General features: G+C 36.1%; 3 protein-coding genes across 4 annotated transcripts; all 3 read right to left on the reverse strand.

Annotated features, from left to right (window-relative positions):
• Positions 1–3771: 3771 nt before the first annotated feature.
• On the reverse strand, positions 3772–49905 carry LOC306801409 (protein piccolo-like; the record flags this gene model as incomplete). The annotated part of the gene is made up of 7 exons (XM_079304477.1): positions 3772–3986; positions 6315–6450; positions 10927–11072; positions 11680–11814; positions 44915–44982; positions 48172–48313; positions 49887–49905. The coding sequence occupies 7 exons, from the start codon at positions 49903–49905 to the stop codon at positions 3772–3774; spliced, it is 861 nt and encodes a 286-aa protein (XP_079160603.1).
• Positions 49906–58632: 8727 nt separating this feature from the next.
• On the reverse strand, positions 58633–311632 carry LOC306801488 (protein piccolo-like). The gene is made up of 20 exons (XM_079304606.1): positions 311375–311632; positions 304296–305547; positions 292286–293683; positions 177706–178926; positions 167314–172378; positions 164929–166940; positions 136531–138736; positions 131386–131522; positions 123952–124033; positions 111306–111431; positions 84512–84620; positions 83828–83895; positions 81111–81322; positions 76212–76262; positions 75277–75407; positions 73785–73811; positions 70373–70466; positions 64796–64867; positions 62186–62366; positions 58633–60989 (listed from the first exon to the last, which is right to left on the reverse strand). Exons 1-20 carry the CDS (start codon positions 311614–311616, stop codon positions 60778–60780), a joined length of 14898 nt encoding a protein of 4965 aa, XP_079160732.1. The 5' UTR covers positions 311617–311632; the 3' UTR covers positions 58633–60777.
• Positions 311633–397698: 86066 nt separating this feature from the next.
• SEMA3E (semaphorin 3E) lies at positions 397699–525475 on the reverse strand. 2 transcript variants are annotated; one of them, XM_079303591.1, is made up of 18 exons: positions 525457–525475; positions 523542–524016; positions 457608–457768; positions 450193–450252; positions 445484–445603; positions 430683–430776; positions 424320–424439; positions 423767–423909; positions 421943–422057; positions 421534–421603; positions 419913–420057; positions 415302–415524; positions 412579–412670; positions 411354–411395; positions 408082–408248; positions 402548–402615; positions 400967–401106; positions 397699–399386 (listed from the first exon to the last, which is right to left on the reverse strand). In XM_079303591.1, the coding sequence occupies exons 2-18, from the start codon at positions 523654–523656 to the stop codon at positions 398934–398936; spliced, it is 2328 nt and encodes a 775-aa protein (XP_079159717.1). In that variant the 5' UTR covers positions 523657–524016; positions 525457–525475; the 3' UTR covers positions 397699–398933. The 2 variants fall into 2 exon arrangements, with proteins under 2 accessions (XP_079159717.1, XP_079159716.1); XM_079303590.1 differs by lacking the exon at positions 525457–525475 and having other exon boundaries at positions 523542–524234.
• Between the last annotated feature and the right edge of the window lie 51241 nt (positions 525476–576716).

Below are 576716 nucleotides of genomic sequence, written 5' to 3' on the forward strand. Positions count from 1 at the left end.
GCAGGTCAGATAGGATGGTGTTCTGAGCAACCTGGTGTAGTCAAAGATGTCCCTGCTCATGCCCCTGTCCTGCAGGGCCTTGGAAAGTCTCTTCCAGTGACTTTCCCAGTGACTAAATTATTCCATGACTCCATGATTCTATGAAAAGTATATAGTTGAAGATATATGTTGAAGATATTCTCACTGGAGTTCCAAAGAAACTTGTCCTCAGATCCAGAATGCTAAGCTATGTATGTTTTTCAGTAACTCCTCTGCCTATGAATTTTAAGTCCAGCCTATTTTAAAAACATTCTGCGAACTTCCCAATTCCCAGTTTCACATCATAGCTTCTAAGTTAAACCCCACAAAAAACAATGTGAGGAAATAATAGCTCATGCATACTTTGCACTTTGATGAGTTCTCTGAGTAAATAAACACATATTTTTTTTAACTGTTTCTAATTATTTAAAAAGAAGTACATTATTTTACCATTCTTTCTGTGTCTATGAAGGACACTGGGATTTTCTGTGTAAACTACTTCCCTAGAGCTAGATTCAGATAAACCTACAGCTTCCTCAGCAGATAATTCCAGTCAGCTCTCTCTCCCTTAACACTTCAGAAATCCTTTCTAACCATTTCCAGAGGGCCAGTATGCTGAGCAGGAGCTTCCTCACCAAAATAAAAAAGGATGACATGATTTTGGGCTGAGTGGGGTGAAGTGCTTGTTGCAGTCATAACTATTTTCTCAGAGAGGTACCCAAAGTACCTTGAACTCATACCTTAGAGACTGAGGCAGGCACTGGGAAGTCGAGTTTCTTTCCTGAGAGGCATTAATAGAAGTCAGCCAGTGTCAGTGTCAGTGTCAGATTGGCTGAGGTGAGAAAGGGCACCTCTGTTCTTGAGACATCCTCAAAGTTGTTGCCTATTTCTCATTACATTATTTTTTGAGAAAAATAAGCTCACATAAAAAAAAAAATGTCAGTCTATATGTTCAGGTGCCAGGCTAAAACAACAATTTCTTTCCCTTGGGACCATGTTTGGGTTTTTTAAATTATTTGTATCAAATGGAGAAACTATGCAAGTATAGTGAATATAGATCTAAACATGGCTCAAAAATACAGTCTCAGTGGGAAAACATTGTTATACTAGTCAGGTAAAAGTTGGTACCAAAAAAATGATTGCTTAAAGAAAATGATTTCTCGTTTATAATAAAGTCTAGAATATATAGTTACTGGAAGCCTTCTTTCTGCTGGAGGAAAGAGCCAGAGAAATTACTTCCAGGATTTATCAGATACTTTCTTATGATGTCTTCATCAGGAGCTTACAAGTATACAGAGTTAGGCTACATTTTTAATTCACCTTTTATTCACATTGAGGAGACAAACCCCTGGATATTCCTAAACTGTGTTGATGTATGCACATATATTTTTTATCCATATAGAATGCCAGAGATGAAACTGTATGAAGATATCAACAAGCTGAATGTGATTCTGGTTCTGACTTATTTGGAAGGAAGTTCTGATGAGTGAACCATTCTTTATTTCAAAATGAAGTGTGGGAAATGAGTTTTAGCTGGGAGGTCTGCTAATGCAGAAATAGGACAGAAGAGTACAGGCAGTATGCACAGCAGCATCATAAAACCACAATGGTCAAAAAATGGGAAATATTAACCAGGGAAATAAGTTTTCATGTTAATTAGGAAAAAAGAACCAAACCAGATATTTTAAATATTTATTTGTCAGACTGGGATAACAGCCTTTATAGAGCACAATTTGCATAAGTTCTCAAGATACATCCTGTATACAATCACAAAACCATGGCATGGATTTATACATAAAGTGAAAACAGGGACAGATTTACAAGCATTTTTATACAATCTCATACTGCTTTTGTTTCAGTTTTTACAACTTTTAGAACAAGTCTGTTTTGTTTTCATTTTCCTGATGATTTTGGAAGCAAAATGAAAATTAAAAGGAATTCAAAATGAAATGAATAACAACAAACCACCACCTATGCATGCAACATTCACTGTGGAAACATTACATTTGCCCAAGGACTATTCTTCTTTTTTTGTTGTTTTTGCAGGGTTTTTTGGTGTTTTTTGGATTTTTTTAAACATTGTGTCTGCTGTACACGTTGTCTGTAGCATGACAGCACACATGTTAGTCAGCCATTGTTGAGCACCTGAGCACATCACTGAACATCTATAAGATACAATCAAATAAGGACACACTCACATGCTTGGATGTCAAATGGGATTAATAATTTAAACTCAGTTTGTTTTACAAAAATGTCTATTTATTTACAGGGTAACAAATTAAGAAATTGACTCTGGTCAAATCATGTAGTTTTAATTATGGATATCTATATATGTTATAACTTTTGAGCTCATCAATATATTTGCTTATAATTTTTTTTTTCAAAATAATAAACCAGAACATATAGAAAACATTAAAATGTTTCATATGGTTTAAAGAGAGAGTATCCGGTTTCACTTATTCTTCCTATTTTCCTTCTAAAGGCAATATGTATTTATAAAGAGCAATTCATCCTACATGCCAGGTGTACTGAAAGTTCACAGGGCATGTAGGACTAGTGTTTAAATATAATGTAGGTGGATACTTATGCTAAATTTCCTCTCTGTTTAATTACCTTTATAAGCTACACTCACACAAATTTTCTCTGCTATTCACATAGGTATGTACATATCTAGATATATACTCAAATAATGAATCTGGGACATTCAACATTGTAGCAATGAAAATAAACTAGTTAAAAATAGTGTCAGATATGATTCAAATAATGATTTAAAAAAATACTATTAACATCTTTATGATATCTTCATGAAACTAAATCCTAATTAAATAATCTCTATTGGGCTCACTCTAGCTTACAATATAATAGATGTATTCTTTTTCTTCATCATCATTCTCTAAGTATGAATCAATATCAGCTGGTTACCAGCTACCATATCCCACAACGTAGCCATGCAAACATCCAGCATCCATAAAAAGAACTTAAGTATTTCCTAGGTCTTGATTTAAAGCCAGTTCAAGACAGCAGATTGGTTGTTGCTGACATAAATTGGTTTTGTTTCTTCCATACAGGATCCATGTAATGTAAAACTGTGGGTAATAATAAAGAATCAGCACTCATTGCCCCTGGATACTATCCCTTTAAAGTGTAATGATAAAGAACTAGCTTAACATTCATCATAGAAACTCTCATGTCTGCTTTTAAACTGGAAAAAAAAAAAAAAAAAGTGGCTGTTTGCTGCTCATTTTATGCGTACTAATAACAATGATAATGTTACAAATCCCTGTCATTTGTAAACACACACACACTGTGCTTTTGCTCATTTTTCAGTTTGTTTCCACTCTACAAGGCTTGAACTAAGAAGCAGCTTCAATTTCTGTTGTCTCAGTGGATTAATGAATTTAAAGAGTTAAAATGCCTCTGCTATTGCCTCCCTGCAATATGTATCTTCAAAGCAATCATAGAAATGTGTGAACTCATTAATAATCAATCACTCAGAAATGATAAAAGCTGTTGCCACGTCTAAGCACATTTGGCCAGATAAAAGAAACAAAAATTAATGAGAGAAAAGGAAAAAAAAACCTGAGATATATACAAAAATGGTAAAAAAATACTAATAGAACTTGTTTGATTGGTTTTTTTTTTAAAAAACACTGTCACGAGAGTTTTTCCTGACTTCATCCATAAAACAAACAAACGAACAACAAAAAAAGGAGCTATGCATTCAAACATGAATCTGTGTTGCATAGAGTGATTTCAGTACAACCTAGAAATTTGGTCAAACACAGGAACTTGGCACACTTTGGTGTCATCCTCTGAGCTCTGGACGCCGCGGAACGCCGCGTGTGACACTCGCCCAGCCCGGTGACACCCGAGGAGCCCCGTCCTTGCTGCAGCTGGCCAAGGCAGTGCCATGCTCCTCACCAACTCTGCCCTCTGTGTGTCATGACAGGAGTCCAAAACTGCCATTTCTACAAGCACAAACATTTTGAGTGTTGTTCAGAGAACCAAAGGTGTTTGAATTAAACCGGTTGCCCACAGCTGATTGGCCTCAAAGGCAGCTGCTCCCCACCACTCAACAAAAGGATTCTATAAAATCTCAGCCACATTTGTGTGTGTGAAAGCAAAGCACGCCTGTCCACTTTCTCAATTGCAGATGATGGTTGCAGGCTGCCAGTGAGGCAGCCAGAGTCTGCTCCTTCCTCTCAGAAATCTCCATAGCAACTACCAGTGCGACTTGCTGCCTTTGGAGCACATCTTAGCAAGAACAAAATCACCAGCAGTTTGCACAAAATTGCACACCTCATGGCTTGCACTTCACACAGAATGTTTTTTTTTTTTTCTTTTTTCAGGTCCTTTTTCAAAGTACAAACACAGTATAATCATCAGGAATGCAAGATAACTCACCAAGAGAGCAACACATATGTCAAATGCATCCACATTGGATTTTTTGTTTCAGTAGGGTTTTTTTTTCCTTGAAGTATTTTCTTATAAAAACATACACAACATCAAAACATAGAATTTTTACAATAACTCCAGAGGACTGTTCTTAAAATATATGAGAGGTAGGGTATACATATACTGGTGAAAGCATAAAATTCAACATTAAAGCACACATCCTACTTCCACTGTCAGTAACGTTGTGTTTTTAAGATAGCTAATAAGATTTTGGTCAGATTGCTCTGCTTGCAAGTTAAGCAGGCTACCAGCAGGTTATGAACAACAGGAGTTTCCTTGGTGTGTGTAGCATTAATATAATTTTTATGGTTCTTCTCATATTCCTGTTTCACGCTGATATTTTAAGTTGATAAACATAAACCAAAAATTGTATGTGGGAAGTGTCACCAGATTAAATGGTGAAGTTTTTTCATAGTGAATCCAGTCGCTTAATAACCAAAGCTTTATTTTTCCTCTTTTTTTTTTTTTTTTTTTTTTTTTTTTTTTTTAAGCTTATAATATTTTCCAGAAGATTTTCAGTTGGTCTTGCACAACCTGTGGAAGTATACTGCATATATTCAGAAAATATAAGACAATGCACATCAAATATTATAATGAAAATTGGGAAGTCTTTTCTTGGCCAGAAAAATAAATGTCTGACATGAAGAAATTTGGTCATTTTCTTTTTAAGTATGCAAAGGTCATGAGATCATATTTCCAGGGAAACTACTTTTTCTTGAGGCTGTGAAATATTAAATGACTTCTGAGTAACATGGGAGTTAGTACCACTGATCCTTGGGTTTTAATGAACGTGTTATACTTTTAGGAAGGGAAGAAGAAGCTCTCCTTTCTTCAAACATGGTACAAGGGAAAATACAGCAACCAGCCTAAGCCATGCCAGGCAGTAGTTTCTTCCCAAGTGAGCCAACTGCTTGGCTTGAAACCCCTGAAAGAGGGACTTTATGCTTGGAGGTGCTGACACAGACTTAAAAGTTGCAATTCCTTCTTATTTACTTCTTTCCTATCTGAGAAGCCGTGCTGTTGAGTGGATTATACTCAGACATTCACCTGAGATAGAAAGAGGATATTCTTCATTCTAATGCAGCAGCATCCAGTCAGGAACTGCCCTGCTGTCCCTTCCCCTTGGATTCCAAGTGTGTCACTAGTGTTGATACAGAGCCCTGCATTGAGAGGGCCACTGGTGGCCTGGTCCAAAGTGCCCACAAAGTAGCCTAGAATTCATTGTCACTCTACAGTTTCAGAACAAGACTGGTTGCTGAAAACCATGAGGACTAATTGGAATAACTGCATTAGTCCTAGTGCTTAAGTCTCTTCAATCTCAAACTGATTTAAGCCTTCTGACTCAAAGGGTGGGGTGAAATACAGTGTCACTGACATTGAAACAGCATTTTATCTTTCTGACATAGTGCAGTTTAAAACCTGCCCTTTCTCTTTAAAACCACATCCCAAGTTATAGACCGTTTATATAATTTTATTCATCACATTCTAGGAGAGTGGTTTATATCCATTGTTAACACACAGAAACAAATGAAACAATCAGATCTGATTCTTCACAGCATAGTTTTTGAAGGAAAAAGAAAGAAGGAAAAAAGTAATGTAAAATAACATTACCACTCTTGCAAACGCCTTGCAGTTTGTGTCAAGTGGCATAATCTCACTAAAGCAAATTATCAGAGATCCTAAGGTGCAGAGGAGCAAGTTTTGCACTTTTAATAAGTGAGATTTGGAAAGTCAGTCACCCTAGGTGCTTTTGCATAAAATGATCTCCTTCTGTTTGCACAGAATCCAGGCTGTGCTTCCCATCACTCCACCTGCAGCTGCAGCCGAGCTCGCGTTCGCACCTGCCTCCAGCTCCATCGTTGCCTGCACAGTTACTCTCTCCACAGAGTCCAACAACATGAGCCCTCGGTCAGTCTTCCTTTCAAACAGCCTCACTTTAACTTCTGGGCCCAGATTTTCTTCTCCTTTTGCTGTGTTCTGCAGCAAAAATAAGTGTACTAGCCCTCATTTAAGTGTGCTTTGTAGCCCAGAGACTGCTCCTTTCTACTTTGTATTCTGAAAGACTAGCTAAACACAATGATATCAAACTATATTCTTGAAGTGATGCTGTTTAGAGCAGACTCTGCATGTTTTGTGCCCTAAGCAGACAGCTCTGCTCAGTGTGTTTGTGTGGAGCTGACCAACAGTTTGTGCCAGTTTACTATTCTTTTCCTTAGATCCACTTTGTCAAGCCAGATATAAGCTTCCCCAATCAGTGTCTTTTTCATAAACTTTCCTCCATTGGAGACAAGCAGAATCTGTGAAAATAGTAATGATAATCATCATCATCAATGTGCACAGTCACGTACAACCAGCAAAACATGAAAGATTCAGGAATGTTGAGTTCAAGTATTCTGAACAGAGAAACAGAAACATTGATCATCACTTTTTATATAGAGTCACCTTTTCCTTCACAGAAAGCCCTGTGAAAATTGAATTTTCTGCTTCTATTTCCTTATCATGAGACATAGCAATTAGAAGATGACAGTCTTGAATGTTAATGAACAATTTGTTCACCTGCTGGTTACCAAAGATGAGCATAAAATCAAATTTATGGTACAAGATAAATCTTTGTGCAAGTGAAGCTGCAGCTCTTGTCAAGCCTCTGGAATTCTGATACAGACTGGGTGTACAAGGGTCTCAGTGAAACGTTATCTCACCAAATATTCCAGCTAAAGAGGCTTGTGCCATGCAAACAATGCACTTCTCTGAAGGACTTGTCTCATCCTTTGTATCTATGTATGTTTCTTACAAAATGCATTGTTAATATGCATAATTCATGGCATGATTTATAGTTACACATTCAGAAAAAAAATAACCTTTCTTAATTTTTAAGTAATTGGATAAACAAGTACAATGTGGGTGGATTTTTTTTTAACTTATAAGTTTTTCAAAAAGAGAAAGAAATATTGAAGATTTGTATTTCCATGGCAGGGTTAGCAGCAGGCTTGTAATATTCACAATTACCTCAACAAGCCACAAGCAAGAGAAGTAACTGATAATGGGAGGAGGGCGTCACTCTCCATGAATCAGCAGGAGAGAAAAAAGGGCATTTTGTTCTTTATTTTCAAAAATCTATGCTCGAAGAAAAATGACAGAACACAACAGTTTTGTACTCTGCTGAAACCACATGGCAGTAGAAATGTAACAGATCTGTGGAAGAACTAGAATTTCCTGTAATCATGAATGGCACCATTTTTGAAAATTTTCCATTCTGATTTGGAAAGCAACATAAAAAATGCAAACATTACAAATAAAATTTAAAAGAAATTTTAAAAGGGAAGAAACTTGCAAATGTTTTCCTGAATAGGCGTCCTACTTCCTTGTCCAATTTTGTTATTAATTTCCAACCTGGACAGCTTAGATACCTGATGCCTACTAGCCAAGAGGTTTGGGAAGGTAAAACTCTTAGGTACTGAACTAATAGGAAACTCCTTTCATCACAAAACATGTCCTTGAGGAAAATAGGCAGCCTGCCTCCTCTGCTGATGGCTTTTTAGGTTCCTGATTTCAGTGTTTACCGAAGAATGGAGTGGCCAGAAGCTGGAAAGCCAAACCAGAACATCTGTGAAATTTGTTCTTCTGGGTTTTTTTGGTTAGCCTCGCATAGGACAAGCATGTATTTCAAATTGCAGTGAGCCTGCAGCCAGAAGCTTAGTGCTTTCCAGAAGGGTCCCAGGTGAGTTGCCAAGGAACAGGGAAATCAGAGACTCAATGAAAAAAATGCCGGGGGCTGAGGAAAGTGCCTGTCTGAAAAGTGTCAAAATGTTTTCCACAGAATGTTTTCTTTCTGAAACAATCAACAGTTTTGGGACAGAAAAAAAATTTATCCAATTTTTTCATTAGTTCTGTCTTTCTCCCTTCTCCTACCAGATGGAACCCTAGGATCTATCTTCTTTAGCTTGTATGTCTCTCTTCCTTGCTTCGTCTGTGTTCCAGGCCTTAAATTCCAGTCTTGTTACACTGGATCAGCCAGTCTTAGTTTCTAAGCCCCAGGGGTTTTGTTTCTTATTTATTCCCAATACTATTTTTGGTACTCAGTACCAAACAATTCAAGCTTTTCTTAATTTTGGTTGGGTTTTTTTTTGTTTTTATGGTTGTTTTTTGGTGGGTTTTTTTGTTTAGTTTTTTGTTTGTTTGTTTGTTTTTTGGTCTTTGTTTTTTTGTTTTTTGTTGTTGTTGTTGTTTTGTTTTGTTTTGTTTTTCTTGTTTGTAGACTGTTGAGCTTGAAGAACACATAAAAACAGATTCACTGAGTCAGATTAAAGATGTCTCCAGACAAATATTTTGTTTCCAAAAGTGCAGAGGGCAGTGTATAAGGCAGAATATAAGAACAAAGCAATTAAGTAGTTATACTCTCTGAAAATACCTACTACGATCTGTGGACCTTCCTGACTCACAGGCAGTAAATTGTATTTAACATAATTTGATGTCTTTCATCTGTAAATTTCTCCTATAAAATATTTAGCACTCACAATACACGAAGACAATACATTTTACAGCTCAAACTCCAATTTTCATGAAGCAGAAATGCTTTTTGTTTCAAACTTGTTCCTTTATACTTTTACAGCATATTTTTATGACCTTCATTTTCTTTCTTGGCTCTGGTTTGCAACATCAGCATATATCCTACAATCATAGAATTGTAGAATATGCAGAGTTAAAGACATCAATCAGGATCATTGACCCAAATTCCTGCCCCTGTGCAGGGTCTCCACGAATCACACCATGTGCCTTACAGTGTTGTCCAAATGTTTTTGAACTGTCAGACTTGGTGTCATGACTACTTCCCTGGGGAACCTGTTCCAGTGCCCAGCTACCCTCTGGGTAAAAACCTTTCTCCTGATGTACAACCTGAACCTCCCTGACTCTGCTTCAGGCTGTTCCTTGAGTCCTGTCACTGGTGACAGCAGTGAACAGATCACTGCCTGCCCTTCTGTTTCCCCTCAGGAGCATGATGAAGAACACAATGAGGTCTCCCCTCAGTCTCCTCTTGTCTTTATATCACAGAGTTCCAGAGGAAATGCTGTCAAGTCTTAGAGTAACTGTTCTTATGGATATGTTACTCACTATCTCTCTCCTTAAATATATTATTTTTCCATAGGACTCTGTGAATTCTTCTTTACTGGTCTACCATGTAGGGTTTCCTTTTCAAACCATCACTTCAGGGAATTTTTTTATGGGAGCTCTTAAACTTTGGCAAGACTTTATTGATCATTTTGGCTTTTCCCAGAAAATGACGATTCTTAAATACAGTAAGATGTTAGGACATCTTAACACAGGAACAACAGTATCTATTTTGGGGCCTTGTTTTGTAAGTAACATCCATTATGACTGTAATGCTAGTGATACAAGCAATAACAGGCACTTTGATAATCCACTTTAGTCACCACAATGTAGCTATCTTATTCAGGCTGTTCTGACAGATTTAAAGGTTCCTTGAATGGATGCTGACCTGCCCAACAATGCCTTCCACTGGCTTTTAGGGCATACAGATACCCCTTGAATTGCTTATCCCTCTCCACTGACTGGAGGAAACCTGAATATATAATGGCTTATCCTTGTTATCCCTTAATGTGAAAATAAATGAAGGTAGACAAATTGAATCCAACCTGTCTGAAAAAAAAAAAGTCTGACCATATGATCAAATCTGTCTAAGCAACTAAAATATAGTAGAGGAATTGTTCCTGAACCAGTTTCATGCAACATTTGATGTGCCAATTTTGATGTGATGAATTTGTCACAGAATGACAAAATTCCACTCCATTACAAATGTACCAGAGAATATCTGGTTTGGCATAATCAGTAATTCTCAGCCTCTGAGATTATGGCTGTTGTGTCAAAGTCTAGATACCACAACTTTTAAAGAAGTTGGAGAAATTGAGAGAATGATAAAATGATGAGGCATTTAGGCAAAAGGAGATATCAAAGAAATTTAGTTGATTTAGCCTGGATAAGCAGAGAGGACAGAAAACAGCCTTTCAATGTAAACCCTATTTTTTTAAATCAGGCAAATCAATTTACCTCTGTACATTGTGAGGATACTTAAGGATAAGCGAACTTAATTTAAAAATATTACATATTTAATTTTGACATTGCACTAAACTTTCTAAAGACATAGAAAATTATTCTTGGAAGGCATGTATAACTCTCTTCTCTGGGGGATTTTAAGAACAGATCAAGCCTAAAATTTTCAGGCCTGATCTATAAATAATCTTCGTCAGTGTGGTGTGATGGAGTAATCCATCTTTTAATATCTCCTCTAGTCTGATATTTCCATTATTATATAACTTTGTTACTTTCTTTGTAGTTTTCTCTTTTCAGAAAACAACTGGGGTAGAAGATTGAGCTCAAATGCCCCTAGCACAGCACAGACAACATCCAAAATTAGGATTTAATAAAATGCAGAATTACCTGAAGAGAATGCCCAGCAGGACTCAAGCTAAATCTAAATGTTTCATTGAACGAAGGCTCTCGGTCATGCCTGCATACCCTGGTTTTCTTCTTAATTACTCTCTTTTGGGTAGAGATATTGACAACATACAGCTTCACATACAGGTCTGGGGAAGAATAATTCAATGAGTTAAAAACAGAAGCTTTTAAATAATCATTGTTGTCAATTAATTCAACAGACAGAAATTTTTCTGAAAAAATTTTATTTTCCAAAGTCTGTTTGCATTCACATGGTGTAGAAATGGACCCATCCCATTAAACCCAAAGGAAGTACTTTGTGTTTATAATACTGGCATGAAAGGAAAAAATACCTTGATATTGTTATCTATGTATAAAAACATAATTATGAACATAAGGTTTTTTGGTTTTAAAAAGCTTTTTCACAAAAATGTAATCCTCTACTAGTTATAACTGTTCTTTGATAACCTAGGCATTTATCATTTTTACTAAAAATAAAAATTGATTAATTTTTAAAAATAAAAAGTAACTAAAAAGAAGATTAACTTCTGAGAGTTAATTTGCTTCTATAAAATGTTTTTCTTTCATTAAAGTTGCTTATAGGGGAAAAGAAGCACTTCATAAAGAATCCTGTAGAATATGTCATCCTGACTAAGAATCAATTTTCTTTTCCATTGTAGTGATGATGTTAAATGACTTAAGATATAACCTACTTAATGTTTTCAAAGTATCATGAAGTTGTTTTCTTAGTGATACCTGGAAGATGATCTGGAGATTTAAATTTGTATGTGATATTTCTGCACTGAAGGATTTCTACTATCAGTTGTTCTCCATCTGTCTTCATTTCCTTCTTTAATGCAATCTTGATTTCACCCATAACCTGTGTTTTACCTGGAAAAGCAGAAAAAGCAACCTTCATTAATGAAAAATAAAACTGAATGCATCTTTCTAACTTGGAGAGAAGTAAACTTCTATAGTTTGGGGTTTTTTTGTTGCTGTTTTGGTTTTGGTTTCTGTGGGGGTTTTTTTGTGTGGGTTTTTTTTTTTTTTTTTTTTTTTTTTTTTAGTTTTTTGGGGTTTTTAAGTTTGTTTTTTTTAATTTTGATTTTGGTTTTTTCCCCTTATAGTTTCTGTAGCTATACTTATAGCGCATAGTTTTAAGTCAGGAGTGTAAGGATAATGTATAGCTTGGATGAGCAAATGGTAGGTACATGCCATACACTTGTATAACTAGATTATATGCTTCAGAATGTATTTGCCTCAGTGAAGCTTTTTTCCCAACAACAGAAATTTCTCTAGGAATCATTACCAGTCACATAACGGTCACTGAAAATCACCTTTTTAGAAACATTTACTACAAAGCTCTGAAGTTATCTTGTTTAAAAAAAAGAAAGAAAAAAGTAAGAAAAGAAGAAAGATAACTTTCAATAGAGTGTAAAAAGTCAGATATTCAAAGGCAATGAAGTGAGACTGGCGAAGTCAGCATTTCATTTCACCTTCCTACATGCATGGAGCAATATCATTCACACAGTTTAAAGGGAAGTGCTTAGGCTGACCTTTAAAAGTAAAGGTAATTTCTCTGCTTATGTGGGTAGAAATACAGGCCCATTATTTCTACATTTTTTGGATTTCTCTCTAAGTCAGTTCAGAGTTGGAGAGAAGGCACAGAAGGAAATGCAGACAAAGCTATTTTGCCTTTTCTCTGCCTGTCCTCTCACAGGCCAGGCAGAGTGGAGCAGGGCTGTATCTTCTAAATGCGTGGGGTGGTGGGAGCTGAGCATCCTCAGCTCAATTCTCTCTATACTAACATCATGCCATAGTGGAGATTGTGCTTCTGTATCTATTGTCCTGCTACTGAAAATATCATTTCACCTTTCTCTTCTCTTTTGATATTAGTTCAAAAGAAATTAAACCATAAAGCCACTGGGATTGTAGTTTCTGATGCCAGCAGGATTTAACACTTCACTGGAAATTCCAGAAACTTGTGCCAAGATGTTGTAAGGTGCAAAGCAAATCTGCAGAAAGTAAACAATTATGATACCTCTGGAGAAGGTTCTCAATTAAAGAGTGTTAAGTTGCCAAGTGGCATGTAAAGGTTACTTCTTGTATCAAAAATGTATAAACAAATTTTAATAACACCCTCTAAAAATGACAGCTTCTGTTTCACAGATGCCAATTCTATTTTTTTCTACTTAAAATAGTTTGAGGGATCATGAGAAAAAGTGTAATAACAAAACTCTAATTTGCATTGGAGCTCTATTTGCATTGGTTGTTAGAACCTCATCTTAAATGCTTTAGTGCCTCCTTTTTCATTTAAGTGTGCATTAAACTTAAGATGAGATGAGATGGTTTGCCTGCCATTTGTGATGCTGTGAGCCAGATAAAAGAATATATGCTTCCAGCAAATCATATTTGAATATTCCAACACTATTTCTCAGCATCTGGAAATTTTCCATGGTATATTCTTACATCACAAGATACTCTTTAGGACAAGCAATCCTGCTTCACTATTTAAGCATTGTGAGGAAAACAATAGTCTACAGCTGCAAACACATGAAGGATGTGATGCTTTCTTGTGCTTCCATACTAATTTTCATTTCTCCCACAGCATGAGTGAAGGAGCCTTAGCACCAGCCTTATGAAACATTGCACTAAAATGAATCACAACTTCCAAACCCACCAGTTCTGTAGACTCAGAAGGGATTCCTATTCCTCCTATTGCTTAGCTTTTCCCCCTTTCTCATATATGTTCATTATATTTTTCCATTGGTGGGTGTGCAAAAATAGAGCAGATGTGCCTTGTTTTGTAGAGTTGACTCTTTAAATGAAAATGAGAGATACAGTGATGAAGGGAATGGTTAATAGTGAACCATCTAAGAGCTGGTGAGAGTTCACAGTGGGCTGAGCTAAATATGAATGTGTCACATGATCAGTGTGACAGAAATAAACTTCCTCAGGGTGTCATGGGATTGGATAACCCCAAAAGTTACTTTGGTATGAATAAATCAAAATGTACAGCACCCAATAACAACCTTTTGCCTTCTTATACAAGTTTAGAAAGCATCAATCATAAGTGATGTGAGAGTGGAACTGATTACAGGTACTTTGGTACATTGGATGATGATAAATGCTGCAATACAACTCTGAAAAGGAGATGTTGCATATCTTTTTAGGGAAGTTCTAATATGATTTCCCAAGGAAGTGAAAATCAATTTTTAACTTGAGTAGTAACATTTTCCTGAATAAAAATTATTTTAAGATGAAAGAGGTGCAAAACAGGATTATGACAGTGGTAAGGAACCATATAGTAAAGCACTAAAAAAATACTGTCTACTTTAGCTTAGGAAACAAGGAGTGAAAAAGAGACGTTCTACAGCCATATGCTAGAGTAAAAATTGAAAAGGGTAAGAGATATTTAAACTGAATTAGTGTGATATTTTACCTGTTTCATATGTATCAAATGCACATTTACTGATATACCACAAGAGGACCACAGCCATGCACACCATTGTGTTCACTTTTGCAACAAACCAACTGTGGCAACCAGTTCTTAAATATCTATACATAGGATTAAAAAATCTATGGTGGTGTTTTTGTTTTTTTTAATGACTGCACACCTTTTTTAGGGGACCATATTTATTATTAATTCATTAACAATTTTTAAAAGGTAGTTATTAACTAAACTGCAAGGCATTTGAGAAGTCAAGGACTTTAAATTTGCTGTGGTTATGGCAACACCAGAGCTGTTGTTCTAGTAGAACTGTCACACTCTGCATTGTGAAAGGTTAATTAGTTTTGCTATTAGTTTTAATTGACTGCTGTTGTAAATCACAGGATGTGTCATCTGCACTGTTGTTGTCAGTTCCAGAGATTGATAAGTATGGATTGTGCTCCCATTCCTTTTTAATCAAATGCCTGCTGTCAAACAGAATTACCCAAGACAGAAGCAAGTAGTTGCCTTCCATCATTCTGTGTTATCAAGGCTAATTCAGCAATGCATTAAGCAAGCAAGTAAATCTCACTGCAGAATGGCAGGGATTTTATTCAGTTCAATTGTGCAAATGTAAAGTTCTGAGATAATTTGCATTTTTATCTTGGAATAAGTTGAATTGCTTTCTGATGTTGACTGTGTTTTCACATAGATGGATAATGTATGAGTAGGTTAAACGTGGAAATTTAAATATGAGATGCCTAAATGCTGCTACTTGATAAACATCATACTTGAGCAATTTCCTGAATGGATGCCAGATGGCCAGAAAACAGAATCAGAAAAATACATAAACTGACATTTTGTTTCATAATTGTGTATAAATTGGTATGGGCTCTCCTATTGCAGAAGAGTGACTGGGGGCTGCTAGAGCAGTGGAATTAAACATAAAATACAAGGGGGAAATTATTATCAAGCAAATGAAATAACCCTATGTAGTTGTAGATCTTAAATAAAATCCTATATTCAGTTCTGTTTGGATATGTTTGTACTGTTTAGACAGTTATAACATATAACAGCATGTCATGAAATCTAAGTAATCCAAGATTCCAATCCAAATCTTGATAATTTCAACTTGAAAAGGACAAAATAACATTTTTAAAATATGGGACATGATTAAAGACAAAAACACGGGTTCAGCAGACCCATGTTCCTTAGTACCTTTCTGTGATCTTAGCTCTAACTCTGAGAGATGTAACTCTCAGAGATGGAGTTAATAGCACCTCTTAGAGTTGTTTGGATTCAGTAAATGGGATTGAGTTTTCTGTGAAGAGAGAGACTTTGATCGTGTAACATAGACAGGACTTTGGAGTGTAGTCCCAGGAGAAAACACAAAGCCTTAGGAAGGCTGATGAGGACCTTGCCACTGTCAAGAATATCTCTACAGTAACCCATGAAGCTTGTACAGACATATTTTTCTGTCTAACACAGTGCTATTGTACCAAGAAATATGTTTCTGCTGGATTCCTTAAATGCTATTTTAAGAAACAGAAATTCGTCCTCCAGCAGACAGCTGTGCTTCAGAAAAACAAGATAACATGATCTTATTGCAATAAATAATTCAGTATTACTGCAAACACTAGGCTATATATAAATATATATAGTACATATATAATTCAGTATTAGAGCTAAACAACTCCAACTGCAGGTAAAGCAAATGTATTTAGTACAATTTTAAACATTTTAAACATATATATGTTATAAAATACCAGCCAGAACCTTTTAAAGCAAATCTTCCTCTCTCTCTCGCTCTTTCTCTTTTTTTTTTTTTTTTTTTTTTTTTTTTTCTAAACCATCACACAAGTTACTTGAAATACCAGCTGCTTGTATTCATGCCTTTCATCCTCTCGTTGGAGCATGAGCCACTGGCAAAGCTGCTGTAAAATAATGATGAATAGCTTTCATAAACAATGCTTCCCAATGCTTACAGGCTCCAACATTTTCGGTTCCTATGATTTTTTTTAATTTTATTTTTGTCTTTTGCATACATGTTTCTTTCTCTATGAAAATTGCCACAGTTTTCTCTTGTAGGCTGGTTTTATATTTAGATTTTTCTGCAGTAAGAAGAATCAGACATTTAATTCAGTTTTAACTACTATTTCCTCCTGTCTCACAGTGCTTTAAATATGTGTTGGGATTACTACCATGGGTCCATCTCAATAAATATGAGGTTGAATATGCTCTGAAATTTGTTGCTTCTCTTGCAGCTTGATACTCAGTGTGTTCTTCACAGTGCAATCAACAGCTCATGACACAAACTGAATCTCAGGGAAAGATTGTATTTATCTGCCTCTGCTCTGAAGAGGAACCACAGCTAAGGGCCCCTAATATGTGTTCAGAGCCTTTTCTAATCTGCCTGGTGTCCCTGTGACTTATTCTGTCCCTTACCTGACACAGGTAGGGACACTGCAGGCAGCCATTCTCTGAGCCTGCAAACTCAATTCAACTCCTCTGGGAAGAGGGATGCTCTGTGGTGGGAGCAGACAGGAACCCAAGGAGCTCCTCTCTTTTCTCCTTCCCTTGCATTGTGGATGGTGAGGACATGCTATTGATCATGAGATGAGCAAAGGTCTTTCATTAATATCTCCCAGTGCCATTGGATGTGAAGCACATGCAATTGGATAATGGGGGAGAGGAGCAGGACTCAGCTTGCAGCAAACACAATTTACAATTCTGTGGGCACTGAGGGTGGCTGTCTCTGGGGCTCAGGCACATGAACAAGCCAACAGATTTATGTTGAGATTGTCAGACCTAGCAGGCTCACTGCCGAGAGAAATTTAAATATACTTGTGCAGGAATTTAGCCTGTGTGCCCCAAATCCTTATTTTAAGCAAAAAAGTCATACAAAATATATGTTGAAAACAGAGAAAGTCCTTTGCCTGTTGAGATGTGGAATGGTTCCCAGAAAAAATATAAACTGTTTCATTTATTGGTCATTCTGTGTGTGGCTTCCTTTCATAAGTTTTATTGAAAACTCAATTCTGACTGTACATTAATATGTATGTAAATAATATGTAAAACCCCTTGATCTGAAGTGATGTGATGTGTGGGAAAATAACACTCATAATAAAATACACTAAAATAAACTAACACTTCACAATTTGCTCAAATATGAAAAATAAAGGCACATACTTGTACCAATCCACTTTCAACCAGCTTTAGTTCTGTTGTGTGACTGTCTAAAATGTTGTAGGAAAAGTGAAGCAGTGGGAAGAGTATGATGAAGGAATGATGTTGGAGGAGGTGAATCTGAGGAAAAATTTTCACTAGTTTCAGAAGTTGCCCAAGTCAGTAAAGTAAATAAGAGTATAGAGGATCAGAGGTTTCCCCAGTAAGATTTCCTTTTCAATAATCTAGCCAGACTTGTCCCTATACCATAGAGATATTTGGAATAAATGAGGGAAAATAATGAGACCTGTAAATATCAAATTTAGGGGATCAGACACTATTCCACAAGTTGATTTCAACAATGAGGATGAACACAGAATACCTGTGTGCATTTGACTGGAAGTAGCTAGAGAGAGAAAGAAAATGAAATGAGGGAATTCAAGACATTTACACAACTAACTCATAGTACATCCTATTAGATTATCTCTTATTTATATCTTCCACTCCTGTGGAAGGGAATTCTTGTGTTCTAAACTGATATTTCTATCAACATCCTCACTGCAATTCCATCAAATGCCAGATTTTCTCAAAAATAATTTCTGATTTAGAGCTGCAAAGTAATGACAGGGTAATCATATGGAAGTATTTACATCTAATGTAAACTCCCTGAATTTTGTAGGCAGTAGGGATAATACCTTTTTAATCTTTTGGTTTCTGGATGGATAAATGCCTTTGGAGGTGCCTGCATTTTTTTAAAGTGTTAGTTGAGAGGTGAGCTAATGACTTTCATTTAGAAAACAAGTTTTTAGCCAATGAAATTAGACTAAAAGTATCAAAATTAAAATGTACAGCTCCATTATTTTCCATAACTTCAGAGAAAGTCAAAACTTGAGAGAAAGATAAAATGATGGTTGAAATTGTTCTTGTGGTTTTACTTGAACTTCAAAGATGTGGTTTTACTTGAACTTCAAAGTTAGATGCAGCCTGCATCTGAAAGTGAAAACTATACCATCTCAGAAGGAAAAACTCTCTTCAACCACCTTTGTTTCCTTTCATCCTCACCATAAATCACTGCCCAAGTCTAAATATCTATTCATAGTCCTCATAATTTTAGCATCTTACATAATGAGGCATAACAGACACTGCAGATTCAGCTGCATAAAAGATGGCTTACCACAGCACATCTGAAATTTTGATGATGAAAGGCACACTTTGCCCTGGCTTTTTGTATAAAAAAGGAGTTCTACATGGAGAAGAAGAAAACTAATGTCATACATACAGAGCAACCTGAACCATGACTATTGAAGTTTATTCTACTGCAGCTTTACCAAGGAGAAAGTGTCATGCTAAAGGGAGAAAAAATTTTCAAACTGCCTGCAAAAGTCTGAATTTGACATACCCAGTTCAGTAAAGTATTTGGACAATGCTACAATAATCTCTGTGTAATACAGCATAAATATTTTGTTAAAGTAGGACAACTGAGTCTGCAGTTTTTTTCCATGTCAGTATGAGAACACAAAATTAATCTCACCTATACAAAAACTGGGAGGATTTTGCTAGATTTGCTGAGGTTCTAATTTAAAAAATGTCAGATTTTAAGCTACTTTCCCTTTCTCATAGTAAAGACATTTTTTATCTTTTTCTAGTTTTGATATGCAAGATTTTGGGAGTTCAACAACATAGTCTGAAATGACAAAATCCCTTCTGAGACAGCCTTCACTTTCTGTGTCAAAACAATGAATTTTTTTTTACACCTTCTCACTCTGAATATAAAACAAAGATGTGATTATCACAACAGATTTATTTATTCATTGTGTTCACTTGATTTTGAGAAATTAGACATTCTGGCTTGAAACAGTGGATATCCTAGGAAATGGATTAAAGTCCATTTGTCTTATGTTACAATATGATGAAAGCATAATGGAAATAATATAAGCACTTTAAGGGGAGAAAAATTAGTCATATGGATGGTGGCAGGAGATAATGGAAAATGTCCTTAAAGAGATAATAAAGACAATCAAATAATTATAAATATAATTATTTGTCTATAGTATAGAAGTCTTATGTAGCATAATATCAGGAAAGAAAAAACTAGATTATCATGTTGGTTTTGCATTTATTGTATTTACTTTTGGGAATCCAAAGACAGATAAATCATTTGAACAGAATATTTTGTACTTGGGATGTAAACAAATATTCACCAACCTGAATTAAAATACATGGAATGCCTAGAAAATGTTTTAAGAACAATACATTTCCAAAAAAAAACAAAAACAAAAAACAAACAGGTAAAAAATGAAAGTAATGAAACTAAAGTGCTTGCAGGTTGCATTTGCAAAAAGTAGTTTTCTCTTAGGAAAATTTCTGACCACTCAAAAGTGGGCAGAATGACATGAAATGAAAGATTATTTATATAATGTCTGCTGAACTGGTGGGTCAGGCAGAAGCAAAAACAGTCATATTGCATTTGAGTGTAAACCCAAGAACGTGTTGCATAACAGGAACACTTAGAAACTTCCCGATTTGCTTTGGCAGAGGGTTGTTTAAATAGTGAGTTTTCATTCCTTGTGGAGTTTTGGACATTTAGTCTAGTGAAAAAAAAAATCTTCAAAGGTGGATCAATAAAACTAGATGCATGTTTTTAAAGAATTTATTTCATTGGGAAAATTAATAGGACACCAGTTCAAAGGTAAAATTCCAACTTCAGGAGTAGATGTTACCTAACATCTAATACAGGCTTAGATCTATTAGACTGGCTGAAGTTTTTAAAAGTGATAATCAAACTGGAAAGAATGCCACTGTTTTCTGACTTAAAAGTGCAAATAATAGTATATTTTGATATTTTCCCTTTGTCATAAAGCTGTCCTATCACAAGGATGTGCACACAGTGAAAAGGACTTGGTGTAAGAGCCACATATGATGTGTCTTCGTTTGGAGAGTGACTCATGGAACATTTACTGCACAGACAATAAGCACAGAGCCTGCACTGTTAGTGCAGTGGAACAAGCTGTTTCATTTCACAGCTTGGCCAAGTCATTTATAGCCCACAAAAAATTACTTAACACATGGTGGCATATGTAACTCTATAAGGCTTTATTTGAGAAGGAGGTGGAAGATGGCATTTGTATACACAAATACATCCATACACACAGCCAAGCTAACACAATATGTTAGCACTCTTTTGTGCTATAAACCTAGTAGGCACATTATCATGATAGCTGCAGATGAAAATTTTTGTTAAGATCGTGCCTATTCACTCCTCACATCATGATTTCCAGATTCCCCCTCAGATTTATACTGCAGCTCTGAGGCAGTTTCAGTGAAATATGCTTAAAGTCTTGCTCATACCTCCCTGGAGCTACACACTGGAGAGCACAGCCGTGTGTGCTGCACAGCTTGGGCACCAGAGCAAAAGCTTCTGCACTGACTGCTCATGTGGAAGACAGGTATGCTCTTATATTAATAGATTTCCTTCTGTGTACTTGGGTTACCTGGTGCAGTGCTAGCAGCCCACTGTTGAGATGCTCTTTCTCTGTCATTAAATAAGAATGATTACTGAAATTATTGTTGCTAATAGGAAGAGTATGAGACTATTCTTGTTGCCTATTCTGTGTGACAGTAAGAGCTGTGGTAATTCTAACAAAGCTCATTGTGACTAATGCACAAAAGAAAACCAAATCTGTCTTCCAGGACCATCAGAGTATTTTGGGGCTGGCTGTAGAGAACCTAGGAAATTTTAGCATTGTAATCACTACTGGGATTCTACCACCTGCATAATCTGTCCAACAGAGCAATGGAATATGATCCTTTCCATTAATCAGGATAAATATAGAATCAGCTCAGTCAAAACTAAAAAAAAAAACCCTGTTAATCCAAATTTTGCTCAGGAGGGATGAACAGAAATGTTCTTCAGAGTATTCCACAGCATTTTGCAGAATTCAGAGTTCTACAGTCTGTGGAGAACAGATGCCTGAAAGCATCTTACAGTAATGTGGACATAATTCCTAAAGTTGCCAGTCTGGAGAAATATCAATTTACCTTTTGGCTCCTGCCTGGAGTCTTCTATTAAATTCCTCTTCTTATTTTTTTTTCCCCTAATTTTTGACCTTCCACCAGAAATATTTAGACTAATGTACCTGCTTTTCATTGGAATGCATGCTTTACATTTTCCCTCTCATTCAGCACTCACCAGTGCCATTATTCTTTATTTCATGCAATGCTGACTCCCTCAAGCTGCTATAACAGACATATCCTAAAGTTGGTATTTCACTGCACTGTTGAACAGATGTGTATGGCTAAACTCCACAGAGATATGTTTGAATAAAAAGTATTATATAAAAAGCTAGAGTAGAAGAAAAAGTACAGGGACAGTACAGCACTTATGCAAATCCACTCAGAGATTTGTGATGAAGACTGAAATGATGGCAAAAAAAAGAGAGAGGGAAAATGTATTCCTATTTAGAGTGTTCATGAACTGGTAAGAAACCAGTTAATTATATGTAACACATAAAATTATATGGAATTATATGTAACACAGAAAACAATGGAAAAGGTCAAAATTTTAGATCCATGTTCCAGATGGACAAAATGATATTTCAGAAGAGTTCATAATCTTCTGTAGGGGTGAAAATGCCACAAATTTTACTGAGCTTCTAGACCTCTGTGGGAAATGGGAGAGAGAGTAGAAGTCCTCTTACAAAGAAAGGTGAGCTGGAAATTATGGATTTTAGTAAAACAGAAGGACCTAACATTCAGTCATGGGAGAATATGATAATTTGGTAGCAGAGATGCAAGGTGAAATTATTTATAGTGAAAGACTGAAAATTTTCAATACGATCGCCTAAAATATTTTTCAAAACTTTTTAGTGAAAAAAAACCCCAGAGACTTTCTTCTCAGATGCTGGTATCTCTCCCTGGCACCACACAGAAAAGAGGTTTGGACCATTTTGGAATTGGAAGGAGCCCCACATAAGGGGTTTGATGCTATGATTTCTTGGCCTTCACCTGGATTTTATATCAGTTCCAACTGCAACTGGAAAACTTTTCTAATGAAAGTTTTCTTAAAATTATGTGCACCAGAAAAGTTGAATAAAAACCACACATATATTGGAGTTTATATCTGTCTGGCTTAGAAAGTCTCCCTACATTTTCTGAAGTCACTGAAGCATACACCATCTATCTGTAGATTAAAAAAACCCCCAAAACTCTTCTGTAACTAATTGAAAATCCTTTTCTGCTCTGGGCAATATGCATACAATAGAACTTTTATAATCAGCTGATTTTTAAAATTATGAATACAAAAGAGTATCTCATTGTGAGCTAATGCTCTGACATCTGTAGGTTTACTTTCTGGCAACTGAAAAAGTTGTTTTGAGAGTTAATGCTTCATAGACTTTAATGCACTGAGGCCAATCCTCATGATTTTTTCAAGAACCTCTGAGATTTAAAACTGGTCTTTTGAAGATGACTGTTGAAGCCTTTCCCATAATTTACATTTAAAAATCAAAGCTGTGCATATGGAAATTGAAAGTTGGGTTTTGCAAGACCTCACAAAAAGAAAGTGCAGCATTGATTCTTTGCACAATGCTATTTTAAACTAATCTCTTGAGTTTTGAAATGTGACATACCTGGGATATGGGAAACAAACCAAGCTATTACTGTTGTATACTCATTATTAATTTATAATAAAGTATAGCATTGCATTTGCAATCGTCATCCATGAATATGATTCCAATACCTGAAGGAACTGCGCAGGTTTTCTTTACAATTTCAACCAATTTAGAACAGAAACTAAAGTGGGGGGCGCGGGGGGGGAGGTGTTTAAAAGCAAAGACAGATTTTAGGAACCTATTCAGAAAGAATTTCATACTGTAAGAGAGAAGACTGAATAAGAATCTGATGCACAGGTTTATTAAACCTCCAGTTCAGGTTTACGTGAACTGAAGAAAGATACTGAGGATTCACCACAAAAGGAGCCTTGATGAAGTAAAGAATATTTAAAACTCTACAGCATTGCCTTTTTAGAAACCCTAAAGAGACACAATATGACTACTGAATATCTGCTTGGAACTGGCTCAAGCCCAAGAAAAGACACCTTCCCTTGGGGTAATGTTCATGAAGAGTGACTTGCCAAGCTGGTGCCTGGCCGTGGTCAGACACCACACCAGCTGAGACACTCAGCATCACCACAGAGAACCTTGCAAAGAACAGTGAAATACCACATCAAACTCCTTCCTCACCACACAGAAGAACCAGGGTCAGGTTGAAGTTTCAGTATTATTTGTGAGCAACCTTATGTCCAGCAAATTGTTTCTGCGTCTGTCAGGAAAAACAGTGTGATGTATATTTTCTCACAGAGTATAAGTCTCTTAATTCTAGGTCATAAAAAATATTAACAGATGTATGAAACTTGGAAATAATTTTAAATTCTAAAAGAACATGCAAAATAATAAATGATTGAGGACTGAGATAAAAAAGGATTCAAAGAATGATTCAGTAACTCTCATTAGCATTTGACATTATTTAGTGATTTGAACTGCTTTTTACTGAGTTCCCAATGAAAGTAATAAATCACTGAGTACATAAGCATAAAGGCAGAAATATGCAACTATTGAGTTAGAGATATGGATTAGCTCAGGAACATTAATAAAGTCACTAAAGATAATTCAGATTATGATCCACTTCTGGAAGGGAATGTTTTCCTAAAATCCATGTGTCAGCTTTCTCAAATTCAAACTATGATATCTGGATTCATCATGTAAAATTGACTTGTGTTTTCTTCTCTGAGAGCAAGACCAAGTTGTCCATCTGATTTGGAAATTATGACATATTCATACTCATATGGATTTCAATGGACTTATTGATTGGTGGTAGTGCTCATTATTTCTGTGTTGTGATTATCATTGTGAAATACAGGATTTCATGGCCAAAAAAGCTGAAGACCTTCTTTTATCTTTGAAGCTGTTTCAGCCCAATTTTACCCTCTCCTGACCACACAGGTGTCCCAGTGTATGAGGTTTCACAAGCAAAACTTTGTGGATCCATTGCTGAACCACAAGTCTCTGAGTGCTGTTATATTGATGTTCATTCAGTGTTGAAGTCACAAGGTCTCACTATTGGTAGCTCTTCCAAAGAGAGAGAAGCTTTATTTAAAAGTCAAATCTATACATCTTACTATCTTCACATCTGAAATTTGAGCATGTGTATACATTGTAATTCAGCTGAGCACCAGTTTCACTTCTCTGCACATTTTCATTCCTCTTTCCCAATATAATTTGGCTGCAGGAAAGAATGGAGACTTGCAAGTCCCTGATTCTGACCCTGGACATCATACTGATGTGGGAGACTGCCAGCTTGCTACTGAAATGGCTCACAAGACATCTAATTGTTCTATGCAAGGCACTCAACTTCCAATTTTGAAATAAAATCCTTACAATACAATTCAGTAGAACAACATAAACAACCTCCTACATTAAATAGAGTTTAATCTAAGGTGTCATGTCATGCTGTAAGCAAATAGGCACAGTTTCCAACAACAAAAGAAAATCAAAATTTCTATGTCTTACCTTTTATGATAAACACTTTCAGCATTGCATTATTTCTTCTTTGTATAATTTTTGGCTTTATCTCTTATTAATAATAAAGCTAGTGGTGCCTAAATCCTAATAATCCTAAATTTTAGAAAGGATAGTGCTCTGTATTATATATTTATGCATTTACAATAATTATTTGCACAAAAATATAATTAATTATTAATAGTTCTTATTAATTACTTATAAGTAGCTCTAATCAGAAAGGTGAGGCAACTACAGTTAAAGAGAGTAATTGCAACTAAGTGTACATTTTTAATCTTCGTTACTTTTCTAAACTATCTCAGAGAAGCATATAGAGGCAACAAATTAAGGAGCTTTCAAGCTTCATGCTGAATTTACTTTCTTTTTCCATGTGACATATAAGCTCTAGCAAAGGAGTATTTTTTTATCAAGAATGCTTCAAGAAACATAAGGCAAGTCTGCTACCCCACTGAGCAGTGTGCTTTCTGATTTTGAAAGCTGCTTGTTATGCTTTGAAAACAGGCACTGGTAAAGGCAGAATTAACTCCTACTGTCAAAAGACAAAATTGGTGCAACTGGCATTGACAAAAAATTTTTTTGCTAAGTTTTCATCAGTGATTTACCATAATACCATCATTCTTCCTCTCAGAAAAATAATGTGGAAAATAAACAACCTGGCTTGGGTTGTTTTGTTTTTTAATAACTCCTTATTTACAAAGCCTGTGATCAGATATTCCAGGTCTTGTGGGCATTAGGGAAAGAAACAAATACATTAATTGTAGGCAGTTGCAGCAGGGAACGTTAAGCAATAGAACCTAATTACCTGTGAGGAATTCAACCAGCTCAGTGGTTATGAAAAATACTACAGAGTTTTTAATAAACAGCTGAAGCAGATTGCTGCTTTAAACTCTTCCTGATGAGATGTTCCCTTAAAGAAAATTATACCGACTCAGCCCCAGTCTAGCTGAAAACGTTGTTACCTGTAAGTAATCACTGATACTTAAAAAGTCATGGCCAGGCACTGGGGCTGAAAGGGCTCTCTCCACACTCCTGCTTCCCACACAGTGCCCCTGACTTTACCTCCTGCAGCCACCCTGATCAGCCTGTGATGAGCTGTTTGCACAGCTGCTGGTGACTCCTTGGCAGAAATGATCCTGCAAACTCGCCCCCTCCCTGCCCCTCCCCAGGGGCTGATTTTGGGTTTAACCCGACCTGAATCAGCACACGCCTTATGGCACCGTGAAGGGCCAGGTGAGGTTCAGGGAAAGGAAAGATGGCACTTTACAGCAATGATTCTGGTTTAAAGTGTGCTTTGTGAAGTAATTGTAAATTGACAGAATGATTCACAGAGGAAAGGACTGCTGGGGCACTCCAGCCCAACTTCATACTCACAGTGCTAATTTCCACATTAGATGAGACTGAACAGAGTTTTTTGGTAGAGTTTTCAACTTGCTTCTTATTTTCCCTTTATTCAATTGAAATTTCCTTTAATTCAGCTTGTGAATGTTATCTATTTCCTATTTCTGACTGCTGAGCTCTGGGAACTCTGGCTTCATCTTCATACTAACAAGCACCCAGTGGAAGGGAAGAATCCTTTCCTGTGACCTGCTCTCTGCGTTGTTAATTTTGCAGCCCAGTATGCAAGTGATAATGATCACAAAGACATTTTCTAAATTAATATTGTTTGAAGAAAAAATATTGCTTTCATTGTACAAATGATCTTGGAAAAAAATCTGATTTGAAGAGTATTTTAACCTCTGTTTTGTGTAGAATAGAGTAGACACTGCACATTTGGCCATGAGAACATGGAAAAAAAAAATCTATTGCTTTGTGGGGAAAAGACATGTCTTCAATGCTAGGACTTTCAGTATGTTTAAATTGCTTTGGGCATCAATTGCGTGTTTTTAGTTTTCCTCATTTTAAAGAAGTCTAGAAAATATTGAATCTATTTTGTGGTCCTTGCATTATTTCCCAACTGTTTGAAAACAAAAATCTCTTTTCATAGCACATCCATTTTACTGTCAACAATAAAGAGAAGCTGCCTCAGGAAAAGAACATTAAATATAGCTGTGGTGCTATCAACAAGTTAGCACTGCTGCTGAAAGCAAGTCCAGTTCATTCCAGAGTTTTGCTGCAGGAGACAGAAGTCAGTAGTGCCTAGCATGAATGCAAGCTGAGTTCTTCATTGCTCCTTTTTGCTGGAGGGAGCTGGAGAGCTCAGATGCACTGGATACATCTTTCTGTCTGATCATGTATGTCTCAGTGTGCTCTATATAAGCTGAAGGTTGGTTGTGAATCCCAAAGTTTTGTAGTGCTGGGAATGAGTGTGCTGGACTCAGATGAATGTGGAGTTTATCTAAAGACAGGAGTGAGCAGCCTGGGAACACCTGAAAGCTAAAGGATACTTCAATCCCTTGTTACTCCTCACTAGAAAAATCTAAATATTTAAATTTATGCTTTTCCTCACTCTTGCTTTGACAGTCATATGCCAGATTCCTTCACAGGCTGTCCACTCCCCCAAATTTTCAGTGTCTGTGATGCCATACAGGCCCATGGTGTGGAGCATTAGGATGATTTTATGCCCTCTGACAAGTTCCTACATCACCTTTGTCCCTTATTCTAGGAGGTCACACAGTTTGTTCCTTCCACCTTCCAAGCTGGTGAAGAATCCTTTATTCCTTCCATTTGCCAACAGTGAATTAAAAGTCTAAATGGTGGGTTTTGGGCCCTGAAGAAATCACTGAAGTATTGGAGAGTGAACTTTCCTGAACTGTTGGTATTATTTTCATGTCTCTCCTAAGGTGTAGTTCTAAAATTATATTTTATATATATATTTGTATATATATATATGTATGTATGTATATATATATATATGTATGTATGTATGTATATATTTTTTTCAAATCTGAGATAGATTGAACTTTCAGTGATGATAAATATTAGGGACTCTGTCTAAAAAAAAGAGGAAATTATTTATTCTGCGTGCTGTGTTTTAATGTGATCTACTTGTTTTCTCTGTTGTAATTTTCCTCTATAGATTATAACAGATTTACAGATTTTAGCTCTGTTATGATTCTTAGTGAACTACAGTGAAGTGAACAGGGATAGACCCACTGTCTCCACAGAGACAGAGGATTCAGAGAGGAGCACATCTGGACTCTTTAGGCACCCAGAGCTTCTTACCAGGCTCACAGCTCAACATGGGAAACTGCTGTCTGCTAACATCTTTTGTGGGTGAAATTCTTTCAGCAAAAACAATCAACTCCTCTGAGGACAAAACCAATTAGGAGACAATTAGTAACTGTAGATCTACAGTTCTATGGAAGAATTCTACAGGGTCTCTATAATTTCTATAGTTCTGGATTCTTTTTTTTTTTATTTTTTTTATTTTTCCAGCAAGATTTGAAAGGTGGAAAGAAGAGACGACTAGTATGGGGATTTCCTCAAGAGGAACCAGAAGAGAAAACTATTTTATTGCTAAATTGATCACTGATCCTGCAAAATTCTTTTTACCTTGTTAAAAAACCAACCAACACAAACTAACAAACCAAACCCAACAAACAAGCAAACAAAAGCCCCATCAGACTAGTTATAAACACTGAATTTGGAGAACTGAAAATAATAAATGATATAAATACAGTTAAAATAGAATTAGTATTTGCTATCTAAAGATGCACAAAAATGGTATTTTTTTACCTGTTTCAGTGCTCATCTTTAATCTTTATTCTCTATAAAAATTATGTCTATGATTTCAAAATACTTATGTTGTATCTGAGTACACTGTAAACTAAAAACTTCTCCCCTATTCTATTTTTCATGCCCTAATTAGAGCCTTTTCTAATAAATAAAACTAAAAAAACAAACTGACACCATCATGTGCTTCTTGTTAGTTCAAGATAATTATGGAATCTAAATCCAAATGGTAATTGCACTTAGTGTTGAGTAAAGCAGTAGTTTTAGAACTTCAGACCAAATTCAATTAGCATTTTTGTCATATAAAGTTAAATGTGCTTAAAAGTTACTTCTAGATGCATTTAGATGTTTTACAGTGACTGTCACCTAACATCTGTTGGAGATAGACACTGCTGCTAGGACTCATCTGTCTGAGAGTCAGCTTCCTTATCTGAGGGATTGCTCTTCTAGAATGTAGTTTGTCCTATTTGCAAATAGATCTCTAAAATGGGTCAGATGAATTGTACCTTCAGAATGGTTATTTAATTCCACTGATTATAAAATTTGTATTTAAGTGGCTGATCCTCCCATAACTCCCATGATTAAATTTCTCATTACATTACCTATTTTGGAGGTCCCAGCTGTAAAAAGATATTGAATTAGATTTTTTCATATACAACAGACAAAATTCTAAGTTTTAAATTAGATAATTAACATAGAAACAGAATGAGTAAGAGACTGAAATAAAACTTTTACTGTTCAGAGAAATGCCCAAACTACTTAAGCAGGTACTGTTTGCAAAATCTAAAAGATCAGATCATAATTTTCCTTATCCTATATTTAAGATTCAAAAGAATTTTGCAGTGAAATAAATAATCCTCAAACTATTGTAAATTTTTATAATAAAGACCATTAAATTAGTAGAATGTGAAATTCAATTGGAAAACTGAATATTAATAATATTTGTTGCCTTGTTATATCAGAGTCGCTATGCAACACAGGTCTTATCTATTTTTATTATCCATTGCAGTTAAAAACAGTGATGTTCATTCTCCAAATAATAAAAGCTAATGAAACAAATGCAGTGTTTTGAATAATGAAGAACCCCACAGAGACAGATGAAGCATTTAATTCAGAACCCAGGTTTGGCTTTTATTTCCAAAGAGGTATGTCAAGAAACTATTATGTCATAATATATGTGTCTCTATATGTATGTATACATCTATGTGAAATTCAATAATTGATATCTGTGTACAAATATCTATATATACATGCACACATGTTGTCAGGACTTTAAGAATGCAGTGGAATATCTCAGACACTGTCAAGGAAGGAAGTTCCCATAAGATAAAGCACAACAAGCTGGAAAACAGGAAGGCATTAATACCAGGCCTAAATTGAGGTGAAGGTTTGGAATTAGCACAATGGACAAAACCCCACTGTGATGTGGGAACTTGCAATAAGTGCAGAAAGCAACAACAGGAGGATGCCAGGCTGAGGCAGATCTGGGTAACCTAACTGGACAAAAACTCCCACCCTGGCAAAGCATGAGAAAGGAAGCAAGTCCTTATACACCTGCCAGCCCAAGCTGTGGGAACATCATCTACATTCTGTGCATGCCTGGGAGTCAGATTGTACAAAACCTCCAGAAGAACACTCCAAGGAACAAGAACACCAGAGGAGCAAGGGCAGGAATGATGCCACAGCTCCCATGTGGTGGTGACTATATTTCTGCTTAATCTTCCTTCCCTCTGCCCTCTCTACCACACATCTACTCTTAAATAGAATTCATACTCCTGACATTGGCATACAGTCTCATTGGCACCTTAATTTGGCCAGAAGCATCTTTTGATAATTGGATTCTAACACGTGTATGCACATATGCTGATTTGTCCAGATGTAAACATATATACCATTGAAGGAAACTTAATCTTAGGAATATACCTTGCCTCAGCACAAAGTATTTGCTTGTTGAACTAATCAACTAAAATATTTGGACTCAAATTAAAGTTTATGAAGTTAGAGTTATGTAAGTTAATCTCAAACTGCTGATACCAGTTTTGATCCTAGCATGTAGCATTATACAAATTTTTCACTTGAAATGGTTCATAGATCCTACCTTCCCTTTCACAATTTCTTTCAATAAAAAAGGGAAAAAAAGACACAAAAGTACCCCTAGCATCAGTACAGAAAGGAACTAGAAGAGGAAAAAAAAATTACATAGTTTGGATACTTCTCTGAAGACAAGATGGGCTGTCTGACTTTCCACAAGTTTGTATTATAAAGGATTTCTTACATTTTCCCACCTTCAGGAATCATTTTCCCACATTCAGGAGTCGACTTTAGTTGCTCAGTCATCTAAATGTTTCAACCATAATTTTTCTGCACTCTCCAGCACCATTCCTGTGTATGATCATTGTGTGATCCCTCTTCTCTCATGCCAATATTTGGCCACTGAAATTTCAGTGACTTTCATGAAGTACACCTGGATCTAAACTGTTAAACATTATTCATCCAGCCCACTACATCTGTTTGTCTGTGTATGTCATCTATGTGTGTCATGACCATGTATAAATAATCTATCCTTCATACAAAAGTGAAGCAACATTTCCTGTGCAATGCAATGAAATATATTAATTTATTTCAAAATTTATTGCAGAACTCAAGTGGGGCAGTATTGAATTCCAATGGTAAAACTCCCTTAAACTCACTGAAGGCAGTCTCTCCTGCTACAAGCATCACTTGAATTCCAGAACCTGTCTGGATAGGAGAGGTGAAAGCAGGGGAATGCTGTCTACCAGACTTCAGCAAGGCTTTTGATGCTATCTCCCATGAGATCCTCGCAGACAAAGTCAGAAGTGAAGGCAGGACAAGTGAATGGTGAGATGGATGGAGAGCTGGCTGAACAGCAGAGCTCAGGGAGTTTGGTCAGTGGTACAGAGACCTGGATGAAAAACCTGCAACAAGTGATATCCCACAAGGGTTTTGATACTGGGTTCAGTCTTGTTCAACTTATTCATCAATGACTTAGATGAAGGGGTAGATGCCTCCCAACAAGTTTGCTGGTGACACAGGGAAGGGAGGAGTGATCAATACCCCAGAGGGCTGTGCAGCCCTTCAGAAGGACCTGGACAGGCTGGGAAAAACATTCTGGAATTCAACAAAGGCAAATGCAGGGAGGAGCACAGATTAGACCTGCTGGAAGGCAGCTCTACAGAGAAGGACCTGGGAGTCCTGGTGGACAATAAGCTCTGCATGTCCTTTCTGTGTGCCCTTGTGCCATGAAGGACATGGGACCAGCATTGCCAACAGGCTGAGGGAGGTGATGCTGCCCATCTACTCAGACCCAGTGAGACCTGTATGCTGTGCTCTCAGTTCTGGGCTCCTCAGTGCAAAAGAGACATGGAGATCCTGGAGCAGGTCCATCAAAGTGCCATAAAAATTATTTCCTCTTAGGAGGAAAAGCTGAGAGGATTGGGCTTATTCTGCTTTGAGAAGAGATGACTGGGAGAACACCTTGCCAATATCTTCCAGTGTCTGAAGGGATGGTGATAAAAGGACCAAGCTCTGTTCAGTGGCTCCAAGCAATAGGACAAAAGTAATGAGCAGAAACTGATCCATAGCAAGTTCCACCTGAATATGAGGAAGTATTTCTTTATTTTGTGGGTGACCAAGCAGTAGAACAGATTTCCCAGAGACAGTGTGGAGTCTCTTTCACTAGAAATATTGAAAGGCCATCAGAACAAATGGAAGGACAGAATGAGCAGTGTGCATTATCTAAAGTTTTGAGATAGAAGCACCAACTTTTCCACTTACACCAATTTCAAAATGATGCAGAAACCTTGAAGTTCCTCTGGTAACCATCAAAGGTAACTTGGTACTGTAAAACAAGTGTTTCTACAGGGCTTAAAGCATTTCAGTCAGCTGAGAATGTTTTGGAAATCTCATTTTGTCATTACAAGGGATTGCATTATAAAGATAGGTTATTCATTCAAATGCTTCATTAGGAATCTCAGTTTTATTCTTCCCTTCCTAAATTTTGTTCGTATTGTTGTAATTAAACCGTTAAAATGTCATCAAAACTTGCAATTTCTTTGGGAAATCTACTCAGATAATTTTTTTTTTACTTTCTTATGAAACAAATCTGCTATAATGTAACTTGGATTATTAACATAAGATAATAATGTAGATACATTTTAAAAATGCATCAAAAATATCTGATTTCTTTTTTTATTTTAATCTGTGATCATAACAAACATAATATCCCTAAGAAAGAACTTACTGCTCAAAATTACAGCAGAAATTGGAATAATTATTACCTTTGGTCAATGCTTTAAATATATATCCAGAGATTCAATTGATCCCAGAGAGGGTTAGGGAAAGAAGGATGTATTTATTGACAGTATGTGTGTTCTTTCTCTCAGGATTTGCATCACTTCCTATTATATCCATTTTTCAAGCTGTCGTCAATTTAAAATCTTTAGCCAGTGGCAGAAAATTGTACTTGAAACAAATTACTCAGCTTTGTTCAACAAGAAAACTGCAATATTTAATTTTGGAATTTGATTCAGAACAACTAACCTGAGGGCAGTAGATGCTGCCAATAAAGAGGGAAATAATTTGTCACATTATAGCTGGATGTAGCTGTGATATCAGAGTGGTTTTTTCCCTTGTAATATAAGAAGGCACATATGCAAAATAATGAAACATTTATGGAAAAGTTATGGCCTTTGTTACATTTTCTCCTTGATAGATCTTGATAGATCTGTATTTGCATACAAGAATGTAGATTCAACAATAAAATTTCAAGAGTCTAGGGGTAAAAGCAGTGTACAATGACACATTAGTTGCTGGGGTTTTTTTTCTGGAGAATGAGAAATGTTAGAAAATCTGGCTTTGCCTCACTCACGCTGCCTTTCTGGTTGCTGGTGGAAAACAGTGTACTTTGGCATAGTCTCCACTACTGAAGGCAAATTGTAAGAATCTATTTTTCATGCTGCAGGATTTTTCCAAGTATCACCATTTTCTGAAGGTAAGCTGAGTGTCTTTTATATATAATTTTCTTTGTATAATGTTGTATATCTGGAATAGCTCCTTTAATCAGTGGAACAACGTCTTAGGTAAGGTGTGGTTGCTAGGAGAGGTGAAGAGCATCTCCTAGGATCTGCTTCCTAAATTCTGTTTAACTACTGATATGAAAGCTCTTTTTGTGTCCAAAATGTTCATCAGCAGTAAAAAAAACCAAACCAATCTCATGTTATTTTTCTTGTACTGTTTTTCTAACACTTTAGATTCCTTTCCTTGGACATGACAGCTTTCATGTATAGATTTATCATGAGCTTTAAAAACCTGTTGTTACACTGATAAATTCTGAATCATAACAATCTGTGTTACAGTTTTATGGGAATTTAGATAACTTTGCTTTGTGGATGTGTTTGAAAAGGATGCACCAAGTAGGAAGGAAGATATGTGGCATAAATATTGTGTAGGCTTCACTTCTTCAAACATAAAAATGACTGGGAAAATTTATCTCTATAAAGTCAGAGACTTGCATACTGCTTTTTAGTGTAAACAAAACCCGAAATAGTCTTAAAACCAACATATAAGCAATGAGATAAAGTGTCTTTTTTGGTAGCCTCACAAATGTCCAGGGATGGGGTGGAAAGATCCTCTTTTCTCTCTTTTACTTGCCAAGAAAAAGGAACCCTTCAGACCATCAGACTAGTCAGAAGGGCATAGCTTATAGCAAAGGCAAATAATTGCATTCAGATCAGTGAGAATCCAATTCCTTCAAGAATATAACAGAGTGTTCCATGAATACAAATGTGTTTCTGAAAAGCTAAACACCCAGCCAGGCACAGCCAAGGCAATCAGGAGGCTGGTGAATAGTGCCATAGATATTGGATGAGTAGCAGGAGGAAACAGCAAGAATCCAAAGCATAGTCAGCAGGCATTGATGCAAGTTACACATGGGACTAGTAAATCACCCAAACTGACTAATTATCGTAGGCAGTATGCTAGCAGGCTTCTGAAAACAGTGTGGACTTCTAGGTCCTACAGTAGTGTGAACCATCAAGGCAGGTGTATTCATCAATGTTTGACCCAGCTGATCTCCAGAAGATCTGTGCATTTTCTAAGGCATGCTAATTCAGTTATCACATCACAGTCAGTCAGAGTGAAAAGCCAATACGGCAGACAAAAAAACAAGCCCCAAAAAACCCTAAAGAAATATTTAAAAAGAAGGTATGACAGAAGAAAGCATGCCAGAGGGTGTTTTCATAAATGGATGGCATTAACACATATGCAAACCCAGAACCATTTAGCAACACTAATATCATCTGATATGAGAAACCTAAACATTAGATAAGGAAACTAAAATAAATGCTTCAAATTTTCATTATAATATTTTGGTTCCTAACCAAAGGAAAAGTACTTGCTGATTTGGAATGCCAGATTTGATTAAGAATCTGTGGGATACCCATAACTTTGGAACAGCAACTGGATTGAGGCAGAAAAAGAGAGTATTTAAAACAGCAGAATGCACCTGTGTTTGAAGACTGTGAATCCTTGCATCTCTTGCATCAACTTCTACACACAGAGTACATTACTTTGAGCCACTGTATTTGTCTAGTCTCCTGTCCATTTGATTCCCTCCCAGTCATGGCCTAGTAACATCAGAATAAATAATGCACAAAAGGGAAACCAGCATATAATAGCCTAAAGTAATTGCAAATTCCTTTACAGGACAAACTGTTAGGAATTTTTTATGAGAAATACAGATACCAAAACCTTCCCTTAACAGACAAGCCATTATTCACATACTGCAGCAATGGATAACACATTTCATTAGAGCTGCAAGCCTCTAAGATTGCTATCATAGGGTGCAGTATGAACATTATGGAAAGCATATTAATCTGAAAATAAAGTGGGGACAAAGCATGAGTTTCTAGTTATAGACATGAAAACACACAAGACTTGGACATATCCAGGCATTGTCATCATAGGAAAGATTTATATTCATTCTAATGCACTGATTTTTAAAGCCTTCTCTCTTGGAACACAATTTACAGTCCAATAACATTGAGGACTCTCACATGCTAAAATTAAAATCAGCTGAAATTTAATTTCATCTTGTCATGTGATCCCACCTGGAAATGCTCTAGATTTATCTGTGTTTAAACAGCATTCCAAAGTAACACTGAATATCAGTCCAAAACGAAGGGGTTGTATTCAAGAAGATGTGAGGGTAAATAAAACACCTCTTTTCTGAATTACCCAGTGTAATAGTTTAATTTCTAATTAAGTTATAAATTATCCTAAAAAGAAATTAATATTATTAAGAAATTAAGTAGCTACAAAGGACTGTCTAGTATAGAAACAGGTTATGGCAATCTTGGGTTTGGATTTTTTTTTTAAACATTTCAAATAACTACAGCAAAAGTGCAGTTCTAGTACAGAACTCTTCTGCAGGAACTACTGTGTTATTGTTTATTGGCAAATTTAGAATAATCTAGTTATAGGAAGTGCTTGATAAAATATGCTATATTTGTGAATGGAAGCTCTTGGATTTGGATTCTTATTTCTGTCCTTGAGTATTAATTTCAGCAAGCAACTGGGCTAGAACATAGGTAAAACATATTACTGTTAAAGAATTGATCAGTAGAACAGAGTAATGAAGTTGTAAAGGCTCTATCTAGATTAAGAATTTTTTGTGCAAGTTAAAAAATAGCCTTTAGGAACAATATCATGCCTTGAATCCTTGGGATGACTTTTGAAGCCCCCATAACATCATTCCTACTACTGAATAGCCTATATATATTTGAGTACTGAATATTATTGCCTTTAGAACAGATCTATTTTACTTACTTTTTTTCATTTGGAGCATGAACACAATTCCAGATCCTAATCATACTACTCAATGGAAGAGATCATCTGAATTTCCCAGGAAACAGACGTGTAAAAGCCCTACTTGGTAAGTCCTACTTTCAGTTTCATGACAGAAGGGAAACCATTTAGGATTTAGCAATTCACCTTCTATCACAGTAATGCCTCAACCTGACTTTTACTGATCCTAAATGAACATTAATCATGGCAAGTGACTCTATTTCAAAGTGGCTTAAAATTACTCACTAGGTGGAGCAGCCCTTCTTCAGACTTTCACCATACAAGGCTCAGGTTCATTTAATCACACTTCAGCCCCTTCACTCCATTTTGATGGGGGGATCCCTCTGCTTGCTTTCCAGTGTTTATAATCTTCATTATTAACTGGTTATTTATACTAAATTTGTCAGGTGGTATTCAATCATATTTCCTTCATAATCACATCTTACTAAAAGAGATAGGTCCCAGAATTCCACCATATTATTTTTATTCCGAAATTAAACCATGTATATTTGACAGATATTTTATGGAATTACTAGAATTCTGATTCCTAGCCTAAACATTCTGAGTTCATTGAAACCCCAAGAAGTCACCAGAATAAGCTTTCTGAATGTTCCAAGAAGCTTTACTTTGACAGAAATGCATTTAAGAGCTAGCCAATAAAAGTGATGAATAACATTAAGCAAACAAATTGGCTTTTCAGGTGATTACTGAAGTATGACTTCAAAGGGGTGTAATTTTTGTTTTCAGAAGAAATACTTGTGCTTTTAAGGTTTTTTGTTGTTTCGTTTGTCTTCTTAGTAATTTTTAAAAAATTTAAACATATCCTATGGGAAAAGTGGAATTTTTAAAAATAAAACTTAAAAAATATTTACTTTTTTTTTTTTAGAATTATACTGAGATGCAATTTAAGGGCTAATAGCCTTTTAGTCAAAGTTCATACAGAACTTAAAACTACAGAAACTGTAGACCAGTTGTTAGTTAAGAACAATCTCCCTGGATTATTTACTTTTCTTTTGATGGCATTTTCCAGTGACAGTTCAGGAATAGGCTGATTTGTAACACTGTAAATCAATATTGTTTGTGATGTGTATAGAAGAACACAGAACTTGTCCTTCTTTTCCTCTATATTTTTTTACCTCTGGCTGCAAACTTTCTTCTTATTTAAATTCTCTCTGCTTCTTTTTAGGAAAACCAGCTGGATTATACTGGCAAATACCTCAGGAAGGCAGAACTAATTGCTCCAATTATTACTGGAGAGCCAGGTGGGAAATTAGAATATGGGGCCAATTGGGGATAGATGAAAAATACTTCTCAGAGTTTAGAGAGGAAGGTGATAAATCTTAGGTTTATAGGGCTGCTGCTGTTTAGCTTGACTCAGTTTTTAAAGTGTAGGTTTTAGGCATTAGCAGTAAGGCCTGGCTTAAGGGAACATGCATAAAATATAGACTTCTTTTTAAAAAACGAGAGAGGATAAGGATTGCTGTCAGTGCATAGGCCTGATTCATTGCTTAAGGATCCCTTATGACAGAAAAGTATATCTGATCTTTTTGATTTTTAAAATCAGCATATGTCAGGCTATCTGCAAGTACTTTCAGTACTTGTTTTCTATTCCCTTATGTTCTTTTTTTTCCCTCTGCAATGTAGCAGCTGTTCATGTGAGAAATTACTCTTGCTGGTATTTTCTGCTTTAAATTTTGTTGGCATTGGTTAAAATCATGTAGTTGAGTTGTAGATGGCAGACCCTTGGTAGAAGGTAATGGCAGAAAGCAAGGTTTTGATTTTATATTAAAGACAGTTTAAACAAAGTCAGGTTGAATTTTAGCCTTTTTATTTATTGAGATAGCAGAGAAGTTTGGCAATTCTTCTTTCAATTAGATATCTTCCTGGGAAAGGATAACATTTTAATCAGTAATATATTGTTTCACAAAAAGACCTCTTCTACATGTAAGTCAGAAGGGCAATAGGACTATAAAAGCAGATATTACAGCCACTAAAAATGGGGTTTTAAGAAGAGATGAACAGGTTTATATTGCTCTTGAGGAATGATAATGTGAATGTGCAGCAATTTCTTTTGTTATGTACATGACATGCACTCAAAACCGAAAAATGCAATTCAACCACTGTTCAAGTCAGAGTTGGTAACATTTCAATTGTTTGTATTTCTCTTTAAATCCATGGATCAATATCCATTACAGTCAAGTCAGCAGTCTCATACTTGGTCAGTACAAGACTCTGTTGATTCAAAAAATGCTTGCAAGTCCAGACTTTTTCCAGGTTTTCATACATTTTGGTATATGTTAGAATTAAATGTGCAAAACTCCAGAATTATCTGAGTTGTTGGGAAGGCCACAAATATCAAAGATATTATTTGACCTAAATAGATGATGCTTCCTTCATTTTGAGATACCAGTCTAAAAAGGCCTTAAAAATAGTAGGATTAAGCCTGGCTCCATAAACATAGAACTACTCTCTGCTGTGGTGAAAGTGACTGCTTCTGACTTGGTCATTTATTGCTGATCTGTGTAGTGTTAGTTTTACTGCTAGGGGTCAAGAATCACATTACAGAAAATAAAAAATTTCAGTCCAGTTCAATTTAGCTAAATTTAAGAAAAAATAAATATGTGCTAGTTTATGATTTGTTGGTAAATTGAAGACTACTCCAGCATGTGCATTCACAGTTCCTCTGTCTATTCAGTCACTTCCTGACATAAATATATAAATGAGCATTTGTATGCTATGCAATGATACTTGCAATTTTCCTTGGAAATAGCAGTTCTCATATTCTTGCTACCCAATACTGTACATGTGACATTCTGATGTTGCTTCAGTATTTGAAACAATCCAAAGGTAAGAAACCAAAAAGAAAGTGGAATTTTCCTGGCACAGAGTTACTGACTTATCTATTCAAAACAAACACTGGATAGTTTGAAATGTGGGTGCCTGATGCTCCAATCAAAGGTACAGAAGAAATCACTGTTGTAGGATGGAAATGTTTTTACTTCTGTAACTATCAAACACCTAAGTGGACAGCAGTTCCCAGAAAACCACTCACAGCAAGCAGGCATATTTGCAGTTTGTGTGTTGAACCCTTCAAAAATCTTTGTCAACTGTTCCATAGAATGTTTGGGTTATATTCAGTATAAATCTACTCTCAGTTTAAATCCATTGTCACTGTAGACCCTGGTAAAATGTTTTTTTCCTTTTTTTCATAAATCCCTTTTATCTATTTCAAGGCCACAGCAAGGTCTCCCCAGAGTCTTCTTTTCACCAGGTTGGACAGCCTGTCTCCATAGGAGAGGTGTTCTGTCTCTGATAATTTTAATGCAAGAAAGTTTCTGACCTGCAGTGAACCTCCAACTTTTAGCCTGGACAAACCAGACATCAAAGTATAGATTTGTGCATATACAAAAGCATTTGCAAGTCTCAGTAACTGTATCATATTTATCTGTTAATAACTTCTTTTCATCTCCTTTTTTCTCCTCTTATAACTTTCTGGTTGAAGGTCCAATACTAGGACATTTTTTCCTCTGAACATCTTCTAAGGACTAATTTTATGCCTCTGATATTTCAACCTTTGGATTTAAAACAAATTAAAATGCTAGTTTTTTAAGGTGTGAGATGCAGCAAGCCCTTAGCCTGTTCTTGGTCATAGTACAGTGATCCTGTGGTTTAAACAGTGTTACTCTAGCCTAGCTAAAGAACAAGTAAAGTGAATTATTTTTTCTGAGTTTTAATTTCTTTGAAGAATGGCATTGGTTAGCTGTGCCTGTTCTGTCAGGTTGTTTCATGCCTTGTTTTACTCAGGAGAGTGAATCCACTTATCCCTCCTGTGCTCCTTTTCAGGAGACAGTGTGAAACAGTTTGCAAGACAATTTGCTCCAGGGTCTATTCTGTGCAGAAAGAATGGATGAAAATTTCACTAGGACTGCTCAGAAAGCTATAAAGGAACATTTGCAAGTCACATAATTCCCAGTCAGAGGGTCATGCACCTTTCCAGAATCTTATTAGAATGTCTCCCTCGCATGTTTAAAGGTTTCTGTGGTATTTCAACCTTTTTTTCTCATAAATAAAGATTAGACTGCCTTAATTATTGAAAGACAGAGATAAGAAATTAAACTATTAAAAGTGAATTTCTTAGTTTGTTTAGTTTATTTTGGCTGATGAACCACAAAGCTCAAAAATCAAGGGAAAAAGGGTATTTTTTATCTTAGATTACTCTGAATAGATGAAATTAAACCCACAGTACTCAAAAATTAAAGTATGATCACAGAGCATGTTTAGGACTTGTTGTGTTTGCTTTTTGGGCTTTTTTCATCTTTAATCTATAACTTAGGCAAATTGCTAGCATTTAAAAAAAAAAAAAAAAAAAAAAAAAAAAGGAAAAATCCTGCAAGGGTTATATCTCTATCATATCATTTTTTAGAAGTTCAGTAAGTATGCATGCACCTTTAGATTTTGAAATAAAAATCTATTTCTTCTCAGTTTATGGAAACATAACTACTGCAGCTTTTCTAGAACATTCTGGAAATTTCTGTTCAGGTTCAATCATCTATTGAGGGAGTCAGTTTATTACTTAGAGAACTTGTTTAATTATACTCAGAGTATTGGGCTCAAAGGACCACTGGAATGGTCATAAAGTGAACCTTTGAGACTTGGCTGAACAGTGAACAGAAATTTTTGATATTCATGGACTGGAGATAAATAAAAAAGAAAAAAGGTAAGAAGAAAACCGCTCTCTTGGAACATGTGGGTGAGGTGCTGCACTGCTCCTATAGAAAGGTTACAATTTTCTGACTGAAAATCCTCACAACAATAAGGCCAACCACAGAGCATGCCAGAAGCACTGTGAGTACTCATTTACCCAAAAAACCCCTGAAATACTCCTAAAAGAGTCTTTGCTTGAGGTGAACCTCAGTGCTTGAGGATTGAGAGATGATTGGGAAATGATGCTTTGCATGAAGAATCTTCAAAAGGAAAAGATACAACATTTCTATGGCAATGCTATTTATACCTATATATCTCTCTTCTACTAGAAATAATAACATCTTGGAAATTCACACTTCTAAATATATAGAAATAATTTTCCCCATATATTTTTTAAATGGATAAATGGTTGGTAGGTGGCAAATACCATCTGGAGCCTATTGGCTGAGCAGCTTCATAGGACAGACAGACCAATCATGATCTACAACTGAATCAAGATATTAATCATGTGCTTTTAATTGTTAGCTTGAATCTTTACATGGATGCAATTGGGCTTTTTATAATGTCTATAATACTCTAACCATGTCATAAGAAATCTTTGAACAAGTTATATTGCACTTTCTGAAACAAATGCAGAAGTTGGCTTGCATAACTTACTGGAGATCACAATATGTACAATAAGATTTACTGAAGCTTAAGAAGATGAAATATTTCATCTTCTCAAGGCAGAATGCCCAGAGTAAGATAGCATGCAACAATGCATATCATAAAAATAACTAATACAGTGTCCAAGAACAAAATCTGATTTTTTATATATATTATTAAGTAGTACAAAAATACAGAATATGAGAAGATAATATATTCAGAGCAATAAAGATTATCATAGACAGTTGTTTATATTGACCATTTGGTTATGTCAGCAAAGTAAATAGCACTGTTTTCCAGAATTTAACTATAACTATACTGATACATGTTAATAGCACAAATGCTATTCCCAACAAAGCATTGACACAACTACTGTTGGGCTAACAATTACAAAATGAGCATTTTTTTTCCCCTGGAGGTTTCACTTATGTAAATGCCTCAATTTTGCTGTCATACCTCATGAGCTCAACTCAAACCCTGTTGCTACAGTTTTGATTCAGCCATCTATAAACAATTCCCATTGGTTTTTTTTTTCTCCTTTGAGGGTCCTACCTTGCTTTGCCTGCAGTTACTGATCTTAAAGATCCTCTAAATCCTTTGCCATATCTGTCAGCCTGTGTAAATTACTTGGATGACTAAAACATTTCAGTAGATCTGCAGGTTCAATCAACTAAATTTATTCTTCACCATTTTAAAGAGACTAACCCAAGGCTGCTTTTTGCAGAAGTTATGTCCTAAGAATATCTGAAAATGTTAAAATAAGAGTACCAGTACTAAAGAGTTATAAAAGTAACTCTAAGTCATTATTTGCAAATAAAAATACAAATGCTATGGGAGATCTCTACAGTTAATGAAAAGTGGGAAAGAATATTTGCTTCCACTTAATTTCAGTGCTCATCTGATTACAACACAGGTAAGTGAACTACAGAAAAGGCATGATGTTAAGATTTTCATTATCTTTTATTCTTCTATAAAAAAAAAAAATCTGTAATACTGGAGTAATTCTCAGTTAATCTTGAGTTCCTCTAAATTATGAACTACTTCCCTGAAAGATAATTGCATTTACATGCTGAAACTCAAATGCTCTTGAATTGTTTTCCAACTTTAAGCTTAATTTATCCTTTGACACTGATCTTTCTCCTCTTAGTCAGCTAGAAATCAAACACTAAAATCTAGGCTGACTGCACCAGCCTCTCTCAATGGCAAAAATCTCTCAATAAGAACCAGTCATTTTATCACACTAGGAGCTCTAACACTCAGAGTTCCCAAGGTGAATTGCACTCTAAGTGAAAATAAGGGAATTGCAGCTCTTGAGTGATTTGTAAAAACAAGGAGAAAGATAACTTTGCAAAGGTAATTTCAGACCAAATGTTATATACATGTCTTTCAGAATATTTCAAAAGGGGGTTTGGGTATAGTTTGGTTTTTGTTAATGTTTTTTTTGTTGTTGTTGTTGTTTTGGTTTGGTTTGGTTTTTCTTGTTTGTTTGTTTGGGTTTTGTGGTTAATTAATAATACCAAAAAGAAATGAAAAGAATTTTTATTTGTAGGCTCTGAATTAGAATCCAAGACATAACCTAAGGGGCAACTTATGATGAACAAAATAGTGAAAAGTTATTTCTTTACAATTATAAATCTGTATAAAACTCATCCTAACAAAATAAAAATAAAAAATTCCCAACTTCCCATTTTCATCCCACCATGTTTCCTTAAATAAATCAGATTTTTTTCAAATGCTTAAATATACTATTGAGAAATTGAATTTTGATAGGATGATTATAAAATTATTTGATAAAGCAGAATATTAAGCTTTTTTTAATACATACTATGTATGGAAATATTTAGTGAAATGCATATACACTGGTAAGAATCCTTTCTTTGGAAAAGAGAACTTTACAGGTCTACCTTTAAATTGTAATTTAATTTCTTCAGCTCTGTGGAACATTAGACTGTTCTACCTCAAATACAGAAACAGCAATTATTTCCCCATGTATATAGATTCTAGAAACCTGAAAAAGTGTTGATTTTTTTTAAATGACTGAGCTTCAGATCAATTTATCAATTATATGTATAAATTTCAATTTATGAATTCATTGATACTCAAAAATGCATCTAAATGACAAAGGCTCTTATTTTAATAATAAAATGCAAGTCATGATAATGAAGTTTTATATTTGAGGTCAACATAAACATACACTTGAAAGAATATGCCTTATATGCAAAGGGAAATAGAATTTTCATAATGTGTCCTTCAGTACAAAACACTCTTCATTTCCACATGGTTTTCCATTATTACACATAAAAAAGATAATCACATTCCCTATGAAATTTTGAAAGTCATTCTGCCAGATACTTTCCTGTTCCAATATTATATCTCTTTCTCAGCACCACATTAATACCAAATCAGAATCACTCAGGATTTCCCAATCAAATAAAAGTTTAATTGTAGTGCATCTGCATTAAGTGCAGCAGTCAAGCCTTCTCAGCTAATATTTTTATTTAAAATTAAAGTTTTATGTAAACATTGATATTAATGATTGCTTTAAGAAGTAAATATTCTGAAATGTTATAAAAATAGAGCCTGATAGACATTAGACATATTCTTCAAATCCACTGAGTGTTGAGTCAGCTCCAGACTTTGTATTTTTTATTTGCAAAACAATGAACATCAGAAGACAGATATTATTATATATTATTCATTGTAATCTAACTATTTAATTACTTTAAATAAACAGGCAAGACACCACTCTCATTTAGACTGAAGACTCATTACATTGGCCTTCTGTGTGAAGGGCCCCAGAGAAATGAAGGTCAGGATTTTAATCTACAATACAAAGAGAACACAGACTAATTTTTCACAGCATAACAAGTAAAAGAGATAGCACATCCTTCCTACAGACATGAAGTACCACTGTAGAGCTGTTTGTATTTCTTTTTACCTTCTGAATCGGTTACTCCCACTCCCGACTGCTTTACTGCTTCTTGTCCATTCTGGCTCATCTTCCCTCTGTTGAAAAGACAAGGGGGTGAATAAAACCATGTAAAGATGAGAGCTAAAACAATGATACACCTAAGCCACAAGGCTGTGTTCTTTTAAGGGTATTATCTTTTTCCTTTTGAAGGCAGCTGCAATCACATCTTGCTAAGCCTGTGCATTTACAGGATGGGTCATCAGGGGATGTCTGATACCTGCCCCACATCATCTTCTCACTTTATCTTGTTATAGTCAACAGTGAAACAGATAATAAACAGTCACAAAAGTTGGTATTTGGTCTACAAAACCATTACTTCAAAGGTAAGGTATACTTGTGGTTGTTATCTTCTTAAATGATTTCTTTACTTTACAGCTTATATTTAGCATAAGAAACAATTCTGAAAACTTAATCTTGAAGTTGAGTGAGTGGAATGAATCATGCCTGGAGTTCCCTAATTTCCTGCATTTTATGTAGAAAGAACCTGCATTGGTCTCTTTTTACACAATGAAAGTTAGGTAAAATATAAGCTATTTTTAAATGTGTTTGTTGCAAGCTCTAAGGCATGATTACAATCACTCTCAAACATTTGTGATTCTAGTTAGATTTTTTTTTTGCCTTAAGACTGATTGCTGTGATGGAGACTATAAGGCATTATCTTCAGTTTCATGTGATTCCTTGGGGCTTAAAGGGTCAGCACTGCTTTCTGCCTGTGAGCCAGCTTCATGTCTGACATTGTCTAAATTCATGGGGAGCTAAAAATTAGTATAAAATCACTTCTTTTTTCAAGTGATTTTACATTCAGTTTTAACTAAAAACTATTATTTTCTTCTTCTGTAGGCAATGATTCATAAATCATTACAAATATGATACAAAAATTAATTTGTTCTGAGTGTTATATTCCTTATATATAATTCAATTATTTTTCACCTTTATATTCAAATTTTATTTTTATTTTACGGCCAATGTGCTGCTATAAAGGGCTGCACAACACAAAGGTATAGAGAATCTGGTCTTTATCAGAGATAAGAACATGAGTAGCTTTCAAGAATATTACAATTGGATAATAGGAGTGTTTAAAAAAATCAAAATTTTAAAGAATTTGCAAGGTCTTTTCAGATTTATGCAACTGTATAAAATCATTAATTTCTCCTGATATTTATAGCTACTTAATATTGACAATTATTCTGATTAGTTCCTCATCAAAAAATTCCCATGGTGTCACTATTTAATTATTTTATTTTGCTGCAAGACAAATTGTTCCTATGGTTAAAAACTCTTGGACATAAACAAAAAGTTTAAAATTCAGCATAACCAACAATTTCTTTTGATAGACCAGAAGCTAATTCTAAGCAGAGAGCTTTAACCTAAAAGGTTTTTAAATGCCAAGATACTTAAAAATATTTAGCCTACTTAATACTTCACACCCAAATTTTGAGCTGATCTTCTGGATTTGCTGAATTAGAGTAAAAGGTCAGAGTCCCTGAAGTAATTATCAAATCAGTGTGAATGCAAATGATGAGTAGAATTTCAATTATACATCTATTCAGATAAATAAGAATTTTTATACAGAATTCAAAATGGAAACACTTTTCTATTTTAAATATTCTCTCCACGAATGATCTGATAGTAAACAGTTATTTTATCATGCATTTTCCTTATATTTTTATGTAAAGCTCTGGAGACTAACATGAAAAATGAAGCAGGTCCAGTCTGTATAAATTTCCTATGTAATTTTAAAGATTTTTTTCTAATATCAGCATATAAATAACTTACTTTAAAATGCCATTATAAAAAAAGATAGTATAGCCTTACAAAAAATGAGACATGGATATATTTTATTTAATTAATTATAATTCATGAAAACAAATTTCTAAAAGAGAAAATCTGAAGCTGTGGAGAATTCCTCCTGCTTTTCAGTAGAAGTGAGGCTGATTTCAGGCTTAAGAGATCAATGAATCTGTCAGCCAGTAACTGTAGGTAGTCATACTTCTAGTGAATACACATTAAATTATGTTATTTGGACTCAAATTTGGCAAATGTGAACTTAAAATTTCTAATGAGAGCTCCATCTTGTGTTATGCACAAAGATTTTATGCATCTTTGCTTTTCTCACTAGGAATAGCAAGGCAATATTTTTCTTTTTCTTTTGATGTTGTCAAAGACAGTATTTTTTTTTCCTTTTTAGCCTAGAAAAGTCCAAATACAAATTAAACAATTGGCACCCCATAACTAAGCTCACAAAATCCTCCTAAATTCTAAAGGTGAGATTGAAGTCTAAGATTTATCTCTATTTTCCCTTTAGTTGCTAACAGGATGTAGATAAATACCATTGGGATTGATTTTTTGAAAATGATAAATGCTCAAAAATATCACAGTTCTAGAGAATTTTCACTTCAAGTTTTTCTAGGAAGCTTATGTCTTTTGTGACTAATAGTTCACAACTTCAAGGGAAAAGCAAGTTTTTTATTCTAGAGAAAATATTGAACAAATATTGCAGACAATGAATGAACGATGACTACCAACTAATATTTTGAGAACAATGAATCTATACATTTTTTCAGGCCAGAATCATTAAGTTGATCAGAAGTTCTTTGTTCAAATAAATGAGATTGCTAAATGATTGTGTATGATTACAGAAGAGATTAAAAAATCCTGGCAAAATGCTTCTCTGTGGAGTACTAAATTGGGTAAAAAATTTGGAAAATTAAATCATTTTATAGGATCATTACATTGATAGTAGCTTTATAATTCCTATAGGAAGTCTGTACCAAAAAGCTTTTTCCAGCCTGAGAAATTCTACTGAAACTCCTAAAACCTTGGGAAAAGTTGGGCTGTATCCAGAATATAAATTCCCTTTGCACTAGTAACACCTCTTTACAGAGGGAGGAAAATCTAAAAACTTAAACTAAGCTTTCTCAATAGTTGTACTTTAAAAACATAATCCAAGGCCATCTCTACACACTTTCATCAAAGGCTGAGACCAGCACATCTCCTAAACGACAGGAAGGAATTCATGAGGCTGAGGCAGAGGTTTGGTTGGTTATTAGCAATTCAATGCTCAACAAAGCAGAATAAAAGTGTGAACTGTGGGGAATTCTCCCCAGTTAGCTGCTATTCTACTGCATTAATCTGCAGAGGAAACTGCATAAGAAGATGACTGGCAAGTGAAAGTGCAATAAGTTGTGCATGGAGGTTACAATATATGAACAGAAAAGCCTTACATTCTTGGGATGGCAAATAGATTATTCTCTCCCGTGGTGCTGCTGCTGCCTTCACTATCCATGCTGTATCCACTGCCAAAACTGCTGGCTGATGAGCCAGTGGAGACAGAGCTTTCTGCAGCTCGGTGATTAGTTGACCTTGCTGTACAGGGCAGGAACATGTGGTTACTAAAAACTTGTAAGACATCAGTACAGCTGACATTAAGAAAAAATGTAATTTATCAAAATCACATGCTGCAAACACTTTCACTTTTATATTTTACCATCAAATATTGCTTTATCATATTTTGCACATGAGATTTGTTTCCAGATAGAATAAAGTGTTCTAAACCAAATAGTACACTGCCATATTTTTGTTTTTTCTCTAGTCATGTTAATAGTTCAAATCAACAGCCTGAAGGGAAAAAAAAAAGAATAGTATGGAATGATTAACACTGCTTTTCTGATTAAAGTGGCAGAAAACCAGTTATTCACCTGAAACATTTCATATGATAATCTTCAAAATATGAAAGCCCCCATGGGCCTTCCTCATATTCCTTGTGAAATGTTTTTTGCATCTGGTGATTTTGAGGAGAAGAATTTGCAAAGATGTGTCAGCACACAATCTATAGTCACAGAGAGCATCCCCATCTCTCTTCAGACATAACACAGCTATGCATTATATTTCTCAACTGCTCCTACCCATCTGGATCTCTCTTACTACATGCATAGAATTTTAATGAGCATATTTTGATGGGAGATGCCTTAATCTAATTTAATACCATTTGGTGTTAGTACAGCATATGTTAGTTTTGCTTCAGATTGACTTATTTTGTGTTTTGGACATTACTGCACTACATGAAAAAAAATCATCCAGTATTTGGCATTTAGCAAGTTGAGAAATATAAAAGAAAAAGGACACAGTGACATTACATAGTAATTAATACAGGAACAATAGAGTAGCTATTCTCATATTGAACAACACACTTGTCTGGGAATGTTAATATAGATTTGGGGATTTTTTTTTTTTTTTTTTTTGCTAAATGTCCTCTAATGCATCTGCTATTGTCATGTTTCATCTGTTTCAACCTATATACTGAAGACAGAAAATACTGTTGTGCGAAGTTATTTTTCTGTGAAGTCTTAATGAGGTTTTATGTTATTTTGCTGAAGTGTGAAACTCCTATGTAAGTAGTTAAAAGTGATTCTTCTTTAATAATAAATTAGTCAAATATCTAACTGGAAATTTTATAGGAGCCAGAGTCCCAACAGTGTCTTTCTTTAAACTGGCAATCAATATTTTTTTTTTATGTCTGACTAATTGAATAATACTTTTGGTGAAGAATGTTGTGTGCTGCCTGATGTGGAACCAGGAAGCTGAGTGTAATTCCTCAAACATAATGCAAAAACAGGTGAGTAATTTGAGCTAGAAGCAATAAATGAAGCAATTCTCATCATCAATCCTTGGGCGAACTCTTTTTCTCCACAGTGAATCTTCACTGATAAACAAAGTTGTCACATAACTTTTCTTTTTCTACTCTATTAATTTCCTCTGTCCCACTGTTGCCCACAGCCAGAAGTGGAATCTATCAGTCTACGTTTATTTCAGATAAAATTATTCTTTAGCTCTATTCCATGTTTTTATACATTGATCATAGGCTTCCTTCTTGGATGTAAATACAAAGGAAGAAAAAATCAAATCATAGTGTTAATAGCAGATATTCTCAATATCTCACCTGGAGGAGAATCACCCATGTTTTTCCATAGAGACAGCCAGCTGGGGTGGCTGTGTGCAGTGTATCACTTTCAGCTGGTGGTGCTGTGAGTGAATTGCTATGGTTATGGTGACATGTCAGCAAAATGCTGCTGAGAAATGCTGGGCAAGAGAGATGTTTGATGAGAGACAAGAGGTCAAACTCTCCCTTATGGGGTATTGCTGCCACTTGCCCTGAATTCAACAGCCTGAACTGTGGAGCTCTCATGTCTGTCCCAAACTAATTCATTACCTCAGTTCTTGTGTTTGCATGACCTGTATGTTTCCTGATGTTTTCTGTTTGGAATTCTGAGGGTTCCTTTAGGTTAGACTATTTTGTTGCCTTTTTTTTTATGCCTTGGTATGACAAGTACCTCACAGGTGAGTACAAATGGGAGATCAACACATCTGCAAAACCCACAGAAGCCAAAGCAGTATTGTGCCAGTACAGAAAAGAATCATCAGTCCTTCCCTTAGGCATGAATTTGCTTAGTGAAGCATATATCTCCACCATAACACATATGGCCTGAAAGGATCTTTCATATCTAGACTGTATTTTTTAAAATTATTTTTTACTGACTTTGCTGCAAAAACTAGTGTCTGAAAGAATTTCTTGTGTCTTTACTGGTGGATTTCTAAAACCAGTAAGAACCTAGAATTTAGTTCAATCCAGAAAAGTGTGAATTAAGCCTTAAGAAATGGATTAGAAGGTTTGCTTCATCTATTTATAATCAACCCAAAGCTGTTTCTTTTGGAACAGCTGTATCCTGATTGCACATTCACTATGCTGTATTTATAGGTTTTCTAGTGTTTTCACTAATTCACGTAATTTTCCATATTGATGTTTCTTTTTCCCATAAGATCACTTCACTTGGTGAATGGTTATAATGGATCCAAGTTTAGATTCATGACTGGATTTTGAAAATTCTAAAGTTTAATGCTATTCTCCTTTTTTTCCCGTCTGCTCTATGAAAGTAGTGAATCACAGTGTCAGTTTGTGACAAGAAATGAAGTCCACAAATAGTTTTACAGCTGGCTTAGTGACAAATTCAGAATCTGGATACAGAGATCATCTCATAACTTGTGAGACACCCACATTTTCTACATGTCAGGATTTTTACAGATACATCTAGACCTTTAAGTTTCTGCTGGTTATATATGAAACTTTGGAGTTGAGATAGTGTGGCAATGCTTGCTGTCATGTAATATTTTTCCTAAGAGTTAGTGTAACTATTGTTATATTTCTACTCTATGTGACAGAACTTTTTCCATGCTCTTATGTTCAAGAAATCAGTCTGCACACTCATTTGCAGCCACTTTGAATACATGCAGCCTTCAAAACTTTGACAGGAAAGTCAGAGTCCACTGCCTTGCTTCTCTAGAATTACCAATCTACATAAGGTTTGTGAAGTCCTGAAAGTGCCAAAACAATTTCCACCTGACTTGGTCAACTGGATTAATATCCACATAAAGGACAGGCAATTATTGCATTCTATTTAGTTCTAATTTTACTTTTAATTATGGTATTAGGACAGGTTAATTTTGAGTTACAGACCTTCTGCTTATAGCTGCCTATGGTAGAAAATTATTTTGTCCTAAGGTTTTGACATCAGAGATCTGTCAGGAAGTGCTTTGGTCTGTAGCATTTGAACAGTTTCATATGGATTCACTTGGGTCTAAAGGTTAGATATTGCCATCTGGTATTACACAAGTTCCTGAAGCTACAAAGTCTTGCTTTACTGAAATCTATGTTTATCTGAATAGGAACTCAGGTGAAGGAAATTTCCATAATTTGAATATCAGCTATCCAGAGTGTGGAACATCTGTGCTTCATTGCTTCCTTTTTGTCACAAATTATTCCCTGGGCTCTTGAGCAACACCTCTGACTGTCCACCCCTCCCCAAAACAACCCCAAACACAACCAACCCAATAAGCATCTCTTAGAAACTCTTTGAAAGTTTAAATAACTTTTAAAATTCCTGTCATAGGCAGAGTCTTGCTGCCAATTACATATGATTCTTAAAGACTTATATTTTTGGATAAAAGACTCTTCAGGCCTCAGTGGATGGAAGAGACAAAGCTTAACTGAAGATCATTGTGAACCTTCATTTTGCCTCCCTCTGCAAAAAGGAGAGGAGATAGCCCTTCACCCCCTCCAGCCCTTTTTCTGTAAACTCTTTGCATAGTTTATCAGGTGCTTGGCACTTTTTATGGACTGCAATATCGTATTATCTGGGCTGCCCAGCCATTGAACTATGAAGAATAGAAATATGAAATTAAACTTTAAAACTCTAATATGAGCAGCTTTATCTCAAGTAGGGCACAGATTTTCCTATTATGCAAGGCTATTGTTGTGGTTTGATTTCATTTTCATCTGTTAATCCTATTTTGGCTGGTAGTTCCCCTGATGAGATGAAATGTTCTCTACTTGGAAAGGGTGTTAATGGGTACATATGTCACATTTAGTAGTTTGAAATGTGGTGTTAATGCTGCCTCTGAGTGATTCTGTTAAACTGCCTGTTTTACAGGCTCTGTCATGAAAAGAAGTTTCAGTTCTATCATTCTAGTGAATAATATATAAATGAGTTTTTTATATATAAATATATAAAAAGTCCTCCACTACTTGCAGTAATTATTTCAGATTCCAAGAAAGTGGACGATAATTTTATACCTGGTGTAGGACCAGATATAAAGAAAAAAAATTAATGGTTAGATAGGTACCTTTGTGGTTACCTTAGTACTATGTGTGGTTTACAGAAAGAAGAAAAAATTCAACACAATGGTGCTTTGACATGTATTCCCCTATGCCTTTTGGAAAAGAATTGCTGATTCAATAATATGGAGGTTAGCACTGACCTCACCTTTCAGCTCCATATTTTCATTTCTATATTTTTTTAAATTATTGGCATGGCAAAAAAATGTGCATTTGCTTATGCTTTGGCTTATGGATCCAGTTAGAAAATAAACCAAGGAAAATGTGTAAGTCACACCTTAGTAGGAAGAAAATATCATATTGAAATCAGTAAGAGAGGAAAGCTTGGAAGGCATATGATTTCACTAAATCTTTCAGAAATGTTTGTATTCAACAGAGAAGATGCTTGGTTAAAACCTAATATAGGGAAGATAGATCATTCACACAGGAACTATCAATCAGCAGGGAAATGGAAACAATCCAGCACTCTCAACCACTCCAGCCATTCTTCTACAGTGAATGGATCTTTTTTTAAGACTTAAATTTTAAAAAGTTGACTATAGAGTTATGTGTTTCATATGGAAAGAACAGATTCAACCAGCACTTTCTCCTGATGAATAGATTGTAGATGTTCCCCTTTTCCAATTTCTGTCTAGAAACAGAAATGCTCAGACAAAATGCATTGGGAATGCTGGTTTGTGAACCAAACAGGAGAAGGGAAAAATGCCTTCAAGTTTGGATTCAGGATTAAGTTACAATTGGCCTTGAAGTAGTTGAAAAGAATTGTCCTTTTAACTGTTCATCTTCTGAGAAACTCTGGGTGACAAAAAGCCCTGAAAGCATCATGCTGAGTCTTCTCAAAGAGATGCAAACCCATGGCAGAAGGTGAAAGCACTGATCTGCTGGGTGTAATCTTCTGATGACCAACAGACTGAGCATCTCACACAGTGTCTGTTGGCAGAAGCTTGGCTGCCCTTCACTCCTTGTGTTTCAAGTGCTTCAACCTCAAAGTGCCCCAAATGCCAATTTTCCTGTTTTTATTAGGTGTTTGCTAGCATTAAAACCAAGAGCTGCTCCAGCTTGCTCTGTTAGGCTCTACAGGACAAAATTGTTGTTGGGACTGCTTGTTGCATCTTTTGTGAACTGGCAACAGAGTGGGGAAACAACTGGTGATCAAACACGTCTACCTCAGGTCATCCCAGGTAGTTTATTTTCCTAATGCTTCATCATACTGAGCAGGACTTTAAGCCATGTCTCACCTCACCCACAGATGTATATTAGACATGGATTCGACTGCACACTGAGCAGGGATATTTTGTGAAATGTCAAGACAACCCTTAACAGAGAAATTTGCCATTTGAACTGAGTAACAGAAGAAAAACACTTCTTGAACTGTGCTGAAGTAATTTTTTTTTCCCAGAAAAGCAATTCCGATGAAATAACTTTCCATGCACTCTGTAGGGTTAGTCTACCGTACAGAATTTTGGAAAATAACTTTTGAAACAGGAGTTATCAAATGTAGAATCTGAGCAATTCTCTGAAATTACATGTCATCTTAAAATGGTGGAAGAGTAAATAGCAGGAATAACCAAAGCAAAGTGGGCCAGCTATTAGATTGAAACAAGGTTGAAAAGACAGAACCAGATTACTGCTATCTGCAGAGAGTGGGGAGAAGCAGTTCTTGTTTTGATAATGATTCTCGGAAATGCAGTATTTGTAGCAATATGTATTTGTAGCAATATTTGTAGCAATAAGGCCCATTTAACTTGGAAATTAAGAAACTAGTGACATGAGTCACTAAACAGCTTTGGGCTATAAATTATTTAAGTGTGAAGAAAATATCCTGAAATAATGTAGGAAATTAAAACATGGCACTGCGAATCAAATGTGTGAAAATGGATATAGACCAAAAGGGATCCCAAATAAGCAGGTATTTGAAACCACAATCATATCCAAATCAGAAGACTTATATAGCCTAGGAATCAATTTCCTTTCACTCCAGTGTTGCTAAAGCCAGCAAATAAAACTTGGTGATAAGGAAAATTCATGTCAATTTTAATTTCTTGCAGCTAAGTGGCTAGAAAATACACTCAGACTTGTACCATGGCAATGTCTTGATGCATGCATCACAACACATTTCTGTGTAACTTTAACCTCTTATGTTGACACTTAAGTGATTGTGTGTCAAAGTTATTGGTTCAAGGCAGTTTTAAGCAGATGTGCTACCTTTTGAACTAAAGTGTTTTAACCTGGCATTCTTTGAGATGTTTAAATTGATAGGGTACAATTCTAAGAGTGCTGACGTAGAGTTTTGCTACCGCAGGTATTCTAGCTACCAGTATTAGCTCTGAGAGTAGATCATCCCCTGACCAGTAAAACCACTTGGTTGTTGTGTCATGATGGAAACTGTATGCATAAAAGATGAAATGTTCTCTATGAAATGCCATGATGCTGCATTTTCTCCCTTCCTCCTCACCCCCACCTCCTCCCCATCATTTTCAGGGACAATAAAAACCAAAAACCAAAACCAAGTACATGTGTCAGAGGATGTTTTAAGGAAATGTTGTGATTTTTAATTGCTAGAGGTTTGATCTTGAAAAAAACTTTTCCATTAATGAAAATTAGACATAAATTCCTGTAGAATTATAATGTTGATATTATCTTAAATTACAGGTATGTTTGGATCTTTATCCAAAACACATGGCAATTGCTCTAGATCTTTAACATTTGCTAACTAATTCAGGTCAGAAGTATAGCAGTGTTTTTACCTTGACAGGTTGCTTGTATATTTGGTTGAGTTAATGTGAGCCAAATAGAAGAGGATTTGCTTATGGCATCCATCAACTAATGATATACAAGAAATAGCATATTGATTTGTAGGTCCTCTTTCATGAGTGTCCATTGGAAAGAATAAAAAATGTACAGGGCTACAATGATGTTGAGACTTAAATTCACTGAGCTATTTACTATTTAAATATTAATTCACTGTTCTTCAAAGATGCTAGGAAGATTCAAAATAAATGTCTAGAAATTCTCTTATTTGGTCATAAAATAATGAAGTTTTTGTTCACTGCTGGATATTCTAATGTAATAAAGGAATTGATTTTTCATTGTACAATCTTTGTCCTTTAGGGGAAAATGTGGCATCTTTTTCTGTGCAAATAAGGACAATCCCATTGAATTTTATCCGTTAAACTGTATCCCTTTATAGAGCACCGGTCTTTAGAAAAGTGTATAATTAAAAAAAAAAAAATAGCAGTAGATAGATGTAGATAAATGCTGACTATATGATGCATAATATCTTTTGTGTTTTGCTCTGAATTTACTTCCCTGAAAGCTACAATTTCTACTGTGGTGAGGCAGAGGTGGTGCACCTCTCTTCTTAACTCAGATGCTTAAGTTTTTTCTTGTTCCTTGTCTTTCTTATTCACTTTATTCATGGTAAGGTATTAAAACCAAAGCATTTTATTCATTCCTTTAAATTTATAAGCTAGATTTGAAAATACTTTTTTTTTGTATAAAATCAGTAAAAATTATATTCCAACTACTCTTTCCTACCCATGTACCTAGAGAACTGGTGACAGTCATCAGAACATCTCCAACTCTTCAAGTATCTCTAAAATAATATATTTAAAACACAACTGACCTACCAAGAAAATTCCACACAATGAGAAGATCCTTCTGTGGGATAAATTACAGACTGAAAAGGTGGTGGAGTGATTCACACTGTGTCTAAAACTGACTCATCTGGTGGGTAAACTCTAACACACAGATTTATATTGAAGGGATTGTGCTTAATTTTATGTTAATGTGTAATTGGAAATGATTCATATATTGCACAAAACCTAAATCTAATTAACTCAAGCCTAGGCACTGCTCTCTTCTGACTTGGATCCCTTGCAACTTCTGGCTTCAAAGAGCTGGCTCTGAAATGTTATTGTTCCTCTCTGAGGGATGTGATTGGAAGTGTAACATGCAGTTGGTTTCTTTGCAGATCACACTCTTATCTCTCATGGGCAATGACAAAATTATACTTCAGGGTTTATTTTTAGTTAACTGCTGTAGCTGAATATTGGATTTTACAAAGGTTCTGAACCAATGGGTTTTTTTGCATCTTTTCCTTGATTTAAAATCAACACTTTTTACTCTATAAAAGAAACACAGAAACTATTCAGTTCAACATAAAACTGATGAAAGACCTTTATATTCACAAAATTTGCTATTTATACTATAGGTGCTGGTTTTGTTTATAATTTCCTTGTTACTCCTCAAGAGACACAGAATTAATAACTGACCAAATAAACCCAATAGAAACAGTCCTAGAAGCAGAGAAGGATTTCTCTGAGACACTCTCAGAATGACTGAGGATTCTTGCCTTGTGTGGTTTGTTGTTTTTTCTAGAGTCAGTTCAATTCAAGAGAAAAAAATGAAGCCATTGAGAGACTAGATTAAAGGAGGATACTCTTTCTGAGGATTATCTTAGGCATAGAAGGACTTCACAGCATAGAATAATTTCCATCAGCATTGTGAACTTGGGCTGAAAAAACCCAAACAACTCTTCTGAAAGATGTTTTTTAATATATGCACAGAGAAATAGCTGTGGTAAAATAATAATAATAATGTTTTGGATGTACTGGCTTCCTTTGTAAAGGGATTTGAGGCACAGTAACAAAAAATTACTAACTTGCATAGACTACTATTCCAGTCATTAAAACCAGTTCCTAATGTGTTCTTTTCCAGGTACCAATAAAGTAGGCTATAATGGAGGCAGGTGCCACAAACATGCAACATCCCTTCAGGAAAGGACTTAGAAACTGATGATGCCCTAACATTCATGGTTCACAATGCAGGGAAAGTCTTTCCTTCTTTTATCATCTCTTCTTCCCGCAAAGAAGTCCATAAGTTGGAAGCTGTTTTGAGTATCTTTTGTGCTTTTTTCTATTTGAGGTTATAGACTCATCTCATTTTGCTTTCGTACTTCACAAAACTGCAGTGAAATCATCCTGCTTTTCATTCCTGTTAAAAGTCATGAGAGTAATCAACCTCAAAATGATAACTGCTAGCCCTCCTTATATGAATAAATATGGACAAACTATCCTTGGTGGATAAAGAGAAGCCAAAACATCTCACAGGTCTGAACCAGACTTGTGAGCATTGTGTAGTTGACTATGCATTGTGTTCATTTGTCAGAAGTAAAAAGACAAAAGTACTAAATCTCTTTATAACAATTCTATAATTTTTAATATATTATTTTGGACTCAGTATTATTATGTGGACTTCTGTTACTTATCATGTGGACTCTTATTCCCATTACTCTATGACGCTTCCAATGTTGCTGAGCCATGTACATTTCTGTACATAGTCTTTTTGCAATTTTAAAAGTAAAGAAGATGGAATAACAGTTTGATAGCACAGGTACTTGACACCAACACATTCTCCATTTCCTTATTATAAAAGTGTATCTGAACCTTAATTCAACCTTATATCACAAGCTATATGCTTTGCATTACCTATCTATGTGGAAAGGCATCACCACAGGGCTACGAGTCTACGACAAAACTCGACAGACACGACATCTCAAAAAATCATCAGAGTCATTTAGACTTGGATGGTCTGTCCCCCAGGAGTGGTGTGCAGCTTTCAGACATGATGCCTGAGCTCATACCATGACATTCTCTGGTTCTGCCTGAACTGTAGAGTAATGGTCTCTGTGTGTGTGTCTGTGTCTGTGTGTCTGTGTGTTTTTGTAAATATATAGATTTATAGAAGAATTCTAAAGGCTCTCCTAAGAAAAAACTTGTCATTTCTAGATATATTTGAAAAGATCTGTTACTTTTGCGCTGTTAATTAGTTGTTTTAACAACACACTAGTTGTCTGAATGCCTTTAGAATATATTGTCTGAAGTACCATTTCCTCTTTCTCTCCTGCACCCCTCTCAGCCACCTTGTATTGTCCAATGTGTGCAATGGTGTTGACAGAAAAACTTTCAATGAATCTTGAGAGCTTGGGAAGGGATTACAGCACAAGAGAACATCTGGGAGTTCAGTTAGAACATTTATTTAGATATCCCTCAGATTCCATGGAAATAAACAAGATGCTCCAGAAGTCAAAAGAACAGTGGCAATTTGAACTGATTGAGATTTCTGGCTCTTTATTTGTGATGAGGGAATAAATTGGTGGTATGTGGTATTACAGGTGCCTACAAGTAGAAAATAACTTTTAAAGACGCTTAGAGGAAAATTATCAAGAGATTGAGCTATACATGGATCAAAACTCCTTTCCTTTCCACTGGTGGTTTGAAAAATTATCTATGCTAATCACTGTTGACATGATAATTGCATTGGAAGAGGAAACAGGAATTGTTATTGTCTCAATTACATTTTCAGAAACAAAATGTGTTAGGTTTTTGTCACAGTACAAGAAATGTCCAATCATGCTTAAGCAGACCAGCTTGGATGCATGCTTTTTATTAGGCAACAACATGAGCAAAGCTATACTACTTTTGAACAGAATTCCAAGTACTCCAGTGGAATGGAAGTGCACACATTAGTTGTTTCATAATGCCTCTTAGCACAGTTTTTCATTATGGATTTATGCACTGATAGGTGGAAAAATCAAGCAGAGTTCTTGATTCATGTTAACATTTACAGCACTTAATGGAGGGGTAAAATAAAAAATTGAATATCGCAATGAATTAGTTGACATGGCAAGAAGTATTTGGGATGTAGTTGGTTTCTTAACCATGTCTTTCTGCTCACCTCCTTCAGGCTTGACTGGTCCATCAGACATCACTTTCCTGAGGGCTAGTTGGCTTTGGTCTTTGTTGTCATTGGCTGGTGGAGGCAGATTGTCAGACTGAGTTCTTTGAATAGGGAGGACTCCTGCTATGCTGTGTCTGTGCTGCTTCCTGGCATGATTAGACTGACCGCTTTTATGTGCTGCTGTGGCAGTGTGGGTGAAATGGAAACCCAGAGTATGTATCCTCAGATGGAACCAGCTTAAATGTTATTCATGCAAACAGAAGTGGGGTTTTTTCTGTATTTAAGTAAGTAGTGTTTTCAAACACCAAAGAGACACCACATGCACAGCATTACAGAGTACCAAAACTGGCTGTTTCTGTATTAATGACAGTGAAGACAAGGGAAATAATTTTCCCCCAGTTTTGCATTATACCATGGGGAGTTTATGGTATATCAACAAATCCTAAAGACGAACACAATGACTTCACAGTCAGGTTTAATTAACCATCAACTAAACCCTCAGCTAGAAATCAGATGATACCGGTCTGAAGTATACTCTGGAGAGTAATCCTTTTGAATGGAACAATTTTATTCATTAGCCTGTTTGAAGTTGTCAGATGAAATCTATCTTGACCCTTAATCAATCCATGGTAAAAATTACTTGAAAAATTGAACTGTGACACCTGACTTAGCTCTCAACTCCCTTTGAGTTTGCTAACTTGACAACATTGTTGAAATCTGATGTTGCTACTGGCTCTGTGTGTTTAATTGTTTTGCACTTATTGTGTTTAATGTTTTTATTGTATTTCTGTTCTGCTCATCACTAACACAATCTTATTTGAGATATAAAGAAGGTTACCTAATATTTCCTTTCAAAAACAAAAATAAAATAGATATTTACAGTCATGTTTCAAAAATAGAAATCTCAGCCATGTAGTTAAAAAAAAGTTTCTTTAACTTCAATTCTTATTTTGTGTGTATAGTACTGTCCTTCATGTTTACTACTTATAGATACATCCTATTATTAATGTGGTCTCAGTCTTATGTGCAATTTGAAGAGCTGGCAGTTACATCTCTGCAGGTTTTGATTATTTCATTGGTAGGTATTTAGTGACATCAAAACACAGTGGACTTCTCTGTGTGTCATGCACAACCATGGAACATCATGGACCATGAGTGAAGGGACTGATGGAGAAACAGCCAGTTTCACTGCAGTCTTTATAAAATAAATAACAAAATAAATAAAAGACTTCTAAATACAAGAGTATATTGTAATTATATGTATTCACACACAGGCACACAAAGAAAGACATTGAACAGAGTGAGCACAGTGTGCCAAGAACAGAAAAAAAAAAAAAAAATAAAAAAGAAATAGGCAAAAAGGGAAAGGACAGCAGGGAGAAAGGCAACAGATGAACATTAAGCTGCCATGCTGAGGAATTTATTTGCGTCTTTTACTTGGTTGCAGGCGCAGCTGCTGCACAGCTGCCTCAGCCGCGGCGATGGCTGCCCCAGCGTCCTCCAGGTGCGTCTGGGTGACGCTGGTTTTGCTTTGGCTGCGGGACGGGCCGTGCGAGCGCAGATGCCCTTCAGAAGAAGACTTGGAGCTCCCTGGGCTGCTGTGGGATTTCTCAATGGTGGGCACCTGCATGTCTACCAGGAAAACGAAGAAGTACAACTCTTGCATTTATTAAAAACAAGCAGTTTCATTCTCTTTCTCTTGATTGGTCTTTCTAGATGAATTCCAGAACAATGAGGAAAGATTAAGCTGTGCCTTTCCATTTAAAGGAGCAGGATATATCATGATTAGGAAACTCTTACAAAAGCAAAAGCATTGTTTTCTACTTCCCTGCTGTTACCTGGCCCAGGGACTAATTTATTTAATATTTGGTTTTTTGCCACCTGTGAATTAGACCTCCTGTGCTGGTTCAAACTGGTGAAAGGATGGCATAGTGTTTTCTACTTGCTGTTCTCTAGTATGTCAAGGCTAAGCAGCATCACCTGCACCAGTATGAAACACTTAGTGAATGTAGGTAATTTTATGCTGAATAATGCCATCAGGAAAATCACAGACTAACTTACAATATCTTCTATACTTACCTCTAATTCAGACAGACATCTTGTATAGACACCTGGCAAAATGTTACATAGAAAAATAGAGAGGAGATGGAGCAGAGTCTTGTCCCTCTGGGGCTCTCATCTGGATTGTAGATGGAATTTTTTTTGCTTTGATAGGACACACAATGTGTTTTAAGAGAGCACCTGTCCACTGACTACTTAGTATAAAAAAAAGAATTAGAGATAAATTTCTTGGAGCACTGAGATCAATTCTTCTCTTGTAAACATTAGTATATTTCTAATGTATCAGCTCCACTGATTTCCAATACGACTGAGATGTGCTGCAATCCATTATCATTGACTGGAAATGTATATGCACTATTGCAGCTTAATTGTTGTTCTATAAAATATTAACGTGGAATTTTAAGAAGAAAAAAATTCCATATTATATTTAAGGAACATGAAAAATAGAAAGCTAAATATGTACTGAGTTTGCTCAAGGCTATCAAGAAAATGAAAAGAGCACAGAATATATAGTAGATGAGCAAAACACATAGAGTCTGTACACTGCTGTTTTAAGGGCATAATTACACAGTAAGCTGGCTGGCAAGATTGACACAATTTAAGCCTTGTTTCCAACTAATTAATCACAGAGATAAATGCATTTTTAATAAAAATGTATACAAACTTCATACCATTATCTTTATTTTTCTATTAGAACTTACACATAGCAAAGGTTTACACATCATCTGGGAAAATATTTCATATCAGGTGCACCAAGTCATTCCTACCCTTGGAGGGGTCCGGGAAGATTCCATGACTTCTGCTCTTGATGACAGATGGTTTTGGAGATTGCTGGCTACTCTTTTCAGAATGAGATTTCCCATGATCTATGTTTTCACTCTGTTCTTTAAGAGGATACCACCGAGGAGTGTTGTCAAGCTGAGAGATGCTGGATAACTCAATCAACACCTACAAATAAATCAAGAGTATAATATGGCCTGTATCTGACCTACTAATGACTGCATACAGCAGAGGAGACTGGAGTTGTGCTGTCAGAAGTTGCAATCAGGTGTAAGAGTGGAGGGTATAAGGCTGAGTGCTGACAGATTCAGGACTCTGAGCATGCTGTGACCCCAAACCCAGATTCAGTAGCATATTGATGTGTCTGAGCCAATGTGTCTGCTCACCAGGACCTCAGTAAGGACTATGAGCTGAGTCCTTTGACTATGGCATAGCTCCACACAAAAAGGACTGGGCAGTTTAGAGGGCAGCTTGTGAGCACTAGCTTGACAGCTACAGTAAAAAGACATTAAAAAGACATCCAGCCATTCTGACTCTGTACAGGCATATTCTAATAGGATAACCAAGCAGTATAATTTTCTCCCTTTTATCAATGCTTTTAAAAGGAGGAAGTTTCATATCTGTTTTTATTAAGATCTTTAATATGAGACTCATACTTCTTGAGTGATTAAAAAAATCCACATATGCAGAAGTAGCACCAAAAAGAGAAAAACTGGGTTACTGTTGCACTTCACTAAAATAATAGAATTCAACAGACCATTTAGGTACCTAAACATTACTGAGGAAAAAAATAGGAAGAGCAATGGTAATGTGGGAATGAATAAAGCTGGCTAAAAAACCCCACAAACATTGTAGATGAAATCTGCTCTAAGCCACCTTTATTGTTAGCAGGACTACTATGAAATTTCTTTTAAAAAATAGAAGTAAAACAAAAAGAGCATTGACACCTATAAAGTCCTTTCCTCCCTTAATAAGCTTGCAGTTGAGAGGGACAAGGGATGTAAAGTATACTGAAATTCATCACAGAGTCTTGAAGGAAGGAAGGTCAAATATAGCTTTATGTCTGGCTCTAAAGTGACAGGGTTAAAACTAATGTCAGGTAGGGAAGTTTTAAAATTGCTAGACAAATAAACTATGCAACTACCTCAGGGAACAATGTTTTGCCACATTATTACAAGACCCTGAATTAAAGAAAGCCTCTTCAAGATTAGAAATGTGCAAGTCTCCTAACATCTGATGATTTCTAGGTTAAAAACCTTTTTTCTTTCTTTTTTTCCTTTTAGTTTTATAGGCTGTCTATGGTCTAGCTTGGTCTTTCTGGTTAGACCTATAATTAATCTTAACAGATGAACTATTCAGCATCCTCCTTGTTGTGGTTTTTAGTCAAGATTTGAAAATGGCTGGGAAGAGAGAATGGCTGAGGATTGCTGCCAATAGGCAGTGTAGGCTGGGGGCTCTTTGGAGAAGAAGTTTCATTTTCCATGGATCTGGACCATGATGTGCCACTTTTCTGAATAACTGCTTTCACAATTAATATATTTTAAAAAAGGTAGTTCGAGAAGTTGAAGAAAATTTTAAGGGGAAAGGTTTAAATCTTAATGTACAGCATTCTTTTTCTATATGTCATAAAAACAAGGATGTAAATATTCAGCAAAGCCCTGCATCGGGAAAAACATGCTGAACTCAACAAGAATATGAGCACAGTATGCAGGAAATAAGTAATCATGTTGCAGCTTCCTATACATTTATTTTAGTAATTGTTCAAATAGTGACACTGATTGCTCAGTTTGATAGTTACACAAAGGGGAGCTGGAGTTAACTGTGTGGCTTTTTTGCAGAATTCAAATGTAGAATGAGCCTGGATACTCTCAGTTACTCTGCATGAGTGATCAATTTTCCTGTGCTTCTGTTTTTAATTAAAATATTTATTTGTAATTACAATTTTAATTATTTTTATATCATAGTTATTGCTGGTAATTCTGTATTATATGTGCATATGTTTGTTTATTTGTTTATTAAAGAGAAAGACTTCTTCCCATGAGCAGTCATTTTACTTATTATTAATTACCAGTTTAGATTTTGCCTTCAGTCATACTTTGGTAATGATATTACTATTTCAGAATGTTAAAAATTAGACTGATCAGCAAGACTAAATTGCTCATACTTGAACATACTTTTGCATGTGTTAAAAAATGTCTTGATGGAAGGATTTAATTTTTTTAAATCATTTACAAAAACTAATACCTCCTCAGCCTTCCTATGCTATGGTAAAATCAAGTCAGCTTCCAGTCACAAGAATTTCCCCTGGAGTCACTGTGAATGTTGTTACTATCTCATACTCAAAAAAAGTATTCATTTTCAGCAAATTAACATTTTATTGTGTCCTAAATTGTCTTGTCCCCAGTTAATCAAGATAAAAGGGATATATCTTTCATGTCTAAATTAAAGAAATCATGACCATTTATTGTAAAGACAACAGTGAAACTGGGATGTAAAAAAAATTTTACTCAACACATGTACCATACCTTGAAAAATCCCAGCCTCCAAATAACAGCCTGCAGTTATTACTAGCAGAGAGGAAGAAATAATATACTTACTTCACCAAGGAAGTCATTTGAGGAGAATCTATCATAATCCCAGACAGTCACTTCCAGTGTTTTCTTTTTCAGCTGCAATTCAAGTAAAAGGAAAATTAACCTCATAAACTTCAGCTCAAGTCTTTATAGTGGTTTCTATACATTATTTTCTCAATATATCCTTTGTCATAGTGACAGGTAGGCAATTTTCACCCTCTCATCAACCTTGTTCTGAGAAAAATAATTTGGTGCTATTATTTGTTATCAAGCCAGATGGGCTTGTGCTTGGCTCTATTTTAGGAATTCCCACAAGTTGTTTTGGGTAGAATTTATGTCCACTACAAGAGTCAAACCGATTTTTAAAGCCCCATTTTTCTACTCCTGCAGCTTTTCTCATCATCAGATTCTGCTGAACTCAGACATCTGCCTGAAGTGCATTTGGGTGTGAATTTCAAATGTATTATATCAAACACCCTATTTACATAACCTCGTGTGTGAAGACCAGGCTTTAATGCCTGCAGAATTCAGTGTAGTCAGTGAGAGTCTGCAAGGGATGCAGGCACGTGGACAAGTTGTACAGCTGTCAAAACCCATCATCTTCAGATCTTGTTAAGCATAAGAGCTGTGTCAAGCACTCTTCTATAGGCCACAGCAAGAAAAAAGTAATTTTTTATATGACAAGACAGCACAAGACAGAGAAACTGTTGACCAAAGAAGTTGACCTTATTGTAAAGACTGACCTGAGTGTTTTTCCAGGGTTCTCTGAGGATGTGTAGGGGCAGGATTGATTACTGATTTTGTGTGCTAGGGCAAATGGCTATAAGGCTAAGGGCTGGAAAGGCAGTAATAAATTCATGTGGCTTGAAAGAGAGAAGGACAAAATCCTGCAGGTTGTAGGGTGTCTGCAAAGTCAGGCTAAGAAGTTATAGATGAAGAATGCAAGCATTAATGAGGAAAAGAGGATTCCACATACTTGAATAAAATAATTCAGAAGAAGAATTGTTATGTGATAGTTGAGGTTGTCATCCTAACAGAAGCAATCTGTCACTCACTGCTTTATTAATTGCCTGCTGGGCACAGAGGGACAGCAAAGGATCAAATCATTGCTCAAAATGATAAGCTATACCAATTATTGTACATATTGCATATACTTGCAATGAAAGCACTCTTGGCTATTTACAGAGCCACAGAATATTCTGAGTTGGGAGTGACTCACAAGGATCATTGAATACAACTGTTAAGTGGATGGTCTGTACATCCAGGATCAAACCCATAACACTGGAGATATTAGCACAATGATCTCATCAATTTTCCTCCATTGCCCATTGATTTAATACAGCAACAGACTAAGACAGTTCCTAATAACCTGCAATTGCCTTTAAGTGATAATTTAATCTCATTATTATGTATTCAGAATATCATCTGCTCCCAGCCAACTTTAGAAGAATGCACAGTTATGAAAAGCCAATGTCTATGAAAACAAAATTTAAATTAGCCTACCCTGGAAAACCCACACAAAGGGGAATTAAACTATTTTTAGCATCAACAATGTACTCTTTAAGCAGGCAACAGCACGACTTGAAACCTAAGATTTTTTTTTTTCTAAGTATTTGAGAGCAATTCTTTAATCTTTCTGTTTTATTTTTACTATTTTAAAAAAGGGATAGCATAAATACTTTTCAGAAATGTATTGTCACAGTTGTTGCTATTTTGAGAGGAGATTTCTTCTCTATGACTGCTCAAGGACAGAGAGAAGAATGTATAAATCCAGGAAATGGGAAAAGAAATCCCTAAGGTTTGAAGAATTTTTGGTAGAAAGGGAAAAATAGAAAAGATTTTCAAGTAACTGCACACATACTTTGCTAGCTTCTTTGCAACAGTGTGATAATAAAACTATGATGAATACTTACAGTACTCTATACTTTGCAAAATCTATTTTAAGTTTTTTAATTTAATAAAGCTTTTATAAAGCTTTTATAAAATATTATGACAATGAAAAACCATGGAAGGACTTTTATTCGGCAGAGTGCACGAAATGAGTTAAAAAGCAGAGGAAAATTTGCTTTTCTGAAGATATATCTATGTTCCACAATGGTGGCAAAGTGCAGTAAATTGATTTTAAAAGCAGCCATTTTACCATCCCAGCAAGGTAGGGTTCTGCCTTACATCAGTGAGTTTTTGGTTGTAAATCCTGAAGCTCAGATGCTCACCAGGAGTGTAACAGGCAGCAATACCAAAATGGGCTGGAGGAGCCCTCTACCTGTCTGACCATGGCTTTCTGCAAATGGGCAATGTACCAACAGGAAAATGAACATCACTAAAAGAAGGAACGTGGTTTCCACATATTGTGAACTTCATCTGAGTGCCAAACATACTCTGAAAATAGTCTTACCAGACAATTACTAATGTCAGTCTTAGCATTGTGAAAAAACCAATTAAATATGCACTACTGAAAATATTTGCCATATATTTCTTGAAAATTTCATACTAGGATTAGCATTAGGAAAGAAATAATTTTAATGCAGCTTGTTTTCCTGCTATGTTAAAAACATATTAATACAATTGCGCCAGAAATAATACAAAATTTTGTCATTTCAGTCAGGATGTTTGATGAGTAGAAATGAATGTATTAGGTAATCCATTACAGTTACTTTTGTTTACATTCATATTTAAGACTTTATTGTTCTCTTCTCTATATTGATGCAATTTGGAGGAGGACAAAAAGACTTTTTATAGGTCACTTAGGAATTTATTTTCTTTTGCCCTACAAATTAAGTAAGATTTAAATACCAACACCTTACTGATTCATACAAAAGATTTCCTCACTTTTGGAAATCAGACATAGGCTTCCACATCACTCAAGGATCTTGAAAATACTACTCTTTCTAAATATATTACCTCCAAATTGCAGACATAAATTACAGCAAAGCTATTTGTTTTATGGAATTATTTCATAGAAGTAAATAATTTTATTTGTTTTATGGCATGTAAGAAATTGAGGCAAAGAAAGCCACACCTAACAGTGTGATCATAGAATATACCAATGGCCTCCCCAGCAAGAGAACTCACGTCTTAATAATCTTCTCCTTAATTTATTCTAATGCTTTCTTTCTTGATCTGAGTAGGTATTGGACTTGAGTTAGAAATTACTGCACAGCATTCATAATATTTGTGTACTCAGTCTTCCTTCAAATTATAATTATTTTCACTTTATTACTTAACAAAATCTTTAAATTACTAAATATTCACAGTTTAATTTATTTTTTCTCCAGCTGTCAAAGTAAAATTTGCTATAAATGTGATAAAACTAATCATTCCGACCTTGAAAAAGTCTGTTTCATTTCAAAGGATGATCTATTTCCCATAATTATTTTCACTTTAAATTCTGCTAGTTTGTGAAAGAGAAAAGGAAAATAAAAAAATTGTACAAGCAGCTAAAGTCTAGACAGTGACGTTAAAAGAACTATATTAGGAAATATTTAATAATACTTATTTGCTGTGTGCAAGTAACACATGCTTTGATGGAGAGAAAAAAAGCATGGGGAAAAGGAAATGTTTCTTTGAAGAAATACTGGGTATAAAAATTCATTAATTTATGTTTGAGGTGACTGCTAACTGTGTAACAATGTGTGATGCAGTTTTGCTTGTTGGGTGAACAGAACATTCAGTCTAATGCAATTATTGTCTTGTATTTCTATTTATATCTGTAACTATTTTGAAAGACAGATCTGTGAGGGTTATGAGTACAAATGATGGTCTCTTGCATGGTGAGAGTTCTTCAGATTGTAGAATATACTTATCATCAGCATTGAATTATTTGGGATTTAGAACTGTGCTTCACTGTAGATTCTCTAACCCAGGGCATGGAATTTTGCAGGACAAAAGTCACACACAGGGGGCATCTTAGCAGTAGATACAAGCCATGGAAAGGTATGGAAGGTTCTGTGTGCCAAGACCCCAAATTAGAAAAGATATGTGGTGCTTAAATTAAGTTTACACACTTAAAACCATAAACACTGCATAACAGTCTCAGAGGAAGGGAAAAGGAGGGGATTTGCAAATGGAAAGCAGAAATGCAGAGCATTCAACATGCAAACTAAAGGCAAATTTCATCAAATAATGGTCCAAAAACTGGCATCAAAGATGTAAGAATTTTTTTGTCATTAAAATCAGTGTCAGAGAAATCTTTGATTTATATCATTATCCATTTGCACAGCACCAAACAGCCATTGAATTTACAACACCCCAGGACTCAACAACAGCTCTGTGAAATGTCACAGCAGAACCCCCAAGCAAATTAAGAATCTTTCTTAGATGAGAAGCTGAGTTTGGAAATATTGTAAAGACTTACAAACCCTTTTGCCAAAGCAAGAAGACTTAGGGTTTATATTGCAGCTAGGCAAACATCAGTGTGTTTTTTTCCTGGTGTTTTAATTGTCAAATAGCTACCATTTATAAAAGCCTGCATAAAGCAGAAAACCCCATCCAACCACTACCTGCACCTCTGAAGTAAATCTGAGCTACTGCCTGTTAAATCAACATGTGTTGATCACATGAGCAACAAGACAATTCCCTCTGTGGGAGGGATCTTGTTCCATGCAAAAATGAGAATCTTAATCTACGTTCCTCTCAAGGAATGAGAAGAAAGAAAAATGAAATTTTAAATTGGGAAGACTGTATTGAGGTCTTGGGGTTGTGATGGAGAAGAGTATTAAAAGCATTGGGAAATCTATTCACTAAAGAGCCTGGTTATTCTGGGCTTTTTAAAAAGTATTGAAAGATTAAATGGCATTGTAAAGTGAAGTTGAAAGTATTAAGAACAAAACAGAAAGAAAGTAAAAAAGGTTTAGGACTGCTTGCAAATCCATTACTCTATAAAGCATTCTTGATAATTTAAAAAAATGAACTTATCATTATTTTTCCCATTTTATCTTTTTCAAGTTGGTAAGAGGTCCTTTATGAGGAGAGATGGAGGAATGGAAGACTCAATCACTTCATACTGCTTCAGAAGCACAGTTGGAGTTAGGAAGCCACCAAGAAACAGAGAAGACTCTGCAGACATCCTTCTCAGATGTGAGTTAAATCTTTCTATCACAAAGAATTAAAATATCTCCTAATTTTTTATGTGATTCATATCTCTAGATATTGATATAAATTGTTGATAAATTACAAATGTATATCTTTATTTTATAAATATTTTTTAAAAATTATAGAAACTCTGCTTCGTGTCAGCTTGCATGGCTTTTGGAACAAAGAGTGACTGTGATTTCTGCATCTACTTCAGAAACTTATGTCTTAATTTATTCCCTTATTAATTTATTCCATGATATTTTTTTGAACTGTCACATCTGTACTTACACCATGATTATGAGTGCAATTCCTACAAATTACCATTTAATGAGTAGAAGGGAAAGAAAAGAGTATTTCCATACTAAACTCTATCAGAGTCAAAGAAATCCCGAATTTCTCCTAAATCTGGCAAGACCTTTCAGGGGGTCAGAGAATTGCCAGCAGCACTGCTCCCTTCACAGTGAGCACTGCAGAGCATGCAAATAATAAAGCAGCAAACAGCACTGAAGAGCAGCACCAGTCACGCACCTGCTCCACGGAGATATTTTTATAAATGACTGTCTGATTCCACTCAGGATTCAAGCTCTTCTGTATGTACTTAGTTCTCCTCTTGTACTCAGCACTGAATTTGAACAAAAGAACAAAACATTACATTAGTAATCTTTTGTTTCTTTCAGCTCTAATACAGAAAACAAACAAAACACCTATAAACCAAAAACTAGAAAAAGAAAACAGCTGTATCTTCCATTTCTGAAACAATTCAGGGTTATGGGAGGACAGTGACAGCCTTTGGGATGTTTTCTTTGGGATGCTTTTCTGAGACTGTCTTTTAAAACAACTCCTGACTCTTCAGCAGGCTTGCTCTGCCTAAAACCATTTCAAGCTAAAGCATCAGTCAGCACATGTGCATAGATTTTGTCCTGTTATTGTAGGTATTGGGTGCTGATTCTAAACTGAGGTGATAATGCATTGATTCCTATTCCAAGACCATCCTATTAGCACTTTAAAGTAGCATAAATTCATTATATTTATAGTTGCAATCTCTAATTACAGGAATCCCATCTCACAAATATATTTAATGAATGCCATAAAGTAACTAATATCCTGTTAATGATTGAAATGGTAATTTCTTATTGATCTTGTGTTCTGCCTATCCCTCTAACTGTACTGGAAAGAAACATAAAAGTGCATCAGGATCATGTTTTTTTTTTTGTTTTTGTTTTGTCAATAGCCTAGAACAAAGGTTTGGCTGCATAATCTGTTTTTTAAAAGATTTACTAATGCTTTATATTGTACTTTATATTTGCTGAGTACAGAGAAAGCAATACACTAATCTTAAACAGAATATAGATTCATCTAGTTCTATGAGCTTTGATGTTAGATTTGCTTTCATTCCAATTTTAATTTAACATAAATTTTAGTGAACAACTCAAAAAAGCTGGGTAGGAGATCATGAGGATCTTTTAATACCTTGAAAAAACCGCAAGATTTAAGGTGAAGTAACTCTTTTTGTCAATCTGCAAGTCTAGACCTGCTGCATCTCTTACTAAATGTTCCCAGGACTGTTCTGCACTAAAACAAAATGGCACAAAATAACTTGTATATGCCATATTTAGACTCTTTCATGGTGCCCCTACAATAACTTTTGGTAGTCCACTATTCTCACTTCTGATTGAACTGTTTTGGTTCACACTGTGCATGGTCCCAGACCTAATGTATGAATTCCTCTCATATGAGATTAACTGGGAAGGATCCCTCAGTATCAGATTTAATCATCCAGGCACTACTGATGTACCATACCTGGTACCAGGCTGGAGCAGTTCTGATTTATGGTTGTGTGGAAGATACAAATGCTTTACTGGCACACATATGTGAATACTGGGACTTCAGCACCAGCTTCACTCAAACTCAATTCTGCTTTTGTGATCCCATCTAATTAATCTGGATTGCACAATGGCTTTATTCTCCAAAATGAGGTGGCTCTATCCAAGCTGCCTACTACCGTCATATCTCAAAGTGAAAGGGATCTGTGGCTATTTTTCCTCTCATTTTTTTCTCTAGTCATTCTAGGTATTTCCACTTATTTTTGGAAATCTTGCTATCCGCTCTCATTTTATTGAAAAATGTGAAGGTTTTTGGAACCTGTGAAACAAAATATCTGTTCACTTCTCCTTATGAGAAGAAAGCAGCAGCTCTCCAGAGCTCAGTGAGTTCTATCAGCCACAGCACAGAATGGCAAGGGTGATTTAAAATCTACAGTATAATAAAAAGAAACTCACACAAAGCTATTTCTTTGCATATCTTGGCAAGAAAACTGAAACACAAAATCTGAATCAATTTCAAAATGAGATTTTGATGGTAAATAGTATTAAGTAATGCAGTTAAAAATTTAAAGCACCTCAGTAGCCTTCTTTTCCCACTCTCTGGTGTGAGAAAAGCATCCTCTGCCTAGAATATTCATTTAGATGTCCTATGACCTACTGGTTTTAGGAAAATTATATACTTTCATTTCTTGAAGAAGAAGTGGGAAAGAATCCTTTGAGCACTTTGCCAAGAAAATGACACCAACATTCCCTTTCCTTAGATCTCCATTTGGAACAGTAGAATTTCATCACCTTTTCAAAGTTTCTGATTCTTTTTTGAAGTATGTGAGATGGTGATTCATGCAATGTTGAGCTCCAGAGTTTGCAAAAGATGAAATTGTTGTTAACATGGCAGCTCTGGAGTATTTCCAGTGAAGTCCATGGAATATTTGGATGTAAATGAAAGGGTGAGCTGAGCCCACATCCATGCAATCTATGGTCTGTATGGGGAAGGGCAGAACCAGGCTAAGATGGATGGCAGATGAAGCTTTCTAGGCCTCTGAAGGGAAGGGTCTGACAAACACAGTAAATTCATGCCCCTGATGCACCTTCCCATCAACAATTAACAGATTAACAATTACCAGATTAACAGATGAAGATGCTTTAATAAAATGTATTAATTAAACCAGTCACTGGTAGGTCACTTAATATGAAATAATTTGCTTTTGAAATTCAAAGAGTATATTTTGTGAAAGGATACAAACTGCATATCTCTTGTATATATATTTTCTCTCTGATTCCTTAATTATAATTTATTAATATATAATACAATATGTTGAGTACAATAAAAAAGCACAATAGAATAACTGTTTTTAAAAGTGTAATAAAATACGCATATAAAATGTGCAATTTTAGCACGTTTATTAAACAATTTTAGTAATTAAAAAAGAGACATTATAGGAATCTGTCTATTGGAATTAATCTGCTCACTTGTTTAGGCAGGGTATTACTTTTAAACAAACTTTAAATTGGGGTTGAAATATTTCCTATGTGCTTGGCCTGGGCTGATATTAGCTTATCTTGAGATGTTTCCAGGACAAACAAAGCACTCCTAATTTCAATAATAAAATTTTAAGTTTGTTTACCACAAATAACCATTTATGTGGTCAAGTAGATTTAATTGTCCATCTGGGCAGATATCTAGAATTATATCTGGCTTTAATACCTATACACTGTGCAAGGCAAATAGAGAAAAATATTCTATTTCTTTACCAAACAGAAACTGTTTCTCTCGGCAGTAACACCATTAAAAATCTTGATACAGGTTCACAGTTATTTTTCAACTTTCAGTGAGTGAGAAGGAAGTCTTAGATATCTATGAACTAAATTCTTCCAGAATTCAAAAGACATTTTGCTTGTTGTCAGAGTTTGGCCTTAGAATAAGTCTGCACCAAGGAGCATTAACTACTTGATTCCAGCTCCTGGAAATGACCTAATTAGTAAATGAAAACCAAAATCATACCACAGTTTCATGCCATCAGAACTCAGGAGAAATCTGTAGTTCAATGTATGGGCTTATTGTCTCATTCATGCACACAAAAAATGAAAGAATAAAGTTGGAAGATAATACACTCTACCTGGCATTTTGGACAACCATGACTTGTCTGCACGTCCAGAATTTACAGAGTTAGGAACACAGAGGAAGCAGCACAAGAGAAAATGAGAACAGAGATAGAAGAAAACATGAATAAAGGGTAGGTTCTAGTTCAGAATCACAGGAAATAGAGGCATTAGGAAGAAGTCTAGCATGGACTGAACTGTAAAAGTTATTCAGTAGCAACCCAAGTTTTCACTTTCAGAAACAAGTCTGGGACTCTTAAGAAGATCTTCATTTTCATTATTCCCTGAAGTTACATGCAAAACTGTAACAGTGGCATGTTTTAAAATAATAAACCCAAACAAAACTGAAATCAAATGCTTTGTTGCTTGGAAACAAGTTTAAACTGATACATTATAGGATGAACATGCCTTTAGTTCAAAGCATTATTTCCATATCAGTGAATGTACCTGCAAAATTCCCACCAAGATTGATTTGACAAACATTTTACAAGTCTTAGGTGCATTTAAAAAATCTCTCAAGCTCTAGCACCTCTTCCCCTTACATTCAGTAATAGTTTTGGGTCCAGTCCTACTGAACAATATTGAATACTGTTTAGCTGGAATTAGCAAGCCACAACAGAAAGTGCATGGCTTTATTTGCACCACTCATGCATTCAGTGGTGCTTGCCCATATGCCAAATGTGAACCGTTACCTGAGCATCCACTTTCCTGTCAGTTTGAGTGGAACAGAAATACAGATTTTTATTTGCATTGTTCTATCTTAAAAGTCTCTTAGAATGAGTATTATCACACAAGTAGGGAAGTTTGCAGGAACCTGTTTTACAATATAGAGTTTGATCCACTAGATCAAAAATAGCTACAATATTACTGATACAGAAACATATTTTTTAAAGGAAGTAATAGTAAGTTATTTGTAATTACAGAGTCAAAACAATCAATAATCTGGGAAAAATTGATTAGTGACTGGTATAGTCATTAGGTACAAAATTAGCAGTATTTCTAAAAACATATCTTCAGTCTTAAAAAAAAGTGCCATAAAATACATATGGAAACATTTCTTTCTGATCAGTATTTCTTGGCTTTTGTATTATACTACAAACTTAAATCTATCACTGGTACTTTAATTTTGCTTGTTTGCAAATCAATCCTAAATTCAGATTCTCTTGAGCAGAAGCAACCATGCAGCTTTTTGTATTACAGAAAGTATTGTATCTATTTAGTACATTTCCATTAGGACTGTGGTTATTTTAAGTATTTTTACATGTATTATAATTTTAAAAAGGAAATACAAAAAAATCCCCCTATATCTACAGGAATACACAGCTCCTAAGGTCATTAGCAAAGTGTATACAGTCTCCTGGGAATAGGATCTGACTCTGTATTAAAAATCCACCATTTTTGCTGGTGTTGCACCTGGATTTTCTCTAGCAATAACTCTTCTGTTTATTAATGACATGTAGCAAACCTAAATTGAAAGAAAGCTCAGGTTAAAATTTGTCCTACACTTACCCTCTCCCTGGAAGAAGATAAACTTTAACAAAGGGGTCCGAATAGCCGTTGTTGTCTCTGGGAGCAAGGTTTCTTGCCTGAAGGATGTGGATGATAAGGTTGCCAAGGTGTTTGTCATAGTTGATTTGAAGCTAGTGAATGCATTAAAACACAGTAGGGTTATTTGTTACTTTTACTTGCTGAATGATTCAATATCTCCTAAACCCTTTAAATGAAATGAGATTTAGATCTCTGTGGTCCCTCCAAATAAACACATTTCAGAAGTTTCTGTCTCTCTCTTTCCTGACTAGAATGAGATGCTAGAGCATCACATTGGAGCTTGAAAAAAAGGGAAAATCCCATATTCCAGTCAGGAAAAAGCAAAGGAAATTTGAACCCTTGATATTATTCTGAACAATAGCCTGTTTATTGAGTGTTAATTACACACATCCTATCTACCTGGAGGCCAAGTCTGACAAGGATGTTATAATACTATGGAAAGACTCTTAGTACTAATAAAAAAGAGAGATATTAATCAAGGAGGGAAAAAAAAACCCAAACAGAAATATATAAGAAGTTAGACTTCAGTTGTTCTGCTGTGCTCTTTTTGAGTGCTTTAAAAATCTAAAGGCAATTTACTTAAGGGATACCTTAAACTTGGTATGGCATGGAAATAAATACACTCCACTATAAGAAACCCACAGCATTAAGGGTTAGACTGAATTTAACTATCATTTTAGTCCCTTTGGGAACAGCAGCATTTTCCATTCCTCTGGCTGTATTTAATAATCCAGTGTTAAAGACGGATACAGAAATAAAGCACTGACTTACATTAGTGAAATTTTAAGGGTCTGGAGTTGAATAAGAACTAAATTGATGGAGATAGTTTTCTGCAAAATTTTCACAGAAAAAGACAGCATAAACAGCATTTTATGCAGCAAAAACTTCATATTTACCTGTATTTCTCCAGTGATTGGATGGGAAGCAGACTTCGTAGTTTCTGTGGGCTGCCAGATTAAAAACACACAGATTTTCAAAGTTAACTTTGTTAAGAGGTTGGTTTATACTGCTGTATTGCTATAAAATTTTAAAAACACCCTCCAGTTGTTACAGTCAAAACCAATGGCTATGTATTTCAGCAGCACTTAAAGTCCATCCCAGCCATTTTGATCAGCCTTTATGCAGGTACAGAATAAAACAATTTCAACACCAAATCTTTACAGTCTGAGCAGATAAGGAGGCACGGGGAGAAAAAAACACACAGCATTTAACCCTGTCTAACAAACATGAATGCTGCCAAGAGAAAGAACCATGCCAAATAAGCACAGCTGTATATTTCTGTCAATATGAGAAATGTAGGGAGAGGCAGAAGTTCCTCTAATTTAAACTGAATTTAGGTGAAAGTGGGTAGAAAGAGTGGAAATGGTACTAAAATTAAGTGATGTGTATAAATGGATTAAACAATTTGAAAACCACATATAATGTCCTTCACTTTATTCTGTGTTTTCTGATAGTCAATTCAGCTACAACATTTAATCTTCAAATTCCTCCCCACACTTTTGGTGACACGAAATTTGAATTTTCTGTCCTCACTTTCTTCTCTCCTTTATCATAAAACTTGTTCAGAGTTTTGAAAAAAATCAATAAATGTTTCTCTCTGCCTTTTTTTTTCCTCCTGTTTGTTGGTAGAAAATAATATCATCACTTGATTAGAATCCTAAACTCATAAAAATATGCTGTTTTGTTAAATGTTGGTGGCCTTGAGCCACTCTGGAACAACCCCTAATCTGCAATCCATCAGTCAACCAAGAAAGCTCTGTTTCAGTGGTAAGATTTAAATATTTCTGCATTCTCTCCATATCTGTTTCCCTGGTTGATGCAGCAGAAAATAAAAGACGCAAACAAGGACAAAATTACTCTTCTCTGGAGACTGATCTGGAAGCCATCATTTTCTATTCCTCCAGATGTGAGCAGCTGCCTGATGTTATTCCATATAACTTGTATTTCTATCACTTTCTGAGAAGAGTAAAACATGCCTGCCTCTTTTGTGCTGCCCTACACTCCAAGAAAACCCTTCAAGGCTCTTTTAGCTCATCAGCTGCTTTAAATTAGGCCAATGAAGTGCCCACATTTCCTGCAACACAGAATGAAGTTAAGGTGATTCACTGCCCTTTGCAGGTTTGTATTGAAGAAACATCCTCTCAGTCAGTCAGATCCACAGATGAGAAATAACCAGAAAAATCCCAACTAAACACTATCACAATAAAAACAGGAGAAAACTAGCCCAAATCTGCCTGTTATATTGATATATTCACTGTCTTGTGTTGCCTTATTCTTGTTTGGTTTACTGCTTTACCTTCTGTTTCCTTGTCAGCAAAAGCTTTACCAGGAAAAAAACAAAACAAAAAAACAAAAGCAAAAACAAAAACAAGCCCCCAAATTTATTTGTATGTAAATGCATTTGCATCTGAAAAGTAGTTCTTATGAAAAATTTTATAATCAGCTTCTATTGGTATCTTACAAAGTTTTAAAAGAAGTTTAATCCATCCAACAGCTAAAATAAATCATCAGTAGTCTATAAAATGTTCTGAATCTGAAATGAAATTTTAGAGTGATAGCAAAATACTTCTAAAACTTGTTAGGTCCTTGACAAAACTATTCAGAGTGAATTTCACTTCTTTTGCCAAAGACAGGGAGCTGCCTGAGCATCATGCAATTTTTCAAAATAGGGTATAAATGGCTTATATTTCTCCTACTTTACCTCTACAAATGGATTTTATTATACTTAGTAGTTATGATCTCTGGCTATACTAGCACTTATAATACTGACAATACCAAAATTATCATGGAACTACAAAATCACTACCAGATAGTCTAAATGTTCTCATTTTTCATGAGTTGGAATAGCAAGAATAGAGTTTGTTCACTCTCAGTGTCATGTAATATGGAATGTATGAGTATGGACAATGTAGCAGGATGTCATAGAGAAGGGAATGGGCATGATGAATTTGCATTGAGACTTCCAAAGTTGGTTAAGGTATAGTTTGTAAAGTGGAGTCTTTAAAAATAAATGTACACTTTTATGTTTCTATATGATTGTTGAATCTCTGTATCATTTACAAGACTATGATTCAATACATTAAATATTCTGTTTTCTCTGGTGTCAGAAGATCTAAAACTGAACACGAAGAATTGTCCATATATTTTAAAGAAATAATAATTTAGGCTGAAACAGACCTCTCAAGGCCATCTTGTCTAACCCCCAGCTCAGAGCTGGGCCACCTTTGAATCTGCTGTATTGAGAGGTAGAGATGCAAATAACTATATTTCTTTATCGTGGCCTCAGTGAGGATTAATTTGTAAAGACAGAAAGTATTACACAGTTGACTTTTAGGAGCTAAAGGATCTTTGGATTTAGAAGAAAAAGCAACACATTTATCATATTAAATGTTTCTATAGGTCATTTATATCTTGGATGTAATCTTCTCCACAGAATGATTGTGCATTTACACTATGAAAGAAACAAGTTCTGCACAAGATATTGTCAGCTCAAGGCTTCCAAGGGTTAAATCTCTCCTGTGATGGCTAATCTAATTTCAGTCTCATTATTTGTTATACTCCCACATGCACTCACACAGCCTGTGTAAGGGATGGTGTTTTGTAAGGCCATCACACCTCATGCAGGTTGTGATGACCATGAGGTGAAACTGATTAATGCCAGGCTTTGATGCACTGAGCACTATCACCTTCTGTAGTAACATTAAATATGGGAACATTGGCACTGCAGAATATGAGAGAGATTGCAACATTTCTAGAGTGTATATTCTATTCAAAATCTTTTAAAAAGTACTTGCTAAAAATAAAAGCAGTTGCAAAAACAAGATCTAGGCAGTTTGGATATTTAGTCTGTCATGATGCTTTGGCATGGCTGCAGCCTGCCTAGAAATGCTGTCAGCCCAAGGCAGAGAGCAGATCCAGAAAGGATAAGCTTTCTCTTCTAACAGAGCCCAACACCATTATAAATTTGGCCTGAAGTCAATGAACAGAAACTATGCAAGTCAACAAGAGCCATGCTTGTTATGAAAGAAATGCCTCTCAACATGATTTTCACAAATAAGCAAAGAATGTTAAAAATATTTACCTGACTAGTTCTGACTTTTGCATTGCCTACATAAAGGCATTAGTTCTAATATTTTTTTTATTTAATCCTTATAAGCCTACAGCTGAATTTTCATATAAGAATCCCAAATCCTTTGTGAAGCAGGAAATTAAATTTATGCATCTATCTTTAGGTGACTTGCTCCAGCGCCAAAGCTGGAAACCCAATCTCCTCAAGTGGGCAGAATGGGGCACCTCTCCAGGATACTGCACAGCAAGGACTTATGGATCTCCACACACTGAATTTAGGAGTGTGATTCGTGTCACCAAATGTGAGATCTACTTTTCAGAGTAGATGGTGGCACGTGCACTAAGAGCCCTGCTCTCTGCATGCAGTGCCTGCTCTGTGATGGCAGGTTTCACCCAGCCTCAGGAACTGTACTTCAGTATTATTCTCAGTGGCAAAAAACATGCACATGGCAAACTAGTTCATATGTAAATGTATACAAAATCCAGAGTATGCTGTAGTGAATCTAACTGTTGACCTAAGGATTAAGCAACTCTGCCACATCTCTGAAATTAGATCCAGTAAATACTGGTATAAGAATTTAACATTGCTATCACAGATCTGAATTAGTTTGCAGAAAGTCTATGGGCATTGTGGCAAGACAGAATTACTATCCAAACTAAAGTGATCAATCAGTTTTTACTAGATTGCTGGATGAAGAAGATTTTTGTGTTTCCACTCACATGAAAGTTATGTTGGCTTAATGAAGAACTGTCTGAAATGAGCAGACGCTATTTGCTGTTCTGGTTTGTGCAGTAGCTAACTCATCTGTTCAAATTGGAGGCATAGTTCCATAAGCCCAAAAATACAAACAGAGCTATAACACAGTAGGAATCTGACAGTCCCAAAAAGGAATAAAATTGCAGAGTAATAAATGTTTAGAAAACACTTTGTTTTATAATGTGAAGCATTGTAAGTGTGTCAGAAGCTGGATATTCAGGATAGCAATCAGCACTCTTGCAAATTGCTTAAGCAAATACAGTCTTCACAGTACTGAGTTTTACTTCAAGTCTTGACTTTTTTGACACAAAATGAAAAAATATGACAGATGACTTTATGATCTAGTTCTCAGTTTTGACTGTGAAAAAATGCTACTAAATTCCCACTCTTCCCATTTTAGGTGTGCGATGCACAAGAAGAACTTCAGCTGAGGAATGGACAGGATGTGGCAAAGAAAATGAGAAATTATGCTTGGCAAGGACACAGGAATTAGCTAGTGACAAAACACAATTTTAATGCTAAATTTTGTTTTCTATTTTTCTTTCTCAGAAACTTACTTTCAGAGACTTACTTACTATTGCTATGGTTATTCATAATTTGTAGTACTTCAAGAAATAGTTTAGTACAGAGAGGGAAATTATGGTCTTGGCACTATCAGCTTCTTTAGTGAAAATAGTACCTCACTATCATGTAGGATGCACTTAAAAAGCAAGAGCAACAAAGACTGTAAAGGGCAGTTATTTTGTTTAAAAAATATTAAGTTTCAAAAAGAAAGAGAGGAATAAATATCTTGGATAAATAATGTAATCTTTCTTTACATCCAGATTTAATATCTTAACAGTAATATTCATTGTTATCCAGGAAATGAGTTTTCCAAGATGTGCTGGGATTTCTTGCTGCACTAAAGAAGGCAAACAAATCTCCTCCTGTCATCAAAATGTTTTTGCTCTGTAACTTGGAAATTTCTTACCTTGCTGCTGTGCCGCTTTTTGCTCACTGAGGGAGAACCAGGCTGACCAGGGCTAGGAACAGCACTGGAGGTGGCAGAAGTGGTTCCAGAGTGGACATGAGATCCCTTTTCCACTCCTGAAGAAGCAACCAGAGGCGACTGCTGTAGAGAAACCTTTTGGAGCTCTGCAGCCAGCTGCTTGGGATCCACCCCTGGGGACTTGGCTTTATCTACTGGATTAAAGCAAGAGAGATTGGTTTTGGTAACTGCCAGCACACCCAAATCCATCTTGCCATGGCACAGGGACAGCATGCAATCCTTACAAGTGTCCATGTCATCTGCTTGTATACTTTGAAGATGCAAAAGGCATGCTATGAAAAATAGACATTTCTCCCACAATACCAACATCTCAATTCCAATCTTTCTCTGGTACTGCTACTAACTAGTGCTCTTTACCTAGAAAAGTTTATGAGGAGGTACTTCTAGGGGAAGAAAAACAGGCTTTGCTGATCATGTTGAATCAAACTGGAGCAAACTACAGTTTTAAAGCCTGGCCTGTGCTATCACTCATTGTTTAGAACTGGTCCAGTTTCACTAAGTATCTGAGCTTTCTTGTAAAAGGTTTAGATCTCATTTCAACTTTTTTAAAATTAACTTGACATTGAACAGGACTGTTCCTGAGATAACTTATACAAAAATAAAGAGGAAAAAGCCCCAAAAATTTACTACCACAAATTAATCAAAGAAGAAAAATGCAAACAAATGAAGGCCAGAAGCCCTGATTCATCTTTCCTTATTATTCACACTTTTGTGAGGTGTCTGTAGTAGGAGTCTGATTGCCCTCCCTGCTGCCCAGGAATGAGTGGGAGGAATTTACCCTTGGAGATAGCAATTTCTATTTAACACAGAAAAGTCAAGCAATACATACGCTTTCATATATGCTAGAATGAATAGAATTAAAGGATGCTAGGCACACCTTGGTTCCCAGGTTCTCAGAAGTATGAGAGGTTTAAAACAAATTTTAGCCTTATCCTCCCTGCTTGGCTAATTCATTTTTCTTTCAGAGAAAATGGAGATTGCTCCTTTCTAAAGCATAGTCTGCCAAACCTCAGAGGTAATGGCAAGAACTCTACAGAGTTCCAACTTAGAAACCACTAGAAGATTGCCAGACTAGGTGGAAGCATGCCTGCAAGAATGGAACAATTTTCTTTTATTTCTGTTCCTTCTCATTTTTATTAATTCATCTTTATTAATGAAAAGCTGTTTAATCTAGCTTTTTTTCCTTTTTTAAAACTGACTTTAGTGTCTTTCAATGCTTTTGGGGTTTTGATCTGCCCACAAATCAAAACAATGTGTGTAGTTCTGCTTCAAAACTCTGTCATACTTAGTCTTTGTTTTCAATTACTATCGATAGCATCAATTTTCAACTAAAGGTAAGTTGATGGTATATTAATAGCTAGGAAATTTTCCCTGATTAGAAAATGGAGGATTCAATCCAGATAATTTAGGTACTGATTGATAAAAGAGCATCCACAAAACCACAGAACACAGAGTAGACCCACAGAATGGTGAATGAAGCAATCTCAATCTGCACTGAGCTTGCTGAGGGGCTGCATTACTAGTATGATTGTGGATGTTGATTCAAAGTTGGCTTGGATATGACTGATAAAATGACTGAAGCCTGCAGTTGTAGTATTGATTGAACAGCAGGAAATCCCCCCAAAAGCACTATCATTTTAGAACTCATAACAAAACTGACTACTTGCTATTGCATCTCTGTATCCAGTAAATATTGTTTTTTCATCACTTATAGCAGGCCACAAACCTTGTATGAAGATAACAAGTATTTTCATTGAGGTCTTTTCCAACATTGACAATTCTATGGTTCTATGAACATAGCCTTAGGACCTGTGTGTTATCTGGACTTGCTGCAGTTTGCTGGGAGCTTTGTTTCAGCCTCTCTGGCTGCAACAGCAACTGTCTAATGACTGGATGGCTATGACCTAAATTTGTGAGTTACACTTGACCTTGCAAAGTGGTGTGCTATAGTGCCCATCCTTAATTATTTTGATATAGAAAGGCACAGCTGTAGTTGCACTGTGCAGACTGAAGTATTTATGACTCCAGATTAATAATGCAGTTTATAGGAGCAGAGGCCTGGGGTGACAGCAGGGTGCTGCAAGGTTTGGACACAGATGGCAGATGAGGCCCTGGGGACACCAGCAGCTCACTGGCCAGGTACTGACACAGGTGCAAACCCAGGGACTGGGCAAAGTAAACATTAGGAGGAACAGAAGGAAAGAGGACAACAACAAATCACATGTAAACTTTACAGTACCCAGCACTCACAGGTATTTTCCCTCTGAGCAGCCACTCTGCCCCCAGCCTGTAGGGCTGCCTGTGGTTGCTGTGACCCAGGTGCAGGAGCTGACATTGTGACTAGATGAATCTCCTGCAATTGGCCTCAGCCCAGCAATCCAGCCTGCCCAGATTCCTCTGCAGAGCCTTCCTATCCTCCAGCAGATCAACACCCCTGCCCCAACTGGTGTTTGCAAACTCATCTAGGGTGCTTTTGATCCCCTCATCTTGCTTTTTCATATAAAGTGTGCCCCTTTCTATCCATGGCAATATTTGGGATGCAACACCAGAGCTTACAGTACTAATGTTCTAGCTTATATCACATCCAATTTTCAGTTGCTATCCAGCCCTACAATATCAAAAAACTTCTTGTCTCTCACCTGCCCTTACTGGCTCATGCAGCTCCAGGTGCTGGGGATTCTCAGAGTCCGAGAGCATGTTCAGGTCCCTAAAGAAAGCAATTAGAAGCCTGAGACAAAAGAAACTCTTTCCTCATACCCTCATTATTGTATTAAGTAGATAAATGAATAGTGGTTCATGACAGAAAGCAGCTCCCAAGCATGGTCCCTTCTTAGTTGATATATATTTGCAATGCTGTTAAAGAGCTGAGAAGAAAAGCTTCTTTTAAGGTGAAATCTTTAATGGATTTAATGCAAGTGTATGCATTTCTCATGATGCTTAAATGGCTTCCATCTAAAGGATAGAGATTTCACTAAAAGTTATTACTAAATTATCTTATTTTTCTAACACCAGTAAATTCAGTGAACTGTATGTTGTCATGAGAGGAGATTGTGGCCTGACAATGGAGTTATCATTGTTTATAAATGCATAATTACTAGCACCTAATTCAGTTTGTCTCTCCTTCTTACTTTAAGAGAAAAACAGAACAAAAAGATCTCCCACAGTCACAGTGAACTCTTGCTTATTATTACATTGATGCTTTGTGCTAACAAAGGTTCCACCTTAACAATTGTAAATTAAAACAAAAAATAAATAAATTAAAAAAACCAAAAGCCATGAAAAGCCAAAAAGAAATGGAAACAGAAAGATGGGGAAAAACTCACAGTCTTACACATATTTCTGCTTCCCCACTCTGTTGAATAATAATGCTCTGGACCTCTTCATAAGTTTTCCCGGTCAAGGGGATGCCATTCCATTCCAGCACCTGCATTCCTAAGAAGGCAAAACAGCAAGAGTTCAAGGGCTCAGATTTTCACAAAGGCATCACTTAGGTCTTTCTTGCCTTGCTTTGACAGGACAATTTGATGTGACATTCAGTGAATGTTGTTCAAATGGCACAAGACATTTTCACTTCACACATATTAGACTGTTGAATGTTATTGTCCCTTCAGCTATAACTTACCTGCTGAAACAAGGCAGGAGATTAATTCTCTCTGATTCAAAGTATACATGCACTCTCCACAGTCTGGGTTGCATGACATCAAAAAAATTTTCCAATATCAAAAACATGCACACCTACCAGCATGGCAAGAAACCAAAGCATTCTATGTATCAGACATTTCCTGGCCAGCCATGGTCTTGGGAGAGAATTGTTTCCTACAGTGACAAATTGCTGCTAAGAAGCTGAGCTTCAAAATGGAATTAATTTGTGAATGTGATTAGATAATTCAAATGCATTTTCTTTACTTTGTGACTTACAAAAAAATGAAGGCTGTTGGATTAACCAATTTTAATGAAAAAAATGTGCCTCCACATTTCAAACATCAGCCTGGTAGTATTCAGGTTTAAATTTCTCTTCCATCTTTTCTTAAGAAAAATTGACAAAACAGATGAACATAATTCATTGTGGAAGATATAAACAGAATTATTTTAATTAGGCTGAAAAATACTGAATACTGATCTAATCTGATCTGTCTTCCAAGTGTCCCTGAGTCAGGAGATTTAGTATGGTTCAATGTATCTGTAAAAGGAAGTTTTATGCTCAATATTTGCGGAGTCAATCCCTCTATAAATCATGTGAGGTATATTCTGACAAGATGAGAAATCTTTTGGTTAAGGTGAAGTGCTACACAAAATAAACCCTAGATTAATATCTGAGACTTATCAACTAATGTTCTGAGAATTCGTATTTTGAATTAATTAGTCATAAGGATGACTCCAGACAGATTAACTTCTCACCAATGTACTAGTGTCAAAATCCAAGCTTCTGTCTCTAGTGGGAAAAAAATTGCCTAATGGGACAAGATGCTGAATTATTAATAGTCCACTAAAAGCAATGCATTAGAAAACATCTGAAAACCACATCACTCACACAGCAAAGAAAACCACAAACACTTAGCTTGCTACCACTTACACAGATAAAACCAAGTCTTCACCTGGGTCATATTTTAATCTCAAAATCCTGTGCTGTTGCATATGACAAATGGGAAAAATAATGAAGTGAAATGTAAAGATAAATTAATATAAAAGGCATGCTGCTGAATAAAATAAAACAAAAATTTTCATGGAATAAATCAGACTAAATTATTTGACAATGAAAGGATACAAGAAATAAATATACACATTTATATTCCAAAATTTTCCATAGGATTCCATGAATTAGGTATTTAAATATTACAATTGCTCATAACTGTTGTCAGCCAGAATTTATAATTTTGTTTGTAGAAGTTTACAGAAAAACAAACTGTGAAGAATGAATAAAAAGTGATTCTCAGAAGGCAGTAAAGCCAGCTGCCTAATGTCAAAATAGATTTGACTTTTCCTAAAATTTAGCCCTTTTCATTTATCAGCCATGATTCAAAAACACAATCTTGCTTGTTAAAGCAGATCTGATTTTAAACTAAGTTCCTCTGGAATAAAGCAACAGTAATTATGAGCAAAATCATTTCCCCCTGATTTTCAGTCATACAAATATAACATCTTGAGCTTGGTCTTTAGGCTTCTAGAAAGGAAGGAACTGGAGTTATTTTTGTATTTTTTTAATGTGTGCGCTCATAATGGTATCATGGCACAGGATGTAATGTATGACATTATGAACCTCATGATTAAGACAAGTGAAACCACCACTTCCATGTAGTGGCAAGGAACAAGAACAAAAGTTGAAAGATTTAGATATTTGAGAGAGCAGTTAACATCCTTTTATTAAAAAAAAAAATTTAAAAAAAAAAAGTAGAAAAGCTTTATTAACAAATTGCTATCAGCTTCTTGAGCTACTGTCCTGGGTTAATCACAGCCTGCTGGTATGGCTTCAGAAAAAAATTAACCAAGGGAGCAGTAAGGCTATCATCAATAACCCACTTTAATTTAAAAGACTAGCAGGAAGAGCTCACTGAGTGCCACTGCAGTGCCAGGATTTTTCTAACCAAGTCTGATTTCCACTGGTGAGAGTTTCAACAGTGTGAGCATCAGCACTGCAGTCACTCACTTAGTCAGAAGGGCCACAAACACATGAACAAAGAAAAAATCTGAAAGAAAATGAAATTTCAACTTAGCTAACACAGAGATTCATTTAAGCTGTCAGTACAAGGGTATTTTCTTTTTATTGTGGATCCATTGATGTTTAAAATCAAGCAATTTAAACACGACTGAACTGATCAACTGATAGCCCTGGGCTCTTAGACAAAAAAAAAAAAAGTAGGCAAGAAGCTGATTTTTCTCAACATGTAACTGCTACATTTTGTTTAAAAAAAAAAAAAAAGAAAAAAGAAAAAAGGTAACATTACAAAGAAAACCTTTAGAAGGAATGCAAGTCTAACAAAAACAGAAAAAAAAAGTATTAGAAGTCACAAGAGACTTGAGATAATTTTTTTTTCCTAAAACTAATCACATTCTGTTGCTGGTCTTTTGCATTCAGAATATGATAGTCACATTTCCAAAAAAATTAGGAAAATGAGAATACTTGCATTGCTCCATGGAAACTCTGTTGACTGAGGAAGTACTAGTAGTTGCCCTGATAACTAAATATATACATTCTTCTAGCATCTTTCTTTCATTATTATTTTATTGGTGAGCAACAACTTATTTTTAGCAATATCAGCTCCCCACACTCTCAATAAATATATCTTTCATTCCATCACCTGGCTGATAAATCTGTACTGTTTAACTGAACATGGTTGTAGATGTAACATTCCTACTGATAAAACAGCACCAAAACAAATTATAAAATATGCAGGTAGAATAGGTCTTTGTATCAGCATTTTTGTCAACTGGAAGGCACAATATTTATCTCAGTTTTCACCCATCTTACATGATTTCTAATATTTTCTCTCCTCTTCAGACTCATCTTTCATAGATAAGCTAGCTGCATGATTAAAGTTGAAATTGAAAGGAATCTGAAAATCACCCAAGGATTTATTTCTCTAAATATGAGTCTTGACATAGTTGATTCAAATACAGAAATATTACACTGAACCACTGAACATCTCTTGAATTTTATTCCCCTATGTAACACAATGTACACTATTATGAAGTTAATCTCAGTCACTTTGAATACATTATTATACTGCAGCCTCTCTTATTCAGTATCAAGGCATCCAAGAAGTGAAAAAACTGTTGTTTCCTGTGTCATTAAGAGTTTCTAATTATTTCCAACTCTACTTGTGTATAAAACCTTTTAGTTTTCCATTCATTTTCAGTCTCAGAACTGTTGCCCTATTGGAATTTAAAAATATCTAAATATTACAGCTTTAGAAAACAACCTCTGATTTTGGTTGCACCACAGTTATACCCACAGACTACTGGGGTTAATTCTCTGCTTCTTCATATTTTGCATTCTTTACTCATATGCATAATAAACATGTCAGTTTGAATTGTATTTTTCACTGATCTAATGCTCACAGAGGAAAATGAAATTGGACTCTAGAGACTAGCAATTTCAATCAGTAAAATGTGAATATTAGTATCTTTCTATAATAGGTAAGAATTAAAATTCAGAAACGTTACTTTGAAATCCCAGAAAGTGCTATAAAATTTAAATGTGCACTCAGAATAGGAGAAACAATATAAACTTGCAGTCTGACATTCAATACAAAATTACTTTATGGCCTATGCTCTCCAGTTATTTTTCTTTTATTTCTAAGCCTTTTTGATGGCTCCAAATAGGTTGATGAAAGTCAATGTGTTAATGTGTTTACCCAAACTGCTGGGCATGAATCACACCAAACTCATTATTTCCTGTTGACACCTTAGCTTTCTCTTCCATTTGTCATTCACACTCAGGATGACTATTTTCCACTTATTACAATAATTATTATATAGACAACACTCATGATTCTTAAAACTGGATATGTTACTCATCTAGTAGAAATTATATAATGAACCCTACTATGCCTCATGGCTGCTATACTACTATAAAATTACATTTATTAAAGTATGGCCAGAGCAAATCAACCTTGTATTTGAGGTGCACTTGGAATTTTTTTGGCAGCTATACACACCACCACTGTCTTCAGATTTAGATGTGTACTGGCCCATGATTCCATAGATCACCCTTCAGTCTGAACTATGCTAGAGCAACAAGTGATCTGCTTGTATTTGTGTGACATAACTGAAGTTCTGGTAAGACAAATGAAGCTTAGATTTACTCTTTATGAAAAAAATATAAATTATAAGTTTATAGTTCTTTCACCATTAGTATATACTCAAAAATTAGTTTACATTCCAGTTGCAGACAGATGATCAGTTTTTTCATGCTGAACAAAATGTTGTGCTGCATTGCAATTATTCAGTGTTTTAGAAAAGGAAGTGTGGTTTTTTGCAGCATAGTATTCACTGAAGCTACAGAGAAGAGTGTATTTACTTTGTTTTCAGTAATATCATATAAAATATTATAATGATTTTTGCCACAGAAACGAGTTTCCTGTAAAATGCTCTAATTGACTTGAAAATCTTAAATATTTCGTTTTTAGGCTGTGTTAAAAAAGTACAACAAACCTCTCTACTTTTAAAATAAGTTTACTATGAGTTCAGATTTTTATAAATTATGTAATAATATATAGTAGAATGAAAAAGTCTGTTAATTCCAAGTCACCCTAAGATTCACCTAAAGGTCAGTGAACAACAAGGCCGCAGAAATTTATCTTTGCTGTCTCCTTCATTAATGGCAAATAGCTAAAACCATTATTTTCCTGGGAGTTTATAGCCAGATATGAATTTAGACTAGTATATTCCTGCCTGCATTATATATTTGTATTGTGGATTGCAAATTCAGGGAGGTTTATTTAAATTTCCATTTTTGAGGAATAATTTATTCTTTACACAAATGCAGTTCTGTTACTCTTCTCCCAGTTACATCTGTGAACTGAGTGATATTTGGGTTTGAAATTTTCCTTTGCAGAGGCAATAATCAAGTCATGAGATGCAAACAAACAGTCTTGTGGATGTTATAGTTAATGCCTAAAAAATCATTCTCTCTTTATTAGTTACTTTATATTCTGTCTAAGAATATAAATTACGACAGTAAACATGTCAAACAAAGTCTATATAAAACACAGTTCTATCCTCATCATGAGACTTCTCTCAAAGATTTTCAACAGTATTGGGAGTCTGGGGTCACTTGGTTTGTGCTGCCTACAGAAAAGGTGATTGAGGGGAGACCCAGCCATGGTCTACAGCTCCTTCGCGAGGGGAAGTGGAGGGGCAGGTACTGATCTCTCTGGTGACCACTGATAGCAAATGGCACGAGGCTCTGTCAGAGGAGCTAGGCTGGATGTTAGGAAAAGGAACAGGCGTCCCATGTAAGGGGTTACAGCAGCAAGATTGCCAGGAGCACTTGGACAAGGCTCTGAGGCACTTGGTGTGAGGCTTTGGACTGCCCTGGGCAGGGACAGGCATATCTTGATCATCCTTCTGGGTCCTTCCAGCTCAGGATGTTCAGTGATTATATTCTATGATTCCATAAATGAAATATGAGGGGGAATTTAAGCATGTGGAACTTCCAGAAGAATTTTGCTGGAAGAAAAGAGTGATTCATGGCACAGAGGTTAGCATGTCATCAAGATCCTAACTCATTAAAATGTGGCTTCACAGGAGACTTTGCTCAGGTAAGGAAAAGCAGCTTTAAAAAGACGAGGCAGAACCAAACTTTAGCAAAGCAGTGACAAAATCAAAGTGCAGCCTGAAACTATAAAAAGACTGGCAGGAAGATAAAGAACAGGGCAAAGACCCCGAGATAAGGAGGAAAGGACAAAGAGTAACCCAGAAACATTTTCCAGTGTCTCACAGGGGTATGAGGTAGAGAAACAAAAGATACTATCAGCTTCTGAAATCGTGCAAAAGGCACATTTCTGAGACTATCACACATCTGTCAACTTACAAACCCAGAGGGTGAGAAGTAGACTCTGCAGTTGGCATCTCTTGCTCTTTGGATATATCACTTGCATCTACAGGTCCTGGTGCTTGGGAGAGAATGGGTATATTTGAAAAGTACAACAGAAAAAGAAGTAATGCCAAAGAAAAGTTGCTCTTAAATGAGGACCCCCAACATACTGAGTCTCTGCTGGCTTCCTGAAGAGGGTCTCCTCACACAGATCTGGGGATCTAACCCTCGCTCAGTGAATTCCAGGCTGGTCTCCAGCAATGTCACCACTTAGAGACTACAGAGGCCAATTCAGAAAATAATGGAATTAGTAGGATAATAATTGATTTAAATACTGAAAGTGTGCTAGGAATGAGCAAAGGCCATGGTCATGCATGGCATGCCAATGCTGCTTAAGGTCATATAGAAACAAGAACAGAAAGTTTTTGTGACTCACAGTAAGCAGACACCACTGTTCAAGCAAAAAGTCAAGTCTTAATGAGAATGGCTGAAGACCTTAAAATGCCAGTCTGTCACATGGAATAGAGTGAGGTCTTTACTTGATGTGTTCTAATAGGAGTCACTCTGTTGATAACCATCTTCTGTACCCTGGGAGTAATTTTACATTTCTGACACTGTGTGATTATTCAAATATAAAATAGAATTTACCCAGTATTATCTCTTTTGTGAGAGTCATGTAACCTGAAAGCTAAAGAAAGTGAATACAAATTTCTGACCAAAGCTATGCAGTTCTCAACTCCTGTATGTATCTACTTTTCTTATAATGCATATAATTCTCCTTTTAAGAAAAGTTTTTTGGAAATTATGCTCTTTATAATACAAGATAAGGTAAATCCATGATAATATCTCTGAATCAAATTATTTGTGTTCTAAATCAAATTGAGCTAAATTTTTCTGTCATTTCTGTCACTTCATTTAAATGAATATGTTCTATGTTTCTCTTGTAGAATCTAAATGTATGTTTGCAAATTCCTGACACATACATGTCCATAGTCACTATTGGCTGGTTTCAACAGACCACAAATAAAACCACAAGGGAACCACAAGTGAAAACACATTAAATTATCTTTTTTTATTCTTCATCTAATTTTGAACAGATTCAGAACAATAAAGAAAGGAGCATGGAAAGCAGTATGTATGCCTGCAGGGAGCCACTGTCATGCACATGCATACAACTGCTTTGGTTTTACCTTCTTTTGGGCTTAGAGTCAATGTACCAATTTTTGGCTGTACAAAGGTATGTTTTGCCTCAGTAGCTGTCTAGGAATTTTGAGTAGTTAATGAATGAAGAGAGGCAGATTCCTCTTAGGATGGCTCATCTCAACTGGCACCTGTTTAGAGTGAGATGAATCACATCTCTACAGTTTCCATAGAAAAAGAGCCCATAATACAAGGTGAGGTAAGATATTTACTTTTCAGACACCTAAAAATATGTGTATTGATTCCCTCCTTTGTCATCTAAAGTGATAAATCTGTACTAGAAAATGAAAATGACAATTTTTTTTTTTCTGCTTAGCAAACTGACAGTTGTACCTTATCAACGAGAAGAAGGAACTGAGAGAGAGTGAACCTCAGGTGAAGGGAATTAATGGGGCACCATCAGAGACTGAGATGTTAGCTCTGCTTCTGCTTCAGCCAGCCAGGTGAGCAGCACAAGCATCTTAGTCTCTTTGTGCCCCAGTTTATTTATGTGTTAAAAGGCACAGATAATGTTATGATACGTTAAATGATAATGTTATTGTGCATTAACTTTGAGATGTCCAAGTGACAGGTGCTATTAGTAAAGCTAAGTGCATCAGAAATCTTACTAACAGTAGAGTTGTAGGAGGTAGTACTTGTGAAGCAATAAGGGCTGGGTATTAGCTCTTCAACTTCTGTATCCCTATAACTCATTCATAAAGGAATTTAGTGATAAATGTTAGAATTATCCAACTTTAAGAAGTACGGGTTCCATATGTGCTAGAAAAATGAGAGACACTAATAATTACCTGTTAGAACTATAATTTTAATAGAAAGTTGAAAAACTGCAGGAATTCATTTTTCAATAATTACTTGCTCTTCCAAGTTCAATGATAAATGTAGGCACAAAGCTCATTTTTAGGAACATCTGATTAACAAAATTAATGTCCAATTTTGGTGCTGGATTCAGAACAAAAAAGTTCCCTCATGATGCTAAGGCTGCTTGGCTCAGCCAAGACTGGAGATCCCAGAGTAACCTTTCCTGGGAGCTCAAGCATTGTCATGCACAATCTGAGTTAGAAACTAAGAATCAAAAAAAATCTGATTTGGTAAAATGTGGTTTGTGAGCGGATTTTATGAGTAGAGAGATCTACCCAATCTACGTATGAAAATTTGTGCATGGTCATATTTAAGAGTGCAGTTCAGCTGGCTGTACTGGTTTTGATAGGATGGCATGATCTTGTCCAGCCTCACTGCAGAGGAGTGAGAGAGAGGCTGTGTGGGGTGTAGGGAGGGTAAAACCCCACTTATAGAACTGCAACACAAATTAGAGAAAGGAAAATGAATCCCTGCAATGACTATCATACATCTCAGGGAGAATGGTCCATGATGCACAACTAAAATTGTTTAAAAATAATAATATAAAATAATTAAATTTAATTTCAAATTAAATAATTTAAATTAATTATTATTTTTCTCACTACCTTAAAATGTAATTCTGTTAGTGTTTACACATCTTCAACATACTTGTTACTGTCAGCTAAATTTTTTAAATTAACATCTCTTTATATAAATTTGATCAAAGAAGTAACATTATTCTTTCAAATAGGTTCATTGTAATACATGTAGAATTCATGCATGATGGATAAGCATTGCAAATAAATGATGCAGGATTACACCTATAGTATTGTCATTCTCTGTAGGGTTCTTTAAAAGAAATTTGAATGCACAATTACTGAAACTATTCTGTACATGCAAGATCAGATGGTGATTACCTGGCAGCTATATATCTAATCAACTTTTATGAATACTCACATGCATACTGATTAGCAGCAGCTGCTATTTCTCCTCATTATCTACACTAAAACAAATGATCTCTTACCAGCCAGTCCCTGGGTATTTATGTGTTTCTTACAATCACAATTAATGCACTGAATTCACTGTGTAAGCACCCGAAGACATGCAAAACAAACTTATGATACCACATTCCTTGGCTGATAGCTATAGTTGTAGAAATTAAATTTGTGCCACTCCAGGGAAAGCAGTTTCCTTATGGGAGAAGGCACTGTTACCCCAAGCACAACAAACTCAAGGATGCCCAGGAATCCTGGGTTTGCAGCTGATGATATCTGAAAGCAGGACAGGGCTGGTAGTTCAGGGCTCACTTTCTGCCTTCTGGAAAGATGTGTCCCCAGCCCAATGCTCTGTGACATTGGTGGGGTGCAGGTACTTGTCCCACTGCTCCTGCTACTGCACAGCAACCAGAAACTGCTGCCCAAGCAGGCAGCCCCTTGTCCTGTAACAGCAGCAATAAGCCTGTCTACTGTGTTGCTTTCACAGTCTCCACTTAGTAATTAGCCCTAAGATAAACTCTGCCCCTATTTCTTCAAACTTGTGTGTATTAACTGAACTGTTACCAAATTCACAGCACAGCATCCTCACATTGACTCCACTGGATAGTGCAGCAGCTCATTCTCCTTCAAATATAGGCCCAAATGAGATATCAAGAATAATTTTTTAAATAGCCAAATATAAATGTTAAATTGACATTTCATCTGTAGACTCAAGCACAAATGGATATTATGGGTCAACAAGGACAAAGGAGTTTGATCACTTCACTGCTTAATATTTTAAGGATTCTTTTATTTCACCACAGCTATCAAACCTGTTAAAGTCTTTTTCCCAGGTGTCAAATATTAAAATTATTAGTGCCAAACAGTATACAAGAGTAAAACAATCCTCTCTGGTAGGTTTGGTTTTTTTTTTGTTTTTTTTTTTGCATCAAACCACTAAATATTCTTTCCCAGGTAAAAGGAGGAAAAGTAGCTGCTGTATTTAAGGGAATAAAAATTGCATATTTTCTTTATTCTACAGAAAAAATAAGTAAAAGGAGCCTCCACTGAAAGCTGAGCAACTGCATATGTGAAATACTGGGAATCAGTTATGCAACCATAGATAAAAATAAGGCAAAAATATATGCAAGTAAAAAATGCCAACTGAAACAGCAGATCACCCAAACACACTGGAGACAATAAAAGAATGAGTCACAAATGATATAGTATCCTTTAGAGATGAAAGTCTTTGAGCAATTCCTCTTTGGTGAAAAGTATCCAAGGAAGTGCTAAATTGCCTATGAACTCATCCCATTTCAAAGGTATTTCTTTATCTTCACCAAAACTAATAAATACTTTCTCTAAAAGTAACAAAACAGATTTATCTAATTTTATTTTTTAAGAGATGAAAATAAATACTGTATTGAATTATTGAATCATAATATCATAGAGTGGTTTGGATTGGAAGGGACCTTTAAGATAACCTAGCTCCCAACCCCCTGCCACCTGCAGGGACACTTTCCACTAGGCAAGGTTGCTCAAAGCCCCATAGAAACTGACTTGGATGCATATACAATGAATTTAAAAGATTATAATAAAAGTCCATCTCTTTTCCCCAGTTTATTCCAGTGAATAGAAGCAATAGAAATACAATTTCTGATTTTTTCATTCTTTGTCCTTTTCTTGGAGGACTCCTAATTGTACTCTCTCTCTTCACAGGCAAACAGAAATAACCAAATCCATAATGAATCCTGAAAATCCATAAATGTAAATTGTAGATGGAAAATTGGTTTCATTTAGAGATGCATCTTTTCAAAGCATGTAGTTTCAAAAATTGGAATTCATCAAACTGACCATGAATTTACTTTTACTACTGAATTCTGTGGCAGTTGAGAACAAAGTATGATGTTTAAATTGCAATTCTAACACTAATGCTCATGATCCAGCTAAGGATGGTGCTAGTGGAGGAAATATTGCATCTTGCAACATATATAAACATAATACATCCATACAGATATCACAGATAGATATGTTTAATTTATGATATCTGGGGCTCATCTGATCAAAGAGATATGCTCTTATGTTTTCTTACCTGTTTTGCTTCCTGAAGTACATGACATGCAAATGGATCATCACTAATAGCTTTTCCAGGAATAACAATTGTTTGCAGCATTACTCATTATGGCAATCATTGTAATAGTCTATAGCTCAACTCCTTTTGGCTAATATACTCTGCAAGTGTATACATGCTGATATAAACCCCTTGGGCTAAATATTTTGTTGGCATGGCCATGATTTATACTTAAAGAGGTAGCTATGTCCATGCAGCTGTAGCAGTAAACTTGCTTTAGGATGGTCTAGAATAATTTATGTGACTGACAGAATAGCTTGTTAAATTTCACCAATAAACAGATCAGAACACTTAGGTGCAGTGATTTAATTTTATGTGTTGCTATATTGCTGCAATTGAGGAAGGTGTGAGATGACCCCATAAATTTAAACCAGCAAATACAGAAATCTTTGTATTACCCATGGGGCTTATTAAGTCTTCACCTTTAAACAATGCATATTGCATCCAAAGATAAGTGATTAAGGATACTGGATGAGAAATTCTTTATATGAAGCATTAACAAATATAGGAAGATCCCTTTTTAGAAGCTGTGCAAAAGCATTCCTGTAAAATACATTCGGAATTCAGGAGCTGGTGGTTGTCCATTAGGTGGCACCAAATTTTTCCATATCTATGGAAAATGTAGGCAACAGAGAAGTGTTTATCTGCTGTAGCTGTCAGGTGCTCTCCTAGCTTGTCCCCATTCAGGGACAGAACCTCTGAGGCAGCACTGCAGCCCATCCATGTGCACCACTGAAGGGTATTCATCCAGACAGAGCAGTGTGTGCTTCCTGCTCATCTGCTGTAAAGCTTTTGTCATATCTACCAGTCTGCCTGCATCATACTCATCAAGGATCACTGTCATGCTTGAGGTTATTTTCAGTTCCTTCTTTGGATCTTCACTCCTTCCAAAACAGTGGGAAATGTTTTTCTTGTCTCATGCACTCTACAGTTATTTAATCAGAAGAAAGCCCTGCTTTGCAACTAATCAGTCAGCTTCTACTGTGTGAATTGCAGACTATTGCTATCACTGAGATAGGCTGATACTTCTAAGAATACTACAGTCATCTGCAAATAAGATGATGAAAGATTTGTCTTTCCTTTTGCACTGTCTAAGAATAAAAGTGTTTTTACTTCCCCGCTAGCACCAGTCATGAAAGTACTTTCCTAGAATTTTGATTCCTTTTATCCTTTCTTTCACATACTCAGGAACTCTCAGTTCTTTCTATTCAGTTACTTCAGATCCATCTGAAAAGTATAATCAGTTAATGTAATACATAACTGCTTTAGTTAGACATAAGTCAATGCTTATTTCTACTTAGCTGTTCCAAAGCTGTCTGTATGAGCAGAAAATGCATGAATTACATGGATTGATTCCACTTCACCCACACTATGACAGAACTCATTTAGCAAGCACAGAGCTCACACCATGATGAGCATTGCCTGGAATGACTCATTTCCTTTTCCTGTCATCTTAAAGGTTAATTTCATGGGGTGCTGTTCAGCACATTATCTAGTAACTAAGAAATAATGAAACCTGTTCAATGGGGTGACTGGTCAGCACTTGCAAATGGCCCTGTCATTGCACATGGGCAGGTAAATGGATCTCATCTTCCCCATGAAAATAGATTCTGATATTGAACACATATCATGAATGTAAATGATGAACATGGGAGTTTGTTTTTCACCACATTGCTTTCCTGTTTTCACTTTTCCTTTCCTCTAAGCAGATCATCCTAATGCCCTTTTTTCCTCCTTCCTGCTCTTTTTCACCTTGTGCCTGCCATAAAGTGCAGCCTAACCTTCCTACACAGGCCTGTCCCATATTTATTGTGCATTTGTAGAGCAAGCTGATTGCACGTGAGCAGTACAGAAGTTCACAGGGTTAAAACAACTTGAGTGCTGCTGTGCAATACAGCAGCTGTTAGCAGTCTTCTGGCTTTGATGAGAAGTTCTCAGAAAGAGTTGCCTCTGAAAGTTGAACCCTTTAAAACATAGAACAGAGCTTGTGGGCAGTACCAAATCTAACCCTGCTTGTCTGAGTATCTTAAAGACTGATCCAGACATGCTTCCTCCTGACATGAGCTGTTTTGGAATGGGGAGGAAGCAGAAAGTTAGCACATGAGCCAGAAGAGATTCCAAGTCTTTTCTGTGTGTCTTTAATTTGAGTTTCTTTTAGTACATGTGCATCACTGTGTCTCTTCTCTGTCCTTACTGGATTCTTAGCAATAAATTTATGAAAAGCAAAGAAAAACAAATCAAGCCAAGAGAAAATCCTTAAGGAGCCACTCTAGTATATGCACTACTACAGGATGATTGTTCTTTATCATCAAATGGTCTGCATTGTCTTTAAGACCTTATAGATTTTTTTAAGATTAAATACTTCTTGGTTAATAACATGCCCTTTTGGTTTGGCTGCAATAAGACTCCAGGAAAAGGTCCCTTACAGTCAAAATTCATAGGTATATGCATAATATTACATAGCTAACTGGATCTTCAGTGGAATTCTTGGCATTCAGACATAGAGCTGTAGCTTCATTATTCTGTATCTTTGTACAAACTTCACTAAAATTGCAAATAACATTTTTCTTTACTTCTGTAGTATCAGAAGGCAGACAATTTTCTCCCATCTTTTCCATGTGAAGTCTTACTATTACTCAAAAAATCCAATTTAAGATCTGAATGAAAGTATAGAGTTCTGCACATTTTATTTTGGCCGACATCCAAAGAGAAGAAAGACTAGCATGTTAAAAACATAGGAATAAGGTAATTACTAGACATAAAAAGTTTGTGACATGGCAACACATTAATGAACAATCCCTTTTGTTAAAGTCAATGTAATACAAAAACAGAAAAATCAGTTGGAATGAGCTTCACAGTGCTATGACTGGAGCATTTCATGGTTTCATTGGAAATTACTCTTAAGAAAACTCCTGTTTCGTAACTACATGGTTTGGCAATAATGCCAGGGGAAAATGAGATCAAGAAAAAGTAAATGTGTTGCACTTCTGCATTCTATTAAGACAAAAAAAGTACAGTTGTCCCAGAAAGTACCTGAATTAGCAACTAAACACCAACTTTTTTAAAAATGGAATTCAATAGTAATTTCAGACACAGGTCTCAGAAGCAGAAGTATCTGAGCAACTCAACATATCTGTGTTGGGGAAGGCCCAAAACTGAGGTTTCTTTTTCTCTTGGCAGGTACTAAACCACTGCATTTTCACATAAAAGCAGTCAGGATCAGATGAACCACATATATGATGACTTGGAAATATTCTACATGTTTCAAATGCAGTGTGAACCACTCCACAGATGCTGTGTCCTTCCAGAGACCTCAGCAGAGCTCAGACCCTGGAGAACAGAGCTGCTACCTGCCCATGCCTGCCAGACACCAAGGCTGGCCACCTGAAATCTCTTTGCCTTCAGGTGTTTTACATTTTATATTCTAGTTTGATTCTGTGAAAGAAAATTTCAGTACTTGCTGACCTAAAAATGCTCATTCTACCAAATATCATTCATTAAATCTGTTCTCCACTATGCAGAAATAGCTATACTATAAGATTATTGTCATCTTACTGAATTGAATGTAATTGTCTGCAAAAGCTTGCATTTGCTATTCAATTAGATGCCCCACAACCACTCAAATAATGACTAATTCTGTTTTTCCAGAAGTTATAATATTTAAGAACCTAAAAAAAAACAGTTTGAAAAGTTGGCTAGAACATAATAATGTATCTATAAGGTAATTTCATAAGTTTTCAAATTGACCATGAAATCCAAAGATATTAATAGAAGTCCACTTGTTGCTGGATTTAGAGAGATATGAAACAGTTCTATATCTATTTTGTATCTGAATGGCTCCATTACAATCAAGGAGAAATAATACAGATCCTAATGAGTTTTGGTTTAAATACTGTAGGGTCTGTATAGAAAAAAAATCCACAAAACATCTTCCTAATTTTCAAGCAATATTCCAGGCAACAATATTTTTTTCTATTAGGAACAGTTCAAATAGGTCTTTTATCAGTTACTTTTACCAAGGTTTAAAGGAATCCCCAAAATTTTTAACTTTTTAACAATTTTTTTTTTCCAAAAATATATTTATTTTGTTGGAATGTGGAGCAGAAATAAAAATTTAAAACTCAATTTCTGCTTGATGAGATATTTTCAAGCTTTAGTCAATAATAAATTAGATAATTTCCAATGCAAAATCTTCAACTTCAGTTGAATTTCAAGTTGCATTTTTAGAGTACAAGTACAGTTAATGTAGCTTTTTTCAGATTTTCATACAGAAAAGTGGAGTCATATTTACCTAATTTTACATGGTTATCCTCAAACATCAGAATTATAAACCTGGATAAAGACTAGTCATTTTTAATCAACATTTTTTTCTGTTTAATGTCAAATTATACAATCACCTGTTTACTTCTTCTTGGAGAAACCTTAATATTTCCATACCAGATTTTCCCAGTCATACCTTATGTATGACCTAATTAGTTATTTTTAAATAGAACTTGCTTCAAGAAACTTGAAATAAAGTCTTTATGCAATTTTTGAGAGTGCTCATAGTGTTTTTCTTTCCTTAAGATGACAACTAAAGCTTTTTCTGTATTAATTTACATATTTCTATTTTTTAATGTATTATATTGCAAAACTAATAGCATAAAATTATTGTTTTGTTCTTTGAGTTCCTTTACCCTTTCAATTGAATAAGAAAATCAAGGTGTCAGATCAGATTAGGTCAGAGCAAAGTATAATGCAGTTCAACATCTCCTCTGAACACAGCCGATGACAGATGCTTCAGAAGATGTTTAGAAAACCTTGGGAAACTGGAATAATTTGATTACACAACTATATTTTTATCTAACTACCTCAAGAGATTAGTTGATTTAATTTAAGTAATTTAGGAAATATTTTGTTTATCTATTTCCTCTTCCTGTGTACCCAATACTTGGAGAAAAGAGAGGCTTTATCTAGGTGCCCATGTCACTTTTTAAACCACTGCAGTGAAGCTCTGTGAGAAACCAATGGTGTCTAAGCCATCTAAAAGACAGATAATGTTCTACTGTGAGAAAACCCTCTTCTATCAGTTCATCTTTCTTTAACAATAAATTATTAACCACTGCTCATAATGATTCTTATAGTCTTGGAAAAATTTCCACACACCAATCTAGAAAGTACATTGAAATAACAAGAGACTTAAGAAATCCTGCTTGCTGCAGTTCCCAGTTTCACAGGCAGCAAAATGTGCTGTGTGTAATCCTCTTTGCTGCTAAAAACTGTGGCTTGCAAACAATCCAGAGCCTGCCCCTGGGAGTCACTGACAGGGGATACCTGTTCACCTGAATTTCAGCAAAACAGAGAAAAAAGTGGGGACAATTCACCATGGGCCTGAATCTTTGCTCTGTTTTACATCAATATAGCATTCCAGAGTGGCCAGGCTGCCTAATATTCCTGGAGATCCAGATTTGAGGAATGGGCTTGAAGGTTAAAATTGCTACATGTAAACACAAAATGTTTTAATACACTTTTTGGAGCCCAGTGTCAGGAAAATATGTCCGTAAGGACATAGCTTTATTTAACTTGTACTTGAAGATGACCCTCACTTTGATTTCACTAGATTTTTTTTTTCACTACAATCACATCAAACTGCTAGTATGCAAGTTTGAGCCCACAGTAATCTGCACAATAGGAAATGGAATTTGAGTATTTTTAGCTTCCAGTTCACTGGGAAGTCACTATCAAACAACACAGTTCAGTGGTTATGCAAAAGGCTTTTTCACACTGCAGTAAGATCTTTTTCTGGAATGCCCGTGTATGTGAGCCCAAATAGATAATGTCCTTTAAAACTATCAGATGAAAATATCATGATTTTGTTTCATGAGATGTGGCCCAGCATGCCCAAGGTAAGCTGTAGCATCTGAATTTTAAGTTGTTAGTGAGACAGTTCACTTACAAGAAATACCTAAGCTCTCCACAGTGAAAAGAGACAGGAGGGTGCGTTTGATGACTGCCACTGGTGAGACAAATTAGCCTCAGTTTAGGCACTGAAGGATTTACATTTGTCTGGTTTCTTTGTAAATCTGCTGTACAGAAGCTCGTCCTTGAAAAAAGAAGACAAGAACCAAAGCAATACAGGCACATATCTTTGATGCTCCAGGCTGAATTTCAAGTCCCTCTCATCAGTCTCAGCAAGCAGCAATGCAAAGGGGGCAGGCACAGTGTTTGTGTCTCAGCTTGTGCTATAACATGATCTAGAGAATGTCTCTTACAATCCCAGACAGACTGCCTGTGTTTGGCTAAAGATGCAGATTTTTCCCTGAATGTCTTGGAAGCAGTAACTAAACCCATCTTCTCTCCAGCATTGCCCAAACCAGAAAAGTCACAGACTTTCTGCCACCTCTGCCAGTGTGCAATGGGAGTACTGACACTGGAAACACACCTGCATTTTCTGAGAAAAACACATCCACTTGATTTTAATATAGTATCTTAAAAATAGTGAAAGAAGGAATTAAACTCTTCTATGGAGACGAATGAGCCTTAAAAGTATTCACAGAGTCAGAATATAGCAGAAGAGAGTAAGTATTCAAGAGTAGGATGGAAAAACTGGGAGCACATGGATAGATGGTATCTGCCAATGTCAGAGGAAGAACCACAAAGCACCTGTGATGTGTGTGATCCCAGAGGATAGCAGAAAGATGCACAGTGCCAGCAGGAGCCAAGAAAGCTTTGTGGGCAGACAGATGACAATGCTACCTGCTGCTCTACCTGCTGTGCTCAGAGGAACAGGACTTCAGAAACATTCTCTGGAAGCATGGAGGGTTCTTTCCAAGAAGTACCTGGATATTCCGTTTAACAGCTGCTGTTCATCAAGGTCCTGAAGAATAACTGCTGCCAAAAGCTGTGCATCTGAAAATTACTAATTACATAGCTCCACATAAGTACTTTTAAATAACTAGTAGTTGTTGCATGTAGGTAATACCTTATAAAAGAAAGGCCTTCTAAAATCAGGCTTTCCTCTGCTGAATTACCAGCTAGCCTGTAAGTTCCCATGAAAAGCAATCAGAGGAATGAGAAGCAGTTAGCATAACAAACTACTCTTATAATTGTAAAGAAAAACAGTCTGCACCTGTAAAAAACAAGAAATCTGTCCTGTGGAAATCAGTGAACAAAATATATAAACTATCTAGGAATAGAGAGATTGGATGGACATGTAAAATGCCATTTACTAGCCAATGAAGTGATTGGCAAGAAAGTTATGAATCAATTAGAATTATACAAGGTGTCTTGAAAACTGTATAAAAATGGGCTGTAACATGAAAGATTGGCTTTTCTTCATGAAAAAAGTGAGTTCTGTCTGTTTACATTGGGACAAGTATTAGTTTCTAATATGATCTAAGTGGAGTGTATTGAAAACTGCTTATGACAACAATGAAATTTGCCAGTGATATTCCACAATTTGTGTTATAAACCACCTGACTAATGTTTTTCTGATGACCTTTGTGGTGGTTCTTCACTTCCTTAGCTCTGGAATATCTGGTGATTGTATTTGCCTCTTCCCTCTGATTGAAGCATACAGGTTATTTTTCTTGTTTCCATAAATCAGACTTATTTGTTTAAGACCCTCCTCCCCTCAGGGACGTTTTCATAAAAATATTTATTTGTTATTAAAAATCCAAATTCCTTGTGTAATTTGTCTAATATACCTTTTCTAGCAAAATTTATTTTCATCAATAAATTGTTCAAGTTATTTTCAGAGTTGTTGATCACAAAGAAGGTATAGTAGTTTAGGTGGTATATAACAAGATTAAATGCAGGAGTGAAAGAAACAGTAGCTGGTGTTATTCAAGGGGCCATATTTTTTACTGGTCATAATATGTTTACATTTAACGTTTCTTTCCCATAGCTTTACAAAATTTATAAGTATACCCTAAGTTTTTCCTTCTGCTTTAGATTAAGTAAAAAAAGATCAATGACTTCTTGATGCAAATTACTAACATTTCTTTTAAGTGCTGACTTTTGTAGCAGAAAAATTAAATATACAGCAATTACATTCTGGTCAAAAATATTACAAACTCGTTTTACCTGGTTTATCTCATTGAAACTGATATTTTAAGTATACAGGATGTTTTCTAATCAATTATCCTTATAAAACCCCAGTTATATCATTCTGACACCATAAGATTAAACTAAAACTCCTTAACTATATGTTCTATATTTTCTGAAGCAGGGAAAAGTGCTATTTTCTAAGTGTGTTTCAACCACTACAAAAGAGATTCAGTAAATAAAGTTGTGCAAAGTGTTCCAGTAACCAGCTCAGTAAATTTCCAAGTCAGTTGTTTCTACTATATAATTATTTATCTTTCCTTCTTTCTGTGTCACACAAGTACTGAAACAATTCTCATTCCTTCTCACCATCCTTATTTCTTTCTCATATCTTAGCAAAAGGCCAAAAAAACTCTCAGAATAACTCAACTCCTGCCATATTAAGAGTAGAGACCACTGTCAGTGGGACAGCATAGGGAACAGCTGAACCAGTGTGACAAAAATTTCTGCCTTTCTTTTTTTCATTCTAACAGATATTAGGTTAGTTCCAACATGTTAAGCAATACACTTTGGCAGAGTGTCCTTTCTACTAATTTCATTTCCTTTAAAAAATTAATTTAAAAAAAGTAAAGGCACTTTTTTATATATTGAATGTCCATTGCCATGCTTAACAAGTATAATCCTAAACCTTTTATTGTTATCTATGAAAAAGAAGTACAATGCAAAACAAAATACATGGATGTATTTTGGAGCACTACTATGTAACATAATATTTACAGCTGAAGTGGGGTATTTAGGGCTTTTTTTTTAGATTAAGTCCTTTCTAAAGAGCTTTAGGGCAAAGCTTACAACCAAGGAATGGCACTGCCTGTTATTTTGTGCACATTGTCTTTGATAAAGGCAGTATCTGCTGGGACAGAGAAACCTGAGCCTGTAGCCCAGAGGATATGTTAAGAGCAAGCTCTCTTCTCCTCTGACCCAGCAGAATAAGCATGGACAGCAAAATAAATCATGAAGGATAACACTTAGAGAACAGGGTAAAGTTAATATTTTTTTTTCCAATGCAGTAATAAATTAAAGCAGCCAAACTGCACAATGGAAGTGCAGGATGGAAAGATTATTACTGTTCATTTAAGACTGATCCACAGTTCTTTTGAGAATTTTTCCTTCCCTTCTTGTGTTACTTTTAATTTTGTTTCATCATTTTCCAGCTTCATTGTGCTATCTATTTTCTGGCAGAAGTGTAATTATCAGAGGGACACAAGAAGGGATTCTGGCTCTTCACTATCTTTGCTTTGTGGGGACTGGAAAATCTCTTTTCATTGTGTTGCCCCAACCAGTGTTTCCAGTTTTATCTGTCTAAACAGCAAGCAGTGCTCACTACAGTATTTTAAAACTCAGAAAGACTTGGTGCCTATTACACTTCCCACCAATAAATGACCAGCCAGTGACTGATAAAAGATCAGCCAGAGTTGCACTTGTGCCCATTTATAAGAGGGAAGTGTCACAAGAGTAGAAAGCAGGATAGTGATTACTGCTTTTCTTCTGCTTTTCCAACTATTTAGGTGCCCATGACCATTCCAGTCACTCTGCATTTTCCAAGCAAGATGCAAAACACGTTGAGAAATGGTTGAGATAGCTTTGATAAGATGGACAGCCATTATACCTGTACTGCCTTTGCAAAACACCTGAAACAGTCTGGCCTTGTTTTTCAGCCCTTGGTGCTATTCAAAGTAGCCCAAAAATGTATCACACAACTTGTAGAAAAACTGTTAAAATTTTCTTTATAATCATTTCATGGACTGGTCAGTAATCCAGTTGCATCCCATTGTCCATCTGAGAGGACTTGAAAGAAATTATGTGTTTTCAATGCCAGTAAATAACATACTTTAAGATGACAAGGACTTAAAAACTTTAAAAGCTATAATTGAAAATTTATGATCTGAAAACATATGAAGGGACATATTCCTAGGGCATGGCTGAAGTGAAACAGATTTTGGAAGCCACCTAGTTGGCACCTTTAACTGGAGGAAGGAGAAAACTGCCTGCATTTAAAGATGTTATTGCCCAGAACTCAAGAAAATCTTTAAAGATTATACAATTATCCTAATATTCCAATAGCCTTTACAATATTGATTATGGCCAGATTAATCTCATTTATACTAGACAGCCAAAGTACAGTTAATCATCTCTCCACATTGCCCATTTCCTCCTTAGTTTGTTCATTAGCCTTATTTACATTCTCCTCAGAGGAATAACTGTAGACAGTATAAATACTCTTTTTCTCCATGTAATGCAGTCTTTGTGCATGAGGGATTGCTTAAACACCATGAACATGTTGGCTGTCTTTCAGCTTTCGTTTGCAACCTTTCCCCAGATTCAAAATTGCTACCAAGGGCTCTCATATTTCTTAGTCTCTCATATTTAATTCTTGTTTCTGAGTGGTCAAATTATTGATATTTTGTAGTGGACTTACACCTAACAATGCAGCTGTTCTCTTTATCATCACATATAAGTCCTTATGCCTTTATCATAAATTTCCTTTTGATTAACTGCCTGTTCTGGAAATAATGAAGAGCTGTGCTAACCATACTGGACACATATAGATAAGATTCCACTGAACCCTGACTTTTTCTTCTCTGCCTTTGAAGAATCTCTCAGAAAACATTCTTCCATTAAGAAGCCTGATGTCTGAACTGAATTAGGGTCAGAAGCCAAAGTCCACACCATGGGTGGGAGCTGTAGAGCATTCTGGTTAAGGCAGGCTTCTGACAGGGCTTCTGGGTCTGCCTCCTCCTTCTGTGAACTGAAGGTGAGGAGCTAGGCTGCTCTCTGATGAAGAGTATCCAAATAGCTCTTTTCTCCTTTGCCCTATCATATTTTGCTTTGGGTGGAAATCATTTCCCACTGGTCTAGATGAGGCCCTCTTTTGCCAGTAACAACACGTTGTTTGGCACACCCTGTTCATCTCATACATCAGTTTGGTGTGGAAAGTTGCTTGGTGACAAGCAGTTAATATGTTCTCTCTACTGGCACCAGATTTGTGAGAAAGTGTTCCTGTTGACACTCTGGCTGTTTGTGGAAGAGGTCATAAGCTGTGCCATCCCATGAAAGTCCAAAGGAAGTCTCCAAGTCTCAATCTGAGGAATGATTCTAGTGTTACTTGACCCCATACTAGGGCATTAGAGAGAGTGACTTCTGTATCAAAAGTCTTCTTACTGAAGAAAATTGTGACAATTGAATGTATAAGAATATAAAATTTTATATATGAGGGGAAAAGAAACATGAATAAATAGAGATCAGAGGAAATAGGGAGACCTCAATTTCCTTTCCTGAAGGCATCTTAAAGTTCTGAGACTGCAGATTTCACAAGATGAAAGAGATCTCTGGCATTCCCAAAAACCCATTAATTGAAATTATCGGGCCATGTGGTCTGGGAAACTTTCAGTACAATTAAAGGCAATCAATGAATTTAGAAATCTGACCATCTCTTTCTAAGTAGGTGAATCAAAGTCTAAAAGGTACTGAGTGCATTTAAGAAGTTATTGTCAATATTTAGACTTTGATGCTGAGGACATTGGATGTGCTTTTACCTACTCTTGAAGGCAGGTGGCTCTGAGAGGATCTCACAGTCTTTCCATGAGCAATGTTTCCTGCATCCTGAGAAGAATAATTATTAATCTAGATCAAAAAAAGTGCTACATGATTGGACTGGAGAGGGGGGAACCATTAACTAAGATCACATCTAAGATGGAGCTCTATAACAGCAGTGAAGTTTCTCTGCTCAGACCTACCTAACAGCTTTAACAAGTGTCATTATATTTTACTATCTGTATGTCTATCAGTTAGTTTTCCTTTTAGGAAGTTCTGTTTCACTATTTTCTGATTATGAGAGTTTTTGTCTTCATTATATATGATTTTCCTGGTTTTATAATTGGGAAGATATAATTTAAATGATTCGTACATATTAAAAATAGACATGCACACATAAGGGACCAGGACAGGTTAACAGAAGTCTGAATAGTGGCAGGGTTGCTGAGTGAGATATAAGCAAAGGCAGTAAGATCACCACAAATCAAGTTCACCATTAGTTTTCTAACCATGCTGGTTTACCAGAATTTCTAGGAGACTGGAAATTCAGGGAATATCTTCATCTCAGTGAGCATCAGATGACCTAACCATTGCAATACAGCTTGTCTGACCGATTGAAAACTTAAAGACACTTGTTCATCACTTCCCAGGCTCTTCTGGGACACTCAGTCTATCAAAATGGTCCAATAAGAAAACTGGAATGCTGAGGGCATCCAGCAAATTTTTAAGAATAAGTAACACACACAAACATTTTATTTCTGCTCTTTACTCTATGTTCTTCTGCTTCTGAAAAATGCTGGCTGAAATGCCACTCACTTGGTGGATTCACCAGGTGGAATGTCACTGAACTGTTTCTGTCAACACGAGGGGGAGCACAGACACATCTATCAAATTGACACAGTCCTTGCACTTCAAGAGCTCAGTGCAATGAGTCTTCCACCTTCAGTTTTTGCTACGCCAATGAGTGATGAATCAGAGATATTTTTGACATTTGAAAGCAATTCAAGGTGAGAGAACTGAGAAGACTGGTTTTTGCCAGTCAGAACTATAAATAAATTTTTCAGCACTAAGACTCCTCCAAAGCTTTTTAAATAGGCTAAAATTTTCTGTTATTCCCTAAGGATAGGAATGCTATCTCTGTGGCATTTCTTTATATGCAGTCATACAGTGGGCAGGTAGGAGTTTGTCTTCCTCCATAACCACAATAAATCCATCCTTGTTTCCTATGCTGTTGGTAGGATTTTCTGACCCGACTCAGTGTTTTAAGAATTAGAGAAATTAATTAAGTTGATGGGATTTTTCACAGTGTTTCATGTTCTTAGAAAGGCTAATAAGTCAAGACATTAACTTGTAATGACATTAGTATATGTTTACTTGATGACTCAGTTTACACTCTAACTTGTAGTCACACAGCATTTTATCAGGAAAAGTGACTCATGATTACTGGGAAAAAAAATGTAATTGCATTTACAGACAACGACATACAAAGTTTTCTTTATGTTTTCCCTCTGTGGTGTGAGAGACAGAAAATAACTTGAAAAAGGAAAGAAGGCCAGCCTCTATTTTCAGATAGCAGTATCAGCCATGTTGGTAAGATTAGCAGTCTGGCTGGATTTACACAGATCAATATGACTGAAGACTTCAGTGGATTTTAGCACTTCTGAAGGGTAGAGGTGAAATGGGCACCAGCCATATTTCCACTAAGCCAACCACAACTCACAATGAAGTAGAAAATATTCTTTGTTGATCTCTGATAGGCATCTAAAATAACATAAAAAGTAAACTAGATATGAAGGCCAGACCTAAATGACAGTGGGAGGAAATGTTTGTCTTGTGTGTCATAGTCAAAGTGCATTCTACAGGAAACTTTTTTTCTCTCTGAGAGAACATTTAACATATCAATACTGAAACATATTCTGAGATATTGTGTGGACAAATTCTACAGATGAAATATAGGTATTTTGATGGAGTTGATTTATGCCAATTTATCCAAGTCTAGGATGCTCTTATAAGGGTTGGATCAGAAACGAGTGAACATATGATGGGAGAATGAAACAAAGGAATATATATTTACTGTCATATTAATCTTCCTATAAAATAGGAATAAAGCTTCAAAATGCATTATGTGAACAGATTAAAAAGTAAATTTGTATGTTAGATTTCTCCTGTAGTTATTATAAATCCAAGATGTTCTTGATCACTGCTGAAATGAATCTATATGGTGAGTAAAGAGCTGTTTTGAACTTCAATTTCCAGAAAAATTCGTGGCAAAATAAACAAAAATAATTCTACCTGTAACTGCTCATTCTCTTCCTTCAAATGTCCAGACTTGGGGAAATGTTGAATAACCACATTTTCCTCTTTACTTGCTCAGTACTGAAACAATGCATGCGTGATCTAGCACAGTTATGAAAGACCTATTTATTTGTATGGAGGGAGCCAAAACAAATACTTGCTTCAAAACACATAAAATTTAGGTCAATTCTTTCATCATTCATGCACAAAAAAATAACACTATTCTATCATTTGATGAGTTAAATACTACCATTAAAAATTAATGTCAGAATCAACTCTATAGGCCAAAATTAAATATATTTAATTTTAATTTTCAAGTAATTTTCATTGACATTGGGTTTTTTGTGCCTGTTTTTTTTTGGTTGTATATCATTAAAATACTGGCAAAAAACCCCACCAAGGATGTAAAAAGCTGTGGAGTGAATGCAGTTGACACTGTTTTGTAATACCTGCAAAAAATTTAAACTATTCCTTGTAAATAAATTCTTTAGACAATTTACTCATATTTTCTGCCTGAAAAGTGCTTTTGATATAATAATGACTTTTTTTGCTTGTTTACCATTCATAAAATAGGTGAATTGAATTCTGCCTGGAAAAACAATTCTTCCTACTTATCTTATTTTGTTGGTTTTTTTTCCCCCCTGTGTACATGCTTATATTTAAGAAAAAAAAGAATTAGTTGAATGAATTAGAAACAAATGTACTCTATTTTTGTCCATGGATGGATTGACACTTCAGGTGCATACAGATACATAAAAGGGAACTAGAAAATAACTATAAAAATAGAAAGTTATAAAAATAAGGTGGCATTCATATAATGACAAAAATAAATTATTAGACAGAATGATCACATTGCAATAATCCTAGAAAATGTACAGATAATGGATTCAAATTAATTCCACCTAGCTTTGGTAACCTAAAGGATGATGTGAAGTTTAATGCAGTTTTCTTAAAGCTAATTAAAGAGGAAGACACTTTCAATTCTTGAAACAGATTTCATCTAAGTTAGATGAAATAACTGCTTTTCTCTGGATACCTCTTTTTCTCTCTTGCCTGTTGGGGCAGGTTGGATAGCTACCTTAAATTGAAAAACTAATGTTAGGTATGACTTTAGAGTGGAAAAAAGTTAGAGTATGTAACTGGGAGACAACTGGATCTGTTTTACCTGTGCAACAAAGTTATATAAGTAATTTCAAATATGGATACTTAGATGATCAAAGCAGGTTGAAGATCTTCAAAAACCATGTCCATGGTACATGCTGATGATATGTGACCATGCAGACAGCATGTTGACACATATTACTGAAGACATGCCCTAATAGTGCTCATTGTGGCACCTCTCTTTGGCCATAGAAGCTGTAAAATCTCTTTCTATCAGGTCTTTTCTGCTTTAAGCATCATGGAGGTTTAGCTCTCATTTCTTGCACAAGATTACATCCATTGCACAAGAGAAAATGTGTGTTATAAATAATTGTAACAAATTCCCAACAATCCCATGGCTCCATTTTTTAAGAGTGCATTTATCTTACCTTCTATAAGCTTCCCTGTCTGCTCTGCATGGCCCCCAGGCAAGATCTTGGCAATGTAAGCTCCAATTTCCCCACTGCTGCCTGGAATTTCTTTCCCACCTACGACTCGGATTCCCAGTCCATTGCCTGTGATCAAAAGAAAGAGAAAGCTTTGAACAGAAATGAAGTAATAAATAATTCACTGGAAAGAAAGGAAGAGAACAAGTCATCAGAAGTTACTGAAAATGTCCCAAATATCTTCTGTCTGTGGCTGGAAGATTAGGGTTAACTGCAGACACAACTGATGCTCTTCTGAAGGCTTAACTTTGGGATGATCTCCTTGAGCAGCTACTGCATGACTGACATAACACAAACTACTGAGTCAATAAAAATTCCATTGAAGCTAATTCTATCATCTACTGACAATATTGTTCCAGTATTAATAAATTGAATCAAATTACTAGAAATCCATGTGAAGTATGGATTCAAAGGATATATTATTGTATGCCTCCAACGTGCATGCAATTTAGCCAAGAAATTATAATATCTGAGCTTTTAGAATCACATAATTATGGATATATTGACACAGATCCTTGAGCTTGCTCTTCTGAGTAGCAAAGCACATATATTTACATGAACCTATACTCAGCAGATTCTATTATTTTTTTTAAATATTTGCTTTTAATTGACATCTTTCACTTCGAAGGATGTGCACATTAATGGTAGGAAAAGCATACAATAATTATTTGTAAAGCATCGTTAAATCACATATCTTCTTCCTTTTTAAAAAAGTACAGAGATAAAAACATTTTTGTCACTCATTATTTTGGATGGAGAGAAGCAGAACACTAACCTCTCTTATGTACAAAATAATGAGAGTGAAAATGAAAGGTTAAATCATAAAATAATAAAATAAAGTAATCTTATGCATTGCCAATTTTTAATGTTATTTTGCTTTTAAAAACAAACAAATTTCCTGTACTAGTTAAACAATGTTTTCTTTGAAGAAAATTCCATATGAGATGATTCACACCTTGGTCTGGGAATTAAAAGGCTGATTTACTCACATTTATTTTAATGGCTAAATAATTATTCTTTAATTTATTGATTTCATAAGCCAAACCTGCTGAGTGATTAGATTAACCAGCTGTAAAAAGGTCACCACACCACCTTTTTGCAAAGCTTTATCTTTTTAGATTAAGGCTTTTCCTCATAATGCTATTAGTGTTTAAGTCAGCCCTGAGTTTGTTTCAGTGCAAGGATTGCCACATTGCGTTTCTGACCAAAAAAGTTTCCACCAGTTTTTTTATCCCAGTTTAGCTAAACCTATATACTTTTTGACTCATCTTCCCTCATAATTAGAAATTTTACAATTTTTTTTTTTTTTTATTGAAGAGAGTGATTTTTCAGTGTAATTGGAACAAACTGCATTAATATTTTAAGTTAATTTCCTTATTTCAGTGCAAATTTGAAATTTTGCACTGGTAAATAAAGTTTGTTTCTTAACTTGGTAGGGATAGCAAAACCACCATTCTGAGGATGAATCTAAATGTCCTTTAAAAAATTAGACAATATAGCCTTCAAAAAATAAGTACCTCATTGCACAAAATGAATGCATACACCTATGAAAACATTTAAGCATAAGTCCATCCTGAGGACTTAAAAATTCAATGTGGGCTGCTGTGCACAGAGAACTGATCAATCAGTATGGAAAGAGTCATTAATATGTTTATAGGTATGAAGCTCACAACTGGGAACTATTAAGTTCAGCAAATCTAAGAAATAACTATTCTTCATATACGACATACACAAACAAGCATCCAGTGTCTTAACTCACACAGTAACACATGGAATTTTCAATATATTTGTAGGACTGGCTTCTTTTCATCACAGAGGGCAGGAATTCCTTGGAGTCAGGATTTTATCATGATATACAGGATTAGTATTTCTATCTCTCACAGTTTATTTGTGACAGAATGGCAGAGAAGTAGTTTCATAAAAATGAGTGTACACTTGATTTCGGAGGCATTCACATGGATACCCACCCTAGGGAACTGAAAATCTTGGCTGATATATTTGTTTCGTTTTTGGAAGGTTTTGTCCATATTACTCCTAATAAAAAAAGTACTTGCCATGCTAATATATGACAATTTTTTATTCCTAGACACTTTGAAGGGAATTGTAGTTTTATGTTTACAGGTTTTAGAATCAAATGCATGACTGACATTGTGCATAAAGTAGAGGTATGCTTGCAAAGGGACAATCATGGGAGTTGGTGAGTGTGTGAATGTGTGTGTGTTTGTTGCAAAAACACTGCTAGAAAAATATGTAAATTGCAATTTAAATTTAAATTAAGGTTGATTATAAAACCTTTGTTCCTGGTAGTCAGAATGAATGGGCTGCTTTTCACCCAATGAGCTCTCAGGACTCTGTTCTACCTGAAAAAGAAATATTGATTGGGTCTTGCTGTATTTTCTTGTGCAAAAATGGGATTTCAAGCCTATTTATATTTTATCAATTGAAAATATTGAGCTTACTACTTCTGTTTGAAATGACATTGCCCAGTTTGTAACCTTGAATGCAGATAGTTTAAAAATACCCATCTTATGCTTTCTCAGATCTCTTTTCCTCTTGTTTTTGTTGCGGGTTTTTTGGGGTTTTTTGAGTCTTAATTTCCATCTCTCAGGCTATTTTGTTTCTCATTTAGATTTTCAGATTAATGTATTTCTGTTTTCTTTAGAAGACACAGGTCCAGCAAACCATCAGAAACCAAATCACTGTGATTTGAACAAGAGAAGGTACCTTTCTGAACTATAAGTATTGATTTCCATGGAAAATATATTTAGGGAAACATCTCTTCAAAGGGAATTTTCCACCTAAAAATCCCATCCTTTTTAGGATGCTTTAAAGTGAGAAGGATGGTAATTAATTAAAACTGTTTTTACTGATCTCCCAAGACTGTGATCCTACTCTCCCATCTAATCTCAACTAAAGCTTTAGGATAGAGCATGCTAAGCTAAAAAAACCACCCCAAAACCCTATTCCACTCAAACCAAAATATATAATGAAGTGTATAATAAAATATATAATGCTAAACGTTGACAAGGTTGATCATGCAACTAAATTGCTTTTATACTTTGATAAACAATCAAAAAAAAAAGAATACTAAATCACTACAGTTAGCTTGTAAACCACTGATTTAGACAGCTGAATACATGAACAATCAGAATTTGAAGCTTTAGGTCATCTGCCCAGTGGATGATGGGAAGGTGCTGGATGTAGTTTTTCTGGATTTCAATATGTGTTTTGATGCTGGCTCTCACAGCATCCTTATGGATGAGCTGTCCAGCTGTGGGATAAGTGGGTTCACGTTGTTCTTGGTGAAGAACTGGCTGAAGGGCAGAGGTGAGAGCATTGTAGTGAATGGAATGGCATGTGGCTGGGGACTGGACACCAGAAGTGCCCCTCAGGCACAAATCTACAGCCAGATTTGTTCAATATACGTGTCAAATATTTACTCCTGGATGCAGGAGTTGAAGGCACCACTAGCACATTTGCTCATGACAAAAACTGTGAGGTTCTGTTTACTCCCTTGAAGAAGAAGAGGCCTTTCAGAGAAATATAGATAGATTGGAGCATTGGGCTATGATTAATGGGATGAAATTTAGCAGGTGGAAATGTCGGATGTTGGACCTATGACACTAGGCACAAATATAAGTGGGGAGAGGAGTGGCTGTAGATCAGAGAGGGGGTGCTGCTCAGCAGCAGCTCCATGTGAGTCAGCAGTGCCAGCCAAGGGGACAAACCCTGTCCTGGGTGGCACCAAACAGCATCACCAGACAGTCAAAAGAGCTGACTGGGTCCAGCACTGGTTCAGCCTCACCTTGAGTACCATGTACAGGTCTGGGCCCCACCATTTGGAAAGGACTGTCAAGGTCCTTGAACATGTCTGAAAGAGGGCAACAAGGCTGGTGAAAGGGCTGGAAGGAATGTTCTGTGGAGAGTCTGAGGGCTTTGGGTTTGTGCAGCTTGGGAAGAGGCTGTGAGAGTCAACCCCATTGCTCTCTAAAGCTTCCTGAGGAGGGGAAGTGGAGAGGGAAGTGCTGAGCTCTTCTCCCTGGTCTCCAGTGACAGACCTTGTGGGAATAGATCAAAGCTGTAGCAGTAGAGGTTTAGACTGAGAAGGTGGCCAAAGACTGGAACAGGCTTCTGTGAGAGGCCAATGCTCCATGCCTGTCAGGGTGTAAGAGGCTGTTGAACAATGCCCTGAACTTCTTTTACTTTTCTTTCACCCTGAATTGGTCAGCAGCTAGATTATCAAGTTTTTGTAGGTACCTTGTGAAATATTTTTTTATTGCATTGTGTTCTATTCTATTCTATTCTATTCTATTCTATTCTATTCTATTCTATTCTATTCTATTCTATTCTATTCTATTCTATTCCATTCCATTCCATGCTTGCAAAGACTTCAAGTGCTTAATACCTGCAGAGTTATTTTTGTGAGAAATCTATATTTGAAGGAAAAATATTGAATGGTCTTTTTTGCTTTTTGGCAATTAACCAACTCTGTGGCATTACAAAGGACATTTCACTTGTCATTTCACATCCTTTCTGACTCCATAAACTGTTTCAGTGATGCATATTCATTAAATGTATACATACATACATATATATAATGTATATACACTTATATATAAAAATATATATAAATACATATATAATATGATCAGTAACCACCAACCTGACACTAATAAATTCTGTTACTGGTGACCTGGTAAGCATTACTGCAAATGCATTTTTAAAATTCATCACTCTTTTTCCCTCATTTCCACCAGTACAGAGTACTTTCTGTCCCTTTAGATACATTTATTCTGAACTTCTGTAGCTCAATGTGTCTCAAACACAATGAAATCCTATCTCCTTGTATACTTCATTGTGTCACAGCAGCAACATGGCAGAAAAACTGTAATTTACTTTGCTGGAATATGCTGACTATAACCTGAGATCTGCAATTACTATTTAGTCTTTTTTGTCCTTATGGAGATAATAAGGATCAGGCTGTTGCCAATTTGTTGCTGTTGCTCTCAGGTCACAGGGAAGACCATGAAATTTTACCATCTTTTCACTGCTTTGCTGAGCAGCTCCATTAGAGCCATTAAACAGCCTAGATTTCCTGGAACCATTTCAGCATACAAGCAATTATTAGACTTGCCTTTTCAGACAAATGCTGATAACCCCTTACATAATTGAAAGGTTAAAGGAAAGAAAGAAAAAAATGAGCAACGAAAAACTGAATAACCCAAGGCCCAGCAGGGTTTGCTGGTGTTGATGGTCCTGATTTTACACAAAAATGAAAATTAATTTTCCAGAGATGTTTTCTCTCATGAAAGTAAATAGTATTCCAGCAGCAAATGCAAGGACTGATAATGTCTAATCATCATGTAGGTCCTATGCAGTAGCAACAACTTCAAAACATGCAGGAGAATGCTGACAGAAGCTCTATGCAAACATTGCTCATGTGTTAACTCAAGCAAATATTTCCTCTGGGTTAAGTTTTGGAAGTATGAAACCATTTGTCTGTCTAATTATATGAACAAGGAAAGTAATTAGAATGTACAACATATTTTCAGTAATCACATGTGTGTGTGAGAATTGGCACAGGAAACTGTAAGTCAACAGCAATCTGACTTTTGTCACAGTTAGAAATAGAGCTACATGAATTTTAATAGACTTTTGAGTGACTGAACTTTAAGAAAGATATTAAAAATTTTTGATTTTGATTTTTGATTTGATTTTGATTTCTAAAAGCCTTAAAGGTCCATCTTAAGCCTTCAAGATGGTAGCTGAACCTCACTATTTCTGTAAACCCATGGTAATTTTAACACTTGGATATTATGTGCTTTAAAGTTGAAACTATACAGAAGAAAAACGGGAAAAATTTAAATGGACATAAAATGCAAAATGCAGAGCTACAACACCTGTTCTGAGTAGGCTGGAATGGGAGATATGTTCAAATCTCAAAATAGAGATTAAGTGTTGTGCTTTGGATCCGGAAGACAATGCACAGACTTATCCAAATATGTTTTTCATCACTTTCTAATAATATTAAAAATCACCCAAACCAGAACAAAACTATAATGGTGAATTACAGCAAGGAAGCACAAGGGTGATCTTTTTTGGTTAAGGTCAATGGTAGCAAATGCATGAGAAGAAAGCATGCAAATGAGACATTAGGCAGCAAAGACTTTGTAATGTGCCAATGTTATAGCAATGAGAACATATCCATCAAATTAAACAATATTAATCCTCTCAACACTTTTTGGCTGTGAATGGAGACAGAACATACCTTCCTCCTGTGTTCATTTACTAGACATTATCTCCTCATTCCTCCTCCAGCCTTATCTAGACCAGACATATGCTAGGGTACTGGTAGGCCCTTATCTGCCAGAGCAATTTTACACCCTGTTCCATTGTCTGTGTGGAACAGAAGGCTAAACACATTAAAAACATCAATGACTTCTCTTGGAGAGGTCACAGTTAAAAGTACCAAGAAATGCAAGCTATTTATTTAGACACTGTAGTTGTGATAAAGCAATCTCTAAAGTTTGAAGAGACAGAGAGGAAAGAAACATGGCAGAGCAAACAAAAACAAGTAAACTCAGGAACTTGAAAACAGCAGGAAAAATTATGTGTATAATAAAATTGAGCCTAAATTTTTATTTGCATTTTTATTCTTATGCAGTTCTCTGGAATACATAACATGATGACCCATATCAGAGGTTGGTTGTCTATATAGGTACATTTTCAAGAGTGTCATCAGGAGAATTGTTTTGGTGCTTCTAACAAAATTAGTTTAAATAAGTTGTTTCCTAGAAACATGATTGTATCTACTCAGCTGTTGCATTTCTTGTCCATTGGCAATTAAAACACAAAATACACATGAAGTCAAATCACGAGCTGATGAAATTCCAATATATTGCAGTTTTTTTAATAGCACAGCATTGATTTATATCAGCTGCAAATCTGCTTCATGCTGATGTGCACACTGGTTGTCATCCTGAAGGATCATAAAGTGTTTTATGAATTAGCATCTTGAAGCATTTATCACGTCTACTTGAAAACACGATAAAAGTCTCTTCTTTTTGGACAATCTGTCACATCATAATCTATGGTGCCATCTATGGTAGACTGCAGCTTTAAATCTATAAAATCCCTTGTAGGTACTGAGTTTCATCTGTGTTTGCTGATAGAGACCAATGGCTCAATAGATGCCACTGACTGACAGCTGAACCTCCATGGAAATCTGGGGGCTTGACTGAACTCTAACATTCAGAGTTGCAGTGATCTGTTCATGCAGCCTTTTCTGTGTGACAGCTATGAGAGCAAATGGAACCTTTATAGCCAGCAGACACGTTGCCCTCTCAATTACATCCACTCAGGATCTTCAACAAGTGTTGAAACTGAAAAATACACAAACAACTCTGCTGCCAAAAAGATTTCATGGAAAGTATTTTAAATACACACGCTAGTGTTTTTCAAATTAAAATCATTTGGAGACATGAGACATAAATATGGTCTGTATGTCTACAAAGTGTTTCTAGCACACAAGAATTTGTTTGTTTTCATTTAGAAAAGTTTAATGTTACTGAGTTCTTTCAAAAATTGATGTTTAGATAAAGCTACACATCTCTCTCTCCTTTTATTTCCAATCCTCTCCTCATTTACTACCATGTCACTTCCCAGGAAAATCTCCAATGTAGCCTGACTGCATCAGCTCAGTTCCTGTCTGTTTATGGGTTTTACTTTGTGTGCCATGTCTCTGATAAAGAGTGAGTGTGTGAGGGAATGATGGCCATTAATTAGGGATTAAGCCCTTCCCCAGTGACAAGGGAATGTTAGAGGAGGGTATTGCTTTTTTGTGGAAAGTATTATCTCAGTTCTTCACAACATTAAATGAAACAAGTTGGATAAGTAATCCTCCAAAAGTATGAGGACAGGAAGTTGGTTGCAGTTCTCACTCTGACTTCTCACATTGAACATAGACTGTGGCTAAATTTAACATGTTTTAATTGATTACTAATGCATATTCATTGCACTTCAGCATTTTGCTGTAAGAACTAATTTTGCTAAACTTGCAGGTGAAAGAATCCTAAATATATAGGGTTGCTTATTTAGAGACTGGAGCAGTGTGGCCATGATATAGGAGAACTCTGAATTCCCTTCTTCTCCATCTGGTTAAGTACTGCATGAGCTGGCACACTGCAGAAGTGTAGTGCTGTTTGCAGGAATCAGCAATCCCTGTGGAGAGTATGAGGCATGTCTGATGTGTGTACAGCATTACAGCTACCCTGTAATTCTACCTGCAGTTTCACTGACATCACTGCTGAGGTGGAGATGGGGGATGAAGTCCTCTGCCCACCATCTAATTCACTTCTTTGCTCCACTATAAAGTTTGCAGAATTTTCTGAATCATTTGTCTGCCTCTTTTTTTTTTTTTTAATTTATTTTTTTATTTTATTTTATTTTTATTTTTATTTTTACCAGAATTGAAGAGGATGTTCCCCAACATGGACAGTCTGGCTGCTCATAGGTAATTTATTTTTCCTGGAAACACAGAACATCTCTTCTTTGAAAAGAAAGAATTACTTCTGACTCAGCCTATGTGAGGTAAAGGAGTAAAAATTACCTTTGGCTGAGTGCACTCATTGTGCCTACAGACCCACTGAGATGTGTCTGCCTTGTTGGATTTCCTCCCCAAATGTGCCTAAACAGTTTCCTGATCAGGAATAACACGATATAAGTTATCTTTGAAACATTTCCAAAGTTATGGACAGTGCTTTCATAACCTTCAGTGGTCATATTCTTAATTCACTTTTTCAAATATAATGATGGTGTGATAAAAAACAGAAGAGAAAATTCTGGCAGTATAAAACAGTCCTTATGCTGCTCTGCTAAAGGACCTAAAAAAAACAAGGGACTCTCAGAGAAAACAAACAGTGAGTTTCTGGAGCATTAAATACTGCTATGTTATCATTCATTGATCACTGCTGTCATTGCGTTGGCACCTCAGCATAACCACAGTGCCAATTCTTCTTCTTCCTTTTTTTTTTTTTTTTTCTTTTTTCTTTATTGCAAATTATTATTCAGCCTTTGAAAAGTAAATTCTTGGAAATTCTTTCACACCTCTCAGCACTGCTTATCTCAAAAAGTAGATATGTATGCTACAGATATGGCATATAATGAAGAAACAGGAACCTTCAAGAGACCAGCCAGTGAGAACATATATATTTAATTTTCATTCAGCACTACTATTCTCTATCACAATTTTGGCTCAGTTCCTCAATCCTCAAACACCTCATTCACATGCCAAAATTCACATTATATGCTTCTGTGTGCAAAATTATGCCAGATTATGTAAGAGGCATCAAAGGCATCTGTACCTCAGAATCAGTCTTCATTAATCAAGAAAGCAAATAAACATGTGCACATAATATGTACTGAAAAAGCCTGAATTTTAAAATATTTGAGACTAGTCTTATTATTGATATTCACAATGTGACAATTTTTGGATTCATAATCAGGCAGTAACATATACTGTGGTAAGATTATGGTGAGATCTGTGGAATTCAACTTATAATGGTGATGTTAGGATGAAATCTTGTCCTACAATTACAGCTGTGGTAGAGTTGGTTATCTGGAGTAACCCAGCACAATGAATCATTAATGCCCAGGCTGGCCCAAGAACTCCAGTGAGATGAGATAATCAGCTAAAGCACTGGCCAGTTTCCCAGCAAAGCAGCTGGTCAACTGTTACAGGAACTCTCCAAGTGGGAATTTTGTACAGTTTTAGGACATTCCCTATGTAACTCCTGCTGTGCACACTCAAGATGCACTAAATTTAAACTGAAGGTGTGCTCATGAATCTCCTGAGGAGAATCTGTCAGGCTTAAGCATCTCCCCAGGCATCTTCTGCTTCAGAATTGACCTGACTGCAAACAGATAATTTAAGTATAAACTTAAAGATCATAAATATAAAGTGCTCTTGCATGTGCAGCAGTGATCACATAGGGGAGGTTTTTGTGCATAGCCAAGACAGAGGATGTTTTGTACATTCTGTGAGGAAACCAGAGACAATGGATGATGCATCTGCTGTTGTGGTCACCCAGGATCACAGGCCAGCTGGCTTGTAAGAACCCAGCAACACAAAAGTTCAGCTGAAAATGCTACTGAAAGGGTGGTTTCAACAGTGACTGTTTTCTTGGAAAGATCTGACTCCCCATGTGAGCTTTACTGAGGATTGTGTTTTTGAACATACACACTTTCTGTGCTTATGCAACAAGTATAAATGCAGGATAAGTGAGTCAACACCTCATTTTGGTACTTTTGATAAGAAAGAGGGGCAGGGAGAAAGGAAGAGCAAAAAGAGACAAAGGGAACAAAGGAAAACAAACAAAGAAAGAGAAAGAAATCAGCTGGGGAAGAAATCAGATAAGGAATCTATATGAATATCCAAAACTCTTGTAGTGAGATAACTGTGATGATATATAAGTATGTATTTTTAAACTTTCCAATTTTTGCTGCATAATAGACTTCTGTGTCTTCCTCTGGTTCATAGTCATTGTCTGGTTAATAAACACAGATGTTTAGTATTAGTTGTCAGATAATGTTCGATAAAATTCAGTTATTTTTAAAGCCATGTGCCTATCTCTGGTAAAGGTCATTTGGAAATCTGAAGGCTAAGCATAATGCACTGCACATTTGAAGAGAGTTTTTATGTACTTAAGTCATTCAGACACTTGAGAGAAGGGAAGGAAGGGAGGTGCATAGTCAAGGAGTTAAGGTACTTCAAAGATGTATAAGGAGTGAAAACTACAATTAAAACCTGTGGCCCTGTTTCAAGGCCACCCTATTCTACCTTTGGCTCTTTTCTGTACAATTTGCATTTGGGCCTTTTTTAATATTTGTAGGGAAATCTATGTATACACCATACAGAAATGCATCTGTGCAGGTGTCCAAGCAAGTATCTGGACTAAAACACAAAAATATGACTGCAGCTTGTAGACACAGCCAAGTCCTCTTTCTCCAGTTAGAATTTAAGCACAATATTATATAGCTATAGCTGCAAGTAATTCCAGTGTGGGCTATATAACCTTAGCAGGACCCTGAGTAAATTTTTGATCCTGTGTGATCTCATTTGTGCATAGGCATGTGATGTCAATATCTCCACCTTGGGTTTGCCCTCACTGCTCACAAGGCATTTCCCTGAGGCAGAATGTGTTGCTGTTATTGCCAGCAGGAGAGTCAGTCAAGAATTTGGAATAGTCATTTCCCACCGCATAAGGGTAATTAATTTTACATAGGAGAGCAGACTTCAGCAACACTAAATCACAAGCTTTACAGCTGTGTGGTTGTAATTCCTCTTATTTTTGAGTAAGAGAGCAGCTTGGATCACAGCATTACTCATCAGCCTGCAGGGCAAAGATCCCTACAAGGATGCCAAGGAGTTCCTGTGCACTGGGAGGGCCTGGAGCAGCACAGGCTGACACACAGCAGAGCTGGCAGCTCCTTTCAGGCTGGGCTGTGTGGGTGGAGGGTCTTTCTGCAGCCTGAAATCATCAGTGGGTGTTACACTGACTAACAAGAAAATACCTCATAATGCATACAGAACATTCATTTAACACCCTAAATATGAGGTGGGTACTGAGGATGGAAATTATCAAGACTTTACTGCCAGAAACCCTGTGAAAACAATATTTAGCAATTCAAGTAAGTTCATGCCACTTTCTGCTTAATGCTTGAGTGAGCACCAGGGTTGGCAGTCAGTAATTACTTCTGTGCAGAAACAGAGTTTGACACATACTATTAGAATTTTTTAAGCTAGTTAAAAGAAAGTCTGATGGTTTCACGACAAAATTGCTTAAAGCCTCTCCCTCTGAAGGAACAAAAACAGTGTATTGAAATAGCTTTGAGTTCCATATCAGTGTTAGATGTGAGAAAGGGGACAATTCCAGAAGCTCAGACAGAGACCTCACCTGTGTCAGGCCCTGCAACTGGCAGCCTTTTACAGCTTGACACATGCAAACATCACACTGCCTTCCAGTTCTCAGCCTGGGAGGTGAATGAATATCGCCTCTGCAACTTTCATCTCCTTGGCAAGCAGACTCTGGCTTACATGAACATTTGTGTCAGTGAAGAGAATGAATCTGAAGTCCTATGATAAATGTATTCATGTGAAGGTATCACAGAAAAATGGGATCTGATTGTTCTGCCACCCCTCCCCATGAGGATTGTGGGGCAGGGGGGCGAGGGTAGAGTTCCAGAACAGAAATAATAAAATTCTCAGTTCTGTACATGTTGAACACCTACACAAGCTTATTTTATAAGGACACATGCAGGGAATATAGAGTTACATAAAAAGCAACAGCAAAACAGACTGTTCATATGGATAACACAACAGATTTTCCGCTGGTTTTAATGTCTGTACAACTTACATATCTTGAACAGATGTGACCTTTTTTATGCACTGCTGCTTTCTGTTATAGCCAATGAGAAAGATTTAAAATTACCACTGAATTTCCTGCTGCATAGATACAGGAACGATTTTAATACTGGAAATCTTTTGTATGATTAATGCTAATCAAATTAATTATAGCAGAGGTTTTTTTACCTGAAACTGTGTGATCCTTTGGGTCTCTGAGTAGTTTGAGCCTTGTATGAGGGAAAATGTACTGCAGGGGCTTCCCATTTATCTGAGGAAAACAAATATGCATGTCATAAAAAGATAAACCAACAATTGCATCAATATTTTCAGACAGTTGAACCAGAAACAAGAAAACAAACTTATTTCATCCAGGGAAATATCACAAATTCTCAATTCAAAAACACTCCCAAGTTTGAAGACATTTGTCAGACTGCAAATTCCTTCTGTGAGGTAATGAATATTTGCTTCCATAACTACAGATTTCAAATATCATATTAGTTCAGAATTTTCTGAGTGACTAGAAAGTGGTCACTCTATTCTGTAGCTTCTTTTAACCTTAATCCTTTATTCAAGCAGTGTTTATGAGAAGAAAGAAGCAAAACATGATTCCTGTATTTTTCATAAAATTATTTTCTTAGACAAGTAAACAAAATGTTAGTTTATGTGTTACATCCATGAGTTACTGCTTTAGTTTCAGCAAAACTACATTGTCCAATTTACCTCTTGTCTTCAAATTCTAAAAGCCATTTGAAAGGCCCAAACTAAAGCTCATAGGACTACATTCTGTATGAAAATGTGTAGAATTTCCCTGGGCTGATCCTAGACCATGTCAAAGCTGAAAGCAATGCACCCTACAACTCACTCTAAAGAGCCAGTTTGGTGTAGGAATGATCCCACCTGCCCATGGTTTGGGCATAGGAGGGGTCTCTGCCCTCACAGCCATCACAGCCCCCTTTGCTGCAGTTCTGGTCTTTTGGCAGCAAAGATGAACCCATCACTTCTCTGCCTCAGCATGTTGGTTCCCAGCCTGGGCAATGCACCTGGACCAAGACGAGGGAGCACAATTGTGCCTGGCCCAGGGGGGACCTCAGGGAGCCAAGGGGACAATACTGCTCAGCATGGCAATGCAGCAGCTTGAGGGTATCAGCAGCCTGCTGCCAAGAGTTTATCACTGTTATTTGTATTTAAGCAGCATTTAAAGGGATTAAGCTCCTCCTGAGCCAAGCATTTTAAGCCTAGTTCTGCCCTAGAGAGTTTATGAAGTTCATGGATAGCACACATAAATGATGGGAAGGGAAACAGAGAGGTTGAGGGACTTGCTTAGCCCAGTCCCACAGTAAGCAGAAGAGTTTATACATCTGTTGTCATAAGTCAGTTACTTATCCAGTGAATGATGTTGCATCTAGAAGACTCAAATCCTCCCATATCACAGTGAAAGCAATATTGACTGTAATTAGTGTCAAACATAAAGGACATCATGGATTTGGTAGTAGACAAGTACTCCAGAATAAATCAGAACATGAGACCAGGCACACATTTGAATTTATCATGGGATTTTGTCAGAATATAGAGTCCAATATTACCAGGAGGCTTCCCCATTCATTAATGGATAGGGAGAGTGTTATGTTCACTGTCAGAAATTCAGCAAGTTTTATAAAACAGCTAAAGTGATGCATTTGTCACAGGTAGCTTACATAAAATTGTATAAAATTTGAAAGAATGCATCTAATTTTATTTTGATTTAAATAAAAAAATATGAAATGTAGCTGTTTACAAGAAATGTATTTGAATAGATCCTTAGCTGGGATCCATTTTGGTGGGAGCAATTGAATTTAACAGAGAAATGCTGCAGCTCCTAAACTTCAACTCATATTGTTTTACTTGCTCTATCTTCTTTCATTTTTTAAATAAAAAACAAAAAAGAATCCAGGAAAATTCAATGCCATATTGTACATAACTGCTAACAAATATATCAGAAAATATAGACTGTCTCCTTCTTTAGTCTGTTACTTCCTCATTACTTCCAGAATTTTATGAGAAGAATATATCTTTGTGATTCATATAGGTCTAAATAAAAGCATTGAATTTTATTAGTGTCCAGGGTAGTATATTATCATTTTATGGTTGGTGGGAATCAGTACTTAAAGGAACATGTCATTAAACTTTTACTTTCAGACCAGTACATTTCTGAAAGTGGCAGAATAAATAGGAGAAAACAGTGGTTGCTGTAAACAGATAATAGCAAGGACATTTACATTGTTCTTGATGTTTTGCTTTAATCATTAGTGAGCATGTTTTTCTGAAATTCACTAGAATATCTGAAAACCTGTAATACACACGTTATTCTGATATGTATCTGAAAATTTATCAGAAAATTTACTAGAATATTTCAAAACCTGTAGAATACAAATTGTTTTGTGTTTCCAATTGTTCACATCTTACTTCCACTAAAGTTGGTTTTCCTTCACTTGAATATATGGTAGGAATCCCTTCTAGCTGATTCTTCTTCCCCCAGTTTCCCCAGGGAAGGCAGAGAGGGACCCCACTGAAGACACACAACTGTGACAGTGGAAATCTGAACTGGTGCAGAGGGACCATCCTTCCACTGCACAGCTGCAGGAGGGGAGAACATGTAAATCCACAAGCCCAGATTTAGGTCACAGGGCAAATTTGACTTGATCCCACTTATCTTTTACAAACCCCAGAGATCTCTGCCATCTGTCCCTGTCATGAAGAACCTTCCTCATCTTTTGGGAGCACTCAGCACACTTGGTTTGTAGTTCAAAACTGGCATATCATCTTCTTCCTCAGGAAATATAAGCTCTGGTCATGTGTTTCATGTTATTAGTCATTATTAGTTATTAGCTCAAAGGCCCTCCAAAAATAGAATGAATTGGGAAGTAATTGTGCAGAGAGTTTCTAAGACTAATACAGAAGATGAGTTTAAAAATGCATTTAATTTCCTGTTGTCTATAAGTGTTTTGTCTGATAAACAAACACTATGGAAGCCTCACAAAAGGGAGTATTATAAGCTAAAGATGATAATCAAGAAGAAAAATCTCCCCTTCCACTGGTGTTAGACAGGGCCTGATAAGGTGACTCTCAGCAGCTACAGTTGGTTGTTGTCCTCTGGGAAATACCATTTTCAAGGGAAACTTTACCTGAGGTGGGTATCCAGATGGAGGATGCTCAAGGTGGTGAGTTAGGCAGTATCCATCCTAATTTTTTAATTCCACAGCACTTGCATGAGCACACACAGCCTGTGCAAGCTGGTACCAAGAATTTCTCCAGCTGTGATAATTCTGCCCCTTTGAAACTCTAAATTCCATCTGTGCAGAGCACAAATGTTGAGCTCTCTGGAAATCCTCAAGGTAGAAAGTTCTTTCTGCTGATCGATCTCCAGTGATGGAGATAATTTGGAAAAGATGCACTGAATAAAGACTTAACAAATACAATGTTCCTGCTCATTAATAAATTGCAAAGAGTGTTGCATTTTATTCTGCAATTAGGTAAATTCCACACTGACCTTTGCTCCAGAAGTCATTCTGGCATGCAGAGAGAAAAACATTTCTGAGTGATTAAGAAATGAGCACTGCCAGAGAAATTCCTTTGTGAATACAGTGAGGGGGTGGCTAACAATCCACTCTTTAGATTAATATTTTAACAATAACACTAAAGTTGGAAATGTCCCATTTCTCATCATATTTCCAGAGAATCTCAATCAAAAATGTCCTCCCTTCCCCCAAGTTTTTAACAGAAAACAGTTTACTAAATTTAAAAGAAATTCTCCTCCCTAGTTAGAAAACAATCAAAACTAAGTAGATGCACTTCAAAAATGTGGAACAAAGCATCAGGTAGTCTTCTGCATCACTGTCACAAATGGTACTTTCTCATTTTATCCCCAATGCTCACCTTATGACTGAGTTTTTAGTAATTTCTAAATATCCAAGTGCCCCTAAATAGGCTTGACTTAAATTTCAAGAGAATGGTAGAGAGCCATGAATGAAGAGAAAAGCATATAATTCTTTAGGGTGTTTAGAAACAGGGGATTGCATTCAAAAGGTTTCATGTCTAGGACACTTGCCTCCTTTTGGTGATTAGAAAAGTCTTGCCTAAGTGAACTGACAGCAATATACTGGCACCCATAATGACTGGAAGCATTTAAAACCCCTCACTGAAAAACTATTTATAGCTTCCTAATATACTCTCATTGTCCATGCCCTTGTAATGAACTTTTACTGCCCTGACTCCTCCTCCGACTGTTCTTTCCCAAACCATTTGTAACAGCCAGTTTAGTTCAGAATATGCAAATAATTTTCACGGAAAATTATAAGAAAAATCTCTTCATGTCTGGAGGTTTAAAGAAGTTTCTGGTGAACTGGCATTGACTAAGGAGACTGTTGAGGTTGACAGTTATCAGTGGGAATTCTACAATGGATTATGTATTGATCAGGTTTTGCCCTCCTCAGGGAAGCAGTCCAGAATCAATACATTGGGAAATGGCTATTAAGATATTCAACTGAACTGCAATTTCATGTGATTTCAGAATACTAAATAGCACCACTGAAGTTGCTATAGAAACAAATGTATTTTAATATTTATAGTACAGAGTGTGAGCTTAATCTGCTAGGTTATAAGAAATATATGGAAGTGTGGAGGTTCAGGGTTGTCACTCCACTGCATTCTTGCTTCAAAAGATCAGTGTTGTGCTTTATTTATTCCCTTTGGTTGCACAGGCTCTATGGGATGTAATCAAGCAGTTCTGATTTAATCTAGTAAGAAAATTGATGTTTCACACGTGTGAATCAAAATCTTCTGGAATACATGTGTTGTAGTGGTCATTAAAATATTTTAATTTTTTGACACAGATTACAAAAACAGCAAATTTAGAGCCAATAAGTCTATTTGGAAACACTAATACATTACAAGCAGTAATGCAGTAATGAAGCAGTAGCAGTGCTATTGATGCAAATTATTCTTTCTGTGGCTAGTTTGAGCTCAGTAAGGGATATTAAGGGAGTTGTAATGGATTAATTCCTGTGCTAACCAGGAAACTTCCCTCCTAACTGATTTCAGCAAATCACCTGCAGCAAAGAAAGCTCTCAGTGAGGGTGGATATGTTCTCTGGATGGAGAATGACTTGCCATTTTTGTCTCTAGAGTACATTATACTTGGACACTACATGTTCCTGTGAAGGACTGAGATGGAAGGACAGGGAGTGGTTACTTTGCCTCACCACTCTCAATAGCATGATATGGTTTATTTGCCTTCATTGCTTGAAAATATAATGCCAAAAAAAGAGAGAGATTCTGATACTGATTTACTTTCTTCTATTGCTAAGTATTTCACAACTCAGCGTGGAGCTAATGAAACTTTTAAAAAAAATCTATGGCCCTTTTTATCTTGTCACAAATCAATTTAATTTCTGGATGTGTCTGAAAAGATATTTGTTTCTAAGTTGGCTTAAACAAATGTTCACAGAAGACACTTGATGTACACAAGCTCTGAGTAACATTTTGATTAGGTGGATGATGTGGAGTTGGTGAGATCTGGCATTTCTCCCTTCTGCAGAGTCATTGATAATAGTTTTTTACTGGTGTGAGATTGACAGTAGCTAACCTGGATGGAAACAGAAGAAGGAAATGTGAATCTTCCCCTCACACATCTCTTCTCTACTGCTGAGGCTTTACATGGCATCAGCCAGAATTATTTAGAACACATTCCTTCTCCAGTTTACACCCCATATTTCACAAAAACTTTAAAAATGTGGCAAGATTTTAATGCTGTATATGTATTTCCATATAAGCATGGGAATATCTCAACAGCTTGAGGGAGAAACAAAATACATATTTTCTTCTTGGAAATATCCAGGAAAATAAGAACTCTTAGGCCTTTTAACCTTCCTGCTGAGACATTTAGAACAAAAAATTTTAACCAGTCCTAGTGTATTTATATGAGAGAAAGCAGCAAATATCAGTGACTAAGAACTTGCCTTGGAACTGTTTTCCAGGAAAAAGTTCTGGAGCTCTAGAAGCTAAGTGTCTCTTACTAACCACCTCCTTATCACAAAGCTCAGGGTTAGCAGTAATTCTTTTGGAAAAACCTGATTTTCAAGGAAAATTTTCAATTTTACTTCAGAAAGTTAGAGTGGTAAAATACAATTATGTATGTTTAGAGTAATAACTTTTCCTCATGAGGATTAAAGTGCTCAGAGAAACATTTTTTAAAACTATTGCCAATGATATTAAGAGCTGTTAAACCTCAAAAACATGCTTTATCTTGCAATTCAGTTGATTCATAGAATCATAGATCTATTTGAATAGATTGCTATAAGAATTATATCATGTAAAGCCCTTTTTCTCAACAAGAAATGAGTAGGCTCAAAACAACCTAGGGTGTGTAAATCTCAATATATGCAAGGGATAGAAAGGAGGAAAAAAATAAATGACTGCTTGTATTGTGAGACATTTTAACGTTTAGTTTGAAAATTTTACATTATTACTTCATAAACCCCACATTTGATTGCCAAATGTCAGTGAAAATGCTCACCAACATAAAACCTTAAAGGCTGCATGACAGTGGGATATTCCTCTTTTGTAAGAAACTGAGGAATCAATGTGAGCAATATAAGCTATTAACTATCACAAAGAGGGCATGCAATACCTTCTCTCAGAATCACAGGATTGTTAATGTTGGAAAAGACATCTGAGATGATCAATTCCTGCTGTCAACCCAGCACCACCACCATGTTCACCACACACCATGTCCTCAAGGGCCATATCCAGATGTTTCTTGGACACTCCCAGGGATGATGACTCCACCATTTCCCTGGGCAGCCTGTTCCAATTCTTGACTACCCTTTCCATGAAGACATTTTTCCTAATATATAAGCTAAATCTCCCCTGGAGCAATTTGAGGTTATTTCCTAATGTCTTGAGTAAATGCACTCGTATTGGATCTCATGTAAAAATGTTATCTAAGTCAAAACATAAGAATATATACAGATATAACCTAAATCAGTAAAAATGACAACTGAAACAAGCAATTGAAGACCTTAGAGATTTGAAATACGTAAAGTTTGTCAATAAATAGTGGAAATGGGATGGTACTCCAAGGTGAACTAGATTTCACAGTTGGCAAACTTGAAAAGCAGACTATGGTATTTTTCTTTCTCTCTCTAATAAATAAAATATTGTAAGTATTAAGATTGATAAAGTCTTGGTGATTTATTCAATAATTAATCACAAAATGTTGGGATTATACCAACTGAAAGTAAAAAAAAAAAAAAGTCGACTAGTTAAAGGAATGATTTCTACTAATAGAAGGGACTTGAATGTGTAATGAAAATTAGACTAATTGTTTGCTTTTTTTTTTTTTTCACCAATAGGAACACTTAAGGTATAGATATTTTCAGTTATATTTCAAAAGTCAAAAGACAACCTGCAAAATTAATACTGAATTATAGAAGAAAGTTAATCAAATGTTGATGATGAATTCAGCTTCAACAGCACTATAGCTGGATTTTGAGGAATTCCATGGGTCCTATGGGAATTGCTGGACTCTATGATTATATTATCAATCATTTATAAAACTAGAGGCACATCTTATTTGACAGCTTACTTGATCTTGGTGTTGACTTAGTGGTCGAGAGTGTGGCAGCTTCTCTGGCAGCCTTCTGTCAAGGATGTGTCCATTCTCCAAACGAGGCTCCCTGGGCTTGTCAAACCAATCTGTTTCTTCCCGACGGAGATGGTAGGCTTTGAAAACCAAGGACAGGTCAAATGCTCTGCTCCAGTGCTGGGCAAAGGGCAAGAGTGTGCATTGTGCATAGCAAACATGCAGAGTGGTTGCTAATTGGCCATGCAGCTAAAGCAAAGTTAGAGGTGAGACTTGAGACATTGAACTTGAGCATTATTTAGCTGTTAGACAGCAAAGAGAAGATTCTGTTTATGTCAGAACCATGGATATGAACTATAGAAGAGATCCATCACGTGCTATAGCCACTTCCTCCTCCTGGCAGCAAAGAAATACACTGCAGATTTCGCATATCTCTAAATGTTTGTTGAGAAAAATTTAGTAATATTAGTTATTTTGAAGCAGACTAGGAAAAGAACAACAAACTCAGAAAATCCAAACCAAAACCCAAAATAACCAACCCCCAAAGTGCAAAGCCCAATAATTCCCAAATTTCTGAACTGAATATTGTTCAAAAAATTTTGGAAATGATCTAGAACTACATATAAGAAAATTACAACCTCTTTATGAAATCGATATAAAACCAAATCAAGGAAGATAGAAAACCAATCTATATAACTGAAATTCTAAGCAGAAATATTACAGGTGTTTTCTTTTTTAATTCCATCCCCCGATTTTGCAGTATGAATCTCTGTGTATGGATTTTTAATATTTATTTTGCAAAAATTTCTACAAGACTAGTATTCTGTTTGCGACAGTAAATATAGTATTAGGCATCATTTGGGGATCAAATAACATAATTTCACTGAAATCAGTTTTGTAAATGCATATATTTATGTTTACTAACTATTGGGTCAACTGAAATAGGTGTCACTCCATTTGAACCAGAATCATGTCCTGTTTTCTTCTATGTTGCCAATCACTGTAAACCAATGCATTCAGGTAATGCAATGTAGAATGTAAGGCAAATTTGAATTTTATGCTTTATTAAGCAAGGTAAATTTGGAAATCAAAGGAAGGCAATCTTTGTTTCAGCAAAACAACAAGGAATTGCAAGCCTTAAATAAGATCAGGTTTTGCTTTAGCAACAAGAGTGAATGCAAGCAACACAGAAAAGAATTTAAAAGGAAAAATGGTAGTGTTAATGTCTTTCTTATTTAGTTGTGAAAGTAAACATTATCTATTTGGTTTAAGAAATAATTTTTAAAAATAACGGGAAAAAAGGAAGCTGTGGGGTTTTTTTTCACTAATAATTTCTTTAAATCTTCCATAAAGAGGAATAGTATATATAAATGATTTTTTTTTTAAAGAATATGCTGTATGTGGCAAAACCAACATTCTATATTATACTAAGCCTTCAGAAAATTATTAATCTTTATTCAGATATTATGCAGTCTCTTCCTTCATGACTATGCACAAACTTATCTAACATCAAATGGTTTATTTGATCTTATTTAGATAAGCATATATGAATTACCAAAAACATTCTAGCTCCTGATAAGTTATTGATTAACTGCTGTCAATAAACCATTATGATCTAGCATGCAAATATTTAATGCTTTTATTCTGGTTGACCAGTATCTGCACAAAGAAGGCTCATTCATACTCATCCTGACAGAAATTCTTTCTGAAACTTGCATGAAGAACCTCATACATATTCCTGACCCCAGATGCTAATGCTGGCTATCGTAAACTGTGTCATCATCTGAGCAGATGAAAGAATATATTTTTTTTTTCCTCCTGCCTCAGTTGAAATAAATTCCTGGATTACTTCTCTTGAAAATGCAGAATTCCATACATTCAGCCTACTTTTTCTTTTTTTTTTTTTTCAAACTGTGATGAATGTGTGTATTTTATTGAAGTTTAAATGTACGTGTATACAGACACACCCACACACATACCACACTCAAGTGTACACACACACCCCATTGTTTTGGCTTGCACATCTGGGATTTGTCACAGCTGGAAAGCTGACAACAGCCAAGATGAACCACTTGCAGTCTTAGAGAAGTGATCCTTTTATTCCAAGGCTAACAAAATGCAGCCAGATGATTCCACCCAAACAGATTCCAGGCTGTGGGATCCAAGAAACTCAACTAGAGAAGTAACAGGGATCACTCTAAATCCCACAGATGAAAAAAGGAATAGGCTGTGTTGCTATCTTGATGTCTTGATATTTCAATTTTAAACTTCTAAACGCTGTTGAAGAATTGCCAAATGAGCATATAAAAGAAAAATAATATTTGAGGTGAGAAAAGGCACATTTTATACCTTCTGAACAGCAAGAGCTATTAATATTCATGAAGTTGAGTACTAGCTTCAGTGTTCTTGAAAATTAGTATCTTCAGCATACTTAATAATGTGTGGAAAGTGGCAGCTGTGGGATTGACAGAGATCTATTTTCTGGATCTGAGTTTTCATGGTACTGGGAACCCTGAGAAAATTTCAGGTGTTTCAAGATTTCAAGATTTCAAGATGCTGTTTATTTTCAATGGGCAACTCTAGATGTTGTGCTCTTTTGGCTAAGGCTACTTTTTAAACCTGTTTAAAGTTTGGAATCCCATTGTAAGCACTACTTATGTCCTGATTTTAAGATTTGTTACAGTATGTACTTAGTGAAAAATAGAAGGTTTGGACTCAAAGTCCTATTTGCATTTTTTTCTAGCATTTTATGGGATATCACTTATAGAAAATGAACAGAAAGTCAAGCATGTCTCTGAGTTTACACTAAATAAAATAATTAAATTTTTACATTTTAACTTAATTTTTAAAATTCTCTTTAGATGATAAATCAAACTGTAGCTCAAGAAGAGTTTTCCTAAGACAATGCTTAAGACTGATTTCTTGTAATGAAATCTTATCAAGACCATGCAGCAGTTGCATAAAATAAAGAGAAGCTGCAAAGCAAATTGTGCTAAAAGGTTGGATGAAACATGCCAGAATAGCTGTCCGCTGTCAGGGCATCAGATCACTACAGAGAAGAGTGTGGCTCTAAAAATGAAGGCCATAAATTTCTGTAGAAATGTAATTACTTCTTTAGAACACTTTTTATCTTACATCCAAATTATATGAATTATTTTCAATACAGGTTACTTGCTATTAGATTGCATATTTGAAAATAATGTAATGAAGTGTTTTGGTTTCCCAAGAAATAGGCTATTTGGGAAGACAAAATTTGATAGAAATTAGAAAAAGACTGCTGAAAGGGGAAGCCCTGAGTGACATATCAATCTAATACAGAATATGTGAATTGAATTATAATACTGCTGAAAGGGTCTAACTCATCAGAGACTGATTTAAAACTGAAATGTGTTAAAACTTGAAGTGTTGCATGTATGTGTTCTACAAATATATGAGAAATATAAGGCATTGTAGGGCAGATATATAATTCCCTATGACCTGTGCATATGAGGTAGAATTGCACCAAATTGGATTTTTTTTGGTCCAGGTTGGTTGTCCTTAAGTTTTCAGGAGGAAAAGTTCTGTGTCTTTCACAATGTGAGTCTGGAATGACCCATAAAGGTCACAAGATAGCATCTGCTTATTTAGGAAGAATGATACGAGTTGCAACTTGGGGAATTCCTCTCAACTGCTTTCAGATTTAATTATAGGAGTCAGTGTGCTAAGAATTGAAGGACAATAAAAAGAGCTAAACTTCTGATAAATATCAAAAAAGCTGATGAACCTGAGTCTCTCCTGAAACATGTAGTTCATGAGGGGGTTAAAAATAAATATCTAAGAAATACGAAGAAAAACTTACAGAACAAATCCCTTAGTATGAAGTATGAGAAAGGTAAATAGATAATTTTTTTCTAATGCTTATGAAAGATTCAGCATGTGTAAAAAACCAATAATGCAATAATGAACGGAGGTTAGTAGAAATGTGAAAAATAAACCATACTACTTCATAATCATGCAAATGTGTCTTTTGAGACAATCATTGCCATTTACAGACAATAGAGCGCATGCAAAGTCTCTTTTATTGTGCAGTAAATACACATAAGAAAAAGTTAAAGGGAGTGCATACAATTTTGAACATATTCATTTCATTTGCCTTCAAACTGTCTTTATGATTTTTAAACAATTTTGAATATATTAAGTCTCAGCTGACTCAAAACTGATACATAATTTGCAATTATTAAGTACTCAACATCAGCTTTTACATTCTGCTGTACTTATTCAGAAGCAGCATTTTTAATTGCACTATTTATAATACATCAGAAAGGTTCCTTTCATGAACTTCAGTGAGATGAACTCTTGTGCTTATTTGGCAGACGTGTATGGGGTGCATATAAAACCAGCTACACTGCATAACCCAACAGAAGTAAAATACTTATGTAAGTTTATTGAAGGATGAGATTGTCTTGCACCATTCAAATGACAGATTATCTTACATAATCACAATTCTGAATGCACAGAAGTCCACATGACAGGATGCTTTCAACAAACCATATGTAGAATGTTATTTTGCTATCATGTTAAGCTCTATATGGTTCTAACATATAATATGTACTTTATGAACAGACTATTTCTATATAAACATGAATCTAAATTGGTGCATCGGGAGATGGAATTATCATTTTTTGAGTTCTATCATGAAATTTCATGCACATAAAATTACTGGAGTTTTTTAGAGATTTGGGAGATTATTTCCAAATCCCAACAAAAACGATTGCAAATAAGTTCAATGATTCACAGTCACTGTAGAGAGCTGCACATAAAGACTGATGGCAGAGTCTGTATTGTACATGGAATGTTCTACACAGTATCATTGAAAAGTTGACATAAACAAATGAAAAGGAAAATGCACAAGCAAACCAAAAGGAAAGCAAATCAACAACAATATAGTAGCATGCTATAGTAGCTTAACACCATCCAGAAACTGTTAGGGTAAAATAAAAAATATCAAATAAGACAAAACAAATCAACCCCCAAAAATGTACATACACAGAAGATGCACCAAGGAACAGAAAAGGAACAAGTCTTTGAAGTGTAACAAAAATCAGACACATGCATAGAAATGAGGATTTGCGTTGTGATAGTAAGATACCAGTCTGAGGCCTAATTTACCTTCACTGTCTGACATGGCATGCTGGAAGTCATCCATGATGAAGGCTATGTCTCGATCATAGCCTCGAGTCCGTGACTCCTCCCTCATATGCTGCTGCACCTCAGGTAATGAATGGCTCGATCCAAACTGGTCCCTGGTATCTGCAGAGATTGGTGGCAAGGGTCCAGCTGCTGCTCTAGCCATTCCCATTGGCTGTCCTACAGGACTCAGCGGGCTCTCCTCCTCTGAGTTCTGCGCTACTATTGGGATCCTTCCCCTGCTTTGGCTAATAGGTAGACTGGTGGGTTTAGTTCTTCCAGAAGGTGCTGCATGGCTAAAGGAAACATCTAAAGGTTCAGCTTCTTGGGCTTTCAGTCTTAAAGAAGAACTGGAAGAATCCCTTTTCAATGACAAATCGAGCCCATACACTGAGGAGGGCCTAGATGAGGGCCTAGACCTACTACCACTGCTATAGGACTTGTCTGCTTCATCTTGTAGTGCGGATCTCATTGTTGGACCCAGTGCAGTCCCAAGACCTGTTCCAATGGATGACGTCAGTGGTGGCCCCATGTACTTCTGTTGGTCACTGATGTTTTTTCTAAGGCCATAAGTGATATCATCCTGAAGAAGCCTTGCCCTAGTAGTAATTCCCCCAAGTGTTGAAGTGCTAGAGGTCATATAGCTTGAATAGTCAGGCTCAAGGTCTCTGCTTTCTTGGATAGGTGAAAACTTTGTTAGTTTGGGGTCTATCAAGGCTTTCTTGTGTTTTGACTGCTTCTGGTAAAGGAGGGCTGCTGGGAGCTGCTTAGCAGCCTGTTTCTCAAGAGTAAGCCTACCTATGCTGTATTTCTCAGATTTTGGAAAATGCCTGTAGCTGCCCTCTCCATGGTAATATTGTGACAGGCCAGCCAGATGATCGAGACTTTCTGCACCTCTACGGAACTCTTGCTTTATCTGGTGTTTCAGCAGTTTGAGCTCATAAGGGTCCTCCATTGGGTCTTCATCAGCTTTAACATAGGAATGTAACCTAGAGGAAGTCTGCAGTGGTGCTAGGAAGTCTGACACTTCTTGTGCTCTCCTGGCCTCAGTTGTGCGAAGAAGTCGATCTGTTTTGGTCAGATCTTTCTCATGGAGGCTAAAACTGGAACCAAGAGCTCCTGTTCCTTTAGTAAGTTCTCCTATATCATCAATCAGCACATAATTTCGGGCTGTATGGTGGTGGTCTATATCTGCATAGAAGGAGTCTGCAGATATGCTCGATATAGGGCTGCTTGCTATGCTGCTTCTCTCATCTAGTCCTATCCTTAAGTCCAAGGTAGAGTATTTACTGCCCAGCTGGGAAACTGCATAACTATTATCAGTTGAAACTGGTGCTATCATGAGAGGCTGATTGCGAATTACATCGTAGTTTGTTGTTATCTTAGGCTCCAGATACAATGTGGTCTGTCTTGGCTTTGGCTGTATCACCATCATCTGTGATGGGAGTTGATATGATGGCTGTTGAGATGGTGGAGGTTGAGCCTGTGGGGTATAGGACATGGTAGCTCCTGTCTGGAATGCTGTCTGGGTCTGATAAGGTGAAACCTGCTGGTGATACAGAGGCTGCTGTTGTTGGTAATGTGACTGCTGTGTGAACTGAGTTGGTGCTTGAGTTGGCAGGGCAGGAGATGAATATTGATATTGAGCATATGGGCTTGTAGCAGGGGCAAACTGTGTTTCTGGCTGGGTTTGTGGTGGCATAAACTGGTTAAATTCTGTCTGGGGTGCAGTACGTGGTCTTTCCAAGCCATGCTGAGTTTCTATCCTGGTTGACCTGGTATTGTTAACTTCACTGTCTGACATATAATCACGTTCTTCTGCTACTCCTTGGAGATAAGCACGCTCTCTCTTTTCTCTTTCTTTTAGTAGGGCTTCTTTCCTCCTATTAATGCCCATTTCCAAGTATCTCAACTTGGCATCTATTTCTTTTTCCTCCTCATCTAGCTCTGCTTGTTTCTTCCTAAGCTTGGCTGATTCACGTTCGACCAGATCCAATTCCCTGTCTATATCCTGAAGGATTTTGGCTCTGGCCATAGTGGTGGTCCTACAAATCCTCCTACGTGAAACTGATCCCACAGAAGTATATGGGGACTGAGTTCCTGTTGCTTCCTCTGGAGGTGGATTGGGCAGAGTCCTCTTCACCTTCTTTTGAGTGCTGGAGGGAGTCATGCTTGAAGAACCTTTTGACTGCAATAGAAGAAACAAGACTGAATCACTGTTCTGGAGGGAAATGAATCACAAGTTATTTAAATTTTTTCAGGATATGGCTTTTTAACTTAACTACATACTTTCCTTAAGACAGAGGAAATTTTTTATCTGTGGTTAATCATCAGAATATAGAAAGGAAAGTCTGCTAAAGATGAGCAATCTAATGCAAAAAGAAGGGTGACACTCACTAGGACTTTGTTTAACCTAAGATTAAAAAATCTACCTTATATTCTTAAAATTTAATCAATGCTAATTTAAAAGTTCTTTATTTAAAAAAAATTTTTTGCATGCTTATACATAAACATATTCAATGCATATGTGTGTGAATATATATATATACCTCCCTTTTATATAACAATTACTTTAATAAAAATCTGTATAATTTTAAATATACTTATATACACATTCATAGTTAAATTTATATATAATCTGTAAAGTTGAATAAATGAGTCTGAGCCAGACACTGAATGCATACTTATATGCTCTAACTTGTAATGAAATCCAGACAATAAAGCAGAACTTTCTAGTGACAAGACAGTAAGTTCTAACATGATCTTGTAATTTTTGCCTCATATTTGATGCTATACATATATATATCTATATTTATTTAGGGGATTTTCTTGTCCCTTAAAAAACTGGTATAAGCTTTCTTCAGTTCACTGAAGACTTTCATAAATAAAATTTGTTCCAGTCAGAAAGCTACAGTTTAAAACTTTAAAAAATTTAAGGAGTATAAAGTTAAAGCAATTTAATTCTGTCCAGATGTCCAGACTTCCTCACAGTTAAAGGTGCTACATCCTGATGCAGAACTATCTACCTTAGGCTGATAAATAATTTTTTTTGAGGTGCCAATCTCTCTTCATCAGCTAGGAAATTAGACAGTTCAGCTGGCAAGATGCAATTCAATTTACATCCTAAAGTACTAATGTTTGTGATTTTTTTTTGTTTTTTGTTTGAAGTTTAGGATCCCATGCAATATATACAGATTAAGAAACAGTACCTGAATGATTTTGAAATTGTATCCTATCTCCCTAACAGCTTCTTACAAATTTTGCCTTAGCAAAGGAAAAGAGATTGATCTACACACATGCACTGAAACAAAACGAAAATCAGCTCAGCTATTACAGAATGCAGACATGCTAATACCAATATATGGAAACATTTTAGCCCAGTTTAATAAGGGATCCCAGTTTAATATTGATCAAATTGGCTCTCCTGTCTCTGCAGGCAAGGACAGCATTTCTACTAGGATTAACTGCTTTTAATAAAAAATGGAATTTATTTTGAAATAAATGCTACTTCATTGAGATAAGATATAAATAATCTTATGTAGGAGTTTCTCAGTTTATTTTAATATGGCATCAACAAGCTGTACAAGTTTTTAAGATGTATTGACAACTCTCTTTTGCTGGTCCTCTGTTACCTAGCTTTAAAAAAATTATAATAACCAACACATCATTTGTCATGGATCTTTAGGGAAACATTCACCACCTTTTCAAGTGCCATCTTTTATTCTCTTCATCTAAAGTCTATCAACTTTTTCATGTTTCAGATTTCAATAAAAGCAATTTAATATTTTCAGCTTCCCATGGCCATTTCACAAACCCATGTTGTGCCAACAAATCAAAGGAGCTAATATTATCTTGTTCAGTGTGCACTTTTAAGCAAAGACAAATTAATAATCTACAGTAGGTCTAGTTGGCTAATGTTTAATGTTGTAAAATCAGTGTAATACCACTGTTATTTCCCCCTTCTGAACTGAAATAGGAATCACAGATGGTGAAGCAGTCACAGATGGTCACTGGTATTGGGAAGTGCTATTAATAAAACAGTCATTAAAAGATCTACAATAGTTTATGGAATTAGTATTTTCAGATAATAGTTAGGTTGTTGATGCATAAATCTAAGTGTCAGATTACTATGCATTTTAACAAAAAACACTTTTTTTAGAAGTCTCTGTTATATGAACAAACTTAGACTAATAGATATTATAGGAAGATGTTCCACTTGGTTTTGAAAAAGGATTGATACCTCTTGTTTTTAGCTACTGTTATCACAAAAGGAAGACTTAATTACTTTTACTTGAGATTTATACTGGGACAAGAAAAAGAAAATTTGTACTGTGATAAAATGGGTTCCTGTTTCTTGCTACTGGATATTTTCATCATCATGTTTTTCCACACATCATGTTAGCAATGCTCCCTGGGAACTGTCTTAGTAGATTCAAGGGAAGTTCAACTGCACTATTTTGACAGAGAACTTTAAAGCAGCTGCTATTAGTTTTTGCATTTCCTTTGAATTTGTTAAATAGCATGAAAAGAAAAAAAAAAAAAAAGCAAGCTAGAGCTGATCTTTGCCAAATTCTAATATCTTTATCACAAAGAATTGGGAGTGGAATGGAGTAATTGTGCTGTCTAGTCCTATCTCTGTATTTTTGGTCACTGTCTCACATTTATAAGGTTATGCTCATTTTACATTTGAAGTACCCAAATGAAAGATGTGGCAGAAACTTTCATGATATCACTCTGGAGCCACATAAATCTATCAAATACAAGCAGGCATTCTTAGACCTTACAATCACTAGTAAAATGTTAAGTTAGATGTCAGACAGGTGACCTTAACAAGCTCTCTGACTGAATAAACAATGAAGTTTTCTACTACATTTTACCATGTTTTCCATCTTAATTCTAGTGAGTTTACTTTTAGCTAAAAATTAGCATCTTCACTAATTTTTAAAAATTATTTTTTGTTTAGCAACTGATCACTCTAAATATTGAGTGTAACTTCCGAAAACTAGAAGTAAATTATTGTATTTTTATTTTACCACGATGCTCATATAAATATCATTACTTTATTACGGACCCTTGTATAACTTTACACTAGTCTGGGATATCCCTTCAGAGTGGACTTAGTGGTATTCAGCTCTGCTTCTGAGGCAAAGATGACCTTGTTAAAATAAGGCCAAAGCTCATGCTTGAAATAAAGTTACAGAGATGTTCTCCCCAATAGAACAAACTAAGGAACTGAGGAACAAACTATCTTCCCCTTCCACCACCACTCAAGCCTAACAAAGTTTTGAAATAAACATAGGAGGAAGTCTTTTCAGTCTTGCAGTTCAGTGACAAGATAACATCACAGTAAGGAAGTCAAAAGAGCTGAAGGTTACATGCAAACAGATTTAGCAAAATCTTGCTTTTCTGCCTTGCCAATACATATTAGTCTTGACGTGAGCTATCGCCTGGGTTTGAGTTTAGAGGTCATCCAGACCAAGGCTTGTGAACTCTGTTGAATTGTGTGGTGACTTTGCAATAACTCCTTTGCAATGACCATCCTGTTCCTTAGGAATTTTTCTAAAAATACCTTTTTATACCTGTTTTTGTCTCTTTTAATTTGATGTCATTGTTGACAAAGCCAGTGAGACTCTGACCCACTACAAGAATCAGTCAAGTACTAGGAAATACTAATCTGTTCTGCTGCTTTTTGTCTGTTTTACAGAGATTGGTTATTTGGGGCACTGAATGGCTCAGGATACCCATGATGAATTTCTACCTCTAAACACTGTGTTTGACTCCAGCTAAGCAATCTTTCTTATCCTCTTCTAAAATTAGTTTTTGAAAATGATATGCTGCTCTCCATTCAGGTAGCCATGTTTAGATATTAGTTTCATTTGCTCTAAGCTCAGCTTTCACACTTGAGCATATAACTCTTGCATACCTCTTGCATGTTTTGAATTTTACTAGTAAAAATGTAATCCTTATTCACTCCTCTTTTAAATTTTTCTGTGATCACTTAACACCAACTTCTTCTTTAGTCCTCTTTAGAGCTGACAAAAGAAACTTGCACTTATATAAATATTTTTTATATAAATAGGGAAAATCCTGAAAGAAATGTATACAATATGTATACATAAATGCATTTGCAGAACTCAATTACAACTGTGATGCCAGCATCTTATTAGTTTGTCACCACCAGACTCTCCATATAATAGACAAAGTGATTTCAAACTACTATAGCCTGTGGTGCTGTGAAAAGCAAAGATAAAGTGGATTATATATGATACTACACCTCAGAAGACTCAGCAGCATGGTGAAAATCCAGTTCTATACTGCAGAAGAACAAAACTCACCTTCTGCAGGGCTAGGTTCCCTGAAAAATATTTGACACTAACTTGCAACAGACTTGAAATGTCAGCAGAAATTTGGCTGCATTCTGCTTTTTCTGCTACCAGAAAAACAATGCTAATAATATTTTTTGTCTTCAAACAAGGACCAAGTAGTCAATAAACTCCCTCAGAAAACTTATGACTAGCATGAGGTTGAGAGATGAATGCTAATGTGTTCATGAAATTACTGGGAATAAAATATTTTCACCAGATAAGATGTCAGGTAGCAGAGGGATAGAAATTACTGCCCCATTCAGAAAAAAAATCACCGAGGGTTGGGGCCAATGCAGTTAAGGTGAAGTCTGTGCTGTAGCTCACTTTCCAGATCTCATATCTTGGATTTTTCATGCAACCAAAACCTTCCCAAATGCAACCCCTCCAAAGTCCCAATATGCACAGTTACAATTGCAATTGTAAGACAGTTGTTCTAATCATAAAAGGCTGGGATGTGTTACTCAGTATTACAGCACATGCTCTTCATTGTCAGAAATTTATCAGAACAGTCAGAAATTTTGGCAATTCATTATTTTAGACATTTAATTTACTACAAAGAATCCATGAAAATCCATTATCATTCATTAAGGACTTCTCAGTAATTTAACAGTATCTTTAAAATTTCTTGGAAATGAGACCCAACTTCTAAAGATACTAACATAACAAACTAGTATTAAATTACTTCATTTTAAGTATGGAATCCTTAACTACATCTCATAGGTGCAGAAGTCCTGAACAATGTTTTGTAACTTGTCCTGTGCAAAGAAAGTTCCTCATGTAGGTTTTTTAGACACTTCTGGAATTAGTACCTATTATGTGGTAAATGGTGATGAGAAGGGACCACTTTTTAAACCCCTGGTTAACAAACATTAGAGCAAGAATATTGAGAAGCTTCTCTCCACTGGCTAAGTCTGGCAAAGGGACACTTCTATAGCATGAAGAACCGCAGAAGGCGGGAACTCTCCAGTGAAACCATCAGGTTAAGGGAAGCAGGTGAGTTTTGTATGGTAAGGGAAGTGTATAGAAACAGATATTTAGTAAAAGCTGGACTCATCAGCAGTGCTGAGAATGGACTAAACACATGCTCTGAACAATTTCTAACCAATAGTAAAACCTATCAACCAGCCCTGCCTTGGCTTGTGTGCCATCGTTGGCAAGAATAGTGAAAGATTAATTTGATGAGCTGAATTTGGCCTTGTATTGGGGAGTGGAATACTCTGCTTCATGAGTAATATACCAGAGCTTTCCTTCAATGTAACTTTTGTCTTTTTCTTTCCTGCCAGTCAGTCTAATTTTCTCTCATGGTTTTTTGTTTTTTTTTTTTTCCCTTTGGAGGCCTCTAAAGATAAATTTTTGTTAACACCAATATACAATTTTTAGAAATAGTCTATTGCAAAGCAATAAATATTTTTCAGTTTTTTTGCTTTCCTTCATGTCAGTCAGAGTCATTAATTCCTCAGATAAACACTTTTGCACTTTCCATCCTCTTACTCCTTTCATTTTCTCTGTGAAATTGTTTGAAATTGCCATTTTCACTTCAAATGCAAGGGGGAGAGCACAGTGCACTTCCTAACAGCTGATGTGAGATATCATCTTCTATCCTCAGTTAAACACATAAAAGCCCATATGCTTCTTTTGATCTTGAGGGGAGAAGGGAGGAATTCAAAGGAAATTTGATATGCAAACTGCAGACAGATGTGGCCCTTACACTGTGATTTTCAAAGGGTTCTAAATCTACATTTCATCTACGTTATGAGAGCAGATGTAATAGTTGTTCCTAGTTGTTTCCACAGAAGACTTTTACACATATTAACTGATTTGTGATTCAATTGGAACAGGACTGACAAATTTGCTAATAAAGGGTAATGGGACAATTCCCTTTTCAATTTCTAAAAATTAGAAATAACAGTTTAAATCAGCAGTACAACACTGAAAAATCAGTTTTTTAAGAAAAAATGAAATTCATTGTTTAGAAACTTTGATTTAAATAGTATAATTGGATCAACATTCCATGTATGTGCATTCAAAGGACTTTGGAAAACATACTAATTATTCACAAGCTTACATTTTAATTCCCTTACCTTATATCTACAGATCATATCTATACTTTTGCTTTCTCTGCTCACTGAAGACAGTCTTTTTTTCCCAATTGCCTGAGCACAATTCTTTTGTTACACTACTTTTTCCAATTTTTTTTCTTTCTTAGCTTAAGTCTTATGCAAAAGGGAAACATTTCTGTTTAACTCACAGTAACACTACCTTAAAAACTCATTATTTTCTTTTTTACTTCTAATTTCTTTTCCCCCTCTGCTATCCTTTGCTATTTATCTTTGCAAACATATCATTTGTCTTTGCAAGGTGTACTGGGATAGAAGTTTATGTGAGAATATTTTCCTCATCATTCAATCTCTGAGAAAGAAGAGAAGGAAAATAAGGAAAAGGAACAGAAAGGGGGAAAGGACAGGAGAAGGGGGAAAGCCTGTCCTCAAACCAGAGGAACATGGTCAGAATTTATTTTCTGAATGACAAATACAGATTTCATGCTTTGCTATAAAAGGCTTGAAAACATTGCAGGAAATACAGAACTGCTACACAGGCAATACCTACTGATGCTTCCTAAATGCTTCTCTTTATATGCTTTGGACTAAGATATGTTAAATATTCTCAAGTATTTTATTTATCTATCAGTATACTAAAATCTATTGAGAGACTTCAGAGAAAAAAAATACTATTTTACCCTTGTTGCAATACTGTGTTTTCAGCAGCAACTCCAGCTCATACTCTGACAGCTAAAATACTACAGCCCAACTCCAGGGTCAAAGCCTAATGAAGAATTTAAAACAAGTCCCTCTGTCAATGAATTAAAATCTATCCTCACTTACTAATTACTTTTAAAAATATATCTAATTTTTGTTTAAAATAAAAAAGGAACAGAATGAATGGATTTTTCTACACACTGTCTTCCACATGACTCAGGAAAGTTTCTGAAGAGAATTGTTAAACATTTTTTACTTTGACAACCCAAAAGATTATGATATAAATGACAAAACAGAGGACAAAGAATCTATGTAAGAGTCCATGTATTAAATAACAATAACTTGAACAAGAGAAAGATTCACTATATGGAGAAATAAAAATGGCAAAACTAGAATTCCTCTGAGGTAGGTGGTTAACATGATTAAGACAAAGCTATAGATTCATGGTGACTATGTATTATACTATAACATTGTACATTATACTTCAGCATAATTAGTGTTTTTTGATCAGTCATCACTTCTTTTTCTCCCCTCTGTTGTTTCACTGACAGTTTAAAAAGAATTTTACATAAATACAGAACCGAAAATACTCAGAACTTCTCTGCCTTATCTGTTATCAAAAGTTATCAAAATATAACTATCAAAAGTTATCCAAAGTTCTGTGTGTGGATGGACAATTTGGTGCCTATTATAGATTAAGATATAAATATTGTTTGCACGTGATGAGCCCTGTATCCATCACAACACATTTTTAGATTTAGCTAAGTAATAACAAAGAACTGTACCTTAGTAATATGTTTCAATACAGAGGCAATGCAGTTCTGCCACTGGTAATTGAAACAAGTTATATTAAAGGATAATGTACCAAAATATTGACTGTTAGCTTTGGGATTTGTTGATTGCAAAGGTACTTGTGGCAGAAGAGATAGGCATCAGTCAGCTTTACTTTCAAATAACAAAATCCTTGGAATAAGTCATTCTGCATGTAATGCAATAGCCTTAGCATGGGTTCACTCACTAATAGTAATCAATAATTCACTATTTCTCATCATATAACACACAAATCATTGTGTTTTATACCCCCCAGTCAGAATAATACATTTTATTTGAAACTCAGATCTCATCTATGGAAAATTTTGCAGGATTATAGAGAATATTTTCCCAGTAAATGAGAATATACTTTAATTTATTTTCCTTTTAAGTCTAACTGGGAGTTCTGGCCAGAAAATACTCATGAGAAAAAATTCAGAACAGTTTATACTTATCAGTATGATATGCATATGCTGAATTAGCACCATCTGTTTTCAACAGATACCAGGCTCCTTTGCAAACTTCCAGTGACAATTAGAAAAAAGAGAAAAAACAAAAAACAACAAAAAACACCCTAACAATCAACACTAAAGCCCCCTTTATCTTTGAAAGAAAGGCAATATCTACCTTGTTTCACAAGGAAAAAAAACCAGACAAAAATGGTGTGAGATAATCTTGGCTTTTTCTGCCTCTCCTTCACTACAGGCTTCCTCCACAGGCTGGTGGCTGATGAGACACCACATGCTGTGCCACAGCCCTTGTTTGTTCACAAGAGGGAGGATCATCTGCCCAAGCACAGCCATCATGTGCAGAGAATCTGAGCTAGTTCTCCAGACTACTGAACTGAAAGAAAGTGCAATTTTTCTTCAGCTCAGTCCATAATCACACCTGTTTCTTTTGACAGCTGTGAAAAGAGCTGTCTGCAACACAGATTCCACCTGCAAATGTCTCGAGAGAGGAGGTCATTCCCACTCCACAACCAGAGCAGTTTCAATTCCTGCTTTGGGCTCCTCATGCAATATTTGCTTGAAGCAGAGTTTTAAACCTTTTGTTTTCTGCAGGAATCTCACCACCACCTTAATTCTTCAGAATTACACTTCACAGCAATGAAAGGTTTTGTGTTTGGCTCAGTTTGATGAGTCAGGCAATATTTACTTATTCTGTACTCATGATGCATTAATTCCCCAGTCTAAGATTAAAGGTGGCAGAGTGAGCAGAGTCCTGACTAACCACCTTCTCTAAAATGAGGTTCATTTATATGAAATGTGGGGAACAATGGCCATGTAGCTGCTGCTGTAAGGAACAGATTAGACAAACCCACCAAGTTCCCACCTGCCTAATTCAGGTCTTTCTGCAGCCATCACAGCTAAGCCTTCTTTTTGTCTTTTCTGCTCAGCCCTGGCTTCATCCATACTGCTGTGCACCTGCAGAATGGTCTGCATCAAATTTCCTCCCAAAAGCACCTTAAAACTATCACTACAACATATTCTGTTGGTGGAAAGCATATTTCTTACTCAGCTCTGGTACTATACACCATCGTCCCAATATTACACACTGTTACACTAGAATAGAAACTAAAAGAAGTTTGGGAAGCTCTCCTTGATTGCTGGTACTTGTCTCCCAGACTTCAATCCATTCCAAGGACTCACCAGCTTTCAGGTCTTGCAGTAGAATCTGCACAAGCCCCTCTGCCTCAACTGGACAAGCTGATTTCTCCTTCAATTCATGTTGTGAGTATATTTCACTCTCTTCTCTGCAATTTCTCAGTGTCTCTCTTAAACTTCCTTCTGCCTGAAACTTTTCTTTCCTCTCTCCCTCCATTCCTCATTTGCTGAAGCATAAAAAATCCCCCTAAAATACACTCAGTTGATCCCAGGGCAGGTGTAATCCTCACACCTTTTAAAGAAATGCAGTTGAACCTGACAACAAACACAGAGAGTAGATCATCTGTCACAGATGGCTAAACTTAGGAGGTGTGAAAATCACTCACAGTATGTCCGGATTTTCCATTACACTTTTTCTACAGTGAGAACATGTACTAGCCAGACCACACAAAACTCCATATTCCTATTCTTATTCTCATATAAAAATGGCATTTCCAGTTGGGTACAAATCTATTTTCAAGTGACATAAATTAAACAAAACCAAACAAACCTCTCCTCCCAACCCACCTCTAACCATCAAAAAGACAATTTTTAAAGAAAGCATTAACACATGAATAAACACATACAGAAATCTGCAATACTTATACAAAACAGAATATTTTGTAGTGGAAGAAAAATCAGCTTTCACTGTGCTATCTGTTTAAACAGATACCAAAGTGAAACAGATTACCTGTCTTTTTTTTTTTTTTTTAATATTTTAAAATACAGGAAACCATTTTTTCAGAGTTTATTTTTTTTGTTGTTTGTTTGTTTACTTCTACATACGTTCTACTCTCTGTGGATACTGCACCAGATTTAATCCATGGAGCTGGGAAAGAGAAGTGGAAAATCTTCATCATTTTTACTTAAAACTGGATTGGACATCAACTCCATCTCTTTACCAAAGAAATCCAGACAAGGCCCTCAGCTTGGTCTTGATTAGCTCAACTGAATAAAACTGAATTTTTAGAACAGTCTCTTTTTCCTCTTTAAAGGCATACATGGAGATAATATTTATATTTGATTATTTTACTAGTTATTAGATATAATTTCTATTATGAGCACTGTAATCTATATTCATTTACAGAGGAGGAAGTATTCCACTCCTGGATAGATTGCATCAGATGACAACCTTGTATGCAATGTGATATTTAATGCAACTGTGTAGGGCAGAGGAAGAAGAAAGCAGTAACCTTTAATGAATTTTCTTCCTACTATTTTAATAGCAATTACACTATTTTAGAATCACGACCTTCCTGTTCCCATTTCTGCTTATTGTGACAAGCAGGACAGGAAGACAGAAAGTTAGCAAAGACTACTTTTAAACACTAATGAAGCTAAAAATAAAGATAAGGCAGCAGAAAAATCAGAAATGTGAAAGATGTGCCATTTGCAGTTTCTAAACCTACATAATGTAGAAAAAAAAAAAAAAAAAGCAAAATGAGAGACAGAATTTAATGCAACAGCAATATTTTGAGACACAAAATAAAAATGAAAAGTTTTACTTGGCCTGGAATCTAGGATATATATTTGCTGCACATGCAAAAGAAAAAGGGCTCTTTTCTTTCCCCTCATTTTTAGATCTCCTATTATTCTTGTTCCAAACCATTCTTGGTCTACTGCTACCATAAATAATAATTAAAAAAAAAAATAGATAAAAAATAGCTCTACTTGATTATATGCATATGGACTGCAAAAATCATCCTGGACATTCAATATAACTTTTATCATTACAGAAACACAGGAAATTGTCATTAAAAGATGTCAATAGGATAACAACAGATTTGGGTTGGTTCCTTTCTCTGTTTTTTTATGTATTTTATTCACTGTTTTAAAATTCCTAGCAAACCCAGAGTTTACAAACAAAAGAAAATTAATGAAACCCTGAAATGCATGTAATCATCCAAAAGCATATTCTAAACCAGTGGAAGAGCAAGAACTAAAAAATTGAAAACTAATGGCTGCTGAATACATTAGTGATATAATCACAAAGCATTAGGCTTTGCACTCATGTAATTGATATTTTTTGGGACCAGAGATGTTAACAGAAAGTCAAATTATTGTTCTGAAATCTCAAATGGTTTGATGCTCATGAGAACCTATAGCAGCCTGAGGCACAGAGTGATGATACATCCCCTTACAGATAAGAAATGACAGTATTTATGTTGAGAGCAGAACTGTTGTGTGAGAGTGTGATTTGTTTGTTTCTGTCTTGAAAAAGACAGAAATAACTAATGGTTTATAGCTGGTGAGGATGTCAGAAGAAAATTTTTCTGGAAACACAGATCCAGCACTAAAAAAATTTAAGAAAACAGTATTACCCAAAAAAAAGAACAAGTGAGAGCTGTAGAGTATCAAGATAAACATGACAAAAACACTTATCAGTTAGTATTTAGTTAGAAAACAAGAAAAACTGTCTAACCATGAAAATGATTCTTCTAAATATTCATTGCCCAATGCTACCACAGAGAATTTTAGCTAGGATGGAAAGACAAGAACACAAACTTCAAACAGCTTAATTCTGAAAGTCACCATCCAGTAACAGGCCATAATGGAATGTCTAATAGCATCATTTTTACACATCAACATTAAGCACTGAATCCTTAAGTCTATTCTTCCTTCAGTATAACTGGCTCAGGAGAAATTCTAAAGCACAAATTTTAATTTGCTTATTCTCAATTGCCCACTAGATTTCCAAACTGTGTTTAAATATTGAATATTCTGAACTGCAGGAAAAGTATTTGTAACATGTTTTTTTAAAAATGCCTTGAAGTTCAATACCAAATTATTGTTAATCCTATACTTTCATTAGAAAACTCACAACTGATGACAAAGACTTTCAGAAATAAGGATCAGAAATACACAAAAATATTTGAAAGCATTTATATATTTCTCCCTATTAGTGTTAGTTTATTGAAGTGTTATTTATTGTGTTTAGTTAACTCAAAACATACTTTATTTCAAATTTCTACTTTTTTGTGAGCAGGACACCTTTCTTGATTCACCTTATTTCTTAATTTATTACTAATTTTTCTGTGTAATATGGTATATCAACATGGTTAAGATGCACATTAAAAATTACTAAAATAAAAGCAAGAATAAAAAATCTGATGCAAAAATGAGACTTCCAGATTCTCAGCTACTCTATTGATCTCTCCAGCTCAGTGCACACATTCAGAACTTTTTTATATATTGAACTATATCTGAGCTTTGAAGCAAATGGAGCTGATTATCACTGTCTGTCACTTCCCCACTCTACCATTTACTTTATTGACTGTATTATCCATACTTCCAGAACAAGTCAGACAGAAAATCTTTCTCCATTAATAAAAACATTTTTTGTTGTTGTTTTTTATAAAATATTCGCGGTAGGAATGGGTAGTAGAGGATAAAACAACCCATAGTTGTCTGGTTTTGGTTTTAATGTTGGGTTTTAATGTTTTTTAATTGTTTTTTTGTTTTTTTCTTGCAAATGAGGTAGGAAAAGATGTGTTTCAAGAGAATCGCTATTTTCTTAACCTGAAAATGAGCAGGTTCTTTTTTTTCTTTCTCTCCATAGGCAGCTGAAAAACTATCACTTTTTTATCATTTTTTACTCTATTGTACAAAACTCTTTTCTTTCTTCCTATGCAAACTTTGAACTTCTTCAACATAAAATTCAGATTCAAAGGTTATTTTCTACTAGAAAATTTCCAGCAGTAATATTTCAATCATTTAAATGAATAGATTTCCTTCCTGCTCCCCACATTCTGTAAATTTAGGGGACATTTTTCATAATAATCAGAACTGAGAAATTTTGTTTTAAAGAAAGTGCAAAAAGTTCCTCATATTTGAAACAGTGGAACTACCAATTCAAAGAAGAAAAAAAATATTATTTCCTCAGAGCACGACCCACAGCTGACTGAATTAATGGAGTGTGTCATTAACTTCAGAGAATTTTATATGAGCCATCAGATTAGTGATTCTACAACACAAACACAAAACTCTGTGTTTTCAAAAGTCAGTGGAAATGCTCATATCTGAGCATCATAGTAGATCCATCATAATAGATCACAAAGAGCTCATCAGCAATGATGTAAACATTTTTTAATCTTCCCAAATATAGCAAAATATTACAACATTATGACAGTAAAATTGATGTTCTAAGAAATATTAATAAAATCACATTAATGAGTGCTAACTAGAATTTGGATTTCTGATCTAATTTACAAGTGTTTTGGCAGTGCTACATCACTTATCCTTCAATTGTAGCTTCTTATTACATTTGTATAAAACATAGAAATATTTTTATGTTATATTTTCTAGAGAAGTACTTCAAAGAGAGGTTTTACAGAATACTGTCACTGGACTTTGAGGAATTTTTTTTTCAAGTCTAGTTACCCATAATCTGGGGAAAAAAGAGACGTTTTCCAATCCATGAGTTAAAAATCTAAAATGCATTTATGGAAGACTTTCTATGTATAATGATGACACACATTGAGATATTAGTATCTTAGAATGTATATATCACATATGAACTACATGCACCCAAAAGACCAGGTCTTTTTATGAAACAATGATTTCTTAACACTAAAGTGTATTTTTAAAAATCTAGAAAAAATGGAGGAAGTTCTAGCAGAAAAAAAACCCCAACAATCCAAAACCCCAAACCCAGCAATTTCCCAAATTACTCTAACCTAATTACAGGGTTTGAGAGGTTAATGGTGGGGCATAGACTAGTATTTCCTGAACTGTACTGTGTACTTCTTTATAAAGCTGCATAGGAAGTGCTTTAGGAAATGTAATTTCTTTCTGAAGTGAAGCAGCACAGAAGTTTGAGTGTGTCTGCTCTCAAGCTAATGAGAACAACAATGTTAACTGAATGAGAAGGACTCAGATAGGAGAGTCCCCCAGCTCTTCCTACCCTGTTTTATATCCACAAAAAGCATTAAAAATGTCATTTAGAGATCCCAGTGTAAGCCCAGTAAGATGGTCAGGGCTTGAGGGTGAGTGTCTGTTCAAAGAAGAGAGGTAAAATGAACTGAGCTTGAAAAAAAAACACCTAATTACTGTCTTAAACTCTGAAATGAAGCAGTACTAGCAGACAGACAGACTCTTCCAAGGGATGCACAATGAAGGATAAAAAGCACAAGTTGCACAAGGGAAGAGAAGCACCTTTGACATGAGATCAGTGAATTCTCAGAACAGAACATACAGAGGGACTGTAAAATCTCCATCCTTAGAGATTTTCAAAATTCAACTGGGCAAGTTCTGTAGACACCTGACCTAACTGAGAAATTCGCCTAGCTTGAGGTCAAGGTGGGACTGTATGACCTCCACAGCACCTTTCCAACCTAATATTTTTGTGATTTGTGATGACTGAAGAGTTTAGATAGGAAGTGTTTTCAAAATATTTTACAGATATTAACATCTTGATGGATATACTGCAGTGCTGTGTAAGGAGTGAAAGATTAGGGACTTCAGCATTTAATGAAATTAAAGCTTTGATGTTCTATAACTGCAGAGTGTCTGAGATAAAAATACCCTCCAGAAAAGCCATTTGCTTTTTGACATATATGCATGTGTGTCTGTGTGTGTATCTCTTTGCACACATATGGAAAAATGCTACTTCTGTAACATTTTCAAAACTTCTTGTTTTCCATCATGATTTTTTGGGCCAAATGATGAATAAACAGGAAGAAAAGAGAAAATGTGTTCCTCTTCCTAGGTTATCATTCCTCAGACAAACAATGCTCAAACAGGCTGTAAGAACATAAGGACTCAGAGCAGCCTACACCACCACTGTCACATCACTTTTAGATGCCTAAAGAAATACCTGAAGGCATTACAATAAAATTATCTATATTACAGTGTGCCTGATGAAATGGGCAAAGGACAAACTCACTCATTCCATTCTATTCTTCCTAGAAGACCACAATATTTCTGCTGTTGGTTATAACTTAGGAATCATAAAAGAAGTATCAATATGATGTAAGTGATTAACTCAGACAGTAACCTTTCTAAAAAAAGACAGTAATTGCTTTTAACATCAACTCAGACAAGAAGCATAATTTTATTTCATTGTTGCCCCCTTACATTGTATATATATAGCAAAAACACAGCTATGAAGGAATTACAGAAAATATGTTCTACCAATTAATGAAGTAAATATTACCTCTAAACTATATTATGACTTCCTGAGTCTTATGTCATTATGTTTTAATAACGTTATGCAGCAGCTGAAAAAAACAATGAGCCAGTCTTAAAATAATCTTCCCTACATTAAACTTAAATTTTAGGTGGGTAACTCTCAATTTGATTCGCTTCATCCATCACCCTTCCTCACTATCTTTTCACCTCTGGCAACTGCTGACTGTCTAAATCAAGGAATTATCCAGATTTAGAGAAATCAAACCTGTTATACTTCTCATCCCACACACACACTAAAGAAATCCTCAGCATATAATCCTCCTTCAGACCTTTCTCCATACCAGTTATTAAATTTCAAACCCTGCCTTCATTCTTAGTTAAGGGTTGGCCCATTTAGCCTGTTTGGCCACAGTGCCCCAGGGAAAAGGCTTGCCAGGCAGTGCAAGAGCACCAGCACCCTCGATGCTTGAGCTGGATTTGGCACCAGCAAACAGCTTGCAAAGGGAGTAAGGTGAGATAATCAAAGCTGCATTTTGATAGGAACCACTTAGATTGGATGTGAGAGAGATTGTCAGAGAAAGACCAGCTGGGAAACAGAAGTAGGGTTTAGCAAGGAGATTAGTGGGAAGATATGGACAGATGGAGAATGTGAACAGAAACTGAACTAAGACCTGAATCCATGATGTACAAAAGGCATGAAGGTCTGAAGGAGAGCCGAAAGGCAGGCTTCCTCTGCAGTCTCACACCAAGGGAGAAATTTCAGGCTCTGCATCAAAATTTCACAGGGATTTCTAAGCCATATCTTGTGATAGACTAACCCCTGTACTTTGAGTTTCTGAAGAGTTGACTTAGGAGTGCAGCACTAACCACCCTGGCTACTGTTAATTCCTCTATCATATCTTCATTTTAAATGCAGGGACTGCAAGCACTTACCATGCCATTATGGATTCCACTCCCTGAGCTGAACATTGCAGCAAGTAAATCACTTTTTGACAGAGTTCAGCTCTTTCTTGGTAATACAACTGAAAATTATTTTGAGAAATTGAACTGAAAAGATAAGCACATATGAAAAACTGAAGTGAGCTTTGATAACTGTTTACAGGATAGCTTCTGAAATTCTGAATTGGCATCAGCAGAGCCAACCTTGTCCTATAAATAGGAAGTTTTTCTGCACTATGATTCCCATCTGTCAGCAGCCATTCATCTTAAAAACATGCTGAAGAGACCAGAAAATAGTGAAAAGACTTTTTATAAAGATATTTCAGTGAATTAAATGAGTGTTTTAAAATTAATATTTTTTATTATTTTTCTTTAATTGAGCTTTAACACTTTGAAAGCAATTTATAGACCTAAATTTAACTGAATAATAACTTTTTCTGTGCAAAATTGATAACAGGAAACTAGTACAAAATTAAGACATTCACTGTTTGAGAGGAAAAAAACCCCAGGAAATAAGAACTCAGAAGACTCAGAAGACAAGCTTTTTGAGTGACCATGGGATGAAAAGCAGCCTCAGTAATCTAGAACTTTGGTATAGTCATTTGAGAAATGAGTGGGGTTAATCTTATTTTAAAGTAAAACCATGTAATAAGTGGATTAACTACTGTACCCTTGAAATACTCCTACCTGCAGATTATAACAAGAATATACAGTGACCAGATCAGGTGGGATTTTTCACCACCAATATCAAATGCTAAACATTTTATTTCTAGTCCTTCATACCTTAGCTATGTTGTGCCAAGAACAAGGAAGTCAAGAAACTTCCAGGCTTCAGAAGAGAGATGGAAAGAGAAAAGTAAAATAGGGAGTAAATGCCACTTCAGCTAGGGAAAGGAAGGAACAGAACAGGGGACATTTAGGCCATTTGATTATGTCTGTCTCAGCTTCCCATCTTTTAAATGAATACTGCAACACTGCAGTCACTCATATTATAGAAGAGACCATAAATATATATCTGAGTGGTTTGCTTACTCAGCACTCTCTATCAATGCACAAATGCTGTAATTGATACAAATTGACAACAAAAATGTGCATGATATTGTGTAAGAAGAGCCATGAATACTAAGAGAAATTTGTAATTAATTTTAGAATTTAATTTTTAAAGATAATTCTATTACTCATAGTGCTCAAGATATTCTTGGCTTGGAAAGGAAATCAGTCATATAGGCTATCTATCCCTTTATGTTAATCCAATATTCAGATGCAACACAGTTTCACTAAAATATATCAGTTCTAAGGCATCTGTGCTATTGCAGTTATAAAGTTCATATTTACTAAATATCCCAGGCCACAGATTGAGATAATCCATCCTGTGCCTCTACTGGATGTTAAGAGTAATTAATATTTGTCCTATTTAAAATAATGTTTAACACAATAAAAAGACATCTTGTCCAGATTAGTCTTCTTCCTACATCCTCACAGCCAGATCCTTCAGACATCTAACCAACATTGTCTAAATCTTTTATTCTTTCTCTTATGCTCAACTTTGAACATCTCAGCCTCTAACTCTTCAGTGGTACTGAACTGCATTTAGCATTAAAGCTGAAGTCTCACCAGCCACTGAGCAGGGTAGAAAAACTGCAACATGTATCCTACACCATTTGCCAATATTTTCCAAAAACACCACTAACTTTCATGCAAGAAATTGATATTTTAAAGTCATGTTAAGTCTGAACAGTTGCTACTACACTGGACCATTTTCACTGCTGCTATTGCCTAATCAGCAATAGTCCTGTTTTGTTTCTTGTTTTGTTTACTTCTGTACCTCCAGTGTCTGTATCATTATTGAAATTTTGGAACATTGCTCTGAATTGCAATTCGGCTTTCAAAAGTAATTGTGTTTCCCATATCAATCTAAAAATGCTATATGAGTCATTTCTTCACACTTTAAATTGCAATTGAGTTATTAAAGAGTAAAACCTAGAACAAGATACTGTTTGATATACTTAAAACTGCTTTCTTGTTTGACAGTGGCCATATTGACCTAAGATATTAACTTTCAGCTGGCAGATAGAAAGAAAACTTCAATTTAAAAATCCCCATTGAAAAAAAAATATAGCTTAGCAGTAATTTTCTGTTGGAGTAAGAAGTGCAGCAGAAGGGACAACTTTTTAAATATTTAATAATTAAATTTGATCTTGAAGCAATAATATGCAAAGCCATATGTCTACCTTAACAAATTATTTTTAATATGGAATCACTGTCTCAGAAAAGCAATGCCTGATTAGAAGGATACTGAGGATCAGGTCCAAAGTAAAGCTAGTTCTAACACAGGCAAGCCTTATTAATTTAAAAAGCAAGAAACAAGCAAACAAACAAACTGTTAGATGTTGTTAGCACACATTGCATTTTGAAACACAAGAGGATCTGGTCTAGCCAGTGCTTCTGCAGATAAGAAGAAAATGTTCAGAGATCTGTTATGAATTTATGAAGCTATAATAATTCTGTGAAGAGTATTACAACACAAACACAGCTAGCTCAAAGATTACTGGGCTACCTTCACATCATCCTTTCATTATTTTTATTTTTTGGGGTGACTATATGGGGTATATCTAGCTCAGAAAATACTTTTCATATTTTTCCTAAGAGAATAATGCAGAGTTTTGAAATTTTTAGTATCTCATATGCTAAAAATAAGTTAGGAATTATTACAAATAAACTAGCCTTCTTCAGTACAAAACTCAGTAGAAAGCTCTGTCCTAAGTGTAAACAAAGCCTCAAAGAAGCTCAAATCCCCATAGGAAAAAACCAGTCCAAATCAATGACTGTTTCTTTTAGACAAAATCACAGCACAGCAGATAATTTACATCATCTAATCTGATCTACTGTTCAGTTTTTATTGCACCAAACAACTTCCTAATAAAGCACTGACAGCACTTTCTTTCTAACAAAGATTTTATAGACATTGTTCTTCTGCTCTTTTAGAGAATGTACATTTATTTTACCAGTATAGCTTTCAGAGCTTCAGTCAAAGATGCTTATAAAACTGTGGGCAGAATAAAATGCAGAAAGCCAGAATTATCAGGAGAACATGTGAAAGAAATTTTTATTTCAGTCAGAAAATTCTACTGGTAGAACTTTTACCCACCAATTCATGCTAACTACAGTAATCAGAGGCTTGAGAGGAGATGAAGATCTGAAGCAAAACAGAGCTGAAGTAGGTCAAAATTTGCTCATGGGTACATGCCCCTCTGTCTGTCTTCTGTGTCTGCTTGGTTCCACTGTATAAATTTCCACTGTATAAATTTATACCCAGTATTTATTACTTTAAAACAAGGAATGTGACATTTACCTATTTCCTCACCAAATATTACCAGTATTCTTAAAACAGACAACTATGGTAACTAAGTAAGGCAGAAATGAATATAAAGACACCATTGTTCCTCTATTTTTCTTTGTCTTTATGGAAGATAAAAGACTGAGGGATGGGATTCATGGCCAGGGATGGTTTTCTTAATGTCTATGTAAGAGCTGACTTGAGAGGAAGATGGATAAGCTGAAAGCAGGTGAGAAAAGGCCCAAGTGACATAAAATCAAGTCTCTTTGTCAACTTTGCCATAAATCTCATCCTTTATAAAGATTGTTAAGGAAAAAGAGTGAACACTTTAATAATTTTCTATTATGGATGAATGTCCCTTGGTTGAATAGAGAAAGTGTGAAACCAATGAATACAAATGTATTAGGCAGAAAAGACTGACCCAGTTAAATATGCTCTAAAAAATAATGTTAATATGACATGTTGCCCAAATGTAGGGTATTCTGTCTCTTTGGAAGACCTGACACATGGAAAAAGATGCTTCACTTCAGTCACACAAATGTTATTCCAAAGAATTTAAAATAGTTCACAGGAAACCGGAGTTCGAAATATTAATAGGATTCTAAATTGTAAGTAATTCAGACCACTGGTGGAAAAAATAATCTGAAATCTAGCTAAAACATGTGGTTAAAGGAAAAGATAGATAAGTCCTATTTCATTATTTATACAAGGATAAGATTTTGAGAATTGTTTCTAAATGTGACAGAGATTTTCTTTGTAACTCAGTTTCCAGCAAATTTGAAGCACACAAAAAATCCTCGTGTGACAATATTCAAGCACAAAAGGAAATTGGAAGGGAACATCTACACCTTCTCTGATTGTTAACCTGAATTCAGCCTCAAGTTTTCCCATCCATAAGCAATGAACCAGCATTATTCATCCTAGTGACTTAGCCTGTTGCTAAGTGTATTAACACACCATCAGACATTCCTGCATGTTCAGTTCACAAAGTGCATGAAAGTCATATGAATTATGCAAATCAGACTTCTCCCACATCTTTAGGACTGGTTTATGCACACTCAAAATAAAAGTTCAGTTGCCACCAGTCTCGAGAATTTTCATTAAACCACAGCTCAGTGATGTCACTTAGAAGCAAAGGTAAAAAACCTTTTCACTTTAAATTTAGAAATTACTTAAGATGTTTCCTTACTCAACACTCATCTGTATTGAAATCCAAATAGAAGCTGTTTCTGCAAAAGGTAATTCCTCCTTTATATGAAGTACAGTTTTTTACAGAAATCAAAATGTCATTCCCTTTTTCTGGGCTGAACCACAGAAATAAAATTAAAAATTAGTCACTGAATCAAGCCTTGTGAAGTACAACGATGTGACCTATGTCTCAGATCAAAAATCACTTCTGAATATTTCACAGTAACTAAAAAATTATAACAAAGTACCAACTTCTTTTGGCTGGAATTATGCTCAGATAACAAGAAACCAAGGGAAACACCTATGTCTTGAGCTTCAACAGTAGAAGAATTATGTTATCTGACATTCTGACATGACATTAAGAAATGAATCTACTTCCTACTTCTGAGGAACCTAAGCAAATAAAAATATTCACCTTCAAACAGAGTAATTATCCCTACCTTTTTCTCTTTATTCACTGTCCAGGGAGAACACTTCTTTCTAAACTACAAATCTGTTGATCAGCTTAGTCCTGGATAAACAAGCAAAACATCATGGATATGATTGATGGAATGTCTTAATTCTACTGAGAACAGCTACCTTATTTTCCTTTTTCAGTGCTCAGGTGTACAGCATGTCTGACACTGTAAAGGTCAGTTGTGGCTGTCCCAACTCCCTGGAAATATTTAAGGCCAGGTGGGATGGGGATGGGAACAACCTGGTGTAGTGAAAGGTGTCCCTGGTGGCAGGGGAAGTTGGAACTAGATTAATTTTAAAGTTCCTTCCAACACATGTCATTCTGTGATTCTGTGAAATCATGAAGTATTAACCTTCTAGTTTTAAATTTGAAAAATCCAGAATACCACATATTATGTCAATAAAGCCCTCTAAAATAAATTCCACACGTAAAATCAGTACAATTCTGCTCTTAATATAGCAATAGAAGAAATCTTGCATTTCTTATGTGTCTTAAATAAAGACATTTTGGGGGGATTTTGCATGAAATAGTTAGCTGGTTTTTTACTACATTATGGAGACTTGATTTATTTTTGCCTTACAAGTATGGTAAATCACACCAGATAAGAATGACAAGAAAAGTCTCTCTTCATAAACATATTGATAGGATTTACTCTAAGTGTTAAAGCTGAAATGTACAGTTTCTACCCAAAAGCTGACAGGCTGTTGACAGATGTGTCTTTGCATTAGTTTCACGAATGCAAACAATTCTGCTGAGTCTGTGCACTGCTTAGCTCTAGATGTTTTATGTGTGTGACAGGTCATGTGCAAGATCCTTTGCAATTTGCCTCACTTTAGCTGAACAGACATTTTGCATCCAAAGGCAAAAGGAAGACAATTCGCACCCTTGATTACACACATGCAATCTGTACAGGTGCCAAAGATGACTGTGACTGGCATGTAACTTGATTCTGTGGAGCACTGGTGTAAAGCTGTTTCTTTTTCATATTAGACAGGTACTCACAATTTTTTTGTTGCTGCTGAATGGAGCAGATTCTACTCTTCACCTCCAGATTCTATTGACAGTTCCTGGTGCTCTTATGGAATCACTCCTATGGCTACTCACTGTACTGAACCCCACCATGCTGGACTACTCAACAGTCAACAAAATCAGTGCTGGGGAACTCACTGCTGCAGGGAGAGCAAGGGGCACAAAGCTCACAGAACAGCAACATTGGGCATCTTTGCAAAATGTCAACTCCAATGGGTGGCTTTCACAACCTTTTTCTGTGCTGAAAAGATACAATTCCTAACTTTTTCTTGACACGGCTATCTATATTTGATTACTAATATGTACCACAAATGGACAGCACATAAGAACTACAAAAGGGGATATAGTGGCAAGCAATACTTTGGATTAATAGGAAGTCCCCATTTATATTCTTTCTAGTGTTCACATAGAGACAATGACTGTGACAGAAAAGCAAGTGCAATTACAATGCAACCACACAGCTTGTTGTCAAAAATTTTTATGTGCCACCAATGAAAGTAATGTTACCTGGATTTTCTCATTATGGGATTAGCTACCAGGTTACTTTCCAGCCCTTCACTAATACTAGATTAGATAAAATGTTGCAACAATTTCCTTTACAAGCTGCATTAAAGAAGAAAATTATATTTAAAGCAACAGTTCTAAGACATAGAGAGATAATTTAAACATCTTAGTCATAGTCTCCATATCTTACCCTGAAATGTTGTTAAAAAACCATTTTCCATTGGAAGAAGTGTATGACTGATGAAAGGGCACTGTCTGAAGGACAAGTTATCATTTAATAGTAAATCTTAGAAAGAGATAAGTTTTATTCTTACTCTTCTAGTCCCACCAATTGTGTAAGGATCAACTTTTTCTCCTAAATTGTCATGAAAAAAAGCATCAGTGAATCATATACATGAATACATGAACACCCTTTCCACCTGCAATGTTTATGAATGCAGATGAAGACATAACTCTGATTCATGAACTATTAAAAAAAGTGATGGGATATTCATTCATGCAAAAAGTACTCATATACACATTCCATTTCCTTAAGGTAGTGAAAGATCAATCTTTCATTTCCATTTTATTCTTTTATGTTCAACTCTAGTAACTTCTCTTTTCAGAGTTAGCGGTTTTGTAAGTTCTTCTGTACTGAACTTCACTCTTTTGAATGACATAACTGTCCCCTTCTACCTTTCCATTTTTTTTTTTTTAACTAGGAAATTAGGAACTCTGCAGTCAGGAGACAGAAAAGTGCACACAGGGAGCTAACAAAGACTTTAGCTGTTGTGGGCAATGTACATATACAGAATGAATAAAAAATAGTCCCAGAGCCAAAAATATTTCAAAGTTAAGGCAGCATCTTACTATCACAATTAGAAGGATAGTCCAAAAGTGATCCTGTATTTAAACTTAATCATAACAACATTGTGTGGCTCTAACAACCACGATCTACATTTGAAAAAATATCAACAAGGTTTACACTTTGCTGATGACACTGTGTGCATGCTTTCATGGAACTTTTGAATATGATAAAATGTACAAAATAAATCACTGCCCAGTCTTTACCGTGCTTCAAGATGATACAGACTTAAACCCATGGTATAAACAAATGGACATGCTGGAGGAAATATTGTAAGTCTTATGGAAATTAGACAATTTAGATTTTGTACTGTAGAACTCTCCTTCATAATAACTGGACAGATTAATTGAGAACTGAAACTGATATAGAAACTGCAAAAGCAATTTATGCCGCTATTTCCAGATGGTGATTAAGTGAGTTGGTCACATTCTTCAAGGATCACTGTAAATATTTTCTTTCTTGTTGGGCATGTGCCTTTCCGTCCTTTAAATTTTATGTACCTGATCTCAGCATAAGCCAACAGAACTCAGACACATAATGAACAAAATCCTATCAGAAAGTATAAGAAACTTAATGCTTAACATAATATTAATGCTGAAGTTAGCCATCATGGTCATGGGAAGTTTACAGAGAAGCTTCCTCACCCTCTGCTGCATGGCCAAGTTAGTGCAGTCCACTTTATATCCATGGAAGTTTTTTACATTTCCTGGAACTTGAATATTTGCACCACACCTTCCATAAAAATGTCCCACTCCTTTATTTAGGTTGCAACCACTTTGAGACGAGCTATTAGCTGCCCATTAGTGAAAACCATATAGCATATTGCTATTTTGGTTCAAGGCAAAACTGTAGGGAACATGTTGGTACAAAAAGAAAAAATGGTGTACAACCTCTTTGCTTTCAGGTCTCATTAAAGAATAATGTATATGTTGCAACTCTACTGTAAAGACCCCTAAACAATGATTTATTTATAGAATTCATCATCCATCATAGAAGGATAAAATTTATATCAAATATATATGTACCTGTGAAATAAGTGAACTGAATATCTGTTCTCAGAAATAGTTTTACTATACTTTTACAATTACATAATATTTTACAATATTATACCAACTCTCCAATATTAAGTAGAACTCAACACTTTCTTACAATCCATGAGCACTTCAAGATGAAGCTTTAGTGCTCATGCTAATTTCCCTCACTGTGCTTATCATTCATTAGTGAATGATGTTTATATAAAGTGCCAATGCCATAACTATGGCTTTCCCTTCAAACTTCCAAGTACTTTTTCCAAGCAGTAACAGCATGGGAAGCATTTAATACTGCACAAATACATGAGGCTGCAAGAACTACTCATATTGGGAGCCTTGGAGGGTACAACTAGATAATGTTGCATTTGAAAGCCACCACAAATTATCAAACAGAGAGAACAAATCCTCTTTATCCGATCCATTCTGCACTAATCACTTGTATTCACAGATAAATGAACATGAAAGATAAATATTGCTGAATGGTAACTCTTCCAGTTTTCAGAAAAGATACTAAAACATCAGTTGACAGAAGGGAATGGTGTCAGATAAAAGGAAAGCCAAGAACATATCATATTATAAAGGTACTCTTTTTTGTCAAATATATAATATTATAAAGATTGATATTCATAAATATCAATCTGATTCCCAAATACGAAAGCAAGTAAGCAATAAAATGAAATTTTTTTTATTCTATTGATGTCAGCCTTCTCTGACCCCTATAAGAAACAACCCTCAAAACTTGCATAACTTCCTGATAATCCTCCTTATCCAAAACAAACAAGAATGGATTTTTAATATGAGACCTTTTGGTCTGGGAAAGATAAGAGATGTACGCACCGGGACACAAGATTATCCCCAGGATCACAAATGGCTAAGAAACCTCATGAGTTTCAAAAAGGACAGCTAACTAAGGCAATTATAAATCTGGTGTTATCTGCCTCCAAAAAGGCACATGCAGCAATTTCAGGGTAAATGCTTGAAACTAGAGACTGTGTGTGCCACAAGAGCTGGATGCTGGAGGATTAGAAAGAAAGTGTTTTCAGTTTTCTGATGCATTGTCAGTAACTCCCAAACTGGCAATGAATTGCCATATAAAACACAAAGTGTTGTGTTCCTTCCTAAATATTCGTAGGATTGAAATATGGGCTTCTCTGTTTCCTGGCAAAGCAGTGAAGGAAATAACCATTGCTTTAGACAGCTGATATTCCTCTGGACTTTTCAGCAAGGTGTGAAAAAGACTACATGCACAAGTATTGGAAATGAGTGTGTCTGTCCTCATGCTGTACTGATAGCTGTAAAATTGCATATTATATATTTTAAAAAATAAAAGCAAGCAAATACTTCTTACCATAAAACCCTCAGTGTACTGAAACTGAGCTCTGGAACTGTCTTCTGCTGTGGGACTCAGGGGCTTAGGATCAGACATAGAGCGTTGCATCATCTTTGCTGCCTTTGGGCTTGATGGAGGAACCTTGGCCATGTCAGCATGCAGCATCTTCTGAGGGCTGATGTCATCAGTCATGGGTTTCTCATAAGGTACAAATGCTGACTCTATAACTTTGCTTGGTGAAACGGGTGAAATGGGTGAATAGAGAACTTTGGGAGATTTGGGAGGGGAAGGGACTACCTGCAATGTGGAGTCTGGGCGAAGGTGGGATGAGTATCCTATCTCTAATGGTGTTGGGCGTTTTTTATCTTTCTGAGGAGATGAAGCTGACAGATATTGGGAACTTTGAGTGTCTGATGCTGTCTCTGTTTGACATCCCAGACTTTCTCCTTTATATGTCTTTTCTGGAGCTGAAATATGTTTTATGATCTCAACCTTAGCATCCCATCGAGCCCTGATTGAAGGTGTTCTTATGGTCCCTACAGGTTCTGTTTGCACAGAAATCTCTGCCACTGTCTGAACTGCAATACTAGATACCTTGGAGAATGGTTTAGCTTTGTCTGCCTCAGTGGTGCTCTCGTTGTATTTGCCTAGTCGAGGCTTCCTTCTGGATCTGCTGGAAAGATCCCATTCATCTTGATCTTCATCATCTGTCTGAACACTTGTATCAACACTCTTCTTAGCTCTCCGTCTCCTGTTGGTGTAACCTCTGTCTGCTCCATCTTCATCATCAGTTTGTACTCCACTGTCCACTATTTTTTTGAAACACCGGGGCTCTCCTTCCAGGGTCTCCTCAAGCTCCTCGTAGGGACCACGTAATTTTGGCATAGAACTTCTCTTTTTCAATTGCTTCTCCTCTCTAACATCAATATCCTTAAGAGACATTTCTGAAACTGAGCTTAGGATTCCAGACCTGGGTATGTATTGGGTAATGCCATCAGACTGAACTGTATACCAAGCTTGACTTTGTGGAATTTCAATACCCAGCACTCCTGAAGCTGTAGTAGTTGTATCATCAGTAGGCCAAAATTGGCCATTTTCTGTGCTTGCATACTGTCCTTCCAAAAGTGTTTGATCTGCGGTAGCTTGTGGTGAGCCATTTCCTGCAGGATCATAACCAAACTGATATATTTGACGAAGCTTTTGCTCCTCTAACTGTTGGTGGAGCTGCTGTTGAAGTTGTTGGAATTGTTCAAGCTGCAACTGCTGCTGGGCTAATGTTTCCTGTCTCATCATAAACTGAGCTTGTCGTTCCTCCTCCTGTTGAAACAAGAGATGGTGTTTCATGGATTGCAACTCCTCAAGCTTTTTTTGCACCATAAACTTTTCTTGTTCCCTAAATCTTTGAATTTCCTGACGTTCCCATTCCAGCTCTTCTGCAAAGCGCTGCTGTTTAATTTTCTCAAGCTCAAGAAGTTCCCGCTCCAAATCAAGCTGCTGCTGTTTGCCTTCTTCAGGGGCAATGAGAAGGGCAACTTCATCATCAATTACATCTGTATAAACTTCAGATGCTGTAGTTAAAGCAGGTATCAAGCTGGCTGGCTCGGTGGTAATGGTTTCTATAGAATGAGGTGGTAACCCTGCCTCCATACCCACGGCAGTAATTGCTTTATCTTTTTCAGCTGCCACAGTTGTTAAGAAACTATATGATCTTGGGAGTGGTTGAGTCTGTTGCAAAGTTGATAAAGAGGGCACTGAGTCAATTGTTTGGAGAGTTGGTAGATCTCTGACACTTGTACTGAAAATCGAACCGGGTTGTGTGGTGATGGCAAATGTGGATGGGATTGGAGTTGCTACTGAAGAATAAACAACACCATTGGATGATCTTAAAACACTTCCAACGCCAAACTGGGAACCCACAGAAGACACCATTCTTGCTTGGGAATACTGTGGTGTACTGAGCCCGAGGCCAGAAAGCTGCCGAGTCTCTGGATATGGACCTGTAGTCTTGCTTGAGTAATCCATAACCTCACCTGAAATTACAGGGCAAAGTTACAGTCCAGTCCCACAAAAGAATGCTGCTTTGCGGATTCTGAAAGTCATCCCATCTTGATGAAATAAATGGGAAGGGGAAACCGCATGCAAATCTTCAGCTTAATGATCTACTTTAGATGTGAAGGAAACAGCATTTCTGAACATGCAGGCACATGCAGGCACCTCTGTGCAAACACATACGTAAAATGAAGAAATGAAAAACACGTGTAATCCGGAATAATTTGTCACACTGTCCAAAAGAAAACAAAACAACAGAAGGAGGGGAAAAACAATAAAAAAATTATCCTGAAATGAGATGAGGAACATCGAAATTATATTTCAAAGAAAGATCTGCCGCTGTGTCATACTGACCTGTAGTTACTCTTCCAGAAGTAAGATCTACTGCTGTATCAGTTGCCCCAACTCGATAATCAAAACTATTCTTGCTTCTGTATGCAAACAGTCCAGCTTCTGATAAATTTGTGTCAGACATAGATGGTTTCATACCTCCAATTCCTCGGTAGCCATATGACCCTGAACGATCATACTGATAATGGTCATCTCTGTAGCCAAAGCGATCTTCAGGAAGGGTAGTAGAAGGCTGCTGTGCTGTACAGCTCCTTCCAAATGGCAATTTATAAACCATATCACAGCAGACAGCTCTTCTCCCTGCAGTCAGATCTACAGGCTTTTCATCATCTTCTATTACTGTTGTTATCATACCTGAAGTAGTTTCATCCATTGTTACTACTGCTCTGTGGGATTTTGCAGTGCTAAGGTCAACTGCTCCACTCTCTGCTGGCTCCTGAGAAGTGGAGAGATCAGTCCAACCATTTGTAACACCAACAGGTGGTACAGTAACAGGCTTTGTAGTAGCCCATGTCACTGCCTGTGTTGAAGTACCTAGTGATAAATTTATGGGCACTTCATCTCTACCTACAGGAAAGGCCTGGCTGCCTGCTACTCTGAATGCAGGCTCAAAATGTTTTGCTGTTGTTAGTTGAAGAGGCGTTGTCATTGCATGTCCCAGATCCACAAGGCTGTCTGTGCTGGTGGTGTAGCTCACAGTGGCAGTGCAGGTCACTATAGTCACAGTCTCAGTGACCACAGGCAGAGAAGTCTCAGCAACACACGCAGTGCTAAGATTTATTATGGATGGCTGGACAGTACTTACTGGCCGTCCACCTGTGTCACTAGCTGGCATTTGCCTTCTTACATCCATGGAAACAGCAGAGAGATCCATACAGCTGTCTCTCATTTCAATGTCCATCTTAGTCAAAGTGCGAAGATCTATGACATCGCCCAAAGGATGGAATCTTCCATTCTCCCTGTATCTGGGCTGGTCTACAATATGTAGTGGCTCTGGAGGTATGGTAATAGCAACACTGCCTAAACCATAACCAGGCACTGGACCCTTGATCACAGACACTGTGGTCTTGGTTATGTCTGTTGTTACCACTTCTGATTTTGAACTAGGTATTTTTTCAAAAGTTGCTTGTGTTGTCACAGGAATAGCTTGCAGTGCACCTGAAATATACATACTCTGACCTGCCATACTTTGAATATCCATAGTTTTCATGGATGTGGTAAAAACTGGTTGCATAGGTTGGGGAATTTGTTCTTTAGAAGGTGCTTCTAAAGGCCAGCTGGTAACAGCCTGGCTAGTTATAGCTTCAGTGGGAGTTCCAGGCTCAGATGGCAATGTGATGACAACATAGGTTTCCTGTGAGGGTTTTGTCAACCTTGGTGAAGATTTATTAGAGTGTGGAGACAAAGGGGATGTGGGAGATGGTATTTTGTATTCAGCTGTGGATACCAAATTCAGAGTCATACTTGAAGTCAATGCCAAGCTTACTGGTTTGGGCTGTGTTTCTGCTGGCTTATGAACAGCTATTGGGAGTGGAGGAACTGCTGGTTTAGGAGCAATTGGAGGTTTAGTTGCTTCAGGGGGCCTGTGACTGAAAACAAGCCCTGCTGGGATGGAGGATGGTTTGGGTGGTACAGGAGGTGGTGTTGGGGTGTATGGTTTTGTGATAGGTACCACATGATCCTTTAATACAGCAGTGGACTCTAGTGTTGGAACACTTGTGACTGAAGGTACCATTGAGGGAGCTGCTGCTGCTGGAGCCTTAATCTGTGACTTCTTTTTGGGATAAATGGCTGGCTTGGGTAAAATAGGTGGTGGTGGTAATGGTGGTGGAGGAGGTGGTGGAGGAGGAGGAGGTGGGGGTGGAGAAGGATGTGCAGAAGAATCCAAAGAAGAGCTTCTTAAAAGAGAGAATACTTTGGCTGAAACAGCAGGAGCTGAGGAAGGCACAGAGACCATGCTAGTCTTACTTACAACACTGGGAGGGAGTACAGAAGATGTTTCTGATGCAGGCTCTGTAACTGGTACTGGTGCTATACATACAGGTGGTTGCTCAGATGCAGCGTTAGTCAAATCAATCCTTGTCATATCAACACCCAATTCTTTGTGTGGCTCTTCATGGTGAATTTTGACACTGCCAGCCTCTACTGTGCTTATAATTTTTCTAGCTGCTTCCTTCTCTGCTTTGGAGGTATCAAAGGTAATGGTATCAGCTGCATATTCCTTGGTTTTTGTAACTGTAGTTGCCACTACTAAAGGTACAGTTTCAGGCAAACAAACTGCAGTTTGCTCCACACTCTCTGCATCTGATTCAAGAGATGGTTTTTTAGTGGCTCCAGCAATAGATTCATAAGGCATGCTCACTTCAGAGTACTCTTTTGCAGATGTTAAGGGAACCTGTGTTACTATCCTGACACCTTCAGAATCTGCTGGCTTACTTACACCTTCTGCTGCACCTACAAAACCTGTGGTTGTGCTATCTATAGGTGAGGAACTATCTGTGGTAGAAACTGAAGATGTAGATGATGTTAAGGAAGCTGTATCAGAAGGTAAAACTGATGCAGCACCTTCTGATGTCTCAGAGTATGTCAATATTGATGTTTCATGAGAAATTATTTCTTGGATTTCTCTGGCATAATCTGTCAAGTATTCATCTTCAATTTCCTCTGCTGTGAAATGCTGTGTTATTTTAACATCTGGAATAGAAAGTGTTGTGCTACTGACAGGTGATACATCTGAGATTGCTGAAGTAGTGCTTGATGTTAAAGAAGTACTATCCACTATTTCTCCACCACCAGATACCTTTGTATCAGATGTGGGAATGAAATCTGAAGATGGTTGTGTTGGACTAGACCCTGGGGTTAGCTGCATTTTCTGTCTTTTCATAAGTTCTTCATAAGCAGCTTCTGCATCTAACAAATGCTTTTCCTCAATGGTGGAAGTTACTGTGCTGTCTAATACAACTATTTCATGACTTTCTGGGATAATGTAAGAACTAGAAACAATATCTTCTTGAGGCACAAGAGTATGTAAAGTCTCAACACTATAGTAGTCTTTCTCTAGATCACTAATTTTCTGTGGTTCATCATAGACCTGTTCTGAAGCTCTTGGCTTTTTCTCTTTTCCTCTCTGTTGTATATATTCACTGCTCTCATCTTGTCTCATAACAAGATTAGTATCAATAGTTCCATTGTAAGTATCCTCTACTAAAGATTCATAAATATAATCCTCTATTAGCATTCCACCATATAAAGACTCTTTTTCAAATACTTCATCTTTTTCATTTGACATTTGAAAAGATTTGGACTTATGCATCATCTCCTCATATACCTCTTCGGCACTTTTCAGTGTCTTTTGACCAGTCTCTTCTTTGGGGAGTCCAGTTGGTTGCTCATCTGTTGGTGAATATAGAGAGACGGCAGTAGACAATTTGTAAACTTTTTGCACTTCTATTATTTTTTCTGGGCTGATTTCAAAACCTTCAGGTTCTGACTCAATGCTGGGTGAATATTCAGAACAAGACGATCTGTGCAGCTCTTCCATTTCTGCAGCCTGTCGTAATTCTTCTGTAGGAGATGCATCTTCAATGGGAGAAAGATTACTTGGTGGAGTTTTTGGACGTTCCCTTCTTCTCTGGGCTCTCAGTTCATCCTTGTCCTTTTTAGATTTTTTGCTCGAACTTTTTCTTTGTTGCTGTTCCAGTTCACGTTGTTTCTCTTGTTCTTTTAGCAGCTCTTCCTCTTCCCGTAGTTCTTCTTCTTCTGAAGAATCTTCGATAGTGGGAAGAAGAGGACCATGTGTCCGATGCCTTGCTTTGCGCTGTTGTTTGCTCTCCCCTCCCAGTTTTTTGTGACTAGGACTACTGTCACTGTCTTCATCAAGTGATGACACTGAAGTAGGAGATGTACCTGGTGTGAAACTAGAAGCATGTAAACTAGAAGATCCTTCTCCTCTAGATCTATCTTCTGGTGAATCTGTAAGACTCTCCATCTCTAGCTCAGGCTCTTCATCAAAATATAAAATACCTTTCTGTTGTTCAGATACTTCAGCATATTTGCTTGTTATTGTACTGTTTAGTTCTATTGTTTTGAAACGTCGAAGGCCTCCTCCCCCAGAAACTGCAAGTTCTTCACTGTCTTGACTTTTACTTTCCCTGTATTTTGGCTCTGGGCTTTCATCAAAAGTCTCATCATCATCATCGTGCCATGAATGTCTTCTTCCTGCATCCTCATCATAGCCTGCACTACTTTTCCGTGCCATTCTTCTGTGTTTTCCAGCTGTTCCTTTGGCTTTGCTTTTCACTTCTTCTTTCTTTTGGCTTTCAGCTGCACTGATCTCTTTGAGTTGATTTCTAATGAATTCATCATCTTCAGAACCTGAAGCATCTTCATCAGCACTCATCTCTATAATCTGTTTTCTAATGAAGTCTTCCTCATCACCTGATCCCTGACTGTCATCTCGTTTGTACTCATCACTGCTTGAAGAACCAACACTAGTTCTTCTTTTTCTCCTTGGAACAGGTGAGTTTTCACTCTCACTGCTGTCTTCCACAGAGTCATAGCGTTGTTGCCTTCTGGCTGATATGTCATCTCCTTCACGTTCTTCCTTGTAGTCTGCCTGGGAGGAAGCAGTTCCTTTGCTCTCTTCTACACCGGTTCCTTCACCTTCTTTGCTAGCTCTTAAGTCTTCCTCATCTGAACTATAAGATTCTGGAGTGACGGGCAAAGGCTTGGGTTTAAGTTGATCTTTTGTCTGTTCACCGTATGTCTCAGAAAGCTCTTTGCCTTTTGAAGATTTTTCATCAGAAAGAGTGCTTGCCTGAGCTTCTAAAATTGAGAGTACAGTACTTTCCAATTTAGCTAGATCTGAGGGGCTTGGTGGACTTTCTTGTGAGATAGTGTCTTTTTTATTAGATTCCTTGAGTAAATCCTTTTCATCAATGGGGATATGACTTGGAATTTCACCAAGTGAACTTGATATCCCATCAGAAGAATACCCGGTGTCGCTCAGACCTTGAGGACTTTTCTGTTGCTGAGAGCTTGATGTGTCTGATTTTTCATCCTCCTTTTCCTAAAAAAATAAATACATAACGCGTGTGTATATATTTATATAGAAATTCTTAATGCCTCCTGGCAACTAAAAAATGTGGTTTTTTTTCTAAAGGATGAGTTCATGCCTCAGATGAAGACTGAACACTAATTTTGCTATTCAAAGCTATTAGAAAAATACAAAAGCGTTTCTCAAATTTTGTTTTTTTTTCATTGACTCTAACTAGGCTTTGCATGGTTGTCCACACTGGCAACTGATTTTACTAGTTTCACGATGAACTTATATCTTTCAGTATATAATTTAATTGTTTTAAGAACACTTACTAATGATAACCTGCCATTTGATCATATCTGCATGGGACAAGTTGCCTAAGGGTTTATTTATTTGAAGATTTTATTTGCTATATTTCGAAGGTGTCTACATGGGTTTTGATGCAAAGTAATATAGCTTGACAAATGTCTGCAGAATTTCTAGAGTGTGCTCCTTTCTTTGCCCATTCAATATTTTATAATTGTCTAAAACTATATCAATCTTCTCAAATTTTGCACTCACGGTTGAATTTCGTTGATTGAAGTATTACACACTGAGACATGCAACAGAATACAAGGAGTACTGAAGCATGATTTAATGACATTTGGAATGTTCCCACATATTGGAATGATCCCTGCAGCTGGGTACTGTACAAATATTTTTTGAGTACCTCATAAAAAAGAAGTTTCTTGGTAGTGCAGAGTAAACTGCAGTAAACTGTGTAATTGTGGGGAGGAATGCACAATAGCCAGACATTGATCAAAGGATGGAAACAAGGCAGGCATTCCTGAGTGTGTCAGAACCAACGTTTTCCCTCTCATCCCTAATTAAACATCCTCAATCATCCTACCTTCCAGATCCTTCTACCTCATTCTGACTGACAAGCATCTTTATCTTCTTCTATAAATAACAAAAATACTAAAAATATCCTGCAGCAAGTATTTCTGCACCAGTTTCACTCCTGCTTCTCACAGCTGTGAAACACTCTGCACCTAGTGAAAGTACATTGTTCTGCTAAAACACAGTTCACTCTCCAAAGTACAGCTCTACTCTGGACTGACAATTTTAGGAAGTTGTCTCCACATCCACTGGCAATTTAAGATCAAAGTCTCACGATTTTAATAATGTGATGTGATATTTATTTTTGTTTGGGCTGTCAATAATAGAAGTAGATAGTATCTAACAGCTTTGCTAATCTAAGTCAGGGATTTCTAAGGTATAGAAAATCATTTATTTAAAGGTTTAATTTATCAACTTCATTGGTAACACAATTATTTGAAAAGTAGTTAAAAGTACTGCAGAATAAGTAAACTAGGAAAATCATCATGAATGTTATTTATAATTTAAAGTTACATTTACACTCATGTTAAGTTCCTATCAACTACAAGTATTTTCAAGGTTTATTCAAGCTACAGTTACATTTAGGGTCAAAATAACAAACCCCAAATTTTTTTTTAGTCAGTTGTATTACTTTTTAAACCCAGGCAGGTTTAGATTTAATTTACATTTAAATTACGTGTTCTTGCTTTTAGATATATCACTTTGAACATAATCTTACATTCAAACACTAATATTTATATTGGTATTAAAGTATTGATATTATTATTAAAGCAATATACTAATTAACATTTCATTAATTAATCATTCACAGGAGTGTTTCATTATATGGTTTGCAAAATCAGATACTATATTGAATATAATCTACATTTATTCTTACCAACATTATAACCAGTACTGCAGATTCAAATATCTGATGTCATAGCAAAATCCATTGCAAATAAAAATTGACTATGAAAACAAACATTTCTATGGACTTCTTGAATGATAAGGCTGTGATTAATACATAAACATGGATAAACCTGCATTACTTAAAACGACTTTGGAAAGGCATCATTATTTGAAGCCTACAGCTCTCAGTATTCTGAAAAATTGACTCTAGGATATTCTCCAGCCCTTAAGGAGATAATTATATATGTGGTCTTTAAAAAATTTCTGTAATTTTTTTAAAATTTCTGTACCTTTTATTAAAGAAAAATTGTTTAAGGGGAATTTATTTTGCTATGTAAAAAATACATATATCATTAAAACCAAGTGATTTTTCCCTCTATAAATTGCACACTCCTCACTAAAACTTCACATATGACATTTGATTGCTATTTTTTCATTTATGACCAGTATGTTCAAACATATGAAGGCATACCCAACAAAACTCCCTATGATCAATTTAGATAAGCTACAAAGAAAATGCAAACATTGCTCAAGCTCAAAAGGTTTCCCAGGAGCTTATGGACAGAATGCATCCATCTCATGAGGGTGAACCTCTCAGACCTTGGTTCCCCAAGATACAGTTGTTGTAAAGCAGAGACAGAATCATCAACTGAACAGTTAAGCACAGAAAAAGGGAAAGAATGACTGGTCATGGAACAGATTCAGCCATTCCCCTTGCAGCTGAGTCCAGGGTCTAATACCTGCTGTGAGCAAACCAGAGGAGATGGCAATGAATATTGCTGCTGCTCACCCTGGTGTTAAACCTCAGTATATGACATAAATGACTGCTAAGAATAGCAGCAAACTGAATAGGAGAAAGTCTGCTGTTTGTACAGCAAGGAGAAGAAAAAGATCTACAATAAGGACAGAATTAGTTTCTAAGTAGAAATAAAAGGCATGAGAAAAATCCAACTTTTTTTTAAGGTTACCAAAGTATGAATATATTTTCTGAGATTTTAGTTTGTATTATCAACTGCACCATGGTACATGCAAAAATTATCCTGCATATCATGTTTTGAGATCAAGATGCATGTAACTTATAATAAGCAATACTTACAACAAAAGCCACTGGGTTTTTTTTCCCTATTTCATGTAGTCTGAAATTTAGGATATGTCACTAGCTACATCTATTCTTAAAGGTGTGCTAACTTATTTTCTGCAGTGTTAGCCATCACATCCACAAAGACAGCATCATTGTTAAACTTGCAAACGTATCATAAACATAGATTTTAGATTAATAACAAAATGTCACAGTAACAACATTTTGTTGTTGAGAATGAAAAAATGCACTTATATTAAAAAATACACTTTTTTTCCCATTGTAAATTAGGAAGTACTGTGGTGCATGCCAAATTACTTGGTTTTTCTGAGTATGTCAATGGCATTTCCTCTGAGTTTGCCTACTGTGTGTTTTTAATACTGAACAAATTTAGTTCTAATACAGACATTGATGAGAGAAAATTCTTGAGAAATGAGGAAGAAGGCAAATTATAAAAGCTGCAGTCTGGATAAGACGTTAAAAATAACAAATACCACCCCTTTAAGTAATCTTAAAAATTATCTAATGTCAACTGTATTTGTGCTATGCTAATGACATTTCTGTGATACCTGACTCAATGCATTATATATTTACTTGGTATTAGAAGTTTTAACTTTACAAATATTATTTTTTCATATTCTTCTCACTTTTAAAATTCTTATTTGAAAATATAAAACTTATGGTTCAAAAAACGTCTGGTTGTGGTCCTTGTGGAAATGTTTTAGTGTTGAAGGTGGTAGTGCTGAGCTAATAATTTTAAGGTCCTTTCCCATGCAAACCATTCTATGATTCTATGATTTTTCATGGATTACTCTATTGTTTGTACTGAATCAGAACTTTAGTCTTTTCATGTCTTCAGGGACTTATTGGGGTATTGCTGCTTTTTTATGGTTTTGTTTTTTTGGGTTTTTTGTTCGATTTTATTTTTGGTTGATTGGTTGGTTGGTTGGTTGGTTTTGGGCTTTTTTTTTGTTTTGTTTTGTTTTTTATTGTTTTGTTTTTTTGTAGTGAAAATAGGATAGCAATAATTGCTTATCTTTTATTGGAAAGCTAGAAGAGTCAGTAACCACCATTTCCAAAGAATTGAATATAAAATGACAGCTGTTTATGTGCAGAAATGTTTTCCATTGCATCCCTAATTAAAAATGCACCTACCTAAAATCCTCCACATGATTCTACTCTGAAATACATGTAAATTATATTCTCCAATGTCTACATATTTTCTTTCACCTGGTGAAATGGAAGCAATGTGTGATATCTAAGTTGGTATCACCACTTCCACTTTTATCACATGCTGTCTTGGGAAGAGCTGTGTCTAGCAATATTTGATAAGCAGTACAGACAATATTGAAGTACTTCAATAAAGAAAAATTAAAAATAAATCAGAGTTAATTTTACTAAGCACAAGCTAGGTGAGACACCTTCTTGATTTCTAATGCTGAATAATTTGAAATAAGATTTTCCCAGATCTCCTTTTTGTTTGGTCCAAAAGGTAGAATTTCTGGCTATATTACTCTAAACATAATTCAGGGATTTCCTCAGTACAATCATACACCATAACTCTTGATAGGATCAAGAGCAGTAAACAGAACATGTGATAGGAAGTTTATTTCAGACAGGAGACTTGGTTTATAAAAATAGTATTTTCTAAAGCAAAATTTCTGAATTAGAATATTTTTCTATCCAGATATCTTAATTACCACCAGGAAATACATAAAACAAAAATCAACCAAACCCTCGACCATTTGACTTGGATTATTTGAAAACATAATTCTGGCAAATGTTAACCACTTATCCCTAAGTCCTACTTTGATAACATACTACTTTCATAATGTAATAATCAGCATCTGAGTTGTGGTGCTGATATAAAACCCCTAATTTTTCATTTCTCAACAAATTGTTCATGTTATTCTCTTCAGTTGATAAAATGCCTTGAATACAGAGCTCTAGTACATGCTACCATAAACTCACCCACTCTTCTGACTTGAGAGCCCACAAGAACTGTACCTGAATGTACTTGTCTATATGAGATAAACCAATTCAATAGCAAAAAGAAGCAAAGATTGCGTACTTTCATGTACCATGTTCAGGCATCACAAAGTATTCCTGAAATTTATATTATATTTTGGTACTGCAAAGCATGGTACATCTTACTCTCTCAGATTATTCCCTTTTGGGACTTAGAACTATCAAAACACTCCAATTCCAATAATTAATCTTTAAAGTCAGAAGAGTCTAGAGATCAATGTAAATAAATCTGAAATATTGGAAAAATTATCAAACAGGAACTTTGCCTCAGTTTCAAATGTTTAATTGCTTGAAACTTAAAATCAGGCAAGTTTCAATCTTGAAATGTGCATGTAGAGCATAGGACTAACTGGTGAAACTTTCACTCAATGGAAGTAATTGATTTTATCATTTAGAATCATAACAATAAAGCAGGAAGGAGAGGGTCTGCAAGGATCAGATTCTAAGCTGGAGAAAGGGAAGTGGGAGGGAGAAGAACACTTACTACTTTTTCTCTCACTGCTTCCACGTGGTCGGTTCCTGGCAAAGGTGCTGTTTGAGCAGGAATTTCTTCTTCCTGAGCTTTTTCAGCTTTCAAAACCTCTTGTGAAATCCCAGTTGTCAAATCCTCTTCCTTAACATCTTCTTGCTCCTTAGCCTGCTGTTCCTTATAAGGTGCTTCAACTTCTGCTTTCTGTTCAGCAGCATGGTCTTTAATCTCAGCTGTAATTTCTTCCTTTTTGTCTTCTGGATGTGGTGCACCCTTTTCTGGGATCACAGTTTCTTTACCTTCCTCCAATGTGCTTAGGGGTTTCTTTTGATCTGCAGTTGTTGTTGCAGGAATTTTATCTGCTGAAGGTGTCTTTGACAGTTTCCCTCGCAGAAGTTTTGTTTCTTCTTTTTGACCTTCCTCTTGGATTTTATCCACTGATGAAGTTTTCTTAATTTTTTCATGTTGAAGTTTTATATCTTTCTGAATTCCAGGTTGGATTTTATCAACTGAAGCTGCCTTTGTCAATTTTACCTCCTGAAGTTTTGTATCTTCCCTCTGAGCTGCAGGTTGGATTTTGTCAGCTGACAGTGCCTTTGCCATTTTCATCTGTTGGAGTTTTGGGTCTTCTTTCTGAATTCCCTGTAGAATTTTGTCAGCTGAGGGCATCTTTGCCAATTTTGCCTCTTGAGGTTTTATGTCTTCCTTCTGAACTCTATGCAAAATTTTATCAGCTGAGGATGTTTTTGCCAGCTTTGCTTCTTGCAGTTTTTCATCCTCCTTCTGAACTTCATGCAAAACTCTGTCATAGGAGGCTGTCTTTGTCAGCTTTGTTTGCTGAATCCTTGGGTCTTCCTTCTGAGAAGCGTGCTGGATTTTATCAGCTGAGGGTGCCTTGACAAGTTTTCCCTGCTTAGCTTTTGCATCTTCCTTTTGAATTCCTTGCTGGATTTTATCAGCTGACAATGTTTTTTCCAGTCTCCCCTGCTGAAGTTTTGGAGCTTCCTTCTGAACGCCTGGCTCTTCCTTTGGCTTTGCTGCTGCAGGAGTAGGTGGTGTGGAAGTCTTCTGAGGGGAAAGTGAGACAGCAGGCAGAGGCCGTTTCTGAGGAGGAGCAGCTGCTTTGGATGTTGGTTGTGAAGGGCCTGTTTTTGGAAGTGGCACCTTGCCCATATCTCCAAGTTGTCCTGACATTGCCCTTTGGGTCTGGCAGTTTAAGCACAGCCATTCCTGTACCTATGATACAAAAAACATATGAAGTTACTTATTTGAAAAAAAAGTAACAATAAAATCACACAGTATTTCCAGCTGATACAGTTGAATTCTTTCAATCTGAATGCTATGCATACTGATAAATTATTTATTTTCTTTCCTGCTCTTGCAGGAAGATCCATAGCACCACTCCAGAGATGGAGCTTATCAGGTTCTAGAATGCCAAGATGAACAAATATAAAGAGACACTGGGAAAATTAACAGCAACAACCTTTTTCCAAAGTACTGATGACCTATATGTGCAAAGTTTGCTTACATATTTCTAACATATATTTCTTTCTAAAGCTTCTATCAATAGTTCCCTATAATTTTGCAAGCCTGAGAAAAAGGGGACCAACTGGCACTCATGACTCTCTGTGCTTCTCTTAGGAAATCCCCTCTTGAGGTTTTGTATAGGTATCTGTACAAATTTATTATAGCTGTCACTCAACAGGAAGATCACCTCTCTGCTCACTTTACTGCTAAATCCCTCCTGCACAATGGCTCCTTTTACTTTTCTTCCCAGAAAATCAGAAAAAGGACAAGTGCCTCTATCTGTGCAAAAGATCTCGTTGCAGTTGCCTAGCTACTACATGAGAGGAGTAATCACACTGTTTCCAGTGGAATTTAGTTTATAGTTCCTTTAAAATAGCAAAGGAAAATTTTAGGCCCAGAAAGGCACTGAAAGGAAAGAAAAAGCCAGACTTTTCTGGATACTAGAATAGCTAATGTAGGTTCACTTCACTAGTACAAAATGAGATTTGCTGGTGGATAAGTGGTGTACACTGTACAATAAAATCTACATTTAAAAATAGCTGATCAGCTATTTGCATAACTGTTATATAAATGACAAGAAATACAGATGATATGACAAAATATGAAGTAAGAACAGCTCACATGGACTTGTTTTATGAGAATACAACTAAGGAGAGGCTATTTAATGTATAAAGTTATCTGAAAAATTTTGTTTCAGGCATAAGCAAAGCAAGAATGCAAGCATTATTATTCAGGTCATCAAACAATTGTCTTGAGTATTTATTATTCTACTTTTATAGAAATGATCAAACAAGTGAGCATCCTAGTAATTGACACAAAAAATATTTAATAATAATACCTGATAATCCTGCCTCAATAAATGTAGTTTATCAGCTGAATCAGCTGTCTCCCCTAACACTTACTATATCCCTTGCAAATCAAAACTGTATCAGACTATTAAATATCATTTAGGATTAGTTTTTCTGTTGAAAAAAAGCATTTAAGCATAATCTCCAGGATCTATTATCCTCCTCCATAGGACTTAAAGTGTTCCAACTACACACTATTTGTTTGGGAAGAACTAATTTAGAAATATAAATCCATTTTATTTTTTTAATAAATATGCAAAATATAGCTCATTTTTTCCTGCAAATATTTTATTTAGATGGGATTATCTGGAATTCTTACTATAGTTTCCTCTCTTTTCCTAGCAAATAGTATTGGAAACTATAAATATGTTGTGTACTGTCTTTTATTAACTGAAAACAGAAGCAATGCTCCAGAAAATCATGATATTATTATTAGAAGTCTGCAGTGGACTAAACATATCAGATAACATTTAGCATAAAAAGACTACTGGAAAAAATATCCAATTTCATAATAGCTTTGATTGTTTTCTCATATAGTTTGTAAGATCAGTATTAAAAAGCTGGCAAAATAATTATCATGGTTATTTCTTTAAATTTATTGGAGGGCAAAAAGATTTTTAACCCACAAAAAGGGGGCAGATTTTACTTTATCCATTTGGCCAATTCCCATACTCATTTCTCAATGAAATAATGCAGAAATAATGTCATTATTATTTGTGCTAATATAGCTTCAGTCAGCACAGGGTATGAGAAAAAGACAGCACTTAAACAAATTAAGCTTCTCAGAATCTAGCCTTAGCCATCTTTAATTATATAAAAACAAAATGAAGTGTCATCTGCCAAGAAATATACCATGGTTCAAAAAATTATATGGATATTCTTTATGAGCATGTTAATTTATACTTTAAATTCACGTTCTTTTCGCAGTACCGTTTGTTTCACCTATTTTATTTTTATTTCCTTATATCCATATCCAGTTTCTAGGGTCTCTAAGTCTGTTTCTTTCCTGTCCACCTTTGGTGGTAGATCTACACCTGGCTCTTGTCCTAGCTCTGCTGATTATGCAGATTCCATGCACCTCTCAGCTGCAGCCCACTCACTGCTCACACACTTGCTCCTTCCCAGATTCATTGTCACTTCCCTTTCCCTCATTTAAATCCTTCACAGACACAGTTCTTTGAGTGCCTGCAAGAACTTTAGCAACTTTAGTAACAGCATTAAGTATTTAAGACCCAAAACAGCCACCCAGGCACTGTTTCCACTACTTGCTGTCTCTATTTAGTCTTTTCCCTGAGGTAAATTTCTGCAACTCAGGGACAACGTTTTGTGCTGAGCATATTGTAAAACTCATGAGAATAATGACAATTAACATGAGGGAAGGAATTTGATGATTGCATTAATTTTGTCAAAAGATGGAACTCCCAGACTTGCCCCTCTGCCATAACAATGAATCTGATAGTGGGGAAATAACCTGGAATTGTCCAGATATTTAGTGATTTAAAGAACCCTGTCATTGTCCTCTTGGACTTTTTCTATATCTGCATCTATTTACCACTTTATTTTTCAGTGCTGCTACATTGTATATACTACTCCCAAAGCTATGTGTTTCATATAATGGTTTTTCATTATCATGCAGATATTTGGTCACAAAAGAGCCTAAAAAAACCCATCTTACAGCACCAGGCCTCTAGCTGCTGATTCTCTGTCAGAATGTTTTTCTGTAAAATCAAATTCTGTACCATGAAGTCATATGCCTCAGTCTTAGACTTGTCTTTTCCTCAGTTAACCTCATGTCCTGAATGCAAGAATTTCCCTAAGGCTATCTCTTCAGTTAGCCTGTCAACCCAAATTTATTAGGACTTGGGAAATGGACATCATCTTCTTTTAGCAGTCTTCACTAGATAAATCTTCTTAGTTCTTTACCGAATTCTTCACACCCTTTGGTTCCTGAATTGTCTGTACACATCATGATTGGCACTACAAGTGATACAAGTGCTTTAATACCAAGAATCCACAGCTCTCTCCTGATATTTCCAGCAGTCCTTGCATCCCTTGTATTGCTGGACAGAACAGAGTAGCTCTGTCACAATGCTCTCCTCACTCAGTTTGTAATTAAAAAATGCCATTATGAAAAGGGCATACATCTAACATTCATTGTGAATGTCTGTTTTTCAGTGATCAGCCAAGAGCTCTGCCCTGCTTGTTACAGAATGGTCCTTTCTGAAAAAAAAATCCATACAAACTGAGAACTTGGATCTTCTACCTCTAGAAGGACTATTCAAATTTCTAGACCTGCATGCAAACAAGTTACCACCTATGTTGCATAGATTGATAGAGAAACATAAATATTCAGAGCATGATCACAAAATTAGACTGTAGATCTGGAAGAAGAAAAAATTACAAAAATAAAACACTAAAACCTCACATTTTCTCTATCCAAACAGTGTTAGGCAGGCAGGAGATAACTGTCTAAATGAAGCCAATTTGGCAGTGACAGGGTCCACAGTGGAGCCTCTGTGGCATCCAGAATTAGAAAAATGCAGAGAGGTTTTCACAGATACAGTGTCTGTGGAGGTCACAGGCAGTTTTCCAGGCTCATTCTCCTGAATTTACACATAAATTTTGTCTAAAATGTCACTTAGGAACTTAAACTTATTTTTGGATTCCACCCCAAGTGGAGAAATGATGTGCAAACAAATGCTTAGTCAGATGGTTGATTTTTGGAGAAAAGGTTAGAAAAACGTGGCTAATTTAACCAAGGGAAATGAATCTCACAAATATGACTTATATGGAAGGAAAGGTATATTGGCTGCAAACCAAATGGATATTATTGTCCATGGACAAATTTAGCTTTAAAATTAGCTTTAAAATTCACCTTCCTTGCCAGTAGTGATTTGAAGTTTTGAATATGATACAATAGGAGTGTGGTACAGAGAAACACAGTTAACTTCAATATATGATGTGTCTGCCAACAAAATCACTCAATGATTCATGAAAATCTACCAATTTTATAAACTGCATTTTTGTAATAATAATCAAAAGCAGAATACATTATATCACTAGCATTAAATAGATTCATAGTATTTGACTTTAAATATCGTGTCTTTCAGCCACCAGAGATAATAGAAATCTCCAAAAACTGGTTCAGATGAATTTAAAACATCACATTAGAAAAAAAAAACAACTGTGAAAATTCCTGCAGAATAAAGAATTTTGTCAACAGGAGGAGGAAAGAATCACCTTTTCAGTTTAAGAATGTTTTTTTTTAATTTGCTTAAGTTGTAACTAAGATGAGACTGTTATCTGAACAATGCAAAACAAAATATCATCTTTTATCTTTTTCTTAGATAAAGAGTTTCAGTATGCGATTGAGGAAGACTAAGTAGTCTCAGCCTGTCATTATAGGTACTAATTTATATGTTTGCTCACAAGCCATCACAACTATGAAATAAGTTATTTTCAATGATCTCTTTTTCTTACACAACTAGTGATAAAGGAAGAGAATAATGCAGCAGACTACCAGAAAAGTACAGAGCAATTGGTGTTTCTCCCACGTGTCAAGAATTATCTGCTCCTTAATTTAATAGGATTGGGACTGCTGCATATTTCAGTCAATTATGTATGGATGAAATACTGAGTATGACAACACAAAGATGACCTACTTCTTCAAGTGATGACAATTCTGAAATGTTTACACCCTTACCTTACTTCAAGATACACCTTAGCACCTACAGAAAAAGCTCAAGTTTTGTGTTTTTTCAGCAACTGCTCTGTTTTATGGGAATTTTTATTTTAGCAATTAAATTTAATATATAATGGGATTTTTATGTGTATAGTATCTGTGTATACTTTAATTTCCCTTAGTTATTTTGCTGAAATCCCTTAGAGGCTTAGAATTATGCTGTCACTGCACAAAAATGCATCCCTAGTGTATATATACACCATCACAGATGCAAAAACTGTGGAAAAATTACTGCATTTTTATTGAGGAGGGGTGAACATCACTGTATTTGTTTTTACTCTTCATCTAACTGCACTGTAATATGTTTGTTGTTTTTTTCATGCATCATTAGAACAAGATGACTGAATGTCCTCCTTTGCATTGGCAGGTTTAGCTGTAGGGTGCTGGTGCCCAAAACAAAGGCATGATCCTTCCTCCTCTCTTACACAGAGAAATTCCCATCAAGCAATGTAGTACCCCTGGTGACCACTGTTACCATGGCAAAAACAGCCCCAGTGAAGGAAAAAGCAATAAAGTGGATACGGGCAGCATTCAAAGGCCAACCTTATGTTTATTTAACATTTAAGGTTCTTTTGAATATTGACTTTTACAATGAAGTACACACGGAAATCAGCTTTCTGTCCTTTAATGACAACGACTATACAATTGTCTGATTAAGTGCTCTTCTAATCTACTAAGTCCATGTCAGAGTGGTTACTGTATTATTTTGGTATCTTATTTCACTCACAAAAGCCACTGCAGATAGAGAATTTGCAGGCAAGATAAGAAGATAATGGTTACATTAATAAACATTTTTCAGTGTATATCTGACAACCAGAGTCAGATAAAAATTGTTGCAGTGACATTCTCTTTCACATTTCATTCTCTTTTCTTTTAAGAAAATTCCCAATTAGATGACTAAATCAACTTCTGTTTGCTTGTATATGTGACAAATGATCACGCTGTAGTGCATTAATGAATAGCAGCATGTGACCTCTGTTAATGCTATTTTCAACTTGCTTTGAGAGAATTGTAGCTCTTAAAGATTTCTGTAGATCCTGTAGACCAGAGAAATCCAAAGTTGTATTAGTGCCTGAAGTAAGTATTACCATAATTTATGGTAAAAATACAGTTTTATTAAATTGTTATTTTATCAACCAGTTCAGTCACAACTCTAAAAATGTTAGGCTATTGTAATCCTTCTTGGCTATATGTAGATGTTGAGAAGCCTCACTATACTCCTTTGTAGCTTTTATTACAACACTGTCAAAGAATAACTGTTTTCTGTTCCTCCTTGCAGCTGAACCACAATTTCCCACAAACTGAGCATGTGAGTATTCCCATCCCACCATTGCTATTATTTGTTCTGAACTGACAAAATGTCTAGTGTCACAGATGGCACCAAAACAACAAACAACACCATCCCCTGAAGAGTTTGTGGTCTATTCAATCCTGTGTTCAATGCTGACCTTTTACAGACAGTCTAGGGAAAATTGTTTTTGTTCAAAAACTAGATCTTAGCAATGGAACTAGGTTCTGTAGCAAAAAGAACTGTTATTTTTATTACATCTCACAATATGTATTTTGTTATAAACCAAAAATGAAATCTTTCTATCTGAACCTTAATGGATCATATATACAAACACCTTAACCATTCTTCGTAAAAACTTTTTATTTTGGTCATCCCCAATAGAAATAGAGACAACTGATACACATTGCTTTGAAAATTCATTTTTCATTTTGTTTGCTTTTGCAAATCAGATAATCCTAAAGCTAACATGTGCAGTTCATACAAAAAATATGCTTAGAAAAACCAAAAATCTCTGCTAAGATAGATTGAAATGTGTGTCTTTTGTCCCCATTTTACCTATTAATGCATTATTTTTTTTAATGAAGAGAGATCTGTAGGCTTCAAGTGAAATGCTATCAACAGAGATGTAAGTACTGAAAGAATAAAAGGTGATTAAAATTTATTATTTTTTTTAAACTCCGAGGTCTATCCAGTCTCATCTAAACTAAATTTTAAATACTTAACTGAGGACATAAAGTTATAACTCTGGCTACTCAGATTCACTCAGCAGGCTATGGGATGCTCTCTCCAGATATGAACAGTGTTGGTGGTCTGACTGTTGTATCTGTTCCTGACTAGGGAGAGAGTCTGCAGCAAACTGTGCTCCACACAGACCTCACTTCAAGGATGAATGTGAGATTGGCTCAGAGCCTACACTAAAGTTCAAAGACAAAATAGTAGCCTGAAGAAAAGACCTAAATCTGTTACCTGATACTTAAATAAATGGTCTGATACTCAAAAGCTCTAAATACCTGAAGAGAGTTTCACTGACTCTTGTCCACTTTTCAGTTTGTCTCTTCTGTTTGAATCTTTTAAATCAGAATCACAGTTTACATATCTGTTTTATAAGTTATTTTCATTTTACATGGCTTTATAGTTTCAGTTTATTAGCAATGATTTATGTATAATGTTTTATTTCAGTGTCATGTGAAAGGTATCTGAGTTCTTTAGGTGCCCGAAAATGAGGGGGCAGGCAAAGATACAAGCAGATAAAAAAATAGGGGATAATTCAGTGTCAAGGAAACACACTACTGTCAATGAAGAGAACACCAGTCCAGCAGAAAGGGAAGATTCCTTATCTGGCTTTGGAAAATTATATTAATTATTAGCTACAGATACAGTAAAAAGTTTGCATGTAACCATTTTCTGATACCGTGGCAGCTGTCACAGCAGTAAAGAGATAAAAGAAGTAAACAAAAGAAATAGATATGACATCTGTGCAGAATGGCCATGGCTTTGTGTCATGGCACATGCTGAGGAGCACACAAGCCTTGCAGCACTTTCTTGAGCTCTTCCCAATGGACATTTCTCCTACACACCCAAAATGAGGAGGTGAAAACCATGCTGACCTCCCTGCTCTGGGCAGTGTTTAGAGATGGCTGAGAACAGAAATTGTCACTGCCTGGATTCACAGCATGTGGGCAGAATAACACTTTATCACCAGGTGTGGCCATTGCCACTGATAAGAGACAAATTCCCAAGCCTTGAGGCAACACAGTACAAAGTCTAGGGAAAGGCAAGGGGAGAGGTGAGGTGCAGGTGCAAAAGGGAAAAACAAGGTTTTTAGTCTCTTGGTTTCATACTCCTTTGAGGTTGCTGCTGATCAGCTCTCAGTGACATGTTTTAAGTGACAATAATCTTTTCTGTATGTCCTGCCCATTGTTTTGGCCTTGCACTTTCCTGCCTACAATTTTGCCTTTGTGCCAGCCCATGATAGAAAATATTGGAAAGATTATCTTAAAAAGGAATATGCCACTTAGCCAGTAAGAAAATCCTGTCAAAACTGAAACTCAAAAAGGAGTTTGCTGTGTTCTCCCATAATTTGGCAAATATGTACAAGAACTATTAACAAATTACTTTTCTTGGAAACTTCAGAACAATATTCATTAAAAATTATTCTCAATGTTCTGTACAGAAACATAAGTGCAATCTGTTTAACAGTATAACATACTGTGATGCTACAGCATAACTTAAAGCAGATGTTTTCTTGGTGTTTAATGTGCAAATAAAACCTATATTCTCCATCAATCACACATAATAAGCTTGAGTTCACTTTCCAGGGACGCCATAAAATTATGCAAAGAAAATACCAAATAATCTAAACCCATGTAAATCTGCCCAAAACAAAAGTACTGCTAACTCAATATAATTATTAAATATAAGAGGAAAAGACAGTTCTTAACTGCTAAAAAATGCTACAAAACTGGAAAAAAACAAAAGCAAAAACGAAACCAAGCCAAACCAAAGCAACAACAACAACAAAACAAACAAACAGAAAACAAAACAACAAAAAACTCAACCCTGTGAAATCTGGGGACTTTATTTTTCTGTCTCATTAGTGTCAATAAATTTGTCATAGTTCCTTGGAAGTAAGGGCAAGGCCTCAAAATATTGAACTAGAGTAGGAGTACTCAATTTCCCAGTGGACTTGCAATGCAAATAATAGACACATTATGATTGAAAATTATTTATTTTATCCTTCTAAAATGAAGCTTTTTCACATGTCTCAAAATACACACTGTACTACAAAGTGGGAAGAAAACCCCTACACACACAGTATAAAATGAAGTGTCTCCAAAATTACCTCCTTGCATTCCTTAGTTGCACTTTCACTTCTTTTTGCTATCTTCAGAAGGAAAAAGAATCCTCTCAAATCAACTAGTCAGCTCAGGTCTAATACTAATTATGTAATTATTTACATAATTTAGCCAATTCAGAGTTTCTCCTTGATAAGAAGACAGAGGATCCCTCCATACATCTTCAAAAATATTTCATGGAAAGGGCAAATCCATAATTTTACACTCATATATGAATGAATGATACATAGACACCCACACACATGTATGTAGTACACAGGAAGTCAAACAAACTTATATTCATAGAGTTTTATGTTCAGAAAGGGCAATTATTTTCAACAGATTTGATTCTTTAATTCCAAAATCCTTCTAGTTTCATAAAGTTTTCTATTCTCAACCTTTCAGCATTTTTAGAAATATAACCAAACTTATGGGGGGAATTTCTCTAGCTTCAAAGATTATTGTTCCAATAATTTGTCTATTTGTCTATCCGTTGATTTTTTTTTTTTTAATTTTTTTTTCTTTTTTTTTTTTTTTTTTTTTTGGTTGGCTTTTAGTTGGCATAAAAATATAAAAACAAAAGTAATGCAAGACCAAGGTTCATGTGGTACAGGCTCAGCACTTTCCCACACCATGTAGCTGAACTGTAAATGGGTGTTATACTCACAGCCCCTTTTGGCAAAAAATATCACAGCTACTTTGTCATGAAAATAGCTTTTGGTTTAAACTACATAACACTACAACAATGACTCTAAAAATATCATAAATACAGCTCTACTGGGAAATAATATATTTTCTGTTTGTGTTGATTGTATTCTTCTTATTCTTCTTATTATTACTATACACAGTGTATTCATATTTAATAGTTTTGTACCTTATGTCAGGTTTGACAAACCTTATTCTTGTGGTAATATCTGTATCATTCTCACAATGATAGCAGAAACTGCACAGAAGCTTAACTTTTATCTTGAAAGCATGGACTGCCTTGAACCATGTTTTAGAATGGGTATTTGATGTTAAAGTGTTCCTAGTAAATCTTTTAAATAAATTGAAAATTGTTGAAGAGTTTTAGAAATATTTGAAATTACTTTTAATACAAAGTGTTACTGGGTTCTAAAGTTAACTGTTCTTTTTCCTCTGTCATTTCAGAAGCACACAGTTCTCTTACCTTAATTCAAAACCCAGAATATTAACATCTGTCACAAAAACAAACAAAACATTTAATTCTCCAAACCCTGGACTAAATTCTATATTTTTATCCCTTATTAAAAAACTCAAATTGGCAAAAATAACCCTTAACTAAAATAGCAAATAAAGAAATAAGAGCAACATTCATCTGAAATTTTATGTTGACAAATGTGTTGTTGTTATTCAAAATAGAATGATCTTATTTTTTCATTAAAAGCCAATTTTCAAGTCTTAATTAATTTTGAAGCATTTGCTCAATCCTTGAAACAATCTTTTTTTTAAAGAACCTGTTTACATCATAAATAATATGATCTAATCCTCAGTCTTCCAGGATGAGTGATACCAATGTCAGCTTCTAATTAATTTAATTGTATGTTCTTTTTTAAGTCAAGAACAAACATCTGGAGACAAAAATCACAAAGAAGTCAATAGCAGTCCCAGTGGTTTGATGAAAAGTAAAAAGTAAAAAACCCAAAAAACCCACAAAATTAAAAAAAACTCACAAAAAAACCCACCCCAAAGCCCAAAACTTCCTCCTTATCTTTGCTCTCTAGGCTGTGACAGCCCCCACAGGGCAATGAAACCCTGATGATTAAAATGAAGCAAGGCTCTCACCCAGGTGCAACAATCCTGAGAAAAATGTTACAACCACTTCTATCATTATTTGATTCTTCTTCAGAGACAGACCCACAGTTTTCTGCTACTTACAAGCTCACCAGTCACCTCAGGATACTCCTATGAGGAATGGTCAAAAAACTAATGAAACAGAATTTTTTTGCAAAAAAAACCAAAAAAAACCCCCAAAAAAACCAAAAAAAAAAAAAAACCAACCAAAAAAGTCCCGAAACAAAACAGTGGAATGGATTTTGTTGGTGATCTCTAAATCTCCTTTTTTCCTTAAAATTATTACAATTTCCACAAGAAAACCCCCAAAAAGAATGAAGAAACCTCCCCAAAATAATGAAGAAAACCAAACAAACAAATCGACCAACCAAACCCATTAAAATAAAAACAAAACAACAACAACAAAAAAAAGAACCAAAACCAAAAAGAAAAAAATCGCCATACCAAAAGCAAAAAACCACAACAGCCTTTTGGTAAAATTGCTCAAAATAATTTTTTTAGTTCTTGGTTTTGTGGCATTTGAACAATTTAGTTACTTCATTCTAATCTTAGTTCATAATTTATAAAGCCATGATATAATTTTTTTTATTATTCTAAATAAATATATCTTTAGAATTGAAACTTACTCATAGCTCTATGAAACTACATAGCTTAAATTAGGAATTTGCATTTACATTCTATTTTTTTTTCAATCATATACATCATGTAAACCAATTAAAAAAAAGAACAAAACAAACTTTTAGTAAAATATGTATCTGCCTTAGTAAAAACAATGAAAAAATGAATTATGCTATAATTTGATAGAAATTTTAAATAACTTCAGAAAGAAAGAGCCTTTGTCAACATGGGTTATGGAGAGCTGCAGATATAAAAGCCTGAAGAGTGTATTACAGAGATCATAACTCCAGATGTATGGCAAGAGAATTCAAATTGCATCCTCAAACATAATAGAAATTATCATATCTGTATTATAGTCCATGTAATCAATTCCCAAGCTTTTGACACCAGAATAATATGCAGTCTGCTTGTAAAATGAACCATTTATGGGGCTCTCTTCAAAAAAACATCTCTAGGCAATGAAGTGGAAAGTTCACATCTGTCTTCAAGGGCAGATCTGGAAGGGTTTTCCAGTGTGCAGAAGTTAATTTTTTTTTGTACATAAAAACAGTTAAAATTATGTCCTGCAATAATATACATTTAATATTAACCCAGTACTTCAGAAATAACATTTTTTTTCTTTAAAGATGGAACTTGGATGAAACCATTTTATTATTCTGCATAAACAGCTAAGCAGACTTTTTTTTTTCCCCTGCTGAAAAATCTTGAGTTTCTACTTCTATATTTTCAAATATGATGTAGTTTAAATTCAGAATTATTCAAGCCAGTTTAAAAAATTTAACTGCAACAGAATACTGTTTAGGTTACACTGGTATCTGAGAGCAAAAGAAAAAAATGTGCAAATACTAATTCAGCTGACTGTTGATTCCATAGTGATTTTTGGGAAGTGAAATCATATCCAAAATGCTTAATTAGATTAATAAAATTCATCATCTTAAGTTTTTTATAAAGATATTGTTGATGGAACATTTACCTCTGTAACCAATCTGGCAGATTCATTTTATCTTGCTTCATTTATTTATAAAGATTTTCCTTCAGTCTCCCTGATTATGCTACTTTGGCATTTAGAAAAAAACATTATCCTTTAATGCTTCATTAGCTACTTCTCCATCATAGTTAAAAATGTACATTACAACAATAATGTATTGTAATAAGTGTGTAGCTCACTCAGATACCAGCAGTTCTTTTCAGTTTTCTCTTTCTAATAGAGTTTTGCCCAATAAATTCTTCATGGGACATTGCATTTTACAGAACTAATTTGCAAATTATGTATAATATTGCCAAAACATTCCTTAGAAATGACTTAGAGGAATAGTATTGCTGCCAATAACCATTAATGAATTTAATTGACAATGTTGATCATGGAAGTAGGAAAACAAAGCCATATCCACAATAAAATTGAGTATTTTATGACAAAAGTTTATCTAGAAAATTGTAGCATAAACTGTGATGAACACATGAAGACAGAGAAGAAATAAGCCTGGCTTTGGTTTTACATAAAGGTACTCCCTGAATTAAATCAACAAACCACATGAACTAATTTAAAAAGCAGAGACACCAATAAAAGTAGGAAACAGTTTACAAGTTTAATGAAAACATAAAAAAGCAGAAAAAGACAATAATTGCAAAAGTTGTGGAAAACAGACTGCTCCGTGTGCAAGGCCTGACAGGATGAATGCACCACAAAAAGGAAACACAGCTGGAGGAAGAAGAACAGCAAAACCCAAAGGACTTGGGTGGCTACAAGTTTAGAAAAAAACACATTTTACTCTCATGCCATCAATAATGATCCTGCTCAGAAAAAAATATGATTTTACAAAGAGGAAATGAGTGCTGCTCTATTTAACATGGTTTGGTAACCACGTTACGTTATATAACAGCAGTAAGTATGGTAAAAGCACACTTATATAAAAATGCTTCTCTGTAGAACTGGCTAATTTGCCTTTAGTGCATCCCCTGAAACCTGATGAAGTCTCTAGGAACTTGCATGCTTCCTAGTTTGATTTGAAAAACATGTCATTGTTGATCTAGTGTAAAAGGATTCCATCTGCAAAAGCAGGGCTAGAAAAATTATCATGGAATCACAGGAGCCCAAACATATTTTTAAGAGTTTATTTTTTATATTAATCTGTTTTAATCAATATGTCAGAAAATGAAACCTTTTTTTGTCAAAAGGACTATCCAGAACATGTATGCTTTATAGAGTCTTTTGTGTCATCAATTAGAAAATTAACTCACCAAGTTTTCAGAATTTCTGGAGATAAGCAAAAATGTCATACTCAGTTTTAATAAAAAGAATATAAATATATAAAAGACATAAAGGAAATCCTAGAAATTATTAAAAGTCCTATTAAACATAATGCAGCATTTTAGACTCTAACTACTTTTCTTAAATCCCACTCAATAATGTGAATGAAGTTTGTATTTGCTTCCTCAAACCACCCACAACCCTCCTCAAGGTGATCCAGACTGAGTCTACTTGGTTTCAACTCTCCATGCATAGCTGGAAAGTGTCATAATCTTACATATTTTTCCAATGATGAAAGGTATAAAATATTTCTATAATGTCTTGTGAAAAAACTGCATGACCACATTGCATTTTTATAATCTCCACATATTTTTAATGAGCTACTTAGAAACAGCTAAGGAAATTTAAAAATCACTGTAGAATGAGCAGACTAAAAGAACCTGGAAAATGCCATTTGAGGGCAACAGAAAGATCACCTTTTAGGAAGCTCAGAGAAGTGGTACATATTTTGTGCTACTTTCTGTTCTCATTACAGCTTAATGATTTTTATAAAAAAATAGTTTGTGTTATTTTTTGTTTTCATTACAATCTATGTGACAAGAAGGCATTATGAGTTTGCCATTTTCTACCCCTTTTACAATCATTTTTACAAGAATAAATTATACCAGCATTCAGGGCTGACAGTTTCTCACTCTGAGCACAGATCCACTAGGTAGGTAAGCAGTAACTGTTTTTAATTTCACATTTATCTGGTGAGATTTACAAGTGTCCTCAGTAAAACTGAGGCCTTTGCCAATTTATGCATATGTCAAGTCAGATAAAAGTAAACAGGAGAATAATATACAGAGTTCAGATGCAAAAAAAAAAAAACCCAGTGAATCTGGTGCCACAACAGGTGAGGTGCAAATAAATATTTATCTTTTCTCTAGCTTTTCTGTCTGATTTAGGCTATTTACCATAAGATCAGTTTCAACAGACTTCTGTAATGTTTTCTAAACTATTATTCCTTTTCTAGACTCCACTATTCTTTCTTCTGTCCTACACAGATCATGACAAACTGCATTTAGACAGTTTGCTCATTTCAGGATGTCAGAGCTCTGCTCAGATTTTAATTCACAATACTTATAAGAAAAAAAACCATTACATCATTCTGTAGAATAGTCAAAGTGCATTTGGAAAAGTTATGATTTATTTTAGACATTTAGTGAACCAGACAAAAGTCCAGCAACTGATCTTTGGTTTAGTGTCTGTATTTCCTTTTGCTCCCTGCTCACATTAATTTTGAGGAAATTAAATTTCATATTTATAGAAATGTCCCACAAGTTTGATGATAAATATTATAAACCCCTGCTTTCAATGGTATTCCAGAAAAGTGGCAGGAAAAAATATATAGATCATTTCACATTTATGAATAGGACTCCCTCGAAGGCCTTTTTGAAATTCTACACAGGGACAATGAGGCCATTCCAAATACCAGGGTTCTAGAAAGAACTTGCACAAACTCCAGCTAGCTTTCTAAAAATGTTGGAATAGAATTATTATTTCCCTCCCATAAAAGATTTCTGGATGATAAACATTCTCCAGTCTTGATGTGATAAAGAGCATTTGTTGACTTACATACTACACATCTAGAAGAGATGCACAGTTGTGACTATTGTAACATTCAAAAACTGTTAATTTGCTTCAATGCACATCAATATTTGCCATTGGGGAAAAAAAAAAAAAAAAAAAAAAAAAGCCAATTAATCCCTAACAAGTAAATTGAGATTATGTCTTTCCTATAAAGATGTTAAAGATTCTTTGTGATTTAAGGTAGGCCTGTTGAAGTTCATCCTAAACAGATGACTTAAAATTAAGATATAAAATGTTTTCAAGGCAATCAATTTTTTCCTGTGCAAAATCTGTGAAAAAATAAGTTTATTTAAACAGCAGAAGGATTAACTATTCCTTGAATATAGCAGACTCCAACTAAAGTTAACCATATCTGTTTAGCCCACCGTGGCTAAAGAGAATATGTGACATGCTTTGTGTGGGTGTATGTATGTTTGTTTACCTGCAAATTTAAAGTTTCCAGGTGTGTAGTCTAATAGCATTCACCACCTAACCTTGACAGAAAAATGAAATATTCTAATTTAATACCTATACTCACCATAATCTTAATTGGAATCAATTCAATTTTATAAATAGTTTATTTGGCAGATCACACTTTAGTTCTTAATAAAAAATACTATGGGAAAAAAAAAATAAAGTGTTGGAAGTACAACTTTTCAGGCTGCTCAGCATCTCTTCTGGAAAATACAAAAAAGAACAAAGAAGCACAGAACTGCAAATCTATGTCCCTCTCTTCAAGTGTACAAATATCATCTGAGATCAAAGAGAATGGATGTCAGTGGAACATTAATCCTGCCTGACTTGAAATACCTGACAATATACCTGAGCTAGGTACAACTAACTTTACAGAGTATGAAAGGAACATGCTTCTCACGAACACAAGTCATTGTCTTATTTATTTGCCTTAAAATCTAATACAACACAGGCCTAAAACATTTTGAGAGAGAAAATTAGATGCAAAATATGTACCCTACTTAGGCATTGCAGCATTTCCTCTCAAGGTGTGAGTTGTGCTGTTTTGGGCCATCAGCCTCCCTAATGGGCAGGGCCCCATGGGCACCTCTTAAAACAAATAGGTTGATGTTTGTTCTCTAAAACTGAGTTAGGTGGCACAGCAGAGCTCCTGTCTGTAAGTCTTTGTGACCCCTTTCCCATAAAAGCAATTTAGCCCAAACCAGAATGACTCCATCCAGACTGGCTGTGGTAGAATTTTGAAGCTATTATGCAAATTTTGACCATCAACTGACCTGTATTATTATAAGCTGTGTGCTAAAAACATTCCAGGAAACATGATGAACAAAAATATAAGCAGTTTCAGTCTATAAATTGCTTCACAACTCATGATTAGTTTACTAATAGTTTATATTGCTCATGGTCTCATTATATTCATTGTGTTGGGCAAGAACATAATTTCAATACAGCAGTAACACTTTTTTTGCACTACTCCATTAAATATTTCAATGTATTCAGGAGAAATCTATGTTTTAGAAGAGTCTAAAGGGAATTGTAATATCTGACCAGCTTAGGCACTGTAGCTGAAAATAAAAACCAACAAATTCTTCCTTCTAACTAAGAATAGTGTTTAATTCTGAATAAACACTATGAATTAATTCACTCATATTTAATTGGATACAAATTAATGATAACCTCTAAAATAGCATAGCATAGGTTATTTGCATTACAGATCAATTCTTAAAAGAGTGCAGTTTGGCCATTACTACAATTTGACAATTGTAAATTGTAATTGTAAATTCTTACACTTTTATGTTGTTCAATCCTGTTTAATTCTGCAATTTACTCTCCAGAACAACTTTTCACAATGAATTACAATCTAATTTTATGTCTGTAAGACCTTTTCCATAATTCTGACTCCATTTTCATGCAAGAACTGTGATAATCTTTATTAAGTTAATTATTTTAAACACCTGTACTGAAAAGGATCAGAATGTTGCAACTGGCTCTTACTGTAATAATTATTTGAAATCAGGATTCAGATTTTGTGGACTTAATCTGTCTCTAGCATTTGTAAATTTAAACCAAATTCAGGAATAAAAGATTACGAGAGAAGTACCAAACATACAAGACAAACCATGTTGCTTATTTTCTTAGTTTAGCTCTCTAATACATGACAGTATTGAAGCAATTCTAGACTTAACTTACACAATTACAGTTTCTACTAGGAATTCTGCTGTTCAGGAAAAAGAATCCAAAACAATCCATACCAATCAGCCAATCTGTCCCTCCCCCACACCCAACAAACAAACAAACAAAAAACAACAAAAAAAAATCCCACAACCAAAACCAACCCACAATGAAGAACAATAAAGGTGATAACCTTGGCTACCTGCCTGAATATAGATACAAGAGGTAGAGGAATTCTTCAGTAATATCTACATCTAATTTGGAAACTGTTGACTAAAAAATCCAATAAAGAACAATTAAACACTTGACAGTGGTATGTGAGAGCCTAAAAACAGGGAGAGAATGTGGAGCTGAACAAATAAATCAAAAGTTTCTGAATTTCCAATTACAGATAATATTTTTAAATTTATTTTTCCATTTTCTATTGGTTTATTTTACTGCCTCAAATTATCTTGAAAAAATAGTTTAGAATCTCTTTCTCAGAAGTATTCATATATTATTGCAAGCCCACAAGCCTTCAACCCCAGGACAGATTTGTACATAAGCCATTTCTCCAGATGGAAATTTTGTTTTATTTTCTTTTTATTCCCTCTTCTAGGATAGCAACCTTTTTGACAACATGCTGTTTGTCAGGTTAGTCATGGCTCATTGAGATGAAGTTCACTGAGAAGTTCAGAGGTCACTGAAGAGCAAGGAGTCACATTTTTTTTTAACAGAACTGACTCTGACTGAAGGTAAATTCAAATCAGCTTTACAAGTACACTCAGAGACACACAGGCATCAGCTTGTATTTTATGTGGCTTTTAAAGAGATATAACTATGGTCATAAACTTTAAATATAAGCTTAAAACGATAATAAAAATGCCAAATGTGCTATTCTACATTATCCTGTTCCCTTGTAGGGTATACCTTTAAGAGTATACCACTGTTTTTTTCTAAATAGAACAATAAATGTAGAAAACATTGGAATATTTACTTTCGTTAATCTGTCTGCAAACAGCAGTGTGAATGTACAATTCCCATTGCAAATCAGAGCTAAACTAGTATATTCTCATAGCACAAATCCTGCAGAATCCAGTAACACCCACAGCATTCATAATCAAAGGTGTATCAAGCTGAATAGAAAGTGTGATTTGGCATCTTTGAAAACAGTTTGCACAGTCATAGTGTCTTACTGAGAGAGTGCACTGGGTTTTTTTTATGTCTGACATGGTACAAAATGCAATTTCCCAGTAATTCATAGGAATAGAACACTTAGCTTCAACAGGAAACACTCCAGAGAAATAACTGGATTGTAGGGAGAGATTAAGGTTTAGCATCTCCTGTGTTATTGCTCAGTTAAGGTTTTGCAGGACTTCACTGTTTTAGCCATCTGCTGATATGCTTTTAATGAAGCCTGAAAGAGTAATTCAAACATATTTCTTGCTGTTGAGAGAGGGTCAGAGAAAATCACTACAGACTACAGAAATTTCTAATTCACTTCTGCAAGAGGTAAATTTAATCTAAGGTTTCTTTGAGGTACAGCAGGACTGGAATCACTGCCCTATTCATGGAGATGCCACTCTGTGACACGTTCCCACCTGATTAATTTCAGTGTTATACCATAAAATGCTTACTCATTGACATGAACAGTATTCTAAATGGGTAAAAAAAGGAATATCATCAACATGTATTTAATTCTATGGTCTGAAAGAGACATACAGTCTGTGTGATACATTTTTAATAGTTCTGTCACAACTTGCTCTAAATGATAAAGAAATGACTACATATTAATACAGCCTTCAGATATGAAAGAGCTAAACTTATATTTTTGAATGTAAATAGAATTTTTAAACTAATTTTTACAATGTTAATTACATATGAAAATTAGAATCCTGAAAATAATAAAATTAATCTACACCAGACTTTGTGGAAATTTGAAGAATAAACCTGTACTTGAATCAGGTAGAGATTAAATATGAAACTGCCTCTTCTAAAGCATTCCAGAATATTTAACCTGGGAATATTTTGCAAAAGTCTAAAGATTAAGGCAATAAAGACTTCTTGCCCAGTTTCAAATGAATATATCTTCAATGTTTTTGTCATGTCTAGGGTTTGAAACCTTTTTGTTCCCATGAAGTAATTTTTATAATTACTGCCCAACTGTAATCTTACTTTCTTGCACTAACTTGCCAGCATTCAGAAAATATTAACTTGCTTCCACTCTAGAGAATTTATTTGATGTTTATTTAAGCATTTAATTTAATTCAGCAGCATTTCCCTTAAAGTCTTCAAAGTTTCTCACTGACATGCACAGAAAGAAGGAAGAGGAAAATAGTGAGAGGAAAAGATAAATGCACTAAGAACTTCCATTTCCAGAAGGGTGTTTTGAAAGGCACAGATTAATTTTACGTGTCTGAAGTGACAGCCAATGTGCAAAGAAATGATTACTTAACACTGATAGAAACTGTCAACCAACAGGACATTTAAGGAATATTTTTGTGGTGCTCAGAGATTAACTGACAAACTGCTGCATAAGGATAGGAAATGTGTAGGTTTATGTAAAGAAACAGCTTTTTTTTTCTGTGTGTTGAAACACTGTTTTGAGTGATTTTTTTTTTTTTTTGAGGAAAATTACTTTGAATTAAATAATGATAATGTAATTTCTTCATATTGCCAGAATGTGAAAAAGCCACATATGTAGAAGTGTAAGACACCACCTTCTACTGAGAAGTCTTTTCACTTAAAAATATGCATTAACATTCCAAAATACAAAAAAGGAGCTGGAAGATATGAACCAGTATCTGACAGAAGACTAATATTGTACAAGTTGAGACTTCAAATTATTTTTAAGATATTAAATGAAAATTTTAATAATGCTGAGTTAAAAGGTTCAAATATCATTCAAAACAAGAACAGCCCACAGAAAAGATCCTACAATGACATAAAATTAGTGAATAGAAAATAAGATCTAAAATGCAGTCTCAGAGATCCTATTATTCTTCGGTGCAAAAAGTAGTTACATTTCTACTTCAACTTTCATTTATGAAGCTGTAGTGAAAAACTTGCTAGCAACATCCTGTTATAGAAGAAAACTCCTATAAGAATTTATATATAAGGATTCACACACAAGTGAACACAGTCATGATATGATGCTCAATGAAGAAGCTCTCATTAGATAAGCTCATGTAACTACCAGCATGTGCACTTTCAGCCCACTGCAGTACAAATTAAAACACAATAGTTCCTTGTGATTACACTACTCCTACCAATGTTTAGTCAAATGCATTTTAATACAAAGTAAGGATAATATGAGAATATTGTTACAAGCAATGAAGCTATTGCTTGCTGAACTCAGCTTCCAGTGTAGGCACACCACATGACTAAATGTTCATTCCCACTCTGAGTGAATTTTAAAACGTGTTACAGTCATATATTAATTCAGATTTGCAACAAATTGTCTTATCATCAGTTTATGCTGTTATGATGACATAAGCTAACTCATTAAAATGTCATACTAATTTCTTTGCAGTCATTTAACAGCAGATATTCACTATAGAATCATAGAAATGTTCAAGTTGAATAATACCTTTAAGGTCATGGAATCCAACTGTTAAACCAGCACTGCCAAGTCCACCACTAAATTATGTCCTCAAATATCACAGTTAAATGTCTTTTAAATACCTCCAGGCATGGTGACTCCAAGGCTTCCCAGACAGCCTGTTCCATCCCTTTTGCTGAATAAATTTTTGGTGACACCCAATCTAAGCCTTCCATACTGCAACTTGGGGCTGTTTCTTGTCATTTTATCACTTGTCACTTGGGAGAGCAGACCAACCCCATTACACTAAACCTCCTTTCAAGGAGTCGTAGAGAGTGATAAGGTTCCTCTTGAGCCTCCTTTTCTCCAGGTCAAACACTCCCAGATCCCTCAACTGCTCCTCATTAGGCTTTTGTTCCAGAACATTCTCCAGCTCTGTTACCTTCCCTGAATTCGCTGCAGCACCTCAATGTCTTTCTTGCAGTGAGAGGCCAAAACTGACCTCAGGATTTGAGATGTGACCTCAGACACAATCACTGCCCTGGTCCTGCTGGCCACACTGGTGCTGATACAGCCAGGATGTCATTGGCCTTCTTGGCCACCTGGGCACATGTTGGCTTGTGTTCAGATGGCTCTCAACCAGCTTCCTCAAGTCCTTTTCCACAGATCACTTCCCAGTCACTCACTCCCAAGCCTGGAATATTGCATGGAGTTCTTGTTACCCAAGGACGGGACCTGGCACTTCACCGTGTTAAACCTCAATATCACTGATGCTAGCCCATCTATCCAGCTTTTCCAGATCCCTCCAGAGCCCTCCTACCCTCCAGCATATCAACATTCTCACCCATCTTGGTGTCATCTCTGAATTTACAAGGATGCACTCACCAAACAGGGTGGGTACTTGAGTACATGGATAGGTACCACAGCTCATCTTTGGCCTTTCAGGCTGCTACAATTCAACTCCATGTGTTTGAGCACATTTTAGAACTTGCTTTAAAATAACTTTATCCTTTACCAAGCAATTAGTTTGAATAAACTCTTCCTGTAAAGGAATTGGCCAAGAGAAAAACTAAAATCAAATATGAGAAATATGGTATAATGGATCAAAAACACTTTTCTGTGATGAAATTATAACTGAAAAACTGCATGTTGATGATCAAGACTTAGTTATCAAGCTCCTTGAGGTACAAATGTCTTAATTAAGATAGATACTGAGCCTGGGGCTCTTAGGACCAATACAAACTTTCTTGAACCAACAGACTTACCGGCTGATATAATGAGTCATAAAACTGTTTCAAAAACAACAGCAAGGTGATCCTGTATTTGGAAAAGGATGCGATCTCATGAAACATATTTGTTGCAATTAAATTTTTCAACATATACAAGCAACAGAAAGGTTCATTTTGTACTTACATAGGGGTTTTTTTTGGCATTTCAGTATCAACAGATGTCATGAGGTGAGGAAGCATGTGGCACCAATGTGGCAATCCTATCTCAGAGCAGAGATAGCCTGCAGAAGAGCTTTTGTAAATGTCTAAACCCACACTCCCTTGGCATCTCTTATCTAGTGTAATGGTCTGACCAACTTCTAAGTAGGAATCGTGCCATGATAACAGATGGATAAAAGTGTAGGCAGCAATAGGAGCATGTACCAGCATCCAGTATATTTACTGAGACTTGGAAACCTATCCAGGAATGACTCAAGTGACTGAAATAAAAGTCTATGGTCAGAATGGTTTGCCAATGGCAATTCATCTCTTGCCTCAGTTAACATTTCAAAGTACATACATTCTGCCCTTTCTAAGTTAGGGATAACATAGTAGGAAAATAGGCTTTCCAGTAAATATAAATCATGTTTTCAATCTTATCTGACTTGAGGGTGTTGCATTCTGCTGGCAGATCTGGGATTGTAGCTGTAGCTACCCCACACAAGGCTGGGACAGCCTTGGAGATCTTTATTTACAAGACTCCTTAGGGTGAGTAGTGCTGTTTTATCAGCACTTTAGTCATCATATTAATTGCTGAGCTGGCCCCTACTGTGCTGCAGATGAGGAAGGAAGGTTGCTATTTTCAGAATTCTCTGAAGAGGTATTTGTGCCCTGTGACAAAGTGGTTTTCCACCCCATTATGTAAAAGCTTTTCAGACCAGCAGGAGGAAGCCTCTAATAGCTCTTGAGAGACACAACTGGCTGGATTGTCAATAGGGTAAAGGGTTTTCTACTCAGATTTTCACATTCTGGTTACAGGAAACTGCTACAGGAAACCTTCCTGACTCTTGCATCCAAGGTTTCAACATTAAATCGAACAGGACTGTATCTAGAGAAAGATCAATCAATTAAGCCAAAAAGGATCCATGCAAAAAAAACCTCCTCAGCTGTGTCTGCTCAGAGGGCAGGCAGCTGTGATGTTATCTCTGCACAAGGAAAGTGCTTGATTTTTTCTGTCAAATGTAGATCACTATTCCATTACATGAAGTAACCAGCTCCCTGGTCTCCTTCCATAGTGATCACACTGGCAGCAGTATATGAAAAAACAAAATGAACTCTGCACTCAAAATAAAACTCACAGAAATTAAATTTGTGTATACCTCAGCATACAGTGCAGCTGAAATTCAGTTTCTAATAAACCTGAACCAAAACCCTATGACAATATAAAATGGAGCTGCATGGGACAGAGGAAGGAAGAGCAAGAGTTATGAAAACTCTTGTACCAAGTAGTGTTCTCAAGAAGCATATAGAACATTTATTAAACAAACTTGCCTTCCAGAAAGCTTTTAGGCTGCAGCACAGGTTCACTGATTCTTGTAACAATAAAGATATGACACATGGCATGATACAAGCAAATAACACATTTTAGTGTCAAGTCTAAAATGCCCTCCTGCAAACTTGAAAGAAGCTTCTGTCTTCTAGTATGTGGAAAAAAAAAAAAAAAAAAGGAAACAAAGAAAGAACAAAAACCACACAAAACCAAAACAAAAGCATTATTTAGCTCTTGTCTGTTAGTACTTAAATGACAGACTTCATTTCAACGAGACTGTAATACTTTCTATGATCTAAAGCTCACTTCTCTGACATGGGGTAGTGCATATATAAAATAAATAGAATATATACATGGTATTTATTATCTATACATGGAAATCACTTGTTTTCAAGATAGTATTAGCATCATATTTTTGGTGCTTCTCCAAGTGTTAGACTGATTTAATTTGAAGAATGTAATATTGATGATGCACGTGTCAGGTTAACACTTGTACTTGATCTTAAGGGTTTTTTCCAGCCTAAATAATTCTGTAAGTCCATAATATTTTCCCATATAAAATTAGTCACCACATTAAGTGATATTATTTCAGAATATTTTAATTCAGAGAACATAAGGAGCATTACCACTACCTGTGAAGTATCATTATAGTGAACACATCATTTTAGAGACAGAGACACTTGACACCAGGTGATGAACCAGGTATGAAGCCTTAAAACTTTCTAGAAAAGCTACATATTTACTATAGATTGGAAAAGAAGGAGACTAGGACCAGAGGGAGTACCTATGTGAAAATTAGGAATGCCTCTGCTTTTCAGGGCATTTCAAAGAATCACAGAATGTTCTGAGTCAGAAGGGATCAAGGATCATTGAGTCCAGCTCTTAAGTGATCCCATACAGGGATCAAAACCACAGCCTTACTTGGCAAATTCAGGTTGATTTAACAGAAATTCCTTTACTCTCTGGAAAGTTTTAGAGAATACAGATTCACCAAGGGTGTCAGCCATGAACAGCAGTTTGCCATGTTTGGGTAGTTGATCTGTGTCTGCAGGATAATGGTCCCCACCAGGTGTTACAAGCCCATCTGTTAGCTGAAAGACTGCTGTGAGACCCAGCCCTGACACCAGGGTATGTACAAAGGGGGATGTGGCAGGGAAGGACAGCAACAAGCTGGCATATGGGGCTCTGGGTCTTGAGAGAGCTGCTAGTGCAGTGAAACACATGCAAAAAAGGTGACTTTGGAGTTTCTTATAATGCATGACTATTTATGAAAAGGAATTCTATTACTTAAATAAAGTAATATATTAGTAAAATCAACAAAGTCTTGAAATGCTTCTTTCTTTCTAGTGGTTACATCATAAAGTAGAAAATTCAAAACCAAGCACTTTTGTTTCGAGTACAATATGTTGGTCTAATGCCAACAAGAAAAAACCTTTTCAAATTTCCTAACTCCAGGGTTCTTCCCTAGATGTTTAATCTGATAATGGCTCAGTGAATGCTTTCTTCCATTCACCTGATGACAGCTTCAAAAAGCTAGTGCCTGTGTCCTGAAGGGATCTCAAATGATGCTCTGAGAACACAGAAAATTACTAATCTCTGTATTAAGGTTCAGGCAGTTTTTGAGACCTGCAAAGGCAAGCAGCCCAGCAAGCACCTTGATGTGTTCTGTAGTATGTCACAGAATACATGCTATGAGAGATATCTAGTCATATGTGGCATGGTTAGTAAGTGATGAACTTTTTTTGCATTCCCTAGATTCTGAAACACAGATTAGGTTGATGCATTAAAACCAAATTAATTTGATTCAAGGATTCATTCAGAGCCCTAAGGAATAGGGCAGGCATAGGTTATGTCATCAGTAGGAAACAACTTGAAAATTTTGATTCATATGTTCTCGACACTTGATCAGTCATTGACTATATAATCACAGGATTATGAGAGATGGAAGCTAATCTAGATCACTTAGTCTAGACAAGCTTTTCCAGACATTTATAATTCATATTCTTCACAGACCTTCAGCTCACACCTGGCCATTAGACAATTGCTAAAACAAATATCATGCTGGCCTTCACTATCCCATGAGTCTGAAACCTATAGCCTTTCACTGGTTATGGCAAAACCAGTATTTGCTGGGCAATAAGGCAAAGCTCTTTCCTGCTTCCATTCTGAAGTGACCATAGATGTAATTACTTGGGAATTGAAAGAAAAATGGCTCTAACATTTATTCTGTCCAGCTAAAATACTTTTAAAAGGTCTCTCATTGCACTGTTTTGTATTAACTCAGTCATTTCCCAAGGATGCAGAGGATGAAGCATGTCCATGCTGGATCTGTGAAGAAATGGAGGGAGACACAGCTCTGGAGTGACCAAATACAGGTGTTCTATCACAAATAGTAGGCTGTAAAAATTTCAGTTTTGAATGTAAAAATGGGCAGACCCAGATTGTAGTCTCTGTTCTTCCTAAACATGTCACTGATTAGACATAAAGAAAGGCATTTCTTGGGCCAAGAGAGGTTCTGGGTTTGGGCTCCTATCCATATGCATTGAATAGAGATTATTGATGCAGCTGAAGCTGAGTCCTGATTACTGAGTTCTTCTGCCCACATCACCTCTTTACAGGACATTGGCCAATACTGGAAGGCCAGCAGAGCTCTACCACAGGGCCTTAGGACCACAAGAGAATCTGCTGTGTGGCACACTACCCATTTCCAGCTAGAGAGCAGGGACAGTACCTAATGCTCTTCATCACACATTCTCCTCCTGCTTTCCAGTTTGTGAGGAACCAGCCTCACAGGGTCATCACAATTCCCTTTCACTGCCACACAACCTGCTCTAGGAGTCCAGAGCACATGTCAAGCTCTAACCTCAATCATCCTTTCACAGATGCTTCTCAGTCAGCTGGGGCTAAATGGTTGAGATACTTTAAAAATCAAAGCTAGGCTATAAATAAATCCAAGTATTAGCACAGGCTTCTCTAATTCATTTTCAGCAGTACAATAAACATATGCATAACCTCTGAATTCTTGTACTAAATGCCTCAGGAATGCAGCAAGCATTACTTCTGATTTAAATCAGGCATGTTACAAACACAAGTTTTGGAGGGAAGAAAATGTGTCAAATTTAGGGAAAAGGGAGGGATTGGGATTGTTTCCACAAGAACTCCCTACTTAATTTTAAAACAAAGACTGCCATTAAATGGGAATACATGCTAATCCTTAGCTGAAGGAAAAGGAAACAACTTTCATTATCTGTGATGATACAAGATACTGATATTGATTTGGTCATATATTTATCAGCTATTTCTTAGCTATTCAATATTCACTGCCTGCTGTGCTCCTACCAGAAAGGATATAGACATGAAGTTCAATGTTCCTGTGATAATTTTTCAGGAAGGAATACTTTCTATGCCTGGAAAAAAAAGGAGAAAATTGGATAAATTAAATAAAATGGCTAGGAGACTGCAATTCACTGGAATAGGTAATTACGTTTTGTTTTTTGTTTTTTTTTTCTTTTGGTTTTTTTTTTTCATATTAGGAGAAAAAAGAACCTACACACAAAAATAAGGGAACTATGAAGGAAAAGAAATAAATCCAACAACATACAGTATCAGATCATCCTATTAACTTGAAAAGCTAAATCTGAAGAAACTCAAACTGTGGTTGTCCTGCCTAAAAACCACTTGGCTACAGCTGACAATTGTAATAAAAGCAAGAAACTATATAATCGTAAAATAATAGAATAATTCATGTTGGGAAAGACCTTTTAAGTTCATGAAGTCCAACTAGTAATCTAGCACCAGTGGCAAGTCATCAGAGAGACCTCTAAATTTTTGTTGGCTTCTGTTTGGCTCTTTCCTGACACAGATGGGATTAAGATCATTTTGCTCCTGTGACTTTGATTTGCTTTTAAGAGGCCATTTCTGTATCCTTAAATTTAGCCTTCTGGATACTGAAGCACATGCTGCACTGCCCACAAGACATAATTAATCTAAAATACACACAGTTCCTAATCAGTGTTCACTTAGTCTTTCACTAGACAGAAATTATTATTGGATATTACATACAATTTTGAGAAAAATACTGCTTCTGAAGAGGGCCAGATGTTCTTTTCTACAGCTACTGCTTCAGTTTCACTGAATACAAATACCATACGCTCCCAAGGAAACATTTTAAACCTGGTAAGAAAGAGCTAGAAAAATATATATGATATGTCAGAGGTAAATGAAGAAATAAAAACTACGTTGTAACCTCCTCTGGACCTCTGCAATAAATTTATTTCTGTTTAACTTCAGATCAAGAAAAGGTAGAAGCATATCCTGACATACACATCCCTTTTCTTGAGCTTAGAACACAGGGCAAATTTCCTAGGAATCAGCACTGTTCTTCATATTTTCTATATGTATGAGCATTATCTAGTATGGCAGAACAGCCATATGTGTTACTGCATGCAAACAGAATGGAAAAAAGAAAAGGTCATACTTTCTGCTTGTTTTTTCTAGGTTCTGTCAATAAAAACAAGCAAAAAAATACCATTGTTTATATCAAATAAATAAATCTATGCATAAACATAGGAATACATATATATACTTACATATACAAACATCAGCACCTACATATAGCTCTGTAATTTCTTAACCACAATACAGAATACAAATTAAGGATAACATTAAATATGATTGTATGTATTTCTTGAATCACAACAGCATGAGGACAATTTGCATCTGTAGCTAAGCAAATGTAAACTTAGAGAAGCACTTCTTGAACTATTAGCTTTCACAAAGAATTATCCCAGGTGTTTTCCACTATTAACAGGAAGCCTTCCCAATTCTTTTGAGACTTGTGTGGCTTTGTCAGTGATGAAACTGCCTTCACATTCAGAAGTTACTAAGGTCTGAGATTTTCTTATTTTATTTTAAAGAAGAAAGTGATAAAGCCCTGAATGTCACTTGTACTATTTTCCACAACTGTGAATCTATTTGAGTTTTGCCTTTGGTTCTACAGTATGTAACATGACAGAGGAACTGGGAACAAAGAAATTAGTTGGGTTTCTATCACAGTCTAAACAGAAATACTTGACTGGATTGCAAACTAACTGTACATATTCTGAAAATGTGATGCTTTGTTGCTTCCTGTTTATTTCAAATAATTTGCTGCAAAATTTATTAACTCAAGTTAAATGTTATTTCAGTGCATTTATTAGATGTACTCAGCTAAAGTGCATTAGAATGTTATGCTATTCAGTGCTTGTATCTTTTCATATTTTGGCTCAAAATTTGCAGACAGATGTGTAATCTATAGTGGATTCACTCATAATCTTTAGCAGTGAAGTGTTTTTCAGCAGCTCTAAAACCCCTGATTTTAACATTTTGCACTGGCTCTGCTATTTGCACTATCTTTTACTAGTCTATACCTTTTTTAAAGCAGATTTGCACAAAAGAGGGACACAAAATTCTAGCTGAGATCTTAATAGCAGTGAATGCAGATGAAATAACAGCCTTCTTATAAAATGTCTTAATTTAGGGAAGAGATTTGCCTCTTTTGAAACCATATCACACTGTTAATTTACATGGAACTGGTGTACATTTTAGCCTCAGATATCATTCTGCCTTACTGATGCAGGAAGGTTTTTGTAATGTATTTGTGATATTTCTTCCTTCTAAAACTAGAGTTTTGTTCTTGTCTTTCTAGATTTATCTGTATTAGGAATTTTAACTATACTCTTCACAGTATTTGCAATTCCTCTTAGCCTGATCCATGTTCAGTTTCATACCTGTACCCTCTCTATCAACATCAATAAGGAAAATACTGGGATCTACTGAAAGTGTCCCAGGGTATGAATTATGCTGCTGCTGCTTCTTCAGTCCTGTGGAATTTTCCCTGTCCTCTGCAGAGTCTCATAATAGTCACACATAGGTAAAAACTGGTTTGGATGGATCTTTAAGTACTGTTACCAAATGTTTCACCATCACCCACTAAAAGGGGATATTCGTATTTTCCTAATTGTCTCTAACGTAGTCCAGGCTTATTCATACTGAAAATTAGTGTGTTTGTATTACTGCATGGTTTTTTGTTGTTTTTGTCTTGGAGGGGGGAGGTTTGGGTGGTTTGTTTTTGTTTTGGTTTTTTTTTTAGGTAATGTGATTAAGCTTCTGTTCATCACAGTTGTACAAAGAACAAAGAGAATTAATGTGCCACAGATTGCTCAATATACGTCAGGCAACAATGAAAGAACTTTTAAGCCATTAAAAACCAATGCAACCTAAAATAAATTAATCACAAAGGTTTGCAATTCCATGTCACTCCATTTCTGTGATTTCCATGAAGGCTCATGCTCTTTATTCCCCACTCCTTCCCTAAAAGAATGCATCATTAAAAGCCTCTTGATCACAGTCTCTGGTTTCATGGGTATTTCTCTGGCAAAAATACCAGCACAAAAAGCCTCTGACTTCTCATATATTTACTCAAAATTTTCTGAAAACAGATGTGAACTTGACTGAGGAACTAATATGGAAAAAAATCAAGTATTTCTCAGGCTTAGCTTTTATTAGGATTGAGGGAACTTTCATCTCATGGACACACAGATAGTTGGACATTGCAATTCAAAGAGTGGATAGGGGACAGGAATGAGCAAGAGGGAAGAAATGTCACTTAAACCACTGTAAATAACTCTGTCATTGAATACAAACCCCTTCCTTAGCTTAGCAGTTCAGTATTTAAAACAGAGTATTTAAAAGAACTGGAGTTGATCATGCCAGGTTCCCTTCAGAATCAGTGGAGAAAACCAAGCATTTCTAAGTCACCAGATTTATCAGTGGAAAAAGGCACTTACATAGAGGGTTTAACAAATATACCTTTAAAAGTACCTATTTATTTTCATTTATATCATGATTCACCTGAAAAAAAGTGGCTTTGCAGTAGGCATTGTTCATGGGGGTGTCTCCATTAGCAAAGGCACTTTGTGATTCTACCAATAACCTTAAACCAACGTGATATTTGTATGCCTGTAGTTCTAGAAATTTCCTAAGCTTACACATTTTTCTTCATCATTTTGGGGTTTTAAATTTTTTTTTCTGAAGTACTGTATTATTAAAATGATCTTTGTTTTTTTTAGTCACTGGCTAAATTATTTCAAAACCTCATCAATTTATTCCATTATTCAGTTATTAACAGTACTTTAACTGAACAATTTACTATTTATGTAATCAAATTTGTGCCAAACTACTGCATATAAACATAAGGCATTTAAGATAATTAAATTCCAAGCATTCAGCATGGTTCAGTTCACTGGCCTCAGTAACTATTCAAATAATAGATTTCAGTGCATATGTATTTTTTAAAAAATCATGGCTAAATCAGAGAACAGAGCACTGATTTTCAAATCTGAAATTATTTTAAAAGCCTTTACCTAACTAGAGAACAAATTTCAACTTTTCAGGATTGTACCCAAACCCACAGACAGAATAAAATATTATGGCCTTTCCCACCCCCCCCCCCACCCCGCTTCCTCATTAGAAAATTATTATTCATGCTTTTATTAATAAGAAAATCCTGTAGTTGCTATTCTTGGAAGTCTTAGAAAATAGAAATGTAGCAACAAGCAGAGCTGCTAAAAAATAAAATCAGTTAATTACTGTCCTTTAAAAATCTATATTTCCTACAAGGAAATTTTAAACTACACTGATTTAATTAGGAATAGGAAAAAAAATATTTTTCCAAGTTAACTTATTTCTCTCTATTTAAGTGTATTTCACTTCACATTACTTTTTCAGTCAGAGCCTGCCTGAGTTCAGTATGAGAATTTCAGTTCCATGATTCTTGCAATTATATTCCATCTCTTTGTCCCATATTGTGAAAACTCATGTAAGTGTAATTCTTCACGCAACATAGTTGTTAATTTTATTTTTATTCTGTTGTGTCAACAGCTTTATTTTCAGTTTAACTTGCCACCAAATAGTCACACTTGATCTAATGTAGCCTCTTGCATAAATTCTAATTAATTCAGATGCCCCCTTCCTAACCTCAATGAGCTGGTCCCATGGGGACCTTCCTTCATAATGCCAGTGCTTACCACAGCTTCTCCTGAAAATCCCACGTACCTTACAGGAAATACATTCCAAGAGGAGATCATAATGTAGAGCTAATTTGCAAACTATTAGGAACTTCTTTGTCAAGGTTGAATGAAACTTGAGAATAAAAGGAAAGTACTAATAATCTCAATACCAAAATAAGACAGGATTCAGGGACCAAGTCATCTTTGTCTCTAGTTTCTGTGGTTCATACTAATGATTGTGTGAGTTCCATGTTTTACAAGACATTTATTATTTGATACTAATAGCACCCATATTAACTTCCCTTATCCAACCCAGCATATCTCACTATGAAAAGTACCCAGGAAGTCTAAGATCCTCCTCTTTTTCCTCTAAGAATTTCAACACAGTAGAATAACTGCAGCACCACACAAAACTGATTAATCAGTTTTCAGTGTTATTCTTGTACTACACAATTAAATTACTGTTCCATGTAATGCATATACTTTTCTATGTTCAGTACTTTATGTACCATTTTATCACATGTAAGACATAGCACAGTATATTGCTTTGAGTAAAATGCATAGTAGAGAGGAGATTAATAAACATTACCTAGATATCAAGGTTGTTTATGTTCTTTTATTATAACTACCTGTTACAATGGTGTACACTTAATGTCCAAACCAACACTAACTTCCATAAGAATCAGGGTTTTTCTGGTTATTCTTAATGCATCTAATGAAAGTAGAGGAATTTTCAAGAATCTAATAAATATAAATAAATTATGTTCTTTTTCATTAATTCATCATGTTTTCCTACAAGGAGGGAAAGGGTGAACTTTATGAAACTGAGCCTTAGACTCTGAGTTTCTAGATTTTGGAAAATGACATGTAAGTTACCTAGGTATCATTAATATATTTTATCTATCCTAGTCTCATTGACACACATCCATTCAATCCCTTAAATATTTTCAGAAACAAAAGCAGGAATAAATTTTACTTCCCCTTGGGATAGGTAGTGGAAAAATATATGAAAGCAGCATGTATTAAAATAGAGAGTTTGAGCTATATTACAAAAATACATTATTGCCAGAAGAGGATTAAGGAAAACAAACAGGAACAAGAAAACACATTTAAATTTTGTGTTTATGAGCTTATGAACACTGCAGGGATTCACAGGTAGCAACTAATTGGAATGCAACATGATGTTTTCATAAACTGCAATCAGAATAAATAGAATTTATAAAGCAGCAACTTCTCTGTGCCATTCCTGGCTCATAAGATTTTTATTAAGGATAATTTTCTCTTGGTGATGAAGCCTGGACCAAGAGTGATAGATCAAGGGTCCCTTTTCAGTGAAGGAGCTTCCTGACTGTTTGTAAAGCTTCATCCGTGTCATGATTTTTCAAAAGTTTATGAATGAAACAGATTTGTCAAATGTTAAATGTCAAATGTTAAATAGTCAAATGTTAAATCCCCCATAATGAAATAGACACAAGCTTTTCTGCTTACTCTAAACACTTCCAGACCTCTGTGAGGAAAGGGGAAAAACAAGAGTATCTATGAACAAGATCAGGAGTAAATACAGATCAACAGGGTCCAATTAAAGAGAAAACAAAACAATAATACTCTAATATGGATTTTAGGAAAGCTTTTACATTTGCATTCATAAAATCACTGCAGAGAAACAGAAACATATTTCTTAAAAAACTAAAAAGATATGAAATAATATACAATTTTAGAATCCAAGATTAAAGTGATATAAATAAAAGCTGCTGGTCTGTGAATAACAGAATCTCTTTTTTTTTTCAAGATAACAATAAAGGAACATGAGAAAGTAAAAAAATAGTGGTCCATCTGTCTAACAGCTTTTATATTTTGGATGAACTGAAATTATCAATGTTCTAATTTTATTCTGAGCTTACTCTTCATGTGCACTTGGCAAATCATTTTGGCTGATGCATAGAAGAAGCTGAAGCAGATTTTCGAACATTTTTTTTCAGCAGTGGGAATGAACAACACTGTGTTGTGTGTACCAATGGCTCTCAGATTTTTTACACTGATACTTTAATCACTAAACATGTTCTGTCAATACCTTTAAATCTCTCTGTTGAATTTAAACACAGTGCAAACAGTGCAAAGAAGGGAAAAGACCCAGATCCCCTCTGTCCACAATGTCTCCAGGTGCAGACTGGAAGCTTTGGTTCAGAGCGTGCTGTGCTCATCCTTTATGGACCAGAAGAGCTGGGTGGAGGGAATCACTGCCTGCCTCTGTTCTGCACAAAACTGCACAAGCTGCAGCACAGCTCCTGCCTGCCTGAGCCTTGGAGATCTCACCAGTGGTTTGTTTATATCTGTTTGCTCATAGCTTGGCTTACTGTCATTTTCTGAGAAGGATGGTGCTAAGATCATATTGTTCCATATTATGAATCATAGATAAGCATATGACCATTTATTTTCCTGCTGTTCATATTTGTTTTGCTTCATGAGTAGGCAGAATAAGGACATTTAGAGGCATACTTCTGTAGAGACTGGAGGACACATCAGGGAAAAAATGCTGTATTCACACATTAAAGCTCATCACCAGCTTATTGAGCACCATAGCACTCAGCTTTGCATCTTTTTAATATTCTATAAGGAACAATAAGAAAACAAGATATTTGGAGCAGAGAGTTACCTTTTTTTTTTTGTCTAGCAAAATTACAATTATATTCAGAAAATGCTTATGTCCTTTAGGATGCAGAAGAGAAATTGTCTCCCACACTTAAGTTTTCAATGTATTGTGGTGAAGCTTTGCAAGGTAACTGAAATATCTTACAGACTAAATATTTGCTGCTACTGCTTGTGGTTTTTTTTAAAATTTTTTGCCCCATGGAGGTTATGAGAGACTAAAATGAGATTAAACCTCCATGGAATACTGGTAAACACTTCTGAAAGTCCTTAGCTGATAGTAAGAAGTACTGTGCATGCGTCAGCTGTACAGGAGTTTTTCTGACCCCTCATGTCTGCATGGCATTGCTAGAAGAGACACCAGCACTGTGGGAGATAAAGGGAAACAAAGAGCTCTGGATTATATAAGCAAATGAGTTGAGGGTAAGATCACATGTACAGACTGCTGTGTTAGTACACATTTGCAGATAATCTGTATCTCTAAAGAACCTCAAAAATCACACAAGATTTTTGTTGGGAGGTCCTCATCAACAGAGTCCAGAAAGAAAATCGGTTTTTACAGGATCCATCCTAAAATGGGCTAAAGAGTTTCCCCATGTTTTCTGACCAGTGTTAACTAGATCTTTGGCCATACCATGAACTTAAGAGATCCTTCTCACATGTGTGTGAAACAGATCTATTTTTAGATGAACATTCTAAACTGATATCTAACACTGCATATCTGAATCTGGCCGTTGAACTGACCTCACCCTATGCACCACTCCGGCAAGATCACAACAGGGAAATGATGCACCCAACTGGCTCTTTGGCTCTGCAGAAATTGGCTTGATTCCTGCTGTTTTCACAGTACATAGGGACTCAGAAAGTATTAATAACTACAAGAAATCACAAAGCCAGAAAGCAAACAAACAAACCAAACAAAAACAAACAAACAGAAAACACCACCAACAACAACACCAAAATCAGCAAAGCATTGCATTTTAATGCCTAATGAGAATCAGCCAATTTCAGCAATAAAGGCAAAAAAAAGTTTCCAAAATTATAAGCCCTCTGAAGCAAATTTTTCAGGGTAGCCAGTTGGAAGAATGTTCTCAGCTAATTTCTTCCTTATTGATATAGTCACAAGGTGGATAAAAAGAAGAAGTGGTATGGAAACATGAATCCATGAACAGAATAAATGGCAAGGTTTTATAGAACATCTGTCTTAGATCAGCATCTCATGATAAAGAGCAGCATCAGTGACCACTACTCAGATTTCAAATAGGATGTGCAGGGCACTCACCTGGGTTAACTGACCTAAGAACATGGCATAAATTACTGGCCAAAGTGGAATAAAAACATTCTACTTTTGGTTTAGCACTCCAATAAACAAAGTTACTATCCAGGATCCTCTGACTGAGTTCAATACAGTCCCTTCCTGAGGAAAGACCTCAGCTGGGACAAATAACTGAAAAAAGGAGAAAATGCTAAATGCATGAAGGTGAATGGAAGGATGAACAGCAACTTTCATTTTTGCTTGGGAAATGTCTTACATAGAACAGAAGTCAAAAACATAATTAAATTTTCTTCTTAATACTTGCCTAACAATGACAAATTTAGTCCCTTTCATTTTCAAATTCCTTTTCAAGCATTAACTAACTAGTAAAACATGAAGATCAGTGTTCAAAGTAACAACCATGGGATGAAACTAAAATTAAAAACAAAACAAAACAAAACAAAAAAAAAAAAAAAAACAAAACAAAACAAAAGAAATTACACTTTTTCCTGCAGTTATCCAATCTGACAAATAGAGGTGAATTTTAAGTACAAAACTGCCAAAGGATTACAAATTACCACGTATCAGTGATCAAACACTTTGCTCTACTGGATCATAGCAGTTACTGGGAAAATTTGGAGAGAAGACTTTTCACAGACAGTTCATATGCATTCTAAAAGGTTTTTGTCCCTACTTGTTCCCGACCTCCTCAGTAACATTTAGTCACAATAATTTATCACGTAATTGATTTAGTACAGATTGTCAGATACTTAGAGGAAACAGACATTTTAAGGTGATTGATACAGTATTAAAAAATTCATAAAATCATAAGGTGTAGAAGACCATAAAAACAATTGCATGAACATAATCTATTGAAATTTATATTTCAATGTATATTCACAAAGTCCAGGCAGAACACACCCACAAGGAAGCAAGGGGTTTTAGTCATGTTTTATATATAGCAAAGAAAATTTTAGAAATAAGAATTTAGTCACACATTATAGCAAAACAGATATTAAAATTTATTTGAAATGTATTTTTAAAATAAATCTTTTCGTAAAAAGGCTACAGAGACAAGTTCTATAATTTCTTTTCCTCAGTGAAAAAGAATGATATTGTTACATTTTATAGATAAAACATTTTAGTGCCCTCCAATCTCAATTACATATTTCTTTGCTAATTAAAATTCAAAATGCAACATAGTTTATAACAACTGAAGACCAGAATTGTTACTACCATCATGCTTTCATCACATAACACAACAATTTAAAGGTAGTTTCAAATTAATTATTCACATGTTTGTACTTGTGGTTTGATCTTGGTGCTCCAATACAAGATATATTATAATATACCTTATGTTCACACAATCAGTGAGTAATTTTTTTGTATTTTCATCTGTCCCACTTCACTAAAATTCTAAAAGCTTATCAATTTTCTGACGTGGTTTAATTTGATTGTTTTCCCATTTTAGCAACTGATTAGAACGTGGATACAGAACTGTGGATCAGAATTTATTGTGCCAAAATTATATTGAAAATGCTCATTAAGAAATGGACTGCTTTTCTGACTCACTCCTAAAATATTTCACCTCCACTCTACTTTTAGCAATAATTTTGGTGCCTACTTTAAGCACATGAAACCTGAGGTTTACATCCAATACACACTGCAATTTGGTACTGTCTCACTTGGCTGACCTGTTAGCTCCTTGTGACCACACAGCTCTATCTTCTGAAAATGGTTTGTAAGAAAATGCAAGTAAATTTAATATCAACTGCTTCAAAAACGCTGCCATACTAAGATGAAGCTTTAAAGTGTTGTAATTCTGGGAGTTTAAGAGAGAGACAAAGAACTCAAGTGCTGAGAAATAAGTAATCAGATCTTAATGCACTTCTTTTTAGGTCATTAAAATCAATCCTAGCTCCATAAATGCCATATCCTTCAGCTGTAGATATTACACAGCCAAAGTGTGGGCAGTAACTCATAAAGCACAAAAACATTTGAGCTATTGCCTGTATAATCCTGCATTTATGACTTCATAGAATTCTACAAAGTAAATGGACGCCTGTTGCCATTCCAAGATGAGTCCAAAGAAAAGAATGGACAAGAGGCAATGGCCACAAGTTTAAGTGCAGGAATTTCAATTTAATTATAAGCAAAAATCTTTTCACTGTGTGTTTTGTTGAACACTGGCACAAGTTGCCCAGAGAAGTTGCCCAGCTCACTCCTTGGAGCTATTCAAAACCTTAATGGACATGGTCCAGAGCAACCTGCTCTAGTGTTGCTGCTTCAGCAGAAGGATTGGGCAAGATGACCTCCAGAGAGCCCTTCCAGCCTCAGCAGATTCTGTGTGAGAAAATGTCTAACATTAAAAAAAAAAAAAAAAAAAAAAAAAAAAAAAAAAAAAAAAAAAAAAAAAGACTGAGTCTAGCAGTCTCTTCTGCAATAAATGTTGGGTGTTTTTCAAACATAGGTGAATAAGGGGAATTAAAGGGAAGCACTCACAAAAAATTAATTACAGGAATTAATTTTTGGCAGGATGAAGATAGGTTTGGGATTTCTAGAAGGATATTGAGGATGGGATATTAACTTATAAAATAACTTCTCTCAAGACAACCTGCAATGCCAAAAATGGAACAAATTAATAAGAAAGCCATTCTGCAAAAAGGAATTGGTCCCTTGTAACAGTGCAAATCAAAAATAACTTCAGACAAGTCAGGTAAGATACACAAATGTGAAACTGGGTCAGTGTCAAGCATCTTTCTGCAGTGCACAAGGTTTCTCATTGCCACCCAATTCAGTGCCCAATGTACCATGTGGATCCTTCAAAACTCTGGAAGAGTGAGACATCTCTAAGAAAATGATACTCAGGCAGTGGGATCAGCTGAGATAGTTGGTTTCCATCTGGTGGATTGAAACACATGTGAAATAACTGGGATATAAATGCATGCCCTTAAAGACAGGATGCTCCCAGAAGAACCAGCCTTCCAGCATCCTCTGTAGAGACAGCTAAGGGATCACTGATGCTGACTGGCAGGAAGATAAAGTTTTTCTGTTGTTGTAGTTTACTGCTTAGAGGTGTCTGTCCCTTTTGCTAGATGGGAAATGAGAACTGACTGGATATTCCACATTACATGACTGATTCAGTCCACCATGTCAGTAATTTGAATTAAAGAAAGAATATTTGAATTCATAAAGCACTGAAAGAAAAGCAGATAAATCAGCTGTGTACTCCACAAAATATGCTTCATGTTTCTATGTAGTTTTCAGTTTAGCTCTATTTATTTTGCATATGGAAGTCTTGAAAAAAACCCATGGTGTAAGTAACAGCTGTGAGAACACTGAAAAGCTGAGGGCTACATTATATAAAAGTTGGCTATAACATGAAACAGTAGGTCCTTTTGTCATTCAAGCACTTTTTATGATTTATATCTTGAGATTTTTAGACACCTGGACAGTTTCTCTCCTTGTGGAATTGTAAGTGACCCAAAGCAGACACAGTGTGTGCCTCTCTTGACAAGGGCCAAAACTTCCAACTGCGAGGCACTCATAGGAAAAAGTCAGATTATCCATCACTAAGTAAAGGCATGTTCCAAGAGGAAGATCATGTATTGTTAGTTTCTCTGGTGTGTCCCTTATCACCTCCCCACCTTCCCCATTTCTTTGCAAGAAATATATAATGATTAAGCAGCAAATTAATTTTCTTAGATTACAGGATTAATCAAAACGCATTGTATCAGATAGCCTCACCAAATACAGCAGTTTGGACTAAACTAAAATTTAATTTTAAAAGATCTTGCCAATATAAGTGGATTGAGGTTTACATCTAACACATGAAGCCACTGGTGAACTACTTTTCATTGTTTCTCACACACAATTTGCAGGTGAGATGTGGGAGCATGACAAGTAATTTCACAGTGCTAAAAATACAACATCTTGGCAGAAGTGACAGATTCCATCCTGGAATCCATGATTTAATAAAATAGCTTGCACTTCCTTGTATTAACGTTCCAAGGGGAATAGAGTGCCATAATAAAAATCCATTTCTCATATAGTCAACATCACTCCCTACCAAAAACATTTCTTCTTTCAAGCTGACATCTTCTGTATTTGGGAACATCAAAAACGACAGCAGAAAGCATTTGCAAGACTGCATTTCCTCAATAAGCTTTCTACAGACTTTATTCTGAAGCACAACAAGTCTGCATAAATCTCTTGTTTGATTCAACTCAACAGCCTATTTTGCAGTTCTGCTGGTTTAAATGTGTGACTCATTCAGCAGCAGCAGAACAGTTCAGATCCTACCAAAATAAGAATCAGCAGAATCAAGATTTCTATCTTTGCATATTTTTCATTATTTTATTTTATTTTATTTATTTTTTTTTAACCACCTCAAAACTAAAAGGCACCCTTACTGTCAAATCTATCTCCCCACCCTGCCAAAAAATTAATATTTCTCTGAGGCTGAGATCAACTTTAGATGTGACAGTTAATCAAGACAGCAATAAAGAGGATTAATGTAATTTCTTTCACAGAGGTGAAGTTATCTTGGATCATGGACATCTGGGTAAACTTCAACTCATGCACAAACTTTCTAAACAAATTAGACACTTTATCAAAGCTCCAGAGGCTTTGACTACATCAAATTAAGGAGAGCTAAAAGTGCCTTCAGGCACAAAAATTCAACACTTGATGTCATTTAAATGTGAGACAGACCACTAGTCTTGGTTTCTTATCATGTAAATAGCACCATCCCAAGCAACCTTCAATGAGCAGCCTGGGAATTTGCCTGGGCCAGGTATGGATGTGACCATTTAACTTTATTGAGTGAAACAGTTCAGTTCTAGGGGAGTGCATCATTTTCTGCACGCAGGTCTCAGCACCCTCTGGAGATACTCAAATCACCTGTACAAATGTAACTGAAGAACTGACTCTTAATTTATTCTTAACTTTGATGAAATAGTGAGGACTTCTGCCACAGAAGATAAAAGACTGTGATTTTAGGTACAGGCTTGCCAGGTTGGGTAGCTCCCATCCTACTCTGCTGTGCTGAGACCCCATCACCCTGAGCCCACAGCCTGCTGACACTGCTTGGTGTCCCCTCATACTGATGGATCAGCTGTGGCTCATCTCCTGCAGCACAGAGCATGAAACAGGCAGTGGTGGTCCACTGCAGCAAAAAGAATATCCCATAAAAATGGACATTCCATCCCCACCCACCCCAGAGTCAAACACCAAGGATGTCCAAGTGTCATCTGAGGATGTGCACTCCACGTGCCTGGACTGAACCCTGGTGATTTGGCTTCAAATGTAGAAACATGAGGCAGCTTTTACCCCTGTCCTGTGGCCAGATGAGAAACATTCAGGCACCAGATTCTCAAAGCTTGAAGGCTCCACATACAGTAGCTTTCTGCTCAGCAAAACCAGACTACTCACAGCTCCCCATCATGGTAATGCACTGTGAAACCAACTCAGAATGCTTCCAAGACACTCAAACACTGTGTTCAGCACTGTGTAGAGCTTTTACATAAATAAAATTAATTTATCCAATAACACAGAATGAAGCCACTTGACACCAATATCAAGGAAACTTCTTACGAATGACTAGATTTTGCAAATCAGAAAGGAATAAACTCATTAAAACATGGATATCACAAATTGTGCTGTATTTATTTGATAAATCATAGCTGAGTAATCTAGCAGATTACTAAATGCAATCAAGCTTTAGTAGTGTGAGACCTCACTAAAGCATCTGCTAGTAAGTCCTTACTGAGGTCTTTAAAAGAGAGACAAGAATTTTTCTTTTCTCCCTCTCTTTTTTTTGGGAGATTATAAATTGAGCTGCTTAATGAAGTGCAGATTACCACTGTTTTACTGAACATAACTGTAACACAATAATTACATATAATTAATTTATCTGTGACTTTCCTAGCCATCAAGAAGCTCAAAATGCAGGTGAAACGAATGAGGGACAGAGAAAAACAGAAAGAAAATTTGGATTTCTTTTCTATCTTTTATGGCAAAATGGAGGGAATCCTTTGGAAAAATAGCCAAAAATTGTTTGCTGGTTGCACAGTGATCACAGTGCTGCTAAATATGGCTCCCAACAGCAGGCAGAGAAGTTAAAACTGTGCAACAAATCTGTACAACAGTGCACAGGGGGAACCCAGCTGAAAAGGAAGCAATGTAGCCAGGCCTGGATCAAGCCAGCATGTTCAGCTGGCCAATTCCTTTGTCATTCCAGTCACTCATCCCTATTTAGAAAATTGGTAATAGAAAAATGTATCTGTTTTTTGTCATTTCAGTATCTCCTATGTCATCTGATCCACTAGATAATCAGAATTGAAAAACTACCTCATGAGCATCCCCAACTCCAATTATTAATGAAGAAAAGCAGAAGTTGAATTATCAAGTTCTGAATATCAAGAATGAATACTAAAACAAACAAATACTTCTCTTATTTACATTCTTGATTTCCCAGCTTTAAACTGTGATTAGGAATCACATGAATAATACAAATAAGAAGGTTGCATTGAGTCTCTTGACCTTGGAAGTCAGATTCTCCTGATGCTTCTCAGAACCTGCAAAATATCTTTAGGATCCCCCAAAAATGTTGTTGTCCCAAATGTTTTTAATGACTATCATTCCTGATTCTCTATTGAAAGATAGTAGTAAATTAAAGTTCTTTTTCCCCTTTACATTATAAATATAGACAGCAAATTAAAATCTGTATGTTTAAAGAGCTTGATACTAAGGTGTAAAATACATCCCATCAGACCTCATAAGAATTTTCTTTCACAGCAGGCCATGCCAAATTCTAATTAACTTAGTAAAATGTGTGTTAGGTGTTGAATTTTCTTTTCATAAAGAGGTTGTTCCACATCTGTCAAAATTCTCATTAAAAACTAAGTTTTCTTGTCAGTGAGTTGAAAACATATCTCATGATTCAGTGACACATTTATGATCTACAGGGCACAATTATGGGAAGAGTGGATGTTTCCTTGAATTTTCAGGGACTAAATAGAAAAATAAAACCATATTTGCTATTAAATGAGCATCGCTTCTCAGGGTGGAGGCAACATTGAGAGGAAATTCATTGATGTCTGAGAAATTCATTGACATCTGACAATGGGAGAGCTTTTTAGCATAATGAAACAGAAGAAAAATTACATGAACCTAAACTTGAGAATAATCAGTAGTGAGATATGTTTGAGCATAAGTACAATAGCTATCCTATGAGCTTTATATTTTCAGTAGAACATATTGTTTCTATTTGCCATAAGTAATAGCAGTGTCAGTGCTGTTGGAGGTCAGTAATCCATTCCTCAGTCAATCAATTGTAAGCAGGGGAACTGATCCACTCATTAGGGTCTCAATAACCCAGCCATAAGAATAAAGGTCTCCAAAATGCTGCAATGTATTTCTCCATTCATCTGCAAGGCATAGTATAAAAGTCAGTAAATAGGATATTAGTTTTGAAGCTATGCATCTGAGCAGCAAGTATTAAACATCCTTCACTGCATTTAGCATGATGGCAGGAAGGCCATCTGTGTAGATGAAGAAAATGCCTTCACAGCAACTACTCCTGTGCTTCATCTTCCTGTCAAATCTCTCTTCCAGGGTGCTCCATTACCTTTCCTTGCCCTCTTTTTTTGTTTCTCTTGGCCAGCTCTTTGCTCTTCATTTAGCTTGTGAGAAGGGGAGCACCCAACAGCAGCAAAGCTGTTCTCCAGCTGGGCAGAGAAGGAAGGGCAGCTCCTCACTCCTTGGTCCATCTCCAATTACACATCGTGGAGAAGAGAGAAGGAATCAGAGAGAACAAAACTCTCAAAGAGAGAAAGAAGGGAGTGGAACTGCCACTGAACTATTTTACACCTGCTCCCCCTGGCCTAGTGTTGGGAAAGATGCAGGCTCATGGAAAGAAGAGCAAACACCAACTCCTCCACCTCCCAAAACGATAGCAATCCATTGCTGCAGGCAAAAGGTTATCCAAGAAAGAAAAAATTGAGGTCTGTACTTCCCCAAATTATCTTGTAATTGCTTTTATCCTAATAAAAAAAGAAATGTAAACAAGAAAAATATCTGTCACAATAAAGATTTTCTACAAAATATGAAAACTAACTCTCCATCTGTTGATCTTCTTTAGCTTAACAGCACTATGAAGGCTTTTTGTGGTGCTACTTTGGTTTTTGTCCACATGTGCACGGAGATTTATTTCTGGCCCTACACATCTGAAGGTAGAATATTCACTATGTGAATTCCCAAGATAGTTCCAGGAACACAGAAAAACAGGTCAGCACACTATTGTTGCAGAGAATACTTCATAGAGCACAAATTAAAATATGGTTGGAAAAAAGAAACTTTTTTTAGAAAAATTCTCCCATTTACAGGCATGAAGACTGAATAGGAGGTTATGAACTGGTTATTTCTAGTTTCCATCTGATTCTTGAATTTTGCAGACATAAGCAGTATAATAAAGGAGAGGATGAGACAATAGTGTAAGCTTCTAAAAACACATTGTTTTTTCTTGTCTTGAATTATCCAGAAATCTAAATATAATAATGTATGGATTCCCTTAATTGTAATTAACAGGGCAGAGGTTGTGGTTCACAAAGATATAATTACTGCATTTTACCAGAACACAAATGAGAACAACTTGGAAAGAACAGAAGAAAAGAAATATCACAAACAAATCTGATTTAAAAGAATGTAGAGAACTATTGCAGCTCAACAAAAAATGAGACTGCTAATTATAAATCACTCAATTGCATGGGAAAGTCCAGTTCACACTCATGCTAATTAAATGATGTCTTAGTAAAAAAAATGCAAAAAGTCATCTGAAATTAAATTATCTTAAAAGATTAAAGTTACAAAAGCCATGACAGTACTTAGGCCAGAACTGCAAACTGCCAAAGGCACATAATGTTCCAAAGCAAGGCAGAAAAGAGAAACATGTCAGAAGCATTTATTTTTTAATTCTGTATAAGCAAGCCAAATTGGAAGGCAAGATACCTTCAGTTTACCCTAGCACACGGTGTTCATAACCCTCTATTTTCACTCAAATACTATAAAAGACTGCTACTCAGTGAATTAGACTGTTTCAGATAAATTAGCAAAGAAATCAAGTATTAAAATTAGACTCACTTTTTAGCTGGAAGACTGCAACAGGACACCATAATGTGTTCTGTAAGCACTATTCCACTTTTCAATAATTAAATATTCATTGGACTACAGATATAGACTGAGTGTTTTGGCAAGCTTAAGGGTGCAGAGATAGGAGATGAAAGCTCATACTTTGCTTCAAATAAAGCTTAAAAGACACTGGAAGGTGGGATTCCCTCTGTCCTGGGGAATGCCTAAGTGCTTGCTATTTGGAACTATAAGGTGAGGCAACACTGCTATTTCAGCTCCTGAGAGCAAATTAGCTCTTTCTCCTGAGGAACTGAATCTTTCAACAATCAGATTTTCTACATATATATATTTACTGACTAATATTATTGACACTGCTTCTAGTCCAGTAAAACTATCAAGATCATAGAACAGATTCAAGCCCATGTCTACTCATCCTGTTTTGCTGTTAGCATGGATCTTGGTTTGATATTACCTCTGTAAAAAATTGGTCAGTCTGGGGGACAGTGTCAGACAGACCCCCATCACCACAAGGCTCCTTCCTGCAGGAGTGTGAGCAATTTTAGGTGTGGAGATGCAGACTGTGCCATGCAAAGCCAGCCACCATGTTTCAGCAGAGATACTGCAGAGGCCACAGCAGCAGGCAGACTTTTTCTGGAAGCACCAAAATCAGCAATGGGATTCTACCCCACAATTGGTATATTTACAAGGAAAGTGTCAATGAACACTGGAAGGATTTTGCTGCTAAAAGTTTGTCCCAGAACTAAAACCTGGGGAATTTGGAAGACAATGGTAACACGGATTTGCCCAAAACAGTCTCTTTAGGAGACTTTAGGGGCTGTCCTGTGCAGGGCCAGGAGTTGGACTCCCATGGTCCTAGCTTGTCCCCTCCAGCTCAGGATATTCTGTGATTCTGTAATCAGTCATCCTCAGAAAAATGGGAGGACATCAGGAGAGCCTGGTGTCCCATAACTGCTGGCTCTGGGAAACAAAGGACAAAGAAGAACTGCTGTGGCATATGATACCACACATGGAATCTCATCTGGGTTTAAAAAATACAGAATTGCAATTAGCAAATGCTAGAGAAATTCCTAATAAAAAAAGGAGGTTATGATTTAGATGAGTAAGAATAAAAAATCAGAATTCTTAGAATCAACTCTTGAAAAAGCAAACTAATTTTTTCCAAGCAAAATACAATTGTCTAATAAAATGAGGCTTATAACAAATGACAAAAGAATTGCATGAGATAGTATCCAAAATACTAAAGGCATACAAAACAAAAAACCTGCGACAGTAAGGCAGAGAGAGTTCAAACAGTAGCACAGCAAAAACAAAACACACAGTTGTATACATTGTCAAAATGAAAATAAGCTAAGAAAATGCCCAGCATATAAATGCAGCCAGCATATACATGGCAGAGATAAGAAAAAAAAAGTATTTTTTTGATCAGTATTTTTGGAAGAGTAATACATGATGTTGTGAAGAAAGTGGAAAGAGAAGTCAAAATAGACAAAAAGAGGATCTCAGCTGATGTTGCAGGCATTTGTATCTGCCATGGTTTCATAAATATTTGATAGTGTATGTTTGTAATTTGGGAAGGTGCAGCAAACTTAGGTGTTGACAAAATGGCAAAAATGGCAACTCTCCTCCTATGACCTGAGAGGAAGTGGAGGCTCATTCACCTACAGCTTTCATTTGGGAGATCTCACTAACCACAGCAAAGAAAATGGAGGTACCAGGATAAGAGGATTCTCAAACTCTTAATATTTAATTTTCTAGAAAAGCCAGCAGACAAGCAAGACAGCTTTAAAAATTTATCAAGCAACATTAGTAAACTGAAGTCAGGCAGCTACTTGTATGCTCTTGAACTTGGATGTTGGATTTATTTGATCTTTTCATTCAGTTTTGTACTTTTAATGATTGACCTCACCAGGCACAACCTATGAGAGGCATTTTGAGGCTCCTGTGGGCACTGAAATGAGAAACAAATAGGATTTGTTGTTCCTGTTGTTGTTTTTGTTTTGTTTTGTTTTTGTGTTTGTTTTTTTGTTGTTGTTGTTTTCTTTTGTTGGGTTTTGTTGGGGTTTTTGATTTTGTTTTTGTGGGGTTTTTTTTTGTTTTGTTTTGGTTTGGTTTCTTTTTAAGGAAAAGAAGGAAACCTAAGAGCACTTAGGTAAAAACAGCTTTAGGAGTTTCAGTAGTTCATACTCTGACTACACAGACGTGGTGTTTTCCAGGACCACCTACTAACCCATTCCCTGCACTAGCAGTGTGAGAGACTCTAACTACAAGAATGTTCTAAGGAAGCATTTCCCTTTATTGAAAATCATTCTTAAAAAATTAACGACAATACTAAAAATGACCCTTGCAAGTATTCTGCAACCACTTTAATCTTGTTTAGCAGTTAGTGAAAAGAAATTATAACAAACTGAATATCACTTGTGGAGCAAAAAGTTTTGAGTTTCACCAGAAATGTATATGACTAACACATCTTACTTGGCTTTCAGCACCCTTCAATTCAGAAATCAAGGCTAAATTAATAGCAACCATGTCCTAGGGAGTAATGAATGTCTGGTCTGAGACATTCAGATCTATAGTAATACAGATATTGCCATCTACCACATTTTTCAAATTACCATTAAGAAAAGAGAAGCAGAAGAAATGTCTGATGCATGAAATCCAGACACTTGCATTCCAAAAAGTTCCAGTAAGAGGAAGAGTCTTGGCTTTTCTGACTCAAGAAACATAAGCATTGGAATAAACAGTTGTGGTTCCTATTAATAGACTATGAATAAGTTCCTATTCAAGAAGAACAGTTATTGAATCAGAATTCACTCATTTATGATTAATAATAAAGTAAACCCAGAATTTTTCAGTATTTGTGAGCAATTCTTTAGTTTCTTTATTTACATGAGAAAGCAGTCTGTAATTGTAAAATCTCATTGTTCTTTCCTGATTATGGAAGTAATTCAACATGGACATAAGACTTCATTTTGGCACTGGCCTTATCCCCCGCAAAAAACCAAAAAATTCCTAAAATAAACATTCCTGCAGTGGCTTTATCTGCCCAAATGTTTAGCATCAGAGCTACATTTGATGCCCCTGCAGTCCCTGGAGAGGTGTAATTAACTGATTTTAGATGGCTGCCTCAGGGTGAGTGAATATTACACTTCCTTAATGACATAATACACAAGACTTTCAAAAGTTCTGATTTATGCTGGTCTGTGAAAGTTGATTAAAGGTATCAAACCTAATAAAGATTTTACAGTAGTCCACTTGTGAAACAGGAGCATCTAATATTAGAGTTCACAGTGGAAAGGAAAATCCCAACCAAACAGGGATAATCTGTGGAAGGTGAAGAGTTTGACATTTTTATTGACATTAGTAACATCACAGAAACAAGTTTTGACATAAGAGTTTATTCTGAACAAGATTTTTGTAGACCAGAGCAACCTTTAACAGCATTTTGTGAAAAATAAATCTTATGCCATTCTAAAAAATAATTTTGATGATGAAATGAATGAATGGCTTTTCTATTATCCATTATTATTGACTATTCTTTATCTCCCTATACAAGTAATTTTCAATGATAAAAAAAGGAGGTTTTATTTCTGGAAGAAAGTACAGAGGCTCTACAATGATTTCCATTCCATGTCAATTGCCATTGACTAGTGCAGTCAATGACAATTCCATACACAGGGCTCTGACATCATTAAAGGAATGAAAAAAAATAGGCTTATGTTTTTTCTGTTTTTCTATTGCAAATCCAGTTTTGTAAACCTTTGACTGCAAAAATACATTACTCACACTGCTTTATGTATTTTGCTTAGCACCATTAAATGCAATCAGATTCTTAAAGAGCATAAATAAAAGATGTGTTCATCTTTGCCAAGTAAGGCCATATACTAATTTATAATGAAAGAATGGGGAGTCTTCATCCCAGAGAAATAATTTTGCTTGTGGATGAAAGAACTGTTCAAATCATGAGGGAGACACTAAAAAAAACCCCAACTATTCAGAATGAGAAAGCACTGCCAAACTTTTGCAGAAGGTTGTAAGGATTCACAGAATTTGGGCTCCAAAGTACAATGCTTCTAAGAGTAGAAGAGAAGTGGGTCAGGACCTAGGAAGCTGGACTAGAGTGGTTGCATCATCAGGAAAGAATAAAAAGATGCCCACTTTGTGATCTAGGAAGTGAAAGAGTGAAAGATAGTCTAAGAATAGAAATAATATTTCAGGAATAAATGTATGTAATTGTATGTATATATTTGGGGGAAACGAAAAAGGAGAAAAAATACACTGAAATTTATGTATCAAAACAATATGCATCTCTTTTTTTTTTTTTTTTTTGAATGACCACGAATACAATTTCATAAGCGTTTTATTATTTTTTTCCTAAAATAATGATGGAAGTCAGAGAACTTAAGCTTTGAAAAGAGTTTATATCTTCTTATCTGTTCTTGTATCACAGACTCTTGCTGCAGCACAATAAAAAGTAACATCTTTATTTACATAAACGGGTTTATTAAACCAGCAGGCCTAACAATTTTCACACAGCAACATATTCTTGTGTGTTAAATGCGAACTGCATTGCTATTAAAATTCTAATTTCCATAAATCCAAATATAAATAGATTGGGATTTTCTTCAATCTTCAAGTCAAAACAATAAACCTTTCCAACCTGCTGTGAAAAATTGCAAAGTGATTTCAAAGCAGAATTTAATAATGAAGTTCATTTAAGCTCCAACAAGTCATGATTGCAACATCGACCTGCAAATATTTATTTTATTTAGTGATATACTACAAGCTAAAAACCATCATTAGTATTTTTGTACCCTCTAGCTACACCTCTTTAAAGACAGGCATTGTACCCAATCTGTAGAACAGATCATGAGAATAAAGATAACTACCAAGAAGAAGAGAACCACTGGAATAATTGAGTGTTCTTTGAGACATTAATAAAGCAACAGACAATTAAAGCATTCCTGTGTGGTTCCACACAGAAGCACAGCTTTGCACATTAGCTGTGTGAGGAACCCTATTGGCTTTGGTGGCATTGAGCTGACTGAAGACAGCATTTGTATGTTGATGAAACTCTACCTCATTTTCTTAATTTCTATGAAAATTTCTCATCTTCGTTTGCAAATTTAAAAGCAAAACACTGCTACATGAAGTATGAGATACTATTTTCAGGAGGCTTTGAAATGTGTCTAAATTAGCAAAAATATTCTCAAGTCTTTAATGGACAGTCAATTAAAACTATAGTGTGCTGCTCCAGTGAGGTACTGTGACTTACTCTGATTCTTCTCTGGAATTAAAGGAAATTATAATATTTGTTTTGTCATTGTATATGCAACAAAATGCCTATGGATTCCTATATCTGATATAAAAGAAGCAACAAACTCAATAAATTACATTTGACAACTTTGGGATTTGCCCATAGAACTTCTCTTCCCCCACGGGATAAACACTAGCTGATCTAAAATGCCTTGAAAGCTGAAATGTGAATTTATTCACAAAATGGCAATTCAGGCTTTCACACCATAGTTTTGAATGGTTCATCACCGTGATTGCTTAAGGGGAATATGGTATCTAGAATAGTTTGGTGACACTCTCTTCATTTAATCACAGCAAGAAAAGTGCCAAACAATTAAAATTTAGGCCTCGAAGGAACTCCTTTGGATACACAAGTGCCTTACTAATAAAAACTGCTAGTGATCATGGCCTGATGCTGTGCAATGCCAGGATGCCATGCCTAAGATGAGGGAAGTGCAGAGAAAAAGGAAAGAAAAAAGAAACTTTGGATAGATATTTTCTCACTTTCTTTTTTCACTTGTCTTTGATCTCTCCACTACTGGCCTTTCCATAGGTCTTTCTTTGTGTTTTCCACATTCCCTACTCTGTATTTTTCTCATTTAGTATGCTCATGTGTGACACTTTCCTTAACAGCTTTTTTTTCTTTTTTAAAATTACTTTTAAATTTCTTAAGAAACTTTATTCTCTATGGCTTCGCCTCACTTAAAATAAAATTATTCAGTTATTTATTATTTCTGCTTTGGTTTAAGAGTTTTTAATTTCACTTCCCTGGAGCCTTTTGTTTTCTGTATGCCTCTCTAAACACCATCTGCTCAACTGAATTGATTGAACACATAAGGCCTGAGCCTCCTCTTGTACCTTTACCACTCTTTTACATCTCTCAGATTCAATGGAGATACTTTCATTTGCAGTGGAATTATTGAGAGCACAACCCTAACAGATAAAACACTGATGTATTAATCCATCTTGTCTCAAGATCTTCCACTTATGTATTCATGAGACTAGAGAATGACTCTCTAGCCTAGAAAAGCTCATGCTATGTCACACCATAAGAGAGAACATCTACCTTCCCTGTTCTGCCAGAGAACCACCAACACAGTCCTCACACTATATCAGGTACTTGGAAATGAACAGGAAGATGAGGATCTTAGTTTTGAAACAGAACTTCGAATGAGATAAAATGGTAGAAATTATTGAAACAAAGGGTACAACCTTACACAGCAGAGAAAAAGAGATTTCCTGAAAAAAAGTTTCATTTCTCTTTGACCATAAGGTGTCAAGGGAGTAGTAAAAGACACTAAATGGTAATGCATCATTATTCTATTTTCTGAAAGTAAAAAGCATCAAGAATGTCTTAGCAAAAGAATCTCTTGGCTTATTTGGTTGAGCTTTTTTTAAAATAGTTTCTGAGTAGTCCTTTAAGAAATAGGATATTTTTAAAATTTTTTAAATTTTATTTCTAGAAAGAAATAGGTTAAATTTCACCAAGTAACCAGAAATCAAAAATCAAGTTTTGTAAAACTGATTCAGTATTTCTCATTTTAAAGTAGTTTGATTTTCACTTTATAAAGAAGACTTTATGAGGCATTTTACTGTGTAAAAATAAAAGTTTTTATTTCAGCAAACCACATAAATTCAATACAACAAAACTGAGAATTGTATGTATATTCAATAATTTCCTTTCATTATGTCATAAAATGGGAAGTTAAAGAGAAGAAAAATATTTTCCTTAAGGAAATCACTTAGTAATTTGACATTTCTAAAATGGGACAAAACAGAGAGCAATACCATAGAAAAAATTCTCACACAATAATAATCAAATTGGAGGGAAAATGAGGTGAAGTGTGATGGTCTCTATTCCTTTATTTGTTTAATTGCATTTTTTATGGTGTCCTTTCTTCTGCTCTGCCAGGCTGCATAATTTCTTCATTGGATTTTGCACATCAAACTGAGTTTTCATGTTAGATTGGTCCTAACAGCTTCCATGTAAGAATGTTTGTTTTGGCCCTCTGTCTGACAATTCTGAATTATCATGAGTAAGGAATAATAGAACAGAATTCAGGAATAGAAAGGAAGATGAATGTAAGATGGGAAGAGAAGGAAAGAAATTGAGGATATCGAGGAAAAAGGTGACAAAAGCTCAGATGGATGGAGAGAGACCATTTGAAGGGGTGTCAGATAACTTGCATAGTGGCTCCAACAAATGAGCATTTATTGCTGTGTTTCACCTTTAATTTTGGAAGCTTACAAAACGAGGGGAATTGTACAAATGTGCCACCAGCAGGTTTTAATTACAGTTCCACCCCAGCCTACACTTGCTAGATCTTTCTGTCTGAGTGATCTGATGGATACACACTCATGACAAGTGCTTCTGGAGAAATTAGTTATTTGAGAAGCAACATATGCAGTATTGCACCAACAATACTGATTTCTCATGCTTCTTCATCTTCATTGAAGATTTATTGATAATGGGAAAAGGGGGTGGTTAGCCACAAAGTGATTACACAGGTCCAGAAATTATATTTCACACATTGTGCATACTGTTGAAAGTAAGATATGAAACATCATGATTAGAAAACTATATATAAAGCTATGAAATGCAAGGAAAAACGAAGGAGGAAGAACAAAATAAATCTTGAAGCTGAAATTAAATACACTACCAGCAGTTGGTTGAATTTCAGTGATGAAGCTATCACATAATGTATGATATGACCATGAGGCAGCATCTGCAAATTGCAGGGTATTTTGTAATGATTTAACACTCTTTCATGGAGGCACTTAAGAATAATGTGCTGTTTCTAACTAAACCCTTTATAAGGTCCCCAAATAATTGCATGCAAATAGAAAGGCTCCGAGAACTTAGTTTGTCAAGATTTAAACTCCCTTGAACAACCAACTGTATGCTTAAGAATTTTAATCAGAAATGCCACAGCACAGACCATAGAAAAAGTTTAGGAGGGCCATATCCAGTTTCAGCTTCAGGACCTTATTCAGGAAGAACTGGATAAATTCTCAAAGTCATTATTTTTGCCAATTTCATAGGCATAGTTAAAATTCTAATAGTTTTCTTCATGGCTTAGTTTTCAGGTTCATAGTTCTGTTTAACACAATCTGAACTTTTTTTGCATCTATTTCTTCCCTTACTTGTTTGTTTTAGTTTAATTTCTCTGATGTTGTTTCTGGAAAACTGGCATATTATGGGCAGGTATGAGTTCTAAGCAGATTATTTTATAATGGGCCAAGCAGAATGGCAATGTCATGGATTTTGCTTCCTGGGAGATCCAGTTCTCACTAGCTTTTCCATAATCTTGGGCAAACTTCATGTATTCTAAGCACTGGTTGAATTCATAAATAGCAAGTGCTTATGTAATATATCTTCGCAATTTCTGAGAAAAAAAATTACAGCAAATAAGGTAAAGGAGACTTAATTATCTAGAGCAGGGTTAGTTCTGCTTGTTTATTCAAACCAGCTATCATGATTAATAAGAAGAGCCAATTAGGTTCAGAATAGGTGACTCAATTTACCTTAACTCCTTGACTAGATACAAGGAGTGAATTAAAAAAAAAATTAAATAGGCAATTTAACAACATACATGTTGTCAGGACACCAATTAAATAATACAATAGTGTCTAAATACATATACAATACTATTTATGGAGAAATTGGGGACACATGACAATAAGGGATGCAAAGAGAATGGAGAACATGACTTGCATATAAACATGTGAAGAAAACCTTGGTATTCACTATCTACTTATTTTCAATAACAAGCATACATTTGTTACATTTAAATATATTATGTACTATAACAAAAGCTTTATATGCTTGCCAAAGTTTATACAGATACTAGATATTACTAGATCTAGATACTAGATACTTACTATACAGATTTAGCAAAGGCAAATAATTGTGAAGAACATAGTTGAAATGAGAGGTGATAGCAGTTGCCTAGAGATCTGCACTTCAGTTTCATTCTCTAAAGACAATCAAGGTTTTCATATATACATCAATTAGATATTGGTTATGATGATAAATATTCAAAGACCTCCTGAAAGAAGGAACACCTTAATGTAAATATTACAGAAAAAATCCATAATTCTATAAAGTGAGGCTAAGACAAACTATCAAGTATTCAACACCTAAACAAAAGTCTTTGCTTTACAGAAGAGTTTTTAAAAATCCTCTGATTTGAAGAAGTTGAAACAATTATTTGAAATCAAATAAAAATGGACAATCTACAAATGGACTTGTCTGAAATTATACCAGGAGGTACTTTGCAGAGAAGTACTTGGATATTCATCTATCCCTCTAGAATTAAAAAATTTTAGTTTATTTTGCTTTTGCTTTTATCCATCTTCATCTTACCCTTTTACTGCTAAGACTCCAAATGAAGCATTAGTACTTTACGTGATCATACTCTCACCCCTCTTTTCTGCAAGAAAACCTAATGATTTCTCTTGATCTTCTTGCCTGTCTGAAATTTTAATTAAATTGTCATTTTAAGTTTGATAGAACTATGTTTTCCTATGGAAAAGAGATCTTTTTCTCCAAAACAGTTCTAAGAAAAACATAGAGAAAAATACTGACCAGCTATGGAAGAGCATCCCCACATTGGTTCTTCAATGTGAAGCAAAACTTCTACCATGAAATTAATGTCTGAAAAGTTCTAACACATGCTATACCATTAGTTTTAAATATTGTATATGAGTACTGATATCAACATGTAAATTGTGTAATCATTTGACTCTATATCTATCATTGAGTGTTCCAGAAAAAAATTCCATGTTTCTTTCTTTTAATATATTTTTAAAAACTAAGAAAGCAGTAATCGCTAAATATAGAAGTTATTAGATAATAATAAATTAGAACCACAAATTAGAAGCATAAATTAGAGGACTAAACATTTTAATGTAGGGAAAAATCTTAGCAGGTTATCTTCTTTAATCTTAATTTTAGTGTGAACACACTGGTGGAAGAACCACTGAATATATAAAAAAAAAAAACCTTTGCACAGGGACTCTCACTAGATTCCAAATAGAAGAAATAAAAGGCAAGCCCTCTATCTTTTAAGTTGCATTAAGAAAAAAATCTTTGGTGAAAATTGAATTAAAGTTTATCTCACAAGTCACTTAGTCCTCAAATGATTCAGTGTTATTGGAAGCACGTAAAAGCTCATGTGGCTTTCATACAAATGACATGCCACTACAACATAGCTCTGGGCATGAAATACTTTCACCTTGGAACACAGGTGACAACTTTTTCTTGATCAGAGTGTCTAAGTGATAAGTACAGGCTATAATACAGTTATTGAGAAACAGCACATTGGAATCCATGCTACAAGCCAGACTTTAAATCCCAGTCAATGGTAACCTTCCTAATGAAGTTGTGTGGTTACTGTTGGCAGATGCCAAAACTGGTTGGTGACTGAGGCTTCTCACCAGCAGATTCTCATCCTGGTCTTGCACTAAAATCACTGTCTGAAAATTTGTCAGTGAATTTGATGATAAAAACAATTTATCCTTCCTGTAGTTTAATCAATGGAAATTTTACAAATGCAAAAAAAAATACTATTCTGGGTATTTCCAAGCAAACTGCTACATAGGGAATAACAAAACAAAACCATACTCAATTAATATTTTGCCTAATAAATAATGCTAATATTTTTATTATTTCTGGGGATAAGCTAATCACAATAGAAATTCAGCCATTGTTTCGCCTTCAGTTATATATTTATAATGTGAATATGTAAATATCTAGTTTGGCATCCTGATGAAAATTAAAGATACATTCTTTGTGTTGCTCCTTAAATTTATGTCTAAGGTAATTAGAAAAAAGATTTGCTTTCTATATTATCAGAAATCTGGGGATTTTGTACCAAAATTTTGCTGATAAGACAAGATAAGAAATATGAACAGCCAGATGAGGTGGTTCAGAGAAAATCACAGAGTACTAGAAAACAAATTCCTTGTTTTGCTTTGCTTGAGTGTGTGGCTTTTGCTGTATCTATTTAACTGTTTTTATCTCAACCTGTGAATTTTCCCACTTGTACTCTTCAGACTCTCTCTCCCCAGTCCTGTTGGTGGGGGAGTGAGCAAGCAATTATGTGGGGTTGAGTTGCCATTAGGGAACTCATACAACAGCCACCCTGATTTACAATCTGTTATATGAAAATACTATAAATTTTAATTCTTATCCTTTAAATCTTTGAGTCCAGCAGAAATCAAATTTTTCATGCTAGAACCACAGCACCTACCAATCCAGTATTCCTCCCTATTGTTAATCTATCAGTTTAAAGGTCAGTAGTACAAAGGACTCACTGGCCTAAAAGGAAGTGCATATCTTACAGAATAAGCATGGAAATACTCATTCTCCATATTCTGCTAAAAGCAGGAATCTTCCCTTGCTGTTTTGTTGTTTTTTTTTTTTAAAGTTGGTCAGTTTTATATTGAGTTGATGAACTTCAACTATTTCTCTCAGAGGAAAATCAAATTTCCTCTAATTTACTATATTCCATCACACCCTACCTCTGCTTTGTGTGTAAATCTAAGAATGAGGCCCAATACTTTAAATAGCATTCCATGCATAACTTATCATGACAGTCTATTTTACCCAGAAGTGTAATTACAGAATCTCAGAGATGCTAACTAAGAGGAAAAAAGCTGCATAGCTAAACAGATGCTTGTGCATCTTGCTAAAAAATTCCCTCACGTTTGCAGAATCAAAGAGGAGGGAGAGAAAGACAAATCAAAGGAAAGCAGGTCATGCACATGCATGTATGTGCATCCTTTGTACCCCAGAACTTTATTGTGCTGCTAAGGCAGTGCTCTGAGCCAAACAAAAATCTGTCACAGAGCCTTTTGCCTCCAGTAAGCAATGCCCTAAAATCTTCCCAGTGCTCTGTCTTGAAAGGCTCCAGTGTCCTCCAGTGCACAAACCTCATTTGTCCAAGCTTTAGAATGTCCATGCAGTTAATGCTACACTGTGTTTCCTCTATTTAGAGCAGGATGGTGATACAGCATCTGTCAGGACAGGATAGAGTGTCACACTTACTATCATCTAACCAAACTTGCCTCCTGACCAAGCCAAACCACAAGTGTAAACCTAAAATTTAAACACAATTGGAGATAACATGTCAGACAATTAGTAACTTACACTAATTGTGTATTGGTGTATACATACCCTGCAGTTCTGAAGGACCCAAGTAAAAATCGTGACCCAATCTCCCCTCATAGAGTTTGTGATCCAGACTCTATGAAAATGTTCATTAAATCCCTGGTATTGTTACCATGGCATCCACCTCACCCACAGGTATGAGTACTGTGTTACTCAGTGATGTTGTCTGGTGGGGAAAGGAATTTGAAAAATGTCTCTGGAGAAGGCTGAGAGGCACTCTTAAATTTGCATAAAGCAGTTTATCTTCTTCCTCTCCTCATTCTAAATCTTAAACTGAAGGACTATGCCCTTATCCCTAATCATATTTTTTCCCAGAGGTGATACATATTATTAGCCTCATTTTGACAGCACAGGCAACTACTCTTCACTTTCTTGTGAAGGAAAAGGAAAGGTATTAGCAACTCTACAGGGTGGCACAGAGGAAGAGGTTATTTTAGGTATTCTGAGTCTTCCTGTGTTAGATGCCTAGAGTCAAGTAGCTGTAATATCCTGAAAATTGGTGCTCTGGATATTCCATTTGAGCTCTAATTTCATGAGATGATGCAGGGGTATGTGAGAAAGCAGACACCTACAATACACCACCCTTAACCTGTGATGCTCAGGATACAATGTCAACAGGACATGTCACTGTGGTACAGAATTTATTAATGTTCTACACATAAACCTGCACATAAACAAATATACTCCTCATCTTTGGAGAAAAATATTTGGAAAATATATCATTTTTTCCTCACAGTTTTCATCATGTTTATTTTGGGCAAGGCTCAGATAAAAATGTGGACAAATTTTCAGTTTTAAAAAGATTTTTCCTTTGTTCATTACTGAGTTTAAAATAAAGACACATAACAATAGTTTGAGAAAAAAGGACTGAGAGTATCTCTCATAGAAGTCCTCAAAACTGTTACAAACCTTTGGTAAGCCTTAAAAATGGAAAAAGGCTGCATCATGTAAATCTCTCTATGGGAGTAGGATCTGAGTACGTAAACACCACATCATAAAACTCTGCAATACAAAACTGACAGCTCATGTAAACAGTGAGCCATCTAAGGTTTCTTCTCAGTAAAAGTTTGGCTGCATGCACAAATCATTGCAATATCCTTAACATATGAATGTTTCAGAAAGAACTGAGAAATATTAGAGAAATCTAATAAGTCCCCTTCAGTAACAGGGAGAAAAAAAAGCTGAACAATCACCTCATAAAAATAACTTTTCATCAGCACTGCTGGCATTTATTTGTGTCTCTGTGGCTTCATTTTTCTCAGTGAATGTGAACTCATTTCATACTTTGCAGATCTAAGCTTGTAAGGCCATTCTGAATCCAGAGATTTGCACTTTATACAGGCTCTTTATCAAGCAGCAGTTCTGCTGACAGCAAAATACTTAATGCAGACTAATATCATCTATGAAGCAACAGAACAATTCCTATACCACCTGGATTTCTCTAAGGGCTTTGACACAGTCCCCCATAACATCCTTTCTAAATGAGAGATGAATTTGATGGGTGGGTTCCTTGGAGGATGAGGAATTTGTTGGATGGTTGCATCCAGCCTGTAGTGGCTCAATGTCCCAGTGACAATTGGAGTCCCTCAGGGGTCTCTGCTGGAACCAGTGTTCTTTAATGTCTTTGTCAATGACAAGAGGGATCAAGAGCACCCTCAATCCATTTCCCAAAACCACCAACCTGAGTGATGCAGCTGACACACTGGAAGGATGGGATGCCATCCAGTGGGACCTGGACAAGCTCAAGGAGTGGGCCATGTGAACCTTATGATGTTTAACAAGGTTAAGTGTGAGCTCCCACACATGGGTCAGAGTGAATCTCTGATACCAATACATGTTGGGGGATGAAGGGTTGAGAGCAGCCCTGCTGAGAAGGAATTTGAAGGTGCTGCTGGTGGATGAAAGGCTGGATATGAGCCAGCAGGTTGTGATTCCATCCAGCTGTATCCCAGGCTGCATCACAGGAAGCTTGGCCAGTCAGTCAAGAGAGGTGATTCTGCTCCTCTGCCCTTTGATACCACACCTGCAAGACAACTCTGAAATCTCCAGCACAGGAATTACATGAACCCACTGCAGTCAGTCCAGGGTAGGACTGCAAAAAATTATCAGAGGGTTGGAGCAGCTCTTTTGTGAAGAAAGGCTGAGAGAGTTGGTACTGCTCAGCCCAGAGATAAAGGCTCCAGGGGGACTTTATAGCAGACTAGATGACCTTTAAAGGTCCTTTCCAGCCACACTATTCTATGATTCTATGATTATGAACACTCCCACCTATTGTCAAATGGCACAGCTTCCCAGATGGCTACAACACGAGGGTTAGGTCATATCTATGTCATAAAAACAAACACCAGCTGACTCCTTAGGAAGCAACCTGCAAACTGATACATGAGTGAGCATCATGTGAACTATCCCTAGAGTCAGTATCAGCCATGCCAGGAATTATCCAATACGGGTGGCCATTCAGGGGTGTCCAGTGCATTGCTCTTTCCTGTGCTGTAGTCATGCCCTGAAGTGTCCACTCATGCTAAACTCACTGCAGGATTACATTTCTTGCCTCAGTTTTCAAGGTGATAATTTAGCCTGGTAAATCAGCTTACTTATAGGACTGTCACAATTAGTAAACACCTTTTCATTCAGAGTTCTGTTTAAACAGAGGCCTTTTCTCTCTTAAAATATTGTGTTTAGCCAGGGCAATTAACTTAAGCTGCTCTGAAGATTTTACTATTTGAGAGCTAGTGTTATCTAATACTGTCATGGGAATTCTGTAAACATTTCACAGCTCCTGAAAAAACTCCATGTTGAGTATTTTCCCATATTTCAGTGGAACTGAATATTTATTGCTTCCTTTTAGAAGTGTTTCTGGTTCCATTGTTCTATACTACAGATGCTGCAAAAATATGAATAAGAACATTTTCTTGTTTTTAATGTCATTACAGCTTTTAGTTATATCTTCTGGTGTGCATTAAGAAGCTTCTCACAGTGACCTAGCAGTCACAGCTTCTCTTCATTCCAGAGAGATATGTGAACAGAAAGAGTTTGAGCTCCATGATTACTAAACCTCAGCAATACAGCCAAATGAAGCAGTTCAAGTGGACTCACAGCACAAGTCCTAACCCACAGCACTGACTGTGGACAATCCATCCACTACAAAGAGAGTGACAGAGCAGTGGGGAAAGCAATTCAACCCTCATCTCACTCAGTGGCCATCTCTGTCAGGGCTTAGACTTTTTTCATACCATAACTGGTTGTCTGGAAGTTCCCTCCATGGTTATCCTTTGTTATGTGAAATTTTCAGAAGCTTGTCCTTGGGCAGCCCATCTTCTGTTCACCACCCGGAGCAGTGCAGTGCCTGCGGCTGGTGGATAACCATTCACCTCCCAGAGGAGCAAGCAGGGGTAGATGCAGTGGTATTTTGCACATCAAAGGGATTAAAGCACTTAGCAGAGGATTAGAAACCTGATTCTAGACTCTCCTGAGCCTGGGATCTCCAAATCCAGCAGAATGTACCAGCCACAGCCATAAAAGAGAAGGAAACCGTCTGATTTCTCCAGGCATTTCAGCCTGCCTTTGTTAGTGGTTTACTGGGCTTTTCCCAGATGATTCCTCTGAAACTATTTATCACATTACTGTACCCTGCCCTTTGCTCAAAGTCATAAAAATGGAACATGGCATTTTACTCCAAATCTTATTACAGAAAACCAGAAAGACACTATATATAAAATATAAGAATTTACTGTTCAAACAGTCACATCATCCAAATTACCTGGTTAATACAACAAAACCCATTCACCATAGCTACACCAAACTCTTGCAGGATATACTAATTTCATTTGACATATTTATCTATTTAGTATTCCTATTTTTCCTAGGGTCAAGACCTACAGTCTTCCTCAAACAGAAAGAGGAGCAAGTAGAACATATTGTGAACAACCTGAGATCCTTGCTGGGAGTATGATGCTCACAGTTGTGGGAGTTTCTTCCTTTCCTATCCTGTGGTATACTTGGAGCTCTATTTATACATCTTCTTATCACACTCTGCCTCCTTCTAGCTGGCTCCCTGCTGCAGTCTGATCATTTCTCTCCCTGGCCTCAGTTGACACCAAGGGCTGTTACTTGCATGGCAGATCAAGCTTTACCTTATTCATGGTGTTCACAGAGCTTCTGCTCACACAAAAGGGGGGCAAAAGTCACCTGGCCTCACTTAAAGCAATCTGAAACCGTGCCAAGACAAACCCACAGGTGCTGACACCCAGCACTGCCAACTCAGTCCAGCACCTTCAGCCTTTTATTATGGGGAATTCATGTTCTGAAAGCTACAGTAGCAAACATTCTGACCTTCTGACCTTCCTCCTCCTTCTTCTGCTTAAAATATAACCTCGATTTATTAAGTGCACTTGTCTCCATATGTGCATATCAAGAAACAAGATCCATTTATGCTATGCTGCTCCTCCTCACAACTTGTTCATTTCAAATTTGGATAAGACAGCCAGGATTCTATCAGGGAAGCTCTGTGTACGTCAAGGAAATAAATAAGATTTTTTTTAAAAAAAAACAAACCAGAGCTCTATCCCATCTTCCTTTAGTCCTTCAACTGGACAGATGGGGTAGAAAAGTGTGCAGACCATTTTAATTACATTTGTACTTAAAATTTATTTCCCTCTTTGTTATTTTGAACTTGACAAAAAAAAAATAAAAAAAAAAAAAACAACAACGAGAGGGAACTGATTATCTATACTGTGCTGGAGATTAGTTCTGTATATTTATAACAATCCTCTCTGACTTAAATATTTAAATTTAGAAATATATCTAATATTTCCAATTGTCTTTCCTTTCTCCTATTGAGATTGTTGATGAAAGAGAGTGTAGAAACAATCTCTTTTATAGCACATGTTTTTAATAATGCATTACCAGATTTCTCTCTTTATGGAGAGTAGATAAGAATGATACCTTCAAGTAGGTTACAAATGTCTTACTAAGACTCTTCTACAAGGTGGAAAGTACTCAGTAATGCAAATAGAATTGTCCTTGGATGGAAAATAAATCACAGGATTCTTAGACTGTCATTCCTCTGTCCTCGCCATTCTTTTAAAAAACTGCAGTTTGTGAGGTATTTTGATACACAATAGTCTCAAATTTTAAATTTATTCTAACTTTGTAAGTAGGGAATGCATCTCTCCCTGGAGATATCCACAACTACCATTTGCCCTCATAAAAAATGGTTTGATTAAGAGAAAAATATGACAATGTGGTTCACTGATTTCACAAAATAGGTTTTATTATCCTTAAAGTAACAGGCTGAAGGAAATATAAATTTAATAACAGAATAAAGAAGTAATTTTTTTGTAGTCTAAATGACCAGTTTATAGCTCTGTTCATTTTTTGAAAACTAACTGGAGTTTATAAAATGAGTGTGCTCCAGAGATCCTGGATATTTTATTAGGAATCATAGAGAGCTCAGGTAAATGTCAATCTTGTAATAGATACATAAGGATCTCATAAAATTAAAGGGGTTTGAAACAATTAACCAGCTTTCTAGCTTGTTATTTCCAGGGGAAAAAAAAGAAAAAAACAACTTGTAGATATTTTCACTAAATATGACAGGAAGTGATATAATTGACCACACTCATATCTTAAAAATATTAACTGCACTTTGAAGAAAGGGAAACAAACTGAAAATCAGCACTAAAAGAACAACACAACTCCAGTGTTCCTAAAAGAGACATTTGTCAGCTGTTGCCACTTTTCTTTGCTTAATTTAGCATGAATTGTTATTTCAGGATGTCATGATTACTGTAGAGTGGTTTATTATTTAAATCACTATGGCATTTGAAGGAAATACTCAAAATCAGAAGACCATGCATTCACTGAGAGCATACATGGTGTCAGATGTTTGTGAATCACAAGCAAGCATCAGAGACTGACACTGACTTGTGAACAGATTCTGAATCCCTAATTGAACTGCTGAATATCTTCAAAACCCAAATTAAACTCGTACTCATCAAATTTCTTAAATATTCTGTCCAATCACCCAGTAAAATAGCTCATCAATGGTAAAATAAAACTGTGCTTCCAGGACAAAGGGTGGGGCAAAGGACTCTGACACCCCTTGAAACACATCTGCAGGAGCAAACATGCTCTGTTGCTGTTGATTTATATTTACAAAACTTAATGGTAAAAAACTTTACAGTAAAAAAATCTTTACATTTAAATTAGCAATTAATAATACTCAAGGAAAGCTTGGAAATTATCTTGATTTTGGACAGTGAAAGATTAAACACAAGAACCTGTGCTATTTCAAAGTAGCAATATATGTAATAGCTTGTGGATTTTTTTCCTTTTATTAATTGCCAAGATAAGCTCATATTCCATTTGTCTTCCCTGCAGTTGCATTATAAAAGTGTAACTGTCTCTTCATCCTTCCCCCAAAAAATAAGCAAATTTTAATCACTATTTAAAGAATACATAAAATACTCTACATCTTAAGATTATATATATATATATTAATATATATTGATTGCAAAAACCCTGTGCAGACACAGCCACTACACAGCTCAGTTCACCAGATTTCCAATCATTTGAAAAATATGCATACATTTATGAAAGACAGTACCTATGCCAATATTAAAAGGAAAAATAGCCTGTTTCTGATTGCAAATGGTGCACAGGAAAGAATTATTTTTAAGATATAAGCTCTTTCTACCAGCCTTATAAAACCCAGAAATAATGCACTTCAAGTTAAATAGCACTAATGACCGGAGAACAAAGCTTGAGAGGGAGAAACAAAAGAAATAATGTGGAAAGGACAATATAATAAACAAGTTTTGTTTCATTTTTTGGTTGGGTTTTCTTTTTTTTTTTTTGTTTTCTTTTTATTGTTTTGTGTCAACTTATAGTATTATGAGCAATTTTAAATAGCTATTTTAAATAGTAGCTGTGAGATTTTTCTTCGCTTCATCTTTTACAGTGTTTTCTTAGATCTGATGGATACCTCTTCATTTCAAGTGAAAAACAGAAATTCCCATTTATTTGTGTTTTATACCAACACTGGGAAATGGTTTTATTGTACTTCATCATATAAAAAACCCCAAATCCTGAAACCATATGATTGCAAACAAAACAATACAAACTTACAATTCTCAAGGTGTATTGCCTACTTATACACTCCCTAATATAAATCCTTATAAACCAATTCTTTTTTGACATTAAATACTTTGTTCCAGAATTAGGCACAGCTATTCTATTTGCTCTTTTATATATTTTTCATTTTATATTGTTTCATTTGGCTTTTGCAGCAGGATGGATTTTCCTTTTTTTTTCTCTACAACATGCTTATATCTTCTTACAGTTAGGAAAACTCTCTGCTGTTAAATTATAAACCAAACCAAGTGCATTTTTATGTTTACATTTTAAAAAACTGGGGAGTACCACTTTCATAATTTATAACACATAAACTGCCATCTATTAATACTTGAGTGTTAGACTGCTTGTTTGGGGCTAATTATTACACCAAATATTTTCTGAAGTTACTTTTCTAAATCCAAAAGGATAAGGTTATCCATGGATCACAGTGAGGAATCAAAATTTTGCCTTTTGCCATCATCATCTGTTCTAAATTCCAGCCTGTGAGTAAATTTGAAAGAGGTTTTCAGAAAGTGAGTGCAGCAAGCACTTTACCATTGTTGTTTGTGTTAAGAATTTACACAGAAATACACTGGCTTGAACTATTTACAGTGTGGACTGAGTCCAACATCTGATTGTTTTCTCCACTCCCCACGATTAAAATTTCATTTCTGCTACTTTCAGTTTTATGCAATTCCCAAAATGAAGGAGTTGTATTGAAGAAATTCTTTGAAGAAAGGCTGTGGTTGACTCAAAAAAGGATTATTTCTGAGAAAAGAAAAAAACCAAAAAGCACAAATCTCTCTGGCTGTTACCTAATGCCTACTTATCCAATTGCTTATGGAAAAGTAAAGTTCATGTTGAAAGAAATAAAGAAAATGAGGACCTGACAAGATGCATTAGAACTGTCCTCTATTCCACCAGAACAAAGAAGGAGTGCCATGAATGATGAGTGCTCTAGTTTGCAAAGGATAAATCCATTGATCACTTGGAACATGATTTAGTAAGTTTTCAGAGCTTGATAATAATACAATGCAGAAATGTCACATCGTGTTAATGTTATACTGTAAAAAGAAATGGAGCATTTTGCTTAGACTATTATCTTTCAGGGAAGAACTACTTTTGGGCAGTAGAAGCCAGGAGATTTTAAAAACAGATATAATTAGTTCTGAAGAGAATTTTCTGGAGGATCTCTAAGCAGAAGATTTGTTATTTAAAAGAAAAAAAATATTACGAAGTGACTTAAGGCAAAAACAAAAAAAATCAGAAAAAAAAGGTAAAGACTAAGAAGACTATGCAACAGCTATTGTGAAAATATAGTAAGACAGAAAATAAATACTCTAGAGCTAACAGCACTTTTATCAAAATGAACAGGCAAAAATACAACTTAAATTGTTAGTGAAATTTCATAAAAGTATTACCTTCCATTCAAAATACTCCAATCATACAAGTATATCTTTCATTATCAATATCAATGGGCTTTTAAAGGCTAGATATTTATGCTTTGGTGAGGATGTTTGTGGGAAATTTTGCAAATTTCTACTGAAGCTTATGAATCAAACTTCTGCTACAGGTAAAAACTTCTGCTACAGAAAAAAGGTTGCAGAAAGGTGGGGACTGATCCCACCTTCCCTTTGAGAAGTGCCAGAACAAGAGGAAATGGCCTCAAGTTATGCCAGGATATTGGATATTAAAAAAAAATTCTTCAGCAAAAGGGTTGACAAGCATTGGAACAGGTTGTTCAGAGAAGTGGCTGAGTTGCTATCCCTGCTAATTATTTAAAATTAGTAGATGTGGCAGCTGGGGACATGGGTTAGTGGAGAACTTGGCAGTGATGAGGTAACAGTTGGCTTCAATGAGCTCAGAGGTCTTTTCCAACCTAAATGGGTCTGTGTTTCTGTAATTCTGCATTGGAAGCCCAGCCCAAATTCTACTGTACCTCAGTCACTAATAACACCTTCTTCATGCTGAAGCAAGATCCCCACTCATTTCTATTCATTTCCATTCTGATGAGGTTCATCACCCGTGCATTTTCACTAACACACAGTTTAGAATCTTCTGCCTTCCTTTCAATAGGGTCCACAAGCAAATCAGTTCTGAGCAGTGAGAGGCAGCTGAGGGACAGGGCTTGCTCCACCTGGAGCAGAGGCTGATTCTGGGGAAGCAAAGAGCAATCCCCCAATATCTACAGGGAGATTATTGGGAAGATGCTTCCAGGCTCCTGACAGCAAGAGCTGCTAGACAGTGAGGTGCACAAGTTGAAATGGGAGAGGTTCAGAATGGATGTAAGGAGAGACTTTTTCCTTCAGACTGCCAGGGAGTGGCACAGAAAGTTTGTGTATGTTTGAAGGTGTTCCAGACTGAGTGGATAAAGCCTTTAAAAGCCTGGTCTGATTCCAAGGCTGACCCTGCTTTAAGCATGAGGTTGGACTGGATGAAAATCTGAGGTTCCGTTCAATAAAATGTATCCGATGATTTTAAGTGGTGAGTTCCATTGTGACATGTTTAACATATATATTTCTGAATCCATACAGCTGAGGAAAACAGCCATCTTATAAAAAAAGTCAGTGAAGGTTTATCTAGGATGTGTGTTTCTGAAGCAGATATTTCTGATATAAATTTGGACATGTTAGCCCAGAAATAGATAACCTATCATCATGTGTTTTTGCAATGCATTATTACAGAACCACACACTTAAATACATAGGGGAAAAAAATAAAAAGAAAGAAAACAAACCCCACCAGTTCTGGCTTTTTTCTTGATAGATATGCAGAGAATTAAAATCTCTCAAAGAATGAATGATTTTTGGGTTTTGTATTTTAAAAAGGTTTATGATGGCATATGGATTGCAAGATCAACTGGGCCCTTATATATTAGGAACTGTTCCAGAGCACCTGATCTTTCTTACAATTAAACAAAAACAAACAAACAAAAATACAAACAAACAAAAAAACCCCAACTATAAAAAACAAAACTGGGAAAAAAAAACCACAAAAAAACCCCCCAAAGAAACAAACGAAAACTCAAAAAAACCCCAAACCTCTCCAACACTTCAATTTTCACATATTGCAGATCACTCACAGTAATTCTAAGAGCCTGGAAGTATCATCACTCTAGACCATTGAGTTGCTCAGTGGATTACAACATATTCAGAACCTAGAGATTCTCTTGTAGCAAATCCTCTTTCTTGATGCAAGGATGAGAGATTAGGCCATTAATTACAACCTTAAAAATAATGTCTTCCTGAACCTCTTCTCTTGCAAATATCTATAATTATATATTGCAAACTTAATCAGGTAAGTATTCTGAAAGATCCTGAATGATGAAAGCTAAATGAATGTCCCATGCAAGAGCAAAATATATAGTATAAAATAAGATATTCTGTAGAGGAATCAGTGTTTTCAGCAAGCAGACACAAGAACTCATAAGTAAAAGATGTCGAGGAAAATAAAAAAAGGGAGCAGACTCTTTACTGCTTTATGCCATGTAAAAAATGTAAACATATTTGGAAAAATCCACTGATTTGGCAGCACTTGGCATCTACTCCTAATTCCTGTCATACAGGTATAACTGATTAAACAGAGGGCAAGTGAAAAGCCTCTAGCAGAAGTCAATTTTTCACTTCACAGTGTATCTAGACAAGGTGCAAGAGGATTAACTTTCAAGAAAGCAATGGTAACAACTCCAGAAGTCTGAAAGACTTTAATTTTTTAATTTTAGTACCAGCTTGAAAGACTAGCATTTAATTGACATAATAAAGATTTAATAGCCCAAGTAGGATTCAACTGGTAATATATAAACTAATTCAGAAATGTTTTAGTTTCTTAAACTGAGTTTATATTGTTGTGGAACTGTTAATTTTCCAAAGTTGCTTCCAAGGCTTCCAAAGTTGTTATAAACATCACCAAATTCAAAACTTCTACATCCAAACTTTCACAGCCAGTATCCCCACAAGCCAAGATACTTCTACTTACAGCTGGTAAGAAGGTACATTGGCAAGTAATTTCAGTGAGACCACCTGTAAGTAAATAATTTGAAATCCAGTATTTTGTGGTGGCCAAATAATTTCCATTTTAAGTGTCACATATTTTTTCAGTCATGGCATCTTTAAGGAGTACAGTTCCACAATAAATACAGTTTAACTATATCTACCTTTACATACTCTTCCCCCCAAAACCAAAAACTCCAAGTGTATCATTTGTACTTGCTTCTGTCAAAATGTTTAGTCTTCCATAAGGATAAATTTAAAATTTGAAAATTATCAATTCCTAATTTTAATCCCATTTAAGTGTTTGAAGAGTTAGATGGGATTTAAGAAAAAAGGGTCTTGACTACAAACCTTGAGTAATAATTAAATCTGCCTTTGTGACTAGAATTATGGAAGGTAATAAACAATTTGTGTTATATACAAAAGCATGTATACTGAAAAGAGTCATATACAAAAGTCACTCTCCCATAGGCTTTTTTTCCTGCCATCTGGTTTCCTAGACATGCATTTAAATTTTTCATAGTCAAGGATGCTTCTACTGCTCCTAAATACTGTGACCATGGCTTTTCTAAGACTGACACTAATCAGGAACAGTAAAGCCAATTCTGCTTCTCTCCCACCACTGACGGTGAAAAATTGAACTTCCATGAGGAGAGGCTGACCAGCCAGAATGGCAGATCCTTATTTAAACTAATCTCATTCATATGGCACCTGCTCCAGGAGTTGATTTTGCTTCCTTTAATCCTGATACCAAAAAAATTGTCATAAATTCCCAGCTAGAATTTTTATCTAAAATTAATAAAAGGAAGATGCTTTAGGGCCATATTTTGCATGTTTGGATACATAAAAATACAGTGAAAGAGAAACTTGCAAATATTGTCAGGTCCTCCCCATGCAGTCATATCTCTGAGGACATTTTAACAGGTTGTTTGCAGTGCTCTAAACAAGAAACTTAACTAATACCTATTTTGAAGTGAATATCAAAGGATTTAATCAACCTTATATGGTTCAGCACAGTACAAAGCCTCAACATGAGTTTTAATCTGATGCCATCTGGTAAATTTCAAAAAGGAATTACAAGACCAAGAAGCACATCTGACTTGAAAGATATAAAATGTTCCCTTTCTATACACCCCTAAAATATCTATACCAGAAATATCAGAGATGCATAAAAAGCTAATGCCAGCAAGAAAATCTGATTAATGACAGAATTCATTAATTTCTTCATGATGCAAGAATGCAAGCACTATACTGTCAAATCACTGCTTTGCCAGACCAGCCCCAGTGATAGATGACCCTTAAATTATTTTTTTTACAATTTTTCCTGGGGTTAAATAAGGCAGAGATCATAAGAACATGGAAGGAGGGAGGGAGGGAGGGAGGGAGGGAGGAAGGAAGGAAGGGAGGAAGGGAGGAAGGGAGGAAGGGAGGAAGGAAGGAAGGAAGGAAGGAAGGAAGGAAGGAAGGAAGGAAGGAAGGAAGGAAGGAAGGAAGGAAGGAAGGAAGGAAGGAAGGAAGGAAGGAAGGAAGGAAGGAAGGAAGGAAGGAAGGAAGGAAGGAAGGAAGGAAGGAAGGAAGGAAGGAAGGAAGGAAGGAAGGAAGGAAGGAAGGAAGGAAGGAAGGAAGGAAGGAAGGAAGGAAGGAAGGAAGGAAGGAAGGAAGGAAGGAAGGAAGGAAGGAAGGAAGGAAGGAAGGAAGGAAGGAAGGAAGGGAAGGAGGGAAGGAAGGAAGGAAGGAAGGAAGGAAGGAAGGAAGGAAGGAAGGAAGGAAGGAAGGAAGGAAGGAAGGAAGGAAGGAAGGAAGGAAGGAAGGAAGGAAGGAAGGAAGGAAGGAAGGAAGGAAGGAAGGAAGGAAGGAAGGAAGGAAGGAAGGAAGGAAGGAAGGGAAGGAAGGAAGGAAGGAAGGAAGGAGGAGGAAGGAGGAAGGAAGGAAGGAAGGAAGGAGAGGAAGGAAGGAAGGAAGGAAGGAAGGAAGGAAGGAAGGAAGGAAGGAAGGAAGGAAGGAAGGAAGGAAGGAAGGAAGGAAGGAAGGAAGGAAGGAAGGAAGGAAGGAAGGAAGGAAGGAAGGAAGGAAGGAAGGAAGGAAGGAAGGAAGGAAGGAAGGAAGGAAGGAAGGAAGGAAGGAAGGAAGGAAGGAAGGAAGGAAGGAAGGAAGGAAGGAAGGAAGGAAGGAAGGAAGGAAGGAAGGAAGGAAGGAAGGAAGGAAGGAAGGAAGGAAGGAAGGAAGGAAGGAAGGAAGGAAGGAAGGAAGGAAGGAAGGAAGGAAGGAAGGAAGGAAGGAAGGAAGGAAGGAAGGAAGGAAGGAAGGAAGGAAGGATCTATTAGTTTCCAAATTTTATGAAATTAGCTGAGCATAATTTTCATTATGATCCCTCAGTTTAATTCACACACAGTAATACAGTCTTTCATACTAAGATAAGCAAATAAACTGCAGAGATTTTTGTCCTTGATCATGTCTCAAAGAAGCATCTCTGTTGCTCCAAAATAAATTAAAACAAGCTTTCTGACATTTTAGCTTTTAGGATGGGCAATTTATATTTGCAATTATGATCAAAGACTCCATTTCCTTCCCCATGAAGAGCAGACAATTGCTCTCTTACGACTCAAGCTCATTAACACTTCCTCAGAACTCAGAGCCAGACTCTGGAATTGATGCATAGATAATAGTGCAGCTCAACAGGAAAGTGCTCCTCTGAAGGGTGTTTGTGGCTCATTGGTATGACTTCCAAGCATCTCACACTCTTTATTCTGAGTAAGAGAAGTGTCAATTTCCCCATTTTCTTTGGACAGTACTTGAGCAGACAGAGGTTATATAAGAATGCATCGATAAAGACTGGTGTAAGAGAAAAGCTGAGAGGAGACCAAGTCTAACCAAACTGCACAAAATAGCACCAGCAGGTGGTTACAAGCAAGCACACAATGGAAGTTTTCACTGATTTTCAGATTCTCAAGGCCAGGAAACAGGCAATTAATTTAACCCAATGCAGTTTTACCTTCGGTGCTTCCTAACATCTCCCTAGAATATAAGCTGTGCCAGTTAGTGTACTCAAAACACTGGATGAGAATAAGTAAATACTCAAATAGCCAAGAACTTAAGTGATGATAAAGATATGTGTAGAAAGACATCTAATTTACAACATCTGCTTTATCAGGACTCTCCTTTTAAAAATTTATTTAATTCCTTTTTTCAATCTGATATTTCTCTTTTTAAGAGGCAATCAGCTGCAGCCAAAGGTTCTGCAGGCCTTGGCAATTTTCCTGAAAAGGCTGGATAAAGCCATAAATAACCTGGTCTGACCTGAGAATTGATCCTGCTCTAAGCAGGAGGGTGGACAGCAAAATTTCTTCAAGTACCTTCCAACCTTATGCATTCACATACAGAACTTTATATGAGGTATTATTTCTGCCTTTACTGAGAAAAAGTCATAAAATCAAATATTCATTACTGTTGTGTGGGTCAGACAGCTATTCATTGAGTCAAGTTTATCATCTAAAATAAAGTGTGATTAGTAAGAAGGCAGTGCTTTAATCACACTTTCAAAGAAATCATTATTCACCTACAGCACAAGTGAAAGTGTTTATCACTAGAGGAAAAGTGATAGCAGTGTTCAAAACAAGCTATCTATTTGCTGAATGGGAGATATTAATAACAAAGAAGTGTTAATCACTGGAAATGTCTTTTTAAAATTGGAGTTTCATGGTGCAGAATCAAGGTTACTGCCACACAGGACTGCATGCAAATGACAGCAGGATCTTAGGAGTAAGATTCACAGCAGCCCACAGGAAAAGATAAAGCTGCTTAAAGAAAGCACCAGATCAAGCTAGGTTTTCCAAAAATCCCTCAGTCAAATACCTAATTCTACCCTTTAGAAAGCAGGAACAGTTTGCCATAAGCAGCTGAAAACAAGAGTAATATATATTAGGTGTAAATAAATACAGCAGTATTTGAGATAGCATGACAAGGGACTAACAGATTGATGCTCGTGCTGCCTGTGCAATGAGCATGAGATGGCTTCAGTTCAGATGTCCAGAGCCATGTCATTATCCCAGTGTGTCCCAGCAGGGAAAGGGGTCAGACTTTCTCAGGCTTGAAGCAGCACTTGAAATGAATACTTGGTTCAAGTCTGGAGGTGTCTAATCTCTGGACAGCTCAGGAAATGAGACAGCACAGCTGGTAGCTATTTGTACAAGTTCCTGTAGCTGTGTCCTCTGTGGTCTAGTGATTAGGAATATATTGCTCCTACAACACAGGGAAATTCCTGTTTGAAAATTCGGGGTTTGGTTGTCATGCAGTACTTGTTGGCAAGTTATTGTTAAATCTCAGATACCTTTTTTAAAGTGGCTAGCAATCTCTATAACCAAGTACTTCTATCTCTACATGCATAGAAAAACATTGAGTATAACTCCTTTATGTGACTGTAAGCAAACAAATTTGTGACATTGCCTTCTAAATGTTCAGGCAAAGGTCCCTTGCAACCTTTATCATCCTGTGGTACTATGAATAGAGATGAGGCATGCAGCTTTCCCCACACAAGGCAGAAACAATTTATTTGATTGTCTTCAGAGTTATGTCCATCCACAGCTGCACAGACTGACACACCAAATGTTTTCTCTCATTTTGCCATGATGTAAAAGTTCTCTGTTGTGAACAAAACAGCACAACCTAAACACTTTCCCTTATTTACAAAGAAGCTAATTTTTCATGGACACTGTCAAAGCTGCTTAAAAATTTAGTATTAAACATTTCAAAAAGGATTCCTGAGATCTGGATGTAAAATAGAAAAGAATAGCACATGAAAAGAAACTGACTGCCGAATACTAGGTGGGATCATCCTCTGGGAACATTTTCTGTTTAATTAAGATGACATAGTGAATTTCTATGCTCCTATTGTCAAGTCAAAAATAGGCAGTGTGCTGATTGCTGATTTACTTCAGAATGTACTGACATGACAGCCAAAACACAACATATTATAACTAACAGCCATTACATCCCTCTGGAACATAATTACCAGGCATCATTTATAGCAAACCCCATAATCTGAGCCAGAACATCAGTGTGAGAAGATGTACTGAGACAACCAGGACCCTTCAATTCCTCTTAATATGCAGAATTTGAATCAAGTGAAATGGAGGTTTTATCTCTCCTTTCCAACCAGAACAACAAACTCTGTCCTCTGTAGTCCTCTCCAGCCTCTGAAGGGCTATGCCTCCTTCTCACTAGCCCCATCCCTGCACGACTCCTATCACGTTCTTCATCAGCTCTCCTTGGCAGCAGGGACACCTTTTCACCTCATCTATTCTCACCATTTTATACCTGTATTCTGCAATTTATTCTGGGCACTTTGCCAAAGTGCTGTGAACTGCTATGAATCCAAATTCTTTATGTATTCAGATAGAAATCAGAGGTATGGGTCTGCTTTACCACTACCAAAATGACATTCAACTGGCTTCATCCTCTTTCCAAGAGGAAAACATGCATCTTGACCTATTCTAGTTCTTTTTCAGTCAGCTACACATACATTGCTTTTAAAGTTTTCACAACACTGACTAATTGTTAAGGGAAATAAACATAGTGCAAAGAACATGAAGTGTAGAAGTAGCTAATTATAGCACTATATTTGACAAAATAGGATGTGTTGATTTATGAGGTGACCTGTACAGATTTCCTCTGTGAGCTGCCCACAGCTTCCTGCATACAACCACGTAACAGGTGAGCAGAGACAAAGAATAAAGATACCCTCTCATTAAATCTGTGGAGCTGAGTCAGTATCAAGTATTTACTACTTAGCAGAAAGCAGCTGTTTCACATCTTTGTTTACACCTTTTAGAAAGCAAAGAGAAAGCATCAGCAGAGGTGATACAGCCTAAGACAGCAAATGGAGCATGGGTAGCACACAGTTGCTGGACTCATTTATTACGTGTATGAATTCAGAACAACTAAAAGCAGGTACCTTTACATAGAACCACAGAATGGCTTGGGTTGGAAGGGACCTTTGAAGGTAATCTCATCCAACACTCTCTGCAATGAGCAGGGACCCCTTGAACATTTCTCAGTGCCCCATCCAACCTGACCCTAAATGGATCCAGAGCTGGGGTCCTTCTCTGTGAAATCTGTTCCAGTGTTTCACTGCCCCATTGTAAAAACTTGCCTCCTTATACCGAATTGAAAGCCATGCTCTTTTAGTTTAACAGAGGTTATATTTAGTTTAAATCCACTCTTTAGTTTAAAACTCTTTTTTAGCATAAAACTATTATCGTATCCTATCACAATAGACCCTATATAAAAGTCTGTACCCATATTCCTTATAACTCCTCCCCCTTTTAAGTACTGAAAATCCACCTTATAAGAATCACATATAAGAGCTTTCTCTTCTCCAGGCTGAACAACCCTAACTCTCTCAGCCTGTCTTCCCTAGAGAGTTGTTCTGTCCCTCTGATCATTTTTGTGGTTCTCCTCTGGAGTTCCTCCAACAGGTCCAGGTCCTTTCTGTGCTGCAGCCCCCAGAGCTGGATGCAGTGCCCAAGGTGGGCTCTCACAAGAACAGAGGCAGCATCCCCTTCCTCACCTGCTGGCCATGCTGCTGGTGATGTGGCTCAGGATGGGGCTGGTTTCTGAGCTGTGAGAGTACATGCCCAGCCAGGCAGTGAGTCATTGACCCCCACATCACTCTGGCTGCAGCCACCCAGACAAGCCCTTATCCACCAAAAAATGCCTAGTGACACAGATCTATACAAAATGGGTTCCTAATTCTATACCCCTGATTTGCTGCCTGTTTTCATTCATAGGGTGCTGTGTTTATTTTATTTGCTTTGCTGTGTTATTTTGTTTGCTTTTTTAAAATATCTTTGTCCCCTTGTTTGACATGCTTCACTCTAAGTAAGGAGCATCCACTTTTCACCTACAGCAGGGCTCCTGGGCTCTTCAGTTCAAACAATCTGTCACAGGTTATTGTATTAAAGTCATGAGATGCCTGGCAAGAAAATAAAGGTCACACTTCACCATGAAAAATTTACATGAACCATACCTTGCAGCATATTCCTTGCACTGAATATGCACCCTAGAATTGGGACATGGCTTCCCCTGATAGGGTGCAGTGCAACCATTACAGGCCACCCCTCCCAGGATACTTGTTTATCACTAACATAAAACCACCTCAGAATGGATATGCAGGGACTCCTCACAGCCACCACCACAGATGGGACCATTGCCTAAATTAAACCTGGTCCAGAGCAAAGTCCCTGGCCTGCACCTGTGCACCTTGTGAGGTTGTTTGAACAGTTTTTGGTGTAGGTTTGACCTGGGTCACCCACAAACCTATTCCAAGGCAAAGCAGGGGATCAGTCTCTGAACATACTGCAAATTTCACCACTGCATTTTGGAGGGTAAAAGATTTTTAATGGCAAGGACAGAAGCTCCCTATAGATGAGCTCTGTTGCACAGCACAGGTACAGGCACAGTTAATTACAGCACAGCAAAAGACCTAACTGTCCTAGACCATGCTTCTCCTCACATAAAATGTTTTGAACTCTTGTCAGCTGAAGGAATCCCAGTTCACAGACCTTTGAAGGCTATTGAGGGATGGGGTCTAAAACTCTGAGACAAGAATGTACTAATAATCCTCTACCCATTTGGGAGCTCTGAAGTGCCATCTTACAATAAATACATGAAACACTGAAGGTCTGATGTTTTGCTATTCAGTCTATCAGAGGTTTTTCTTTAATCTTTATATCATACTGTGAAAAAAAAAATTGATAGCTTTGTGTTCACTCCATGATTTTCCATATACGGTAAATAATGAACTGGGTCAAATATCCAAAATTAAAAAGAAAAAAAAAATTATAACTACTCCTGTGGGGTAGAAAAAAATAACCAAATAGAAAGTGGTTATGTAATTAAACAACCTTTACTTGGGAAGGAAGGAAAGTGTAAATAAAGATCACACTTGTTACCTCAAGTCCTACATATCCAATTTTTAAGTGCTTGACTTTGCAGCTTGCAATATTCTTTTAATATACTCTTTTTCATTTTTAATTTCAAAAATAAACAAAAATCCTATTGACATGACCAATTCTGTTGGGGAAAAAAAAAAACATTTCATAACAATAATTTCTGAATGAGTACCCCTTCAAATGGAAAAAAAATCAGAAAAAAAATTGATTTTAGGAAAATTCTGACTATAAAAATGAGGAGTTTAGCTAAAAAGACTGAAAACAGTCCTTTACAAAATACAAAACAAAAGAAGCCACATGGTAAAAATAAATGGAATAGATGAAGAGAAGAAACAGACCATGAAGACTGGCAGCATGGGCAGAAAGCAGGTACAAAAGCAAAGACCAGAGAAACCTCAAGGGAATTTGAGAAAGAGAACTTCAATCTGGCCTCAAATGAAAGTGGCAGAGCCAACATTCACATTACTAAGGGACCACTGCCTACAGAAGCAGAAACTATGAGAGTATCAGGGGAAAGTATAAAATGTTTCCTCTGTTCTCATTCTTCCTTTGGTATCTGTTGCTGATGGAAACAGAATTTTCTGCTCTGTGTGCCTTAGTGTGGCTTAATACCATCACCTCTATGTACACATAATCCCACTGGACACAATCCCACTGGCTAAAAACAAAAAAAAAAGGCATATTTTATACAGAATCGATGACTGTGTCCTATTCTGAAATAATAAACAAAGCAGCCAGACATTGCCTCAGCCAATTCTTCAGGGAATTAATTACTAATACCTTGAGAACTATGAAATACACTACAAAGAATATTCCCTCCCACAAGCATGCATAGATAGGATAGATAAGTAGAAAACAAGCTTCTTGCCTTTAAAATGAAGACTATTGCTAAAAAAAAAAAAAAAAATTTCATGCTTCCAACTTTCATGATTTTCTGAGTTACTTTACTCTACTTTTCCTCATCCTTATGTGTGTGTGCAGATACACATAGATAAAAATCACATATTTTAAATGCTTGTTTAAAATTATTCTCAAAAGTTAGATAAAAGCCTACAAACATGTGTTTGGGATTTCTAGCAAGGTGACCTGATGCCCACACTTGCTGGAGTAGGAGACTCAACAGCAAAGAAGCTGGTGTTGCTGCACTTTTCCAGCTGACTGCTAGAAAACTCTTATAGTCTTTTAGTTTGTCTCAGAAAAGGCTGGGCACTGTTCTGACAAGCAAATTCTGCCATCCTGTTCATAACAGATGACAGAAAAAATTTCTGTTCTCATCAAGAAAGAGTCAAAGTACTACCTTTTTGCCACTCAGAAAGGTTTGCTGTTACTATTTCATTTTTAATCCATTTTTATTTATTTTCTATTAGAGGACCATTCAGTGAGTGAGAGACAATGCGTTCAAAATACTCATCAAAGGGCTCTGCTCTGTTTTTGGCTGTATTCTTTGCTGAAACAGCTGTTTCAAGCTCATGATGCCTTTTACCTTCCTATCTCTTAAAACATGAGCATTTTTTTCATTATAACACATCAGTTATGCTGATTACTGGAGTCAACAGGGGAATTTATTACCATGGACAAAAAGTGACGTTCTTTGCAGATGGACTAAATTCCTGCAAAAATGACATCTCTCCATTAAATTCACACAGAGAGCCAAAATGAATAATTTCAGCATCATGCCTAATTTTTAAATGCCTAGAGGCAGAAAAGATTAATCTGAGCACCAGGGAGTAAGAGTGACCAGAGTTTCATGTGGAATTAAGTCAGTTACAAATGGCTGCTATCCCCAAGGGTAAAGGTTCCTCTTGTAATGCCTTGTATGACAAGCCTTACTTTGCAAACTCTGTTTCATGTACTGCACTTAATTTTTGCCTGCTTAATAAATTATCAAGCTTTATTACAATAACTTTAAATTCTAATAAGTAATTCTATCACCTGGACAGATGACCATGTACATTTCTTTGAGTAAGCATAAAGCTAAATATGGGAAACACACAGGTCCCTTCCCTGATCTGAAATAGACGTATTTCAGTTCTAATAGCACAGTACAGGTAGGACAACCAGATCAAGGTTTAATTCAAGGAGCCTGTGGCTAGTGAACATCCTCATCTCTAACATCATCTATCTAGTTTATAATATCTTCTCTTTCCCTGTTATTCATAGCTGTTACATTACATGGATTTTGTCACTGCTGTAGCAGAACAGAAAAGGCTCTGTTTCCTTCCAGAATAGCCACTGTACACAATTTTGACACTGGGTTTGCTTGAGCTAAACAGCCAAGAGGAAGGACACCTGCAGGTGGAAGTGACTGCCAGAAAGTCACGCAGAGAAATGACATTCAAAAGGCAACTTGTCAACAGCTCTAGATGGCAGACAAGCATGATACTTTAGGGCATCCACAGCATTGCCTTTCTCCTGTGAAGGCATCACTGCCAGAATGTTACTTAATTTCAAAACAAGGAAAATCACTTCAGATGCATGACAAACTACAATAACTGAATCTAATCCAGCATTTCCATGATTATAAAGACCCAAATTAATATAAAATTCACAATTCTTTAGGGAAATGAAAAAAAAGTGTGAATATTCTCACAATTCAATAATTACTTGTCTTATTAAATTTTTCATTATTTGGAAACCAAAAAAACCCACCTTGTTTATGAAAGCAGAATAAAAGTTCTGCCTAGTTCCCAAATGTATATCTTTCTCCCCAGTGTGTGTTTGCATGTCTGTAGAACAGTAAATTCTTAGACTAATAATTTGCTATTGCACCAAGAATCTACTGAGTTACAATATCACACTGATGCCAAGATGATGAACACAGTGGGCAAGGTACCTCAGCAGGCCTCAGTGTCTTATATATCATACGAATATTGAAATTACTGAGAGAGGATTAAGTAACAAGTAACACGTAAGTAAGTAAGTAACATGTAATAAAACCGAAACAAAAAATGCATATGTTCATCTGATTAAAAAATTGCTTATATAGTACAAGTTTGGGTTTTTTAAAGGATATTGCACAGGATAAAATGAACATTTTTTCCCTTTCAAGAGGGAAAGATTTTCAATCGACCCATCCCTAATAATGTGCACATTTAAAATGAAATCATCAAATCTTCCATGTCTGGGAAATGTCCAAATGTAGCACTTACAGATATATATTTATTAATTTTCTTTTTTTTTTGCCTGATATCAGTTTGTGTTTTGGGAGAGCTAGTAGGGACAACTAGGATAAAGCAATACTGCTTCACTCCTGATTGGTGGTTCCTATGCTCTTATAAAACTATCATCTGTGATTATCAGTCTGTTTATAATCTGCTGAGGGTAGGATGTGATTTGCAATATTAAATGGGATCAGTGCAATCATGTAGCTCAATTCCCATGTGCCCCTTTGAAAATCTGCTCATTTTTGTACTTAAACTCCTCTTCCCCTACAGTACAGGGCATTGATTCCTCTTCTTCAGTGAGATGAATCCCTTCCCACGTGATTTCACATGTCAGTCTGTTCTAATCTCATCCAGCTGCTCTGCTCATCCAAGAACAGCACAGGCATGCAGAAGGGCAATGAGATGCCTTCCACTGGAATTCCACTGGATAGGAAACAGATTACTTTGATGACTCTGAGATGCAGATAAGAACAAAACATTTCTGATATATTAACCTCCTGTTGACAGGAGTAATACCAAAAACCTAAATGCTGGTAGTATTGTATGACCTTCTATATGTTAGTGATTTCCAAATGCTGTTTCTTTTGACTGATTTACTGCTGTCAAGAGGAAAACCAGTGTTGTTTCCCATTGCTGAACTCGGTCAGGATTCAAATAAACCTGGGAAAAAATAATCCCTTGGATTGCATGGGAGCACACAGAACCTGGTCTTGTGTCTGTGTGCACATGGTCTGTTCTGGACACACAATATCCCCACAATAATCAATTTGATTTTTCTGAAGGTTTTTGCCAGACATACATGTGTAGAGGGCACACAAATACATACTTACATTGTTTGCACGTTGCATATATATACATATATACATATAAACACACAGACAGCCCTTCTCTGACCTCAGCCAGGTGACACTTGAGAATGTTACTTATTTTGATATTTATTACTTTCAAGTTACATTCACATGTTCTATTGCAACATTAATTGGGAAGAACATAAATTAATATCTAAAATTAAATCTCACTCATAATTCACATTTCTGAGAATTAACTATAAACCATCTATTTTCAGGATTGTATCCTACCACTTTATTAAGAATGTTGCTGATTCTACCTTCTTCTGTGATTTAAGATCTAATTTTTCTTTTTCTTCCATCTCCCAAAGGAATAAATAACTATATTATGGAAAATGGGTTTGCTGCCTTCATGAAGATTGTATCTTTATTTATTCTTTGGTTCTTTTTCACTAGCACACAAAACACACTATGAATGTATACATGCTATGGACACATTGCCACATCTTATGTAAAATGATACACTACATAATATGTTATATATATTGCATGTATGTGCATGTACATGAGTTTGTGTATATATATATATACATATATATATGCATTCATACACAAAGAGTAGCAGTACACTGGAGTTAATTTTTTGTCTTCATGGTTTTTCCATAGACAAGAAGAAAACTTCACTCCAGTGTTTCCCTAACTTCAAATACAGAGACGAGGAATAAGAACACAGCAGGGAAACTTCACCTTGGATGAGCACAGGTTTTGAACATGAAGGGAAAAAGAGATCCTCCTTTGATGTAACAGATTCATCTCCAAGAAAATTGTGGACTGATGCCAACTGAGGATCTCAGACATTAACACTGATAGAAGAGAAAATGCTTTAGCTCTGATATTCTTTAACTGAAATAATAGAGATTAATAAATAGAGATTAAATTTAACTACTACCAAAAATTGGGTCAAAAGCACTAATTCCATTTAAGACAGGTTTTTTGTTTGGTTGTTTTTTTTTTTTACATTTATGTGGTTATATGGTAGCTTGTACCCTAACTTTAAATATTTTGTGTCCCAACTTCTTATTTCCCAAAAGCAAAAGAATAGTAAAATCTACCTGCACAGCTATCATTTGAGAATTACATAAACTTAGATATTCAGCTTAGAAACTCACAGCCTGGAAAGCAGTGAGTTTTTATCGAGCTATCTAAATATGTCTAAGTCCATAACAGATGCTGCAAGCATTACTACTGAAAGCCATGCCATAATCCCCCATTTTTGGGAGCAATACCCAGGCACCATGAGTCATGGTTCTAACAGTACTGAATATGAATCTGCACAACTAATCTGTATTGAAGCCAAGTAAGGAACCAGAAAGTAGTCAATCCTCTGTTTAAACCAATGAAGGGCTTGAGCCAGTGTGCCTTTCAGAGGAAAGTTGAAAACCTCAGTGCAAATTGCTGTGGCATTTTGTGATTTCTTACATAAGAGCACAAGAGGGAAAAAAAAAAATCTGTAGTCTCCAGTTTTATGTAATAACTACTGGTTAAAACACTTGTACACTTGATATAGATGGCCCAGATTCAATTTTGTTGTCTGTACAAGCAGATTCAAACCCCCACTAACAGAAACCCTCAAACCACAAAGTTGAGTGACTGTATGGGGTTACATGGCCTTGAGTTTATTGCAGAGAAAAACAATTTCAGGAATGAGAGTCCAATCACAACATGGCTCCAGTGACACTCAGCTAAGAGGAAGTGCATGAATTTGTCTCATTTTCCTACTATTCATGTCAAATTCATATTTAAATCTTAAATCACCTGCCCAAGACCACAACTCAAGACTATGGAAAGTATTTCTTTTACTTAAGTGGTACTGCAGCAACCTGTGATACTGTAAATGTATTAAAACCTTTCTTCAGCCTCTCATATTGATTCTCACATCAGAATATATAAATTACCTTTTCATCAAAATATCAGTTATTGTGCACGTTATACTATCACTCATATACTGATCTACATAATATTTACAGCAATAATGTGATAAATTCTTAAATCAACGCTGACAGCAAATAATTAGGGGATGCAAAGAATGCAGTAATTTCTTTGAAGAAATATGCATTTTCAAAATAAAAATGCTAGAAGGCCAGTCATGTAATATCTTTACTAGGTATCTAATCTGGATGTAGAAGTTCACTTAAGTGTTTAAATCCTACCCATCCCAATGTATACTGCCCAAACACAAACTCACATTCATGAACACTCAGCAACCATGGAACTCCAGAAGAATCTGATTGTTTATGAAGTCTCTGGAGTGAGAAGCTTTTAAATCCCCCAAGACAGACAAAGGTATAAACTGGATTGTGGTGTTCTCCAAACCTGAGCATGTCATAAAGGGCAGGCAGCATGATTTACTGCACCAGGAAGGGAGAAGGTAGAGAGGAGAGGGGGAAAGGCTGGGGCAGGGCAGAGGAGGAGGGGAAGAATTAAAAAAAAAAAGTGAAGATTTCCTGCAAACTGCAGATTTTCTTACTCTGTGCCTTTAGACAACACACACACACACAGGACCATTCATTAATGGTTCTACTGTAAGGGTTGAAAGCCAAGGTACACATTTTACATTGAAGTATCTCTTCATTTGACAAGACAGTTGTGCTGGTTAGTATTTAGCTAGGATCCAACTCTGTACTGTCAATTAGGCTGTGGACTTTTTTTTTTTTTAAAAAAAAGATGTCAATTTTCTAACTCAGTCATTTGTTTTCCTTCAGCAGGAGTTCTTTGTTTGCAGTAACTCTCAGTAAATTATTATTACCACATCCACTAATGTATTGGAACTGTGGTGCAAATGCAAAAGCAGAAGTGATTTCTAAGTGGGTGTAATTATGGTTAAGCAACCCTTAATTGGTTTCATCTTCATTGCATCCATGTGTAATGGAAAAGAGGTACACCTTGTGCAAGCTAACATAAAACCTCAGAATGAGTTGGTACACCCTGAAGCTATTTGCCTTTCTCCCTTTTCCAGCTGACATGCAAGTTTTGCCACTTTGATCTCTTTTCTGATGATGGACAATTAGGATGAGCAACTCCCTGCTAAAAACAACTACTCTCAAGCATGGATTTACTGAAAGAGCAGCAGAGTAGACTCTAACTATCCATTAGGTGTTATATTATGGTGTGGTCTCTCTGTTAGGCATTCTTCTAGGTTGGGACTAAGTCCCAAACATTTTCCTTTGATCCTAAAAAATTAACTGTGGCTTCCCAGTTTTGACAGCCAAGAGTATCACTAAATCAAAAGCTTTGTTTTATCCAGTACCTTTTCTTGTTCATCAAAAGAAACAAAAGAAAGTGACTGCTTGGGATAATCTTTCACTTGCAATAAATCTAAATCAAGAAAAAAAAAGTTTTAAATTGAACTCTGGAACATCATTTTTGTTAAAAAACACAGCTTCTTCTTCTGCATGTCACATTAGATATACTGTTACATTCACCCTAAGAAATTTTACCACTCTTTATGTAACTACCTGCCAGTTCACTAGATGTTTCATCAACAATACTGACAATCAAAAAAAAAAAAAAAAAAAAAAAGAATGCCTTAACAAAATCCTCAAAAATTTGTGTTATGATCTGATGTACTACTACAAAGGCTACAACACACTATTGTAAATGCTGTGGGGAATTACAAAGCAAAATATGCAAAGTCACATTGAATTTAATGTGACAACAATCTTTCAAAAATGTCAGTATTCTTTGGGTAAGAACTTAAATTACTTAAAATTCCTTCATGTCCCAAACTCTCAAATGACATCAAACAGTCCCTTGTTTATTCCTTTACAGGAATAACTCCAATCAGTAAAGCAGTGCTTTAGTAGTCAAGTTGAATAAAATTTAGGAATTTTCACATTATACTTACATTGCAATTATTTTTAAGAAAAATTAATCTTATTAAAAGTAGCTTTTGAAATACAAAGAGAAAATAATGGATTGTTCACAAAAAAGCAAAAACCAAACAACAAAACAAAAACAAACAAACAAAAAAAAAAACACCAGCAGCAACAAAAACTTGAGGAAAAAAAAACAAAATTTCTTTTAGTATTTTAATCACAATGACTCTTATAAACCCTCTTCACAAAGAACAGATAAGACTATTCAGAGAATCTAAAGCCACCTGTAGTGATCTATACCAGTGAAAATCTGACCCTTTACTATTACACCTGAACTTCAAGATAAGTATTCTACTGCAGAACATCAGCTTCTGTGTTTATTTGCTGTTCAGAGGTTTGAATATGCTCATTTGTACTAAAGAAAGGCTTAGCAGCTATTTATATCAGATTTGTACTGAACTTGCATTACATTATGTGATAAAAGATGACAATTCTAACTTAGTTGTTATCTTGTTTAACATGATGGTTACATTTTAACTAAAATTAAAAAATTAATTTTATCCTTAATTCACAAATTTAACATAAATTTTTGTCTTTCCTCTGCACCTACATACATTCCCATCACATTTTTCCCAATAAGCACAATCACCTATTAAAGTATACTTACTTTAATAACAATGTATCACTACAACTCATTGCTATAAGTATTAAAAATTATTTTACTTGATAATTGCATTTTTTTCTATATTTTTTTCATCTTCTGTATAAAGGAGAATATTGGTTGAAGAGGGAACACATCTGCTGCTAGAGTGAGAAGTTTGCCTTCTTCAACTCAGTACCTATACACTGAAGAAAACTTAATACTAAATAAATAGGCCTCAAAACTCTGTCACCACATCAGAATCTGAGTCTATATTGAGTATCCTGTCTACTGTTACAAGTGACATGCATTTCTTTATAAAGTAATTTCAACTTCAAACATTTTAATTTCAGAATATTTTCTTTCTTGACTTTAAAAAAAATTCACATCAGACTTATGAGGTCAAAATGAATAGCTATGCCTGCTGGTCTTAAAAAAATAAAATTAACTAATCCTTTTAGAAATGTATCAAGAAATTCCTGCTGGATGCCAGGCAATGCAACAGCTCTGCTTGTTGGTGAGGATTACTATAGCTCTTTCTGGGTGGAGTGACACTCCCTAAACTGTGTTTGGGCATAATTGTGATAAAGATATTGATTGGATCTTCCTTGTTAAATTGCTGAAGAATCTTCTCTTAGAATGGGGTCCTAATCTGTTTTCAGTGTTATCATACCCATTGTCAGATACAGAATTAAATAACCTCATTAGTACTTCATACACTGACTAGAGGGAAAGATACTGATCAGCTTCTGTCTAGTATTTTCCCTTTTCCTCAGTCTTGAAGAGCCCAGCTCACAGCCATGGCAGTAATTGTCCTGAGAGACAAAACAGGTTTTTCTGAGCCAGAACAAATACTCCTAGAGCTGGGAGTGGTAAGGAAAAGAGAGGAAGAAGGGGCTAAATAAATACAACTGCAACAGCCTTAGACATTCTGCTGAATTTCAGCAAATACTTGACACAAGAAAACATGCAGCATTCTCTACTACAACTTTCCTAAGTCTTTATAAAAAGAGCTGCTAATTTCATTTAATTTCATCTATTTATAACAGTTTTATGCTAATGATAACAGTTTAGGGGTTTGATATTTGCCTGATGCAATTTCAAGTTTATTTTTCTCTTTCAATCAAGGCTGATTTAAACTATTTGATTACTTAAAACCAATATTTCAACAACTGTAATCTACAAAATCATTCTGTAAATAAGGTAGCTCTTATAACATACAAGGAAATTATTAATAGAGTCAGTTTTTACAAGTGGAACTGTTACTTCTCTGCAAGAAGTAGGTATCTACAGAACTATTCAGTTTTGTGTTCTCTGTTTTTAAGTTGTATTCCTTCAAAAAAACAGAAAAAAAAGAATTAACACTATTTCACACTATTTAACACCATTCTTCCACATAATCTTCTGGGTTGGGGTGATTTTGAGGAAGCCTCTGAACTACAGCAGTAGCCTATTAGGCTCAATGTGAAAACTGAGCAAAAAGCCTGTAACTGTTTCCTTACCTCACTGTGAATTACCATTATTGCTTTTCCAGTTAGGAAGCACAGTCAGTATTTTGTTTGCCATAAACTTTTACAGCAATGTATAGATATTTAATAGAAAATGACAATTTATCTTAATTCCAGCAGCAACATTGCTGGAATTGCTCACAACTGCCTCATCTCAAAAAACTCTGCAAAAACTGCAAAATATCCCCTCATCCTATCTAGGAGACTGGACTGGACCATATCATAAACTTCCTTAGACTAGATCTGATCACCAGTACAGAAACATGATTATCATGGAATCAGAGTATTATCTAATAGATCCATAATCTCATTTATCACAGGTTTATGGAGAAAAGTCATGTCATTAACATTCTGAGATGCTTTAATTCTCTTTGGGATTAGGCAAGAAGTAGTACCTCTTCAACCTAAAACATCTCACTAAATACAAATACAAATCCTGTCAAATGCATAACTTTTTTTTTCTGGGAATAGACTGTGCAAAAGGAATTAATTGTAATAAAAAAATACATAAGTATGTTTATGAATAAAACAGCAGGTTATGGCACAAAATACCTTGGAAAAAAATAATATTTAAGTAAAACTTGAATATAATGGGATTACTGGGATTTAAAGTCATGAAATATGCATTATTTCAGAACCTTGAGACCTGTTGATTCCCAAGCATACCAAATTTTAATCTGCCAGCTACAATTCTAGTTTGATGTCAAGCATCTCACTTTCCTGATCTATTATGCAAACACTAATAATTATTTACTTGATAAATGCTTCAAAATTAAAATCATAGCATCCACTTTATTAATTTAATAGAAAAAACTTCTATCTCCAGTTACATAGTTCAGATTGAGAGAAATCAAAGAGAGAAAAATATAGCAGCATGGCACCTTGGCTATTTTCTCACCAAGAAAAATATCTCTGTGCAGTATAAACCACTATACTCAGCTGTTACAGCCAATAGCAGATAATGTTACTCAATAATCAATCACTCCACAGTTGATCATTTAAAGTTCACCTATTTATAAACATCTACATATTTTCAAATGTCAAGCCAGAAATATTATACTTATATACAGTCAAAATTTAACTCCTGAAGACAACTATAATAATTATAAGAAATGTTTTTTGTCAATCCACCATCCAATTACCTACATGTAATAAAAAAAGAAAAAAAAAAGAAAAAAATAACAACTAGTAGTTTTCATAGAATATAAAACTGCACATTTTTGTGCTCACTTATACTGCTTTTTTCATGTTTGTAAATACAAAATGTATAGTCAAATGAAATTTGAGCTTTCAAAATATCTTCATTAAACACTACTTTACTTCCATTCTAATCATATCTAAGAAAGGCTGCCAGGCATTGCAGAAAGACTTGGAGAATGCAAAATAAAAGTAAATTCACAGCACATGCAAGGACAAATCTGCTCTTTTCATGTCAAATGAAAACTGCATCACCCAAAATTGGGAGCTTAAATATCAAAACTATTCAAAAGAGGAAGGGTAGTGCTTGCAAGGTGCAAGTCAAGATAAGCAAATCACCAATTTCTAAATCTGTTCCAGAGTATCCCTGAAGATGGTGCAGAATGAAATAATCAAACATTACCAGGTTCCAAATTAATTTTAAAACACCCAGAAAATAAAGCTGAAAATTAGAAAGGGCATCTGACTGATAGATCTCTCCCCACCAGCATGTAGTTTAAAGGAGAAAAAACAAAACATTGATGCCAAAGCTGTTATAAAGCTGCAGATAACACAGTTTGGGGTATTAAAGGCAAGGAAGCACCTGAAAACTCCTGACAGCATTTTAAATTTCAAAACAAGGACATACCAGACAAAATAGCTTAGAAACAGGTGATTAAAAATAAATAAGTTTCAGTGGTTGTAAAGACTCCAAAAGACAGAGGATTTTGACAGGGTTGGGATTGGTTAAAAAAGGAGCTAGGTAACCCCATATACACAACCAATACAAAATGATCAGCACAAGAGTCAGACCCAGCAAAGCAAGCAGTTGTCATTGGCAAGAGCTGCCAGGAGCTGTAGTGTGGATGTGGAGCCCCTGTCCCAACTCAGGGAAGTCACAGCTACTGCTGGTGCCCCTCTCTCCATCCCCCTGGGATGCAGAGCAAGGTGCTCTCACTCTTCCCTCCTTCTCTTCCTCTGGCCTCACTTTCTCAGTGTGGCAAAAATCATTTGTACCTATACTACATAGCTACCTGCAGTTTATTCTGGAGGGAAAAAAAAAAAAAAAAAAAAAAAAAGTGCTATGCACACTAATTTACACTTTATCAAAATAATAGAAATAAAGGGTAACCTCATGAAATTCAGAGCACAGCCTCACCCTGGTACTCAGCAAATTTCAAAAAGATAGTCTAGTTAATACACTAGCAGACAACACTATCAAGATTTAAAGATTTTTACAGCCACAAAGTATTAGTGTTTCTTTTCTGTTCATTACAAAAGCAAAGTGCACAGTGTGATACAAACTCTGCTAGCACAGCCACTGCCTCCTCATGTGATCAAGAAAATTCATCTGTCCCTGATGCACAGGGAATTCTGCAGCCATCATCTCAGTTTCTCAGACCCCAATCTGAAATACCTGATAGTAGCCAAGATGAGAGGTTAGTCACTAGCAGGGCTTGTTTGGTTTTTTACTGTGATACACACACAGAAATCACATCACATTTTTTCTTTCTGCTGCTGCTTATTCCAGATTCTCTCCCACTTTACTGCTTCATTTGTATTGTCTCTCTCCCATCTGAACACACTTCAGGTTCTTTTACACTCTTCTACTGGAAAGACTTGGTTGCACAATGAAGAAGTTAGAGACTAAAGGCCTGGGGCACACAAATTAATTTTCAATCCAAGTTGCATATGGCTTACCCATTTGCATATCATCCCTACCAAAGCTGATAAGTGTCTCTAGAAGATCATTTGGTTCTCAAACTCTAGTTAAAATCAGGAATTGCAAAGATTATAAATGAAATAAAGGAGGTTCTCAGCAGCACTAACAGGATGTACTGGGTTTGCATGGCAAGGTTTTCTGTAAGAAGCTACCAGAAGCTTCCCCCATGTCTGATAGAAACAACTCCAGCCAGTTCCAAGATGCCCAAGGCTGAGCCCGGGGAAGATCCTCTGGGATACCATATTTAAGAATGGAAAAAATTACTGAGCCAGAGCCTCTGCAGCCAGAGAAAGAAGTGAGAATATGTGGGAGCCATGTGGGGAGCAGTCTGGGGAGGAGCTCTGTGGGAGAGTCCCCATGCTGGAGCAGAAGGGTGAGAGAAGATCTCCCCATAAGGAGAGACAGAGATCGTATGTGCTCAGATGAACTGAGCACAACTCCCATTCTGCATCCCTCTGTGTCACTAGGCAGAAGAGGCAGAGAATTCCAGAGTGAAGCTGAGCCTAGGAAGAAGGGAGCTGTGGGATAAAGGGAATTTTTAACATTTGGTGTTTGTTCTCATTACCCTACTCTGACTGGCTAATAAAAACAAGACGGAGTTGGTTCAAGTTACACTACTTTTGCTAGGAACTTAGGTTGCTTGGCTGGATCTCCCAAAGAATGATAGAGTTTCAGATATAGACGTCATATGCACAAGTTCAAAACAAAATTTCTGTCATCAAAATAGCATTTCATATGTTTAATTATCAATGAAATGAATTCTGTTGTTCATTTGGCCTCAAGTGTCCTCCCATTTTTTTAAATTGAAACACTGTACATTGTAGTCTGTATTCAACAGAAGACTAAGCATACCAATGTTCCTTTCATGGAAGTTTTTGAGTCATTATATACGCATACAAATTAAAAATATATTAGGAAGAATACTGTCCCTTCCATTATGCACATGTATACATAAGCATACAATAGCCAATCTGTATCTGCACAATTGTGGGTTTTTTTAAATCCCAAAAATCAATCTCAGGTGGCATTAGTTATTTATTGACAGCTCCATAAGAAATTCACAATTGTGCTCACAGTGAAGGGAGGCTCAGTGTGAGTCAGATAATGCCTGAATTTTGGACAGTTGCTATTAGACATACCTTTTTAATCAGGGATTACTACATCAGATAGGGAGCTCTCCTGCAACACTTTGCCTCCAGGAAAATAAGGCAGATTGTTTTCTACTACAAAAGAAAAAATCTGGTGAGAAAATGTATAACTTGACCTTAGGGAAACAGACAAACAGAATTGAAATAACGTTTAAACCTTCTTTGGCCATACAAGGTTCCTATCTAAAATTTCCTAATGCAAGGAACTTTTACACTTACATCCTTCAAGCCTATAGAAAAGCATGCATTACTTATTTCACAATTATATTTAATTTATGTATGAAGGTTATGTATAACAACTCCATCAGTCTAGAATTCCTGAATACATCTGGATGGATTTTACAGACATTAGCAACTACAGTTCCAGGTAAAACAATAAATTGAAGCTTTAATTGCAAGCCTATGTTCTTCACTCATCTTCCAAAGCAACACACAATATTTCAGCTATTTGGTCTTTGTAATCTCAATGATTTATAGAATGTATTTAATCCAGCAATGGTGAGGTACTGTTGTTAGCATTCAGTAAGAAACAAGTCACGTGGTACTTACTATGTTCTGAGTTGGAGACAAAGGATAATAGGCAGGAGAATAGGCACTATCCCACAGCCCTAGGCAGGCTCATGAAAGTTTGATTTCTACACATAAGACCCGTGCATTTGAATAGTACAAAGAAAAATTCTCCCCAGAGTGACCTCTTTGATGCCTTCTAATATCAAAACTCAAGACTGCTGTAACACACAGATAAAGAAAGCAGAGATGGGATGTGGGGATGAACCAGATATCACATCCTTATTTCTACAAGCTGCAAGAAGCCACAATATTACAGAAAATGGGAAACAGAGGGAAGAAGCACTGGCCTTGTTCAGGCACTCGAAGCTCTCAGCAGTGAGAGCTCAGCTGCTTACTGTCACAGCAGAAACCTGCAGAAACTGGTAACAGAAACTGAATCTCTGTCTTGGCTTCAATATCACAGATAATATGATACTGAAGAGACACTGCAAGTGGAAAGGGCCCTGATGTGGAACTTCAGGACATCTTTGATTTCCTTTACTCTTCCCTTAATCCAAACCAAAATAGCTTTTATAGTTTTGTGTTTGTCTGTGACTTACTCCCATATTGATAAATTATAATTATCACTGAAGCAGCTGGATACAGCAGTAAGAACAGGTGGGGAATTTACCCACCTGCTACAAGTTAATTACTATAAATAGGATAGTGCAAAACCAATTACATTTAAGTTCATACCACTTCTTAGCTAAAAGTGTACAAAATGCTGTGTCAAAGCTGGCAGCAACAGCAGTAACCAGTCCTCCCTATATACAATCCAGAAGAACAATGCAATTTGATTCACAGAAACAGAGCACAGAAAAATTCAGGCACAGTAAGAATTAAGACGTTACTAGATTTAAAAACAAGACCAGTCAAAGGCTAAATAACATGAAAATATTCATGAAGAGACAAAAACAGATTGAAAGAAACTAGGACAAATTATAGAACGCTATTTTTAAGGTGTTATTAACACTTGCCAAATTTGAAGTGAGAATGAAGCAAAAAATGAAACATCCCAAAATAAGCTTACATTGAAAAAATTCATGTGAAGACTGCTTTTATGAGAGATATGCTATCTTCCTATTTTTCTAGATGTTTCATGCACACAGAAGATAGGCTGTGGTCAGTGTGTTTCAGATGATTAAAGCACAGGGAGGGAAGACAGGGAAGCATACACAGACAAGACCCTCAGGATCTCTGAAATTGCCATGAATCACACAGTTCCCCTGAGCACAATGACAACTAATAGTCCACTTGTCAGAACTTCATCTGCATGGAAAACATACAAAATGCATTTAGGTGGGTTCACTTCTCTCTAAGTGTAAGTCCTGCTTCATATTCATAATTATATAATCATTAGTGGAACTGAATTGGCATAAGGCTAAGTTTAAACAAAGATTAGTCACTCTGTCTATGCTGAAGCATCTGTCAAGGATATAATTTCATAGCATTTTTCTTGGACCAAAGCCACACTTGCCACATTTGCCACATTGGCTAACGAGACGGCTGAATTTAAAGATCATATTTCCTTGCAATTCAGTTGCAATAAAAGAGACCATTTTTATAACTACACTGGTAAAACAAGGTATAAATTGTTATGGTCCCATCCCACTACACATCAGAAGTATCACAAAATAAGAGATGTTTTGCAAAGGCTATTTTGTAATCTGAGGTAAAACTCTGGTCCTAGAGCCAGGAACATGGTCAAAGGCACAGGCAGTTCATATGGTTCAGGAGTCTCTTCAGCAAACAAAAGAAATGAGAAAAGTATCCACTCCCACAATGAACTTTACTGGAGTTAAGACACATTGGCAGGACAGCAAGCAGGGACTAAACTACAACTACACCTGATCCTGAGATATGCAGTTTAGCCTCATTCACATATGCAGGCAAAAACAAGCACTTGCACGAAAGAATATTCCTGTGAAGCATCAGTGGCTTTAATAAAAAAAAATAATAAAAAAAATTAAAACATCCATAAAAACTCAGAAAATTGAGAAAATTGTTAGCATGAAACCAAGATCCGACAGAATGTAACAGTAGCTACAAGAAATGTGACAAAACAGACTGAATATATCCTATGCTGGAATACAGTGCAGTGACAGACATAGCACAGACACAGAGCAGAGGAAGAGTTATTTTGAGAACTTTCTTCTGAGACTTGGGTTTGTTGCTGATCTAGAAGTTAAAAGATCCTTAGCTAGATATATAATTTGGCAACCAGCAGTACAACACACAAAAGTAAGTTTTAAAGCGGGTAAGTGATTATCAAAAGCTCAGTTTATACATTAGCATAAATGAAACTAGACACATAAGAACAGATGTTGTCTTGGGGCAATTATTTACCATTGCTAATGCATAAAAGTGCAATAAATGTAGCTATTAGCATAGCAATGCTTTCATCCAGCTGTAATCTCAACATTAGCTAAATTAGAAGAGAAAGTAATAAACCTGAAGATACCTTATCCTTCTCCACATTAGAAAAACAACATGCAAAGTGAAAGCAGAAGACTAGAGAAAGAAATCTTTGTATTGTCTCCACAACCACACAAAAGGAAGAAGCAGTGCCAAGCACAAAGCTTACATCTCACTCCACAGGTGAACTTTAAAACAAAAAGACAGAAGGGTTCAGACCTAGTGATCTGACTAAAGACCCTCTCTGCAAGTGATTCATTATTTGACCTTAACACCTGGAGTGCAAGTTTCCTTCTTCTAGAGACTAGTCTTATCATATTTTATTGGGAAAAAGGCAATGACAAGACTTTGCAACCTATGGAAGAGGTAATATTAAGAAATGGTTTTTTTCCCAAGTAATTCTTGATTTGCTGATTCAGTGAAAACCCAGTCTGTTTTCCAAGATGTTTTAGTTCATATGGTACTAGGATGAGTGCTATACACAGTGTTGAAAATGGTGAATAGTCAGCTGCAGAAACCCTGAGTTCTGGTTTTCAGCCACCATTTTTTCTTAATTTCCCAGATCACTTTGAAGCTAGACTAAATCTTAAAAGAGATTAAAATAAGAATCTTTTTCTTTGACTATGTGGTGATTAGTAAGTAAAACAATGGAAATAAATCAAGACTTTTCCTACTGCTAATGAGAAAAAGAAAAACAAACCAACAAACCCAAAGAACAGTGTCACCAATCAAAATCTGGTGGCACAGGACTCTTCATAACAGTAAATGAGAAAGTGGTTTGCTCATGAATCTGACAGTCCTGACTCTACAGGTGATGGCATTTTTTTGGTCTTTGTTCAGCCATGTGTCAGAGAAGATTTAAACTGAGGTATCATCTTCATTTACACTGTTCACAGGCAGGAGAAATTACTTTTTTCAATTAGTCTAATGCAGCATTTAACACAAACCATAGTCTTACCCAACCTGAGACAACCTCTATTACATAAACTGTATCTATTTTCTTCTTGATTTCCATGGCACTTCTGACAGTAGTTCCTCATGTCATACAACTGATAAATAGCTTATTATCACCAATTCTCAGTACTTTGTTGCAATAACCAGCTGTGCTCAATCCTGCACTTCTTTTGATTGTCTAAAATTGACTGTGTTCACTTTGCAGTGTTGTTTACCTCAAGATACTCTGTGCTATTTATGTTCAATGGATACTCACAGAATATTACAAAAGCTGATCTTAAACTCTTCCTCATGAAAAGAGACAGAAAATAAGTTTTTCTCTGTTTCTGGAGGTCTTCTGTTTGTTTACATATAAAGCAATTGTTAAAGTTTCTCAGAAGCCCTTCCAACATATCAGCCTATTTTTGAAGCACAGTCACAAAAACATATTTTTTGTGTAAAACAAGAATAAATTGGCAAAGACTTCTCGGCCTTTCAGTCCATCACTATGGCACTACAGCACACCAGAATTCTGGCTAATCTAGGATTCATAAACCCACTACATCCTATCCCAGGGTGTGCTAGAATTCATGTTTACAGCACAGTAATTTTTAACTAATCTAAACTCCTCTTTTGGACCATAAGATCATGCTTTTCTTTGCCAGCAAGCTATTTTTTCTACAGCACCTTTTTATGCAAAAGCATTATAGTATCCAATGATGGGAATAAACAAAATTGATTTGCATGTTCATTTTAGATAAACACATGCAATGAAATTCCAAAATGAACCTTTCTGAAAATCTACAGACATCTTGGCTCTACAAAATAGAAGTAGTAATCTCCCAAAGACAAATGCCTAGTAACTTCTGCTGATTTACATTCCTAATTGGGTCAGGGCAAGATGAATGGAAACAATCAAAAATGTTCTCTCTACTGAACACAAGGCATTGGATAGCAAATATTCTGTATACTGATATACAAGCAGATGGAGACTTTCTAGAGTTTGAAAATTACTATTTTAAAAGCTGTTGTCATCATTTATATCTCAGTATAATTTAAAAACCACATCTAGGATTGTGCTGAGCAAAATGGAAAGCAAACAGATCTGGCAGACCAAAAACTAAAGTCAATGACTGGAAAGAGAAAATTAAAAACATTACCCATGGATGGTCAGTTTTAGAATCAAGAGTTCCAAACTCCCAGTTCAAGTCCACCTACAGCTAATGTTATAACTTATTATGGCTGCAGACATCAACTTGGATGAAAAAAATGGCTTGCTTTAATTTAATGATTTAAAGTTGAATTCCATTCTCAGATACACTGGTGCATATGAGGGAAATTCTACTGTGTCAGTGCAGCTATTTCAGATTCCTTCTGATTTAAATGAGAGCAAATGATGGGCTGTAATCTGTTGTGTGACTTTAACAGCTCAGAAGTTCACATAGAAATGTTACATATCTTTTCTATGATAATTGTAATAACCCTCTTCTTGCATAAGGAAAAATTATCTTATGACATAACAGGGAAACTTACTGGGTGGACACAGATTTGGGCTACCTGGCCATACCTGCTGACTCACTTCTCAGTGTCTGGTACTCCTAAATATTCAGTGGGGGGGGTCTTACCTTTTATAAGTGAAGGATGGTCAACAGTTGCCAAGGCAATTTGCAAATCTAATCCTGGGAGCAGACTTGGTGGGAAATACCCTTTAGCTCCTGCCCTTCCTCCAGCTGAGCTGTAGCAAAAGTGGCATTATGGTGCTTGGCTGTGCCCTGGTGCAGGGGAAGACACCCAACTTTGGAGCCTAACCAAACATTTCATTCCTACTCTGAGTCAGTAGCTTCAGCCATGTGGAGCTGGACTGGTCACAGATTATTACAGAAAAGACCCTGGATATCACTGCTTCTGGCTGTTACACACAATCAGCCTCCAAAAGCTGATTCTACTCTGGAATTTAAATCTCAAGATAAAAATATACATTCAATCCACACAGAAATAGCAATTTCTATTCAAACTATTCTGTCAGACCAGCAATGCTTCCCTCTCCACCTTACACAACAATTAAATCTTCACTAAACATCAAGGTATTAGGGTTTAAAGAAGGGGGTTTTTTATTTTTTCCTTTCCTAAAAATGAGCTAGAGAGCCACTTTGGCTTGTCAAGATAATTTTGTGTTTACCACATTAAAATTCTCTTTCACAACATTGGTTTAACATAATTTTTCCCCCCACTATGCTATGTCATCATCTATTAGGGATAATGAAAGAACAAATGCAAATAAGCAGTCATTTAAAATAGTAACAGGCAATAACACCTCTGTCAGGCAACCTTGGAACATCTTTCAGAATATTAATGATAAATTATAATAGGAAAATAAGTATTGTTGTGAGTAGCGATAAACACAAGTCACACTAACTATTTGTAATATTGAAGGACAAATTTTTGCTATGGTAAACCAACCCGATCTCATAGCAATGATGCAATGTGATGTGTTGATATGCTAAGTCTGGTATTTTCTATATGAAATAAAGTTGAAGATGAATATATCTTTATTAAATGTGACAGATACAATGGTGCCAAGTAGCTCAGTGCAGAAGAACAAGACATTATCATAAAGTTTAGATGGAGAAATGCATTAACTTTCAAGTAAATTTGACTCACATTGGCAAAGCTTTATAATCTCTGAGAAGCTGAGATGGTTTCTTATGGCTATCAGAAGTATAAACTGCCCTAACAGGCACAGTCTATGCCTGGACCAGGAGACTGTCAAAAAAGGTTTGCATTAACATATGTAAACATTAAACCACAAACAGCACTGTAAAGGGCATATTTCTGTAGTTCTTTGCACTTGTTAGCTGTCTTCCAAAATACTCCTGCATATAGTGTTTGCAGTAAGATTATGTCATTCCAGCAAGCAGTTACACACGGGACAGGATGCCTGGACCTCTGAACCCTGCCTCTACTCCAGAACAAGAATTCTAATTAGACTGCAAAGAAGGAATTTAGAAACACTGCACAGCCATCTGTCTAGGAAAAGCAAAGCTTATCTAGGATTGAAACAACCAAGGGACATCAAGGGCAACAAGAGTAGTTTCTATGCTAAATATGCAAGAAAAGGTCTGGACAATAAAAACACGTGCCCACTGCTAAACACGGTGGATATGGCACAATTACTGCAAAGTATATCTGGGCACCTTGGGCTGTTTTAAAATGCCCACAGCCAGAAAAATGTAAGTGAGCTCATTAGACTGTATCTAACACACTGAACCCTGTATCATTCTCCCAGTACCAGAAAAAGAGTGACAAACTGCAGAAAGTTCAGCAAAAGGCAACACAGAGGGTTAGAGGCTAGAAAAACTCCCTTGTAAGGAGAATATGAGAAGAGGCTTGTTCAGCATGTACTATCTGCTTCAGGAAACTAACAGAAACCAAGGGAGGAGACCATTGAGAAGACAGAGACAGGCACTTCAAAGTGATGCCCAGGAGAGGACAAGAACTGAGGTTTAAAATGAATATATGAAGAACATTTTTCACCCCAAGGACTTTGAAAGATTGAAACAAGTTGTCCACAGATTTTATGCATCCTTTGTTCATGGAGGCTTTCAAAACTACATGTCAAAGTCCTGAGTAACCTGGTGTTTGGACAGGAGGTTGGACTAGATAACCTTCTGATGTACCTTGTAGCCTCAGTCATTCTGTGTCTGCAATTTAAATGTTTGTGTTCGTTGTCTAACACCCCATGTCCCACCTGTTCTGCTTGCCCTGTTCAGATTTTGCAGTGCACACCTCATCAACCAGGTCTTGCTGTTGCCCTCAACACCTTTATTTACATGGTTATGTTGGCTGCTGGCAGAATTGACAACAAAGGATTCACTAACATCACCACTAATGCAAATGGAAGTATAAATGATAAATGTATATTAGCACTGACTCAGACTCTTGGTCATCTTGTTGATCTATTCAGGTTCAGCACTCTATAGAGACACAGGTGCTCTTCAAAGTGCAACTTCAAAATTTATGTCTTCAGTATGTGCTTTAAATGTAGGATTGCTTCAAGATGAGATTCCTTCAAATTTCTCCTAAATTCTAATCTTTTTTCTTTTCCTTGTAATAATATTAATAAAGTAAAACCACTTTTAATATAGTTGCTTATATGAAACATGCTCTGTTGTCTTAAAAACAACTCCCCCTGTCCTCAAATAAAATCATTGCCCATTTAGAAATGCCTGAGACAAGACTTTAAAAGTACTGAAGAGTCATCTAGCACTGCCTAGGATACATTGTCTGGATTTCACCATAGCAATTATGGGGATGTCACTGAAGTTTCTAATCACAAACCAATTACATATTTTCAAAACTACATCTACACACATAGAAACAGAGCAGTACCATGAAAAACCAGCATGCATCACTTTAAGTGATTGCACCACATTTGTCATCTTCTTGAAAGATTTCATACATAGTCTTTACTAAAGGAAGAATTAAATTTGTCACCTACTTTCTTAATAAGCTTTCTCTTTCTTTTTGAAAAGTTCAATCAAATAAACAGAGCTCCTTATTGATTAAATCATTCTTTCAAAGGAGTGGGACACAGCAGCACCCTATCCATAACCAGAAGGCTGAAGTAGATCAGATTATTCATGTTAAAGATTTTTAGTTACAAGACTAAGGCTTGAACTGTAAGTTTCTGGTATTTCCTGAAAATCCTTCTAAGCCAGCTGAAGTAATGTTTAGGGTTCTAGTGCCATATCTTTGAATTTATGTGGAAATAACTACTAATGAGAGCCAAATTTTCTCACTTAGCTAATCAGTTTAGAAGATGAAGCTCTAAAATCCTAAATGCCACTATGAAAGTATATCCATGCAGACAGAAAGCAAGCACTGAAAATGGTATTTAGTTTGACTTATTTCAGTCACATCCTATCACACAACACTATTTGGTAAAACCAACAAACATACTTCTATTGATTTGAACAGTTGCTACATGATGCTGAATGCCAGACTCTCTGAAGTCAGAGTCATTTCCATCAAGTCTTGAGAAATAAATCAAGGACAATTACATTTATGTTACCTATTTGATTAATTTTGAGACTCCTTTCTTCTAAAAGACATCACTGTCTTGTAACTCCTTCCTTATCTCACATTCCACATTACTTCAGTCAGGTTGACAGGACTATGCTGACAGACAGCTGGTCACAAGAGTAGGTGCTGTGGGCAAAGGGCATCTCCTTCTCACAAAACAACAAATGGAGAAGAAATTACTTCTTCTGTGCTCTCACTTTCCATTCATACACATTCCATAATAGCTAAACACTTCTGTCTAGATTGCAAGCTGCTGGTTCTTGTACACTTTCCACTGATGAAGAAGGAAAGCCACTGCAAAAGACAATTCTGCTGGTGAGCACTCTCCATACTGTACTTACAGACTCATCTTTCCTTTTTAGTAGCTTCCCGTGTGAAGAAATTTTAAAAACTGGATAGTGTGGGGAAAGCCTGTCCTCAATAAGTGATTCTAGGGACTTCATAGCTTTTAAACACCACTGAGCCCAGGAAAAAAAAAAAACAACAAAAAGCTGATTAATTGAATTGATCAACTTGTAAGTGATCATTGAAATCCATTCCTGTGACTGAATATCCATGACTTTGTCTTTATATTTGCAGATTGTGAATAATTCAAACACATTGCTTTCACTTGCCTCAATTAGAATTACACTAGAGTGTTCATATGGGGTCTGAATCAAAATCCTTAGAAAAATGGACCTCCTGCATTATCTTTCTATGCACTACAAGTTCTTACTTGGTTTTATTCTGGTCATATATAGATAAATCCTTTAACATCAAACATCCAAGCATTTAATAGATCAGACTCCCAGCCTTTTTGACTGAACAAGGAAAAAAGTTCCATCAAAGTTCAAAAAAGTAAGAAGTGATAAACTAAGATAATGATTCAGAATCTTTATTGGAAACCAAATGGTTTACAAAAAATACATATAAGTCTCTGAATGAATCACTTGCAATGAATCTTTGCACTTCCCTGCATTTACTCCATCAAATGCATTCTAACCACCATGAAATCCAATATGCAAAAATATACACACCATCTGCAGATACATAAGGAAGTGAAATCCAGCATGAATCTATGCATTTGAATCTCTAAATACTTCCATTATGTTTTATGATGCTAATAATAGACAGCATAGGGACTGGAGCCCAAAACTAAATCATGACAGAGATAATGTAGAGCCCTTCTCTTTAATACTTGCATAAAAATAATTCCATCTGCCATATTCTTCCATGCTGAAGCACTGGCTTCTGGTTTGGTATATTTAGGAGATATAAAGAATATAACTGCAAGGAAATATGTTTTTGTTAACTGGACTTATTAGTCTTTATTGCACTAACTTCCAAATCATTGTCTTTCTGTCAGCACCTTCTTTCCACTTGCCTTGTTTCATTTCTCTTAATATTTAAAAAAATGGATCTTACTTTTTGGTAGTTAAATATGACATTCACACGTTTAACTTCACTATCAAGTGAAAAACAGGCAATAAGAATGACTGCTTTAAATGGCTGAAAATAAAAAGTGGAGAGAAAGAATGATACTATAGCAGTGGTATTTTCACAAACACAAAATTCAAGATGTATCTCTTCTCAGACAGATTTAGTATAGACTTGAAGTCAAGTGCAGAGAAATAAATGATGCCAAGGAAACAGCAGATGAGACCTGTCAGCAGAAATAAATATTTTTATGTGAATGGAAACTGTACACATAAGGTACATTCAAAAATGTGAAAGGTCTTAGAAGGTGTGCCAGGGGAATGACTAGTTTCTGACTAGTACCTGACCCTAGTTTATCAGCAAGTCCATATTTTGTACTTAAAAATTCAAAGTATGACCTTCATCAAACAGTGTCAATCTACTGGCATTCCTTTTCCTGAGTTGCATAAATAAGATTCCAATGCATAATGACAGGAACCTGTGCATAGGAAACTGAATTGCCATTGCAAGGACACCTTGATTTCCTGTTTTCTACTACAGATATAAAAACTAGTACTGAAAGGAACTAAATCTTTTTCAATGCATTGTTCAATGATTTCTCACAGACTATGAAGCCACTTTTTATACAGTCTATGTAAGCAATAAGAAACTAATTAAAAGGAATATTAATACACTGCAATGCACAAAGAATTAATCCAAGTCATAAAGACAGAACATGTGAATTGGAATAAAGAAAACAGGGGGAAAGCCATCCAAGAAATGCAATCACTATCATAGCTTCAGACTCAGAAACAAAATTAGAGTAAATTTTTCTTTACATGCTCTGAAAATTCTATCCTGTGTACTGATGAAGGCCCAAACATTTCACCCTGATTCCTGTTATAATTATAATGTATCAATAATTGTTTGCTACTAATTATGAATTTATAATATCTGCTCCTGCAGAATTTCATTCTAGTGATAGCACATCATTTCTGATGTCATATCCCTGGATCTAAAAGGAAAATGACTACTTACTTTTGAATAGTGAGTTAAAATCAAGAAATATGGATAATGTGCTTTAGAGAATTAATAATTTTACATGGAGAATTCATCCAAACAAAATTTAGAGAGCATGAAACACCTCATAAATCCTATTGGAACATAGAGATTAACTGTTTTCACATGCACAGAGGTTCAGAAAATAGATAATTACTGAAAAAATTTTCACTGCAGCATGCTTCAAAGCTCTGTAAATTAGAGTGTTTTTAAAGCCTTATACTTTACAAAATGCATATACTGATTCAAGATGCAACAACAGAAGTTCTTCATCTGGAAAACCAGTCACCCCATTAAACCTGCATTTTTTTCCTCCTCCAATACTTGGAACAAAAAAGAGACACTTAAAAAATGAAAATCATTAATGTAAAAGATGACAAGAAAAGGAGACCTATAGTTAACAGAAGAAAATAATTTGAAATACAAACAACAACTCTTTCAGCCTGTATGGAAAGGAAGTTGATTTAGGAAGAGGAGAAAGTAGAAAGTGACATTTATCTAAATTGATTCCAATACAAATATTCAAGACATACAGCTCAGGTTCAAAGTTCAACTCCTGGAACATGCTATGAAATTTTAGTTTGGATTCTGTCTTAACCATTCCTTTCCTCCAAAACAGTATCTATGCCTTTTACTATTGCACCCGTTAATATAACTCAGAGAAGTCAATATACACCTGACAGAAAGAAGATCTGCTAGAACATATTTTGTAGATTCACCATAGTAATGCAAAATTTGCACTTTATGGAACCATTCTCTGTGTGAAGTTCAGTGATTTAACTAATGGCCAATTTAAAGTTAGTATTCTCTAGCATGGACTGATCATGGACTGATTCCTTCCTCTGTAAGGTGTGTTTGCAGCAAAGTGCTTCACTTCACCCTCCTGCCATGGTGCTGGAAGACACCACAGCTGCATAAGCAGGTGTATGAAAACAAGGGGAGGCACTGAGAAATGCCATGCTGAAACACTTGCAACATCCTGAGCAGTTTAAGTGTCCTTATGTCTAAGGAGCATCACTAGCAGGTATGGAGAGGTGATTATTCATTCCCCTGTACTCTGTGCTGGTGGGAGAGTTCTTTGTCTAGTTCTTGGCTTCACAGTAAAATAGAGACATGGAAATACTCAAACAAGTCCAGTACAGGGTCATGAAGATGATTAAGGATCTGGAGTATCAATCATATAAGGAGAAGCTGAGAAAGCTGGAAATGGAAAAAAAAAATGGAGCTGAAGGGAAGGCTCAGGAAGGTTGCCTCAATGTGTGCAAATAACTAAGGGGAGAGTGAAAAAAGGATAAAGACAGTCTCCTGAATGGTATCCAATGAATAGAAAAAAAATCAGATTAGCATAAATTCAAACACAAAGCATCTAATTTACTCATTTAAGTTAATCTGAGTTCAATTACTTCAAATAAATATTAATTTAAGAAAATACTTAAAAAGAAAAAAAGGAAGGTGGCCAATGGTTATCTACAGAGGTTGTGGAGTGTCCAAGTCTGGAACCAACCAAACCCTAAGTGCCCCCAGTAAGCCTGCTTCAACTGACCCTGGCAGGATGATCTACTCTGACTGTTTCACCTTGCCCTTTACAGGTACTAAAGACATACCAATCCTTAACAGCATCAAATACATCTTCATTTTATCCTGGAAAGACAACAAGGACCAAACTCAAATGTGCTTAAGGAACATATTAGGGAAAGTGCATCACACCTTAGACCAACAATTGGACCAGGCCAATTCACCATATTAAAGCTGAACTTTTCTTGATTCCAGTTACCAATAGCATAGAGAAGAAAGCAAGGAGAGGGATGAGTATAAATTTTACTGAAGTCTTTAATTATGTCTGTAACTAATTGTAAAGCATTATGGATTCAAACACAATTTCCTTTAGCTTCAATGTGCATTCATTGCACCTCACAAATAAAACATTGACCACATTTGTCATTTGAAGGGGGACAGAGCAGTAACACAATTCTTACAGGTCTGGAGAAGAAGCAGCAGAGCTAAAGTATTTTAAAGGATGCCAAATCCAATGAGAGATCATCTTGATCAGGAGATCCTTCTGCTGATAGGTGATATAGAAGAAAAATGGCAGCACTCTTCCTCTTTAGAAGTCTGGCATAACAGTGAAATTGAGTCCCAGATATACTGGGCTCATGACTTGAAAAATTCACTGCACAGCACAGGTGTTCTTGGCTATGATTGTCAGGAAAAAACAGAAGTGTGTTGTAGGACACAAAGGCACCTACAGAAGCCCATGAAAGAGGTACTCCTGTTTAACTTGTTCTGTAATGAGCACAAACCCCACTTTCTCAGTCTTACAAATGCCATACCATGATATCAACCTTGAGCCACATGAAGTAGAAAACACATCACATTAAAAAAAAAAAAATCTAAGCAGAGTTTGATTTTAGTCTGAGTTTTTCCCTTTCCATTATTAAACTTTACAAAAATCCAAACAGTTTTAGAGATGGTGCTGAAACTTTAATCCAATGTGCACTTCTGACTTTCAAAGAAAAATAGGAAAGTCTTCTATGAAACACAAAAAAAAAATAGAGCCAGGAGGTAGAATACATTTAAACTTCACTATTTTATCCAATTTTCAGTGTCAGATTTACTTTTGAGCAAAAAAAATATTTAATGCATATTTAAAACCAAAAATATTGAAGAAATAATAGGTATTTCAAACATTCCAGTCTTTCTCCTACTGTAATTCAAAAGCAAGAAGAGAGCATCTGAAGTTGGGTATGTGCCCAGGCTGGTTCTCTTGTACTGTGTCAGAGTTCAATGTTTCAGTGAAAATTCCCATTGAATAGCTGTGGGAGAATAGTATTTATGTACACTGTTAAGAATTGGTGTGTTGGTTTGGGGGAGGGGGAGGAACAGACTTATCTGACAGCTTATCTAGAGAGTAAAGGATCTAATATCATCCTCTAAATGTACAAAAGTATAGTTACTAACTAGTATCCTGAATACAATAGCTAGGAGTTTGTCAGCAAGCAGAAATACATCTTTTTCTTCTCCTATAAAAGGGAAGATACAAAGCTTAAGATCAATTACAGAAGTGACACATCAAAAAAATAAGATATTTGTATTGACAAACAATGATGAGGATCAGAGTTATATGAACATCTTCATCAATGATGAAAATGCCATTGCAAAACCAAACAAAAAAATCACAACAATATACTCCTTTTGAATGTCAGAAAAGTGGTCAGAAATCCCTCCAAAGTACTAAAATATTATAAATACATCTGGAGTCTTTAGAACAATTATGAAGGTAACTACAAGAAGTAACTGAAAAAGTAAATACATGCATTATAATAGTACACATAAGGACAAGATTTCATATGTTCAATTTCTAATCTCTGTACATGACAGCTGGAGCATTTCCAATGTGAAGGCTGTTTGCTAAGGAAAAAACAAAAATAAAACACAACAACAAAGAAATGTACTAACCTACAAATACTAAAAACAGAAGACCACCAGATGGTCTTTCAGTCTTGTCCTTAGAAGCCTAAGTTACCTCACTGTCTGAGTAATTTCATTAACCTCCAAAACACAGATGGAAAACTAATGCACCTCATCATTTTTCTCACCAAGTGTTCTGGTCTGACACAGCCTACTAGCTTTTATATTTCTTTTTTTCTAGTGATGCAAAATTATAGATTTGCCTCCTTCTCCCCCAGTTAACAGCATTTTGTGCAAAATTCAGCCAGAATAGTGCAGCAGCAGCTAATCCCCCAATTCAACATCAGTCTGTGACCTCCTGTTTCAAAAGCTGCCAGACAGCATCTCCAGCAGCTTACTGGCATGAGTCTAATCTCCTTTCCACTACTATATAATGGTTTGTGTTCCCCTCTGCCTACATCCTTGCTCTTAGTAATACTGCAGAAATCAATTTAATATTTAAATAACATTGCATCTAAAGTCACATTCTTTCTCATTCTGGTCCACTGAACTATATGCATTTCAGCAAAACTAAAAATAATTGCCCACTCTCTCTTTAAATGGCACCACCTTTTCATTAGTCAGGGAGAAATATTGATGTGTAGAATTCAAACAGAAATTAGGTAAATATTGCCTCTTGCTTATTTCATATTTTCTTTTACATCTGAACTTTTATTTTTACAGCTGGCCACACTTCTTGCAAATAAAATTAGTTACAACAACTACTTTGATTACTTTCATGCTATCCCATCACCCCACAGTAGTGGCAAACAAGGGACTTTATAGGATTTCTTTGTGTGCAATGTTTTTCTCTCTTTACTAATATGTTGTGGTGTGGCAACATTTGGCTTTTAGTCAGCAGAAAAAGGACATAAAATTTTTAAGATATGCAGGAAAACTGGAACTTAACTTCTTTAACATAGACAGCCTCGTTCTTCAAGAAATGAGACCACAAAATATATGCAAATATTTAAATTGACAGTATACTGTCTTCTCAGGCTCTTATTAAATACAGTCCTATTGGTCCTACTACAGTCAATCACAGTGAAAATTATTCAGGGAAAAATATCCTGGTTTCAGATATATAAAATGCTCAGATATTTTTCAAAATGCTATTATAGCATTTGTTCCATGGAAGAGCATCAGCTCTTCACATTCCTAGAACATTAGCAAAAAAAAATTTCATTTGAAGCTCCCTCGTATTGGGGAATCTATCAGAACACCAAAACTATGTGAGGGTTCTCACAAAAAGCAAAATGCTTTATATTTTTATATAAAAAAAACCACACAAAACTTTGATGTCTCCACATATTAATGTGATCAGATAGCATGTAATGTCTTACCTGGTCTCCAAAAAAAACCCAAAAATTAAGGCACTTAACATACAGTAGATTTTGTCTGTTTGCTTAAGAAAATCTGGAGATGGATCACTGGGTTTTATATCAACTAACTAAAACTCAGAGCAAGATTAGAAGTCTCTAAAGGAAGAATTCTTGTTTCTCGATAACACATGAACAAAAACGTATTATACTGTATTGAAAAAGAAAAATATTAAATACCTTTATCTCAATAAATAAATCCTCTTTAAATTCATATTATAAAGTGGAGTAGTAAAATTCAAACAGTTAATACCAGCTTAGATTTCAGAAATTTCTTCCTCATTCAATAATGGGACATCAACCAAATTTCTAATGAAGTAACAGAGAAGAAAATCACCTGGCTCAAGGTCAGGTCAGTAATTTTCCTGATAATCTGTTTCAGATTTGTGACTCCAGCTTGACTGTGTCTAATACACTAGTCTATAAACTATCTTCAGAGGAGAAAAATAAACCACACACAAAAATCAACACTGAAAGCTCTGCATTAATTGCTCACCTAAGCATTTTATCTTTCAAAATTGCAAATGCATCTAAGATGGAATAAATGTATGCAAGTAAAAAACTCATTGCAAATGCATTCCAAGTAGATGAAAAATAGCCACATAGACAGGAGGTGTGTGTGCCAGCAACAGTGCTGCTGTAGACATCCCTTTGGATTTCACACCATCAGTAGCCATTACCAACATTAATAAAAGCCATCTGGCCTTACACAGCTTTATGTCTATATCTCATTGCTGGTTTCAATGGAGTTCTTTGTTCAGAGAGGTAATTTGGAAACTTTTAGAGACTAGAATAAAGGAAACAAATAGCAGGCAATTAATCATGGTAATAGTCCTTCCAAAGGTCACACTATTACTTTGAGCAATGAGACCAATCTTCACTCCTTTAATTTAATTTTAGGGTGAAAAAATAAAACCTAATTTTATGGTCATAAATACTGAAAAGGAAAAACAAGAATGCAATCCTGTAACTCATGCCTTGACTAATAATCGCAGAGATCTAAGATGCCTTGCTTTCAAATATCATCCCAAGATGACATTCAGAAATAACCATCAAAACTTGACTGCTAAAAATGAGACTGCATTAGTGTATAATCTAATCTGGACCAAGCAGCCCTACTGAACTGCAAGACATGTTCAGAAAAAGTTGTGACAAAGTAAACATGCTTTAATTTCCCTCTACAGTGGTGGGGAATTCAAACAAAAACATCACAGGACATCTACTGAATAGGTTATCTGGATGCAGGGGTTCACTTTGTTGAAACCTGAGTGCAGGTTCATGAGGTCTTGGAGGAAACTGGGAAACAGGAAACTTGGCTGTTTCTCTATCAGAGAAGAACACAAGCTCCTAACATCCTTACAAATATCTGTTTGTCTTTAAGCATGTAAATACCTCTGCAAATGTAAAACACAAAAATCTAACTTTGTTGATGAAGCTTAAGCTTTTCAAGCTTATTTAAAAAATTAATTCAGGCATTAATTTTTTTTTTAAATATTTATCTGTGTTCAATTTTGACTAAGTCATAAAAGAGTTATTCCATATTAGCCCTTCTATTCTGTATACACACAATATATGCACTTTATGGGAAAAATGGAAGAGGTGAGTCATTCTGCTTTGAAAAATATTTCCACTTTAATATTTTTGTCTGTCATGCATATTGAATAGGTTAAACAGAAAACTAAGATACCTAATTTGGAGTGAGATTAATTTCATTCTGACAGTCATGAAATATAATGGGGTTTTAACCATCTAACATGCACTCTGTTTTTCAATGCCAGATTTTGTCTTTCAAAGTAATAATTAGAAATAGTTTTAATATTTTCTCAATTATAAAGAATTATCATTTAATGGATAAAATTTCCATAAATGTTAGGGAGTACATTATGTTAGCCTATTATGTTCTGTGTTATTTAGTTACTTTATTGAACAGTAATAGCATTCACTTTCTTATAATCAAAATTTTAAAAGGTTCTTTAAAGGGAGAGGGAAGAAGCAGAGAAGATAAATTATGCAACTGAAAGGAGTGATTGTTTTTCTCTTTGTCTCTTTAGTGCAAATTCTTTTTCACTGTGTTTCCCAGACACCATCTGTTTCCAAAACAACACAACACCAAACATAAGAGAGAAGAGAGGAATTTCCTACAGGAGCTAAACCTGCCAGTTTGCAGAGCAGTCTGAGCTTTCTCAAGTAGGAAATAATGACAGTACAGAGCTGTTAATTGATTAAAGATAGGCAATGGGTGTCACCTCAGATGGTGCAGTACACTACTTTAGGGATTTTTGTTAGAATAAAACATGGATTAGTATTTATAACGTTGCTGCACACTTGCTATAAGAAGTCCAAGGCACATTTGGGCTTTCACAATTATTTTTTAAAGCCTACTTTTGAAGTTTGAGTATAAGGGCACACTTGCTAAGGACCTCATTCCATTTCAGATATCAGTGAAGTCTTGGAAAAACAGAATCTGGCAGAATTATTTACACTGGGTGCCAACTCACATATGCCAGTACCCTTTCTGCAGGATTTTGGGAGGAGGTAGAAAAAAATCAAGATGTATCCAAGTATCATGGTATAGGATACCATGCCACCACAGAATCACTCCCTTTATCTCCAGAGAGGTTTATATCAGTTCCAAAATGCTATTTACTGCTACTTCTAAAGGTTCATAGAGTAAGGTACCAATTATTCATCTGGTTATAATATGGAGTGTAATAATAGCACTGTGCTATATAAAAATATATTTTAAAAATATACTTTTTTTTTTCCTTCTCTCCACAGTCTGCAGGGACAAAAAATTATTATTTATTTAGTTAGGTTTAATAAGCAGGAGTGGTAAAATGAGTTATCAGAAAAACATGTATATTCTTTTGCCACGTATACATAGATTTATAAAATATATATATATATATATATACAAGAATTTAGATTGGACAGAAACCATCAAGCTTTACAGATTCCTGTCATCATATCCATCAAAGCAAAACAATTTTATACAGGCTACATGTGCCATAATAACTATATTAAGAAATATCACTAAAATAGTTTGTATTATGTATTCTGATCATATCCCTAACAGATTACATCTTTTTCAAAAAACAAATACTTACCAAGTCAGAGACATGATGTCTCTTCTGCCCTTCCCCAGTTCTCCCTGTTCTCCATCATTCAAAGTGCTTCTCTCCCTTCTGTAAACCCAGTAATTTATTTCACACATGGAGCATTCTTTACTTCCCAATGCCTCTCCAGGTAATTTTATAGCTATCAGTAGACTAAAAAGTGCTTCTACTGTTCTCCTGGCAGTTTTATTAGATTAAATCCATTAGCACAGTCTCACATACACACATTTTCAGCACTTTCTCTGTATAACATGATTCTGTTAGGATGTTCTCCTTCATATTGCCCATATAGAATCTAAAAATCTGGATTATCTTATTTTTCCTTAGTTTAGCTTTTAAATATTTTTTTAACATTTTATTATTGCATTAATTTATCACAGGTTCTACATTCCTGACCTCAACATACTTAATTACATTATAGACAACCATCTCTGCTCCTGCTCAATATTCTAAACAGTTCACTGAGTTTTAAATGCACAAAATGGTTGTTGCCACACATTTCATTTCTGGCTTCAGCAGTTGTGATCTTGTGCTTTGTTACTAAAAATAGAGCTGCTTCCAACTACCTGAGCTGGAAAGCTAATTACAGAGCCAGTAAACAGTTCTCCCCATTGAGCAAATGGCAGAATAAGGAGTCTGCTAATGCACTAGGGCTCCCGTGGTCCTGTGGGTCTCTGAAATCTATCAAGTGTCATTTATTAAATCATTTGTGGCTGTTTGCATCATGGATAAATTACCTTTTAAGTAAATAACTGTTTGACTGTTGTATCAACAAATCAGGGAGAAAAAGAACAATCAGCACATTTTAAGAAAAATTATTCTAGCTATTCTCTGCTTGTACAAATCAAAACAATTTCACTGAAGTAAATAGCACATTCTTGATTATGACTAGATAAGAGTCTAGTTATATTTTCTGCAGTAGAGGGGTTATAAGAGGACTGACTGCAGCAGCTTAAAGACTTTTTTGAAAATTATTTCTGTCACATACAGGCAAAAACAAATAACTGCCACTGTAAGAAAGAACTTTCTTCCCTTTAAAGTACTCTCAGTCCTGTCTGCAGTACAGCAGCACGTTGGCTGGAGAAAATTCCCTGCTGAGAATCTTAAGGTAAAGAAGTGCCCATGGGGTTTAGATGCTCTTCTGCATTTGACAATGAAACACTGGTTTCCCTGTTGCATTGGACTGATCCTTATTATGTAGCCTAATACAAGCTTTGTTGGCAACAAGGGTTCAGCCACACTCAGTCAATAAAACTCCACTCATTTGCAGCCATTACTGAGGGAACAAAATGCAGACAACACATAAGCAACTGCCAGAATGACTCTGATACAGCAGCAGCCCCAGAGAAAAACTGAGATAATGTTTAAGATGCAATATGTTTGTTAATCCAAAAATCACTTCTAGGACTAAAAAGGCATATAGATTCTGAAATTACATTTTTTCATCTGAATGTGAAGTATAGGAGTAAAAGAATTAGGAACAAAACCACCAGAAAGACCAATTTTAAAAGACCAATTAAAAAAAAAATTTCTCCTTCCAAACCCCCAAAGAAAGAAACAAGTAAATAAAACCTCCAAGACAGTACTGAACACATTAGAAGAATTTGGTGGATGAAAATGAGCATAATCTATTTGCTCACCATCATGTTTCTGTCATGTAAAAAGGTATATACTATATACTGTGCATCCAGGGACAGAATTGCTATCTGATAATAAATACATTATCTACACAGTACATTTGGGGGATGAAACTATGATCTCCCTGTTCTGTCTGTCCAATCTTTATGAAAAGGAAAGGCAGGATGCTCTCAGCCAAGCAACCCACCTCCTATTGTGAAGGAAAAGTACATTGCCACTTTCTAGCAAAACTGAGTAGAAAAAAAGAAGGCAAGACAGAAAATGTGGACAGAATTGGAAATGTGTAGTACAAGGAACAAGAATGTGCAAGCAGGAGCCAAAAGAATAACTAAGAAAGGCATGAGAAAATCAGACTAAAGAAAATCATTCAAATTACAAGCTCTGGATATTCTAAAGAGCAGAAACAGGGAATTTTCTTAAAAAACCAGTGATGGAATAACAGAAACAGTGCACCAGCCTTCTCATCTCAATCAGAAGAAATCAAGGTAACATGTCTGCACACCACAAGGCAGGCCCACACCTGACTCTGCAGAGTCAGCTCTGCAGAGGACAAGCCATACACCTGGGCTTGCATTTGAGCACAGTTTCACCAGAACTGACATCTTGTTTCCATGGTACTCTGTGTGTGCACACTGGAGTGTCCCTGGAGAAAGTCATACGAGTTTTTCACAATTCAGTCCATATAAGTGTGTGTGTACCCAGAGTTGTACAATGATGGTGTTTGTGTGTTTGATGATATTCAGTGCATAAACAATGGTAAAAATCAATTGAATCCCAAATTTCAATCACTAATCAATCTTTCTGCATTTTCATACTTTTCTTTCTGACTTATATGACCACGAATACATTAGACAACATATTCATGTGTTAGATAAAATGTGCTTATCATATTAGAAAAAAGATCTCTCAAATTATAGTATATTTCAAAAAAATAATAGACAAAGGAATATGCAAGCCTCATAAGCAATATTTTCCCTGCAATATGCTATTTCTTCCCACATTTATTCTCACCTTAAGACAGAAATGGGATATCCTTTTACCCTGGCAGTCATTTGTCATTTATTCATTCAGATTTCAAAGGCAGAACACAATTTCCACAGACCTCATTTGATGCACAGACCAATTTAAACATTTCAACTGCTCACAAGTATTTTTAGGTCGTCTCCTTCTGTTGAATTAAACTTGTCAAATTCATAGGGCAAATAAGACATCTCCACCTTTCCATTAAGCTAGTATAAAGTTACCAATTCCATTGTCAACAGAAATTACATGGAGAAAGGAAGCAGATAAAAGCACGCAATGTGAGGAAACTGTTGAAAAAAAGTTGTGTATTTCTTTTAAATATGGGTAGCTCTCTCAGGCAATAAGTGATAAAGCACTTTCCAAGTGACAGTCCTTAATGAATGAAGTAACTTTGTGAGCTTTGTATTGTTCATGCCAAAAAATTACATCTTTCACCACACAGGTATCATTCAAACTTCAACCTTCCTAATGAATGCATCAGCATATGCAAAGACTCCAGAGCCAGAAGGAGATTAAAGGAATAAATTTAGGGATGTATTAAACCGGAGGGAAGGGCAATAACTAAGCATTACAACATTTCTTCATCTGATAGTTTTTTGAATTAGAGGCACTGGTTAAAGAAGCACAAATTAAGAGACAATTATGAAGCATAAGAAAAATCTTATAACATACTCAAAGTACAGTAGCTTGCTGTATCTTAGTAGCACCAGTTTCAAAGCAGTTCATAACTGTATCTGCTTATGTCTCAAAGCCCTAGCAACCACCTCTGCAGACCTCCTTAATATACCAAAAATTCATCAGAAATACTATGACAAGTGACTGAGTTTCCTACAACACATACTTAATTTTAAAAGACTTCAGATAATTAAATGCTCAAGAAAATTTCTTAACAATTCAATAGTTAAAAACCAGCTACTCATGTCTCCACGTGTTGGGAATACAAGCTAAATACAGACTTCACCACCTTACCTCAGCTATGTGCGGCATTGGGTTAAATCCACAGAGGTTGCACACAACTTGCTTGCACTCAGTACAGGTATTAAAGTTAGGGGGATCCTTAGAACCAATATTGAGTCCAGTTTTACAAAGGGGACAAGACATCTCAGGCTGGCCAGCTTTCTCTGGTTCTGACAGCCCATCAGGTTTCTTAGTTTCAGCAGCCTGAGGTTTGCTCTCTTTAGCCAAACCAGGTTTCTTTTCTAAATCAGATCCTTTAGTTGGAACACTATCCACTTTTGCTGGCTCTGGTTTTTCAGTTGTAACAGGCTTGGCTTCTTTCTTTACAGGAACAGCTTTTGGAAGAGGCTGAGCCTGTCCAGCCTCTTTGGGGGCTGCTTGAGGGGCTGGAGGCTGTGGTGGAGGCTGGGGCTGCTTTGCTGCTGGACCAGGAGGGGGGCCCGATGTCTGAGACCCTGTCTGACCCGCTGTGGAAATTAAATTTGAGGCCTGGCTGAAGAATGAAGCTCCAAATCCAAAGAGTTTCCCAGTAACTGTTTCTTGTGGTGTTGTAGGCTGAGGCTTAGGGGCATCAGTGATGCCTCCCAGGTTAAGGCTGAAACGCCTTGACTGCTCCGGAGTTTTCTGTGGTGGCTGGGGCTGAGGTGCTGGCTGTGCTGGCACTGGCTTGGGTCCTGCCCCTGCCTGTGGGCCCTTGGGAGCTGGTTTTGCATCAGGCTTTGGGGCTGGTTTTGTAGGTAACTTTTTAGGATCATCCTTTGTTTGGGTTGGCTCAACAGGTTTTTGAGCTTTAGCATCCGGTCTAGCCCCAGGCTGAGAGGCAAGCTTGGGATCTGATTTCTGCCGGGACACTTGTGGACCAGGTTTGGAATCTGGTTTATCCCCAGCTGGATGTGTGTCCTGTGGTGGCTTTGTGAGCTCAGGCTTTGGAGAGTCTGTCACTTTCTGTTGAGTTGGAGCTCTGGGTCCTGCCAAGTCCTGCTTCTGCTCTGGTGCTGCAGAGGTAGATGCAGTGTCTGCTGGAGACTTCTGTACACTGGGCTGTTTTTGCTTCTCTTCAGCCTGTGTTGGCTTGGCCTGATCAGATTTTGGAGTGGCATCTGTTTGCTGAGAGGTCTCTGTGGGCTCTGCACGGGATTGTTTTGATTTTACAGGAGGAGACTCAGGCAAAGGTGTTTGCTTTTTTTGTGGTGGAGGTTTTTTCGAATCTGCTAACTGTGAAGGATCAGGTTTTGGAGTTACATCTTTCTTTTGAACAGGCTGTGGCTGGGGAGATGGTTTAGCTGTTGAAGGTGGAATGGGTGTCTTCTGTTTGGGTGCAGGTGTCTGTGGCCCAGGACCATGACCTAGTGCTAGGTCACCTCCTAATGTTCTTTGCACCTGGCAGTTTAAACAGAGCCATTCGCTGATCTGAAAAAAAAAATAAAGGCAATAATAATCAAGGTAAGACAAAGTTAATAAAATAAACATAATATTAAGTTATTCTATTATAGGACTTGCTCCAATATTTTAAACTTCTTTGTAAAAAGGGAAAAACATCACTAATAGTGTTTTGCAATTAACATGCACAGCTGAATATTTTCATTCTTCTCCACATCGCTGTGAGTCAAGCTATCACTGAGCCCATGATTCTAATGGCTTCACGTTCAGTTTACACACAGCTGAATACTGGAGGATAAAAACCCAGCAGAATGAAAAAAGTGCATTGGAATTTCATGGAACCCAGTGATTCATTTACAGAAATGATTTGCCAGAATAATGACAAATACTGCTAAAATAGTTTAACACATCAAGTCTCCTGAAAGAAAACAACAATCAGAATTAAAACACAGTAAATGCATAATTATCTTTAAGCATACATCTATCAAGCTCTTAATACAGCTTATGCTTTTGGTAATGGTTTAAATTATAGAGCACAGGTATTGCTGGTACATATCTATCCAACGAATACAATTACAATACACACACAGAGGTGTGTAAATGGGCATCAGGTATAACATAGACTTATGAATTACCACCAATTTCAGGGGGCAAGTATTCATCCAAAATGAGTGAGGAGCTTTGCCTGAGCCTTGATGGTATTTCAAGAGCCATAATTAGGTTTCCCAAATCTCCTTTGTCATTAGAAGTTTCCAGGGTAATTACTGTACCTCTGTATACCATGGGCCCCTCTTTTCACACAGAGAAGGAATAATGCAAATCATGTATTTACTCATGTTTCTCATCAATTATAGTGAACCTTAAAACATTTTTAACATTCCCAAGCAGTATTACAAGAGAGAGAAGCCATACTTCTGATGACAGAAAAGCAAAGCTTCACTACCTGAGAAAGGCTCAAATTGCCTAAAACATGTGCTCACATGCTACTTTCCCCACTTTCCATCACTAGCAGAAACATTAGAGGCAGCAAAAATGCCATTCAATATGGTACAGAGTCCCATGGGACCCACCTGCTAGCAGATATTTAAGCAGGTCACCCGTAGCTCTCCTCCTATTCTTTAGTCTTTGTGTGAAACACAGGATGCAGCTACAGCATTTGTAGAGAGGAACCACAAGTAGGAGAACACAACATAAATCTCTTTTCCCTGAAGGGTGGAGATTCCTGGATGCTGTTTCTCACCCAGCTCTCAATGGCCTTAGAGATCTTTTACAACATAAATGATTCTGTGTTGCTATGAAATCTCTACTATACTATGGAAATCTAGAGGCAGTACATGCAAAGAAAGATTTTGTCTGTGGAATGTTGGAGCTCTGATGTTGTGGACTGAGCCAATGAATTCATTACTTTGGGGTGCCTTGCCAGCCTTGTATTTTTGCAGCAGCAAAAATTAGGAGTTAAATACAGCTTTCTAAAACACAGTTTTTTCCATTATTCTGATAAACATGGTATAAACACACTCTGGAATATAAGTTTACTATTACTAACAGCTTCATAAAGCAATGAGTTTCTGGCCTCAGCTGCAAAGTTCCATTCATAACAAGGCTGCTCTTATCTTCCATTTTCAGTGAAATGTTTTTAGATTGCTTAAACAATTCTCTGTTCTACTTGCAAACCATATAGCAAATGACTGTTAAAAAGGGAAAACAACTGAAAAAAAACCTGGAACACATGTTTAAACTCTCCTTTGAATTATGAAAGGAATTACAGGGGACTTGAGCAAGGATTGCATTTAGCTGAACTCCCATTTTGTTTGCTTAATGATCACTCCCCTTACCTGATTTTAGATATTACTAATATAATTTAATTAGATACATACTAATACCATTTCTGGATTAATTCTTAAGGGTTTTCTAGGGCTTAAGTGTAATCAAAGACCAGGCTGTCACAGTTGTCTGGCTTTGGCAAAGCAACTAGGATTCCTTATATTAGGGAGGTGGGCTCTGCTCTACAGTGGAGAAAGACAAGATCCTGTGAGGGCTGAAATTTAAAATAGAAAATGTACAAAGTTTCACTTCACTGTATTTTTTTTTAAATCTTTCTAGTTTAAATATAAAATTCCTCCCATGTATTTTAGTAGGAGGAATTAAGTGCCAAAATGCTCAAGTCATTACAGGTTACACACATCTTCAAATAAATATAAAACTGCATAAACTATAGTCCTGTGATTGGAACAGCAGGAGTTCAAAATGAAATGTGCTATGTGATAGTTTTCTATCAAATACTTTCCTGTTTGTTCTACCAGAATTACAGAAATTTTCCATAAGTTTTAACAGGAACTGGTTTCCATTAAATACAGATTCTCTTGCACATTATTGCAGATGAAGCAAAACTTACTGCTGCTGCAGATATCTAAAATACAAATATTCCTCTATCCTTAAAAGTGTTCCTGGGCAGCAGTTCTGTGACTGCCTAGTTTCTTTCTCCACATTTCTAATACCTTTATGTGGGACTAAAAAACAAGTTTCCAGAGAAACTTGTGAGCTTTAGGAACTCCTGTCTGGTAGAGAGATTCTTCTTTGATGCTGAGAAACCCAAGTTATCTGGTTTTACACTATTATATTGGGATGGGATCTGGGTCTTAGTTCTAGAAGGAATCTGTAAGTGATTTTCTTAATTCTGAGACTCATGCCAACAAGTGTCATAACTAGGACAGTAAACTTGACAAATTTCATGCAGGATTTTTGTTCAGATTTCAACTCCTGAGCAAAGAAAATTGCTGCACTGTTTTCTAACTGTTGCAGAAACTATATGCCCTCAAAAAACCAAAAAAGTACTTAAAATATATTTTATGTACTCATCAACCACAGCATTAACTCTTCTAGTTTGACACATCAAATTAATTCATTTGGTATTTTACTAACAACATCCATGGAGAATTAGTTTGAAGAAAATTATAACACTACATTCCACAGATTATTAATGCATAAAGGCAAGCTAAGAGTTGAAACTAATTACAAAAAGCAACTATAGTTCATTACTTGTCCCTATCCCAAAGAAAGCCAACACAGTTGAAGGCAATCCAGTGCCTATTCATTTTTTCAAAAACAGTTGAGATTTGTTCTAACAACACATACCCATCAAAAGCAACAAGAAAGCTGTCAGCAAGTGCATTGCCTGGCATGCTTAATTTCCATCTCTGCAGATGATGTAGGGGAGGAAGGGAATATATAGTGATTCTGTGATTCCAGAAGTATATGAGAAATAAATTTTGACTTGCAGATTGAACATATTTCATATAAAAGCTACTGGCACACAATATGAACGTGGCTCTCAGTCCTTTTGCAGGATGGATCTTATTCTCATTTAGAAAAGCCATTTGTTGCTATAAAAAGAAACTTAAAACATATATAAAATATTAACATCCCTTTACATTACCAGAGATATGTAAATGGGCTTTGCTGACACTGCTCAGCTTTATTGACACAATAACATATTTGTTCCATGATCATTTCAAAGAGCAGTGATGAATCCAGATTTGGTTCTTAGCAGACATTTTTGCCAAGATGATGAAAGAAACATGAAAAATAAAGTGCCCAATCACATGATTTTATGCAGGTTCATGCAATGTGGTAGAATACTCTGAGATAAGAAACTAAATCAGAAAATCTTCTTATAAAAAACATAAAAAAACCAACTATCACAAACCAAATTAAATTGGTACATCAACATACAAGTTAAAATGTCTTCTAAAGAAGCTTGTGCAATACTGGAGCAAAGTTTTTTCTTCTACACCACCCTTCCATGAATAAGTCCTCAGCTGTTAAAAGTAATTACATCGAACCAAACATTTAACGATTGTACACAGTATGCAACTGATCCTCATTTCAGGCAAACACAGCATCACTACAAAATACATATTTATCTTCCTTTCAGGAATATGATGAGTTTGCCAGGAAAGACTGACTCAAGATGCTCACAAACACAACACTAGGTCCTAGTCAGCAGCATGGTCCATGGATATCCATTCCACAAACCACAGCAATGGTTACAAGCTCTGTAGTTTGGTACTAAACCAATGCTAGTGCAAACTTTTTAAATAGACATACTGCAAAACTACTTTTTAAAGTTACTTAGCTGTTTTAAGCTACTAAACACTACTGAATGAATTATATCATGCAGTTATCACAATCTTAAAACATACTCCACTACTCTGCTGAAATTACCAACACAAAAATCTATAGTTTGCATATGAATGATGAATGTTTAGGGAGGTATTATTTTATAGCTTACATAATTAGAATCATAAAGCAAAATAGCGAACATAATATTTTGAATTTTTTTTTAATTCAGTATTTCAGGATATCTAGAAACTAGATTTTTATAGCCAAGGATATGAGCCTCACGCACATAGCAAGGAAAAAGGACTTTTAAACACAGCTCAGTGCACTGCATCATGCAGTAATGCAACAAATTCTCATTGCTTTCATCATCTGCACTGCTATTTAATATGCCAAAAACATGGGAATGATTAACAAAAAAAATCTAACTGCAAATCGAGAGAGTGTCCAAGAGCAGGTTAACCGAGTTCATCTGTGCTGCACTGAGCGAATCATGAAAAGGATTAAGCTGTCTGGTGAGAGCAGGGCTGGGCTGTGCTGCCCTGTGACTGCCCAGCAAACACCACCCCACATCACATGGCCTCACATAGTAGTAAATTACAGTTGCTGAGCAACAGCAATACTGGCGCAGATGGCTGCCTGCAGTTGACATCTTTAGCTATGCAGATTAATTTATTATTTACTTGTGTTAAAAACTGGACGGGCCAGCTTTCTGGACTAATGAGAAAACACTCCAACATATTGTAGGGTATTGCTCAATTAAATTGTTGGGACAGTATTCCCCATGCAGAGAGGTTTTGCCTCTGTGTTCTGCCCCTTATGTAAAAGAAAAAAAAAGTGGGGGAAAAAACCACAGACCATCACTGCTATTTCTAGATCTAATCCTTAAAGTAAAGCAGAACTGTAGGCACACAGCCTTCCTCTAAGACATAAACCATGTGGGAGTTTGTTTAAGAATATTCCATGGAGAGAAACAATATCTTTACTTCCATAACCCTTCTACTCGAGGACCTTTACAATTTTCCCAAATGTCTGTGTGGCAGTTGTGCTAGGGGCAGAATTATACTAACTATACTAACTTCATTTCATCACAAAAATTGTGAATAATCCCCATTTGCATCGAAATTGCAGTGTTAGTAACTCGAACACCCCAAGTACTCTTTGTACTAAAGCAAATATTTCACACTTTTATGGCTTTAAATGACAACTAAACAAGTCTTGTTTGCATCTGCTCTCTGATCAATTTGAACCCAGACTAAAATCCATCAGTTTTACAGAACTCTTCTCGCTTTACTTTAGCACAGTTAAGAGCTGGCAGTTAAATTAATACTTTGAAAAATTTTAAAAAGTCTTGGGTTTTGTTGGAGCTTTTTTAAAACTCATTTCTATACAACTTATGATGATTATAACGGCTGATAATCAGATTTAGGTCCTTGATTATTTTTTCTAGTTTTTTCTGCTTTACTTATATAACCCTTATATCACTCCCCACCCCTACCAAGTTCACATAGGGTACACAGATTCAAAGCTATGTTCCCTGATATTAAAAAACTTAAGATTTTGTTGCATGTCATTACCCACTTGTTCATATTTAATTTCCAGTCTAAGTTGTATTCTGGTTCCTATGTGCTACTACAACACAACAGGTTCTAGACTGCAAATCACAGGGAATACTTCTACTAACAGTTTCCTTTACTGCCATGTAATCAACAAAGATTTAATAGGTAATTTCTATTCCTTTTATTGTAAGTATAACCAAAATGTATCTGGATTCACCACAAGAATTACAGTCATCTTCCTTATTTTAAATTATTATATATTGTTCTCCCTATACAACTTAATAATAATGAAAATAACAGAAGAAAATTAATGTCTTTCTGACTGCTTAAATTCTGTGTATTTACTGATCCTACTTCATGCCCAAGTCTGTTTAGGACATTTAGAGCTTCAGGATTTTAATTTAAAAAAAATACAAATACCAAGAATCATTCTAAATATTTGAACTAAAATATTGTATTTTAAAAGCAAATGTTGTGATATGATTGCAAATAAAAAGAGAGGCAGAAACAAAGCAAAAAAAAAAAGCAGAAATCTAAGCAATAATATGTAGTACAGTTGATATGGAAAAGTTCTAGCCTACCAAAAAAGGTGAAAAATTAGACATCTCCTCCCTCACAAAAGTTTACAATAACAACAACAAAAAAATTCAGACTAAGTTAAAATTTTTCATGTTGAATTGAAAAATAAACATGCAATCCAGTAAAAAGTTCTACTTGATCAGAAACTATACACTCCACTTTGAGATATTTAACTGCTTGGGGTTTGTTATCCCTTCTCTTGGAATTTTTATCCCTCCTCTTTTTTCCATTAGGATTAAGTCAGCTTTGGTACAGACACATTCTTTGAAAAAAAATCAGAAACAATAAAATATTTTTAAGAATTTACTTTATCTCCACCTAGGAGAACTTTCAGCAAATAAACAAATCCTGTATCAATACACAGCTCCATGTTATTTGAGTGTACAATTTTCATTAAGTATCTATGTATAAAATTATACCTGGTGAATTATACCTCAAGGTGAATTTCAAATGGTTATTTAAAGGAACGGCAAAACAATGACTGAAATATGATCTAATGTAGATAAAATTCACATAGAATAATCCCTCCTCAAATTACACTAAGCAGACAGGAATCCACATGTGCACAGACAGACACACAGCCAAGTGTCCACCATTAACAGTTTTAACACTCACTAGATCATCATCCTTACAGATCACCATCATAAAGAATGTAAAGTCTTTGTCATTACACTTTAAACCCTTGCTCAGTCTGTGTTGCATGTGTCTTCCAACAAATAGTTCACAGGGAATGAAAATTTACTCCAGCTCTTGAGGATATGCACTGATCATTTAGATTTAACTATAGAGGGTCATGCTTTTTGCCTTTTCTCCTCAAGACATCTGTCATCATTTTCAGAAAGCTTACTCCTATTTGAATGTTCTAATGGGATTAATCTTTTTTGGGGAAGTGCTGATTGCTGTTGCTAATGGCTCACAGGAGTGGGTTTGGGAAAATAAAATGGTAAAAAAAATAGAAAAATTAGCCATCATGCATTAAAACATACACTTCCTACAAGGTTTTGATATACATGAAAGGCAAATGGAATAGAGTATCAGTCCTCAAACCTGCTTATATAATTTTTTCCATTACTTTATGCAACTGTTGCTAGGCAGTCATGTGCCATGGTGATGAGTGGAGTATGAATACCTAGACAGATTAGACAGACATATGTTACTGAACACTTATGTATGGTGTATTTTCTCTCCAGACTGCTGTACAAAAGCAAGACACCAACCATCCTTCTTCCCAAGAGGACTGCAATGTCAGATGGTTCAGAGAAACAGTTCAAGGGGTCTGACCTTGTGGCCATACAGGTATCACTTTCTGCTCTAAGTTACAGAGTTCTCTCTAGTGAGTTAAAACAGACACAGTGCATGTACTACTGAATTTTAAATAGAGATTTAAATGAATAAGATGAATTATTTTTTAAATTTTCATTTTATAATGGCTTTACAATGTATGCAATCTACTTCCTAATCCAGTTTTTAAAGCTTGTTAAATTATTTTCAGGATCAGTTAGAAAGAAGTTTAGAAAGATCTACATTGGAAAAATTATTTACTCGATTAGTTTTGGAGACTGAGCTACCTTGTAAGAAACTTGTAAGGAGACTGTCTTAGGAAAGCAATTCCAGCAGCTGCACAAAGGGAAAATTTTAGAGAGCAAAAGTCAATTTCTTTTCCTTAATAAATGCCTTCCATTCCCCACATCCAATTTGAAATTGTTTCCTCATAAGTAATGTTTAACACAAGCAATAAAATCAGTAGTTATAAAGGACATGGGAAAAGCACAATGCAAGATTCCAGAATAATGAAACATGGCCACAAAAAATTCAGCAGGGAAAGCTAAAGTACAACAGTAAAGTCAGTAAGTGCATGGGTAAGACACAGATTTTTGTGGTCAATAATACTTCAGGAGAAGTTAAAATACAAGAAGCCAAAAGAAAAAAGTTGCACCACAGGCAAGAAAACTGTTAATCAAGTCACAAACCATGATCTTCCTGATAGATGGGAGAAATGGGTAAAGTACTGCAAAAAAGGAATCAGAAACTTTTGTTGGTAAGCTAAATACTTAAAGGAAACAAAGTAGAAGTAAAATTTCATAATAACTCAAGTGGGAACCTTGATAGTTGAAATAAGTAAATTTTTTGTATGTGCTAGGGGAGGTTCTATTAACTTTGATTCCAACATTCAGTTATAAAGTCAGATGTGATTTTTGTCACACTTCAATGGCAGACTGGAGAAGGAAACCCACAATGAAGTTCCAGCAAGACAGCTGGTGGTGCAAAGCTGAGCAAATGAGAAAAGCCTGAGTGGGAGTCAGGAGATTGGAACTAATAGCTGAATAAATCAGATGTCCAATACCTTCATTTTCTGAAATGATTTCATCATGAAATAAATGCATATCCTGTGTTTATTTCAATGTGTAATATGAAATTCAAATATGCTTTTACATATGTATGCAATCAGTTGATCTTAAATGCAGCTGTATTTATTGTCTGAAAGTCCTGAATTTCACACTTACAGAGTACCCACTTCAAAAACTAGTAGTTACTCACAGAATTTCCAAATACTTGGAAATCTTCTTACATAAATTCTCTCCCAAAACCTCATTTGAGCACACCAAAGTTGTTGACCAATTTCATGGGAAATTTGAAGCTTTTAAAGGGAAACAAACTTGGAACTTCAAGAAACTCCAAGAGCACACTACAGACATGAACAACTCAGCACTCACAAATAAGTGTAAGAAGTTCTAGCCTAAAAACATGGGCAGAATTTGAAGGCAAAGGTTTGCAAAACAACTTTCTCATTGACTTTTATATCTAGACATCACACTTCTTGCCTGTTAAGTATCTTTTTTTACACTAACAGTCCAAAATGACCTTTCCTCATGTTGACCCTGAAAAATATATAGCCACCTGATTAGCTGCAGATGCTCTGAAGTTCTGCACACAGATGTTCAAGTCACTCCTTTTCCAGTCCAGGCTTCAATGCCAGATATCTCAATCCTCAGTTTCCCTCTCAACTCAAAGAGGACATTACACTCCTAAACCAAACAAAGTGCTACCAGTGGTTACTGCATTTAGTCTTTCAGGCTTAAATTTGCAATTTTAACTAAAAAAACAAAACAAAAACCATCATATTGCTGGATGAAAAAAGTTTGCTATTTGTTACCAGGTAGCCACAAATAAATATGTGCTGGAAAGAAAACAAGCAGCTAGCAGGGTCCTTAAATCATTGTGGTACTGAATACACAGGTTGCCCAGAAATGCTGTCAGGCCTCCATCCTTAAAGATATTCAACACAGGCCAAATTTGCTTTAGGTGTCACTATTTTGAGTAGAAGTTTAGACTGCACCATATCCAGAGCACCTTTCCAACTTCAGAAATTCTTTGATTCAATTTTAAATATACAGGTACATAAATTTATCAGATTCAAAATACAGTAGTAATCTGTACTTCTTCCTATGAGCATCTCAGATCAGCTAAATTAATACCAAAGCAAGAAAAAAAAAGTTTTTCAAATATTCCTTCTGATTATCATAAATTAGCCTTTGGTGCCAGGTCTACTGTGCTTGAATTTTCATAAATTCATGGAAGTTTTGGTACTGAAAACAATTTCCAATTACTTTGCAAATTTAAAAGTAGCGTATCAGGATGTACACAAAGCTCATCAAACGATCACATGAAGCTTTATTCCCATGCAGAGCAATAAAGGATATGTATAAGCAATAAATCAACCTACCACAAAAATCAGATTAAAATAAATTAATTTGAAGTCCTAATATTGCTTTCTATTCAATTTTTATGTTATAGAATTACAGAAAGAATAGTAATCAAGGTTAGAAAAAGTCCACAGAGATCTTAACATCCCACAAGAATGAAATAAACCACATACTACCAAGTCAGATTCGTGACTCAGGCTTTCAACTAACACAACTGAACACTCATACAGTTGTAAAGCAAATTCATTCCACATCCTTTTCTAAGCCACACACTGGAGTCATGAAGACTGATTGTTTTTTTTTCCTTAGTTAGTTCTTATAGCAGAAAAGATTATTTATCTATAAATATATTTCCACATGAGTATTGTGGTCAGGTTATAAACATAGACAGCAGGTGATTAAAAACAATCAAAATGAGATGAAAGTCACACTGGGATTTCTCCTTTTTTTCATATGAAGAGATGAGAATACATTTCTAAATCTATACCAGCAGAGAACCATTACCTTCTTTTCTTTCCCTCCAGTTTCACCGTTCTACTCATAGGCAGTTTTCTGAAATAGTATTAAGTTTTTACTGAACTTATTAAATTATCATGATGATATACTGTAGTACATCTATGTTTCAACATAACAAAGGTAAACTTTGCTCTGGTAGCGAACATCAGTTTGAAAATTACTCACCTCTGTGATATGAGGATTAGGATTGAACCCACACAGGCTGCAGACTACAGTGTGACACTGGGTGCACGTGTTGTAGTTGGCCTTTTCGGGAGTGTGCAGCAGCAGCTCGGTGGTTGTACAAAGAGGGCAGAAGGTTTTCTTTGGGGCAGGCTCGGTGGGTTGGCTTGCACCAGCTTGCTTTTGCTGCGGGGGTTTTTCAGGGCCTGGCTGCTGGCCGGGTGGTTTTGTAGGTCCTGCTTGCTGTGCCGGGGCCTTTGTGGGCACTGCAGTCTGAGAAGGTGGTTTCGCAGACCCTGCCTGGGGTGGCACTTGCTTTACAAGCCCTGTCTGCTGCGGAGGTGGCTTCCCAGATCCAGGCTGAGGTGGTTGTTTCGCAGGTCCTGTTTGCTGAGCAGATGGCTTTTCAGGTCCAGGCTGCTGAGAAGGCTGCTTTGGAGGCCCTGCCTGCTGGGAAGGTGGTTTTACAGGACCTCCTTGCCGTGCAGGCTGTTGTGTTGGTTGTTTGGCGGGTCCTGGCTGCTGTGATGATGGTTTTGTGGGAGGTGGTGCTTGGGACGCTGTTTTAGTGCTGTCTGGTTGCTGTGGGGATGGTCTTGTAGGGCCTGATGAAGGTTTTGCTGAAGTTTGTTGTTGAACAGGTTTCGTTGGTTCTGACGGTTGTGGCTGAGATTTTTGTGGTCCTCTCAGCTGGGGTGGTTGTTTTGCTTGATCTTGCTTAGCATCTGCTGGTTGGCCATGGCCTGGTTTCTGAACTTGCTTTGGTTCCCCAGGCTGCTGCTGCTGAGGCACTGGCTTGGAAGACTCAGTTTGTTGGACAGTAGGTCTGACAGGTCCTTGTTGAACAGCTGGCTTTGGACTCTGTGGTTGAGTTGGATGTTTCGCAGGGCTCCTCTGCTCCTCAGGTCTTCCTTGCTCTTTTGGGGCAACTTTTTGTTTCCTAACGGCTTCTTCATGAGTTGTATCTGAATCCGATATCAAATCAAAAGGATTGAATTTGTTCACAACTGAAGTGACTGCACTCAATGGATTGGCTTCTGAGAGAAAACTGGGCATCATACTTGGCTTCTGATCTTCTTTGAAATCAGTCCTGGACTTTGATTCCCGTAGACTAAGAGTAGAAGGGCTCCGTCCAGGTGCCCGTTGTTCTGTCTTCAGTGCATCTACTGTTCTGCTTTTACTTAAACCTGATGGTCCTGGATCTGGCGGTTTACCTGGTTGTCTGGGATGGCGGCTTGTATCAAGTTCAGGACGTCTGCAGAGAGAAAATGTAATAAAATTAAAATAATGCATAACACAAGAAAAAGTAGATCAAATAACCTGTACCAGTAACCCTGGAAGTGCATGGGTAGTGCTGTGAAGTTTCTCAGTGCTTAAGTGTTTTCAAGACCAAGGTTTATAACAAGGTGCATGTAAAAAGTATTTAAATAATCACTATTCTTTAAAGGCTTATACAAGTATTCAGTCATAGATTGTTTTATTCTTTAGATAATAACCAAATATAACATTTAACCAGATACCCTTTTTTTTCTAGAATTCTGAGGAGATCAAAGTGAGAACTTCCTATTATACCTATGTCCAAATTATTAACTCTTCACCCTAATCCTCAGGATATAAAAACAGGGAGACAGAAGACTAAAAGAAACAGAGGTGTCAAAATTTGCAGATCAAAGTACAGCCATACCAATAAAACCAAAAACAAATAAACAAACAAAAAAAAAACCCCAAACAAACAAATAGAAAAAACTGCAATGCTTATATACTTGTGTTTTGGATACTTGTACAAAAGTTAGATATATTTACAATTCAATATGCAGCAGGGATTTAAACTCCTAAAATTCATGTATGCTAAGGAGTAGATGCTTCTTCGTAAAATATCTATCTTGGCAACCATCTACTCACAAATCAGAGTTCTCCATCAAATAAAACAGATTTCAGTTCACAGTTAGCCCTGAACCTTTTTTTTTTCTTCTTTGTTAATAGCTACCACACTCCTTCACAGCACCATTTCAAAAATTCACTCTGACCAGCATTAAAAAAAAAAAAAAATTAAAAAAAACCCCACCACATCACAGTAGAGAATTTGGGAAAATCCATGCAACAATATTTTGCTATAAGTTGATACAGAAGAAAATGAAACTGTAAGACTGTAGGAACCCAAATCAAGGCCATGGCTTCATATGTGGCACAATATTTTACTTGTTGCTATACTTGGCTGTAGCAGGGGAATAATACAGGGATGTAATAAAATATTCTATTCAGTGCTGTCACTGAGCTTCTGCTGGAAGATAGGGTGTTCTTTTCAGTGTCACAGAAATGTTGCTAATATAAAATTTCCACTTTTCACTTTGAGAGAACCAGTCAGCTGTGATCTTGTTTGCCAGACATTACATTTCTTCTTGGGTATTCATGAGCAAAATAAACAATGACTTATTAGATTTAACCACATTCCTTGACTAATAAATGTAAAAAGACATGCACAATTTTAAGAGCTTTTTCAGAAGTCTACAGGACCATCTACAGTAGCCACATTAAAAAGTGTATTTTACATTGTAAATGTCACCGTGAGTTTAGCAGTATTTCTGATTAACTTTTAGTTTCCATTTCGTGGCTAGCAAAGGCAATACAAAAAAGACAAAGCTAAGTGGGAGACACTTCTGTGTGTGCAATTCCCACAATACAGGATTTTTCATATTCTTGTATCTCACTTTTTGTGTTAATTAAAAATTTCCTCAAGTAATATTTAAGGCCAAACTATTTCCAGCCTTCCACAATTCCATTTATCCTTTCCCATTTTTCTGTATGTATTGACTGCAAGATTCGGAAGTTTATGATCCTAATGTGCAAACCACTGAGGTGAATAGGTGTTTTTCCACTGGCATCAGTGAACATTGATTAACTCATAAAGAGGATAGTTCAAAAAAGCCCAATGATAATCTAATTCTTTCAAATATTTGGCATTTTTGCTTATTAAAAGAGCAATCTTATACTCTGATTAGTAACTATGTAGCTGTACCTGCAGTACGCTACTTGGAAATTAGCAAGAAAAAAAACTGTGGATTGGAGCAGAATTCTGCTCCAGCTTACATTTTCATCAAATAATGTATTCCATAAATTTCTACCTGATCAGATATCAGGCTCTGAAATGAGATTACAACCCATTAATCTAGGAAATAAACTCAGGTGATTCTCTTCAAGGCTACTGGTATATTCTAAAGACCTGTCTTGTCTTGCCTTTGTACATAACAATGTTTCTAAGCAATGGAGACAGAGCGTGGTTAACTAGTGGAAGAAAAAGCCTTGAAAAGACAATCTTCTTGAGAAATGTTACTTCTGTCAAGAGCCAGGACTTGCTCCATTTAGTTTGAGCTATCTGAGAGTCGAAGTCTTCTTTTCTACAACCATTTTAAAACCAACTACAGACTGATACTGAAAAATCTTAATTGAACTGGATAATTGGAATCCTCAAACTAAATCTTATATTTATTGAACAAGAATTTTCTAGCTTTCAAATCTGTTGAATCATGAAAAACCCACATTTGTTTTAAAGTCTTCAAACCAGACCCTACATATGAAATAATTTAGTTCTTCCTCACATAAAGCTTTTCTTTGTGCTGTTGTTTTCTCTCATTTTGGTCTTGATTCATGGAACTCATCTCTATTTACATATTACAGCCAAATCAAAGCTTACTTTGGAGTAAGCAGAGATTTAACAAAAGGACCATTGGTCTAGTTCTTCTATTCCATAGCAAACGCTTGTTAAGAAGGCATGCCTTTTCCCCATAAATCAGTATTAATAGTTCCAAAGGCAAATGCAGTAACAGTGCAACTCAAAGGTAGTTAGATCTTTTCATATCTACAGACAAGATATGCATGAACCGGTGCATACTCCAGTGGCCAACTTATTAAAAAATATATATTTCTTCTGGAAAATATACCATACATATACTTCAGAAGTACAACACTCAGCAAGATTTCTTAGCATTTCTTATCAAAATGCAGCACAATTTTTTTTTATCGATATCTGTTATGACCGGCTGATTGAACTGGGAAAAAAAAAAAAAAAAAAACAAAAAACCCAAGCAGCTGTATCAGATGTTCATATATCCAGCTGGCCATCTAATCCTTTCAGATATAGAATAATTCCTCAGGAAGTGAACACTGGCACAGTTACAGAGTCCTTTGATGAAGCTAGAACAAATGGAACTTGCTTACAAATTGACTGTGTTTGTTTCAGATAAAGCTCCCAACCACGAATTTTCTGAAGCCAGGTAATTGAAATAGAATAGAAAGATTTCCACAGATCCTAAGCATCTCACTGGAACCTTGAGAATGAAACTTTTTTTTTTATTTTTAATTATTATTATTAGTAGGGACATATTAATTAGACAGTTCACTTTAGGTGCTCTAGATCTAAATGCTTATATTAAAATTCACAAGACTTAAAAGCTCAAATCCTACAGAAGTTCTAGAATACACAGCATTCATTTTAAGGTGGAAAAGGTTAAACTATGTTACCTGGCACATACAACTTACTATTAAAAAATCTGTATTTGCAAAAATTGTTACCTCAGGATACCATCAATCATACAGAATTCATACACTTCAGGGTTATTTTGGAAATCACACAGAAAAAATCCATTTAATATGTTAAAAACTACCAGACACTACAATAAGGACATTGCCAAAACACTAAGCTGTATTGACTGAAGGCCAGAATTTCTCTTCTGATTACACTCTGTCACTTAACATTTGGACTGGAAAGAAAAAAAAAAAAAAGAAAAAAAAAAACAAAAAACCAACAAACCTAGTTCCAGTTTTAGACTGGAAGAGGGAGATCCATAATCCCTAGAAGAGTCTTACTCCAAGAGTTTTGTTTGCATCAGGTTCTTGATAATTACCACTACCATTCTTGGTAGCTCTCAACAGTGAAGAAAGCGAACAGCAAGAGGAGCAAATAAAGCCACAAAGCAAGAGACAAGACAAGTAGTAACTTCCTTACAGTGGGAATGGTATGAAGATACTATGATGGGAACTGCTATAATAGTCAAAGCTGACATTCTGACGCAAGGTAAAAGGCTGTAATTCACAAATTTAGAGTCCCTTTACTTTAAATAGAGAGTGGAAGTGTGGTATGCTAACAAGATCAAAGTAGCTTCTGATATAAATATGTTTGTAGGAAAGCAGCCATTTATAAATGCAGAGATATTCACATTGCATTGAGTTCAGCCTATTCTAAAGGCTTCCAAGAACATTTAGCTTTAATTTTTTTCATGCTAATGTTCTTGTAAAAAGTAAGTTTCAAAGTACTTGTGTCTTTGTTCACAGACAGTTATACAAAAGGGAATTTTGAGATTAGTTTCATGGAATTAAAGAATATTTCTTTTCCTCATTAACATCTATAGAAGCCGTGCAGAGACCTGAATTGAATGGAAAATTTTATTTTCTACAGTGCTAATGTCTGATCAATAATTAAGCAAGATATTAAATAGGAAGATATGACTTCCAGTTTTAAAAAATGGAGACCATCATCTCAGGGTACAATCTCGGTGACTCCAGTAATTTGCCCAAGAATTAATTTAGTCCCACCCTCCTTGCCTTTCTTCTAGAATTCACTTATATAAACCTGATATTATATAAATTGAATATGCATTTATGTGGGGTGAGGTCAATGACCCATGAAACATTCGAAGAGGCTCCTTTCAGCTTCCTCCTTCAAGACAAACAACACACCCAGCCCTGGAGCCGGAGAGCAACACAGGCGCCGGCCTGGGATGACGGGCCGGGGCGGGATGGGGGTTCAGGACCGAAGACAGCGGCATGGAGCCGGAGCAGGGACTCAGTGACACGGGGCCGGAGCAGGGTCGGGGGCTCAGCACCACGGACAGGGACACGGGGCCGGGGGCTCAGCACCACGGACAGCGGCATGGAGCCGGAACAGGGCCAGGGCTCAGTAACACGGGGCCGGAGCAGGGTCGGGGGCTCAGTGACACGGACACGGGACCGGGGCTCAGCACCACGGACAGCGGCAAGGGGCCGGAGCAGGGTCGGGGGCTCAGTGACACGGACAGGGACACGGGGCCGGGGGCTCAGCACCACGGACAGCGGCAAGGGGCCGGAGCTGGGCTGGGGCTCAGTGACACGGGGCCGGAGCAGGGTCGGGGGCTCAGCACCACGGACAGGGACACGGGGCCGGGGCTCAGCACCACGGACAGCGGCAAGGGGCCGGGGGCTCAGCACCACGGACAGCGGCAGCCCCGAGGAGCCGGGCGGGGAGCGGGCTTGTTGCACGTCGGGCGGTGAATCCGCTGAGGGGCAGGGAAAGAACGGGGAAGGAAATTACCCCAGCCTTCGCAGAAGCACAATGAGGTAAAGACATGACTCTCCAGAACACTGAATACCATGGCAATCAATTTAATCTACAATTCGGCCTCTCCCCTTCCAATAATAAAGAAAAAAAAAAAAAAAGGGAAAAAAAAAATCCGAGAAGAAAAAAAAGGGTGAAGAAATAGGCTGAAATAGACCTCCCCAATCCATGACTATTTAATGAAGCCAAATGATAGTTGTAGAGGTTCAGAACTGGCAGAGTAAGGGTCAGCAAATGTATTATGCCCGAAAGCTGTGGAAGATTCAACAAGATTCTCTCTCCAGACGCTTGCAGAACCCATCCGCCCCGAGTAGAGCTTCCCTGGCTACTACCAGCGCTGTGGGGCATCCAGCCCCTAAAGCACACACCCGCACACGGAAAACCAGAACGGTGTCTGCACATCTCTCCCCGCCCCGACACAGAACCTGCCCGTGCTCCCGATCAGTGCAAGAGAGGAAAGGAGGGCGCAGCCCACGGAAACGGAGACCGCCGCTGTGAGCAGAGACCGCTGTGGTGGGAAAAGCCAGAGGGTGCAGGCTCCGTCCTGGTGCCCGCGCCCGTGCAGCCACCCCGTCCCTCCCTCTGCCAGCAAAATGGAACGCCGGCTCCGGGTGCAGCGGGCCCAGATCGTATTGCGACTCGCCCCCCGCCCCACCGCGAGGAGACGGAGAAGGGGGAAGGGAGGAGCGGGAGAAGGGAGATTTTCCGTGCATGCCTTTGCATGGGAGGCGGCTCCGCGCCGGCGAGGTTCCCTCTGGGCAGCCCCTGCGCCCTTGACATGACAGCGGCGATTTGCCTCCTCTCCTCCTCGCTCAGCTGGCTCAGGTCCGCCTCCACCCCGGCCGGGACCAGGCTCTGCAAGGGGGCCGCGGGGCCGCCGCCATCCCCGGCTGCCGCCGCCCCTTCGGGGAAGGCGCCCAGCCCTTCGCCTCCTTCCAGGCTCGCCTCGTTGCCCATGGCCGCCGCGGCTCGCCGCCTCTCCCGCTGGGCGCAGACCGGGCCGGCGGGCGGTTCGCAGCCCCGCTCCCCCGCGGGCGCTCAGGGCTCCGCGGCCGCCACCGCGGCGGCAGCGCCGGGGCCGGGCCGGGCGGCGCTGGGCTCGCTGGCTGCCGCCGCGGCTGCCGGGGAGTGCGGCGCTGCCGCCCGGCGCGCTCCGCCGCCCCGCGCGCAGCGGCGCATGCTCCGGGCGCGCGGCCCCCCCCGCGCCGCCGGCCCGCCCCGCGCCCCGGCGTTAAAGGCACCGCCGCCCCCGCCCCGAGCGCCCGCCGCGCCCCTGGGACCGAGCGGGGACCCGCGGCCATCCCGCGGCGCTGCTCCCGCTCCCCTTCCCTCTGCCGAGGACGGGATCGCCAGCAGCCGAAGCTTGAAGATGCCTCGCTCGCCTGAAGCAAGAAGAGGGGCTGGAAAACGCGTGTGGAGGACGCCCCCTCCAAGCAACCCCTTCGGAGTTGAGTCAATGAGGTCGGATTGCTCCGTGCCCTAAACAGCAGAGTTTTGAATGTCTCTGTGTGTGCAGATTTTACAGCTCCTCTGAGTCTGTGTTTCGGTGCCGGACTATCATCGTGATGACTGTCACCACCATATCCGTGTCACTCCAGGACCAGTCAGCCCCAAACTGAACACTGTACTCCGAAGGCAGTTTCACAACTGCTGAATATATTGAGAATCACCTTCTCCAAACCTCCAGCCACACTTGAGGTAGCAGAGGTCAGTCTGCCTTTGGCATTCTTCATCACAGCCACCCACTGCAGGAAGGTGTTTCACCTGGATGTTTGCTGCAAAGCTGCTTTTGGCACAGCCTATCCTGGTGCACAGTTACTCCTTCCCAGATACAGGACTCTTGCTATTCTTCAACTTCAGGATGTTCCTGCCAGCTCATCCTCCCGCCTGGATGGAGTAGAGTGGCCCTGCTCTTCAGTGTATCTACCGTTCTCCAAGCTGAGATTTGCAGAGATTGTATTCCGTACCTTGCTCACATCAGTAGCAGAGACATTGCATACCACTAGTCAGAAAGATACAAATAGTAACTCGCCAGCAGTTGGACGGGATGTAAATAACCACAACTGCTTTGAGGCTCATAGTTCTATCTATTTTTCATCCTCTGTACAGGTCTCCCTAATTTGGATATAAGGATGTTATAGTTAATCATGCTGAAAGCCTGATGGAGTGATTTGCCTGGGGTTAAACACATGCTGTCTGTTTTTAATAACCTTCCTGTCTTTTGTCTGTTTGGACATGGCTTCTAAGAGGAGTGGCTCTGTAACTTTCTCAGGAAGGGTAGTGACCACATTTGTTAAACTGCCTGTTAGTTGTCTTGTAGATCTCCTTTATGAAAATGGCCACAATGCTTGCTTTTTTTTCTGGTCATTAGGAAACTTTCTGAAGATGAATGACTTTGCAGTAACATCAGCTCCCTCATCACTTTTTGATCCATCATATTTAGTGCCATAAGCTCCTGCATATCCAACTGGTTTAAGTACTTTCTACACCTTTGTCTTTCTACTACAGCCCATGGTTTCACTCAGAGACCTGGGAGACTACAGGACTAACCCAATCCATAAAAGCCACTAAGTGCCTTGGCCTTTCTATGTCTTTGCCACCAGTTTTCTTGTCTCATTGATCAGAGCCGAGTTTTTACCAAATCCTTCTTAGAGATCTTACTGAATTGTGGCTGCATTTTTCATATTCAGATTTGAACATTAAGCAACTAGATCTTCACAAATACCAAGGAGGTTGTCAGAATTTGGTACTCTTGCTTGTCTCCTTCTTTAGCTCCATTAGTACTTTGCTTCAGACACAGCTTTATGCAGATGAGCTCCCAAAATGACCAACATAAGGATACTGTACAAATGTTTATAGTGCTCTGGTAGTGTAGCAGTCAGAGATCATTTTTCCAGTACCAGTTCACAGTAAGTGATGAAACTAGTAGCAGCTGGGGCTTTTCTACTTTTCTCTTGAGTGGTTACAAGCTACACATCAAAAGAACAGTTCAACAGAGAACATGATAAAGCACAGAGGGAAAACTGTCTTAGTGGAGTACATGACTTGAATGTAAGTGGCTGCCTCTTCACATGGTGTTCTAGGTAAAGACATCAGTTGGGCGTGGAAGAGGCAGCACACAACCCAGGCACACCTGAAGGAAGGTGGATTGCCTTGACATGTGAAGGAAAGACAAAGTTCAGGTGGCTAGAAGGAAACAAATACATATCCCCACATCATTTTGCATAAGAGAGCATCATATATGTAATTATGAATAGGTGTGCAAAGTGCTACTGCATGGAAGAAGACAGGTGCAAAAAAGAAGATGGGGAAAGGGGGATTTAATCAGTGAAAACATTTGGTTTTCTGACACTTACTAAGGTGAGCATTCATAATACTCTTAAATATTGACTATTTTGTGGAGGGTGATATTTCTGTCCTTCAGTTGGGTAGTCTGAAAGTTTAAAATATTCCCAAATGAAAGTTTTCTAAACAAACAACCTCTCTATGTTTCTTTATTCAAAGCCAAATAAGTGACTAGTGCTTCTGACTCAGACCGAGAAGTTGTCTTATGTTTAAAATCAGATGGCATATGTTGTGTATGGGAAACAAGCAAGATCAAAACACAATCAATTCACTCAATAACACAATTAAAAGTGGGGAAACAAGAGTTCTGCTGATGCTTGTTGTATAAAACTATATACACTGTTTCTGTTTCATTGTTAACTTGTCCTGAAATAGAATAGGAGGAAGAGACATTAAAGCCTATGGATGCAAGATGAGCTGAAAACGAGGCAAGGAATGAGAAATGGCCTTCAGTGGGAAGTTCATTTTTGGCTTCACTGGAGCCAAGGATTTCACCTTAAAAACTATTATGATTTCAAATATCTTAGGGATTTTTGTAGAAACGGACTCCTTTCACAGTTCTGTGACATTTACCTTTTCTTATGAAACAGCATGAAATCAATAGTTATGTGTTCCAGAAGTCCTGCTACAGGCCTATTTTCCCTACATCTTATCATTTCCACATCTTTCTCCCTATGTACTCTATGGTCTGTCCAAAAGTAACAAGAACTCTCATTTTGATATTACCAATGAAACTCACAAACCAATGAAACTTACAAATAAGTCATAAGATTCTGTTGTAGGAAGGAAAGAAAAGTTATCAAATGAATCAGCCCATTTCTCAAAAATTGTAATATCTAACTTGCAAGAAATAGCTCATTGGTGCCAGGATAAAAACCTCTTATTAAAAAAAAAAAATGCTTGATCCCTAGCACAGAAAAATATGATTAAAAACCCTTTCAGAGATGAAACAGTCTTTTTAAAAGTGCATGCAAATTAGAGTTCTTTCTGCAAATTTAGAGGCAGAGATACATAAGCAGGTTGCCTTTTCTTTGATACTAGGTAATATAAAAAGGATAATCATGAATAGTAGCAAATCAAACTACCCTTTGAGGACAGGTTTTGTAGAATCTTCATTGCATCTGTTTGAATCCAAAATAGACCAGCACGATCACAAACATGTATATATTTTACATTGAGACCATATATGGCATCTTTATCCTTGCAAAACAATTACCATCTATTTGAAGTGATGTCACTTCATTCAGGCTAAACACTGTGCTCTATCAGTAATGCATGACTTTCATCAAGGCCTGACCAGTTTGGTATGCAAACTAAATGCAGCAAATCTCCAAAGGAGCCAGTCCAAGTTAGAGCTGAGTATGCAGAAACAGCACAAGGACACTAGTTCATCTTTTGCCAGTGCTGAATCTGATCTGGGGCAAGGGAATCTCAGTTAAGAGTGTATCTGCAGCACTAAAATGAGTGCTTGAAGTTAATTTACTGATTAACAACATTGAAGACATCCAATTTTCTCATCAGTAGGCTGCTTAGTATAGATGTGCTCTTTACATTTTCATTGAGAAAAAAGACATTCAGTGCATACACGTTGGAGAAGTAATACTAAGATCATCAGAAGAAAGGAAGAAGTCAGTAACATCTTGGCATGAGCTAGCAAAATGGGAGAAAGTTTTAAATCTTAATAATATGCCTGTCACTGTGCCCAGACAAAAGTGAAGAAGGTAGAGTTGTGTTAATTATTAGCTATTGCCAGAGTCTGTGCTGATCAGTACCACAAAAGAAGATAGAAGAAGCCAGAAGAGAAGCTAGAATTTACATAAACATATTTATTAAACTCCACACACTAATAATTTCATATTTTAACTTGTACAAATACTTTGCTAAATGTTGCAGTGCCCTTACCACATTTCAGAGATGCAGAGACTGTGGAATTTAAAAGAGATCACTAAGATGCATCCAGCAGCTAAGTCCATCTGCCATACAGAATGAGCAATGCCTTGTAATGATAGCTCTCACCAGCAAGGCTTGTCTCACAAGTTCTAATTCTGTGTCAAAACTTCACTCATCTACATACTAACCAAAGTCTAGCTAAATACTTGCACGACAAATGTTCTTCAAGATCATGACTACTCTCTAGTCTCACCTGAATTATTAGTCACCAAAACAACCAGTAAATTATGATAGCAAGGTACATTGCAAAGCATTGTGTGTTTTTGCTCTTCTATTAAAATATATAAAACTCCTCTCTTTCTGAATAGAATTCACTATTCCATTATTTTATAAATGCAGGTTGAGAAACTAGTGGAATAGTGATCCACCCTGTTTCAAGAATTGTTCAAAACTCACCTATTTAAGGGAAAACAATTGATCTAATCCAAAATTGAATACAGCATAAAACTCCCAAGCATTATAAAACATCCTGGGCAGAATTATCTGCAGTATTCCAGAGTACCTGAATGTCTGGGATTTGGGGGTACCATGCACTCTGATATAATAACATTAGTGTTATAGCATCCTTTTTAAGATTAAACAAATCACTTCTGAGAAGCCTCTGTATATATCTAGCCTAATTATCTTCAGTCTAAGTGAAACGGGATCAGTACATGAACTTTACCCTACTGAGTAGCCAGTGCATGGACAACTGGCTTATTTTTCCCAGCAATCTCACAAACACATTTTCTTAATTCAACAAAACAAGGTCTGACAACTTGAGTACAGCACAGGAATGCTGAATTGCTCACAATATGTGCACAGTATAGATTAGTCACAATGTTAAACATTATTTGCAATCAGTATTTTTACTACACAAATAGTGATTTGCATCTTAAAGTGAAGAAAGGGAAAAAATAGCCACTAATCTCAAAGGCTGTGTCCTAAATAACATGCAACAGCAATATTGTTGTTCTGTCATGTTCTTCTCCTGTTGCTTTCCTTTGAGTTTATTCACCTGCAGCAGAGTTCAACTAATAGCAGTACAGATACCACCACAAAGAGTTCAATTTTTATTTGCTTATATGGTGAAAGAGTCATATGTGTAATTATTACAATTGAAGAGCAAACCCAAGGAAGAACCTGGGGAAAGATTTGAGCTATCATTAGCAGCAAGTTCTGTAAATCACATTAAAAGAGAGAATTGGGTTTGTACCAGAAAGCATAACAGTGAGACCCTCAGGATCTTTCTCTTGGATTTTAATTGGTAATATAAGTGTTGAAAGTTCTAATTCCCCTAGCAGTTACCTTTCATGCTGAGAACACAGTAGGAAAAATTTCATAGCTAAACAGAGGAAAGTTTTGCTAGTGAAGTACATATTTAGATTATATATGCTCAGGTCCTGCTTATGCCACAGACAGCAGGTTCATTCAAAACATAATGTTACATAATTTTTCTTTATTAATGTATCCAGAGGAGTGGAGAGGGAGGTGGTAGGTGGTAGAGGGGAGTGGATATTAAGATTCATTTGGGCTATCAAATGTAACTCAAGGTTACCATTTCCAAGGATAAGAAGTTGAACACCTGTGTCATTTAGGAGCTCACAAGTAGAATGAGAACAAGAATGCAGAGAACCCAGCTCCAGTGGGTACTGCTCATTGCTTTCCACATATTGAGTTACATATTTTAGACAATTTTAAACACACTAACTAGGTTTTCTGGTATGAGCTACCAACTGTTTCTGTGATTGAATTAAAGAGAAAAACGTAAAAAAATTATGTTTTATCTATAGTCCTTAGAATGGGCTTTGAATACTGCTCACTTCAGGTAAAGTAAACAACAGTCTTTATCCCAGAAAGTATATCTATTCAGGACTAAGAAAGTTTACCCTTCTCTTCAGTTATGTACTCAGAGGTTTATACTCTTGACACAAGAAATCGCTCCTTGCTCATAATGGCACAAAACCAGTTGTATATCCCAAAGGTGTAGATTTTCATTTTAGTCCAAAACCAATTTTAGAATGGGTAAGAAGTAACCTTTGAAGGTGACCCAGACCAACCAGTTTTTCAAAACAAGGCAAACATATATAAGGTTGCTCAGAGCAACTTTCAGTCAAATTTAGTATTTCCAAGGTCAGAGATCCAAGGACAACTCTCTCTGGGCAACCTTAAGTCCAATCAGAATTTTGTTTGTTGCAACTTGCCTCAATTACCTCTCATCCTTTCACTGTGCACCTTGGGGTGGAGTAAGACTCTATTTTCTTTATCTCCTCCCACTAGGAACTCGAAGATGGTGATAGAATTCATCAGGAGCCTTCTCTACATAAAGCTGAACAAACCTTTCTCTCAGCCTTTCCTCAGAGGACAGATACTCCAATTTCCTAATAGTGTGGGCAACCCTTCACTGGACTTATTCCAGTTTGCCAATCTCTTTCTTGTGCAGAGGAACCCAAACCTGGCTGCCGCACTCCAGATGCAATATTGCAAATGCTGAGTACAGAGGAATAATCAGTTCCTTCAATTTCTTGGCTACAATATAGCCCAATATACTGTTGACCATCTAAAGTGAAGGTCTTTGCACAAATTCCTTCTGAATTTCAATGGGTTCATGTCGTCCCATTCCTCCAGTCTGTCTGCATCTCCTTGGATGCCAGCCCTACCACAGAGCACATTGACCTCATCTGCCAGTGTGGAATCATGCACAAACTTGAATGTTCTTCTCCTCCTCCAGATCACTGATAAACTTATTAAACATGATAAGGGCAATCCAATTGCCAAAGCATGACCTACATGTTTTACATCTATATCGGATATTTTCATTCACTACCTTCCTCTTCATTTGTCTAGAAATGTTTTACAACACGACTCAGTCCATGATTTTTTCAGGAATGAAGGTGAGGTTGACCTGCCCTTTGTTTACTGGCATCATTTTTGGTTCTTTCTGAACCAAATTTCTGAATTTTCCTTTCTCCAGTCATCAGGGAACTCCCCCAGTCTCTACAACCTTTCAAGGACACCTAAGACTTACCTCATATGACATAGGCCAAACCTGTGAATACTCACAGATGCATCCCTTATAGTCCTGTGGATCTGTGTATATTGAGATTACTCAGATCACTGACTTTATCATCTTCCACTGTTTGACCTACCTAACACCATCTGTACCTACCCAAGCAATCTTTCTAAATTCCTCCTTATCCTGCTCTCACTTCTATAAATGTTCTTTGTGAACTGGACTCCAGCCAGGTCCTTGTTTAACCAAGACAGACTCCTGATATATATACTAATTTTTGTGAGTACTAGGATGGATCACTGCTTTGTTTCAAGGAGACTGATCTTAAAGATCTGCTAACTTTCATATGCTCCTTTGCCCTTCAATACTGCTTCTCACCAAATTTATTTCCCAGTTCTCTGACTAAGCTGGAGTCAACATTCTTGAAATTCAGGGTCTTGAGTTCTGTTTCTTGCCTTCCTGGGGAATCCCCTCAGGATCTTGAGCTCTGCAATTTCATGGTCACTGACCAAGCCTGCCTGTTATTGACTGTCACATCCCCAACAAGAGGCTATGAATGTCCAGGTAAACATTACCTCCGCTTGTCACACACAACATTTGTATTATGAAGTTGTATATGACAACCTCCAGAATTTTCTGGGGATATGTCCTGCTGTGCTGTCCTTTTGTCAGGTGTCAGGGAGGCTTAAATATGCTATGAGAGGCAGAGTCTGTAATACAAAGGTTTTAGTCAACTGTATAAGGAAGGCTGTCTACTTCTTCACTCACATTCAGAGTGTCTGTGACTTGCTCTTGGCACAATGCCATGTTCACTGGCCTCTCCTCTGACCTTGACATGAAAGCTTTCAACTACACTGTTGCCCATACCACAGAAGAGCTGCTCCTTTACATCAGCAGCAATTCCCTTTCTCTTTACTTTTGTCTTTCTTAAAGACAAAGACATTCTTTCCATCCATCTCAGCACACCAGGCACATGCAGAACCCCACTAAACCTCAGACATACCTGGGATCTCATAAATGCACATCTAGTCCTGTCCAAGCTGTTCCTCTTCTCCAGGAGGGTTGAGAAAAAAACCCTGGACTCCCATATTGTTCACCATTGCCCCCAGAGTGTTCTAGCTGCTCTTGCTAGCCTCAGGGTCTTTCCTGGCAGTGTCATTGGTGCCCATGTGCATGAGCACCCACGAATGCATAATATCTTTTTCTCATTTATCATAGTTCTAATACCACACAGGACATCCTTCATAGGATCCAGTACCTGGAAATATAAATTACCATTGGTTATGTGATACTTATCACTTCCATGGGCTGCTTTCATTAGCCTCTTACAACTTCTGCAGCAGTACAGTTCCACATGGCATAATCTCCATTTCAGAAAGAGAGCTTCTCTTATTAAACATCTAGTGCCTTTGCAAGAAAAAAAAATATTTTTATAATTTGTTGCCTATTTGCCAAAGTTTTACTATAATGAAATAGACAGCCATGAAACTCAGTATAGTCCAAAACCCCCAAGTTTACTATATTCATTACATTTTTCTAAGTCTTACAATACCAATTTCTCAACATCATTTTCTTTAGATAATTAGGCACATTGCAGTGGCTTGTATCATCAGGCAATGCAACAGTCTCTTTTTCCTCAACAAGTTGCTAAACCTAAAAGATAATACACAGCCTAAGAAATCTAGACTTCCTGTTGTTAAAGAGATTTTTTATACTTGTAGGTAGCCACTGGAAGTTAATCACTTCTAGTGATTAACTGTATACCACTGTGTAGGAGGCTTTCTTATCTATTATATGGGAACAGTGACACATCTTACTCTAACAGTGGTAATTAATGGTTTTAAGAATTTAAAAAACTCACATACCCTAGTTGTAAGATGTAAAAAAGTATCTCATGATTTCCTATGATTTGCAATTCACAACTTCATCTGCTCACTGTGGCTTTTCTCAGGGAACAATTGAGTGTGCATTTGTTTGTGCATTTACTGATGACACATTTTTGGCCTTGCTGCTGGGTAGACCTCAAAAAGGGAACCACAGCAGTGACATGGCTGGAAAACTCCCCTGGATCCCAATGTCCACTGCTCTTAACAGCTTTTGCACTCTGTAAACAAGCATTCAAATTTTGAGAGACCTTGCCAACATTTTCACACTAAGCAACTGGATGCTAGAGCAGGATTTAACTAAGTTAAAAGGATCCCTACATTTTAGTACCCAGAAACAAACTGTATGTGTGAGCTGAATATTCAGACTCCAACTGCAGTTGGATGTGAGCCATTGGGGGGGGGAATCAGGTGAATAACAGATGGGATGCAATTGCATAAACATATTACATGCTACTTAAGACTTCAGCTACCAGTGCAGAGTGAAAGAGATCTTTTATAAGAGCTGTAATTTATTTTATAAATTCAAAGTCATATCTGCCATCCCTACCATAAGACACATTAAATGGCATTACATACCTACTTGTGGGCACATAACTTAAGGGAGCAGTACATACTTCATAAAGTTAGACAGCTTTGTGGGAAGCCACAGAGCCAGATTTCATGAAATCTAGATGTCTCTGTGTCTTCAGATGAATCTCAGTTTCAGTATACTGGAAAGGTAAAGTTTATAAGCCTTTCCTAAGTCCTCTCTTCCTTTACAGTACAAGCCCCTGGATGACAAATCCAGTGCAAATAACATTTGCAGTTAAATTCAAGAACTGTTTCTAAGCCTCAGAGAAAAGTCTTTGTAACAGCTTGAGGCATGGAAGGAGTAGGAGAACTGTTTCAGATGCTATTTCTTTAAAATTATCAAGCCTTTTGTAGGCCTGAAGAAGTATATTTTTACAGATTTGGTGGAATGTTTTCATAGTCACAGAATGACAGACTAGCTGAGGTGGGAAAGAACTCCTGGATAATCCCATTCAAGTCCTCCACTTACGTAGGGCCACATACAGCTGATTGCCCAGGAACATGCACAGACATCTAATCTACTTTCTAATTCAATAGAATAATGATAAAAACCTTGCTGTTTTGCAATAATATAGCACAAAAGTTACAAATATACCTGTGATCTAAGTCAGCTACAGGGTTTCCCAAAGCAGCACACCCAACAAAACACTGTCAGAGATTGCAGAACAGCAGCAAGTACACTATGAATGTAAATATCCAGCCCATTTCTCTTACCAGCTTTACTGTTAAACAAAGTGTAGTAACTAAATAAAAAAAAACTCATAAAGACTTTTAAATTATTATCATGAACTCATTCAGCTTAAAATAAACCTCACCTATTTAAGCTTGGTTTTGTTTTATTTTTCTATTGCATACATTGATTTTAACATCTCAGATGAACTCTTACCAGCAGAAAGAGAATTTCCACTTTAACAAAGTTAATTTATATAGCACAGAGATACTTGGAGTTGTAGCAGATTTAATGAAGTTTCTTAACAGTTCCTGAAGTCTTTTGGATTAATTCACACAAAGAAATTCTGAGGATACGAGGAGAGATGAATCTACAGTTTCAGCTAAAACAAGCAAATATTCCCTCCCACATGGATCCTCTCCCTTCTTTCATCTCATCTTTCCTCTTCCTCTGCCCTGAAGTATCTTTAAGTCATCATTTTGTCTATCTATAATTCCCTCAACACCTGTACTACATTTACAAAAATAAAAGAAAAATAATCAGCTCTAACTCAGAAGGAACACAAAGAGAATCAAAGAGCAGCTGAGCACTCCCCACAGGTTCTGATGGGAGTGGTGGGGTGTGACCTAACCGAGTTCTCAACTTTGCCCATTACCACAGTGTCTTTGATAGTCTTCTGACTGTAGAGGAGAAAAAAAAAAACTTCAAAACACAAACATTTTATCATTAAAAGAATGGATTTATGCAGAGACTAAGAGGAAATATGCATTTACAGCTCAAAGCTAAATAAATGGAAGTTTTCTCCTTTATATTCTTACTGTTGACCTAGAAAAGTGACTTTGAAATCTAAGTTTTGTCTTTGTAAAATATGATCTAGAAGCTTTTCAATCCTTTCTATGGTTTACTTTTTGAGTTTGCCTGCAGCAAAATATGGAAGAGTTCTATACATTGAAATGTTTTCCTCTGTGTTAAAGAGATAAATTTCCCAATATCATTCTGGACCTAAAAATCCACAAAATAAAATTAAATTAAGGATATCTATGACAAAGCCAAAATTCCCATTCACTGAAGATGTCTTCTTCCAGAAACAACAACTCAAGAGCAATGAATCAAAGCTCTTAAAAGGCCAGGTTTTAATAACTGCCAACAATCTCAGTTCTGAACATATAGCTCTTTCTGTATTCTTCTTTCTGTAATCTTGACTCAGTTCCTCCCTGAGGACTAGCTCCGTTTTCAAATTTTATTTAATTTTTTTCAAATCCCTTCCCAGTTAAGTCCCTTCCTAAATTCTCACCAGAAGTTTCTGACTCACTTACTTTCCTTTGGTAAATCTATGAAGTGCTGAATTATTCAGCTAGTAGAAATGTTTTTTCTGCTACCATGAGGATCACACAAATACCAGAGGGCCACCACCTTGCCTTGTTTGTTGCATTTTTGCCCTAAATTGCCTAGGACACAATTTGAGAAGTTATTTATTCTCACAAAAAGAAAGAAATATTTTAACACAAAAACCCAGTTACTAAAAATCAGTATTTTTGGACAAAGCCCTGTAGGGCCTGTAGGCATAGGCATAAAATTTCCCTTACAGCATGAACAGGCTTATATACAACATTAAAATAGGAATTTCAAAGTCCTGTTCAATTTTAAACTCGCACTGTTGTCACTTGGCTTCTATAGATCTCTATTTGAGAATTCTTATTTTAAGAACATATTTAAGCAATTTTTCTGTAAGACAATTATAAGTAGTATAAAGCTTCATGCCTTTAATAAATTTTTGTCAAAACTGTATTTTTGACTCACAATTACTACTTAAAAAATTAATAAATGGCAAGTGGAGTACCTCTTTACCAGATATTTTTAAGACCTAGAAATTTCTAGAATTAGTAAATATCTTCAGCAATGATGCTCAGAGTACTTTCCAAAAAGATCCAAATAACTTGCAACTATTTTTAGGACCATTTTTTCCTACATACATGGAAGTTTAACAATGCAAAACAGGAGCATTTAGCAATATGAGTAATGTGATTGTTCCCTTCTCTGTACCCTTACACAGAGTATTACACAACACTTAAGACTGCAATAGTTGGATTGAAGCTGTTATTTTTATTCAAGTTTTACTCTTATTATTTGATTTTATTCAGGGTTTTGAAGTTTTGTTTTTTGTTTTTTTGGTTTTTTTAAATTGTTCCCTCTTTTTCTTTTCCCTTCCTCAAGTAGACATTTGAAATACAATTATTTCATTGTTCATGAACACCCCTAGGAAACACCCCTCTCTCCATAGAGTGGAATTGATGTTTGTTTATAGATTGTATTCATGATGTTCTAAAGCTTCTCACAGGATTCCAGGTACCACTGATTAAGAACACAGCCAGAAAAGGGTAATCCACACAAGAATCAGGAATTTTAGCATAACCCTAACAGTTTCGTATGTGTTTCTAAAATATTAAGAAAATAAACTAGATTATCTCTCCCACTGGGATAAGGGAGAAAGCCATACAAGTGTTGTTAATTAGAACTTCTTATCTACTATTAACCTATTTTGTAAAAAATTAATTATGATAAAAGATTATGTTATATAACACTCCATTTCCCTTTAACATAGTACAAAATAAAAATTATTTGTGTAGTTTATCTGTTTTCTAGAATGTTATTTTTATGTATCAATAAAGAAACTTTTGCTATTTTTCATGAAATAAACAACTCAAAAATACTCTAAATTTTGTCGCTTAGCTGGAAGTATGCTTATTATCACAGTTCAAAAAAAGTTGAGATCAACAATACTATCATTCAGAAATTCCACTAAGGAGATATAAAACAAAGGGTGAGTTAGTTGCTGCTAGTAATTATTTTTGTTTTTCTAAAATTTAGAGCTGGTATTAAATTCACAATTCAGTATGGAAAATCAGTTCAACATGGAAAATTGTAACTAATAAAAGAGTTGCTTACCTTGAACTTCAGATTTCCTTTTAATTTTGATTTCTTTTTGTTTGTTTTGAAATCTAGTGGCTCCAGCAAGCAGCAGAATGAGAATTGCCTGTGTCCCTGCGAATGTCCAGAGCAAAGAGGTTAGTCTGTGATATATTAGTCTCACTAATCTCTTCATATCCTCCCTGGCACAGCTGAGTATTTTGTGTAGCCCTTAATACTGAACACAGGCTGCAAAATCAGTGATTCCAACTCATCATAGCAGGAGACTAATTCAATTCCACGTACTGTTTTATAACATAACCATTTTATATAAGGCTTAGCTTATCCAAGATATTTTTATTTAGAGACTCTTCACTTACAGGGCAGGAATATATCATTGTTACACCTTACTTTATTATGCTTTTTTTCAAATAGTCCTTTTTAATCTACGAAACTAGTAACTGATTAAATTATAGGCAGCAGTGAGCAAAAAAGATAAAAAGCCTAGCCAGTCCTGATCCAAAACCCATTTGCCACGTGCCCTACTGTCACACACACAAACCCAGCTGTGGACAGCTGCCAGTTCACACTTACTTTTCCTGTCTAAACTGGGGTCTTATAATTGATAACCACCATTCCTCAAGCAAACTAATGGGCAAGGTGGGATTTCTTATTTAGCAACATATTTGTGCAGACTCTTTTTTATCAGTGTCATATTTTAAAAAAAGTTTAATTGGCTATACAGCTAGTAAAATCTGTGTGTTTTCTTCACAAAAGCTTCCCCAAGTTATTTACTAATTTCTGCAAATTCTTAAATTAATCAAAGAGGTTAAGATTTTTAATATTCACAGTATAATATTTCTTACCTAGTTCATTTTTTCCCCTTAATTTTCAGTTAGTAGAATTGAAAAAAAACAAACCCAAAGCATAACTGGAATGAGCTGACCTAGCATGATTTCTGCCCGTAGACCAAAGCAGGTTACATCACACAAGGATTATAGATTAAGATTACTTTGCTGATTGTGTGAATGAAGTGCTCAGATTTTTTTTCTTTACTGTAATTTTGAACATTTTGGATGGGCTCATTCAGCATCTCTTCACATGTGTAGCTTCATCTGTGAGTTTGCTACGTCATGTTTTAGGTGGAATGAAAATTAGTGTGACAGCTGTTTGCTTACTCCTACCAGCTGCCCTCGTGCACGTCTGTAACAGACATGACCCTTTCTAGATGGGTCATAAGGAGTCCTGTAGAGAGTAAAACAGACAGTACTGGAATGAAAGTCTCCAAGATAAGATTCAAATGAGGTATCTTCTGTTTCCATTGTGGTACAAAACTGTCCACATGACCAGTTCCTAATCCTTTAGACACAGATATTCTATTGCTGAAATACCTTTAAAGTCCCACCCTTCTTTATACTATGTTTCAATATACCATATATATTTATATACTGTAGAAAATAAAAACTTTACTTGCACTAAACACATGTGTAAGTAAACTATCCATTAATATGTTAAAAATCCAATTTCCCCTGATCTCATAATCATGTGGTTGAAGCTAATCTTAGGCCACTACAATGTTGGACTATATATTATCATGTTGTACTTCTACTTTCCGTTTGCTTTAACTCCTATAGTGACCTGTGTATTCCACAGTGACATGAAAAATGAATTATGCTAAAATTTATATGTATATTGGACAAGGGAAATGTCCTTGATGTCTGCAAGCAACAGTTCTTCCAAATCATGACATGGCATTCATTATCAGTGTTGTGTTTTAACACAGTTCAGCAGCTTAGTTATAGTTTGAAGAAAGTTTCTGATAGTCCATCATTATTCATGCCAGGTAATTGATTAGTTGTCTCCACTGACTGAAGCTACCAAGTGTGGATTGAAAAGCTGGAACTTCAAGTGACATGTTTTCACTCCAACAGTCTGCTGGCCAGTTTCTGAGGTTTGTGTTGAAATAAGTAACTTTGAATTGGTTTTCAGGATCTGCTGATTGCCTGTCACTGAAGTTTGTGCAAGGGGGTTTATGCATTTTTTTTGACTCAGGTCTGGATCAATAGTAGAGTTCAGCATGAGGGAATTGCCACCTTGACACTCTGATTTGCTGTGGTAGTGATCAAGTCTGTCACACTTTGCAATTTTCTTCAAGTCTCTTTTTTACCTATAATTTCTGTAAGAGACCCCTAAGACAAAAAAGAAAAGAAACTCCCAAATTAGGAAATCAAGAGCTGAAAAATTAGGTTTCTGTCCTCAGCTCAGAACTTTTATTTATAATTTTCAATCCTCATGTGCTTCTATTGTACATTGACAGTAGAGAGGCACAATTCAGAAATGTTACTTGTGCAAACACAAAAAACCAATATCTTCAAACTTCTGAAGATTTTGTGCTAGCAAAATATTTCAGAATCAGCATAAGGTCTGTGTAATTTTATACAAGAACTTGAACTTCAAAATTAACATATCTGCTCATTTAAATATAGAAGAAAGCAGGACTAAATAGAAAATGCTGAATTCTATTATTAAGAAGCTTACTGTGACATAGAGTATATGATATTTAGATCTCTACCTTCACATTTTAGACTATTTCCATCAGTTCTAAAAGGCCAGTTTCTTCGCCCACACCTTATAGACCTTTCCTTTAAAAATATAACTGTAACAAAATAAAAATAAAAATAAAAATAAAAATAAAAATAAAAATAAAAATAAATATAAATATAAATATAAATATAAATATAAATATAAATATAAATATAAATATAAATATAAATATAAATATAAATATAAATATAAATATAAATATAAATATAAATATAAATATAAATATATTTTTTAAGGAATTGCTTAGTTTATTTTCAATGCCATACACATGTGTGTGGGATGAACAGCAGAAGTGCAAACAGATCAGGGGCCAGGGAAAGGGCACTTCAGCAGCCCAAGGAGGGAATAAAGCCCAAGCAGATATCCACACTGCAGCCCATGGAGGACCCAACAATGGAGCCAGTGAATATTCCCTGAAGGAAGGACTTACACCAGAACAGGCTCCTGACAAGAATTTGGCTGGTGCTGTCATTCCTGCTCCCATACTGGATACTTTTTCCTGAAGGATCTATAAGGTTACCAGACTGTTCATTTTTCAATTATATAAATTATAATTTATAGACATATCTATATAAAATTATACATTTCAGCTCAAATCAATGATGAAAGCAAACAGGAAAATCTGTCAGGGTCTGGTATCTGAATACAAGTTTTCTGTTACTGATAGAAATATGAGCAGAAATTCTCTGTATGCAATATTGTTCCACATTATCTCAGTGTTTGTCTTAACCTTTCTGCAAAGGAATGTCTCTGGATATGGATGGAGAGAAAATACAAGGTTAGGGGCAACTGCTACTTTCCTGCCTCAACATTTAAAAAAATCCTTTCCAACCCAAGGTAACTATTGCTACACCTTCATAAGAACAGTGATTATTCTTGCACATGAACTAAAGAAAATCTCAGTAACCAACTTCATTTCCATCTCGTAGATGTTCCCTCAGATGACATTTTCCTACTCTTCTGTACTAGAGTGATTTTGCAAGGAGGTGTTTTTTTCCTGAAAAGTTCGGGGTCATTTGGCAGAAACAGCCTTCTAGAATAACTTTTAGTGTTTTAAAGTTAGTAGTGATAAAATTGTTATATTACTTCTGCAGAAAACAGATGTAAGATCTCTTACAGATCTCTGAAGAACAGAAGTTATTGTTTCTCTTAGTTATATGCATAAAAGCAAAAGCCTCTTTCCACTGATGATTATCTCTCCTGATCAACGCTGCTTCTTCGTGCTGCTCCAAATAGCATATTAAAAATATAGTATTCATTGATAATCTCTTCCAAAGATATCTCAGTTAAGAATAGAACTTAACATATCTCCTTGCCAACACATGAAGCAATAAAGCTGGTTGAAACCTTTCAGAATTTTGATAATCAGAACATGTGAAATAAAATTTCACACTTCAACCACCATAATGTCTTTAAGTGCCATATATTTTTAATCTAAATACCAATTTTCCATTTTTAATATTAATACAGCAAGACAGACCAATATACATACATTGAAGCTATAAAACATAGAGAATTGAATTATTATCCTGTAAAAAAATAGTCTTTTTTTATCACTAATTTATGAACATGCAGTATTTTTCTATTGCATCCTCATTCTGCTTATTTAGGGTAGGAAGTAGTTATATAAGCATAATATAAATGTGATTAATTTAATTTTGAATAACTTTAGAATAAAATTATTTTAATTCATACCTTTCTAATTGGTTATTTCTATATTTCAAGCATCCATTCATGATAGACATGCTTTTGCAAATAATTCAGAATTATAAAGACATTAGTATTTATTTTTAAACATCCATCTGTAGTTTTATTCTTATAATATGTCTCAATACTTGAGCTTAAAAATCAGAAAAATGCCAGCAGACATAGCTGCAAATTTGAATGGTGCATACCCTGTATCACCAAATGCTTCCTAATTAATGGCAAAAATAGAAAACACAGACACTGTATGTGCTAGCAAAATAAGGCTGATTAAACACATTCATTTCTTGTGTGCTGAACCTCTTAACAGTTAATTGGATTGACATCTTCCCCAAAGAGACACACCAGGAGGTGGCTTTTGAATTCAATAGAAGTCTACAACTGCAAATCATTGATCAGTGAAAGATCCCACTGACTGTCTTTAGTCTTGCATGAAGGCTTGCACTGTCTGAACATGACCATGATTTGTGAGCCCTGTACAGAGCCCAGCAACCATGGACTATCCCCATGCACTCAGTCTGTGGAAGGAGTTATAATTTATAGGGTGATAAAACATCAGATAATTCTGGTACAGAAAAAAAAAATATTATTTTTCCCTCTGAAGCACACAGGGATCTGTTCAGCAACCTTATAACCTCAGCCCTAAATGAAATCACACAATTTGCAGGAATTAGTTACGAGGTAACTTCCACCATAGATTACAGCACATTGATGCCATGGGACTGCACCAGAAGAAATGAAGCTGGAATTGTGAAGCACATTTATGCTCAGCCACAATCCTATTTCCTGCCCTCAAGCTTGAAGGTGGAACTTTGCCTTTTATATCTATTATAAATCTTGTTTCCTTCCATTGCCTGCAAGCTTCCTAGACATTTCCAGAGGCATAAACAGAAGCAAGCCAAGACAACTGCTTATGCAGTTAGTACAAATGCTTCTCCTTGCTTCAAATATTATAGCTCCTAATTAACAAACTTTTTTAAAAGATTCCATTCTCCCCAAAAGTAAGAACATATTTATGCCTTATTGTAATATAGGTTTGACAGAAGTTTTCTTATAGAGGAAAATTTCTCTGTAAATGAAGTTTATTACCTTGCTCCTACTACTTTGGGCAAATTCTTTTACCTGTGACTTTCCAATTCAATATGCCTTCTGTAAAATTATACCCTGAGTTAATCTCAGTCAGGATTGCCTCCATTTCTTGCACAGTTATCCTAATTTTATTATACTATTAGAAGCAAGAAATTAAAGGTTTTATTTGTCCAAAAATGTGGTAAAATACACTGAATATTCCTAGACAGGATTCAGAGATTTTTCTAGCAAGTTCTGGAGAAAATGTATTACATTCTTCAGCTGTGGAGGTAGAATGTTCCCAAACTCATTGCTGTTAATTGTCTTGTAGTTAAAAGTGACAAGTAATGTTATTTCTAGGGCTGTGTGGTCATCTGTGAGAACAGCAAGTTCAGTTCCATAACGTTGATGAGAGAAATAATGACAAATGTTGAAAAAAGAGTCCTTTGGTGCTCTACCCTTTAGAAAAGCACAGTTTTGACTGGGACTCAAAAGTTCACTGTATTCAAAAGATATTTTTGTCTGCTTGATTGTTGTTACATCCCTTTTTGTATACACTTTGCCATGTTTTTCAACCTTTCCTCCAACTGAACTGTAATTACTGGAAATAGTGCTTAGAGTTACACAGATTTCTAAAAAGGATACCAAATGTAATACTGTTTTTATAAGAACATCAATCTGCTATATAATGAACACTGCTAGTGTGATAGAGGGAAAAATAAGACTTCAGGGAGCATCAGAAGGAGAAAAAAGTATTTTAAAAGCACATTTAAGTTGTCTTTTCCAAAGTCCACTAAAAGGTCACAAGTATTTGACTTCAATAATCTAATGATACAAGTGTAAAATGCAGACAGAAGGAAAAATTCACAAAGAAGAGGACTTTTTTTTTTTTTTTTTTTTACCATAATAGTTTTCTTGCAAGTACTTTAATTATTTACCTTGTCCTTTACAGTGCAGGACAAACAACTCCTTGCAATTTTCATTATCTAAAGAAATTACTGAGATTAGAGTCACCTTGTGCCAGGGCTTCTCCTCCTCTGATATTGCCATGCTTTTCCCTTGAGCTGTGTTCCATTGCAGGGCACAGAAGTGCTCACTACTGACAGAGGTCATGACAACTGCATTAGATAAAGTTTGTGCAGTTTTCACTGCAGCACAAACATTCACATAACTATTTCTTTATTTAGTTTTACAGAGTTAAGGCATTGCATATGGTAAATGGACAGTTATGCACAGTTTCTTGAGAAAATTCTACTTACTGTTGCTTATGAACAGGTAAACTAATGTCTTAAGTAGTCAGAGGAAAGTCCATAAGCACAGATGTCAACATCAGTGAAAAAAACAATTTTAGCATGGCTTATAAATTTTACACCACTCACAGCTCAAACAATAATTAATACCATCTTTAAAAAATCTAATGTAGGAGTTGACTTCTTCCTACATGTGTTCCTATTCTTCATAGTAATTCACAGAACAAGCATGACAACCAACACTCTTCTTATTGTTGAGATGTTAATTAAAAGATGATTTTTAATAATTTTAATAATGCAAGTTGGGGAGGGAGGAAGGAAAAGGTCAGGTATTCAGAAAGAGATGCAAAGTGTATTATGAGACTGCACAGAAAAAATGATGTGGTATGCAAACAGCAGGGTCAAAACCAGCAAATTTACATGACTGGTTGAAATGTCTTGTCTTTGGGTTGAAGGCATTGCCTTTTCTTTTTGGTCTGCAATGTGCCTTTCAAGTCTAGTTTCCATGTAATATTGCAGAATAAAAGTTTGCAATGGTAATGATTTATTGCTTCTAGTAAGAAGCAGTCAAAGGTTCATGAAAGGTCAGAGCCAAGCTAAACTTCATGCTAATGCCTCAGCAGAACAAGACATGTTTTTTGAGAAAGGTTTGAAATTTTGTCTCTTGTTTGCTTTTTCCTTTCCTTTTTGTTTTCCAGTCAAGCACATGGGAGAGAATGGGTAAGGTGTATCTAATAAGAGAATCAAAGGAATGACCCTTTGCATGTGTTTAGCTGGCTATGGCTAGGTATTTTTTTTATCCATAAATTATCAGGGGCCACATCTTTTACTTTATATGAGCATCTGTGCTTGTCAGTAGGCAAGAATTACATTTTCTAAGATGTAGCAACTACTAATGATTTCAGCATGCTCTCAAGCTGGCCACTAGGGAGCAGGGGCAAAAAAAGTGGGATGTGGAAAAGGGAAAGGATGGAAATGTATCAAAGAATTTTCTTTAAATCTGTGATTAAAAAGAGAAGGTGAAAACCAGTATAAAGGACACAGAAAGATACTGTGGTTGTCATATTTTAGGTTAAGAGAAGACCTTTCTTGCAGGTCATTAGTTTTTACCTGTCTGTACACAAAAGTGCACATGCATTCCCTTTTACATGTATCCTGTACATTCACTGTCAAGTGAACACTCCAAGTTTGCCTTTCATCTATCAAACTGTCTTACCATTCCAGAATCTCTTTGCTCCTATAAATGCTCATACTGAAAAGAAAAAAAAAAAAAAAAAAAAAAAAAAAAAAAAAAAAAAAAAAAAAAAAAAAGAGGTGTTTATCTTGGTATATTGATATAAAAGTATATGAGAAAGAATGAGTTTACCAGTCTGGATTAATTTAAATTTTCTACTGATAAGAGACTGAACTTTCATTTTCCTTAGAGGCTGGGTGCATCTTACATATCAGTGAAATATCTGAAATAGTGCCACATTGGTGAAAATTGGATAAAATTGAGATATTTGGTTTTGTGGAGTGCTGAAAAGCAAGAAATATAGAAAATCACAGTAAAGTGCAGAACAAGCTTGGAGAAGGCTTACACGTAGATATTTTTGAAAACTGGTCATGAGGTTAATCTTTTTAATATGCTATCTGATGTCCTTGGCACAAAGTGGAAGAGTGGGTTAATGAGATTGTCTGATTAAAAAGAATTGGAGTCATCATCTGTATAGAAAAGAATTGAAAATTCTCTTCCATATAGGAAAAATTGGATGACCTTGAAGATTGTAATAATAGAAATGAAGTGAAATTCAATAGCTTGTGAACTTAAGGCTAAACAACAGGAATTGATGCCACAATGCAGAAGGTGAGTCTGAAACAGGAGAAGAAAAGAACATGGGTAAATATATCTGTTACAGGATGACTAGAAGTCATTGATGTGAGAAAGTTCTGAAAAACAGCAAGGACAATTTAAATCTGTTTCAGACTCTGTATTTTCAGTAAAGAAAGAAGATTTTTAATGTTACTATGAAAGACCTTAAGGTCTTAGTCCCATCTGCAATACTGGTTTTATCAAATATGGCAATTCTGGTTCAAGATAAAATGACCTGAAGTACAGCAGATAAAAAAATTCAAGAGCAGCACAAAGCCCATTCTAAGAGTTGGTATTAAATGAGTGCAGTTATTTAAACCCTGGTAAAATGGAGGCTGAAAAAGGGATATGATTGTATGTCCTTGCATCAGAAAAACAAGCACCCTGAAGTCAAGAATCTACAGGATAGTGTTGACACAGGAGTAAATTATTTCCAGTCCTTCAAGTCACATGCCTTGCCAGCAGAACTGCTCCAGCATGGGCTGCTTTCTTCAGGAGTCCACAGGTCCTGCCAGGAGCTTGCCTGCAGTGTGGCATTCCCAGGGGACACAGCCTCCTGCTCCCCCTGCTCCCATGTGGGTCCTCCAGGGGCTCCAGGAGGAGGCTCAGCTGTCCCATCACGGTTTCCCCAGGGGCTGCAGGGGAATCTGCTGCTGGAGCACATCCTGCCCTTCCTTCTGCTGGCTCTGGTGTCTGCAGGGCTGCTTCCCATATGTTCTCAGTATCTCTTCAGTTTCTCCTGCACAGGAGCTTTTCCCCACTGCCCCATCACAGATGGGCTCAGCCTGGCCAGCAGCAGGTCCAGCTTGGAGCTGGGTGTCTCTGGCTCTGTCAGCATGGGGGAAGCTTCTGTCAGCTCCTCACAAAAACCACCCCTGTAACTCCTGTCTGCCAAAACCTTGCCATGCACAACAAATACGCACCTAATATTAATCATTAATTAATACTATATTCAAATGCTGAGATATAATGCTTATGAAACATAAACATTTTTTTTACCTGAACATACAACGTTGAAAGGTTGTCACATTTCCATGGAAAGAGCGGGAATTTCTGCTTAAACAGGAACAACTATGTCATGACAATCAAAGTAGGTATGCCACACATTAAATTGGATAAAGACAGAGCAGCCAGCTTTAGAGAAAGCTTTCACTGGAGTAGACTACATACATAACCAGGAGGATATCAAACAGCAAGATAGGCAGCACCTTCCAATTTGCACAGGAATAACTACTATCTAGGAGGTGTATTTAATCATCTGTGGCAAACAGTACATTTGGCATTAATAATTAAATTGACATTTAAGTGTTCACAGTTAGCTTTTAAGTTAATCTTCTCTGAGACCTATACATTTATCTCTGCTGTAATTATAGCACATTTACTTTATTCAATTGATGCTTTTAATCTAAAAGGTTATGTTTTAAAACACTTTCCCCTAAAACACATACTAGGAATTAATTATTGGCAAGACAGAAAAATTGTTCTGAGGATGATAAATCAACAGAACATTAGAGATACTGGGCAATTGATATTTATTTTGAAGACAAAGTAACAAAAAAGTTATCATGCATCTAAGCATTCTAATAATAAGTGATCTGTTTTCAAAAGGTACATGAATGGAGGGACTGCAGACAACTATTAAGGAAATCAGCATTTTTTAAAAAAATTAATTTGTCGGATATTTATTTTACTCAAATAGAATTTGACCTAACTGTAATCAAAGTCAGCTGTAAAAACATTTTAATGTTATTTCAATCTTACTTAGTTTAGATACTGAGACATAGAAGGTTGATTTTCATCATATTTTTAAAAGTTCTGTTCAAATTCAATGGGATATAATTCCCAAACCAAGATCCAGTTGAAAAAGAAATTTCAGAAATGTTGTAACAATAAATAGTAATTCACAGAAGCACAGTCTGATAAGGTTGGAAGAGGCCTCTGGCATCATTTAACCCAATCTCTACTGTTGCAAGGTCAGCTGGAGCTGACAAGGATCATATCAGTTCATTAACATCTCCAGGTAGTAAACTTCACAACTCAAGGCAACTTGTTCCAGTCTTTGGTCACCCTCACAGTAAAAACTTGTTTCCTGATGTTCAGATGGAGCATTCAGCATCTGTTTGTGCCCACAACCTCTTGTCCTGTCCCTGGGCACCAGGGAAAGGAGCCTGACTCCATTTTTTAGTACTGTCCCTGCAGGCATTTCTATACATTAGTAAGATCTCCCTGAGCCTTTTTTTCTGAACACTTCCAGCTCACTCAGCTTTTTCATAGAAATTATGCTCTTAAACATATTTGTGGCCCTTCACTGAACTCTGTCCAAATGTTCCTGTGTCTGTAGTACTGGGGAGCCCAGAACTGGACACAGGACTCTGTGACCTCACTAGCAATGAATGAAGGAGAAGGATCACCCCTCTCAATCTGAGACAATGCTTCATTAGACACTTTTTCTACAAGGGTATATGCTGGTTTATGTTCAGCTAGATGCCCACCAGGACCCCCAGATCCATTTTCTTCAAAGCTGTGTCCCTCTGATTGGCCCCAGCAATCACAGTGCCTAAGGTGGCTGTTCCTCCCCAGATGCAGAACTTTGCCCTCCCCCTCCTTGAACTGCATGATTGATTCTACTAATGCACCTGGGTTGTGTGTTGGGTAGATTATATATGAGATCAGTTCAGGGTAAAGGTATGATTATGTCTCTGTGGTCAGAGTAAAGGACAAACTCCATTTCCTCTGCTAGAATAATGAATAGTATACTTACACTGCCAGCATTGAAATGAAGGGTTTCAAAATCAAATATTATATTAATAAAGAGAGAAAGATTATAGAGATTAGAAAGCCCTTTCACATGCAGAGGAAGAGGCAGATGAATCTCACTCCCCACGATGCTTGGCTGAATTTGTAACTTCACTTTAGCAGTAAGATTGTTTATTTCCCTTTGGGCATTTTTAACATTTTACAATTAAGATGAATACTTACTGGATCAGATAATAAAATGTGAATTAAAGAAAGTAATTCTGTTTTGTCTGTCTAAGCTGTACTATCCTCTAAATGATATTAATACTACACTTTTTTTTTTCTCTACAAATATTTATCAGTGCTAATAAGCAATCCTTCCTGTTGCTTACCAGCCTAGCAGATCTATATACTTTTCACTTTTAAATACATACTAGGCATTTCCATATACCTCACTCGATAGTTTCAGCAATAATGGGATACTGAAGTACAAAATACCTTAGCAGATGTTTAATTAATATTTTAAGAAAAACATAAACTTTATGAAAGCAACACAGAAAAAGAAAAAGAACTGTTTATCAAAGAGTATTGGACACTATTACATTATTATAACAAAACAAAATATTTAGCATATTTAAGTTATAGCATTGTGCTAAGTAAATTGTTGATTGTTTTTCTGAAGAGGGTCAGATGGTTAAATGGGAACCTGAATGTATAGGCATAAAGATTTAAACAGCTAAGTTTTAGAAAGAAAATTGAAGAATATTAATGAACATTCTATATTTAACTGGGCTGTCAGAGCCAGACACTCAAAAATCACAATCCAGGCCCAATAAGTAATGAGATTCTCAAAAAAAAAAAAAACAAACCCAAAACCAAAAATAAACAATCAAAACAAAAACAAAACAGAAACAAAAACAAACAAACAAACAAAACAACAAAAAAACAACCAAGAGAACTCATGAACTCATTAATTTTAAGACATCGTATAGACTGAATTATTTTTTTTTCCCATCTGATATGAATGCATAAGAATTATGATCTTGGGTTTTCTCCAGAACTTGAAGGGCAAAGGACTAGATAAAATATTGAGAACTAGTATCATCATGAATCTCTTTACATGCAACATTTTATTTAAAACTTTAGTTCCCATGAACAAGCTAAGAATTTGATCCAACCCATTTCTCACAAGGTATAGAACTTCAAATGCAATATTGAAGAGTATGAGAATCAAGATCAAATATTAATAGACAACACTAATTGAAAAAAACTCCAAACATTTGATTTTTTTTTTTTTCACCACAGCAGTATTAGAGTATTTAAAGGTTCTACTGAAATACTGAGAAAAAAATTCAGATAATTATTTTTTTGGCTATTTATGTTGCATGAAAACAAGGGTTTTTTTTTTTTGAAAAACAACACTGTTTTCATACAATCTGACAAGTAACTTACAGGCAGCTTTTATTGTCCTTTAGTGGGCTTCAGACAAAAGGTGTGAGGCTTCTTCTTGGAAAACAATATTCAAAAAGAGTCTGTGAAAACTGTGCTAAAGAAACCCCAAAACAAACAAAAAGCCCCAGGCTCTTTTACTATGCTCTTAGCATACTATCTTCAATTTTTTTTTCCAGTAACCTAGTTATTAAAGGTTCTGAACTCCTTTCTGGAAATAAAACACCTGGAGTCAAATATGACTTTTTTTTTTTTTGTCTTCTCTAGGGAGAGGAAAGCCCATTCTCAGATGGATGTTTTTCTAGTCCTTCTCTGTGAGGATTTAATTTTATTAATTAGATGAGACTGCAATGAAGATAATTTATTTATTGAATATCATAATTCTTGGGAAACGAGAAATGGTTGACATTTTAAAATAAATAAGCAGAACTCTGCTATGTGGAAGACAAATGGCCTTTTCTTGCTAATTGTGATGATAATTTCTTTTTTTTTTTTTTTTTTTTTGCTACATGATTGTTCAGAATAACCTCAAGGTAAGCAAGTGCCAAAGAAACTGGTTTACAGGCAGATCACTGACAAGTGAAGGAAATTGCTACAAACTCAGGAGGTGTTTTTCAACTGTCTTGGAGAGGACTCTGTGGACACTGCTGCTCCCTTCTGAAACCATCACCAGTAATTTATTACCCTGAAAAGCAAATGTGCTCTCCTAGAGTCACAGGTTGTCCTTTCACTGTCTGTTTCTTGGCAGAACCACTCATAAATAAAGGAGTAGGCTTCACACACTAAAGGGGGTCAGGCACCAGCCTGACTTCTACAGATGAATTGGAGATACACCAGACCTGAGATTTTAGAACTGCTTGAATTTAGACATTGCAATTTGCTAACAGTTATTAATTATTATAACAATTAGTTAGTTATTTTTCTTTAAAAGAAATAGGAACAATATAGAAGTGTGTTATTGCCTAAATCAGCTTTATATGCTAGTCAAGCTAAAAATGAAAATAAGAGCTTTAATTTGAGCAAAGTTATGTCAGCTTCTTTATTGCCCTTTTCCAGCTGCACAGGTTAGAGAAAAAAAGTATAATAGAAGAAAGTATGTCCTGTCATTTAATCCTAGATTCCAGTATCTTGGTTTAGATGGTATTTATGATTTCCTGTAGTTTACTATCAGCTGTAGAAGCCAAGGTAATTATTGAGGTTCACCCTATCCCCAGGCAATGCTTTTCAGAACAAACTTCAGGTTTCAAGGTTAGAGTATCTCCCCATCTCCTTTGATGAAATTGCCTGCCAGAGATCTGGGCTCCCTCTCTTTGTTCCAAATCTGTGCTTTCCCTTTCTCTCCCATGGTTTTACTCCCCACCTGAGGAGGTGCTGCCTTACCACGCAGACACTTCTGTTCATCTTTCCCAAATCTCTACGTTTGCAAGCCTAATTTGTTCTTTATTTGGAATATCCCCATTGATTAAATGGTTTTCCAGCTAGTCTTGGTCTTTTCAGGAGCATTTGCTAAATTTCAAATATATATTATTGTAAAAGCAGTCACTCCACTATTCATTTTATCAAATTTGCAATCTCTGCTGAGCTCACCTTAGAAACATCAACTAATTATTTTATTTAATTTTCAAGGTACAAAGGAGGGGAAAAGTCAGAAGACATGGAAAGCTAAAAAAACCCATCTGTTGTTCCTTTATGTACCAATTATCCATTACTGGATAGCTGTGAAGGATTTTATTTAGGGGAGGCTACCAGTCAGTAGAAAAATGACAAAAGAAATGAGACACTGTGAGAAGATGAAAAGGCTACAAAACAAAGCTGATTTGTAGAGACTAAATAAGGAGGAAAAGTGAGTTTGCAGTAAACCATATGAGGCAGGAACTGTTCAATCATTGCTGCAGGAGGTTTTCAGAACACTGAAGTTGCTTTACTGTTCAGGTTTGGGCTATAACTACAGTGCTTTTTATAATTGTTTAGTCAGATTTTTTTTTAATTGATTTTTTTTCTTTAAATTTGGTTTGGTTAGTATTTTGTTTGCTTGTTTTGGAGTTTATATATTTGTTTTTGGGTTTGTATTTGTTGTCGGTTTGGGGTTTTTTTGTAATTTTGGTTTTTGGTTTTGTTTTCCCCTGGAAGCAACATCTGAGAGATGGGAAGGAAAAGAGAAAATACCATCTGTCACCTGGTTCCTATATTTCCATGAACAGTAGAGTCAATTTTCCCTATTTTCCATATTATGCCTTATGTTATTTGATATATAATAATTTTAAAACTTGAATTAGATATTCATAATATGACACATGTTATGACAAAGATATTGATACACAACACGGCAAAACTTTAGCGTTAAATAATTTGTGCTAAGTAGGACTTACTAATTTTAGTGTGCTTCTACAATATTAGAAAATTAATTAGTCATTTCTCCCTTGAAAATATTGAGTTAATAGTGCCAGGAATTATCAGCCTTTAAAAAAATTAGAGAATATTTGTAAGTACATAGTGCTAATTTAGAACATCTACCAGTGAAGCCTCTCAAAGGCTTTTTGAGCACCACTAAATTTAGAATCTCAGAATCCTTCCAGATTACAGAAATATAATTATTCCTGATTTAAAACAAATTAAAACAAAGAGATTAATTGGCAGACCAAAATGTCAGGCTGGCATGGGGAATATAGGTCTCTTTTGTCTCCCTTTTCTTTGTTTTAGCTCTTGACTGTCTTAAAAGTATGTAGTTCCCTCATTCACATTTCTTATCTGCCCAAATAAATTAAATTCTTCCAATTAGTGATGAGAAATGATCTAAGAGTTTTCTAAATTTCCCATCAGTAGAATATAAGTGCTTCACAGAAAGTGAGGCTTACATAACTAAGAAAATAAATGAGCTTTGCAATTTTCAGCTCTTCCTCCTGCTATGCTCATAAGTGTCTTGATTTGAGATTTTGTTTTCAGTAATTTTAATCTACATGACAAAACAGACATCAGAACATAAGAGCACAAAGGAAAAATCCTGGTATTGTTACCAATCATCATCTGGTTTGTCATCCCAACCATGGGAAATTGTGATTGTTGTTCCACTAAAAATTCTCTTAAAGATGGTGAATGATTATTTATGATATGGTATATTTAATACCTATGCTGATGGTTTAATATGTAAACCTGTGTTCTTAAAAGTTTACTGAACTTTGGAACTATTGAACCAGACCAGTTGCATGGACAATTAAGGGGTTTTTTTGTCAACTGATTCAGAAATCAGGAAAAAATAATAAATTAATAAAAAGCTATATGCAAACCAAATATTATCTTATATAAGTTATGGCCAGCTCTAATTAGGATTAATAAGTTTTTTCAAATTCTCTGCATTTTACATTGAGATATTACAGCTTTTGGGCATTCTAATTTCCTTTTAGTAGCAGTTTTTAAATTCTTACTTAGCTTTATTCATATAGTCATTCATAATTAACGTTTTGCACTTACTCAGCACATTTTGAGAATGATACACTGAAATTTTGTTTAAAATATTTCAAATTACATTATTTTTGAAGAAATATCTCTTTAATTGCACCTGACACTTCTACTTTTATGCAATGGTGCAAGTATTCACAGGAAAGTGTATGTGTTCATACCGGTGAATCCTTAATTCACCTTTGTAAATAAATTAAGATAATTTGGAAATACAGAATTTCATTATTGTTGTCAGGGTGACAAAGGTGGGGTTTTTTTTTACTGACAGCCTATAGTTCAATTGTTGTCTTTTATTTCCAATTTGTATTTAATCAGAAATGTTTTCTTCCTGGTAGTTTCCCGCTGGAGGAGACGAAGAGTAGGAATTCAATTATTCAAAAGTCTTCAGATCCCTAAGGACTAGAACCTGAAAGCAGATGTCAAGAATTGTTGACCCAAATCTTCCAATTCTCAATAAAAGAGGTCAGGAAGACTTTCTAAAAAGACATTGAGTTTTCTACATGGTATCTGAAAGATTTGCATGCTCAGACATTCCCACAAGAGTAACAAAAAATAACACACCAAACTTGTTTTTAGAGAAGAGATCCTTGACTGCACCAAAAAAAATAAAAACCGTGGCTATATGTTTTAATACATTAATAGAACCTATTAATAAATCAAAATAGTGCAGGGAATGCTTCCAAAACTTTTTTGATACCCGAGATACATGACTGTTTGTTAGAATGGATAGCATGAGGCAGCTCTCCCTGAGCAGCCCTGCTCCTGCCCAGTACAGCTATGACCAGCTGCTGCACTTACCATGCATGACATTCCACTCCCCAGGCTCCCTCACTCTTTCCAGGCTATTTAGAGTGGTTTCAGGGCAGAATGCACTGGCCATCACATATACCTGCAGGGAATTTTTACCATAAGGCATCAGAAATATAAATAGGAAAACAAATTGATAAAGACTGCAACTTTTTTTATTTTTTTCACAAACACAGAGAGAAATCCTGGCTAGACTAAAAAGGAAAGGAGCATATCTTTTGATCTCTATTCCCAACTTCAGTGAGTTTTCTTACACTAAATGAGGAAAAAAAATATAACTCAGGGCTTAGAAGCTCTGAAGTTCAAACAAATTCCTCATGTGTTTTCATATCCTTTGAATTTCAAGTTTCAGGTAGGAAGACTACACTATCCAGTCCTGCCAATGTATTATAATCAAAGAATATCTATTTATTTACATCATAAAGATTATCAGGTATGGTCGTGTGTGTGTGTGTGTGTGTTTGTGTTTTGGTGGGGATTTTTTAAGGAGAAAATTATTTTCCTCTTCACATCTGTGCTTGTTTGTTGTTATGGTCTGGCTTTTTATATTAAATGATTTATGTTGCACTTTTGTATATCTCTGATCAAGTCAAACCATAGTGCATTACTTCTCTTTGTTTGTAGGAAAATATTAACTGAACCCCATTTTTTAAATTCACAGATAACCTGGCCAACAGAGTGTAGTACAGTCACTACACAGGGGGTTCCTCACTCATGATATCCAGAATTAAATTGCTAAAGAGAACAACAGATACAATAGTGAGGCAAGGAGATTGGCTTCTTCCATGCTGAATACACCCACTGCAAAAAATCTCTGCACACAAGCCTTGTAAGGATGGTGATGGAGAACATTTTCAAAACAGGTCCCAGATTATTATGACATTCTTAAAGCGAGTAGTGTAGAACTGTGTATGCAGGAAAAGGAAAAGAAGAGCAGCTAAATATGCAGCATGCCAAAAATAATCAGAACCTTTAGTTGCCCAGGAATTTCTCTGCAAAACTGATATGAAATTTTGAATTATAGTCATCATCTGAGAATTTATCAGTGTCTGGATTTACTTCAACAGAAAATCAAATGTCAGTTTGAAATGACAGCCAGCCAGTCTTCTGGGATAGCAGCTTAAATAGAAAACAAGAAAAAGCAGCCAATCAATTTAATAACACTTTCCTTACTTTGCTGTTTGTGTAGAGGGAAGGCCAGGAAGAAATGCCATGGGTCAGTCCTTCTCCCAGCCATCCAGCACCCTGTCTCTGAAAAGCAGGGCCAGAGTTAAGATGCAGGTGAAAAAATCAAAAGATGTCTCAGGGACATATCCCTCTTCAAGAGGTATTAGCTGTTAATTTTCTGCTAATAATTCTTACTGCAGAAATGTAAACTACCTTTTGGCTGACAGTAGCAATAAATGTAAGTGATGACAGAGAATGGAAATAAGGTTAAAAATTGAGAGATTAGTAGAAAGGGTAAAATTTACAAAGATCATAAGGGAGAAAATAATTAAAACCACAAAAGATCCCAAACAAAAAACCCACCAACCCCCTGCTTCACCACCATCAACAAAACAAAAAAAACCCTACAAAAACACCCCCCACACACACAAAAAGGAACCTCCAACAATCACAACACAAATACAGAATAATATGATAATGCAAAATCAGTTTACTTGCAAATACTGACTTGGAATGAGTGTTAAAGATCTACAACCAACCCAATTCCTTGTTCTCCCTTCTAAAAAATTATTTAAAACCCGAATTCTTTTCTACTCTCTGGACCCAGGATCCCTTCTTCCTATTACAGAAATTGAAGAGAAAATTTGAACAATTACTAACAGCAAAAATAAAGCAAGATTTGATCAGATACATCTAAGACCTTCTGTTCAGCTTTTGGGTCAGACCGCAGATTTTAAACCCATTTTTTTTTGCTCTACAAAATCCTCTGGACTTTGAAGACGTTTTTGCTTAGGATGGAAAGCCTTCAAATTACAACGTGACATTTAGATTTAAAGTTCAGTGTAAAGCAATTGTGAATTTTTTTTTTTCTGTATCATTTAATCCAGGAATATAAATTCTTTACATTTTTTGCAATGTGAACACATTGTACTGTATGAAAATGGAGAAGGACATGAATAAATGAAGTGGAGAAATTTTTGCCATCTCATTCCTCTTCAGACAGTTCTTTGGCAATGAGTTTTTGGCTGTTTCTTGTCAAGGCACTGACAATGAGATTCTGAACATAAATTGGTGGCAGTAGTTTAGTTAAATTATACTAAATATATTGATTTAGGCTTCTATCTGAGATTCTTGGGACTTTCTGGACATCCTTTTGAAAGCTCACCTCTACAGTATGTGTTGTTTTGGAAAAGTCAAATATATTTTCTTGGGCACCTAAATGGAGTGAAAATTTAAACAGTTTATATTTTGATCTTTTAAAATCAATGCAATTTGCAGAGAAGCTGGATTTTCCCTACAGATGCTGGAAGTCAGGAGGGCAATGTGGGAAATGATCTAATGTGTAGCTACATAGATATGCAGTGTGAGTACCACTCATTTTAAAATCAATTTCTCTTACTTACAAGCATACTTATAAACTGACTTCTAAATTCCACAGATATTACCTTGACTATAGCTGTGGCAATGTACCTCAACATATTCCATGGTTATGTTGAGATTAAAGCTTTAATTGGTGCAAAAAAATCCCCCAAGCATATGTCTCAAACTACTTCTAATTTTCTTGACAGTGATTAGTATCTGCCACTTTTTTAAACCTCCTTCCTTCCTTTTAATATTTCTATAGTTTCTCTTAAAGCATTTGTATTTTCATCTTTGGTTATCTTCATAGATTATTTTCAAGATCATATTTCAGTCCTTCTACATTCCATGTTCACATGAGATATACCTTCAGCCTTGAGAGTGAACATGTCTTTCCAAATGTTTGCTAGGTCAAGGCTTTAAGTATATTTAAACAGTCACTGTAAACTGCATGATGTTTTTTTCTGGAAAAGGAAGCAAGAAAACTTTTCTGGTCAAAGTTATGAATGCCCCATCCCTGGAGGTCTTCAAAGCCAGGTTGAATGGTGCTTGGAGCAGTCAGGTTTAGTGAAAAGTGTCTCTGCCTATGGAAAATGAGTTGGAGCTAGATGATCTTAAAGTCACTCCCAACCCAAACCATTCAATGATTATTTAATTCTGTGACTGCCAGGATTAGTATTCAGGCCCTCTGAGGTCAACTCCATATGGTGAGGCCTGACCCTCTTCCTTCCTTTGACACCCACAATTGCCTCTGCCCATGGAGGCTTTGCTTGAGCATTGATGAGGAATGGCAAGAAGCCTCTTCCTCCTCCCTTGCTTTAGGGAAGTGTCCCAGGAGTGCTCATGTTCACATTAGATTGAATGAAAGCCCCACAATGGAGGCTGTGCTGCAGCATGTGGGAGAAGGGATTTTTTTCTTCCAAAACTCCAGTATCACCTTATCCAAGATTTAATGGCATTTCATTAATAGCTAATACTGCACTGATAGCTTACATAGGTATATTTGGAACATTTTAGGAACACATAGATAACTTGTGCATTTAATTCCTGTGTAAGCTCATGTGTAATTTTCATCAAAGTCTATTACAATTTGTTGCCTAGATGAACCCTTGCTAAATAATCACTGGTTCATGATTTTTAATTTTCCTGTATTGTTTTTCATCAGTTTTGAATATTTTTTTTTGTCACTTGGCTTCCATATTACCTTTCTCCTCTCTTTTCACAGCACTTTGTATAGTTAACTTCGGGTGCTTTTTTTTTTTGTAGATATAATGTTATTTGCATGCCTCGCTGGTTTAAGAGTCAGACTAAGCAATCCAGTAAAAATACCACTGAAAATGTCCCTATTATCTCCACCAGTATCTCAGAGAGAACTAAGAAAATAACTAAGAAAATATTATTTTGGTTATTAGCAAGGACCACTGTAACACAGTGTTTTTTATCAATATATGACACTGGCTACACTGGCTTCTTATTTGCTTTGATGCATACTATTATCTAAAAATTTGTTAATACAGTTTCTCTAGAACCACATGGATTCTTTGTTGTAAATAAAAAGTGTGAGTATAGTAATATTATGATATAAAGATCAATAAATATTTTAATATATATGGCCTTTTTTAAAAAAAGTTCCCTTAACAATTAAGTAATTTAGATAAAATTGACTTAAATATGAAGTACGAACAGAGAACTGTTAATATTTAGGCTTTTGTTTCCAAAGTGTTTGCATTTTTATTTCCAAAGTGTTTGGTTCATTTTTGTGGCCCTGGAATCAACATTTAGCTTTTCCATGACTTCACAACATCATCTGTATAACAAAGATAATACTCATCAGGCTGCAGTGAAAATCATTAAAAGCTTCTTAAATGCTTGCTCTAAAGACTTGTTAAATGAATGGATATGTTTCCATCTATTTTAATGACTTTTATATCAAGCTGTTAGTTCAGAGGATTACATTTTCATCAAATTTTACAAGAAAAATGCCAATACATGGAAAACTTTTGTTTGATCCACAGTTCCTCATAGCATTTATATTCTAAACAATGCATCATTGTAGTAATGCATGAAAGCTAAGTGGTACTGCTTAAAAATGGCACTCTATCTGCTTTGCTTCCTCCTTTTAGCCTGGAACTGAAAATATTATCTACAGAATAAGTGGATTAAAATTATAAATTATAAGGTCTTTTTTAATGTAGAATGTACAGTAACTTCTGTGAATATCCACGTTAGAGAGAAAATGTCAATGTCCTTATGGCATTTAATTTCATCAATTATTAAAGAGAAAATCTCTATGTTCTCAACTCAGTACATTTCTTTACTTTAGTGGTGTTTCACATGTCATGAAATACTAAAAGTTAAAATGCATTGAAATGAAGACAGCATGCAGCTCACCACTAATGATTAAGAAAGCAGAAGTCAGCCTCAACTATCCAAGTGTCCTAAGGGATGCTAAAACAGCTTAAACAATCAGTGTGTTTGATAATAAAAATAATCTTTACTGTGATATTTTATGTTGTGTCTCAGGACATGAGTCCATTTGAAATATGACTGTGATTCATATATCAGAGAGAAAACCAGATGAGACAGGGAAAAAAGGGTTATTAATTTTACAGTTCACAATTCTTCTCTGTTTACTGAATAGATTTGGCTGAAATAAGTCACCATTTTTTATAAAATGAAATAAAAATGAGTCAGGAGATGCAGAGGTATGAGGCTGTGGCACTGACCAAAACTCCAATCTGACTGAATGATGCCTAAATGTCTTTTGAGTTATTATTTAACAACTTTCACATCCTTTTCTCTTTCCAAACAATAACTGATTTTGTTTTTAATAAAGCTGTAAGGAATAAAAAAAATTAAAAAAAAAAAAATCAGAGTCCAAACTAATACTTGCTTTTAAAGCTGAAAAGACCCCCAATAAACAACATGTTAACACCATTTTCTTAAGAGTCTTTTTCGGAAAGGTATCTTATTTAAATTTCTCTCAAAAATTGACTGTTATAAAATCATGGTTTAATACGAGCAGCAGAAGAAAATTGCCGTTTTGTAAGCAGACTGCTCAGCTTGTTTGTTTTGCATATTGAGGAACTGTGATCAATGATGTCTCTTAACAGAAAAAGGCCTTTGTAAAAACACATTTCCAGCAGAAAAATGAATATCTTGTTAAGTTTTCAGACATTTCACCATTTGGTAGTGAGTCACTGAAGCATCTGGCATGAATTTCAGCACCTTTGAACCATTTATGCACTGATAATGTTGATACACACTTCTTTGTTTATGGAAAAGAAGATATGAATACATTCATTATAGCTTATGATGAAGAAGAAGGAATGGAGCTATCAGAAGTAAATAAAAAAAATTAAAATTTAAAAAAGCAAACCAAGAGCAACAGGCAAAATGCATGTAAATGCTACATTCATTTTTGGGAACACAGCATCTGAAATCTTTGCCAAGGTGATGATACATCATTTTTCAGATAGGATGAACTTGAGGGAGCCAAGAGAAGCCTGAAGGAATTACTGCAGCAGGATATTGTTGACTGATTGTTAATTTCTAAACTACACTGTTTTGACAATAATGGCTTAGAATCACAGTTGAATGCATTGTTTGAGCTTAGCATAGCCAAAGAACAGGGAGAATAATCTCATTACTAAAAGTTACCCTGCTTCAACAGGGAAGTTAAAATCTCAGCTGAATTCTCACATGCTAAAAGCATCGTGAGCATTTGGGAAGACATGATTATCACAATTAATGACAAAGCAACATTTTGTCTACAGCTCCTCCACCCCACAAGATCTCTCACCCCTTCTCCAAAAGAATCTAAGTGCCATCATCTGTACCTGTGAAGAATAATATATATTTATAAAAAATGTAAATTATTTATGAAAAATAAAAAATCCATTCAAAATGTAACTCCAGGAGATCACCAATAAATAACTTTTAGAAAACACTGACCTTCATTATGTTATTTCACAGTTATTTTCAAAAGGATCATACTTGCAGATGTACAAGACAAAAGGAAATTTCATGGTGAATAATAATGAAAGCATAGACCTCATTTTTATATGCTTTTCTCTGTTTACTTCACTGAAGTATTGATGAAAATGAAACCAGAATCAAACTTTTTTTTTTTTTGGCACTAACAAATCTCTGAGGAAAATCTTTTTCTCATGCAAATGCCTCAGCTTCAGTCTGTCTACTTAGGCAATTTAGATGTCTGAACCATCGGAGTTCTTGAGCATTTCAGAATTTCTCTACAGTCAAGTTTATTCAGTAAATCTTCTGCAACTCACACCATTTTTTACTTGCTTTCCTATTATTCTAGTTCTTGAATCTCCTTTTTGCTAATCAGAAAAATACTGGAGTGATAAAGTATTTTAATGATCTGGGAAATAATGGAATAAGAATAAGTAGAATCTGGCATGTATCAGGCCAGTGTAATTGTCTTCTATAACAGCTGTGGGCCTCATAGTTGGGGGAAAGAAGTAGATGTTCTATTTTGAGTCCATTAAAGCTCATAAAGTAGGAAGGAAAACAACACAAATAAAAGTGCTACAGTTGAATGAAAAACTAGCCATGGCTGCAGACAGTTATATGCAATTCATTGGCAAATAATGAAAAGACATATCAAGCTACACTTCATGGGAACCTGTCTTGAGATTATTGAAAAAAAAAATCTTATTGTTTTTGTATTAAAATTTAGATTACTTTGCTTCTGGGGGAGCCTATGAATATACTGCAGGAAATACTGGAATCTAAATTTATTACTTTGAAAGTAAAAAAAAAAAAAAACGTCTTGCTAGCTATGGAATTCTGTAGATAAATAATGCAGTTTACTTATTTGAGCAAGACCATCCAGTTAAAGAAACAGAGACCATTAAAAATAAAAGAATGTTGCTGGAAGTTTGTTAGATAACCTAGCTGTGAAATGTTCTCTCATGATGGTTTTTCTGTGCTAAGTTCAGCCCCCCAGGAAGATCCTGATATTTGTGTTTAGCAGGAATTTCTCGAGGAGACAATAAATGTTTTATTGAAGGAAAGACAAAAGACAATAAAGTATTACAGGTAAACTGTCACAAGCATTTCTGAGTGAACAGCACTACCAAGTAAAGTACAGACCAGTTCTGTGATTGAGTTCTTATTGGGCATCCCACCTCAGGGACTTCAAAGGTATTAAATCATACATATCTAGTCATTGAAATACTGATTTATGCTAACAAAATTGACATAGCAAGCCAATTTTTAGATTAAGCATATTCAAAAAATAAAATTTGGAAGAGTAAATCAATCTTTGAAAAGGCTTTTACACTATCAAAGGAAAATAACACCTTATTTATCAAATCTATCCTCTAGAAAAGGAATGGGAATATCTCAGCATTCCTTTTTCACAAAAATAAAACAGCCTCCAGTCTCTCTGTCTTCTTTTAGGAGGGAAGACTGGTGATGCTGCAGGAGAGAATATGCAACTTCTGTCACCCCCAGTATCTGCAGCTTTACTGAGAATAATACAGGATCATGTTAGTCAAGAATTTACATTATTGCTGGAATCAGCAGCTCTGATCAGCTGGCAAGTAGCCACGAAGAACATAACCTATCAAAAGCCTCCTCCTGCCCCTGAGGCTTTTATTACCCATATAAACATACTTAAGTGCATTAAAAATTAAGGAATCATAATATTATATTATTTCTTTGAATTGATGAAAAAAATACACTAAGAGGAACTATAATGAATGCTTGTATAATGAGTAAATAAACTTAATTTCACAGTGGGAAAAAGTAGCTTGTGATTCAAATGTTATTGTCATGTCTTACATCTTTTGTTCATTTATGCTTTAATATATTTTGTGAAGGAAAAAAAAAACCCAGAAAAAAAGTCAGGCTTCAAGTAGCATGTAAATTACATCCTGAGAAATGTTCATATTGAAGCACTTAATCTTTCAGAGAAGTCCTTAGCCATCTGTTTGCCTTAGGTTCAGAGAGATGGCTGAAAAGAAGGAGAGGATACACCTCAGATTAATTTACAGTGCTCCTGTTTGCTGTCAGATCCTCTCATAAACCTGAAGGCTTGTGACAAACACTCATACAAAGCCCAAATGCTTATGCTTGTTTTACTACCCTAGAAAACATGTTCCTAAACAGGAAAACAGTGAAATTCCCTCTAAAAAACTCCCAAACCTTGATGTCTGTGTTCACAGAATCAGAACACTAGATGAGGATGTTTATTCTCTCAACACACATCTTTTATGCAGCACATTTTTCTTCCACTCTCACTTATCTTTTTCTTGAAGACTGCAGGAGAGTACTAAGTGAAATGTCTACCACCAAACTTAGCATCATGATTGCCTTCACTAGAAGCCATCTCATAATATTTTCATAAAGCAGCACCACAGTTTCTGTAGCTCTGGCTCCTGTGGAACTTCAGACTTTATTTTCTTCTCCTCCTCTGATAGTGAAGCCAATAGTTCATGGGAACACTATGTAAGAAAGCCTAAATAAACAGGTGAATCTAAGAAATAAAACACTGTACATGGGCCTAGGCTACCCATATATTCCACTGAAGGTTATATACAGTCATATTTTTGTTCAAATGTTTGTCAATGAGTTGTTTCTTATACTGAAAAAAATATTAAGCCAAATATATAAAAGAATGTCAGTGTTAGATCTGAATTATGCTTCCAAGTAGGTGTGAGGCACCTACAATTAAAATATTAATACTGTTAGCACCTAAGTCCATTAAAACAAAAAAGATAAAAAATAATATATATATATATATGCATATTATCACCTTACAGATGGAGGAAATGCTAGATGGCCTTTTACTGTTTTATTTATTATTTTTACTGTCAAAGAATGAATTACCCAAAGTCATTTTAATGACAGAGGGAATTTACATAGTGCCTAGCTACACTCTACCCCAAGTCTGAATTTTCACTTATAGAAGGCACCTGTCAACATTTTTATGAATAACTATTTTTATTAAACTATTCTATTTATTTTTCTTGAACTATTTTTATAATATTCTATTCAATAGAAGCAGATAAATATATTTAAGAAATGGAAGGATCAATATGATCATCTAGGTTTTTCTTTTTTTTGTGCCTCCTAAACCAATGAAACTTTTTGAATTCTAAAGTGAACACAGAAGCATCCACTTAATGTGCAACAAATGTTTTAGAGAACAAATGCTTTTTACCTAATGATAAAAATAACCTGTGATAGTGATCTCAAATTGTTTAATTGTTCTTACACTTAAAATATAAATGTTTAAATGATATTTAAATGAAAGATAGAAATTCTTAAATGCCTTATGAAACAGCTTTGAGCTTTATGTTAAGCTGCCCCTCAAGTCACTATCAACCTGAGCTTAATCAGAAATGACTCCAACTCTGGTGGCTAAACAAAGGCTTCTACGAAATTAATAAAAGTACTTAACTATTTCTTCACAGAAAAAAGTCTTAATTTTGCTTTGTTTTATTTTAATGAAACTGAACTCCGACAAGTACCCTTTTCTGAAGCAAACAGAAGAAAATGGAGATTTAAGAAGGGCAATCTCAGAGAACAAGGTCCTGTGGTTCCACACTGCTTCCCACATCCTAAAGCAATGCTTAGCTCCCTAGAGTTTCAATATCATTCCCAGGCAATATTTATTCTCTTCCCATAACTTCATTTTTAAATTAATAAAATGTACTTCCATGCTCTTTTAGTGCTTCATTTGAACTGGAAGACAATTTTTGTATGACCTGAAAGAAGACTCCGAAGATTTAAGAACTATATTATATATTTATTAACTATATTAACATTTAGCTATAAATATTATCTTTCATAGATCTTGAGTCTTGTATTGTTTGTATAAGACTTTATATCCATGAAAGTATGTCTTGAGGTAATAATCATGACTAAAAATATTCTTTTGAGAATCCTTCATTCTCTGAAAACAGTAATTTCTGAGAGGAAAGATGATACTCAAGGTTATGTTGAATGCAGAAAATTAATACATTTCTATTTCAATACAATTAAAATATGGAATAGCATTGTTTGTAAATCACTCTATCAAAGAGGGCTCAATAATAAAATATTGCAAAAGATAAAGATAACATTTATTTTATTTTATTTAATAGAAAATTCACAGTGTTGCAAATTACCTTCAAAAGTCCCTTATTGTTGATTTTACCTAGATAGTACTTCAAACATATACTACAGCAAAAAGAAACTTACAGAAATTTATGCAGTCAGCTTAGAAATTACACTGAAAATTGACAAAAGCTGAGTCGCCTCCAAACTTTCCTTCTAAGTTGCATCAAAAACCCAGAACCAAACATATGAAAAAGTGAAACTAGGATGGGGGCTAGAACATTGTGACTTTAACATACTGTGAGATATTTGACTTTTTTAAACAAAACAGTTTGAGAATGATACCTCACTTCAGTTTTACTAGGCTGGTAAATGCATGAATATCAGTATTACATCAATGATTTGAGATGACAATTTTAAGAAATCCTTCACCTCAAATATAAATTCAGTAAAAACAATAATAGTAATGATTATGAGGATGATTATAATAGTCATATTAAAAAAATAAAAATACTAACAATAGAAATAATAATTATAATAAAACTCTTATTTTCATGTTTAAATCAGGAGGTTAAGGATCCATCAGACCAAGCTCAGTAACCCACAGCATAATGATCTTCCCAAGAGTTGTTTAATCCATCTCTATATTCAGTGGAGAGCACGAATGTTCTCAGGAATGTGATTCCTGAAGTAGCTGTCTGAAATAGGTTAGATCATGCCCCAGATGTTTGTTTTTCTTATCCAGTTCTAATGGGCTCTGGGTTACTGGCTCAAAGGTACCCAGATGAAATCAAACTGTGAGCTGTGTCTCTTTCAGCAAGTGTGCCCTGTAAAAAAGGAATAATAATTCTAGCCCACAGATGTTAAAGTAAATCATCAGCATATAATATTTCTAAAAAAATAGACACTGCCCATAAAGTAGTTGAAGAGGCAGAAAAAAAAACAGCAAACCACTTTGCTGTTGACATATGCTTGAAAATTATACTGGTAGCAATGCTGGAAATAATGATATAGTATGTATCTGTTTTTCAACCCTGTTGAAACACTCTCCATAAATGACATAATTAAAAAATCTGACTGCTGAATGTGTAACCCTGATACGCACCACGGTCTGAGATGTGATGTACCCACTGCAGCAGTGATATGACTTAAAGGTTGACTATTATGAGTTTAAATCCTTTTCAAAAGACTATGATTTAACCATGTTGCTTTAGATTTCTGGCATTCATCCTCTATGGTTTTGTGTGAAATGACATTAAAAGCATTGAAAGGACATTTCAAAAACCTGAAAAGTGAGATCTCTACTTGGTACTGCTACATAATGGATCAGCTCTCTAAATACTAACATAGAAACTGCTGAAATATTGCTTGATTAAAAACCTATAAACAAGTTACCTGATTACATAGAGGTAAATGGTAAAAGTGGCTTGTTAAAAAGTCATATTAGAAAAGCATAAAAGCATCTAATTAAGTGTACTATGGCAAGGATTCATCAGAGATAAACTATTTGAAGTGATCAAACATACAAGATATTGGTGGCTAAAAAACTTATAAATTTATTCCTGATGTTGTGGAGATATCAGATTGAGACAGCCATACAGACAAAACATAAGGAGGTTCCAGCTTTATAAACAAACAAGTGGAGAAGCAAATAAATAAACAAACAGCAAAAGCTGAAATCTGCATCATCATTAAAACCTAAAATATTACAAGTTGTGAAGGAGCCAATAAATCTGACAGCACAACAAGCAAAACCATTAAAGAAAAATATTAAAATGCATGGGATGCCTCTAAATTCTACAAAGTAAAGATCAATCCAGAAACTCCAGGAGTTCTTGATGCATATGATGCCTTTCCTAGAGAGGGAAAAAGTGCTGATAATGGAAAGATGATGCCATCTAAGTTTAGCTCAAAATAATGTTCCCTAAACCTTCCTCAGCTGAATGAGGCTGCCCATTATCACGAGCCTAGGAAAGCTGTACAGACACTTCTTTTCCATTTTGCCCTTGAATTTCACATGAAGAAACCAAACCATAGCTCAAATATCACATTTAAAGAACTTCTGATGTCAGTCCCTTAAAGTCCCATATATCCAGGGAAATTAAATCAATCACATTTAATAGGTGTAGAAAACCAATTACCTTTTTTAAGAAAGATCACAGAATTACAGATTAATTTAAGTTAGAACAAACATTTGGAGGTCATCTATACCAGATCCAAGTTGAAGCAGAGCTAAGTGCAAAATATTAGATTGCTGAGGAGATTGTCCAGTAGAGTTTAGTGTATCTTCATGGATGAAAAGTATGAAATCTTTATAGAGGAATTGTTCCAATTTCTGACCACTCACTAAAAAAAAATTCAGCTTCATAATCTGCTGGTACACATGCCTGCTGTAGCATGTATGCTGCCTCTTGCCCTTTTCATATGTGCCTCAAAGAGCTGCTACTTTATTGTTATTCCTGTTATCCTATCATATATATCTTTGAACACTGAATTAATTCATTCTGGTGACAACTGACCCAAGCTTTTTATTCTCTTTAATGTCTTCCTATATAAAAGTGACAGTTCTTATTATATTTTTATTTATGTGCCTAGGTGTTTTACTTGTTTCCATTTTCCATTGAAAATTCAAAATTAATATGTTTTTAAGAAGTTTACTTCATCTTTACATTTACTTCATCTGACAGGACTTGGTTGTTGAGCATTCCTACTTTCTACAGATAATTTTTATTATTTTCTGATATCCCTTTAGATGAAACTATTTACTATACTTGTTTGGAGTGGATTTTTTTTTCCTCTCTTACATAAAATAAAAACTTCATGTAGAGTTAGCTGCTTTAATTTAACTTCAAAGATTTCTCCAAACTGAAACCTACAGCTCCTAAATTGGGTAAAATTCATTAAAAACCCAAATACATAATCAGAATTTACAATTTTTTAAACTGTGGAATGTAAAAATCTCCTCTTCTAGGCGTGTTAACCAATAATCCACTTCCTTCTGCCACAAGCTAAAGGCTAAAAACTCATCTTAATATCAGATTGTTGCTTCTTTATTTACCCAATGTAAGAAATTATATTACTCTGCTATATCAATAGGCAAAAATACCCATGTGGTGTGGCCATGCAATCCTAAGTGGCTTCATTAATACATAAGTCAAACACAAAATACCAACTATCATGATAATCAATAATGTTATGTCATATTATGCAGCTTTTAGAACTAATAATTGTTTTTAAAAACTAAAAATTATCTAAACTAGTATTCTAATCTATACTGCACAGAATTTATCTCTATTAGCTAATACCAGCAACAATGTCACATATCAAACGTGTCCTTGCTCTGATTCAATGATTTTAATCAGCCAATTTAGAGATTTATTTATATGTTAAGTCCAAATTTACGTATTTTTTTACTTAAACTCATATTGAATAATTGGAAAAATCTGATAAAAGTCTATTTCTGGCTATTTCTGAGAAGCAGACCTTGTAAGGAAACTTCATTTTTTACCAGAATCTACTCCAATCCAGTGCTGCCTCAGGTTCATTAACAACTGTTTATTAAGAAATGAGAGCAATTACATCGAGGGATAGCTGTGCCCCACAGCATTACCAGCCTTTCATTCCAGTCTCAGATTTTAGATCCCCTTAATGTCAGAATTTCTGATATCATTTATTTCTCTAACACCATTGAAGAAATCATTTGACTAACCAAATCTCAGTCTGACCATGGGAGGTCTCCTGTAGATTTCTGAACACAAACTCAGAACAATTTGTTATAACCATCCTTTTTCAAAGTAATTTTACTCAAAGCCAATTTATTTAATGCTGAAAGGTACAGACAGCCTGCCAGCCCTAAAAATGGGACATTTTTCATGACAGTCAGGTTCACTTAGCTGAGTAAAAACATTTCAAAATGTGGATGTACTTTTTGTTTTTACCTTTGTGTGTGTGTGTGTGTGTGTGCCAAGATTTTTGTATATACTTTTAGTTTTTGTTAGTTTAATTTTAACTGGAAACCATTAAGAAGACTAAAGTGCTGAAATTGGCAAGATTCTCCTATGTAGTGCACATATTCTACCTGCCTAAATTTACCCTCAGTTTCAAATTAATGAAAAATGAACTGTATTGTCTGTGTCTTTTTTAAATTTATTTTATTTTATTTTTACCCCTGTGATATGCTTTATAAAATAGGAGAAATTTCAGACAGTGAGAGTATAAGAATAGGTAGTTTGTTACTTTAGTGTCACTTTAGTAGCAATTAACCCTCACAGACTAATGCATTATACCAGCTCAACTACTAAGAAATAAATATGCAAATTAGAAGGAAGACTTGGATACAAGATCCAAAAAAAACCCAAGGAGTATGGTGGCATTTATTTATTTTTTAAGCTGTGTGGGGTAGAATGCATCTTGCATTCTTAATCACATACTTACAATATCAGAATTAGTTCCAAGTAATGAGTGACATCAAAGGCTTTGTCATCTGTTAGAAGTACTCATGCCTCTGGATAATATTTCCTGAGGCCTTGTAAGTCTGCCACTAAAGGAAAATTCTATGCAGATCAGGGCCCTGTTTTTAAACCAGGCTTCCTATTCTTTTTTTATTTATTCAGACTTAGAAGAAAGTCATCATGGGAGTCATGCTTGGAAAGAACTATGAAGTTAAAAGTTACAGATCTGATTCTGTGTACCAGTGTGTGTTCACCTGCCTGGTGACCCTCAGCATGGAGCTGCTGTCTGTCTGTCCTACAAACCATTGAGTTAAAGACCTGCTGAAGTACAGAGCAATAAATACTAACATTACAATATTCACCTGTTATCCAGCATCATCTGTAGCACTGCTTTCAGCAGTTAACTGGCAGAAACACAATTCTACTTAAAAACACAGTGACTTTAAGCACACATTGTGTGTTTTGTAAAGAAAAACCCAACATTTTCTCCATTATTTACTCAGCCTCATCAGATTAATGTGAAGTGCTGGGGCTGACTGACACCACAGCATTTCTTTCAGAGTTACCTGTATACATGCTGTTTGAAGGTGTGCTGTCTGCATCCAAAAGTTCAGCCAGAAAAGAGTTGTTGGGGTGGGGCTGAGGTGCTGGAGAGTGGATGGGACTCTGACAAGTCACACAGGACAGGGCAGGTGTGTCTGCAGGGTGGTTCCAGGTGTCTCCCAAAGCAGTGAAACAGGCTCAGGGACAGGGAAAGACACACACCTGAAGGACCATGGGTGGCCCAGGCAGGGCAGAGACCCTCTGATGGACCAGGACCATGAGGCAGGATGCAGCTCAGCATAAATCAGGCTGACAGGGGCTCAGCTACAGCTATTGATGTAGATGCTTTCTCACTGAAAGTGAGAAACAGGAGTCTGGCCCCAAGGGAAGCTGGCATGGTGAATTGAAAAGTTGACAGGGTCAAAACTACACACAGGAACCAAAACTGAGGAAAACAACCTGCTGACAAGATGATAGCTTTGTCACTCAAAGAGAGACTGAAAACAAACAATAATGAAGCAAAGATAATGTAAGTGAAGTAAAATGGAATAGCAAAAGACAGTGTTAAAGTAAGATAAAAAGGAGAATACTTATGCAACAGAACAAGTTATTTATTACCAGACAGAAAAGCTGCTTTAAGGTGCAGGGATGATCTGAAATGCACTCCATGGGTTCATTTTCACACAAGTCACTTTCCCAAAGCTCTTTCCCTCATTCCAGCCCAGCTGCTGTGGTGCAGGATGCTCTGGTGGTGCCGTGGGATGCAGGCTGTGCTGCAGCCTGTGCCTAGCACCATCTAGTGAGCCTTGCTCCTCCTTCCACAAGGAAACCACTGAAAGAGATATTCCCCAGCTTTCAGCCTGCAGAAATTTGGGGAACTATGCAGATTCCTCTGACACTTGAATTTGGAGGCTTGCTCCAGGTGACTTTTGAGTATGCAGATCAAAGGGACCTGTTTCCCTCCACTCCCTGCCCAGAGATGGAGGAATTTGAAAAAAATACTGCATCCTATTTCTAAAAGTATTCCTAATTTTTACAGCTTCTCATGTTCCTTCACAAGAATAGAGCTGCTGAGAATCTGTCACCTTCTTGAATCTTGCTGACAAAAAAGGCAATTTCAAGAGGCATTGAAATAATCTAAACCCAAACTTTGAGGCTGGCTTTGATTTATATCTCTGAGTTACATACCTAATGTTCCTTAATCAGTGCCTGGAGGGAATTAAGTACCACAAAATAGAATTCACTATCATTTCCTACATGAAGCCTAAAACAGGGAAATCTGGGAAATGTGAAGTAAAGACAGTCCCTTTGTGGTGTTGTGACAACTAACTGAGGATTAGAGGGGGATTCCTGTGTTGGATCAAAATCAGCTATAGCTATTATCTCAGGAGTCAATACCACCACTTTTCAAAATACAGTAAGAAATTTTTTTGCTTAGCAGACAGAGAAGTATCCAGTTTAGAGATCTTGAATAAGACAAAACAAATGTTAATCTGTTTACCAAATGTTTATCAAAAAGGAATAATTTTTAACTACATACAGAAGAAAAACTTTGAATACCTTTAGAAATTTAGTAGAGAAAATAAGTTAAATTCACAGTATTTAACTTGTAAATATTGAAAAATTCCCTGTAGGGTGGCTGGAGAGTTTAGCATGTTATGTTCTTTGAAGGACCAACATTTTTCTAAATAGAATTATAGAATGTCTTGGGTTGGAAGGAACCTTAAATACATGGCATGATTTCTGAAGGCCTGATCTTGCAAGATGTTACACCTCCTCTAGTCTGAGTAAGATCACTTAAAATGTTGTATGACTGTCTCCATGACAATAAAAAATTCTAAAAAAGACCTTTATCTTGAACAATAAAATGATTGCCTAGAGCTTCCAAGAGTTGGACTTACAAAAGGACAAGGGAACATCTAGTTAAAGTAAACAGGCAGAGAAATATAATCCATGTATTACAACAGAAGACCTACAAAATAAAGACAGATGGGAAAATTGCCTAACCCACTCATGTGCTGTCCTGAGAATAAATAAAAGGACAAGTGCTACCATATCACTTCCTCATTCCTCATGATATTGTATTTATCAAGTGCACTTTATATGTAGCTGCAGGTGTTCTCTACATATGTTAGGGACAAGAAAAATGAATGACTAATAGGCCAGCCAAGCAGCAATATGCTAGTTAAAAGCATTGCCATTTCAAAATATATTTATGGGAGCCGAAATTCAATATCATATAAACAAGCGCAGCAATGTTCTACAGCCATATCTCAGCTTGGTTCTGAGACTGAATTTCACAGTATGATTTGTGTTAGCTAAAATCTTACTGGCAAGAGAGATACACTGCATACATGGAATTAAAACATGAAGAATAATGAAGAACAGGAATATAAGAAGAAGAATGTTTTAAGAAGAATAACTAATAACTTATATAATTTAAACTATTTTTTAACAGTCTAATTCTCCAAATTATCTAATTGAAATAGCAATTCATATTAACCATACATGTAAATTCATTACACAGAACACATATTCCTATATCCTAAAGTCCTTTTTCTCTCACATTATAATCCAATGCTCCTCCTCTATTAAGGTTGACAGCTGTAGTTTTCCAAGCAGGAAACTTTTCTTCAAGCATAGCTATGCTGAGCTATCAGCCTTTGTTTTTCATTTATGGTGAATTGAAGTGGGAATCAAAGTGGGTCAAATAGAATAGAATATTTGCATTGGAAAGGATGTGCAGTGATCATCCAGTCCAGCTGCCTATTTCAGGGCTGGCCAAAAGCTAAGGCATATTATTAAGGGCATTGCCTCTTGGACACACAGGCTTCTGGCATTGCCCATCACTTTCATCACCTTTCCATAAGAAATACTTTCTAATTTTAATTCTGAAACTCACACCCTCTCCCTTTGCCAGTGTGATGTTCACAGTGGGTGAGAGTTTCTTCCTCATTCCTCGTGGGGTCCACTTGGAGTTATATTTAAATATTTTCTTATTGTAGCTTTTCTCTTCATCACTTATTCCATTGAGGTCAGAAAGTTTTCAGCTGTATCAAGGACTGCTTCTTGAAAGGCAGTGCCTCTCTAGGTTTGCCAGACCTTTCCTTCTTGGTGTTCACAAAGCTTCAGCTCATACAGATATGAAGCAACAGTTACTTTGCCATCAGGTGAGCACAAAAGTCAGTTAAAACAAAGACAAAGACAGACATGTTCTGACACCCTGCAATATCACATCATTTCAACTCTTCTGCTGCTTATAGCAAAAATCATATTTCCTGAGTTACACAGTTGGCAATTCCTGACAATTGACTTTCCTAACAACTTTCATGATCAGCATTTTATTTACTCATCAAGGTAAAATATCTGATTAGGAATTTATGATGAAATGAAGTCTTCAGGTTAGGAAAATTTCCTCTCTTACTCAATAGGCACATTTCCACTATTTTATCTTCAGCTGGAGGTCACTAGGTATAATAACATGGATGTGCAAAAATTTGTGAGTGTGGATGTTGATTGTCAATAATGAATATCCAAGATTGAAAATCAGTAGTACATATACACAAAATTGCTGTCTGCAAACTGAAAATGCTTTTCAGTTTTTAAGCACTTTGGAGGAGTTTCTAATCAGCAGCAAGGGAGAAGATGTACCTGCATATAAGTGAGCGAGAGTATAAGGTCTGTTCCCCCTGGGACTAAACCAAATTCTACTACCACATGTAAGAGCCTAAAAACAGCTCAGATTTTCTGTGGTTGACTCAGATAATCTGGTACATTAGCCCAGACAGTGCTGTATGTATTGTCATAGACCCTGTTCATCAGGCTGGAAGATGGATATGTTCATATATATTGATTTCTCAACCAGTATTCTCATCCTGAATAATGGATATCAAAACAAATAGGCTGCATGGATCTTATTTCTTCAAATTTCTTGTTCTACTGTATTTATAGTACTTTTCACTGAGTTGTCTCTTACCTACTTGAATAAAAAAAAAATGTATTTTCATTTCATCTGAATATTAAGATCATTACACTTGAAGCTTCAAAGACAAAGACAAAATTTCCAATGAATCTGCTGGGATGCTGGGGAAATAGCAGCTCCCTGGGCTGAGGGCCAGGGATTTCAGGGGTTCCCAGGTGAGCAGGCTCAGCAGACAGGGTCTGGTGCCTCAGCCTGGGTAGGGCAGGTCATCGGGTGTCAGCCACAGCCTCTGGCACTAGGCTCCTCCCTGGGGATGCTGCTTGTCTGGGACATCAGCCAGATGGGGGTCAAGATGCAGCACCCCCATGGCTGTGCCTCTGCAGCACCTGAAATTCGGTGGGAGGCAAAAAATAGAGGCTGTGCTGGCCCAGAGACACACCCTGACCGTCTCTCTCTCATTAGCCATCCCTCTTTAGAGTCTCCACACCAGTATTTTCCTCACAAGTGGTAAGGGAGGTGGTGAGAGAGGAGAGAGAAGACAGTAAAACTCCCAGCTGTTTGAAACATCTGTCTGGCAGAGCCCCACTGCTGAGGTGAGCCCCTCAGCAAAGCAAAGCTCCAGAAATGGTATTTGGTCACTGGTATTTGCAGCTCACATAAATGTATTCCCAGGCTGCTGAGCCCTGAATAGCCTCTTTTACTGGCATCACTACACTGCTCAAATGAACTTAAAACAACTGATCTGTCCATATGTATCCAAATAAGCACTTGCAGAACTCCAGCCAGACCATGGCAATAATTCTCATCCCGAAACTGGAATTGCTACAAGTAGCTGTTCATAAATAATGTCCCAATTTTCAAGCTGTGTCAATTGGACACAGACCACGAGGCATATCTTTCTTTTGCCCATTTTGTTGCCAAATGGGCTGTGGCTATTTGTAGATATAGAGTGCACATTTCACACACCCGCTAACATACAATGAAGTAGGATAATTGCACAACTTCCCTGCTAGCAGAATCAAAATGTAAACACATTGAGGAGGAGAATTAATTTGAGTCATGTACAACTAGCATTGAAAGCTTATTTGTATTAGCCGACATACTTTTCCTCTCCATTTCTAAGAATGTATTAGTAATCTTTTGCGTTGTTGTTGTTCATGATCAAGTCCTGTACCCTCAGTATTTAATAAAATTAATGAGGCAATTATTTGGCAAGTAAAGGTAACTCAATAGTTTATCCATTAAGAGTAGTGTAACAAATAGTAACAGCTTGGACTTTGTTGAGCTTAAATTCAGACTGTATTTATTGTGAAGAAATTTAAGAAACCCAAAAATTACAATACCTTGAAGAAATTATCTCCAATGTACTACTTCTAAGCCCCACCACAAAACTCTAAGACAGCTTCAAAGATAAAGTTTTGAAATTGGACTTCCAATGTGTGAGTATAAAGTGATCTAATTTTCTATGACCACATTATGAACATGGTAAGGATAATAAGAAATTGTAACAGGGTTAGTCAAAAGCTTTGGAAAAGAGTGTCAAGCAGAAATTAAGGTAAAAATGGAAGATTAAGGTGTTCAAATTGTCCTACCTCTGTTCTTGCACTCTTTCCATTGACATCTACTGGTGGCCAGCAGAGGAATCAGGATACCAGAACAGTCATTGTGATGAAAAATCTACTGAAAAATTATTCTAAAAGAGTTTTTAGTTTAACATTAAGGTATTGGATCTAACAAGTGTGAGCATAAGGAAGCACAGTTTTAAATAACAGAAATTAAGAGAAAAAATAAGATGGATATGCACTCAACTCCTCAGCAGACTTCTGTGTCAGTATTCGTGAGCTGGCACAGTTCACCTGACCACAGTTTCCTTATATCTTTTTTCAAAATAAGAAACAATTCCTTGGATACTGACCTCCAGTTTTAAACAGTTGTGAAAGAGTTTAAATTAATATAACCTATATTTTATTTGTCCTCTCACTTTACACAGTTTATTTCTCTTAATTCTTACTACTATTTTTCTTTAAATTTCTTTAGACTTAGCACAACAAATTTTTCCCTTTCATATCTATGATGTCCTAATTGCAGTCATTGAAAGTGAGGAATCTCAACTGGTTGCAGCAGTTCCTTGTCATCATCAAATATTCCTCTTCTTCCTCAGTGTGTAGTTCATAGCTAAAAATAACCCCCCAAAAAATCATTAAACCATTCCTGTGATTATCTTCCAGTCTATGTTAATAAAACTGAATTCACTGGGGTTAATAATTTTAGCTACTCGGTACCAACAAACATATTCACTATTTTGGGGCTATAAAAAAAGTAAGAAATTGTGCAAAATATACACTGTAATTCTGAGTGTCTTAATTTACAGTCTTGGAGATGCAAGAGCCCAAGGAAGTCAATTCAGGCTGAAAATGTCCTTAAGTCATCTGGATCTTTTTTTTTTTTCCCAATGACTTAAGAACAGATGGCCAGCCTCAACCCAAAATTTCTTCTGACTGATTCAGCCCCACAGTACAAATTGAAAGTCATGTTTCCTGATTAATTTTAAATATTTTTCAGTGGAAGAATGAGCTTTGATCTGTTTTCAGGACATTTACATCTTTTATATGGTTGCTCTTAGACAAAATGTAAATTGATGCTATGCAGGATAGGCCATGATAATTATGATTATTGTAATTTGCTACAAAATGTGAAAGGTGAAAAGTGGGAGTGGGAATTAAAAGCTAGAACAAGATGGAAAATCTCATCTTCTTATGTTATAGATACAGAATGTGCACTTGGCTGGCAAAAATTTCCAGATGCTTGTCCAAGAAAAGTGAAACAGGAAAAAGAAAATTTTGAAGATTTTAAACATAGATATAAAAAGACTGAAATTTGAAGATTAAAAGGATTAAAACTATGCAATCCTGAAAATTCTGGACATGATGTCCCAAGCTCCTGAACAGAACATGAGAGACATATATCCTAAAAAGTTTCCAGAACCTCTAAGGACTGATTTGACTTGGATCTGAAAATGCAATCTAAATGCAAGGAGTAGCTTCTCTTTACTCCAGTCATCTTTCATACAGACACATTTCCAGATTAGAGAAGATTATTAAATCATGCTGCTTTACATAGTTTCACAGACTAAATCATAAACATTCAGGTACAAAACTAAAGCCAGGCTTTAAACCAGTATGCTTTAAGAGCAGTCCTAAAGTACTTTTTAATTGAAGCAAACAAGTATATTTTCTGCATCAGGGAAAAGAGAGGAAACTATTCTCATCCTTTTATTTGAAAAACAGCTTTTGGTTTTATATTAGGAACTTGGTCATCTTCCACCTTCCATGTAACTGCTGGAATGAAGAGTTCACCACCAACTGGGCTGGAGTTTAAGGAAATAAACTGTCTAATTTAGCTACCTTTAGACTGAGGGTCTTCTTACAGACAGCATTTTTTTAACTAATCTAATCACCAACAATGTAACAAGAATTAGATTAACTGCAAACAGGCACACTTTGCTAAGTCTCTTTTCTCTTTCCTAATTTTCCTAATGTAGATTAATAATGAAAATTGAAATATCAGAAAGCCTAGAATGACTCTTTTTTGTGCATTTAGACAACTTTGACACACGGAGTTTGATTATTGGTCAGGTGATGGATCTATGGGGAGTAGAACAGTAACATGCACAGCTCAAGCCATAAATGTATTGAAAACAATGAAAATCCTTCAGAGTTTATATGAATACTGCAATTTGGGAGACACAGTAAAAGTAAATGGTGCTCATTGTCAACTGAAATGTGGGGGGTTTTTGTTAGATAGCCTTAAAGGGAATTTTATTTCTTTTATAAAAAACTGTTACTTAACTAATGTTCCAATAAGAGGAGGTAGAATGCTAAAATATATGAAGATCCACACTATGATTTCTAACCAAGAATATTAAGAAGCAGATTTGGCAGATTTTCTCAAATGTATCTTTGGGGTTCAGAAAACTCTGTTAATTTGTATCTTGTGGATATGATTTGCTTTATCTATGCGTGATATTCCTTGGGTGTAGTCAATCACTTAGAATATTGCTATTGAATTTAACAGTGCTTATGGGGGAGGAAGCAGAACCCTCTTGGACTTCTTTGAAAATGGAGTCTGTTAGAAGAGACCCTAAATCAAAGGGTCTGACACATCCTGCCATGCATGTGAAATAATTCTCTGCCAGAATGCATTAGTAGAGTGATGAATTATGTACCAGTCCCTTCACTACACCTAACATTAGTGTGTGATTCTTATTCTAGTTTCATATATTTTTTGTTACTTCAGGAACAAAACCACTGTTTTTCCCTCCTGCACAAAACTCCACAAAGCCAAACAAATAAGACAATTTTATATCTGAGTCTGGTTTTTTTATTTATTTTTTTAATTTCTTTCTCATTTCAATCCTAGATAGGTGTTTTATATACTAAATATATATATGGTGATTTTATGTGCTACAACAACTTTTAATTGCAGCTGTTATCTGCACTGAAAGCACTCATTAGTGAGAATAGTATAAGGAAATGTGTGAAGGCAAAGTACCTTTATTTTTAAAATAAATTCAGATGAACACACTTGTATGTCAGCTGGTTTCCATCTCTAAAAGCCCTGGGGTTTCACTCTGAGGTAATTGTGAAACAATTCCATCAAATATATTTCACAAAGGCATCTTAATGGAGAGGCCAGTAAATATATTTATTACAGGTCTTTGTTCTATGGCAGAACTTAAAGGCTGAAGCTGAGGCCAGGACCCCATTTAGACTATTCACTGTATAGAAAGGAAAAATGTTGTCCTGAAGAGCTGATGAAACAAATTGTGGAAGAAGACAGAAATGCCCAAAGCCACATGGAAAATTGGTAGCAGACTAACAGATTGGAAACCCATTTTTATTGCTCTCCCTGTCAGATTATTTCTAGTCTCATGCACAGAATATCATCCAGCCATAAAGATGAAATGTCAGGGGCCTGAGTTTGGCACTTGCAGGGTCTGTGGTTTCCATGATGGAAATGAGCACCCCTCAAAATAACCCTGTGGTCTGGGCAAAGCATTTACACCTCACAGAGACTCACACAGACACAGACACACACACTGATAGTCTCAACATAAAGCAGTTTTCTCACATTAAATTATAAGAAATGGATGCAAATGTGTGCAGAAATACTTCAGTATAAATTGGAGTTCCATCTCCCTAGTGACAAAAATAATGTGTCTTTCTGCTGTTATTCCACAGACACCCATCTTGTAGACATGCAAAATAAGGGAATAATCTCCCTATTGCTGCTGAGTCACTCTCAGTGTAGCACTTGCCTACGTTTGTAATGAATCACAATAATGTGACAAGAGGGCAGCGCTACGGGGAGCAAAACGTGCTGGGATAACTGGAGGTGTGTGTGTGTGGAAATAATGCTGCAGGCCATCTTCCTGAAGGGAATATTTCAGCTCTGATATACCTAGAAAAGAGGAGCTTACCAGACCAAAGAAAAGCCATTCATCTGGTTGGATCCCATGGACAGAAATGCAGCAGCAAATCAGGGCTAAATGAGTGTTATCCAAACCGTGGGACACACCTGTCTTTTTCAGCGTGGAAAAAGGAGGTTTTGAGAGCAAAACCAGCAAACCCATCCTCCTGAATTAGGCATTGCTGGAGAATGTGCCCCAGGGGACAGTGCTGTGTTTCTGAGTGAGGCTGAGTGCCCTGGCTATTCTTTGAATTCTTTCATTCTTGCTAGAAATATGTTACATAAATGTTTGTGACATCTTTAACAAAAACAGGGGAAGGACAGGCTGGGATGGCTAGTTTTCAACTAGGCATATTGCAGTGAACTGTTTATTTCTGTCAGGTGGTACCAAGCCTGTGTGAAAGGGCTTGCATTTGCTTCTTGGGCAAGAAGTTCCTGTCAAAATAATGCACTGTGTCTTGTATTTTTTTTGCTCTTCAAAAGACACTCTTTTTTTTCTGCAACTCTTAAACTATATCAGAGTTTGGAAATACAGAAGAAAGTATTAAGTAGTAAACAGAAAAAGTATCTGCATATCCTGCTTTTGCTCATCTCACTGGGAATATTATGTTTTAAAAATAAGCTGGACAGGTTTATAAGCTTCTCACAAAATGAAGGTTTTTGCAATATCTTTATTTCCAAACATAAAGAGTGAAAAACCAGATATTTCTTGAAAGAGTGGCTTGAATTCAAGTTAACCAGAAAATCTCAAAGTGAAAATTTTATTAATTTTAAAATTTCCCTAATGTCATTGTTTTCAGATAATTGGGTGTGGCAATAGCCCAGTGTGCAAACAGGACTGCTTTGCAATATACATTTGGCCCAAAACTCAAGTAAAGTAAAAGCATAACTATGTTTTTCTGAGAGCTCACTATGATCTTGGATTCTGCATTCACAACTCTGTCCTGTATTTGACATTAACACTGTCATTTTAAAATTTGGAACAATGAGGAAAGTACTCAGCTGAACTCTGTTTCCAATGTGACCATCCATCTAGTGGAATTTTTCCCAGGTGGTCTTGTAAACTTTTTTGGCTAAGCTGCATTAATATGTAAATTGGGAAACAGCCACAGGAAATGAAATATGGGGACATGTGAATGTGTCATTTTTTTGTGAAGCAAAGTGTTTTTTATTGTAGTTATAAAACCTGAGAATGCTAAAATAGCCCATATATTTTCCTCTGACAGTTTTGGATTAGACAAATGACATTCACAACCAGGGTGTTTTAACTGCTGGACATAAACTTCATGGACTTGGTTGGTTGCAGTACAGCTGTTTTAACAAAACCAAACAGCACACAAGGTGTAACCTGGATGCTGTACCTATCAGAGGTACACTGGATAGGAAATAACCAACCAGGTAAAATGTAGGGGAGAGTAAATCCTTTAAGACAGTTAACCTGTATAAAAGGAACTTGTTTAGAATTAGTGCTAATGAGATGGGGGAACTTGGAAAATTTTCCTTTATATTTCTTTACTTAACTGATATTCACACCCCAGATGTTGTTTCCTACCACTATATGAACAGTTTATTAGCAATGGAAGCTTTGGAAAGCCTTGCTCCATTGAAATAGCTAGAAAAAATTCCTGAATATCACCTGTAATAATTCTAAATTAATAGCTTGGTAATAATTCTGTTTCTGAATTTTTATATATTTATGTATCACATCTTGGATTTTCAACTTATTTTCCCAAGCTTCACCTTTCCTTTTCAAGAGAGCTTTTTAATCCTATCACTCACAAATGCCTTGAATTTATAAGGCAGCAGAAGAACAACATGTGGAAATACAAGTTTTGCCCAACCCTGTGTAAAATGATGTTTCAGAGCTGTCCTCTGCTCAGGTCATCAGGCTCCCTCTCTTTTCAGACACCAGATGTTGCAGAGCACAGCTCCTGTAGGCTGCCTGTGTAGCCAGACAGGGACTGACAACAGGACAATATATAATATCTGCCCCACAGAGAGCTATAAATTAACATCAACAGCAGTTTCAGCCAGAGGTGACAAGCATAAGTTTCCTGAGCCTACCCATAGCATTATAAACTTAATGCTTATTTTTAGAGTTAGACAGCCAAAGATTTATCTGGCTGCAAGATCCAACACTTCCACCTGAGTTTGGCCTCCACTGATCAGGTAGTTATGTACAACAGGATTGTCACATCAAACTGATTTTATATGCCTACCTTTCTGACAGTCATTGAGCCATAGAATTTTTTAGGTTGGAGCAGACCTCTAAGAGCATTGAAACCAACCCCTAACCCAGCACTGCCAAGACCACCACTAAACCATGCCCCCAAGTGCCACATCTACTACACATCTTTTAAGTAATTCCATAGATGTCAACCTTGGGTAGCCTGATTCAATGCTTGACAACCCATTTGGTGAGGAAATTATTTTTCTAACGTTCAGTCTAAACCCCAGCCTGATGCAACTTGGGGCCATTCCCTCTTATTCTATTGCTTGGAAGCAAGGCTGACACCCACCTGGCTACAACCTCCTTCCAGGTAGTTGGAGAGAGGAGAGGTCCCTCTGGCCCTCATGTTCTTCAGGTTAAACAATTCAATTTATTAAATATGTTGAAGACATAAAAGCATATTTCTTGTTAATCACATTCATATAAATAGGAAAAAGATTAAAAATCGTTAAGGGAAGAGAAAATCTCACATCTAGCCCTAGTGAAGGAAATAAAAGTTAATTAATAATTCACAGAAGAACCTGGAAATACAGCTATTTTAAATGGGCAGTAGTTCATAATGTTTTCTCTGTGGTTCATTTTTTGACTCTTGTGTGTTTGGCATTGCTTTTTCACATTTTACCTAATCAAGAAATACTGAATAGCTTTGTGCAGTTGCAATACCTGAAGGATTAAATAAGCCCTTCTTCTTAAAATTTAAATAAGGAGACAGTGAAATTAATATGAATTATTTAGCAGTTATAAACTAGTGGGACTAGTTAGTGGGACTGACCTACTATCAGAAGAAAGGTAGATATTTTACAAAATTATATAGTATGTGCTTGAAATGGGTTTATCTGAGCATGTCACTAACTGCTTGTATTGCTGCTTAAAGGAAAATCTACCATAAACCTCTGACCATGGATTTAGACTAAGCAGCTGGATCCTAATTATTCACCTGTGTTTGGAAATCTCAACCATAGCTTTGCCAATATAAAAAAAAACTAGTCACAGGAACACCCTGGAGGATGCTTCAAGGTTAGCTGAAATCATTGAAAGAAGAACCAGCAGCTTTATGAGATTTGATTTCAAGTGACTGAGTTCAAAAAGCATATTGGATTCAATAGTTAAAATTATAAATCATCACAATATGATGTTTAGTCATTGTATGATTATTTCATTGTCAAGCCTATGGTGGTCAAGGCTAACCTATGTCCAATTGACCTGTGCTGTTTTCCATTTAAAAATTCATTACTATCTGTACTTTATACCAAAAAATCCAGTCAACCCAGGAGTGCCTTGCAGCCCTGTAAAATATGAAACCTCATAGCTGGGTAAAAATTCATCTAAATACACCCAGCAAAGCTTGTGTTTGCTCTCTGTCATCCAAGTGACACAAAATTGTGTTTGAAATACAGTGTTCTAGCCCAACACCAAGGTTAATGTGTACACTCCTGCCTTGCCTGATTTCTACCAGATTTCAGATGCGACTGCCTCTACATACTGAATGATAGGTCCTCTGCATTTGCCAGACATTACCATCGATCATTTCCAGCTCTGCAGCTCACCTTTCTTTTGCAAGCCTAATCCTGCTTTTCTCTTAGCTGTGCTGTCTTTATCAAACACATCAGCTATCAACTCCTTTGGTAAAAATAACAAAAAAACCCCCATTGATAACTGTGGCAAAAACAAACAAACAAAGCAAAACAAAAACAAAAACCAAACCAACCAACCAACCAAACAAACAAAAAAAAAACCCCAAAAACACAAAAAAGGAGATTATTTCAGAGAACCAAGAGAGAAACATTTATCTCAGAAAGACTGAGATTGTAAGCTAAATATTAGTGGTCATTATATACAGTTGTCACAATTTAATGATTTGGGAACAGATCCTGGTTCTTTTGCACAATTTCTGCTACTTCCACATGCTTCAACCTTTATGTTTTGTTCCACTTTTCAGAGTGCAAGACCACCATAATTCCTTCATTACAAGTGTTTTGGTTTTTTGTGTTGTTTTTGTGGGGTTTTTTGGTTTTTTTTCTGTAGAGATGAAGGATTACTGGTTTTAAAGAATCCATTGAAATCACTGCAGCTTTTTCCCAATCCCTGGTTAAGACTTTGTCTATCATTTGTTCATAGTAGCTCCAAAACATTTCCTACCTCTGCCAAGTTCAGTGAAATCATGAGTGTTTATCTGCATTGATTTTGATCTGGTACTACTACTTGAATGGAGAAAAATCCTTGCCTGTGAACAAAAGCATGTAGAAAATAATTTAATGTTCTGAATTGTAATCATACCTGAATACAGCCTTTTACAAACAAGTCACAACCAAGTGAAATACTCTACTTAAGAAAATCAAGAAAGAATATGGCTGGATTGCACTGCATTACTTGGAAATAAAAGTATCCCTGAATATACGGGATATTGTGGACATAGAAAATGTTGGGACTAAATCAGTCCATCAGTTTCTATTTAGCTAAACTTTATTTAACAGCCTGGATCAGAAGTAGATGTAAAGCCAGCAATCAGAAATTTCTGTGTGCCAGTCCTTATTTTGGCAGGTAAATTGCCTGTGACTGAGATAAAAGCCATTAATTCAAAAAGGTGTTTCCCCTCTTCTCTGGGGTAAGTTTGTTATCTATAGAGAAGAGCAATTGGCTTGCATTTTATGTGAGGAGTGGTTGGACTATAAAAATATTCTGTAGGTGATGCTTAATATAAAATAACTCAAAAGCATATTTGAAGAAATCAGATCCTATGTATAACCAAACACTTGGTGTCTAAGAAATATAAATATTTGGATATATGAAAAAAGGTGTTTCTGTGGTTTGGCAAGATCTATAAATGGAATACTGAGAAGAAAAAAATGGTGATGAGTCAGGAGAAAGTTGTGAAGGAAAAAAATGTATGAAAGAGACTGCATTAATTAGATGGCATTAAAACCCCAGGAAGTTATCAGAAACATAGGATTGCAGATCCTTTATATTTTAGAACAGCTTTCTTTAATATTTATATGGCATAAAAGCTTTTCAGATGCTTTTGATAGTTGGGTCATAGCATTGATAGCATAGGGTCAGGCTGGGATGGAGTTAATTTTCCCCACAACATCTCTCCTGCTGTGCTTTGCACTGGTAGCCAAAAAAGTGTTGGTAACAGAGCAGTATTGAGCAGTGTTGAGCAGGGTGGGCACAGCATCAGCACCATCACTCAGAATTCCCCCATCACCCTTGGGGTGGGTGAGATCTCAGCAGGGGACACAGTCAGGACAGCCAGCCAGGCTGACCAGAGGCACAGTCCACACCTAAGATGGTGTTGGAGGCTGTGCAGGACCTGGTGCTGGAGCAGGATACCCAAAGGCAGCAGGGGCCCTGTGGAAAAGCCAGGCTGGCTCAGGCTCCCAGCTGGAGAGAAGAGAGAACCCACACTGGGGCAGGTTGGCTGGCAGGGCTTGTGCCCCACAGAGAACTCAGCCTGGAGCATTTGTGAAGAACTGCAGCCCATGGGAAGCAGTAAGCCTGGAGAAGATTGTGAAGGACTGTGTCCTGAGGGAGGGACCCCATGATGGAACAGGGCAAGAGTGTGGGCAGAACTTCCCTGTGGAGGAAGGAGAGAGACAATGTGATGGACTGAGCACAACCCCCAGTTCCCCCTGCACTGCTGGGGATGGCAAAGCAGAGCAACTGGGAGAGAAGTTAAGCCTCTGGAGAAGGGTCAATTAGGTGTAAGGTGTTTTTATGATTTTTTTTTAATGTCTTATTCTCCTGTTCCAATTTCATAAACAATAAATTCAGTGAATCTCCCCAAGTCATGTCTGTTTTGCCTGTGAGTGATCTCTCCCTGCTCTTACCTCAACCCACAAGCCCTTTGTCATATTTTCTGTCCTGAGGAAGGCAGTGACAGAATGGCTTTGGTGGGCACCTGGCATCAAGCCAGGGTCAAACCACCACAACAGTGGGGTCATTGGCAAAGTCACCCTGGAGTCAGTCTAGGGGAAATAGTAAGTTCAGGGGGTTTTATTTTTCCAGCTAAATGTGATTTTTGCATTTCTTAGCCAAAAACACTCTCATCAGTTCCCAGGTAATTTCACTCTCCATTTCCCCTGCACCAATCACATTGACATAGTTCCACATTGACAAATACTGCAATGAAACATCAATTTTTAGCTATTATTTCAGAATATTCACAGAAAGCAAATTTTGAATTAATAGGCAATAGTATTTATTTTAGAAATGTGATTCTTGAAGTTACATTATAATATACCATCAAAGAAAATTAAATCAGGCATTCACATATTATAAAGTACTGGGAAATCATGGGTTTATCCTTAAAATAATAAATTGTTTGAAATACAGAAAGATCTAAATATTTGTTACCTACATTTGCTTTCTGAAAAAATATCTTTGAATCCCACGTTTACATATTGTTTCAGTTTTATGATCCAAATCTTCATTTTCAAAAGCATATTAAAAAGTTACAGCCTAAACTCAATTCCATGATCTTACTTTTTGAAATGGCAGATGGTGGTCCTTGGAGCACTTATCAGAGGGTCTCTGAGTTTCTCACAAACAAAACAAATCAAGAGGTATTATGTCAGTAATTTGCTGAAATGTATTTTCATTTATTTTTAGAAACAGACCAAAAGGTTCTCAAGACTCCTCTTACAGCTAAACTAAGTATGAGAAATGGACTCTAATTCCCTCATGACTTATGAATTATTGGGGACTCTCTCCCCATAGCAGCATTAATACATCTCAATTTGTGTCGCTACCTACCATCCATGGAGCCAGGTCTGTAGCTTTTTTTAAAAATTACAGAACTTATTCCCCTTCCTCATAACTCAGTTGTAATGGAAACTGAAGAAAACTAGATGATTGCAAAGTATCCTCATCTCACTACTTTAGATAAAATCTACTATTATTCTGCTTCAGTGTAGTGTTTTCTTTGTAGTAATATTTTAACCAACACTGTCCACTGCTTTCCTTGAAAAAATTTTAAAAGCCAAGAACTATTAGAAAAAAAGGAGCCATTAAGATATAAGGACAAAAGGAAAGCTTTCCAAAGCCTTTTCTTAGGGAAGTAAAAGCACAGCTAGAAAACATATAGCCTCATCCTTTCTTCTTATTCTTGGGCCTCATTAAATCTTCAGGGTACCCAAATCCTATATCCACCCTTCCTAAAAGCAAGATGTGTGCTATGAACCAACTTGGAAGATGAGTTTCAAACACCAAACTTTTCTAACACCAAAGGTCTCGTTAAGGAAAGTGCCCAGCTTTACAATTCATGAGACTCTGGCAATCACACTCCTAAGAAGAGATTGCCACTCTTGGGACCAAAGCCTCTTCACAGTGGTGGCTCCAGTGACCTGAAAGTTCTGTGCTTGGCTCCTCACACACCCCACTCCCAGTCAGACCAGCTTCCTTACTGGTTCAACCCCAGGGTTCCCAGAACAGTCTGAGATGATTTGTTCAATAAAGGAGTTTATTAACAGTGCTGTAACGCAGAAACAAATCAAGGTGATGCCTCCAAGGAGGGACCCTAAAAAAGGGAACCCCAGAACTGCTCCTTGCAGTCCAAGCAAGTCAAGGAAAGCAGCCCTGGGGTTGGAAAGGATCCTGGTTAATGGTGAGTTTAACAGAGTCAGAGGTGTCCTGGCAGCCAGGAGGGCCAACCCTGGGGCCATCAGGCACAGCATCACAGCCAGGCAAGGGGGGGATTGTCCTGCTCTGCTCAGCACAGGGGTGGCCTCACACCAAGGGCTGGGGGCAGCTCTAGGTGCCACAATAAAAGGCATTAAGCTGTTGGAGCCCATGCAAGGAAGGCCATGAGGATGGTGAAGGGTGTAAAGGCAAAGCCATGTGAAGAGTGGCTGAGGTGACTTGGCTTGTTCAGCCTGCAAAAGAGGAGACTGACTGGAGAATCCATTTCAGCCTGCAGCTTCCTTGGGAGGTGAAGCAGAGATGCAGGCACTGGCCTTTTCTCTCAGTCACAGGACCTGTCACTGGGGAATGGCCTGAAGTTGTGCCAAGGGAGGTTTAGGTTGGGTTTTAGGAAAAGATTCTTCACCCAGAGGGTGGTTGGGCACCACAACAGGCTTCTCAGAGAAGTGGTCACAGCACCAAGGCTGGCAGAGCTCAAGAAGAATTTAGATAGTGCTCTCAGCACGGGTGTGAATCTTGGGGCTCTCCTGTGCAGGGCCAGAATCCCTTTGGGTTCCCTACAGCTCAGGACTTGCTGTAATTCTATAATATGAACAAAGCCAACTTCTTTGTGTCAAGCTGTCTGGCAGTGTGGGAATAACTGAATGCCAGACTATAACTGCTGTAAATAAAGTAAGCGGGAGGTAAATACAGCAGAATTTCACTATGTTTTTCATTTGGTTGATGAATTTTGCTCTTCCTTCTTTTAATTATCCAGTCTTTATTAAGCAAGGCCAAATTTTAATTGTCCTTCTCTTTTCCTGCTAATCTTTACTTTTAATTTTGAAAGAAATAAGCAAAGCTAAAATACATTGTTATCCTGCTGGAATTCAATTTTCTGTTGCTATGGGTAACAAAGCTCTGTTTACCTAATGGGTTGTTTTGCTACAAAGGGGAAAAATATCCCCTGGGGAGCAATAGAGATTGTGTCCTCTACTGTCACATCTTATGACTAACAGAGGCAGAGAAGCTTCCAGAGGTTTATGAGCTTCAATTATCAGAAGGGGTTAATTTGTTCTCCATTGTCTTCTTTCCATCTTCCATTTCCTCACAATGAGCATATACAAGTTTCTTCTTGTACTGCAGCATGTTTTATCACAATGCTGAGTTGTCACTGAAAGGCTTTACTGACTGGTGTATTTTCCTATTATACTGTTTCTCAAAGAAGGTTATTAATGAGAACAGAGGATGGCACAATATTAATTCATTTTAACAATGGGAACGAGACATAGCACATTGTCTTCCCATTGTCTTGAAGGTGTGATGGGTAGCAGGAGGCCAAAAATAGCTTGAAATGTCCCATGACAATGTGCTGAGCAGAATGAGCAACAAGAAATGATACATTATACTTCATACTGCTCTTAAAGCCAGCAGTGGCAGTGTTGAGAAGAGGTGACACACCAACCACTTGCTCTTAGGCTATGGTTATGTGACTGATTGTGACTTACAGCTCAGCAACTTATCTCTTCACAGCTGTGCTACCTTGCTGGCCTTTTTGACATGCTTTTCACTCTCTCATTTGTGAAATATGATGTGTTTAGACTCTCTGACAGCTGCACAAACCAGCCTATTTTGCCCCACAGATAGAAGGAATCAGGAGCAGGAACTGAGTCTGACCTGGAATTCAAGCTGATAATGGGAAACAGCTTCAACCATTGAGATTTTCTTTTCTTGGCTATCAGCAAAATCACAGCTAGTATCAACAATTCGATTTGTTTTATCTTTTGCCATCACTGAAATAGCAGCAGAGCTATATCTACAAAGGGGCTTGCTGATATTTTAGTCACCCAGAATGTAAATCTAGGTCTTCACAGTAACGTGGCTTTGTAGCTCCAGTCTGCAGTTTCCAGCTACACAGCTTGAGTGCAGAGCAAGAATGAAAAGGTATAGAAGCAGAAGTTACCTGACATGCCTGAGGGCTTTTTTAAACCAGGGAATTAGGACACACTGTCTCATGGAATTCTGGTGTTTTATTTGTTCTACAGTCTGTAGACTGTAACCCAGTAAAATAGGTTGGGGCTTTCTATAAACTGCTATATAATTTTAAAATTTGCTTTTTTTGGTGTAGAAAAGTGATTTTTCTGTACTTTCAATAAATTTTTTGAAGGATTGTCACTTTTTAACACCACTGCTCCTTTGCTTTGGATTTCATGGTGCCTTGTTTTCTAAAGAGTATTAAAACTATCATCTGTTTATTTTTCACAGTAGTTGCATGATAGAATTCTCATTATTTTTATTATATTTATAATTGTTCATACTTCTCACACAGAGTTAATGATTAACTGGCTAGTACAGAGAAGAGAATGGAGGAAATCAATATTAAATCAGAGGAATAAAATAACCTGGGTAGCTCAGAAAACCTGCAAAGGAAAGCAAACACTCAGATGACATGATGATTAATGCAGTTTAATAGCACAGGAGAAAGGCATGGCTTATAGCTCCTTGCCCCACACTCCAGTTTGCAGTGTTGGAATACTGTGGCTTTGCCTCCTTAAACTGGAGCACACTGCTGCTGCAGAGGATGTTCTCAGTGCTAGTCTGAAATAAATGCTTGGCTGTTGCTGAGCTAATAAACAACAGCTCCTCTAACCTCCTCTAACCCCATAAAAGAAATGTTAATTTCTGCCCTGTGTGTGTCCTCAGACCAGACCAGCTCCTAGAACACATCCAAGCAGTTCTGATTATGTCGATGTTATACTTGACCTCACACTCAATAAACTGAATGCACAAATCATCCAGGTTTGCACAAGATAAATCACATCTCTTTGTCTTACTCCCTGGTCACAAAATGAAGGACTGTATTTAGTACCTCTACCAGCAAGCTACAGGAATACTGAATCATCTTCATATTTTCCCAGTATTAGAAGAATTTACAACTAGATAGATGTATGTAGGAAAAATGTAGACTGGAATATATCATCAATTAAAAATGTCCTCTTCAATAACCAAAAATACAGCAATTCACAGTTACACACATCTCACTGTCCCAAAAACTCAAACACAAAAATATGCTGCCACCATAAAATTAAAAACTATTTTAAAATCTTTAAGATGCTCAAGTGTTAGCAGTGTCAGAGTGCATGAAAAGAGGCTATTTTTGAAAAGCTTATCAGATTTTCATGACGGAAGAAAGTAATCAGGAAAGGATAAAAGTTTTCAACAATATCAGTATGCATGGCCAAGCCCTTCCTATAGAGCTATCACCTGTGACAAATTTTGCATCACAGGTTTCAAGCTACTTTTTAGCAACTTTGTGACTATTTTAGTAACTTTTGTGACTATTGATAAAGCGAAAAAGATCGCAGCCCTTCAGATTTGCAAGATTACCTCTTAGAGGTTGTCACTACTGCTTAAAATGCAGTGCTGGAAATGTGGTTGTTCCAGTAATAGAAGTGGATTCCTCTTACAGAAAATTGTTCTCCTTAATTTTCAAGATTGGATTAAGAAAGGCCTCTTTTGAGGAAGGAACTTCTCCTCAAAATAAAAGGAAATTGTTTAATTGCTTGGATCTTTTGAAACTTAGACAAAGGAATGTTTTGGGTCTTTTTTCCCCTGTTAAACTTAACACTTAACAGTGGTGAAACAGAAGATTGTCCATAAATATTGGTAGGCATTTTGGGCATCTGATTGGTGTAATCCCCACTGGTGTCAGGACACCAGCAACACATAAGTATTCTAACAAATACTGCTCTTAAACTTTTCAGATGCCACAGAACAAGAAAAGGTAGTCACACATCAAGTAATAACTATCAGGAATGATGTGGTGGCTTATGTTTGCTCTTTTCCAAAATATGAATTATATTATCTCCCCTTATCTCAGCAGTATCAAAATGACTTAGTCTAGATCTGTTCACTTTCAGTGAGTCTCTGAAGTGTTTGCAGTCAGGACTCTGCTGCCCACTGCCAAGTGCAGCAGATTCAGATTTTGGCTCTCCAAGGGCTTTTTGCCAGCACAGAGAGGAACTGTATTTTCCTCTTAGCCCTACCTCACAGTCCTAGCAACTCCACGTATTGCATGGATGCAGGAACTTTTTTATATAAGTCCTCACTGTAGAGCACGATTCTTCAGTATGTGACACTTTTATCCTAAGGCTTTTGCATAGAAGGAATTTTAAGTTATTTCCCTTCATGCATTAAATATGAGACTTGTGATTCTTGCTTCACGAAAATCCAAGACACTCATGGAAGTTTTGACAATTCAGCTGTGTAATGTCTGTTCCTTATGTTGCTGTGAGTGCTGCTTACACCTTTAGCACTGAGGATGAGTCACCACCCGAACACAGCTGGAGTGAGAAAAATGGTTACAGCCAGGGGACAAAAAAAGAATTAAAAATCAGCTTTCCACCCTGCCCAGCTGCAGGGCTGTTCTGTGCTCACATGGTATGCACAGATCCTTGACAGGGTTTTTAATGTTGCTGTGGAGGACATAACAGATCGTGACACGCTGCCACATTAAAGCTGGTGACCTGCATAACAAGGAAAGTGGCAGGAATTTGAGTGCAGACACTGCCTCTCCAGAAGTTTGGCTGGTGGTGCTGAGATCAGCTCTGCTGTGGAGCAGCCATGTGAACTTGCTGGCTTGTTTGGAAAAGAAGTTCATAGCCCTTTCCTTAGGAACTCTATTTAAGTTCAGAACCTGTCCTGATCCTTGCCTGAGTTACACTACAAACATGCCTTGGATTTGCTGAGCTTGACCCTAACCTCAGAGCTGATTCCCCAGACAAATCCTGGCCTTGCTTCCTTGCCATGGACCCCTGTGGTCACCTGGACTCTGGGCTGGGCACTGCTGCCATGCCCAGCTGTGCCACTCACCCCACTGAGGTGCAGTGGGACTGGGCTGGCTTGGGGAGGCCACTGAAGACAAAGGCAGCACATCCCCATCCCTGGTCCTTTCCACATGCTGCTCAAAGCTGGCAGAAAAAAAAAAAAATCTTTTAAAATTAAATCCTGAACCACCTGTATTGGAGATAACAGGGACCTGAAATAAGGACTCAGATCCCACAGTTCAATACTATTTAATTAAGGTGGCAAATAACTGCATAAAAATTTAAAATACTATCCTATGCTGACTTCTTAGCTAATGCTCAGAGGTCATGGAGCATGTTTGAGATAAAGTTAAAGTGATGCTTTCTGGAAAATGTCTCCAAATTATCAGGAACAGCTAAAATGTTACATATATATATTTAAGCTTTTCATTATTTTTTTTTATTTTTTTTTTAGGAAGAGTGACTGACTTTTCCTCTGTATCTTTAAAGTATTAATGACATATCAGAAGTCTTGCAATGAAGTGATAAAATGAATACTTTGAAGCTTTTCCAAATCAAAACTGACTTACAAGGTGAACACTGAACTTGTCTTTGAAATCTGATCCAACATTTCTCCCCACAAAATATCAGAAGGAAGATTAAGATGACCAGTGCACATATGCAAATACTAAATTTTCCTCAATAACAAGCACTCACATATTTTATATTTTCATATATATATTTATATATTCATATTTATATATTGTGCTATTTTTTAATGTAAAATTTAGCATTTGTATGTAAAAGTCAGGAATTGTAAAATTCATTTTATTATAAGTATTTGTGCCACCCTGAACTTGATTCTGAGGATGAGAATCCGTTTGCCAAGATCAAAGAGAGGACTTGTCCTCTCCTCTGACTACAGAAGAAAATTATGGAAAATAAATCTCTGGCTGTCAGATAATTATTTCAGGTTTATCTAGATTCTCCCTGAACTCTTTGAATTATTCTCATAGTTTTTGTGTTAACATTTCTATTATATTTTTGTTGTTATTATTTCACTACTATTATCATTATTAGCAATTGAATGCAACTCACAGAAGAAAAAAAATGCAGTCACATCAATCTGAAAAATCAGTGGTTTCAAATCTGTTCTGAAAGGCTCCTCAGCAGAGAGATAGACAGTTGCACAAGATCAGGTATTATACACAAACAAATTAAAATATTAATTTAAAATAGCAAAATCCAACAAATAATTCCAAAGAAAAGAAACATCAGAATTCGTTATATTTGTAGCTTTAATTTGATCTTCTTATGTATAAACACTCTTTATGTGTGAAACAAGAATCACAGCTCTTCCAATAGGATTCTTCCCATATTCAGAGCCACAAATGAACAATAAGTTATACAATATTTTGCTTGTGCTGGTTATGCCTTAGTAGAGTACTATTGTTGTACTATTTTAATGTTTCCAAAAGCAAAATTTTTCATCTTTTTGGCAATCTGGTATCTGAGTGCATAATTAATGCTAAATTATTCATTTCACAAAGACCTGCCCCAAAGGTAGATGGATTGTTACACTGGTCAAGAAATCCCCATCAATTCCATTTTTATGATTGTAAGAAAATGTTCCAAACACTGGGGAGTTGATGAGCTGGCAAGTACACCTAGTTCAAGGGCCAGATAAAGCATCTGTAAAGCACAGAATAGCTTCCCCTATTTTGCTAGATGTCAGACTGCTGTTCTTCTCCATCACTCTCCCTGGAAATTACTATCTCATAGCAGAAGGGACCAATCTGCTCATTAGTATAATGAGAAATGCCAGCAAAACTTCCTAACTTGTCTTTTACCATCATTATTTTTTATTTTTGTCTACCTTGACCTGGATTGAGAAGCTTCAAATACTTGTTTGGCAAAAATGATCTGGCCCAGTTAAACTCATCCAGGCACAGAAATAAGTGAACTGAGAAATAAGTTTGTCACTATGGCCATGGTGCAGTGATTTCAGTTCCAGGATTAAGTATGCCTCTCTGCAGTTTGTATGGAGGGAATCTGTCTGTCTGACAAGGAACTTGGTATTTTCAGGGACTCATACTAAAATGGATCCACATCTAATTGCTGAGAGAGATTGAAATGAATATTTATGCTTTATTGCAGCATTAGTGGAGGATTTGAAAAGGAATTCTCCTTTCTCTGAACCAAAGATGTGCTGGGACAAGAGCCCTGAACAGAGCATTATACACCAAAAAGGTGCTCCTCTATGCCTCAGACAGGCTACATTTTCTTTCAATTTTTACTTTTTTCTCTCTGAAACAGATGGATTTAACTTTTTGCCTTCCCACAAGAGTACTTTCATTTGGATACTTGAATTTGGACAACTTCCAGGCCTGAGATTCGTATACTCATCTCTTTGAAAGGCAAAAACAAAAAGGAGGAAGAGGCATGGTAAAGGCAGCATCTTTTTATGACCCACAGGCTGAGAGATGATCAGAGGGCAGTCAGATGTTCTGCAGAACATGTGTGCCACAGTTCCTCATCCACATGGAGGGAAGAGTTTTTCTCATTCAGGACATGTGTGGTCTTCATATCAAGTGACATCCAATGGATCTCAGCATTCCCACTCATGATTGCCCGCAGCTGTGCCTCAGCAGCAGCACACTATGGATCACTGCACACCTGTAGCCCCAGCCAGGTTTGGAACAGGTATCCTGCCTTCCACCTTAATCCTGAGCAAAGGCAGCAACACTACTCTGCTGTTTTTCACTAGTTTATTACCAAGCTTCTAGGGCTCTTGCTAGCTTTGGTGTTCGATAGCAGATCTAAATAAATTTTTGAGACTGCCAGGACATTGATCATGGTGGAGCTTCCTTCAATAGCTTCCAAGATACTTTGAAAAAAATGTAAAGGAGCATAGACAAACCCAATATATTACATCCAATTTATAGCTTTCAATGTACAGGGTATTGGGGTTTTTTAATTAAAAAGAAAATTATATCACCATTAATCACAGTCTCCTCCACACAGCAGATACAACCTAATGTATATTTTTCACAGATTAATTAAAACTACTGACAGTTCTGTTCATTGGTTTGCTTTTTGTTTAATGGTAGATAAGACTAATATGTATTTTGGAGTTATCCATAAGAATGAATGTCTTTTTTCAGACATACTTTAGAAATTCATTACGGTCCCTGTCTACAAATATTTATATATTCAAATATTTTATTTAACTGTATATAAAACTACATTTATACATTTATTTATATATTTATACATATATATATATATATGTCCCTATAGATATAATATTTTCCTTGAATATTCTTCCTCAAGTGGTTACTTACATATAATGTCTGTGTTGCAATACTAATAATGGGAGAAAGGAATAAAGCCTAATAAAAGCAATTGCTGCACAATACAAGTGCTCACCATGCACTGGGCAGTGCCCAGCCTGTCCCCAAGCAGCTCCTGACCAACTGCCCCCAGTTTCTGGCCATGACACCCCATGTGTGGAACATCCCTTTGGTCAGCTCAGCTCAGCTCTCCTGGCCATGCTGCCCCAGCTTCTTGTGCACCTGCTCACTGGCAGAGCCTGGGAAACTGGAAAGTACTGGATTTAGAATAAATGCTTCTGAGCAACCATTAAAACATCACTGTTAGCAACATCAGTTAGCAACAATATTCTCAGTTTGAATCCAAAACACAGCACTGTGCCAGTGAGCAGGCAGAAAATAAACTCTATCCAAGCCAAGCCCACAGCAGAATATAAATCTGTCCCCTTTCCTCTTTCATGGTTCTGGTTTCTTCAGTGCTAATAGTCTTTTATATTTGGGGAAATACTTCGTTTTAAAGCCTCCAATTTACATGAAAAAATGTTAGAGTACAGACTTCATTTTGTTGACTACATCTTCCCAGCATCTGTTTGCTTGGAGTACTGTACTGAAAGGCAAAAGATTCTTTGTCTAGTACATGAAATTTCATCTTCTGGTAACTTTGGAGTTTAAAAAAAAAAAAAGGGATGAATCTCAATGTCTCAGAGGTTTAAATTTTTTAAAGTACAGAAAATGAGAAAGAAAATGGATATTTTTGTACCTCTCTTTGCTTTTTTTACTGAGAAATACTTGCTGAAAGTATCCTAATCAATTATATGATTGGTAGAGATGGGGTTTTCACCTTGCATGGCCATTGTTGCTTCCCATGAAAAACCTTGGTCTAGCATTCTGTTTACAACGCTGCTAAATTTAAGGAGTGATAATTGAAAACTCTAATTGTGAAATGTAGAGATTAAATCAGATTCTTTCCTTTTTTAATTATTTTTTAAATGATTCACACAATGATTCACAATCATATCTGGCATGTTTTGTTATACTGTTCACCAAATAAAAATTGCTTTCAAAAAGACTGTGCAGAATTCTACATCCCTTCTGGTAAATCAGGTTGTTTTCATTAGCATTGGTTATCTCATTGCTTTTGTAAAATACACAACAAATGACAATTCATTAGTTTCATTTTCATGTCTTTTAAGGATTTTTGGGGGGACACCAACCAGTTCTGGAAAACTGCCGTTCTTCCTTGCACCCATTTCTTCCAAAATCTAAAAAAAAAAAAAAAAAAAAAAAAAAAAAAAAAAAAAAAAAAAAAGAAGTGGAAAGAGAGATACTGATGTCTGTTCCCTGGTATCCAGGGATAGTGTACATGGGAATGGTTCAAAGCTGCGTCAAGAGAAATCCAGACTTGATATTTGGAAGCATTTCTTTGCAGAGTGGGTGATCAAAAAATGGAACAGGTTTTCTAGAGCAGAGGCTAGTGGGTGGGCAATGCCCCAAGCTTGCCAGTGTTCAAGAGTCTACTGGAAAATGCCCTTAAAAGCACATTTTAACTTTTGGTCGATCCTGAACTGGTCAGGCTGCTGGACAAGATGATTGTTGTAGATCCCTTCCAACTGATGTATTGCATTCTATTCTATTCTGTTCTATTCTATTCTATTCTATTCTATTCTATTCTATTCTATTCTATTCTATTCTATTCTATTCTATTCTATTCTAATTCATTCCATTCCATTCCATTCCATTCCAGACAATTGTTCATCTCATCCTCTGAAGAATATGTGTGAACCTTGTTTAGGAAATTTTCTAACCCATGTTTAATGAACAGTACTCAAAATTAATTTGGTTTACCTGTTTTTCTTATCCTTCTTGAATGCTTTTTTTTTTTTTTTTTTTTTGTAGTATCATCAGCCTTTTAAGTTCTCTAGCAGGTTTGCTTCTGATGTATTTGAAAATTTTCATTATTAGTTTTCATGCCTCTAGCAAGTTTCTCCCTATTTTTTTTTCCATTCTCTTCTAGCTTTCCTCATTGCAGTTTTATATCTAACTTGACATTTTATCCTCTTCTGTGTCTTTGTGTAGCAATGCCTCCCTTTTCAAAAAGGTGAGTTTTTGTTATTAATACTTATTTTCTTTGTTGTTTAACCATGATAGTTGGCTTGAAGGTTTTTCTTTGTTTGCTTGCTTGTTTTGTGTGTGTGTGTATACGTGTTCCACATACATTTTGTTTCTCACCTTCTGTTTAGTGGCATTTTTTAAATTTAGGCATATATTAAGACATTTTTCAAGTTTTTCTTGGAAATGTTTTATCCTGTCAGCAGCTCATTTGATCTCATTCTAACTCTCTTTACCCTGTATATATGGATCCCACCTTTAAAGAAGGAGTATTCTCCAAGGGTTATCAGATTTCACTGCTGTATGGCCCCTATTACTCAAAATGAAGCTGCTGATATGTTATTTCCACTTCAGTCTTCTGTCCTGATCCAGGATGCTACTGATGTAAAAGTCATTTGTCCTCTTGTGAATGCTCTACATACTTCTATACAAAATAGCTGTTTTAAAGTGCAGATTATACCCCACATTCCCCATGTTCACTTTGGTTAAGGAGGGTTCACTGAAGATTTACACAATTCTTGTTCAACTTCACAGTTATAATATTTGTCATCATTTTCTGAGCATATTTCTCCTTTTACGATATGGTCCTTGAATAATTCTACTATTACATTTTTTCTAATTCAAGCAGCAATTTCAATCTATGAAGATGACAGGACACAATGTGACAGCAAAAGCTTCTTTGAGTATTATTTTGCAATATAATCCCTCTACTTTTCACAAATACAGTGCACTCTCTCATTCTGATATTATTGGACTACAATAACAGAGAGCATAAATTTTTTTTTTTATCAAGTCTCCAACTGGCATATTAAATAAATATTGGTCATATAAATGTATATTATTCATCATAAATATGTGTTATGCAGACCTGGGTATTTTAATCATCCAGGATTTTGCAAAAATATAATTACACAGTAGTGTTATATGAAAAGTAATTTAATGTAAAACTACCAGTACAGACAGTCTAAATGCAGCTTCTTATTTTTATTTCCCCATTTAACTGAATTTTATACTTTTATCATTTATTTCACTGCTTGCTTCCATTTTTTACTCTTGTTACAGCCTTTTCTTTATAACAATCCTCACAGGGAATTAATTATCTCAAGCTCTTTTTTTCTTTATTCTCTTTTCTTTATTTTTTTTTACCTTTATCGATGCTTAGTTCTAAAACTTCTTTAAAAGATTAAGTGCCAGACAACTGAACATATTTTTCTTCAGATTCCATATTTCTTGAAGAGCTTTCACTTGTTTTTTGTTAAATGTAAATTTCTGTGAGGGGACTCTGCCTTTCTGTCTGCCTGCCTGCTTGTCTGTCTATGTATCCCTGTGCTTAGAATTAGAAATATTTCAAAGAACACTAAGAAATTCTGATCTGAAGCCTCCAGAGAAAAGTCTACATCTGCCATCAAGAACCTCTGGTATCTACAAGAGCTGCCAATCACCAGACCCTCTACTGCAATATTTTAAAGTCTGCCTCACTTTCTTGTGTCTATTTTCCATTAAATGGACTGTAGAATCAGAATCCCCCTGTATACTGGTTTTTTTTAACTTATGCACCAGCTCTACGTCCTGTCTTCTGTTAATCTTGAGCCTCTCAAGCACAGATCTCATAGAGGCAGCAGGAACACAGCTATGGCTTGTTCTTTGACACCTCAATTTCACAGTCCTTCATATGAATGCCAGCTGGGGCCTTGTGTTCCTTCCCACAATTCATGCTTCACATTTTATGCACTGCAAAACACATCTTCATGTACACTTTTGGGATGGTTGTGAGAGCAGAGAGCAAACATACTTAATATGAAATCACCTGTGGATTCCAGCTGTTCCTGAAGTTTTTCAGCTGCAAATACCATTATCCATGCCCTAGGAACAGACTGTAAATAACTGTAAGACAATAAATTATTTCACTGTGGAGGTGAAATGTCTGCAGGTCACTTGTCAGAGGTAAAAGGTTTAGGGGCAGGCTGTGTAAGAACCAGAGAAGAGGACCTTGCATTTTGGTAAGAGAAGATGAAAACAGGCAGATAAAAGTCCCCACTTTGTGGATTTTCTGTTGGGGTAAAGGCTGTTATTGAGCCTAGAATGATGGTAATTTGCATTTGAAATATATAAAGTGCTATTCCTAAACAGTTCTGTGTCTTCCTCTACTTACAGTCCAAGCTGTAGACACATTTCTTTGTGTTTAATTGTTCATAAATTTTGATGCTTCCTGACTGATACAAATATGGGTTTTCAGTATTTTTAAGAAAAAAAAAATGTTTGAAAGCTGTTCACTCTGATTCTTATTCAGGTTTGTTATGTTTCAGCTGTACCAACAGTGTCTAAAATGGCCATATGTCAGAAGGTTTTCTGAATTCTCAGTTTCTGGACTCACTTTACCCAGGCATTGGAGCTTTTCCATGTATTTATGAAAGTATTTATGGTGCTCACTCAATGCAGCAGTGAGAGCAGCCAGACTAGCTCATGCATGTGTTATATATTTTTAATTTACAGAAGTTATAAATTCTTAGGTTTAGCTGATAAACATATATATTCTACAGCTTAAGAGGTGTATTTTGTACATACATTGCACATATTTACATGATTGCAAATCCTCAGTATGTCCCTAACTCATAAGTGGAGGGCAACACAAGAAAATAATTGAAACAGTTTTGGAAATCAAATAGCTCTCAGACAAATACGTGAGATTTATCTTAAAAAAATGCTTCTGATGAAAATTAATATGTAAAATGGTCATAGGTAGTTTTTGCAATAGGAAGTTCAGTTTACAAATAATTTAATCCTGTTTTTGTTTCCTGTTACTACTGTCCTTTGACCATCCTGTGCCTCTTGTACAACTGTACCACTTTGTGAATTCTTGGTTCTGGTCCCCTAGGGAGCCCCAAAAACCCCTGTTCAGGCACAGCTCAGAATGGTACTCAGGGGAAGTAGTGAGGGCTAGTGTGGTTGTAAGGGAAAAATTACTCAAGAACTGAGATTATGATTATGGAATATAATGGAGTCAAAATTCAATTCTCATATAAGAGGCCGAGTTGGTAAATTCTGCCATTTCTTTGCCCCCTCTGTCTGATGTGAGTAGTTGGTACAAGTGTATTATTTGTTACAGCTGTCCTGGTCTTCAATGTCAGGTAACAAAAGTGGCATTTTTTGTTCTTTTCAAGAAGTAGGACATACATTACTTATCTGGTGAGCAGCAAAATTGCATCTTTGCCATTATCTCAGCTATGTACAAAGGAATTGAATTGTGCTTTGGGAATGAGAATTTGGAAAAAATATACAGTAAACAAATTATCTGAATGTGTTCGTCCAGATCTCTCTTCTGTACATTTCTACAGATATTTAAATGTTTGGGTTTTTTTTATTTTAACCCTGCAATCTATCTAAATACCAAATGTATGCACACAACCTATTAGCATGCAGCACAACTTAATAAAGATATATTAGGCATATGTGATATATTTCAGAATGCCCAATGAGCTTTTCCCAAAGTGGTTCACAATTCATATTTGTCCATGACCAGACACATTACTGTATAAATCTAATCCACTGCTGATATTTCTCTTTTAATAATATTAACCATGCTAAGTGTACTAATAGATCAGTTTCAAGTTCCTCAAGCCAAATCCCTGATCTGAAGAAGAATTTCTCCCTGCTAAGAAAAAAGTCTATAGTTGGTATCTGTGAAGTGCCTAGTATGATGTTTGCTTCTAATTGATATTTTTAAATACAACAATATTTTTAAAAATATTTGCTGCAGAAGTAAGGGGAACTCAAAAGGCAGCTGATGCAAGAAAAACCACACTGAGATAGTAAGAGATTTGAGACCACAGTCATAACAGAAAACTTCTTGCATCAAATCCTTGTTTTCTGGGAATAGAATGAAGGTTTTCATTCAGGAATCTCAAATGATATACTAGTTTTGCAGGTAGCTTGAAAATATTTTGAAATTATGACATAAAAAAGGCATGCCTTTGAAAATGTCAATATACTAAGAAATAGCAGTTTCCTATAAAATAAATAAAATAAATAAATAGCAGGCACACTGCCATGTGTAGTAATTATCTGTTAATTCAGTAGTTCCTAGCAACTAATATATAATTACAACTTTTGTCTGTACTTTCATAGAATTGGGCAATCTTGGATTCTAAAAGGTTCAGCTCATACCATTTGAAGCAGATTCCTACCATCTTTGCTATGAGCATGAGCAGCACATGTGGCTTACTCAGACAGTAGGACTATGAGTCAGAAAATTTTAGAATCATAGAATGGTCTGATGTGGGAGGCACCTTTAAAGACCATCTAGTCTGAGCCCCCTGCTAGGGGTAGGAACAGCTTTCACTAGATCAGGCTGCTCAAGGCCCTGTCTAAATTGACCTTCAGTACTTCCATTGATGGGGAAACCACAACTTCTTTGGGCAACCTGTTCCATTGTCTCACAAAAAACCAAAACAACCAACTTTTCTTTATTCAGTCAAAATCTACCCCATTTCAGTTTCAAATCATTAGCTCTTGTCATGGTTCTCCACAGCCTAGTAAAAAGTCCTTCCCATTTGTTCTCATAAGCCCCCTTTGTATATTGTCTAAAATACATCTCCCCAGAGCCTTCCCTCCTCCAGGCTGAACTCCAACTCTCTGAGCCTCTCTGCATATAAGAGGTGCTCTATTGCTCTGATCATTTGTGTGCCCTCTTCTCAACCTGCTTTCCTGTGCTGGGGACCCCAGGGCTGGATGCAGCACTCTGTGTGGGGTTACACAAGGTCAGAGTAGAAATGGATAATCCTTGACCTTCTGGCCATTCTTTTGTGAGGTAGCCCAGGACAGGGTTGGCTTTCTGAGCTGCAAGTCAGCATGGCTGTGTCTCATTGAATTGTCTTCTCCTGGTATCCCCAAGTACTTCTCTCAACACATTCATGGCCCAGACTGTCTTGACACTGGGTTTGCCCTGACCCCAACGCTGGGCCTTGGACTTGGCCTTGTTGAACTATGTGAGTTTCTCATGGGCCAACTCCATGTCCCTCTGGATGGCATCCCTGCCCTCTAGCAAATCAGTTAAGTGTCAGTTAACTAATTTAACTCACTCAGTTAACTGTCCTTCACAAGCTGAGGGTGTGTTCAGTCTCAGTCTGTCATTAATAAAGATTTTCAAAGGTACCAGTCTCAGTCCCCTGAGGGAGGCCATTTTTTTCTGATCTCCATTTGGACACTTAGCCATCACTGAAATTCATTGGATGCAACCATCCATCTTTGAGAAGTTATTTCAGGAACTTCCCCAGAAGAAGATAATGTGTGTGTGTGGGTTTACAACTGAATGGGCTTTGAAGGGGAGGGCCATTGGCATGATAAAAAGCACCATCCCATCTTTCAGTATCTCTTATCAGCCTCAAAGCACAGCTTGTCCTATACAGACCAGAGTATTGCCATTACACACCCAAAAAATCACCTCATCCCCCTCAGAGGGTGGAAACCTGGCCTCAGAAAAGCACCCTGTGGTTTTGCTTTTGTTTGTTTGGGTTTTTTTTTTTTTTTTTTTTTTTTTTTTTGTCATTAACATTTCAGTCTTTTGCAATGACCAGCTCTTGCTGAAAGAAACAAAACAGTTTGTCTCCAAAGAAACTAAGAAACTTCTTTAATTCTACTGCAAAGTAGCTACTGATTTCAAATTCATCAGATTGGTTTTACTTATTCCAGGTAAAAGTCTTGTATGCATTAAAGAAAGACACACCATCTGTGCTGCATAAATCACTGCCTTGACTATACCCTCAATTATTCAGACCTTGGTCTCTTTGCCTGCCTAGATCTTGTGTGCTGGAACAGTCTTTGTTATGCTGATGACAGGAAGGTTCAGTTTCAGGTAAGAAGAGATTTCCCACAGCATGGCTTTTGTTTATTGCTGCAGAAATAGACTAATTGCTTCATTTGATACATTGCTTTAATGTGGCTTAAACCCACCAATTCTAATGTAGGAGATAGACTGAATATGAGACACGAAAGATCAGTCTCTTTTTCATCTCTCCTTCCTTTTAAGTCTTTTATAGCCTTATGTCTAGTGAAGGGGAAGCAAGCCCACTTCCTCTATAGCCTGAATAAAATGGGGACCTGCATAAATATTCTGCAGCCTTTGAAAGTGTAGCTCATGCTCATATTCAGCTCCCACCAAGCTGATAGATTGATATATTCTCTTTTCCTGTGGCCTTTGTGTAATTGCAGTGTTGATGACCCTCTCTGGAGTTGCTTTGCAACTGAAAGCTCTGTGGAGCCTGTGGCATCTGCTGACCAAAGATGCTATTCACTTAATTCTAATTCTGTGAATCCAGCTTTCCAAGAAGGAAAATTAAAACTACAGAAGTTGCTAACAATTATTTCTTTTTTCTGCCTCCTTCCCCTGCATAGCACAGTATCAAATGCAGTGAACTGTGAGTGAGAAAGGTTTCCCCATATACCATTCCTCCCACAGCACCCTTTGCTCCTGCCATGTGGCTTTAGAAATGTCCCCCCAGTGGCAAGAATTACCTCTTTGGGATGTGCTCCCTGGCACCAGCTGTGGATGTGGCAATTCTCTTAGCAGCTTTAGCTCCACTGGCAGCTGCTGAAGAGGATGGAGGGGGCTTCAGTTCATAGTGACCCTACAGTCACCACCAAGGACACAGACCAAAGTCAGGAGAACCCAGAAAGGCCACTCATGCAACTCCTTGTCCTCAGTGGTGTCCCAATTTCTTTTTTTTTTTTTTTTTTCCTCCCCTTTAAACAACAAAAATATGTTTCTGCTTTTCTGCAGCATATTCTCTTTGCAATTAAAAATTTCTGCACATTTCATAATCCATCCAAGCACAGGAACTATGATTAGTAAAATCACAGCTCAAGGTCTTTTATAAAGGTTTCTGTGGGTGAGCAGTTCTTTTATCATTATAGACACTAACCCCACACCAATATAAATAACTCACAGCCAAATATTCATCTGTCAGCTCATAATTCCTTGTGACAAGTGCAAGATATAATGAAATTCAGAAAACAATGGCACAAAAGTGTGGAAAACAGTCAAAAAGCCAGAGCACACAACAGACAGAGTAATATTCTAGGCTGGAGGAGCCATAATTTTATATATTGGCAGTTAAATGAATTTTTTTTTCATGTACACACTCTAAAAATGTCATTGCACATTAAAAAAAGAACAGTATAGTTTTCAGAAGATTAAAAAAATCCCATTTCTGATCTTTTCCAAGATGATTAAATGGCCAAATATAGAAAGGCAGATACTATTTGAAAGTTATATCTCAGGTTCACGAATACCTTTTTTTTACAGAAATGTGGTGTAAAAGTGTGTTAAAATTAAATTCCCTAGATTCTAAGCAAATCTAAATAATAATGGTTACTTAAAATTAGTCTCTAATGAAATATGACTTATGAGAGATGAAAATACATTTTAAAAAATCCCTTTCAATAAAACTGTTCCGCAATGTATATTTTCTTGTTGAATGCTGTCAATGTCACCTTTCCCAGTCACTTTGTTTAGTAGTTCTCTAAAACAAAATTGCTGAGAAGTAGTTATCATATTTTAATATATATTGATTGCTCTAATATTTTGGAATATTTATTTCGAGACAGAAATCAGCTTGAATTTTTTTTTTCTGATTACCTGAAAACATCATGGTGGAGTTAATCTGATAAATCCTCTCATTGTAATGAACACATCTTAAAAGGATAGACTGCAGTTTAAAAATTCATATTTCTTTTTCATCAACTATTAGAATGGAAAAAAAAATTACAAAACCCTAAACATACAATCAAAATCTAATACCTTCCCTGCTCTTCCACCACCAAAAAAAAAAAAAAAAAACCAAAAGAATCCAAAAAAAACAACAACAAAAAAACCAAACAAAAAAAAATCAAAGAAACTTGAACAACTGCTGTTCTTGTGCTTTGAATAATAATATGATTTGTACTCTGGACTCTGTCTGACAAGACCATGAAAGGACATCACTATAAAAAGAATTTCTATTCTTTGACAGACTTACTAACCCCTGATTTTTCACTGACCCTCTTCCAGAATCTTCCCCTCTGTAACAGGAATGACTGAGGAGGTTATGTTGAAAACATAACCAAACAGAAACCAAAGCTGCCTGTGAGAAAAAAATATTGATTAGTGCAAAGATTCCCTCACTCCCTGATTTTGGAGCACAAGCTGGGGTCTCCCTGATGATTTCACTTCGCGACTCACCTGCACTTCTCTTCATTGCTGCAGCACCAGACTGCCCTGTGAATGGGGGGCTTTGGCCACAGGGCTTTTCTGCTCCTCTGAAAAAGAGCTTAAGGGATGCAAAAACGTATTTTCATCCCTCTGGTGGCTATTGTGAAGCTAAGCCAATTTTAAACATAAAAAGCTCTATGAAATGTTATTTTATTTTTGGAGATTGAAGAGTAATATTATATCAAGTAAATGTTTAAGCAGAAGAAAATGTAGTAAATTAAATGCTAATGATTTGTATGCTTAAATTAAAGCTACAGGTGGAATATTTTCATTTCCGGGATTATCATAAGGTCCACAGTGCATTCTTCAAGTTCTGATTAATAGCACTTTTTAATACACCTAGTAAATTTAAATGCAGAAAATGCTCATAGGGCATTTATCATGCCCACTACTCTGCAAATTTCATCTCTTATTATTGAGAAAGGGACAAGAGAGTGAATTGCTGCTGTTGTTTATGATGATAATGATGGTTATTGACATCATTATGTGCCTTCACAGACATGCTTGAAGTCCAGGTTGAGGGCACTTGCCAAATGTGATTCTTCAGAGTGAGAAAAAATCATCCTGAGCTATCTGCATGGATGTTAGAAATGCTGAAACTCAAATTGACTAGAGATATTATGAGAGCTCATAATTTATAAGCAACAAGTGCAGTCACATTAAATTTAACCCTAGACATTCTTCTTAAAACATAGCTTTCCAAATATGTGCAAAAACATTTCCAAAGACATGAAATTCTGCTATTGAATTAACTGACATTGCAAGTAAAGAGGTGTTTTGTTTCAGTGGAGTTTTCTGTGTGTTGCTATTGGGGAAATCTAGTGAAACAAGTTCACAAAGACTCCTTAGCCCACAGGCATTCTGAAGCAGGACTTTTGTTGGACCAAACCATTCATTGATCCAGACCTCTCCTCCTGCAACTACATGTGCTCTTTCTAGATAGGCATAAGAACCTCAAGAAATCTTGGAATTAGACAGATAAGGCTTCATGCTTCAAGTTTGTTCAACTATGCTCTGTCCTGCTGCTCTCACTCCAGCAAATTATGAGCATAAATGCTTAACCAAGTATTTCCTGGTTCAACCTTACATGAGAGCCATATCTCAAAGGAGCAAATCTCTTTTGTGAAATGCGATTACAGTAATGGATTAGGTTGATATTTGGCAAATGTCTTCTTCCATAGGTGCATCACTGTAGAAAGCTGGTTAACTCCTAGTGATAAGAGGCTTACTTGACATTGCTAACTTTGCCATCTTTCTGCTTACAGTGCTAATCAAATAACTTATTTCCTCAAAAAATTATTTATTAAAAGAATCCCTCATTGTTAGTATAAAAAAATATCATCAAAAGGGAAAACTTCCCAATCACAGTTTCATTTACAATAAATACTCATGTCAGCTGGACACGAATTCTCTATTAAAAACAGTAATTTGGTGAAGTGAACAGGATTCCAGGGATGATAGGAATTGCAGGCATCCTGCTTGGTTACAGCTGTAGAAGAGCTCACTTTCAGTGCCTCTTATCTGGACACTGCAGCTTTCAGAGGCATTTGTGCCTTCTGGACTCAGAGATATAAAGTTGCATAAATAACTCTAGCCCCTGTGCTCCAAGGTAAAATAAGGAGATTACTGTTCTATTTTGTAAAGAGAGAAACTGACTGGCCGACATTTTGGAGAAAATTGATTTTTTTTTTCCCCTCCCCTGTCAGGGTTAAGACCCAGGCAGCAACCAAGCCCCAGTGCAGAAACTCACTTGCTCCCCAACCAGGGATCAGGGAGAGACTAAAATGGTAAAAGGGAGAAAGCTTGTGAGTTGAGATAAAGTTTAATAGGGAAAGCAAAAGCCATGCACACAAGCACAGTAAAGCAAGGAATAAATTCACTGCTTCCCATGGCAGGTAGGTGTTCAGCCATCTCCAGGAGAGCAGAGCCTCATCACACATAACAGTGACTTGGGAAGACAAACATCATTACTCCAAATTTCCCCCCAGCCTCCTTCTTCTGCTCACTTTATAAACTGACCATGATGTTATATGGTTTGGAATATTTGTTTGGTTGCCTGTCCCAGCTGCATCTCCTCCCAACCTCTCACACATCCCCTGGTCCCTCACCAGTGTGAAAAGCAAAGAAAGGCCTTGGCTCTGTGTAAGCCCTGCTCAGCAATAACAAAAACCCCTCTCTCTATTATCAACCCAGTGTTCAGCATGAATCCAAATCATTTCCTCACTGTAAAAAGAATTAACTCTACACCAGCCAAAACAAGCATACCCTCAAAATTTAAGAGAAAATAAAAGAACAGGAGAATCTCTATAACTATGTAAATTATGTTGATTCAAGCATATCTTCAAATATGACTGTTACTGCGCTTTCAGGTACCTGAATAATTCCCCTTTGGGGCAATTATTTTTCTCAATTGCCTACAGAAGGAGATCTGTTTCAGGCTACAGAACAGCACTGCATATCCAAAGAGCCTATTTTGGGATATAAAAGCCAGGAATTGTACATCAGGTTAACACCCTCCTTGCCCTGATGTCACAGGAGAATCTGGGAGCCACAGTAGTTTGTACAAGGTGACAACAATCTCACTAAAAACACAAGAACAAGACCAAAGCAAAGGAAGCTTTAATCCAAGTGCTCTGGATTTTCCTTCATCACAGAACAGGGTAGAGTCCAAAGCTTTATCCAAATTGTGGATTATCAGTGAATTTCCATCAGTTAGCATCTTCTGGGCTTAAGTGACCGTGTTCCACTCTCAACACACATTTATGCATCAGATAGGCTATATCTTCTAATTAACCTGTGCCACATTTCCCATTTGGCAGCTCTGTAAATACATCTTTCTGTCCTTATCTGTGGTCTCTGCTCATAAAATACAAGGTGAAGGACATCTGTATTTAACAATGTGTGACTAGTGAGCTGCAGATAATCATGCTGTCTGGGGAAAATAAATTATAAGAAATAATACAGATTATTTCAGACAAATATGGTTCTTAATTATATTTATAATTTGACCACTTCATGCATATACAAAATACATCAAACTCATAATGATAAGAAGCAGACAATGGCCCCCAAATATACAAAGAAGCATTTTAAATAACATTGTGGTAAATGCACATTTGTGCACATCCTTCCAAAATACATTGTCACTCTTTCTCTTCTTCATAGATGTCAGAGCACTCTTTGAACAAGACCTTGTAGTTCTGAATTCTAACAGGCATTGTAACCATGAAAGGAGCAAGGTGTAAGCTAAAACTTTAAGTTTTAAAAGGCAAATAAAGAGGTAATGCAATTTTCCACATGTAAACACCAAAGAGATGGGTAGCTAAAAATATGCACTCTCATATTAAATCAGGAATCCTTATTTCTATCTAGCATGATTTTCACCTGAAATCTCAAAGAATGAGACAGAAATTTCTATTTGTTCCATGAGGCTGAGTTGCTATAATTCCTTTCTAACAGTTCATTAATGATACACTTAGCACTAGATACTTGCAAATTAATCAAAAAGTAAAAAATAACTCAATTTTTTCTTTAAAAGAAGAGTACTCCATAATTCAGTAGAAAAGGATTTTAGTAGTGTTTTAAGAGTTTTTCACTAAGGGTGTCAATGAGGTTTGTATAGGGGATAAGTCAAGATCAGGGATGCTTGTTCTGTGTGTATTCTCTGCCACAACTTTCAGTGCTGGTGCTTTCCATACAGCTGTAAACAAATTTAGGAGATCTTAAATGCTACTAAGTTCATGATCAAAGCAATTTCAGGAAATCATGCAAGGATCTGGTCTCATCTCTTAGAGAGATATTCTCACTAAATAAAGTGCAAACCCTCAGATACTCTGATTCCCTTAGCAGGCTGATGGACACTCATCTGCTGCCACACCCACACCAGGTGAAACTCTGTTTTCCTCATTCTGGTTGCTGACAGTGTGCCATGTGCTCCTTCCAAACACGGGCTCAGCCTCTGCTCCCAGAGGGGCACAGCAAATCCCACTGGTCCTGCCAGCCCCTGAGTTCTCCCTCTCACAAACAGCCTGTGTGGAAAACACTGGGTTAGCCCTGATTGCTGCATTCAGTAACACTGAAAACCACAGATCTCTGTTACCCAGGCTGTAATTCCCACTCTTCCTGGATTAGAATTTAAGCTCAATGTGAAACTCTTTGTAGGTGATGAATGCCTTGTATAATTTCATGGCATAAAAATTTGGATCAGCTTGGCTATTTCTCCTATTAGTGTCATGTTCTTATTTTAGAAATTAACTTATTTGTGATTCATTTTTGCTTACATTTAACTTGTATTGATGCTCAACTCGTGTTTAACTTCCCTTTCTTATTTTAAATTTTCAACTTAAAAATATCCCAAACCCGTTCATATTGTAATATTAAATTTCTCAGGTATTGAAGTGCTAGGTTTTCTGCATTTTCTGGATCTGGTTTCTTAAAGCAAGCTTTTCTTAAAGCAAGATATATATATATATATATTATTTTTTTTAAGTCAGTCTTGAAAGACCTAGATTGTAACTTAGTTCTTTTGATCTCCTTTCCTTTCCTGCTATCACTCACAAGAGGAGCAAAGCAGTCTTTTTGAACAGAGATCACGCATCAGAAAAATGTTTATGTGGACCAGATCCTGAAACTATAGAAACACAGCTGCATAATGCTGGCTTTGTTTTTAACCTGCATCCTAACTTTTTATGACTGCACTTTACCCCAAAAGCACGTTAACAACATAAAGCATCACTTATTTAAAATGCTGCCTTCCCAATATAAATTACTTCCAGCACTGCCTTCTAAATCTGTGGCTTTAGCACATGGACACTGAAAGTGTCTGCTGAAAGCAAACCAGCTGGGCATCTCAGTAATACTTTCTTGCTCATACATATTTCTTCTGAAAAGTGATTTATTTAAACACTGGGTTTCACTTTCTTCTGCCACAAGAGGGCGATCCCTTAATTCGTGTCACCACTAAGGCAATGCACACACACAAGATGGACTTGTTTTCTATTTAAACCATTATTTCAACTTCTTATGTAGACAAACTGATGAATTTCATTCTGTCTGTGTTCTCTGCATGCATGTGGCTTACATGAAGTTACTAGGCAATATTATTTGGCTGTGGGGACACACTGCCCTTCATAAATGGCTGATACTGAAAAAAAAGGTGAGAACTAAATAGGATTTTCCTTCATTATCTTTAGAAGTAGCAGTACACTGTATTAACACAACTCATTGTTCTCAGTGATGAACTCAGACAGGTCACAATCAAAAGGAATAAGATCTTAAGACGTGCTGCTTTCAGAAGCATGAGAAATTAGTGAAACAAAGAAAAGATTTGTGCTATACTTTTCATCCACTTGTGAATGTTTCAGCTATTTGAATTTGTTAAATATGCCATCATGTGCAACAATATACAGCTCAAGCACGATCCACACAGGAAACTGATTCAAGCACTCAAAATCTGAAGATTGTCATGTCCTCCCTAATGCAAAACTCTGATTGCTTCTACTTACTTAGAACCAGATAGTTGGGAAGATTTTGTTTAAAATGCTTCTAAACAGTCATCATGAGTGTACAATATAACTTACCATAGCATTTTTGTTTTCAGTCCAAATATTTTACATATATAAACCTGTGAAATTTACTCAAACCAAGACTGATTTCTCCCTCTTAAGTCCAAATAAAATGTTGCCCAGAAACAGTGGATGGATTTTGTCCATCAAGAGTCAGCTATGTTCCTGGGCAACCGGTAATGCTCTGGCCTGATCTTTGCTTTCTTCTCCTGAGGGCTGGCGTATTTCCACTTGGATGGAGACATTTTCAGCTTTTTTCTCTTCTTATCTGTACACCACACTTTTTCACAGTATTCTTCCACCCTCTGGAAGTTGCTGTAACCTATCAGTTGAAGAAATTCCTTATACCATGGCCTTGAAGCCTGAGGTATACTGCTCTGCATTGGGCATGGCATTTTGTGAGGGATCTCCTCCTCATAGTCTTTATTGAACATTTCGTCTACACGTTCTTCCTCAACTATTTCCAGGGTGATTTTCCTGACAGTGTGAACAATGCTGTGCTCCACTGTCTGACAAAAATAAGTCCCTGCATCCAGCCGATGCAGCTTCAGAAATAAAAGGCCAAGGTCCATTTTTATTATCCTATCATCAGTCTTCACCTGAAAAAAAAAACCAAACAAACCATAAAATGCAGTTATAGAGCACAGGCCTTTGCTATTACATTAAATCAATGCAATTATTTCTGAACTGTACTTTCATTACTGTAATATTAAATTTTGAGACAAAGATTAGATATCTGCAAATTTTTAATTCACAGTGTTTTTGTAATAACAAAAATATTTACTTGAAGTAAAGAAGACATTGATTTGTAAATGGAGAGCTAAATCTAAAGAAACTGGGAAGCATGGAAGAACATATAGTGGAGCAGACAGACCTGTGTTTTTATTGCAGAGGGGAATAAGCTAGAAACATGCCAATATTCTACTGGATTGAAAACAAAATGTCATTTGCCAGCTGACCTGCGATAAAGATCCCTATGAATTCTCTTATAGAGTTGTATGCCTGTGAGGGGACATCCATAAAAGCATTTGCATATGTAATTGCAGGACCACTGTGATCTTAAAGCCTCAGTTCTGAGTCTGCTGTTCGAGCTCCTCCTGCAGCTCCTATTGACTCCTATTGACTCCTATTGACTACCAGACTTTCACAGGTGTTGGCAAGCAGGGAGCACTGAGCTGTCTAGCCCAGAACCAGGGATGGCCAGGAAAATGGTATCCTCAGCTTTTCATTTGACAGCAAGGAGATGAATTTAAGCAGAAGTACTGAGTGATGAAAGGATCAAAAGCAGCCCTGAAGAGAAGGACTCAGGGGTACTGAGGGACAAGGAACTGGACGAGAGGTGGCCACGTCCACCTGTAGAAACCAGCTGAATCCTTTCTATATAACAAGAATTGTGGCCAACAGGTCAAGGGAGTTTATTCTCTCCCTCCTCTTTGCTCTGGTAAGCTCCACCTGGAGTGCTGCAGCCAGCACTGGGATCCTCAGAACCAGGAAGACATGGACGTGTTAGAGTGGCTTGGAGGGGGGTCACAAAAATGAAGAGAGGAATGGGGCATTTCTAGTGTGAAGAGAGAGCTGGGGTTGCTCAGCCTAGAGAAGAGGAGGTTCCAGGAAGGCTTTATTTTGACATTTCAGTACTTAAAGGGGGCTTGTAAGAAAGATGGGAACCTTTTTACCAGGTCCTCTAATGACATATGCACGTTGTAGTGATACCTACATTGATGTGTATCAGGGAGGTATTGAGGAATAGATACAATAGCACTTATGAAGCTATTTCATAATGGTAAAATACATGTAAAAGAGGCAGAGAATCCACCAATACTCATTTGCAAAAAGTTCTGTAATAAATGGGTGAGGAAGCAAGAATGATCAGAATTTAAGCTAGACTAACACTGGAAAATAATACATACACACTTCACCCCTGCAAAAACATACCAAGTAAAGTGATGGATTTTCCTCTGTTTTGAGATCTTAAATTAGCTTCACTGCATGTATAACATCTGCACTCAAGATGTTGAATGCATACACCAGGTGAAATTCTCAGGTCTATTCGTTCAAGAAACCAGATGAACATAGTGATTTTCCCTGACACCCACAGGCATTGCAGCAACTGATGGCAGAAATTCAGTAAAGATGCAATGTTCCTAACAGGCTCTTTTATTGAAAAAAAATTAATTACCTCTTCTTTCTTAGTTTCATGTGCTCGCTGGACAAACCAGATCACTTTAGCCTGTAGGGTGCGAGGGGTGCACTCCAGGAGGGTGCTGTTGTACTCTATTCCATAAACAAGGCGCTCCTCAGTCTTCTCCAGAACTTCACCTGGAAGGGAAAGCAACGTTTAAAAAATGTGTTACTGCATGCACTTGTTACACTCCATGTTCAGGGTATATTTACTTTTAAGAGTGAAGTTTAATTCAGATCCAACCAGACAGTGACTGAAAATTTATGTCTAATGATGATCTGACCTGCTAAATGAATTTTGCAGGTTTTCACAGCATCTGACCAAATTGTGCTGTGACTCACATAAGGTTATAGAGAAAGAAATCTCAGCCTTTCACACTGCTAATTGCTTGTGCCTGGTTCTTGTGAATACTAAATTTCATTTTCACTCAGTGAAACAGGAGGATTCAAAACATGTTCAAATATAATAAAAAATTAATTTTTTTTTAGGGATAATTACAGCACATAACTGTTTGCAGCATAATACTATAAGTACTCTAACCAATATTATACATTTCCATGCTACACATGTGTAGAGTTTGGGCCCAATTATGTTTATAAAAACAAGGTGAATGAATTTAATTAAAATTTAATCCTGTTTTTCAATCCAACAAAACAACTGGAGGAGAATAAACTAGTTGTTACACTGGGCAAAACCAACTGCCTCATTAATAAAATCATCTAATTCCATAATATTAAGAAAGATTCTTGAGCCTAAATAGCTTTATATCTTAAAAAAAATACACTGTTTCATACAGTTGTGATTCCTCTGTTATATTTCAAACTTGTGGAAAAATTAGCACTTCATATTGAAATATACTTTTCCAAAATGTACATAATCCTCCAAAAACTTAAATTTTAATGAAGCCTTGTCTAGTATAATATATATAATATTTAAAATAGGATTTCTCTTGATATCACTCCAGAAGCACCTTTTATGTTTGTTTTTTTTCTTCTATAAATATATTGTGTATTATCCTGCAAAACACAGAGGATTTCCAGGCAATTGTTCTCTTTCTCTTTTGCTATTCCCAATACCCATGTTTTAAATCCTTACTTTTCAAGGTTTGGATAATAGCATTAGACACAGTACTCTATCTTTTGTTTCTAAGAGAAAACTTGATCATGAATACACATTTTTGTTCTTTCATGTCACTGCTCATGCCTGTGCCTGAAGTCTAAGTGTCTTGACTGTTTCATACATATTTCAGGATGCAGCTCCATTGTTTGTTGTCCCTGCCTCATCTTTCTGCTTTTTTTTTTTTTTTTTTTTTTTTCTGTTAGAAGCCATTGGGATGCAATCTCCACATCTTTATTTTGAATGTCAGTGCTGCAGGACCACATGAACATTTTGGGATGCACCTGCCACGGAAACCGTCACCCTTAGACCTGGATGGCCGGGACTCAGCCCCATGGCTGTTATTATAGGAACACACCAGTGAAAGCTAGCAGGTGAGATCATGGTCTGGCTCATTTCTGGCAAGCTGTGCTGGCTGTTACAGGCCTTTACCAGCAGTCTGAAGGTGTGTGAGTGGCTTACCAATGAACTGCTGGCCAAAGCACTGCTGCGCTGCGTTCCCGTGCCGAACGTCCTGTCTGCGGAAACGTCTGCAGGGGAAAAGTGGGGTCATTTGAGAGAACATGTTTAGCTTACGTGTTGTTTGGTTTATGCTAAACTAGCATTCATTAAAAATTACGAGTTAAACCTTGATTGCTAACAATTTACCATTGTTGTGAGAATACTCTTTTATAAATCAGTATTTTGCCTCTAACTGGGAGCCATGTGCCTGAAAAAAGAAACACGCTTGTCTGCAAAGGAGGCACAATTATGTGTTCATTTTATATATAACTGTACTGATGTTATAGATACTAAAACAAGATTCTTTGAACCAACTGGGTAACATTCAGTCATAGGGACCTTTAGCCTGTCCTTGGGCTTTCTCTCTCCAGAAAGGAAGGAAATTTTCCTTTTTTAAATTTAGAACAGTTTGCCATGTATGTGAATGGCACTTCTTTTATCTTTCACTCTCGTGGCTTGCTTTTTTTTCCACTTGAGAATCTCAATGGGTGGAGGAAGTACTTTATTTTTTTCATCTTTGTAACAGAGAGTCACTGAGCTCAATAGGGAAACAGACACATTCATGAATGCCCATGCCTAGAAAGTGAGCTGGTGGCAGAACTGTGGTCAGAACCTGTGAGCCCTGCTTTTGACTGGAAATAATGCAAGTGTTTTTGAAAGAAAATTTATTCTGACTTTTGGGGTTTGAGTTTTTTATTGCATTTACAGAAAAAAACCCTAAACCACGATTATATGATGCATTCCCAGAAGAATTGTGCCTTCATATTGCATTTTTTTTCTTTGAGTGTCTGGATAAATAAAATTAAGATTGTTTACTTGAGAAATAAGAGTGCCTATTGGAATTCTATATCTTGCTTGATTAGTATGTCCAACAACCTCAAATTTAGTTTTTCTAAGGATACCTTTCCTGTATTTGCATAAATAGTAATTCTACACAGTATTGTTAACGCCATATTTAACAGATTAACAGAAGAAATATACGGTGCAGCAAATCTTACATAGTAGGTATGTGTACAGTATAAATTATGTTAGAAACAAAGCCAAAGAGTTGCTATTCTTTGCATTTACTAGTGAAATGACATTATTCTCCAGTTCTATGTGAACCCAAAAGAAAATTTTATTTTATCACAAATAGAATTTACTGAAACTATTTAGATTTATACTATCTAAAGGTCCTGTCCATGGATGTTGCTCATTTAATTTTTAATCTGTCTGCAGACAGTGATTTTCTGAGTTCTGTCACCCATATGAACTCCTGATCCAGTGTTCTTGGTGGACAATGATTACAGCTTTAACTCCCATTGGAATTCAGAGAAGAAACAGTGTTTTTGCATTGTTGTTTCAGGGGAAACTAGAAATTCAGTTGAGATTGCATGGGGCTTTTAGGGAGAAATGCTAACAGTACTTGAATCCTATTAAAGAAAAACAGAGATTCTGAGGTAGCAGGGCCTTATTCTGCCCTGGGTGTTGTCACTGCAATGTGTAGTGTCAGTGCTGATAAATGCTGTCACCAGGTTTGCAAGTCTGTGTATGTAGATTACTCAGAAAAGACATTCTCCTGCCCAAATAATGAACTCTATAGGAAATGCATTAGCCTTTAAAAACCCAAACAAGACAATCCTGCTGCTGTCAGGTCCAAAAACCCTATCTAGCAGGAACAGGACAGGTAGCAGGCATGTTCTATTTACTCATCAGTTCCTTAAGATCATTGCAAAGCTAAAAAACTCCAAGTTCTGCTACACAGGGTTATTTCTCCAGTTGTTGGAATCATTAAAGAAAAAGAAATGTTTCTTTGATGGAATTTTACTGTTGTGACTGGGAAGATTGGGGAAGATACAATTATCAGTGCCTGCACTTGCTATTTTCTTGAATGGAAGGAAAAAATGGAGAGAGGTGCTGAAAGAGAAGGAGATGCTTGGAGACAAACTCATTTCAAAAATACTGACATAAACCTGGTATTATTTTATTTTTTCTTAGAAATGAATTTACTCAGTATTCTGTGAATAATAGAGTATCAGACAGTCCCTGACATAAATTACTGTAAGGAACAATTTTCAAATTATGATTAACAAATGTACTGAATGTAGTGAAGTATCTTTTGCAATCTATAGTTTCATTAATTTAGATTTCAACCCTTAACTCTGTGCTTCCAGGAACCTAGTAAAAATGATCTGCAAGAAAGCAATACAGTCCTCCTCCTCATCATCATCACTATAATTTTCATTGTTCTTTCTTGTTTCTCAGTAATATATGAGGCAAAATCAAAAGATCTTGGGAAGCAAAGGCACCACTGTGGTTTGCATAAGTAAATCAGTAGACTGTGTGCTTGCTGGTGGAGTGGGTGATGGAGAAAGAAGCCAGAGAGGCAGAGAAGGCAGGGGAGAGACTTTTGACTACTAAAAATTTGCTAAAGAATTAAACCCAAGTTCAAAGACATTTTTAAAATACTTTAGACCTTTTTTAGGTGAGCTGGTATAGCCAAGAATCTCACTTGTAGAATTTAGTGCTTGTTTAGATAAAAATTGAACCTGTCTAAATCAGATTCCAGAGCTAATAGTGAATGAAAGCATTTAAGTCCTGGACCTCTGCTTTCTCAAGTGCACTTCATGGAATTTGAATGCAACAGAAATTCATTCTGCCAGCTCTGAGGTATTTGCAGTATTCAGGAGCCACACACCTGTCATTACCACAGAATTGGGGTGTGCTGTGCTGCCAGCTTCAAGACATGGGATTTTGGATTCAGTTTTGTTTTTCCTTAATTAAATCCTACATTTAATTAGTTATTCAGGATATACATGTAAAAGGAATAAAGGACTTTCACAATTAAAAAAAAATAGTACAGATGCCAAGCATGGGGTTTTTGTACTTATGCTTCATTTCTCTCTACATCTGTTATATGCCTAAGTTTACAGATTTCTATTTAGAGTTTCTCTAAACACTTGTTGTACCTTGGAGGCATCAGGATCTAAAGCAGACAGCATTTGAATCAAAGTGGGGAGGACACATTATACATCCCTGCCCCAATTAAACTCTTCACCAGTAAGACTGGAATTAAAAGGAGCTCTGAGCAGAGCCCTTACCCACCAGCAGCACTGCTCTTACAAATCAAAAGTCCACCTAAATTCCAGCATGAAGGCCATACTTGAGCAGAGACAGGGGGTACTAAGGTCAGCTGAAGTGTGTTGCAATGTAAGGCCCAACTCCATGACTCCAACGAAGGGACAGATGTCAGGAACAGGAGAAACAAGTGCTCTCCAATGCTCCTTGCACTCACATTACTTGTATTACCATGTGCAGCTTGAACAGAAATCTGGAGACAAGGCCAGGCTAGGACATGAATATTCTGGGATGTGGCATCAATTCTGGAGTCCAACAAAGCCATGGCAGGGTTATCAACCAGTCAGTGCCACTTGGTGTCAGAAAACTCTGGGCTGTCTGCTGGGACCTGCTGTTCACATGTACTCTTCACATGGTACCTGATGGTAAACAACCTAGAACAACTTCTCAGCACATGTCGCTAGTACCTCTCCCTGCCTTTCCATGTACCACACAATTAGTCTTGAATTTGAAACGCTCTGAGCTTCAGCTGTGACCTAAAGTGAACAAAGCAAATGCCATTCATGCTTTTCAACACTGTTAGTCCTGCTGGCTGTTCCCCAAACTCTGATATGGAAAACAAGTTTTGCAGACTTCAAGAACATTCAATTGAGTGCAAATCCCTTCTCCACTGCTACAGTGCTTATCTCAAGAGAAGGAGTGAGATAGCAACAGTATTTTCTTCTTTTAGTGGCTGACCTGCTAATGTTGGGAAGGTGCCTGGGGTGCTGCCCATATCACTCCACTTTGGATAAATATGTTTTTAGGGAACTTAAAGGCTGCTACTCTGGAAATTGTCTTAGGTGAGAAATATGCACAACAAAATCCAGGCCTCAGTGAGTTTCTCTTTTCTTAGCCAGCAAGTATCCTGCACAACATAAATGGTGATTCTGCAAGCAAGCTAAAAGGCTGCTGGGACATTTTTAACCCCCACTTCCTTTCCAAATGACTTTTACATCATTAGAAGTGTAATCCATATGCTTTACCATTATGAAAATCCAATTTCTTCTTATACTGGAGGACATTAATCTCCCTGGTCCACTACATAGCTGCTCATCTTTCTTAATCTGGGACCTGAAAATTTTAAGCAGTCAACCAGTGCCCCTTCTTCCTTTCAGGTCTATTCACAAAAGGCACTAGAAAACTACAAAGTCATGCTTGGAAATGAGTTTCAAGTTACAAGCTTGTGTAGGTTTCCTGCTTGGTTTAGTCTATGCATTAATGCAGTAAAGCCAAGAGATTCTTAATCATGCTGAGTCACAGACTGTGTTTCTCATTCACACTTTTAAATGAGCCTTATCCAAAAAGTGATGTTATCAAAGGTAACAAGCATTTTTTTTTTTAAATTTATGAAATTGTATGTTATGCCTGGCAATAGCATGCATTTGAATGCATCCAGGTTCATGGAAAGATAAACTATGCCAGATGAAAAATTAATAAATACAAAGCCCTATATTCCTGATTTTCCTTAAGAAATGATAATACATTTGGGATACTATGACTTGGTTTGGACTTAACCATCTCTACCAGTTTTCAAAACTCTCTCTGGAATTTATTCAATTCATTCTTATAGTTCTTGTAGGTCTAATATAAATAAGTATATATTTTTAAAATCAATGGTTGCAAAAAAAGCCACATAAATTATTTTAATTATGCAATACCAACATTTTGCTGATTCAGGTAAGAAATTGCTCTGTCTAGGTGGCAAAGCTGACTAATTTTTGTGAAAAGGTCTGGATTAAAACATACATATTCTAGATACTTGATCTGTGTGGCTGAATTGCAGAGCCTAGTTTTGAGAAGGAAGGGAGGACAACAGGTCCCAGGGAAATCACTGAATGAAGGAGTGAAGGTCAAGAACCATGAATAAAGTGAAGTGTCATAGACAGAGTGCCACAAGGAAGAATTAAAGCACCAAAATCATGTTTGTGCCTTGAATTTGCCTCTAGAGTAACTAACTTACCTTTCAACCCACTGAAGAAAACCTAAACCAAACCCTAACTGTTGCAGAAACTCTGGTTTGATTTTGGCTGGTGAAGGTATATGACTAATAACAAAGCATCTTCTCTGCTGTTTTTTAGAAATTCTGTTGTATATGTTACTGCAGTGTGATATACTTTCTATATAATACTACCAAAACTAGATCTTTGATTTTGCAATGACATGAAAAGATGTTTAAGGAAATTAGGGTTTACAGTGTGATGCAGATAATTACAAAGTGACTTAGCTCTAGTCATAAAAATATTCCAGTTTATGCCATCCTGTGTTTGGTTCCTTGCCATCCCCTAAGATCATGGTGAGAAATTAGCAGCTGACATGGGGTGACTGGGTTTGAGGGGTGATACAAAGTGCTGCAGCAGAAGCTGTCGGTGCAGATATTTGGGCAGAGCCTGTCTCACCTCTTGGCCTGCACTGCTGTGGGGTAGTAGCGGGAGCAGGAGATCCCATCCCAGGCACAGTAGGGATCCCTGGCCAGGCAGCAGTCGGCACAGGCGGTGCCGTACATGTCACACTGGTGGAACTTCACCTGAGCTATCGCCGACTCCGATCCCACGTAGAGCTGTTGCTGAAAGAAAATACACCAGATAGGATTGGCACAATGTCCCCTCAAACTCCTCTTCCCATTGCCAGGTTAATTGCTGTACATCCAGCCTGTGACCTGAGGGAGGCAGAGTTACTCCGTAGGAAAATATCTGATTACAGATTAAACTCCTGCTGAGGACAGAGAAACAGGAAGAAGGTAAAATGAACAAGTTTATTTTGGCATTTCCTCGCTTCTGAAGTTTCAGCTTTGTGTTTGAAATAGGCAAGGGTTCACATTTCTTTTTCTTTATTAAGATATTTTCCAATGCCTCCCTCTTTACACTTGTCTGTCGCCTAACGGATCTGCAAAAAAATCTCAACTTGGCATGAAAGACTTTAAGCAAAGAAGTTCAAATATGCAATGGTTACAAGCAAATTCAATATAAAAACTGAAGTTTTCAAGTAAATTTAACCCTTGGCGCCTACTTAGAATATGGTCACATATTTACATGCACAGTAATGCTATGATTTGTATAATACTTCAGTGCACAGGAGATAGACAGGTAGATAGATAGACAGATATTTAATTGTTTTCCTGTTGCTATGCAGTATTTCCTTGCAAATCACCTGGTCACTATCTACTTCTTTAGTATCTATTTGCAGGGTGGGGTGGGTTTTTTTTCAGCATAACCTTTAATTGTTTGAATTTTTTGAGTTCACATAGATGTCCTTTTCAAATCAAATAAAAGATAATCAATTTAATTCTTCAGATGCTGGCCCAATAAATTCAGAGAATAATAACTTGAATTGAAAGAAATTTGAGAAAAAGTCTTGTTTCTGATGAATGTAAATTTTCTGAACACTGAAATATGCATTGTGCACTGCAATAGAAACTGCTTATGCACAGCTCACTTTTACAGTTTTACCAGTCAGAAAAAGGATTCCTAAGTTGTGCTCATCCTAGTGGCCAAACTTAGTCCATAATTCCTACTATTCGATCAAACTCAAAATCTGATATTTTAAAATTACTTAAAGCTGGAAAATACTGACACTTCATTTAGTCTATCACAAAATATAAATTTTAATCTAAACAGGCTGTTCTTGCTCCTTAATATATCTCTTATATCTCTTTAGATCATAGAAATTTAACTTTCAGAGATGCCAGGAGAACAAACTAGGAGAGGCTGGTAACAGCAATGCTTGAAGAATTTTTCTGGTGAGATAAACCAGATGATAGTAGCAGGAACTCAATCTGCCAACTGGAATGAAGAGCAAGCCCAGGATACTTGTTTGAGGGGAATTATTTGTCTGCAAGTGTTGCAGTGTGATTTTCCCAGAAGACATGAACAACATTTTCAGTGAGACATACGAGATGAGATTTTCTCTTTTATCTTTTAGCAGGGGTAAAGACTTCTTTAAGTCTTGGTAAATCATAGAAGGGAAAAGAAGCATCTGATATCTAGCCAACAGAACATCAAAGAACATTCTCCCCCAGTATCTGCAGATAACAAGCTCAGCCCTGAAATGTGATATTTTATTGTACCATGACTTGGTGAAGACTGGTCAGTGTTATAAGGATATGGAGACAGAGGTAGCAAGGAGGTGTCCATAGGCTCAGTAACTCCAACTTCAAGAGATCAGCAAAAATGCTTGAGGTACTAAATTTTTCATGTATGGTCCACTAAGTTATATTCCTGCTGATTTTAAAGACAAAATTACTTGGTGCCAACTCTGTCTCTAACACATATTTCAGCATTTAATTGTACTCAGTGTCAGAAAACTGTATCCAATTTCAAGAATAAGTTTATCTACATTCAACAAGCTGATCTTGGCTTTTCAATCTGATACTGCTTTGCCATCAATGTTTAAGAATCCTCATACACACAATAGGAAGTCACTTCACTCGGTAAAATATATATATGACTCTCCTCTTTAAGTCCTCTCTTTGATCTCTTGAAAAAAATAAAGCTACTTTTACTTCTCACAATAAGTTTTTTCTTCAATTACTGGGTTGGTCTGGTGGCGTTTTACTGAAAAAATCTGGGGTTCCCTCCAGATCTTCCAAATATGCCTTAAATTAGTACAGTTAGCACACCTCTTGGGAGATGAATATAATGGAGGAATGCTACTTCAAATTTTATGACATCTTCTTTTTACTCTTCCAACACAACCCTTTAACCATGACAATTCATTGAGAGCTAAAGGTAAGGCAAACATCTAAAAAGACACTGAGTCTTTCTCCAAATAATCACTTAGGTGTACTGTAGACAATCTAGCCTCCAGAGCTGCTTTCACAGTCTGTGGGAAAAGACTGAGGCAGGAAATAATTCAAAATACTTAGACCCAAATCCTCCTCTGAATTACCATGACAGGATTTTGACTTTCTGCATTACCTACAGGAAGAATGCCAGTTGATTAGACACCAAGACTCAAATAACCCTTTGGGGCACAGCCACAGCTCCTAACAATGCAGTTTTCATTCTTTGTTACTCGTGTTTCACTGTGTTTATGTGCACCTACATTGCCCCGGATGCCTAACGTCACTGCTGGACATGTTTAACATTAGGATGTAACTATTCTCGGATGTTTATAATGGCTCCATGCTGAGATGATATGATGATATGATATGGATGAGAATCTGCCCACAAGAGTAATAAATTGGGTGTTTATATCAGCAGAAACATTCGGAAACTCAAAAAGAACTCAGATCCAAACAGCCCTACAGGGCAATTGAATATGTGGGAGAGCCAGCAAGGCTCTTTTTGCACTGATATCCCCATGGGGCTGAAGTCTGTCTGCATTTATCAGCAAAGAACTTCTCAGTGAATTGCCATACCCACCAAGCTAATCCCTGCTGTGATTAATACAACAGTAACTTATAAAACAGATTGGTTTTTACTTGCTTTGATATGCATGGTATTGTGAACTAAGGATATTTAACACTAGAATTGAAAAACATAAATAGATTATAAAGGAACAGAGCATATAACCATAGGTTTATATCACAGAATGAATACTTGTATCCAACCAGATCTCATTACAGATGATGCACATCTGCCTATCTATCAATGAATCTAGCTCTGTGCAGTTTACAGCTTCATTACATTGGGGTCAAAATTGTAATATTTCAAAATTGTGTAATACTTACCCTTTTTGAAGAGATTTCCATAGAAATAATAGGAACTGGCATCTAAAAAATAGAAAATATTTGTTTGTTTAGAAAAAAGAGTACATTTTTGTACTGAAAATAAATCAGGTAAAATAGTATTGGTATTTACTTATTAAATTCAGCTTTGCTAGATACTTTGACTTTCTTTAAGAAAGGTGTTGGGAAATTGTGACTTTCAGAAGTACTGCTTTAAAACAGTTTATTTGGAAACAAGCAGCCAGCACTTAATTCAGGATTATCAGAGCTACAGGAACAGTACCATTTCCCTGTCAAACATGACATTAGCTCTTGCCACCACTGAATGTCTTTTGTCCTGCTTGAGAGTGATAAGTGGAGTGTTCTTTATAACAAAACATTCATTGAAGATAAGACAAAAATAGCAGGAATTCCTTCTTTTACCATTGTCCACTCTGCCCTCTGCTCAGATTTCTTGGAGCAATACACAGCCCCTCATAGTTCTATTGAAAACTAGCTTTATCAAGAAGGGCAAATACTGTGATTTTCCCTCCAAGCAACAAGTCAATAGTTACAATTCCTAAATTCAGGTACCAGATTTCTCTAACTTTTGATGTTAGATTTTCCTTATGGTTTGAAGCAGGCTAGCCTCCTGCTTTATTTAGCTAATGTGACATGATGAGAACACTCACTAAGAGAATTTAATTATGTTAGCTTTGTCACATGCCAAGCACTGAGGCTATTGGTTATTATAGTTATTATAGCCATAGATTATTCTTCAGGAGAATGGAGTTCTGCTTCACTAGGACCCATGTTTGCCCACTGTAGAGGCAGGTTAAATGATTCACTCTTTCTAAGTGGGCTTCTTCTATCTGGATCTCATTTAAGTTTCCAAGATTGTAGTAGGCACATTTTTGTATGTGCAGTCATCTTTTTTAATTACTTAATTGGATAGGAGGGAAAATTAAACAAAATGCAATAAGTTTCTAATTAAAAGTTGCACTAGAACGTCCAAGCACATAAAGAGAAAGGCAGTAGTTGTGTTTTGCCTCAACATGCTTTGGTACTTGGGACATTAGAAAAACTTCATTTGAAAATTAAGGTTTCCTGTCATAAAATTGCTAGACAATTAGAAAATTTCTTGCACATAATTATTACATATTTGACCATTCTCAGATTTTTTTTTGACATTTTAATTCTGCAGAAAATTCAAGACTTTTGTATATGCTTTGTATACAGCACAGTTCACCTTGAATACTTGCAGCTCTTCAAGGATCACTTCTTCCATTGATTCTGTCTCTTGATTGTAAATTGTTATGATTTTCAGCACAATACCATTATCTGGACACAAATTTAAAACAAAACAAAATAAAAGTAAAGGTTATGAGTGATTGAAACATTTATATAGCCTTCAAATATCTGAAATGACTTCTTCAAATTAATAATAGATTGAAATTTATAAATATGTTAGTTGCATTGTGCTGACATTATGAGGATTCTTGCTCTTAGAAAATGAGATATATGACAATTTTTCCCTGGCAAATAAGAGTACACTTAGACACTTGTTAAATACATAATTAATTGTATTTTTTCAAACATTGGGTCATAACCTATTGTGAATAGCAAAAGGATCACAGAGGGCAACCATATTTCAGAAAAAGAAATGGAAGTAGGTGGAAGCCTAGTGCATTGAGGCAAGTAAGTGTAAAGTAGCTTTAATTATAGGATCTGAGTGTTTACATTAGATAGGAAACTCCTAATATTCTTAATTGCTGACAGCAGCTCCATTCCCCCAGGCAAAAATACAAAAAACTTTCAGGGGTTCATTGTGCACAATTCCTACCCTTTTCTAAGGAAACTCTGAGCTGCTGTTGAGCTGAAGGTGTTAGTCAAGGGGAGATGAATCAAAATAAAAGATGGACATTCAAAAAGACTAAGGCACATTAGACTCAGATTCATCAAGCTCTCCATCTCTGCAACTCTCTCAGGAAAATAAAACACACAACATCTTGTCTACCACCACTTCAGTTTTGCCTTGCTGGCAAAAAAACCCTCACTCTCCTAATCTGAAAATCTGTCATCAACAATGGTAAATATTACTTCCTTTCTTCTGTTACTTTCAGTCACCTTTGATTTACAGGGACATACTACACAGGGAAGCACAGCAAAAGATCAAAGGGTGAAACAAAAAGAGGAACCATTAAACTGGGGTCATACACCATTTTTCAAAGAGAATATGTAATCAAAGGGAACCATTTTGTAGCAGAACAGTGAAAAGAATTTGTATTCTGAGCTCTGATTTTCATAAGTAAGTACCTCTTCAAATCCTGCTGACAGACAGGTGAAAGCTCTGATGTTCAGACTTTGCTTTTGATGAACCTTTCTAACCTGCACTGCTACCCTAAGGAAACCTGCTCAGCTGTAAGATGCTGCTTACTTATGTTACACAGCAGGTGTTGGACTGGGATTAAAAAAAATTCATCAACCTTTTATAACTTTATAATGCCCAAAGAAGCAGTGAGTTTTCTGATGGCTTTTCTGGAATAGTGATTGCAGGTTTCATTTTGGAATTTCTGAAACCCAAATTCTTTTGCTGGAACTTTATGTCACCTTAGATCAGACAGCTTGGGAACACTAGGCAGCTGTTGGGGACCAATCCAGCACAGGTCTAAACCACACACTTAAGCCACTTTGGATTCAATTTTGCTGAACAAAAGACTTGTCTACAAGAATATTTGACCCAGTCTCATTAGAAATTAAAGGAGAAAATATGAAAGATGTAGGACCCACTGTAAAATCTGCTGTACAGGAATAAGTGACACATGATACAATGTTTTACAGACCACGATTAAGTCCATTACCAAGACCACACCAAGGCTGTTTAAAACCTTAGAAAACAGCACTAATATAAGTTGGACTTTGCTATTCTATGAACATGCTTTTTTTGAATTCAGTTCTCAACACCGAAATGTACTTATCAGAGGAATTTCATTAGTAAAAAATAATTCACTGGAACTGCTTTCCTAAACAAAATGGTCAAAATGATTTGTGATACCACTCCTGTTGTTGAATTGATTAAATGTGAATGTAAGAATCCTTGGTTTTATTCCAGACAGATTAGATGTGACTTAACTCTTGTGTAATTCCAGCTTTTCCTCTTGTTTTCTTAAGTTTTTCTGTTTTTCAAATACCATTAGGGTATTTAATTTTTCTCTGCTTTCTTAGACTTAGTGCAAGTATATGTTATATTTTGTCTTTATTGTGTTTGTTAGGAAGATGCTTAAAAATTGTTTTTACACAAGCTCTCTATATTTTAATAAAATGGCAGAAGAAAGACAAGAAAACTTGGCAGGAAACCTAACAGGTTTTTTTTGTGGTTTTTTTTTTTTTTTTTTTTTTAAATTGGGCATTTCCTCCTTCCTTACTTGAGCTCTGTTGTAATCAAACCTGGAAGATGGCAGATTTTTTTAATGGCGTCAGCTAGACTTGTTGTCTCCAGAACTGGGGAAAAGAAAGTGTGGAATAAAGCCAATAGCTTGAACTGATATTTTTGGAAATCATATCACGTCTGTTGCTCTCAGGTCTCCAAGTCACAGCTCAGATGCATGACAGTGTTCTGAAATTTAAAAAATAAGGCTGGCTGTTCTGCAATTTTTTTATATGTTCTTTTTTGAAAAGAAAAGAAATTAAAATGCAGTCCTATACGTGTTTCTCTTGCTAGTCTTTAAATGTTTCCTTACCATTACTTTCCTTTATAATGTTAGCATCACAGTGAAGCACATGTCTAGAATGACTAACATCCTCTCTAAGGTAAAGACTGGCACAGGCATAAAAAGAAAAGTTGCTAACAAGAAACATTATGTTGATTTGCATTATCCTGGAGGGAAAAAAAAAAAACCAAACTACCAAACCCAACAAAACAACCAAAACTACTTACTAAATTGTAAATACAAAAATTCTCTCTTTCTTTACCTGTGCCAATGAACAAAACATCATATTGCCCATCTTCAGCTTCCACCCTGTCCACTGCTATTTGTTTAAGATTGTACTTTCCATCTGTTTTAACTAGTATTGGTCTCTTATGAACAGGCCTGATGGGCTGATACATCAGTGGATGACTCCTGGCAAAATGGACAGCTTCATCAGGGTAGTCTTTGGTGGTAGTGTACAGCCCGCCGTTCACCTTGCTGGCACACTGCAAAAACAGAGAGCACAGATTATCCTCAAGGTTTGCCCAACTAATTGTCAGAAGAGGGTTTTGTTGTCAGGGATAAAGACAAATCTACAGAAAACTGAGCACAGAAGACCATAGTGAGAATTAGGACAATGAACTCCATACTTTAGGTATGTGTGGATTATTAATCATGAGAAGAAAGGAAATGCTCAACAGTGCCTTGTTGTGTTTAGAAAGAAGGAGTTTGTCCCTCTTTGGCATACTAAGACAGAATAAAGAACAACACTTTTAGATTTTGACAAAAGTCATGGTGCTTATGTACTTGCCCAAACTCATATTGAAGATGTAATCGAAATGGCCATGAACAGAGAAAGAAGAAAACATTTTTCTCTCCCAGTAGAGAAACAGCCATGCAAAGTCAGCAGAACACTAATGCTTGAAATCAATCTCTCGTCTTATTATTTTTTTATTTCAAAATGTATTACAATAAGAAGCTAAGCACACTTAAAAACTATGCCATCAGCAACAGTAATTCTTGATTTCAGGCATTCTAACAGTACTATATTTGATTCTAATTCCTGACTCTTGATGACAGTATTATATATCAGAGTTTAGCTTCAAATACAAATGTTTGCACTGATCAATCTACCAGTTTGCAAAGCAAATAAACTTTATGTCAGTGATTGATTAAGAGAGGCTTACTCCTTCAGTCAAATGTGCAATTAGAGATAATTTAATGCGTTAAAGAGAGAAGTTAATTTTAGGATGCTTTGTGAACGAGATAGTGTTTCCCAACTGAACATATCCAACAGTTCCAATTTGCTTCATGATGTCTAATTGAAACCATTTATGATCAAGCTGGAAATATCTCAGTAACCATTTGCTTTCTCCAAATATTCATAAGACAGTGTGGTTTTAAGAAGAATTTCAAGCAAAGCCACAGTAGCAGCCTTTCTCTATTTAAATTGAATTTTTCAATCAATAAAATGAAATAAAATGCTCCTTGTGTTTACTGGAAACAGTAATTTTAAACTTGTGGTCAGCTGTAATCGACAATAGCAAACTCCTGCACTTGTCAAGCAGGGCAATGTTTGTTTCCACTTTTTGGGTTTAGGTACAGGAATGTATTTGTTCAGTGTTGACTTAAAAGTAATTGTCTAATCAACCTAGTGATGGAATTTTACCAGCTGTTTGCAATAAAGAGACAGAGCACGAGCAGGAAGACAGGCTAAGTCTGGGCTTCCCATGCACTGCACAGCATACTAAGTGAATAAGCATTGCCATGTTCCCTTTACAAAGTTCTAGTCCTGGAGAGATTTAATAAAAATAATCATTTACAGGCTCTCATTTTAATTAAATAAAATCAAGTAGTCTAGAAAGGAAACTGTAGATGCAGCTGTCTCTGAAGTCTATCAACACCACTTTTGATGCAGCTGATGTCATTTCCAGAAGCAACACAGCCTAAATGAACTAAAAAAACAGCAGAGATTATAGCAGAGGTTTGGAGTCTGTCAGAACCTGTGTGACTCTTAGCAGTGGCTTTCTGTTTATTTAGCTTTAAGCTCTACTCTCATTCCTCATAGACTTAATTTTTTACTCATCCAATACCTAAGATCAATGAGTGCTGACTCAGAGATGCCCATCAGTAGGTTATTTTTTGCCTCTTGTCACTGTCACTCCTCTAATAGGAAAGTTAATGGGATTTAGTTTATCAACGTGCTGCACAGTGTTTGGAGTGTGAAGCCTAACACTTGGCTACACCCTGCTACACAGTTTCTCTTCATGTTACTCGATAAACAATGCAACGATCTCTAAGCTGCCCCCTAAATGAGCAGCTAAAAATGTATCAATTAATCTCTGTTAGCAGGCAGAGACATCTACTTCAGCCTATGATGTGCTCTGCGGCATATAAAGAAACCACAATTAAATCTACTAGCACCCAGGAGAGACCTGCTTCCTCGGCTAATTTCCCCTTGATACTGGGAAATTACTTGCACTCTTCTGCTCCTTTTTCTATTCCTGTGCCTTGTGTTTTTGGGGAGGTGGCACTCTAGTCTGACCCAAACATGGCCAAGGAAGAGAAGCATTGAAAGCAAGTGGAAGGGGGCACCCTTCCTATAAATCATTGTCAGCCTTGCTGAAGTGCTGGCTCTGTGTCCTCTCCTTTTGCCAAAAAGACACCATTTAATCTTCAGGGCTAGGAGATATCAATGTAATAACTGCAGTCACTATTACTGAATTCATGCCTGTGTGTAATACTAGTCCAAATAACATATGTGAGGTGTTCTACTGCCCAGAAAAAATGAATACCACTTAAAGAACTTGGATTGTATCATCTTTGCAAAATATACAGCTATTCTGAAATCCATGCATAGTACAGGTTCATTATTTGGTAAAACTGCAAAACCCATACATTTGCTATACAAAATATCAAATAGGAAACTAATGTTATTGATGTCAGCACTGCTACAGGGGTAGTTCATTTGCCAAGATGGTCAAATCATAGTCATAATGTTTAAATCTTAGATCATCTCTTTTTTAGAATATCTGCTTCTAAATTTTTACTTAAGTCTGCAACCTCAAGACTAGAGAAAAATACTGATTTTAAATGATTAATTTAAAATGAGAAAGGGCATGCATTTGAAGTCATACTACAGGGAGAAAAGTGTCACTGGAATGGAGTAGATAAGTTAACAGACCTTTCCCCCTCTCATTCATGAGGTTCACTGATAAATGCATTGTATCCAACGTTTATTTCTGGAAATTATTGCTTTTAGTACAAAAGGGAACATTGATTCAATTAGCAAAGGGAAAAGAGCACTGAAAGGAATGTCCAGCAACTCTTTATTCCACCTTTACAATCAAGAGAGTGAGCCCTCAGCCTGGGAGGAGATTAAGAGGTGAAGTGTGAAAACTGGGAAGGGATTTATCCAAACAGCTGTTAGAAATGTCTTTACTCAGAGTTAGAAATCTGCCCAGTGCTGACATGACAAGGGGTGCAAACAAAAGCAGCTTTGCAGCACATGACAGTTGCCATGGGTGGGCAGGTAGCTGTAATTCCAAAAGGTACAGGGCAAAAGAGAAATCCTGGATGTTTTGCTTCCCTGAGTTAGGCTGGCATTGGCTGCCTCCTCCTGGAGGCTGTGGCTGTGCCTGCTCCGGGATGGTGACAGTTCCTGCAAAGGGCACCTGTGACCTGCACTCGAGTGTGAGCACCTGGCACAGAAAGTGCAGAAATACCTAAAAAACTACTGAAACAGCAAAAGGGCTTGAGGTGAAGATTACTTGTGATGTCCTTGAGAAAACAACATAGGAATTCCTTGGGGAAGTTAATTACTTGTCACTTAAGTCATGAGTTTGTGGTTTCCTCCAGAAATCTGAGTACAGATAGGAACAACTCCATACATGACACCTCTGTAGCTGCTGAATGCTCACTACAGTAATTCCCATTTATTTGCATTTTCAAAATATGTCTTGCTTCTTTCCTTCAGTTAATCGCCACTGGGGAAAAAATAAGTTTATAAAGAAACTTTTGTAAAAATTAACAAAAAGTATGAGTGATTTTTCTGAGTTTTATTTTATTACCAGTGTTTAAATATTTTTTTTTCCTTTTTAAAGGGTACAGAAAAAGAATGTTGATAAGCTCAGGAACCTAAGTGAAGGGCAAAAAAATCTCACTCTGTGATGTCTGAAAGGAAATCAATGGACTGTGAGGGTGCCAGACCATTGCTTCAGAAAGAACCAATCTTGAGCAAAAGACTTTGAATGATGGAGAATTTGCTCCTTATCTAAAAATTCATTTATTCTCTTTAGTTACTTTTATTAAAATATGCCTGATTTCAAACCTGCTCATTGATCTAAATTACAGAAGTATTTAAATTTAGTCCTTTTGGAAAATGAGGTGGAAAAAAGGAACAAGAACCACCTGACATTGAAATAGTGGATTCTCTTGGGGTTTATCTGGTTTGGGTTTTGTTGATTTTGGTTTCAGCATGCTAAAAAAAGAAAGAGAGGTTCCTTCACAGGTAATGCACCTAATGTTTCTGAATGAAACTGAAAGCCTCTGATCCACCTGCTGAATCTGCCTCTCTCTATCCCCTCTGCCTGGGGTCCTAATGGGACATTAGGACCTTTACACAATTTTGATAAAATAATGTCCCAATGTGATTTTGAAAAAATCTTATATACTTAATCCCAATATTTTCCTTTGGAAAATGTATGGTTCTAGTACTTGATTAAACCTATTCCTGAGCATTTAACACTTTTCCAGGAATAGTTGGAGCTTGTAAACATTCAAAGGAATATATCCTGGACTGTGAAGTCAGGAAGATTTGTACATTAGCAGCAGTCTGCTCTTCCTTTCCAAAATAATTTTCATAGCAAAGCAGTGGAAAATAGACTGTACTTACTGAACCAGGTCTAGGATAAGGTACTTTTCTTTCATAGAGAGCCCAGTGGTATTCAGGTCCTTCTTTATGAGCATATGGTCCATTGAAAGCAGCTCGGACACTTGCCATGTGGTAAACACATATGGCATATCCTCTAAATATATTGCTGTGGAGTAAAATTTAAAGACATTATTAAAGAAATATGTCACATTCTGTCCAGATAATACTGGTATTATTATGTAAATAAAAACAAGTCACATTTCAACAGTATTCAGGGAGAAAACACTACTTATAGTTTCCTATATGCTTTTCTTCTAAATATTGCATCCAATGTTCTTTAAATGTATTTAATGTGTTTATAATCATAATGTTTCTCCAAGGAAGCTCTGTGTTGTACTGCCAAAATTTGATGCTGGTGTATTCAAACTCTAAATTACTTGTTTAGAAGCATAGAGAGCAAAACCAGCTGAACTCAGGTTCTGCATGTCTTGGATTAGGGACGTAAACAGTTGACCACTTTTCTTCTTCAACATTTTTCCTACTGTCTTTTGCTTGGGAAAATGGGAACCAACCAATGCTGACTAAAAATAAACAGTGCTAAAATGAGTCTGTTTTGTATTGAGTGGGAATGTTGGTTGGTTTTATTAGTTAGGTCAGATCACTTTATGTAGAAAAAATTGCAGATAAAAATTTCTATTTAATTTTTAAATTTTATTTAAAATAGTTATTTTACTTTGCCCCAGAAGAGCAATTATTTTAGTTTTTTAGTTGTTTTGTTTTGTTTCATTTTTTTTTAAGAAGCTTTTTTTCCTCTACAAAGAAATTATTTCTGAAGACTGCAGAAGGTGATCCAGAAAATTTCATTTTGGTGCCCAACTTTCTTTATTGGCATTGAGAGTCAATAAGAAACACCAGGTGTCTTCAACACTAGATGAGCAGATCTGCCTTTTGTTATTAAAAAAGAAAAATAAAACCAGAACCAAACCAAAACCAAAATAAATTAAAAAAAAAAAAACAACAAAACAAAAAAAAAAAAAAAAAAAAAAACCAAAAAAACAAAAAAAAAAAAAAAACAAACCCAACAAAACCAAACCAAACAACTGGAGAAAGTGGCAAAAGAGGAGGTGCTCTTTTTTACCTAAACTATCCTCAACTAACAGTCAGATTTCCAAGCTGGGAGTACTGTGTGCTTGCACCTGAGCTAGGCTGCAGTGGAAAAGGAAAAGGAGGCCACCAGCAACATGCAGCTGTTGCTTTAGGCTTCACTAAGAAGTTTGTAGGAATTTAAGGTATCTAGTTAACCTCGAATTACAGTGGAATTACAATGGAACTCATACCAAGACATGAGTTGCTGTTCTTATAAGCATGCAGATGTGCATATACTTTGACATAGGCAATTGTCAAGATGAGAAACCCTTAATTAATTTGTGATCCAGATATACTGAATCACAGAATGAGACTTCAAGCCCCTGAGTGTTATAGAGAAGTTTTCACATTAGCAAGGAAGCCCACTGTGAACAGAATTGAGATTAAGCTGTTTACTGTATATTTGCTAAGGGATATGTATCATCCAGCTTCTATCTCTTTAACAGACTGTTCAAACATTCCTCTATGGCTGCTACTATGTCTTCTAGTTGTTTACCTTGTTGTGTTGAAGAGGCCAAATATCACTGGATTTTTGTTATCACGAGTTTGCAGCAAAAACACATCCTCTGTAAAATTTAAATGAAATGCTATTGTTAAAAACCTACTTTTCTCATCCCACCGAAAGAAAATTCATTGATTCTTAAAGCATAGTCCTATTTTACTTATTTATTTCATTCAATTTTATGCAGATTTTAAAAGCAATCTTTAAAAACAGTGCACTACATAAAGGAATAATTTGGGATAGTGAACACCATATGTGCAGAACTCCATATACATTGGAAACAATGCTAACCACCATTTCCTGACAATGAATACAAGTGCAGTATTTGACAGTAAGATGTGTAATCATGAAGCTATAGGCTTTTTTCCATGGTTTCAAGTTTGTTGCTGTCTAATATATTTACCTAACTCATCAAAATGTGTATCAATTCCATTTCTCCCAGGCACAGAACAAACTAGTCTGGTTTTGAGGAAAGTGGTCCATTTATTGACGAGCACTCGCTGGCCTCCCATGTCATTCTGTGTAGAGAGAAACAAATGCCAATGGTAATATGAATGAGTAAGTCTAGAAGCACAAACATCACTGATGAATTAGCTGCTCGTTATATCTTCTAATGTCAAAGGCATCCATTTTCAAACCACATGTCTATTACTAGAATTATTTCTCTGGAGTTGGTTTTCAAGTAGGATTGCACTGATCAAGTCCAGGTCTCATTAAGCTCTGTGGTTTCATAAGAATTTTTTAATTCTGTACCACATCCCTGGATAGTTTTAGCTATACAGCTGTTGTAAAGCTTTTTTATTTTTGCAAACGAGATATGCTGAGTACATTACTGAAGTTTAGCTTTGCTTTAAGAGCTCAGTGCAGGGTTAGTTCAATGTATCTGGAAACTGAAGCCCTGAATCTACCTATAGACCTGGTGCAGCTGGGGCAAGTCTGAGGCAATTATTTACATGGTTTTCTAACAATTTCAACAACTTTAAAAAATACCTGCCTCATCTTTTTATTGCTCTTGCAACAGTTGGAACTTTCAAGACAAGGGAACATTTAGTACTACTTGCTTTAGGCAGCATCCTCAACCTGTGGCCTTATATTCAAAACCTGTGGAACTGGCTATTGAAGGCTGTGCAATAGGCTTGCAAAACTCCTCTCAAAAACAGAGATCTGTTTTCCTTAGAAAAGTAGAAATGTGCAGAATAGATGCTTCTGTATTACAAAATCTGTTACAGCTCACATGAAAACATAAAAGCTGGGGAAAAAAGCCAGTTCTTGAATTACCAGCTACCTATTTTTTGTATTCATTAAATCAATTATGACATACAGCTGTGAAGTTAATGGCCAGAAAAAATTTAGAGCTATGGAAGAGAAAGATCAGTGGATTTTGGTTCAATCCATGGCTAGAGATAAGACTTCCAGGTGGATATATTGCAGAGTAGAGGGAACTATTAAAATAATCTATCCAGGCATATATTCAGATCACAATCCAAAGAATTCCAGCTTGGATCTTGATGCAGGTTGGAATCCAGAAATCCAAGTGGCTTTGTGAACATTAATGTATGAGGCTGCAATTTGGTACTTTGCATACATCAGATGTTTTTAAGTTATACATGTGTACCTGAGAAAGGGGCAGCATGCCCCTTTGAGTATACATGACAAATACCACTTACTGAGGTGACAGAAAATAATTAACTTGTATCTTGCTCTTTGCTCAGTGGTTTTAGGAATCCCCTAAACTGTATCCTCTACAGTTAGGAGGGGAAATACAAACTCTTTTTTGAAACAAAATCAGATTTTTAAGAACTAACCTTCACTTTCTTTCCTTTAATCAAGCTGATGTAGTATCAGACTCTCATCAGCTGTACAGTAGTTGGTTATTGAAAGTAGTTGGTTATTAGAAGAGGAAGGAACCTAAAATTCATCATTTTTTAGAGAGCACCAATAAGAGCAACTGGGAAATCATATTAACAGTGCTCCTCTCCAGCAACTGCCCACGATCTCATTCCTGTGTGTAGGGCCAGGGAGCCAAAAATAGATGAGATCAACACACCAGGAGCATGGCCTGAGTGGGAAATGGATAATCCAACAGAGCAGTACAGGGAACCCAAGTCTTTCCTCATGATCTTCCTGCTCCTCATGGTAAACTTAAGCTTATTTGTGATAATAATGTGCAGGACAATTCATCATTTGTTCCAGTTTCTTATCTGCACAAACAGAGAAAGCATCTTACCGCACATACACGTCCCACTCTGGTATATATGGCATGAGTGTTTGTCTCAGCTTCCAAAGCTTTTTCAGTAAAGAAGAAATATACTTTGTTATCATCGTGGTCTTCATTGTCAGGAATCATGTATGAGCCAACAAATTTTGGTTCTTCAAAGAAACAAAAAGGAATGGAGTCCAGTTATTAAAATATTGCCTTATTTTTTCAAGACTTAAAACCAGTCTATAGCAAACCAAAGGTAAGAGTTCTGTCAGTCAGAGAGCTAAGGGCAATTGGGTGATAAAAATAGTAAAAATTAAAGTTTTTGGTGGGTATCTATAGAACAAGTGGTACAGATTAATGCTAAAACATTTTTACACCTCCAGTTTACAAATTAATACTCCTTCGTATTTTTTCAAAAGACCGTTTTCCACTCCCATTCTCTGTGTTTCATACACTTCAATTTGAACTGAGCTAAAACCCGACACACACATTAGCATAGCAATCTCTGATCCCATGCAAACCATAAATTGTCCAGTCATGTGAAACACCTCTGTTTTAGCTCCTGTGCTGCCCACACCTTTCAGCAGGCGCTCATTGTCAGGCTCCGTGCGAAGATGGGCCACGCGGCTCGTGGAGCGAAACAGAGCAGAGTCTCTTCCCCAGTAGTCACTGTAGAGACCAGTAAAAAGTTCTCCACCTGCAGACCAGACGTTAAAATAAAAGAAAATGAAAAAAATTAGTAATGCTGTACATATTAATTTCATTTCTCGTGATCGGAACCACATTATAAATATGGTGTATACTGTTACATTACCTAATTATTACACTGAGGATTTTTCCAGTCAGCCTACTGGAGCTGTTCCACTTCACCTGGAATAGCTACTGTTTGGGAATATCTTCCTGGCTGAGAGGATTCCATGTTCATTGGACACAAAAAAACCGACTTTTTTTCCTCTCGTACACAATAATGTGTTCTCATAGCACTGAAATATTTAACCAGCATAAGGACAGAACCTCAGATTTCATCCATCCTCCACAACTGATGATTAATATTCCTTGAAAAATTTATGAAAAAAAGAAATTGTACCTCATTTCTCAAGTATTTAGATGGTATTCAGAAATTAAGCAAGCATCAGAAAATTTAGAAATAATACACTAAATAATAGACACTGTTGAAAAATCAACATGTTTATAAGTACAATTTAATATGTTCAAAAGTCAAGCCTATCTCCAACCCATTTAAATTTGTGATATTGGATATATTTTGGTAAAATGCCATCCATAATTCTACCTTTCAGTTTTGTATGGACACTATTCCCCTTGACTGACCATGCATTAATGATAACTTATTTCATATCCTTGTAGACTTGGATTAAAAATCTTTTAGGCACTATTTAAGAAGCAGACAGCTGTTGTCACTAGGTGGCATCCTTATGCTAGAAAATAACACACAGGAATTAAACTGCTCAAGGAAAGGGAAATAAATTGCTTCCAGTTGAAAGCTAATCTGAGTGGAGGTTTCAGTGACACAGCTTCCTGCACCTTAATCAAAAATAAACATGATTGATACATCCATATAATGTTTGCTGGCTTTTATAAAAGATTATAGCAGAAATCAAGAATTTTGTTTTCAGGTCTACCTGAAAGTGCAATTTTTGTTTAAGAGAGACATATAAATTTAATGGCTGCATAATTGTGAATGATTATTTGGAAAAGTTAGTAATTTGTCAGCTGGGGATGGTTCCAACTGCTGAACTGGAGCTGACCACAGTTTTGCCTTAGTTTCATCATAAACAGAAAGATTATTTCCCTGGAAAATACATGGTCAAGTTTTAGTGTAATATATTGGCAAGTGAAGTAAATTATAAGTATAAATTACAGCATCTGTAGAAGTTAATACTGCCCAAAACTAATAGAGAACTTTATTTTTTAAACAGCACAGAGCTGCTTAAACTGTGGAATTTGCCAGTGTCTTTATAAATATTTGCTTCAAACCAACTTCACAACACTAATTAATGAGTTACATTAGTCATATATCCCCTCTAGGAATTTCTGTTGGAAAAACATACCAGACTGGCTGGTATTCTTCTCAGTTTAGGTGACGTGTAATGCAAAACAGGACATTTTATCTTTTCAGAACTATAATGAATCTTGAAAAATGCATCAGTGCAGGGTAAATGATTCATCACATATTGCCATTGATCAGGATTGACATCTGGGAGTCCAGATGTTCTGAAGCTTGAATATGAAGTCTATTCCTTCTGTTTGACATAGGTGTAAAATGCTGTTATAAATAATTAACCTGCTGGTATGGCATGCTACCATATACTGAAAAAAGTATGACTGATTGTACCTGTGAGATCCTGAGTGGGGAAAATGGAATTTCCAGTCCTGGATAGATATTGTTCCATGAAAGATATTTTACAGATAGAGAAATTCAATCTGATTTTTGCACTGTGCTGTTACTAAACTAAATATAAGTACCATGTATGAGCAGACAGGTCACTTCACCTAAAAACAACAATGGGACAGTACTGATAAATGTGACTGCTAAATATCTCAGCACAAAAACATTCAAGATAATTCCAAGATATTTTGCACTCTTGACACTAAGAGGATCTTCTTTGTCCTTTTCAATAGCCTTTGGTATAAATGTAGGTTACAAATTTTGAACACTGCTAGGTTTTTACAGGTGCTGACCAATTCCTGATTAAGAGGTAATCTAAAATTGAGGCTTGAAGAATTCTGGAAAGATTTCTACATTTTTCTCCTCCCTTGAAAAACTACCATCACATATCAATTCAATCCTGTCTTGGTTGCAGGGTGTCATACTGCTGCACACCACACTGACTACCTTCTACTTTCCAGTGAAAATCAGCTGAGTAACTTCAGAGACCTCTACTACTCCTCTCTTCTTCCAGTCTAAACTCAGCTTCATGTTAAATTGCTAAAATTTAAGTGTTGTGTTTTTTTTTTTTTTTTATCAGGTTAATAGCCTAGTTAATAATTTTCTAAAAAGAACAAGAAGTTTCTTCTTTCCTTCTTTAAGCACACAAAAAACGCAAAGACCAGTTCTAGTTCAAGTGATACACACATATTTTTTTAGCTAGCATTTTTTCATCTTTTAGCCAGCATCTTTTCAAGCTAAGAAATACATCAAGACTTAATAGTGACTATTTAAAAATATCTTTATTTTGCCTTTTTATTCAAAGCAAAATATTAACAAATTAAAATACAAACTTTTTTGTTGTAAACCCTTCAAAATTCCTAGGTGACAACCCCAAAAACAAAACAGATTGAAAAATTTAAATTAAATTACTCATACAAAAGATTTCTATAAATAGGCTTGCTACCACCTTAAAGGTGACATGTTTTGTGTACCTGCTTCAAATTGGAAGGTAATTATTCAAGTTGGAAGCTATTATTCATCAGTAGTCTTTTTTGCGTAAAATGGAAAATTTATTTTATGAATAAAGCTTTGGAAGGTAATGAGTAGAAGATAAACTGCACCTTCAATGCATTTCTTTGACTGTCAGTCAGTTATTACTCACATGACAACTAAAATCAGAAGGCTAATTCATATTTTGGAAAATAATACTTTTGGTAGTATGAAAACTGCAAATTAAAAAACCCTATTGTTTAACTGGTAAACTAATACTTCTGTATATTTGTATTTTCCATCTATCACTCAAATATTTTATCTTTTGTTATGAGAAATAAATGCATTTTTTTCTACCCTAAAAGACACAAATAGCTAACTTTTAAAATGTAAAAGCAAAAAATACTTTTGGAATGGATTCCCTGATATTAACCTATTCAGATGTAATTTAGGTTTTTCCGCACTTGCTTCTGATATATTGCAGGTAAGAATACATGGACATAAACTAATTTCTCAGCTAGTGTGGTCTAAGTTAATCAGTGTGCAAGATCTGGTATCAAAAATAGTTTTGGCTATTGAAAGCAGATGGGGGAGTTCATTAGGAATAAAAGTCCAAAAGTTTTATATACCATTGAGCTAAACATAAACGTTTTATTCAGCCTGTCTGCCATCCAACTTCATTCTGTTTCCTGGTGCTGGCAATAAATTAATTGGCTGTTCATATACTGAGGAATTCATCACAAGCTACTTCACTAGTGGGTCAGATAACCTACAATAATGCTGACAAAAGCACAGATATTTCATTTTAAAGCCAAGTCACGAACTGTTTTTTTCTTGGAGTGGGTGTTTTAAGTCTTGTGTTGAAATACATAAAGAGATGCTGAACAAGAGATTATCTCTCTTCCTAAATTCACCCAGTTACATCTGGTCCGAATTGGTTATGGTGCAAATGATCTTTCAATAGCAGGATTTTAAAAGCTTTTAAAGCTTTATGAGAAGTGTGTAAAATTTTCTTGTTTGCCTAATCCTCACTGTTAGTCAATGGCTGTGCTGGTCTAGGTGCTGTGTTAATGTGAGGGGCAGAGGTAGGAGCAGGCTTTGAGTATTTTCCTTAGGAGGAAGAAGGTGCTGGAGTGTGCTTTGCTAACAGGTTTGCCTAAAACCTTTTCAAGGACATGCACATGGCTGAGCCTGCATCAGGGAGTGAGACAGCTCTGGGGTGCAGCCTCCAGGATCATGCTGACTTCATACCAGGAGCAGATTTCACTTTCTAAGAAAATTGAAGTGCATGAAGAAGAATTGAACTTCCAAGCATTGGAGGAAGAACTGGAATATCAGTTCTGGAGGGTGCATGGTGTAGTTTGTGTTTCCTATCATGAGTAATGTCCATCATGAACTCTGAATGAGGAGCATCCCTTCCTTCCCACTGCATTCTCAAATGCCAATTAAAAGATTATTATTCACTGTGTTTGCATCTAGGTCTTCCAGCCTTTCCAACTGACTACTTGCAGAGATAAAGGACATGTATACTGGAGTATAAGGTGCAGCATTTTATTCTGTGAACTGTGTGACTCTGGGTAGTAGAAGTTGGTAGAATAAAATAGAATAAATGGAAATCCAAGTTCCTTAAGACAGTCTTCCTAAGTGTTTGAAGTGTTTAACTCCAATAGTTAAAAATATGAAATAATATATTAAATAATAAGATCTTGGAAGAATTTTTTTATGCTTTTAAAATATCATTGTATGATAACTTGAAATTTCAGAATTTCCTAATGGATGGCTAGAAAAACAGCCTCTAAATACTTTGCTAGTTTTGATGAAGTTGTGAAAGTCTGTATTTTGGTGTATCAGTGATCTGATAAAACATTATTTTTTCCTGTTAATCTTGCTACATTACAGAATTCTTAGCTTTGTCAGATTTATTTTATAAGGTTTTGTCAATGGACCTCTAAGACTATAAGCCTTTATCAGGGAAGGGCTTATTTAATTGTTTTCTCCTTCAGATAAAAATATGAGGCTCTATAGGACCTCCCATATTTCAGGCAAACTCTTAAAGTTCAGTGAGACAATCTGGCTTCCATTTAAGCAAATAAAATTCACATTGATCTCACAGTAGGAACATGACCAGGTTAATTTATTTACTTAGTTCTGTCTGAGGAAAGGTTGAGAGGGACTTAAAGATTAGACCATGAGGTTTCAGGCCTACAGCAATTCCATGAGTCTTTGTTCCCAGGCTAAGCTGAGACTGGAATCTGTCAAAAACTGTAGAAACAATTTAGAAATTAAAATGGGATAAAAGCGTGACAACCTGTGCTCCATGGATTGTGGAGGGTCAGGCATGTTTTTTTTATTCTTCTACGACTTCTTTACCCACTAACTCAAGAATTAGAGCTCAACTTTACCTTTTTTAATTGAAATTTAAGAATATTTTTATGAATCATTGCAATGTGAAAAGTTTGTAATTACTGCTGAAGATTCTTCTTTTAATTAATTTGTTAATGTAAAGGAACAAATAAACCTAGTAAGTTAAAATACAAATGTCACTCATGACCAATATTTCATCACCACCATGAATGAGCCATACCATTGTAGTTAATCATCAGAGAATTTAGTTGTCTGATTTTAAGATGCAGAGACAAATGCAAATATCAAGAGGGCCCTAAAATTCTTTTTTTTCATCCCTGAAAGATAGAAAATGTATCTAATCTTTAGCTTCTTTTCCTAGCTCTTTCCTTTAATCTATATCCCTTTTGAATGCTCAGTTTTTGTTTATGTTTTCTAAACCCAGAAATCACTGTGCTACTCCCTAACTCCATCTAGCTTTTACCATTTACCTGCTGTTCCAGGGTATTTTTATCAATCTACAGTCAGTCAATAGTGCCAAGACTGTCTTTGCTTCATCTCACAAAATGTTTTAAGAAAACATTTTTGAGGAAAGCCCATATGGTTTGCTATATCACAAATTCAAAGATCCCAATCCTATAGTGATACACTTCCCAGCACAGCTTCCTGGCATGGCAGGACTTAGACTTAATTCTATTTTTATATCTTTTGAGTATATGATCAACTCTTCTAACACAGAACCACCAGTTTGCAATAGTTTTGTTAGCAGGCAGCATTGAAATAACGAAAATTTCATGTCAAAAATAGTAATTTATATTATCAATAAAGCTTGATATAAAAACATTTACATTCACATTTTTGCAGGGTGCTTGTTGCTCAGATTCATCTCAGTAGATGAAAAAGAAGGTGGTGTAAATGGCTAAGCCAGTCATGCTTCTTTGCTTTTAAGGAAAGCAGGAAATGATTATTTCCATAATTACACAACAATCAATTACCTTCAGGATGGCACATGTCATTCAACATTTCCCTTCAGTGAGACATCCTTGCTGTGGTTAATGCTGCCTGGAATGCAATATTAATGTGGGCAGCACCACGAGGATTAAGCCTGACATGTGGAAGATTGCAGTGGAAGGCTGACAACACTTTGGTGTGCTGAAGAAAGAGACTCAGAGTGACAGATTGACAGGACTGTGAAGCTTGTGACATAAAGATCATTACCAATTAAGATGGAGGTGAAGGAAGAACTGGGGTCAAAAGGGCACCTGCCTCGTCCTCTCTCAAATTTGTGCGATTCCAGTTGAAACAGATGATCCTTAAAAAAAAAAAAAAAAAGAAAAAGACAGAGAACACCATAAACCCTACAGGCAAAGAAACACAGTCCTTAGAGACAAACTTTAACTTTGTTATAGCTTTGTAGAGGATTGACTTCATTAGGGAGAAAACACAATTATGGTTGTTCACTGATGTTCTAGTAAAAATTCTCTGGGTTTCTACAAATCACCTTTCCGTGTGCTCTGCCCAAAAAGAATAAAAAAAATGCACTAAAATTTCACTTATTTCATTTCTGTGGGAGTAGGGAGGAAAGATTTCTCTATCTTTTCTCCAAATTATCTAAACATTAAATAGATTTCTCACCATGGAATGTGTTTTCCCCCTTCAAACATTTTTTTCCCCTGGTAGATGTTAAATATATCAGACTGTGTTATCTTCTCTTCATAGTTTTGAGATGTTTATATATCTTCTTCATAGAAGTATGTTTAGGAATGAATCCCCAGTTATGGTTTTCACAGCAGATGTGATTTTTTCAGTGGATTTAACAGAATATGAGTATAAAAAAATATTGGCAACTTGGTTTAATTTCTCTGTATAAGGCTGTAAAGACTGAGAAAGAATTTACAATTTAAATTTTCATTTGCAATGGTACGTTTGTCTCAGCTTTCACAGAAAAGCCCATTAATGTCTGAATAAAATATTAAGTGAGAGCACAATATTTTTAATTTAGATATTAACAGAAGAGCATGCCACAAAACACAGAGATGTGGGAGAATAAAAGGGCAAATGGAAAGAAAGCTATGAAAGCTTGATAAAAAATATGCCACACAGCCATCCAGTGTGTGACTAGCAAATATTTTGATAATTTAGTAGTTCCAGTTCTGTGTAGTTTTACTCAAAATTCCACTGAAATGCAGATTATATCAATATATGGGACAAAAGTAACCTATCTGTTCATTAAAGTTATATGTTCCTAATATATGAGGCAAATATTTTGTGAGGCATAAAATTACACGTAACAGGAAACCAAATCCCACAGAATTTTGAGAAGTACTTGCCTCAGTCTCTCCCTTACAGAACACATTATCAAAAATTACCAAGCAACCTCTTAGTCATAAAAATCAGATTTTATTAGACTGGACTTTTCATGTATATGTTGGACTAAATACACAGAAAAAAAGCTTATTAACCTATAACATACAAAATTCTCAAGTGAGTGCAATTGCCCCAGAAACTAAGTATTTTCTTCAGGTAGCTTCATGATAGTTATGGTCTTCTGCAAAAAACCAAAAAAACACAGCCTAAAAGACAAAGGCCAAAGATGCAGAAGGTGGAAAACTGGAGAGATAAAAACAAGAATGTTAATAAAATATTACTTTAAAACAACAGAAAGAAAAAAGATAGAGGGAAAGTGAAAAGTGGTAGAGCTCTTAGTTCCCACTGACAAATAATTGAATCTTTATGTGCATTTAATTTAATACAGTTAATCTTGAATTTGTCATAAGCTCCTTGGCTTCAAAGCATTATTCATATCTTAATCCCCAGATCAGACAAGCTGATGTACCTGCCTTCCATTCTCAACTGTCTAAATCATACATGTCATTTTCCTCCAACTTCTGGTCAAAAAGAAATAATCCCAGTTAGAAAGCTTCTATAAAAAATGGGATGCACCTTAAAATGAAGTTCTGCAAAAAGAGGATATCTGCTTCATGTCTACTAGCAGAGAAAAAGTTGTAAAATAAAAGAAAATGAAATAAAATGAAATTAAATAAAATAAATAAAATAAGGGAAAAGCCATACAAATTTTAGGTAATGGACCTAAAATTCATGAGGTGACAAAGTGTTCATAATCTCACCTCTCCAGAACCTCCTTTGTGGGCCTAACCCATGTATATTAGTGCCTGGTTGTTAAAGCTGATTTAGCAGAAAATAACTGTCTTGGGTAGAGACTGATGGTGCAGGAATATTGTTTTATGCTGTATCAGCAACAGTTTCACATCAGTGGTAAGTATTCCCCCTCTGCTGTTGGGTAAATGTCAAACAATGAAGAAATATTTCCCTGTGTGTGGAAATCTCAGTCCCATTCCATACTTTTCAAACATCACATACCATGTATTTTTCAAAACCAAATACTGTAACATTTTGAGTCAACAGTGGATAAAAAAAGAGTGAGGTGTACTGAGGAAGGAAAAGAAAAACTCCCTGAAATAATGAAAAAGTACTTGGTAGTCATAATGGCATAAAATTTGATGTAAAGGAATTATTTCTAAAAAACATCTGAAGTTATGTATTCTCTAGCTAGGTACTCAAAATAAAGTTACTCATGAAAAATTTTCTCCTCTGGTACCTCAACTAAACTATTTGTCAGTGGATTGTTTCAATAAAGATTTAGAAGTAAGTGGAGAGACAAACCAAGAGTTAAAAACTGATAGATTATTCCGGTCTCTGTGTTTCTCTTTACTTTTCCACACCAAGTGAAAAAAAAAAAAAAAAAAAAAAAAAAAAAAAAAAGATGAGCCCATGCAAGGAAGAAGTAATAAATTAAAGTAATGGATTAAAACTGATTATGTTCAGGTGAAGTGATTGTGTTTAGGAATAACAGTGTTTTGAAACCATACTTGAAGAAGTTGTATTATCCATACTTGCAAGTTTATCATTTGTGGCTTGCATTCTGTCCTACATAGGGAATAGAAACTGAAAGATTTTCTGCTGTTGGAGATCATCATAAAACATATTTCATATTTTGGTCTTCCCCTGATAAAATGCCACTGGCACCCACAGCAGGGAGATGTGGCCAGTAGGAAAATCTTCTGGATGATGTGGAAGAACTTTGCATCACTGTACACAAGATTGCACCAGCACAATAAAAAAAAAACTACTAATAATTTCCCTGAGAACCAGAATTAAATCAATTAAATCAATGGTAAAGACAAACTCATCTCTTTTAACATTCATAATATGAGTGTGTTTAAAATAGCTAACAATATGACTGTGGAATGAAAATGCTAAACAATATGCTTAGTGTCCATTCATTGTCTGGAATTCATGAATAAGGATTGTAGCTTAAATATATGATCTAGTGTTAACACTGGGGGTAGACAAAAAATTGGATTTCATTGCAGTTTGGTGGAATTTTTAAGAGGAGGTCATTAGTTTTGATACAAAGCAGGATTTGCATCTCATAAATGCTTGCAGACACATGTAACTGCCTGAAAAGTTGCTGAAAATGTAAGCAATGACTCCTCCAAGAGAGATTTTCCACCTTCAACTTTTAGGACAGCATGCCAAATTCCATGGTTGCAATAAGTTATTCCTATCACTGGGACAAGTAACTGAAGTTCAGGTGTAGGATGTGTCAGCTTCCATGGAGTGCCAGTTTAAATGAAATAAGCGTTACACATTAATAATCAGCTTTGAAGGCTAATTCCATAATTCTAACCCTCCTTGCAGTTTTTGACATGGAAATCCCTTGAGAAATGTCAGAGTAAAACTGACAGTTTCCTCACAGATTATACAGCCCATCAATTCGACATCACAATTTATTTTATGGGCATTTTTCAGTGGTTAGGGTAAAAACTATGCAAAAGCACATATGGAGGGTTGGGAGTGGAATTACGTGTTTCTACATGTAGCTTGGGAAAAGAAATGTGCTTCTGGGTTTGATTTATGATACCAGTGACTCAGGAAACATAATACAGGTTCAACTATTATTAAAATAATAACGTTCTTTCAAAGAAATATAAGATATTTTCAAAGCATCAAGCATTTTGCCATTAACTCGATATGAATTGATAATTTTAGACAATAAAGAATAATGTAGGCTATAAACAATAATGAAAGAAAAGGTCAATCAGAGGCATTAAAATTTAAAGACTGAATTTAACTTTTGTTGCAGAAAATTACTTTCACTAATGCCAAGTGCTGCTTTGCTCTGGGTCAAGACAATACTTATGCATGTGATTAATTTAAAACATATGCTTACTTCCATTCCTGTTCAGCAAAGTACCTAAGCCTATTCTGAACATTAATACAATAGTTCTATCTTTTCACTAAACCAGGGACATAAAAACACAAAGGTTTTACTTGTGTTTTCCCAGGATATTATTTTTATGAAGAAAAAATAATTTGATTTTCTGTAAGAATTTGTGATGGTTTGATTATTTCAATTTAAATTGTATTATTTTCCACATAACAAAAGAAGTAAAACATATCATACTGGCATTTTTTAAAGGAGATTGAAGCCATTTCATAACCTTTAATTACACCCTTAACTATGTATGCATTTTTTGCAACAGTACTGACATGATCTGCTCTCAAGGAGGCCTATGTATTTTTGTGGTTGGTAGGTTTTGTTGTGTTTTATTTTTTTCTGGTGTGTGATATGTTTTGATCTGGATTTTTGCTTCATTGTTTCCTAACAAGTCCATATTGTTTATCTTGCAGGATATTAAATCATATTTAGAGTACAGTGGGGAAAATCTGTGCAGATTTTTGTAAGTATATTTTTAAACACTGGCTATACTATTCACTACTGCTCCAAAGCACTGGACAAAATTCTTTCTCAGCTTTAATGATCTCATAGTTTTTCAACTGAGAGTAAGAAAGATATTAGCTCTTGTTGAATTCCATTTCTAGGGGTCATGTAATTTATACTTTTTTAAAGAGAACTAGAAAAAGGAGGGTTCATGTGCAAAGTGAATTGAGACGGAAAGCATAAAATAGAGATGCATTGCTTTTGCTAAGCTATGAGAAATGTTATTTTAAAATTCTTAATAAAGCCACATGGTGCTAGTGTCATGTATGTTGCATTCTTTTTCATATTCAAGTTATTCTTAAACCATCAAAAATGGGAGTGTACATTGCACTATTTGTCATGATCAAAAAATTTCTATGCGTTCACTCAGTATTCCATCACTAACATGAGAATAAAAACCTATTACACCAGTGAGATGCTTTGAAAACCTCATCCTGATTTCCATTCTCTTTCATACTATAATGGCTTTATACAAAGTTACATATAAATTTGCTGTTTCTGCAAATACTCGTTTGTTCTTTATATTCTCAAAATACTATTTTTTCACTTCTTTTCTCTTTTATACATATCTTTAGATTTTTATTTCAGCATAGTAAGACACACTGAATACACTGTGCAGAGGCTTCTTTTAGGAAGGATGAACCTTGGCTTCCCCATGAAAAAAAAAAAGTTGAAAAATCACAGAACATGTCTGTAAATCAGCAGAAAACATAATTCAAATGTAAGTCTCCAAAATGAACATTCAACTCCATGGCCTGCCTTAATCTGTACACTTGCCTCATCAAGAAGGCACGTGGTAAAAGAGATCTACAGGAAAATAATTTGTCCTTGTATAACAGCAGTAAATAACTTACTGGGTCAGGCCTGAAAAAGTGTCTCATATTATTTAGCCCTTTGTGTTTAAGCAGACTAAGTTCTCTTACTAAGAAAAATGTGCATTAGCATTATCTGAAAAATACAGTCCCAAACATTAGCTAGTTTTGCTAGCAAATTGCTGCAAAGCCAACTAATTAATTGAAAAAATAAAATCTAGAGCAAGTGGAATATAATTGAGTTTATATAAAGGAACCTGTGGTCCAAACACAATAATACTAACGAGTTCCTATTGTAACACACTGCCCTATTTAAGTCATCATAAAACAGGCATATAGGTATATAGGTGAACAAGACAAGGATGTTCCAACAAGAAAATAACTTTTCATGTAATTCCTTCTTTAAATAATCCATATAATAATTCTCAAAAGGATCTAAGCACTGGCAAAAAATCTCTTCTTGTTGTCAGAGGATTACTAACTTAAAATTATACCTTCAGCATTCACTCAACTTTATTTTCCAAGCCAAATGGGGATACAATATTAGGAATAGAATTCTCAAAAACTGTCTGCAATAGTCAGGTCTCTGCTATTTGACATAATTAAGATTATTTGGGAGGTAGTATTTCTTCTGAGGATCTGTTTCCAATCCTCTTTACTATCTACTGACATACTGAAAAGATCAATCGCCCTATGGGATGAGACTGCATAAAATATTATAGACATTAAATCCTCCCTAAAAATTCAGATGCATTTTTCAGGCCTGTGCATTTTATTCCACAGTTAAATGATTAAGACACATTGGACTCCAATCTGAGAACGTGTTTAAAATCTGGAGCTATGTCAGACTGCTGTCTGAGTTTGCAAAAGGATTAGCAATTTGTGACTTGTGTCAAAATATCTGGCCTAAAGTGACAGAAATAATATATTTTCCTGACTTAATGAATGTGAAAAAATCTGGCAAAAGGAAGAAAAAAGACCCCACCACACTGCACACAGAAATCAGATGCATTTATCCTTAGCAGCTCACAGTATTTCAGCAGCAGTGATTGCACTGGTCAGAATTTTAGAAGGCACACCTTTGTGTCAGCTTGAACTAATCATATAAACTCATTAGGGGTCTGATGGCAAAGAATAGAACCATTAGAAATTTTGATTAGATTGCACTAATGTGATGGTTAACATGTATGGAAGTTCCAGGGACCAGGTAAAGGCTCTCTAGAATTAAAATGCACGAGTAGCTGTGTATGGTGATATAGTCTAATAACCAAGGGGAAGAGAAGGTAAAGATAGTCCACAAATGCGACACAGAAATGAAGGGATTTCTGTGGGGAGGTGCAGAGTCTTTACACAGAGCCTCACTAACCAAGGCTTCTCCTCTTCCATGATTTTGACAGGCTAAACTTGTGCTGAGATTGTGAGGGTTATATCAGAGCAAATACCAAATAAAACCCTCTCTAATGATTGCATGATTGCATGATCATAACAACTGGGGACAAAGATCATGGACATATTTTAAAAAAGGAAGGATGCAGATCTAAGGTTTGAGCTTCTATCTAGGCTTTGGTGATGAAAGGAAGAGATGCATTGGGCATGGAAAGAACAGCAACATTAAACTGGGAATGGATTTCAGGACTCAGATCTGTCTGTCTCCATGGTGTGGAGCCTTAGACAGCCAACTGCCCATTTGCAGAGCTTCAGCTGGGGATGTCTAAACTGGCCATTCTGGAAAAAAGGGCAGAAGAGTGGATCCACTGGCTCCTGATGACACAGATGAACTGCTAGCAACACTTCTTTTTACTTTTTTATCTAATATAACTTTTCTATATAGATATTAGTCAAATTAGAAAAATATCAGTCAGATATCATAGCAGGATTATACAACATTAAAAGTGCATTTGCATATAATGCAAAAATATTAGCTAAACATTTTTTCCCGGTTTAAATTATGATGACTAGCACCTTATTGATTATTAAGGTTTTTTTTTCAAACAATTACATAGCACTTCACCAGGTGCTATCACTTAGAAAAATGATTTCTCTCATAAGTAAATGTGGCAGAATCTAAAAATCATTATAATGAGAGCTGGAATATTTCAGTTACCCCCATCAAATTACCACACAGGTGGAGGATTTTTTCTCTGTGGGATAACACTATTATTCCTCTGTATGGACTCGTTCTCCCTGGACCATCTGTGTTTAATCTTGCAAAGGGCAGGTCTAATACGATGGAAAATCCATTTCATATGGCTGATCAATTCACACACCCTACCAATCTCCCAAATTGAACTTACACTTCACGTATGGCCAGATTTAGACAATATTCAAAAGTAATGAATGCCATTCACCTCATTTTATGGATGGAGAGCACTGTCAAAAAACCTGTTGTCTGTTATAAATGTAAGAATGACTGATAAGAGCAATTGTGCTGTTACAGAATACTTGACTTTCTCCAGAGCATTTCACTAAGTACATAGGTACGAATATAGTGCATTGTAGAATTGTTAAGAAATACAAACAGTTGACATATATCCAAGTACAGTTCTTATGGGATATCACTGATGAACTCTCTTTTACTGAAGTTTTCCCTAAAATATTTTTTTTGCTATGGAGATGATTTTTTAACTTAGCAGTGATTTAAACAATCATATGATTTCTTTCCTAGTCAAGTTTACAAAAGTACTGAGGAGAACACAATAAGAAAGAGAAAAGGTTCATGAGAGCTCAGGTTATGGAATGCCTGGAATACTGAGTTAAAGGTCAGAAGCTTGCTAACTGGATTTTAATATAACCATATCCAAAGTGTTGCATCTTGGAAGAGGGGACAGAAATTGTATCTGAACTACATCAGAACACTCTGGAAGATGGAAGTTCAGATCTTTATTCAGATTGCTTTCATGTCTCATTTAGGATCTTGGATATCCCAGATGCCCTGTTAAAGCTGACACTGACAGGCATCACCAGCAATCTCTTCATTTACCTTGTTACACAAGACTGATAATTAGGTGCCTCAGCAAAGCATGTAAACTGGGATAACTTTGTGCTCCAAGTGAAGAACTTTGGGTCAAGTGCAAACTGCTGAAAAGAGATTTCTCATTGAGATGCCACACCAAGAAATCAGCACTTGAGTCCATGAAAGAGGAATCTCAAACAGAGGTGGGGCAGTGACCTTGCCTCTACACACACCATGGAAAGCATGTGTGATTCCAGTGTCTGCACTTCCAGAAGATGTGAAAATACTGCAGAGAGTTCACAGGAAGGACACAAATAAGATTGAGGAATCCTGGTGATAGGAGGTTTAAGGAGCTATATTTATTCAGCTTATCAAAAAAAGTGAAGAGGTGGCTTGATCTTTGTGCATAGGTACTTACATGAGGAAAAGATGTGGAAAAGATAGTGGGAGACTTTTCAACTTTGCTATCAAAGGCATATCAATGTTAAATGACAGGAAGCTGAAGTTAGAAAAATTTAACCTTGAATAAGTGGCTATTTCCTAACACTAAAAGTAATTAAATATTAGAACAGCTAATATTTAGGTCAAAAAAATAGTGGTGTTACCCCTTTTTCCCTTTTGCAGGACAGCACCTTTGTTGTTTGCTGTGAGCATACATGTTGTCTTCACCTAATTAACTTCAGGTATCATTTTAATCTCTCTTGAAATGTATGCATATTCAACTTCCAGAATACGAAACGCTTTAATCTAAATGAAGTGTGGGGTCTATGGATGTTTTGGAGCAATCTGGCAGTCTGTGGTGTGGGCATGCAGACCAGAGGATGTAAATGAACCACTCTGGTAAAAGATTTTATGACACCTTGCCCATTTGGCAGAACTTCACATATATATTTAGTGGATGTTGCTCCAAATGGCAGATTTTCACCCAGGCAGAAGGACACTGTGTCTCCAAGAAAATATTTTCAGGGCAAGAATTTGTCACACATTCTATCTAATGAAAAACTGACCAACACCCACTTCTATTTGGTCAGTGAAACCAGATGTTACTCCTCCTTAATCCTCTGAAAACATTGTGGAGATGAGGTAATAGGAGCAAGCATGGAGAGAGAGCAACTTGGCAGGTCATTGCTTGCTTTGATTATAAAAATACGTCAGAAGCAACTTTATTATCGTAAAATAATAGACATGGATGTGTCTACACTTTTGCTTCTCCACAAAGCTGGAAGAATAATGACATTACCACATGCTGGTCAAGAGCTGAAGAATTATGTCAAGTCAAAGCTAAACTGAGATGACTGGCACATTCTCTCAAGACTTGCATGTGAATTCACTCTAGTTTGTTAAAGCAAGAGCTGAGCAGCTCATGTTACCTATATTTGGTGGGTGTAGAGGGGTAAACAGATAGCTTATTGCACAATTGAACCTTGTCTTGGTTTTGCATTGAATCACAGAATGTATGGAAAAAGAAGTGTCCTTCCCACACTCAACAAAATATTAAAGGCAATATAGATTAAAAAGAAAAAATTACAATTTGACTGAACTGTCTTCCAAGCAAAAAAAACCCACACCTGCTGCTTACTAAAGCAAGTCCTCTCTAACTGGACTAAAGATAGAATTTAGAGCTAGTCTTTCCTGATAAGCAGAATCTCACTTGGCTAATTGAGGAACAAATAACATAATAATAAATACATGAGATTAGGAACACCTAGAGGAGAATCCAAAAAAACCACCCATGCATTTTGTGGAAAGGGTGGCTTCATCCATCAGCCCTCTGAAATGGAGAAATACAGCTGTAGGCAGTTTACTGAGTTAAATGAGGCACTGAAAATGGCACTCTGCCAGCTCCATGTACATATTAAAAATTTACAGTGTGTTCTGGAGGAAAAATTCTTCATGCACTGTTCTTTCCCATAAATTTAATTCCCTCAACAGGTTTTGTCATGCAGAGATGCCTTCCTCTCCAGGAATCAGCTCTATCTTGTCCCCATGTAGCTTGCAAAAACTTGGGATATTGTTTCTGTATATTGTTTTCTTTTGGAATTTCTACTAATTTTGCAGGACCTGTGGAGGCAGAGTAATTTTTTAGCTGCACTTGGTGAAACTCCCACGTTGTCTTGTTAAAGGTGCTTTGTGAGTTAGTGAATAAGGCACTCTGGACCATTGGAAGACCTCCAGAGGACCCCTGCAACCTGTTACTCTACTAATAGATAACTCATTAAGATGAAATCATTACCTGACTGCAGATAGATCCTTTGATGTATCTAAGGTTCATTAAAACTCACCCAGGGTATTTTGAGCTATACAGAACAGTGTCAGAGTACTCTTTTACTAGCAGCTAAATGTGGCAAAACACTGACTGAGACAGAAAGCACTTCTTTCAGCACTTGTCACCTGCTGCCAAAACTGGGAATTTTATAAAAATGCAAAAGGAAGATTCTAAATGCAGGTGCTTCCTCCCTTCTCTGCCCCACCCTGCCTTGTTGGCATCAAAGTCAACAAGAAAAAAAATGTCAATTTGGTGAGAATCAAAACAAAATAAGATTTTTTTCTGAACTTTTCTTCATCTTCTCTATCAGGTTTGAAGACTTATCTCAGATTTTTTCTCACAGAGTACATGGGAAAGATGCATATGTATTTCTCATGAGAAATTTGGGGTGCAGGGTCTCTGACTCGTTTTCTTCAGGAAAAATAATGTTAATTTTTCTGAATTTGCCTTCATTTCTGGATAAAAAAATCCAGTGAAGAACCCAGTCTTTTCTGACCTGCACTGATTTTTGTCATTTGGAAGCATTTCATGAAGTCAGAGATAATGAACTCACTTACTGGTTGGCATTTAACTTGCTAATGTTTTCTTGGACAAGACTTTATAATATGTTCTGTTGTAAACACCAGTAGTTTTTCAATCAAAGTTAGAATTGCTGTTTTTCCTAATTTGCAACTTATTTCTAAATGGCAGAAAAACATCGGGTATTTTGCTGAAATGTTTAAATTTGGAAAAACAACACTGATCAGAGTCAAAGTAATTAGAAACAGAGAAAAAGATTAAAAGCTGTTATCAGTGACTATACTTATATATTTTTAGAATTATTATAACTGACAACAGCTTTATGAAACTGAACAGCCTGGAATTCCAAAGTCAAATCCACCAATAACCAAACCAATATTAGAATAGAGTGCAGTAAACCAATTTATATTTAATCTTTCAAATTGATATATAGTGTATAATAAAATTTTTAAGTTATTTGATTTAGAAAAATATATTTGGTTACACTCTGGTGGTACAGCACAAGTTTGATACAGAATTAAATAAAACAAATATTTATTTCTTGTCAGTTTATATGATCAACATATTAAGACAAAATGCATGGTGTAATTAAATACCTATAACCATAGAAAGCACAAAAGAAGCTGTAATGTATCATAGCACAACGTGCATGTGAAAGATTTCAAAGCACATTTCAATCACTACATAGTAGGATTAATACCTTCTACAGAGGCTGGTTGGGGAATGGACATCACTGCTGTGTTTTTCAAGAACATTAGACATTCTGTTTTAAGGCAGTTCCAAGGTATAATGTTTTGCTAATGAAGCAATCAAATTCTGACTATTTTTGGAAATCTCCTTTTGGCTTCACGATTTGTAGAAAAGAGCTCAGTGTTCTGCAAGACACAGCTCAAACCTGGTTTTGATATGAAAAGATGAATTTGTGGTTGTATAAGTATGTAAGATTTTATACAGGAGGTAGAATGCTCCTTTTCACAAACTGTACTGCACCTCACAAACCCCTGATAAATCAGGATGCCATACAGTCTGCCTGTGGTCAGGGCTTTGGGGAATTTTCACTGCTCCAAGGAAAACCAGCAATGCTTCATTTTCCTACCAAATGGCTAGTCAGAAATGGATGACTATGCAAACTTTTGTTAGAAGCCAACAACAAAATAAATGTCCCTGCAACATGGGACTACTTATCACCAAGATCCAGAGCCTTAATTAGATGTTAGGTTCCAACAGGTTCCTCTTTGTCCTGCTCAGTAAATAGAAAGAGGCAATGCTGCAGAAGATGCAGTCCTGGTATTCTGTCATGTGCTTGAATTCCTCTCTAAAATCATCTCTAAATTACTTTTATATGCCATTAATAAATTAAGAACCCCGCAGTATTTACTGAGAAGGTCACAGCTCCATACTCCATCAGCTCAGCGAGCACTGTTGAAACTTTTAGTTAAGGTCCCTGACCACAGAGCAAGTATTTTTCTATGCTGATACAGCTGATTCATAGTTCCATATGGAAGTATGCATCTACCTTCATATGCTGCATTAGTTATGTACAGAAGTCTGTGATAAAGGGCTCCCTCCTTTCCTACATCCCATCCCTTACAACTGAACATGTCTGAGAAGTGCCATTGTTCAAATACATATGAGCCTCAAACATACCTTATGCTACTCAGATATGAGTAAGTGTAAAGAGGCATGTAGTTATATTTGAACTATTTTAAATACTGTTTCATTTGCTACTGTCCTTTCCATGACAGTGAGAAAATGGCCAGAGAGATGAGGTGGATAAAATAGGGGAAAGTAATTGGATGTTTTTGGAAAAGAATACTCTAACATCAGATAGATCAGCAGAGACTGAATTGCAGTTTTCTGCAAAAGGATCCTGTCTTTTCATTTCCTGCAGTTACACCATGTCCTTATCACTCAAAGAAAGCAAGATTACAATTTGCCCACTCAATCACACATCATATGTTATTTTTAACCTACCATATAAACGGCAACTGTCTTTTTTAATCCTGATGGTCAGCTTTTCAGATAACAGGAGATAGTATAGCTACTTATTAATGTAGAAAATATATTTCTTAATGGTCTACACAACCAAAAGAAAGGGAAATTTTCCCATGATTTCTGTGAGGGTAAAATTTTAGAACCTCAGTGTGACAAGAGAGAATAATAAACAAAAATAAGGGAAGGAAGGACAGTGACAGATAAGGGGATGGTTGTGGGTCACAGTCTTATATATACCTTGTTTCTCATTTTTTTGTTTGATTCGCTTCTATTTTTATTATTCTATTGTTTATTCTTTCTAAAATAGTATTCCTACATATACAGCCATTGCTTCCTTCAAACTCTACCAGGAAGCCCAAAAGGAGATTTGTGAGAGGAGCAATGAAGACATGCAAATTTGCCTTATTTTAACATTGCTTATTTTCTGGCTCCCTCTTTAATTTCAGAAGACAGTGTGATTCTGAAATTCATGCAACTCTGAATCTAAGTACTCATTTTGACATCACCTGGAGGTGCACAGCATGGACTGGATCCTTGGAGATTGCTTCTGGTGATGTTGTTTTCATTTGTTTTGTGAACAGGATGCATCATTACTCAGAAAAGATTAATCAAAAACATTTGCCTGAAGCAAATCCCTTAACTGATTTCTAAGGGTATACTTTAAAAACTTCATATGAAATTAATATTTATTTAAGCCAAGAGTTCCTGGCCATAGGGGAGAGCAACAATTTTCTTGGATGGTGCTGTAGCATCAGCTCCATGACAAGTGCTCAGGTCCACCAGGAGACATCATGTGAACCAGCTAAACAAAACCATTGACCAGCAACCCTTCCTGACACCTGCCAGTTAAAAACAATCTTATCTTTGGTTATAGGTCATCTCCATCTATTAAGTCCCACCTGACCAAGAATGCCTGGTTCAGTTCCTAAAGCTGTCATGACAAGTGCCTTCAGCAGCCTGGATTTGATGCCCAAGGAGTTTTACACACCAATTTAAAATGAGAGGTTGGTACTTCTGCTGAGTCTTTAAACCTGTCCTAATATAGCTGAGAAAGAAACTACCCCAATTTCTGAGATGTCCAGACAATTTCAATTTTTGCATAAGCAATATATTAAAAATATTAATGATATGATTTTCTTATTGATCTCTGCAGTATTGTTTCACTCAGTTGTAAACATCATTAAGGAGCTTAATGATGCACTTGCTGAACAAGATGAATATAAAGAAGCTGATTTTACCAAAGATTTCTTAAGAAATTCAATCTCCCATCAAACTAATATATATTTTGATATATGATGTCTTATTTCTTTAAAAATGAACAACCGCAAAAAAACAAACCCTGACAGATTTAGCTACAACTTCCCCCTCAAATTTAATATTTTTTCTTAAAAATTACTATATCAACTTATCTAGTAAAAAACACACCAAAAAACCTAAGATGAAAAAGTCTTTTAATTCTTTGCATAATTCTCCAGAATATACTTTCAAATATTAGTGAATTCCTTGGATCACTAACTAAATTATAGTCCAGCATTACATTTCATCAGGGAAAATATTTTTCATATGAGAACTGTGAACAACTGAACTTATTTTTTTTTTTTTTTAAACCTCAGAGGATTTGCTGGAATCTAGATGGAAAGAATCACTACTGTAAACCCAATTTCTTACCTCTGATGGATGTCCAGCTCTTATGAAAGTACAGAGTGGATCAAAAGCTCCTGTTCCACAAGCCAGAAGATGGGTCCTGTTGTATCGGTGAAGGACACGGATGTAATTTGCACATTCATCCTAGTTTACATAAAAAATAAACATAGGGAAATATTAGCTTTTATTTTTTTTTTAATCTTATGTGCCTGTAGCTGATGCTCTAATGTTAAATCTTTTTATTCTATTTAGCTTTGTGTTACTAACTCTGCGCTGTCATTTTCACAGGTGGGAATTTTTACATTAAAAACCAAGTATAGAGCACTGACTGATCATGTTTTATTTTAGATACATAACTAGTCAGGAGTTACTGAATTATAAAAACACACTTTTGTGCTTTTTTAGTCTTGGAGATAGTCTGCATATCTAAATAGATCTTTACAGATCTTTGCTATGTATTGTTGGATACATAAGACATAGAAATAAAGATTCAGAGCATAAGTTTGAATGGTCAGCAGCTTCTTTCTAGAGTCAAATAAACTTTATCTCAAGAAGAATTTAACTGTTTTAATTGCACAATTAATTTCTTGTATAAATAATTGTTAATTGATATTTTTATACTGTATAGACACATATTTCGTCTGTTCCCACTGTTTAAACCCCTTTGAAGAAGAACTATTAATTTCCCCCAGGGCATTACTTTGGGACTCATTAGTGTATTTGCAGCTTCACAGATATTACAATTAAAACATTTTCAAACATCCCTTTGAGATGTGAGGTCATTATTCCTGTGCTAAACTAGAAATGGAGACAGTGAGATAAAAGTATCCCTTGATTTTGGGACTCCTGGGATTCCTGGGATTTTGTTTTAGATTTGGTTTTTGGAATTTTGCAATGGTTTCTATGAGGTGAGCAAAATTACTGTTCATTTCAATTCATTGTTAAACATTTCTGCAACTTAGAACCCTGAGCTTTAAGAGTCACATCAATTTTAAGACATTTAAATTGGAATTAATCTGAGCTAACTTTAGCTGTTCTGGCATTTAGACATGTAATTTATGCAATTCTCCCAGGCTTTTTCAATAGTCAGTGAAGTAGGCCAGACATCTCTAAATGACAATTAATACAATCCTGAAATGAACATGTAAAACAGAGTGGAGGAATTTCCTTTTTTGAAAATTTACAGTGCTTCACTGATGACTACTCTCATTTTTTGGATTGCTGTATTTGTGTGAGAACAATCCTGGGTCTTATTAACCAACTACAAGAATTTAATGTCAAAAAGGAGGAGTCTGCAGGGCATTAATGGGCAGAATTCAACTTGCAAATCCACAATAGGTTCAAAATTAAGACACCCTCATTCTTCTTTCTTCAAATCCTTGAATTATTCAGTGTAAGTCTTCCAAATGTTCCAGCAAATAAAAAAGGAAAGAAATCTCCCCTGCTACCTTCTTCTCCTTAACTGTTCATGCTCAAGATATATGATGTTAATTCATAGAAGTAAGTAACCTACACAATATGCAACCTGTTTTGTAATAAAATATTAGGCATATGCAAAGGGCAAATCAATCTTTTAAAATCTTGCTTTTGGAATTTCTTGATTTGCAGCTAATTTATTCCTTTTCTTTTTTTTAAGGAAATAAAAACAGTTGAATTGATAGAAGAATGGGTTGAAATCAAGAGCATGTGCTCCTCCTTGTATGGATCAGCACTCAATTACAGAGGTGTCCCCTTTTTATGTTCATTTCCCAAATGTTTGCTGGCTGGTTACAGCAAAATGCCATTCCATAGGTATTTTATGATGCCAGGAAGTTTTTTAATAGATGCTTTACTGGGTATTGATGTTCTTCCTGATTGTCCCTCTCCTCCTTCTGACTTATTCCCTCTGTTTGCTCTTAGTGGTGGCCTGTTCTTTACTCCAAGGTTTCCTTTTTTTATTCATATATGCCTTCAGCTCTTGATCTTTGTGCCAAAATCATTTTAGGGACTTAAGATTTATTTTTAACTGGGAAAACTCTATGTCTTTTTTTCTCCTGTGTGCCTTTGTAGGAATGCCTGAAAAATTCTGCAAAAAAAGCCCCAGGATGTAATAATACCAAAAAATAGAAGAAAAATAATTCCAAATGGCTAGACTTGATCATTTATAAACAGATGACAAAAGGTGCTGTTCTGGGAAGTGTCAGGCAAAAAGGCATTGCTGAAAACCCTACCAATAAAGTACTATACACAGAGCAGGAAAGAGATGCATCATGCAAGGGGAAATTTAAAAAAGATTTCTTTATATTATATCAATTAATTATATACTAGTGTTGTCTGTAGGATGCTCCACAGATATATTAACAGATTTGTGGAATTTCATTCATCTGAAACTTCTCTGAGGCATCTCTACAGAATTTGATTTCTATATCTGAATGATTTCCAATTCTGATAAAGTAACACAGAGTTAATTCTCTCACACCACAGGCTAACAGGTGTGATTCCTGGCACACTGGATGACAGCTGAAGGATTTTTTTTCCTTACCTTCACTCCAATCAGAAAAGCATGGCCTTATTTTAAGAGCATGCATGTGTTGTTAAGACAAGCCTTTTTTAATTGTTCTATTAAGTCTGTTACAAGCTCTGAAACTGTTTATGACTACAATACTTGCCATGTTACTGCTACAACACAAACTGATAATTTTTTAAGGTTATATAAGCTTGTAAAAGTGGCCTGTTGTGTTATATAGAAAGAGGCAGCAAAGTACATGTAAAGTATTTCAACGCTGAGAAGCTTATTGCAATATAATCAGTTCTACTTAATAATTATGCCTTGAGTAACAGATCTTTTGCAATGGAAGATAAAAAGAAGAAAGAGCATGGAAATAAGCAAAAAAGTTTGAAATAGAGCAATATTTTTCTAGAGTTTGTAGTGTGAAATTAAGAAATTAAAATCGACAAAGGTTTGATTTTAAAGCATTATGATATTAAGTCAATATTGGCTACAAAAAATGATGGTGATAAGAAACAGATTTGGAAGGTTTTTGATTCTAATTTAGATTCCCTTCAGGTTGAGTAATTTATCCTACTGAACACTGAGCATGCTGATGAAAATTACTAAGGTTTCCCTGATATTAATTATTGTTATTTATTCACATTGTCCATACACAGTTAAGTTTCATGTGAGGATCACAATATTGTTTGGTATTACAATACTTCCAGCTTTTAAAATTTTAATGTATTTTTGTTGAAGATTCAGCTTCTAGAATCTGGTGATTATTTAAAAGTTCTGGTTTTTTCTGTAAAAGGGGTAGTTACACCAAAACTTCATAATGCAGAGAAATGTGGGAAACACATGAAGCTCTTTAAATGACCACATTCATACAACGCAAATTTGAGGATTTATAATAACAAACTGGATTGTAAAAAGGTTTTGAGTTTTAGCAAAATATGAGTTTGAGGGGGCTAGCTTTGCTTTGAAACAACAGTACTTATTTCTGCATTTATTTAACAAAGCAAACATTGTTAGAGTATCAGAAAATATGCAGTGTTGAAAGAAGGATGGTAAAGCTTTAACTAATAACAGCCTATGCTGAGAGGTAGTATCAAATAAAGGCCAAATAATTTAGGTTTGGGATTCATTTAATATGACCATAATGTTCAGCCATTGTAGAAAACCACCATTGTGAACCAAAGTCACCTAAAATTATCAAAGATAGAAAGGTAACCTGAAAAACTACAAAGAACTCCTAAGAATCTTCAAAAAGGATAAATTCTAGGCCAGGTGAATGGGAAGAGTTGGGGTATTATTATTATTACTATTACTACTACTACTACTATTACTACTACTTTCCAATCTGGTTCTAGTGCCTTAATGTGGCACTAGAGCTCTCAAGCTTTTGCTTCGGAAGAAATCTTTATAGCTTCCTAATTTACTGGGAATATATGGTGTTTATTGTCGAGGCTGTTTGCTGTTTCTGGGCAAAGCTTGTATGTTCCCTTCCATGTCCTAATTCCTGTCACTGTTGCTGCAAAACTACCATAATTTTCAGATCCCTTGGTTCAGTGGGAGCTCTCTCAGCTGTGGGATTTATTAGGTGCACTCCTTGTGTGTTTATGAGGTGCAGATAATGAGCCTGGTGCACTGCAAAATTAAAGAGAGCTCCCCTCCAGAAGAACTTTCATCCTGTGCTGCCAATATCAGCTGCTGTGTGTCAGTGAGCTCTCAAGGCTTTTCCCAGGAACTGATTACAGTCAGGGCACTGAACCACAAGAACAGAACAGTTCTGAGGTTCATTAAAACAGAATATTTTTTAATAACAGAACACAAAATCTATAGGATAATATAAATTACAGTGCATTTTATACTTACTAGTAACTTAACAGATTTTTGAATGCATTCTAGAGAAAGCGAATTTCAAAGATAAACTGAAATATGAATATGATATTCCATAGGTACAAAAAGAAAAGGACATAGAAATGGAAAAGTTAAGGCATCTCCATTGAAAGCACCAGAATAAGAATTAGAAGAAAGTTCAGATGATCAAAAGTGTCCATTGCCTATTTACGAGCTGGTTTGAAGAGCAATTAAACTAATAATTTATTGTGTTCACAGTAGTTTCATGTTTTTAACCCGCAACACTTAACTTTATATCTGTGCTTTAATCTCTCATAAGTTAGGAATGCCTGAATCCTTGTTTTGGACCAGCCACTGGTATAATTAAAGTTATATTTAGTCTGTAATTAGTGATACTTACAGCATCTCTTCCTTTAATTATGCATTCTTCTGCCTGCAGAGGTGTACTAGGCCAATGGATCTGAGGAAAAAAAAAAAGAATTTAAAATAATTTAATTGTCAGTCTAATCATGGCAATCATGCTTTCCCACTATTTCTCACATGAAAGATTCTCAGATCAGAAGTACAAAATCATAGAACAGGCTGGAAGGTACCCCATAAGATCATCTGCTCCAGCCTTTGGTGGGAATGGCAGCCTAGATGAGATCATTTATCACCCTGTCTTTGACATCTTTGAACACCTCACTGACAGAAACTCCACCATGTTCCTGGCTCCTTGTGAAGGGAGAGCCTCCTTCCTCTTTGAGATGCCTTTTAAATACTGGAACAGTGTGATGAGCTCCCCATGAGCCTTTCTTCCCCTGAGAAAAAAGACCTTCAGTCTCCCCTTTGTTGAAACGTAACTGTCTTGATTAGGATAGCACTGCAAACTTATTAGTAGTCAACAGAATTTAAAGTAAGTTAATGTATGGAACATTTTTTTATAAATTCAGAGAAGCATCTATGCAAACTTTTAGTGATTTTCAGCATATTTATTAATTTTGGACTACTGCTTTCCTGATTGAACTGACACTTAGAAAAAAAAATGGTTTACTGTGAAGTTAATTAGGGTCAGCAATTAACCTTATGGGAATAGAATCAGCTCTTCACTGTCAATTACTAGAAGTGAAGCCAAATTACACAAGTGATTTTTTTTCAGCTATCTACCCTACAACATTTATGTTTCATCACAGATGCATTATTTGTTTGGATGAAAAAATATTCAACAATGACTGATCACACTGGAATGATTACTTAATTTCTTACAACATATAAAAGTGAAAACAAAAACATGTTCACATCAGTGATATCAGGCTTGGCTGAAACCAAGTAAATATCAAAAAACTGATGTCATTATTAAGACATTTTTGTCAATAATCCAATCACAATTTGTTTTTTCTGTCTGGAAAACATTTTAAAATTAAATTCTTATACTAGCCTTTTTTCTTCCTTTCCCCCCCCCCACCTCCGTTTTTTTTTCTTTTTTGATAATTCAACTATCTTAGTTTTCTTGAAATAATTCCAATCTGAGAAAATGATAAATTATCAGAAAATTTAATTGCAAGAAAAGTGGGGACAAATTATAAATCCTAGATGCCTAGGGCAAAGACACTAAAATGGGAGGAGCTGTTGATTCTCTTGAGGGCAGAGGCACTGCAGAGAGACCAGGACAAATCCCAGGGCTGGGCAATGACCAACTGTCTCAAGCTACACAAGGGCAAGTGCATTCTGCACCCGGGCCAGTGCAAGCCCAGTTCTGTGTGTGGATCAGGGGATGAGAGGCTGGAGAGCAGCTGCAGAAAGGGACCTGGGGGTCCTGGGCAGTGACAAGCTGAGCACGGGCCAGCAGTGCCCTGGCACTGCTTAGGTCTCACATCATCTAAATCCAAGCGAATCAGAACATCTGTTTTCAGTCAGATGATCTTATAGTGACCAAAACCAACTCTCATCTCATCTCTACATTGCTGCTGTATAGTCTGGAAAGGTACCTGGACTCTGCTGAACTCCCATGGAGGCACTCATCCAGTCATCCTGGTCAGGCCATTCCTGGTTCATTCATTGCAAAACTCAGTCATTTATTTTAGTCACAGGTCAGGAATTGAATGAAGCATGGGTTAAGCTTGTCCTTAACCCAAAAAACCTAGAAGTTGTAAGATCTCTAGGATCTCTCGAGGCTAAATGTATGAAGCCACAGTTTTCACCTCCCAAAGACATGTTCTAACTAGCAAGCTAAAATGAGAGCTTTTGCCCACACCAGGTGTGGGTGGCTGTTAGGAGCAGAGAAACCACAGAGGGAATAAAACAGTTGACTCTGCAACCCGATATTAAATATGCTGTGTGAAGGTGATTATTTTTGTATTTGGAGACTGTTTCAGTGCTGTTGAAAATACTTCGTATGTACATTTTCCACTTAAGATATACTGAATTAAATATATACACAGCATTAAGACAAAAAAGCCAAAGAGGCAACCTAATGATCCTGCTTTGTCTGGAATGTCAAAAAGCAGGTGCAGTGGAGCTACATAAATTTGATCCTTGGCACAGAAAAAATAGAATAAACCATGGAGCTGCAGAATGGTTTGGATTGGAAGGGACCCTTAAAGACCAACCAGTGTAATCACCTGCTATAGCCAGGGACATCTTTCACTAGACTGTTTCTGAAAGCCCCATCCAGCCTTACCTTGAACAGTTCCAGGGATGGAGCATTCACAGCCCTGTGCAACTGTTCCAGGGTCTCACCACTTTCATAGTTAAGAAGTTCTTCTTAGTATCTAATCTAAATGTACAGTCTTTTATTTTAAAACCTCTGCTTCTCGTCCTGTCACTGCAGGCCTTGAGAAAACTCTCTGTCTTTCCTATAAGGCCCCTTTACAAATTGAAACTCCAAATAAATTCCCTAGAATTTTCTCTTCTTCAGGTTGAACCTCAATTCTCTCAGCCTGAATTTATAGGAGAGATGTTCCAGGCCTTTGACTATTTTTGTGACCCTCCTCTGGACCTGCCCTGTCAGATTCACATCTTTCTTACAGGGGGGAACCCTAGGCTGGGGTCTCAAAAGAGAGGAATAGAAGGGCAGACTCAGAGGTTGTGCAACAGTGTAGGAATCAACCTTAGAAGCTCATAGCAAATTACTAAGGCAAGTCCATGTTCATTGCCTGAAGTACATGGGTCTGAATTATAACTCTAGGAATAGACATATGTCTCCTGAAGAAGTTTTACTATCCAGAAATAATTTTTAAAACTCAAAATTCTTGCAAGGCTCTTGAGTTTTAACTTAAATAAGTATTAAGATTTGAATCTCTTCAAGAGTATATGAGAATTGAGACTAAAAAAAATCTCAGCATGTCAGATTTTGTTATCATACCAAACTTCAAATTAGTATAACATAGAATGTGTTTGCACTGCATGAAAATCCATATATTAATCAGCTGCAATGGTAGTCTTTAACCTGCCATGTATTATTTTTCCTGATGTTTATGTTTTAGAGGTGTGACAATTTTTATTTGGTTCTCTGCTGGGATTACAATCATCTGGCAATCTTTCAATAAGTATTTTGGGAAAACTCCCTGGGTATATAGATTGCACTAACATCACACTGGCATACATCCCACTGCAGTCTTGACATAACTATTGGCTTGACATAATTTTTCAGAATTTTTCACGACTTCAGATCACTGTGAATTAAAATTTTAAACTGCTTCTTTAGTGATGTTTTCTCATATTGTGCCACAGTATTTTCATCTTTGAGACCTGGATGATGTAATTTTTGCACTGTAAAGGGTAAATCACTGTAGGGAAAAGGTGTTTTTAAATATATTCATCATGGGAAAAAATGGACTTGTAAGGCAGTGTACATATGGGAGAAACTTTAATTTGAGCTGGAATGATAATTAGTGTCTTCAAACATCCTCTCCATTCAGCCACTAGCCTTAAAAGACACTATGGCATCTATACTGAAAACTAACTTAAAGAAATTATATGAGCTTCAGAGCACCTCAGGCTAAAATAGACTACTGTGTGTTCTAGTCTGAACTCTAATGTGTGAAAGGACAATTAAGCAATTCAACCAGCCCATCCCCAGTTTAAGTCAATAAATATTGCTTAATTAACAGTTAACTTTTGCTTGGCTGAAGCAAAAATTCTTTAAAAATATCTGCTGATGACTGGATATTGTATATATTTATCAACAAATACATGGCCACCTTCCCTCTTGGAAGATTGTTCCAACAGATAATTAAACTCACTAAATTGTGTGCTTCTCATTTCAGTTTACATTTGTGCACATTCCTACACAGTACTCAAAGAAGACACATGCAAGCCCTGCCCTTGTGTTCAGCCAGCTCTGGAGTGGAAGTAGAGCTTCACTGGAGGCAAGATGAGGTCGCTATAATTTATTACTGCAGAGATATAAAACTGAATCTGGAGCCATCTCCCACTAGGTGAGAAACAGCACGATTGAAATCTGCTTGCACAAGCCCATTTACAGAAGTGGGAAGGCTTCTATTCAAACTCAGACCTTCCTAAGGCCCTTGAAGAAGCCAGCTGTAAGGAATTTGTGGGCAAATAGGAAGAGCAGTTTATTTTCACTCCAGACAAAAAGTGGGAACAAAGGTCCCCCTTGTCTATGAGCTCTTTGGCCAATGGTGATGAGCTACTGGCACTGGCTCAAGTTTGCTGTTAACAAAGACCCTCTCTGGCACCAATTACAATGAACTGCAATGTTTTTAAAACAAATTTGGCACCAGATACCAAAGAAAGTTCTCTATCAGTCTGTTAGATCACTACAAGCCTTTAAGGCTTTGGACCAAATCTCAAATATGAGTAAGGTTTTCTTCCAAAGATGGTGTCAAAGGGAATGAGCTCTTAGGGAAAGCAAATCTTAAGTGGAATGTGCCTGAAAAGCTTTGGCTTTACACAAGGTTTCAAGTGCTTATATGGCTCTGATTCTCTGTAAACACTGATACTCACATTTCATATTCTCCCTCATTCTTGCTACTTCTTAGTGTTAGGGCACTCTTCACATAGAAACAAGACATCTAAGTAACTGTTCCAAAAACTTATATACTCTGAGAAAAAATATAATACATTCTGCATGTATTAAATGAGAGATACAAAGAGCAAAGTAGGCAAAAGAAACATTATTTTACAAATAGAGAAGTGAGAGTTTTTCCCTGTCCAAGGTGACATGGAAGGTTTTTGCCAAAGTTAAGAGCTCAGCCCAAATGTCTTTCCCCACCAATCCAAGAATGACAGCAATAGTAATTTTTCCCTGAAGGTGTTTTACCCCAATTTTAGGTATTTTTTTAGTGCATATGAAAATTGGTGAGGATATTTAAATGCATTTAATGTAATTTGATATAGATTTCTATAAACAGCCATTAGCTTACATGAAAAAGCTATAATCTACCCTTCAGAGGATTGCAGTGTGTTTGAAAACTAAAGAGAACTGAACCTGAAGAAATCGTAGTCTATTAAATACAGATTTATAGGAGGCATACCTTATATGCATCACAAGTTTTTTTGGAAATGTTGGATTACTTTGGCAGTAAACAGATCTCAATGCAAATGCATTTTATGTCCACTCAGCATATGTTGTTTTTCTTTGGTATAACTTCTATTGTGCTGGCTAGAATGGAATTATTTAGTAATTTTACAGCAAAAGGCATAAATCTCCAGTTGGGAATGGATTTCAGTTTGGTTTTTAGAAAACATGTTCATATTCCAAATTGTTGAGAAAGAGATGACTATGAATTAAAAGACATAAACTGTTTTCAGAGTCACAGAAGATGAAGATCAATATGAATCTGCCCAAAACTTCATGAAACCTTTCTTCTGCAGATAGTGAGTCATCATGGTTACCAGAGAGAGAATAAAACCCAAAAACTTTCCTGCATTAATATACTTTCAGTGGATTATAACTTCTAGTTTAGATTAATTAAGTTAAACTCTTCAGTCTAAAAGAAAAGGTCAAAGACTAACCAACACACAGTTAAAGATAGATTAATTAAGAACTTTAGTAATAATTAATCAACCAGTCTTTCAACTCCAGAAGCTTTCTTTAATGTATCTCAGCAATTAAGGTTTCCTATAACAGAAATGTCTCATTCCATACTTTTGCTGATAGAGGTGTAAGATGATCATACTTCCCCTAACAATCCCTGAATGAGATCTGCACTGAGTGAACACTGAGAAAAAGAGAAAAACCTCATGACATTTGTATTCAAGGGAGCCAGTGAGATCATGGTTCTAAACATGCCAGCTCAAGCTTCATTTATTTCATTTTTTCATCTTTTGCATAAAAAAAGGCAATAAGAGTTTTCATAAAATTTGCCATACTCTACATGGTTTCAGAGTAAATGGCTGATATTCCACTTAAAAACAAGAAGGGAAGCAATGAACTTAGATTGTGTCCAGATGGGATGATGGTGGTTGGACAGAAGATGAAGTGCTCTATCCTTCATCTTTCCTCATAGATTTACTGCCAAATGGGCAAGAAGAGTGTGGGGGCAAAAAATTTATTTTATAGAAACAAATGCTATCTAAATGTTTTTATGTCCCTGAGTTCTAATATCTTGTCACAGGATATTAATAATATGTATTAAAGCGAAAAGGAATTAATTTACATCTCATTCTTGAGGAACAAAGCTCAGTATGTAACTCTGCTCCCTGAGGAGTTAACTCCTGTTTTGTTTTTTTAAATATAGATAAATTCTCAAATAGCCTCCCTGAATAGATTCATATCCCATATCAAGGACTGACAATCCCAAATGCTTATAAAAAGAATAAAGCATATTATATCTGTTCACAGTAGTAGAAAATGCTAATTATGTTTGGAGATAAGCAAAGATACTTATGGTGAAGTTGGACAGTGTTGACATAAGAATAGTGATACTCACTTAGCAAGGGGGAAGAAAGAAAATAATTTGATTCATCAGTGATCAGTGCAGTATAAACATCAACAAAAATATTTCTTCCTTGATTTCATTTTACTCACTTTTTTATTCTACTTATTAACTTTCAAATAAATGACAATTCATCAAAACACATTGGGAAAATTTAAAGAAGTAGATAAGGTAAACACTGAAATATTTCAGGAGATCATTTATCTGCATTCAAAATGGTTGAACAATGGAACAATGCTCCTGCCAGCTTCCCTGGCTACTGTATGTTTCCAATTCTAGCTTCCAAGGGCAGAAGTGAGTAAGGAATCCAAGGCTCACATCAGCTCGGACTCCAGCCTCTCCACTTCAGTTGTCAGTTTGCCAATCACTTGTGGTTTCTACAATGTACTGAGTTTTTTAGTAGGATTATGACTTAACCCACCTTTCTCCCACAGACCACTGAGTAGCCCTCAAATGCCACTTTCAGTCATTGCATAATAGCAGCTCTGGCTCAAACCAATGTAAAATCCAGTTTCAAAGCAGTTAAAAAAATAGCTGCAAAGGCAGCTATTGAAAATTTCTTATAGTCTACATGATAATTTTTTTCCTTAACATTTTCTCTTCTGAAACTCCCCAAAAATACCAGGGAGATTTTATTCCTCAATAATATAGTGGATATACAGAAATCCTATGCCTACAAATGTGAGGTGCTCTAACCATCTGTAACCATGCTGAAATTCAGTGAGAAATAGCTATATGACCCCAAATCTCTTCATCCAGAATGAGCCTGATGGATGAAGAGGGGGGGAAATGCAAATATGGCCTTCGAGTTCGTGCACAAAACACCTGCAAAAACTCCATTACCTCAGTCATGCAAGTTCTAATATCCTGTGCTACGAGCTGCAACACGAAATAACCAATAAATAGAATATATGTATCTGTCATTTTACTCCACCTCTCGGTAGTTGTCACTGATTCGGTCCAAGCTGAGGGAATACAGGAGGTCTCTTCCTCCCACAAACAGTCGCTCTTGATACTCATCCAGCAGCATTACATGAAGTCCAAGATATCCAAACGGGCTGCGAAAGACTGACGTCCTGTTTAAATCCCAGAGCTCTGAAATGCAATCAGAGTGTTGGTGATAAATACCAAACAGCTTAGCTTTCATGGCTTCATTTTCATATCCTCCTAGGGAACTGGGCGAGAAGTTGTGGGACATTAAAATGTTAATCATTTCATCTTTGAGTAAGAAAGAGACACGAAGTGCCTGGGAACAATTTTCAAACTAAGCCAGTTCTCCAGGAGGTTTGTGTCTGAGTCTTTACACCACAATTTTATGCCTAAAATGTGAGATGGAAAGGGATGAAAACTAGTTTTCTCAGGGATATTTTCTGAAGAGGAAAAAATACTTAGAACAATAACTGTAAATGGGGGGGGAAGAATTAATTAATGAAAAAAAAAAAAAATACTGGAAATTGTGTCCTTGTCTTTCAGGTATGTCAAACTCCAGTTTTTCTATGTACACACTATTTTTACCAGGGTTTGTATTTTTAGGAGGATGGTATTGTGGGTTTTCAGCCTAGCACTGGTTCACTCAGTTCACTGAATGCACTGCCTCGAAATTCAGTGAAAACAGTATGAAATCTGTGAAATGCATATGAATAATTTTCCAACACTGATTTTGTCAAGAAATGCACTGACCTGATATGGGAATCTGAGATTTAGCTGTACATGATTCAGGCTAAAGCCAGTTCCACTGAGAAAGGGAAATTCATTCTGGGTAATGTTGCAGAAACTTGGATTCAGGCCTCAGGAAGCAAGAAAGAGGCAAAATATGGGAAACTTTATGCACTGTGGTGCAGAGCACAACCTGGCTTGTAGCAGGTCAGAGAGGCTGAAAATAATTTTGCTCTTGAGAAGCCTCAAAAAGAGTCATTTGAGAGAGTACCCTTGGACTCCTCCAAAAGGACAGAGCTTGGACTGGGGAAAAGCAATTATGGTCTTATTCCTGTATTATAGCAAATTACTTTATTTTGAAGAAATCACTCTTGTTAAAAGTAATTAAATATGCTCATCCTCAAGCTTTCCATAAGAATAATTTTTTCAATTGTTTGGATGTGGTCCTGAAGCTGAAGAAAACTGTTGGAAGAAGTGTGATTGTCCCTGAGAAAAGAAGAAAAATGAATCCCCATCCAGTTTGGAGGCTCCTGCTCCACCATAGTTATGTTCATTTGTCCATGCTGCACCCTGACAGCAACATAGAAACCACAGCTGATGTTCTGTATGCAAGAACTTTAATGTTTGAAATGGGTATTAATTTAACCCAACAAACTGGCACAGTTTTTATAAATTTTAAATTATTAAGTATATTGTGTGTGTTATTGTGTAAGTGATTTTGTGATATGTAAGTGATACTGTGCAAGTGATTTTAGTAATAGGATAAATATGTTTTGCTCCATTTACTAGGTAGGCTATGTTCAGGTGAACAGCGGCTAAAACTAACTAGTTTCTGAAAGCTGTTTCCTTAGATGATAAAATTTACATCAAAGGAATTGTAGTAAAAATTCAGCCTCACCGTATGATGTCTTTCTCAAGTGCTCTTCAAGCAGAATCTATTAAATAGTTGTACCAGTGTGTGACTGGCCTTACTTAACGAATGGAAAACTAAGTCACAGAGAGGAACATCATGATGAAGAGAACAAGACTTTTTTGTCTAAGCATTGCATACTAACCAGTGGATAGATACACATTTTTTGACAGTGACACACTCAGCACACAGCTGCACAGCAATGTGGAAATGACACTTTCAAAGCTTGCTCTTGCCAAGCAAATGAGCAGATTGCTGTTTTGGAAGAACATCTCTTGTTTCTGAACAGATTAGAAATGAAATGAAAGCAGAGCTAGAAATACACTTTTGGTCCTAAATAAAGCCACTTTTTATTTGCAAGAATATAAATCATTCAATGTATTTTAATTTTTAATCAGTCTTGGAGTGAAAAGAATTGCATTTTAAATTCTAGTTATATACAAACAAAAAAGGTTACTGTGGTAGACTCCCCTGATTTATTGTCATGTTGTCCTGAAGGCAAATTGTTCAAAAATGAGACAATATTTCTTTACATAGATCAGAGATATGACTCATGTGTTCTTCTAATGATGAACAATTCTCTGCATAAACTGATAACTGCTCATGTAAGACTCAGTCCTGCAAAGCACACCTGTGAATCTTATTGTCTTGAATGGAAGTTGAGAATACTAAATATCTTTCAAGATTGAACTTGTAAAAAGAGATGTTTCTAAGACTCTGTTCTGTTAACTGCACAGATAGGGGGTTGCTGTGGGAGTAGAGGCAAGAATAGAAGTGAACCCGACACCTGAAAGGGCTGGAAAACAAGAGGCAGTTGGGTTTGGAGAGTGATTTTGTACTGAATCACAAACAACCTTAGAGACCATCTGGTTCCAACCCTCTTGCCACAGTTTCTCCAAGCCCTGTCCAACCTGGCCTTGAGCACTTCCAGGGATGGGGCACCCACATCTTCTCTGGACAGCTGGTGCCAGTGTCCCAACAGCCTCACGGTAAAAGATTTCTAACATCTAATCTCAACCTGTGCTCTTAGTTTAGAGCCATCATCCCTTGTTCTATCACCCCCTGCCCTTGTGAAAGGCTCCTCTGCAGCTCTCCTGTATCCCCTTTTAGATGCTGAAAGCTGCTTGAAGGACTTCCTAAAGTTTTCTCTTCTCCAGGCTGAACAGTCCCAGCTCTCTCAGCCTGTTTTTATGCTAGGGGTGTTCCAGTCCTCTGATCATCTTTGTGGCTCCAAACAGGTCCAAGCCCTTCCTGTGTGGGGTCCCCCAGAGCTGGACACACAGATCACTGCACTTTGCAGTGCTGAGTCACATTTGAAATCACAACACATCACAAATGGGTCTAAGGCACTTGAATTCAAATTTTTAAACAAATTTCCCCCAAACTGACCTTCAGTTACCTTGAAGAAGCTTATGCTCACAAGGGTCAACTAGTAAATACAGATGCCTTGAGGTGTCAAGAGTTGGGCTCCTGGTCATGCTGATACCCTTTAATTTAAAAAAAAAAACAAAACTTCTAGACAACCTAGTCTAATCTTAAGCATAACCCAAAAGACGTTGTTCCTCTACCTAATACTAGGATTTAATGTCCACATTTATCCTGGCTACATCTTGTACAATTGCAAGATCAGATGCAAGTACAATTTTCTTCAACAACTTGGTCAGAGAAAATACAGTGCTACTTAACATTTTTAAAATATTCTATGGCTAAATCAGTCACCTGAGGAATACCAGACATGAGGTCAATTTCCTTTTCTACATGGATTGAAACCCAGATTTTTCTCCTTCCATAAAGAGGTCTAATCATAAGCGATTGCTACTAGATTGGTAGGGAAGAATGGATGCTTTCTCCATTTCCTGTTGAAGCTGTGCAATAAAATATTTTAATATTTAATAAACTATACACACTGTCCTAGCACATGAGCTAGAAACCCTTGGCTTCTCCCTCACATGGGAGTGACTTAGGGTTTCACTTGAGCACAACACTTGCTTTTACTGAGTTTCTATAGATTTCTGTGACCAAATATAAAAAAATTACCTCTTCTGTAACGATTTGCATAAAGATGCAAAAAGCCAGACACACAGAGGATGAAATGATGAATTATTCAGGGTGGATATATTGCTAGTATTCAACACATAGAAAAAAAAAAAAAAAAAAAAAAAAGAGAAAAAGTCTTTCCTACTCTTATATTTTGGTAAAAACAAATCTTTTGGAGTACTGATCCATAAATTTGAGAAAATGTTGTCTTTTGTTCTATAATGCTTTGGCATTTTAATCTAAAGATTCAAGGCCATAACTATACACCACTGCAGTACCAACAGCTTTTTACTCAACAAAGGAAAGACTGCTTCAATATTTACATACTCCTATATGGCACTTCACTGTACCTGTGAAAGCTTTACAGCAAGTCTGGACTGCTGAATTACATTTCAAAAGAGAACAAATCTTACTTCTTTCTGTCTTAAAAGCTAGAAACAAACCTGATGGTTTGCTATCTGACTGACAGAGCTTGCTGGCAAATATTCAGACTGATCTTGCTTAACACATTATCTCTTATAGCAAATCTGCTTTGGTGAACATATTCATACTTTGTCCTGTTTGACAAAATGGATTCTATTAAACATTGGTCTAACAATGTTAATTATGTTCCTAATAGGCAATTTCTTGTCTATTTTAATGAGCAGCATATAATTCTAACTATAATTCTATAATTCTAACTTCTAAGATTATTTTAGAACAGTAATATCTTTCATTAGAATAAAAAAAAAAGTCACTCTATTTTTATCTCAATTTTTTTTAAATATAATGATTGATAAATTAAATACACTTTAAAAATTAAATGCAAAAATCTCAGTGCCAGTCCACAGCAACAAGAGTATAGTGACATTTCATTTACAATATATTCTCAGAATTTAAGCACATTTTGAGTAATATATAATTTTAGACCTTGAATATAGACAAATATCACTGCAATTTTTTAATTTTTTTCTTTTTCTCAGGAACTGACAAAGTTGCTGTTGCTCTGTCTGTTCTTCATAGCATTACATCATGACAACTGCACAAGACTATTGCCTTTGCCCTTCTTTGCCCTCATAAAAAAATCTTTGGCTCCCCTTTTAAATTCTTCAGAAATATACTCTCACCTCCCACACTACTTCATGCTGCAGATCATTCTTCTGGCAAAGATGTTTTCCAGATGCAGGGCACTGACAAATGAGCCCACATAAGGTGGATGTTTAGTGCTGCTTTACAGGCAGAGTTAATGACTGGGGTTACCTTCTGTCCCCATCAATAATGTAAAAGCCACTGATATAAAGTCTAGGTAATGTGAGCACCTGAATGACATCTTGGCATTGCCCTGGAATAACTAGAGTGGAACAAGTATTACAAGAGCTTTGTAAACCTTATGTATTTTTAATTAATTTAGCTTTTTGCTATATTTCTGACAAGTGATAACAAAATCTGCTTACATGTGACAAGAAAGAGACAAAAACAAAAAATGGGGAAAAATAAAAAGAGATACAGAGGAGAGCCTAAAATATCTGTGACACAGTTTATGAACTACAGGTCAATTGTAAGACCAGGCAGGATATGTACCTTCTGTTTTAAAACGCTGGTACTTTAAGGGAAATGTTTATTTGAGAGTACTCTAAAGACTCATCCATCACAAGGACAAAAATATAAACTTACAAGTGGTTGAATCTTTTTGACAAGGTTAAGACCTCTAGCTGGCAATATTCTATATAAAATTAGTAACAGGAGGCAGAAGATTTCTTCCCAGGGGAAAAAAAATAAAGAGTAAAATTCACCTAAAAACCTCAATTCTGCTGAATATGAGATTAACATTTTTTATTTTTCTTTGCTTATAGTCCTCAGTCAAATATAACACTAAAAAAATAATTATAGAATAATTATAGTGATTGTCAGGTAATGAAAGTTACATTAATTTAGGTAAAACAGCAAGGAATAGAAATGGTTGGGAAGTGGAAATGGGGACAGTGTTAACTGGCCAGAGGTGGCTAAAGTAAATCCTCCTGCATGAGATTTGGTAGCAAAATCTGAGCTAAGAACTGTAATAGCAGAATTAATTGCAAATAGTAAACTAATTAAAAATCCAAGATAGTTATAATGCTGAAAGATATCATTATAATTTTAAACACTGTTCTTAAGATAATTTATTGTTTTATTGGAAGAAAATGAATCAATAGGACATAGGTTTAAAAGTCTGTGAGGGAGACTGAAGTAAGAGCTTTTGCTGCTTGAGTTGAGGTTTTATGTGTGGCTGCCAGGCAGATGCCTCAGAAACTTGGCAGAGTAGGAGACAGAAAGCAAACTCTAGTAAAAACAAGCAAAACCCATTAGTCCATAACTACTTTCATAGGATTCAACCTCTGCTCCTAACAGCAGGTGAGTTTGGCTGTCGAGCTTTATTTGGAGAATGTAATTGGCTACATGAAGGGAGCTGGGGCAGCAAAGCCCATGAATAATTTTGTTTATTTGGTTCTCTTCCTCTAAATGTTCTGGATTTAGTGATGAAGCTTAAATTATAGTCAAAACTTCAAACAAAATCTTTCCCTGTCAGTCTGTCTAAATTACAGAGGCAGAAGTTTCTGAAATTAAAAGGTACAGTTTGGGGAGACAAAAATAGTTTCAATCTGTATGCAAGACATAACACTCTTCTGGCTTTTTCTCCCCCTAAGAATATTGGAAGAACCTAAAACTGGAACATACAATAAATCTTAGGAAATACTTTTCTTTCTTCTGATTCTACTCAGATAATGATGAAAAATAGTCTATGTAGCTTGAAAGTCCTTAACAGGTCTAATCATGATAGATCAATTTGTAACCCTTAATATTTCCATTCCAACCTATTATATGTCACATATATACTGTTATATATGTATATTCAGCCACATCTAGCAAATACTTAGTTTTTCTTCCCTGATGGCAAAATAGAATATTCAGTTATTAGCACTATAGCTGGTTTGGTTTTAGTCACCAAACAACATAAATATAACCATTACAAAAAGACCAGGGTTTATAGTGTTAGCATACTGCATAACAGTAAAAACAAGTATGCTTACATAGTATTTTATAATATTTTTGCTCTTACTGAAAATTTCTTTGATGTACATCAGTTTAAGGATAATCACAAACCATCTTCATACCCATAAGCTGGGCTTACAGCAATTTTCAGATATTTCTAGAATTACACGCTGGTCCAATTAAAAAAAAATCTGATATTCAATTTAATGTTACTGATACTTAAAAATAAATTAAATGTACTGTAATAAAAACTTGATATTTTTGGGTTTTAATCATATTTACCTAGAATGATGGATGATTTACAGATTGTTTTAGAAGAAAACCTCTTTGTAAGTCAAATGAAAGCAGTTACAGAACCTGCTAATCAGTTGTGTATGTTGAAGTGATTTTTATTTTCTTACACTAACACATTTCTGGATCTTACTGGTTTTTATTACAGCAGTAAGATAGTATGGTTTCTCATAGAAGGTCTAATCCAGAGTTTATCTGCCATTTCTTCCAATTAAGTTCATTAATTCTGATCTAGGTAATCACACCACCAATATAGATTAAATAGATGTGGAACAGTATAAGGAAAGTAGTTTTCCTTCAGTATTATATCTGAACGTGAGAAACAACAAACAGAGAAACAACTCAGAATGAAATTTTCATCTTTTTAATGCTAAATTAGATTACATATAAATGATGTCTATAATTGATTATGCTTTTAATGATAGTATTTAGTTTTCAACAGTAATAATAATTTCAAATATATTAAATTAAGCTTACTATATTTTTTCCATATCTATTTCCATTTAGAGGGATGAAGGGTGGTGAAGAATTTTTGTTTTCTAATCCATTTCAGTATTAAATAGCAAATTTTGGCACTCATTCAAACAAATTTGCTATGGTAAATTGATGTAGTCATTATACCATTATAGTCCATTATCAAAAATTATTTAGCTTACCAGTGGGATTTTTCTTGGAAAAGGTACATGCATCCACAAAATGCTATCTGACAACACAGATCAGAAACATGGTTGTGATAGAAAATATCAAATAATTGCTTATGCAGAGTGACATAACACTGTGGCTGTTATGAACTCCCAGGTCTCAGTAACCTGAATAATGTGGCTGCCTAAAATTTTCTATTGACTTCAAATCCTAATGATCCTTTATTCATAGTAAAGCATTTTAGGAGGTGATAATACATGATAATGTTCTTGGTAATAAATATCTTCATCAATATTATAAATTTCTTTATGAATGGTAGACTGTATGATAGAAAACTTCAGAAATGTGTTTTTCTATTAAAACATTCCAGCAGAAATATAAATTGGAATTTTTCCCTGTGCAATTATTCCAGCCTACAGAAGACACAAGCATCCATGAAATAGTCTTTGTGAACTTTATGCACTTCATCCAATGTACCTCCAAAGAAGGAAGAAATGTCCTTTCAAAATTATACTCACAGAGGATGTTTTACATTATATTTAATCTCTTAATAGTGTTAACAAGTGAAATAATTGATTTCTAAAACTTGAGTTTTAGAAGGTACATATGGTTCAAATAATCACAGACCTCTGCTGATGAAACACAGACAGCCCAGTCTCTTGAGGACCTGATTTATTAAGGTGTACCAGTTACTACATGCTTGTTACCACACCAGTACGGGAAGAGTGGAATTCTTCCTATGGAGGGATCCTGTGTTTTGACAGAAAGAGAACCTGGTGCTTTCATTTAAAATGAAGATGCCAAGAGTCAGGGGTTTATGCTATTCGAAATGACTGTTAAATTGAATTTCCCCTGTAAAAGATGGATTTAAAGGAGCTATCTCATGTGATTTTCAGCAGCATATGCTCTTGGGCAGGATGGCATGTGATTGACAGTGTATGTAAGTCTATCTGGAGTCATCAGCAGGAGAAAAAACAGAATTGAGGAGAAAGGAGGCATTGTAAGAAAAGCAAAATGTAGACGGAAAATTGAAATGGAAATAACTAAAAAGATGAAAGAAAAATTTCAAGGCTTTTTTTTTTTTTCCTGTGAAATAAATTATTCACAGCACATGCAGACTTTGAGACTATATTCCATAGGTGAGTTTAGAAAGACATTCTATACCTCATGCACTGAAATAAACTCAATTTTCCCTGAACACAGAAACTCTATAAAAAGTGGTAAATAGACTTAGCTAGAAATAAACACTTTGTTAGTCCAAAGTTTGTTCTTTCAATTGACCAGAATATCTTCTCTGGAATGATTTAGTTCACAGAAAGGAGATGTATTCAGCTGCTATCTCAGTGTTTTTGGAAGGTCTACCTCATGTGAGTTAACTAGCACTAATACATCCATGATTTGACCCTGCTTTTCCTGACACAACTCAAATACTTTTAAATATTAATGAAAATTTAATACATCAAAGGTCTTTTTGTTGCCTTTATTTTATTTTTCTTTTATTATGACACAGAGCTTTATTAAAGAATTCAAGCTCTTATATTACAGGGTGGGATATGTCATATTCAGCTTTTGTTTTGTTCAAGGCCAGGTGTCTAGTTTAAGGTATTTATCCAGCTGTCTTTTTAATCAGAACAAAAGAAAGAGGTATTCCCAAATCTTAAAATTCCTTTGTAACAGCATCCAATCAAATATAATCTAAAAATAGTAATCTCTATAATCTAAATTTTAAGAATGTAATCTAAGTTTTAGATACTTAATGCACTTAGATGAATTCCACTCCAACATACATTCTATAAATAAACCAAGATTGTATTTTATCAATATTTGCAATTTTAATCACTGCAGTGATGTGCAACATGTAGAAATAGCTATCTTTGTTGTCTCTTCTGTTTCTCCCTCAGTGTGCCAAATTATCTGCAAAATGCTGGTTAAGTAAATGCCTTGGAAGAAAGAGAGAGAAAAAAAGCTTTATTTTAATAACTTAGGACATGTTTGAAACCTTTCAGAATCAGCAATGCTTTGCAAATATTAACAGTCAAAACATTCTTCTGCCATTTGACTTTGAGCTGGTAGAACTAAACACAGTTGGTGTTAAATATTGTAACTGGAGAATAAAATCAATGATAGGCAGCTACTAATGGTCATGTAACTATTATGAATTGTATTATGGACTGTTGCATATTATCCTCAAACCTTCATGGGTATGTCCACCCATCCTCCCTTTCCTTTTTTTTCCCCCACACTATTCCTTTGTTTCCAACAGATTTGCAAGACAGAAAAATAATAGTGCTTGTTTAGAAGTTTATTGTTCTTTGATAGAAACATTGCATTTTCTCATGTGACATTTGATCATCCAAGAATCATACAATACACTGTATTAAATTTCAGCACTTCTTTGTGCTCCTAAGACTTTCGGATGCTTTTAGAAAAATACCCAATGATAACAAAAGCCCCTCTTACATTGAAGAGAATTCTACATTAGAACAGAGAGACAGTCTCCTGAAATTGCAAGTAAAGTCTCTATATCCTCAATTGATCCAATGGTAATAATAAAAAAATCTCCCATAAATCTCTCCCATTTCAAAATTGAATGCTGTCTCACTGTGACTCTGTCCTAAATCATTTGGCACAGGATGTCAACACACCATATACTTATGGGTATTCCTTTATTAGTTCTTTCTTCATTGTACTTTAGAAATTCACCTTCATCTTCAGGCTTGGTTTAACACTTAAGCTTAATTTCAGATGTTTTGGGGTTAATCTGTCTTTTCCACTTATAGGTAGCTTTACAGAAGGTAGAACATGAGTTTATTTCATTAATGGCCTTTATTTCTCACAAGGGCTACTGATGTTTAGAATTACAGACACACTATGAAAATGAAGGATTGATACAACTGCATCCTTTTTTGTATACTGAAGAGTTCTGCTAAAGTCTAGAGAGATCTAAGGATTAAATCAAACACATATAGACAGTTTTTGGTGGGAAAGAACCTTCAAAGATCATCTGTCATAGGCCCCTGCCAGAGCCAGGACTGTCACTGCTTCCACCAGTTTGGTGGCATCTGCAAACTTGCTGAGGGTGCTCCCAATCCCACAATCTACATTGCCTTTAAAGATATTAATTATATAGTACCAGTCCCAGTACAGCTCCCTGAGGAACACCACTCATTAATAGATTATGTATTGCTCAGAACTGAAAAAATACACAGCCCCAGACAACTGTTTTCTTCAGGAATTTCCAATCTAACTGGAAGGCACAGCCAAAACAACATTTTAAAAATTGAACCAAAATTAAAGAATTTAATTTTGAAGATAGGGAAAAAAAGAAAATAGCAATTTCATTATTCACAAAATTCTCCAGGGTTTGAATTTAGCTCTACATGATTTGCACTGATTAGTCAGCAAGTCTGCATAACGCTGCTGGACAGTTCATACTTTGAATGCAAGTAGAATGGGTGACCCAAAGGCAACTGTCCTGAGATTTTGTCCCCAGGAGAAAAGGGAGAAGAGCACACAAAAGATATTGGAACTGGGAGAGAACATTTTTCAGACTCTGAAAGAATTTGCAAATATTATGGAAAATTTTCCCATCCCAAACTGGAATAAAAACTTCAAATATAGAGCGTTTTCAAAAATCAAAAAATTCAGTTATTTTCCTATGGATCAAATTATCTGATAATTTTACCAATTTTATTTTGATTAATGCAATCCTCTGTTTTTATAGTAAATCAACTAAAATTGCATGTCCTTAAAACAAAATATAAGTCTTAATCTAAAATATGTAACTATCCCCTTTTTTGCCAAAATATTAACCAATAGAAAAAAAATAAATTTCCATAATTTCATAATGCTTCACAGAGGAAAAAAACCAACAAAATCAAAAACCAAAAATAGAATCTGTACAGCTAGCAAAGAACTTCTGCATACCTTTCCCACATCTATTATTATGCCTTCTCTAAAAAGATGTAGCCTTAATAAAATTTAGCTATCTCCAAAAGCAATAAAACTTCTGAAAAAATCTGCTGTGGATTTTTCATAGTAGTGTATAGAAATGAAAAGATGTTGAGAAAAATTAATATAGAAGACAAAATTCAGAATCCTTTTACAAAATTATGAGACAGTTTCTAAATACCAGCCTTTGAAATATGCTTTTTACATCCAAAATGATTGTCAACATAAATATGAAAAATATGAAGATATTTTATTAGAATTATAGACCCCAAGTACTATATACTTAATCTGAAAGCAATATTTTTTTTTTTTAGAATAGAACAGAAACAGAGAATTATTTTCTGCACATTATTCACAGGCATGGGACTATTTGAGGACAAATGAATTTTGTAATACCTGCTGCATATTGCACTAGTATTTATACATCAGGATGCAATTCTCTATGCCTAACACTAGGAAAAACATGTAAAAAGAACATAATGAACTGTATGAAATAACTTGTCACAGAATAATATATTTATCAAATTGCCAGAAGTAAGCACACTTAGGAACGAATAGGTCCAAAACATATATTATTTAACTGAGAGCTATTTAACTGTTTATATTATATTTCATAAATACTTTAGAGGAAAATGTTACACTTAAGTAGTTCTGTCACTTATTATATAAGCTTAACTATTATAAGCTGAACTAAAGTTCAAGGGAATTTTCTCTCTTTAAGAATTAAAGAATTGGGTCCTTTTCTGACCCTTATAGAATATTATAAAATAATATCTGATCTGAAGGCAGTGGAACACATTTCTTTACAAAAAAAAGTTGCCAAGCATTAGGAAATACTCATACATGTAAATGAAAATGTGCATCTGGTTTGTGTTATTTACATAAATATCCATAACACTGTTTCTGATTTCAACAGGCTCTCTTGCAGAAGGAGAGATACATTTTTCTCAAAATAAACATCTCATCTGGCAGCCACTGAGAGACCATGCAGGCCATGATATGTGTTATATGTATATCAAGAGAAACCCCCCTAAAAATGGTTTTCATTCCATCTCTTGTAATCTCATTCACTTATGTGAATTGAATGTATGATAAGCATCAAACAATCTCTATCCATTTTCCACTGTTGGAAGCAATGGAAGATAAAGTTGTTAAACCACAGCATATTAACATATATTTGTTTATGAAAAAAAAAAAAAAGAATTGCAAATACTGCAAGGACAAGATAAGGCATAATGGTGGGTAATTTAGCAATAAGGATACAAATAATCTAAAAGTCCGATCTATTAGTTTCAGAACAATCTTCAAAGGCAAACAGTGGAACTGCAAGTAGATGAGCCAATTAAGAAAAGAGAGGAGAAAACATCTGACAATTTGTTCTAGTTAGTAGCCACACCCTAGTGGGGAAAGGTTTAGCTGTCTTCTATGTTATTTCTAATCTTTATTTTTCATAATATAATTTACACTAAAGAACAAAGTTTGCTACAAGCACAGGATGTTGATACCAGATCAGTAGTTGGATGTGTCACATTTCCAAGTAAAATATTTCTATGCAACAGTAAAATAAAAAAAAGAATATTTATATTCATCTCCTCAGAAAATATTCATCCAAGGAAAATATTCTGTGGCCCACAAAACGTGTATTTTTGTGCATGTGTGCAGGTGTGTTTATATGTATATACAAAATGTTATTTCACATGAAGCTCTCATTTTTTAAGAAAGATTGCTCAGCATCTGAATGTATTCTAATACAGGTTCCAAAAATGATAGCTATAATGCTATATTTCTATAATCTATATTTCCAAAAGCAACCTTGGCTTCTTCTTTTTCCTGTTTCAATTTATTTATTTATTTTTATTTTATATTAGTCTCAGTGATACCAGTACAAAAATAAATCTCTACACTAAAATTGTTAAAGTGCTTATTTATACCTACACATTCTACATGTCTAGCCTGGTGTTGCTATTAATGCCATTTGACAGTAACAATTTTTTTCCTGTGGTTATCAGTTCTTTTGTCTGTGTCCACCATCATTATCTGAATAGCTTTATACATGCTAAAAAGCTATTGGAAACAATTACTTTTTCTTCCCTGTAGAATTTAGCACTTAGGTGATCCATAGGTCAGACAGTCAGTGCTTTCCTTGTTGCTCTATTTAGAAGGTTTATAAAGATCAGAAGACAGGTCCTTTAGAAGGATTTATTTTCACTGTGTATCTGTTGGTGGTTTACTGATAAGGATTCACATGTCCTGCTCTAATAAAGCAGCAATATGGACTCTATCTGTGTTGAAAACAGGAGCTGTGGTGTTTGCATAGTGGTGTTTGACTTTGTGAAGGCAGCTGTGGCTTCCACCAAGTCAGCTGCCCCCCTTCTTGCATTTATTCCAAAAATATAAGCATCAGCACCTTAACACAAATTACATGTCTTGAAATGCCATCCTCTGCTTCAAATAAGTTGCACTAAAGACATCTAAGGAATCCCCTCATGTTAAATATTTACCTCCTTTCCACATTCTTTTGTTGGAGAGCTTCAAATGAAAAAAAAAAAAAACAAAAAACAAGTGGGGCAAGTCTATTCTACAGAATATTAATGTAAATAGACAGAAGTTTTTTTACACAAGAGTTCTAGGAAATGTGGACTCATTTTTGCTTAACAACCTTCATTTGTTTTTCAATACAGCCCAGTTTGGGCTTTCAGTCACACAACTCAATGCACTAAATTTCACATCAAGCTAAACACTCTATGAAGATACAGGCAATTTTTCTTGAACAAGTCTTTTTTCAAGAAAAATTAAAAAGGTGTAGAAATATATGTATTTAGAGAATAGTATAGCAAATCATGCAATAGATGGACTCAACATAGGTAATAATGATACAATTTCAAATGTACTCTAGTGTCTCCAGGCAAAAGACCATTGCAGCCAAAGAGGATGGAATGACCACTGTGCAAAGGTAGCACTGTAAATTGCCCAGTGGCATTTCACTTATTTATACCTGTGTAGAATCCTGTCCTTGATACACACTATTGCTGCGTCTGAATTATTTATACAGTCTGCTGATCTAAATGACAGAAGGAATTATCCAGCATTAGGAACAAGAAGATACGATGCCTACTATTTAAATCCAAAATACTTTTGACTTGTAAAAACAATTTAAGCTGCATTTAAAAATGTGCATCCAAACCTACTAGCAATGTCTGCAGCCCTTTCTTTTATGACTGCAGAGAGCTGCAATGGTATTCCACCAATAGTGTAATTTTCAGATCAGATGGTCCAGATTCTCATGTTTAAACTAAAGACTGCATGTTCAGTCTCCACAGAATTTGGCCTCTCCTTACACATTAATCTTGGGTAATAAGTGACAGAAGTCTTCAAAATGCATTAACACAGGTGGACCTTTGGTGCTTATTTGCAGCCCAGTGGAATAAGTGTGCTTCAGGCTGTTTGCACAGGTCCAGTAGCAGGGTTAGAGCTTGGGAGTGATAAGGTTACCTAAACTGTAGCACAACTAAAGAAAGTTCAGCCATCCAAGAAAATCAAGGTAGATTTCTACATGTCACATTTAAAAACTAAATACGTGCATTGCCTGAGGAATGCATTTGAGACAGCCAAGCCTGGTAGGAAAGAATGTTTTCAGAGCACTGTTTCAACAGGAGTATTTCTACTGGGAATAAATAAACTGCTGAACGTGCCTCATTTTTTAATGCTCCACAGATGTAAACTGTATTTGATTCTATTGTCTATAATTTAATTTAATGCTTGGAATGTTGCAGCAATATACAGTAACTGATATGCCCTTTGATTGAGAAACAGCTAGACCAAAAAAGTTTATATTATTTTCCTGCTCTATAGAGCCTTCTTATAAAGAAAAGGTTCATTTTAGCACGCATTTCTATTATCCAATCTTTATTAGAAATGGCATACAGAACTGAGAGTATTACAATGCCTGCTTTATGTCTTATTAATTGGAAAGCTCTTCTGTTCTATTTGAATGGAATTTTTCTTTCTGCTGTTAATTGTGAACAGTATCTCAATCTAGTGGTTCAATAGAAGGATTGGCTGACTAACACCATCATCTTTACTGTGAAATTCTTTTTGTGAAATGTTTTTCTCCAATTGTTTTTCATGTATCTTTATCCCCATTCCTGTTAAACACCTCCAATTTAATATACAACTTAGTAGGCCATACAAAAAAGATTCAAAGCAATTAAGAAATGTTCAAAAATATTTTTCACCTTGAAGTATTTCTAATCAGTGAATTACAAGTATTTCTATTAATTCATGGCATTACATTGGGAATCATAATATAATAGAATTTTAATGTTTTTCTCCATATTATTTCCACATTTTTCTAATGCACATAAATTGGATGGTTTATATTGTTTATATAATTTATACTATATTACATACCAATACTTTGGTTTCTTTTCAAATCACAATATTTCTGTTGTTTCTCAGCTATTCTTCAGATGCCAGGCATACAAGGTGCCTACATTTTAACTTCTGGAAGGGGCTAGTGGAATTGTTATAATGCAAAAGTTCCTAAAATAAACAAAAAGTACCTTTAAACATGTTTTTAACTGGCTATATAGATATCTTTTTTTTTTTTTTTTTTTTTTTTTTTTTTTAATAACCACAGCCTAGTCATAGTCTGTTAAGACACCTGAAGGATATCTTCATTTTTCCATAAAACGAGACCTTGACTATCTAGGTTAGCTAGTGCTTAGTTACACTGTGCATTAGATTTTGTTCTCCTTGTGAATTAATTTTGACATAAGCAGCAGACCTTCTAAAATTATGATGAGTTATGTGCAAAGTTTGCTTCTGACAGAAGCAACTCACATATGGGGCTGCATACATCTGGAAGTTGGTTGAAAGAAAGTTCATTTGGTGGTTGTTTCCACCATTGCTAGAAAGTGTGAAAAGTAGGACTTACATTTTTGTCCTGTTCATCACTTTTTAAAGTTGTAAATAGTGAACAAACTCATCTATACACATCACATGGTTTTTATCACGAATCAGCTAATAGGAAATCCATGTCCAGGTCTAGGATTTGGATCAGTTTAATGGTGCAATAATATATTATAAAGAAGGAAATATGGTGGTGCTAGAATGCTTATTTATTTACTCATGCATAAAAATCCATAGAAATAGTATACTGATCATTTATTAACATTATAAAATAATCTACTTCCTTCTGAGGAATTTAAGATTGTTGAAGGCTGAGTCACTTGCTGATAAGAACACCTTCCAAATATAAATATTTGCATTCCTTGGGGGTTATTCTTCTCCAGAGGAACGAGGAGCACTTTGCTTTGGCTTTATGCCTAACTACACACCTTTAATGTGTGACAATCTCAAAACTGTTGTACAGCACATTGTACCTAGAGGTTAAGTGTGGCATGTTAAGGGGAGACAAATTTCAATTAAAAATGCAACAATGGCATTGAAATATGTACTGCAATAGTCTCAGTAAGGTGTCTTTGCTGTTACTGTCAATTATTGGGGTTTGCTTGGTTCTGTGTGCTCAGGGAATGATATAGTTGCTAAAGGTGTGGACAGTGGCTACTCAGCTGAATCTCAGAGAAGGAAAAAACCCAGTAATTTAAAATTTTTCTTCACATTATGGCACTTCAGCCTGCATTTAGGAGAGTGCCAGGTTTTACCTTCAGGACTACTGAGAATCTCCTGTCCTTTGCTGGCTTATTTGAACAAAGAACTTTAAAAACCCCAAGATATATATTTGACAATCTTTATTTATGACAAATTAAATAGCAGAAATATATTTAAATGAATAGAAGAAGCATTGCCTTGAAAATCAATTAATTATAAAGCAACAATAGGGTTGCTGTGCTCAATAATTACACAGGCCTACACTGTGCTCAGCACAGAAGAATCTGACATTTAGACTTCGTGAGCTAACAAACTCCAAAGAGTATTCCAGCTTATTTAAAAGTGCATCTTCAAAATGGAAACTGATCCTGGAGTTGGCAGATTACTTGCCAGGTATTTGATTCACCTACAAGTTCAAAAGATATGAGCCTCTGAGCTTCAAGGCAGGGAGAGGCAACTTGCCTTTGAAAGAGCAAGGGGAATAATAAGGCAAGAAGAAGACTAAAACTATTTATATTTAAAAAAGAACATGCACCAACTACTGGGAAAGCATCAATTATTAGTGCTGTGAGCAATAATTGCTATTACTAATGAGCACGCTCACTTATAGATATGATAACATGTTTTAAGAGACAGATTTGGGGGCAGAATTTTAATGAGCTGTCCTTATACTTACAAACACTTTGTTGCTCCCCCACAACATAGAAGGGTTTAATGTCTTTTCTCATGAAACTTTAAGCTAATTTTCTTACCCTTTCTTTAAAGATCTCCTCTTTTCCTCTGAGATTCTTGGTGAGCTATATTAATTTTTTCAATAAAGTTCCATGAGAGATTTTGGAAAACTCTTATGCCTTCCTCTTTCACTGTACAGCAGATTCAGTGTCTTAGTCTCCAAGTGGAGACCAGTGATGAGTGGTGTTCCTCAAGGGCTGGCACTGGGACTGGCAGGGTTTAACACATTTACCAGTGACATGGTAAATTTACTATAAAACACAGTTACCAGTGACATGGCCAGTGGGCTTGAGCACCCTCAGCAAGTTTGGGAGCAGATGTCATCCAGAGGGACCTTGACAGGCCTGAGAGGTGGGACTGTACAAACATCATCAGGTTCAACAAGTGCAAGGTGCTGCACATGTGTCAGGGCAATATTGAGCATAGGAGCAGGCTGGGTGGGGAATGGATTGAAAGCAGCCCTGGGGAGAAGGACTTGGGGAATTTGGTGCATGCAAAGCTTACCAGGACCTGTCAACGTGTGCTCACACACCAGAAAACATCTCTATCCTGGGCTGCATCCAAAGCAGCACAAGGCAGCAGGTTGAGGGGGTGATTTGCCACTCTACTGCACTCTCATGAGACCCCACCTGCAGTGCTGCATCCATCTCTGGGGCCCCTAACATAAGATGGACATACTGGAGCAAATCCAGAGGAATCCATGAAGATGCTCAGAGAACTGGAGCATCTCTCCTTTGAAAGACGAAATGAAATAATGGTTTAAGATGACCATTTTTCTTCTGCTTAAGTGGATACTGACTGTACTTTAACTGATTTATTTTCACTCTTTTTGTTTTTTTCCAGCATATTCTCAAGCCATACATTCTACTGCTGAACACTGAAGGTGTTTTTCAAATACAAGTGTAGGATTCCACCACTGCTGATGTCTGTCAATATTTATTGTTTCCCTTGCATGAACACTATTAGCGCTTGGATGTCAACCCAAATTCAAATCATTTTCATTACATATGAAATAGAAAACATATCAGCAATGTCTTTTTCTGTTCAAATACTTTGCTAACACCACACTCCATATAAGATGTAGAATGAAAAATAGGTTTGCCAAGGGAGATGAAAACTGAGTATGTGGTGAAGAAACCAAATACTATGGCAAGAGTGTTAAGTGGAAACACTCTCTAGGTAGCCAAGTCTTTTTCGTGGATAAGTGACAAAAAAGGTGACTAAATGGAAGGATGATTAATTCCCTTTTGTATAAAAATACAAGAAAAATTCTTGTAAAAGACGCAACTGTCTACAAAAATCAAGTGGGAGATACCATGAATGCACAGATTAATCAAACTAGGCTATATCCCATTAATCATATATCTTGAAATGGAATAAAAGAGCTCTACTTTACAACTTTTTATGCACTGTTGATGAACTTTATGTATTTTTGTGAAGTAGCCAAACTGTCAGCTTGACAAATGCTTTCGCGTGATGCAAAACCTCAAGGCAGTGTTAATTCTCTTGTGTGCTGGTGACTGCAGGAAAGTATAGCATAAAAAATTTTAGTGTCTGGTCTCAAGGATGATTTTGATTGTCTTGGCAACAAATTTTATGATATTTAACAAAAATGTATGGAGGAGAGTCACTCTGAATAGTGTCTTCTCTATTCTTCATTCCATTCAATTATGAAACATAAATGAATAAGAGACAGATTTCAGGGACTGAATTAAAATTTATTTGTACTGAAAAGTGAACAACAGTGTATTAGCAGATCTATTAATAAACCTAAGGAATTCTAGTTCATACTTGTCAGCATTATTTAAATTGCATCCAGCCACTTTTATCCTCATATAAGATAGCAAATAGTATCAATACCAAAGAGCTGCAGCTGATGCAACTACAACACAACCAGGAAAAGTGTGAAACTGCAGCCACCTCTTCTTTTGAAAATTAGAAATTCTTTAATAGGCCCTACTAGTGTGAAAGAATATGGCTTCTCTGGCTGCAGAAGTCTTACTAAATAAAACTAATGTCTCAGAGGCCACATGGCAGGCATCCATAAAGTCAAAATGTTCCACTGTCTTCATCTCCAAGCTACATAAAGTCATCCAAGCCCCCTATGTAGAACAGACCTTGTATTGTTTCCTGAACCATGCCCAAATATTGTTTGGAAGAGTATTATTTTTCAAAGTTGCCAAGAAGAACATCAAAAATTTAAATACTAGGCATTATCACAGGTCAATGCTTCAGTGGTGTTTGTGCTCTGGATTTACCTTTTAAAAGGATACGTAATCTTTTCTAAATCTACACTGATGGGCTTGTTTCTATTTGGGTAATTTTTTTGGGTTTTGGCATGTCTATTCTGTTCTAAAATGCATTAATTATTATTTACCTGATATATAGAGCAGAACTGGGAGAATTGAGAATTTCTGTTGTACCAGATATCTCACATGTGTACAATAAAGATCCAGTCCTTTGCCTATGAGTTAGACAAATCAGTAGGGAAATATTCACGTGCTGCCTCAAAGCCAAGGAGCAAAAATGAGCATAAGTCATGTCACCACAGTAATGCTAATGAGCAGTGGTAACTTTAGTTACCACCAACAGCTGAAGAAAAACATATCTGTAACCTGTTAATTAAAACCTAGTTAAGAAGCTGCTTTGACATACTTGGGTTTACAACATAGCTCAATATTAACAGTCTTGTTTAATCTAGGAAGAATTTGAGGATGGAATGCAAAATTAAGACATTATTTTCATTTGAAATAATCCAATTTTTTGGGAAAAGGATAGGATAGGGATATATCCAGCCCCCAGGAAATCTCTACCACAGGAAAGGTTCTGGAATCTAACAGATCAGTCAATTTCACAGTGGATGATATGTGAAATAATTGCTTCAAATTATGGAAATTGTAATCACATTGAAGACAGTGACAGGTCACTTTTCCCCAGCATGGTCTCCTCATCAGATAAACACATATTGTACAGTAGATAGATATTGATAAATCATATTACATTGTGCTTAGGCACAAACTCTGCTCCTTAGGGAAAACAGCAAAGTTGCATGAACAGTATGTTATTTTTTATATGTAACTTAGCAACTGCAACTTGTTCTAGTGCCAAGAACAGAATCTAAGGGTTGCAGTCAGAATTTTGCTTCATTGCTTTTTCTTTCTATGATCAGAATCCCCATATCCAGAGCTGCAAGGATTAGGTACTCCTGATACAGGGATTCCTCTTTAGAGTAGAGCTTCAATTGCACTACTCAACATAGGCAGGGAGCTGTCTACTCTGTCTCCTTAAGAAGTAATCTACAAATGATTGCTCTGATTATAAATATATTATTTAGATTTTCACTTTTTCCCTTTTTAAATGCGTATATATGAATATAATCTATATTATAAACCATGATATTATAACTCTGCCAGCTCCTTACTCAAGTAAATCATGGAAGAGTTTCATTTTCAAATGCCTCTACTGACCTTTGGCTTCTCACTTCAACTGTGTGATAAATCACCATCTTGTTTGCAAAAGCCAGCTTTTCTCATTTAAGAGATGAATAATAATAATCTTGATTTCACTACAGGATCAACCTTCCCGTGCCAATATTTCCTCACTCACATTTTGCTGTAGGCTCAGTGCTACATTTTCCGCTCTATAATGTAGACATGCTGAATTGCATAATCCAAAGTTAAACAAACTAAGCTAAAAAACCACATCAAAGAACACAAAAGAAGGAGTTGATTAGCCCCACAATAAGATTACAGATATATTTTCCGCTGCCTCAAGTCCATTTAGATTAATTATTTTGAAATATTTTTCTGATACTGAAAAGAGAATGCAAGATTAATTCTAAATTACATCATTTTCTAATATTGACTGGCAATATTCTGCTGGCAAAAATCTGATACCTCTGGAACACTTCTAATACTGACCAGGTGCCATAGTACATGTGTGGCCCCACTCAGAGTCTTCTGATATAATGCACATTTTGAAAATGGACAATGAAAATGGATTGCTGATATCATTTGTGTATGTCAATAGCATTAAAAGTTCATAGCTAATTTAATCAATAAATTCAGTTGTATAAGTAAAACAATCCATTCTCTAGACTGCTGAAAGCATATAATATTTTTAATGTGCTTCCACATCATGATGTGAATATTATTTAAACAATATTTTATATACATCTTCATGTTCAGTTGCTCATAGTATTCTAAATCTTCCTCATTCCTGTTGTGTTACATTTAATTTTGTCTTATTTTTTCCTCATCAAATACTTTTATTTCCTAGGTCTATAAATACATATATCTGTATGGACAAAGCATATTAATATAGTATTTAAGATATTTATTAACGTTGAATATTTTTTCTTTGTTCAACATCCTTGGATTAGAAATTTATAAAAAAAGTAAGTGTAATTGAACAAGTGAAATGATCTCCACGTGTTTCAATAATTTCATGGCCCATAAGATTGTTAGAAGGCTGAAAAATTGTTATTCCTCTCAAGGAAAGGTATAAGTAATCTACAAATCTTAAACCTTGTGTTTCTCCATTTACTTTAGCATTTTTGAAGATCATTTTTCCAGAGGAAAAAAAGGAAGAATTAAATTAATTACAAAACCACAATATTAAGAATATAAATGAGGTAGCATTCTGTAGAGGTCTGATGTTTACTTTTTCTTACCTTCACTTACCCTTCATTGTTTTAAAATTTGTTGCCTTGTTTGAAGCATAAAGGAAACAAAAATACGGATCTAAGGTTGCTAGATATTTTTCCTTTACTTCACATTAATATTTTCCATTCAGAATACATTCAAGCAATTCCATGAAGTAGAGGAGAAATTGCAGATACTTTATTACACCTACAATAAGGTAAAACAGACAGGAGAATTTTCTCTAGAAGCCAAAGACACTAAATACAAACCCAGAGAACAGTAATAGCAACAACAAAAAGAACAAAACATTAAAAAAAACAAAACAAAAACAAAACAAAAACAAAGACAAAGACAAAAACAAAAAAACCCAAACAAAACAGAACAAAAAACCCCAAAAAATAGAAGAATTGGGAGTGGAGAAAGGCAAACAATGACTACAAAGAATTTATCTCATCTGCTCTCATTAGTGCACAGTAACTCACAGATTAGATAAGCATATAATAGGACTCCCTGCTGTTTATATCTTCCATTATATCTTCCATCATTGTTGGATGGATATATGTTCTATCAACATAAACGTGACTGCATTTGAACCTGGTCACACTTTAGTGGCATGTTCATTCTGTATCTTTTATAAGACCTGCTGATGTCACATGGAAAAGTCTGAAACTGTCAATTTAGGGAAAACACAATTATAATAGAATATATTTGCTGCATAACTTAATTCTTAGCCTTGTGCCTGGATACATTTATACAAAAGTAGTTTATTTGTCCACCAAAATTCACTTTCTTTTACCTCTTCTGATTATTAGATGAGGTCATATTTCCAAATTTACAGATTTTCAGCTATTTACTACTGTCTTGCTACTATAGAACTCAAAATAGGGTTTTCCTATGGCATGAGCTGTGATGAGTGGGAGATCATCTGTGTGGAAGGAAAAGGAAAGGACACCCCACCACACACTCGTGCTGAGTTCCGTGAGCCATCTGCACCACTAACCTGAGACTTCCTTCAGATCATGCTGCTTCAGCTTTTTTCCAGAGAAAAAGCCAGTAGCTGTCTCCTGAGCTGCAGCAGAGACACCATGTGTTCACAGAGCCTTGCTCAGGGCTCTGCCATCAGAAGCAGGACTGGGGAGTTTTACAGAGCCACACAGAGTTTCTACCTTCTCCCTTGAGAGTCCCAATCCCTGGTCCTGGTAGGTGACAATGAAATTTGTTTTGAGAGGAAGTGGTGCTCAGCATCCTCACTGGTGCTGGGCTGGCAGATTCTGCATCTTCCCCATGCCTTTCCAAAAGTGTTTCCCACTTCACAGAACTGTTGAATCTATGATTTTATGACAGTCTCACCTATGCCTGATACAGTATTTCCCAATTCCACTGGAACCACTTTGCTGAATAGATTTTAGGATCCCCTCTTTCTTTTCATGGCCAATCTCACTGCTTAGCTGCTAATCTCTCTGGGATCAATTCTTACACTTCTGTTTTCTTCCTCCTTCTGGGTCCCAAAAATCTTGGCTGCAGGTTTTAACAGAGTCATTTGTTATGGATCTTTATGTTCACGTCCAAACATTCCATACTATTAAAATTTCATTTGGTTTATTTCAGTCTAACACTTCTTTCTTAAGATCATCTATTTTGTTCATTATCTGCTAATTTCTTTAGCAAATTGCTTGGTTTTCTGCCATGCCTATAAATGAGTCTATTAAAGATGATGCATTCCATGAATAACCCTTGTGGAATTCCAAAAAAAGCCATCTTCAAATCCAGCTACTATCCCTTTTTTTTCCCTTAGTTTTATAAGGTGTGTGCAAATACCTGTCAACCCTAACCCTTTGGCTGACTAATAGCATCTTACAGCACTATATTAAATGTTTTACTGTAGTCTAAAAACATTTTCTCTACTACATCTCATGTTTGAAGGAATGAATCCTATATTAAATAATAGTACAAGTAATTGCATTTATCTTTGATGAACCTGTCTTCAGTTTAATTGCTTGCTTTCAGTTTAATTCTGTTTAAAGGACTGGTTTCTTCCTTTAAATTGAAGGATTATTCCACATAAATTTAGCAAAACATAATGAAGGCATCTGTTGTAAAGTAGCCTTTTAGGTTCTAAATGAAAGATGTAAGCATATGTGAAGAGTAAATCACTTCATACATTAGCACCTGTACATATAGACAGACATATTTGGAATTAAATGAGATACCTATTTTCTCTCTTGAATGAACTAGGATCCATACTTTTAGATAGCTCAATCAGCCTATAGCTGGGGCTGAAGGAAGTTGTTTTATTCCTTAAAGTTGTGAAAATCTTCAGCTTTTTTTTTCTAAATCAAAGAAAGACACTTCCCTTTTATAAATTTATTATTTTAATTTTTGATATTATTTCTCTCATTGAAAGCAAATTTTTATTTAGTTTTGGTTTTGGTTCATACTTAGAACATCTCTAAGCTCTGTCCTTACTGAAGAGCGATCTAATTGTCTTCCCCTTCCTATTCTCTCTTTCAGATACCTAATGTTCTTCCAAATGCAGTCACTGTGGGGGACTAAGATTTCTAGATTTTTTAAAAAATATATTACATAAGCATATTTAATACGGTGTCATGGAAAAAAAAATTAAAAACGAGATTTTATTCTGCTTTTTAAAGAAAAAAAATCTCTATTGACTTTAATTGGCATGACTTAATGGACCCTAAGAAAAAAGAACTGATGCATGCAGCAGACTTGTATTGTACCTGTTTTCTCAAAGCTTGTCTGGAAAAGCCTGGCTCCCAGTTCCAGCCCTGTAACCTCCCACAATGGGTAAAATGGAACAATGGACTGTTCTTGACTAAGACCAGTAGCTGGACTGACAGCTCTTCATTCCATGCAGCTTTGCTGCCGCATTTTAACATCACCACCACAGACAGTTTTTTCTGAAATCCAGTTGAGGGTGCCAACTCTAAGGATACTACTCTGAAAGAAAAAAAAAAAAATCTACTTCTGTGCTATAAACATAACTATATCCTTATGTCAATGTTATTTTTTGTGCTTTTCGGTGTCAAATTGGACAGCAGTGACACAAAGCCTGTAATATGAAGTAAAATGAATTCCAGATGGATTGCCCCAGTTTGTTATTTCAGTAGCATGCAGAACAATTTTAATTTATTTTTACTAAAAATTGTAGCTTACAAAGCTGCCTTTGATGGTTTAGCTCAAGGGTGTAAATACATAAATACATACTTGTGCTTTAAAATGAAGACCACAAAGTCCTTAAATATCAGTAACTCTAACAGCTAGTCAGAGGCTGCAGCATATGGGATTTGGAATCTTTGGCAGTGGTCTTCATCAAAACTACCCTATAATTTTAGATTTTTATTAGTTTTCAATATTTATATAAAATTATACACACCCCTAAAATATAGCTCTGAACTTACTTTATTTGGATTCAGACACTGTATTTATCATTAACCATCCATCAGAAGACTTCACTGAAGTCAATTTTGAGGCAGGTGCAACTCAAGTTGGTTTGAAAGGCTACATCAACAGGGCTTGTTCAGACAAATGAGCAAACATGCATTTCACCCTTGCCTAGCAGTTATTTCATTGTCTTGAAGGAAAGACTCTAGGGTTGTGATTGCTGTTTTCCAGGAAGATTATGCATGCCTTTTTTTAGGGGGTATGAGATACAGGAGGCAATGACATTTCTTGATCAAATGAATACACTCATCTCAAATTTTCTGTTTGAAATTTAGATGATTTACAGGTCTCCAAAGGACAATATATGTCTAGTTGAGATAGACTGAACCTCATTCTAAAAGGTGAAACTGCAATGGATAAATATTATTGCCTGACTTGTTACACGCAGCGAGATTTCTTTTGCATCAAATGAGAAGACAATGAAGGTAAGTTGAATATTGATTGAATTTGGTTATTTCTATAAATTAGAAACTAAGCATTATTTCACGTGTGACTTCCCATATGAGAAAACTGGTTGTTTAATGGTAAAACTCAAGAATTCAGTTAACAGGAGAAATCATGGGCTTCAGTTTAAACATGACAGTGTAAACTGGGTGAAGTTAGCCATACCCAGCACAAATATTGGACTGAATATCAGAGAAACCCCAAGAGCAAAAAAAAGAAAAAGAAAAAAAAAAAAATCAGTCCTCCAGATATTGTATGTATCATTTCCTTTACATTCTCCTCAATATTTTTATTCACATTGATTTGGAGTCATTCCACCCCAAGTAAGAGCTTAGGGACACACAAAGTACATATCCAGTAAGTGAATTTCCTAATAGTTAATGGAGACAATTATGATCCTCCAAAGAATAATTTAGCTTACTGCAGATGAGCCTTCTCTTCTGGAAAGGCCCATCTTTTTCCACTGACTGCATGAGCTGCTTAGTAAAACCAAAATATCAATTAAAGCATTATAGGTGTCTGAATTTAGATAGGATGAACATATGTTTTGACTCCTACAATGAAGATAGAGACACAGATGTGGTTAAGATGTTATAAATGCTGGCATTTCCCTGCTGTTCCATTTACAAACATCTTGTATTATTGATGTAGTATGTGATAGTTTGATAGTCTTTGAGCCAGGAAAGTTATTCTCAGTCACAATGCTGGTACATGATGTATGGTGGCAGTATGTGTAGTGGGTAGTGGCAGTAAATATTTCCCTGCCTTTGCTAGTTATTTGTCTTAGCCCTGAGCTGCAGAGAACCACCTACTCAACTGCAAGAATAGTTCAGTCCCTACACCATTGAGTCTTCACTGCAGTCTCTGGGACCACCAGGAAGGTCCAAATATCTGAGCTCCAGATTGTCTACATAGTTTGCCAGCTACTATTTACTTGCTAGCCAAGTAATTGCATGCTTCATGGCTTGTAATAATAAAGACATTTAATCCTATTTACTTCATTTAAAAAGAAAAAGAAGTTGCAGTTAGCATTCATGACAACGTTATTAGAATGTATGTCAATCAGGGTTTGATTTCAGGCCAAAGGAAATTACAGATATACCATTATTATTTCTATTAATTGCAACTTAAGTACTTTTCAAAACCTCACTGAATGCCAAGGAAACTGTCATCTAAAATTGCAGTGGTAACTCAAGGCTTTGTAGCAATTGCAATTCACTTGCAATTTCAATTGTTTTCAGTCAAGTGCATCAGAAATTGCTAGGGCTGCTGTTAAGGCTTCCAGGGAAACAGGCATGTTGCAATTCTTGCACAGTCCAAGTCAGAAGACTGGGCTCTGATTTTGCTTTTAAATCTATGAATTCACTCCTAACACTCTCAAATAAGATCTCAGGACCACATTTAGAGGACAGGTTAACTGCATGGTCCTTGCTTATGCTTAGAAATTTCTTTTTCGTAAACATGCAGATATATGGCTGACATCTTACAAGACATTAAAGGTAGAATATCTAACTCCAGAAATCTGATATTTAGATATTTTCTAATCTACAACAGGTACAAGTACAACATTGCTGGCATAAATTGTGCTCTAGAGGTAGTTATTTCTCTCACTGGTTTTAAAGGATGCTCACCAGACAAACTCAAGTGGAGCTGTTCGTACAAGTAGTTTCTATTTATAGGCATATTAATGATAAAATAGATTCCATTGCTCCCAATCCACCTAGCTCACCTGCAGTTACAAAGTTAAAAATTGACTTTTAAAGACTGTTTAATAATGATGGTCCATCTTTAAGATATTTGTATTTCAGAATCTGCTCACAGCCTATTGATTGGACCATTGCCATTCTGGTACACAGACTATGTTTTTGATGTTTTTTTTTCTCCTTAGCACTCTCTGTTAACCACCTTGGTTTTTCTCTCCTGTTCTCTCAGATGGTTTTCATTATCAAGCCAGCACTTAGAGAAGCTATAAAGCATCTGAATAATTTCCAGAATGATTCTGGGATAAGTAACCAGAAGTATGCTGTCTGCCACATATAGATTATATTTCAGATTTTACCCAAATGCCCATTGTCACCTACTCATGCCTAGCTGAGCTGCAGTACCATCTCCTGTGCGACACCTAAAGAAGTATTTCCATATCCCTTTCAGTTACTTTGTTAAAACATTTTGCACTGTATGTCTAAGAATAATGTTTTACTTTCATGTTTTTCCTAGTAGTTAGCTTAATAGGTTATCTGTAGATCAAAAGATCTGAAAACATGGAGAATGAAATTAAATAATAAACATCAGTCTACCTGAACTAGAAACAGAGTTTTAGGGGGAAACTTTACCATTCATGCTTCAGTTTTCAGTATTGTTTGAAGTTTTAAATCCAATAAAATAATATGAAGGGCAGCCCCATGGTTAAATCTGGACTGAAGGTTTTTTGTTTCATATTTCTTAGCTCTTACTCTGGTTGTAGGTCAGTCTTCCAAGGAAGCATTTGAAAGGCTCTTACAGACCATCTTTGAAAAAGTGTATTTCAAAATTCCCTTGGCAGAATATTCAGATTTGCAATGCATTAGTGAACATAATTTACATACAGGGGACCTTTATATTGTCATCTTAAGAGTCCAATTGATGATGATTCTTCAGATCACCTTTAACACCTGAAATCTCATTAGAGTAAAAATACATAACATTCTCCTGGTCCAGCAGTCACTAGTGGTAAAAGAAATCACTGAGGCCAAAGCTAAGCATGTCACAGTGAATAGTGAAATTCTGGCAGCCACAGCTCCTGCTGAAATCATGTAGTGCCTTGAGGTCTGCCCATGGCTGGTGCAAGACAGCAAAGGAGATGCTATTAAAACTGTTAAAAGTTTGGAAGATTATGGAAAATAGTTGGTTAAAACCAAGTCTCCCTCAGTTCCTGTGAAAATTCCAATATCAATGAAGAACAGATCACACAAATTCATGCTGCCCTTTAGATCTTGGATTACAATTTGCCACGGCTTCAAAAACCAGGCAACCTATGAAAGTGTTCTTAGGAGAGTGAGAATGAGAACCATCAATTCTGAAGCAGCTGGAGGGTTTCACTGGGCTTCCCTTTCACCTGGCTTGCTTAAACCCTCTAAACTGGCCTATCAGACATTTCCAGATCAAACTGCATTTTCTATACTCATGCAGTCTATATGTCCAGGTGAGTTTTTAAAATAAGGAAATCTGCATGGGAAAAAATAAACTAATGAATCTTAAGAAAAAGAAGAAGCATCAACCTCAAGAACACAAACTCTCACCTAAAATGTGGTTGCCTCTTATGTAGAATATTTGCAATTATTACATAAGAAAAGTTAAAGTATCAATTCCAACCATTCCTTTTAATGAACTATCTTTCTCTGAAATGAAATTATTTTATTTTCTTTTTCAAATCAAAGTAAATCTATATTTATGGTATCTTGGTAATTCTTGTTGGATTTGTGGTCAAGGTAATTTTACTCTGCAAGAACTCGCTTCAATGTAGTAGTCATTTTGAACCAAACACCATAAAAGATTCTTCTGATCACAAAATATACCCAGCCATCAAGTTACTTTTGAGAAGGATTTTTTAAGTGGACTTAATTACTTTTTAATTTTGTAGGTCTGACCAAGAGATTAATAATTATAAATTGTCTAAATAAGTTTATCATTAAGATTTAAATTGATATTTTCTTCTTCTTGTCAGAATGCATTTACTTCAGAGAAAAGGATTTTTGAGGCTCCAGAGTTGTTCTTTTATATCACATTAATCTCAAAACTAGAATCACTAAGGGAGTGGATTCCACTAATTACTGGTATAGAGATACTCATGGAAATAAACTTATATAGTTTTAATAGTGCAAAGCCTGTGCAGAAATCTCAAGTTTCTCTCAAGTTTCAGTTCATTTTATTTAGTCAAGACCAATAATCTCATAATCCTTAAGAGACTCTGCAAGCACAAACAGAAGCAGCCAGCTGTGAAGGAGCTGTGCTGAAGCAGCAGTGAGGAAACCTGTCACTGAAATACCATAATGCTTTCTCCAAAGCCTCCAGGCAATTTCTCCCCTTTCAGGCAACCACTTAGTTTTGAAATGCTTGCTTTGTGCTAAAACTGCTATATCATTAAATCAATCTCTTTTTTGGTCTCAACTATTCCAGTTATTAAAAGATATAATCAACATCTTTGATGGATTAAGTAATGATCCCATAAAACTGCACTCAGCCAAAAGATCGATTTTAACCCTGTAACTTCAATGTTGAAGAGTTCCTTTATGGGAAAAAGGAATGCAAAAAATACCAATTGGTTCTAATTAGTCTATACCTGTTGCAAAATGCAGTGAGATAATCTCTTTTATTAACAGATGGTGAATACTTAAGATTTAAATCCTTCAAAACACAAGCTAATGCAGGTATCACTGTAATCAGAAGCACATGATGATGGGGAAAATCATATCCCTAAACTTAATTAAGTGTAGACATAACAAAGAAACATTTATAAAAATGCATTTTTTTTTTTCTGCTTGAGGCACTAAAATTACAATAGCAATTACAAAATACACCTAGCAACTGTCTGCTATTTAAAGTGGATATTGCAAAACAACCCTGAAAGTTCTGTACCAAATGCTTGCCTTCATGACTGCAAATGGGTCCTTAATAAATGAGAGTTTCCTCAAAGAAATGAAACATATTGACTTTTTTCTAAAGGGATAAAACACTCTTTATGTTTAATTAGCATTCTGAAAGTTGAGAAAATTAAAAACACTTTAATTAAAATGAAGCAGTGTGTAAAGCAACTGTGATTAAAACTACTAAAATACCTTTTCATGATACCAAAGGAGGTTTAAATTTCATATGAGCATAGTTCTTTCTCTAAATTTTCCTTAAGTTTTAATCTTTAAATTCCTTTTTAGATTTAATTTGAAGACAACAGAAATTCTATTATAGAAAAAAATTAAAAGCATGTGCATTGACTAATATTAACTATGTAATGTGACATAATAGCTCTTTTCAAACCATAGACGATCTTGAATGTTCACTGCTGCATTTTGTAAGATATTTAAAATAGTGTTCTATACTATGTGAAGGCGGGAGAATAGCAACTCAGCTTCATCCCTGCCTTTCAAGATGTGGAACATGCATGAGCCTCTCATTGTTCCTTGAGGAGGGACAAGAAGTCAACACAGAGACCAGATGCCAGAAGAAACTGTTCATTTCATCCCCCCAGAGAGCAGAAGGATGAATAGAACAAGAAATCTGCTTCTGAAAATCATGAAATGCTGTTGGGGAGTCAGACCTGCTCCTGCAGCTGCACCAGACATATCTTCAGTCAAGAAACTCCTCACCACTGGGATATAACACTAAACATTGCTATTCTAGCTGATCAGGATAAAGACACCAATGAAATAAAGGAAAAAAAAAAACATGTACTTGTTTATGATACCAAAGCATATCTTTTGCTAACTTAGACCATAACTTGGCTTCATGTTTTCCATAATGTTCTCCTATCTCTGACTTTTCCTTCATGTTATATCTTGTCAAGAAATTTAAATACGACTTCAATATGTGGCTATTACCTTTTCTACTAATTTTTAATACAGGTTTCAAGTACTTGTATGCAAAATCCATTATGGGATTAAGTAATTGATTTACCATAGCGGAATTTGTACCCTTCCTGCTTTCACCACTGCTCTTATGCATTTTTAAGTGGTAAAATCCAGATAATATCATCAGATGATGAGTTAATAGAGGCTTATGTCTCTTACTGTTAGTTGTCTAAAAATTACATGTTAAATCTAAACAAGTACAGAGGGATTCTCCATCTCTGTACATTTGACAACAACAAGGAGCCACTTGAAGATGGAACTTCAGCTCACCTCTCACATGAATTAGTTTTAAGAGCATTTCCTTTTTTTTTCCACAGGCCATAGAGAAAAATCTGAGCTAAACAGACACTTAAAGTTAGGTGTGATGATTATGAGGCTTAGTTAAACATATTTTAAGGTAGGCCATTTTTTCCTCTATGTGTTTTATAATTGGTTTTGGCAAATTTTATTTTCTAAATTACTTTCCTATTATGCTATTGGCAAATTCTTTACTATTATCATTAAATAACATTTTAAAAAATAATGGGTTAAATATGGGAAGTTATTTTCTCCAACATGCAGGCAATGACACTTTTCAAATAAGCTTTCATTTTTCACATTTTCTTGTTTATATGAAATGCGCAGAGCACAGTTTTCTGATAATAGTATTACTGCAGATGTAAATGTGAAAAAAATTAATCTACAGCATTTAAAGAACAACAGTTATGATTTATGATCACAAGTGCATTAAAGTCTTGTCTGTTACTGAAACACATCCTGACATGTCTGTGATTTGACTGAGAATGTTATCCCACAAATTGGTCACTAATTGCTGTTGAAGATCAATTCACTAAAGTAATGGCTTGGGAGTATTGCTGAATGGTTTGTCATGAAGGATATATAAGAGTGAAGATAAAATGCTTTAATTTCAGCAGCAATTTATAAGTTATGTCTGAGCTGCCAATCACATCTAACAGTCAGGGCACCTCTTCCAGTGGTCGGAAATCCTGTCAGCATTTTCACAACTGGGAAGTAATTGAATTAACTGCAAAATGCTAACATTATCCCTTTTCATGTGCACTGGAAAGAAAAAAGAAATTACATGTCGTAAAAAGACTGAAATGTTTTAAGACAGAAGCAATTAGGGGGCACAACTGCAGACTGACCTGCTTTCTATTCTAGATTGCTTGGGTCTCTCTGCTGCGTTATATGAAGGAGCTAAAAATATAGGCATTAACTTGCAAAAGAAAAAAAAAACCAGCAGGGACTTAAACCTGTGTCTCAGGGAAGTTAAAAGGTTTTCTAATTGACTATAAAAGGATTAAGTTCTGCTACTCAGTGCACAACACATACAATGTGTACATATTTATATATACATCTATATATATCTATACACACTATCATAACATTCAATATAGTAAATACTATAGCCCAGAATTCAGTAAAATCTTAGCAGGTTCATTGGCAGCAGTGTTAGTCATAATGAGCTAAGGAAAGTCAGATGAACAGATGCTAAATTTCCATAGGGACATTCAGCTGCTTTCTCAGCATGATAAAGGAGGCACTTTTATATTTTCTTTCCCTTGAAAATGCACACAAGAATAAAAAAAAAAACAAATTCAGTTACCATAGCAAAAACATAAATAGGCGTGTCCCATTGTATCCATATTACAGTCTCCTTCATAACCCTTGATTACATTACATAATATATTAAAAATAAATTACCGAAAATACCATTTTTCTGTCTTGAGCTAACATAAGCAAAAGGTTGGTTTTTAAGTTTATTGATTTCAATGAAATAACATTTTATTGAAATCAATAGGACTTAGGTTCTATTAGGATTTACTTGACCACAATTTCACCTGCAATTGAGGACCAAAATGTTTATTATGGCAATTTATTTTGATCTCTTTCATTACACAGGGTGTAAAATTTAATGAAGTAATTTCTGCATCAAGCCTAATTACTTCCTGATGAGCTTAAGTACATGATTTAGAGAAACACTCAACTATAGCTGCTCCATCACTTTGCTTAGAAAATTCCCCTAACAATTAATTATTCTCATTATTAAAAAAAAAAAAGACTCCATATTTTCCCATCCAAATCTGTCTTATTATGCCTTTGTCTGTTACACTGTCTGTGTTTAAAAAGATAAATTACTCCGTGGTGGCAGTTTTGGAAGGATTTCATATGAACTTAAGAGAAACAGCACTGCTTTTTTTTTACTTTAATTTTACGTGGCCATTCAGGCATGGTGATGGGCAAGCTGCCATTAGATATTTTCCTAATTAACACAATTTAGTCTCAGTTGAAGACATAAATGTTCTCTGAAGCAAAGATGACAAAAGCAGGTTAAAAGAGCAAATTACAAAAATGAGCCAAATTGATTCTTAAGGCAGAAGTCAAGTTGTGTATGTCAAATAAAGTGAGAGGCAGACAAGCCAGAATGGCTTGTTTCAAGAAAAGAAAGAAAAAAGAACTATGCCTTTTCAAGTAAAAAAGCACCATAAAATAGTACTGCAGCATGGACTAAACAAATTCAACACAGATATTTCTTAAAATATAAAGAATAGACTAAACAACAGAATCATCACTATGAGCCACAAAGATTATTAATTTCCAAAGGGGAAATCTGGATTAAAGATTTATATACTTTGTCTAAGTCCCTTAAGAGATGGTAGAAGTGAACTTTTTCCTCATTCAAGGTGCCAAAAAACATTAAGGAGTTAACATATTGGTGAGCAAGGAATTTGATTCAGTACCTTCAACTCAAGGCTAGCATATAAAAAGCAAGTCTTCATGGAGAAAGGGGAAAGACAAGTAAACAGATGCTGAGAAGAAAGAAAAGGGAAGTTAACCTGTGTTTTGCTGAAGCCAAGGACTAGTGTTCCTTGACAACAAAACTGTGACATGACCGGACTATGCTCCACACAGTCTAAAGAGATCTGGTATTTCTGATTATAATCTCTTTTTCATCAGAAAGCAGGGGTTTGACTTTCTTGCACAGTCTTCAGAACAATTTGTCCTTGTCACCTGTTCTTATTTTTGTAAAAAGTAAACTTCTTATAAAGCTGTTTCAGACAGGAGAGATGTGAAGGATTTATTTACAAGCTTATAATCAGCAGCATATGAACTCTATAGTGAGGATAAAGTTACACATGCTAACCTCTTGCCTTGCTCATGAAGATCTGAAGTTTGGCCATGATATAAAGTCTCAACATGAATGACCTTGTGAGCCATAATTAAAATTCCTTGAAACAAAGGTTTTTCAAAAGTTTTAATAGCTTGCAGCCCTGGCATGTGTAGCTCATGCTACTGGGACACTGACTTAGGTGAAATGACTACAGCTGATATCTCACTACAGCAAAATCCAGGGATGAAATACAAAGATTTTACAGAATAACTGATACTTTTCACCTATTAGTGTCAGTGTGGGTTGGCTTTTTTTCTTACATTAAAAAAAAAAGTGCAAGTGCAGTTCCCTTTTATTCCTTGAAGGCTGATGAAAATTAATCTTTACACAAATCTAAATGAAAAATGTAAACTTGGTGATTCTGTCCTAGTAAATCATAATACAGAAGACTTTCAGAAACTCTATCTAAATAAAGAGGACTAAATCTGATCTGATTTCAGGAAGGGTGGAAAACCTCTTTTGGAAATTTTCATGTGTATTAATACCACAAACAGAAGCTTCTTTCTACTTTCTTAAGGAAGCTGAATGTTACACTTGAAGCATACTACACAGAATTTAGTCTATGAATGAATGTATTATCCTTTCCATTTCTGCAAGAGAGGAATTTTTTCCCTTGGAGGAGTATGGGCAGTCAAAGCCAAGCTGGCTGAAACCTCAGTGCTGTTGAACAGAACCACGTTTTAATGGAAAACTTCCTTATAGAAATGTCAGTTTCTTGCTATGAACTTTTGATATTTTAGAAACATACATACTTTAAATAATGTCCATAAAGAAATAACTGACACTGAACTTCTGTTCTTTCTGTGAATAATATTTTCACCACATTAGTTTTTTGCTTTTCATTTAAGTACAGATATGTGAATGATAAAAAAAGGTTACTGAATATAGAATACCTATTGTGCACTAACTAGTGAATGAAAATCTCTGCACAGCTTGGGCAAAGGATTATAACTGAGCAAATGGTACAGTGTTAACCTACAGCACAGAAACAATTACTGAAAGGGTTTTATGAACATGTGTATTTACAGAAGAACGAAACTTTATAAACCAAAACTGTGGAGACGTGTGTATGCATATACACATGTGTATCTATGTGCAAAGACAGATCAAAGAAACCTGTGTCTATACACACTCTACATCATTATACATAAAACATGTAAACACATTCACACACTGTTCTCCTCATCTTAATGTTCATTTTCATCTTACTGTATCAGAAGAATATATGACCACCTGAAAATGAGGCTACCAATTAGTTTACCTTTTTCAAATGCCCAGCTGTTCTTTAAAATGAGCACCTGGAGCCCAGTGCCTTGCCAGTGCTGGCAAAGTTCTCATTGAATTCCAAGAGCATGAACCTGATGCTGGATTGTATCAGTTCAAGAATACACTTTCCTACTCTTTTACTAAAACCACCACTGAATCTTTAAGGATCTTCTTTCAAACACTGAAGTTTCAAGGCTACATCCAGTAGTTCTTAGTGTTCTGGCTGTCCAGAATGTGATTACACCGAGACAGAGCAAAGCTAAAACACTTTTTCCCTTGATGCAAAGCAGTAGACCAGTACACAAGAAGAATAAGATGTTTTTCAGATTATAAGAAAAAAACATTTTAATGGAAAGGCACAAACTCTTACATATTTTGCTTCTTTCACCAAGGGACTTATTGAGTATAGCAAATAAAAAGATTGCCACTGGTGTTCTGTAGGTGTATACTCTGATTTGTACGAACACTCTCATTCAGAACCCTAATTAAGCATAATTACCATCTTAGGAATAATGGATTAATATTGAGCTGAAGGGATTTATCATAGATAACTGTGAGACAAAAAAATATTTTCTCTGCAGATATTTTCACAGGAATGTTAATATTTTAGCTTTATTAGAACCTTAGAACATGAATGCCTTTCAACAGACCCTGACATACAGGGACACATGAAATTCTTCACTGTAGAAAGAAGCATTTCTGCTACTTGGAAACATCAGCTGCACAGCCATTAAATGAGTGTTTGAAAGAGTTTCACCTGACAGGTCTCCAAAAGTGAAGTTGTAAAATCTGCAAGCACTCTAGAGTAAGGAACTACATCTTTATATTTCTATTGTAATGCATACAGTTTCTGCTGTATTTCTAACTGTGAGATTCATGACAAAAACAATGGAAGGAATCATGATCTCAGATTTTCTAATGACCTCATCAGTTACTTAAGTGACAACATAAAAATACAAAACATCATTAAGAAGGTGCTCTTTTCAAACACATACATGCAATCTCTAAACCTCAGTACCCACTTTGCTATTGAAATAGATTATTCCTTTATTTTAATTCCAAGTGGGAGGCTGCATGTAACTCCTGGGGAACGCAGGGAAACACTGGGAGTCACAGACAACCATCCCTCTGAGTCATAATTCCTCCCTGGCTTCCTCCTTTCACCCTCAGCCTTTCCATTTGCTTGTGGTCTATTCCAGAAATAAATTCCTGTGCCACCTCCATGCCAGCTCAGCTGTGGCCAGCAAGTGGAAGAGCTGAGCCAAAGGCAATGTTGACTCCTGGTTCCTGGGTTTTACCAGGCTGGGAGGGCAGCAGAGCCTGTCCAGAGCTCCAGGCAGCCCTGCCAGCCTGGGAGGCTCAGGAGGGATTACAAAGCACCTGTGGGTTCTCCTGTGTTTACCCTTTCATGTGGGCAGATCACTCTGATTCTTAACCCAACCATTCTCACTAAGACGAGAGATCCAGAGTCCCCATGAAACCCCAAACTGCACGTGGGTTTCAGTGACTCAAGAAGTAAAAACATTACTGATATATAAATAAACAAGTGCAGCTAGCTACTGGTAGCAAGCCTCCCCAGGACTGATATTGGCTAATAGGCTTCCAGATGGAAGAAAAATTTAGTGCCCAGGCATTGTCTGATTTAATACATTTATCTGCTGTGTTTTCTCATTTGTCAGCAAAAGCAAACTTTCTTTTAAATCTTCAAAGCAATTAAAACTGAACTTCTAAATCACCAAATCCAGTCTGCAGAGTTACAGAGAACTAGGATCTGTCTCTCCCAGACACATACTTTCACTGCAAACGATGATTTTTATGACTCTGAGAATAACCTATTAGAGCCACTTATAATACATTAACTTTCTCACATACTTTTAAATTACTTGGCTCCTGTTCAGAGTTTAAAATAGAAATTCATGTGAGAAGCAAGGCATGGTTGCAGCAGTCTCAAAGAAAACTAAATTCAGTGCTACAGTGCAGATGATACATGCAGTTTTTATTAGCTGTGTAGTAAAATTCAGCAATGCAGATAACATTTAAAGCAATAATTAGATATTCAATTTGAAATACTCAAAGTTGATATGCTGACAACTGCCTAAATATATGGAAGATTTTGGGAGGTCCAGAATTTCCTTAATCAGGACACTGCTGTAGCTCTCAGGTTGCCACATGCTAGCCTTACTTTCACCTGTATCATCTCCTTAATGACTTAAATGTTTTTATAAAAATAGCTGCAGTGGGAGGACAGACAATAGATCTCAACATAATATCAAAATACTCCACTGAAGGCGAAGGATAAAAAGTTGTATTGCCACCAACCAAAGAAGGAAGTTGAGTTCAGACCTCTTCCATCTCAAAGAAAAAATGTTCTACATAAATATACATTTAGGTGGGAATGAAGTTACATCAAGAAACAAAAAATGACACCTCATCTCCTGTTTCAAAAGCAGATGATTACCTTTAAAAAGTAAAAAAAAAAAAAAAAAAAAATTAGTTCTGTTTTGTAGATATCTGAAACTTTCAGTTGCATGGAGCTGCCACTGTAACATTGCCCCTTTTCCCTGCTGACTGGCACAGTGCAGCTCCTCAGTTTGATTCTGACCTTAAAGACTGTACTTTGCAGTGGGTTGTCAGTTCTCTCTCTGCTGAGATACATAAATTTCACATGTATGAGACACTAAAGGAAGACACAGGGCCTTAGTGTTCATTACAGAGGACAAGGTTATCAATTAAGTAGTGGAGCACCTGAATTTTTACTGGATCAGCCAAAATCTTGAGATGCCTTCTTCCTTCTTCTGGTCCATTCTCTCATATTTAACCTTGGGGAGATTGCAGCAGATTTTGTTCATTCCAGTTTTATTCAATTTAGATTGTGACCATGATGCAGGATTTGACTTCCTTGTTTTTCTGATATTATCTTGCCCAAAAAACATCTGAAATCAAGGTCCTAGTTGTTGTTGATCCTAATGAGACCTTTGCTCATCAAAGAAAGGATTAATTGAACATAGGAAAATTCACCCTAACAGTTAATTAATGATACTGCCCCTTACTGTATGATATTTTCAATTTATATCTTTATAGCCAATAATATATAGCAAATTTATTTACTTTCGAAGATTATGCCTTCTATGAAAAAAAAAAAATTCACATTTCATCTCTCCTCAAGTGCAAAGTGTTCCTGATTATTGTGCAAAGTTAAAGGGGAGATAGGTAAAGAAACAAACACAAAAAATCAACAAATTGAATATAATTTTACCAAATATTTTCCATGTCCAATTTTATGTAAAGCTGTGGATGGAATAATTTGCAAAGAAAACAGGATGCATTTGGACTTTTTTTAATAACACTTTTTTGACATAAAAATAAAATTAACTATGAAGGCCATTAAAGAAATGAGAGTTTTTAAGTTGCAGCTCTTGAAACTGGGCTGAAACACCATGAAACGTCTCTCCAATATTTTTAATGCATTTCTTAAAGATGCCTTCCTTGGCAAAACCTGTGTATTTTTCAAACTGGAAATAACTCTGTCTCAATGAATGTAGATGCTCTGCTAGAAAATATTTCTGTAATAAGAATCAAGATTAACTCATTGTGTCTGAAAGTTGCTGGAGCTTGGGGAGATCCATGGATTTGAGGCAATATGGGGGAAGAATTCCATGGGCTGCAAAAGTTTAGTTAGGAAGGAAAAGGGACAGAGGTAGAAGGTTCTCAAGATCTTGTCACTTGTCTATATAAGTTAGACAAGCAGCTAATAACAATATATTTGAGATGTGGCACCAGCATGGGTAGTTTAAACTGGATGACTTTTCGCAGGCACAACCATGCTGTTACTTCACCTCTGCCTTGAAGAGGGCACTAAAATGATATAAATATAATAAATAATAAAAAGGCAGCAGACACATGTTGGCTTTCCAAATGAGTTAACTGGGCAGATGGTTTGTTTAATGAGAATCATTTAATGAGTGTTGTACATCTTCTAAAGTGCTCTCAGATCTCCAAGGGAAAAGCAAAGTCTTAATACAAATAATTGATACAGAAATTAATAGCTATAATAGTGAAGTATAATTTAAATCAATTTAATCTCCACTGTCACTCAAATAATGACCACAGTATCATGCTATGAAATATTGGATTTTACTTTTGACCATAAGCATCTCTGTCATACTGACATACAATTTTAAAATCCTTCTCTTGCTTGAATGAGGCTACTTATGTATAATTTTACACTTTCATTTTATATATTCACTTTTCATATGAAATATGTTTCCATTCCAGCTAGATTTTAACCACAGTAAATAGTCTTCTAAAAAATCTTTTTTTCTCTCATGTTGGTATTTTAATAGGTTTCTTTCAGATATGAGCAATAGAGATATTTTCCAATTAGTAGACAAGACTTATTCCATTCTCTATTTTCCATGTTCCTATTATTTCTGTCAAACAGCAAGAATAACTTTCAGATCTGATTATGAAGGTAAAGAAAGAACATAATGCTATGTTAAAAATTAATGACTCAAAACTCAAATTGGGTGATGTCAAATGGGTGTCTCCAAGACATTTCAGACAACCATACATTGATTTTGTTTGGCCTTCTGTGCTGTGTAATTGCAAATACAGAAACTAGATTTTAAACCCTATTTTATCCATATAAATCATACAGTAGCACTCATGTCTGAGCAGTAGTATATGCTGCAGACAACTCAATTGTTTTTCAGAATGATTAAGCCAATATGAGTAAGGAATTTGACTTTATATAAAAACTGAATTAAATTCTCAGAAGAATAACATTATAAACCTATGTTTCCCTAGATTACAAGATCAGAAAAACTAGACACATCTCATTAAATCCTATGGAAGATGCCAGAATAGTAGTAAATCTCTCAAATGCTTATTTTTCCAGTAAGAAGGGGCAGTATAAGGCTATACAACCAAAACTGAGTTTAATACTACAGATATTTTCAGACAAAAGGCAATCTGTGCTCCCTGGAAACAGAAGACTCTTCCTACAGATTTACACAAATGTCATCCTAACCTCACTCACATTCATCCTGGAAACAGAAGAATCTTCCTACAGATTTACACAAATGTCACCCTAACCTCACTCACATTCATACTAGATAAAGGCAATAATATCTTCAAAAATACTAATAACTAAAGACACACAGATATGCCAGACTGTTGTAATTAAAGTAATATTAGTATAGTATTGTGTTGTTCTTGAAATTGGTATGTTTATGAATATTTGATGCAAAATTTATATATAATTTAATACACAAAGCACTTTAAGGAGAAGGAGAAACAGAAGCTGTGCTAGAATATATTGCCAGATATAAGTGCAGTCATTTTATAACTGCCTTTCAGTAATTCCTATTTTTATAAGGATATTTTTATAGCTTCTCAAAAGAAGATCATTAAATGTTGTTAAACAGTTCACATGTACCACAAAATTATAATTATACTCAATAACTTTATTTGAAGTGTTAAGAAATATCACCTGAAAATCACCAATTCTCCTTCTCAAAGACAAGGGTATGTCAAAGTGCTACCTTATGTACCATTTGCTAGGTACATGGGTACTTTCAGAAATAACTTGATATGAGAATTCAATAGTTAATAATAGGATTTCAAATGGTTTAAAGAGGGTTGCATAAGGACTTGGTCACTGAAATCCCACACCCTTTATTGAAAATGTCAGCTAACATGAACCTTTCAGTGTTTATATTATATTTAGTTATAATTTACTTGAGTCAAACACTAATCTGAGCATTGAAACAGAAACTTCTTTAAAAAGGCAAGCCACCAACAGAAGGAGCAGATTATTGTTTAACTAAAACTAAAACGGCAGAGTTAAAGAAAAGTTTATTTACATTGCCTAAAAAGAAAAATGTTCCTTTAGTTGCTTTGTGGAAAACACGTTTATTAGTTTCCATTAAATAAAAAATTTCCACAAAAAATTCCACTTCTCAGGCACTTCCTTAAAAAAATGCTTTTCAAAAATAATTGCAAAATCAATTCACATTAGTATTTACTTTTTATGAAGCCTTAGATCAGAAGGGATGACCCCACTAGCAGAGTTTCCAGTAATCTAAATGGATTGAGTGGAATTGCTAATTAAAATTCTGTGATATTCCAGACACAGCATCTTAAACATTGCATTTGCAATTATGCCTCTGTTTATGTAAGACTTTAATTTAGAACATAATTGGGAATGGTGCTAAAAATTTTAAAGCATAATGGGATGGATCCCAGAAAGTTCTTTAGTTGTTACATCAAATATCAAGTCACTGATGCTTCATGAAAACTGAGTGTCTGCAGAGTTCCTACATATAAACAAACTATTAAAATAATAGTTGCTTTTCTGAATTTAAAACAAATTGCTCATTATTAAATATCTCTAAGTATCTTAATTAGGTATACTTACGTATGTTTCTAAAGAAAATATATCCTGGAAATTTCTCTTTTAAAGAAAGGAATGCTGCTCAGTCCATGCTTCTCTCTAGTCTCTTTTCTAAATGCTTTTTGATTTAATAAAACTAATGTGATGTGATTTTTGTTGTTTGTGTGTGATTTTTTTCCATTTCCAATGCTTTCTAAAACAGTGAAATCCATTAAAGTCAGAGAAAACATTATTCTATACATAACAGAGTATCCTTTTTAACCAGAATTACTTTCTTTTTCCCTGAGGATGGAAAAAATATGCTGTGGTTAAACAGGATAAAACTTCCTAAATATTTTTTCTTTCTTTTTAAATTCAAGCATGCAGTAGCAACTAAAATGATATATTTCATATGTTAGCCTAAAGTCCAATGAAAAAAAAGTGCATCAGATCAAAACTGAACGTTAATGATGAAAGAGTATCAGAGATGCCTTTATAAATTAGGAGTCTATTGACAGTGAAATTGTATTAAGCCTGTACATGTCTTTGCATTCAAGAAAGCTGGACTGAATTATGCCAAATAAGAAACGTCCCAAAAATTTGAAGAATTGAAGTGAACATTACAAAAATCAATCCTAATCTTTGTGCACTATTTCAAAAGTCAGGCATATGAAAAGACCCTTTCTTGTACCAGAGGTATTCTCATAGGAAATGCCATATTATGGGCATTGCTAAATAAATATTGGTATTTATGCATGTATGCCTGTTGAGAAACCTTTATATTTATTTTTTAATTAAATATATAATATGCATGTTGTAATATTATTTAACCAAATATACATAATAAGAGACCAAAGACAGAAAGATTCCTCATATCAGCTAACAGAAAATAACTCTAATTTTTTTAGGCTCTTTATGAGAAGAGCAACTGGAATATATTGAGTTCTGCCTGGGGGGATGAAGAAGCAGTTGAGTTTGAGGGTAAGAATTAAGGGGCAGGATAACATGGGTGACTGCTGTGGGTGCTTACTAAAGGCCACCTGAACTGACCATCCTGATATCTGCTCAAAAGCCAACACAGCCAGGCACACACAAGCCAGGAGGTACAATGCAGAGCACTGATTTTTACTAAATGTAGTGAATGAATCACATCCAGTTGGATTCATGGAAATTGTTCCCTGTTGGATGAATGAGAAAGGCCAAAGATTGAGTGGAAATGAGCAGCACAACACTGAGCTAGGCAGCCAGGTCTGCTGATTGTTTTGGTACAAGATAGTTTGGACACCTGAAGCAGATCCCAAGAGGCTGTTACTGGTGAGACACGACATCCCAGGCGGAGCAAAGGCTCCACTGGCTCCTGAAAAAAACCTCATTTGAGCTTTGTTATCTAACCAGACCAGCAGTCCTGTATGCCTACCACTCCCACCTAACTCTCATCCAGCACTACACATCTGGGCTGACCTAGCACATCTCCACAAGCCTAAGAAAGCTGTAGATAAACTGAACTTGCACCGATGTAGAGCAGTGAAATCAGTGTACATCACTGAAGTGTTGGGTGATACATCAATTTACACTGAGTTGCAATGTAAACTGCAATCAATTTGGAATATGAATGCAATCTAATTTGCACTGAGTAGCAAAGAAAGTGAGTCTGAATATATTAAAACTGGACACTGGGACTCCAGTATTTAGCATAAGCAGAGAAAGTGTAAGTAGAAATTTATGCACTTGTAGCATATATGACAACAAAAACTTTAATTCCTGGATTATTCAGTATCTCAAAATGAAAAGCTACTCCTTCATAGAGGAGAAAATTTTGCTGGTGTTGAAATATTTGCTTCATCAATATGTGTGCAGTCACTCAGGAAAAAAAGATGTCTGAAGTGTGATGATTGAAATGCCAGGTGTAGACTAGACTCATTTTACATAATAGCATTCATTAAGGAATATAACTATCATCATCGTCATCATCAGTCCTAATTCCTACTCTGCTGCTATGAGTTTTACACTGATTTATCACAAAGAAGTTGTGAAACTCTGTTTGTACCAACATTTAATACTTAAACCAGATCACACAATTTGCCTCAGACTCTTCAGGTTTCTATTCAGAAACAGCACAGAAATGGCCAGGTGTGGACAAAATTTCCTGAGGGATTATTATTGCTCACTTGCCCAAACATCTTTTTAGAATCTATCACTTCAAGGTGTACAGGTTGAGGCAAGACATAGTCTTGTTGAAACAATTGCTTCTGCAAACCAGGTTTTGCAATCATTGACGCAAACTCCAAATATTGATGTTTTCTTCTCTAATTATCCCACTTTTGAATGGCTGGGCTAGAGACTGCAGGAGTAGGAATTATCATTGTAAGAATTCATCTAGTTGACTGAATAGGCTGACTCTAGGAGAAAAGTAAACTGAATAGCCTTTTTTAACTGTGAACAATATGTTCTCTCTGAATATAGTCAGCTACTGATCACTGCAGGTGAATAACAAGAATTCCTGCTGTGAAAGGTGTATGTTATTGAAATATACAGGGTGAAAAAATACTGTTCCACAAGATGTGGACAGATGTGTTTTTTTGGACCTGTAAAAATGATATACTGTCTAACTGATCCATAGTGAAGTAGAAAACTGTATCCTTTCCTTAATTAATAGTCCAGGAAACTGGCTATACCCCATGGATCTACTCTAGTAAGAGGAAGCACCAGGGATCACTGCTTCTCAATTACATGTAGCAAACAGCAATTGCTACACTATGTGTAAGATTTTAGTGTCCTGCAGACCATTGAAAAATAAAGTCTTGAAGAAAGTCTTGCTGTTTAAGTTACAGAGTGGCCTCCAGTATCTTTTTGAAGTCTGAAATTACTGATGGGATGAGGAAATAGTTTGTGGCCAGGGTGATTACAAAGGTTGGTCAGCCAAGATATGCTAACCTTCATATTGTAACAGTTCATCTATTTTTCAGACAGTCCCACAGGATAAAGGAACCCGGCTTTAGAAATTCAAGAGGTATTCAAATGACAAGGAAGCCTTTTTCGAACACTGGGATATAGTACTGAAATACTGTATTTAGTTATATAAGTATTACCTGCAGTAGAGTTTTACATCTCTTAATATGGCCCTAAAATCAATAAGCAATTTATAAAGCTACTTACTCAGAAGAGCAGGAAAACAGCTACCATGCTTTATATGCAGCCAAATAGCAAATTTCAAAATACAATATGTAACAGAAAACATAAGCCAATATATTTAAATAATTAAATCCAAATTCCTGCAAGTAATAAATAACAAGGTACTCAGGACCTGTGCAATATATATATATAGACTTTACCTGAAAAGGTCATTCACATAACGTGAAAAGTGAGAATAATTACACCTTGCATCTATTTTATCCTTATTATTTCTCAGAAAAGGAAGAAGTATTAACTTACAACAAAATGTGTAGTTTCATTTGAGCAAGGGTAGAACTTTCAAGACTATATGTAAAATGTTCATGCAATCTACTTTGTTGTTGTTCATTGTTATTTTCCATAGGCTGAGCTATGCATTCATAAGGAGAAAAAATGCAGAGATAAATAAACACACAATCTTTTTCATCTCTCTGGGATCAGGTTGAAAAATTTCTGCAACTCTTGATATTATTTTAAATACTACTACTACTATTAATAATTAGGACATGGATCAGCAGTGCCCTGGCACCAGGAGGACCCAGCCATGTCCTGGGGCCATCAGCACAGAGGCTGAGGATTGTTTTCTGTTCTGCATTAGTTCAGCCTCACCTGGAGTCTGTGTGCAGTTTTGGGCTCCACAATGTGAGGACAGAGAGCTGTTGTAGGGAGGGCTGTGAGGATGGTGAAAGGTGTAGAGGGAAAGCTGTACAAGGAGTGGTTGGAGTCACTTGTTCAGCCTGGAGGAGACTGGACAGAGAGCTCACCTGATCTGCAGCCTCCTCACGAGGGAAGGGCAGGGGCAGACATTGATCTCTTCCCTGGTGCCCAGTGACAGGACACAAGGAAATGACATGGAGATGAGTCAGGGGAGGTTTAGGCTGGATATCAGACAAAAGGTTTTTCCCCCAGAGGGTGGCTGGACACTGAACAGGCTCCCCAGGTCAGTGGTCACAGCACCAAGCCTGGCAGAGCTCCAGAAGTGTTTGGACAGTGCTCTCAGCACAGGGTGTGACTCTGGAGGTGTCCTGTGCAGGGCCAGGAGCTGGACTCAATGATCCTTATGGGGCCCTTCCAATTCAGGATGTGATATGATGACATTCAAGTAAAGAGAAACCCATATCTCCTTTACAAATGTAAGGCAGCTTAGAAAAAGGAAAAAAAGACATTTTGAAAACTTGCATTAATCATGGCAAGTGAAAACTTGGTATTTAAAGTTGTGTCAAATTCCATCAAACCATAATACAAATTAATGCAACATAATTCCTCAGTTCAAATCTGTTTTCAATGTGCTTATGTAAGTCTGAGATCACCAATTATAGATGTGGAAAGGCAGCATTGGATTCCATTCCAGCAGTTCCAAATAATCAATTTGTCCTAAAAATGCTTACCTCAAACTGTATTGCCAAGTACAGAACTAGCAATGCTAGAAATTCTTATTTAAGATGAAATGAATATACAAAGAAAATAATATCTTGGGGATTTTTTTTGTAATTCTGTATCTTCCTTAAGAATATTGTTACACTTCCATTTCTGATCCTAGTTATAAACACAGGGGTAAAAACAAGGCACAAGGGAAATAGCAGAGATACTTAGATAAACTATCTAAATATTTCATATCCTACAACACTGCTGTTCTTTGTTTTGGTTTTCATTTCAACAAAGCAATCATTTTGGAGTGTGGCTTATGTGAATCTTTGCTAACTGGCTTTAAAATAAGTCAGTCACTTCCCACATTGTATTAATGGAGTCTGGTTGTGATTTTCCCAAAATGTAGATAAGGAAAACAAGAGACTACAACTTCTAATGCCAAAACATTTGAAAAAAGCAGAAGCTTTTAGATACAAGGTATTTTCTGCAGGTATTTCAGATGTTACATGTCCTCAAATGTAGGATTGTGATCTCACAGCATGACAATTAGCATTTCAGTTAGATTGTGTCCTAATGAGGAAAATAACCCAACTGTTCCACTGACTGAAGATCTGAAAGAACAGGAAGACCACACTTTATTCAGTGGATACGTGTCTGTAACTGCAACATAGGACAGCATTCAAAAATACACAGGTCAAGATTAGGGAGATACTGGTTAATCAATTTAGATGAAATATTTAGTTTCTGCTCTCTGAGTGCTCACAGAATATTCCTTTTCTCTTACAGGTCCAGCAATAATCCTAAGAGCAAATTACTACAAGAACAGTTCAAATGAACTAAAGAATCAAAACCAAAAACTGGGTGTGGATGCATAAAAACCCAGAAAGATTACTTTATCATACTATTTTACCAATTCAAATGGAGTATTCTACCTGAATATTATTAATAAGCACCAGAGCCTAAAAATCAACTTAAGTTCTCAAACAATACAAATTCACCAGCATGTCTCTGACACTGCCAAGATAAGTAATAACTACGAACAGAAAGAAATAAGTAACATTTCAAAGGATGACACTTCATGCTTCTTCACTAGTGTTAATGTGGGCTTTTCCTAGGCTCTCCTTCACACAGGAACCTTTAGGCTAAGTCTAGGAGAATTGCAAATGAAGTGAAAAGCCCAGCTTGTGGTACATGAACTAGTTCTGTCCTGATTTTCCAGTGGGTATGCAATGAAAACAAAACTAATTCAGCTTCCAAACCCACAAGTTGCCTCAAAATTTGGAAAAGATCACATGAGACTCAGCCAGCTGAGGCACTAAAACGTCAGAGGATATATTCACAGAAGTCCCAAACACATGTTCTGAGGATATGCTGAACTTGAGCTTCCTCATGTGATATATAGCTCAAATCTTGTTCAAGATTCGACTTAATGCATACAATAATTAGTATAAATGGGATGTATATTTAAATAGGAAGGTCTTGTCCTTTCTCTACCCCTTTTTCTATAGAATATTTTTCTAGAACTATTTGATCAACATCTGAGAGACTAGTTAAACTTAAAATTAACATAGAATGCAATGCATTATTCATTAGATATTTCTGAATTCATTATACTGATTTTAACAACTCAGAAGAAATTCCAAATATTCTTATATCATCAGTCATCATTAAAAAATCTTTAACCAAGGGAATCTATGCTTTTAACATAGACAGCAAACACAAAATATTCACTTTGAAATTCTCAGCTTGGGAAGACAAAAACACACCATTTATTCAGTAGTCATGAATGATCTATTGTTCTGTTTAGTTATGTCTCTCTCTTTCCAGATTATCCAAGGAAAGAAGAAAGTTTCATCTGTTATTAAACTCTGGATAGTCTGAACAATATATCAAAAATATATTCTAATAACTTAGCCATACACACTTTACCCAAGAATTTACTGCAGGTTGAAACATTTTTCTTAGATCAAAAGTTGAACAATTTCAACTACGAATTCAGTCATTGGTTGTCCATGTCTAAGAGTTAACACAAAAATTACTGCTACAAAAATTCTTTAGACTTTTTCCAGGTTGCAGTGGAAGTCTAAAGGAGCAAATGAAAAAAAAGTAAAGCCCATCTCTGAAAAAACTTGACAGCTTTGGAAGCCAAAAGTTGTACAGTTCCACTGCCAACAAACATGATGTAATCTCAGATTAAATGCTTTAAATAATAGGCAATTTTCCAGAAAATTTGTAGAGGTTTCTCCTTATCTCATTCAGTTGTAATGCACACCAGTGTGAGTTTTTGATGTCTTCTGCAGTTGACTGATAATTTGATGTCTCTTTTCTCATTGCCATTGTCAATTCTTATTGAAATCTAGTTCCACAAAGCTAAAAGTAACCCTAAAACAAGTGTGTGGTTTAGAACCAGGAGTTACTGATATTCCAGACATCAGTACAGGCTAAAGAGCACAAAAGAGTTTCCAACTTCCTGTAACAACCTGAGCACACAGAAGAAGTTGTATATAAAAAAACTCTCAAAGGAAGGCAGTTAAAGCCCATTGCCAGTCATTACCTCAGCAGGACTTTGTTAAACTATAGTGTCAGCACCAGAAAGGAGAATAAGGAAAACTGTGAAAAAATGAATTCTTGATATCAAACGTGGATGTCAGTTTAATTCTGGGGGTTTTTGGATATCATACAAGGATAGGAGAAGAATATATTAAACAGGTATCTGCCAATTTTATATTAAGAGGAGCATGAAGTCTGTTTCTAGTTTCTACCATTCTCCAGTACTTTTTAGAAAAAAAAAAAAAAGAAAACCCACAAAAACAAACAAAAGAAGGGAAAACGAACCTTAAAACATGCATCCAAATTTTCTATCAAGAGAAAAAATATATCTTTTCTCTCCTTCAGAAAATACATTCTTACCTGAATGAGATTAGGATCAGATTGACAGAGTTGAAAGAAATGGTGGGCCTATGTCTTTTCAAACATCACAAAACATAGAATCATAGAATAATTTAGGTTGGAAAAGGCCCCTACAATCTTGAGTTCAACCACAAGCCCAGAACTGCCAACCCACCACAAACTGTAAACATTCCATCTATACACTTCTCTAGGCAGCCTAATTCAATTCTTGACAACCCTTTCAGTGTAGAAACTTTTTCTAATATCCAACATAAACCTCCCCCAGCACAACTAAATCCTATACCTCGAGCTGAAATTTAACTGTTGCTTTCTGTGTTTTCATTTTTTCTTTCAACTTCTAAGAAAAAGACTAACAGACAGTACAGAAATTCCTCTTTTTATGAAGATCTCTAAGCATTTCTTCATCCAGAGGTCCCAAAATTGAGGAATAAGCACATGCCACACAAAATGGGTGGAAACACTTCCAGGGTATATAAACAAGAACCTATTTTGATACAACTATTGAAACAAAGTACATGTAGTCTAAAATATGAGAAGTGCATTTATTTCTTAAATTGATGTAGAGTACACAGAGAGAGCCATAAAGATATGGTACTACTTCTCCTGGAGACAATGTAAAAGGCATGGTCTTGACTATGATTAGTGATGCTACAAAAAACCTTAATATTACATTAAAACATATCTTGGACATCTCTTTTGTGAATTGATTTTCTGGCATAATAAAGAAAACCTCTAAAGAAATTCTATTTTGCATGTTAAATGACTCCTTCTTGAAACGGATTTGTTATACCACTGGAAACTGTTCCTGAGCCCTGCATGTGTGAATTGCAAAGTTAATGTTAAATCTGAAAATCTAGGCAAACCCCAAACCAGGGAAGTTGTCTACAGAAGGATCCATGTCACCAATGCTACTTTAAAATGAATGAACAACTGAACATTTGCTTTGTTCTTCACCACAATAATTTAATCAAATATCTTTTCAAGTCGTACTTGTTTCAAGAAATGATGATACACTTCTGTCCTAGAGAAAAAGGATAATTTAATGTCACTGATAATGTTTAAAAGTTTTACTACTTATTGACATTCATAAAAAAAAGCAATTTTGCCAGTGTAGAAGCTCTTATAATGGCAGATGAGATTTTCCAAAAAAGCATGCAATATTTTCAGAAATACGTGCAAAGCTCTTTCAATTTACTGTCATTGTTTTCCAATATTTGAAACATTGAAAATTGTTTCTGAGAATTTTATGCAATGCTGCACACTATCAATTTCAAAAACTATGACATATTCTTAAATATCTCTAATTTCAAAACATGGGACTTCAAAGAAAAATGTTGTATCTCAGCTTATTAAAATGGCAGTCATCACTAAATCACTTCATATAGAATTCCTGAATTAAATGCTTATCTGTAAACAAAAATAATCATTATTGTGGGGACTAAAATTGAAAGACAACAGCCATTTACTTTTTCAAAGTATTGCTACTGTTTCTGACAATTGAGATAGGACAAGTCTCCTTTAACATTCCTAAACTATCTGTAAAATTGAAGTTAATTAACAGTATCTAGATAAACATTACAAAAGAACAAATGGCAGCAGCTTAAGGAAAAATTTGTTTTCATCAGCCCACTAGAATTTTTGGAATGCATTTAGAGCACAATCAATAAAAGGAAAAAGGTTAATTTATCTAACTTAGTATCTCAAAGCACTTTAAATAAAATGCTGCACTTAAAAAATTTAGAGATTACAGATAAAAAACCTGCTTGTTGGCAAAACATATAACAATTTATTACCAGTTTATCAGTCTGAGCTGAGAATGACATAATCTAAGATAATACAAAGTAAATAGAGAATACTTTTTTGTTATTCCTCCTAAAGTAGAATGCTCTCACATACCTATAGATGGTATTCTTAGCTTGTTTGTCTATACACTTTTCAACTGCCAGCCTGAATTGTTTTTTCTTGCAATTTTCATACTAACAAGTCTTTTGACAAAAGATTGCCCATACTGATTTAGTGGGTTTGACTGAGGGTAGATGAAGCTCCATCTCACTACCTCAGCTATATGATCTTCTCTAAAACATCCAGTGCAAAATTTTATTTAGAGAGGATTCTTTCATCTTCCAGTCACATAGAACTTATGTGGTCTTTTTTTCCTTCAGCACTATATTGATCTGGGACACTTCCACCATTCTTTGGCTTCTTGTTTTAATATTCATACTCCAGAAATCTCCACATGTATGTACATCTCCAAGAATCCCCTGGGAATAAAAGTATGTCAAAATCCTAGAGGGAAGGGCTAGGATAACAATTCTAACCCATCTGAAAGCAAGGAAGAGCTTCCAAGTACTCATTTATTGCACTGTCTTCAATTACTGTTACAGGCCAAAAAACTTCAAAACAAAACCCCATGTTTTTATTAATTTTAATTATCTTCATCCTTGAGAACACAGATTTAGTGCAACACAGGAGACTGGAATTTCCATACAAAATATTGGAAAAGGTAATTATGTTGCCACTGAAATGACAGTAGTTATCTGACTTTTTTACAGAATTATCAGTTTGGAATGACCAAAAGAGAGGAATGATTTATCACAGTAAAAATTATTTGCCTTGTGATGCAAACAAGTCTAATTTCTTTATAAAATCAGGTGTTCTGGAGCACTCTGCTAATTGGTGACACAATCCATGTTCCCTATGACACCTGAGAACCCACTGACCAATTTTAAATTTTGTGGGAAAAGAGAGAGGAGTAGGGACAGTCTAAAAACCATGAAGTTTTTCCAAATTTCCTGAAAGTCAGCAGCTAAGGAATAGAAATACTCCATTAGCCCCTTAAAAAAGGAGAATAAAACATTAGACAACTAATACAATTAGTAGGGCAATTAACTGTCAATTAGCACAGGCAAACTAACTGGTCAACAAGCCCATGCTTCTGCTATTTTTTGCCAACCTAGAGAGCCAAATAGTTGTTTAATGAATAAATAGAGTTGAATAAATTCTGTTGAAGGCTACATGAGAGGTATACAGTTACTGTAAGGGAGACCTTAGTGCCTGGGATACCCTTAAACCTGCAGTAAGAAAACATTAGGAATGAGGAAAAGTGAGTATGACTTTGGGAGAATTAAGTGATTTAATTTAAAAAGTGAAGATCTTAAGAAAGCTAGTAATAAAGAAAATAACATCTCAGACTACTTCAGCAGAGGAAAGAACAGAAAAAACCCAAGGGACATGTGATACAAGGTTATGGGAGTGTAGAATACATCTTTCATTTTCCAAATTTATCTTCTTTAATGATAGCCTGCTATTGAGGCATGTCTTTGTTCTTATGCCTTACTGACAGTGTCACACTACTCAAGGTATTTCAGTCTCATGAGGTAAAACAATAGGTAGTTGGAAGGAAGTTTTATTCTCCATGTAGGTTGTATAATTCTACTGGGAAGCAAATTATGAGATTTAGCAAGACTTAAATACTAGAGCATCCCAGGAGCTTGATGAAAGTTTTCTGTAAAATTTCAGTTGAATTCAGTTCTCTCAAATCTAATTATTAGCACATTATTCCTGATCCAATAAACTCAATAAAATAAAATTAAAAAAAAACTCTCAGTGAAATAAAAGGCCTTGGCTTTCCAAAAACAAAATAGTTTGATTATAAAAATACAAAGGCAAGTTCCATGGGTACTATAACTTCTATAAGCAATATATCAGATCTCTAGATTTCACCATCAAGACAGACACCAGCCATCAGTTGTGAGGTCTTTATTTGGGTTCATCTTCTGCATTTTCAGCAGGTGTGAGGTCTTTTTAAGGATTAAAAACCAGTATATGTTTAGGTTAGGAACTGATGGATTAAAAGCAAGGTTTGTCCAACCAACAGCATTAAGATCAGGAAGGCTTTAAAATCCAATTATGGAACCTGCTCCCAGGATTTACCTCCACGCTCTAGTGCTCTCAAATGCATTTTTTAAAGTCAGTAAACAATCCTGCAGTGAGTAAGCACTATCAGCATTGTCACAATTCCTGTGAAACCAACTGCAGGACTCTCAGATGCCAACAGGAACACGTTCTCACCCTGTGCTACTGTAATGTGTTTGCAACCCTAATTATGGTGCTCGGGTGGATGCTGTAGTATCTAACCTCGGGCACCTAAATTAAATTGCCTGGCAAGAGCAGACCCTATAGACTGAAGGATGAAACACTTACAAAGCAAAACCACTGAGAAAAAATTCACACAGGAATCAACACCTGTAGAGACTTTACCAGTGTGTGGTGAGCAGCTGAATGCAGAGTCCAAACAAGCAACAAGGCTGGAGCAGGGCCACAGTCCTCATACAGTGTATGACTAATTCAGAAAAACTCGAGTGCCTTTTCATCACAGGTTAGAGACCTACTTTCTGCATGTTAATTTACAGTATACACCATTTAAAATCTAAAACATGCTAAGACATGACAAGTTTAACTCTCAGATATTCCTCCTGAGTCCTGCAGCATTCCCAGGCACTGGTATCAGGTATCAGGACATGTCAATATTTCTGTTACCTTTCAACAATCCCAAGGTAAAGTATTTCTATGTTGCTATCAAATTCACAGCACACTTCAGGAACTGTTTCAAAAGAATGTATAAACAATAGTTATTATTATTTTCAAATATCCGTGCTGTAAGTATTTAGTTTTCTTTTACTCTTAAATTAAAAGTACAAGGAGTTTTCAACAGCCCAGACATCTAATTTTACAGCTCAAAGATTTTAGTGCTATTACATATTAAAGCAGTAGCTGTGAAACCACAAAAGAGAAATCCATTAACCTGATATTATGAAGTAGTTTGTTTCATTTCCTAAGAAAGTAAGGGATTGTTCCATGCCAAGAAAATAACAGAGACCACATATAGCACTTTTAAAGTGTATTTCACAATTCTAAATGATATGTACCCACACATATAAAAGCCTCAAAGAAGCATCTTCTGGAAATACCATTTTCTTTATGACAAAGCAGGACAGTAAGTGTAATTCTAAAAATTTTCCAAAGTGTTTAACCATAGAAGAAAATGGAAAGTGAAATTATAAATATAAATCAAAATTTTCAAAGTTTCAAGTTGTAATGCCTGAGGTATGAAAATAAAACAACTTTTGTCATAATTGATTTTAATCAATCATACTACAGGGATGGCCTCAAAGAATCTGTGCATTTGATTTTGATCTTTTAAGCAAACCCCAAATTAACTTTTTATCAAATAAGCAATTTGTACAATTAACATTACACATATAAGATCAAATACTTTGGAACCAAAGTTTTAAGATACTGTCTTTAAGGCCACTTTGTGTGCAGTGGAAATAACTTACACAGCTTGTATCTAATCTCTAGCAATTTTTACTGCTTTTTTCCTAATAAGTAGCTGAGCTGTGGCAGACAGCTGTGAGTGGCTCACCTATTTCAATACAGAAGTACATCAATTTAGTTTAAACTGTTCTGAAAGCTGCTTAACCTAAGCTTGTCATGCTTAATCTAAATCAGTATAGTGTGCATGGAGGCAGGTGCAGAGCACATCAGTCATTGCTGTGATCCAGAGACAATTGTGTCCAGCAGCTCTGGGTGCAGCTCACATGCCCAGGTCACTGCTCAAAAGACTATACCTCCACCCTCTTCTTCCAGACCATTATTAGACCAAAGATACACTACTTAGGAATAATATTTTCACTTATACTTTATCAAGGCAATAGTGCTGTAGCTTGTACATTCTGCAATAAGTCATTCTCAGCCAAAGAGTTTTATCCTTGCATGTGTAACATGCTAGACCTATCATCAGACATTCTTCCCAAATACATCTTTTATTGAAATGTAAGGACTCTGGTTTAAGCTGACCACTGTTCTCCCTCTAGACTCAAGAGCAACAGAAATACAACTCCAGGTGAAATGCAATGACCAAATGGATCACCTCTTTCAGAGAGTAACGTCAGGAGCAAGGAAAATCCTATCAACTTTGTAGTCACAAAAATTTATGAGAGGTTTGCTATTGTAATTAGTGAAATAAGGCCCCTGTTCTATTTTTTCATTAATTATTCTGTTTTTGTAAAAAGGTTTCATACATTTAGCAGCAGAATTTAAGGACAGTATACTGCATATAGAGCTGTTGTTGGAGGAACACTCTTTACTGTAACTTTGACTTCTAAACGTGGAGCATTCTAATAACAAGAATTCAATTCTTCTAGAAATGAAATTACCCACTGCAGAGCTTGAGTGTTAAACCACAGAAGCTGCAGTCCCTCAAAAAGGAATATGATGGAATCAGTAAAGTGCTTGGGACTGTTTACAGCCCAGTTATGAGATATAATAAGTACTGAACCTGCTGAATACTTTAACACCTTCTCAGGAGTGTGTTTAGAAATTACTGCTATCCCAGATGCTTGTGTAACCCAAAAATATGCAGGAGGACATGGCCATGCCTAAGATAAGCAGAGAATAATGACTTACTGCATGTAAACACAGGCACGTAAAGACAAGACATTTTCTCAGCAACAACATTAATAAGAACAAGATCTCCAAGACAGCTTATGTCTTTCTGGGCTCTCAGACAGCACATATTTTCAAGCTTTGCATCATACCATTCTCAATCAACTAAGATGAAATATTTAATATATAAAGGAATGGGTTTATTTTCCTTTACTCTTGGCTTTTACCACACACCCACAGGAGAGCACTTAGCTTAATCATAAATAAAGAGTTGCAGGAGCTCATGGAATTGAGCAACACTTGCTAACCTTTAGCTTTCTGGATGAAAAATGACCTTCAGCGATGACCCCAGTGAATAGTGCTATCTGGAATAGTTCCCTCACATCAAGAAACCTATTATTTTGCTATTATTAAGTTTTAGTAACACTGCTGGGAGAAACCATCTGTTAAAGGAGAAACAAGGTACTAACCCTTAGGTATGTGGGGACTGTTGTTTTCTGCAATCAGTTTAAGGCACTTTTCATTCATTCTGTACAATTTCCTTTCACCAATGTCAGGAAGATCAGAGTAAGAAAAGACCGACATCCTTGTGATGTGTTTATTGCACATCAACAAATAAAAGATATATTTACAGCTGCATTCACCACTTTACTAGGCCTATTAAACAAATGTGTTGTAAGAAAAAGCTTATAAAGCAAACTTAGCAACAGTAAAAACCCCATTGTTTGACTCCCCACAGAAGCTTCAATTGCTTCACAGTATGAAGTCAGGAATCCTTTAGATGAAAATAAACAAAGAAGAAGTAGAGAACTGATACATTAAGGATGTGAAGAGGAGTTAAATCTTCTTTCACTGAATGCCTATCTTCCAAGCACTGGTCCCTTGACTTAGAGAATTATTTTTGGGGGGTGAGGGGAGAAGACCCATCATCATGTTAGAGGGGTCTAGCATGGGTTGAGAATATATGTTTGAATGTAAATATACTTCTGGAGGTTTTGGGGGATTTTAAAAAAATATAGAAGGAGAAGGTAAACTGCAATTGCTGAACAAGCAAATCTCCTAAAACCTGAAATTCTTCATTACTGATGAAATAAAAGTGCTAGCAACATGATTTCACAAGGATGATAAACAACATTTTTCATATCTGTTCCTGCCAAACCACAGTCTGAAGAGTACTGTATATTCTGTCATCAAATTCTTATAAGTAATGAACATCTTTTGCTCAGGCCAAAGAGATAGGAGAAGCTGTCAGTGATAGTTTTGTCTTTCTCCCATTTTTAGCTACTAGACATTTTTTTGGTTGAGTTTGGGGGTTTTTTAAAGTTTGCATTAGTAACATTTTTGGCCTTTATTTTTTTCTGTATTTTGACATTAAATATTCATAAAGATCCTTTGAACTATATTGCAATAAATTCACTTGCAGGCAAGTCTCATGTTTCTTATATGATCTTCCTCAACTGAAAAGTTTCCTTCACAACTAGGAATTTCTGATACGAAAATTCAACCACGTATGATGATATAATTTTTGAATGCTACATGTCTCTGTCAAACTAGCCTTTGCCATTTAACCATTAGAAGGTTTCTTTTGCAATGACTTTGTAATTTGCAAAAGTTTACGAAACCAGCTCCTTGATACCGGAGGTCTAAGTACCAGGAACCCATCAGGAACAGGCAGGTGAGTTTCAGAAAGTGCTATGGCACTGTTTCTCCATGGAAAAGCAAAGACAAGAGGATGGAGTGTTGCTGCTTCCTGGTACACAGAATTGATTCTGTTCTTGTAGAGTTTATGAGGGAAAAGGTTGGCACTTCCACAGGGCAAATGAATTTTCAGTCTGAAACACAACACTGGTTTCAGGAACAAATCTGAGATCATTACATGGAACTGGGAGACTCGTTAATTTTAATAAGAGTTGAGCAGATTCTGACTGACAGAAGAGGCAATAAAGAGACAGGGTAGAAAGACATGACATAAACAACTGCCAGTCCTCTGCTTTCACCTGAGACTAATAAAAAGTAATTTAAAGATGAGATTCAACTTTTACTCCACCAAAAATTATTGTGCAGCTACATGAGTGATTCAAGTTTTGCAGCCATTGGCTGCACACACAGGCTGGGTGTGATGCCAGGGCCAAGATGTTTGGCAGGAATCCCTTTGACAACTTTGTGGTTGCAGACCTCCTGTACATACTTGCAGAGAAACTGTAAAAGGAACTTTTGACATGCCATTACATTCTGAAGGTCCTCTAAATTTCAGGTAAAGTGAGTAGACTAGAAGAAGAACAAAGATTGGTCACTAAGATTATACATTCACCAAGAGAAGTGCAGCTAAACAGTGCATTTGGATTCTTGATTGTAATGTGCTGCAATTTACAAATCCTTTGAAGAGGTCTAGCATCAAAATGCCACAAATAACCCTGAGAGAAACCAGAGAAACCACTCCTTGTGTTTGCAATATTGTATTTTAAAAGAATTTTTTTAAAACATCAAACAAAATTTATCTCAAAATACTTTTGCTTGGATGATTTTTATAGGTAGGAAAATCATCACAGGGTAAGGAAAAAAAAATACATAATGGTACATTCCTGCTTTACATTGTTTTGAAAGGGAAAAAATGTTTAGACTGCTTTAAAACAGCTTGCCAAAGGGATGCAGCATAAATGAAAGCATATCAATTTATAGCTTAAACTAAGAAAATGAAGAAAAGCACACTGAAGTCAACTTTCAATTGAAGTTGTTAACAAGAAGAAATCTCTCTCCCAAAATAAGAATTTGTAGCCTTGAGGGTGATCAGAAGAACCAAGATCAAGGGAAAAATGAAGTATGTCAAGGTGAGATAAACACATTGGTTTTAAAACATTGCTCTGAGGGAATCATGATGGTTTCCTTTGTTTTAATATATACAACAGGCTCAGTAGATTACATTCCTCAAACTGAATCTTGAGGATGACAATTTAAATTTTTCACCAATTTAAAGATGGAATTTATTTTTAAAACTTCTTAAATAATTTTAAAGAAACAATACACGAGTCTTTTCTTAACAGGAGTTTGAAATTACAGCTAAAGTATACTATAAATATTTTTATAGTGCAATATTTTCATTCTTTTTCAACATGATCTTTCGTGTTTAATTCTGAATCCTTAACTGATTTAAATAAATGCCAAACATTAACTAACCAACACAAAACATTTTAAATAGTATACTCAAGAGGGCTTTTTTCCCCTGTAAAACACAGATTCCCATCTTTATCCCTACAGGCTACAAATTTCTTAAGAAATTATGATTTTTGTAATTAACAGTGTCTGCATGCTACAGCTTCATCATATTTGCCTAGCTACATGAAGAAACCAGGGGAGCAGTTTTAATACTACACAATATTTCCACTGCACACTTTTAGTACATTTATTGATCAGAAGTTTCTCAAAAGGCCTGACACAGATGCTCACCCTTGCACACCATCCTATAAATCATGCAAACAGCATTAATCCCATTCTCATTTAAGCAAAATGTAACGCCTGGTTTCAGTGGAATAACGATGAGTACAATATCTGATGAAGAGTTTAAAATAGCAGATGGTGTTATCACTTTGAAAGCAGGGAGTTAGCTGCAGAGAAGCAGCAACATGCAGGATATTCTGGTCTTGCACCTCCAGCTAGCACAGAGCTCTTTAAAGCAGGAACAGCAAGTGATTGATGTTAGGCTGCAAACATTCTGCTCTTGCATGGCGCTTATCGCTTCAGAGCTCTGCCTCTGCAATACTTACAGCAGCCTTTGTCAACAAACTGCAGGTATGGAAGGAACTAGCATGAATTCTCTGCCAAAAAAATCCCTGTCTCAGTGAGCATGTCACTCTAGGATTACTTGTGAGCACTCATGAACTTCCTCTCAGCCACCCTTTGTGATATGGGTAGATAAATGTCCTAAATGTTGGTAGACAAGCAGTTGCTTATCCAGTGGGAGGTGCAAAAGCTCTGCCCTCTGCCTCATAAGTGGCCTAGAGATGCTTGTGCATCTTTGCCCAAGATATTTCTAAGCTGCCATTGAGTTCTGTGTGGCCTCGAGAATTATAAAACATAACTTGTCATGTGTTTTTTCCAAACACTCATAATTCTGGTTATCAGTCCTTATACCCAAGCGCATTCAGTTGTAGAGCCATAAAAAAGGCCATTAGTTTCTAAATCCATGGAATTTTACTGCTCTTTAATTCAATGCAAGAAATAAAAAAACTCCTTCAATCTGTTATATACACACTCATTTTACAGATATATATACACATATATTTAAATATGTGTGTGTTTAAGTACATATATTATAGCCTCTTATTTTTTGTACATAGACTTCTTTGGACAATATATAAGCATAGACCACAAGTCAGTTCCTTATCTTGGTATTATTGAATTTGAATTTACTTTGGTAGGAGAGCTGCTCTTTCCTAGTCATTCAAAACCAGTGAAAGTTGTTAAAAAAAATGTAGAAAACATTTTCATGCATGCAATTGACTCAGTCATGATTCAGTTCTGGATTATGTGGCTAGTCATTAATTAGCCATGATTTATGTGGCCAGGTGATTACTAACTGAAAATAGAATACTTTAATAAAATATATTTGCCTACTTGAGAATTTGAAAATGGTGGTCTAAATATTCCCTACATTTTTGTTACTCAATATAGTTCTTAGCCCCTGAGGAAATTTTACTGCCCTCTAGTTAGAGAAGAGAGTAAGGTATCATGGATAAGCATGGTGAAACTCTTAGTCTTAATTACAATAAATTCTAAACTGCAAGTATCAGGAAAGTTAAGTAGGTAGGTTGAAACTGTGGATCCTACAACTGGCAATCAAACATTTTTTCTGATGTAACAGACCTCAGCAGCCCTCCAAGATGATTAGTCATCTAAGAACCCTAAATGGTTTCACATTAAATAGATTACACATTTGGCATATTAAAATCTGACTATGAACACAGAGCATGAGGTTTCGTCTGCAACATTTCATGTCTCCCTTCTTTAGCAGTATGTTACTATTTGAAATATTTGTGCTTGGATAATACATTTTTTAACCCAGATGATTTCCTTCAAAGTTCAGTTGTCTCCTTCTGACTGCTGCAGCTTGCCTCTACTGTAGAAAGTTGCAAGCAGTTTCAACAACAGGTAAAAAAGACATTTCAATGGGTGAGGCAGGCACAAAAACTTCTTAACCACACTTCTTTCAGACAAGAACAGTGTCCAGTGTATAGATACACAACCTGAGGTCAGGTAATGCCAAAATCCCTCAAGTCACTCAAGAGAATGTAGTGGATAAAACAGAAACAGATCCCCCAAGATGTGCACATTGCTTCATATAGCTGCACGAGACCCCACTGCAGCAACAGAATTGTACAGACCACTCTAAATGCTCAACACCTCATTTTCATACTGTATTACCTTTGTTCTTTACCATATTTATGAACTAGGAAAAAAAAAATTCCAAACCAATTAGAAATACAAAGAAAACCATGTATAATGCTTGAATTATACAATTAGATCCTTCATGGGCCTTTCAGGCTCACATGCTTCCTTCCAGTGTATCTCTGTTAGGCTTATAAAAATATATTCCTCCTGTCCTCTGGAAACCCAATCCATTTCAATCTGCAATGTCAATAGTTTCTTTTTAACACACAGTGTGTGCTGATTTCACCTTAATTATGTATTTCCCATTGAGAGAACTCAAACTGTGGGATACTGGGAAAGAATTTAACCAGCAGCCTATAAAGAACAGGGGCTGAAGCTTGGCTTCCATTAACACCTCATTAGCCAGAGTCTGTACTGTATGTAAAATGAGCTAATGATTTTAAATGAACTTGTCAACCTATAACTTAATAGTGCAGAAATCTATTTCTCTGTAATAATAAGCTATAGCACATTTTTATCTCTAAAAATCAACATGAAGCTATTGGAGTACACATACGGTGGTTGGTTATCTTCAAACACTGACCATTTGTGCAATCGTAACACTAATACCACAATTGCACTAATTGCTGTATAAATTTTCTACAAGAGGACGGTTTGAGGAAAACACCTTCAAGTTCTGGCTATAGATCTATCTGAACTTACTGCAAATGAAGTTAGAACCTGGTGGTTATGGGATCAATTCTCATCTGATAAAGAAATGGCAATATTCATATTTGAGTTTACTGTGACTAAAGACCATCATTTACCTTAGCAAAAATCACCATTACAGTTTGCATTGACTTGACAGGTTTAACAGTAGTTCATGAATGCAGGACTTTCATTAACTCCCACTGAATCAGAGCAAATGGCCATGGAGTCACACAGGGGCTGCACATTACACCCCTTAATTGGCAGGGGGATTGTGGTATTCCCATCCATCAGGCGACCCCTCTGCAAGGGTTAGGACCTGATCTTGTTGCTGTGGGTTTGGAGACATGTGTGCACTGCAGGTGAAGGTCTAGTTTGCTATGAGAGCAAAAGGTTCCCATTCACTGTCAGATCCCTTACTCACTTTCGTTGAACACCACTTTAAAAATTATTTGAAGAGAAAATTTGTGAATTTATAAAAAACAAAATTAACGTAGAATCTCTTTCTAACTTATGCAATTCTTTAACTCTAAGGAAACAAGTCTTGAACATGGACAGGTTTTCAATATCCTTCCATAACAAAAAATCTGATGTCCATAACTCATCACAGAAGCTTTTAACTTTCCAGCCAGCACTACCCTGTCTTGCAAGGGCCTGAACCCAAATTAGCCACCAACATCTGCAGCTCCAAAGGCAGGCAGTTAGCAGGCCTGCTGACTTCCATGCTGCAGGATCTTTGCAGTGAAATCTTTATCTGAGGCTGCAGCTACTCCATGATGAAAATTTACACATATGGGCTTCATCCTCTGCACCACAACAGCCACTCAGGACAGGCTGAAGCACCTTCACACAGAGGGTGCATGACCACCCCACATCTCCCTGGTGCCCACAGCAGCCTTTCTCTGCAACAAATGCAATTAAGATGAGGGTCCCTCCTGCTGTTCCTGTTTAATTAGTGAGGACAGCAGTGACATTTGCTCATTGTCTTCATGCTTGGTCGCTACATTCTTCTGGCTGGGAGGGTGCAGTGGCTGTTCCCAGGGTGGCAGGCAGGTATGCCACTTACAGCCCTTGAGTGGGGATGTGTGCTCAGGCACTCCCTGACTGCAACACTGCCCCTAAAATCAGCCACATTTCCTAAGTGTGAAAAATGTGATAGGGTATTTTGTACAAGGTGGAATATAAGATGGTAATGTGTGTGACTGTGGTAGGGGATTCATGAGGACAGATCTTTCTGGATCTGAGGGAATTGCCATCAGGTAAGGTGGCCCTCTGTGAGAAACTGAGGATTTAAGATCTCTTTGAAGATATCAGAGTTATGATGTGTTATGGCCAAATTATTGGCTCACTGCTGAAAAGAGAAGTAGTATGTAGTGAAATGTACACCAGTTCCAACCATTAGAAAGCAAATACTACTACAAGTGAGCAGAGAAGTAGCTAATAATCACAACACCACAGTGGGGAGCTTGCCAAAACTGTCAGCTAAGCCAAAGTCCTGAACCAGCATAACACAAGGTCTATTTGTCTCATTTACTGTGCTTTTCTCCTCTCCATTACCCCACCAGAAGCAAACAAATATCAATAATAATTATAGTCCTAGCAGTTAGATCTAGAAATAAATCAATATTCAAATCCAAATTTTCAACATTAAGATATGTGAAAAGATTATGCAATTAGCATTTGGCACTCATTCCTAGTCTACTCTGAAACCATAGGTTAAAAGAAAAGTGATTTATGTGTCAAAAAAGGTCATATAATTTATTTTTTTCAGAGCAATGAATTGTTTACTTACAAGACAGCTTGTCATGAAAAATACTTTTCTCTAAAACATTTCACTGCCCTATAAAAGCAAACCCCATTTCTTATGGCTTCCTACAAGACTTTCAGACCAATTATTCTATTCAGCTTCTCCCTTCCTTATAATTGCTAATTTAGCATGCTATATAAAACACAATTAAACCTTGTTTAGAGTACAGCTGTACGCACATGGAGCTCTAGATGCTGCTAATTCTTAAGTCTTGGCCATTCTCAAAATAGGTATTCTAATGAACTCCACACTGAGGCAGCTTAGTTATCACTTGTATAACCACTGAAATGTTCTTGAGTAAATTGGAATTTGTTCATTCCTAACTATGTCAGCAAAAAAGCATTTTCTTTTCATCCGTGCCTTAGAGGCAATATCCAAACATTATTGATCGGCCAATTATCAGTTTATCTTGGACAATTGCATTTTTTTCTCCTATTGCAATGATCATCTGTCATACCTGTCTAAGTATATAATCTATAAATGTATGTTCTGCTGCAGAGAACTGAAATGCAGTGGCTGTGCACAGGCATTTATTTATATATATATTTATATATATATATTTGTAAAATCATAGGGAAGAGTTTAAATCACATGCAATCCAGGACAGAACAGGGATACTAAAGAAGCTAAGGAAGAATGGTTCAGCCTTCAGGTAACTGGCACTTAAATAATTTTAAGCAAAAATAAAAGTTACAAGTATTCTGCATAAATATGTCAGAAAAAATAACATATTTCCTTTGGATAACTCAGTTAAACAGCAAACAGACTTACATTGGCAGGTACTCATTTTAATTATAGTGTGATGACACTTGCTAGTTCAGAAAATGAATCATATGGTTGCACAGGAATTCAGTCCTTTTGCCTTAGCTATATTTGTAGACAGATAGAATTCTAAAATGAAACAGACATTTAATTGCTCAAGGGTTACATGATGTACATTTATCCAGCAATAATTTCAGGTTACCTTCTCCATTTCTTTCCCTCTTAACAAGGGATCTGTCAGCCTTCTTACAGCATGGAGAGTAAGACAGAATGACATGCAATTCTAACACACTTTCAGGTAGAATATTTCAGTGGTCTAAAACCATCACTGCAAGTACCTTAAGTCTTCCAGAATTCAGTAAACTTAATCTAGGATGCAGTTTAGTACAAGGAAACAATTCACAATATTTCTGAACAGGAATATGTTACTCTATCAAAAGGACCATAATTTAATCCTGATGCAATACATTCAGTGAAGTCAGTGAACTTGGAGAGTTTAAAGTCTTTAAAAACCTGACACACTGACCTACCTTTATGTGACAGACGTAGCCTTGGTTGCCTCGTATCTGCTGCGTGACATCCAGCCGGTAACTCTAGTAACAAGCCACACAGTGCCAGGATTACAAGGTCCTGAGCAGATGCCATCCTGCCCAAGAGAAATTTCTTGTGCTCTTCACTGAGCTGCTGCTGTTTGTTTGTTGTTTTGGTGGGGCGTTTTTAAGGCTCCAACTTCCACTTCGAGTTCGCCAGTGCAGTTTAATTCTCTCTCTTTGGTCAGTTTGTGGGGTGTCTCTGTGGGAAATTCAGCGTTCATCAGAGCAGCACACAGCCCCGGCTAGCCATTTGTCAAGCTGTGCAAATGTCATGTAAAAATATTCCCTCCCTAGGACAATTGTTTATAAAGTGCAAGGACATTCCAAGGCGTTACTCTGCAGTGTTGTGTCTTGAGCTGTCTTTAGTAACTCTGCCAGTGGATTCAGGAAGAAGCTGTATTTTCAGTCCCTCCTGCAAGGCAATTCATTCAGAGAAGGAGGGAGGGAAGGGGAAAAAAAACGGAAAAAAAGAGAAAGCACCCTCCTCCTTGGTGCTCCTCAGAGCTGAGCCCCTTGCTCGGACTTGCCAAACAGCTAGTTTTAATTCACCTTTCACCTTTGCTAATTAAAAACAAGAAGTGCCATTCCCTCCTGGAGTTGCAGATCCACCCAGCGGGAAGCCGGGCTGTCAGGCTGCTGTATTCACTGGAAAGTTCAGGGAGGTTTCGGCGATGTGCAGCCCTGGCTGCTTCCAGGGAGGGTTTGAACCCACGTGCCGTGCGCTGATTCCTCAATTGCTTTGTGGTTTCACGTTGTAAAGCGCCAGGAAGAGGGTCAGAATTCCTCCTGCCTCTCCCTTCCAAAAAGTCATTTCAGCTTCTGTTCCCAGCTCTGTTTTAGAGGAGGATCAACCCTTGCATTAACCATTTAATTACATTATTGCTTAGCATCGTTAAACAGCATGCTCCTAAGTGGATGGGGGTGAAAAGATTCTAGTTGTATACACTTTCTCACTTTAAAGAAAAAGGGATCTGCTTTTTACATTTTTTGCACTTACTGCTTTTGCAGTATAGCTTCTCCCCTTTGCATTTTAAATGTCTGAGTCTGGAACCTTAGGTCATCTATATATTAAAAACTAATAATCTGACTAGGTGCCTGTAGGATTGGGCAGTATCAAAAGCCTGATGAAAGCACTGTGACAATTAACAGCATCAGATTTAAAAGTGCCAAGCACCTACCCCTTAAACTGCCAACAAGTACCAGAAAACTTCCTTTCCTTTTTGCATGTGTGACTTAAAAATATGGCAAGAACTAGGTTTTTATACATCAAAACTACAGATGTCTGGAATACATTAATTAAGGAATAAAGTTCTCTGTAATTAAGATCTCATGAATATAATCATTCAGGATTACACAAGGTGCATTTTAGACATTAACAATTGCACTTATTAAATAGGATGAAGCATTAAAGTAATGTTAAGTCTTTATACTTCTCATTGTTTTTTTACAGAAAAAAAGAATCACAAAGAAAGGAAAATGAAAACTAATATATGCATTTGACAATAATGCGCTAAAAAAATTGGTAGGCAACCAGAGATAATAATATCTGGAGAGAAAGATTTAATAAGACATGTCTGCATGCCAGCAAACTGAAAAGAACACAGAACAATAATATAATGAAATGCTAATAAATGTAATAGCAGGATACATGGATGGGAGAGGACAGATCTGTTCAAGAAGAATAAAATATATGAACTACTAAGACAGAGAAAAAAAATACACAGCTTTGTTGAAATGACAGAAGTAAATCATCAGAGTGCCCAAGGACTCCTGGAGGCTGCTGTATAATCAGGAGCTGGGAGCAGGTCATGTCTGCCTGTTAGTTCTCCAAGAGCAGGTCACAGCCACATACCTGAGCTTGCTTTGAATCAGCTGGAAGCTGTGCCAGCAGCAGCTGAACCACAGGAGCACAAGCTAAATCACACAGCTATTTGCTCCCATTCTTGCACACAATTGCAGGTTGCAGAGGATTTTATGCTGATGTGCCAGCTGTCTGGCAGTAGCTCAGCATGAGTACTTGAGATATTGTCAGTGGAGAAGGCAATGCAGGCTCTGCCTCCAAGCACAGACCTCAGCAGAGATGAGTTTGCATCCACCTGATGGGATTTTATTACTGACACCTCTCTATAGTACTGAGACATACAGGTGTTCTGCCTTTGGCCATTAAGATCTGCTGTAAACCAGCATGACCTGGTGCCTGTTAAGGTTAGTGAAGACCCCTTTGATTGTGATACTGTGAGTTCTTATTGAAATATTTGCATTTTTCCTAAAAAAAGAAAACCCAAACTGCCCCACTAACATACAATTAAGACATTTCTGAAAGACTCATTCTCTGTCATCATATGACTACAAAATGTAAGCATTTCTATTTCCAAGGCAGTCCAAATGGAATTTTTCCTTTGAAAGATGTCATTGTGAAAAATTTAATACTTCTTCTTATTTATGATATATAGTATCAAAAAGGATACCAAAATCCAAATGTGAACTCACACTAAGCTAAAACCATATTCAGTGAGTAAAGTATTAGTGCAAAATCTCAAATCTCGTCTCTTTCTAGAACTCCTCTCCAAGCTGCTGTTTAGTGTTTTTTATTAATTTTCCTGGGCTTCAGCTGGCATCTGAGATGCTCAACAGACTGAATAGGTATCCTTTGTTATCCTGAGATGGTGCCAAAAAGGTTAGCATGGCAAATTCAAAACAATTTTCCCAACATTAGAGTTCTGTTCTCATTTTCCAGCTGGGGAATGGGAGCTGCTGGAAGCCATGGGCCTTGTTTTGTATTTGCATAAGGTGTAGGATGCAGCAGGTCTATTCAAACAAATACACACATACAAATTAGGGCAATTCCCCACCAAGCTGAGCTCACATGCACTCACTTGCATCTCCTACCCCACATATCCCAGCCATTACACAACTCCTTGGCTCTCACAAGCACAACGTGACCCAGAGCTGGAGCTACAGAGGAGTCAGAAATACCCAAACAAGCTCATTTCCATATTTGTGCCCAAGGACAAAAAGGTTTTTTGTCTGAAATCTGATTCTCAAGCAGGGTGGGCTATGTAGGTGCCTCAGGCTCCTTCCCTGCCTGCAGAAGGAAGGGCTGGGGCAAAGGCACAGAGGCAGAAGCTGGACATGCTGCTCAATGTTCAGGCTTTGGCTGTCAGCAAGAAATCTAGGAATGGCTGCTGGGCATGGGGAAAGATACCTGCACTGGAAAGTAACCTAACAATAGAAAAGGAAAATTCACATATCAGTACATGCAGGAGATAGATTTTTTTCCCCCTAAGTTTGTGTTCTCACAGGATAAATCCTCTCTTTATAATTAGCAAATTGCTGTGTGAGGATTGCAAGCCTTTACACCCTTACACAACAAGTTTTGTAGCAAGGCAAGTGGTGGAAAGGTACACACAATTCCACCCAAGAGAAATGTGTGGCCTCAGGCAAGGCAGTCAAGCTCTATACCTCAGCATCTTTTCAATTTAATAGGTACACAGTCTTGCCCCAAGGGGTTAGACTTTTTTCTATTCAGTTTTAAAGAGTAGGTAGAAGGATGGCAACACAGATGTTCAAATATTAGGATTCAGTCTTAGATCAGTACAAACACAAAGCCCCAGGGCTGCAGAGCCCTCATGTAGTACAGTAAAAGGGTCTCTGAAGAGTAAACAAGGTGGGTTTACTCCTTATTTTCTGTTTAATAAGGTAAATACTACAGATCTCTGTTAAACCTGAGTTTGTTTCAGTAGTATAATTGCCACTTAAGTAAATGCTGACAGATAAGGGGAAAAAATGCTAGAAAACATGCCTGTAAGTAAAGAGTATTTGAAAATTCAAACTCTGATTGACAGGGTAGAATCCCTATAATTACACCATCTTAAAGAGGAAGATGATAAGATTTTTAAAGGAGGGGGAAAGGTTTCTGTGTTCACACGCAGCCTTCATGACAGTGAAGAAGTCCATTAGAAGAACTAAAAATTAATTGTGAGTTGCTATGTGAAATCTGTGAACCATAGTTTGATTTTCTACAGCTGCTTCAAATCCAGAGCAATTGTAATGAAATTGTTGAGGCTGTAAATCTAAGAACTCTAACACGAAGTACTTCTGACATATTGTGCGAACTGGTTTAAGTTTAACTGATAGTGAAATGTAAACCCAGGAGCACGACATAAATAAGTAGATCTGCAGCTACTAGTGCTACTAACAAATTCTAAACATTATAACCATAAAGCAAAATGAAATGTTTAGAAAATTTAAAGCTGGGGTGGTCCAAGAGTTGCTATAACCATAACTAGAAACCAGGTTTAAAATTTACAAAACTGCTTCCTTCTTCTGATGACAATATATTGAACCAAAGCAGGAAATCTCTCTTTCTGTCTCTGTCTGACAATGATTGCAGATCTAAAGGTGAGTAACCCCAAAAGGAGCTGTGTGGCCTTCACCAAAGTTAATGGTACCTGTATTTGCATTAGTACAGTATCTGCACTAGATAGAGCACACAGGTGATGATAATTTCATTTATTTACTGCAAAAAGATTTAAAAGGCACTTAAATAACAACTTATTTTGCAGTACTTCATCTGTAAATATTTTTTATGTCACTACTTGTCCACTGGGTATTGCAATTTATATTGACACATTGACTTCCAAATTCTGTCGTTCAAAAATTTTGGGAGTTAGGTACTGCAGCATCCCAGCTCCCAGTCAACCCATAAAAATTCGGTGGACACATTTGTTAAGACTGCTGACAAGACACAACAAGAAAATGAAAAAGCTGATCTTACAGGTGAGTAATCACTCAATAACCTCTTCTGGAATCTCTATGAAAAAGGAGCAAAACCATCACTTCAATGACCCCACTGACCAGTGACCCCCAGGAGGTTGTGCTAACTGAGAGCAGAAGAATGCTGCCAGATCTTGCTTGTTGCAAGGAAATAACAGTAAATGATAATATGACTTGGTGCTTTGTGGAATTTTCAGACTAGAAGTATTTTAGATCTTTGCTTTTGTCATCAGGAATTGGACCCTAAACCTGGGTGAAACCAGAAGTGTTTGGATGAGATTTCTCCAGGATGGGGAAGTGTTATTTCTCTTGTTTTATACACAGTGCATTCTCTTTGATCCAAGATCAAATTTAGGCAATATTCATTAAGCAAAAGAGTTTGACTGAACATGAACCTGTACTTCAAACTAGCTACAAAAATACATGATAAATTAATGGTCTGGAAGAAGAAAAAGAGTCTCAATTATATTCAATTCCTCAGCTCCAGAAGGACAAGGTTTTGACAGGTAAATAAATATAGAAACATGCTGTCCTTGGGACATTATTGTGTGCAGTAACATCATTTCTATGGGTAATTGCAGGTGAATGTCAATACTGCTTGGGACATAGATTGGGTATTTTGGCTAACCTATAAAAAACAGGAATAAATATTTCTTTCTTAAAATTTCTTTATATGTTGGACTTAAAATCCAGGCATATCAGTGTATCTTATTCCTGAAATCAACTCCATGTGCCTGACTTACAATTAGTACATGGGTCACAGCAATCTGTATGGTTAGTTATGGATGAAAATCAAATTACTGATTTCTCTGGAGGAATGTAGTTCTGATGATATTTTTGCTACTGAATAATTACTGGAGTTTCTCAAAAGAAAAAAAAAAAGAAATGAAACAGTTAGCTGTTTATGGAAGATGAAGATGAAATATGGCATGACATATTTCCTATCCTGATCACTGAGCAGGAAATAAAAATGTAATGGTCAAAAGTCTGATATTAAGTAATTATATCAATCAGATATTTCCTATTTACTCAGAATGAGGGATTTTATTAAAAATTAATGATGCCCCTTTTTTATCCCAAATTACCAATATGAATACTGACTGTTTAGTCAGTATGGTTTTGCTTCTGGTTTATTTCTTCTTGGTTCTCCGTTATTTAAAATGGAGGCAAAACAACAAACAACTAACTAGTTAAGGAAGGATGATATTTTATGGCTTAAAAGGTGCCATTTAGTGGCCTCAGTTCTCAGCTATTAATTTCTCTACGAAAGAATATGTGATTTGGCCATTGTTGGAGACAGTTGTCGACAATATCTTTCCACAATCAGATGTGCAAAATTATAACCAACACATTTCTGTCTGAAGCCTATGACCATCATTTAATGCAATTATCATTTTAAGGTGAAATGAAAACTATTTGTTAAAAAATTAACCATTTTGACTATAAATGAATTGCAGGTTTTAGAGCTACAAATGCATTTTGATGCAGAATATTTAAAAATCAATACCAGTTTTATTGCCCACTAAGAGATTCTGCATTCCTATTTGAGCAAGGTGATGATATCATCAGTTCTGGACACAAGTTCTGGGCTGCACTTAGTTTGCATTTTTACTCCTATGTATGCCAGATCCCAAACACAGAGAGCTGGTATATGCTGTGGCATTTGCAGCAGTGGGACATAATCTGCTTTCAGCAATGTATTAGATTTCTTGTGACAGCAACATGAGTCCAAAACCTGGAAGTAAATCTAAGGAAATTCTTTTGGCATCTAACAGAGAGTGTGCTTGGAAGTGAGCTGTCCTTACTGAAGTTCAGTGCACAAAGGAGCTTAGCAGATACACTTCTGTGTCACAGTGGTTAAAGCACTAATTCTCCCCTTGGCTTAGAGATGTTCCTAGGTGTACATATCCTGCTTTGAATCCCTGTGCAGCTGTCAGGCTGCTAACACCCAGGTGCTGAGCACTGGAGCACACAAATCCCCAGTGTTTTGCAGCAGCTCCTGGTGAGCAGTGGCTGATCTCCCTGCAGCCATGGGGAGCTTTGGGAAGGAGCTCTCAAACCTTTCAGACAAAACCTCTCCAAGAAAAGAACCCCCACTGTGGTGAGAACTGAAAAATCTATTTCCCTTGAGGTCTTCAGAAATCCCAGCATTACACAGATGATAGCTTTCAAGGGAGAAAACCACAAAATCCGTGGCTGTGTTTCTAACCACTTAACTGTAGGCACACACCCTCCCTGCACCCACGCTCTGTGTAAGGGAATTTCTGGTCTGACTGACTGCACTCTGCTGTGTGGTAGCTGAAACAAAAAGATCTGGCTCTACATTCAAAACTTGGGTGTTCTTTACACCACAAATTATTTTTTTAATCTGCTTTATTATTATTATCATGAAGTCTTCATTATTGGATTTCACTATTGACATCTGTCTAGACAGATATTTATTTGAACCACCAGCACATTCACTTAAAGAAAAAGAGAAAAAAAGGAAACAAAAAAACCCCGAAACCAAAGGCTTTAATGAACTTTCTTTATTGAAGAGCCAACAACTTCAGCTTTCAAGAAGTCTCTGGACAGGGTATCAAACAGAATTAAGTAAATCCTTTAAATTACAACCTTGAGGAAGTGAAAGAGGAGTTTCAGTCTATTTTACAACTAGATAAATGAATCATTTATCTCAGGGAAATATGTTGTCTGCCTGTTAAGGTTCATTTATATCATTATTAAGGCTGTACATATATTACCCTCATCTGCTGAGATGCCCTCTTCCTAATCTTATTATATTGTTCCAGTAGCAAAACCTATGGTTTCAGTCATTAGAACAAATACTCAGAAATCCAGTCCTATAGTTGTGTAGTGAAAGTGCAATAGTATTGCAGGATGTGAGAAAAACATCAAAAATTGAATCCTGAGGCTCTGTTGGCTGATACAGAAATTTCATCTAAACAAGCTTCCCCAGTTCAAAAGATCAGTAATGAGATAGGAGCATAAACAGGAGGTGAGCAATTGTCTATGTGTGAAAGGCTGTCCTCAGGCAAGGGAGGTTTGCTCCCTTTCCATAGCAGAGCTGAATTCAAAGTCAGAGGCTGGAGCTGTGAAACAAGCTACTAGGAAAATCAAGGACAGCTTCACAGCAGCAGGATGGATGAGGCAGTGGACTCCTGGCTGGGATGTGGTCACAGCCATGTTATTTGAGGCATTTTTAACTAGGCTACCCTGCCCTGCTGGGGAGGTGCACCGGATGATGTATTAGTTGTTTTCCATCCCTGGGTGCCATGATCTTATAAATGTTGTGGCTCAGAACCATGTCTCCTTTGAATTTACAAAACCACTTTGTATGTAGTGGGCAAGGCAAAGTTTAGAAAGCCAATTAATTAGACCAGAACAAGACTATTTTTACAGGGACATGGTACACTGGGTTAAGGCACAGTGAAAACCACATTTCTCTGGTTAATGTCTCTGCAGGGATTCTCTGAATCATAATTTGTTTTTATATGTGACCATCTTCCTCCAAGACCAAGGAAGGGCATGACCTAAAAGGCAAAGTCACCATACACTGTAGTTTAGTCTGCTATGACTTGCCTGCTCTAACACAAAGCACATGTGTAGTCCTTAAAATAGAAAAGTTAAAGTAGACAAAACCAGAAGGACAGACAAATTATGGCTGCCTGGGGGAATCCCTGATTTACAATACAGCAAGTTGCACAGTCTGGTGTTGCTGGGCTAGTTAATGCTCAGCATAACTACCATAGTAGTTGCTATGATAAAGTTTTAAAAATAGAATATTTAAAATATTATTTTTTGAATCATCTAGAATATGGAAGTGCTCTGTAAAATGTGGAACCCTCTCATTTTGGTTCCTATGTATCACTCCTGCAGTCTGTGTAGCTCTTTTTCCTTCAGTTAAATTTTCCTATGGATTCAGAGCCAAATTATTGCATCATCAGAAAGGCCAGAAACAGGATGGCCTCATTCTCTGGTTGTGTAAAATGACTTGATTCAATTTCTATTAATAGGGACAGCTAAGAACACCAAATATCCTGAAATTATTACTGTTGATGAGAAGTGTGAATATGCTATTAACATTCATTAAGAACCCACTATTTATGCCTTAAATTCACAAAACATAATTTTTGGTGTTGCATCAAGTTAGTTGCAGCATTATTTGTGAAAAAATGAAAACACTATAAATAAAATAAACTTCTTCTTCCAATAATCCAAGGCAACAAATTTACCCTTCTGACTATAAACAGTTCCACTGATTTTAACAGTGGCTTTCATGTGCTATATATTATGTTCAGTGATTTGTTGACTTGGGCTTCAAAATCGTGAATTTTTTTTTAGTAATGGAAAGAAAAGAAATGAAACAGAGAAATTTTGTTCCCAGTGTTAGAAAACAACAATGTATTTCTTAGTTTTAGACCTGTTTATCCTGTTTTGATGATTTCCTCAAAACATGTTATAATTTTGCATGTGTACAGTAAAAAAATGTTCCAAGGTGAAAAATAGAGGTGTTAGTTGGGCAGAACCAGTTCCAGAGATGTGAGGGCAAACAAAGGGAGGCCAGGGGTGGAAGTGGGAATGGGAATTATATCTTCAGTGCCAAGGGAACTGGGGAATGTTTTCTGGCTACAAGAACCTGTGTCCATACAGCTTAGGGATAACCCATAAAGCAGATTGATCACATCCACTTACATGAGGTGTGAGCCAAAGGTTTCCTGGAATCCTGAGGTCCTGAGATGTGATCATCATCCTCTTTGTTTTACTAGTTTCAAACTGTCTAATAATACCTTGAGGGCTGTGTTGCAGTTCACTAGTTTGGCAATGTTATGAAGCAAAATAAAGTTTCTGTGGTTGCATGTCATGAGGTGAGTGAGTTAGTGACTAATCAATACTGTAGGTGATTTCTGGTCTCGAGGTCAAAGCATGCTTAAGTTCGAGGAGATTCACCTGTAGCCTGTATGAAAGTGATGGTTATGATTTTAAAAAATTGTTACAGAAGGAAAGGAACTAAGCAGTATAACCTGTGGAATTTTTAACCTGAATTGACTGCACTAACACCTTACCTGAGGAAAAAGAGGTTAGTAGGCTCAGTGTACATCTGTCCACATGAAAACTTTTGCTCTTATTGAGCCTATGATTTTGGAGTGAATTTTCTGATTCATGCACCACACCCTGGTTTACATTGTGCAGAGGTGGGAGAAGATACAAAGTGGGTTGCTTTGGGATGAATCTAAAGTGAAAGATACATCTGAGTACTGCACCCAATATGCTCCTGCTGGGCACCAGCCTGTGGTACCAAACTACAGCTCTTCCAAAATTAATTCCTGGAACTCATATAGTGTAGATGTCAGGGCTTGTTAATGTTATAGAAATTGATCCCAGTGACTGCTGGCAAATTCATATTGAATTCATTGAACGATTTCAGATACAACTCTTTTCATGGAAAAAGCTAGGAAGGGATTAGAGTCATAAAACTTTTAAATCAAGAGGGTGTATCTTACCTATGCTTATCCAATACACCAGTGATTAGATGTTCACAGGTGAGAGATCCAACTGTAAACTATGTCAACATTTTATTTAAATACATAAATCTGAACTCTTTTTGGCTTTTTGTATGTAATTTTTCTTTAATGTGCCAGTGCATAAAGTTGATCTGTGGTCCAGTATTTTTGCATTCCCACCTCAAACAAGAGGATTATCTAACACAGATCTGCTTGGACCCTGCCTCTGAGGTTCACTATGGATGCAATCTTTCATTCAGCAAAAACTTTTTTATTCTCTATCTTTTATTTCTTTTTTTTTTTTCCTTTTTTTTTTTTTTTTTCTTGTGGAGACAGAAAAAAAGAATTTTGTATTATATTCCAGTTGGAACTTAATTTTCATTTTTAAAGTACTGAAACCTCATTTTCACATTTTCAGTACTGAAGTACAATTATTCACATAGCACTATTCATAGGACCTCCCCAGATTTGGCACACAGTTCCCATGTTCAGACCCTCAGACTAAAACACTCAGCAAAATGGAAGCCTGTCTGAGAAAGATTACTATTACTTGTCACTTTTATGGAAATGTGCCATTTTTTTCTAAAAAAGAGGTGTGCTTGATCAAGAAAGTCTGCCAACTAAAATTATATATTTATAAACACATAAATCTTGATCAGTCATAGCTGGGAGCTCATTTCTCTGTGGGCTGAACACCCAACAAATGACCAATTGACTTCTGTGTTTGAGTAGCTGTAAGATGGGAGGAATTATTTGGTACTAGAGGTCATATTTTATTTATTTCAGTTCAAGGGCCAGTATTTTTCCACAGCTAATATCCTGTATTTAAAATATCTTTAAATTATCTCCCTAAAAATAAAATTGCATACTCACAGATGTCATTCACTGGCATTTAACTTTTGGAAAGTATTCATTTGAAGATTGTGTCATTGAACTGGTTCTTTCCCGAGATATTCTCAGGAATTTTTCTTAGGGTAAAGGTTTCCATATTTTTTTTCATATTTTTTCTCCCAGATTTTAATGTCTCAGGATCTTATGATTATTTTCTTACAATTTCTGTAGAAGACCCACAACCTGGACTTGCAAACCCCATGATCTAAAAAATATCTTTTACTGATCAATAATTCACCATCATCATATTTCCCAGTCTTTTTGTTTAGGGTTTTTTTTTTGTCTTCTTTATTCCCCCCCCTCCACTATTTTTTCATGGGAAATTAATGGTTATGAAGAGGACTGCCCTGTTTGAAAGAAAAAAGAATTGCATCTAGAATTCATTAGAAAGTGGCCTACATTCCTTTGGAAAAGAGAAGAAAGATAGTGCCTTGGTGCCAAAAACAATTTGCAAGCTTTATGTCAGAGAGGAGCCAACACAGGGCAATGGAGTTGGTGCACAGTGAAATTGAGAAATGTCATTTCAGCTAACTGTGTTTTAGGATAGGATGTGGAAATATCTTAAATAGAAGGTGAAACTACAAGAGAAGATTTAAAAGAAGCTAAGAGAAGCAGAAGGTATTAAATGCTTAGATGGTATTAAGGTCCCAATGAGAGGATGGACACAGGTGGGTCATGGCTGTGGACCACTTCAACTTTGCCTCCTTAGCCAGGGCAGTGGAAGAAGGAATCAGTTCTGTTGGCCATTTAGTTTCAGAAGCAATAGCATACAGAGAAAGAGAGAGCATACATTTTGGTGCTCAAGTTTACATCAGTACTGATGAAAGAAAAAACCAAACACCATCAGCCTTGTTCACATGAACCACATGGTTCTGTGCAATCAAGTCTATCTATATTTGTCCTTTTTTTCTCTGCAGCTATGACACCATGACACATTCATTTTAGAGTATTAAATGTTGCTGAAAATGAGGCTCAGCCCAGACATGTCACACTAACCACAGGTCAATAAAACTAGAAATTAGCCTGCTGTAGCTGCTGATGTTCTGGACAGGATTTGGCCTGGAACAAATCCCTACAACTGCTGGTACTCTGAAAGTTGTGAATTCAAATCAGAAATTATATTCTGTAAACTATTAATTTTGGAACTATATTCTCCTTAATTTTTAAAATTGATTCTGTGTTACTTGGAAGATAGATAATGCAAAGCATTTGAAAAGAATAAGAAAATAATAATCAGTAACAGTTTTGAAAACAGCTTTTAATTTGGATCTCCTGCTTAACTCGAGCTGCCTTTCATCCCTGTGGGGTTTTCACAGTCCTACACATTTAATTGACTCATTGGTTGCAAGAGCTCATTTGAATTTCCTGATCTTTACTCTACTCTAAAGGCTCATAGCAACATTTGGAATGCTGATCATTGACCAAATTGCCTGAAAATGCAACTTTTTTGGGTTTGGAATTCCTCACTTTTTTTCCGCCTTATAAATAGCACTTAACATTTGGTGTCTGAATTCCTTCTTTGATGGTAATATTTTTAATATCACTAAATAGCAAAATGGGATTCCAAATCTCACTGAATATTTTCGATTAATTTCCTGCACCATAAAAACATAATAAAAAGTAAAACGCAAAATGTTTAAACTGATTAATAATTATTTGCCTGTGTGATCCACAATTTGTTTTAAGGCATGCATTTCAGGCTCCCTCAGATCTGTCATCAATTTCTTCCTTTTCTGTAAGTTTTCTTCATATGGATAATTTCTACAATACATAATTTAAAATTTAAAAGAAAAAAATTGGAAAAATTATTTTATTTGTAAATTTTGTTTCTATATTGGAGAACAATAAAAGAACACATGTAAACAGGTAGATAGGCAGAACAACAGCTACATAATTCTCAGAGGATAAATATAACTACGTAGCAGTCTTTTTCTCCAGGGAAGCAAGTTTTAAAAATAACTACCTCTTAAATGGAACTAACACATACAAAATCAAGTATGTCTTAGGTCTCTCTATTTGCCCTTTTCATTTTTTTTGCCTCTTTGCTACATGCAAGTGGCAAGACATCTCTTTCTCACATAACTTCTTATTTATTATTTCTACCTTGTAGACTGTAGTGAACTGTTGGGTGTCAATGCTCTATAGAATTTCTGACTGTCTGAACTTATTTATGCAGCTGAATTTAGCTGAGATAAAATCTACCTGGTTTGCTTAGTTTTATGAAGAATGCAATAAATATTATATCCGTAAAATACTGACTATATGTACTATGTTGTTCAACAGAAAATGTGATTCCTAATTGCTAGCCCATTTCTACCAATCAGCAGCCATGGCACAGCACCATGGTTCATGAACATCTATTTTGTTATTTCATTTTCTGGTAAAAAAAAATAAGTTTCAAGCTCTAGAAAGATGAAATTTACTTGAATAATAGCAAGTCTGCTGCTTCCTTTCACAATTGCTGAAATGAATACACAGCTTCTTTCTGCTTTCTAAACCTGCTCTGTTTGGAGCCAAAAAGCTGCAGGAATGTCAAATGGAAGATACTGAACAGCAACACATTAAAAGATTAATTCTACAAATGAAACCAAATAACTAACATTCAGGACATCCAGGTTCAATTCCTGTCTCTGTTTTTGTGGTGTTTGTTGAGGTCATTTAATTTCTTCATGTCTGATGTTCCCTGTGATTAAAAATGGAGCTGTTACTTTACATGTTATAAAAGTATATAGCAAAGATATTTATTTGAATGTTTATAGAGTCTAAACATATCAAGTCTGGAATGCATACACCTTTTGGACAATCAATCATTTTATAAAAATACATGCAATCATTTTATAAAAATACATTTTATACTTCAAAATACTTGACATATAATACTGTAAGACTAATCCTTCTTATTCATGTATGCTCTGCTTAAGAAGCTACCAGAGGAGATTTATTTTAAATAAACCATATTCTTTTAGATTCAAAAGCTAAGATAACCTGCTCTCCTATATGTTTGAAACTTTAAAAAATTGCATAAAACTAGGAATTTGAAAACTTTTCCTACAAGACTCATGCAAAACTTGTATTTTTTTGCACTTTTATTATTAAATTACATATTATATATTAAATTACATATTATATAATATGTATTTTATTTATATATGTATATATTTATATATAATATATATATAAATATATTATATATATAATTATATATTAAATTACATAAATTATATATATAAATTAGATATTATATATTAAATTACACTTCAATTTAAGAAACATCATTTGTCATGTAAAGGAGATGGGTGTCATTAATTATCAAATAGAGACTATGCTTATACTGTGCAAAAACATAAAAAGTGCAGTAGCATTGTAAGTGAACCAAAAAATTGCAATGTGTTGTTTTTGCTAGAGGTGGTAAACCTGACATCATATTCAGTAAGAAGGAATATTGCTTGTCCTTTAAAAAAAAGTTGCAGGAGAAATCTCTCTAAGTGATGTCTCTCAGTACTCTTTATCTAAAATATTTTTTCTGTTGCATCGATTTCTGGTTTTTCAACAAATGGGTGAAGTTTGCACTAGAAGAGATTGATAAATTATGACAGAGTCCAACAAGTCAGTGTGATGTGGTTCTGCTTCACTGGCTTCCTGTGTGAGTCTGAATAACCTAAAATGGTCATTTTTCTCTCCTCCCTTCATCTCCTTTTTCAGCTGCTTGACAGGACATTTTTTATGGCACACCTGAGTGTGAACTAATATTGCAGACAAGAACCTCAAATGTTGAGCTATCAGTAGATAGAAAGGTTTGGTTTTTTTCCTTATTTGCACTCAGTTATATCCAGAATGCCCAAGATATCAAATGTATTGATATAAGATTGTGTCAGCCCTTCTTCTCTCAACATCTTCCATAAGCCAAGGAAGGTTATGGTCCCAAGGTTTGATCCCAGCCTCCCACTCCTTCATATTTTCAGTTCTTTACAAATAGTATGACAAGTTTGACTTCGAGCCACTTTTATACTGAATTTTCACCCTTATTACAGCGATGTTACAAGATTTAAAATTGTGTATATATATCAAAATAATAATTGGAATAAAACCATATAGAATGATAGAATAACTAAGGGGAAAAGACTGTTTAAAACATTACAGGACTTTGTCTTTCAGTAAATTCTTTTCCACCTAAAACTAAACCACTTTCTGGTAAACACAGAGTAAAAAATAAAAGAAAATAAATGCTACAGTCAAAATAATCCAACTTTTTTATTGATGATATTGCTTTTGATTTTTCATGGAATTTGCTTTCCAAAATTGGAGTCTCTCACTCTTTGGCTGAGAATTACTTATATTTAGATTAAATATTTATTCAACTTAAGCTACATTGATAGAAATTGTAAAGCCTTTAAACAATGAGGAGATAAAATACAGACCCTTTAAACAATAATCCATCAAAGTTTACAGACTTGCACATAAAATTTCATGTTTCAAATGCCTGATTTGTAATTAAAAAAAAAAACAGAAAGTGTTTTCACAATCTATTGTTTCCTCTGCAGATGTGAAGCACACTTTTTTCTAAATACATGGATAGACCATTTAAAAGCAAAAAGTAATTATCAAATTTAAAAGTCTGTACCTGAGTTAATGTTATATTTGCAATTTTCTTTGTACGAGAAACTGCCACATGGGAAGATCTTTTATATTAAGAGCACAATAACCAGTTGAGGCCTAAATTCTCCAAATTACCTGGTGCTGGGCTATTTTCTAAGGACAGCCTGCCAGCCCCAGTGGCTGAGTTGGTAGGAGCTTTGAAAGCTGCTTTGCTGTGGGTAGTGGGATTTCACAGCACAAGAGCTCTGCTTGCCAGAGTTGTGTCCTTTCCACACAGTCTGCAGTGAGCAGCTGCATGTGCTGCTAACGTGGCTTTCTGATAATCCTCTACATGCTCTTATTTTATGCCATGCCAAAGTAGGGGCATTCCACCCTGGAATTAAGCTCAACATTAATAAAAAAAGTCTGAATAACAGGCTATGAAAAAAAAAAGTTCAAAAATAGGGGGTTTTCTTGGTTTTGGAGCAGAGCTGCTTGCAGTAAAAATATACAGCTCTCCTTTATTTCTGATAATTTCCATGCATAGAAAGTTGAAAACATGAGTTTCCAAACAGGCAGAAATTTTCCACATGGCTCTTCAGGATTTCTCAACTTTCATGTTGAAGACCCTTGGAAACTGAGTAGTTAGTTTCATTTCTATCTTTCTAGACCATGACATTTAGCTTAGATTTTTGGTTTGCATGTGTTCTATTTTGACTTTCATATGAAATCATAGTCCAATGTTTTATTAATTTAAAAAAACATATTTAGAGTTACATGGAATATGTTACCCCTTTTTAATATACAAATGACACTGTGCTATTTATTTAGTGAAAATATTTCCTGTTTCTTCTTCATCAGTGTCATTTAACTTTAATCAGTTCTTTGCTTATTAGGCTGTATCATACAGTAATAGCAATACCCTGCTGCCTCCCCTCTCTCTGCTTGAGCTGGTATTTTAATCTGCACCAAAAAAAGCAGGGTGGTTTCAAGCAGATCTTGCCAATGGAGAGGTCATTTCCTCTGTAATGTAGATTCCCTCCCCACCTTCTGAACCAGCCTCCCAGGAACTTTGCACAGTTGCTAAACAGGGAACAGGGAGAAGCTGTGTTTATTTAGAGAAGTCTTGATTTGTCAAGATATTTCTTCCTCTCTTGGTGTATAAGCACTTCTTGCCTTAGAAGCAACAGCCTGATGGTCTCACTTCTATGCATAGATGTTATAGGTGGCTGCTCAGAAAACAGGAAAATATTTTGTGTGGGGGAACATAGGTACCAGTGTGGTGGATGGAAATGGAAAGTAATAGGATTTGCATACTCTTTAATGACACTTTTTAGACTTTTTGAACAGAAAAATTCAGCTCTTTGAATTACTCCTAGTGAAGTAGAATGTGCTCAGAGTATGGCTGAACTGCTTGGGTCTGCCAGATCATTTGTTTCAGGCACAGAAGTGAAAAGTGAACTTTTTATTAAATAGATAAGCAATGACAAAATCACATTAGTGCCCCTTGAGGATGTAGTGATGTGATTCTGCCCCATCTACTTACAGAAATATTCTAATAAAATGATTGAGCAGCATGCTGAGATTATATAGGCTTAATGTACTTCTAGAGAATGAAAGAACATGGCTGCAAAAGATCATTGGGTTTTTTTCAATGACTAATATGTTTTCTAAAGTGAAACTGCTTTGGTGAATCACAGTTATCAAGCCCAGAAATTTTTCCTTTGTGGTGGAGGGAACCAGGTAATTCAGAGGAAGACTCAAGAAAACTCTTGGGAAATATGGAGTAGCTTTTCACAGAATATTATCCCTTGTGCCCAACAAAATTTGATATCTATATTCTCATAAAAAGGGGAAAAAAATCAATCAGAAACTAGTAATCCTGTTAATGTTACTTATATCCAAAAGATTAAAATTGCTTTTGCTTTATAATGTGTTCTCTGATAGCTCAAATGCACTGATACTTTCATATTCTGTCAGGATCAGGAAAGAGATGTTTCAGAGAGTAGAAGAAGATAAAAGATCAATTGAGTGCTGGCAAAAATGATCTTTATATTTATTTTGATTATATTGATGATTTTGCTTGGCTATCAGATCATAGGCAATTCTGGTCTGTTGATCACTCTTAGAGAAGACTAATTTTTTTAGTCTTCACAGAATTTTTTTAGCTTTCAAAAAAAAGCAGTCCAAAAATACATTGCCTGCTAAAACTGGCCAAATATCAAACTATGTCACCTCACCCTGACTTAAATTAGATCCTTAGTTCATAAGTAGGCCCATTAATTTCTCTGAGACTATTCCTGGATGCAGGTGATACTCAGTCTGCTTAAAGTCATTCATCTGTTTTTAACAAAATCCAAATAAAGAGAGCCTGAAATGGTATTCATGGATCACACATAGTGTATGTTAAATACCACAGATATTGAAATTGTCTCATTGGCTGCATGATTCCTTCAGTTCTTCAATCTATACTGTGAATGTTGAATCAAGTGCTCCTCATGCAAGGAGAGATAATCACGGTGTTTGCTCTATCTCCAAAGTTGAGATGTCAGTAATGCTTGTGTATTTGTTTAATATCATCATAGCCAATGACTGAAAACAAGACAAAAATAAATACACATAAATGTGTATGATACTGTTTATTACTATTTTTTCTAGAGCTGTTATTAAGCCTTTAAAAAATTGGACTAAAAGTATCAAGAATACTTTAATCTTGAAATATAAATCTATATAATCTTGAAATATAAAGTGAGGATCCAAAAAATCAATGAGACTAAGATTTCTTTTTTTTTCTTAATATGATCATGTTACAACCTAAGAGGGGGAATTGGTTTCCCATTTTTAAATCCTCAAAATAAAACTAATAAAATTTTGAAAATTGCTCTGTAGTGACATGGAATTATTATTAGTAATTATAATTATTAGCTTTCCTGTGGGAAAAAGCTAGATATTTTTATATTGAGTTTCACTTGAATTAAGTGAATTTTTCACTCTGAATTTTTCAGAAGGTCAGACTATATGAGTTAATGACACTTAAGGTATTTGTGAATGACATTCTCATCAGAGATCTGTAACAGGGTCTGACATATCTTAAGTTTGTCTTTTTCTAGGAACATGCCTGTACTTATCAAGCTGGAGGCAGAGATTTATGCAGAGTTTGATGTCAGGCCTTCTATTTTCCAGGTATTTTCCAGGATGCTACATCCATGTGATGATGCCCATGAGATATTTTTTTCCCCTTCATCACCACAGAGGATTCCAGCTAAATCTCTGTTTTGTCTAACAGTGACCATTATGCAGTGCAACATTCCTAATGTTTGCAATGACAGTTGACTTTTGCTTATCTGACATAATCTCTCATTGCTATAGCTACTTTTCAGAGATTTGGTGGACTGGGCAAGCATCATGCATTATAACTATCAAATCCCCTAGAAACAGTTGTGGAGGCACTGAGGACAGGCTGGCACTTCCTTGCATGGGGCTGGAATAAACTTTGTTTCCAAATGGATAGCATGCCCCCAAACAGAGCACAGTTATAGTGGTCCTTTTATTTAGACTGACTTATGTAAAATCTGATTTATGTAACAGCCAGACAACCTTCTGAGTAGCTTAACTTCCAAAGGGACTGTAGAATACAAAGCCATTCTTTGGCTTTAAGGTTGCTACCAGCAACATGTAATAATAGGCTGTAAGTCAATGGAAAACAGGAAAAAAAATGTTACATACTCAAGGCACATCTCTACTCCACACAATTTCTCCTTTTAATTTTCATTTTATTCATAGTATGGATTTTAACTGTTTCTAGGGATGTTAATCCTAATGACTTCAAAGCTATAAATCCCATAATAATTGTAAAATCAGAACAAAGATTCATTATCAGGACTTAAAAAACAGAACACTGTACAAGGATGTGTAACCAACAGACAGCATTCAAAATGTGCATTGATTTATTTTTAGGACTGTGCTTACTGAATATCAATCACAAAGTTACCAGTGTTGTGGCAGTTGAAAGACAGCAGATTTTTTCCGCTTGTAAGTACATGGGTATTTCAGATTTTTCTTATTTCCTTTCTCAAGCAGTTATGCTACTCTTTTCTTTCTAAAAGCTCCCTCAAAATCTGGGAATAAAAACCTTTGTGACACTTGCTATTTGCTCTAAGTCCCATCAAACCCGTGTGCAAGCACTCTCTGTGGAAGGCTCCCCAACATCCTGTTCAGCATCAGTTAGATTCCTTTCGACATGAAAAAGGGTTTCACAAGGAAAGCATCACAGCAACACACTATGCAGGGACATGCAGCCACCTTCTTCTTTTATTTAAATTCTCTACTAAAAGCATTAAGTAAAATCTTTATGTGACACCGCCAGTGCACAAACTAGAGCCAAAGAAGTTATTAAAGTGTTGGCATAGGAGTGTGGCAATCATAGTCAAGGTTACTTGTGCTATTAGATAATTGAAAATATTTTACTCAGTATTTAAGAAATTGAAAGTTTGTTTTAAGAGCATTATTTAGTTTTACTGACTGGATTAACTCAAGATTTGTTCTTCACTTATAAACAAGCTAGTAACTGCCTAAAGTTCTTGGTGCATGAAGATATAAACTTTGTTCTGGTATAATCTTTCAATGACAAAAAGGAAATGAAAGTAACTAAACAGTCAAGATTCATAACTATTGTGTAATAACACCTGTTCATTTATTCTTTGTAAAACTATTTACAAAAAAAATTCAATGCTGTATCTGGGAAAGAGGTGGTTTTTGCATTGCATCGGACAAAAAATGTGCAACACAGTCTGGACTCTCTTCTTCTGCTTGCCAGTGTTAGTCCCCCATTGTTCCTACCTTAAAAGCTATCTGATTGAATTCTTCTTGAATCATTCTCTAACAATTGGATTGATTCAACACATTCATTCATTCCCAGAGGAGACAGGACATGAGGAGAAATAACAAGTGTGTTTTCTTCCTGTATTTTAGTGAGACCCAGCATGTCTTTTCAGATATTCAGTGCAATATGAATATCTCTTGGGCAAAACATGTAACATCAACTTTTCTACACTGAAATACGTGGACTTGCAAAACATTTCTACCTCCAATGTATAGCCATCATTTCCATTTGACAGCTTCAGATACCATCACATTTCTGCAGGGAACTGGGAACAGGTGAGGAGGTCAAGAGAAATTATTGTGCTGTGAAAAAAGGCAGAACTTTTGATAGAGACAGTCTGAGCACACTGTGTCCATTAATGCAAAGGAAAAGTTTATACCATATCTTGCTAGTGCAAAATATGTGTTTCATTTTATTGAAAGATACTCCTTTTGATTTGTGCAAGAGGGTAAGAAAATACACTAAAGTTCCTGCAATAACCCTTCTTGCACTTGGTAGGTTGCTATTCCTAATATAGGCTTCTAGAAACTGGATGGTATTGATCCTCATCTTTTGCCAATTCCACAGAGTACAAGAGGCTGACCATCCAAATAATCTGTGTTGTAGTGCTCTTCCCAACTGCCAGAACTGAGGTTTTCTATAGAAAGAGTTAAATGGTAATTGCAAAAAACATGACCGTTTTTATTATAAAACTATGGCCAGACATAGTTTTAAGTTTTTCAAGTATTGACAAACAGGGTCATCACTAGGAAAATTTGTCTGTGTTTATCAGCTGTGGGAATGTGCAAAATGCAGTGTGCATTTATTGCTCTAAGGGGAGTGGAATGGGGAGGAGAGAGAAGCAAGAGGGAAAGAGGGCAGAACAGAGTAAAGTATTTTCTCTTTTGAAGTCATGGCATCTTTTTTATCTCCTCTTGCAAGTGATCGTGACTGTGCTGCAGAAGCTCAATTAGGCATGAACTATGATCCTTTGGGGTGCTGCACTGATGTTAAACTGAGATTAAGTTCTCTCCCACACAAATCTATTTCACTTTAGAATTTAATATGGATGAAGCAGCTTTTATAAACCTTCCAACTGGAGTAACATAAGATTCTGGCAACTTTACTAGCAAGTGTCACTTTGCAAATATATAAAGCTAGCAATTGATTTTCTTTCTCTGGTCTTCTAGAACCAAGGTTTAGCTGAGAATTTTATGGATCAGATCCATAATGGCATAAGAAATGAAGGATAAAAGCTCTTTTCTTGATATCAGTAGCAACTAGAATTACCAGCCAAGATGTAGTTCTTCTCAACATGTTCTACAAATATGAAATACTCTCCCTGTAATTACTGAAATTTGCAAAAGAACTGAAGTAAAATGTCATATTTCAAATTTACATCTATTATCTTATTTATGGCTTGAACTTACATGGAGAAAGATAAGCATAAGTCAGGAAAGGATTTTGTAAGGGCAGAGGAGTAGTATCATTGCTGGAAATAGAAAGTAAAGATAAATTTTGTCTCATCTCTGTTTTTCCATGTGAGAGAGAGTTAGACTTCTAACTTGAAATCCCAAGGTGTCTGTTGAACACTGATAAACAAAAAAGGATCACGTAAAAATCACATACAAAATAAGTCACTATTACTTTTTAAATTCTAAAATATTTTTATTTGCTTTAGTATTCAGCAGTAATAACTATTCTATAAATAACAAAATATAAATAAATATAGTTTTGTTGTCTAACATCTTCAAAAAGTCATGCTATGAATTTTCAGCACATTATGATGCTCTTATTGAAGCTAATTTTTTTAAAGGATTTTAAAATAAATTCTTAAAATTCATTGCAGGATTCATGCTAAAATGGGTCAGATTAGCTTGCAAGTTAGACATAATACACATATTTCAAAATACTTGTGACTTTTGAATAAAACCAAATGAAGTAGTTTCTGAAATACAAATAAATAATATTCAAATTTATCCACATGCAAAATTAGAACATTTCCTTCAAACTACCTTTTAACTTTATATTGAGAAAACCAAAAACTGTATCTATTAAGTCAGAGCCATATCAAATGCATGAGATTCTGCCAGTTGCTCCCTGCCCTGTATAGGCTTAATGGATACAGAGTATTAATTTCAAATCTGGGGTAAGAAATGTGCTATTGAGTACATACATTGTGCAATTCATATACAAAATACATGTACAAAGTAGCATTGTGATTTTCACTTTCCTGTACTGCTCTTAAACCTTGAAATTTGAGAGACTTCCCATGAAATCAGGGCGTCCTGTGAAGGTATAGAGTATACCCAAGACTCTGTTCTCTGAAATATAATTATGCTTGTAGGAAAACAAACACCAAAACTCTTCCTTTGGGGCAGCAGTTGTTAAAAAAAAAGTTTATGTTAATGGTTGCAACTGTACCACAACTTAAATTATTCTTCTTTTGCTATAAAGTTGCTCAGACAGTCAGGCCAGTATGCTCCTAACATTGGCAAAAAACTAAGCATTTATAACCCCAAAAAAGCTCTATTTGTTAAAAATTCTGTAAAGTTCAAAGAAATTTCTTTTTCTGTCAAACAGGGCTTGCTACACTGGGCTGAGCGTTTATTACCACCTCTTTTCACCACTGCCAATTAGCACCTACCAGTGAACACAAAGCCAGATGGTCATTGCCACTGAGGGCTTGCTGTCAAGAATTTCCCTTTCCTAAATATGGGTGTGTGGAGGAGAGGGAGGGGAGAAGTTGCATGTAAGGAAGAGAAGTTGTATAAAACCTGCTTTGTGTTTTTACAGAAAGGAACTCAGCAAGAAATTTTATGATGTTATCACAGCAGCTATTTCTAAAAAAAGAATTCTATTTAAACAGAATAAGAGTTCCATTCTTCATCTTATTTTTGAAGCTCTGTATAATATGAGCTGAAATGGATTTAGTTCAGGTGCCTTGGAAAACAAGAAGATTGACAGCATTGTTTCAGACTGCTTTAGTAGGAAAAGCAGTTTATAGAAATCCTATTTTTTTAATTAAAAAATGAAACTGTTAACCCTTCAAAAAACATCACTTCAAAAATCATTGCACTGCAAGGAGAACTCTGCCCCACTAATCAGGGAATTTTTCTGCAGTAATTAGTTGCCATTAATAATAATTATGTATAAGTATACAATATATGTTATATTAAAAAGAAGCATAATATTGTATTATTGCAGAAATTCTGAGAGATATTATCCTTTGAGTAAGATTCAAATGTACTAAAGCTAGATTCAAGTGGCACAGAGCCATAATTATTTTGGATCTTGATGAAATTTCTCTTGACTAATTGCTCCTATATTTCTTACACTGATATGAAGATTCCTAATTATACATCTACTTTCTGTGTGATCTTAATGTACATTCACAAAGGATGCTAAATTTTTTTCTTCAGCCATAGCTGAATTTCATTAATGGATACAGAGAGCTAACATATTGGCTATAAAATTTGAGTGCTCTTGGGTCTTTGGATAAGAATTGTTATATGCAAGACTGTCAGCTAAATGAAACACCTCTCACTGTGCTCTCCTGCTCAGCACTTTTTCTTCCAAATATCATGTCTTACTATTTTTGCCTTATCTGCCATCACAGATAGTTGATCAGAAAGCAGTTGTATAAATTAGAAATTAAACCCTTGCCTGGTGGTGGAGGTTAATGGGGCACAAAATACAGATCATATTGATGGAGGGAATTAATATGTAACGTGTACTATTTTAATATATCCCTATTTATTACAGTTTAGAAATCCTTCATTATAAAGGATTCAATGTTGCAATGTTGCTGAGCTCATCAAAATGTAGGAAAAGGAATACTGGTTTCTGTCTGTGTTTGATAAGTAATCTATGAGAAACGTAAATTATTAATTGTTTAGAATGTACAGGCTTGTACTGTTTACATTTGAATGTGTTTTTTTTCTTAGTGTCAGCAAATAAGTATTTAAAATTAAAATTGTAGAACAGCATTTTTAAAGTATAATCTCTTTATAAAATAAGTCACAGTTATAAAGTCTAGAAGGATGCCTCAAGAGCATATATCCCTTTTGTTTAGGGTGACCCTCATTGAAACTTTCTCTGAATGTGAATTTCCTTCTGACATTAGAGCATGAACTCCAGAAATGAAAATCCTGTTCAGTATGTATTTCAGTCTTGGGACAGCATGGGAGGGTGGATGCTAATACTAGACTGTGGTAATGTCATTACGTAGTTAGTAGCTATTTTGTTCCAGAAATTTGTCACTGTAACTCTTTAATTATCCTTATATATTTACATGGGGTGACATGTACACATTCAAATCACAAAATAGAATTCTTCCTAGTGAGGAATTTCGGCATCTAGTTAGCTGAGAGATTATGATTATTAGGACAGAGTCACCCATAAGCAGACCAGCTTAAGTTGTGTGATGTAGTCATTCACTGACACACAAGTACTTCTGGAAGCACATGGTATGCTCTGATATTTAACATTTTAATCCCATTTGTAGGTTGAGGACAGAAATTCCTTAGTTTAGTTTATTTTGTGTTCCTTCTCTTGTACTTATTTTATGTCTTTTCTACCCCTTTTATTATTTTAAAGACATCTTAGAGAGCTTCTGGTCCTTCAGTGAAATATTCCAGTCTTGGAAATTTGACCTTTAATGTGAACATTGCAGAAAAGGAGCAGATTCATAGCTGCTAAGTCCAGAAGGGACCATTCGATCATTAAACCTGACCTCTATAACACAAGCAAAAGAATTACCCCTCTATTGAGTCCAATAATTTGTCTGTAAACCATCCAGTAACAGGATGTTACATTTTAAGAGCAGTTTAAAACTGTACAGGTCTCATTTTAATTTTTCAACAGTGGTTTCAGTATATAATTCAAGTAATACTTATAGAATATGTCTATGAATATTTTTAGGATTTTATATAGATCTTTGGCTAAGCCTTAATTTAGTTTATTAATCCACTGGTGAAACATATGTTGCTTTGCATTTAAATGGTTTCAAATTTGAGTCTTAAAATTCTCCAAATCAGACTGTGCTGCCAAATTATTTCATCTCTCTCAGAGGCATCTACTTACACCCACATAAATTATCAAGCTTAAATTCAAGACTTACTTGTTGGTTGTGAACACTGCACAGCTTCTCCCAGATTCAGCTTGCTTTATCCTATATAACACAGAAAAATGCAAGGGCACTATTGAATTGCCAGTTCATATCTATGTACATCACATATAATAGCATTTATCTGAGCTTTATTTAGCTCTGGCTCCTCAGCTGCCCACAAGTTGATGGCAAAAGTTACATTATGCAAGAACAGAGATGCATGTTGTGGAAATAGGATAAAAGACCAATATCATGTCCAAGCTATACAGTATTTTTTTTAGAAAAGGGTGAATGCACAGCAAATGCTTTGTTGAGTCACTGTGCAAAATGGATCCTCTGAAAATATGAGATTTCAGAGATCACAGAAATTTTGGGATAGGTCACACCCAACTCAATCCTCCTAACCAGTAAAAAAAATTATGAAGGAAGAGTGCAATCTTTCATCACAGCTATTGTTGAGTGGAAGAAGACCTTTTCATTTTCACTGGAATGAGTAACACTCAGGCTCACCTACTGGTAAATGACTGCTACAGAATACAGTATGTGAAGATATAGAGAGCCACTAATTTTTAACAATTCACCACAGTTAGAAGAGAGATCAATAGCCACAGTCACATTGAATATAATGTAAGAGATGTAATAAATGTTATGAGAAAGACACAAATCACACTCCTCAAAGCTGACACATAATTAACTACTGCTAACACTGTGACTGCCTGAATGTGGTACAAACCAGGGAAAGTCATCCTTGGACACACTTGAAGCCTTAAGCAAAGGAGCCACAATTTACAGTTTTGTCAGAGCTGACTAAGAGACTTGCTATTTGTTGCGAAATAGCACATAGTGTGCAATTGAGCTTCTGGAGAATGAGTGGACATTGCCTGGGAGTTAACCAGCATAATAGGGGTGGTAAAATGCATTGGAGTCAAAGTCTCCAAAGTGTGAACATGTTATACAGGTCGCTGTTAAGAACAATCTTCCTGAGGGATTAGAGGGGTGATGCCTACAAGAGCTGGAACAGAGGCTAGACAGAGTTAAGAGGAATAAAGTGGGTATTTACTGAGAGGCCTTCAAAGGCCACACCCTGACAGCAGCAGTGCCACAGTCGTGGCCCTGCCCAAATGGCTCCAAGATGGAAGCAAAAGAAGGCTTGGTCATGAGATCTCACATTTTTATAGGTTTTAGTCCATTTGCATGCAGAAGTGAACTGTCCAAGTAATCTCCTCAAATAATGAAATTTCATCCTCCTTGCTTGCCTGCTTGCCTGCCCTCCTCTTTTCATGTTGCTTATGCTTAGGGCCTGAAGTTTGAAGAGATTGTCCTCGAGTCCCTAGCTGGAATAGAACTGTTTTGTCTTCAACACCCTGTGAAAAGATCCTGGTAACCATTAATATCAAACTAAAACCTGCACACCCAAGCAAAACAGAAAAAAAAGACATCAGGGGCATCCAAATTTTTAATGGGAATCACCATGTTTCATTGCCAATTAACTATCTATAATATTGGCATATCACATCACAAGCTCGTGAGCAGGGAGGCAGGGCAGGAGCCAGGGTCACAAAGAATCTGTTTATATTGCCTTTTGTAAACTGACAGGGAGGCCTGCTCGCACACACAGTCAAAGAGAAGACATGGGAGTGTAGTTGCATTCTCCCCAGTCTGGGCTCGGGCATCCTGCCTTTTGTCCTGCTGGGTTTTGCATTGCTGGCTCAGAGCACAGGGAGGGACAGCTCCAGAGGCAGGGCTTGCTTGCCCCTGCTATTTAGAGGTAAATGCCATCTAGACATGTATAGCAAATACCATCTAATCTTGCTCATTGTGGCCTCTGAAGCCACTGATGAGATATTTTAGAAGCCAAACAGAATCCAGACATGAAAAGAGAGCATTTTTGGAAACTGCATGATCCAAAGATCATCTGAAAACTGTTAAAAAGCCTCTGCAAACCACATAAAACTCTGGGAGATACATAAACTATTAATCAGGAACAAGAAACAGAAGGTGGCAAAATCCTCTCACTGTGATTCACTGATTAGGTCACAACTGGGAGAAAATTCTGCATTTTGCAGCTTGCGAACAAGGGAGAAAGAAAACAGGTATTTTAACTCAGCAGAGTAATATTCAATTTATGAAAATATACTGTCCTGTACTTCTTTTTCTCTCCACAAAGTGTTTTTTCAGATCACGATTATAAGTAGAAAAATGTTGAGTGGGGAAAAGAATCCACATGGACAGCAGGCAATTCATATTTGAGTGAATTTTATATTTCCTTGAACTTCATTAATTTTCCTGGTGTCAAATGTTTATCAATATCCAAAGTAAGAAATAGTTCTATAGTGCTTTATTTAGGAAAAAACATTATAGAGGCTACTGAAATAGATTAATGACTCTTAGGCATTATTTATATTTTAAAATAACAGAACAGATAAGCAAGACACTGAAAACTAGAGAGAAAGGATTCAAGGAGTCTTTGAAAAAAATTATTTTGGGAAAGTGTGTTTGTAGAGACAGCCCAAAGTATTTCTTCTAAAAATATATGAAGAAACAAAGCAGAAGTTTGAATAACAGCTATGCTATTAATATTTAGTGAATAGTAAACATGAAATGTTTATGAAAAGTGAACAGGAAATGAATGCAGAAAATACTTTCCAGGATATAAATATTTGTGACTTGTATCTGCTGCCTCTCAAAGACACACTGTTTCTACAAGAGCTATAAACTCAACAGAGCTGAGAGCATCTGGGAGACAAAGCCTGGGAGCCGTAGCCTTTTGGAGGGCAAGGTGCAGAGAACACATGGTCAGTGGTGCTTTGCCCATGTGAGAAGAAACAATTCCCCAGCTACTCCTCTCTATAGTATTTACAGGAGCACAATGGGGACAGGAGCAGATGCCTTACATGGGGCAGGTAGTCAGATCATAGAATGATAGAATGATAGAACAGCCTGAGTTGGAAGAGTCCCATCAGGATCATCAAGTCCAACTCCTGGCCCTGTACAGAGCATGTCAAGAATCACACAGTATGTCTGAGAGCATTGTCCAAATTCTTCTTGAACTCTTGGTGCCCTGGGGAGCCAGCCCCAGCACCCAATCACCTCCAAGTGAAGATCCTTTTCCTAATATCCAGATGAAACCTCCCCTGGCTCAACTTCATGCCATTCATGTGGGTCATCTCACTGGTCACCAGAGAGGAGATCAGTGCCTGCTCCTCCACATCCCCTCAGGAGGAAGATGCAGACTGCAATGAGGTATGAATTTGGCCTCTGAATTTTAATATGTGTTTTTTGTACCCAAGGAGATGGAAAATTCCTTGCCTGAGCAGAAGCATGTAGAATGGCAGTTCTAACTAGGCATTGTCAGGTAACTCGAGGTAGAGAATCTGAAACCTGGATTCTCATTGCCATCCATCCTAAGTTCATGTGCAGGGACTCAGGCTGTAATACACAGCATGCAGTACGACCCTTTTTCGTGTTTCCCTATGTACTGGGAACATTCAAGAGGGAAGAAACAATTAAGAAATGTGGTGAAGTTACACAGAATTTTAGGAATTTTAAGGCTGAGAGACACAAGGTCAAACGAGATGATAAATCACAATGGCAGTCAGCAAAATACAAAGGAATGATTAACATGGAGAATGGATCATCTGAGGTGGCACCAGAAATCACAGCTCTGATCATTCAACAGTGTTAGACAAGCACTTTGAAGCACAGCAAACATTAGCAATGTGTTACTGGGAACAGCTGCAGTGGCCTCCTTCTGTCCTGAAGCATTACAGTGAAGACTTGCAGTTCACTGCTGAAATAAAAGTGAAGAAAGGTTTGCAATGCTGTGTTGTTAACCACACAGACTAGAAAGATGCTGTGATATTCATTAAAGCTTCCTTACAGCTGCTCCAGCAAGCTGAGTTTGTAGCACACGTGCATAAAAATGTTGAAGTAAAGTCATTCATAGAAACACAGAATCTTGGTGTGGTTTGGGTTGAAAGGAGTCTAGAAGATGATTGAGGTCCAGAGCCTCACACTCCTCCTCCATAGACAGGGACACCTTTCACAGACCTGGCCCTTCCTCACCTGGCCTTGAACACTTTCAGGGATGGGGCTTCCAGAGCTTCTCTGGACAACCTGTGCTGCTGCCTCACCACCCCACACAGGAGAGTTTCCCCCTTCTCTTCAATCTAAATTGACTCTCTTTCAGTTTAAAAACACAACCATTTGTCCTATCATTACAGTACACTCTGTTATCTTTTAAACATTTTTTAGTATTGGAAGGCTGTTCTAAGGTTGCCCTGCAGCCTTCTCTTTTACAGGCTAAAAATCCCTAACTTTCTCAGCTTTTCTTCATAGGAGAGGAAATCTATTTCCTTACCTGTCAGAAAATAAAATTTCTTAACAACACACACTGTGCCAAGGAGCCTTGGCCTATGATAAAAATAATCTAGTAAAAGTTTTTGAGCTGTACACGAATGCTCCCATTTCAAAGCAAATTGCAACTGGAGGCACGTCTTCAAAAAAGATTTCTTCATCTAAATAATGAGTTATATTTGGAACATATCCTAAGACAATTCCACTGATTCTCTGCAGAAATTATTGCTGTTCTTCACCTTGCAGATTTTTCTACAAAATCAGGTTATAAAGTGCCATCACAGAAGTAGTAGAAAGTACACCAAAACACTCATCAAATTGAACAAATAAACTAAAAATATACTTGGGGGTAAAAGATATCCAAGACATGAGGCAATTGAGACCTTTTGTTTAAATCACCTCAGTTCAGGTAAAACGAGCATTCTGTTGATTTTACAGACTTTGCTTTCATCCCCTCTTCAGAGCAACAGGAAAATCCGTCTTCTCATGTGTGCTTTACCATAAGTATATTTAGAGGTTTTATTGCAAATATAGTTTGTTGCTTGTAACCAAAATTTGGCTCCATGTGTTCATTTTTCATTGTTATTAAGTCCACTGTACCTAGTTTTAACAGAAGAAGGACTCACACCTATTTCTTTTATCTTTTTAGGCTTTGCAAATCGTTATTCAGGTTGCAGTTATCAAAGACTGAAAATTGGCCTCCTCCTCAAATACAATAGGAGTCATTGGCCAATGCAGATGTGAGCAAAAGCATCTTTGCCTCTCTGCTTCCATACAGACAAAAGTATTGTTTTATTGACACTAAAATGGGAACTGTGATCAATACATACATAATCCTTTACCGTGCAATAGGCACCATATTTGTTCCTAAAAACAAATAGCACATGCTTCCTGTAGGATTTGTCACTACACAGGAAGTTTGGTCAACTGTATTATTTGAGTTGTAAATTTTGTCCATTAATATTTGGCTTGCTAAGTCATGTACACTTCTCTGGTAGCATGGAGTGAAACATAGAAGCCCATTCCTTTGTAATTCACACAAATGCCACTTCAGTGATATCCCGACATACTTGATGCTGTTCAAATTCAACCAACTACTGCAGCAAAACCTCAGAAACAGCAAAAGTTGTTATAGAAGAACCATATACTGAAATTGTCATACCATATACTGAAATGATTCTTTGTACAGCTCATCCCAGATCCAGCTGCTTGTACTCCAGATCCACCAAGTCATGGCACAAATTCCTAACAGCTCATGCTGGATTGCCCTCTGGCTGTGGTTTGGAAGGAGCTGACTCTTTCCATAGAATTATCTTAAGAATGTTAATATTATTTCATTTAATTATGCTTTTTGTAGTCCTATACAAGTTAATCAAAATGAATATAAGGCAATTCTAGGACAATTAAAAAATCAAAGGCTGGTTCTCTAAAGACAGATCAGAAGTGCAAAGCTTGGGTGGCTAATGAATTTCCAGTTAAAGAAAAAACAAATTAAACTTATTTGAATGGAATAAAAAATTGTCTTCAAACCTAAAAATAAAATTCCTATCCAGAATTAAGATATTCAGCTTCATGTGTGAATGATTTACACTTAAGGCAATTTAGAATTTTTTAGTATGATTAGGACAAATGTATTAAAGCATCTTCATTTTGATACAGTAATTTGGCAATATACTAATATTAGCATTATTTTTCTCCCATGGCATTTTTAGCTTGAGAAATGTTATCTACTTTCTCAGACACTGACATTTTCAGGTACTGACTGTTATGTACTATATTTTATGTTAAAGACACTATTCCAAAAATATCCAGCTGACACACAGAAAAAAAATAAATAGGGGTCATTTGAAAAAGGACCACTTCCCAGTAGGAGTTCTTATAAATCCCTTGTGAAATGAGATTTATATTGTCTTGCCTGATACTAATAAGACATAATGAGTAGAATTTCTGAAAGAGCTATTGTTGTCTATTTGCCAAGGGGAAAACTGTACGTCCAAACCACTAATTAGTGTGTTATCATAACTTACACAAATTGTGACTCTAAAGTGAAGGAATCCACTGGGGCTAGTAGAATGCTCCTGGTCTGTCCAAATAAATTTAAACCTAATGATTGTGCTAACAGAACTCATTTGCTGAAATACAGGTCTACTCCACATGCACAATTTTAACTTCAGAAAGTATTTCTAAAAGCAAAAGTGAAATGAAAGAAGAGAAATTCTATTCATAGCAACTGTGATCAATTAACTGACTTTGTTCTTGCCAAATCAGTATGATATACCTTTAGCCATAAAATGCATTTTAATAGTGTTTTGCAAATAAAAATTAATAAAAATTAGACTTCCTTAATGAAATTTCTGTTTATTGAGGTACCAGATATACTTAGGAATATATATCTCTCTTCATGTGTATTTACATATATGGGTTTATATACACATCCATACAAACATATAATTGCACTTTATGAATATGTATATGTATGCACAGACACATAAATACAAAAGAAAGAGGGAGAAAGAGAAAAGCCAAAGTGCACAGACCTCAGGTGACTTTTCTTGGAAAACTAATGCTGGGAAACCAACTTAGCTCGTACTAGAAACAGAATTATCTAGACCTTTCCTCTATAATTAGCTCCCTGAAGAAGACCACTTTATTAAAATCCATAAAAGGTACATTTTCATAAGAAAACTAGGTTTCTCTTTTATCCAGAGGAATATTTGAAAACAATCCTTATCCAAGGAGTACAAGAAAGGTGAAAAATATGTTTGCACCAACTTCCCCTTTCTCCAGGCACCCTTGCAAGTAGAACTTTGCTTTCATATGATGTTGCAATTAACTCAATGATCTTTGAAATGCTGTAAGCTTTTCATGTCACCTAATCCCTAGGCAGTTTCTCATTTGTTTCATGTAAACCCTGACTGACCAGTCCATGTTTTTCACACACCTTCATCATCTCTGAGCTGCATTCCCCCAGTCCCACATTTTAAAGCTTTTTCCTGCTACCCCCTGAAGTCTCCAATACTTTCTGTCTTTTCTGCCATGGGATTCCATCTCACCTAATCTTGAAAGAGAAAAATACATGACCAAGAAAAAAATATGAAACACATCTCACCCATCATAAAGAATAAAATGCATGAAAGACTGAGGTTTGGAGGATAAAGTTTGGGAAAGAGAGGAAAGGGCCTCAAGTAAGTCTAGAATGTTCAGAAGAACAACTAATCAATTTCTGAAATAAATCATTGTATCCTCCCAAAAGAAGATATTCTCTCTTGCACATTAACAAATGCAAATCTTCTTCCATATTTTTTTTTAAACCAGTTAAATGGAGTTATTTTCAGGCAATGAGTTTACCTTAAATTAGATAATGTGATGAATAGATTTCACAATAAACTTTCTGTAGTCAGTGATCTGTCTGTGTAACTATTCATTCCTCGTGGGGAACTGTTACTGCTGATACATGTAATTCCAGAGCTTATTTCAGCAGAATATGGACCACCAATTTGTTCAGAAGTCATGGACCTTGTGGATTTTACCTCTTCTCTATTTTTGTAAGGAAGTAATACTTTCATCAAACTCAGGTTTGTAAATATTTTTTTTTAAACTCATCTTTTTTTTTTCTGAAATACAAAAGTTATGTATATAGTGCCCAGAGAAGTGTTGGATGCCCCATACATGGAGCATTAAAGGCCAGGCTGGGGCTTTGAAAAACCCAGGCTGGGTCTAGCAGAAGGTGTCCCTGCCAATGGCAGGAGTGTTGGAACAAGATGACCTTTAAGGTCCCTTCCAACCCAAACCATTCTATATTTCTATGACAATACCATCAAAATCCTACAGAACTTAACTGCTGATGACCTCCTTTCCCTGAGCCCAAAAAATTGGCCATCTGCTGGAAGAAGAAAAACTCTAGCTGATTAGGCTGGTGTTCTGAACAAGCAGTAATATTCTCAGTTTCTCTTCCCCATGTCAAACTCTATTCTGAAATTTTATGATAGGAAAACAAAAAAAAAAAACAAACAAAAAAAAAAAAAAAAAAAAAAAACCTCACAAAAACAATTAAAGTTCAACACCCTTTATTCCTCACAAATAGTAAAAAAGCCCCCACAAGGAATATGTGTGGGAGAAATTATTTAAAAATCACAGCAGCACTATTAAAACTCAGAAGCTGTTGCAAATGCATTGCTATAATTTTTCTTTTGTCTCAAGATTAATTATTAAATACAACTATAACCCATAACCTCATCAACTAAGGGATTGCTGTTTGGAATAACAACATGTTAATAAAGATTAGGGATGGAGAACTGGCTAACCTCCAAAAGTTTCAAATTTATTTTCACTGAACAAATATTATAAATGTTACTTGCTTATCAGAATATGCAAGATTTTGAATCTGTGAATGACAATTGGAAGTCTAGCTCTTTCAATGCATTCCATTTCTTTTCCTCTTTGCCAGGCCATCTATTCTTCTGGGCTAGGCTTTCCTGAGTTCCTCTTGTCCTCATGGCTGGCAATGACAAACCATAAGAGCAGTAGTCATTTTCTCTTTAGTTTAGACATGGGAGTGAGGCTCAAAGAGTGTGGGTTCAGAGTTTGACATAGTAAGTGAATTGGGTCTGGAGTCACAGACACGTGGAAAGTCACAGTGCCATAATGAGTTACCCAAGATAGCTGAGCTGCAGCAACGTTTATCTTCATCTCTTAGCCCGTGACAAGTGTGAAGTGATTTACATTTCTGTGGTCCTCAACGAAATATGTGATGAAAGAGGATGAGGATTATTTGAATTACTTCACATTTGCCACAAACCAAGGGAACACAAAGGGACAGTTAAAACAAGCTGGTTGCTCCTCAGTAGCTTGTTATCTCTGTGGGAACTTGTCCGTGTGCCTAAGCTCATAACTCTACTTCTTGAAAAGAGATAACATTACTTCTTTCTCTTCCTTTTCTATTTCAGAGGATTTTAAATTCATCAGGCCTAAGGGGGTCTCACAATAGGTCACATTTTTGTAGAAATTTCTTCTATATTAATAAAGAAAATTCAGTAAATAATAAAACTTTTCTTGGCTCATTCACACAGATAAAAAGATACAACTAAAGATATTTCCATTTGCAAATATTATCATGTGATAGATCACACACTAAACATGGGATAAAACATCTACACCACTTAAATCTTACAGTTTTACCATTCTATATTATCAATTTTTTAAAAACCTCTAAATTCTTAATCATTAGAAATTTAAAGACAGAAATGGAAAATTTCTTCCTAAAATTATCTGCAGAGCAAAGGTAGAATAGGAGCTGGGTAAAATTTTCAGCCCATTTCTCTGCATAGCAGATAATGCTACTCTGTTATAGGTTAAGCATTTGGAAACAGAGCAACGCAATTTTTGTGACAGGAACCTATTTGTTCTCTGAATATTTTTAAACACGTAACAATTTCACATTTTATGATAACAAATTAAAGTTTCATAACTTTTTATTCACTTCTGAAGTGTATCAAGAGCACAGTGGGAGCATAAGGGTATTTTCCTTAGAGTGTAGTAATATAACATTTAGAATAGAATAATTTTTTTCAGACTGATGTTTGTCAAAGGAAAATACCATCAGGAAAAATGGCAGCTCAAGGGCAGAACCTTTCTGCAGTGGCCTCTTATGCCAGTCCAAAATGGCAAAAGCAGTAAGATCATACAGGAAGTTTGCCCCATACTGTGTGTTATTCTTGGTGGAAAAATACTTTCCTGGCCTTAGCATCAAAATCCCACAGCAGTAATTCTCAACTCAAGTGTGGCCAGAGAGTCCTGGTTGTAAGATTAGCGTGTTTTGGGAAGTGAGGAGAAAGGAAACTTGGATGTTGGAAACCTGTCAGAGCAATTTCAGAAGCAAAGAAAGCAGAGAAGGGCTGAGAACAAATTTGTTTCACAGCTACTTCAGGAAGTGTACTTGCAAAGTACAAGTGTGGCTCACCTACTTTTGTTTTCACATCTTGTTAACAAGAGCACCCAGTAATTTCCATCATGAAACCTTGCATTTAGTTATTTTCACTTCTGAACAAAGCCAGTATTTTAGAGTAAACTTGCAGGTCTGCCATAGGTTACATTTTTCCTCTGAAGGTTCCAATTGCACAAAAATGTTGAAATTATTGAAATGAAAGAAAATGTGTAAGCAAGAACAACACTATGAAAATAACACTGTTTAAATTCTTATCTTCCTTATCTTTAAGAAGGTTTTGCCTTAAGCATTCAAAATAGCATAAATGAAACTGGAATATGACCTTTGTGTTTGGTGCAGAAGCAGCTGAGGCAAAAAGCCACCAAACCTTCATACAGGGGAAATCTGACTGAAATAGAAAGAGAAAAGGGCCTCTACAGTCAGAATTAAAACTAGGAGAAGACAGAGTGGAATTAGCAAGATCTGAAAGGTGCCACATGAATCTTGAAAGAGATAAGAAAGTTGGAGAGGAAACAAAGAGAATGGTTTGAACTCTTAGTTTGGCTTCACAATTTCTTGCAGTGAAACCCAGTGGCAAAATGTATGAGTATTCATTTATCTCACCCACAAAAACAATAACAGCCTGTGATAACAGAGACTTAATAAGTGGTTACCTGTGCTGGTTAACATGTCTGAACAATGAATCTACATTTCACGCTTGTTAGGAGCTGAGAGAGGGATAATGTAGCAGAGTTTTTATTTTAACCTGTCTCATTAGCAAAACGTTCAAATTAGTTACCTACAACTCACTTTAAATCATGTACTCTAAAAATAAGGGAATTTAAGACTATTGTTTTTTCGTTTGATATATGATGTAGTCTTTAAGTATATGGCTAATTTTACTTCTGTCAGAGGGTAAATCACAACAGGATGGTTATTTATCTTTATACAAGTAAACTTAACCTTCCTAATTCCTTAATTGTCAGAGGCTTTTTCAACAATCGTGTTTTAACATAGACACACATTCAATAAACATACAGTGTGGAAACAACCATTATCTTAATCTCTTATTAATTTGTTTCCATGTGAAAGGAGAGGAGACAAGTCCCATGTTACAGTTCTGCAGATAAAGGCTCAAACATGGTGCTGATGAAAAACAATTCAAAATTTTCATAAATTCCAGGTGAGGCACTTTAATTTAAATAATTATAACATGCTGAGGCCCAGGTTCACTGTGAATATACAGCATATGAAGAGTCAGGAGCTTTAGTTTGTGACAAACATTAATTCAGGAAACATTTAATATATGGCTGAGTTTAGATCTCATTCACAGTCTGCTACATAGACATAAGCAAAGTACTAAAAGCTTATAAATCTAAAACTTAACAACATTTTTTAAACAGTTGTTCTTGTGTTGAATTTCTCATTCAACCAAAATTCTCTGTAACAGTAATTCTCATACCTGTGTTTTCTCAAGTTTTTTCTTTTCTCTCCTTTTCATGAGGAAATGTGGGCTACAAAAGATCACCATAGGAAATGTTAATGCTTTAATTTAAGAATTTTTAATACATAATTTCTCTGATATTTGTCACTGAGAATGGGAGAAAACACAGAGAAACATGAAAAACCTATCCTCCCTAAATTTCGTTTTCTCCACAGAGAAACATTCTAACTATTCTCAATATTGGGTGGGTCCCAATAATTTTTTTCTGTTAAACCCTGTGTAATTTTGGTTCTTCATTCAATTTTAACAATTTTTGCTGGAACTATTCAACTAGCAGTATCAATATTTCTACACAGTTCTCTGCAGCTCTCTAATGAAGTCTGGGCAAGCCTGTTTCTGTCAAGAATTTGGCCAACAAAGGTAATTAGGAAGGCTGTTCTTGCCAACTTTCCAGGGGGAATATTTAAAAAAAATAAGAAAGAATGGAAAAGTAAATATTTTTTCTTGCTGAAAAAATTCCACTGAAGGCACCTGCACAATAATTAATCTTTTTCCAAATTTCAGATCACTTCAAGGTTTTGAGAATGTTCAGTGTCAGTTGCAGAAAGGGCATTTCTGCATCACTCAGATATAAACTAATCTCAGTCTTCTCAGAGGCAATAAGAATACTAAGCTCAAAAGCTTCATCATTTCCAGTCTGTCCATCTACTGTAGTATATTTGAAAATCATGTGGTCTCAGATTTTATCTGCTTAATCAGTCTTTTCTCCAAGGTTATTTCTTGCTCGCCCATATGTTAGTTTATTCTTTGATTCTTCATACAGGTATAGTTTAATTTCAGCATTTAATTAATTTTGTTTTCTTCATTTACCTGCTCTTCTAACTTGTCTGCAGCCTCCCAAGCCCTTCCATTGGTAGTTGTTTGCTCTCTCTTTTGTTTTATACATTTATTTGCTTCAGAAATTCCTTCAGTTCTTCTGAGATTACAAAAAACTTTACTGTTTCCTCTCTTGCTCTGAGGACATTCCCATTCTCTTTATATTCTTAATTATCTCCTATCTTACTCAGAAATTATTACTGACATTCTTTACTCATATTTTAGACCAATACTTTATAGTTGTTTTTTTTATTTTTTTATCTTGTCACCTCTCTCTGTGGCTGGTCTTTATTAGGGCACACTACATTGTGTCAATGTAGAGTCCCCTTGAGCAGGAAAATTCTCATTTTAGCAGGCCTTACCTGATTTTGTCACTTAGGCCTCTTTACTGGAAGAAAAAAGGGACATAATTACAAATGAGACAAATAATAACCACTGTGTCTTCTTATTTCTACTAAGGACAAAAGGAATTTCTGCAATGAAGTTCCTACATACTACCCAAATGACTTCTGGATTTCATAATGTTTTCTGTTTCTCCAGCTTATGAGGTGATACTTAGTTTATAATTCACGTTCTGGCCCTAAGTGCACTGAAATCATAAATATTTTAAATGACACATTTTTGATACACAGCATTACATAGAGTGAATGTTAATACTAAAAATAATATTTATTTAAAGTAGCATATAATTATCCATTATTTCTGTATTGAAAAAAGGGAAAAGCTATATCCTCCTTTAAATAATATAGTCTATTCTTCATTCTTACAAAAAGTGAGATCAAGTCCTCTGCCATGTACTTTAATCATACTGGCTGCATAGCAGTTTGCAAAGCTTCAGTGTATGGGTGAAAGAGAGATATTTCTCTGTGGGAAGTTAACTCATTTCTGAGGTCTGTATGGTTTAGTATTTGAAGACTTGGTTGCACTTCAAAATAAGGCTCTAGGATTAATAAGTTCCCAATTATTTTGCTACCAAATTCCATTTTGTCCTGGACCAGACGGAAAATAATTCAAAACCAAATTCAGACAACTATTCTGCAGTATTCAAATAAGACAAAAACTTAAAACTTTTTTTCATAGAACTTAAGATTCAGAATTAGTGTAATTCTGTTTAAAAAAAAAGTCTGTATGCTGTACAAATGAAGGGTATAAAAACATAACTCCATGTTCAAATTCTTATACTAAAATGCTAAACTATGGTCAATATAAAATTAATCTCTCTCCCTGCCTCTCTCACTGGATACGAATCTCCTAATAAAGGTAGATGAGAGTCCCATAATGATGAATTTCATCACCCCAAATTCAAAAAGAGATGCTATCAGCAGCAATCAGCAGAAAATTAACAGGACATGAAACCTTCAGCACGTAAGAACAGTCAGAATAGTTTTAAAAGTTGAAACTTATTTCCTGAGTAACAGACTATCAGGAGCATTTTAAGCCTTCACTTTTTAATCTGCCATCCTAACAGACTATAAAATAATATTGTTGGGCTGGGGTATTATTTTTGTCATTCAACTGTCACTCAAATTAGTCTAAAAAATGTTGTAGTGGCAGATGATTAATCTGATGGCAAAAATTTTGTTACCCAAGCACAAAAGTAAGGATTTTCTCCTTAGAACATTGGGGTTTATCAAAGGATAAATCAGAAATTATGGGGAAAACCATACATCCTCAAAATTTCTCTCTTAGGTCAAATCTGAGGCAAAAAATTATCTCTAACAAAAATGTATTGCAGCATGACTATGTGTAAGAGGATTAAATAAACCCTACTATTCATAAGTGGAAGCATAGAAATGTTGGAATAGACAAGAGCAATGTATTTTTATTGTAAAGAATATGGTCACACATGATAGGAACAGCTCCTTCTACCTTATAAAGCAAACCCTCAAAATGTCTGTGAAGAAATCTGCATTTGTATTCTGCTCTTGACCATGAAGGGTAATTATTACTTTGTAAATTCAATTACCCATAATATGAGCAGAAAAATGCTTGCAAAATGTGTGTTAGATTCCATGATTAAAAACTAATCACTCTAAGCACAAAGCCCAGCAGCACTCAGAGGAGCATTGCCAGGCTGAGAATGCTCAGTGGATCAGTGAAGGGGGCACTGAGAACCATTTCCTGGAGGAAATTCAAGGAGAAGGTTGAGACCTTTGTCCCTGGTGAGAAACCCACCAAGGACACTCGTTCATGCTCAGTCTTGGTGGACCTTGAACATGGAGCCACAACAGCTCCACTTTCATTGAACTACTGGATTCAGCAGCCCCTAATTTAAAATATAGAATTCCTAAATCCTTAGGGCTTGAGATGGTGATCCATTAGCACACCCACAGTCAGAACTGTGTGCCTTGTTTTATTTTAACAGGTCTCACTCTCCCTCTCCATCCACAAAACATAATTAGAGGAATTCTATGGAAATCCTCTCAGCAACAATATCACACATCTTCTACCAGAATAATACAATTTATGTTGCAGATGTGTTCTAAAAAGAATGTAAAATTTTTATATCAAACAGAAATTTTAAGTGGGATTGGGAGTTAGTGTTTCTACTAGCAGAAAAGCAAGTTGTGTTACCAGTGATCCAAAGTGATTGCTGAAAGGAGAAAGGATGCCTGAAAATAAAAAGCATGAATGGAAAAAAATAAACAAATACCTTAATATTTCCTTTTTTCTTTTTTTTTTTTTTCTTTTTTTTTTTTTTTATGTTATATTGCTGTGATAGTCTCTCATCTGTTGGCTATTCCTGCCAGCCTGACACAAATGACCTGGTGCATTACTTTGGGCATGTCCTAGATGAAACTCCTTGGCTGCCTCAGAAACTGCTCCTACATGCACACTGCATAACTGATTTCTTATTTTTATCAGAGGCTTACATCAGGGTTGCAAAATTTTACCTGGAGATGATAACACATTTACTGTCTTATGACACTTCCAGCAGAGAAGTGGGAAAATCCCTAATTGTAGACATTAGACAGCTCCACAGTTTCTTACCAAATTAGGATGGATACAGTGCTGGATATATGCAAGCTGTGGTTTATTTTCCTATGTTCATGTTGAACAGGGTTAAGCCTCAGATCCAGTCAAAGCAAATGTCCAGTTACCCAAAAGGTCTCTTGAGACTTATGCTGGCAGTGGGTCACTCAATCAGGAACCTGATGAGCCCAGCAGCATCCTCTGCCCATGTATTTTCCAAGACAGAGCATTCTTCAGCTCCTTAGAAAATTTAAAAGATACGAATTTGTTTTCAGAGATTCATTGATAGAGCAGTGATCCCCTAATCAAAGGCTCTGGAAAGAAAAATAAGTAAGAACAATAAGATTCTGGTACAATTTTAGAATATCATCTGGAATGTTTTCAGATTCAATACCTTGAAAGTTACTGGAAAATTAATTGTAAAAATCTAACAATCAAATATTAGGATAGAAAATTTTGAGCTGAAATTGCAATAAATTCTCTTTGATATGCAGCTTTTACTTTGTGTAAGCATAGAGATTTAATAAGATATCCAATAAAGTATGAAATATATATTTGAGGCCAATCTACATTTGCAGTGGGAACTATCTTTATGAATTTCCTGATTTTGGTGAAAGAAAAACCTATATGGAAATATAATGCCTGCATTTTTAATCAACTCAAAAATTTGAAAGGCAAAAACCACTACTAATTTTTAATTTCTTAATTATAGCCACACAAAAGAGGTCTGCAAAAGATTCTTGAAAGTAACTTTTCAAAATAATGAATTGTCCTTGATCAACAAGAAAAAGATGCATCACATTTAATGAGCAATATTTGAGTTCATGTAGTTTAAAAATAATTATTGACATCAAAAAAAGGATCTTGAAAATAGAAAATTTATAATTTCTAATTTAGTCTAACAGCAAAGGCCTGAACCCAAACTTATTTACCTACCTAGCGTGGAACAAGATAATGAATTATAAGAAAATCCAGATCCTATTTTCTCCTCTAATCTTCAGAGCTTGAGCATCCTTTCACTTTGGACCTAAGCTGGGGTAGTTGTCAAAAAGAAGATACATTCAGGAGGCAGTGGAAAATCATCATAAGGGGGAAAACTGCCACAGCAAGCAATAACTTACATGAAAACACCCTACAATAATTCTGCATTGGCAAAGAATTATGTATAGTCTGCACATAAAGGATTTTTTTTACTCTTACAGTAACAGTTGAACACTGACTTAAAGCAGAAACTAACTGAAGAACAGATTCACCATAAAATGCATAAGGAAAATTCCATTTCAATAGCAAAGCTTTCTTTTCCTTCATATTCATATTTTACTTTATGAAGTTCTCTTTACATGAATCTCTCTGTTTTCACTATGTTCAATGATAGCACTAGAAACACTGTCATTATTTCAAGTCCACTATTATATCAAAACATTTATTACATTAAATATAGCAATCCAAATACTGTTTAAAGCTTCTCAGACAATAACCACCTAATCTGTAAATCTGGAAATAGCATAAGTGAAAGTGTAAGAGTGATGACAGCCACACTTCCTGGCTCCTCTGAAAAAAAGTAACTTAGAGTGAGGTAGTTTAATCCAGTAAGTATGCAAACTAAACAAAATATTACTAAAGTAAAATTTAATCCAGAGATCTTTCACTCTCTTAAATTGTTTGCTTCCCACAACAGAAGAAGTGAACAGTGAATACTGAGTTCATATGCCCCTTACTGAATTGCTTCAGCTCAGACCCTCAGGATTGAGAAAAATCTAGAAGACACCTAGGACAAGTCTCACTGATTTCAAGACTAAACTATTGTCAGCTTACAAAACAGACAAACAAACAAACAAAAAATACAAGAAAACCCCACCCAAACCTGTAATTTTTGAATAGAAATATTTTCTGCTTCTTTAAAGGCGTTTTATTGAAATGATCTTCCAAATGTATAATGGTCAGGTTAAAAAAAAATTTCTTTATCACCAAAACTATTTACCAATTTGTCAGAATATCTCAACTTCTGTTAAATAGTGTCTTCCATGAAACAATTATCAATTATAAAAATAGACTGAAGCCCCAGCTCTAAATGTACTTGTAAATTTTGGCAGTGACTTGAAACAGTACAGGATTTAGACCAAACTATTTTATGGACAGGAATGTGAAAGCCCTGGAAAGTTAAATATAATTACTCTTTTAGGAAACCTTCAGATATCTGAAGTGTTCTATATATTTGGGGTATATATTAACAAAAGGAAATGGAGTTCATTTAATGAGCATGAAGGAATATTCTTCCTTTAAATGAGAGCATTCTTCCTTAAAGGGTGGAAACTAAGGGAGAGGTTCAAGGCCTGGAGAAATGGGATTATTTTATGTGTAATGCTGCCATCTTCATCTGTGACAATCTGGTCAGAACCTGCACCCTGACACTCTGGCAGACACAGACACAGACCTGGCTTGCTGTCTCTTGAGCTAACACAAAGCTGTTGTGCCTGGATTCATAGTGCTGGAAGAACATGTGAAAGAATGCATGGGGCTCTTGCAACAAAGGATCTGTAGATTTTCAGGTTAAAACAAGAATTAAAGAAAGCAAATATGAAAGTTTACTGAGTGATTTAATTATTTTATAAAGTGAAAAAAATGATGAATTTTATTATTTGAGGAAACAGAGAGCAGTTAGATTTCCTATACTGGGGGTAAAAGTAATACTAGCTTTCAAACACTGTTTGCTTTTTTATTACTCCTTACATATTTTTAAAGACTAATGACTATTATTGGAAGGAATTGACATGATCTTTCCATATTTGTAAAGGCAAGCTCCCTACTGACTTTGGCACAGGACATTTATACAGAAAGGATGCTGGGTTGTGTCCACAGCAGCTTGGGTTTATTTAAGGTATGATTTTCCTTACTGCAGCTCATATTTGTCATCTTCCAGGGAGTAGTTTGCTCTCTAATCATTTTCTTCAGGATATACTCAGGCTCTTCTGTAGCTTGAATGTAGGGATATGTAAAATTACTTCGGATTGATTTTATCAGACACGTAGGATGTGAAATACTGTGCCCTTAGACCTGCAGTATTTTATCAACCATGAAATTATTTTGACATTTTGTGCTGCTTACAAAGTCATGGTTATTGCTACATGGGGCAGCTGGTCTATACCAGCCCAATATTTCTTTATGTCTTAAAATTATATATCTGACTGCAAGGTAGACAGGCCAAAAGGAAGGTGTTGAGAGTTGGCTCAACCTGATGGTTAAATAGGTAGAAATCATTTAGATGAAGACAAATGTGAAGGTGTAAGGAAGACCTGGGACAAAGCAGAAAGGGTTGGTTATCTCTGCATCTGTAAAAGCTTAGAAAATGAGGTGGCTCATGTGTCCATCTGAAACATGGCTGTGGAACCAACCAAGGATTGCTGATAGTAGTAAATAAGGGGTTTTTTAATAACACATTGTGAGAAAGGGCACGATGTGACTTGAGCATGGAACCATGCAGAGCTAGGGCAGCATTTTTCTGGGACAAACGTTCTTGACAAATGCTCCTGGAAATAAGCACAGCATAGACCAGCACAAGGGCACAAATGAGATTGAGAAATGGATATGGGATGTAGGAGACCACCAAAGGTCCTCCAAACCCTCCAGCCCATTTCCAGAAAAGCTTAAAAATTGACTGTGCATGAGAACTAATTGGCAAAAAAAGTAAGAGGTTTATCTCCAGGATAGGGAAAACTTATGTATAAAAAAGGTTCACCCACAAAGCCCAGATGGATCAACACTGGAGCCAGGACTGGTGATCTCCCTTCCTTTCTTCCTATCTTTCCCTCTCCCCCTCTTTAATACAGCTCTCTCTCTTCCCTATATTCCAAACTGGCTGCTGTGTGCTTATACTAGGAGATCAGGGACTGGATTATACCAATTTTCACACCAAGTGTGTGATTTACTGATAAAACTTTGTAAGCTTTTGTGGATCCTCTGAGTTTCATCTTTCCTTTTGATCACAAACATTTTGAATTTTGACTGCTCCCTTCCCCTTTTCAGTTGGATATCACACCCTCTGTGGGCACTTTGGCTGGTTGCACAGCTGTTTAACACCACTGCAGCAAAGGCACAGCTGTCTCACACTGTGTGCCCTGACTGCAGGATGATGATGCATCACTTCATGCTACCTGATAATCCATTTCCAATTTGACAAAGCACAATGGCAAGCTGCCTTACTTTGAGACATCTGCTTAACAGTGTTATGCTTATAGTTAGGGCTTTGATTAAGTGCTTTGATGACTTAAAGCCTAGCTAGAGATTAAAGAGAAGTGGCAAAGTGTTAAAGTCAAAACCACCTCATTAATCCTTTTTTTTTCTGATTTATTGACAGATAAGAATTTCTCAAGACTTCACAATACAAAGTTATACAGTAGAAAGTCAAAGGTGTACTTTCCAGATCATGCATCATCCTTACATTGATTTTCATTAGCTTTTTAATGTTGAATCAGCCATTACCTACTATGTCAACATGCATTAAGAGCTACCATTAACTAGCTTTTTATTTATTTAACTTCAGCTTGAAAGGTAGAGAGGCCTGCTTTATTGAAGGCTTTCTTACCAAGAATGTTAAAGAAAAATTTAAAATGTTACACCTGCTGCAGACAAAAATCTCTGCTCAGGACTTACACAGAGTTTAAACTTTCTTTCTTTTTAATAGCTTTGGTTTGTTTGTACAAGGCAGCAATGGTTTTTGTCAGTGTTGATTTGCACACTGAAATCCTCTTTTTCCCTTTGTTCCACAATCCTGGCTGTAATACCCGAGATTTCTTCTTTTTTCTTTTCGGAATGACATTAAATGTGGTCAGAAAATGTAAAAGGACTCAAGACAATAGGCCAGGTGAATACTAAGTGAAAACATATTAGAATATGTGGAATCTTACAGAGCAGAAGCACCATCACTATGTTCTATTTATATCATCCTTTCATCCACAGTTAGCTGTGAATGATTTTGCTTGGAATATCTTCCTGAGAACACTTATGACAAGATAGGAAGATAAGCTTTGTAGCTCTGCTTCCTTTTAGTCAAGTAAATAGCTGTAGGCTTAACTGACAAAAGATACACTAAACACAGACAACTTCCATTTGGGATTTTTTTTTTTCAGCCTTCCACCTTCATAGTTTTTTTTTTATTGTTTGGAGTTTCTTTTTGTTTGGAAGATTTGGACAGAATTTTGGGGTTTTTTTCAGAAAGTAGAGAAGAAGAATCTTGTGGGTGGATTAATTTATTGTTTGCTTATTTTCTCTGCTGTTTTTAAGGTATTCAAAAGTATTTCAGCATTTTAAAGCAGCACACAAAAGGCAGATTCACAGAGGAGCCCAGTGGTCTGGATCCTGAGAGTTATTTGCATTCTTCATCTTCACTTTTGGAGATTTCAGATTCCAAGTCTGTAACAAGTGAGTTCTACTTGACATAATGATAAAAATAAATCTCTTTTGGCAAAAGAAACAAGAGAGAGATGAACTCAGTCCACCCTTACAAGTCATCAAGAAAATCACTCTTTAATTTTAGTTCATAGTTTTAACAAAGAATAGTGGTACATTGATATATTTGATACAATGGGATGTTAGATTTCATATCACATCTAGGCCGAATGATGACAAGATAAGTTATTTTGCTTAGAAAAAAAAATTGAAAATATTGAAGCAATTAAATATTAATAAACTGATGACAGTAATTTGGGATATTTCATTTATTATAAGTACAACTACATTATTTGCTGAAGTATCCTTTGAGTAGTTCAGCACAGTAATGTTAGCAGAGAAATGCTACTATTTACTAATTCCACAAAGACAGCAAATTAATTGAATAATTATGTACAGTACTTGGATTTGTAATGGGCTACCTAGTCCAAATAAACAACCAAATAGGAATATCAGTGAAGGGAAAAAAATATTAAAAATAGCTTAATTCTCTTTTAGAGGTCTAAAAATTACACTTGGCTATTTTTGTCAGGGATATCAAAGTGGAGAGACATGGGGCTCCTCCAAGGGACGTCCCTTCCCCTGGAAGTCAGGGGGACTGCACTGTTTGCTTTAAGCTACAGAGGGATTTAAGTGCTCAGCTGTAGTGCCTGCCATTCCACTGGACAGGGCTTGTATCCCTCAATCCCTCCATCAAGCAACTGCATTTCAAGGAGCACTTGTGCCCAGACTTGGCTTCAATAAGTTGTCCTGTTTGGAGATACAGGCATGTGACAGCTTAAATCCACTGCAAGATTGTGTGTTTCAGGATGAGACAGGCTTCAGTGACAAATGATTGTACCAAAGGCTCAGTTCTTCTCTATTAAACTCACATTAATATGCACAAGTTGCTTTGAAAAGAACTGTCCTCAGCCATGTGTACTTAACATCACAAATTTATTTGACTTCCCTCATAGATTAAATTAATTCATGAGTTTTGTGTAAATTCAGCCAAAGACAGTGGACCCACATATGCAGTCAAAGTAAATATATAATTATACTAAAGATACCTTGCTAAAATTGCAACAAAATCTTGAAGAAAGTTTTACTAGCTCATAAAAATCTTTTCATTCATGGGTTCATAGGTATTTATACAATTTATGTCTGCACAAAATCTCCACTGAATCCTTTATCCATATTTTTCACCCTCTGACTGAACTTCAGCATGACAAAGAGGGAAAAAAGTTCATTTGTACTCAAGAATCCTTGAGAGAAACTTAATCTCTCTATCAGCACTGGCGTGTACATTGCTCTGTGTACATCACGCCTGCTCTGAAGCAGCTTTCTCATTCCTCCAGGATAATTCCTTTATGATCATCAGAGTACTGAACAGAACACATATAAACCATCTGGCAGATGTTCTTAGTAAATCATTGAGAGGCTCACATTAAAAATTAGCCACCTGTGTATTTATCTGCTCCTTTCTAAGTATCAGTAAATTATTTAAAATGCTGAAATGTCTGCTTGAATTTATCAGAATTTTTTTAAATTTTATTCTTGTTCATTGGTATTTATATTGCAGTTTCCCAAGAATTAAAAGCTAGGAGAACCTTTTAGATGTAATTGTTAATTTATAGCAAACAGCAAAATCACTGAATGCAGTAACTCAATCCAACAAACCAAACCCAAAAACTTTAAAAGACACGAGGTATTAATGTTTCATCAGTTTTACTATTTGCTTGTTGCTTCAAAATAACACATGCCACCTGTAAAATATATGATTCCAAAGCAAACATAGCATAGAGCTTCTTCTTGGGCCAGCATGAAACTTGCTACCTGCCAATTCTAATAAGTTCTGTTTTCCTTTTCAAAGTGGTTCATTGATAATAGCACCACAAAAGATCCTCTTTCATGTTTGTGCTTAGGTGCAGTGAGAGAATTATGTGAACTGTTTCTGCTGTTGTGCATGTTTTCTTTAATTGTAATTCAGTAACATTTAAATCTATTGCCCGTTTTTTCTTTTGTTCTCCTGATTCTTGAACCATGGTATAATTAAGCTAACTGAAAATTATAGGGGTTTTTAGTCCCCTCCCATGTTTGGAAGATCTTTAGTTAGAAACTGTGAAATTAACAGTTTCTGAGTGTGGACACATCTGGATATCAAACAAATGATCAGAGCCCTGGCACTTACTTGAAATCTGGCATTAGGTACTATATATGGTGATGGCTGTTAAAGTTCTTAAATTTTAAACCAGTTCCATCTGCAACTAATCAGCTTCTTCCTGATTATATATGTAAGACAGAGATCAAATAATACCTTGAAGATCACCTGGACCTCATAAAAGCTTGCTAGAAGCTCAGCTGAGGGGGAAGATGTGAATATTCAGGCTGGCTCTGGTGAGAGGATTTGAGTTGATGGAAAGATCATGATTGATAGCTTGAGCTTCTGCTGAACCATTTTGTTCTGAAACAGTTGTATTATGTGTCTGAGGAAAAAGCACTAAATTTTTTTTACTATGGAGTATTTCACCTGATTATGGTTTGATAGGGGACTTAGAGTTAGGGAGAGCTTGATTTTTCTCATAAGCACATTACAAAATTGCTACAAATAACTAGGTCAATATGTAACTATGATTTTGCTCTGTTTCATCCTGTCTCTTTTTCACAGCAAAAGCTGCTTAGGGATGTTAGTGAATTTGGGTGATAAAAATACTGTGCATGGTAACATTTTCCCTTTTTATAAAGGTTTCAGCTTCACTTTCACAAGGTTCTCTAAATACTCAGTATAAGAAGAAAATCTTATCTTGTCAAAGATATGATCTTCACTTCTTCCTCTTGGAGGAAAGAGAGCTTTGAAAGATTTTGTAGTTTTGAATTCTAAGCTGAAACAGGTACCTGCCAAATTGTCAGAAGGGTAAATGTTAAACCACCACATGCTGCTTTATCATTTCTGACTGTTCAGCTTCTTGAGGATGGAGCTACACAGAAATTCCTCTTTGTAGCAGCCTCAGGCACTGGTTAATGAGACCTGATGCCTGCTCTTAGTACAGAGATTTCCAGGCAGTGGGAAATCAAATCATTTGACTGAGACTTTGCTATTATCATGTTATATGTCTTAATGCTCATACATAACTTGAAAGCTCTGCTCCACTGTTAAGGTGAGGAGAGGATAATAATGTATTGACATGAAAAGGAAGTGGAAAATGTTAATAAAGTGTATTTATAAAGTCAACTTATTCTTGATTGATGTTACTGAAGTAAGTTACACAAGAGTGTTGTAAAGAGTGAAATGAAGATGTTGAGGTTTGGATGTAAAATAAACCAATTAAACCATGCTGTTTGATATCAGATGAAGTCACATGTGATGACCTGGTCAGACCAACAGCATTAGTGAATAAAAGCAGAAATTCCATCAAAACCAGATGCTACATCAGGATTTAACTATCATAAGCAAAATACATTTGGAATTCAGTGCAGTGAACAAGGTACTGGAAATTCATCCTCTATTTTGAATATAAGCACAATACCCTGAAGAAAGCATAGAACTTAAACCATAGCCTTAAAAAAAAGATAAATAGAGCTATAGAAATAAGGAAAAAAAGAAGAAAAAAATCCAACCCTTGTTGCTATGTTACTAGTCCTTGGAGCAAGATCATGCACACATGGAAATCAATGTCAGTTCTGTTTTTCAGTTTTCCTCCTGTGTCATAACTCTCATAGTTCCTGGCTGGGAAACAGATGATAACAGAGCCAAGTCTTAATAAACTCTGAGTGGGGTACTCCAGCTGAACAGAGCATATTTTGAGCAGAGAGATTCAGTAATTGCTCATAGCAAGAACTGTAGACTTTTATTAATTGTATGCTGAGACTGGGGAGTGCATTAAGGCACTTGGAATGTGTGGCATGGAAGCCAGGAGAGCTCTGGGAGACACCGTGGCTGAGAGGACACATTTCTGGAACATTACTTAATTCTACCTCTAATCCCTGCAACAGGGGCAGGGGGGGAGGGAAAGCAGTGCCACAGCACCAAGAGCAGCATTGCCAGAGCATGGCTTCATTGAACTGGGGCAGAATGAAACCAGCCTGGCTCAAAAGATTGCAAAAAGTACAAGAAATACATGGACTCACAAGGAAGATGATGTGGGCACATGTATTTTGGTTCAGAATACCAGGCAGAAATCTCACCCCAATGCATTTAGCTGCTTGTTCTCCTTGCTTCCCATCTCATGGAAGCACTGAAGCCTCCAAGGGAAAAAGAGCTAGAATATTGAAATTAAGATCTATGTGATGAAGAAATCTTCCCAGCCAGTTTACATCTAAGAAAGTCTAAGTTAAGTTATTGTTTCACTCATTTTCTTTGTGCTTTCACTTGGGCAAGTTTAGGGTCAGGCTATAGATGACTGGGGACTCAAGCATGTGATATCTGAGCAGCAGCTCAGAGAACTGCAGTGCATCTGTGGAAAGAGAAGGCAGGGAGGACATCTTATTGATACCTTGAGCTATGGAGTTAAAATTAGTCCTGATGAGAGGGCTGACTGAGGCTGACTGCATGAGCCCCAAAGGCCTTTTCCAGCTTTTGATTATATGATTGTAAGAGCAAGGTCTGTAAACTGTCAAAAATGAGCATTCATAAATATTTTACCCAGTGAACTCAATGTGAAGTATCACAGTATTTTGAAAATCAGAACAAGTACCAACACTGCTATGACACATTTTGGGACTGAAGATGAAAACAGATGAGGGATCACACAGTCCTTAGCTGTGACAATACAGCTTAAAGGCAACAAAAGAAGCCAGCTGCATGGTTTCAAACAGCCATAAATATTAGTATAGTTACTTCCCCAAAGGGAAAATAGACTCTTCTTCCTCCTTTTCAAATCAAATACTCAGAGCTGCTATTGCATAAGCATTTTGTTCCACTTATTTGTTTTCTAGCTGTTAACCTCGAACCTTATCTCTGCAATATATTCAGAAAACTTATAAATTCCCAAAAGATTAGGGAAATATCCAAGGTATAAACAAAGCTTTTTCTTTGTCTTGCCAAATACAAATTCAGAAGGTATTCCCCAAAATATAGTTTATATATTTTAATATTTGTATTTTAATATGCATATATCTGTCTGACATGACTCTAACAATCAATAGTAATATTTTCTCTTTTATACAGATCAAGCTAAACAATTTCCAGTCTCTTTATGATATTCACTAGGAGTTAAATCTTCCAGTTCTCCACAGTCTTTTGTCTGAGTATCTTTTTTAGAAGTCAAATTTGCATAGATTGTAGGAGGAGAGGCAATAATTAGGCTGTAGAAAGGCAACTGAAGCACTCCATCATTTCTTCTTAAACTGGTTATCATAATTTTGGGTAAATATCTAGGATTTACTTAATATTATTTCATATTTTATGGTCAAATTATGTGTCTGTATGGCTTTACTGTCTATAAACAGAACAATGGTGATTAGATCATACATCTACAGTTTAAAAAATCTACATTTATTCATTCAGTATTTTTTCTCAAAATCACTGTAATATTGTATCAAGATGGATGTGTTGTACATTGGCCATAATTCAATTTGTGCAGTGATATTCTTGTCACTAAAACTTCCATGTCAGTAGCACAAAGATATTTAAGGGCATGGCTTAATACTTAAATATGTGGCATGCTGCTCTTTTTAATCTGCATCTTCTGCATATAAAGAAATAATATTTTTCCCCCAAACCATAAAGAACTTAGATTAATTACATTTTTGTCAACTGTTTATTTAATTTGATTTTCTAGCAGCTTTTATTTACAAAAAGAGTCTACATATGACTTTTTACATTTTCCCTCAAGACACATTCTTTTGAAGAAGTTTTATTAAATGTTGATATGTTTCTGAATAAGCAAACAGTCTTTCTCAGACTAGAATTTGTTCACCACACTAACATTTTTAGATCTGTGTTTTAATGGAATTGCTTTCAATTTAGAAAGTGAAAATGAATTTTTTAAAAAATGTTGGTCTTATTAAATTAACATAGTTCAGAAGAGATTGTTTTTAATTAATTAAAATGGTCTTCCTTCTATTTTTAAGAAAAAGCCAAGTTCAGGAATTTAAATGCTGGCACAGATATTAAGGGAATTCTGCTCTCATCTGTAGCTGCAGCTCTGGTGAGAGGGCAGAGACCTTGTGAGGGAACACTTTTTAAGTGTCTGAAGCAATTTAAATATGATCCGTGAATGGCTTCCCAGTGGGTTAGCCCCTAACCTTTAACTTTGGTGACATTAGTCACGTCTCATCTTGACATCTATAATGGAATATTCTCCTATTCAATTGTTTAAAAAATGTCCAGTTTGACTTCCCATTGACCTCTGATGAGAGCTGATCTCTTTAAAAGGGTTTAACAGTTGTAGCTTCATTTAT

The sequence above is a fragment of the Erithacus rubecula genome (assembly GCF_903797595.1).
Source record: "Erithacus rubecula genome assembly, chromosome: 4".
NCBI lineage: Eukaryota > Metazoa > Chordata > Aves > Passeriformes > Muscicapidae > Erithacus > Erithacus rubecula.

Excerpts from the sequence above, each read along its gene's own strand:
- LOC306801488 (XM_079304606.1), bottom strand. The coding sequence starts at position 311,616 with ATGGGCAACGAGGCGAGCCTGGAAGGAGGCGAAGGGCTGGGCGCCTTC. Across the intron at positions 172,379-177,705 it reads AAGCAGTGAGAGAAAAAGTA|GAAAAGGAGGATGAAAAATC; the intron begins GTAAGTGTTCTT and ends TTATTTTTTTAG. Across the intron at positions 84,621-111,305 it reads GACAGGGAAGCTTATAGAAG|GAATGCAGGTGCTGGAATGG; the intron begins GTAAGATAAATG and ends TTGCCTTCTTAG.
- SEMA3E (XM_079303591.1), bottom strand. The coding sequence starts at position 523,656 with ATGGCATCTGCTCAGGACCTTGTAATCCTGGCACTGTGTGGCTTGTTA. Across the intron at positions 430,777-445,483 it reads GAGCTGGACATCCATCAGAG|GATCATCTGTTTCAACTGGA; the intron begins GTAAGAAATTGG and ends TTTTTTTTTAAG. Across the intron at positions 401,107-402,547 it reads CTTTGGCCAGCAGTTCATTG|GTGAAGTTCTGGAGAAGACT; the intron begins GTAAGCCACTCA and ends TTTCCCTTCCAG.